The following is a 576,716-nucleotide window of genomic DNA, read 5'->3' on the forward strand; positions in this document are numbered from 1 at the left end:
GTGAACCAACAGCAAAAGGAAGACCTTTCTCTCTGTCTCTCTCTCTCTCTCTCTCTCTCTCTCACTGTCCACTCTGCCTGTCAAAAAAATAAAAATAAAAAATAAAAAATAGGAGTTCCAGAAAATGGGAATAGGGAGAATGAGGAAAAGCAATCTTTAAAGAAAAATGTCTAAGGATTTTCTAGCATATGTTAATTCACAACACATAGGTTCATGAAGCCCTATCATGTGCCCTATTCTATTTTTGGTACTAAGAGAAAATGAACAAAACAAAATCCTTGCTTTCCCACCGTATCCTTTCTAAAAGAAAAGAGAGATAATTTTATTTAAAGATCTATCTATCTATCTATCTATCTAAAGGTCAGAATCTGAGAGAGAGAGAGATTGAGAGAGAGCAAGCTCTTCCACCCATCCACTGGTTCACTCCTCAGATGGTCACAACAGTTGGGGCTGGGCCAGGCCAATGCCAGGAACCAGGATCTTCATCCAGGTTTCCCATGTGGGTGGCAGGACCCCAAACAGTTGGTCCATCTTCTGCTCCTTTTCTCAGATCATCAGCAGGGAGCTGGATGGGAAGTGAAGCAGTCAGAACACAAACCAGCATCAATATGGGATGCTGGTGTCACAGGCCATTCCTTTATCCAATACACTACAATGCCAGCCCCAAGAGAGAGAATTTTTTATAGCACAATGTAATGCATATTACTAAGTGTTTGCCGTAGCAACAAACAGTCCCAAAACCTCAATGATTACAATAACATTAACTTTCTGTTCATGTTTTGTCACAATTGCAGTTTGCCTGCAGGTCTGCTCCAGGCTGTGGGTTGATTAGAGGTCTAGTCCATGTATTCCAGGACACAGTTTGCAAGAAGAGCTTCTATCTTGGGCAAACTCTTGTAGCGACAGGAGGACAAATACAAGACATCTAACTAATCATGCTGCTGCATCTAAAATATCTTCTTAGAAGTCATAAATGGTATATATCCAAAAGAAAGGAAGTTGCTAACAAGATATCTGCATTCTCATGTCCATTGTAATATTACAAATAGTCAAGATATGGAACTGACCTAGGTGTTCATGAATAAATAATTGGATAAAGGCAATATGGAATATTATTCAGCCGTAAGAAATGAAATCCTGTCATTTGTGGCAACATGGATGAGCCTGGACAACATTATGTTATGTGAAACAATCCAGGCAAAGAAAGACAAAAACCACATATTCTCACTTCTATGTGGAATTCTTTAAAAGTTGATCCATAGATATAGAAAGTAGAATAGTGATTATAGGAAGCTGGAAAAAGCGGGGAGACAGAGAAGAACTGTTTTGTTTTGTTTTGTTTTGCTTCTAAGATCTAATTTTTTTATTTTTAAAGTTGGAGTTACTGAGGGAGAGGGAGTAACAGAGAGAGAGAGAGGGAGGGAGAGAGAGAGAGAGAGAGAGAGAGACAGAGAGAGAGGATATTCCATATGCTGTTTCACTCTCCAGATGGCTGCAATGGCCAGTGCTGGACCAAACTGAAGCCTGGATCCAGGAGCTTCATCCAGGTCTCCCACATGGGTGGCAAAGGTCTAAACACTTGGGCCATCTTCTGCTGCTTTCCCAGGCCAATAGCAGGGAGCTGGGTCGGAAGTGAAGCAGCTGGACATGAACCAGGGCCAATTTGGGATGGCAGCATCTCAGGTGGTGGCTTTACCTGCCATGCCACAACATGGCTCTGAGAAGGATTGTTCAGGTACAAAAGTTCAGTTAGACATAAGGTTTAAGTCCTAGTTTTCTGTAGCATCATAGAGTGATTATGGTGAACAATAATCTACTGTGCATTTCAAAGTAACTTAAAGAGGATTTTTAAGGTTTTCAATACAAAAAAATGATCAATGTTGGAGGTGATGGATATGCTAATTACCCTGGTTTAATCATTGCACATCATATGATGTGCCTAAATATCACATTGTACCCCTTAAATGTGTACAATTATTATGTGTCAACTTACAAAAAGACAAAGTGAAGTGGCATATTCTCACTTGCTCACATTCTACTGGTAAAAATAAATTACACACCCACCCTGACAACAGCATGTGCTAGAGATATGTCTAGCCAGGACTGTCATGGATAACCATTTTACAGGGGAGGGAATAAATAAGCATGGCCATTAAAGATAAAACTTACAATAATGTGTTCAGGGGTGGTCATTGCTGTAGAAAAAAAAAAAAAACATGGAACACAAGGATAGGAATTACCAGAAAGTTTGCAATTTTAAATAGGCCAGTAATGAAGGGCACAAAGAAAAATGCGATGTGTTAAGAGCTGACAGATACCAGGAGTAGATCATGCACATATCTCAGGGAAGAACATTTCAGGCTGAGGAATAACAAATGAAATGCTGTGAGTCAGCAGGTGAAGATATCACCTCATGGAAAATGAGGTACAGAATAACATTCCTCTTTGATTCCAAGAACCACAGTGTCATCTGTCCTCCATAGAATCCAGTTTCTTACAACATCTGTGATAATGTCCATGATGATAGCAACTGTGCTTAGTAGTAAAGAACATTCTGCTGAGTTTTCTATCATGGGTCCTTGCTCAGGGGGTTTACTTTTTTCTTCAAATCTGGTTTTTAGCACTTGAACATGTGTTTCTTCATTATTAAGCATAGGATCTGTATGTTCATATGGAATGTCCACAGAAAGGTGATAGCATCCTTTGTCCCACCTTCCAATGTCAAAGATAGGTCTACTATACAATTATCATCAGATGGAAGAGGAGGATGTGTACATTTATGACAAATACCATATAAAGCTCCATTTTGGATTGGAGTGAATGTTTTAAGATAGTTCTCTTTTATATCATCCTTTTCACTGTTACTGCTGCCATGTCGGTTTTTGGGGTTTTTGTTTGTTTGTTTGTTTGTTTTGACAGGTAGAGTTATAGACAGTGAGAGACAGAGAGAAAGGTCTTCCCTCCATTGGTTCACTCCCCAAATGGCCACCACAGCTGGCACTGTGCTGATCCAAAGCCAGTAGCCAGGTGCTTCTTCCTGGTCTCCCATGTGAGCGCAGGGGCCCAAGCATTTGGGCCATCCTCCACTGCCCTCCCGGGCCACAGCAGAGAGTAGGACTGGAAGAGGAGCAATCGGGACTAGAACCCAGCACCCATATGGGATGCCAGCACTGCAGGCGGAGGATTAAGCAAGTGAGCCATGGTGCCGGCCACTGCCATGGTGTTTTAAGATGTTGCTTATCAAGTGGGAAGAAAAGATGTTTTGAAGAAAAGTACTTTCAAAATCTGCTTCTAAGGACACAATATATTGTGAAGAATGGTGAGGAATTCACAGGTAAAAGTGGTGGGGAAGAGGATGTCTGCAGACGTGCAGGCCAGATCACAAAGATGAGCAAGTTTGATCAATGCCAGTTACTCAGGAGGGGTTAGCTTCATTGATAGGCAGAGTGTGTGCCAGGAAATAGGGCGACCAATTTATCCTGGTTTTAGTATTGAAAATTCTGTGTGCCAATAACCCCATATAAATTGGATAATTGGTCACTCTGAATATCTCCTCTACCTAAAAACTAACCAGTCTTTTGAGTGTCAAATGTCATATTGTCCTCCATATATATATATATATATATATAGTCACAAACTTTATAGTTTATTATAATCACAAATTTAATCCTCCACTAAATAAATAATTCAACAAGTAGAAAGTAGAAAGACCATTTCCTCACGAGTACAGTAAACATGATTTTCTGAAAATGAAGGTTGGGCACAAATGAAACAGAGAAGTCAGTCATAATGTTTGGATTTGGCACACAGAAAATTGGAAAGATCATGCTACCATTGTCTATGACAAGACCATAGCATGAGCAGGTGGGCTGTGTTTGAGTGGTTTCAAGTTTGAGGTGGATATAAGACTTTCACGTGGAGACCCCTGGTGAGCAGTTGCGTATACTCCTCTGAAATTCAGGGCAGATCTCACATATAAATTTGGGAATCATTACCATGGTATAGATTAGAGGACAACCAATTTTTTTCTGTAAAGGTCCAGGTAGCAATTATCATCGGTTTTGCAAGTCATGTATGATGTGTGTTGTGTATTCTTCTGTAAAAACCATCTTTAGCTCATGGTGGCAAGCTGGGTTTGGCCCACAGACTGCAGCTTTGAAGATCCTGTTATAAAGGTTATTTGAGAGTGTGAGTTTGAATAGCACCACCCCGAGTTCATGCAAATAGCAAAGACAAGAGATCCCAGGACACATCAAAGTCACGGTCAAGGAAATGACTAGGAATCAACAAATAGACTGAGAAGGAGTGACCAGCAAGGTAGGAAATCAGTAGATTGTGATGTTATGAAAATCCAGGGAAGGTTATCTTTAAATTAGCAACAATGATTATCTGGACCAAATGCTGTTGATGGACTGAATAAGATGGAAACCGAGAACTGACCCCTAGATATAACAACTTGGAGGTCATTTGTACCCTGCTGATTAGAATGTGTGCAAGGAAGAGCTGTGGAGATTGGGAACTACAGACAAACCCTTCAGGGAATTTTGCTGGAAAGGGAGAGAGGAGAATGGGGTGCCAGATGGAAGGCATCTGAGGTCAAGGAAGAGTGGTGTTTTTAAAGAGGGAATAGATAAAAAGAAAAACTTGTATAATGATAGGATAATCCAGAATAGAGGTGAAAAGTTATATGTAAGAGATTGATAGAAATTTGTCATTGAGTAGTCAAGAAGGGGTAACATCTAGTGTACAAGTGGAAGTGCAAGAGAGGAGCATGAATAGATCCTCAAAAGTCACAGAAGAGAAGGGACATAGAGACATTAGGACAGAGACATAGAGACTTGAAGAAGTTCTACCTTTCACATAACACAATGAATCCTAAGCACGACAAAGAAGAATAAATCTGCACTGAAATATTTCATGGTGAAATTATAAAGTAAAAAAAAATCTTAAAAGCAATCTAAAAGAAAAATAATTAGACTCACCTTTCAGCAGCAATATTAAAAGTTAGATGACAATGGAATATCCTCAAAGTGAGATACCCAATTAAATATTCACATGGAGTGAGGGCCAACTACTGACTTTTAAGAAAGACATAGAGTACTAGTTTCTCAACAACACTGTCATAGGAGCTGAAGGATGTGCTTCATCAAGATAGAAGAGCAACCATGAAGGATCAGTAGGAGGCAAAAGCAGTAATGAACAAAGACACTAAGTGAGCACTGATGTAATGTACATATGAATGTACTGTCAATAAGAATGCCAGGACCTCAAAAATAAGGCAGAGGCACAACTCCCAGCCTCGACGCCGTGAAAGAGATAAAGACCATCACCAATCAAAGTGGTCTCTGAGAACTGATGTTCTGAGGAAAGTAAGTATAATAATAAACTTATGATTTTCTTAAGTCAAATTCAATAGTTGGTATTCAGAACTGAATATCCACATGGAAAAAAATGAATTTGGACCCTGCCTTATATAACACACAAAAATTAACTCAAAATACATAATGGGTACAAATGTTGAGTGAAAAAACTCTTAGATGGAAACACAGTAGTAGATCTGGGTGAACTTGAGTTGGTAAAGGCTCTTTGGACATGTTACTAGAAGCACAAGTAACAGAGGAGGTAAATAGATAAATAGGAGTACACCATAGTGTAAAATTTTTGTGCTACAAATGATGCCATCAAGAAATCAAAAATACATAGAAGGGGAGAGAATATTATAAATCATATATCTGATATGGGACTTATATCCAAAAGCTATAAAGAGCTCTCACAACAGGAATAAAAAGATAAACAATCCAATTTGAAAATGGGCCAAAGATCTGAATCTTTATTTTTTCCAAAGATAAAGAAATGACCAAAAGGCACATGAAAAGATGATCAATATCATTAGTCATTAGGGAAATGCAAAGTAAGACTACAATAGATATTACTTCAGATCCACTAGGACAGATATTATCTTTTTTTAAAAAAAAGATATTTAAAAAAAAAGATAATCACAAGTAAAAGTGATAATGTGGAGAAATTAGAATCTTCATTAATTGATGCCAGGGATATAAAATGGTGCTATCACATTGGAAAACAGTTTTTCAATTCTTCTAAAAATTAAACATTGACTGATCGTATCAGATAGCAAATTTATTTCTCTGTATATACTGTATATACTGAAAGAACTCGAACACATAGGTCCACATAAAAATGTATGTCTGAATGTTCTTTGCAGTTTTATTCACAATGCCAAAAAAGTGGAAACAATCCAAATGTTCATCAGCTGATGAATGGACGAATAAATATAACCTGTCAATATAACAAGTTATTATCCAACCATAAAAAGAAATAAAATATAGATATGTGGTACAACATGTATGAATCATAAAAACATTATGTTAAGTGAAAGAAGTCAATCACAAAAGTACACTTATTGTGTGATTCCATTTGTATGAAATGTCCAGAACAGACAAGCCCACAGGGACAGAAAATAGATTAGTGGTTTCCAAAGGCAGAGGGGAAGGGAGAATGGAGAGTGATTGATAATGGCTATGAAGTTTCCTTTGGGGTGATAAAAATGTTGTAAACATAGATTGTGGTGATGGTTACACCACTCTGTGAATATATTAAAAGTCACAGGATTATACACATTAAGTGGATCGGACTGTATAACGTGCATTATATCTCAATAAAGCTATTAATATATTTTTTAATTTTTAAAAACTCTATTTTAGACATAGAAAAATCAAGAGAGAGAGTAGGAAGACAGCCCACCCCCTCCCACTGGCTTACTCCCCAGATGTCTACAGCAGTCGGGACTGGGTTGAGCCAAAGTTAGGAGCTAGAAACTCAATCCAGGTCTCCCACGAAGGTGGCAGGATCCCAAATACTGGAGCCATCACTGCTGCCTCAAAGGATCCATATTGGCAGGAAGATGGAGTCAGCAGCCAGAGCCAAGAATCAAACCCAGGTATTCTGTCCCAGATGGGACACATGCATCTTAATTGCTAGGCTAAATGCCTACTCCTAAGCTGTTAAAGTATTTTAAGGGTAGCTTCTAAAAAATGAAATAGATTATTTGTATAATTTATAAACAAGTAGTGGTAAAGGGGGGACCTAACATTAATTCTTCAGTTCAAGAAACGATATGAGAAGACGGAAAAAGAAAAAAAAAAAGAAGTAGTATAAATATGTGCTTAAAGAAACTTACAATAACTATGTTTAATAACTATGTTTAATATGATCCATTAATATACATTTTAAAGCACAAATATTATCATATGTTGCTGGAAAGCTCTGTGAGTGGCAAATTATAAAAATCACTTAAAAACTGTATTAAGCTACAAATACAAGGAAAAAAGTGTCCTTGCATTTTCTGCCTGCCTGAATGTGACAGTTAAGATTGAGTAGAAGAATACTAGAAGAAAAGCATGGGGAGAAACTTTACAACTCAGGAAAAACCTTGCAAACAGTGACAATCCTGTCTTGCTATCAAGAACCTAAAATTTGAGTATATCCAGCAAGTATTGGAAAATATTCCTTACCAACCATATCTGGATGCTTATACCTTCAGAAACTTAAAGGTTAGAGCTAACAAAAATCAAGCCAGCGACTCTTTACTTTCATAGGGGAAGGAGACCAGTGAATGAATGGAGTGGAGAAATGAGGAGTGAGCTTCTGCTGTATCTATCACACACACTATTCCTTCTTTAGAAGTTTGGAAACACTATGAAAAATTGGTATCATCTATTAAATCTGAGTAAATAAGTCCATAAGTGTCTATTTTTTCCATACCACGTTATATTTAAAATATTCCTTAAAAGGCATCAAAATAGCATTGGAAAGAGTTCAGGGAGATGATAGTCCCATTTCCCTTCCCCACCCTGATGAACCTGTGCAAATTTGGAGATAAAACTTTGGCAATGTGTAGCTAAGATTTTCAAAATGTTTATATCCTTTGATGAAGCAATAACTTCTAAGACTTCAAGAAAATAACTTGTATGTGCATAAAGATTACATAGATGTTTGCTGTAGTTTCATATATACATATATGCAAATATATGCACACACACATATGAAGAAACAGGATATCTATTGGTGGGACATTGGTACCATATTTGAAAGTACTATGCAGTTTATCTAAGTAATTAATTGGGGAACTAGAATATCTTAGGTCTCTCAAAATCTTGATGAGACTTATTTTTCCTCTCCAGATATAGCAGATGTATGTAACACATAGGTAAATTTAAGACAATTTCAAGGGGTCACAGAGAAGAAAAACCTGCTAATTTATTCCTAATTCACCTTCAGGAGTCCTGTTCCCCGGGCAACTGTTCCTGTGCCCTGCTCTCTCTACCTTACCCAGCATGATGTGGGTACCGCATCCTTGAAACCCTATATAAATCTGTGCACTACACAACACAGCATTTTGTTTTGTGATCATCTGTTTCTTTTCTCTCCTCCCAACCAGCATCTTTGAAAACAGGGTGCATAACTTAACTGGTTTTATGTCCCTAGCAAAGCAGAGGCATAAAGAAACTGTTGTTGACCAGATGACCAAATGAGCGCTCCTTGAGGAGAATAACCTTGGTCATGGTTATGGTCACTTCTAGAAAAGGCCTCATAAGAAGAAACGTTTGCTTCTTTCCTACTTAGGCATTCACCATGAGCGTTAACCCCAACTCTCGCCAGGCTTCATACACACCCAGCTTTAGTAGACTGCCTTTTAAGACATGCTAGACTTTCAATGCAGCCTTATCTCAAAGAATGAGATATAGCACAAATAGTACGTTTAAACTGCAAATGAGGCATATAAGAAGATCCAGCTTTCCATGTGATCCACCCCACACCAACCACAGCAGTAACTTAGACAGTCAAATTAGCAGCAGCTTGTTTTCATTCCAGAGCACAAGCTTTCCAATCTTTTCTGAAGTTATTTCCCTTCTTTTCCCTTCCCGTTATTCCCTATTTTCATCAAGCTGAGCCCTTGAATGCTTTTCCCCGCCAGCTATTCAAGGGGCCGTTCCCCCTGGAGCTGGCGACACAGAACCTATTAATAAGCAAACAGAATGAACTGGCTCACTCTCCTCATAGTTAAATTCCTCTGCCACCGATTTCTCAAACACTTCCCTTTAGGGTTTTCCTGTGGAGTCCCATTCATTTAGAGGAAATGTGGAAAATTGTTTAATGTTTCTTGTTGTAAGCAAATGGAGGTAAATGCCGATTACATGTGGAGAGCAAAACGCCTTTCTTCTACTTGGCTTCCAGACCCATCTGCTGGCCCTGGCAATGCCTGAACGTCGCTCCCCACACATGGGACGTCCATCAGCCTCACATGGATAATAGAGAGGACTGTCACACAGATGGCTTAAATTCTGCCGGCATACCTGGCCTTTATGTTGCACATTAATTGAGTCACTCTCCCATTATTTGCCTCAGTTTCCCTTCTTGTGAGATGATGACAAACAGCTCAGTTCTCCACATGTTTGATGCATGCCATGCAACCAGACACACTCCCTGGCTGTAAAATGCTGTGAGGACTACAGAGTAAATGTGAATAGATTCCTACACTTTTCAATGCCAAAGCAAGCCTGGGAAATAACGTCAGCAGAGAATTTTGAGCTCTGGAAGAAATGATGGGTTAAGAAAAATATAAAATATTTGAGTCTGTCGCTTCATGTAGGGGAAAGAAAGGAGATACAGTGACTACTCAGAACAAAAAAAGCCATCTCTGTACCCTCCTGGTTTTAAACATAAAAATGCCAAAAGGATCTCATTTTTACACTGCCTCCCCTGACATGAGAGCACTGCAAATTTTCCTAGAACAATGGAATGACGATGCTTATTTTTGTGCAAAAACTATTTTGAAATGCATGCATAGATTGTTTTTCATGATGGGCATTTTCCACAAAATTTCGGAAGACCCTCATATACGTTAGAGACTAGTTCTTTAGAGAGTCCAGATCCCTCTTAAGGGGTGGCTGTATTCAGCGGACACAGAAAACTATGAAAGGAGCTCTTCTCTAGTCCTGCAGTCTTTCAGTGAGGGAGGCAGAGAGAGCCATGTGATGAAGCCATCTTTGGCTTCTTAATAGACATAAAAATATGTTAGAGTCACCCAGCTCACTACTTTTGGTCTACAGATGGACTAGTTGAGGTCCAGAATGTAGATGTGACTTAACCAGGGGCACACCACTGACAGTGTTTGGGCAGGGGGGGACAAGTCAAGAGTAGGAACACAGATTTCCTACCCAGAGCTCCTTCTACTGCATGAACTCTCAGCATCCAGCAACAGAATGCAAACATTAAAACAGTAGAACTATTATCATACTGAACTTCCTACTCCACCAAATGTACTACAAAGACAAATCCTTCATTCCTGCCCGTGTCATTCTCCCTGCTGGCAGAGCTGTCTTGTCTGCCCACACAAGTTGTACACTGCACAACTCTAAAAAATTATTCACACTGAAATTCTCATACCAGCCCAAGATGCTTTTCTCATTATCCTCTTTTTATTTTGACAGGCAGAGTGGACAGTGAGAGAGAGAGAGAGACAGAGAGACAGAGAGAGACAGAGATAAAGGTCTTCCTTTTCCGTTGGTTCACCCCGCAATGGCCGCTGCGACCGGCGCACCGCGCTGATCTGAAGCCAGGAGCCAGGAGCCAGGTGCTTCTCCTGGTCTCCCATGTGGGTGCAGGGCTCAAGGACTTGGCCTATCCTCCACTGCCTTCCCGGGCCACAGCAGAAAGCTGGGCAGGAAGAGGGGCAACCAGGACTAGAACCCAGGGTGCCAGCGCCGCAGGCAGAGGATTAGCCTATTGAGCCACTGTGTCGGCCTTATTATCCTTTTCTTATTCAAGGTGTTTTCAGGTCACACTTTCACAAAATAAGAGATTTAGACTAGAAATTTTATTCTTTGTACTACTTACACACTGTTAATCCTTGGGCAAGGCAAGTATTCTGAGTCTCTGTTTTCTACAATGTAAAATACTTGAATACTAGAATTTTTGGATATGTTGAAAACATTAAACATACCTATGTCCATGAAAGAACTCTATGAAGTATTAAGTGCTTGATCCTTCTTATTTTCACTCTGGCTATTGTTTCATGGTATTTTTAATAGTTTCTCAGTCTTAGTCATTATTTTCCCTAGTAAGAAACAAGTTCCTGAAAAGCAGGCCTAATTCCACATCCCTCATAATATGGAATCCAGACAATACACCAACTTGCACTGCCAGGCACTGTTTCCAATGCTTTATAATGCCGACTCATTTCATCTTTATAACAAATTATAAGGTAGGTACTAATATTATCTAGGTTTTATAGATGAGGAAATTAAATACAGAGAGGGGAAATAACTTCTACAAGAGTTTATATATATTGGAGCCAGGATACTCACTCAGCCTGGCTCCAAGCCATCTCTCCCACCTTCTATATGATCCCATCCCTTTTATTGTATACAGACAGTTGGGTATATTGTATGAGTTCAGTGCATTTTTGCATCTTGATGGTTTGATCTTTGGAGTATCCTTTTGGGCAATGGTAGCCTTAGAAAGAGAAATTGAAGCCCATGTTTTACCATGTGGTCAATTTTTCATGGACATTGCATTCAGCTCATGTCAGTTCCCTATCCTGTCTTCTGAAACTTTTTAGAAAGTTTCAACTGGTTTGATGTGACATAAAATTTATTTCCAAGTACAGCATTCAGGGGCCAGTGCTGTGACATAGTAGGTTAAGCCTCTGCTTGCAGCACCAGCATTCCAGATGGGCACCGGTTCCAGTCCCGGCTGCTCCATTTCTGATCCAGCTCCCTGTTTAGGGCCTGGTAAAGCAGTGAAAGATGGCCCAAGTCCTTGGGCCCCTGCACCTACATGGGAGACCTGGAAGAAGCTCCTGTTTCCTGGCTTTGGATCAGCACAGCTCTGGTCGTTGTAGCCATCTGGGGTGTGAACCAACAGATGGAAGATCCCTTTCTCTGTCTCTCCCTCTCTCTGTCTGTAACTGGGCCTCACAAATAAATTTTAAAAATCTGTAAAAAATAAAATAAAAAAGTATAGCGTTCAACATTCACATCATCGCACAACCATCACCACTATCTTCTTCTGGATATTTTCATCACTTCAAACTGAAACTTTGTACCTGTTAAACATTAAATTCCCTCTACTACCTCCCTAGTTCCTGGTAACCTCCACTCTCCTTCCTGTTTTTGAATCTGCCTGTTCTAGGTACCTCATATAAGTAGAATTATATGGCGTCCATCCTTTTATATCTGGCTTATTTTACTTAGCATATATTCAAAGTCCATCCATGTTGTAACACTTAACATCATGTTTCTTTCTTTTTTAAGGCTGAATAACATTCCATTGTATACATACCACATTTGGTTTACCCACCCATCTGTTACCAGGCATTTGCACTGTTTCCACCTTTTTGCTACTGTGAATAATGCTACCATGAACACTAGTGTACAAAAAGAAATGAAACTTTAATGCCAACTTGTATTAAACAGAACTGAACAGATAAACTAACTGCTGAACAATAACTTCATGACACTCCTCCAAACTAAACATGGTGGCAGCTCAGGAGAGTGGAGAGATCTGGGCTCTGTCCTAACAGTGTAGTGGTCTTTTGGATTGAGCTTCCTGACCTGGAAAGTGAGATCAGATGATGTTTGAAGTCCTTTCTAGTGCCAGTGCTCCAGGGTGCTGCATCTTAAGTATGTTCCCCTAATGCCTGAAGGGAATATACTCTGTTCATCTAATTCCACAGAACTTCAGCATTTGTATGTGTGAGCTGGTAGCTCTTCCAAATCTATTTTACTCAAATGTAATAGGACTTCCAGAACAAGCAACCATTCCTCTTAACCTCAAAAAAGTATGCTGCAAAATACCTAATCATATCTTTCTTATTTTCAAAAAATATTTATTTATTTGACAGAGTTAGAGTGAGAAAGAGAGAGCAAAGAGAGATTTTTTTTTTTTTTTTGACAGGCAGAGTGGACAGTGAGAGAGAGAGAGACAGAGAGAAAGGTCTTCCTTTGCCATTGGTTCACCCTCCAATGGCCGCCACAGCCGGCGCATCGCGCTGATCCGAAGCCAGGAGCTAGGTGCTTTTCCTGGTATGCCAGCATTGCAGGCAGTGACTTTACCCATTGCGCCACAATGCTGACACCCTAAATAATTTCCTTTCCCCCATCTGCATTACTTTCTTTGTTTCCACAGTACTCAGTTGAGCTAACTGTGTAACCCCTGTTTGTCACAGAAATCAAATCGCTCTCTTTCCTTGGCCTTTGCTTGCACACTGTATTCATTTACACACTAAGAACATGGCACCATTCTTGCTCCCTCAGCTCTAGTCCTTTCTGATTCTAAGAAGAGGGCTCAGGAAAGGAGATATACTTGTCAGAAAGAAGGGACATGTTCTGGAACCAGTTCTCTGTGGATACTGAGGGACAATTGTACTTTTTATGTTTCAAGAAAGATTTCTGTTTTTCACTTGAGTTGGGGACCATTATTAGAGCAAGGGAAGTGCACATAATCAGAGAAGAGAGACTTTACTCATTAAAGCATGGAGACATCTTTTGTAGACTTGATACACTCCTACACCCTCCTTCACCAACCATTGCTCAACAGAACTTTCATATGTGCCATGTGCCATGAAAGACAAAAAGAAGACAAGAACACTAGGTAACCTACCTCCATGAAGGAAGGAAAGACACACAGAATTAACGACAATGTAAGAGCTGCACTGGTGAGGCATTACAGGAATTCAGGGGAGTAAATATCTTTTCGGTATGGAGACATCATAAAGGCTTCATTAAAGAGATGTTCTTCGAAAAGAGGTGTGAAAGAGTAGTCAGAGGAGAGAATCATTGAACAATGACAGAATGTTTGAGGGAAGGACTTCCCACAAGATGGGGAAGAGAGAGAGAGAGAGAGAGAGAGAGAGAGAGAGAGAGAGAAGCCTTGAATGCCAGACCAAGGAGCCTGCTCTTTACCACGAAGCCCACCAGTCCACAGTCACCTGGATGCAGCTCCTGCCTGGCCGCTCCTTTATGTATAGGACTCCCAAAGCCTTTCTACAATTTTCACTTTGCCATGAATGACCTCTTATCCCAAGAAAATGACAGTTCCTGAATTCTTACCATCAGTTCTTTTTGCCAATAACTAGGCATATCTGCAATACCAAATAACATTGACTGAGTGCTTACTATGTGCCCAGAATCAACTTGTTTGGTCCTCATGACAATTTAGGTACTATCATCACCATTTCCATTTTACAGATGAAAAAACTGAAGCACATGGAGATTAGGTAGCTCATTCAAGATTGCACATGGTCAGCAAAATAGGAGCTTGAACTCAGGTGCCCTGCTTTCAAAATCCACACTTTCAGCCTTCACATTATACTGCCTCTGTGTGAGATAATCATGGTCTTTGCTTGCTTTTGATATTGAACCATCTTAAAACAACTTACCATTTTTATTTCAATTAGTCGCCCCTCACCACCAGATTAGAGGTTGAATATTGAAACACAGGGGGCAAATTAATTGTACTCACAGCAATCCCAGAGTAAATCAGGACCAAATTCTAGATCCAATCAAGTTTTTTATCTGAATCAGTAATCCATTTTGGTAGGCAAAATCATGGTCCCCAAAGACATCCACATCCTAATCCCCAGAACCCATGAATGTGCTAAGGCACACAGCAGAGAGGAATTATGGCAGCAGATGAAATGAGGATTGATAAGCAGATGCCCTTAAAAGGGGGGTATTATCCCTATTCTCCATCCTCCATGGGTGAGTTTGGTCACACACACACACACACACACACACACACTGCCCTATAAGAACAAACAATAGGGGCTGGCATTGTGGCATAGCAGATTAAGCTGCAGCCTGCAATACCACCATCCCAAAAGGGTACCAGTTCAAGTCCCATCTGCTCCACTTCTGATTCAGCTCCCTCCTAATGCACCTGGGAAAGCAGCAGAAGATGGTCCAAGTGTTTAGGTCCCTGCCATATGTGAGAGATCTAGAAGAAGCTTCTGGCTCTTGGCTTCCACCTTGCTCAACCTCAGCAATTGTGCCATTTAGCAATTAAACCAGCAGATGGGAGATATTCTCTCTCTCTCCCCATTCCTCCCACTCTTCCTCCTTCTCTCTCTGTAACTCTGCCTTTCAAATCAATAAATAAATCTTTAAAAAAGTTTTTTCAATACAGTTCTCTATATTCTCTTTCTAAACAAAAAAAAAAAAAATGGTAGATATTACCAGTGCTCACCAACATCTAGTTCTCTTGCCTTTCTGAACACTTGAGCCACCAATTTCCTACATAGTGGTGCCTCTGACAGACTGGGTTCCTGAGTGACTGTGTGAAACAGACACTAGCCAACCTTCATTGCCTATGCAGTAAACACCAAAAATAAATCTTTGTCATCTGCAAGTACCAACATTTGGGTGTTAGTTACTACAGCACAACCTAATTCATCCTTGCTAACTCACAAAATAATCAATTCTTTAAACTCTACACTGCACAAACCTATTACAGTTAATATTTCATCCAGAAGTATTTGAATTTAAATAAGCACTGTAGTTTTCCAAAAAATCATAAGATGATGCTTCATAAACAAAAACCTCATAAGACACTTTGGTTTGTCTTCTGCAAAAGAGCTTCCGCTCTTACAAAAGTAAATTAATTTGTCAAATTTTAGACACATAAGCTGTTATCAATTTTTAAATGAAATTTCTACAACTTCTTTGAAAATTCACAAAAGAAGAAAAATAACCAGGAGTGCATTTGCCAAAATGTTAACATCTGAGTTGTAGAAACCCTAGTTATTTAATTTTTGAGTACTTTCAAATATTTTTCTAACTTTTATTTAGTAAATATAAATTTCCAAAGTACAGCTTATGGTTTACAATGGCTTTTTCTCCCCCATAACTTCCCTCCCACCCACAACCCTCCCATCTCCCGCTTCCTCTCCCATTATATTCACATCAAGATTCATTTTCAATTATCTTTATATACAGAAAATCAATTTAGTATATATTCAGTAAAGATTTCAACAGTTTGCACCCACACAGAACATAAAGTGTAAAATACTGTTTGAGTACTAGTTATAGCATTAATTCACATTGGACAACACATTGAGGACAGAGATCCTACATGAGGAATAAGTGCACAGTGACTCCTGTTGTTGACTTAACAATTGACACTCTTGTTTATGGCGTCAGTAATCACTCTAGGCTCTTGTCATGAGTTCCCAAGGCTATGGAAGCCTTTTGAGTTCACCGACTCTTATCTTATTTAGACAAGGCCATGGTCAAACTGGAAGTTCTCTCCTCCCTTCAGAGAAAGGTACCTCCTTCTTTGATGGACTGTTCTTTCCACTGGGATCTCACTCACAGCGATTTTTCATTTAGGTCCTCTTATTTTATTTTATTTTATTTTTTTCCAGAGTGTGTTGGCTTTCCATGCCTAAAATACTCTCATGGGCTCTTCAGCCAGATCTGAATGCCTTAAGGGCTGATTCTGAGGCCAGAGTGCTATTTAGGACGTCTGCCATTCTATGGGTCTGCTGTGTATCCCGCTTCCCATGTTGGATCATTCTCTCCCTTTTTTATTCTATCAGTTAGTATTAGCAGACACTAGTCTTATTTATGTGATCCCTTTGACTCTTAATCCTATCATTATGATCAATTGTGAACTGAAATTGATCACTGGGACTAGTGAGATGGCATTGGTACATGCCACCTTGATGGGTGAATTGGAATCCCCTGGCACATTTCTAACTCCAACATTTGGGGCAAGTCAGCTTGAGCATGTCCCAAATTGTACATCTCCTCCCTCTCTTATTCCCACTCTTATATTTAACAGAGATCACTTTTCAGTTAAAATTTAAACACCTAAGAATAACTGTGTATTAATTACAGAGTTCAACCAATAGTATTAAGTAGAACAAAAAAAAATACTAAAAGGGATAAAGTATTAAGTTGTACATCAACAGTCAGGACAAGGGCCAATCATAGTTTCTCATAGTGTCCATTTCACTTCAACAGATTTTCTTTTTGGTGCTCTGTTAGTTGTCACCGATCAGGGAGAACATATGGTATTTGTCCCTCTGGGACTGGCTTATTTCACTCAGCATGATGTGTTCCAGATTCCTCCATTTTGTTGCAAATGACCGGATTTCATTGTTTTTTTACTGCTATATAGTATTCTATATAGTACATGTCCCATAATTTCTTTATCCAGTCTACTGTTGATGGGCATTTAGGTTGATTCCAGGTCTTGGGTATTGTGAATTGAGCTGCAATAAACTCAGTTGTGTTTTCTGGGTCAGATAAAGGAGGGATGCAAAATGTTGTAAATTTCCCATCCCTTTACCTGAAATGCTTTCTTGGTTTTATATTCGCCTGGGTGCTAAGACTTCTCAACTGGTCTCCAGAGTTCCCAGAAAAGTATCCTGGTCCATATGTGATTGTTAACTTGTGTTTCTGTGGGAGAACATGGGCCTTGATCTTCCTAGTCTGCCATCCTACTGATGTCACTCTGAACCCATGTTATTTTTATAGGAAGAATAAAATGTTATATTTTCTACATCTTTCCCTATTCAATGGATATCTTTCTACCTTCTCACTCTCAAGGCACTTGGCTTTGCTTTTTTTCCACATTTATAACATTCTTCCATTAGCTTTCACATGTGTTACATCTCTTGGCTAGGCTAAGAGGCATACAGAAGTGTGTGTGTTGGGTTGGTATGTTTTAACGGAAAAAAATGAATAAAACAAAAAGAGAAGGGTCTGGAAATAACAAGTCAAGGAAGGTCATTCATTGGGAAAAGTAGGTGCTACAGGCCCAAAAAGAGCATAAACAAAACAATAAATCTTGGTGGTCAAGAATATTTAAATCCAGGGGAGTAAGGGAAGGTGACAGAGGACACAGAGAAATCTGGCAGAGACTTACAACAGAGGAAGAAAAAACCCACCATTTAGTTTGCAAGTGACAAGGCCTATGAGTATTAGGCATGCTTATAAATGTTCTCTACACATTTTTATTTTAATTGACATGGAAATATGAGGACTGCAGCTCTAGAGTGCTTTAAAAATCAAGCCTATAGCATGCAAATAGTTTGTTAAAAAACTGCTCACATGGGGAATGTTAAGACACATTGACATAAAAAAATAAACATAATGGACTTTCTCAGATTTGCATAAACAATTGCACACTGACCACCAGTCCACTGAATGGGAATCCTGTTTTATTTCCTGTTTCCTGGTGTTGAGTACTGAGACTCATTTAAGAAATAATACAAGTGATGAGGGAAGGCGAGGAGAAAGTGCCTAGTGTGCAGTTTGCTTGGTTGTCAGTCAGGCCTCTGTGAAGAAATTGTGTCCCAGGGTCCATGGCTACTGAGAACAGCTCCAGAGCCATCTGACTCGGTGGGGTTAGAGAGAAACAGATCCGTGCTTGTTCTTTATCAAGGAGGGATGTAGAAACGATCGTGACTACATATCACTGCCATCCAAGAAACACATGTAACACATCCACCAACATGGGCACCTCTGACTTGTAACAATTCAAGTCCTAATTAATGTAAAATGAACTAAGTTAAGTGATAAGCCCATTCTTTGAACGAGTGCCATAACTACCCTAGTGTACCTCGCTAAGCCTCAGATGGCTGATTTCCAAATAGATGGAAAGGAGTCTGTTTGGGGGTTTTCGTGGTGGTGATGGTAATTTGGTTTGCTTTAACAATGGCACGTTTCAACATCAATGGCCAGCCCTACCCAAAGGGAAATGGATCGTGACATTGCTCTTAAAAAGACCTGAATTAGTAGCCTAATGTATTGAGAAGGGTGATGAACTAGACAGGAGGAATCAAAAACAATCACATGTGCTGACAACACAGCCAGGGAACAAAAGAGCAGAGCCAATAATGTGAACCTGAAGGCATAATAACTAATAACACTTCTAAGTGTCTTTATTACTGTTATTGTTTTAAATCTGGCTAACACTTGGCCTCTCTTGTTAAAACCGAAATCTTATCTATAGTTGCTATCTCCCCTGTATTTCAAAATGTTGTTTTTAAGGCAAGATTTGAATACATCAGAGACTCTTTCATATCTTGCTGAGGGAAAGTTCAAATGCAAGAGTCTCCGTAATAAAGCCTACCCAGATATAATAAATGGGGCTGTCAGATTCATTCTCACTTGAGACACCAACTGTAGCTAATATTACTTGATATGCAGATGTTTTCTGTCTCTTTCTCTCAGTCAAAAAAAAAGAGGGGGGCATTTAGATGGAATTATGATAAATTGGTACTAATATGAGAAGGCTCTGCTACAGTGTGGCAAAGAGCTCAACGGGTCAAGAGTTAGAGGCTCATGCGAGCAGCACAGCCCTCACCTCTGTGCTCAAGGTCTCCGGAATTTATTAGTTGAACTATTCACTCTATTGCGAGACCACACAGCACTCTTTGGAAAGAGAAAATAAAACCCTGAACTATACTAAAGACAAGGCCCCCTGCAGTGCCTACAGCACAGCACCTCCCTGGCCACAGGTAGAAATTCAGGACTTAATGAAGAATGAAAGTACTCACACACTTCTGCCAAAAGAATGAAAAACAGAAAAGCAGATCCAGACCATTCTTCATCCGGATGCCAGAGCTGATGTGCTTATCCTCAAGGATTCTGCCGTCCCTGGACGCACCACTGCTCTGCCTGCTGGAGTTTCCTCCCGTGGCACTGGCTAACAGTCCCCTTCGCATTTGTTTCCACTTACCCTGCCCCTTCCTTTCACGCCTTCCTGCCCACTCGTTGCAGGTACACAGCACCGCAGAGGAATGTGAGAAACTGCACTCAGCTTCTTCTGAAAGAAAAGAAAAGAAAAACTAATGATAGGAGCAAAGGGCAAAGGGTCTAATGGGGCATCGCCCTAAGTGATGAGGCATTTCTTCCTTGAGAGCACTTGAGAGGCTCTTCTTGGGGTCTCCTGTCAGTAATCAAACATTCTCTGAAGTCCTCCTGACCTGGGATCTGTAAACCTACAGCACAGTCTTTTATCGTGCTTCTGAGAGTTTATTTTGGACAAATAAGTTCAACTCCACAGGCAGAAGGAGATTTACTTCACCTGAAGACATAGTACTATAATACCCAGTCTACACATGAATAAACTGAGCAGAGGTTGAGCATTCATTCACTTGCAGATCTTGTTCGGAATGGAAGACAGAGACTAGCCATAGAAAGAGAACCGAAGAGGGACCTGCATTGTGTAGTGTATGGGTTAAGCTGCTGCCTATGATATCAACATCCCACCTCAGAGCCTAGGTTCAAGTCCTGGCTGGTACTTCCCATCCAACTTCTTGCTAATGTGTCTGGAAAGGCAACAGAAGATGGCCCAAAACCTTGGGCCCCTGCCCCATGTAAGAGACCCAGATGGAGCTCCAGGTAGCTATTTTGGGGGTAAACCAGAGGATGGAAGATCTCTTTTTCAAATAAATACATTTTTAAAAAGTGAAAGATAATCAAATATTTATCCATCATGACTCTTTGAATAGCTACACACTCTACCCTCAATTTTCCATGGAAATGGTCTGAATAATTTATTACTGTAGCTAGTCTCCAATTACACCTCCATATTATAAAATTCATTACAAAACAACATCTCTTTCTCTAAGTTTATCTCCTGAATTAAATTTGGCTAGGGTAGCACTCAAGATTGCCGAATGTTAATACCCACCAAATGCTCAGGAGGGGAGAGGCAACAGAGCACTCTACTGTGACACTGAAGCCAAGCCTGGACAGTGAATCCCCAGAGAATTCCTTAGGTAGAAGGACCTGGCCGACCATGTTTACAGGTTAAAGTTCCAAGGTTTCCAAAAATTAAGATGCCTAAAGGAAATTAGAACTAGTGGTTCCAGATTTTCTACATAAGAAATCATCCTTCCTCACCATCCCAAGCTCCTAAAAACTCAGGATTTGAGTCACTTCACTGTGTTTACAGATACCAACATTTCAGAATCAAGGTGAATACCTACACAGTGCTCACCAGAGGCCTTTCCCTCATCCACCAACCAGCCCCAGGGAGGACAGGGATCTGTGCTGATTGAGTGCACCCACAATGTAGCATGAAATAACTGATGACACATCCCCTGCCATGCTCTTCCTCAAGCTCATAGTCCCCCACTCTGGAAACATCCTCACTATCCTGTGGCTATGGGCCAGCCTTATTCTGCCCTCCTTATCTTGGGTCAATGATGCCCCACTTGCAAGTGTAGGAACTGTCCTGGCTCCTTTTCCCCTGTCCAAGACCTTCCCTCTTTACCTCCTCTTCCAAAGAACTTTGCATTGATTTCCCTGAAACGAGGCAGCTGGCTACTTTATATAAAACAAAAGGCACACCTGTGCGAAGGGCTGCTGGGAAAATCAGAGTGCCTTTGTAACGTGAAGGGCTCAGAAGTTCCTGTAGTCTGGATTGTCTTTAGCAGTCAGTGTTTCCTACGGACCTCTCAGGTATGTTGGGGTCCCTCTATAAAACTGAAGCGCCAGCTGTAGCTGGTTCCAGCACCACTGTGACTGGATTCAACTCCTAGCTGCAATACTTAACAATTTAAGACCTTGAGCTCATTAGTCCTGCTTTCCAGCCTTAATTCCTCACATGCAAAATGGAACAATATTACTCACCACACCAAGCTATTGTGAGCATTAAATGACATGATTCAAGTTAAAGCAATAGTGTTGAACTTGTCACACAGGAAGTGCTAAATAAATGTTGTCTGTTGTAATTTTTCCCTGAATTTTGTCTATTGTAAAATGTTATCTATTGTAATTTTTCCTTGAATTTTCCTTGAATAGCACTTTAAGAATGTATCTGCAGGAAATAGCATTGAATCCTGGACAAATACAGGTCCTCCTGCTCTACTTCTTGAGGCTTAATGTAAGATAGGCCCACAGGTTCCTGAAAATGCAAGAAGATCCTGCGACATGCTTCTTACAACTTAAAGGGGGTATTTCCCATAACTGAAAACAGAGAATGAAGGCTTTTGTTGCCTTATGGCATTAGCACAACAGCCATGGGCCTACCACCACTGCAATTTCTTATCTGAACAAGAGTTATTACTATAGAGGTAACATAGTCTCAGGTAAAATAATGAGATAGGCCAATCACATGTTAATTACTTCCCAATTTTTTTCTCTGGGTGTTAAAAACATCTTCTACAATGTAGGCATTGTGCCACAGCTATTAAGCTGCTTCTTGGGATGCCTGCATCCTGTATCAAAATACCAGGTCAAGTCCCAGCTCCTCCACTTCTGATCCAATCTTCTGCTAATATGTCTGGGGAGGCAGCAGAAGATGGCTCAAGTACTTGGGTTCCTGCCATCCACAGGAGAGACCCAAATGAAGTCCTGGTTCCTGCCTTCTGCCTAGGTCATTCCTGACCATGGCAGGCATTTGTGGAATGAATCAGTGGATGGAAGATTCTCTCTCTCTCTCTCTCTCTCTCTTTCTCTTTCTCTTTCTCTCTCTTTCACTCTGCATTTTAAATAAATAAATAAATAAATGTTTAAAGAATAAAACATGTTTTCCATGTTTTCATTCCTTTCCTGGTCTCAATGCAACCTCAATGGCCAGAGACTAATTGATAAAGAATTTAGACCTTCAGAGTAACCAATTATCCAATTTATATGGGATTTTGGGGTTACAGGCACACAGGCTTTTCAATCCTAAAACCAGGATAAATTGGTAGCCCTATTTCCTGGCACACAGTCTGCCTATTGATGAAGCTAACCACATCTGAGTAACTGGCATTGATCACAACCTGCTCATCCTTGTGACCTGGCCTATGCATCTGCACACACCCTCCTCCCCACATTAACCTGTGAATTCCTCCCTGTTCTTCACAATATATCTCAGTGGTAATGTCCTGAAGGCAACCTTTCTAGCTCACTCCAAATCAGGTTCCATGAAACGTCCTCATTTAACATGTTCATGGCACCTCTTCTTTTCTTCCCTAGCATCTGAACTGTAAATAACAGCCTAGAGAAATACATTTATCTGTTTGTGATTGTTTCACATACAACTTCCTCACCACTCCATAAGTTCTGTGAGGTCAGAGACAAAGAGAATAATCACACATCCATTGATCATGGTGTGGGGAGCAAACCGGACTGGACTGAGTTGCTGGAATTGGGACTTATTCTATGCATCTGCTCTCCCACAATATGGTGCTGGGAGAGGAGAAAACAGCTTCTACGCAGCTGCCTCCAGTTCAGCCAATAAACTGTAGGACTTGCTCCTGATTGGAGGAGAGCAGCGTACTCGGCGTGTGGGCAGCCGAGTTGGGATTGGCAGAGGAGGACTATAAAGGAGGAGAGAGACGGCATGCACCAGGAACATCTAAGGGGAACATCTAGCTGAAGGAACACCTGTGCAGCCCCCGAGAAAGCCGGCCGGCGGTGTGCCGCTCCCCTGCGGAAGTGGGGAAAGCGGCCAGGGGGAACTGCCCTTCCACGGAGGTGGAAGGGATAGTAGCCAACCCGGGAAGAACCAGCAGCAAACCCGGGGAGGGCCGAGCAGACGAAAGAACAGCGCAGGGTCCTGTGTCGTTCCTCCACGAAGAGGGGGAGCGACATAATGGTGCCGTGACTCGGATATGAAGCCTAGGCAGGGTTTGGTGTCGTTCCTCCACGAAGAGGGGGAGCGACACATGGTATAAGGGAGTTGAAGGAATTAATCCCACTATTCGAGGCATATGGGAGAAGAGTAGTTGAAGGGATTAATTTGGTGATTAAAAAAAAAGTAATGAAAGGAGTGACACTGGGTTTTTTTATAGACAGGAGCTCCTAAGATCAGATATTTGAAATTTCCCAATCAAATGCCAAGCCAGGGGTCTCTGGACATCTGGTCCCAGCTCCTGTGTGGCTCTCATTAGAGCAAGCCAGATTTCCAAGGTGCCTTGACTCCAGTCCCTGATTCTGCAGGCCTCAGACTTCTCTGGCCAAGCCAACCATGTCCCAGCAGCTGCTCTAGGCTATGAGTGCCTAAGCTTGGTGTTCACTGCCTGGTGGTTGCCAAAACTACAAATGAGCAAATGAAGTGACAAACTAGCTGGAGGGTAGGTGAATCAAAAGGAAACTCTTTGATCTCACAGAAGTAGTGGGTAGAACAGTGGTTACAGAGGCTGGGGGAAAGGGAATGGGCAGGAGGGAGTGTGGTTAATGGATACTGTGGTGCAGCTGATAGGAGGAATAACTTCTAATGTTCTACAGCACAATAAGGCAAATATGCTTAAAATCATGCATTATATATTTAAAAATAACTAGACTAGAGGATTTTAAATATTCCCAGCACAAAGAAATGATGAAACTTTGACGTGATGGATATACCAATTACCCTGATCCAATCATTACACATTGTACACATGTGTTGAAACAGCACACTGTGCCCCATAAATATAAACAATTACTGTCATTTAAAAATTAAAACCTATCTGTTAAAAAGAAAGAATGCTTTCTCTCTGTACCCTTGCAGCTTAAATTTACCTCTCCTTTAAAATATACCCTTTGACCCCATAACATCTTTCCTAGGAATTTGTTTCAAGAAAGGCAAACAGATTTATGCACTAGGAGCAGGGAGAGCAAGGTCTTGATTTTGTTTGTGACTCTATCTCCAGATGCAGGCATCCAATGGCAATTTTCTCAATTATTCACACAATATGATAACAACCAGATATGAACTCTTTCAATATCTATGCCTAGAGGGAAGAAAGAGAAGGGGGGGGGGGGGAGAGCACAGAAAGTATTTACAGATGGTTGCTTAGGATGGTGAGGCTTATGTAAATGTTTTCTTCTTTGGGCTGTTTGCAAATTTTCTATAATTTGCACTATAACTTCTACTTAAAATAAATAAATGAATATGGAACCTGTGGATTGTGTTGATGCTTGGTTTAAGAATTTTGCAAGAGATGGTTGTCAAGTGAAGCAATAAAAGGAGGTGCTAATTAGTCTCAAACAGGTTTCATCACTGTCACTAACCCAAGCCCACTTTCTTAGGATCTGGCCACCCACCTAGTTCATCCCATCCCTAGAGTGAGTTTCTTCCTAACGAATTACCCTGTCCCATTCCCCATAACCACTCAAAGAAAAGAAAACCATATCTCTAGGGCAGGCATTTGGTGTAGCAGTCAATACATTGCTTGGGATGCCCACATCCCACATCAGAGTGCCTGGGTTCAAATTCTGACTCCAGTCTCAGTTCCAAGAACTTCCTGCTGGCACACATACTGGAAAGCAGCAGGTGATGGCTTAAGTGGCTGGGTCTCTGCCATGCATGTGGGAGATCTGGACTGAGTTCCTGGATCCTCGCTTTAGCCTGGCCCAGCCCCAGGTATCAGCTATTCCATACGTTTGGGGAATGAACCAGCAAATGGGAGAATTTCTCTCTCTCTCTCTCTCTCTCTCTCTCTCTCTCTCTCTCTCTCTCTCTCCTTTTTGATTATTCTTTCAAATATAGTAAATATATAAATAATTTTTAAAATAATATATTAAAAAAATTACTTAACAATTATTTAGATTATGGGTCTTATTTACACTCAACTTCTCAAAAAGTAAAAATGTGGTCACTTGGGTAAGAGTAAAATATACAGGAGAAAGTAGTCTTCAAGGTAAGGTCAACATTCCTGCAACTCATTTGTCAAAGGACACATGGTGACTGACTTCAGGAAATACAGGAACTGGTTGCAAAAAAAGAAAAGACTATTCATTTCCAGATCTTGCTAGGAAAGGTCATTTTAAAACCCTTGAGCCAGAAGGAACAGACATATGTAAACAAGAGAATGAATTGTATTTTGGATCCATTCATTATTGCTGTTGATCCTACAAGTAACCCGCAGCTTCCAGGTAGCCCTCAATATTTACTCCTGAATATCCCAGGGAATGCAACAAACCAATATTCTCTTTCTTAATCGCCAGATTAAGAAATCGAAGATTTTTCTTTTTTCTCTTTCCTTTTTTATAATATGTGAAGGCTCAGAGAACATTAAAAATCTAATTCAGAGCCATTTAGACTTTAGGACTTAGAGCATTTATTTAATCAACATTTATTGAACACCTTTATGCGGAGGAAGCTGTGGAAGGATTAAAAGATGGTCAAAACACAATCCCCATCCTTGAAAAATACTTAATCCAGTAGGGCCACAGTCTGGTAGGACAACTGGGGAGCAGCAGGAAGAATATGCCCAAGTGAGTTTGAAGAGATGTCCCCAAATCTTTTCTAGTTTTTCACTGAGAAACATGGATCCAGTCCTATTACTACACAAGGTCCCAGTTTTGTCAGCTGATAAATAGAATTAGGAATCCCTACCTTACCTCCCTCTCCAGGCCTGCTGTGAGGAGCAAATGAAACTCAGGATGGGAAAATATCCTGAAAAATGCAGTTATACAGATAGAAGATAGGGCCATCGTCACTGTGAAATTCTTCATTCTACATCTCTTTTAAAACTCTGTAAAAGGGGCTGGGCATGTGTACAGCTGTTAAAATGCTGCCTGGGATATCCACATCCCATATCAGAGTGCCTGGGTTTAAGTGCTGGCTCTGCTCCCAATTTCAGTTTCCTATTAATGCACATCATGAGAGGCAGCAGGTAGTACTTGGGTTCTTGACACTCATGTGGGAAACCTGGATGGAGTTCCCAGCTCCTGGCCCTGCCAGGAATTTAGCTGGAATTTAGGGAGTGGGCCAGCAAATGGAAGACACCTCTCTCTCTCCCCCTCTCTCTCTCTCTCCCTCTCTCCCTCTCTCTCTGTCTCCCTCTCTCCCTCTCTCCCTGTCTCTCTCTCTCTCTCCCTCTATCCCTGTCTCTCTCTCTCTCCCCATTTTTCAAAGAAATAAACAATAAAGAAATAAAAATTTAATAAAAATGCAATAAAAGGGTTTTTATGTTTACTTCTGAATGCCATCTTCCCCTAAGGAAGCTTTTGAATGTACACAATTGAGTCCCGTGCAGAAGAGACTAAATGACATTTTGCTTGCGACTATTTTCCCTCCTGAGTAGGTGTCAGTGTGTGTAACAGTTTCTGTCTTTGGCCATCACCTTTTCTTTTATGAAAATGTCTTTTATTTTAAGAGTAAAGGAATTTACAAATGATATACTTTGGTCCCTGGAGAAACTTCAACAAGGTGGTTTGAGGAAGACATTTTTGTGTCATTTTCTTCTAAATGTCTCTCTCTGAAAACTAAAAGGATTCAGTTCAAGGACATAACAGTGAAGTATCGACTATTTACACAACTCAAAAATGGTTTGGAAATGGGGGAAAAAAGTAGACTGATTAATTCAGTGGCTTATTGAAATTCCTCAAACATTCTATGTCACCTTACCTAAATCTACAAGCTCAACTTTCTCCTTTGGAAATGTTTACAGTTTTTTCCCTTTTAAATACAAATGCATCCTATCTGGGACATGACTCCTCCCTTTGTCCAGCATATCTACCACTTGCCCTTTAGTCACTTGGTAGCCCCATTGGTTGTCAGATCATCTACAGGGGTATTGTGGTGCTGTGTGCAAGTAACCCTTGTTTCACTTAACAACAGATCCAACATGCAAAAGTCATGATGCAAAGGAGCTATCAGGGCATAAAACATGGAATAACGGGTGAACTCTGCTTCTACATGGTAATTCTGCAGGGCATGTTGGACCAAATACAGTTTAAAGAGGGTTTGGTACTATCCATGGTTCCAAGCATCCACTGGAAGTCTTGGAACATATCCTGTATGAATGAGTTCCAAGTCCCAGCCTTCAGCACTCATCTCTCCCCTTCACATCCCCCATGTTATAATGCATAGAGTCCCCCTAGCCCACCCTCACCATTGGCCATCCAATATGACATGTGTTTTTCCTACATCTGTGCCTTGTGTTCTTCTACCCTCTCTGTTTGCAATACCCTTCCTTACTACATGCACCTATCAAAATCTTATTTCATGTCCAGGGTCAGTAAGAATGCCTTCCCAATCTGTTCTTCCCAGATTATTCCAGATGGATATCCACATTCCCTAGTCTGTTTTTCACTGCTTTCTCGTATTTCTCCCATCAGTTATTGCATTCTGCTTGGTTTCCATGACTTCTTTACATGCATAGCAATGCCATGCTAAAGACTGAATCTATGATCTGTGTTGCGGTTATTCCCCACTCCACCACCACCACCACCACCACTGTGTTAGTCAGCAGGGTCTGGAGATTATTCTTGCTCATTCTTTGGAAAGCTTGTCCCTCCAGTGAAGAAAGCCCTGGTCCTGTGTTTCTGGGGTCTAGAAACATCTTAAAGGCAAGAAGTGTTTTAAAGGGAGGGAGGGAGTAGGTGGAGAGACAAGAAAGTAGGTCCAGCATGTCTGGGGTTGAGCAAACACCTGGGTGTGCCCAGCAGGGGCCAATCCTGGGCCATCCTGGCACAGCTCCCTGAGTTAGAGGGGAGGGTGATGTGTGCACACACAGAGGGCTGGCCATGGAGGATGCTTGTCTAGAAACACAATGAGGAGAGCAGGCCACTAGAGATAACTCTTAGCAAGTGGATCTGTTAGGATATACCCTCCCGAAAAAAGCCACTCTGGCCTATGCCAGCATTCAACAGTGGCACCATGTGGCAGTGAGGAGCAATGCAGGGCAAGGACAGCTGCAATGGGAGGACAGACTCAGGCTCCTACCTGTCGGCAGGAAGCTCAGAAGGATCCCTTTGCCTCAAGAAGAGTTAAATGGTTCTGGAGGAGGGAGGCCATCTTAAGGAGGTGACATGTACTTTTCACAAAGCTGCTGGCAGGTGGAGGGGAAGGGCGGGAGACTATTTTAATTTAATTGGAGAAATTAGCAGATAATGAAGAGTCTTAAATTCCATACTAAGTTGCAAGCTCCTAGAAGAGAGCAACCAATTGCAACTCAGTGCCTTGGGCACAACGAGCTGCGGAATTGAGTATGTTAAAAAATATACATATATATGTTTACTTTGCATCTATCTGAGGACTAAATAAATGATATCAAGTACCCCCAGAGGGATGCAATGATTTATTTAGCCACTCTCAACATGAGTTATACCCTAATGTTGTTCATTTGTCTTTGAAAATAATTGTTTTGCTTCTCCTTGGATGGACACACACACAAAGTGTTTAATCAAAATATTAGCCAGTTGGTCTACACAGATATTTTCCATGATCCTCCAGGATTTAACCTTTGTTGAATTCTGTGATATTTACTCAGGACATATTTTCATCTTTTAAACCTTCCCTGCTAAGTCATCCATGACCTACTAAGAGTGCAAAGGCAGTTACCCAGTTAGGCTGACTTGGCTCATTGCCAATACAAGGCCCTTGATTCTTGGCACCTGCCATTCCTTGCTCCTTCCTGCATCAGTTGCAGGAGCATTCTCTTTTTCCTCATAAGCTACACTGACACTTCCAGCTCATGGATATGCACTTCCATACCTATCCACAGAAAATTCATAATTTTCACCCAGGGTGATATAGTTTTGGGTCAAAACCCCCTCCCTTACTCTCCATTTCATACTCTTATACCTCCTTAACTGATGGCCTCAATCTCAAGCAAAACTATTTTCAAGTAGATGAGAGAAGTGGGGCTTGAAATATAGAATATATCGTCATCTCCTGTTGTATGATAAATAGCTGTTATGGTCATTTATGGTTCCCATGTTCCAAAATCTCAAACTGCATCACAGATGTTCTTTAGCCCAGCTTTCTAACATCTGTGCAGGGAAGGCAGGGTGCAGAGTTACCAGCTCCATTTTGCAGATGAGAATAGTTATGGGGGGCCCAAGGGGCAAGGATTTGACATTTTTAGGACATTGTGATTATACTTTATTAGCCTTTACTCATAACATACCGGAGCAGCCGGCAACCAGCATGTGTCAATGTCCAGCACAGGGTCATTTTATAAAGTCAGTAAGAGCTCAAAACAGACCCCGAGATATGGGGACTTCCCATCTCAAGTTGCATTCACTATTTTCCTAAGTTACAGAGGCATGCATCAAACCACAAATACATACAGATACACCCAGAAACAAGAACTTCTAAGAACACACAGACGTCCATGCTTGTACAATGCAGCCAAGTAATTTTCTTTATTGTACTTTCAAAAAGCAAAGCAGCACACTCTGCCTCTCTCTCTTCTAGCACAAATAGCTTCAGTCCAGTGGGCTGCCCAAAAGACATGGTCTGTTCATAGGAACCATTTGCCTTTTGGACTCCTAAGTTCTCTAAGGAATATAAAGTATTCTCTAGTGAATATAAAGTACTCTTGCTGCATGTCATTGGAGTCTATCCAAGTAGGAATCAACAAATAATAATAATAATAATACATTATACTAGGATTTCCATATCAACCCTTCATGGTCAGTTAGATGTTCTCTCAATTTCTTTTTCCTAAATGAAATCTACTGCCTTGAGTTAGTTCCTGAGATGCAGGTATCTACTGCCTTTATGAACAGTGAGTGCTTCAAAGGCCCATTTGGGTTGTACTGTCGAGCTGCCTGGAATAGCGCAGTAACCCATGTTCCAAGGTAGAACCAGCAAAGCTTCCAGAAAACATGAAGGAAAATGCCCCATTTCTAATTATCTCATCCTTTCTTCTCTGGGTAGGGGTACCCCATGCTCATACCACTCACCAACTTAAGAAGCATTCCCAAGGAGCTGGCCACTTTACTCACCCACACCACACAATGTACCTAGGCCAGGGCAGACCAAGACACTCTCATATGCACAGTGAGATGCAGAAAGTCTAACTGCAGCCTAGAGAAGGACCCATGTGCTGGATTACTCTCTGATTTCTCTAATTAAGAATCTTCGGCAGGACAGTAAGCCTAAGCTCTGGGTCTCCACCACTGTTCTCTAATCATTAATGTGGCTTTGGAATTAAAGAAGCTATTCATTTCCTTCTAGGTATACAACCTGCACAAAGGTGTGTGTACCCATGCGACGGGTTCTCACTGCTGCCCCATCATCTGGACAGCTGGCTAGCAGTAGGTGTGTGTCCCTGACATGAAAATACCAACACACTCTTCAGCCCAGGAACTCTGCTTTCTTCTGCTATTAAAGCTGCTCAACATAGCCACACTGAAGAACAGATGTTTTAAAGAAGGCTTTCGTGTGAAGTGACTTATAAAATAGTAAACAAACAGGTAAAATGTGGCTACTTTTTCAGTACTCTTTAACCATTCCTGGTGATGTATCTAAACTTATCTTTTACACATTTCATCAAAATCCTTCTTCCTAACTCTTAAAATTTCATCTTCTAGATAAAATTCGGCATTTGGCACAGAAGTTAACTACATCCCATATCCAAGTGCCTGGGTTTGAGTCCCTGCTCCTCTCCCAATTCCAGCTTCCTGCTAATGTGGACCCTGGGAAGTAGCCAGTGATGGCCCAAGCAGTTCGGTCCCTGCCACCCACATGAGACACCAGGATTCAATTCCTAGCTTCTAATTTCAACCTGACTCAGCCCCAGCTGTTGCAGGCATTTGGGGGGCAAAGCAGCAGATAGAAGATCTGTTTGTGTCTGCTTGTCTGTCTGTCTCTATCTCTTTCAAATAAAATAAGCCAATATTTGAAAAGTATTCCAAACTGCTGCAGTCACTTTCCCCAGCTTGGCGGTGGGGAACATCCTGCCCTAGCTCCTGGCCCCGCAGGCTGTACCATTCCTGCCGTGCAGCTACCATCTCCTGTGTGTGAGGAAGCAGAGTCTTTACCTGGCCTACGTAGACATTATAAAAGCTTTTATCTGGGGCCAGCACTGTAGCGCAGCAGGTTAACACCTGGCCTGAAGCACCAGCATCCCATATGGGCACCAGTTCGAGACCCAGCTGCTCCACTTCCAATCCAGCTCTCTGCTATGGCCTGGGAAAGCAGTAGAAAATGGCCCAAGTCCTTGGGCCTCTGCACCCATGTGGGAGACCAGGAAGAAACTCCTGGCTCCTGACTTCGCGTTGGCGCAGCTCCGGCCATTGTGGCCATTTGGGGAGTGAACCAGCGGATGGAAGACCTCTCTCTCTGCCTCTCCTCTCTCTGTGTAACTTTGACTTTCAAATAAATAAATAAATCTTTTTTAAAAAGTTTTCATTCATTTTTTGATGATCATAAGGGAACTTTTCTCTGACCTCAGGCTGTGTGTTTTTGCTAAGAGAAACCAGCAGTGGTTTCTCCATCGTACCCTGAAGACACAGTTCAGCAAAGTTTCCTCTGGTTCTTTGTTAGCCACAAAACAAACAACAGAGGTCAACCGCACTGTTTCTCTGCTAACCTCAGCATACAGATGCACGTAGCTTTGGCTGACAGGGAGACTTTCCAACCTGGATTCTGTGAGTGGCCGTCTCTGACATTACACAGTAGGGTCGCAAGGTCTCTATGTAACTAATAGTTTAATGAACCTAGCCTTCTGCCAGAAAGAAATGCTTTCTCTCCATAGCTCTCAGAAAGAACCCTATTTCCCATTCATGATGGGACCTGGGAACACCATAGTGGGTCAGCCACATGGAACACCCCACACTCGCCACACTCCACATGTGGCACCATCACAGAGGAACATAAATGGAATATTTCCAGTCATTGGTGAAAATCCAGCACCTGAGAACATTAACTTTCATTTGATAAAAATAAGGGAGACATTGGCTGGCACTGTGGCTCACTAGGCTAATCCTCCGCCTGCTGCGCCAGCACCCCGGGTTCTAGTCCCGGTCAGGGCACCGGATTCTGTCCCGGTTGCCCCTCTTCCAGGCCAGCTCTCTGCTGTGGCCCGGGAGTGCAGTGGAGGATGGCCCAAGTGCTTGGGCCCTGCACCCCATGGGAGACCAGGAGAAGCACCTGGCTCCTGGCTTTGGATCAGCGCGATGTGCCGGCCGCAGCGCGCTGGCCGTGGCAGCCATTGGAGGGTGAACCAACGGCAAAAGGAAGACCTTTCTCTCTGTCTCTGTCTCTCTCACTGTCCACTCTGCCTGTCAAAAAATTAAAAAAAAAATAAGGGAGACATAAATTATTTTTTCAGCACATCAACATACAGAAGACACTTAGCATCTCAGCAAAATCAAGGTGAGGAAAGTTATCTAGGGGCCTTGGTGTGTCGTTTGGTATTCTATGATAAAGCAAGGCTTGCCCAGAGTCCTTTGTGCTAGAAATTAAAATGGAAAAAAATGATTCCTAGGGTTTTGTGATAAAAACACCATTGACTATGTCTAAAGAACTGATAAACTGAGAGTCAAAAGTATGCCACTGATGAGATAAGGTAATATATCCTGCTCTGATTTCTGTCTCACCATACAGTGGCCAGGTTAGGAGGGAAACTGGGGACAAATGCAGGGGACATCAAGAGCTCAGCCTTGACTTTGGAAGTCTCTGGCAGTTCTGATTTTGTCTCAAACAAGAACAGTATCCCATAGAAGAAGCTCAAGCTCTCTCTGAAGTACTGAGGAACCTAAACATGGGACTGATGATGTTCCATTTCTAGTTGTGGCCCTAATCTAAAGACTGGCAGGAAATGACAGGAGAGAAGCAAGAGGAAAGTGGAATGAAAAGGAAGGGAAAGAAACACAAGGAGGTGCGAGGGTTGGGTGCAGCAGTTAAGATGCCACTTGAGACACCTGCATCCCATATCATAGTGTCTGGTTTAAATCCCAGCTCTGCATCTGTTTCACCTTTTTGTTAATACATACACTTGAAGGAAGCCAGTGATGGCTCAAGTGGCTGGGGTCCCTGCCACCCATGCGGGAGAATAGGAGAATGAGATTGAATTCGAGGATCCTGGCTTCAGGTTGGCGCAGCCCTGGCTGCTGTAGGCATTTGGGGAACAGAATATCTTCTCTCCTATCCTCCCCTCCCCATTCCTCCCTTCCCCTCCTCTATCCTCTCCTTTCTTCTCCTCTCCCCTTCTCTTCTCTAAGTGAAAATAAATAAAAAGGAAGGCGAGAAGGGAAGGAGGAACAAAAGAGCTCCAAGATTTAGTCTCAATACTCAAAGCTCTACAGAAGTAAGTCCATTGTTCACCCCAATCATGGAAAGGCTCACATCTGAAAAACATTCACAATTTACATACCTGTCACCAAAGAGCAATGATGCAAGCTCAGAAGTCTGCCAAATAAGAATATCATCTTCTTTTCTTTCTTCCTTCCTTCCTTTCTCTCTTCCTTCCTTCCTTCTTTCTTCCTTTCTTCCTTTCTTTCTGATGCCTGGACAAGGACATGAACCCTGAACCCATGAGTATCTTCTTCTGTATACTTGCTGTTATCTGAGGGGATGCAAAACATTCTTGAATGTCATTTCCTCTTACCACCCCCACTTCCCAATCCTTTTTCTCTTATTTTTCCATTTTCCTTCCAAGTCCCTCTAAAATTTGAGCTTCAAAAAGCAGGAGAGGATTCTGATAAAGTCTGGGATGAAAACCCTTCCAATTTCTGGTCCTGGACATAGAGCCTGAAGAATTTCTGAGGCATTAAGTCATTAACCTCTCACCACCTCTGAGTGTTAAGAGACATGTGCTACTGGTATCTCCCACTTTATAGCAGGCGCAACAGAGGCAAAATAACGTTTCAAGATTTGCCCAAGTACTGGAGTCAATAAACAAGCAAGAAACGCACGCTTCTTTCTGCATTCATTACTCACTTCCAATAGACGCATTTATTGTCAAATGCTTGCTTGCTTTGTTTAGTTTTAATCCCACACCATTAACATGGGAGCCTGGAATATGTTGGCTTCTTAACAGCTCACAGCACCAGTCACTTAGGATGGAAAGTAAACAGTATCTTCTCCTCATAAGGGGAGACGAAAGGTTAGTGGGGAAGGGACAGCACAGCGTGAATGAGCCAGGGAGGCGGACTGAATGCACTGCCTCTCGTGAATCAGGCGCACAGCTCACTTAGGCCTCTGACGTGAGATATTCTGACTGATCTTGACACTGTGTCCACTGTCTGGGTCAGCTCCTGATATTACTAGATCCCAGGGCTGACAGTGTACCTAGTGATCAAGATGGCAAATTGTCCTCTGCGTCTTCTTAAATTCCTGCCTTCTATAACATACAGTCTGGCCAATGTTAATATCTAATTCAGAAAAAAAATGCAACCACAGACATTTAGCATATCATTTAAGACACTGGCACCGCATATCAGAATGCCCAGTTTCAATCTCTGGTTTCTGCTCCTGAATTTGGCTTCCTGCTAATGTATGCCCTAGGAGACAGTGGTGATGGCTCAAGTAGTTGGGTCCCTGCCACCCCCAAGGGAGAACTGGGCTGAATTCCTGACTCCTGGCTCCTGGCTCCTGGCTTCAGCCTAGCCCAGTCCCAGCTATTGCAGGCATTTGTGGGGTAGACCAGCAGATGTAAGCTCTCTCTGACTGTCTATATAAAAAAAGAAATACAGCAAAAGAAGACAAGATTTAGAATCAGGCAGACCTATCTTCAAACTCCGACTCCACTACTCACTGTAGACTCACTGTAAGACTAAAGGGCAAGTCATGGAACCTCTCAGGCTTACTTCCCTATCTATTACCTGGGAATGACAACGTCTAGCACAGAGGATGGCTCTGTGGAATCAGAGCTGGGAAGCAGATGGAGCGCACCTACCACATGATGGCATAGTATAGGGTCTCAGGTTCCTTTCTGTTTTCTACATTAAGTTAAATAACCAAAAAACAAATTTGCCTAACTTCATCAAAAGTCCTTGTTATTTTATGTAGTTAATGTACCTGTAATTAACTGCTGAGAAATAGTATTTTACCAAAAAAGCGATAAAATAAAATAACAAAAAAAAAAAGAATGGATGGAGAGAGGGAGTGAAGTAGGGAGGGAAGATGGAAGGAAGGAAAGAAAGAAGGAAGGAGGGAGGGGAGGGGAGGGGAGGGGAAGAGAGGGGAAGGAAGGGAAGAGAAGGGAGGGGAAGGGAAGGGAAGGGAAGGGAAGGGAAGGGAAGGGAAGGGAAGGGAAGGGAAGGGAAGGGAAGGGAAGGGAAGGGAAGGGAAGGGAAGAACCAGGAATACAAGGAAAATAAGGGCAGGAGGAAGGCAGACAGGATGATACCAACCTGTCATCAATAATATAGCATGCAAAATGGAGATGGAAAATCTACACTGAAGTCTTGTTTCCTAACATATGCTATTTTGGTGACCTTAGGCAAGTTACTTAACCTCTCTTCATCATTCTTATTTTTTTAAAATAAGTTTGTAATAACAACTCCCTCAAGATTATTTTAGGATTAAATGCAACAAGAATTATAAAATTGTCTAGCACAGGGTCTTTCTGACAAATAAAGAAAAAGGAAACTATTATATTTCATGGTCAGTTCTCGAACTACTCACATAAGCCCTCTTAGAGAGGACAACTCAGTTTGCTTAACCTGAAGTCATCAGAAGAGTCTTGTCAGTGCAGGGCACATAGTATGCAAAGTCAAGAGAGCCCAGAAAGCTCCACTGTAGAGTTGTCATATTAAGTTGGTCTTATTAACATGAGCTCACCAGACTGCATAAGGAGAGAATCACAGAAACCAGTCCAGCCCAGGTTTAGCAGGGCAAGTAGCAAGTGACAGCTTATCTGCAGGAAGCAGCCCAGCAAGATGGACATACTAATATCCTTCTGGCTTTTCTTCTAAAGATGAGTCCTTCTTATATTTGCCAAAGCCATGAATGGAATACAGTTTTACAAACTGAGAGGGAAAGCAAACACGCTAGAAATGCAGACAGTGGGAGCATTTTCTCCCTAATCCCAGTCCTTGGTCATCTTTGCCTTGAGTTGAACTCCTTTAGCATTGAATTCATGATCTTAACTCTTCATCATTTATGGTGCATATTGCCAGAGTACAAGCTTCTCAAGGGCCAAGGACACATCTTCCACTAAATTTGCTTTCCTATACTTCCTAAAATAGCATTGAGAGTTAGAACATGCTGAAAAAGTGGTTAGAACAGTGAGTTCAATAACAGCATTCACAGTTTCAACTGGAATTTATCCACATGCACCCTTTCCCTTCTAAGACCACTGTCTACAATGATACTACCCACACCTTGCACAACCTTGGCAGAGGCATTCACAGACACTACAAGGCGAAGGAGCTTTAAGAATTAAATAGCGGCCGGCGCCGCAGCTCACTAGGCTAATCCTCCGCCTAGTGGCGCCGGCACACCGGGTTCTAGTCCCGGTCAGGGTGCCGGATTCTGTCCCGGTTGCCCCTCTTCCAGGCCAGCCCTCTGCTGTGGCCAGGGAGTGCAGTGGAGGATGGCCCAGGTGCTTGGGCCCTGCACCCCATGGGAGACCAGGAAAAGCACCTGGCTCCTGGCTCCTGCCATCGGATCAGCGCGGTGCGCCGGCCGCAGCACACCGGCCGCGGCGGCCATTGGAGGGTGAACCAACGGCAAAGGAAGACCTTTCTCTCTGTCTCTCTCTCTCACTGTCCACTCTGCCTGTCAAAAAAAAAAAAAAAAAAAAAAAAAGAATTAAATAGAGCCATTTGCCTATGCCATCCCAACCCTGAACCATTTCCCAAGGCTTTTCTAGGGTAGACTGGCCCACACTTACTGAAGAGGAACATTTTAGACCCCTGGAAGTAAACCGTAAGGTCATATATAGCTTTTATATCTCAATGCTCAATGAATACATGTACAATAGGAAATATGTACTATAGGAAAGGGAAAGTGAACCACTTATGTACTTCATATTTTCTATGTTGGAAAATGAGTTTGGGTGTGATGCAGAAACATTTATAGCCTTGAACATTTTATCTTGTGTTCAAAAGTAATCTCTGTGCTGGGGCCGGTGTTGTGTCACAACAGATTAAGCTGCTGCTTACAACACTGGCATCCTATATTGGAGCAGCAGTTCAAGTCCTGGCTGCTCTGCTTCTGATCCAGCCTCCTGTTGATGCCCCTGCAAAGGTACAGTGGGTGATGGGCCAAATACTTGGGCCCCTGCCATCCACATAGGAGACCCAGATGGAGTTCCAAGCTCCTGGCTTCACCTAGACCTAGCCATTGTGGCCATTTGGAGAGTGAACTAGCAGATGGAAGATCTCTTTCTCTCTTTGTCTCCCCCTCTCTCTGTCACTCTGACTTCAAATAAATAAAACAAATCTTTAAAAAAAAATCTCTGTGCTGATCAAGAACATTTTATTATGGGTCTATCTTTATTCTCATCAAATTTGCCTAATAGGTTGTCTTACTCAGAAGCAGTACAGTCAAGAGCTTTAAAATCAGGGGTGACCATACACCTTGCCGTGGTTGGAGTGCTTTGCCAGAAAGAGCCTGGGGTGGAGGTGGGCATCCTCCACCCCATGGGACCACAGGGACCATCACGTGGTTGACTAATATCCTCCTGTACCACTGGCCAGGCCATGTGGAAATAATACAGTGCTCACTATCCCTCCAGTTATCAATTCCACTCTGTGGCTCAGGATGAGCCTAAAAGTAGGGCCACCAGTGAGAAGATTGCAGGTGGTACTTGAGCACCTTAAGACCATGGATTGAATGGTAGGAAATTATCATTTGGCAGTTAGCTTTTAATAATTCCCACTAAACAAGGGAGAATCAACTTGTGCAACCTCACCATCATTTGCTTATCACCTATTTAACAAGAAAGCAGAGCTCACCTTGAGAACCTTCAGCATGGTGGGGAATCTAGATAGAATTTAATAACATTGTTCCTTTGCATTCTTTTTTTCAAATTTTATTTATTTATTTATTTGAATGGCAGAGTGACAGAAAAAGTGAGAAACACACACACATACAGAGAGAGAGAGAGAGAGAGAGAGAGAGCAACAGAGAGTTCTCCCACCCATTGGTTCATCCCACAACAGCTGAGGCTAGGCCAATCCAAAGCCAGGAACCCAGAACTCAATTCAGATCTCCAAATGGGTACATAACAGGGACCTAAGTACTTGGGCCATCATATGCTCTGCCTTTCCGGGTGAGAGCTGGATCAGAAGCAAAGGAGCTGGGATTACAGCCAGCACTCTGATATGAGATGTGGGCACCCTAAGTGGCCACTGCACCACAAGATTTGTCCCCTTTTTCATTCAATTTATTGTTGCCTTCTATATCAGCCAATGGTATTGATTTTCCATTTGTGTTACTTCTGCAAAGTTTTTAAATAAATGTAATTATGTTAAAAATTAATTAATCTAAAGAAAAATATTTAATATCTGCATACAGCTATGGGAGAAATTGTGAAAGTGATAAATTAGTGGATGAAGACTGAGGATTACAGCTAACTGCTTGAGAAGACAGAAGTTAATACAGGTGACTCTAGAAGTAAACAGCACACAGAGAGAGAACAACAGAGAGAAAGGGGGTCAGGAAAGGTAGAGACAAAGCTTAGAGGATTACAGGCTTGGGCTGTGTGCTCCAAGGGTCGGAGCTCCCAGTCAAGTGACTGGAGGAGGGAAAACCACAGAAGTGAGTGCTACCTGCAACCCTCCAGGGAGACCAGCAGCCTCAGGTGCCCAGGAAGATGGCAAAGAAGTGGGGGACTGATGAAAAGGCTGGATAAAAATAAAAACCCTGAGGCTTGGTTTCAGACAAGCACTGTGTGACAGCAATAAACACATAGAGAGAAAGCCCTGGGGCACCATGGAGAGAGCACTGAACTGGGAGTCAGGAGACCTAGTTTTAGTTCTGACTCTGCTGTCTCTAACTGTGTGGGCCATGACGAATACTTACTCTTTCTGGCTTCAATTTCCACACCTGTAAAACATCCCTTCCAATTACTATGTTCTTTGGCTCCATGTCCTTTAATAAGTATGTGAGCAAAATTTCCAATTTGGTATGATGGGGATAATTTAAAAGAGACAAGGTATTTGCTTCAAGAATATTCTCCATTCCCTAAGCAAATCTCTCCCTGACCCTAAACACACACACACACACACACACACACACACACAATTGCATTTAGAACTATAATCATTTGACTGTTAATATAATCACTGGCAAATGTTGGTCATAAATACTAAGTGCTAACGGGGTCAGAGTCCCTGGTGGACATTGAGGAATGTGCCTGGTGGGTGGTGGAGGGGAGCCACTTTTCCAGGGACGTCCAGGGGAATTAACCACCAGGCTGTACCTATGTGGCCTTGCAAACACCACCAAAACTCTCTTCCTGACCAAATCTACAAGGCCCTCTTTCCTTGCACTGGAATTCACCCGGCTCTTTAGCGAACATGCTTCAACTTTTAATGTCGGTAACTGTGTACAGCACATAAAATCATGACCCTTCTCTCTTGAGAATGAAGAAAGATGTCATATGGATGTTTGTCTTGGTGAACTGAACTTCAGATACTATTTTTATGAGACTCACCAGAGAAGGTGCCCCTGTTTATCCCCCACTGAAGGGCAGTTGCTCTGCTGTCCGGTGTTAGAATGGCCCTCTGCAAAGCAAGAGGCATACAAATCAAATCACATAACCACAGGTATTTCCTGAGCATCCAGTGTGATTTGTGCACATGAGTATAAAATATGGTTCTTGGCCTCAAGATGCTTGTAATCTTTCTAAAGAGAAAAGGCTAATAGCCACACAATAAAGAAAGTGAGGAGACAGTATACAGTCAGCTTTCTGTATCTACAGTTCCACATCTGCAGATACAACCACATGCAGATAAAAAATGAAAATATTCCGAAAAAAAAGTTACAACTGTACTTAATGGGTACAGATTGTTTTTTGTCATTATTTCCTAAACAATGCAGTGTAACTTTTACATTGTGTGGGGTATTATAGGTAGTCTAGAAATGATTTAACATATATAGGAGGATGTATAAAGATCATATGCAAATACGAGGCCATTTTACAAACAGAACTTAAGCATCAGAAGACATTGGTATCCATGGGACCTATTCCTGCAGATATTAAACAATGGAACACAAATGTTGACGATTTCCATGATTTCCATTTAAGATAACTTTAGCTCTCACTGGCTCACTCCAATCCACTCTCCACACCTCAAGCACAGCCCACTTTCCAAAAATGCGAACCTAATTATGCCACTCCTTGCTTAAAATATTTCCTCAGATCCACCTCCAAACAAAGACTGAATCCCTTTCCATAAAGGCTGTTTGGGACTGGGCTCCTATTTCCCTATTTCTCCTATTTCCTACTTTCTTTCCATTCTCCTTCCTCCCTGGTCCTCCCTGTGTGCTTGGAAGTTTGTACTGTGCTGGAAGCACTAGAGGGTGAGGCATCACTCCACTGTCCTGCAGCACAGAAGCATGTTCCTTTCCCATGTTACCTGCTACCTGTCTCTCATGCCTCCACTCTGCAGCACCTCTGCCTGAGACAGTTCTACACCCAGCCCATCCTGCCAACTACAACTCATCCTGTAAGCCTTGGCTGAGGCCTCTCTCCCTGTTCCCACAGCCCCCATCCTTCCACATCAGAGCATTCAGTATACTGTTTTGTAGTTATTTCTTTATCTGCTGTTGCCACGGTTCTACTTTAAGATCCATGAGGTCAGGAACTGTGATAGTCTTAATTAATAGACTAGCACAATGCACATTTTAAATATTCCTTCAGTATATTTGAATGAAGAAATGTGTGCTGTAGATAAGGAAAAATGAAGATTAATAAGGGCCAGAATTCAAAGAAAGAAAGATTGTGTGGAGGAGGAGCTATCTGATTTGAATCTTTAAGGGTGAGTAGGATTTTTAAAAGGTAGAGAAGAGATTAAATTATGGTCACTAGTTGAGGGGCAATTCTTATAATTTGACTTCCACCTAGCACATTGAAGATGTGCAACAAATGGCAAGTAAATTAATGATTACATTAATGAATGAATCAAAAATGAATAAATGGATGGCTTTTGATGAAGGACAGAACATGTAACATGAATTAGAGGCAGTTTTCCATAAATATAACTAACTCTCCTTATGAATAGCCCCAAGCATAAGGTAATCAAGTCTGTGTATGAGTGTGAGAGGGTTTTGACATGTCACAAATACCAGCAAATTTCCCTGACCTGGGTCATTTTCCACATTCTCCCATATCCACCTTCACCTGAATGTTTTTGTTCTTATTTTAAGAGATCCAAGAATCTAGAAAAATGCTTGCCCGTTCCTTTCAGACTTTAATTATATAGGCTCAATGAGTTTTTAAAACACAGTTCCCACCTGAGCATAAGAAAAAAAATGCAATCTTTCTACCAAAAGTCTACCCAGAACTGAGTAGACTAACAGTTATCCAAAGCCAATCTCAAAAACATTTTTCAGATGTGATAGGTTCTGAGATTTACCCTGTTCTCAAATGCCGTGGATTATCCTGGAATTTTCTTTATTTCGTTTGCAATTCTCCTGACTAGAAGTTCTGATTAATAGGGGACATGGAGCCCTGTTTAGAAAAATTCAATACATTATTCTCTGGTCTAGTGTATCCTAAGCCACTCTTCTGCAAGCCCACATTGCAGCATTCACATTGACTCTCCTCTGGGGGTTGAGAGGGCCAGGGAAGGGAAAGGGGGAGAGAAAGAAACCAGCTTCTTGGCAGCTTCTCAACAATAGCTCCCACTCCCCACCCCCTCCAAAGGAAAAAAAAATCCTGTACATAGTTGCTCTAACCAAGAAAGTATGCATAGCTTCCTGACAGTTTGGATAATGTGGAGATTTGAGAAAATTGTGCAATTCTCCTCGTTTTCATTTCGCCCCCAAATGCTTTGGGTGCAAAAATAACCTCCACCCACACATAATAGTAGTTGCATTTTCTTAAACTTTAGTAGTGGGAAGAAAGAGCAATAGTTGAGCAAAGTCGCTTGCTTAGGCAAGGGACAACATCAAGATGACACCCAAGCCTGTTTGGAGCTGCCCTTCTGGTCAGCACTCAATGTGAGTCCAACCTGACCCAGCTTCCTTGAGATTAGATATTAATGGACAACACAAGGAAACCTTCCAACTTGTTGGAGAATCAGAAGGAACCTGAATCCCAGCTCACGGTTGCCAAGAAACTCTATATGATGCAGGTGCAAATCATTTTTTTCTTCCTCTTTTAAATTCAGACTCATTAAAATATGTATTTTTGCTGAGGGATTAAATTCAAACATCTGGGAAAGAGGGAAAAAATCTACAACTCCAAAATCTTTTTAAACTTGGTTTCGGATTTTGATTGTTTCGTTGCTTTTAAGTTGGTTGTAGGAGGCGGCTCGTTGGTGAGATGACAGAGAGGGGCAAGGAGAGAGTTAGAAAATTACTTCGAAGGGCCCCAGACTTCATCAGCAGCCATAATTGTGGGAAAGTAACCTGAAGATGCCAAACAACAGGAAATTACCAGAAGAATCTGTCAGCACAATCAGCTGCTATTTTCATTGTTCTTTGGCAAATTTATACACAGTCGGGAACACCTGGGCTGGCCTGAAGCCCAGGTTTGACTAATTGCCAGGGGAGAGGAGTCGTCATTTGTCTTCGGAGGGATTTCCTCCATTCGCTCCTCAAAACATGTGGTTTCACTTTTCCCCCTCTCTCCGCAGGAAATGGCAGGACAGTGAGACGCAAAATAAATGAGTTCACTTCCAAGAGGTTGCCTCCTAAGAGGCCACTCCAAAAATAACTGTCTTGTGAGAGGTTGTTAATAACCAAGATTCTATATACTGTCCTCAGAAAACAACATTTCAAAGGCACAATGATTTCCACCCCCACCCCCTTTCCTTCCAAACACAGCGCACATTAAAAATAAAAGCCATGGGAGATGCGAGAAGTAATCAAGCGCTCTGTCTTCTGCCGGTGGGGAATGTCACCCCTCTGGCTCCTTTGCAAAGCCCCTCTCCTTGGAGCATACCCTTACCCAAGTCCATACACTGACAAGGGAAAGGTGAAATTGGAGCAGCCAGACATGTCAGAGCCTTCTCTCCCCCAGCCCTTCCCAGCTGCCTATCAGCCGCTTTCCTGACTTAAACTCAGCGTTGAAACTTCCAGTAGGTAACAAGGGAGAGTGCCTCAAGGCATGGACTGAGCGAGCCCTGCTCATCTTTGTGGCTAGTGCCTGGCATTGAGTTGGTGCCGGATTAGGACTGCTTGAATGAAGAACGCCAAGGAACCTGCGCAAATCACTGGCTTCGTGGCTTGCTGCCCAGTGGTGGGTGTGGAGATTTTTAAATTTCTTGAACTTCAAGAGATCACTTTTTTACAAGAACCACCTGCCAGAATGACAGCCTTCTCCACTAACCTCTCTCCATATTTTTATAGGTTAAGATACCACTATGTACACACACATACACACACACACACAACTTTTACCTCATATCCCTCTCATTACTAAAGCATAGCTCAAGCCAAGATATCCTACTTGGGTAGCAAAGTCATGTTTTATATTCCTTTGTGAAGCCAACAGAGCTTTCGAATTTAATTGCCTAGTATTTTCAACGTGCTGATTGGGAAATGTCACAGTGACAGTATGTTTCATATTGAAATGTACATCCGTCTTTGGTGTGTTTTTCACCTGTGTTGTGTTCAGCCTCTCCAGTGATTTAGGGGTTCTGGCATCACGTCAGCAAAGAATCAACCGCGTTTTCTTTCTTTCCTTCTTTCATTTTAAAGCATTTAGAGCACGCGGCAGATCATTACTACCCAGGGTGAAGCCAGCAACATTTGGGTTTGATTTGGTTGCAGTCACAGACCCCTTTCTCAAAGTTGAGCTGTGCTGTAATTCTAAACTGACCCACCTTCCCCCTAGCAAAGGTGAAAAAATGTTATGGAGCGTTTTACAGCCCACAGCCCATCATTTATGCCGAAACGCTGGGAGAGTTCAGACTTGGCTTATTTTCCCTAAATCAGAGATGTTTTGACATGTTTATTTGTTTAATTTGTTTATTTTGACTAGCTCTGATTATAATTGGCAGCAGTGTGTAGAATTAACATTAGACAGTGTCTTAGACTTGTCTGTTACAATAATGCAAAAGGAATGTGAAGAGAAATCTACCCGCTACATAACAATAGCAAGCAGGCAGGAAAATTACAAGAGGTTTCTTTCCCAAAAAGAAATGCAACTCCCATTTTAAATTTTATTTTAAAATGTGCACTGACAATTATACACATTATCCTTGAACCCTAATTCTTTGATTCAATGAATCTGACCCTCTGCTAATATACTTGCATAACAGTTACTAAAAGTGAAATTTTTAAATTTATTTAAACTTTGGAATTTGTTTTTTGAGATTTTTTATTATTCCATCCATGAGGTCTTTAAAAATAAAGGCACAGTGACTGTTCAGTAACATTGCAGTAATGTTGCAATGATCACATAGCATCAAATGCAGTTGTATGGTTGGTAGTATACATTCTGAATTCTTTGTCTAAAATTCCTTAAATAACAACATTCAGATCCCAAACAGAGAAGTTCACCTGAGGAGGTGATTCCTTGTGCCTGTATTTGCTGTAACAATGGTCATAGTGTGTTACCTTCCTTCTTTATGCCTTTAATCATCTACATAAAGCTTATTTCACAGAGTTGATTCATATTCCACATAGTTAGAAATACTTAATCCACTTTAGGGGGGTGAAGTCTGAATTCATTGTCCAGCCAGATCGTCCATGGAAGTTCCTGTGTTCTTCCCTGAGCATTGGTCCTAAACCACTCAAGAGCATCCTCTTCTGGCCTCATCCCTTGTCTGGAGTCTAGCACTGTTTGTGCTCTCAGGCCTGCCTAGGGGCATCTGGTCATAGCCCTTAAAGGGGAATATGAGGACCCAGTTCATCTGCATACTCCACTGCCAATTATGCACAGAGCACAAACATGCTTTACTCACGTTTTTTTATCCCATAAATATTTTCCCCATGCACAGTATGGTAGATTGCTGTGTGTGATCCTGACTTGGAACACCATATGCGCTCTGTGATGGGGGCCAAGAAAAGGTTGCCATATCTACGCCAAGCAGCCCAGGGGTCCCCTGCTATGGAATATTTTCTCGGAGAAGCCTGGAGTCTCTAGATAATTGATCTCTCAGCTTCTCTTTCTCTTTAGCTTAAATCAGACTTCTTGGGGGCAAGAAAAATCGCCCTAAGATTGTGGGAGTGCCAGACTATCCTGTGTGCCCCAAAGGAGTTCAATCTTGTTCTTTGCTTGTGGCACCAGCTCATGTTGTTGAAGGGAGAGGATAAGATCAATTTCTCTTAGGTGGCATCAGAGGTTTCACAAGAAATCAAAAACCTATTATTTTCCTCCCAAGTTTAATGACAAATATAGGAATTGTGCAGGTACAAGGATGTGAGATCAGGGATCAAGGGTAGTTTTTAATAACCAATGTGCAAGCCGGCGCCGCGGCTCACTAGGCTAATCCTCCGCCTAGCGGCGCCGGCACACCGGGTTCTAGTCCCGGTCGGGGCGCCGGATTCTGTCCCGGTTGCCCCTCTTCCAGGCCAGCCCTCTGCTGTGGCCAGGGAGTGCAGTGGAGGATGGCCCAGGTGCTTGGGCCCTGCACCCCATGGGAGACCAGGAAAAGCACCTGGCTCCTGGCTCCTGCCATCGGATCAGCGCGGTGCGCCGGCCGCAGCGCGCCGGCCGCGGCGGCCATTGGAGGGTGAACCAACGGCAAAGGAAGACCTTTCTCTCTGTTTCTCTCTCTCACTGTCCACTCTGCCTGTCAAAAAAAAAAAAAATAACCAATGTGCAGGGCTGGTGCTGTGTTGTGGTAGGTTAAGACTCTGCCTGTGGTGCCAGCATCCCGTATGGGCACTGGTTTGAGTCCCAGCTGCTCCAATTCCAATCTAGCTTTCTGCTTATGGTCTGGGAAAGCAACGGAAGATGGCTCAAGTGCTTGGGCCCATGCACCCACATGGGAGACCCAGAAGAAGCTCCTGGCTTTGGATTGGCCCAGCTCCAGCCTTTGTGGCCGTTCGGGGAGCGAATCAGTGGATCATCTCTCTGTAACTCTGCCTCTCAAGTAAATAAAATTTTTTTAAAAAATGCAGTGTGCAGAAAGAAAGGGCAATCGGAAGTTCTGCCTTTCCCAAACCATACCCCCTGTGTTTTCCCCCAGAAAAGTACTAAAGGGAGATCTACGGGAGACTGAAAGCTCAAATTGACAGTCTGCAGTGACAGACACAATCCACACTCTATGTGCCCTTTCATTGCAGTGAAGCCTCGGGGATTGAGGAGTTACCAAACCCAGACTCTGGAAGAACAGATTTAGGGAAAGAGAGAAACGGGGTTTAGGATAGGCAAATGTGAGGCACACAGTGATGGATGGCTCTCCAGGATCTGGTGACAGTACGAGCCAGGGCTACATCCAGAGACCAAAATGTAGTCTCTGCTGTATCAGGAGATCAAAGAGCTGGTCTGGATAGGGAACTCAGAGAGCCTGAATCACCAGGGGGGATTCAAGAAGGTCTCTAGACATGTAATAAGCATTAAAACAGGAAGGGTTTATATGCAACCTTCATTTACTACTTAACTCAAAGCACTGCAATGCCTCACTCCCTGAGAACTGGGTTAATTGGAACTTGACCATGGACACTGTTCTGTGTTGTTTCTGTCAACATCTTGGGAGAGCTAGCCAGGACATAAAGATAAGGATACAGCCTCACATCTGGAAGCAGAGGCAGCAGTGGGCGACTCTTCCCGTTAGTCAAAGAAGAATGAAATGGGATCTGTGACAAGGAACAACAAAGAAGGACACTTTCGTTGTTTTCTCTTCAATTTACTGTCGTCGTACTTGTAACCACTGTTAAGGCACGCTGACGGGAGGGTCAGAAGTTCTCTCTGATATCTGCTCTGCCCTCACTGTGCTGTGTTGCCTTAGAATAAACATGTGCTTCATCTCTTCATTATATTCGCCAGTAATTTCATTGTCCAACTTACTTTGAGCCTCTTGGACAAGAAACAAGGCATCTTGTTAAAGGTCTATTGTTCTGATTACCTATGTCCAAAGGGGAAGCTTAGATTTGTTCAGATGAAATGGGTTGACTTTCTTTTGGGTTAAATGAAGTAATGAAGCATGGGCCATCAGTGTTTTTAAACTTCTTAGATATAGAGGTTATATAAATACAAAGCAATATTATTGGAATGAAACTTCTTTGGGGCATTTGCCAAGGGACTCAGCATCAGGAATATCTTACATGAGAAGATTAAATGAGGGAGAATCTAATGAAGTCTTGCTGCTGGAGGTTCCATTAGGGCCAGTTCTAAATCCCGCTGGAAAGCTGGGTGATTTAGAACACGGAAAGCAACCAAAAAGTGGATAACCTGAAGAAGGGTTGAAAAGCCATTTTACTGTTTGCCAGTGGCTTCAGAGAGTTCCCAAACTCATTATATTAAAAAATTATTGGGCCGGCGCCGCGGCTCACTAGGCTAATCCTCCGCCTAGCAGCGCCGGCACACCGGGTTCTAGTCCCGGTCGGGGCGCCGGATTCTGTCCCGGTTGCCCCTCTTCCAGGCCAGCTCTCTGCTGTGGCCAGGGAGTGCAGTGGAGGATGGCCCAGGTGCTTGGGCCCTGCACCCCATGGGAGACCAGGAAAAGCACCTGGCTCCTGGCTCCTGCCATCGGATCAGCGCGGTGCGCCAGCCGCAGCGCACCGGCCGCGGCGGCCATTGGAGGGTGAACCAACGGCAAAGGAAGACCTTTCTCTCTGTCTCTCTCTCTCACTGTCCACTCTGCCTGTCAAAAAAAAAAAAATTATCAAAATGCATTCAAAGACTCCATTAGGATAATAATATATGTGTTCACCTTAAACAAAATGACTCCTTTCTCTAATACTCAGGTAAAAACCTCTGACTTTTAGAAATCAGATTTCATTGCTTATGAATAAGGATATTAATTTACTGTCTGGGCAGGTTAAGATGCACAAAGACTGCACCTTATATACATGGAACAATTTTTATAGAAGAAGCGCAGCAGCAAGTACTGGCAGACTGTGAATGTTAGGTACTTGCTTCAGTACCAAGGAAATGAATTGATGGAATTGGGCTACAGTTTTCCCATCACCAACTTCCTGCCCTAAAGTCTTCCCTTTCCCTACTACATTCTGCCACACACACAGCCAAGGGTGGTATGAGATATCATGACATTTTTTTTGCTTTGATGCTGTATTTCCTAGTGTCACTTCATAGAGTAAAAAGAACTGAGAATAACTACATAACTAAAAAAAAGTTATAAGAAATATTTTATAAATCAAATTACAAGCACAGATATGATACTCTATAAAATATACAAAAATAACTGTGAAACTAAAAAGTAAAATAAGCACTAGATTAGGGAAAAAGAGGTTTCTGCCTGACTCTGAACATCTCACAGGTAGATTTGGGTGAACCACTGCTGTGGTTTGGATAGGGTTTGTGTTTGTCACCCAAAGGATCGTGTGTGTGGCAGCACTGAGGTGGTGAAACCTTTAAGAAGGGGGGGGCCTAATACTAGGTGATTGGGTCACTGAGGGTGCCTCCTTCAGAAGGGACTAATGCTGGTCTCTTGGAGTTGGTTCCCTCAAGAATGGGTTGTTATAGAGAGACAGAACTTGAACCCCTGAATCCCTCTGGCTTCCTGACTCAACATTTGATCTCTCTGTATGTGCTCCCACATGGTGATGTCATCCTCCAAGAGCCCTCACCATAGTCAAGTAGCTGCTGGTGTCATGTTCTTTGACCTTCAGAACTCTGAGCTAAGTAAACCTCTTTTCTTTGTCAAGTACCTAACCTTAAATATTTTATTATAGCAACAGAAAATGGTCTAATACAATCACTCAGTTCTACTAAGAATGGCCTTCCTACATCACAATTTCTACCCGGATTAATGCAAATAAAGTGTATGACCATGATTTGAAATGTGTTAAGTCTTTCATAAATACTTAGTATATTTTAACTAAGGATTCAAGCAAACAAAAATCATGCAATAGTCAAGTCAGAAATATCAAATGGTCTGAAAAATACAGTTTATATCCTCCAATGACCTCATTGTTGCCAGCCATGAAACATGCAGGAAATTGTAAATGCTTCAAGCACAATAAATGAGTAGGAACTGACTTTTAAATATACAAACAGTCTCTTATTCAATCCAAAAGCATAACCAAATTCTGTCATCTCTCCAGAGAAATTCTCTTCCTTGTCTTTCCAATATGCTGTTAGCCAAGAATGCTCTTCTTTTGTTTTGTTTGTTATATAAGGTTATACAAATACAAAGTAATGTTATTTGACTCAATATGAGGTTCTGTTCAAGTTTATTGGAAAGATGCCTCCAGAGAAGTTCGTTCCTTGACTCCAACTTCTTCTGGACATCCTGAATTTTCACACCTCAGCATTCAAAGAGCCTCCACTTATATACCCATCTTTCTCCCTTTTTCTTGCTGTGTGTGCCTGCTTCTCAGACACTCTGCCTCTCTGGCTAGCCCCAAACCCTTCCCGTGGAGCTCCAGGCTATGGGGATGATCAACAACTAACACTGGGCAAGCTGGTTTCAGAATGCCACGGAAACTTGTGCAGAACTACCCAAGTTCTCAACTAAACAGACACTGATTTGGGGTGTTCTCTGGACTCCCACTTTGGGCCCCAGGTCAAGCAGGGGATTCTTAGGCTGCACATCCGTCAGCCATTTGGATTCCTCCCGGCAGCCCATATGGCCGTCTTGACTTCCCAAGGATCAGAATCTGGCTCTGGTGCGTCCTGTACACAACCTGGCCAGATAGCCAGTGGAATGGCTGCCGTACAGGCAGAAGGTCTGGGATTTCCAGCTGGGGCTGTCTGTCATAGCATCTGGTGGGTGACCTCCATCCTGAAAACATTCCATCATTTTTCACTCTCTCTCCCTCTGCTTTCGTGTCTTCTCTTTCTTTTTTAATTCTCCTTCTCTTTCTCTACTTTTCAAAGTGATAGGGCATCCAGTGGTACCTACATAGTACTGACTGCATGCAGAGCTGAAGAGAGTCTAACTCTTTCAAACTCATAATATGGCTACAAGAAGTCCCTGCTTTCCCTAGTTTCCCACCTTGCTCCAACTCCTCCTCAGTGATTTCTTGTTTTTAAAGCAGCACCATCAATTAAGTCCAGGGAGAGTATCACCTCCTGCCTCCTCCCAGGCCTTGGTGTTTGATGTAGGACCCAGCTGTTCCCTCCTGAGTGCTGGAAGTCACCTGAGCCTCCTTGCTATTCTCTGCCACCTCCTATCAAACCTTCTACTGCCCTCTCAGTGATCAGACCAGGCCAGTAGATGGCAACTTGCCCAGCGCAGGAGACAACCAGCGTCTGGCAGAAGCCAGGTATAGCTGTTGTCAGTGGGGAGGATGTAAACAATTTCATACCCAGCAAGGTTGGCTACTTAATTCCTCTCAGTTAAAAAATAAAAGCTTTTTCAAAAATCAATACTTCTTGTCTAAAAGAGAAAGGGGAAAGCGTTGCTTGGCAGTTTCCTCAGGAAGCTAAAACAGGCGTGACAGTGTAGTCATGCTTGAGTATCCACAGTGAGGCTGGTTTCTGGATCCCTGAGGATACCAAAAGCTACAGATGCTCAAGTCCCAGATGCTCAAGATATAAAATGGTGCAGTGTTTGCACAGAACCCATGCACATCCTCCTGTGTACTTGACATCATCTCTGAGTTACTTGTAACACTGATACAATACAGATGCTATGTAAATAGTAGTTATACTCCATTGTTTAGGGAATAATGACAAGGAAAAAAGTCTGTATGCATTCAGTACAGATGCAGTTTATTTTCCAAATATTATTGATCCACAGTGGGCTGCATCTGCTGATGTAGAACCTGTGGACAGGGAGAGCCTATTGTACATACCCAGACCTCCTAATGAGGAAAAATACAAATGAGGCCACAGATGAACGTGAGAATAAAAGATAAGGAAAGGGGGGTATCTAAACAAGTAAGAATCAGATACTTTGTGAACAAAAATTATTAACGTTCCATTCAATAAAGAAAGAACATTTTAAACATCAGCTGGGTGGCCATTTAGACAAACAGCTAAGATATCCGCATCCCACATAGAAGTGCCTGAATTGGAGTCCTGCCTCCTGATTCCAGCTTCCTACTAACCTGCACCTCAGGAGTGATGGCTCATGTACCTGGGACCCAGCTACCATGCGGGATTCCTGGATTGAGCTTTGGGCTCCCAAGACACAGCCATTGCAGGCATTTGGGGTGTGAGCCAGTGGATTGGATGGGGGGTGGAGGGGAGCTTCGGTTTGTCTCTCTTTGTCCCTCTGCCTCTTAAATAAATAAATAAATAAACAAATAAATAACATCAACAACAGAAAAGCAAGTTACTCCCAGAACGGGAACAAAGGCATCAATGGCTCTCTGTTGCCATCCAGTGGATTAACACCGCATGATACCAGGAAATGACTCAGTGCATGAAATTCAGTGTGCATAAAAGAGTGTTATCTTCTCCAAAGAATTGCTAATGCTTCCAGAATGTCCCCTCTCCTTGCCCTAGTCCTCCCACCTCCCTCATTAGCTCCCTTGTTTGTCTTTGAGATAAAGGAATCTTGGCTGGCTTCTCCTTGTTGACTGAAAAACTCAGTACTCAAAAAGAACAGCTTTTGTGGCACTTGGACTAAATCTACATTTCCCTTAATTGGTTTAAAAGATGGGGGAGAATAAATGAGAAGCAAGGAGAGAGTAAGTGAAGCTGGCTTCATCTGAGTGCCAAATGGGACATAAGCCCTTTTTATTGACTCATTTGGTCTCAGTGCTACAAAGGCTTCTCTAATTGAGGGAGGAAGCAGACAAAAAGGCAGTTGTAAGTGACACTCAATTCTTCCTGAGGAATGCTTAGGTCTGTGGCTGATCTGGGAACAGATAATGGGGATTCTCCTGTTGCCCTTTAAGTCCCTGCTTAGTTAACTCAGAGGAAGAGTTTAGTGCAAATTGCCCTGGAATTTTTCTTTCAAGCACACCCCAACTTTTCCCTCAGTGGGTCTCTCATTCTTCTAGCATCAGCCTGGGAGCCTGAGTATTACCTATCTAAACTCAGACAAGCTACACCTGGTATCTAAGCCGCACAGATCAGTTGTCAATGGCTCAGGGGGCATGGGGACACCCCAGAATAGATTGCAGGCCTTTTCAAACTGCACACCTCTGAACTCCAGTTTGCACAGGGACTCCACAAGGGTTTAGTTCAAATGTTTAAAACAATTCATTTCACTTTTATAAAAAAGATAAATGCAATATCAAATGTCACATTTTAACTCATTTGTAACACCCATAAATTAAGCTGTGTGTCTGGAATTTTCTTTTTCTTTCTTAATTACTATTTTAATTGTACATTTATGGGATACAGTGTGATCATTCGATACATGTTTTCAATGTGTGATGGTGAAATCGGACTACTTACCATGTCCATATCTCCTCAAACATTCTTTTGTGTTTTTAAAATATTTATTTCATTTATTTGAAAGGCACAGTGACAGAGAAGGGGGGAGAGGGAGAGAAAGAAAGAGATCTTCCACCACTGAGTCACTCCCCAAATGGTTGCAATGGGAAGGACTGGGTCAGGACAAAGCCAAGAGCCTGGCATGCATCCGGTCTCCGACATGGAAGGCAAGGGCCCAAGTACTTGGGCCATCATCTACTGCTTTTCCAGGTACATTAGTAGGGAGCTGGATTGGAAGCAGAGCAGCCAGGACACTTCGATATAGGCAGTGGCTTAACCTGCTGCACCAGGACACTAGCTCCCTAAACATTCTTTTAAAAAATGTTTGAGTAACACTCAATAATTGCATGTACTGATGGGGCACAGTGTGATATTTCAATAACTGAATGCATTGTGTATTCATCAGATCAGGGTAATAAGGGTTCCCTCTCAAGGCCAGGTCTCTGCATGACTCCTCAGTAATACTCTATGTGTCTGTTCTAGCATGAGCTGACAGTGCTCATGCATGTCTTCTCAGAGGAAGTGCTCTTTCAGCATGTCAGTTGTATAATAACCAGGACAGGCTCGACAAAACTTGCAATAGATAACATCACATGCCAAATAGCATTAATATTTGTTGTACATTTTTGGATGCTTTTTATTTTTCTTATCTCTTAGTGATAAAGAATATTAACAGATGTTAAATATTGGTAGTAGTTCAACCTAAGTTTGTTTTTTTTTTTTAATTCAACCATTCTTGTTTTGGGCTCTGCCCCAATGTATTTGAATAGTATTCAGAGATTGTAATATGGGTTATTTATTTTAAACTATTATATATATATTAGCATTTATATATATAATATATATTATATATATATTATATATATATTAGCATTTGCAAATACTTATCCATAAGAGAATTTTCCTGATACTATTCTATGAGAATGAAAAAAATACTATACTAATAAAGCCAGAATAAAAATTCTTTTTCATATATTGATATTTATCAGCAGTTTTCATGAAAAAGCACAATAGAGTTCTATTGTCTAAAAATGTCAATTAAAAAGCTTAAGCATTGGAATATGTTTGGGGTGATTGTGTTCCTTTAAAGTTTGCGTGTTGAAATCTTAACCCTTACTACTTTAGAATGTGATTATATTTGGATATAAAGCTTTTAAGATGGTAGTTTTCAAAATTTATTCATTTTTTGAAAGGCAGAGTGACAAAGAGAGTGGAGAGACAGAAAGATCTTCCATCTGTTGACTCATTCCCCAAATGGCCACAGCAGCTGGGTCTGAGCAAGACCAAAGCCAGGAACTCCATCCGGGTCTCCCACGTGGACTAGAACGGCCCAAACACTTGGGCCTTCTTCCACTGCCTTCTCAACACATTAGTGTGAAACTGGATTGAAAATGGAGCAAGTAGGACTTGAACTTGCACCCTGATATTATGAGTGGGGGCTTAACCTGCTGTGCCACAACTCCAGCCCAAAGATGGGACCAAGTAAAAATAAGGCCATTTGAGGTGCCCTATCAAAATATGACCGATGTCCTATAAGAAGAGAACAGGAGACACACAGGCATGAAAGAAAGATCATGTAAAAACACGGGGTGGGGGGGGGGGGCGGGGACTGGCATCAATAAGCCAAGAAGAAAGAATTCAGAGGAAACCAAACCTGCCAACAACTTGATCTCACACTTCCACCTTACAGAACCATGAGAAATAAATTTATGTTGTTCAAGTCAACCAGTCTGTAGTGCTTTGTCGTAGCAGCCTGGGCAAACTAACACATAGTCAAAAACAGCTACCTCTGAGGTTTCCCACGTTACCACATGCTACCTGCATGGTCCTCTTTTAAACAGCTTATTGAGGTATAACTTACATATCATAGAATTTCTCTGTTTTCAGTTTACAATTAAATGATATTTAATATATTTGCTGAGTTGTGCAACCATCATCACAATGCACACATAATCTTGAGGAAGATATCCTCTGGGCCTTCATTTCTTCATGTGTAGATTGCAGCTAATATCTTTTTTTTTTTTTTTTTTTTTTTTTTTTTTTTTTTTTTTTTGACAGGCAGAGTGGACAGTGAGAGAGAGAGAGACAGAGAGAAAGGTCTTCCTTTGCTGTTGGTTCACCCTCCAATGGCCGCTGCGGCCGGCGCGCTGCGGCTGGCACACCACACTGATCCGAAGGCAGGAGCCAGGTACTTATCTTGGTCTCCCATGGGGTGCAGGGCCCAAGCACTTGGGCCATCCTCCACTGCACTCCGGGGCCACAGCAGAGAGCTGGCCTGGAAGAGGGGCAACCGGGACAGAATCCGGCGCCCCGACCGGGACTAGAACCTGATGTGCCGGCGCCGCTAGGCAGAGGATTAGCCTGTTGAGCCGTGGCGCTGGCTGCAGCTAATATCTTTTACATGAGTTTGTTCCGAGAGTTTAATGATATAACCTAAAGCAAAGGACACACACTTGCTTCCTTCCTTCTTCAATCACTCTAACAACTCAGAACCCCACTACTCTAACCCAGTTTAGTCTAAAATCCTTGGTGATTGCTGGCTCTGATTTTCCTTGTCACAGATATCCCCCTTACCCCTGCTTGCCACTCCATTCTGAGGGTGCAATAGTTAGCTGTGGGTCCCTGGCTACAGGTTTCCCTCTTTCTGTGGTAGGCAGCTTCTGAAATGGCTGCCATTCTCCCTGCTTCCCAGCATGACCTTGCTAAGCCCCTTCCCTTGAGTGAGTTGGCAGGACCTGCTGACTCACCACCAATGAACAGAACATAACAGAAGCAATGGGAGCCACTTCTGAGATTAGGTAACCAAAGGCCATTGACTTTTCTCCTGAGTCCTCTCTCTGGCTCACTTTACTCATCCATTCCCTCTGGGAGAACCAGCTGCTTCACGTGAGCTGTCCTAAGGACATGGCAAAGAACCACTGCCTCTGGCCATCAGCCAAATATGTGAGCTTGGCTGCAGATCCCTCCCCACTCAAGTCTTGAGATGGCTGCAGCCATAGCCAACACTTTGCAGCCTATGTGAAACCTTAAATCAGAGGTCCCCAGCTAAGCTGCAGCAGGTAACCAATATACCCACCTTCTAGTACTCTGCAAGGAAAAATATCAAAATCAAACTTTTTTATTTTGATTTGAATTCTTTTTTTTTTTTTTTTTTTGACAGGCAGAGTTAGTGAGAGAGAGAGAGACAGAGAGAAAGGTCTTCCTTCCGCTGGTTCACCCCCCAAATGGCCGCTACGGCCAGCCCTGCGCCGATCCGAAGTCAGGAGCCAGGTGTTTCCTCCTGGTCTCCCATGCGGGTGCAGGGCCCAAGCACTTGGGCCATCCTCCACTGCCTTCCCAGGCCACAGCAGAGAGCTGGACTGGAAGAGGAGCAACTGGGACAGAACTGGCACCCCAACCTGGACTAGAACCCAGGGTACCGGCGCTGCAGGCAGAGGATTAGCCTAGTGAGCCACAGCACCAGCCAATCATTTGAATTCTTGAATTGATTTATTTGAAAGGCAGAGATGGAGATAGATCTTTGATCCACTGCTTCATTCCTGAAATTTCTACAACAGCTAGTGCTGGGTCAGGCCAGAGCCAGAAGACTGGAACTCAATCCAGATCTCCCACATGGGTGGCAGGGATCCAAGTCCTTGAACCATCACTGCTGCCTCCCAGAGGGTACACTAGCAGAAAGCTAAATCAGAAATGGAGGAGCCAGGACTCCAACATGGGATGTGGACATCACAAGTAGTGTCCTAAGTGCTCACCCCCTAACCATTTCTAAAAGGTCCCTACTTAAATCAGTGTCTGGCTCAATGCCAATGGTCCAATAACTAACAAGGAATATTAGCCCATATTTGGCCTTTGAGAATTTGCTAAAATTTTAGTTGCTGGGACTGCCACCTCTTCTTTCAGTGCTCTGCAAAAGCGTAACAGTTCCTTCACCGCATGCCTCCTTTGGAGGGGTAAACTATGCTTCCTACAAGAATTCTGTTCAGGTTGCCTTATGATCTCTGAAGAGCTCAAAAAAAGTTAAGATTTTGTAGATTAGCCATCCTTTGTGCATTGGTAGGGAAGAAGCAATGTTCTCTTGTGACTTTCTAGATCTTAAGTAGAAGCAGAACCCCAGATGGGTTGGAATTTGGATCTCTCCCTTCCAGTCTTTCTAATCAGATGCTGTGACACAGGCCCCAAGAAGCTCACATGACCAAAACTATGAGACCTGGATTTACTCTGTGAGTCCCAGGTTCATGCTATTGACCCTAAAAACAGATGTGCTTGCTGACTGACAGGCAAGAAAGGAAGGCTGCGTTAGCAGTGAACTTGAAGACCATTAAAGCTGATTTTCCTGAAAATATCTCATTTACCACATGAAATTCCTACAATTTGAAGTCAAATAAATTTGATAACAAATTTATTAAAGGCAAGCCCCGGCAGGGAAAAAAGCATTCAACTTGGGTTTAGGAGATTTTGGTGTTTGTCTAGTTATTCACCAAAGATATGCCTTGGACAGTTCAACTTATTTAACAATTTGCTTGCCTCCTTTTTTTTTTTTTTTTTTTTTTTTTGACAGGCAGAATGGACAGTGAGAGAGAGAGACAGAGAGGACAGAGAGAAAGGAGAAAGGTCTTCCTTTTGTCCATTGGTTCACCCCCCAACCGCCGCTGTGCGCTGATCCGAAGCCAGGAGCCAGGTGCCTTTCCTGGTCTCCCATGCGGGTGCAGGGCCCAAGCACTTGAGTCATCCTGCACTGTACTCCTGGGCCACAGCAGAGAGCTGGACAGGAAGAGGAGCAACCGGGACAGAATCCGGCACCCCAACCAGGACTAGAACCCGGGGCGCCAGCGCCGCAGGCAGATGATTAACCTATTGAGCCGTGGTGCCAGCCTGCATGTCTCTTAAAGAAGTTTCTAGATAATGTTCCATATGACTTTATAAAAATTAAAGTTCAAATTTAATTTGTCAGAAAGAGACTTCTTTTTCCCTCCAACTTGCATGCGTATTGTTCTAAGATCCTTCTGAATATTTCATTGTCACATTGGGTTCCAAGCAGATGAAGAACTGTTCAGTTACACGGTAGGGAGGGTTAAGGAGACCTGCCTAACTATTATTCTTTATCTGCACACTTCCTATTCCTCTTTTTTTGGAGCACAATTTCCTTTCTTCTTCTATCCCCAACTCATACACCCAGGCTATATAGGAGTGGATGCATGGCCTAGGTCTGAGTAATCTTACTACTTTAATTCCTCAGCAAACATTGTTTGGTCTGATCAGTGGACATAGGAGAAACCCTCATGGATTCCTGTTAAGATTCTGGAGAAGGTGGCTTTCCTATTGAATTGCAAGGCAGGAGAATGCATATTTGGAGCTGCTAGCCATACATGGAGAAAACCTTTTTGCAGAACAGAAACAAGGCAAGGAGAGAGGAGGGAAGAATGGGGCATCTCCACTAGGCATGTGTCCTTGTTCCCATTTCTAAGACTTGAATCCCTGTAGCTCTTCTTTAGATTCCATGAATAGCCTTGGTACCCTCCCCAAGTATGTGAGTAGATGAATAGAACTGGTTCCATTGAGTTTCTGCGACTCACAACTTAAACTGTCCTGACAAATGCAGAGACTGAAAGTATGTGGGGGTGATTAGCCCACGTTCTACGGCCTGGAGCACAGAACCGAAGGGTTCCGGCAAAGAAAGTGAAGAGACATTCAAGGCGCAGGACTCAGGAGATCCAGGTAGAGCAGCTAAACTGGATTTCTCCCAAAATGTTCATGGCTGTACATTACCAGGTTCTCCTTAGAAGGCAGAGAAAGAACTGAAGCCTGCTTGACAAAGGATCCCAGTCAATCTCTCAGGCAACAGGGTAACCCGGGTAGGATTTATTTCAAGCTCTATTTTTCTATGAAAACCAGCTGGTGAGACAACCACTGAAATGACTAGTAACCTATACTGTCCTTCATGCAGGCAGGCTCTGCTTTCCAAATGCAGTGTGGCTCTGGAGACAATGTTATTCATTAGGTTGTCCTGTTACAAAAGTCTGGCTACGGTGTACTCAGAGCAGTGGCATTGTGTTAGAGGGGAAGGCACTAGTGTTGGAAATTAGAGTCAGACGCCACACTCTCTCACCCAATCCCTACTATGCACAGGGGTGAAGGGTCTCACCTCAGCTTTGGCGCCATGAGACAATAATAGCTCCTATGGGGATAGAACTGATGGCCTTGGCCTTGTTCTTGTTAATACCAAGTTCTAGCCAGATGAATCAATCATAGAAAGTAGCACTTGTCTGTCATATACATGTTCCCAGGACACTTAACCCAGGGTTTAAGGGGAAGCTACTTAACAGAGTTACCCATATTTTGCTGAGTCTGTTGACATTACTTGCTATAAGAAAATATCCAACCTCTTAACAAGTTCTCCAATATTATATCTTGGGACCTGTAAGGGGATTTGATAAGGCACAGAAATGAGCCTAAAAGTCACAGTATAGTGTCCACCTCCAGATTCTTTTTATCCCCAATTTCACTGTTCCTTTAACATCATGAAAAGGAACTATCATTGTGTCCTTCAGCCGCCAGCATTGCACCCACACCACACTCCACAGACAAAAGGAAAAATCTTCGTGGAATCCAAACACCTGCCAGCAGGAAGACCCCAGCTGCTAGCACAATACCCTGAAGGCAAACACACACATGCACAGACTCACACACACACACAGAGGCATGCATATATACACATACGTATACTTACATATACACACAGATACATACACACCATTAGTGACAAGATCTGTCATGTGATCCCAAAGAAGCAGGTGTTATGCCCCTAATCTTTGGGGGTCCTTTGTATGGAGAACTTTTTCCACTGACATACGTAGTACCTTTCATTTTATTTCCTGTGGCCCCAGATGTGAACCTTTGGTGCTGATAGTGAACCAGGCTCCTAAACAGCCTCAGCACTATTCTCCAGCCCTGTGCTCCTTTTCCTCCACCTCCTCCTGCCTGAAAACACACCTCACCTGCCCAACACTCCTTCCTGTGCTGACAGCCAGTACTTTCCTGGAGTCCTTAATCTACCTGTAGGTCACAAGCCTCACACTTCACTTTGATGTTCTGGTTGCATGTGCATGCTGTTTATTTTTGCATAGCATAATGGAAAATATTCGACCACTAGTGGATCCAGCAATAGCTGCAGAGAAAGAGTCTGCTGTAGGAATCGTACTAAGTGCACTTCAGAGGACAGTGAAGGCAAATGAGATGGGAATGATCTTTCCACCTTGCCTGCCATCTTATGGAGATATATGTGAGACACTAAAGAGAAAGCCCACCAGCCACATGGGACACCTAGATTCTGTCCCCAGATCCTGGCTTCTGGCCCTTATTTGGTCCCCATCTCAGCCAATGTAGACATTTGGGGGAGTGAACCAAAGGATGGTTCTCTCTCTCTCTCTCTCTCTCTCTCTCTGCGTGTGTGTGTGTGTGTGTGTGTGTGTCCCTCTCAAGCAAATTTTTAAAAAATTTTAAATAGAAAGTTTAATGAGAAAACAAAATATAGAGATAGTGGCTTGGGGCTCATATAGTCCACCAGCTAAGGAAGCCAGTCTTTATAAGAGCTAAAATGTCCAAGAGGACTTAGAAGCTTAAGATTCCAATTCAATCTTATGTGCCAAGGCCTTCTTATCCTTCTAGTTCTATGTTAAAGATTTTCTTGTACATTAATTCTTTTAATATCCATGACTAAATTGGGACAACCATGACAATTATAAGAAAATATATTGCTTTGTTATCCAAGTGATACGTAGTTACTATAAAAAAAACTAATAAGAAGATATTTAAGAATGTCTATAATTCCTATACCCAGAGGAAACTAGTTTACTATGTTCATATATGTTTTCTTTTGCACACATAGTTCTTAACAAGATAATAGTAAATATTTTCCCATAATAAGAAATATCATTTTTTCTACAATATGTTGTTGTTGTGTGAAAATCCATCATATACCATGTATCCTGACAGATTTAACCAATTCCTTATTGTAGGAGATTTAAGATGTTTCCAATTTTTAGTTGTTATCAAAATGCTTTGAACAACATTCTAATAGCAAAATCTTTGCACATATCTCTGATTATTCATTTCAAATTGATTCCTACATGTAGAATTCTGGGTCATAGCAAAAGTAAAATTTGAAGACTTGTCTTTTGCATTGCCAAATGGTCTTCCAGAAAAGTGATAGCAATTTGCATGATAGCATGCAAATTTTCTTTATGATAGCCATGCAAATTGCTATCATAAAGAAAGAAGATGATATTAAAAATACTAATTTCCCTATAACAATGCTTGTATTTTTATTTTTATCTTTGACAATTTTTGGAAGAAAATTTAACTTTCAATTATTGAAAATGTTCAATTCTTGTCATTTTCTAGGAAGATTAAATGTATTTTTCATGGATTTACTGGCCTTTTAGGTTTCTTCTCATATAAAATGATATTCATTTCTTTTGTCTGTTTTCTATTAAGTTGTTCATCTTTTTCTTGCTGATTTCTAAGTGCTTTCTTATTAAATCTTCCATATGAGTTATAAACATCTTGGGGTTAACTCTACCATAGGAATCAACAATATTGTCTCCCAGTTTGTCTTTTAATATTATTTAGTATTTGATATATATATATATATATATATTTGCATGATAAATTTTTAGAGAGACAAATTATTCCATCTTTTTCTTTATGTTTTCTGTACTTCCAGGCACACTTAGAGGGACCGTTCAAAATTATTTTTATAATTACTTAATTGTCTTTTAGTATTGTAAATGTTTACATTCACATTTAAATTTACATCAGGTGTGGTTTGAAGCAGAAATCTACCTTTTTAAATGGATGACCTTTATTGGGTAATCCTTTCTTCTGCCCCTCAGTTGAAATGCCATGCAAAATTCTATTATATTTTGAATCTATTACTACTCCATTTCTTTGATGCAACACATGGGGCCTTTCACCTTTACGGGTCATTCCTTCTCTGTGTATCCTGCTGTACCACAGGGAAACCCACTCCCTTTCTACACAAAATGAGGACTAGCCACCTGTTTTTAGATATCCTGGAAAAGTAAAGGGTGACAATACTGATTAACTATAGACATCCACTTAGATCTAGATATTTTTAAATCAAAGAGAGTCATTCCAAAGGAACGCCTTCCCTAAGTAATGGGCTTTAATCCTATAGTTTTTACTCTTAGCCATTCCCAATTGGAAAACATCTCCTGTTAAAACACTTGTCTCTCCCTTTATTAACCCTTCAGTTACAAGGAGAGCCCGTTTCAAAGAAGGTGGGGAGTTGGCCAGAAAAACAATGCTGCATAATCCATGTACATGACGGAGACCTAACCACTGGGACATTTTGCCCAGCTGTTGCTGCTACTTTAACAGGGTGGAGAAAAATCCACATAAGCTATTGGGCAGTGTAAATAGGCCTTTGACCCTGCACCAAAGATCCCTCTCACTCACTGTTGTGAATCTGTTTCTGGTCAACTTAGTTGGCCCCAGTGCTGCTCTAATGAGACTGAGGTCATAGGTTCAATACCAGTGTGGTCTAATTACCAAGAAGTCAACTGTTTCAGAGCCTCACCTTGTACTTCTAAACCATACCAGCAATTTTGCATTTGCCCAGCTTTGGTCACACATGGGAAAACGTGAGAGAGCAAAGATAAATCAGAACAAATCTCCCTCCATACTGGGGGGTACATTCAATGCCCTGCTGTTGGCAGGTCAGTAGCAAGATTTGGGTATAAATAACAACAACACATTTTCATATTGGCACTAGGGCCATCAGTAATTGGCATTTTCTCCATCCCATCCTGTGGAGAGGCTGCCAAACTCCATTCTCAAAGGACTTATTATTCTAATGTAGAAGATAGACAGTGGGGGCAGGGTGGGGAGGGAGATAGCATCTGATGCTTTAACAGTAATGTTTTCAGTTACCATTGATGCCGAGGGGAACTCAATGAAACATTAATGAAGATATAACACTTGTTTTAAATTTCACTATGAAGTAAATAAAAACACGTTCAAAACTATTGGTAGAATAAAAAAAGAAGAAAACATTCAGTTTCACCAACACCACACATGTACAAATAGAAATCCTTTTTTTAGACTTAAGACATTTTCAAAATCATTTTAAAACATCGCACAAAAAGTACTTTACAAAAAAAGGAACAGATTTAGAGAAAATGAAAATCACCTCCCATCTCTAACAAAGCGACTGGATTTTTTCCAGAAACTTCCAGTCCTGACCCATAGAAAACTGTATTTTGAGTTACTCCTCATAAACGCGGAGGTCCTCCAAGGTGCTGACCCACAGACCCAAGAGAGGACCATACGTAGACTCCCTGGAAGTCAGAGATACCCAGTGCTCTTGATGCCATGCACACTTCACACACCAAAGGAGGGGCTAGTAACCTATGCAGCACAATATCATTTGGAAAACATCAAGAGGGAAAAAAGTTCCCCTGCCTCATGTGAAGGCAGCGGAACTGGGCTCCCCTTTGGAACGTACTGTAATTTCTCATGGAAACACTTTGTGAAAAGCCAGTCATATATTGTAGCTCCTAAGTATGAAACCACGGGTCCCTCTAACCACACAAAACAGCTGTGCCCTCAGAGAAAAGGTCATCTGCTGCAGTCGTGTTTCTTTTTACTTTTAAAGAAATGTCAGGCCGTGTTTTATGTGGTCCTTATGACAGGGTGCTGTTTATTGTATCACCAAGCTGCCATAACTTCAGGACGAGGAAACTGCCATTATTTGGAGAGTATATATCTTTCTGACTTGCAGGAAAGATGAAAATTAAGAACGGCCCTTTTTCGGAGTGGGTATAAGTATTCTTTGACAGTCTTCTACAATATTTCAAACATCTTCGTCAGACCCATAAAACCTGATGCTTGACTCCCTTGGTCCAGCTGAGGCTGTGCTGGAGTAAGGACATTATCGTAAATGCAGTGCCAGTGCTGCCCCTTGGCAGACATTCTGATCAAGGATTTCAAACCAGTCTGTTCAGTGCCCCCAAGGACAGTGAGAAATATTGACATTAGGAAATCAGAATGACAACTAATGTTTAGCATGGGCTGGGTCCTATGCTCAGCATGGTACATGCATTATCTCAATTTATCCTCACTTCTACAAGGCACTTCCTAGTAGTATCTCTATGGCACAGGTAAGAACACTGAGATATAAAGAAATCAGGTAACTTGCCCCAAGAGTTCACTGATGGGAAGTTGGGATTCAAACTTAGATGGTATCACTCAGAGTCACACATGGAACCAACATATGTGGATGCTAAGGTGTTTCCAAGGCACCATGGTTCCACATAATAAGAATTGTCTTCATAGTCTTTATGTATTCTATTACTAAATCATATCAGAGAAGACAAGTCCCCTCCCACAGAAATACAACCATGTGACCATTTGCATTTGAAATCAGATCTGTATGGCCTCAACCCTACTCTCTAATCTCAAAATCCTTGATCTGGAGAATTTTCTAGAAGAATTGGGAGTGAGAAACCTTTTTAAAGACATGTGCCAGTTCTTGATTGTCTAGGATCAGAAGTGGGGTGGGGCATATGATGAAGTCACTTGAGACTTCTGTTTGAAATCCCGGTCAAATCATATATCTAGGTGTTTTTAGGGTCTAGGAAACTTAAAATGTTAGGAACGCCAGGCTGTTTCAGAAAATAGTTTGGATCTGGGTCAAGCTTATGAAGACCACATGGTAACTAAAGCCCGTGCAACCCATTAGTGTGAGTAAACCAAGCAGTTACCCAGGGGTGTGCAGTAGTAGGGCCACAGTTCAATCTAGCTCAGGTCTCCTGCCAACTGGAGCTTTGTGGTAGGATGATGAGAAAACCGTGCAGTTCACATTCAGTAGGTGAAGTAGCTGAATGCTTTCTCTTGCTTAAAGAAAAGAAAGACACAAGGGAGGCAAGCAGCCTACACAGTTACTTTTACTCCTCCTCCTTGTCTGGCCCCCCATTCCCCTCCCTTAACCCCTCTCAAGCCACCTGGAGAGAGAGGAAAGCAGAGCCACGTGGTGGGAACATACTGGATAGGTGGGCTGGCTTCTAGCCCTCACTCTGACACTCACTAGCTCTGTAACCTTAGATAAGTCATTTAACCTATGTCTTTCGACCTCAATTTCTTCATTTTTTGGAGCAGATTTGTATTAAATGCCAAGTGCAATGCTCATATTTCACCCGTGACATGAAGGAGTTAGGTCAAATGGACTCTATAGTTCTTGGTAGGTTTGAAATGCAATGAACTCATTCTTATATGATGCCTCTTTCCTTTTCTCGCATTTCCTTCCTTCCACTGTGACCTTCATTCCAGCCCACCTCTAACTTTCTCTCTGACATAGAAGTAGAGAAATAGAGATGAAAAGCAGAAAAATTTATAGGTATTCAGAATCTCTCTCTCTTTCTCCCTCCTTTCCTCTCCCCTCTCCCCCACTTGCTTGCCTGCCTGCCTTTCTTCCTTTTACTCTTCCCTTCTTTCTTCCCTATTTTCTTCTGCCTAACCCATGGTACTTTTCTTTGACTTTTTGAGAAAGCCTTTGTGGAAGCTAGAAAGACCTCTACGTGGGCCTGTGTTCATTCATTTCAGAGACCTCTCTTTATTCATTTCTTCATGCAAGCAAGCATTTTGACCATCTGCAAGCATCAATATTTTGTTAGGCACAGTAATTACAATGACCACCACTGAGAAAGGAAAACACTGGTTCACATTGCTTTGCAAACTGTTGTTGGAGGAACTAAAGAACTTGTGCACCGGGTCAACACTGTTGTATAGTAGACTAATCATCCACCTGTGGCTCCAGGATCCCATATGGGCACCGGTTCAAGTCCCGACTGCTCCACTTCCCATCTAGCTCCCTGCTGATGGCCTGGGAAAGCAGTATGTGACCCAGCTGCTTGGGTCCCTGCATCCACATGCAAGACACAGAAGTTCCTGGCTCCTGGCTTTGGATAAGCTCAGTCCAGCTGTTGTGGCCATTTGGGGAGTGAATCAGCAGACAGAAAACCTCTCTCTCCCTTTCTCTCTCTAGCTGTAACTCTGCATCTCAGAGTGCTAAACCAAGCCATGGACTATCTTTTAAATGACAGCCTCAAGAGGTGCCCTCAGCAATCACACTGAAGGGGAAATTGTCAGATCCACAGAAGACTTGAAAGAACTATTTCAATGGTCTGCAATGGCTGTCAACAAGTGCCAAATCTATGTGTGTCATATGAATTCATCCTCCTTCCTTGAGATTGATCTGAAACATCTAGAGGGCTATCTAGCCCAGCACGCTCCAGCAAAGCTTGCTGAGACCTTAGAAATGTTCATTATCTACCATGTCCAAAATGGAAGCCACAAGCCTTACAGCTGCCTAGCATTTGCGTGTCACTAGTGACCTAGGAACTGGATTTTACATTTTATTCCACTTTAATTATGTGAATTTAAATAGCCACAAGTGACTAGTGGCTATCACATGGGCTAGCAAAGATAGAGAAGACTAGAACTCTCGTAGGAAGGACATAGGACTTCTAGACAGGATAGAGTACATCATGTGAAATGCAAGTTGAGTAATATTGTTTCAGGCACTGAGGCAGTAGGGGCAATGAAATCCTGAATTACAGGATTTTTTAGGGGAAAAACATCAAAAAGAGAAGGAAGGAAAGATCCTATTCTTAGAAAGTTTCAGAAATGGTTGACATGGAGTTGTTTTCCATCTTGTTGGTTTCTAGCTGCTCTAGAAATCTCATTTGATTATCCTAAAGAATGAAATCTACCCCTGGTAGTTTATGCAAGTCATAGAGGCAGTTATAGAAGAACTATCCTTGTTCTATACAGGGAGTCAAGCATTGTGGATCTCTAAAATCAGGATCTAAACAGAAGGAAGTCTCACAGGAACTGGGTTGTTCTGGAATATATTTCTACAATTACATGTAATCAAAAAATAAAAAAGGATGTCTCTTAAATCTGTATAAGCACTTCTCTGCGTTTAGTCAAAATAAGTACTAATGATAACTAAGAAAAGGGTAAAAGAGTCTTTTAAAGGTACATCTAGGACAAGAAGATTAAGGAAGCCTTGTAACTGAGGCAGAGGTTAAATGTTGATCCATCAGGGATGGAAATAAAACTATTCAGCCCCAGTTTATTTATTTCCATTCTATGCTATCTCAAGGCAGTTGATATTCATATTAGAAAAGATAATGTAAACATTATAAGAAAAAAGTCCAAGTTAGTTAACATCACTCTGAGCTCTTTCAGATCTCCAGGTCCAAACAAATTATAGCACCAGGATTTTATGGAAATGATGAAAGCTGAGATACTATAGACACTTTCTGGTAATGATAGAAGATTGAGGACGTTGTTAGGATTCCACATTTTCTTGCCTTTCAATAAAAGTGTAGAAAAAAATTCTATAAAGATCAGTGGATTTAATGATAATGTCTACAACAATTTCAAAGCGAGTTTTTAAAGGGATGGTTGGAGACATATTTTGAAAGGAAAGTAGCATCTACAAAGAGTTGTATGCCAACAAACTTGGAAATCTATCAGAAATGGATAGATTCCTGGACAGATACAACCTACCTAAATTGAACCATGAAGACATAGAAAACCTAAACAGACCCACAAGCAAGTCAAAAATTGAATCAGGAATAAAAGCCCGCCCAACAAAGAAAAGCCCAGGACTGGATGGATTCATTGCTGAATTCTACCAGACATTTAAAGAAGAACTAACTCCAATTCTTCTCAAACTATTCAAAACAATAGAAAGAGGGAATTCTCCTGAATTCTTTTTACGAAGCCAGCATCACCTTAATTCCTAAACGTGAAAAAGATGCAGCATTGAAAGAGAATTACAGACCAATAACTCTGATGAACATAGATGCAAAAATCCTCAATAAAATTCTGGCCAATAGAATTCAATAACACATCAGAAAGATCATCCACCCAGACCAAGTGGGATTTGCCCTGGTATGCAAGGATGGTTCAAAATTCACAAATCAATCAATGTGATACATCACATTAACAAACTGCAGAAGAAAAATTATATAATTATCTCAATAGATGCAGAGAAAGCATTTGATAAAATATAACACCCTTTCATGATGAAAACTCTAAGCAAATTGTCGTCGATCAGGGAAAACATATGATATTTGTCCCTTTGTGACTGGCTTAATTCACTCAGCATGATGTTTTCCAAATTCCTCCATCTTGTTGCAAATGACCGGGTTTCGTTGTTTTTGACTGCTGTATAGTATTCTATAGAGTACATGTCCCATAATTTCTTTATCCAGTCTACTGTTGATGGGCATTTGGGTTGGTTCCAGGACTTACCTCAAACAGCAGAGTTAGAAACATACCAGGGGATTCCAATTCAATCCCATCAAGGTGGCAGGTACCAATGCCATCTCACTAGTCCCAGTGATCAATTTCTATTCACAACTGATTATAATGATAGGACTAAGAGCCAAAGGGAGCACATAAACAAGACTAGTGTCTGCAAATACTTGCTGATAGAATAAAAAAGGGAGAGAATGACCCAACATGAGAAGTGAGATACACAGCAGACCCATAGAATGGCAGATGTCCTAAACAGCACTCTGGCCTCAGAATCAGCCCTTAAGGCACTTGGATCTGGCTGAAGAGCCCATGAGAGTATTTCAGGCATGGAAAGCCAAGACACTCTGGAAAAAAACAAAAAAAAAGACCTAAATGAAAGATCTCCGCAAGTTAGATCCCAGTGGAAAGAACGGGTCATCAAAGAAGGAGGTACCTTTCTCTGAAGGGAGGAAAGAACTTCCACTTTGACCATGGTCTTGTCTAAAAATTATCAGAGTCAGTGAACTCAGGGGGCTTCCATAGCCTTGGCAGCTCATGACAAGAGCCTAGGGTGATTACTGATGCCATAAACAAGAGTGTCAACTTGTTAAGTCAACAACAAGAGTCACTGTGCACTTACTCCTCATGTGGATCTTTGTCCTTAGTGTGCTGTACATTGAGATTTAATGCTATAACTAGTACTCAAACAGTATTTTTCACTTTATGTTTCTGTGTGGGAGCAAACTGTTGCAATCTTTACTTAATGTATGCTAAACTGATCTTCTTTATATAAAGAGAATCGAAAATGAATCTTGATGTGAATGGAAGGGGAGAGGGAGTGGGAAAGGGGAGGGTTGTGGGTGGGAGGGACGTTATGGGGGGGAAGCCATTGTAATCCATAAGCTGTACTTTGGAAATTTATATTCATTAAATAAAAGTTTAAAAAAAAAGAAAAAAAAAGAAAACTCTAAGCAAATTGGGTACAGAAAGAACAATCCTCAACACAATCAAGGCAATTTATGAAAAACCCATGGACAGCATCATATTGAATGGGGGAAAGTTAGAAGCATTTCCGCTGAGATCCAGTACCAGACAGGGATGCCCACTCTCACCACTGCTATTTAATATAGTACTGAAGTTTTAGCCAGAGCCATTAGGAAAGAAAAGAAATTAAAGGGATACAAATTGGGAAGGAAGAAATCAAACTATCCTTGTTTGCAGACAATATGATTATTTATTTAGGGGAACCCAAGAACTCCACTAAGAGACTATTGGAAATCATAGAAGAGTTTGGCAAAGTAGCAGGATATAAAATCAATGCACAATAATCAACAGCCTTTGTATACACAGATAATGCCATGACTGAGAAAGAACTTTTTTTTTTTTTTGAGAAAAAACTTCTAAAATCAATCCCATTGACAATAGCTACAAAAAAATAAAATTCCTTGGAATAAATTTAACCAAGAATGTCAAAGATCTCTATGATGAGAATTACAAAACCTTAAAGATAGAAATCGAAGAGGAAACAAAAAATTGAAAAATCTTCCATGTTCATGGATTGGAAGAATCAATATCATCAAAATGTCCATTCTTCCAAAAGCAATTTATAGATTCAATGTTATACCAATCAAAATACTGGAGATATTCTTTTCAGATCTGGAAAAGAATGATCCTAAAATTCATATGGAGGCACAGGAGACCTTGAATAATTAAAAAAAATCTTGTACAACAAAAACAGAGCCAAAGGCATCACAATACCAGATTTCAAGATATATTACAGGGCAGTTAAAATCAAAACAGCATGGTACAAGTACAGAAACAGATGGATAGACCAATGGAACAGAATAGAAACACCAGAAATCAATCCAAACATCTACAGCAAACTTATATTTGATTAAGGAGCTAAAACTAATTCCTGGAGCAAGGACAGTCTATTCAACAAATGGTGCTGGGAAAGCTGGATTTCCTCATGCAGAAGTAAGAAACAAGACTCCTACCTTACGCCTTACACAAAAATCAACTCAACATGGATTAAAGATACAAACCTACAACCCAACACCATCAAGTTATTAGAGAACATTGGAGAAACCCTGCAAGATATAGGCACAGGCAAAGACTTCTTGGAATAGACCCCGGAGGCACAGGCTGTCAAAGCCAAAATTAACAATTGGGATTACATCAAGTTGAGAAGTTTCTGTACTGCAAAAGAAACAGTCAGGAAACTGAAGATGCAACCGACAGAATGGGAAAAAAATATGTGCAAATTATTCAAATGATAAAGGATCAATAACCAGAATCTACAGAGATCAACAAACTCCACAACAACAGAACAAGCAACCCACTTAAGAGATGGGCCAAGGACCTAAATAGATATTTTTTTTTTTTTTGACAGGCAGAGTGGACAGTGAGAGAGAGAGAGACAGAGAGAAAGGTCTTCCTTTTTGCCGATGGTTCACCCTCCAATGGCCGCCGCGGCCGGTGCGCTGTGGCCAGTGCATTGTGCTGATCTGAAGCCAGGAGCAAGCTGCTTTTCCTGGTCTCCCATGGGGTGCAGGGCCCAAGCACTTGGGCCATCCTCCACTGCACTCCGGGGCCACAGCAGAGAGCTGGCCTGGAAGAGGGGCAACCGGGACAGAATCCGGTGCCCCGACCGGGACTAGAACCTGGTGTGCCGGTGCCGCAAGGTGGAGGATTAGCTTATTGAGCCACAGCGCTGGCCTTAAATAGATATTTTTCAAAAGAGTAAATCCAAACAGCCAACAGACACATGAAAAATGTTCAGGATCACTAGCCATCAGGAAAATGCAAATCAAAACCACAATGAGGTTTCACCTCACCCCAGTTAGAATGTTTTACATACAGAAATCAACTAACAACAGATGCTGACAAGGATGTGGGGGAAAAGGCACACTAATCCACTGTTGGTGGGAATGCAAACTGGTAAAGCCACCATGGAAGACAGTTTGGAGATGCCTCAGAAACCTGAATATAGCCCTACCACACAACCCAACCATTCCACTCCTTGGAATTTACCCAAAGGAAATTAAATTGGCAAATAAAAGAGCTATCTGCACCTCAATGTTTATTGCAGCTCAATTCACAATACCCAAGACCTGGAATCAACCTAAATGCCCATCAACAGTAGACTGGATAAAGAAATTATGGGATATGTACTTTATATAATGCTATACAGCAATAAAAAAAATAAAATCCATTCATTTGCAACAAAATGGAGGAATCTGGAAAACATCATGCTGAGTGAAATGAGCCAGTCCCAAAGGGACAAATATCATATGTTCTCCCTGATCAGTGACAACTAACTGAGCACCTAAAAGGAAACCTGTAGAAGTGAAACTGACACTATGAGAAACAATGACTTGATCAACCCTCGTCCTGACTGTTGAGGAACAGCTTACTATTTCATTCTTTTTAGTATTTTTTCTACTTAATACCATTGGTTGAATTCTTTAATTAACACACAATTATTCTTAGGTGTTTAAATTTAACTGAATTGTGATCCCTGTTAAAAATAAGAGTGGGAATAAGAGAGGGAGGAGATGCACAGTTCAGCAAACCCTCACTCGGACTTACCCCTAATGGTAAAGCTAGAAACGTGCCATGGGACTCCAATGCCATCTTACTAGTTAAAGTGATCAGTTTAAGTTCATAATTGATCATAAAGATGGGATTAAGTGTCAAAGGGATCTCAATAATAGGACCAGTGTCTGCTAACAATAATTGATAGAAATAAAAAGGAGAGAACACTCCAACATGGGAAGTAGAATATACAGCAGGCTCATAGAATGACAAATGCTCTAAACAGCACTCTGGCCTCAGAAACAGCCCTTAAGGCATTTGGATCTGGCTAAAAAGCCCATGAGAATTTCTCAGGCATGGAAAGCCAAGATACTGTGGCAAAAAATGACCTAAGTGAAAGATCTCTGTGAGTGATATCTCGGTGGAAAGAAGGGGCCATCAAAGGAGCTACCTTTCTCTGAAGGGAGGACAGAACTTCCACTTTGATTATGGCCTTGTCTAAATAAGGTTGGAGTTTGTTAACAAGAGGCTTCCATAGCCTTGGCAGCTCATGACAAGAGCCTCAGGTGATTACTGACGTCATAAATAAGAGTATCAATTGTTAAATCAACAGCAGGAGTCACTGTGCACTTACTCCCCATGTAGGACCTCTGTCCTTAATGTGTTGTACTGAGAGAATTAATGTACTTTATATTTTGTGTGTCTGTGTGGGTGCAAACTGTTGAAATCATTACTTAGTATATACTAAGTTGATCTTCTGAACATAAAGATAATTTAAACTTAATCTTAATAAAGAATGGTATGGGAGAGGGAGTAGGAGATGGGATGGTTTGAGGGTGGGCGGGTGGTTATGGGGGGGAAAAACCGCTATAATCCAAAAGTTGTACTTCCGAGTTTTATATTTATTAAATAAAAGTTTTCTAAAAAAAATAGAAAGGAAAAGAAAGTAGTATCAACCAAGAATCCAAATGGGTTCACAAAGAATAAATCATGCCAGTTTAACCTCTATTCAACTTTTGACATACAGAATTGCAAGAGACATAACAAACTACAGTTCAGCAAAGCATTTGACAGTGTCTCATTAAATCCTTCTAGACAAGATTTAGAAATTTGAGCTAAACTGTATCACTAGATAGATTAGTAAGCATTTGGATAGCTATCCTCAAAGAGTTGTGATTAATAGATGACTGTCAACCTGAAGGGAGGTTTTTATATGGTGCCATAGAACTATCTGTCCTTGGCCTCCTTTGCTAAACGTTTGCAGTGACTTCAACAAGGACAATGATGTTAAGTTTATTAAATCAGCAGATGACAGGAAACCAGGAGGGATAGATAAGAGATTCCAGGCCCCCAGATCTGCTCAAACAGTTTTATGCAATGGGCCAACTTTTCTAAGTTTGCAATGTAAGGACCTGCCCTAGTCGACACTGAAAAACACCCCTTGAGGTCCTTGAAAGAAAAAGGAAAGTTGGGGAAGACCAAGATTAATTCTTTGAAGATACAGCTGGTAAGTATCTGCTGGGGTCTCCAAAATTCTCCCCATCATTTGTAACAATCCTTGCATCCACCCTTATTCCCTTGCGTTCCTTGAAATATGACTTTAGTCCTGTCCTGTTATCAGACTCTGGTCAACAGGTCAGTTTCTCTCTCAAGCCCTCCTTTTCACAGATGGGAACGACTCCAAGACACTGTGGCCAAACTTGATGGAGATAGCCTTGAGTACTCAGTCACTGAAACCCTCAACAGTGACTTGATTGCCTCTGGCTTATCCCAGACTGAGAAGGGAAACAGAGAAAAGAGGGAGTGATAGCTTGGATGATGCAAACTAGGCTCATCCATTTTCCTGTGTCAGCCTATGGTTCTTCTACTGGTGAGCTTCCTTCCACCCCTGGGCCTATTTCTCTAGCCAAACAGCCTCAAGGTGATGCCTTGCCTTTCCCACACCTCTGGACCATCCTTCCCATCCATCCATCCTGTCTGCATTAGAAGCAATCTCTGTCCAAAACCATACATCTTTCATCTGGAAAAGGAAGATCTGGTTCATTCATTTGCCTTGATAGGGTGTTGCTGTGGATTCATTGAGAGGAGGAGCAGGGTGGGGGTGAGAGACGTGGAGTCACCACACAGACCCCAGGAGTCGGGTGAAAGGGGGCCAGAGGCGAGCAGCCCACAGACATGTTTATTTCAGTTGGTACAGCAGCTTATACAGCCAAGGCAGCCAGTCTGGTCAAAGGGCAGTTTATGTACTAACCAATGACAGCTTGTTGCCAGGCAGGCTCCGTTGCCAGGTGGGTTTCGAAGCCATTCCTGAGTAACTGACGCTTGCTTGCTAGTGGCCATCTTGGCATGGCCTTCTCATTCCACCACAATAGGGAAGGTATAATTGTTTGAATTGTTATTGCTATCATCCCTATTTCCTAAACATTTGCTATGACAATGCTAGAAGATACTTCCTTTAGCAGATAAGGAAACAAGCCAAGATAAAGAATGCTGAATATTCAGCTTGTCTCAGAGTATGTGTAAACAGAAGTAAAACCAAGTAACCACAAGAGATCTTTTCAAATCTAGATTTTTGACTGTGATTTTCAATTTTTTTAACTATCAGCACATAGGTAATATGGTATAGACCACAGGGTCTTTGACACAATGTGTAAGTAGATGAGGAAGTAAGAAGGAAATATCACTAAGGCGCAAAGTCATAATTCTCAAGACAAGAGAATTTCTTCACTCAGTAATTACTGACACTTAACAGCCACCTTTCCTAGCTTGGTCTTCTAGATTCTCAGCCAACAGCAGACTGAGTATAGCATGTCTAAAAGAGGAGGAGGCAACAGGGAAGACATAGAGTCTACAAAGACATTGTGTCATTACTAAAAGCATATACAGGGGCTGGCACTGTGGTATAGTGGGTGAAGGCACTGCCTGCTGTGCCGGCATCCCATATTGGCACTGGTTCAAGTCCCGACTGCTCTATTTATTTTTTTAAGATTTATTTATTCATTTATTTGAAGTTCAGAATTGCACATAGAGAGGAGAGGCCGAGAGAGCAAGAGCGAGAGCGAGAGCGAAAGAGAGAGAGAGGTCTTCCATCTACTGGTTTACTCCCCAGATGGCTGGAACAGCCAGAGCTGTGCGGATCCAAAGCCAGGACCAGGAGTTTCTTTCAAGTCTCCCACACGAGCACAGGGGCCCAAGGACTAGGGCCATCTTCTAATGCTTTCGCAGGCCATAGCAGAGAGCTGGATGAGAAATAGAGCAGCAGGGACTCGAACCAGCGCCCATAAGGGATGCAGACACTGTAGGTGGCAGTTTTACCTGCTACGCCACAACGCTTGCCCTTGCTCTACTTCTGATCCAGCTCTCTGCTATGGTCTGGGGAAGCAGTAGAAGATGGCCTGAGTCCTTGGGCACCTGCACCCAAGTGGGAGACCCAGAGGAGTCTCCTGGCTCCTGGCTTCAGATCAGCCCAGCTCTGGCCATTGCGGCCATTTGGGGAGTGAACCAGCACATGGAAGACCTTTCTCTCTGTCTTTCCATTCTTTGTCTATAACTCTGCCTTTCAAATAAATAAATAAATCTTTTTTTAAAAAAAAAAAAGCATATACAAAACTAACAAAGTCAACAGAATACGGCTATTTAGTCCTGTAGTAAAAAGGTGTTCAAAGTTCAATAGGCGGCCAGCGCCGTGGCTCAATAGGCTAATCCTCCGCCTTGCGGCGCTGGCACACCAGGTTCTAGTCCCGGTCGGGGCGCCGAATTCTGTCCCGGTTGCCCCCCTTGCAGGCCAGCTCTCTGCTATGGCCCGGGAGTTCAGTGGAGGTTGGCCCAAGTGCTTGGGCCCTGCACCCGCATGGGAGACCAGGAGAAGCACCTGGCTCCTGGCTTCGGATCAGCGCGATGCACCGGCCGCAGCGCACCGGCCACGGCGGCCATTGGAGGGTGTACCAACGGCAAAAGGAAGATCTTTCTTTCTGTCTCTCTCTCTCTCTCGTCCACTCTGCCTGTCAAAAATTAAAAAAAAAAATTTTTTTTTAATGTTCAATAGGCCCCGAGGACCCAGAGCAATGACTGATGTGCCTAATAAAGGTATCAAGGCATGATGTAAAAAGTTAAAAGTAACTAAGCTTCGATGTTCTTAGTTATTGAAAGCATAAAAGTATCAAACAATTTTTTTAGAAATATCCTCATAAGATGTTTCGTGTTTTTCTGTTTTTATTTTTAAGCTTTTGTCTTTAGAATGGGAAAGTATTCAGTTGGCTGGAAGATTCACTGACATAGAACCCTTCATCTCCTAATGATGCCTATTAAATAAGTCTGCCAGAGAGCTCAAAGTTCTGCCACTTACACTGCCTCCTCTTGAGGGAAATGAATAAGCCCTGAATGCAATTTTCTCCCGCTACACATTGTCTTACTTTTGCATGTATGTTCTCGGTTAAGGAAGCCACATGGGCCACAGGGAAGCAGGGATCAGTGAAAACCACAGGCTACCTATTCTCAGGCATGAGGAAAGACAGTCACTCTGAGCTGGACTGGAAGGCGAATGCTGCTCAATGGAAGTGCTTTGTCTGACCCAACCAAATCTCCTTTGGGAAGAGTAAACACATAGCAGGCAGGCTAGCCAAGCTCAGCTTTCCATTCCAAAATTGCCATTGATATTGGATACGTCACTCAGAATGCTTAACTAGCCCACTAGCTCTTTTTAGGGGACTTTATCACCCACAGTCTCCAAATGATGGAAATTATCTCCTGAACAAGTGACAGCTTTTACCTGGATTAGAAAAGGGCACTTGACACAAGTTGGCCAATCTACAGGCTGATCCCAAACAAATGAGGTGGTCTGACATAAAACATTCCACCAAATAAGCAATTAGCAAGGTTAACCTTTTTCTCACAATCATAATTTGCATAGGAAATTTGCATAGAGATTTAATCTGTGTGCCTGGGACATGTACCAAGTAAGAAACACACCCTGGGGGCCAGCACTGTGGTGCAGTACGTTAATCCTCCGCCTGCAGTGCCAGCATCCCATGTGAGTGCCAGTTCTAGTCCCGGCTGCCCCTCTTCCAATCCAGCTCTCTGCTATGGCCTGGGAGAGCAGTGGAAGATGGCCCAAGTCCTTGGGCCCCTGCACCCGCTTGGGAGACCAGGAAGAAACTCCTGGCTTTGGATAGGCACAGCTCTGGCCATTGCGGCCATCTGGGGAGAGAACCAACGAAAGGAAGACCTCTCTCTCTGTCTCTCCCTCTCACAGTCTGTTACTCTACCTCTCAAATAAATAAATAAATAAATCTTTTAAAAAAAAAAGAAAAGAAAAGAAAACTAACACACCCTGCCTCTCGGGAGCTTACTGGGAAGTGCTTTTGGGTCTAGCATTTGACTTAGTGGTTAAGACACTGCTTGGGATGTCCACATTCCATGTTGAGTGTTTGGATTCAAGGCTCCGTTTTGCTTCCCATCCAGCTTCCTTGGGAGCCAGTAGATGGCTTAAGTATTTGGGTCGCTGCCACCCACATGGGAGAGAATCAGATTAAATTCTGAACTCCTGATTTTGGCCTGGCCCAGCCCCAGCTGTTGTGGGCATTTGGGGAGTTAACCAGCAGACAGGAGTTTGGTCTCTCTATCCTTTTCAAATAAAATGAAAATATATAAATAATATTTTAAAATAGAGAAAACAGGGGGCTGGTGCTGTGACCTAGTGGGTTAGGCCACTGTCTGCATTGCCAACAACCCATATGGCACTGGTTCAAGTCCCGGCTGCTCTACTTCCAATCTAGCTCCCTGCTAATGTGCCTGGGAAAGCAGCAGAAAATATCCTAAGTCCTTGGGCCCCTGCACTCATGTGGGAGACATGGATGAAGCTCCCGGCTCCTGGCTTCAGCCTGGCCCAGCACTGGTCATTGTGGCCATTTGGGGAGTAAACCAGTGGATTTAAGATCTCTCTCCTTTCTCTCTGTCTCTTGCATCACCTCTGTAACTCTTTCAGTAAATGAATAAATTAGAGAGAGAAAGAAATTGGTTTTGCAGGCAAATTAGTGCAAATGACCATAACTGCCATGAAATTATGTAATACATGCTATAATACATGAAGGGAGAGTACCAGGAAATCACAAATCTGGGTATGTTTGGTACTCCTGGCATCAACAGAAGGAAACTAATCAATATGATTTTGAAAATCTACTGCTATGCTTATTTAATTTTTTCTCCAGAAATCTTTTATGTAAGGTATACAAACTTCATGCATTTCATAAATACAACTTTAGAAATATAGTGATTCTTCCCACTGTACCTGCCCTCCCACCTGCACTCCCACCCTTCTTTCTTCTCCCTCTCCTATTCTCATTCTTATTTTTTATTAAAATCTATTTTCAATTAATTTTATACACATAAGATTAACTTTATACTAAGTAGAGTTTAACATATAATATGAAAAAAAAAACTGTCCCTCAACAGTTTTTTTTATTCAAAGTCATTGCACCTCAAAGTGTCAATTTCACTTCTATAGATTACCTTTTAGGTGCTCTATTAGTTATCACAGATCAGGAAGAACATATGGTATTTGTCCTTTTTGGACTGGCTTATTTCACTAAGTATGATGTTTTCCAGTTTCATCCATTTTGCCGCAAATGACAGGATTTCACTTTTTTTTTAACCAATGTGTAGTATTCCATGGTGTATATATCCCATAATTTCTTTATTAAGTGATTTGCAATATTTCACAATGTCTTGATTTTAAATAATTTTTAACTAACGTTATCTTACTAATCCTTTTTATTTACAATTATAATTTTGTGTTTTTATTTCTGTGGACATTGATTTCTCTTTTTAAAATTAGTGGTTTAGGGATGGTTGTTTGGTCTTGCAGTTAAGAACCCATTATGGGGGCAGGCGCTGTGGCGTAGCAAGTAAAGCTGCCACCTGCTGGCATCCCATATAGTCACCAGTTCGAGTCTCGGCTGCTCCACTTCCCATCCTGCTCTCTGCTATGGCCTGGGAAAGCAGGAGAAGATGGCCCAAGACCTTGGGCTCCTGCACCCACATGAGAGACCAGGAAGAAGCTCTGGCTCCTGGCTTCAGGTCAGTGCAGCTCCAGCCATTGTGGCCAACTGGGGAGTGAACCAGTGGATGGAAGACCTCTCTCTCTCTTTGTCTCTGCTTCTGCCTCTCTGTAACTCTGCCTTTCAAATAAATAAATAAATCTAAAAAAAAAAAAAAAGGAACCCATATGACACTGTCCTGGTTCTGCTGTCCATTCAAACTTCTGCTAACGCAGGCACTAGGAGGCAGCAGTGATGGCTTAAGCAGCGATGGCTTAAGCCATGCAATTGGTAGACCTAACTTTAGTTCCTAGCTCCTGACTTTAGGACAGTCCCAGCCCCAGTCACTGTGGGCATCTGGGGAGTGAAACAGCAGATAGAAGGTCTCTCTATCTCCTGCTCTCTATATTTCTCAAATGTTGAAATCTTTACTTAATGTATGCTAAACTGATCTTCTGTATATAAAGAGAAACGAAAATGAATCTTGATGTGAATGGAAGGGGGGAGGGAGTGGGAAAGGGGAGGGTTGCGGGTGGGAGGGACCGTATGGGGGGAAGCCATTGTAATCCATAAGCTGTACTTTGGAAATTTATATTCATTAAATAAAAGTTTAAAAAAAATACATAATTTTAAAAAATAAAATTATTTCTTTAAAAAGCACCTATTTGATTATCGATATTGTGATACCCCATTAAATTCTATACTCACTTATTTCATCTAGTCTCAGCCTGCTCATCTTAAAGATCACCCCTTAAAGAAGACTCCCCTGACTCCTCTAAGTAACCTACTAACCCTGCCCTACCCAATTACTTTTTCTCCCATTAGCCTGAATTAGTTTTAATAGCACTTCCATTATTCTAAATGATCTTAACTTAGTTAATTTTTTTCTTGATTTTTGCCTTCAAACACCCAGTAGAAAGTCCACAAGACTATACCCATCATATGCTTTGGTCTATCCACAGCATTGTGATGCTGGCTGGCACAGGTCTGAGGCAGTAATATATTTGGGATAATTGGCTTATAAATGGTATGTGAACCCATGGGCTTCAAAGCATGTGTGGTATAAAATGAGAAGACAGACTAGGGCAAACTGTGGGAAGCAGTGACATTTAAAGAGCACAAAAAGAGTCTAAGAAGATAACTGAGAAAGCACAATTAGGGAAGCAGAAGGATAACTGGAAGAGTAGCTTTTCTTGCAAAAAGTAAGGGAAGACTCTGTTTCAAGAGCGAGGGTGTGGTGAACATTGCCTGATACTGCCAAGACTTCCTCTAAGATAAGAACAAAAAAGTGTCTTAAATTTAGCAGCAGAGATCATCCTATATATCAACATGAGCATTTTCAGTGAGGAATTGTGGGTGGAAGCCAGATGGCAGTGGATAGAAAATTGAATGAATGGTATGGAGGTGGGGAATATTATGACTCAAGATGTTTGGCTGCGAAAGAGAAGTAACACAGAGAAGTTTCTGGAAGGGTCAAGGGTAAAGTGAATATTGTTTTTACATTGGGAGAGATTTGAACATGTTTAAACAATGATGTGGGAAGGCAAAAAAATGAGAGAGAGAGAGAGAGAGAGAGAGAGAGAGAGAGAGAGAGAGATAAAGAATGACAATATAGGAAAGTGGATAATTTATATTTTATTTTCCTTGAATATTTTCCTTGAATAGGTAGTTTTGAATAAGAAAGGGAGTTCCTATTCTATTATAAAAAGAAGAAAGGGACTAAGACAGTGACTAAACCATCAGGGAAATGCAAATCAAAACCACAATGAGGTATAATTTTACCCCAGTCATAATGGCTATTATGGAAAAGAAAAAAAGTAACAAATGCTGATGAGGATGTGTTGAAAAGGGAACCCTTATACATTGTTGGTGGGGATGTAAGTTAGTAGAGCCCATTGTGGACAACAATATAGAGGTTCCTCAAATAACTGAACTACCATGTGCCTGGGCTGTCTCAATTCCGGGTGTACATCCAAAGGAAAAAAAAATCAGCACTTCAGAGATACCTGAAATCCCATGTTTATTGCAACACTATTCACAGTAACCAAGATATGGAATCAGTCAAAATGTCCAGAAACAGATGAATGGATTGAGAAAATATATATACACATTCTGTTGTAGCAGATATTGGGGACCCAACAGGGCACTGAGGTCTAGGTTCTTGTCACCAACTCAGAGAAGAATTTAAGGACAGGACAAAGACAAGAGCCAGTGGAAAGAAAGTGTTACAGGCCTATGTATCTTAATCTTTATTCCAAGTTCTTGCCTTCACAGAGATAACAATTAAAAGCAGGGGCATAAATAAAGTGCACAAGAGCAGGATTTACTTGAAAGAGAGAGGGAATATAGACTGATGTATGAGTGTGTGCCACCCTACATGGAGGATACCTGTGTTGCATATGAGGAAAGAGGGGGAGAAGGCCAAAGAAGAACCCATAACCATGGTCCAGAAGACAAGAACAAAATAAGAAGGCCCCCTCTCACATTATTAGTCTCTTTTATGAGATGGGGTGGTGCCCTAATTGAGTACACAAACAGGGTGGAGTTTAGCATGTGTGAGGCTTTCTGGGAGTTTCATTGTGCCTCCAGATTGAGCTTAACTTCCATGTGGCCATCATGGCATCTCCTTCTCTCTGGTCCTGGATGAGACACAGATGCATCATGGGAAAGTGGGCATACTGGATGATGGGTAAGGGTGTGGAGTTACAATGCGGGGCTACCAGTGTCTAGCTTTATTTATTCCTCCCTAACTTCCTACCTAATTTCTCCCATATGCAAAGCATTTAGGGACAGAGCACAAGCACACACCACACAGGCAGGGGCAAACAGGCTAGGAAAGTGAGCTTCAGCAGAGCCCAGGGCTCAGGCAGATTATTTTCTCAAGTTTTATTCAGCTTAGGGTGGCACCCTTTACTGATGCAAGGATCATTTATCATGTATAGGGAGGGTCTTTGGTTAAAACGAGGTGCTGTAACATACAGAGTACATTTCATTAGTATCTTCAGGGTCCTCCCAGGAATGTGTTTTTGCTATTATAATGAGGTAAAATTGGTCACAGTCAAGATGGCCACCCAATGTGGTAACAACAGTTTTTGCTATCTGTCCAGTACAAGGAGGTCATTTGGGTCTGGCTGCTTAATTTTTAATGATAAGCCTCTGTTTCTTGTTAAGAGGTGGTGGTAACTTTGACAATGTTTGCTGCATACAGGGTCGCCTAGCTGGGTCAATTATTTATCTATTGCCTCAAAATGAAATATTACTCAGCAATGACGAAAATCTGGGGCAGGCATTGTGGTACAGTCTGTTAAGCCACAGCTTGGTATTGCAGTTCAAGTCCCAGCTCCTCTGCTTCTGATTCAGCTTCCTGCAACTGTACCTTGGGAGGCAGTGGATGATGGTCCAAGTGCCACCCGGGTGAGAAACAAGGAACTGTGAAAGAATCAGATGGAACTCCTGGCTCCTGGCTTCTGCCTAGTCCAGCCCTGGCTGTTTTGGTCATTTGGGCAGTGAACCAGTGGATAAATGAGCTCTCTCTCTCTGCTCTGCCTTTTATATAAATAAATCTCCTTCTTTTAAAAGAAAGTCTGTCATTTGCAGCAAAATGGATGAAACTGGAGGACATTAAGTTAAGAAAACAAATACTGCATGTTCTCTTTCATATGTCTAAGCTTAAAAAGTTTACCTGAGTTAGAATTGTGAGTACTAGAGGTTAGCATTTAGGCACAGCTGGTTAAATCACAACCTGCAACACTGGCATCCCATTTCGACCAACAAGTTCAAGTTCTAGCTGCTCTGCTTCCAAGCTATTTCCCTGCTAATGCTGCTGGGAAGGCAGCAGAAGATGGCCCAAGTATTCAGGCCTCTGTCACTCGGGTGGAGATGAGGATGGAATTCCTGGCTTGTGGCCTCAGCCTGGCTCAGCCCTGGCTGTTGGAGACACTTGGAGAATGAACAAGAAGATCAGAAGATGGAAGATTTCTCTATCTCTCCCCATTGCTCTACCTTTCAAAAAAATAAATAAATCTTTTTTTAAATAATGAAAAATAGTGATTATGAGAGGCTAGGAACGGTAGTTGGAGGGAAGATAGAGAGGTTGGCTAAAGGGTACCAAAACACAGTTTGATAGAAGTGGTGCCAGACAGTTGGGTGCTGCCTGATATCCAGGTTCTTGACTTTGCCTTAAGAAAGAATTCATGAGAGGATTGGAGAATAGCAAATAGCAAGCAGCAAGTATTTTACTGCAAAAGTAAAAGTACATACCCCTTGTCAAGAGTGTGGGCTCACCGGAAGAGGGGTGGCCCTGATCCTGAGCTGTATTTAACATTATATGCTGTGTTTAAAGGGGAGGTACATTCTCATAAAGGGAAGGAATATTCATAGTCATTCTGGGAAGTAGGTGGAGACTATAGAATCCAGCTGCTGCCCCTTTTCATTGCTTATATGGCTGAATGTTTTCTGTCATGGCGGCTGGTAGGTATGTCCTTTAGCATGTTAATATATCAAAATGAATATATAATGAGCTGCCAGCCTTTGCTCCTTAAACCAGTATAAACCTGGTCCAAGCAGAGTTCTGTTTATTCAGAGTGGCAAAAGGGACTAAACATATCCTAGAGGCCTTGAGATAAAAGGAACTAATCCCAGGTGGCTCAACCCCTCCATCTACCTCCTTGTCTCAGAAGGAATAAGCACTGGCATTACCAGCAAAGTAGAGGGACTATACTTCCCAATAATATTCATATACTTTATGAGGTAGAAGAGTGGTACTTCTAGACTGCATATATAAAGAGCTGATAAGGAAATAGAGCTGCTAATCGCCTGATTTGATCAGTACCTGCTGTGTACACGTGTTGAAGTTCTTTTTTTAAAGATTTATTTATTTATTTGAAAGGCAGAGTTACAAAGAGGTAGAGGCAGAGAGAGAGGTCTTCCATCTGCTGGTTCACTACCCAGATGGCCGCAACAACCAGAGCTGGACTGATTCGAAGTCAGGAGCCAGGAGCTTCCTCTGGGTCTCCCAGGTGGGTGCAGGGACCCAGGGGCTTGGGCCATCCTCTACTGCTCTCCCAGGCCACAGCAGAGAGCTGGTTCGGAAATGGAGCAGCAGGACTCGAACCGGTGCCCATATGGGATGCCGGCGTTGCAGGTGCTGGCCTCATGTGTTAAAGTTTTACACTGCATAAATATTACATGTTAATCCAAGACATACAAAATTAAGTAAATGTAAAAGAATAAAAAGAAAGAGAGAGGGTAAATAAGGTATGATAACATAAAGTCAACGGTGCCCTCTCTGATGGTTTCTGTTTTCCCTTCTGAAGTTGGGAGTCAGAACATCTGCTGAGGATGAGGAGTGAGGAGATTGGGTAGGAGGTCTTATTCATTTGACAAGTATTTATCGAGCACCCACTATTTTCCAGACACTGTTGTGAGTATGTGGACTACATTAATAAACAAAGATCCTCACAACTGTGTAGTTTATAACCCAGGCAGGAAGACAGAAAATATATAATGAACATAATAAGTACATAATTACATTGTATATTAGATGGGTTTTAAAAATATTTATTTATATATTTGTTCATTTATTTATTTGTTTAAAAGGCAGAGTGACAGAAAGAGAGGGAGAGACAGAGAGAGAGTTTTATCAGCTGGTTAACTCCCCAAATGGCCACAATGGCTGGGATTGGACCAGGCCTAAGCCAGGAGCCAAGAACTCCTTCTGGGTATCCCACATGGGTGGCATGGGCCCAAGCACTTGAACCATTTTCCACTGGAGCACATTAGCAGGGAGCTGGATAGGAAGTGGAGCAGCCAGAACTCACAGGTGGCAGCTTAACTCACTGTACCACAACACCAGCTCCAGAAAGTTTAAGTACTATGGGAAAGCAGAGCACAATAAGAGATTCAGAATGCTGGGTAGAGGGTGGGGTGGAGGGCAGGCTGCAATTTTAAATAAAGAGGTAAAAGTAGGCTCTATGTGTAAGCAAATATTTGAATATGGTGAAGGAATTAGGCAGATGTGTATCTAGAGAAAGAGTATTTGAAGAGGTAAGGGTGAGAGCATACTGAATATTTTATAAGTTTCCTATCAATGTAACAACTTACCATAAGCTTGCTGCTTTCCAAAAACACACTTTTTTGGGGATCAGTTTACATTTTAGAGTGAAATGTGCCAGCTGAGAGTACAAATCCCATTAAACTCTGACCAACAGCTCAACCACATGGAGACTGCTGTGGTCCCTTTGAGGAGGCTGTCTGACATTCCAGGGTCAAGCTGCGTCACTGCCAGGTGAACACAATGGCGCGAGAAAGGCTTAGAGCTGGTGTGTCTTTCAGGACAGGTAGGAGCTCCAGATACCAACCACACGGTAGACAACAGCCAGACTGCAATGCAGGGGCACCAAGCAGGTGGTGGCCAACTGCACAACAAGGCAGAGGTAGTAGTTGGTGATGAGTGCATCAGGATAAACCAGTGGGAGGGAGCAGCCTAGGAAACATGGAGCAAAGCCTCTAGGATCCAACAGCATCTTCTTCAGTGCATCCACCTTAGTGGTGCCTGGGATGATCCAATCCAGAAACTTACACCAGCCTCCTACAACATAGCTCGGTCGTCAGGACCTGGACTTTCCACAGCAGAGCAGCCAGGGCCTGCTGGTATGCAGAGTGCCACGCTTCCTGAGTGCGCACTCAGGACCAGCAGCCCTCCCACATGACCTGCCCTGGCCACCCAACTCGCATTTCCGCTAATAGTATGCTGAAGGCATTCTAGGTTTCCTCTATTAGGCTCCTTGAACTCCTTCCAGCCTCTGCCTCCTGGCCAATTTTGAAGGCACTTTCACATTCTCAGGTACTGTATTTGTGACAGCAACACTCCACTTCCAGGTACACAAACCTAAGTCAGGGTTCAACCAGAAACAGAGCCCGTAGCAGATACACATGAGGACACTTACTGTAAGGAACTGGCTGATGTGGTGGTGGAGGTTGGCTGTGCAGTTCCTTAAGCAGTAGGGAAGGCTGTCAGGAAGCAGAAAACTAAATTAGACACACTTCATAGGAAAGGCTCCTGACTGCTCTTGACTGAATCAGACCTGGCAAGATTAGCTGGGATAATCTCCCTTACTTACAGCACACTGATTATGGCTTTAATTCCAACTGCAAAATATCTTCTCAGAAACACCAAGATTACTGTTGTAATGGAGTAACTGGAGATTCAGATTCAAAGATATGTCTAAGATTCATCAAGGAAGCTAATGTGGCTGGACAGGTATAAGCAGGAGAGTAATAGGAGGCAAGAGCAGAGAAATCATAGGGGCCTGAAATGTACGGTGTTGTAGGCCACTGGGAAGAATAAAACCAATTCAAAGTTATTAATGCACAGAATAAGAAGGTTCTCCTAAGGTTGAAAAACAGGAATTTAAAGCCTATCAATCTGTATGATAATGCTGTTTTCCTCAGTAAAGCAGCAGTCCAGGATTAGGCAAAATGAAGTTAGTTGAATTGATCCAGAATGATGCTGTTGTTACTTAGGATTTAAGATTAAGTTATTTATTTGAAAGTCAAAATTACAGAGAGAAGGAGAGACAGAGAGAGAGAGAAAGGGAGAGAGAATATCTTCCATCTGTTGCCCAAATGGTTGCAATAGCAAGGTCTGGGTCAGGCTAACGCCAGAGCCAGAAATTTCATCTGGATCTCCCACATGGGTGGGAAGGGCCCAAGTACTTGGACCAACTTTCCCTGCATTTCCATGCACATTATCAGGAAGCTGGACTGGAAGTGGAGCAACTGGGGCTCAAACCAGCATTCTAATATGGGAAGCCAGTGTCACAAGCAGTAGCTTTACCCAGTATACCACACAAAATGCTCATCCTATTATCCAAGATTCTTAAATGGACATAACAAGAAAAAAGAAAACAGAAACAGGAATGAGGAACTAGTTAGTAGTCAAGAAAAAAATGTGGAAACAATGAAACAAAAAGTCTAAATTGGGAAGGAAATAAAGTGAAGCCTTAATATGTGAAGAATTGAAATTCAAAAAATTGGAGGACAATAACAATAATAGCTCACACAATCAAGGAGTATGTAGGATAGGAATAAAATTAAGAGGTCCTGGTTGATAGTAGGAATGTCTACAGTTATTTTTTTAGGGATGGAACAGTTATGGGTTATGATAAAGTATAAAGTGTTTTTATGTAAAGGGGGACTGATGAGGAATTGAATAAATATCACCTAAAACAGCAGGACTTAATGTGCAAAGTAGGAGCATGAGTGCTGCTACAGTTTGGGAATTACTTTGGGCATGCCCCAAAGCCCATGTGTTTGAGGCTCAGTACCCAAAATTTTATGTTAATGATAAATAAATTAAGACTAGAAAATTACTACAAGTTTGGGGTCTGAAGGTGGGGCCACTGAGAAGTGGTGACCAAGGATAATAGGAAGGAAAAGTCTGATGGACTTACTGGTAGTGAGTTTTCTAAAAAGACTAAGTTACAGTGCCAGTGTTGTGGCATACCAGTAAAGCCTCCATCTGTGATGCCAGCATCCCATGTGGGTGCTGGTTCACGTCCTGGTTGTGGCACTTCCTATCCAGCTACCTGCTAATGGCATGGGAAAAGCAGCAGCAGATGCCCCAAGTGTTTAGGCCCTTGTCACCCACATGGGAGACCCAGAAGAGGTTTCTGGCTCCTGACTTTGGCATGGCCTATCTGAGGAGTGAACCAATGGAGACAGAAGATCGATGTCTCTCTCTCTGTCTCCCTCTCTCTGTAACTCTTTCAAATAAATAAATGAATCTAAAGAAATAAAATAAAAATAAGTAAAGAGTAAGTTACAGCAGTTTCCTAGTGATTGAGTAGAAGGACACTTGGGTCTTCAGTTATTAAGGGTTTAGATGAATTCTACTTGGAGGGGGTGGGGCTCATCCTCTTGTTGAGTAGATTCTGGCCTCATGAGAAGAAGCCAACAATAGTCAAAACTGAAAAACATTGGCTCTCACTGGGCAGAACTACGCTGTCTACAGTGTGGAATTTAAAGAGATGAGGAACTCCATATATATGGCTAATTGGTAAAGAATTTGTGAGCCCTCAGAGGTTATGGTCAATGGGAATGAAGATTCAGTAGATAGTTAAAGCTTGGGACAAAAAGCCATAGTTACAGGATTCACTGGTACATTTTTGTACATCTTTTGGGTGCTATCAACATCAGCACATAAATGAAAAGTGAAGCTGTGGATATAAAGGAGGAAAAGCACTATGCAGGGATATCATGTAGAATAATAATAAGGTTTATTGAGCCTTTCCTGTATGCTAGCCATTGCTCTAGCATTTGACAGGTATTAACTGAGTTAATCTAAATCATCCTCAGTAGGTGTTAATATTTTCTTCATTCTATAGATGATGTCATCAAGCTCATAAGTGATGGGGCTAGGCTTCAAACCTGCAGCTCATACTCCTAATCTAAATAGTATACTCCCTCAAAATGAGAAGAGAACTGAAGATATAGTCTTGAAGAACATCAGCAATTGAGAATACAGTGCAGATCAAATGCAGGCAGTGAGTATGATCAGGATATATACATATATAATAGACCCTAAATATGCAATTGAAAGTTGATTTTAGGATAATTCCTGACAGCACCTTGTTTTTTTGCCCTTGACTCTTTTTTCCTTGAAAGTAGAATGTGAAAAAAATGAGTTCAATTTAGTTGGGTTTCAATTAATGAAAGTTTTGTGCTATCTGCTTAGTGGGTTAATAAAAGCAAGTTTAGCACTGGGAAATTTTCCTCTAGTCTTTCTGCATTCCCAAAAGAAATTTTTATTTAAAAAATAATGATCACCATAATAATAAAAATTTTTTCATGTTTTCTAAAGTGGACTCCTTGGACTCCACTGGCTAGGGCAGTTACTGAGAAAGGTTCAGGGGTTAATTTCAGTTCTCCTGGGTTATGAACACTGACAAGGGACTTAAGAAAACCTTCATCCAATTTTTTTCCAAATTAAATCAAGAGCATTGATAATTAGTTTCTATCAAAGACATCTAGTGGGAAATGAAAGAAACTGAAAAAACGTTAAGCTGCCTTTACTTCTTCATTAATATTTGCTCCCAAATGCAGGTCAAATAAACCACACTCACAGTTTTAAATGAGTTGCTTTAATGTTGATGAATTATTTTTCTCTTTGGATTTATACCACCCGTTGTGGCTAATTATTCCCACTACAATCGTTCTTTTGCTTGAGGTTTTAGTGGAACAAAGAAAACAAAACTCAGTTCCCTAGAAATTGAACCCCATTTTGCTTTGAAATTTTCTCTCACCACAAATCCAGCTCACATGGAATGCTGAGGGAATTGTTTTCACAATCAAAACTCCCTGAAAATAGTTTATGTGGTTAACTAACAGATGCTTTTTGAGGCTAACTGATTTTATGGTTCTATTTCAGAACCTCCTGAACAGAAACTTAAATTCAGAAGCTGAAGCCTGTAGCAGCTGGAAATGCAAACTCAACCATGACCACCACCACACTAGTTTTCCTTAGTTGAGGCTTAGTTCTAGTCTACTGTGTCTCGGTTTGTACATTTGTAAGATAAAGAATGTCATGATACAGATAGCTGGCCACCAATAGTCATAGTTCCCCTCCCGCAGTGCAGAACCGTTGCTGGGAAGCAGCCATTCAGCTCAGAATTGCATTGCCTCACCCATTAGACCCAGGTAGAGCCATACAACTAGTTTTCCCAATAGAAAGGGAATGGAATTGTGAGGGCCCTGGTCTTGAGAGAGTGGGTAAATACTTCCACTGTGGCTAAGATGAACTAACGAAGACCTAACTGTCATGCATGAAACAACTGAAATATCTGACAAAATATATGAAGCAATGCTTCTTAAGACACAGGGCATCAGAAAGCAAAGGCAGGCAGGCACCTTGGCTCACTTGGCTAATCCTCAGCCTGCGGCGCCAGCATCCTATATGGGTGCCGGGTTCTAGTCCCGGTTGCTCCTCTTCCAGTCCAGCTCTCTGCTGTGGCCCGGGAGGGCAGTGGAGGATGGCCCAAGTGCTTGGGCCCTGTACCCGTATGGAAGACCAGGAGGAAGTGCCTGGCTCCTGGCTTTGTATCCACCGGCCATGGCGGCCATTTGGGGAGTGAACCAGCGGAAGGAAGACCTTTCTCTCTGTCTCTCTTTCACTGTGTGTAACTCTACCTGTCAAATAAAAATAAATAAATAAAAAGCAAAGGTGGTGATCCCAGAGTAATGAGAAACAAATGAGGTGATTCTTTGTTAATCCAACATTATTGCCTGGAGGGAGTTTCTGATCTACAACACAGTGAGTGGGAATTCAGCAGAACCTGACAGTTCCCCTGAATTGACCAAATGGAGCTGAGAGCCTGGGAAAGTCAAGGTAGCTAGAATTCATGGGGCAGAGGACTAGAGAGGAGAATGCTGCATGGAGAGAGAATGCTGGATCCTTGCAGAGGCTCACCATTGAGTATTCAAGTTGCTTGTTGTGTGATTAAACTTCATGAGGCAAGAAAAAAAACCACTCAAAAGGATTAGGGGGAAAAGTGCCCAGAGCTCATACAAGGCCAGGAACAGTTCCTGCTTCCAATAGCCAGAGCAGAAAATCTCACAGTACATGAGGCATCATAGTACTAAAATGGCTCTTGACTCATTACTGGAAAAATACTACTTTTAGAATAAGCACTGCCTTGCCTTGCCCTCATATAAACAGACTTAAAAGTGAGACTCAAAAGGATGAAGCATCTTTAAGTAACTTAACTGCATCCCAGAACAAAGCCCAAGGCTATTTGTTAGAATACAAAAATACCAAATGTCTAGTTATGTCAAATTCACAATGTCTAGTATTCAATCAAAAATTAACAGGCATGTAAAGAACAACAAACATGCAACCCATAATAAGAGAAAATCTATTGAAATTAATTCATAAATGATAGATGATAGCATCCATGCAGAATAACATTAAATGTTTTTATATAATATATTTTGTATATTCAAGATGCTAGAGGAGAGATAAAACAAGCTATTTGGAGACATAGAAGATATATTAAAAAGAACCAAAATGAGATAGCCATGAGAGCAAATACAATAAAGTTACTAAAACTAATAATTTGGTAAAATTTCAGAATGAAAAATAATACAAAAAATCAATTGTAGTTCTATATAGTAGTGATGAACAATCAGAAAGTGAAACTAAAAAACAATAGCATTTACAACAGCAAAACATAAAATACTCAGGAATAAATCTGACAAAACATGTGCAAGACTTGTAGATGGGTAAAAACTCTCAGAACAGTTGACAGCTAACTTCCAGTCAGCAGAAAGCATCACTTTGGTGCTCTCACTCTCTCTCTCTCTCTCTCCCCTCCCTCATTGCAACCTAATCTAATTAGGCCTTTTGTCTCTTCCCAGCCATCACATCTTTTCTCCCAATCTGAAGACTATCCCAAGATCCCACCTTTTTAAAATTAGATTTAGGTTTAGATAAGCCTATGGCATTAATGTCGGGAAGATGTCCTTGCTGCACCTGACCCAGGCATCAAAATATAATCATCTTTCATGTTGTAAATATTGGCATCCTTCTAGGTTTATCTACATATGGCAAACAATGTATGTCTTCCTCATAGCTTTGAGGTACAGAACCAATGATTCCTTTAATCCCTTGAATTTCTATATCCTCAAGGAGATAGATGGAAAGAGAGAAAACATATCTACCATAAGTGTAATCACCCAACATTCATGAGTAGTTGAATAATCATCCTTAATATATAGAAAGTACTTTAGGAAGCAGTTAAAATAAAGACATATCTTCACCTGGGGAAATGGGTCTTTCAATCACTAAATGCTAAGCCCAGACAACATTCAGACCTCAGCGTTGGCCTTGGGTTTCTGAAGCAGCACTTTCATTCACTCAGTTAGGAAGATCCTCTCCTTACCCACAGGCATCTGAGACATTCCATTACCCAATCAACCTCACTTTCTAGGTGTGGGTGCAACAGCCAAAAGCCCTCAGCTCCTTGGCAAGTTAAGTTCTCTCTTGGAGAAGAATCTGATTGAGCATACCTATGGTTGTTACAAGCCCTGAGCCTACTTAGGCAGGTGCAATGAACAACATCATAGGTCTTAGAGTGGGATGGACCCAGAGAAGGCTGATAGGCCCACACTCATTCACTGAGTCTATGAGCATGGTAGGAACTGGGATGACTCATTGAGATTCACTTTCTACATTTGTATGATGCAATAGTTGAACTGAATTATCTTCTAATTCTCTGTTCCTAGTTCTGATACTCTGTAAAGCTAAGATTCTGAGTTGCTAGGCTTTGGCTACATTTCTCAGTCGTGCCCTCAGTATTTCCTTACATTAGACAAACAGAAGAACTCAACCAGTACTTAATACATGCAGTTTAGAGTCAAATATCTTTAGTGATTCCTCTTCAGGTGCTGGACATAAGCCTAGGTGTTGGGATACAACAGTAAATATGACTCTGAGTTTATAGGGCCATGGGGGTGCAGCCAGCATCTCATGGTTGACAGCAGGGATTCCAAAGGCAAACTGCTGTCCCTGAATCCTGGCTACAGCACTCACTGGGCATGGAGTTTGGGCAAGTTACCTAACTATGCTTCTGTTTTCTCACCTATAAAGTGGAAGCGATAATAGTATTGACCTATTGGGGTTGAGGTGATGACCAAATAAGTTACAAAATGCAAAGCATGTGTCTAGCTTATGCATGATTAGCTCTATACAAGGTTATTTACTATTGTTGTTGCTCACACCACCAGCAACCATTGTGGTGAGTGCTTTGATAGGGAAAGCACAGTGGAAATATTTGATAGAAACCTGTATTTGTTTCCTGGGACTGCTACCACATACTTGGTGGCTCAAGACAACAGAAGTTCTCTCAGCATTCTGGAGACTTAGAAGTCAAGGTGTGGCAGTGCCATGATTCCTCTGGAACAGATAGGGAAATCCTTCGTTGCCTCTTTCCTGGCTCTGGTGGTTGGCTGGCCATCTGTGCCATTCTGTGACTTGTCCCTGTGTCATACCAAACTCTGCCTTTAACTCATATGGTGTTTTTCCTATATGTCTCTGTCCTCATGGCTGTCTCACCTTACTCCAGTATGACCTTGCTTTGGTCTGAGTGTTTGTGTGCCACCAGAATTCATATGTGGTGAAGCCTGTGGGAGACCTTTAGGTCATGAAGGTGAAGCCCTCATGTTGAGATTAGTGCCCTTATCAGAAGAGACAGGAGAACTTGATCTTTCTCTATCATATGAGGATACATCAAGAAGGCAGCTGTTTATAAACCAGGAAGCCAACCCTTATCAGACCCTAGATTTGCCCACAACTGATCCTGGACTTTCCACCCCTCAGAACTGTAAGGAAAAATGTCTGTCGTTTAAGTTACCCAGCCAGTGGCACTTTGTTATAGTAGCCCAAACTGACCAAGACAGATCTCAAATTTACTCACTACATCTGCAATGACCTTATTTCCAAATAAGATCCCATTCTCAGCTATTGATTGTTGGATTTTCATTTATTAAAGGGACACAACTGAACATACAATGACAATACCTAACCCAGAACCAGGGAGGTAAGGCAGCATAAGGGATGGCTTCCTGTCTAAGGCAAGGCCTGAGGGACAACTTAGAGACCAGTAAAGGTCAGCAGCAGCTGCTGGTATGAAAAGAGGACAAAAGGACTGTGTTTCTGAATGAGGGAACAACATGGACAAGGGTGGGAGAAATGGAAAGTTGACCAGGAACTGAGGGCAATGAATATGGCAGAGGTGCAGGAACCTGACATGTCCCTAGAACAATAGGAGGCTTCTGTGAGCTAGAACATAGTGCAAATGCTCAGGCTGGGTAGGGGTGGGCATGGCCACATCCTAATAAGCCTCACAAGCCATGCTCAGGAGTTTTGGTCTCTGAATTGGGCTCACTGGAAACAAGGAAGTAAAAATCACTTTGACAATGATTCAAAATCACCTGGCTTGGCAGCCCTGTCAGTGTCATACTGGGAGGGGAGATGCTGGCAGGCTGGATGCTAGCAGCTGGGCATCCTCCCTTATAGAATGGTCTGGAGGAGAAGTGGGGACACCCAGCTCCAGTGTTGGCATAAACCCCAGGGGCATCAGTCTTCCCCTCCTCCCAGCCCCTTCCCTCTGGCACTTGGCCCTTCCTCATGCCACTATTAACTGTCAGTGACCTCCAGGAGCTCCAATGCTGCTGTCCTAGAGCATAAGCTGCCATTTCCACAACAGTGTGGAAAGTGCCATTGGGGTAGAAAGGTTGTACTTTACTGTGACATCCCATCTCTGGCATAGGTATAGTCCCTTAAGCCCATGAACTTAGCTAAGATCAAGTTGCGGTGTTCATCCAACCAAGCTAAAGCCCTGAGGATAACAGAAAGATGCCACAACAGAGGAAGCAAAAATGGGCACTGCCCTCAGCCATCTCCTGCAGCATGCCTGGCAGTGTGGCTTTAGTCTATTTAACTGGGCTTGCCACCTCCTCTCCCTCCACTGATGCTTGAGGGCCTTCAGCATCTCTTCTTCCCATGGAAACTCATGCCTCACAACCCCACCTCTTTTGTTCTCCAATACCACGACCATCTGCCATTTCCACCCTGGATGTGTGATTCGTTGGGTGACTGGCTGTAGGAATTTTCGCTCTCAGGAAAGTTCAGCCTCCCTTGCAATGTTGGTACCCCTTATCAGAGAACCAATTCAAGTCTCAGGTGCTCCATTTCCAATTCAGCTCTCTACTAACATATCTGGGAAGGCAGGAGAAGATGGTCCAAATACTTGGGCCCTTATCACTCATGTGAGAAACCAGGATGGAGTTCCATGTTCCTGGTTTCAGCCTGGCCCAGCCCCTGTTGCTCTGACCATTTAAGAAGTGAACCAACAGATGGAAGATTTGTTTTCCTCTGTCTCTGATTCTCTCCCTCCCTCTCTCTCACTCTCTCTCAGGCTCTGCCTCTCAAATAAATAAATATTCAAAATAAAAGAAGAACCAACAATCAATTTTGGAAAATGAAATATCTAAATCCAAACAGAAAAATATTTTTTTTCTAAAAAAGAAAATAATCTGTGAAGATACAACTTTGCCTTCAATGGTGTTTTATGTTATTCAGCTCAAGAGCTTAGCCTCTATCCTCTGGTTTATTTGAAAATAATCCTTTCACAGAAGGAAAAGGTCTTTAGACTGTTTGTGAAATGAAGCTTCCACTGAGCTGGTCTTCCCACAACCAAGAAATATTCAAGACCTCATCTTTAAAATTAATTTTTTTCCCAAAGTTTCCAAGATCCCAGGACTAATCCTTTGGCAGGGCTCAAGTTCACAGTATCTGTACTTGTCTTTTTCCAACCCACATTGTAGAAGAAATGATTTCTACACCAGCAGCCTAAGTTGGGAAGCTGCCCACCCACAGCAAACCCCAGGGATTACAGCCTGTATCATGTTATATGACACACACATACACATAAATAAAATGCACATGTTATAGATAATATATAACACAGTACACCATGCATCATAGTCCTTGACTTATAAGCAGCTTAAATGTATTATTTTTTTTTATTTGAGAAGCAAAGAGAGAGAGAGACAGAAAGAGAGAGCTCTTATCTACCACTGTACTCCCCACACACCTGTAGAAGCTGAGACTGGACTGGGCTAAAGCCAGGAGCCAGGAACTCAGTCCAGGTCTCTCACACAGGTGACAGCAATCTAACTACTTGAGTATTACTGCTGCATCCCAGAGTCTGCACTAGCAGGAAACTGCAGTCAGGAGTTGGAGCTGGTATTGAACCCAGGTACTCCAATGTGGCATGTGGGATGTGAGCATCTCGACCACTGTCTTAACTGCTAGGCCAAATGCCCACCCCAACAGCTTAAATATTAACATGCCAGGCCCATAAGTGTCTGCTTGGTCTGTCTTCCTGTCCCCCAAATACTCCCCCACCCAGAGTCCATATTCCTGACAGGGAGATAATGTTTGTACTAGCAGATAAAACAAGGACTTTAACAGATATAGAAACAGCAGATCTATAAAGTGCCTACAACTCTATCAGCATATTAATACTGAGAGTATGTAGTAGCTATCTGCACCCCACACTGTAAAAGTTTCTAGGGAAAATCCATTTTATGTTCTCAATAAGTAACATTGAACATGACCTTTACTTCCTTTATATATTATATATGCTTAGAATGTACTGCATCCTGGAACATTCTGAAAAACGGGTTTTCTCTCTATACTTTCCTGTGAGATAAACAGCAGGCACATTGCTAGCTCCATGATGAAAAATGTGCGGGATACAGAGCCAATGAAGCAAAAATTCTCCTGAGGCCCAGAGCAGATTTTCCTCCTACTAAACAATGCTGCTTTGCCAGCACAAACCACTCTCCCAGTAAATAAGTGGAGAACAGCAAGGAAGGAGAAAGACAGAAAGGGAAAAAAAAAAAAAAAAAAAAAAAGGAGGGAACCTTGCCCAAAACACAGCATTTTATCACCATTTGGCCCTGCCGAGCGAGGAGTCTTAACTCTAAAAGACCTCTGCTTTTGGCCAGTTGCTAACATGCAGTTACCAGGCTACAAAAGAGGAATAAAGGAAACACAAAACCCAAAGGGATGTTTCAACTGTGCTCTATCAATCACCCCAGAACTCGCTAGCTGGGAATGCAGTATCCCAAACCCTAAATTCCCCTCCCTGACCCACAATCCTGCCAGAGCTGGTGAGAGACCACCATGTTCTCTTGACATGCCCCCCTCTTGCGTCTTCTCACTGGGCTACATTTAGTTAGAATGCAAAGAGAAACTATTACTTCCACCCTGTTCCATTCCATTCTTTCTTAATAATGCATCCCAGGCGTTGCATTTTGGGCTAATATTTACATGGCTATGCGGGTTATTTCCAGGCTCAGCTATTACTAGTGAATGCGGTGACATTAATATGAGTAAATGCAGGAAAAGGGATGAAATAAAACATATCCTATTGAAGGAAATGAGAGCTCCTTAAGAAAGGAAAACACACATAGGAAAAGACATGGGCATATCAGGATACAAATAGGACTCTTGGGAACAGTGGATTCCACAGGCATGATGTTATTGAAGTATTTGATACTAGAGTAAGCACCTGCAGATATGAATTACATCCTTGTTCAGACCACTAACATTAGAGTACTGACATCTCAGGAAGTGCTTATGTTATATTTCAAATCCCCCTGCCCACTGCATAAATAGCCAATAAATCAATCAGTGATAAAGGACACTAGCTCAAAGGCTTAAAATGCTGAACAAGCCACCTTTCCCTCCTCAGAGAGGCTGCCATCCTTAATTTATTTGGGGGTTTCCTGAGCCACTCACACCTCCAGCCTTGGGACACAGGGAAGGTGAGATGGGCTATTAACACCTTTAGTGCTGGGTCAGGAAAAAACAGGGGGCTGGGCACCTAGGCACTTTCCCTAGTGTCTTTGGGGAAATTGCTCACACCCAGCCTATTTACTTCCTCTTAATTTATCAGCAGGCCTGGCATGGACTCCTGGCTCTGCTTCCAATCCTGCTTCATGCTAATGCACCTGGGAGGTAGAAGACAATGCTTCATGTACTTGGGTTCCAACTATCCATGTAGAAGACTCAGATGGAGTTCTTGACTCTGACTTCAGCCTGGCCCAACCCCAGCTGTTGTACACATTTGGAGAATGAACTAGTGGGTGGAAGATTCTCTCTCTCCCCCACCTCTTCCCTTCCTCCCTCTCTTTCTGTCCCTCTGCCTTTCAAACAAATCATAAAATAAACTTTAAAAACAATGGGAGGAAAATACTTCTCCTTCCTCAGGGAGAGACATGAAGTTGTAGAACATGTTAATTCTATTTGTTTACAATAAAAGTATTTTTAATATATTCAAGGCAGTTTTCTGTCATCATTTAATGAGTAGAAAAATGGAGGTATTAACAGAAATCTTCATGACTTTCCAAAATAAGAAAAGATACTTGAAATCTCTCATCCAATAGAATGGATAATTTAAAAATCTATTTTTAAAAAATAACAAGTGAAGATTAGAAGGAAATATGTCCAAACTCTACTAAGGTTATCTGAGTGGAGGAATTTGAGTTTTATCTGCTTTCCTGCATTTCCCAAATATTCTATCACACGAGTATAATGGTTAATTTTATGTGGCAATTTGACTGAGCCACAGGTTGCCCAGGTATGGATTAAACATTATTCTGGCTGTGTGTTGGAAGGTGTTTCTGGGTGAGAGGAACAGGTGAAAGCAGATTGCTGCATGAGGGCCTCATCAAATCAGCTGAAAGCTTGTACAGAACAAAGAGTAAGAGAGAGGTAAGAGATAGTGACTGCTTCACCTTCTTCAAGCTGAGAAATCAGTCTTCTCCTGCCTTTTGACTCAGAATAGAATTTATCCCATCAGCCCCTCTGGGTCTCCGGTTTGCCCAGTACAAATGTTGGGACTTCTCAGCTTCCTTAATTACATGTTCCAATTTCCTATTATAAATCTCTTCACATACCCATACACAAACAGGAGTGGGGAACAACCTCAAAAAGTTCATGGAAAATGGAATTAAAAGATGAGTTTATTTTGGTGCAAAACATTTGTGAAATCCAGGTAGTTTTTTCCATAATATGCATTTTCGTAGTTTTGAAGATTCCTCATGTGTGTTTACCTATTACTGAGTCTGTTTCTCCAGTGAACCCTAATATAACTCGTTTTGCATTTGCATGTTTACTATGTTCTCTAATATTATTACTATAGTTAGGTAATAATTTTAAAAAATTATTTATACAAATTTAAGAATCATACACTATTCAAAGAAAACCTGAAAAATAGAATTAATCCCAGTGAGAAAACTTGAATTTCATTTCAGGCTTAATTTTGATATTTATATTCTTATCACATAAATCTTAAGGCACTTAGAAAGTTTTATAAATTATCATTTATATAACATTATCCAAAGCCATTGCTACTTCTTTTTTTTTTTTTTTTTTTTTTTTTGACAGGCAGAGTGGACAGTGAGAGAGAGAGACAGAGAGACAGAGAGAAAGGTCTTCCTTTGCCGTTGGTTCACCCTCCAATGGCCGCCGCGGCTGGCGCGCTGCGGCCGGCGCACCGCGCTGATCCGATGGCAGGAGCCAGGAGCCAGGTGCTTTTCCTGGTCTCCCATGGGGTGCAGGACCCAAGCACCTGGGCCATCCTCCACTGCACTCCCTGGCCACAGCAGAGGGCTGGCCTGGAAGAGGGGCAACCGGGACAGAATCCGGCGCCCCGACCGGGACTAGAACCCGGTGTGCCGGCGCCGCTAGGCAGAGGATTAGCCTAGTGAGCCGCGGCGCCGGCAGCCATTGCTACTTCTGAAAGTATGTTTTTTGTGTTGAAAATATTTGCATTAGAAATGGAATCATTCTCAATTCTATACCACTACTACTACTCTTTAATGATTTTTAAATCAGTAATAGCAAAATCCTTAGTTTTGTTCTTAAAACAGAAGTTTCAACAAAAACTTATTAAACACTGTACGTTGGTAGGCTCTCTAGGCAGCTTATTCAAACCTGCTGAGTGCTGTATTGTTAACCTGCTTGGTTTTCACAATATCCCTGTGTTGTGGGTGTATGGACCTCATTTCATAGTGTAGAAACCATGGATGGCAGAGGAAATGACTCAGTGACGGTCACATGCGCCAGCAGGTGGCACAGCTGGGCCTTGAATCCAGGGCCTCATGTCTACATCTTATATTCTTTCCTATGAAGTGTGACACGGTCCCCCTGCTTGGAGAGTGCCTGTCAAGCTGAGACGGATACACAGGAAACTATGTAAGAGTATATGATTAAGCATTAAATTTGAGTGGTATTTTCATCAATTTTCATTGGTTACAGCAAGTCTCAATCTGACTTGCCCTATTATAAAAACTGAAATTCAAAGTCAGGAAATAATTCACACACATAGTTAGCGGCAGCTCCAGTAAGAATCCTGGAATGATGGCTTATGCTCCAAATGAGGCATAAACACAGCCACAGCCACAGCCCAGGAAGCCGTGTTTTGAGGAGGCCCAAGTGCAGGCTGTCCTCTCCTCAGCCCAGATGTTCAGGAACAAGAGAACTTAATGATGCAGGGGAGAAAGCTTCCCTTTAAGTGTTGACTTTTTTTAAGCCTTTGTGAAATCAGTGGTACTCTTCAGGGTCCTCAATGCCATTGATTTCTTCTGTACAGAATCCTAGGAACCAAATCTCAATTAAAAAGCAAGTTTGAGGGAGAAGGTCATGGGATGAAGAAGGTATGGAAAGAGAAAGAGAAGGAGAAAGAACAGGAAGGGAGAAATGAAGGAAAAGAATAAAGAAAAAACTCAGGTTTTGTCTCACTTGTTTATTATTCTGATTAACCACTATTTTATGGGAACCTTTAAAGAGCCTAGATGTGTCCTTGGTGCTTTATTCACAAAAAAACTTGAACATTAAACATTGCTATCATCTGGGGCCCATCTGTGGTGCTGGCATCCCACATGGGCACTGGTTTGAGTCCTGGCTGCTCCACTTCTGATCAAGCTGATCCCTATACCCACATGGAGACCTGGAGGAAAATCTTGGCTTCTGGTTTTGACCTGGCCCAGACATGGCCATTGCAGCCATTACCAGCAGATGGAAGCTCCATGTGCGTGTGTGTGTGTATCTCCCTCTATTCCTGTAATTCTTTCAAATTAAATAAATATTTTTTAAAATGGCTATCATTTTCAACAGAGAATTTGAGATTAACTTGCTCAGGGTAACATAGCCAAGTGGTTAGATGTGAATTCAGGTCAGTCTGAGCCTAGATCCTAATTCCTGAGCCTCTCTGGGGGAAATGGGGGCGATTTCCCCATTTTTAAGCTTTCCAGGCAGCGATCCCAACTATTCCCAGATACCCTCTCACAACTTTGCCAAACAATGATAATCAGTGGTTCCAAGCTACTTGGAGTTCTTCAACAGAGGTCTGTGAATGAAGATTCTTTGCCCACTGAATTTTAATGCAACTGATGGCCAGGAGTAGTGTTGCTGATGCAAGCACAGGATTTCACTTATGTAGAATCAATGCTGGTATCAATGAAGTCCCTCCAGAATTCCTCAGTATGAAAATCTTTAAAGGCTCTATCACCCCAATGTGTTGTTTCACTGTTCTCCATGTTCAGGACTAAGAGGCCCCAGCCAGAACACTGTTAGGTTTAACTGGGAAATGAGAGAACAGGTTGGCAGATATCACTGCCCCTAGATCAGACGACATCTCGAGGCTCTAATTTGAAGTCTAACTACCCACAACATTCGCCAGATCATCAGCACTCCTTGGGAAAACAGATCTTCATTTCAGAAGTAAACTTGACTGAAGGTAACTAGAGATAAAAGACTTGGTTTCCAGCCAGCAACAAAACTGTGCAGAAAGTTTATAATTATTTTGAGATGAAGTTCTGGAGAGCTCATCAGAATTATAAAGAACTGCAAAAATAAAACCCGTATAGCTCAGGTCACAAAAGCACAACAGTTTAGTGGAAATTGACACATGCTGACTGGAGCTCCCAAAAGAGTTGTTTCTTGTTTTCTTTAAAGAGTTTACTCCTTTTTATTTCATAGTCATTTTATCAGGCAACCAAGAGCAGCATCTTCACTAGCGTCTTGTTTTGAAGAGGACACAGGGATTAGAGTCCCAAGAACTATATCACTACTGAGGTCCTTGGGCCACTTACTAACTTCATTGAGTCTTGGTCGTCATGATCTGGAAAAGGAAATTACCATCTGCTTCAAGATGCTGTGGAGTGAATTCAATCGAATATATTTCAGAGCATCTAGTTCAGTTTGTTGTACCATGATCTGAATCTGGGGTTAAACATTGTGGAATTGCTTCAAGTATTTCCTTTACTATAATTACACCTTTAATAAGCAATCACTGCAAATCAGCAATCACTGTAAATAAGGTATCTCATGTTTTTAGGAAATACACACAGAAATATTTAGGAGTAAAGAGGTACTATGTCTGCAAATTTATACTTAGATGATTCTGAAAAAACCATACACACACAGGGATATAGATAGGTGATATATCTAGACATAAAGATATAGATAAATACACATATATGGAAAGAAAGCAAATATAGTAAAATGCTAATGTTTGAGGAATCAGTGAATGTTATTTGTATCATTTCTGTAACTTTTAAGTATGAAATTATGTCAAAGTAAAAAGTAAAAATTAGTGTTATCTTATTGAATCCGTATCATATGACATACATCAAACAAGGTGCCTTAAATACATTATCACCTTGTAGTTCAACCCTTACAATAACTGGAAGAGAAAAATGCCATGAGTATCATCACTTTACAGATGTGGCAACTGGAGTTCAGAGTTAGGTGATTTATCAAACAATGCAGTAACTGGGGTGCTAATATTTATACTTTGGTCCAACCTCAAACTTCATACTCTTGACTTAGCTTCAGAAATCTCATTAGTTATTGATGTCAAAAGGTCTAAGCAGAGTTTATAAAAGGGCTTGGAAGCAGAGAGCTTAAAAAGCTTGAGATCCATGCGTCTTGGGATCCAGGGCCTGCTTAGAGCAGTGAGTTCAACGGGTCCCTTTCCTCAGGTAAAACGCTGACCTCAGAATAGGACAAGAGTGTGTTCATCTGTGAAATACTGGAATGATAATAATATTGAAACCCCTTATCCAGTGCTACTCCCTCACACCACAACACAAGCACACTGATGACTGCCCCAGGGCAAAGAATGCATTTGGATCACATGCTATTAAAATAGAAATCATTGTCACAAGTCCCAAGTACAGGTACATCACTCTGGTGGTAGTGTAATTCTTCACCCTTCCCATCTAGCATTCATCAAACGTGCTGAGTGTCCAGGAGTGAGTTGGTTGGTGTGGCTGGCACATGACAGGAAGCTTAGTTGGCTTCCATTTCCACATGAAGGAAAGCTAGTTAGGTGATAAACAATCATGTGTCACACACAAGCAACATGGAGAGGGAAAGGCAACATTCTGCGCACAGGAGACCTGGTCCCAGCCTTGCCATAGAAGCTGTGTGACCTCTGGCAAGTTCCCCCAACTCTGCTCATCAGTTTCCTCAACTGTAGAGTGACAAGTTTGTAAAAAACAGTTCCTGATTTTTTGGGTCTTTCATTTCAAGCATTTTGTGATTCTACACATCAGGTATACATATTATGAGTCTTTCAAAGATGTACAAAATATCTGGAAGTTTTATAACTGGCATTTTACTCTGTCAATGTTCATGGTAGAGGGACATGCTGTAGGTGAAATGGGGCATATGAAAAATGAGGCATAACACAAATTTTGAAAAGGATCAAGTCCTAATGATCTTTTGAGAAGCCACTGGGAAAAGGAAGGTAGCTTTCTCCAACTCTGGAAGGTAATTCCATTAGGTGTAGGAGTCTGTTTTTCATTACTGTAATGAAATACCTGAGGAAGGCCAACTTTATAAAGAGGAGGTTTATTTTGGCTCACAGTTCTGGAGGTTCAAAGTCTAAAATTGGGGGCCCCATTAGTTTGGCCTCTGGTGACTGAACTCTTGCTGGCAGTCTCAAGGTATATACATCCTGCATTGTATGGCAGGAGTCAGGGAGCATACTGTGTTTATGTCTCTTATGAAGAAGTCACTGAGATCCAAATCATGAGGGCTCTACCCTAATGACCTAATTATGTCTCAAAAGTGCAATTTCTGAATGCCATCATTGGATTAAACTTTCCACCCTCTTAGTGCCATTAACATAGGACTTTGTGGATTAAACTCTTGAGGTTACGAGGACAAATATTCAAACTATAGGTGGAAAGTACTCCTGTTCTCTCCCCAGAATCTCTTGGTACCACTATTAAAGCTGGCGCAGGAGCTGGAGGGACCCTTTCACTTAATAAGCCTCTCTACTGAAAGCAGGCCTGCCAACCTAAATTATGTTCTACTCACTGCCTAGTAATTAATTATCACTTAATAAACATTTCTTTTGGCACATGCTGACCCAAGCCCTCAGAGTAGGACCTGTGCCAGCCTCCATCCAGTCTCTGTGCCAGTTTCACCTCCTGGACCTCCAGACAGAAATGGCACCAGCTGCCACAGCTCAGCTAGCTCTCTTCCTAGAGCTGGTAGTGCCCAGCAGGAAGCAGGGGTAGCTATTCAACTTAAGCTACCTCCACAACTGTCCTCAGGACAGGGTAAAAAGACTCCCATGGAAACTGTTCTTTCGCCAGATTCTAGAGAGAACCTCCTGGCAATTTTCTTTTCTCCTAGGCTAAAATACACATCTGATCCTTCCTGCTAAAATATAGGTACGCCCATTTTGGCTGGTGAAGATTCACATGTTTGATTTATGTGATAGGAGCAAGACTAAGAATTGTGAATAGATGGTATAAAACAGTAGTCAAAATTGGGTGCATTCAATAAAGGATTACAATGAACAAGTTCATTGGTTATGCACAACTTGCTTACAGTTTGATAAAGGAGAGAGAATGGCAGTGGACTGTGCAGTCGCTGGCTTATATGCACTAACAGGACTGATTCCCTTTCAGTGCAGAATGAGGAAATGGGCTAAGGACATGAAAGCAAGCCTAGAAATGGAAAATTGCCCCAAAATGGAGCCAAGGGTGTGTTGTATCCTAAATCACATGGCAGAGCGCAGGTCTCCAGTGAGGGCATTTCTGATAGACCATTTGAGAGTCTAGTATACAATTTTTATCTTTCCCACATGAAATTTAATAATTTCCCTCATTTTATTTCACAAGCATCAAATCTTTGCCTCCCCAGTTACAGCGTTTTCATCAAAGGATGGACTTGAGTGAAGATAGATTTCTAATGTCCACTCTGCTACTAACTAGCTACATGATCTCAGGCAAGTCACCTACCCTTTTAAAGTCTCAACTCTCTATCTGTAATATAGATATAATATTTGGGGTGCAGTGTCTGCTAATAATTGATATAATTAAAAAGGGGAGAATGATCCAACTTGGGATATACAGCAGACTCATAGAATGGCAGATGTCCTAAACAGCACTCTGGCCTCAGAATCAGCCCTTAAGGCATTCGGATCCAGCTAAAAAGCCCATGAGAGTTTCTCAGGCATGGAATGCCAAGACACTGTGGTAAAAAATGACCTAAATGAAAGATCTCTGTGAGTGAGATCCCAGTGGAAAGAATGGGCTGTCAAAGGAGGAGGTACCTTTCTCTGAAGGGAGGAGAGAACTTCCACTTTGATTATGGCCTTGTCTAAATAAGATCGGAGTTGGTGAACTCAAGAGGCTTCTATAGCCTTGGCAGCTCATGACAAGAGCCTCAGGTGATCACTGATGTCATAAATAAGAGTGTCAACTGTTAACAGGAGTCACTGTGCACTTGATCCCCATGTAGGACCTCTGTCTTTAATATGTTGCACTATGAGAATTAATGGTAAAACTAATCTTCAAACAGTACTTTATATCAATCTTGGCCAGCGCTGCGGCTCACTAGGCTAATCCTCCGCCTTGCAGTGCTGGCACACCGGGTTCTAGTCCCGGTCGGGGTGCCGGAATCTGTCCCGGTTGCCCCTCTTCCAGGCCAGCTCTCTGCTGTGGCCAGGGAGTGCAGTGGAGGATGGCCCAAGTACTTGGGCCCTGCACCCCATGGGAGACCAGGATAAGTACCTGGCTCCTGCCATCGGATCAGCGCGGTGGCCATTGGAGGGTGAACCAACGGCAAAAGGAAGACCTTTCTCTCTGTCTCTCTCTCTGTCCACTCTGCCTGTCAAAAAATAAAAATTAAAAATTAAAAAAAATCAATCTTAATGAAGAATGGGATGGGAGAAGGAGTAGGAGATGGGATGGTTTACAGGTGGGAGGGTGGTTATGGGGGAAAGAACTGCTATAATCCAAAAGTTGTACTTTTGAAATTTATATTATAAAAGTTTTCTATTAAAAATATTGGGGTGCACAGAGAAACACCTATTACGATGGCCACTATGCAGATAATCAACACAAGAGAATATTTTTCTTAATAGCTAGCTACCCTGTATACATTAGAGTGGGCATCTATAACAAGGTGTAGGATGCTCGGCTGTTGGAAACAAGATTATCACTTCTCTGATTTTCGGAGCAGCCCTATATGGTACATGTTACCAAGGTTCCCACTGGACTGAGAAGAGACTGTTGTACATGATTTTATGTATGCTACTTTTAAGATGTTTTATTTTCAATTATACATTCACAGAAAGTTACAAAAATACTTAAAAGGCCCCAATAACCCTCCCCCAATTTTCTCTATGGTTGCTTTTGACCTAGGCATAGTCCCACAGAAGCCTTTGCCATTTTTTCAGGTGTACACCTGAGAAACAGGGCTGAACCCTGTGAGGCAGTCAGGAGCCTGACTGGAGCCATTGGTGGGCTTTCACTAGGATAAAAGAATGAATTTGTTCATATTTTAGTGTCCTGGGGAAGCATCATTAATTTTCTCACTGGAGATTGATAAAACTAAACGGTAATTGAGTCACTGACATGGTCAGAATATTTCTGCTCAGGAAAGGAAACTGGCCCTGTCCACTCCGTTTTCCATGATCCTGCCAGTGGAGCCAGCCAGCTCACTACACTGCTCTACAATCCAGTAACAAGGCTCTGGACACTGACAAGCTTCCAATCACCAGCTGGGCATTTGGTGATGAAAGGCTTTCTGCTATTACCAGTCCCATGGGTTCATCAGCAATTCCATCCATCCTAGTGACCAGTCCAAGCTGTCACTATCTGGGGCCAGCAGAGGTATATAGCCAATTCTACCCTGTCCCTTCTCCACTCCCACTTGTGAATTTGGATGAGAAAATAGCTCCCACATTTTTTACTGCACCATTTATTGGATAAGAGTTATCTCATCAATCATTAACATCTTTCTCTGAGAACCAGTTCCCAAGAAAGAGGAAATTCGACCCTTTTCTCTAGAATGGGGTTCTGATGGAATACTGCTGACAAGACCGCACTGTCCACATGACCATGGGAGTGCCTTCCAAATGCCTGGCAAGTGTTGCTTTCTTTTCTGTTGGCTGGGATGTCCAGAGGCCAAAAAATGCCTTAGGAAAATTACATGTCATCAGGCAAGTAGCCCCACCCCAGCTGCCCCCTTCTCACTCATCCCTGGGAAGCAACATCTCTGCAGTGAAAGGACACCCTTTCACAACTGCTGCATCCTAACCTGTCCCAGCGTCCAGTGCCACAGAGGAAGCTCCTGAAACCAAGGGAGCATGGGCAAAAACAAAGAATACTTGTATTCCTTAGGAAAATAAAGGAGAAATGTTCTGAACCCTACTAAAACAAAAACCCTTGCAGAAACAAGGCTCCCTGCTCAGCTGCAGTAAGGTGAAAGGTTAACTGTGGACAGAGCAGTAATATATAAGCAGTTTCTTACTTTTCTGGTGGGAATACTTAACAACCTAAGTATGTTTCCCCAGGAGGTAATCTATTATATTTTGTCCAATTTCTTCCTCCAAGAACTGAATCAATTCATGATGTAATGCCCAGGGGAGAATAATCTTTTGGAAACAGAGTATCTTTCTGGGGACAAGGTTGAGGAAAACATCTTAATATTGTTACAGCTTTTGGCCTGGTGGTGACAGCTCTCTGCTGTGGATGGTAGAGCAGGAGAGGGGGCAGCACCAAAGTGCAGAAAGGACACCAGGCCTCACAAGTGTTTGGGAGATGCCTAGGATGGCTTCCTTTGCTTGGAGACATATGAGCTATAACTCCACCCTGACACTTAGCAGATGGCTACAGGACACTGGGTACACACAGAATCAGGAATGCTGCTTACTCCAGGTGCTGACACCTGAAGGCAGAAGCAGTCTTCCAGTTGAAACCAAGCTTCTCTGGCTTCTTCTCTCCTTCCAATCCCTCACCCCCTCTCTGCAGCACCCCCAATATCAGAGGTTAAGTCAACAATCATCATTCAATTTTAGGAATGTAGATCCAAATTTAAGTTTTCAGCAATTTTAGATGGTTTAAAAACCTCATAAGTGATTGATTTCAATGATTCCCCCATTTTTTTTTTTTTTTTTTTTTTAAGATTTATTTGAAAGTCAGAATTAGAGAAACAGACAATCATCTACTGGTTCACTCCTCAAGTGGCTGGAATGGCAGGGGCTGGGCCAGGCCAAAGCTAGGAGCCAAGAGGTCCCTCCAGCTCTCCCACATGGGTTTCAGGGCCCAAACATTTGGATCATTTGCTGGACGCAGCTTGGACATGAACAAGCACCCATGTGGGATGCCAGCGTCGCAGACAGTGACTTTACCTGCTCCATCACAACGCCAGTCTCGCAAACCAATTTTTTCTAAGAAGAGTTAACAAGCCAGCAACTGAAGAAAAAGAAATAACAGGCCCATTATCAGAAGGCCTTCCATCTTTTACACTCACTATTGCTTGTCTTCCAGGCACTGCTCTATTTGTACTTATAACATAGAAACAAAAGGACAGCTTGCTCTGAAAATCCAGATAGGAAGATACCTGACAGCCTCTACAGAAGGGAGTTTTGTAGGTTTTATGACAGTTGCAAAAAGAAAAAAAGAAAGAGAAACTTAGAGACAAAGCCTAGATGAAAGGTTGTTAAGTAGGTGGGCCTGGCTTGTTTAAAGGAAAGCTGGGTTGTTTTTCTGAGAGAAAGGAAACCACAGTGGCAATTGTTAAGAGGCTCCAATTGGATTGCAATTACCTTTAAATCCAAATAGAAATTTACTTAGGTTAAAAAGGAACCTTTCAGTTAACACAGGATTTTAAAAAGGAAAGAACTTGCATAAATCAATGTTCAGTTATTCTTGTTACCCAAAGAACTCTATGCATTTAAAAGTTGACTTTAAGTTTGAACACTAAGAGCTTAAGGCAACAATTACTAATTTTAAAAGGGCCTGCTTGTCTCCAAGAAATTTCTAGGGTACCTCCCCTTTTCCAATCTCACACTCACATTTGCCTCTGGACGGTGTGAGAGCCTTGGGCCTCTGCAGTACCCCCTTACCCACTCATGAGCAACTACAAAACCCCCAGCCCTTACAATGATGTCTATGTGCCAAGCATGCCAGGTGGGCTAGTTTACAGGAATAATATTGCTCTCTACAGTGCATGAGAAGTAGAAATCTTTGCATCAAATACGCACTGCCTCCAACTGAAATGCACGATGTGGGTACTGTTCCTCCTGTCATTTTTGCTATATGTAAAGCTAACAGCCAATGGAATTATCCTATGGCTCATTTCCGTTTATGCAGATGTCTGATCCTGTAACAGTCAATATCGGATGAAAGCTGTAACATTATGCTTCAAAAGGAGGACCCGGAAGGTGGACTGAAGCTTTTGCCACCATTGTAAAATACGCAGATTGCTAGGCTTACAAATTTTGGCCAGTATTTCTTGGTTAAGACACAAACCGAAAGCCTGTTGGTCATAGGTAACCATAAATTCAAAGTTATTATTGAGACTAGCAATAAATACATTTTGTCAGGGTCATGAAGCACAATGGCGCACTACAACATGAATTATCCTGGTTGTACAGAATACTTTCTCCCCACAGCTCCAAAGGGGTATACTTAACAGCCTAAGTGGGGATGACTGGAGCCAGTAAACAACGCTGGGAGCTGCATCATAAAGGAACTATTGATGCTTCTCGGGGTGGATTCTCTGGGGACCAAAGAAAGACACAGTCAGGTAGTGTTGGTGCCTATTTGCTGGCTCTGATATTCATAGAATTCTCAGATTCTTAGTGGTCTCGAAATGTTTAAATACTTAAATTCAAGCATTGATCACTCTTCAGGGATCTCTGTACAATTTATTTACATTTGGAGTTGCCATTATCAGAGTTCATTTTAAAAATATTAGCAAAAAAGTAGTCCATTTAGAAGTATTACCACAAATGCAATTCCTCAATAAAACCCCCAACTTTTAAGAAAAAGTCACCTGTAAGTTGTAAATATGTGCATTAATTTTTCCCCACTGTATTTGCTTTGGCTGTGACCTCTCCTAATATTCAGTTGAACAAGGGCTAAAAATTGTCAAACTAAATTCTTGTTTGAGAGCTGAACTCTACTGCCAGTTTGAGAGAAACACACATCCAGGTTTAGGGAATATGTTTTGTTTGTTTTGGCTATGACATAGGGCAGAACAGTTTCCATCCCATTCGAATGCATTCAAGAGAGTTTGAAATATTGCACAATAAAAGCCATTCATTATATCTGTCTCCTTTCCCTTCCAAAAACAAAAATGGCTGCCCAGTTCCAAATCTACACAGGGGGCAGGAAGAAGGGAGGCAGAGGGTCACTGGAAATCACCCAAGACTAACACCAGGTTTTCCAGGTTTGAGTTAGGGAATACTTCTGAACTCTTCGTTCCCAACATCTACTTAAAATAGGAAAAGACAAGACTGGCTGTGTTGGATTATTGCTCTGTTAGGAACAATTAGAAAATGAACATATTTGTTCAAATGTTAGGCATAAAATCATACATTGTTGCATTCCAAAGCCTGGCATCTAAGCTAAAGTGACTTGAACCAAAACAATCCTTTTACTAATTTTTGCCATAAAGTTCCTACTGTTTAACATAAATTTTATGTTGAAAAAGTTATTCCACTATTTGAATCAGATGTTTGGAAGAACTTATTTCTGCAAACACCTAACACTACTTAAAAATTATCTGATGTGCCTAAACAGAAGAAACTGGTTTCTACCTTCTTGTTCACCAGTAAGCACCTGGGATACCAGAAAACTAGAAAAAAAGTCTTGTTTGTAAATGGCAAAATAGAAATGCCACTACCAAACACTATATTTAACATTTGAAACATTTTCCCATTTAGTGTTAAGAAACATTACCAGAGTGGAAGAATTCTTTTAAAGTAAATTTTAAGTGTTATGATTAAAGCCATGACAATAAGGATGTAGTAAACAGATGTGATACTTTTAAATCCAGAGCTTAAAAATTCACAAGCACGTGCATTTAAGAATTTTGAACTTGAAAGATGTATATAAACTGAATTTTCTGTTACATCTAAAACCAAAATTTCAGCTGTCTGCATCCCTGCAAACCACTTTTATCACAGAACATAAACTGTCATTTAGTCACACAATTTGTATGCCTTGGACAAGTGGGAAAAAAGTTTAAAGTCAGCTCTCTATCTAGTCATTGGAAATTTTGTAATAAAATTCCAATGTATTCCTTAGAATAAGCAAACATGTATTTTCATTTAATGTACATACTCATTTATTTTCCCCTTCATATAAATGATATAAAGCTTAAATACAGCAAAAGTTTCAGAAAATACTTGCTTCCCAACTTCCTAAAAATTTCCAAAAATCTTTCTAATAATAATAAATCTTTAAGGTCACAACCAGGCAAAGGACAATTTTAGATGAAGATATAGGATAAAATCTGTGTCAGCTGAATCAGGCAGTAAGTAAACACTTATCTTCTCATTCAAGCTATTATGTTACCTATAGCCTGTATCACAACTTCATATAAGACAAAAAAAAAAGCATCAAAGAATGTGCAGAATCAAATACTCCAGTACAATACTTGACACACTTTTAAATTATTAATATACTAGCAATTAGTTCATGCTAGACCCAAAGGCTATGCAACAATCTTCAAATAAACTTTTTTTAAAAAACCTATTTTTTAATATGTACACTTACTGTAATTTGTTCTAATTCTGCTCACTTGACCAAGGACTCCAAACCAAGAGTCAAACTTCAAACACACTACAAAAAAACCTGGTAGCTCCAAAGAGAAATTCATAAGCATTCAACAGAATAGATTTAAGCTTTAGTTGTGGATAACTCACAATCTGTAGTCTATCTAGTTGCAGGCTCATGCTTCATCCAGATGTGTTCACAACTTAGAATATAATGGAAGAAAAATACAACAAAAGTATATTTGGGCTAAAGGCAGCCTACATTGCATTGTCTTGGTGAACAATCATTAAAGGACATTTGGAAAGAAACATGCCTCTGAAACTGCTATTAGTAAAACTGGTTCAAGTATCACTTCTTCCAGAAAGAAACAAACTTTCTATGAAGTTGGTGCCACAGGAAAGCTATCAGTCTAGGGCATTCCTTTACAGCCACACCATATATTGCAATTCCACTCCCTTAGGGAAAACGAGGCATCTTTTAAATTGTTGAATAAGTAACTTGTAAATGTATTAATAAATTCATAATCTGCTGGCCTGGGATGACATGGTGCAGAGAAATTTAAGAAAAAAATTCTCAAGGGCTAAGGTTGATGAGTAAGGCATGACCATTTTTACACTAAACCAAACTGTTATAAAACTTTAGTTTATGAAAATAATCAGGCTTATAACTTTTAAGAAATTTTAATTTCAATTTCATTTTAATTTACTTCCATTTCTTAGTGCTGTATAGTGTACAGCCTCCAAAAAGGGAATCACTTTTCAATTACTGGATTTTATAGTGACTCAGAGTCACAAATTACAATCATGAATGCAATAGGCTAGCGCACAGAACACTAGGCTGAATGCAAATGCACCCAGAGAAGTTGGTTTCCTTATCACATCTCTGAGAGCTCCTATTACTGACTTGGGTTCTGATTGCCAAATGGTAGTATACATTTGCGTACAACCAGACACACATGGTTGGTCAACTTTTTGATTCTAGAGACCCAATCTCTACTACCTTCTGCCCTAAAAGAACTTTATGAAGATTCATATGATCAAAATGGGGTAACACAAGCGTAAGAATAGACATAAAGATCAATGTTAAGTCCAGAAATGGACCTATACATATAAGGTCAAAATAGTTCAACAAAGGTGCCAAATGTAATACAAGAAAGGATAATCTTTTCAATAAATGGTGCTGGATGATTTCCATTAAAAACAAAAACACACCTTCTCAGTATATACAACACACAAAAATGAACTCAAAGTGGATCTAAGACTTATGTGAGAGCTAAACCTATAAAACTTCTGAAAGAAAACACAGGAGAAAATCTTTTAGTTAGGCAAATGCTTCTTAGACAAGAAAGAAAAAGCACAAAACATTAATGAAAAGTTGACAAATTAGATTTCAGTGAAATGAAAATCCGTACTTCAAAAAAAAAAAAAAAGAAAAAGAAAAAGAAAACCACAATGCTAAGAAAATAGACAAGACATAGATTGGGAAAACATATTTCTAACATATCCAAAAATGGACTTGTACCCAAATATACACAGAACTCAGTAACAAAAATAACAACAAAAACATGGGCAAGAGATTTCAAGAAACATTTCAACAAAGATATAAGAATTGCAAATGGGGCCCAGTGCTGTAGCTTAGTGGGTTAAGTTGCTATCTGCAGTGCCAGGATTCCACACGGGTGCCAGTTCACATCCTGGCTGCCCAGTTCCGATCTAGCTCCCTGCTTATGTGCATGAGAAAGCAGAAGAGGACAGCCTAAGTCCTCGGGCCCCTGCACCTACATGGGAGTCCCAGAGGATGCTCCTGGCTTTGGCCTGGCAAAGCCCGGCCATTTGAGAGGGAACCAGCAATGAAAGCTCTCTTTCTCACTCTCTCTTTCTCTTGTTCTAACTCTGCCTTTCAAATAAATCTTAAATTGCAAATAAGTATAGGAAAAGATGCTCAGTTATTATGGAAACAAATCAAAATCACAATGAGATGCTACCACACAATCAGTAGAATGACGACAATGCAAAGACTGACAATACCCAAGACACTGGTGAAGACCAGAGTACATAAACTACTGCTGGTAGAAATGCATAATAGGCAGCTGCTATGAAAAAACTGTGGCAGATCCTTAAAGAGGTAAACATATACCAACTATTTACCCCAGGAACCCACCAATAGATATTTATCCAAGATAAAATGGAAACATGTGACTATAAAAAGATCCAAATGTGAATGTTTATAGCAGTTTTATTCATAATAATTAAGACAAAAAAAAAAAAAAAAACAGAAACAATCCAAAAACCCATCAAGTGGTGAACAGATGATCTGTGGCACATCTATAAAATGGAATACTATGCAGCAACAAACATGTATTTACTACTTATAACATGCAAGGTGAATGAATCTCAAAAGTGTAACACTAAGTTTAAAAAGCCAGATATAAGAGGACATATACCATAGGACCCCATTTATTTGACATTCTAGGAAAGGTAGAAAAATAATTTAAACATCAGTTCTGCAGCTATGAAAGACTGGGTCGGGGAGAGAAGATTGACTGGAGTGATGGCAATGTTCTATTAACTGACTATGGTAGTGGTTATATAACTATAAAATTGTGCCAAAATTGAAACTGTATGCTTAAAAACAATGAATTTTACTGTAGGATAATTACATCTCAAAAAACTTGGCTTTTATAAAATAGTTCTTTCAACCTAAAGCATGAATCTGACATTATTATTTTCTCATTGTTATGCCAGACCTAAGCTTTACTCGCAGCTCCACAGCTTAAGCAGAAGTGAGTCGGTGAGAAAATGGACACAAGCAGCCTTAAGTGGCAGGAGGGGAAAATCAGAGGGAAACAGGCAAGGATAATTAAATGTTTCTAAGACATACAGAAGGGGACTTTGCAACCACGTTGAGAAATTTTTCTTCTAAACATTTCCATGCAAGTCCAGTGGGCATCATTTTCTGTAGCAAAAGCTGGAAACTACTCATATCCATTAATGAGATGGCTACACAAATTACAGATATCAAATATATATAATTCTATGCATTTAAAGATTGAGACACAGTAGAGCTGTCCATGCTAAGAGTAAAGGACATGGAACTTTACTAAAAAAAGAAGAGAGGCAGAATGACAGACAGCTACAATGATCCCATTAGAAAACAAACAAACAAAAAAACAGTAAACTTGCACTTGTACAGGAAAGGTCTAGAAGATGTGTGTCTCGTGTTACCTATGTGAGCATGTGGAAAGCCGGGAGGAAGAAAGGAAAGAGTTGCAGTATTTTTACTTGTACAGTTCTGTTTTTTTCTAAAGATTTTTCAAAATTACTTTTGTAATAAAGATGAGTAAGAGGAGCTGGTATTGTGGTGTAGCAGGGAAAGCTGCCACCTGAGACACTGGCATCCCAAATGAGCACTGGTTCAAGTCCTATCTGCTCCACTTCTGATCCAGCTCGCCGCTAATGGCCTGGGAAAAACAGTGGAGAATGGCCCAGTGTTTGGGCCCCTGCCACCCACGTGGGAGACCCACATGATACTCTTTGCTCTGGCCCAGGGCTGGCTGTTGTGGCCATCTGTGCCGTAAACCAGCAGATGGAAGATCTCTCTCTTTCCTACTCTCTAAATCTGCCTTTTCAAATAATAAGTAAATCTTAAAAAGGAAAAATAACAGATAAAAAGATGAGTAAGAAGAAAAGGAAGAACAAGCAAAAGCTAGCCATAGAGAATGAAAACACTTGAGGTGTCATGCTGCCACCTTCTGGAACAATCAAGTATCTGCAGGAACAGAAATACATGTAAGCTGACCTCGGAAGGCAAACAAAACATCAAGGGTTACTTACTGCAGTGAAAAAACACAAAAAGACCATTTTGAAGTAAAGTTTTTGATTTAAGTATTAATGAAAAGAAATAGTTTAAAAAACAAACAAGTACAACCAAATGTAGAAATTACCTTTCCACAAATCTCATACAAACGAGACTTGGTGAGTATAACTTGCATCTAAATTGCTTTGATTTTTCCTACTACCTGTTCTTTTTAGGATAACTACTTATTTGTGATTTACAAATATCAACAGAACATAATGAAACATTTTGAAATTAACAGAACCTATAACTTATAATTTTAACTGTAGGTACAAGAAAATGAGAATAACTTAACTTTTGAAAGATCAAGCTCAAATTGATCAAAATGTTTCCCTTATTTTCAGGAGCATATTTTAAGCAATAAAAAAGGCATTTTTAAAATTTAAAAAATTCAAATACAACTGAGCTGAAGTATCACCATACAGTGGAGAAGAGAGATTAGGAAAAGCGTTTTTAGCCTTCATATTAAACCTGGGAGAACACAAACATTAAAAAAAAAAAAAAAAAAAAAAAACACACACACACACCTCAAAACTTGAACAGCTTCCCTTGCTCAAGGTTTTTTTTTTTTCCTGTGCTTTTTAAATTACCAAAATTACAGAACTCTTAATTAGTTTTTTTTTTTTTTCTTTTGGTTTGCTTTCAGTGATACTGATTTGTCAAGTTACAGCATAGGACAAATGGAAAAAAAAGGGCCCTTAGATAATTTACATGTAGAGATAAAAGAATGCTTGAAACAGTCCACCCTTGAGCAGAAGAAATTGGGGATCACTTTGAGTGTTAATGTAAAATACATTAGTCTTTAGCAGCAGGAGTTCCAGACCTGCCGGTGCCAAGAAGGTAACAAATAGTCTCGATCTGCCCGGGGAAATGGGCGGCTCAGCGGGAGCTTTCTTCCCTGTAGTGTTATTTATAGAGAGCCCTATTTGTTAACATGTTTCTGCTATCATGGCCAGGGAGAGCTTAATGATTTAAAGGATTTCAAAGACTATTGTTTAATGATACAATGATTTATGTGCATTCATAAATTCCAAATATACGGTGATTTAGATTTTCAAACTGCTATGACCAAAACAGCCATAGGAGATATTCCGAAAGTTTTAACAACAGAAACTGAGATAACTGATAGTGCCTAATACTATGGAATACAGTGAGCACTAGTGGAAAATACCATGTTAAGAAATCAGTAAACTAATGTTTTGGGGCCCCTGCAAGTAAAATTTGGCTTTCAAAAAATATTTTGAATGGAAAAACCATTCATTAAATTTTAAATTATCTAGGACTAACTTGAAGAATCTGGCTTCAAAACACTGATATATTGTTACCAAAATCTAATTCCCATTCCCTACCAAAGCATTTGAAATCCTGTTTGAAGAATGCTTTCATATGAGTTATTTCTAAATTATGCAGTAATTTATAGTGCCAGATTTCTAAAATTCTGGCTATTGAAAGATTTTCTGAAATTTCATGTTAAGAACTTGATTTTTTAACTATTAAAAATGTCATTGAGGCAGACAAAACAAGTTAACGTTTAACCCAGAGAAAGCAAATTTTGTAATTTCCATTTTTTCTCTTAAAATTTTTAACCAGTTTTTGGGCTACATTTCAAAATAAAAACCCATTTCACCCTTTAAACCATCAAACATGCATGAACTTCAGTTTTCATAAGCTTCCACTAATTATATGAATTTATCTTTTGTAAAAAAACCAAAAACGAAAAAAAAAAAAAAACCTTGTTATCCAGATATACCACTCACTTCTACAGTGAGGCTTCTGTGTAAGTAAGTACTTACATGAAATCAAACACCAGACATACATTGTGGGTTCTAAAAACAATCCTTTTAGCACAACACTAACAGAACATTTACCATTTCAGGGGAGAACGGATTCGATAGAATGTTTTTTGAATGATGAAAAAATTAATTTGTTTCTATTTAAAAACAGGTTCAACTCAAATGATTTTATTTATCTGGAACGTAAGTAACAGCGAAATTGAACAAAGGAAGAGAAGCAAAAGGAAAGACTTTCAAGCATGGATGGTTACTTTCTTTTGCCAAGGGTCCCGCAGGAAATGTCCATTATTGCTCCAGTTCTCCACTATGTCCAACCCGTTCCAGGTCAGTGAGAGAGCTCTTTCCCTTCCCCTGGAGGAAGGTGCTTCTTCTGCAGCGCTTAGACTGAGCAGGAGCTTTAGTATTTGCAAGGGAGGACGTACAGAAGCTCTTCCTCCTCTTCTCAGGTAGATCAGAATGAGCAGTAGGGCTCTTGCTGTTTTCTCTACCTGAGCGGGAGGGCACTTGGCACCGGTTTCGCCTGGAGGATACAGTTTCTCTTCTGGGAGACATATCTTCAAACCCTCTGCTGTCAGATGTGCAGATTGTTCTCCTTTTGGTTTTTTGGGAAGTGAAAGGAAATGGAAGGGAAATCCATACAAGCCCTTCATTATCTGCATCTTTTTGTAGCCTTGTGCTGCGCCGCACTTTGACTTCACCATTTGTTCTATGAAAGCTTTGCTCTATGGCATCAGATAAATCTTCATAAAGTTTGGAATTCTCTAAGCTGATTCCTACAGGGCTGCCCGTGCTGTGGAAAGGTTTGTGACTTCTGCTTCCTTCTAAACGTAAATTCCGATCTTCAGAACAATACATAGAGCGCCTTCTCTGTTTCTTTTCGCTGCAAAATTTAACACTGCTATGTTCTGCGATTTCTATCCCCACATCCTCTCTTGGGCTTTTATATCCTTTTATGTTTTCAATTAAGGCATCTCCCAAATAATTATATTCATTTTGTGAGTCAGACATGAAATGATTGCACTGCGGCTTTCCCTCTGTGGCTACCAGGATGTCATCCTGTTTTTCACACTTTATTTCTTCTGAAATTTTAAAGACTTCACAAAGGCTTTCTTCATTTTGACCAGGAGCAGAAAGCTCATGGCACTTCAGGATAATATCAGGTTTGAGATTATCTGACACAACATGTTCTTTGGTCACAGAGGAACAAGAATTATGACTGTTTTCATTCTCATTCCCAGTATTTGATTCCATTTCATTTTCCAAATTATTTTCTGCTTTTGGAACATTTTTAATTTCACTAACATCCATAGTACTTGTATCAAATGATGAAGAACCTTTTATGTAAGAGCAGAATTCAGGCACATTACATTTATTAAAGCTTTGATTCATATGCAAATCTTCCGGGTTCTGAGGCAAAAGTCTCTTTCTTTTAACTGGATTTTTAGGAGGCTTCACTTCTTCAAGTTTACCATTTGAGTGGAAATCATCTATGGGCATGTAAATAAGTTTAAATCTAATTAAAAAAGTAACAATGAAAATAAACTTTAAATTCATTTAACAGGCTACCCTATAATCTATGTTTTAAAAGCTTTAAAAAAATCATAAGACCTACAAATGTTACACTGTACTTGTCTCCATCTATCACTGTCCTCCTTTAGTTCTTCCCCATGCACAAGAAAACAGGTATTCAATGCATGATTTAATAAAGCACACAACCTCAGACCATGACAATGAGAAGGTATCCTAGTCCTTCCTCCAGTCCATGGTACTTCCCACTCACTACAAGGTGCATTAGTGTGAGGCAGTCACATTTCCCATTTCCCTGAGAATGAATTATTGAAAAGGGGCAACATCGAGCTTCTGAAACTTTTCTAGCCATGTATTCCCTGAAAGAAAGAGAAAATCTGGAATTCCAGGGGATTTGAGAACTTAGTAAGTCACAGGGCAGGCCTGGACACTCAGCTCCCATGCTGAGTTTTAACAGTTAAAAAATTCCTACGAAGTGTACTGCATTCTCAATAAAGTCAGCTTGCTTCAGTTTTCTAAAACCCTGCTCCTTACTCCACAGACTTCAACAACCCTTCATCTTTCAGGAAGCTATGTATCATGTAGCTTTTTTGTGTCTATTTGGCATACCGTACTTGGAAAAACCATCATCAACATTTCCAAGATTCGTAAGTAACACAGTCTACTTGAGTTCAGGACTTATGAGTTCTAAATCTCAGTACCATCAGATGCTATCTCGTTATCTCAGATCATAATATTTTTAATTGGCCAATTTGATACAAAATATTTTTAAACAAAACCGAATTGAAAGATAAAAGAAGCTGAGCCAAAAGTCTAAAAAACAGTGTTTCATTTTGAATATATATTCATGATTAGGGTGCTTCAAAAAAAAATCACATCCTATAAAGTTAAGAGATTAATATAGGTCAGGGTCCACTAAATGTCAATCAATGCAGTAGGGCTCCTTATGTAGCCTCAAAAATTGGTATTTATGTATTTTTCATAAAATTCAACATACTAGAGAAAGAATATATGGGAGAAGGGGGAGAGGGAGAAAGAAAAAAACATTGTTTATAGATAAAGCTACTTCAGGTATTTTTGGAAAGAAATTATCTTATAGGATACAAGATGGAAAAATTATATGAGCAGTCATTAAAGATCTTTTGAAAAACTCCAGGAACTAAGACCTAGGAGTATAATGGAAACAGGTCTTAGTTTCCACCGTCAAGGAAGCTACAGCATGGGTGGGGAGGGGGATAGACAGAAAATAGATGATTGCAAAACCAAGTGATAAAGGTGTAATGCAAACAAAGAGAAGCAGCATTAGGCCAGACTAAAAATAGGTGGGGTGGCAGACCTCCTGTCCCAAGATACCCCACATGAAAAGTCAGGCAGGAGAAGAGTGTGAGCGTGTGTGAGTGTGTGTGTGTGTGTGTGTGTGACCATGGGAGGTGGTCGTTTATTTAAATCCTTGTTCTATACTGAATTTAAGAAGTATGCAGAAACACAGTCTATAGTGGCATATATTTATTCATCCACAAAAGCCTACAGATAATAAATCATGCACAGTATACTGCGAACAGAAGGCAGGCTATGACTGACAAAGGTAGCTATTTTTAAAGTAACTTTACATAGAATCAGCATACCAAATGGACATATTAATCCTCATTATTTTCAGCATGATGTACTTCATTCCATTTAAAACTTGGACATTACAAACCAAGAGTAACTCTAATCCATTTTTTATCCCATTATGATATCAACTGACTTGATTTTTGCTTATAAACAAAACTTTCAAGGTAATCAAGCTCAATTTATGAATATTATTTCTAGAAGATTCTTCATAGCGCCAACTTTAATTAACATCATGGGACAAGTTTTTGTTTGCTTTAAGAATCTTTGTTTTTTGTCCTTAACTCATCCTGTAAATCTATTACCAAGACATCACCTTGTTCAGTTTTAATGGTGGACTATACCACCAAATGGGATTCATTTTTAATAAAACTTTTTAAAAAAGGAACAGAATAACATAAATTGTTTCCCCTGAAGTTACACATAAAATCTTATGTTTCAGTTTTTCTAGAGAGGAGATGCGGAGATTCCATAAGAAAAGTCTAAACTGCTGACAAGTTACAAACTACTGCTTCCTTTCCTTAAAATTCTCATGGTAACAGTCCTTGGGTGTCCCATATCTCAAATGCTTGGAACCAGAAATACTTCATGTTTCAGATATTTCAAACATGGGGATATTTGCATAAACACAGTAGATATCTTGGGGATGAGACCCAGTCTAAACATTAAATTCATCCGTTTTATATGTAGCTTATAACTGTATACAATATTTTACATAATTTTGTGCATGAAACAAAGTTTCATGGTGTGAAATTTTCTACTTGTGGCTCAATGCTTCAGGGGCAGGTGTTTGGATTGGTGGTTAAGATATCTGTGTCTTCTATTGAAGTACTTGGGTTTGATACCTGGCTCCAGTTTTCTGCTAATGCAAACCCTGAGGGGCAGCTGATCCCAAGAGGCAACAGTGACAGCTTAAGTGATGGGGTTCCTGCCACCCATATGGGAGACCTGGACTGAATTCCCGATTCCCAGCTTTGGCCCTAGCCAAGGGTCCCTGTAGGCATTTGGGAATAAAGCACCAGATGGGGAGGATGGGAGAGTGTGCTTATGCTCTTTCTCTTTCTGTGGGTGTGTCTGTCTCTCTGCCTCTCAAATAAATAAAACAAACAAGAAAACGTTGTTTAGATTCGAGCTCAATCTGTATTACGAAATGTTGCTATTTTTTGTATGTATTCTTCACAGTGAATAGGAAAAAGAGAAAAAAGGAGTGATACAGCAGCAGTCATGTGAAGACGACTTAAAAATCTAAGAGGAAAGGATAGGATACCTGAACACATGCGCCAAGTGCTTGGAACTGAGGGTGTCATCTCAGAGACTTCGGGCAGCTCAGGAATCGGACTTAGGAGGGGCTTCTTAGAAGCAATGTCTCTTTCTCCATATAAAGATTTCTGAACTCCTTTCTTTCCCCTTCCTTTCTTCTTTCTGCAACTTTTTAAAACCTGAGAAAATGCATTAAAGCATCATGAGAAAGATAAAGTACCTTTGCAACTATGGTCTTTAATTTTTATAATATCTTTATTACTTTTCATACAATAATCTCTTTTTCCAAATATAATTTTTATAGAAAAACTTAAGCTCAGGTATTCCATTTAAAAATCTGGGCATTTAAACAAGGGTGAGAGAGAATAGGTAATTTAGACAAAATTGAATAAAATATGAAGGAAAGTTGATTAGAAATTTTATGGTGGCTTCCCACAAAGCATTTACCAAAATAACTGCTGGGTAAGTAAAAAAAAAAAAAAAAACAACAACAAAAAAAACCAACCAAAAACAGAAGCCGGTGTTGTGGCATAGCCGGTAAAACCACTGCCTGCAGTGACAGTATCCCATATCCCATATGGGCACCGGTTTGAGACCCGGCTGCTCCACTTCTGATACAGCTCTCTGCTATGGCCTGAGAAAGCAGTAGATGATGGCCCAAGTGCTTGGGACCATGCACCCGCGTGGGAGACCCGAAGAAATTCTCGGCTCCTGACTTCAGATCCGCATAGCTCCAGCTGTTCTGGCCAATTGGGGAGTGAATCAGTGGATGGAGGACCTCTCTCTCTCTCTCTCTGCCTCTCCTTCTCTCTGTGTGTAACTCTTTCAAATAAATAAATCTTTAAAAAAAAAAAAAACCTACAGATTAGATGCTGGAGAGCTGGCCAGACTTAAGACATGAAATATTTGTAATCAGGATGTCGACACAGTGATTCAAGATTAATCTAACCTCATACTAGAACGCTATTGGTGGACTATTTTCTGCTCATACATCTGGTGAAAAAAAAATAGGTGTATACATAAAAGACAAAGACAACACAAGACTCACTGAATGGATTCAAACAACATGAATCAATCAAGATTAAAAGGAATAAATCAAAATAAGATTTTATCAAGTACAAGTAGAAATGGAGAACAATGATTTGGCCTTAATCAATGGATAGTAGTACAATCAGCCTATTATATCCAAGGGTTCTGTACCCATGGATCACCCAACCACAGATCACGTACTCTGTAGCTAGGGCCACATTGTTATTTCTGTACTGAACACACACAGCCTTTTTTCTAACCATTATTCCCTAACAACACAGTATAACACTACTTACACAGCATTTACATTGTATTAAGTATTATAAGTCATCATGAGATAATTTAATGTATATGAAAGGATGTGCACAAGTTATCTGAGAGGTCTTCTGAAAGTAATAAATAAAACTGCATAGATTTCAAAAATTTTATATATCAAAACAAGCTTATCTTTCAATTCAATGTACCCATAAATTTTCTGAAGTACTCTCATATGTAAATACTATGCCAATTTATAACAGGGACTTGAACATCTGTGGATTTTTTAATCTCTGTTGGGGGGTGGGCCTTGGGACCAATCCTCTGTGGATAAAAATGGACGACAGCATTACATTCAATTATGAGTGCTATGGCAGCAACTGAGACATAATGTTCTATTTTTTTTTTTTTTTAATTTCAGAAGGAAAAGACTTCAGGGAAACTCAAACACAATGTTGAAACACTAGAAGGAAAGGCTATAATGATCAAAAGGAATCAAAAATAATAACACCTCAAAGAAATGGAATTAATAGATACATTAATTTCGGTTCAAAAAAAATCTGAAGTCCACATATAAGAGAGGTCTTTAAAATGTTGATGAATAATGAGTATTATATCCTTTTCATTTCACTTTTCACAAACATTCTGAAGTACCCTGGAGTTGAGCAGTAGTAGTTCAGTAATCTAGGTGTAGAATCTGACACCAAGATGAGATCTTTAAGGAGCTCCTGGTCTGATGGCAAACACAGACATACCATGATGGTAGTAACACATACACACCATGATAATCTGTGCAGACTGAGAAGATGGGTACCTGGTTTAAGGAAGGTTCTCAAGATAGGTTTCACTGAAATCTTAATGTCCAACTCAAACCTCAAACCAGAGAGAACTGTTCTAGCTGATTACTGAGCTGGGGCAGAAGGGCTTTTCAAAGGGTAAGAAATGCCACATGCATGAGCTCAAAGTGGGGGCAGCACAGTGCAACCAGGTGCTATAACGCAGCAGTTAAAGCTGCATATAGGAATGGCAGAAGCTAAGACAGTTGAAGGACCCTTGTATGTGATTAATCAAATGAGTACAATAAGGGTTCACTACAATGTGAGTTTTGAAATAACCACATTGGAGCCTACATTGAAGAAAGAACATTTGGGTGTCAGCATACAAAATGTTGGTGAAACTAATGGTGTGAAAGAGTAAATGAGATTCAATAATACAGAAATGGCAGGGAACTGGGTGTTCTTTGAGATATCTATAGAAATTCTCTAAAAACAAGACATTCCATGGAAAAACAATTTTAGAACTGTACAAGAATAATGTTCTGTTGATTTATAATATACATTTAACATTAAATCCTCTGAGAAGTTCTCAGAATAAATAATCTCTATATACATTAGGAACATACTGGGTTAAATAGGTTTCCATTAAATATATTTTTTCATGGAACATCTGTTGAATTCCATGGAACAGTTGGGGAAACACTGCCTCAGGGAATTGATGTGGAAGCCAAGAGAAAGAAAAATCTTAACTTGGGGTTCACAGATGAGCAGCAAAAGAGAAACATTTGACCTCTGGTGCTACACCCCTGGGATCCAAATCTAGACTATTCCACTTAACTGCTTTATAATCTTATGCCAAGTCACCTCAATTCTTTGAACCTTAATCGCCTGCTTGCAAAATCACAACAGCACATTTCGCATAAAGCTGTGATGAGTATAAAATGAATTAACCAACTGACCCACAGTACGAACAGTATGTTATTCCTATTACTTTGAGAACTGGTAGGGAGAAAAAAAGAAACGTTGTTAGTAGAAAAAAAACGTGTATTTTTATGGAATACAAAATGGTGTTGTGATAAATATATATTATGAAATAGTTAAGTCCAGCTAATTAATATCTAGCTTTTAATACAATGTAGTGCTAATATTATTGTAGATGCTATAGTTTAAATGAGGTTTTTTCCTCCAACATTCATGTGTACTTATAGAGTAACAAAGCCACACAGCCCAGAAATGGTTACACTGCTTTATGACTTGGAGCAGACAAAGGACAATTTAAGGTACTGCCCTCAAAGTGATCCCATTTACTCCAGAATCACTGCTATTTCTCATAAAGTCATGACAAAATGGTCATCTTTTATTCAAATAATTCAGACTTACTTAAATTCCTTTGAGAGATAACAGCTTTAAAGTTACTTTAAAAATACTTCATGTGTATGCCAACAAATTCCATTTTTCAGGGAAGGTTATGACACTTTCCTACTTCCCTCCTTATATACTACCTAGTATATATTTACTGGTTAGCTCCATCTCAGTTAACAAGGGGCACACATAGCTCTATTTTTTTTTACTTTCTTGAAGGGAAGATTTTACACACTCAAAAAGTAGACAGAATACTATACTGAATTCCATGTACTCATCAACCAATTCAAACGATTATTAACATGTATAAATCACGAATCATCTATTTACCCCAAATTATTTTAAGGCAAATCCTAGACATTCCGTACGAAAATCCTACTCTCTAAAAGATAAGGCTTTTATTTTTCTGATTAAAACTGTACAATTATGAGTTAACAATAAAGAGAAACTAGTACACTTAACAAACTGGATAGATCTCGAAAGAATTACGCTGAGTGAAAACAGTCCCAAAAGTTATAGTATATGCCTCCACTTTTACAACATTCTCTAAATGACAAACTTAAGGAAATGGAAGAGATGTATGGTTGCCAGGAGGTGAGGAAGCATTAGGGGTGGGAAGTGTATGTAGCCTAAGAAAGGTAACAGGAGAGCTTTGTGGCAATGGAAATATTTTTTAAGTTGACTACAGTTTTGCAAGTCACCACTCGGGGAAACTGGGTGAAGGGCACATGGGATTCTCTATACTATTTCTTATAAGAACATATGATCTCAAAATACAAAAACATCATAATGACACCAATTTTCCCTCATATATCCAAATTTCTCCAACTGGCTGGCCACTAAATGCCTCTACAACACTTCAGCTTAGAATCCCAGTAAGATCTCCACATATTCCATTTGGTTGTTGTATCTTGTCTCTTATTCTATGGATCCTCCTCTTCTCCTCTTGAAATCCACTCGATGAATAAACTGAGGTATCTGTCTTGACTATCATCATTATCTCTGCGCTCCTCTATCTCCTGTACATCCTAAAAACTAAACTACAACTAGCAGTTTGATTAGATTCCACTTTGACAAATCAAAATAACTTGCAAAATTTGTATAAATGACAAAATTACATGTTTTATGGTATACAGTGTGATACTACAATAGATGTATAAATTGCAATGTTTCAATCGAGCTAATCAACACGTCTATCACTTCATATACTTAGCATTTTTTGTGGTGAGAATACATCCTTTTAGTCACATTTTGCTCCATAGAGTTCCAGAATTTACTCATACTAACTTAAACCTTGTTCTCTTAACCAACACCTCCCCAACAACCTGCCAGCCCCTGGCGCCACAAAATTCTACTCTCTGCATCTCTGACATTGACTTTTTTAGATTCCACATTGAGATCATGCAGTATTTATCTTTCTGTGCCAGGCCGATTTCAATTAGTAGAATATCTAGGTTCATCCACGCTGTCACAAAAAATAGTACTTCCTCCTTCTTTATGGCTGAATAGTATTTCACATTGTATATACACATTTTCTTTAACCATTCATCCATCAGTGGAAACCTAGGTAATCTAAGTACTGTGAATAGAGCTACAAAAAGCATCAAAATGTAGATGTCTCTTTGGCATATTGATTTCATTTTGTTTGGAGATTATATCTATCTATCTATATCTATATATATAATCTATATGGAAGCAGGATCACATGGTAGTTGTATTTTTAATTTTTTGAAGAAACTTCAACCCTTCCCATAATGGCTGCATTAATTTATATTCCCCCTTTTTGGTACAAGAGCTCTTTTTTCACTATATCCTTCCCAGTACTAGTTTTTGTCTGTTTATATGAACCATTCTAACAGTTGTGAGGTGATAGCTCATGGTGGTTTCTTGGGATATTTTTACATACATTCAATATCCATTTGTATGTCTTTTGAGAAATGTCTATTGAGGTCCTTTTTCTTTTTAAAACTGGGTTACCTGTTTCCTTGCTACTGATTTGTCTGAGTCCTTTACCTATTTTGAATATTAACCCTTTGTCAGATGTATGGTTTGCTGTCTCTTCACTCTGTTCTCTGTTGTGTTTGCTGTCCCATTAATCTTTTATCAAATGTTTTAGAAGCTTTGAAGGATATTTCTTTTTATTAGCTGATACTTCTCTAAAAAACTTTTCTCTTAGCAACTGTTTACCTTAAACAGAGCTCAAACTTTATTTTCCAGTTTTCAGAAAAATGAACCAATCCCAGCAAGCTTCTAATGTGGCCATTATTCTTAAAACCTTTGAGAGGTAGGGATAAAGAGACAAAGGCAGAGAGAGCTACCTCCCACTGATTCACTCCCCAGATGCCTGTAACAGTTGGGGCTGGGTTGGGGTGAAACTGAGAACTTAATCCAGGTCTCCTGTGTGAGTGGCAGGCACTCAATCACTGCAACTTAACAGCATCTGCAGGATGCTGGAGTCTGGAGCCAGAGTTAGGACCTGTATTCAGATGTGGGACACAGGCATCTTAACAATTAGGCTAAACACATGCTACAGTCTTTTTTACTTTTAAAAATTATTATGAACTTAGGTGTTACTTTCTATTTCATGTCTGTGTTTCAATGCATTGCAAACATTATTTCCCATAGTAAAACTGTCTCATCTTTGGTCAGTGGAAGCTCCATCAAAATGGCTTTGGGTCCTTAACCATGACCCCAGTAATTTAGCTTCCTTCCTAGTCCTGTGATACAGAACCAGGCTTCCTTTATACATCTGCTGTTCCAAATCTCAAAGCAGCCATTTCACCAAGGGGCCTTGATCCCTTTTAATGCAAAAACAGCAATGCCGATCTTATGCCCAAACATACTCATTAATTCTAGGTCTTATCAATAAACAGAGCAGAAAAATTCTCTTAAATATCAAATAACATGGGTTCATACAGCTATTTCCAATTTAAATTCAGTCTTACAAATTTTTTTAAATGTAGATTTAAAATTTAATATTTTGCCTGGCAGTGAAAAGTCTTAATTATTAATGGTAGTAAAAAACTGCTTTTGCTTTATTCTAAATGAAATTCTAATTTGAATGTTTCATACTGTTTATGATGTCTTTGCAGTTCTTTTTTGTCAAGATTCATCCCACTACAACATATTGATTTCTAGGTTTGAAACAACCCTAGTGATGTTAAGCTATCAAATACAGTAAGATTTGCTTCATTTTATTTTCAGTTTTTAGGTAATGTTTCCTTTTTCCTACTTTTGATTTAATTTTGTTTCAGTCATTCAAAACACTTACTTGATTCCAAAATGAAAACCAAAAAGCTGAGGCTGGCGCTGTGGCGTAGCAGGCTAAGCCTCCACCTAAAGTGCTGGAATCCCATATGGGCTCCCATTTAAATCCTGGCTGCTCCTCTTCAGATCCAGCTCTCTGCTATAGGAAAACAGTAGAAGATGGCCCAAGTGCTTGGGCCCCTGCACCGGCATGGAAGACCCAGAAGAAGCACCTGGCTCCTGGCTTTGGATGGGCTCAGCTCCGACCACTGTGGCCACTTGGGGGGTGAACCAGTGGATGGAAGACCTTTCTGTCTGTCTCTCCCTCTCTGTCTGTAATGCTACATCTCAAATAAATAAATAAAATCTTTTAAAAAAAAAAAAACCTAAAGAGCTGTACATATGTAAGAAAGTCTAGCTTTCATGGCTTCCTCTGCCTCTTCTTTCTACATATAACCAAGTTTTATTTGTCCTTGGCTTATTCCTTCACTTTAAAAACATTAAAATGCTTTAATATGTGTGTAATATACATTATTTTTTTTATGTTCCCTATTTTCTCAAGACAAATGATACTACATTTAATTTCTTAGCTTACCTTAATAAAACATCAGACTACATAGTTTAAATATTTATTTTTTAATTATTGGAAAGGTAGGGCAACAGAGACAGACCTTCTATCCACTGCTTCATTCCACCAATGCCTACAATGGCCAGGACAGGGACAAGTTAAAGATAGGAGCCTGACTCAATCTGGGCTTCCCAAATGGAAGGCAAGGACCCAGGCATTAGGCATCATTTGCAAGGTATGCCTTAGTCAGATGCCAGAATTGCAGTGGAGGCAGGACCTATATCCAGGCATTCAGATATGGATCCAAGTGTCCCAAATGCCCACCCCAACATCAATTAAATTAATATGTCAATTAAAAATACACTGGAAAGCCTTAACAACAGACTTGATGAGGCAGAAGAAAGAATAACTGAGCTAGAAGATGAATCTTTGGAAATTTCTCAAACCAAAAAAATGAAAAAATTAGAAAAATTAAAAACAGTGTTGGAGATTTATAGGATACTATCAAACGACTCAAAATACAGGTCTCAGGAGTTCCTGAACACATGGAAAGAGAATGGATTAGTAGGCCTATTCAGTGAAATAATTACTGAAAACTTCCCTCATTTGGAGAAAGTAAAGGAAGCACATACAACTCCTAATAGACTTGACCAGAAAGGACCTTTACCACAACACACTGTGGTCAAACTCTCCACAGTAAACATAAAGAAAAGATTCCAAAGTATGCATGAGAGAAATGCCAGAATACTTTCAGAGGATCTCCAATTAGACTCACAGCTGACTTCTCATCAAAAATCCTACAGGCTAGAAGAGAATGAAGAAGGATATTCCAAGTCTTAACAGAAAACAACTGTCATCCTAGAATACTGTACCCTGCAAGGCTCTCACTTATGAATGAAGCTGAAATAAAAACCCTCCATAACAGAAATTGAATTTTCCACCACTTGTATAACCTTGCAAATGTGCTAAACACAGAAACAAAGATAGTCATCATTATGAAAGGATGTGAATGGAGAAAATCTCCCAGTAAAAGTACAATGGAACCCAAAAGCAAACAACAAGAATATTTACAGGAAAATGGAAGGGCCAAGTTGTCACTTATCAATAGTAACCTTGAAAGTAAATGGCCTAGGGGCTGGCGCTGTGGCACAGAGGGTAAAGCTGCAGCTTCCAGCACCAGCATCCCATATGCTGGTTTGAGTCTGGCTGTTCCACCTCCCATCCAGCTTTCTGCTGTGGGCTGGGAAAGCAATAGAAGATGGCCCAAGTCCTTGGGCCCCTGTACCTGCGTGGGAGACCTGGAAGAAGCTCCTGGTTCCTGGCTTTGGATTGGCACAGCTCTGGCTGTTGCAGCCAATTGGGAGTGAACTACTGGATGGAAGACCTCTCTCAGGACCAGCGCTGTGGCGTAGCAGGTAAAGCTGCCACTTGCAGTGCCATCATCCCACATGGGCACCGGTTTGAGTCCCGGCTGCTCCAGCTCTCCGATCCAGCTCTCTGCTATGGCCTGGGAAAGCAGTGGAAGATGGTCCAAGTCCTCGGGCCCCTGCACACATGTGGGAGACCAAGGAGAAGTTCCTGGCTTTGGATTGGCGCAGCTCCAGCCACTGTGGCCAACTAGGGATGGAACACCTCTCTCTCTGCCTCTCCTTCTAGCTCTGTATAACTCTTGACTTCAAATAAATGAATAAATCTTAAAAAAAAAATGACCTCTCTCTCTGCCTCTCCTTCTCTGTGTAACTCTCTCAAATAAATAAATAAATCTTAAAAAAAAGTAAATGGCCCTAAATTCTTCAAATAAAAGATACAATCTGGTTGAATGGATTAAAAACAAGACCCATTTATTTGCTGCCTACAAAAAACGCACCTCACCAAAGATACCTGCAGATGGGAAGTCAAAAGATGGAGAAAGATATTCCATGCTAATGGAAAGCAAAAAAGAGCTAGTGTAGCCATCTTAATATCAGACAAAATAGGCTTTAACATAAAAACTGTTAAAAGAGACAAAGAAGACCACTACATAATAATTAAGGGACCAATTCAACAGGAAAATGTGACTACAATAAATGTATATGCACCCAATTAGAGGCTGCCTGCCTATTCCAAATAAATGTTAATGGATCTAAAGGGAGACATAGACTCCAATACAATAGTAATAGGGGACTTCAACACCCCACTTTCATAAGTGGACGGATAAACTAGAGAGGAAGTGCACAAAGAAACAACAGAGCTAATCTACACTATGAACCAAATGGACCTGACATCTACAGAACTTTTCGCCCCGCATTTCCAGAATACACATTCTTTTCACCATTATGTGGAACTTTCTCTATGATAGACTATGTGCTAGGCCAGAAAGCAAGTCTCAGCAAATTCAAAAATATCAAAATCATACCATGTATCTTCTCTGACCACAACGGAATGAAGCTGTAAATCAAACACTCAAGAACACATGCAAACACATGGAGACCAAACAACATGCTCCTGAATGAATAGTGGATCATAGAAGAAACATTAGAAATCAAAAGGAAAAATAAAAAGATTTCTGGAAACAAATGAAGATGACAATACGGCATGTCAAAACATATGGGATACAGCTAAAGCAGCATTCAGAGGGAAGTTTATAACAACTGGTGCCTACATTAAGAAATTTAGAAAGACATCAAATAAGTGAGCAATCAATGCATCTCAAGGACTAGTACAGCCATTGTGGAAGACAGTATGGATACCTCAGAAAGCTGAAAACAGATATCCATATGACCCAGAAGTCTCACTCCTGGGATTTACCCAAAGGAAATGAAATCAGCATATGAAACAGTATCTATACACCCGTGTTTATTGTAGCTCAAATCACAACAGCTAAGATATGGAATCAGCCCAGATGTCTATAGCTAAGATATAGAATCAGTCCAGATGTCTATCAACATGATTTGCTTCTTTCACGTAGAGATAAGTATATCCTGGCATCTCTCTACAGCAGAATGCAGAAGCTTCTTTGCTACATTCTACAGTTGCATCATACGCTGTAGACACATCATAGTTGAATCAACAAGCCTCACATTGATGGGCAGTTTTTAATATTTTGCATTATAATGAGTGCTGTAGTAAATAATTTTGTACATATTCATTTTCATATTTTTTGTAAGTTTTTGGTATCCCAAAGAGTAAGTCTGAATATTCTTTTCATGTATTCAAGGGTCATTTTCATTTATTTGTGAACTTGTTGGTCTCTCATAAAGACTGCTCTATAGTTCTTTATTGTTTCTCAGTAATTTAGAAGCTCTTTAAGTACTGAAGATATTAATCCCCTAGGTTTGACATGAGTTGTAAGTACTTTTTCCAACAAAATTTCCAAATTTTGTTAAGATTTTTTTTCCCTCAAGCATGATATATGTGATTTGGTAAATTAATTTATCAATCTTTATCCTCTCTGTTTAAGTCATATTTTGGAAATACTCTCTATATCTAAGTTACAAGGAATTCTCTCAAGGAATCTAATAATTTAGTAATTCTAGATATCCTTGCTACCAAAGATATTGCTCATTTAAACTAAACCTTCTTATTTCATATTCATGTTAGTTCTGATTATTCTACTAGTTAACTTTGAACTTATATTTTTATTTTTCAACAAATGTTAAAATATTTATTGAATACTTAATTTGTAAGATGATAATTATGATAAAAGTCAGAATGTGTATGATGGTCAAACTCTGTTAGAAGAGTTGTTCATACATGCTTTAATTCATATTCACAACAAGCTTCTAACCAAAGCCCTATTACCATTGTCATTTTACAAAGAAATGGAGAAGTCAAGAATCTTGCTCAACTTTCATTCCATTGCAAAAAGTGAAGTCAGGAGTTAGAACCCAGGTAGCCTGGCTTGAGCTTATACGCTACCCACCATATTGTTTGCAATAATAACCTTGCCTGCAACTTTTGTAGTCTAATTCTGCTATTAGCTAGTCTCCTTTATTAGATTACCGTTTACACTGTTATACAAAACCCAGGTTGTTAAAGCTTTGTCTTTAGTGGAAAACAAATCACATTTCACATTACAACTGTAAGCACTTTTCATAATTTCTTTCCTTTTCCTATAGGAGATGATTCCTAGTACTGTATAATATGCCTGTCTCATATTCTATTACTGCTGGGAATCATACTAACTAAAGTTTGCTTAGTATTCAAAAACTTCTAGAGACATTTACTTGACAGGATTCCTTTTTTCTCCATAGGTGACATACCTACCATCTTTCCTCTAGCACATTTTTTCCTCCTGCCCAAATGTGGACTGGTTGCTCTACTGGGCAGGCTGAACAATGATAACCAGTAAGTTTTCTTGACTTGTTCTCCTGTATTGTTAGATACAAACTTGAATTCTCAAGTTTGCTTCTTAATTTTGATAATCTCTGTATTACCCAGAGAGGGGAAAATAACTGAGTTCTTTCCTATTTTTTCTTTCATATTTACTTGAATGTTGGTAGGGTATAGACTATTGAGCCGGGACTAGAATCGGCACCCATATGGGATGCCTTTTAAGCTTTTATATCCTATTGAATGTCAGGTTACTGCTGAACTTGGTGCCTCTGCGATTCTTGTTTCATTAAAGGAAATCTCCACTTTTCTCATTATCCTTTCATTCAATGCTGACATATTTAATGGCCTTTTTTCATTGTACCAAGCCATTCAGAGGGCTCTTTTAACTTGATGATTCCTTTCTTCAGTTCTGGGAAAACTCTTTTATTTTGAATAATTTGTTGCACTCTGTTTTCTCTTTTCTGGACTCATATGAAGTCTGTTATTGTCAGTCAATCTTTTTCTCTACCTTCTTGAAGGTTTTTCTAAACTTTATTTTCTACTCCAACTACTGAATGCTCCATTTTTCAATTATTTCTTTCCTGTATCTTTTTTTGTAATATCCTCTTCTTAGTTGTTTTTTAAAGATTTGTTTACTTATTTGAAAGTCGAATTACACAGAGATAGACGGAGAGGCAGAGAGAGAGAAAGGGAGGGAGAGAGGGAAATGGAGGGAGAGAGTCTCTCATCCACTGGTTCATTCCCCAATTGGATGCACAGCCAGAGCTGCGCCGATCCAAAATCAGGAGCTTCTTCTGGGTCTCCCACGCAAGTGCAGGGGCCCAAGGACTTGGGCCATCTTCTACTGCTTTCCCAGGCCGTAGCAGAGAGCTGGATCACAAGAGTAGCAGCCGGGACTAGAACCGGCACCCATAAGGGATGTCGGCACTGCAGGCAGCGGCTCTACCCTCTATGCCACAGCACCAGCCCCTCTTAGTTTTTAAGTCATTAATACTTGAGTTTTTTATTTTTTAACTCAATATTGGTCTTTTCAGATTATTATGTAAGAAAAGACTGGATAAAGACCATGCTGCTTTCTATCTCAGTCTCTTTCCTGCATGGAAAGTCTGCCTAGAAACACTGTATGAGACAGGACAGGGCATGCTGTCAAGTTTGGGACTTTGTAAATACCAGAATTAAAGAATCTTAGATGACAACATCTATTCTGAATACCAGGGACAAGAAGAGGGCAGTATGCCAACTGTTGTAAACCGTTTCATACACAGGACTTCAACGATCTGCTTCTCAGTACCACTTCTCACTCTCACCACTCGTGGTAACTGTCAGTTCTGGGCCCAAAGCCTCCTGGTATTCCCACTGACCGGCTGGATGCAGGCTACCCTCTAGCTACCTCCTAGCACATTCTGAGTTGTAAACCTTTTCATCACTTTTATCTGTCAACATGCTACCACCTGCTTTGCCCTCTAGAAATTCCCTGAAGGCTGTCATCTGTTGCATAATACCCTTCCTCATCCCCTTCCTCTTCTCACTGCTATTCTGAGTCTATTGCTTAGAATAGATTGCATTATTTCATAATACATAAATTGTATTATTTCTACAAGATTCAGGGTGGGGTTGGAGCAACTTAATGTTCAATCCTTACTGACTTTCTGGCAACTGATTTTGTATAAATAGGTGTGCATTATTTACGACAGTGACTTTTCTATTAGATTTATTTCATTAGAAGGCAGAGCTATAGAGAACACACACACCCCTATAGAGACTGATTTTCCATCCACTTATTCACTCTCCAAACAGCCACAAGGGCAAAGGCTGGGACAAGATGAAGCCAAAGTCCTTGGGCCCCTGCACCCACATGGGAGACCCAGAAGAAGCTCCTGGCTCCTGATCAGCGCAGCTCCAGCCATTATGGCCAATCTGGGGAGTGAACCAGAGGTTGAAGACCTCTTTGTCTCTCTGCCTCTCTGTAACTCTGCCTATCAAATAAATAAATAAACCTTTAAAAAAAAAAAAAAAAGAAAAGTGGAGTCAAGATGATGGCAGGACAGAAGGCAAATAAATGGAGTGAAGGTGCTAGACTGGATAACCACATGGCTGCCAGAGGCTGCAGTGGTTATGAGTGTTGAGACTGAGAGCTAGTTCCTAGCTTTTCTTAAATATGGTGAATGATCCTGTGACTGGAAGAGAAGTCCAACGAGTAACAGATGAATGGATGGTACACTCATCTCTAACAAGCCAGTGCCCATGCAGGCAATGTGTAGCCCTCATGGGTGGTAGAAAAGGAGAGTTCAAGGAGATGGTAGGTTCAGGGTTTCCACTATAATGCAGGAGATAACGAAGCTGCACACTCTGGAGGAACTAAAAGTACAAGGGACAGAATAAGGCCTCACTCAATGTATAGTGCCTTTAACAGAATATATATTACTCTAACCTGCAGTTACTTGTATTCTGTCATTGTTGCTAAGAGCAGGCAAAATTTGACCAACATGTGTAGGACAAATTGCACTGGATTCAGCCTGACCTAGGAGAACTGTCAAATGCCACCAAACTGAGTAATAGATCAATCTTTACCAGAGTATCTCTTTTACTCAAGAACAAGACTGAAGCCTGCCAAACATGGACTATGTAAAAATGGGTTGATGTACCATACTCAGTCACATGCCCAAGGACTAATGAAAACATCTGGGCAAAAATTTGCATCAACCCATAGTGTGTTGTTTCCAGGATCACAAACTTTAACCAAAAGTTAACTTATGTGATTTGGTAATTATTCTACTTCATTTACTGCCCATTAAAAAAATTTTAAGGGCAAAAATAATCAGGATTCTCAATAGAGTGAGATGTTAAAATAAAAAATAAGGGCTGGCACCGCAGCTCAATAGGCTAATCCTCTGCCTGTGGCGCTGGCACACCGGGTTCTAGTTCTGGTCGGGGCGCCGGATTCTGTCCCGGTTGCCCCTCTTGCAGTCCAGCTCGCTGCTGTGGCCCGGGAGTGCAGTGGAGGATGGCCCAAGTCCTTGGGCCCTGAACCCGCATGGGAGACCAGGAGAAGCACCTGGCTCCTGGCTTCGGTCAGCGCGGTGCGCTGGCCGTAGCAGCCATTGGAGGATGAACCAACTGGTAAAGGAAGACCTTTCTCTCTCTCTCTCTCTCTCACTGTCCACTCTGCCTGCCAAAAAAAATAAACAAAAAATAAAAGATAAAAAAAAGTGAATGAATTTTATATTAGTGCCTAGTATCTATTTGTACAACAAAAAGATGAAGTAGAGGCAAAAATGTCCCTCAGCTATAGAGAGTATGCATACAAACTTTTATGGCCCATTGCATTTTAGGAAAAGATGATTTTAACAATCTTGGTCCAGTGTTCACCAGAAAAAGTTTTGGTCCTGTATTTTCCTAATCATATGACCAAGAAATGCAGCACTTCTACCCTTTATATATCTTTATATACACTTACCCGGCTCTTTTTAGGAAGGGCTCTGCTTGTACATTTGGTTTCCTGAGACTTCCTCCTATTAATTTTCTTTTCTTTACAAGGTTGAGCTTCTGTATTAAGTAAGTTGCAAACATTCTCTTCTGCAAAACTGATCAACTGCTATAAAAAAAGTTAATGTAAGGATACTATAGGGCACAAATAGCAATATTTGAATGTGTAACTCTCACTTTTGTTTTTCTTTCCACAATGCTTCCCCTGTTTTACATCCAATTGCTTTGTAATTCATGACTTCCATTAAAAGCATCTTAATCAAAATTCAAGTGGCAAAAATGGTAATTTATCAATTTTTGATGTATCAAACATAGATCCAGAAGCATGCATATATATACACACACACATACACACACACATATATATATATATATATCTCAATTCTACTGGGATTATTGGGGGGAAAACTGTAATGTTAGATGGTCTAAGTTTGAATTCTGAATTTTTCATCCAATTGTATCAGCTAAACACTACCTGTAATTACATCCTGATCTAATCTACTTTCACTTCAATGAACTTTATAAAATTATACATTTTCCAAACAAATTTTTCTGATTACCTTCCACATTAACATATCTTGTTTTACTAAATTTTTCTTCTAACAGAATTAAGATCAAGTCAAAAACTAAACAAATTAGTTTTTAATGACACTGATCAAACAAATTTTACCCATTATCATTTGGGCATAAAACTGGAAAAATGTTTTAAAAGATTTAAAATCAAATGTGTGTGTTAAATACAAACACTCACCTTTCTTCTATTAGAAGTCCGTGTTGGTCTAACTTTACAGGAGGATATTTTCTCATGGTTATTTGAAGAACTAAAGGTATCAGTGCCTGATAAGCAACACACAAGTAAATTCAGGGTGGCTAACACAAAATTACAACATGCATCACCTTTGGGAACCATTAGACAGTCTTTTGGATATTGAATTTTCTTTTAATAACATATCTAAACATAAATAATTACCAAGAGGACTAAGTTTTACATCCAGTTTTTTTTTGGAAACTTTTACCATTACTGAACTCCCAGAAACTTTCACCAATCTCCATTGTGATTGCTTAATGTAATATCATGCTAAGATAATAGACTAAATCATATTACAATAAATGCACATATTTTCACTGACATTTATTCCAAAATACATCACGTACAATGAAATTGCAGCAAGGGCATAAATATAAGCATGAAAACACTTTATATAATTTCACAGAGTTTAGGAAAAATTTTAACGTATTGCTTTTAACAGTATAAATGAAAGGCAGCATAACATGTTTAAGGGCACAGACTTTGGGATGTGACAGAATCTGGTTCAAACTTTGGTTCTATTTTAACACATGGCTTGGATTTTATGCTAGTATAATCTTGGTTAGTATCAACAAAAAGTCATTAAAAAATTTGACCACAGCCAGCGTTGTGGCCCAGTGGCCTGGGCCACCTGCAATGCTGGATCCCATTATCAGAGCCTGGTTCGAGTCCTGGCTGCTCCATTTCTGATCCAGCTCCCTGCTGGTGTGTCTAGAAAGGCAGCAGAGCATGGCCCAGGTGCCTGGATCCCTGCCACCCATGTGGGAGACCTGGATTGGGTCCCTGGTTCCTGGATTTGGCCTGGCCCAGCCCCAACCGTCACAGCCATTTGGGGAGTGAACCAACGGATGCAAGATCTCTTTCTCTCTGTCTCTCCCTCTCTGTCACTCTGCCTTTTAAATAAATAAAATAAATCTTTAAACAAATGAAACAAAAAATTTTTACCAGGGAAGACACACAAATAAAGATCCCCATCCTAAATGCTCTTCCCATGGTATTCTGGGAAATCTGTTATTTTTTTATGATCATAAAAAAATTCAGAAACTTTGGGAAGTATGCATAGATGTGTCAAAAATGCCATATTAATGCTGTTAAGAAATCTGGATATTTAAGAATGACCCTTTCAATCCAGATCATTTCCATTGTGCAAACCATGAATAGGAGTTTACTGTTGACACTGAAAGCATTGAAGAGGCCAGCTCTTACAGCTTACAGCAGATTGAAAAATGGGGGTACCTAAGGAAGTTAAATATGGGTGATTATAAAGTACTGCACTGAGGCCGGCGCTGTGGCGCAGTGGATTAAAGCCCTGGCCTGAATTGCCAGCATACCATATGGGCGCTGGTTCTAGTCCTGGCTATTCCACTTCCGATCCAGCTCTCTGTTATGGCCTGGAAAAGCAGAAGATGGCCCAAGTCCTTGAGCCCCTGCACCCCACATGGGAGACCTGGAAGAAGCTCCTGGCTCCTGGCTTCAGATCGGCACAGCTCCGACCGTTAAGGCCATCTGGGGAGTGAACCAGAGGATGAAAGACCCCTCTCTCTGTCTCTACCTCTCTCTCTAACTCTACGTTCAAATAAATAAAATAAATCTTAAAAAAAATAAATAAAGTACAGCATTTGGAATGGGAAAGAAGGGATAAGTGACTCCTTATAAATTTTCTATACCATTGGGTTTGCAAAACTGAGTAAATTGCTCTAACAAATATAAAATTGCAAAACACAAAATAAAGTGATTTTCATGTACTCAAATATTAAAAATGACATTTATTTATAATTAAACAAAAGTTATTACCTGGAAGAGTCTCAGTGATTGAAGACTTAATAGGACTCCCAACCGCAAATGTTAAGTGTAATGGTTCTATGTTTTCCTAAACAAAGGAAAGAAAGAGGAGAAATCAGATATCCTTAAATATAATATGCCCCAAAGAAATATGATTAGGGCTCATTTTGACAGAAAGAGCTGTAATAGTTATAAAGACACGTAAATAAAGGCTTTTTTAAAAAGTCAAAGCAAAAAAAAGCTATCAAATATGGAAACACATAATAATATTTACCAATCTTTATAATGAAAATGTGTTTACTAAAACCATAATCCACCAAAATAAAAGTAAATATGAAGTGAAATCAGCCATAATGGTAAAAAATTTATTAATAAACAATTTAACATTGTAATAGTATTAAGGGAACTTCAGGGTAAAATGGCACTATAAACACAAATATCAAATCTTTCTAATATCATCACCATTAAGATATTAACTGCTAGGTTGACTTTTAATAGGTGAAACTTTTGAAAGAAATTCCTTTTGGGATCAGCGCTGTGGAGTGGTGGGTAAAGCTGCCGCCTGCAGTGCCAGCATCCCATATGGCCGCTGGTTCGAGTCCTAGCTGCTCCACTTTTGATCCAGCTCACTGCTATGGCCTGGGAAGAAACAGTAGAAGATGGCCCAAGTCCTTGGGCCCCTGCACCTGCATGGGAGACCCAGAAGAAGCTCCTGGCTCCTGGCTTTGGATCTGCCCAGCTCCAGCCATTGCGGCCTACTGGGGAGTAAACCAGCAGATGGAAGGCCTCTCTCTCTCTCTCTCTACCTTTCCTTCTTTCTCTGTATAGCTCTGACTTTCAAATAAATAAATAAATATTAAAAAACAAGAAATTTCTTTTATCACCAATTTGCTCAAAGAAATTTTTTTAAAACCAGAAATGGAAGCTACATTTTGTCTAATGTTTTTCAGATGATTGCATGGCTTTTTCTCTTAGACTAATGGTGAATTACACAGATTATTTTTCCCACATGTAACCAACTTTGTATTCCTCAGTTAAATCTCAAGTACTTATGATGTATTATCTTTTCATTTATGGTTGTCCTCTGGAGTTCTCTCTGTACAGCTCTCTCTTCTCCAGTACTTGGTCCTGGGAACTCTAGCATTCCGTCTTTCCAACTCTCAGAGATTACCAGGCTCTGCTGAGTTGCCCCTCCCTGTTTTTTGGTCTGGAAACTCAATCGGATTCACGGTCAGTCAGTAGACACTATCATAAGGCTCATGCCACTTGCTACCCTTCTCTCACAAATTCTATGTTGTGCTTCCCAATGGTCAATGTCTGGACACTGAACTTTCTCTGTTTCCTTTTGTTATTTCACTTAGAAGGAGAAATTAAGTCCCTAGTATGTACCTTGGCCAGAAGCAGAATATTCTTATTTCATAGTGCAAAACCAAGAGAGAGAATGAATAATTGTCCTGATATAAAATCAGGTAAGAATGATTAATCATCAAGTTCAAAGGGAAGAAATTAAAGTGCCCGATGAACTTGTAAAAAGAGTGTTTAAACCACTCCAAGAAACTAAATTGGTTCAAGTCAACTTTTTCTATTAGACTACTAAATGTTTTTCATCTAGGGGCCAGTGCTGTGGCGCAGTGGGTTAAAGCGCTGGCCTGAAGTGCTGGCATCCCATTTGGGTGCCAGTTCTAGTCCTGGCTGCTTCTCTTCCGATCCAGCTCTCTGCTATGGCCTGGGAAAGCAGCAGAAGATGGCCTAAGTCCTTGGGCCCCTGCACCCACATCGGAGACCCAGAAGAATCTCTTGGCTCCTGGTTTCGGATTGGTGCAGCTCTGGCAGTTGTAGCCATCTGGGGAGTAAACCAGCATATGAAAGACCTTTCTCTCTGTCTCTACCTCTCTCTGTAACTCTTGTCTTTCAAATAAATAAAATAAATCTTTGAAAAAAATAAATAAAAAATAAATGTTTTTCATCCAATACTCAGAGTTCCTAAAGTGTGGTAAAGTAAAAACATATGGCTTTGAGTCCATAATTGTCACATACCTTCTGGATGGTAATTTAGCAATTATACGTCAAAAAGTTCAAAAGCATTCATATGCTTTAATCTAATAATTCTAGTTTTAGAAATGTATTTTAGAAGAAAATGCAGTTTATATCTTGCTATTTCAATTCTAAAATAGTTCTTCTTTCACAACTTAAAGCCTCAAAAACCTAAGTACATCACACAGTTCACTCTGTTTCAGAGTTTAATTTTTAGCATTTTTTTCTTAGTGATACATAAAACAATGGCCTTATAGTCAACAGCATTTAGGCTCAATGAAATATGCTAACTGCAAGGACTCATGGAAGTAATTATTGTTCATCATAACAAAAAATTGGCAAACAGCTACAAGGAAAATAGATTAAACCATGGTTTGGGGCCATCGCCATTGTGTACTAGGTTAATCCTCTGCCTGCGGCGCCGGAATCCCATATGGGCACCGGATTCTGTCCCAGTTGCCCCTCTTCCAGTCCAGCTTTCTGCTGTGGCCTGGGAGGGCAGTGGAGGATGGCCCAAGTCCTTGGGCCCTGCACCCGCATGGGAGACCAGGAAGAAGCACCTGGCTCCTGGTTTTGGATCGGTGCAGTGCCAGCCGTGGTGGCCATTTGGGGAGTGAACCAACGGAAGGAAGACCTTTCTCTCTGTCTCTTTCTTTCACTGTCTGTAACTCTACCTGTCAAAATCATCAAAAAACAAACAAACAAACAAACAAAAAAAAACAAAAAAAACAACACCATGGTTTATCATTTAGTCTGTCAAATGACTTCAAAACATAATTACTGCTCATGGCAAAACAAGTGAGGTCTGTTGAAAATATAAATGTTTGTTGCATACTTTTCACTTACAAGATTCTCCCCCTTATCATCAAAGTTTGGTTGAGGTAACTGCTCCAGAACTGGTGACTGCTCAAGTATCAAGGGACTGATACTGCTTATATCCTTTTTGCGGACAGGTGTTCCTCCTTTACGCAATGGAGTATTTGCTGGCAAAGATTCATCAAACACTTCAGGGCTCAGATCCTCTCCAAAAGTAACTCTCTTCCTCTTCCTCATATTCAGAAAGGCTGGTGGTGCTTTATAATTTTGATCTTCTACAGATAATAAACAGAAATATATTTTTAAAAATTAAGCTCTACCACTTGTCTAAAAGGCAGATACCAGAATCATTTAAAACAACTGTATTCAGCTATAATCTGTATAACAAAAAACAGTTTATAAAGCAAATTCAAAATGGGAAAAATGAGCAAATCACTAATTAAAAAATGGTACTATATTATAATGTAAGATTTTGCATAAACATCTTTAAAGTTTATAAAATCAGCAAATAAATGTTTAATAAATTCCACCATTAAGTAAAAATGGATAGGACATGTCTGATGCACTCTGAAGAGATTCTATCCCTCTCACTTGTGTTTCATTCTCATGCAATTTCAATAGCATTAAGGCATCTACAGATCATTCTTTAAAAACTTCATATACAAAGAAAAGAAAAAAAAAAAAAAAAACTTCATATACACAGCAACTTTTATTAACAAGAAAATGATATGCCCAGGCAAAAGCTAAACATGAATTTCTTACCTGCTTTTTGTTCTTTGCAACAGTTTGCAAGATTTGGGATCAAGTTTGGAGTCCCATCATCACAGAGGTTGTCATGGTGTTCCTAAGCAAAACAAACACCAATGAATAATTTTATGTACATAAATATATATATATATGTATACATAGTCACTAAGAGTGGCAATTTTGAATTTTTCTGCCAAGAACATAAACTCTAGAAATGAAGACTTATTTTCATAATTTTCTGGCTTAAAACACTATGAATCAGTCACAAAGAAAAACTGGGTTGCCTAGAAATTACTTTAGCAAAGGTATTTCAGGCCAAAATTAAAGAACGGAAATGTATAATAGTAACTTAAATTCATTCCATCTTTGATCTAGCTAGTGAAGGTAGGGAAAATGAGAGTGGCTAGAATTATGGGGTACTATATGTGATAACTGATGAGACACAGAATAGTCTAAGGTATATAAATTCTTTTAAAAAAACTAAAAAGAATTCTTAAGAAAAAAACAAACATAAAAAGTATAATAGGGTGTTTTGTCTTTTAAAGATGGGAATTATGTCTTGTATAAGTGTTTAAATCTCCTGTCTACATTATTACATTTTTGAGAAACAAATAAGAAGGTCACATTTTTATTTCTGTGTTTACCCAAATGAAAATTAAAGAGAGGCAAGTTAGAAAGGAAGGCGTATTGTAAACCCTATATATATAGAAGAGGAAAGCCTAACAACAGGATGCAGGACTTTGGCAGGAAAGAGTCAAGTCTATGAACCGGATCAAAGTCTCATCTTAATCATTACCTTCTTGTCCAGCCTCAAGCTAAATCCCTGGACAGCACTTCTTGAGAGCTATACATTTTCCTTTCTTTTCTTTTTTGTTAAAATAAAGACTGATTTATTTATTTGAAAGTCAGAGTTACACAGAGAGAACACACAGAGAGATTTTCTATCTGCTGGTACACTTCTTAGATGGCTGCAAAGGCCAGGGCTGGGCCAGAGAGAAACCAGGAGCCAGGAGCTTCTTTCAGGTCTCTTATGTGGGTAGCAGGAGCCCAAGCACTTGGGCCATCTTCTGCTGCTTTCTCAGGCCTTTACCAGGGAGCTGGATGAGAAGTGCAGCAGCCAGGACATGAACCAGCACCCATTTTGGATGCTAAAATCAAAGGTGGTGTCTTAACCTGCTATACCACAATGCTGACCCCTCATTTACTTCAATACATTCATTCCAGCAACTGCTGTTGCTCTAAGTAACAGTCTTATCCCAAACAATCCTTTCTTTCTCTCTCAAGTCAGTTCATTTTCCTGACTAGGAAAATGCATATACCAATATTTTGAAATAAACTAAACAACAAAGTTGTTTACCTTTGGATTCATTTTTAACTAAAACCACAAAAGTTAGCAATCAACTAAAATTTTATCTGCCTATCAACTCTGGCCAGCTTAGTAAAAGGATCACTGGTTATAAACCTGATGCTAGTGGCAGGACTTAATGGTTGCAATGTCATATTGTGTGTGTGTGTGTGTGTGTGTGTGTGTGAGAGATAGTTAATAAATAAAACTGACACAAATCATTAAGATGTTAAATCTCTTATACAAACACAAGATATGAAAAAGCAGTGATATATGTAACAGAGAACCAAATCAGCTCTTTAACTTAAAAAATCATTAAAACATTTAAAATAGAAATTGAGGGGCAGATGTTGTAGCACAGAGGGCTAAGCTGCCATCCGGGACACCTACATTACATATTGGAGTGCCTGGGATCAAGTCCATGCTCCTCTGTTTCTGATCTGGCTTCTTGCTAATGTTCCCAGAAGACAACAAAGGATGGTCAGGTACTTGGGTTCTTGCCTCATGGCTTTGGTCTGGCCTAGCCCCAGCTGCTGCAGGCATTTGGGGAGTAAACCAGCACATGGAAGATCTCTTAACCTCTGTCTCTCTCTCTCTCTGTCATTCTGACTTTCGAATAAACAAATTAAAAAAAAAAAAGCAACTCATTATTAATTATCTATGTAGGTAGGAAGTAATCCAGTTCACTTTAGCTTTGAAAACAAATGTATAGGCAAATTTATGTTAAAAAGCTTATGGTTTGGAAAAAATATTTGTAGTTGATGCACTGTTGAGAATTTCATATTATATCCCATTTAATGCTGAAATTAGGGGCTGATGTTTTGGCACAGTAATTTTAACCTGTCACCTGTGATGCCAGCATCCCATATCAAAATGCTACTTCAAGCCCCAAATGTCCTGCTTCCAATCTAGCTCCCTGACAACGTGCCTAGGAAGGCAGCAGAAGATGGCCAAAGGACTTGGGCCATTGCCACCTACGAGACCAGAAGGAGCTTCAGCCTGGCTCAGCCCCAGCTGTTGTGGCCATTTGTAGAGTGAAACAGTGGATAGAAGAAACAGTGGATAGTGTCACTGCCTTTCAAATAAATAATTTTTTTAAGTTGAAATTATTCTATAAGATAGAACAAACACTATCTTTTTATAGAAAAGGAAACCAGGACTTAAAAGTACTTTGTCCAGCTAAGTTGAGTCAGGATTGGAATTGAATCCAGGCACCCTGACTTCATAGCTTGCACAATCTGTCATGATTTTAACATCACCCTTCTCTGCATTCATTTAACAGCCTCTAAGCCTAAGTGGGACTAATACCTTTCCAGGAATACTACGGCTTATGAATCGCAGAACTGCCAACGGAAACTACACAACAAATGCCAGCCAGTTCTCATCATCTTCCTCTTTCCTCATATTAACTGAGTTTCAATGAACAAGCATGGCTGTAAGAGGTATTTTTAAGGCCAAATATTTTAGGTGAGAAGATAGGTAAAGTAAAAGACTGACAGATTAACTAATATAACTGAATAAAATTAATTATGCTTATATAGTTGATAATTATAATTAAGATCATGAACCCTTTGTAAACTATGGTCTTATATTAAATTCTACATACTGTGTAACCACACTTAAAAAAAAAAAAAAAAAAAAAAGAGGGGCCAGCACTGTGGCACACAGTTGGTTAAAGCCCTGGCCTGAAGTGACAGCATCCCATATGGGTACCGGCTGCTCCTCTTCCCATCCAGCTCTCTGCTCTGGCCTGGGATAGCAGTGGAAGATGGCCCACGTCCATGGAATCCTGCACCTGTGTAGGAGACCCGGAAGAAGCTCCTGGCTCCTGGCTTCGGATTGGCCCACTCCAGCCATTGTGGCCATCTGGGGAGTAAACCAGCAGATGGAAGACCTCTCTTCTCTTCTCTACCTCTCTCCGTAGGTCTTTCAAATAAATAAAACAAATCTTAAAAAAAAAGAAAAAAGAAAGAAACAAACTCCACACATCCCACACAGTGCTATAAATGAGAAAAGGAAAAATTTAGAGTGAGATATTTCCTCTTAAACTAGTATGAAATAATGACATTTCAGAGAGGTATCGCTTTGAATCACAATAAATTTTCAATCATTTTAGGAAATCTAACTCTCCTTACCTGTAAGCTCTCTAGAAATGGCTTAACAGAAGGTTTCTTCAGAACAGAACGAAGCACAAAGGTCTCAGTGGATGGGAAGTCCCTCTTGTAGGCAGGACAGGCTGGTGACCTGATGTCAGGGACTGTGCCTGAGTTCATTTCTGTCGTCAGTGTATCAAGATAAACAGCATCCTTCCACCCTTTACCCTCTACACAGTCAGCAATTTTGAGTCCTTCAAGATAAACATGTAAATGTGAGAGGCAGAAGATGTCTAAATCTGTATGCTCTAGATCAAAAATATCCATAGTTTATCTATTTGCAGATAGTAACATGCTCTTAAGAAATTTAAACCAAGGGGTAAACACTGTAGTGCAGTTGGTTAATCTACTACTTGGGACATCACATCCCACATTAGAGTACTAGTACGAGTCTCAGCTCTTCTGCTTCCAATCCAGCTTCCATTAATGTCCCTGGGAAGGCAAGAGATGATGGCCCAAGTACTTGGGCTCCTGTCACCCATGTGGGAAACCTGAATCATGTTCCCAGCTTCTCCTTGCTTTGGCCTGGCTCAGTCCTGGCTATTGCAGGCATTTGGGGAAAGAACCAGCAAATGGAAGTGCTCTCTATTCCTCTCTATATCTTCACCTTTCAACTAACTAAATAAATAAATCTAAAAAGGAAAAAAACAAAAAAAAAAACAAAAAAAACCTCAATCTTGGTAGATCCTGCTCAGGGAGTAACATCTGGCATTTCATTTGGAAATATTAAACAGAGAACTGGCAGTGGTCAGTTTTAATTCAAACCTACTAAGGGTAAGTTAAGTATGGAGTTTTGGTTACCATGGAAATCTGCATCAAAGAAGAAGAAATTCTCATGAATCAGCTATTATCCATTAATCTGCCTGAACATCTCTTACTTGCACAATAAAATTCTGTTGAGCACTGCCACATGAGCAACTTTACTGCTGAAGTCAGAAGCATTACTACACATAAGGGTGGTAGAAATGGGAAGAGGAGATGGTGAGATTACCAAACTAGTTCAGCCATATATGCAGTTCCTGCACCCAATGATTCTAGTCACATGTGGTCAAAAGTATTAGAAAAAATGGCATTCATACTGAACATGTGAAGATTTTCTTCTTGTTATTAGTCCCTAAACAATACTATATAACAACTTTACATGGCAGGTGTAAGTAACCAAGAGATTATTTAAGTATCTAGGAGCATGTGCGTAGGTTACTTAAGAGATTTGAGCATCTGTAGATTTTGGCATCCACAAGGGTCCTGGAACCAATAACCCAAGGATACTGAGAGAGGACAGGATCGAGACACTGAATAAGCCCCCACAACGATGCCATGTTTTCTTCCCCAAACTCTTCCTCATAAGACAGCACTAACCTGTGCTTCAGCAATTCCTTTAGCAAATACGTATGGGGCACTTAGGACACAATAGGTGGTCCTCAAGCTCCCCTAACCTTCAGCACAGACAATACAAAATCTAACTGAGAGGACTGGAAGGAAGGAGCTGTGGCCATAAAGGGTAGTCTGAGGGATCCTGGGATAAAACTACTTTGTGTCTTGACTGTAGTACAGTCATATGAATATATACACACGATAAAATTCCATGGGACGAAATATATGCATAAATAAGCACAATGTAAAACTGATGAAATCTGAAGACAAGCTGGTAGGCTGTACCAGTGTCAATTTCCTGGTTGTGACACTGTCACAATTAATCCAGTGAAACTGGATCTCTTTAGAACACTTCTTTAGATCACTTCGTACAACTGCATATGAATCTATATCTCAAAATAAAACTAACCAAGTGAGCCGTGGGTCACTTGGTTATTAATACTCCGCCTGCGGCGCCGGCATCCCATATGAGTGCCGGGTTCTAGTCCCGGTTGCTCCTCTTCCAGTCCAGCTCTCTGCTGTGGCCCTGGAGGGCAGTGGAGGATGGCCCAAGTGCTTGGGCCTCTGCACCGACATGGGAGACCAGGAGGAGGCACCTGGCTCCTGGCTTCGGATCGGCACAGCGCCGACAGTAACAGCCATTTGGGGAGTGAACCAGCAGAGGGAAAACCTTTCTCTCTGTCTCTCTCTCTTACTGTCTGTAACTCTAGCTGTCAAATAAATAAAAAAATTAATTTAAAAAATAAAAATAAAAAATTATTTCTTAGGTTTCTGGTTTCCCTTCTTCCCATATTGTTAGATTTTAAAAATAGAATAAATAAAAAGTTAAAGAAACAAATATACACAAGAACTAATACATGATGTTAAGGGAAATAATACAGAGGTAGAGGACAGGGATTAGATGGGAGGAGGCTATAACTGTTTTTGAATATTCAAGGACACCTTCTGATGTGTGAAAAACATGAGGAAGTGAGGCCTACAGAGATCTAGGGAAGAACTTTTCACTCAGAAAGCCAAGTGAAAATACCTTAAGTAGGAAAGTACCTGGTATAGCAGAGGCACAGCAAGGCCAGTGTGGCTGGGAGAGTGAACAAGGGAAACAGAGCTAAAAAAGCAGCTTGAGGTCAGGTGAGACCTAATAGAAATGGTATGGACCTTGGGTACTACTCCAAGTACAACGGAAAGCCAATGACCATTTTGAGAAGGGAGAAGACATAGTGTGGCATACATTAAAAGCAGCAGTGATAGCTCAAGCAGTTGGGTCCCTGCCACTTATGTGGGAAACCTGGACTATGTTTCTGCCTCTTGGCTTCAGCCCAGCCCCAGGCCTGGCTGTTGTGGGCATCTGGAGAAGGAAGCAACAGATAGCAGGTTTCCATCTGTCTGTTAGCCTCTGTCTCTCAAATAAAGTCTTTTTAAAAGGCCGTATTCTGTCTCCTGTGTAAAAGAATGTAAGAGGGGAGCAGGACAAGGGGGTAGCGGGTAAATCACTGATGATACACAGAAAAACCCAGGTTAGCAATGGTAATAGCCAGGGCCTCAGTGCCAGTAGTATAGGAAGTGAAAATTGGATACATGTCTGATATATTTGCAAGGCAAAAAAGAACCTTTTAATGCAATTCAAAGTTTAATTTGAAAAATAAAGGTGTCAAGATAATTCCAAGGTTTCTGACACATCAATTAGGGGAATTTATTTCTTCATTTACTGAGATGAAGAAAACAAAAGTGATTTAGCTGGTGAAGGAAAAAATAACCTAGAACTATTTAACTGGGGTGTTTATTAGACATTCAAGTGGAGATCTAAAAAAGTAGGTAAGTACTCATACAGATTGGGGAAGAGGCCACAGAAACATTTAAATTTCAAGTCAAGAACCCACAATCCTAGGGACAGTCAAGACAGAAAAAGGATCCAAGTATTGAACTTAGGAGGATTCAAACATTTAAAGGTATGCACAGAAGAGGAGGCACAAAGACAATATACAAAGACATGCAAAGAATGATGTCTTTAAGCCCAGTGAACTAAAGGGTATGGCTGTTATTCTGCCTATATCTGTCTACAATGCTGCCATGACCCCAGGAGAGGAATATATTGAGACCAAATGTGCTGAGGAACGTATTCAGTAGGTATGCAAACTAATGGGATAGCAATGAGGAGATAGCTGATCACCATGCCTATTTGGAACACAATCAAGAAGGAATGGGAGGAAAAGTTCTGACTGGACAGGAATAGGGGGTCAACAAAAAGTTTAAGACGAGACATTACAGTATATTTTACTTTAACGGGAAAAGTTAACAACTCAAAGACAGAGGACAACTCAGACAAGGTGCTTGAAGAGGGAGGGTCAGTAGGAATTGGCCCATAATGAAGGGGAAGGGTCCTGGAAAAGAACATCTCCACTGGAATAACAGGAAATGCAGATACAATTTTATAGAAACACAGCAGAAGCCCAAGACCTCTGCTTCTGACCTCTTTCATTTTCTCAGTAACAGAAGCCAGGAAGGCTGGTGTCATGGCTTAGCAGGCTGAGGCACTGCTTGCGACACCAGAATTACATACCAGAGCACCAGTTAGTCCCGGCTGCTCCACTTTTGATCCAGTGCCTTGCTAATACTTCAGGGAAAGCCCAAGAACTTGGGCCCATGTAACCCATGTAGGCAGAGTTCCTGGCTCTTGGCTTTGGCTTGGCCTAGCCTGGGCAGTGGTAGCCATTTGGGCAGTGAACCAGCAAATGAAAGATGTCTCTTTCTCTGCCCCTCTCTGTATCACTCTTGCCTTTCAAATAAATGAATAAATCTTAAAAAACAAACAAGCAAAAAAACCAGAATGAGCCAGGGACTACAAAAGAGCATCAGGGAACTTCATCTTGCCTTATTCCCGAGTAGAGTTGCCAGATTTAGCAAATAAAGATGCAGGAAAAATCCCAGTAAAATCTGAATTCTATCTAATTACTTATACATATGTACTCTGAAATAAAAAATGTTGCATGAGACATGCACTATAAAAAATTGTTTATAAGAACTAAATTACAATCACCTAAATATTAAAAAAAGAAAAACCCAGAGGGGGCAAGGGAAAAACAAGGTATGAAAGGTGAATTGATTAAGGAAGGTGCCAAGGTACCAAGAGCCCACTAGAGAAAAAACTGTGATGAAGCCAGCAGCTCATCAAATATTTAGCAGCTGTGGGCAGGTGCAGTTTAGGCAGAGATTTACTGGATGTGATTTCTGGTTAGATGGATCAAACGGAGGAAGAGGAGGAGGGGAAGGAGGAACCACAGGCATCACACAGGCTTCCTTTCCAAGCTCACCCCTTCAAGGACTTTCTATCTCATTTCACAGGATTTTTTATTCTTCCTAAAGGTGCACTAAGATATAATAAAATTCTGAGGGGCTATCAAGTAACCAGTTAGAAATAAAGAAGTCAACTCTAGTTGAAACAATGAGGCCCATCACTATGAATCATCTTCCAATCTGTCTTTCCCTGTCTTATCTCTTTGGGAACGGCTTAGTGTGGTGCGCAGGTTTTATGGCCTCATAATACACCACTTCAGACAGATGGAAGGAAAATACCAGAAGTAAACTGAGATCCTCAGGAAAGAATAAAGAGCATCAGAGACGGTCAGTATCTGGGTAAATATAACCAGGAGCTTTTTCCCTTCTTCAAGTTGTTTAAAGTTCATATGAGGACACTTTGAAAAGTTTGTAGAAAATGGCATTCGAAGATATTTATTTTGGTGTAAAATTTTGAAATTCATGCACATGTGAGGTCTTCAAAAAGTTCAAGGAAATGTACATAATGAAAAAACTATGCATGAGTTTCAAATTTTTCTTGCACCAAAAGAAACTTCTTTTAATTCCAATTTTTTTCCACAAATGTTTTTGAAGTCCCTTTATATGACTGTTTAAAGGAAACACAATAGTATCTTGTGGGGTTTATAGTAACATGTATGATACCTATAGTTTGAACAGTCATAAAAGGATTGCTGGAAAAGTAAGGCATAGTTTTCTAAAACATTTCTATTAGGGCAAGGGCTCCTAAAAGGCAGAGAACCATTAAGGTTTCCTCAAATTTCAGCATACAGTACACGTACACTAATCACAAATGTCTACCAAATGTGTAAGAGGCACAGGTACCAGGAAAAAATTAAATACTTGCCATGTGACGCCTTTGTGAGCTCTGAAAGGGGAACAGACCCTTCAGCTAAATATCCAGGCTCTGTTAAGCCAAGTTCAGACGACTTCTGGGAAAACATTTAAAGAAAAAAGTAGTATTACATTTTTTTACTTACAATATTACTGATACCTTTATGAAGATTTAAGTAAGCTTTATGGATTACCTGGAAATTTGGGGTTCAGTCACCCTTGTCATCTAGCATACTCAAAATATGCAGAAATTTAACAATGGAATATTCACCCTTAATTGTATCCTTAACATCTCACAAAACAAATTCCATCCCCTAGAAAAAGTTTAAAGGACACATTTTTGTTCTCTTATTGAAACCTATTAAGTTATGCCATCTGTTAGACTTTTTTAAAGAAGAAATTCTAGGCCGGCAGCAAGGCTCATTAGGCTAATCCTCCGCCTGCAGCGCCGGCACTCCGGGTTCTAGTCCCAGTTGGGGCGCCGGATACTGTTCCTGTTGCTCCTCTTCCAGGCCAGCTCTCTGCTGTGGCCCGGGAAGGCAGTGGAGGATGGCCCAAGTCCTTGGGCCCTGAAACCATATGGGAGACCAGGAGGAGGCACCTGGCTCCTGGCTTCCGATCAGTGCAGCGCGCTAGCTGCAACAGCCACTTGGGGGGGTGAACCAACGGAAAAAGGAAGACCTTTTTCTCTGTCTCTCTCACTAACTCTGCCTGTCAAAAAGAAAAAAAAAAAAAAAAAGAAATTCTAAAAATAAAGTTTTACGGAATTATCAAACAATGGCTAAGGATACAAGAAAATATTACTGGCCAGGGAGAAAATATTCATATTAATTCAGAAATTATTTTTAAATAGCGATGTAGATGCAAATAATTAAGCAAAGTTCTTATAAGATTATAGGTGACTCAAATATAAATAGAACGCACTGGACCCTCAAGGCTGTCTCACAACTATCAAACACTTACTATGCCAGTCCAAGTAAGATGAACAGGCCACATACTGGATCTAAGTGACAGAGACTTAGAGAAAAAGTTCCAACTATAATGGCAGTAGGCAGCTCCTTTCAGGAAAGAAATGAGAACCTATCATCTCCCACCAGAATTATGAGCAGGAAGCAGGAGAAGTCAATCATTAGATCAGCTTCCCTGCTCACATTGTTAAGATAACAGATCCTCATGGGTCTTATTTGTCACTTTAGTTAGTAAAATTCACATTGGTTCTTGTCTTTGGATAATCTTGACAGGCTTTGGTATAGGTATTTTTTAAGCTACAGAAGTCTCAAAAGCTATGTGAAAGAAACAAGCAGAGCAAAGGAGGAAGTGCTAGATGGTTACTATACCAGCCAGGGACAGCAAAAGGAAACCAAAGACTCCCAGATCTGAGGAGCACATAGCATATATAACCTCCATCCTATTTATCAGCAGAGATGACATAATCTGTTCCCAACAGACCAAAAGCTGCTTGAGGGCAGGACTGTGATGTATTCCCTGTTAAATCATCATCTTCTAGAACAGCTATAGGCAGAAGACCTCAGGACTCAATCTTTTTATTGACTTAGTAATCAAAAACAAGTTATTTATGAAAACACTTTCTAATAAGCAATAAACCTACCTACAACAATAAAACTTGTAGGAAACATACACAAACAGACATAAGTGTGCAATTTAAAATGCCAGTTACTATAAGCTAGAAAAAGGAACCAAAATTCAAGAAAGGCCCTGGCAATCTAAAAATTGCCTATACAGAAAACCTAAGCTTCATGTTCCTCCCTGCAAAGTAAATAAATTACCTTGGAGAAACCTGTAGAAGTTTCAATTGTGCATACTCTGCCTGTATCAATGTTGAAAATATGGAGAGCCATTACTCTGCCTTCGGCATCAGTTAGGTCTTCATCAGAGATACTCTGAGAGGATATTCTCCGACGCTTGGATGGTATCTCTGCAAGAAGCCCAGGCTGCTGACGTTCAATAATGTCTTCATCTACGGCAACACACACAACACCAAAAAAAAAATGACATAACATAGGCAAAATTTTCTTTTAGAGGATCATTTTAAAATTTTGTTAAGTTTGGGAAATCAAGTGTTAGTGTCTATTCAATGGAAATTCTAGCACATTTTTATTCAAAAAAATAAATTTAGCTGAAAGGCAGGAGAACATTACAACTAAAAGATAATAAATTATTACAAATGAATTTGTATTAGTGATATGGTATCTTTTAAATCCATGATGAAACCTTCTGTTTTGAACACTGTAAGGAATTTTTTTTTTGAGAGTGAGAGTAAGAGTGAAAGTGAGAGTGAGAGTGAGAGAGAGAGAGAAAGAGATCTTCCATCTGCTGGGTTACTCTCAAGATGGACACAACAGCCAGAGCTGGGCCAAGCCAAAACCAGGAGCTTCTTCTGGGTTCCCCACATGGGTGACAGGGGCCCAAGCACTTAGGTCATCTTCTGCTGTATTCCCAGGCCATTATCAGGGAAGTGGAGCAACCAGGACATGAACAGGTGCCTATAAGGGATGCCAAAGTTGAAGGCCACAGCTTTACCCACTATAACACAATGTTGGCTCCACGAATGTTCATTTTCTAATACTGTTCTGTTTTGATTGTGTATAATTTTGTAAAAAAAAAAACAAAAAAACAAAAAAACACACACACACATAAAAAATTGGCCTCAGTTCTTTCTTCTTACAAAAAAGGAATCTGCAGAATTATAACAATGACATAAAATACATTTAAAAATCCATACAAAAACTTAAAAGAGGTAAGCTACAAATTACACTTACAGATCAGAATATCTGAATGGGTCATGTACAGTAGAAATAGAAGAATAACATTTGTTGAGTAAACAATGCACAGCACACAAGGTGCTGAAATGCACTTCAAGAAGTTTCAAGATGTTAAAACAAAAACAAAAAAAAGATGTCAAAACAAAATCATTTAGAACCATAAAGTGTAAAACACCTTAAGAATGATTATGATTACAGTAAGGTCAGGATTTTGTGGAATTCTGACTAGAATGCTTTGTGATCAAAAAAAAAATTAAATGTGACTGAAAAATAACCAATCTAAAGTAAAGAATACGGCAGACTATTAAAAGATATCAGGCTGGAGACATTTCTAAACATGAGTGTTGGGTGTTTGGAATTCAGATAAATGCTTGCCAAATTTAGTGATTCTGTAAAAATAAAGGTTTGTCAACCCAAATTTGCCATATGCCCTAAGCTGAAACAACTAATTAGTTGATCTTATCAGAACTGAAAACTTAATTATGACCAGCTGAAAATGAAGCCTTAACAATGCCTGGTATCGATCAGGGCTCATGCTGTGGGGCAGCAGGTTAAAACCCTGGCCTGAAGCACTAACATCCCATTTGGGCACCAGTTCTAGTCCCGGCTGCCCCTCTTCCTATCCAGCTCTCTGCTATGGCCTGGGAAAGCAGTGGAAGATGGCCCGAGTCCTTGGGCCCCTGCACACATATGAGATACCTGGAAGAAGCTCCTGGCTCCGTACTGGCGTAGCTCCGGTTGTTATAGCCCTCTGGGGAGTGAACCAGCGGAAGGAAGACCTCTCTCTCTCTCTCTCTCTGAAACTCTACTTTCAAATAAATAAAATAAATCTTTAAAAAAAAAATCCCTGGTATCAGGTTTTTTAAGAGACATCAGAAATCCAGACTTTCTGTATGAAGGTTCTAATCCTGGTTGGGGCACCGGATTCTGTCCCGGTTGCTCCTCTTCCAGGTCAGCTCTCTGCTATGGCCCGGGAGTGCAATGGAGGATGGCCCAAGTTCTTGGGCCCTGCACTCGCATAGGAGACCAGGAGGAGGCACCTGGCTCCTGGCTTCGGATCAGCGTGGCGCAGTGCAGCGGGCTGGCCATAGCTGCCATTTGGAGGGTAAGCCAATGGAAGGAAGACCTTTCTCTCTCTCTCTGTCTAACTCTGCCTGTCAAAAAAAAAAAAAAAAAAAAAAAAAAAAAGGTCAGGTTCTATGATAAAATAAAACTGTGTTCTAAAAAGATGATTACTTTTACACTGTGGATACATCTTCTTTATATTGTGGAATCAAGTCTTTAAAAGCATAGAAGTCAAAATTGATGAATGATTCCTACTCACTCAGATTTGCTGTCTCCATCTCTCTCTGTGCCTCTGAGAAGTCTGGACAGGCAGCCATTTGCTCGTATTCCTTTATGGAGTGAAAAGCTGACTGGAAGGCAGATATTCGCTCTCGCAAGGAATTAACATTTCCATACAGTCCAGGGCTGCCCTATTGAAGTATAAACCAGAGCGTGTCATAAAGTTTCTATATTCTAGGTCTATAACCACTGAATCCACAACTACATGCACAAGGGCCTTTTGAAGGTCAGAAGTCATCAATGGAGGCAGCAAGGCTCTACTCCCTGGAATGAAGCATCTTCCATGTGAATAGCGGGCATGCTGTAATCATTGCAGTCTCCCTTCCATTCCTCCCACAGTGTTCAGCAAAACCTAAGCTAAGAGTAGTAGCAGTGTGCAGCAGAGGGCTGCGTGGCGACATGCTTGTGAACACCAATACTTCCAGACCCATGCATCACACGCAGAAGTCTGGCACTGGTACTAAATGTTTTAAAAAGGCATCCAGACAAAATGCATCCCAAATACACGGTGTATAAACAACTCTTAGAAGGATTCTCAGAGATTTAAAGGCTTTCATTGTTACTTTAGTATTCATTACCTGAGATACTCTCAGCAAAATAAATCTGAAAGGGAAAGAGATTCAGCTCAAAGATGTTTGAGGGAGACCAACCTGAGAGACTATTTGATGATACAAAGAAAGCAGTGAATACCAGAGATGGGGCCAGGAAGAAGGGAGAGGAGAAATCTACTTATCTAGGAATTTTCCCATGGGTTATGATGATAGTGCCCAGTGGGAGTCAACTGAGGGGCACTACTGTTGCACGTCAGCCTTGGCATACCTCCTTCTGTCCAAGCTGGTGTCTTCACACACCTCCAGGCCACACATGCCCTCTAGTCCAGGAGGTCAGAAGGAGACACTGAGGCTCCACACTAGTGCTGAGACCCACTCTCGCATTACTCTCCCCTGCTAAAACTGTCATGATTTCATGGGACCTGGAGAAGGTTCATGTCCTGGGGGTTGAAAAAAGCTATTCACCTAGACACTAAGTTATATGGTGACCACTCACAAGCTTTCTGGAAACCCTGCTAATGTGTCCAAGTCAAAGAAAGAAAAAAGGCTGGCGCCACGGCTCACTAGGCTAATCCTCCGCCTTGCGGCGCCGGCACACCGGGTTCTAGTCCCGGTCGGGGTGCCGGATTCTGTCCCGGTTGCCCCTCTTCCAGGCCAGCTCTCTGCTGTGGCCAGGGAGGGCAGTGGAGGATGGCCCAAGTGCTTGGGCCCTGCACCCCATGGGAGACCAGGATGAGTACCTGGCTCCTGCCATCGGATCAGCGCGGTGCGCCGGCCGCAGCGCGCCAGCCGCGGCGGCCATTGGAGGGTGAACCAATGGCAAAGAAAGACCTTTCTCTCTCTCTCTCACTGTCCACTCTGCCTATCAAAAAAAAAAAAAAAAAAAAAAATTATGGCAGTCAGAAGGAAGTAGTGATTATACATCAAATAAGTTTACTATTCAGATTTTTTTCCTCTTACACCAATGGGCAATAGTAAAGTAAAAGTTACCTTTGAAGATATTGCATGAAGAAAAAGCAGTTAACATCTCGTAGCCATGTTTGATGGTGAACTGTTCACACCTTTGAGTCTATTCCCAGTTAAATTCACTCATAAAGTAAACCCTCTGTGACATAAGACCAGAACACTTTAAATTCAAATATGCTGATGATGTAAACCTTTATGATGCAAACAACACATAATATGCATAAAAGGCTTTTGCACAACTCATCTGGTTGAGACAAGGTTATCTTAGAGTTATACACTTTACCTTGAATTTTTTTTAAACTTATATTTGAACATGTTAGACTGTAGTAGGGCTAAGTATAACTCAGAACTCTTTGAAAGCTGTTTAAAACAAATTCTAAGTTTCTCCAGCCAAATTTATTTTTATTTTCTGCTGGAGAAAGAGAACAGTGGCGACATGATACATGGATGAAAAGTCCAAACGTACTGCTTTCTGGATGCTTTTGTCTAATGAATGGTGTCGGGCAGTTGCCAACACCCCTTCTACACACCAGAAACTGTTCTAGCAGCTCAGGATCCAGGAAGAAAACTACATTCTAGAGTGAAATTCTGGGAATACAGAGTTTCAGGTACAAGAGGTGCTACAGAGAAGATCAAGCATTGTTGTGACTAAGTGACTAAAAGTTATGACTTTTCAGTCAGAACAAAACTCCATCTGAAGTAACATATGAGTTGAAAAGGTAGTTTAAGGGAAGTGATCAGTGAGGGAGGGGGAACAAGAGCCAAGCCCCACCCCCCCCAAAAAAAAAAACAGGGTGGTTGCTGGAAGAAGCCAGGCTGCCCAGTGAATGGAAACAGACCAGGAGATGGTGCCAGCACCAGACAGGACTCAACTCAGGGAGTGAATGTGAAGGCTTCAGGAAACAGTCTAATTCAAGCATATCAAGAAAATACAGGATAGTTCCAAGCAGCTAGTGATTAGCCAGATTTATACAAAATCCATCTCTCTGACATCTATGTGAAATGCTGGATGGATTAGAGAAAGGGAGAAGAGACCAATGATGAAAAAGCAGCTGGGAGTCTTGGCAATAATCACATGAAGGTACATGTAGCATGTAGCAGTGGAGCTGTGAGAGGTGAGAAATTACAGATAGGTTTTTGAAATGCAACCTAAAGTTGGTTGTGATTTAGATGAGGGATACAAGAAAGAAAAGAAGCAAGGAAGACTAATAGATATCTGGCCAACTGGATGATGATGACTTGGACTGAGGTGCGGAGGTGCTCTGAAAGAGCTGGCAGAGTGGAAATCTAGTTTGGATTTGGTCATATTTATGCTTGAAATGCTTATCACACACCCTCATGAAGATACTGAACAGACAACTGGCAACTAGATCTGGAGCTCTCAGGAGCTCTGGGCTGAAGACAAACATTTTGGAGCCATCAGTCTACAAATGACTGAAGCAAAGATGTGGGAGCAGAGAGGAACCCTGGGGACTCCAGCATTTTTTGACAGCAAAACTGAAGAAGGGGAAGAATTAGCAAATGAAAGAAGGACCGACCTGTGTGACACAGGAAAAAAGATCAGGTCCATGTGGGAAAAAAACAGCTGACAGGGGAAGTCAACAAACAAAACCTGACTTGCTAGAGCAAGCTGGAACTAACAGGAAACAAACTGACCTGCTACAGACCCCACAGCATCAGATACTTCTGAAATAAGGGTACGGGTAGGACTACAAACAGAAGAAAGGTTGAAACTGTGCCAAAGATCTTGAACCCTCTCGATTGCTCCACAAATAGTTTTGGAGAGAATATGGAGACACAAGACTCAAGAACTCCAAGAGCACAGAGGACAGAGGTGTCACATCTCCTCAATGAACAGTGATATTTCCATCCATATTTTCCTACTAACTGTCAGAGTCCTAGGGCTCAGGTATGTACCACCAAGAATTTTTCTTAGGGAAAACAGATCAGCCAAAGGGAAAAGCCCCCTAGATGCTGACATTTCGGAGTCCTGTCACAGACAATGTGGCTGGCTCTTTTGCCCTACATAGCACTCTACTAGTCAACAAATTCTGTTTGTGCACATGGAGTTCCCAAGTAGTTTTCCACAGTGTCTCTCTCTTACCTATCAACAGTCAAAGATCAGCAGGTATCTGAACACAACACAGTTCAAAAAATGAAATAAGCAGTGAAAAAGAACCCAAGAGATCAAGAAAAACAATTTTAAAATTATTATATCCCCAATAATCCACAACAGAAGACATATTATATCACTAAATGTTGTAATGTCACAATAGAACTTCCAGAATGAAAAAAACAAGGAATTAGGAGTTAAAATATTTGTTGAATGAAAGAATTATCAGGACTCAAATTTTGCAAACTAAATTACATTGGAGAATTGCCTTCAAAATTTTGATGGAAAAAATTTCAACCTAGATTTCTATTCCAACACAAAAGATAATCAGATGTGCTGGCAGATCAAACTTCAACAGATAAGCAGACTTTTGGTGCTGGCGTCATGGTGCAAGTGCTTACTGAGCGCTGTCTGTGACACCAGCATCCTATATGGGTACTGGTTCATGTTCTGACTACTCTACTTCCAAACCAGCTCCTGCTAATATGCATGGGAAAGCAGAAGATGGCCCAAGTGCTTCGGCCCCTACCACCCACATCAGAGACACAGATGAAGCTCCTGGCTTCAGTGTGGCCCAGCCCAGGCCATTCGGGTCATTTGGGGTGCAGCAAATGGAAGATCTCTCTAACTCTGCCTTTCAAATAAAATAAATCCTTGGGGAAAAAAAAAAAAAAAAGCCTGCAGCATTTCCAGAAAAAAATGAGGAACTAAATGAACAAAGATACAAGAACAAGAAAACAGGTGATTCAAATGGGACAATCTAAGGGAATTATTGGGGCTGTCACTGTGGTGTAGCAGGTAAAGCTGACGTCTGCAGTGCCAGCATCCCATCTGGGCATTGGTTCAAGTCCTGGCTGCTCCACTTCCAATCCAGCTCTCTGCTATGGCCTGGGAAAGCACTAGAAGATGGCTCAAGTTCTTGGGCCCCTGCACCTACACGGGAGACCCAAAAGAAGCTCCTGGTTTCTAATCAGCCTAGCTACGGTCATTGCGGCCAATTGGGGAGTGACCAGTGGATGGAAGACCTCTCTCTCTGCCTCTCCTTCTCTCTCTGTGTAACTCTATCAAATAAATAAATAAATCTTAAAAAAAAAAAAAAAAGGAATTACTGAGGATGAATTAAAAGAAGTCACAAAAGACATCTGTCTAGCAAGCTTTAACAGTGATCACGCTACACAGAAGTCTCCAAGAAAATGAACTGATAGGTTTACTGTGACTTCAAATTTTCAGGATGGGATTATATAATAAAAGACTAAACAAACAGAAAGAAGTACTCATTTACTAGGAAAAACAAAAGCTGTGCCAAAAAGGAAATCACAGCACAGCAACTAGCAGTTTGTGAAAAATATAGCGTGCTGCTGGCGCCGTGGCTCACTAGGCTAATCCTCCGCCTTTCGGCGCCGGCACACAGGGTTCTAGTTACGGGTCGGGGCGCCGGATTCTGTCCCGGTTGCCCCTCTTCCAGGCCAGCTCTCTGCTGTGGCCAGGGAGTGCAGTGGAGGATGGCCCAAGTACTTGGGCCCTGCACCCAATGGGAGACCAGGAGAAGTACCTGGCTCCTGCCATCGGATCAGCGCAGTGCGCCGGCCGCGGCGGCCATTGGAGGGTGAACCAACGGCAAAGGAAGACCTTTCTCTCTGTCTCTCTCTCTCTCTCTCACTGTCCACTCTGCCTGTCAAAAAATAAAAAAATTTAAAAAAAAAGAAAAATATAGCGTGCTAAATAATGCATACTGAACTCCGATTTAAACAAAAATTATAACTGTATTAGAAGGACGGGGAGTGGGGAAAGTGTTGGGACATGTATGGGTAGGAAACGTGAGGAAAAAAATCTATTTTTCATAGAAATAACAATAGCAAATCCAAAGCATACCATTCATGTCACAGGCATTGCTGGAAGCACATCTTATCTCTTAATCATTCTCATTAAAATCCTTGCTATTATTATCACCAAATAACTTGACAAAGTTCACAATTAATTCATAACAAAGCCAAGAATCAAACCCAAGCAATATTGTTCCAGATTCCATGTTCTTTTCTACTACAACAGCAGTTCTCATTTCTTTTTTTTTTTTTTTTTTTGACAGGCAGAGTTAGACAGTGAGAGAGAATAACAGAAAGGTCTTCCTTCCGTTGGTTCACCCCCCAAATGGCCGCTATGGCCGGCGTGTAGCGCCAATCCAAAGCCAGGAGACAGGTGCTTCCTCCTGGTCCCCTATGCGAGTGCAGGGGCTCAAGGACTTGGGCCATTCTCCACTGCCTTCCTGGGCCACAGCAGAGAGCTGGAATGGAAGAGGAGCAACCGGGACAGAATCCGGTGCCCCAACCCGGACTAGAACCCAGGGTGCCAGTGCTGCAGGCAGAGGATTAGCCAAGTGAGCCGCGGTGCTGGCTTTTTTTTTTTTGAAAAGTAGAAAGAAACAGAGATCTTCCCTAAATGCCAGCAATACCTGGGGCTAAGCCAAGCCCATGCCAGGAGCCAAGAACCCAATCCAAGTCTCCCACATAGGTGGCAGGGATCCAACTAAAGCCATCACCTGCTCCATGCCAGGTTGCACATCAGTAAGAAGTTGAAATCAAGAGAGAAATCCAGACCTTAATACAGCCACTCACACTCAGATAGGGAATGTAGGTATTTCAAGTAGCCTATTAACAGCTTGGTCCTTTTCCAATTTTTAAAAAAATATTTATTGTTTGAGAGGCAGAGTTAGAGAGACAGAGAGAGACAGAGACAGAGAAAGGTCTTCCATCCACTGGTTCACTCCCCCAAAAGGCCAGAAGGGCTAGAGCTGGGCTGATCCAAAGCCAGGAAATGGAGTTTCTTCAGGGTCTCCCATGCGGGTGCAGAGGCCCAAACATTTGGGCAATCTTTCACTGCTTTCCCAAGACATAATAAGCAGAGAGCTATATTGGAAGAGGAGCAGCCAGGACACGAACCCATATGGGATGCCGGTGCCACAGGAGGAAGCTTAGCCTACTAGGCCACAGTGCCAGCCCTGCCCCTTTTCTATTCTTAAAAATTGTGGACTCTGGACTCTTTGTTTATATTGGTTATATAGATCAAAAGTTCCTTAACAGCCTTTTCAGAGTAGTGGAAATCTATTAATACACACAGCTCAATGGCATCATTGCACAGCTAGTTAAGCTGCCAGCTGGGACACCTACATCCCTTACAGTGCCATTTGAGTCCAGTTACTCTGCTTCCAATCCAGCTCCTTGCTGACATGCCTCAGAAGTAGCAGATGATGGCCAAGTTCCTGCCTTCCACCTGGGAGACTTGAAAGGAGTTCCTGGCCTGGCCTAGCTCGGCTGTTGCAGGCATCTGAGGAATGAACAAGCAGATGGAAGACATATGTCACTCTGCCTTTCAAATAAATAAATCTTAAAAATTTTTTTCTTGGGAGCCAGCATTGTGGTGGAACAGGTAAAGCTGCCACCTATGATCCCATATGGGTGCCAGTTTGAGTCCCGGATGTTCCACTTCTGATCCAGCTCCCTGCTAATGTGCCTGGGAAGGCAACAAATAATAGCCCAAATTCATTAGGCCCCTGCACTCACATAGGAGACCCAGAAGATGATCCTGGCTCCTGACTTTGGTCTGGCCCAGCCCCAGCAGTTGCAGTCATTTGGAGAGTAAACAAGCAGAAGGAAGCTCTCTGTCTCTCAAATAAATAAATCTCAGAAATAAAATATTCTTAAAGGTTAGTTGCAAATGCCAAGTATGAATCCATGTCAATGAACTTTCATACTTGTACCTATGCATGATTTTGTAACAGTATGTGCTACTCATTTGGAAAATATTAGTTCAATGAATCATGAGGATCTTCCAAATGTTAACACATTTTATTCAGCAGTTTCAACATATCACATTCATGAATACACTTATCAATCAATCATCAAGTCTAACTGTGGGGCAGTTGTCAAGCTTATGTTTCCAAAACTCTGATTTTCTCTTAAAAAATAAAATTTTCACTAGTAAATATTTTAATTTTTGTGGCCAGATTCATGGTTCATTTTTTATAAAACAACCACACTTCCAAGTCTAATTGTGGATCAATTGTCCTTTCAAGTAAAAATTATGTTCCAGGAAGAGTGGTTTGTTTGGCCCATAGCTCAATCACACAAATGTTTTCCTCAAACGCCCATCATACATCTGTAGGCACCTATGGAGTGACTGATGCATACTTCCCATTTCATCCCATGTGATACTTAAGGGATGAAATTTAATAAAACTAGTAATCTGGGGCTGGTGCCATGGCTCACTTGGTTAATCCTCTGCCTGCGGCACCAGCATCCCATATGAGTGCCGGGTTCTAGTCCCAGTTGCTTCTCTTCCAGTCCAGCTCTCTGCTGTGGCCCGGGAAAGCAGTGGACGATGGCCCAAGTGCTTGGGCCCTGCACCAACATGGGAGACCAGGAGGAAGCACCTGGCTCCTGGCTTCAGATCGGCGCAGTGCCGGCTGAAGCGGCCATTTAGGGGGGTGAACCAACGAAAGGAAGAACTTTGTCTCTCTAACTCTGCCTGTCAAATAAAAAAATAAAAAATAAAAATAAAAATAAAAAAACTAGTAACCTTTAATATTTCATCAAAGACATATACTGAAATTGGCATTTCTGCTTCCTGTGAATGCCTAGCAATGACAAATTCAATGACAGCTTGGGGCCCATGCCTTCATTAATGCTGAGGCATCATCATTGGTTTTGCACACATCAATAAAAAAAGCCCAAAATCATTTTAGTACCATTACAAATATAGTTTAGACTTCAATGATGTCCTGATAAGGGACTCAGCGACCTCATGGGTTTTTTTGTGCATGGCAAACTTTGAGAATAGCTGTTTCAAAGTGGTTCTCACTTGAAACACACAAAAATGAAGTAGCAATAAAAGTAAATTATTTTAAAATAGGAAGGCCAATACCAAGAGTCAAAAGGGACTGTCTTCAAGACAGAAGCTGGGGGCATGTGTCTTTCACATAATAAACCTTATATTACTATTTAACATTTTCAACATGAGCATTATGTTGATAAAAAAAAAAACCTGGAGGAAATAAAAAAAGCAGTTTGCTTCTTCCACAATAGTGTCCCAAATGAATTTTGTCCTGTGAGACCCTTGTCTCAACACACCAATAATAACAGCTCTGAAAAAAAATCAGAAACTATTTTTAAAAGAAAAAAATTGAACACTGCTTTACCTCATTATAGAAAACAGACATTAACAAAGGAAAAAACTTACAAAATAAATTACAAAGTTCCTGCAAAACCCATTTCTATCCTGGTCTCAGAACTTAGAATGCTCAACATCATCATTTATGCAAAACACATATTCTCTGTAAGACACAGAGAAAACGTTCTCTCCTCAGATCTAAAACAGGTTCAGAAGAGCCTTGCATGAAAGCTTCATCACAGAGCAAAACATCTCTTCTTTCTCTAGAAAAACTCTTAGCAGAAATCAGAAGAAAATCCAACCTGAAAAGGGGAATCCTGTGCCAAAGGAGATTTCGCAGCATTCTTTAAACTCCGCTGCTGAGCAATGAAGCGGATTAGATGGTTTGTTTCGGGAGAGCCTCGGGCACCAACTGCAGAACGCCGTCTGGATTTCTTCAGGCAGGATGCTGACTTTCCTATGAGGAAACTCTCTCGTCAATCAGAACAAAACAGGCAATCACTAGTAATCATGTCCAATGCCCAGGATGGGCCAGCCTGACAGGGAAAAGACGGTAACCACCTGGTACACAAGGCTATATGGAGAACTATCGGCAAGGTAGTTCCCACATGATCTACTGGACAGAAGTCTTTGTGTTTTCCACTGATTTAGTCCACACTCAGAGAACACTGACTAACACATACACAGCATTTACTCAATAGCTGCTGCAAGAATACATGCATGTATCTTAACAAATAGCTATCATTTGTGTTCTTTCTGCACATGGAGGTGGCTAATGGGTAGCTACTGACGAAAAACTTCTAATTTTGAATGAGCTTTATTCCGAAGGCCTGAAAGAAGTTCATCTAGGCAAATGTATCTCCTATTCTTAATTCTTCAAGACAACCTTGATTCTCTTAGATACCTTTCTGCCCTTTAGTTCACCACCTTGAATTTTTGCCTTATGTCTAAACACAAAAGATGAATCCAGGGCCGGCGCTGTGGCATAGCAGGTAAAGCCGCCTCCTGTGGTGCCGGCATCCCACATGGGTGCTAGATCAAGTCCCAGCTGCTCCACTTCCGATCCAGCTCTCTGCTGTGGCCTGGGAAAGCAGTAGAAGATGGCCCATGTCCTTGGGCCCCTGCACCTGCGTGGGACACCTGGAGGACGCTCCTGGCTTTGGAACAGCTCAGCTCTGGTCATTAAGGCCATCTGGGGAATAACCAGCAGATAGAAGACCTCTCTCTGTCTCTGCCTCTTTCTCTCTGTAACTCTGCCTTTCAAATAAACAAATAAATCTTTTAAAAAAAAAAATGAATCCAGCTTTTGAAAGGTCTGAGAGTGAACTCTTGAGAAAATACAGAAGAGTGTGCCACTCCAGCCTCGTCTCAGTCATGTATCAACTGTTCTGGTGCCCTTACTCTCACGTCCCCAGCTTTCCCCCATTTTTAAATGCTGTTCTCTAATCCAATTCCTTTGCCCTATTTCTTACTTCTTCATCTGAGTCAGACTTCACAGGTGGATTTCATTTCTAAGGCTTGAAACAGCCTGGCCCCTGAGGTGGTACTCTGAATATGGTTTGTGAAGGGGGGCACACTCCAATCTTTCAGTATTATAGAATCTTAAAGGCTCTTCAAGGTCCTCTTACTTGCTACACATAAACATAAAACGTATTATGACACACATTATGCACCCTTTTGAGTTCGAAGTGTTAGATGAAAAAGTGGTTCCCACACACATCCTTTTCCAGAATGGGCATGGAACACAAACTCTGACCTGACCTGGGACATGATCACCCTGGATATCCTGGAACTCTGTTACCCTTGCTAGGCGAGACGAGCTATGCATGTGCAGAGGCTCCCTGAACAAGCAAGTGTGCACAATTCACACCCCTAAAACAGACAGTGCAGACAAATAAAACTGACCTGTACTAAAGTTATCTTAAAAGAAAAGCCTGGCAAGGGAATAAGGTTTCTTACCTGAAGAGTTCCTCACAAAGCTGTCAGGTGTAATTCCCAGCTGCTCTACAGTTACGGTGGAAAAATCCAAAGGTGTCTTAGAAGCATCAGGGGTGCAAAAATGAGGACTCACTTCTGCCACATGCTTCTGGGGCGTCCCAAACTTCCCAGCTTCCCACACGAAGGCGGCATTTTCTGAAACGAACACCATGTTGCAGGAGCAAAGCATCTTTAGGAACAGAAATATCTGAACTTTTACCTTTCACAAAGAAGCAACAGCTCTCCACCTACCAGCATTAGCAGGAGCAGACTCCTTGGCTTCAAGGTGCTCCTTGGCTTTCGAATCAGTTTCCATCTAATGGAAACAAACAAACAAAAAAACCTCCATTACTAAGTTAAATGTGCGTCAATCAAGAATTTAATCCAGACTGAACTTTAATACGATCTACACCGCCTTACAAATACATTATCAAGAGAGTACTTCGGGGGCTCCAATTAAAAAGTGTTAAGAAACTGCTGTTCAGGAAGAACAAAGCAGGTCAGTGTTCCACGGGCCACGGCATTTTCCACCTCAGGGAACACCCGAATCACCTGGCACCCCACTAGGGAGGCAGTCTTGAACGTGTCCAGAAATTCTAATCCTGCACGTCCGGACCGGAGCCCCCTCCCCAGAACCTGCAATTTAAAGAGCACCGCAGGCGACTCACAGCAGGCCGGAGGAGAACCAGTACCTCCAGGGGCAGAGGTCCAGCACGCTTAGAACCAGATCCGCGGAGCCGCCAGCGAAACCGGAACCGGGACACCTCCGACCCCTCTCGTCCACCACCTCAGCGTCCCCGGCAGCAGACCAGTGTCGCGGTGGCCGTGACTTTCCGACCCCGGCGCCTCGACCCGGAAGTGTCCGCACTGGCCAGCAGCCCAAGAGCTACTCTGGCCCCCGCGCGTTCCGGGCCCCGAAGCCAGCGGCGACTGCTGCACCCCTCAGCCGGCCCCGCCACCCTTCTGCCCGCGGCCAGATTCAAATCGCCGGGCCCGCCCCCTCCGGCCGGCGTTATCGAGAATCTCTACGCCGCTGCCCCTCCCGCACGTGTCCGCGTGCTCCCCGACTCGCTAGCCTCTCTCGCCGTCCCCAAGAACCGGCTAGCCGGGCTCAGAGAGAAATCACTTAGAGCCTCGGGCGACGCACTCATAGACAGACACCTTCGGGCAACCTGTGTCCACGGGGACTACTTTCTGTGAGAGCCCCGCGGAGGGACCTTTCGGTTAGGCTGCAACTCCGCCTCCCACCTTGCTATTGGATACTGCAAACTTTAAAAAGAATCATTTGACCAATCCCCACAGGACGACGGGCCGGTTCTTACCCAATTAGCCAATCCCGATAACAGCCGTTTCCTCGCTAGCTTGAAATGTGGGAAGGGTAGTGGAAGGGGGCGGTGCTTACTGATGTTTGGGTCCCTTCTAGAGCGCCACTCTTTTTCCTCAAACCCCGCCTTCTTATGCAGATAAGCGCTACCTAGATTTGGGTGTGCGCCTGCTCAGTCATGCTTAGAGCCGCCGCTCGACTCTAGCTTCGTCTCTGATTGGCTGAGTCCCCTTCCCGTCTACTCGCCTTCAGCTTTTCTTCCCTCCCTCCGTCCGAGTTGGGTTGGTCAGAACCCACCCATCCAGGGCCGCTCATTGGTTGCGTTCTGGTCGGAGACGGCGTTTGATTGGTGAAGCTCACGGTCCGTCTCGGCGCTGTGGGGGAAGGGCCCCAGGCAGGCTGAGGCGCCTAGGGGCGGGGTGGGAAGGAGGACCGGCCAACCCCGGGGTGTGGGACCCGGAGTGCTTGTGTGTGTGGTGTGTCCGCAAGAGAAGGAAGGTGGCGAAGGGAGGAGAACCCGAGTGGGTGGAGGGAGGGGAAGGGCGGGAGGAGAGGAAGGTGGGAGGAGGACAAGGTGGGAGGGTGGCGGCTCACTCAGGACCCGGCGGGGGCAGCGCGATGAGGCGGGTGACCCTGTTCCTTAACGGCAGCCCCAAGAATGGAAAGGTAAGCGGGTCTGGAGGAGGCGCGGCGGGCCCGCTGTGGGGGCGAGGGCGGCCGAGCCCTGGCCGGGGGCAGGGCACGGGGCTGAAGTTGGGCAGAGGGGCTGGAAGGTGGGAGGTTGGCGTGCGCCGGGGCGGGGGGCGCCGAGGAGGGCAGCGCCGGGTCCCCACGGCCGCTTCCGAGTCCCCGGGGCTTCTCTGCCCGAGCCTGCCCTGCAGCTCCTCGGCTGCCCTGGGCACCCGAGCCCGGGGTGTGGGTCCGAGAGGGTCGGGAGGGCGGGGGAGGGCCGCTGTCCCCCGAGCGCTCGGGCTGAGGGTCCTCTTCCCACCCCAAGACCCCGCGCCCCTTCCCCTGGCCGCAGACGGCGCCTCCGGCCCCCTTGGTGCTGAGTAATGGTTTGCTCGGGAAAGTGGTCCTGGTAACTCAGCCGCGTACGGCTGAGCAGGTAAAAGCAGTAAACTACCAGTGGATAAGTCACAGAGTCGTCCATCTCAGGTCGGATGGAGACTCTTTCAACTGAGACGTTTTCTTGATGATTTTCCTCCCTCTCTTTTAGGTGCCCCAATCCCCCAAGCCCCGCCGCTGCCAAACTTCTGTGCTCCTTTTATTATTTCGCCTTATTTTGGTTCCTTAGAGGACTGTGACAACAGAGCAAAATGGATTGACTTGACAGTAGCCTTTGCTGTGTTAGGCCTTTATTGAGGGTGTGGTGCTGAATATTGTTCCAGCGCTGGAGCAAGCCAAAATGAATCCTGTGCCTTCTCAGCCTCTTGCCCCACCCATGAAAGTTGTTCGGCTGCTTTGGAAAATTTTCACTGTGAAAGGCAGACATTTATTGTGTGGCTAAATGATACTCAGAAGCGCCTAAGCCTTTAGAGTCTAGATTGGCCTCATTGTAATATTTGCCACGGTATTCTGCTTGCTGCACATTCTGGAAAAGTTGTGAGTTTTTTTAAATACCAAAATTATCCGAGGGCATAAAAATGGTTTTCCAGCTACTCTGCAGTTTTGAGTAAACATGCTCTGAAAATTTGAACCACAGTGTTGATTGTTGGCTGTAATTCTGTGTTCTGGTCTTAGAGATTTAATACACAAAAGCAGAATTTGCATAATTTCAAGTTGTTGCATTTTCATGAGTACTACCTTAAACATATGCTTCACAAAGTTTATATTATTTCTGACCATTATTAATTTTTAATCTTTTTGAATTATCTAATCTTCATAATCTAAAAGTTATGTTGTTACTGGAAGAAAGAGTTAGTATGTCCAAAGTTACAGCCATAAAATGTTCTCCAAAACCTCTGATTGACCTTTTTATCTAACATCTTTGCTGAGTTATTACGTGAAAGACAAAGTGTTTGGAACTAGTCGTCAATATTTAACTGTGTTCCAAATCCCTGAATCCACTGAATTTTGTCATTAGGAACTGGCTGAGTTGGTCTTTCCATATTATTGTGAATATATATTTTTTAAAAATCTGCCTTAAAAAATTTGTCTTTTAAAAAGCTATCCTAGTTTTAACTAGGATAGATTTTTGGTTTTAAATTTTATTTTAAAAATATTTTGCTATAGAGTCTCAGAAAATTGGGAAAAGATTTTAAATAATTAAAAATAGACATTTTGTTGCAGAGATCATAAAAATCCAACTGGAGAATAGTAGTGTGCTTTAATATTTAAAAGAAACAATGCCATAGTCCTTACTACTTGATTCAGGAACATATTCTAAATCAGATTTGTGTTTTCTCTCAGTTGATTAAGAAGCAGTATTACATTTACTCTTACTTGCCAAAATTAGAGTACAAGTAATACATATCAGCTCGCATTTTTATTTATAAAAAATAGCCATATTTAGTCACGGACAAGAATGTTCACGTTTAGAACATACTGAAACAGAGGGCTACTTCAAAATAATTTGATTTCGCATCCACTAATTGGAATATGTGGGGTACTTACATTGTCTCCTTATTTACCGTAGTTTCTGTTTTTGCTTCCTGGTCAAATAAATTTTCCTCTCGTAGTTTGCTTAATAGTTGCCACACTCTGGGAGCGGGGAATCAGAGTTCTTTAAATCATATGCTCACGATGAATAAAGTGTACTTGCTGAATGTTTTTGATGTTGAAGAGAGGGCCATGCATTCTCTAAAACACTAGTTTTCCAAGAGACAGCATACCACAGGAGTGCAAGATGATCCATTAGAGTTGAGAAAGAAACATTATACCTTTATCCATATTTTTTACTTGAAAATGTTAAATATGAAAACTTAGTTTTTCTAATCTGGAGACAGAAGGCTTCAGCCACTAAACATGTCAGCCACTGTTTGTGAGAGAAGGGAGGGCCTTCACTTGTGAAAAGGTTCATAGTGAGTGGCCTCTTCACTGATTGGTTCATTTTGACATATTGTATTTAGAAGCTTATCATTAAGATTTTTATCATCCAGCTTTAACTAACTTAACCTTCACAAAAGTTCTGAGTGACTTTAAAAGAGTCCTTCAAAGAGAGTGCTGATTGAAGACAACAGTAATTCTCCCATCAAAAGTAAACAACAGCAAAATGGCAGAGCTACAGCTTCTACTAGGATGAACTATGAGATTAAAAAAAATCTTCTTGGATCTCAGAAGTGTGAAAGTGCCAAGTTGTAAAGAAGACTATTTAAAGTTATATTTAATAATTTCTGTTAGCCATTGACCTTTCCTTAAGTGTACAATGTTCTTTGAAGCAGTATCCAGTGATAGGATGAAGTTGTCCTAATTAGCAAGACATTTCAAAATATGTTACAACTGATAAAGAAAAATGACTTCAAATTTCTTTTTCTTGTTTCAACTTTTAAAAATGTTTAAAGTCAAGCTTATAGGAGTATTTCACAGAATCTCACCAAATTTAATGTTAAATATTTAGGGGATTCTCACTGGCCCATTCATAGTCCAAGTCTGTAAAAGCCCTCAAAATCAGCTGGGAAAACTTGGTTCTTTCCAACAGTGGCATATAGTTTTTAAATAAATATAGAAGTATTTGAACACATGCCTAAAAGTATTTTACAGATGGGATGGGTAGTCAAAAACATTTGAAGACTATAGTTGTACATTGAAATATTTTAATTTAAATTGTGTGTGTGTATTCTAATTATTCCGAATGAGTCAGTTGTGTGTATACTTTTCATCCCTTCTGTATATGGTTCACAATTCCCATTGTTCTTTTTTAAATATTCCCTGTAAGGGTTGGAATTAAGGAAACCTAAATAAAGACTAGGACATCTGAATGTTAGCGCAACTTCTGAGCTACCTGATGTCATTGTAAACTTTCTGTACATCTTGCACACAAATTGCTTTTTTAAACTTCAGATTACTCAAAAAGGAGCTGTACAAGTCGTAGATCTTTTAGGTCTTGCTCATTTATTCAACTAATATTTATCAAGCACCTTCTGAGTGTCAGGCACTATGCCAAATGTTTCAGACAAAGGAGGATAGGAAACATACTTGTTCTGTACTAATGATTGTCTTCTTGATCCATGAAATAACTTTTTTTCTAGCTTTGATAATTAGGTCAGAAATTGGTTGTGGGTATGAGGTATCCAGATTTGAACCCATTGCATTAAAGCAGTGGAGATTAAAACTTTACCGTTATATGTAAGTAATATAGGTTGATTGTATCAAATTTGGAAAACAATAAATTGAAAATAGTAAGTCAACCAGAACTTCATTATTCAAAGATGGCCGTTTGGAATAGGTTTTCAACTTTATATTAGTGAGACTCAGATATAACCAACTCTCACAAAACTGGTGTGGTCTACTTCAGATTCTGAAAGAAATGTAAATGTCATTCATAATTCCAGAAATAGTTGTTAAGGCCCTACTAGAAGCTAGATATTGTAACACAGAACCAAGTGTATCCTCCCATTGAAACTGGTAGCAGTTACTGTCTTGATTCAAAGTTTAGGGTAGTGGTGGGCTATGTACTTGAGCCTCATTAATCAACTTTACCAAGGGATAGTTGGTTATCTGTATTCCCAGAATTAATAACTTTTTACAAGTTAGAACTTTTTCATTGAACTTTTGGAGTTCAGGTAGGAAATCAGAAAATAATTGGTGAAATGATAATTGTGGTTGATATGTGTTAGGACTGATTTAAGTGACAATAAAAGGAACTCAGTTTATCTTGGCTGTGCTCCTTTGAAGCAGCCTACAAGGACACACCTATCATACTTTGATTGCTTTAAAAATAGTCCTTGCCAAAAAGTATCTGTAGAGTTATTCTATCATATGGTAAAACCTGACTTCAATGGGGAAGAAATGGAAGATGGCAACAACCTAATTATATAAAACACTTGATGGTTTGAATTGGACTCTTATCACTTTGTTACTGTGTTATTTCACGCGAAAGCATAAAAGAATTAAAATGTGTCTGTTCTTTGTATTTTGCTCTTTAGAACAGTGTTGTCCAATAGAACTTCTGTAATGATGGAAATATTTCACATCTGTACTGCTTAATATGGTAACCACTAGCCAATGTGGGATTGAACATTTGAAATATGGCCAATATAACTAATAAGTGCATTTTAACTTTTAATAAAATTTAAGCAGCTTCATGTAGCTAATGACATTCATGTTGGACAGTACAGTTTTAGAACATTGTCGTGGCCAGCATTTTCATTAGAAAACCAACCCATAGGAAAAACAAAGTAAATCTTATGGAAGTAGACGACAGTTTAATTTGATATACTTAAAAAAAAAAAACATAAAATCTTAAGCCATAATGTTTAAATATGGGAGCATATGTACATCAGCCTTGCATCAATTACATGGTAAGACCAGTAGATTTGAAAGAAACGCTGAGGGAGAAAGTTGTTAGGGCAAGGAGGGGATTATGTCAGGCGAAAGAAAACCAGTTAGAGGTAAACCAGAAACAGAGGTAAGGAAAAGGAGAACAATTTAGAAAGTTTTCAGTGTAATAGCAACTATAACAAGAACATTGACATTGGATAGGAAGAACTTCTTACCTCCCTTCCTAGCACTTTTCCCACTAGAAGTTTTGCATCTGCTGTGGGAATGTCTTCCTCCTTTGCATTTGTGCAGCTTCTCTCTGTTTACTCTTCATGGCTTTTTCCGTAGCACAACCAGATTGGCTGTAATAACACCTTGTTGTATTCTCCGTACTCCCAGGAATGTATATTCACAGTAACGGAGTTCCAGGCTCTTTCACATACATGAAAAATGATGGGAGACACATGGGACGTTTTTATTCAGGTTTCATTTATTTCTGGCATGCCTGCTGTGTGCAAGACACTATGCCAATTGCTTTGCATTTTTTTCATGGTAAAATAATAAAATTTACCATTTTAATCATTTTAAGTGTATAATTTATTTTTTATTTTTTGAAAGATTTATTTATTTGAAAGAGTTACAGAGAGAGGTAGAGACAGAGAGGTCTTCCATCCACTGCTTCACTCCCCAAATGGCCACAATGGCAAGAGCTGGGCTGACCTAAAGCCAGGGGCCAGGAGCTGCTTCCGGGTCTCCCACATGGGTGCCGGGCCCCAAGGACTTGGGCCATCATCCGCTGTTTTCCCAGGCGCATTAGCAGGGAGCTGGATCGGAAGTGCAGCAGCTGGGATTCGAACCAGCACCCATATGGAATACTGGCTCTCTACTGCACCACAGTGCCAGCCCCACATAAAATTTATTCACAATTTGTGTAACCATCACCACTGTTTACTTCCGGAATTTGCCACCATCCCAAGCAGAAACTACTAATTAAGCAGTAATTATCCATTCCTATCTTCACCCTGATATTCTCCTTTCTGTCCTTATGTATTTATCTATTTTAGATACCTTCATGTAAGTGGAATTATTTGTGTCTGGTTTGTTTCACTTAGCATGTTTTCAGTATGCATCCATGTTGTGGCATGGGTCAGAATTTCTTTTGTATTTATTTTTATTTTATTTATTTGAAAGGTAGAGACATACAGAGATTTCTGAACCACTGGTTCACTCCCCCAGATGTCTGCAGTAGCTCAGCCTGGGCCAGGTTGAAGCTGGGAGCCAGGAACTCAATCTAGGTCTCCCACATGGGTAGCAAGAACCCAATAACTTGAACCATCACCTGCTGCCTCCCAGGGTGCACATTGGCAGGAAACTGGAATTGAGAACAGAGCTGAGACCTAAATCCAGACACTCTGATAAGGGATGCAGGTATCCCAAGTCATGTCTTAACTGCTAGGCAAATCCCCGTCCCTCATTTTCTTTATTGGCAAGTAATAAAGTAATATTTGATTGTGTGTATAGATCACATTTTATCTGGTTTTCTGTTTATGAACACTTCTGTTGTGCTTTATTTTTTATAGTCCACCTAGCTCCCTTTAAATTATATTTGCCTTCAACTCTCCTTCAAGATGCCCCAACTTGCAAAGAGAGTGGAACCAATCCCGTTAGGGTGCTTGGGGTGGGGCCTTTGGTAGGTGATTGGATTGGATTGGATCATTAAGTTGGAGTCCCATGATCAAAACCTGGTGGCTTTATAAATAGAGACCACATAAACAGAGTGGCACACACTCCTGTCTATTGCCACGTGGCACTCTGTGCCACCTTGCAACTCTGCCACCTGCAAAGCCATCATGAGATAAGGCATCTAGAACTGTGAGTTAAAATAAAGCTTTTTCCATTTAAAGTTGATCTGCCTCATGTATTTCATCATAGTCATGACAAACACATCCTGTCACTGATGGACAGAGGACTAGCTGTCCTCACTCGTATGGCATCTGTACATAATGTTCTTGGGAAGTCAGCTGTTCATGTGTGGTGTGCAGCTGCTTACCTACGTTTTGTTCATAACTTTCAGAGGTCCTACCTGATTATGGGACAAGAGTACACCTCAACCACTGGGAATGCTTGGTTAACAATGTCTCAAGCACAAAATTCACTTACATACAGATGTTCATGTCTTGCTTAAGCAGTTGCGTATACCTTTTACATAATCTAGATTGTGTCTGACTCAAGCAGGGCAGATCAATTCATTGTCACCCAGTTGTTTGCTGTATTCAGAATGTTAGATGCTAAATTCCGGCTTTTAGAAAACAATAGAAGTAGTATATTGTAAATAAATGAAGTGGAAAGTTGATATCTTTTTATGATAGTTGGTGTAGTAAATTATAATAACACTAAATCATTCCTATCCCCAAAACGAATGCTTTCTGTAACAAAGGAATGATATAAGCATGACATAAACGAGTTTGTATGGCCTTAGTCACAGACACAAAGGTCTCAGGTACTTTCCTAAGCTTTCTTCATGCTTTAACGCATTTCATCCTGTTAATAGCCTTCTGCGGTAGATGATGCTGTTCTCTTTTTCTAGTTAAAGCAAGAGAAGCATAAAGAGTTGTTTGTCTCAGGTTGACAGCTAAAAAATTCAGCTGTCAGAATTGAGATTCCTGGGCAGGCCTGTCTGTCTGCAGAACAGGAATACTATTTAGCCTATCTTAAGATTGTATATTGTCGTCAGATATGATTTCCTATTCTCTAGTTTTAGATTTTTGCAATATTAGTCACTAAGTAAACATGTAAATCCTAGAAGAAAAAGGAACACTGTTAAGACTCTTAAAATCCCGTTTATAGAATAAAGTAATTTTTAGCCCTGTTTATAGTGTGATGGTTTATACATTATACTAATACATTATATAAGTTCAAATTAATCTGATGTGTTTACAGGTGGTTGCTGTATATGGAACTTTGTCTGATTTGCTTTCTGTGGCCAGCAGTAAACTCGGCATAAAAGCCACCAGTGTGTATAATGGGAAAGGTGGACTGATCGATGATATTGCTTTGATCAGGTAACCTTCGCCTTTTTATAAGCTGTCCACAGTGTACCCTCAGCTCCTTGGTGTTATGTTGTTTCCTTTAAACAGTAGTTTAATCACTATTAAGAAAACTGGATCTTGGCAAGTTATTGTCTAAATTTTATCTGTGGAATCTAAATACTTTTAAGTTAGGGTATATGGATAAAATAGAAAACCCTTAGTAATTCCAGTATCCTAGTAGTTTTTCTGCTTAGTTCATACATGGCTAAGAAGAATTTCTTTTTTGTAGCACTAGAAGACAGATCTGAACTTTTTAACATTTAAAGTCTAATTGACCGCTTGTATTTTTAACTGTTTCTTGTTAAATGCATTTCCTAGGGGTGCTTTGAATTTTATAACCATTATAGAGACCTAATGCAATAGAATTACGAGATACCACCAGTGATTCACCACAATGGCAGTTTGTTTTTGTTTTTTAAATATCCCAGGTAGATTTATCTCTTTAACATAACGGTGTAGTTTTCCTCACTTCAGCCTCACAGGGTCAGAGAGTTTTGAAGCAGGGAGTGACTTAAAGAAGACAACAATGGAAACACAAATTAAGTGCTAACTGCATCATTTATGTTGTCATTGCTTTGCTGAGTTATTTAATTGGCAAAGCATGGGATTTTTAAATTGATGGTGTGAAGATAATGATGCTCTAAATTACAGTTGTATTCAAAATTTCATCTCCATTTGATTCCAGGTCAGAATGACCTTTCCATATAGTATACTGCACTTGAAGTTAATCAGTTCTACTTCCTGCGTTTTACAAACAAGGACACTAGCATTTGAGAAGTGATGCCCCAGTCATACAGCTTAGTAATTGATTTTTGTTAATAAAAAGAAAAAGTTTAGTAGTACTCTAAAACAACTGGCATAGTGAACAGGTAGAAAATATTGTAAGCTGCATTTCAAATCCAAATAAATTAGGAGAATTTCTTAGTTCACCAACATTTATCTTCCAGCTTCTTTCAGTTCCTGTGAGTAATTGCTAACATCATTGAATTGTCTACATCAACCTAATTTTCTACTAAGAAAGCAGATTTTGCTTTTAAGGAAAACTCAATGTGTTCCTATGATGTCATATAGGAAATAAAAACTCCTACAACATACAAAGTCATAACTGAAAACTTATGAGCTTTAAAATGTCTACCTGCTTGATAGTTTCTGGTTCACAGTAGCTTCCCACTAATGGTGGGAAGGATTGGGGTCGGGGAAAAGGATATACTAATAATCCAGAATTGATAAGTTATGTGCAGTTACTTAGATTTGGTATGCAGTGGGTGTGTAGTGAATGAGCAGATTTGTAACAGAGTTACTTCACATTTTTTTCCCCTGCATTTAATATGAAATTTTATTTTTACTTCCAAAGCACACAAAAGCTAATGATTTGGGAGAGAACCACAATAATTTATTTAGGGAAAAAATGTTTAAATATAATCTTTAAAGAAAAACAGGAAAGTTAGCTCTGGCTTTAGTTATATCCTTTGAATGTAATACTTGCACCACTCAAGTTCTTCAATAAATAAGAAGGACAAATTAGCATAATTTGTATAGTGGGGTTTTTTTATGTCAAAATACTTTGATATGCAAGATCTTATTTGAATTTTAATCAGAGTTAATCAAAGCACTGGAAACTTAGCTTCCTTGTAGTACAGATTGATAGCAAAGCCTATCTTCTTTATAATTTTAAGGAATAGTTCCTGAGGTCAACAAATAACTAATGTGATTTCTAGATTTTGATGGTGGCTTTTTAAATCTTGATCTCCCCAGGGATGATGATGTTTTGTTTGTGTGTGAAGGAGAGCCATTTATTGGTAAGTGACTTCCTGAAAAGCCAATGTTATCTGCCAAAGTAAAAAAGAAATGGCAAAGATTTACATGGACTTATGAAGCTTAACATTTAAAATGCTCTTGTGGCTGTATTCAGATCTTTATACTCGCTGATTCTACATTGGGTTTGTGTGTTACAGTGCATTTTAAATTTAAAATTTAAAATATCATATTTTACTGTGGATACTTCCTCTTGTACATGCTTTTAAGAAGCTCTGGTTGAGTATATATTCCATATCTATGACATGATAGGGTAATTTTGATTTTAGAAACTATAACTGTTTTGAAGTTTTCTCTTTCATAGTAATTTTCAAAACTTCTAAGAATGGTATCACATATTTGTAAGTATTTATTATTTACCCAAATAGTGTTTGATAATCCTTTATAGTGTTCAAAATAAATCAGATTACTCCAGAATAGACTTAGCATCAACCACACCAGCAGGCAAACACACATACTACTATTTGACTTGGGAAATATCTTTAACAGTTGTGTATCTCCAAAATAAAAGCCTAAAGCTTAAATAAGGCAATTTTTTAAAAATGAGGGCTTGGTTTATTTAGTTTCATACAATCACACCTTCAATACTTGCTTAGATTTTTTTAAAGCATCCCAGTAATTGAATTTAGTGAATAGAGGTAGTTTTCAGAATCTTTGTTCATGTACATGCCAACTTAGGCAAAGTGCATGTTATTTCTTTCTCTTACCTAAACTGTGAGCAAAACCTTTTTCTTACCTTTTTTTATGCATCTCCCTAATAGTAGACAGTGGTCATGTAATTGGTTCATTACACACATACAAACTACAAAATAAAAATTATTTATTAAAATAATAAGGGGTTTTTATTTGTGTTTATGAACTCCTAGATTTAGAGATTTTGGTATGGTTTAATCCTCTACATTTATGGATTCTCAGATTGTCTCTTTGTTTTAGCCAACAGAAACCAATTGCTTTAAGTCCTTTAAACACACCACCTTAGTGTTTTATAGTTTCTTTTTTTTTTTAAAGATTTATTTTATTTATTTGAAAGAGAGAGTTACAAGTTACAGAGAGAGGTAGAGAGAAAGAGAGAGCTCTTCCATCCGCTGGTTCACTCCCCAGATGGCCGCCACGGTTGGAGCTGTGCAATCCAAAGCCAGGAGCCAGGAGCCAGGAGCTCCCTCCTGGTCTCCCACATGGGTGCAGGGACCCAAGGACTTGGGCCATCCTCCACTGCTATCTCAGGCCATAGCAGAGAGCTGGACTGGAAGAGGAGCAGCCAGGAACAGAACCGGTGCTCATATGGGATGCCGGCTCTTCAGGCCAGGACATTAACCCACTATGCTGTAGCATAGCCGGCCCCATATAGTTTCTTTATTATCTGGAATAACAAGGTTTTCATCTTAGCATTTTCCTGTATCAGGTCTAGATCAATATTTTTTACTAAAAGACTTGATTTCTTTAGTGTGGTCACAATCATTGCAAGACACAGGTGGGTGCTGGGTAGGCTCTTTGCCATTGGGTTCATAATTGTTACAGGACCCATCTAGTGACAGAAGTGGAAATATATAGCTAGCTAGAGATAAAATTGATTTATAATATAGTGTAGGCTATATGTAACATAAAATCTAGTTAGATAAAATATCTCATAGACTCATACTAATGCTTTTAGTTTATATTCAGTATTATAGGGTTTTTATTTAACTTATATCTAGTATCTGTGTCTCCTTCCTGCCATATCAGTAATCCTGATTTTGTGAGGGCAGGGAGAATGATAGAATTATAAGTACTCATTTACTTCATCTCACACAAAATAAAAAATAAAAGTGTGAGAGTAACAATCCCAACATTTTCAATCGCAATATAATTAATAAATACAGTTAAATTTTTTTGCCTATGTTCATTTCTCTTAAAAAAATCATCATATTGTTTCTACTGTATCAGAATAATAAACATTACATACTATACTCTTACCCTTAAAATCCTCATATATTTTTACTTTTTTAAGTATACAAGGGGTCTTTACAAAGTTCATGAAAAATGCACATCTATATTTTAATTTCATGTTCCACAAACTTTTTGAAGTGTTATATTTAATGCTTATCTCTTGTTATCTGTCTAAAACGTTTTTGATAGATTACTGCACGGTATAGCAGTGAGTGGCTTCTGTGGGATCATATCCAAGTTTAGCAAATTATAAACTTTAAATGTGTGTACTTTATTGTCTGTTAGTTATCCTAAGTGAAATCACTGAAAAACTCATCCCATTTTCTGTTTTTTTGAGTATCTTAAATATGAGACTATTCCAAAAAGTTCATAGAGAAATAAAATTAAAAGATACTTATTTCAGTCCAGTTTTGAAATTTTTACATATTTTTTTCATTTTATGCATTTTCCATGATTTTTTTTAACAGGCAGAGTTAGACAGAGAGAGAGAGAGAGAGAGAAAGGTCTTCCTTTCTCCGTTGGTTTACCCCCCCAAGTGGCCACCACGGCCGGTGCGTTGCAGCCAGCACACTGCACCGATCCAAAGCCAGGAGCCAGGTGCTTCCTCCTGGTCTCCCATGTGAGTGCAGGGCTCAAGGACCTGGGCCATCCTCCACTGCACTCCCGGGCCACAGCAGAGAGCTGGACTGGAAGAGGAGCAACCGGGACAGAATCCAGTGCCCCAACCAGGACTAGAACCCCGGGGTGCCGGCGCCGCAGGCAGAGGACTAGCCCAGTGAGCTGTGGCGCCAGCCTCCATGAAGGTTTTAACGTCTCCTTGTATATTACTGTTTTTTTATTCTGGCATGAAGTGTAGGCATCAAAAAATACGATTTTTTTTTAATTTTACTTATTTGAGAGGTAGAGTTACAGACAGAGAAGAGAGAGAGAGAGAAAGGTCTTCCATCCGCTAGTTCATTCCCCAGATGGCCGCAATGGCCAGAGCTGAGCCGATCTGAAGCCAGGAGCCACAAGCATCTTCCAGGTCTCCCATGTGGGTGCAGGCCCAAGCACTTGGGCCATCTTCAACTGCTTTCCCAGGCCATAGCAGAGCTGGATTGGGAGAGGAGCAACTGGAACTAGAACCAGCGCCCATATGAGATTCTGGCACTGTAGGTGGAGGCCTAGCCCACTGCGCTACAGCGCTGGCTCCATGATCTTTCTTAAATGACTGTTTTGCTTGGATCACCTAACGTTTTATCTCTTTCTTCAAAGTATAATGGTTTTAATAGAATATTTCTTCTTTTGGGTTGATTTTCTCTGATATATGGTGGGTTCTTTAATATATGGTGTTTCAATATGTATTTTTTAATTTCAATAATGTTTTCTTGAACTTAACATATTTATTTTGTCTCATTATTTTGTTTTTCTTGTTTCAGGATGTCCATTGTGGGCATATTGGATCTTCTACATTTGAAACCTTCTATTTCATTCTTTTCATCCTTTCCTCATTTCTTTTAGATTTTTTAAAACTTTTCTCTTTTTTCATTTTGTTTTTCTTTGTTCCATTCTCTTTTTTCTTAATCACTAGTCTTCATTATTGAATGTCTTCTCTTTTGTTTCTAATTCTGTCCTGAGTTCTCTCGCCTCATTTCTGAATTTTATAATTCTGATTTATACTGGTCTTTCATATTTTGCATTATTTACTTTTTTAGCATATTTTAGGATTCTAAATTATAGGTATCTATTTTGTATTTGTTTCTAAGAAGATTTTCATTGTTTCTAGGGATATAATTCTTCTTAGTATTTCTTATGCTGTAAAACCTTTTATATGTGACTTGACCTCAGTGCCTTCCTGTTTTTCAGTTGTACATGAAATTAATTTTCCTTGGCTTGAGAAGGAAAGATTTATTTGGGGATATTTTTTGTTTTCTGTGAAGTATTTAAAAATATAGGACTTACTTTATGTTATATTTTGGCCTCGTAAACCTTCTTTCATCTGGACTCTTTGGACTTTATTCTATTCAACTTATATTCTTTTCCTAGCATCTTGTCATCAGAATGGAACTTTGTCTTTTGAAAGGAGTTTTGTGGTTGGTTTTGAAAATTCATTTCCATCTCCTTTAGATCTTATTTAAACTAGTTACATCATCCATTTTGGATATAGGCATGTACCTTCCACTTTCAGCCTGCTGTTCTCAAATAGACATGTTGAACTGTGAAGTTAGTATGTATGGATTGCTTTTGAGTTCTCAGATTCATCACATACTCTATTGTTTCTATGCTTTTTCCTTCACAAACACTGATAGTGTGCTGTTCTTAAAGCTGTCAGTATTGGTGGGAATACTATGGATTTGAGTTTTTGCTCTCCAGTAGCTCTGGTACACTTTGATGTGCGAATTTAGTTTCAACAATGATGCCATTGCCATCTTTGCAGAATTCCAAATCTTAATGTGTTTACTATTTTCTACATGTTGTCTCTAGATCCTCAGACCGATTGTAAACCAGCTGAAGGATGGTTAGGATCCCACACAGACTGGCTAACATTAAATGTTGGAGGGCGGTACTTTACAACTACACGGTAGGTGCATGTATGTGTGTGTGTGTGAGAAAGAGTGTGTGTGTGTCTTACAGAGTCAGTAAAAGGAGTACTGTGCGTGTCCATTTGTTCTGTCTTGCAATTTGCTGATTTCTTTAAAAGATACTCAGATGCAGCTTAAGTGTAACATGTTATCTGAAGCCATTTTTAGAAAGTTTTTTGAAGAAAAGAATAGGACCTAGTTTACAGATCATTCCTGAGAAAGCATGAAGACCTGAATTTTATGTTTCAGAACATGCTTTTCAGATAGTGAATAATATATATGTATATATACACACGCAATGTAAATAAAAACTAAGAATCCTGAAATTTGTAGAAATTACAACTGTTCACATTAAAGAAATTTTAAAAAGTAAGTTTAGACAATCTAGAATATTGTGATGTACTAGCATACTAGAAGAACAGATTAGTAGTTAAAATAAAAGAAACTAAAATAATATTTAAGTCAAAGGAAGTACCAGATTGGAAAGGATCTTGATAAATGGCCTCTTACTGCACGTTTTTGTTTCCTAGCATCACTCCTACCAGGTGATAGCATGCATCTTGTTGAGAGAGCAGCTGAATTCGAGTATGCTCTTGAGTTAAATGTGTTTGTTTATAAAGACAAATGGAGAAATCAATTTTTTTCCCTGAATTCTTAGGAGCACTTTAGTGAATAAAGAACCTGACAGTATGCTGGCCCACATGTTCAAGGATAAAGGTGAGTGTAAGTCACTGTTTTCACATTTTATGTGGTCTGTTTGTACCCGTATTCATGACCTTTTGTACTTTTCAGTGATATCAATAATCTTTACAAGAGTAAAACTTGTTGGTATGTCATATAATTTATCTTCTATAAATTTCTAACTATATTTTTTGTTTGTGGGGGGCTTTCTTCATTATAATGGAAACACAGGTGTCTGGGGAAATAAGCAAGATCATAGAGGAGCTTTCTTAATTGACCGAAGTCCTGAGTACTTTGAACCTATTTTGAACTACTTGCGTCATGGGCAGCTCATTGTAAATGATGGTATTAATTTATTGGGTGAGTTTTCAATATAATTCACATTTTTATAAGTTTAAGGTTTTTATTTTATCTTCACTTAGAAATGTTTATTTTCACAGAGTGAAAGTATATCCTTTCCATTTTTAAAATTAACTTTTTCACATATATATGAGTATATACAGGTTTAGAAAGATATTAGCACAAGTATATATTGTCTTTAGAGAATATATATATATGTGTGTGTGTGTATAGTATCTATCTATGCATGTATTTGTGTGAGTATATATCTAACTCACAAGTTTTAATTTTAGATTTTATCACAAGGGGCTTTAGAATTTTTTTTAAGACTTGAATTGTGAATATGGGGTAACTTCCAGTTATGGGCCTTTCTATTATGTTCAGAAGCATAGCAGTCAAGAGAGAAAGCCAAACTTTGGAATTAGAGTCTGGGTTCTACAACTTACTAGAATATTGACTTGGTGAAATTGTTTCTAAGTCTTTTTTGAAAAATTAGTGTTAAAAATTTTCTGCGGACCAGTATTGTGGTGCAGTTGGTTAAACCACTGCTTGAGACCCAGCACCCCACATTGGAGTGCCAGTTCAAGTCCTGGCTATTCTGTTTCCAATCCAGCTCTCTGCTAATGCATTTGGGAAGGCATTTTGGGCAAGGACTTGGGTCCCTGCCACCCATGTAGAAGGCCAGGATGGAGTTTTGGGCTTTTCTGCCCAGCCCAGACCTGGCTAATGTGATCATTTGGGGAGTGAACCAGCGTATAGAAGTTCTTTCTTTGTCACTATGCCTTTCAAATACATGAATCCTTAAAAAATAAATAAATAAATAAAAATTCTGTCTTCTCTGCCTATGTCACAGACTTTTATGAGGACTTATGGAAAGACGTAGGCAAAAGCCCTTATAAAACAGTAGTTGCATATTAAAACTTACAGGCCTCCAAGGGTCTGGACTTGGTCTTATGTTAGTACTTGCAGTAGGGTGGAGAATGTGGCAGTCTTTAGGTAATATGCCTACTCAGCCTCTGCAACTTGTTGGCACATGAAAATGTAGACTTAGAGTGCCAGAGTGTTGATTTTAAAATAAAAGCTGGTTATCTATATAAAGTTTTCTGATTTTCAAAATACTGTTGCATGTTTTTGTTGCACATGTTGAGTACATCAGAATCAGCTGACTGCTAGCTTACAGTTTCTGTAATGAAATTAAAATACCCAGTCAACCTTTACATGTTCGAATATTAAACTGTGGATTCTTTTTTAAATGTTTGATTGAAATAAATGATATTATTTGACCTTTTCAGGCAGCTCTATAACTTTTCCTAACCAAATTATTTTTTCTTTATTTTTAAAAATTTTATTTACTTATTTATTTAAAAGGCAGAGAGAGAAACAGAAGCAGAAAGAAATCTTCCATCTAGTGGTTCACACCCATAATGCCCCCAATAGGAGTTCTAGGAGCCTAAAACTCAATCCCAGTCTTTCATGGAGGTAGCAGGGACCCAAGTACTTGAACCATCACCTGATATCTCCCAGGATGAGCATTATCCAGAAGCTGGGTCCAAAGCAAGGTACCCAAGACTTAAACCAGGCACTCTGAAATGGGAAAGTGGGCATCTCAACAGTACCTTAACTGCTGTACAAACACCTACCCTTTTTTCTTTAAAAAAATTTTTGCTACTGTTGCTTGAAATCTTTTATAGCCTGTTTTGTTATTTCAGTTTTTCTTCAGATATTATTATAAAAATAGTCTGATCTACTCTTGTTGTAATCTTTTTCTTTTTAGCACCTCTATGGCTCTGAGCACTTCTTTCTTCCTTCCTTCCTTCCTTCCTTCCTTCCTTCCTTCCTTCCTTCCTTCCTTCCTTCCTTCCTTCCTTCCCTCCCTCCCTTCCTTCCTTCCTGTCTTCCTTTCTTTCTGTCTTTCTGTCTTGATTTTATTTATTTGAGAGTAAACTTAACAGACAGTGAGAGGGAGAGACAGACAGGTCTTGCATCTGCTGGTTCACTCCCCAAATGGTCGCAATGGCCAGAGGGGCGCTGATCTGAAGCCAGGAGCCAGGTGCTTCTTCCAAGTCTCCCATACGGGTGCAGGGACCCAAGGACTTGAGCCATCTTATACTGCTTTCTCAGGCCATAGCAGAGAGCTGGATCTGAAGAGGAGCAGCTGGGACTAGAACTGGTGCCCGTATGTGATGCCAGCACCACAGGCAGAGGATTAATCTGTGCCACAGTAGTGGCCCTGCACAACTTCACTTTTATATGTCTTATAGGCGGCTTTATTCCACTCATTTTAATTCTCCCTTGTATTATGGATAGCATTTGTGTCCTCCAGGTCTAGAAAATAGCATCAGAAATCAATATCTCTGCTGTCTTAAACTTCATAACCTAAGCTATTACCAAGATCTCTTATTTTCCCTTTTGTATGCTTCTCAGGCATTTATTTTATTTTATTTAAGATTTATTTATTTATTTGATAGCCAGAATACACAGAGAGGAAAGGAAGAGAGAGAGAGAGAGGTCTTCCATCTGCTGGCTGCAATGGCCGGAGCTGTGCCGATCTGAAGCCAGGAGCCAGGAGCTTCTTCCGGGTCTTCCACACGGGTGCAGGGGACCAAGGACTTGGGCCATCTTCTACTGCTTTCCCAGGCCATAGCAGAGATCTGGATTGGAAGAGGAGCAGCTGGATGTTGAACCAGTGCCCATATGGGATGCCAGCGCTTCAGGCCATGGTGTTAACCTACTGTGCCACAGCACCGGCCCTGCCATGTCTGTTATATATTCAGTTATTCAGCAAGCAGAGTGAGCTTTCCAATAGAATTTTCATCCAAACTCTGCTTTGCCTACAGGTTATCCCAAGTAATTATGTGCTTTAAAATAATCTACAATAATTTCTCTAAGACCAAAAAGAATGGAAAATCTGAGATTTAGGTCTCATTAGTACAATAGGAAGTACACTAAATAATACTTCTTTTCGTGAACTATCCTCTGTGTATTTTTTGTTTTGTTTTTTGTTTTTGTACTTTAAAATTTTCTAGAAGGTTTTAAAAAGGCTTAATTCTACATCTAGGATTATAAAAACATTTTTACCACATTCCAAAGAGATTCCACTTTATTTAGAAGAACTTGGGAAATTGAGAACAAGGCCCCCTAGAACTTTTTTTTTTTTTAGTGTATGAGAGAAAGGGACGGAGATAGCACATGTGCTCTCATCTGTTGTTTCACTACCCAAACGTTGATCATGGGTGTGACTGAGCTGAAGCCAGGGATTCAGTCTAGATCTCCCACATGAGTGCTAGGAACCCAACTATTTGAGACATCACTGGCTGCCTCCAAGGGTCTGCATTGGCAGGAAGCTGGAGTTGGGGGCTAGAGCTGAGGATTGAACCCAGGCAGTCATGTGTGGTGTGGGTTTCTTAACTGATTGGCCAAATGCCTGCCTCTAGAACTTGTTTTACCAGATACAGATGTCTTAGTGTTGTTGCCACTTCAGGAGAAATCCAGAGACTGAACCGTCATCAGGTGAACTGGGAAATATGCCAGAGTAGTTCCCTGAGTAGTATGCTGTTCATTGGATGACTGTTTTGTATTTTTTTTTTTAAGATTTATTTATTTACTTGAGAGGCAGATTTACTGACAGACGAGAGAGAGAGAGGTCCATCTGCTGGTTCATTCCCCAAATGGCCACAATGGCCGGAGCTGAGCTATTCAGGAGCCAGGAGTCAAGAGCTTCTTCCGGGTCTCCTACAAGGGTGTGAGGACCCAAACACTTGGGCCATCTTCCACTGCTTTCCCAGGCCATCGGCAGGGAGCTAGATTGGAAGTGGAGCAGCCAGGACTCAACTGGCACCCATATGGGATGCTTAACCTACTACCCTGTATGCCGCAGCACTGGCCATAGATGACTGTTGTTTTGCAGTTGGGTTATTGGAAGTAGAGTTGGTTTTCATAGAAATGATCGTATTTTTCTCAAATAACTACTGTGGTTTTCTATGTATGTAGGGACCCTTAGTAACTTAAAACTCTTTGAAGAGAGGAATTATGTCTCTTTCCATCTTTGTAATTCTTGAGTCCCTAATATTTTATTACATAATAGCAAATTGAGTGAGTCACTGAGGTTTTCATTTGAAAGAGAATGGATCCCAAATTTATTCCTATATACTATTATGATATTTATTCACAGATAGGAAAAAGTAAACATACCATTTCACCTAAAGAATATATGGTGGTTCTTTTTTATCAAGTTAAAAAAAGCAAACTGGCCGGCGCCATGGCTCAATAGGGTAATCCTCCGCCTTGCGGCGCCGGCACACCGGGTTCTAGTCCTGGTCCGGGCGCCGGATTCTGTCCCGGTTGCCCCTCTTCCAGGCCAGCCCTCTGCTATGGCCCGGGAATGCAGTGGAGGATGGCCCAAGTGCTTGGGCCCTGCACCCCATGGGAGACCAGAAGAAGCACCTGGCTCCCGCCTTCGGATCAGCATGGTGCGCCGCTGCAGCGCGCTGGCTGCGGCGGCCATTGGAGGGTGAACCAACGGCAAAGGAAGACCTTTCTCTCTGTCTCTCTCTCACTGTCCACTCTGCCTGTCAAAAAAAAAAAAAAAAAAAAAAAAAAAAACAAGGAAACTATAGATGAAATTCCTTTTATCATTTAGAAACATTTTAAACATATTCATTCTCTGAGAGGAAAAGTTTCTGAATTATACTTTTGGCTTTTGTTGGGAAGCCAGGTTAAAGTTTTATTCATTTCTATCATTTTCTGATTCAGTTAGTAATGATATTTGTGGCAAACTTAATCAGATTCGTTCCATTAAAAAACTGAATGAAATGTAAGGTTAAGAGAGCTAATCTTTTTTTATGATTAGTTCATGAAATGATAACACTAAATCAGTTGTCTTAGAAATATGTGATATTAAGACTTCTTTCCTATGGCCTATTTAAGATAATTGTCAATAATAATTTTGAAATATGGAAGATATTCTAATTTATTTTATATTTTTTCTTGTGTAGAGAAACCTGTAATAAATATTTATCAATAGTGTGTGTGTAAGGTATAAACATTAGTTATTTTCTTTCATATTGACTGGTAGCCTACTTGTTAAATTTCAATTCCATCATGAGAATTTAACATAAAATCTTTAATAAATATCACAATGAATAGTTTTCTGCAAAAGTCAAATCACTTTTGTTTTGATAGGTGTGTTAGAAGAAGCCAGATTCTTTGGTATTGATTCATTGATTGAACACCTAGAAGTGGCAATAAAGGTAAGGCTCTTTTGAACCAATATTACATTTATTGAACCAGTATTACGTTTGTTAATGGCCCACTAATTTCTTATATCTTTTTCAAGAATTCTCAACCACCAGAGGATCATTCACCAATATCCCGAAAGGAATTTGTCCGGTTTCTGCTAGCAACTCCTACCAAGTCAGAATTGCGTTGCCAGGTAATTGAAGCAGACTTTTACTTAAGTTATCTGTATCAGCACATTCATAAATAAAGTTTTATATTCTTCTAGGGATTGTGTTTTCTTTTTGCCTTATTTTCTTTATTCATGCAAGATACAATTTAATTATGGGTCATAGCTTTGATTTAGTCCTGAAATGATTAACCAAAAAGAGATGCAGTTGCTTTTTTTATTGCTTAATTGTGCTTTATGTAGCAGTTTTTGAGCAATGCGCGGAAATTGTGGCAATAAAAAAAGGCCAGTATTTGCAGAGTTGCTAGGTATGACTAGTAAGTGGCAGATACTTTCACTTTTGTGTATTAAAGCATTAAAGATTTAAAAAACCACTGTACCTGTGTTTTCTTAATAAAACTGTCTTGAATTATTAATAAAATAATTTGAGTATATTCAAGTTTACTAAAAATAATTTGAGTATATTCAAGTTTACTAAAATAATAAATACTTATCAGCAGGTATATGATTAACAGGGACCTCTCTTTAGAAACTTATGCACATATATGAAGTATAGTCCTGCCATAGTCTAATGTAAATATGAATAGGTTTACTAGAGGAACCAATAAAGATGCTTCATGTATCTAAATTCCATTTGATCATGTTTTGTAATAAACTCCAAGTGACTGAACTGCCAATTGCTTCTAAAAACTTGGTGGTTAACTATAGTAATTAAATTCAGTACAAGCAGATGGTTTAAACGTTATGACACTTTGTGCTTTTTAATTTCAGGGTTTAAACTTCAGTGGTGCTGATCTTTCACGTTTGGACCTTCGATACATTAACTTCAAAATGGCCAATTTAAGCCGCTGCAACCTTGCTCATGCAAATCTCTGTTGTGCAAATCTTGAACGAGCTGATCTTTCTGGATCAGTGCTTGACGTAAGATCATATTTGGTTACAAGAAAAATAAAATTTTGAAGATATTAAACAGTCTAACAGCAGGAATTATATCAGTCTTTTGGAGCTTTTAATTGAAAATAGATAATTTACCATGTTGGTAATAAAACTAGAGGCTCTAAAAATGAAATGGGCTGGTTTGACAATTTTGATGTCTTTTATTAAACATAGACCTGCCAGGTTTAGCAACTAATAGGAGATTACATCTTGAAATTAGAGTCAATCTTCTGAATATTATATACTTTATCAGAACTTGTATATTCTGTGAGTTGTAACAATAAGCTGAAAAGAAACTTTGAAGTCTTCTATTCAACCTTATTTCTAGTTTGAGAAAATGTTATCACCTAGAAGTATTTGGAAAAGATATTTTGAAGTAAACATGGGATGCATCCATCTGTGGAAGATAGCTTTTCAGTGTTGCTCTTCCTTTTTCTACATGTTCATCTAAATGTATGCAAATATAAATGTATATGTGTGTATGTATATTTATGTAACTACTTGTGTTAATTTAGGGTTAGAGGATAAATGTAGAATTCATAGCGAAACTATGAATTCCTTTCTTAATCTGTAAATCCATATATGCACATCTTTTCAATTAAGTACATTTAATATAGCATCCTCTTTTGATAGTAATTTATTTAATTATTACAGTTTTGGTTGTATTCCTTAGTTGAAACCTATTTTTCCATGAAGTTTTATATCAGAGTTAGTAATCTACTAATATACATTTTGATTACTGTAACTCTCCCTGTTCCCATGTAATGATGGATGAAGTGTCAAGTAGCACAAGAGGCCAGAAAACACAATGAAAGAAAAGGTTTAAAGGACTTAGTTGGGTTTTTTTTTTTTAAGATTTATTTTATTTATTTGAAAGGCAGTGTTACAGAGAAAGAGAGGGAAAGATAGAGATCTTCCATCTTCTGGTTCACTCCCCAAATGGCTACAATGGCCAGCGCTGGGTGAGGCCAAAGCCAAGAGCCAGGAGCTTCATCTGGGTCTCCCACATGGGTGCAGAGGCCCATGCACTTGGGCCATCTTCCACTGCTTTCCCAGGCACATTAACAGGGAGCTGGATCAGAAGCCGAGCAGCTAGGACTTGAACCCATACCCATATGGGATGCTGCCACTGCAGGCAGAGGCTTAACCTATTATGCTACCGCACCAGCCCCAGGACTTACTTTTTAAATAGTGAAACATTGAGAAGCAGCTTGGATTTTGTTAAGGACAAAAAGATAGTTTGGATCATTCAATGCTGATTTTGAGTTGTGTTTAGGTACAATATTACTGTGAACCTATGCCATAATTTTCTCTGTAATCTTGTACTCAGTACTTCTTCTGTCCATATTATATAACCAGTATGAAAGCCAAAGTATATATGTGTGTATGTATATATAAGTATTTGATAAACTGAAGTGTTATTTTATTATTAATGATAAAATGGCTCATGTTGAAAGTCATTGTCCAGAGTGTATAAACTGTATTCAGGCAAAACTAATTTCTAATTGCCGTTGACATTTGAAGATAGCTGCTGATTGCTGTGGTCACAAAATAAGACGTGTACTGAGCCTTCTGCTGATTAGTGTGCACCCGTTGGTCATGCTGCCTTTCTTGAACTGCTCACCCAGTTTGTGGAGTTACTTATTTCCCTCATTTCCATCAGAACCCTCCACTCTGCTATAAATGAGATGATGTCAGTTGCTATCACTGTTGAGCAGTCTCTGCCTGCGCCACATCATCTATTCTATCAATGTCCTTTAGAGTATTTCTTTTTTTTTTTTTTTTTTTTGACAGGCAGAGTGGATAGTGAGAGAGAGAGAGACAGAGAGAAAGGTCTTCCTTTGCCATTGGTTAACCCTCCAATGGCCGCCGCGGCCGGCGTGCTGCGGCCGGCGCACCGCGCTGATCCGATGGCAGGAGCCAGGTGCTTCTCCTGGTCTCCCATGGGGTGCAGGGCCCAAGCACTTGGGCCATCCTCCACTGCACTCCCTGGCTACAGCAGAGAGCTGGCCTGGAAGAGGGGCAACCAGGACAGAATCCGGCGCCCCAACCGGGACTAGAACCCGGTGTGCCGGCGCCGCAAGGCGGAGGATCAGCCTAGTGAGCCGCGGCGCCGGCCTAGAGTATTTCTTATTATGTGGTATGCCCTCCCATGTTGACTTTTGCTTGCTGCATAGAAGCTGGGATAATAATTTAGCTCTCTACTAGGTATTCCCAGTCCAATACTTATGGAATAGTAGAAATTGGCAGGGACTTAGAGGATGGAAATAGCTTACAGTGTGTTGAGAACTAGAATGGTTATTTAGTATGACCTTGTTGTTTCACTGAGAAACAAACCTAGAAACTTCTCCAGTGCCAAAAGGCTGCTTTTTTACAGAGTTGGAACTAGATTTAAAAGTATGTGTTTTGTTTTTCTCAAGACTTTTTTCATCTGGAAAATGTCAAACATATACAGAAATAGGATAGTATGATAAGTACCTCATCGCTCAGCTTCTGTCAGCACATAATCAATTTATTTGGTCTGTACCTTATCACAGTTATTTTAAAGCAACTCATTATTTCATTTGTAAATATTTTTATTTGTGTTTTGCAGATGAGGACCACTTAAAAAGCATAACCCTAATGCTATTGTCATAGTTAAAAAATATGGCTGCTTTCATCAAAATAGATTTCCGCTGTTGATATTGTGAGATGCCACAGTTCTTACCATTGCAGTGCTGACTCTGTGAGCCGAGTTCTGAAATCTTAGCCTTGAGGACCTACTTTACTACTTGATGAATACAGTTTAAAATTCTTTATAAGCTTGAAGATAGAAGACTTCACTGTGGTTGCTTATATATTTTTTCTTTATGAGATTCTGTAGAATAGTCCTCCTGAGTATAGAATGGTACCTACATAATTACCTTGAGAACTTTTGATAACATTTGCCATCTGTTTTATAGTACATAGAGAAGCAGAGACATTTGTTTGCATATATCAACTGCCTGTTTTGTTGTATTTTCAAATACAAAAAACCCAGTCATCCTTTAGTTATTTTGATCCTTCCAGGTCTTTATTATCTTATCTGTCTAGCCAGAACTTCTACACTACCTTGTGTTAAGGAACAGGCAAAGAAATGAGGGAGTATGAATTATCTGTAATTGAAATATTTTTTTCTCATCTCCCTTTTACTACAATTGACTGTAAGGAGGATGAAATTATACTTGTAAAACAAACACATTTCTTGATAGGTATTACTGTAACATGCCTTGATCGGCATTAGGATTTTAGACAAATATAGCTAGTGCTCATGTTGTGCCTTACAGTTGTTAAAAATCTTTCACATTCAGTTTCTTTTTTATTTATTTATTTTTTATAGAAAGCTTTTATTTAATAAGTATAAATTTCATAGGTACAACTTTGGGATTAGAGCAGTTCTTCTCCCCATACCCTCCCTCCCACACCCAAACTGTCCCACCTCCTACTCCCTCTCCAAATCCCATTCTTCATTAATATTCATTTTAATTATCTTTATATATAGAAGATCAACTCTGTACTAAGTAAAGATTTCAACAGTTTGCATCCACACAGACACACAAAGATAAAGTACTGTTTGAAAACTAGTTTTACCATTAATTGTCATAGTACATCTCATTAAGGACAGAGGTCCTACATGAGGAGCAAGTGCACAGTGACTTCTGTTGTTGATTTAACAATTGATACTCTTATTTACAACGTCAGTGATCACCCGAGGCTCTTGTCATGAGCTGCCAAGGCCATGAAAGCCTCTTGAGTCCACAAACAAACATTATTTATCACATTCAGTTTCTACTTTGATCATTACAGTTTGTAGAGAAGGCCTGGTCTGATGTTAACATCAACTTACTGTCTTGGCTAGCAGTTTGTAGAGTTCAGACATGATGGCATTAAGGCTTTGAAATAAATTAACAAATAATATTTAAATAAAATAATTTGAAACAAATACATATTTTCTACCTGTTTACTTTCTGTTCTGCATTATGCATGGTGATTTGGGTGTTTAAGATTGACAGTGTTGTATATTAATGGTTGGTATAGACAGTCCAAGGAGCAACTTCTTAGTCTTTCATAGCTAAATGATGCCTTTAATTGCTGGCATTAGTATTCTGACCTTTGAAATGAAGATGGTTGTAGCTCTTGGAACATCAAGAATTTCAGCAAAGTCCATATACCTAACAAGTGTATGCCTTCCTTATCCATACATTTTGACTATATTGTTATGCCCAAGGTTGTTTATAAAAATAGAAACAGTGATGTCATGGTTCTGACTCCCCCAGCTTCTTTATGTAAACACTTTATGTTCCATGTGAACTGGGCATGCTGTTAATTTGGCATTTGCTTCTTCTTCGAATAGTTCTTTAAAAGAGCTATTTCTTTAAAATATTTACAGTTCTTATTGGATTCAATTGTAAAAGTCTTTTGTTGTAAACAGAAAATAATTAATTGCAAATATATCCAATTGAATCCCCCTCTATTTTTTTGTAACTGTTTGAGCCTATGGGAAGAAAATTATGACCCTTAAAACTGGGACTTTTTTCTTTGCAGTGTGCAAATCTCCAGGGAGTTAAGATGCTCTGTTCTAATGCAGAAGGTGCATCCCTGAAACTGTGTAATTTTGAGGATCCTTCTGGTCTTAAAGCCAATTTAGAAGGTGAGATCCCGTCTGTAAATGTTCTTTCGTGAAATCAGACCATAAAATTAAAAGTTCAGCAAAATAATTATTCAGGGTAAAACAGGATAAGCTGTGGGAAAATAGATTTATTCTTTTGTCATATTTGATAGCCTGCAACAGGGTAAGATGCCTCCATTTGCTCTCATACACATGCTAATCAAACTTGAGCATTCAAGAAATAAAGCTTTGAATATTTAATAAGGCTTGAGTTGAAGAATTCAATTTCAACATCTTAAACTTTCAAGAAGAACAAATATCCTTGTACTGACCAAAAGGAAAAATTTCAGTTTGTACAAAGCCAGGGAGGGTTTTTTTTGGGTCATTTTTAAATTTAATATTTTGTTTATTAACTCATTATTGTGTTGTTGTATCTGTGAATTGGTCACTTTGTTTATACTTTGTGTATTTTGGAGACATAGTGCTTATCATGAATTTAGAGGGGCATATTATAAAAGTGCTAACTATCATAAGACAGTTTATTCCTCTCCTGAAAAGTATTGATGAAAACGTTCCAATTTATTGCATAAGCAAAGCACTCCCTAACATTGAACTCTGTGTTTGTACGTTAGTTAAGAGACTCAGATTTCCAGGAGTTAAAGGAGTCTTTGATCATTTACCTCCCTTAAGTCATCTTGCAATTCTGTTGAGTGCAGTTAAATTTTTTAAGTTAAAATCCTAAAATATGTTTGCTGTAGGTGCTAATCTGAAAGGTGTGGATATGGAAGGAAGTCAAATGACAGGAATTAACCTGAGAGTTGCTACTTTAAAAAACGCCAAGTTGAAGAACTGCAACCTCAGAGGAGCAACTCTGGCAGGAACTGACTTAGAGGTGAGTTCAGCAACATTTAAAGTTTTTGTTCATCTAGAATTACTGAGTATCTCATGCAAAATTTATTGAAATCATAATGAAGTTGGCTGGTAAAACTGCCAGATAACATGCCAAACAGCTGGAGGGCTGTTTTCCTTTCAATTGCATGTTTAAACAAATTGGAATTCCAGAGCAGTGTTCAGTTACTCAGATCACAGATGCAGTTCCAGATTTGATTTCCTGTCTCCTTTTCCTTGGTTCTTCCCCAAGTAGAGAAGTTTGATATTTTATTACTCTGATTTACTATATTTTTCATAATTTTTAATTTGAAACAAAATTAAACAGGCCAGATTATTTCCTGAACTACTTGAAACCTTTATGTATTTTCTTAGAAAGTGAGAGAGAGGGCCCGCGCTGCGGCTCACTAGGCTAATCCTCTGCTTGCGGCGCCGGCACACCGGGTTCTAGTCCCGGTCGGGGCGCCGGATTCTGTCCCGGTTGCCCCCCTTCCAGGCCAGCTCTCTGCTGTGGCCTGGGACCAGGATAAGCACCTGGCTCCTGCCATCGGATCAGCGCGTTGCGCTGGCCGCGGCGGCCACTGGAGGGTGAACCAACGGCAAAGAAGACCTTTCTCTCTGTCTCTCTCTCTCACTGTCCACTCTGCCTGTCCAAAAAAAAAAAAAAAAAAAGAGAGCGATATCATGCTATCTGCTAGTTCATTCCTCAAATGCCTGCAGTAGCCCAGGCTGGGCTGGGCCGAACTGGAAGCCCAGAACTCCATTTGGGCGGCAGAGATCCAAGTACCAGGGCCATCACCACTGCCTCTCAGAATATGCATTAGCATTAGTAGGCAGCTGGACTTGGCACCCAAGGCTTCTATCTGCTGGTTCACTCCCCAAATTCCCACAGCAGCCGGGGCTGGGCCATTCCGAAGTCAGGAGCCATGAAATCAGTCTGGGTCTTCCACATGAGGGGCAGGGACTCAAGCACTTGAGCCATCACTTGCTGCCTTCCAGGGTGCGAATTACTAGGAATGCTGGAATAGGAAGTGGAGCCAGGACTCAAGCTGAGGTATTCTGGTATGGAATGTGGGTGTCCCAAGCAGTAGCTTAATCTGCTGAGCCTTTTTTTAAGTGCAGAACCAAACTCCCACCCCTGTCCAGTCATCTTTTTAATAAGAATTATATTCTATATGTCTTCTTGATGTGTGAATGTAGCTAGCAGACTTGAAAGATGTTGATAGATCTATATCAACAGTGTCCAATAGCACTTTCTGCCATAAGGGACATATTCTATTCCTCTCCTGGTTGGCATGTTGGTTACTACCACATATAGTTATTGAGCTGTATTTCATTTTAAATAAGGCAAAAAGAACTAGCCTAAGGCTGATAGTATACTGCTATTATGAATGTAATTGTTTAGTTGTTTATTACTTGTTATTATACCTAAGGTCGTATTTTTTCCCTTGATTTCAGCTACCATGTATTCAATATGGTTAAGAAGCAAAAGTCTCTGTTCAGCTGACTGCAAAGATTGATAAAGTTGCTTGTTAAGGGGTAGCTGTTGACATTTGTCCTCTTAAAAGATTATACATAATCACTCTTCTTCAGCCATTACCACCACCATCCCTGGGGACTTCACCAGATTCTTCATCTCATCTTAATGCTGTGATTTGGAAAAAAATTAACAAATACCTCCTGTTTGTGTATTAGACTGTTGTGTCCCTTTGTCAAAACTCATTGATTCGTACACATAAATTTGGGATTAAACAACAGCAACAAAAAAAGGCAGTCCCTTGCTATAAAAATGTTAGGGGTAGGGAATAGAAAACTCTATTGTACAATTTAATTACTAGGTACATTTCCTTTCAATAGCTTTCCCCCTTGTCATGCCTTTTGTTCTTGTTCTTGTTCTTGGATTGTGGTAAAATTATTTAGATAATACTTAATTGCACCAATATCCACTCTGCATTTTAAATGCCTGATTCTAAAATACATGAACAGAAGGGACACACTTCATCTTTAATCTTTGCATTTGTGGCCATCTGCCCGAGCACCACCTTGGTTGACAAATTCCTGTGCTAATAGAAGAAAATCTGACTTTAGGGTATATGTCAGAAATTTTCCAGAAATTAACTGAGTTTCATTCTATCAGAATGTTGTCTTAATATCTCACAGACATAATTTTGAGAAGAAACAGGTAAGAATATAAGTCTTCATGCTAGTTATGTGAATATGTTTCTGTCTTATAGAATTGTGATCTGTCTGGGTGTGATCTTCAAGAAGCCAACTTGAGAGGCTCCAATGTGAAGGGAGCTATATTTGAAGAGATGCTGACACCACTACATATGTCACAAAGCGTCAGATGAGGATTTCAGGGGCTGGAGGAAGATGTCCTAGATGAAAGATGTTTTCCTTATCACTTTTCTTTCTGTACCCACTCAGTTGTCTAGAAGAGATAGCACTGTAAGGGAATTTTAAAACCATTTAGACAGTTATGCTTGTTCTCAACGGTGCATAAGGGAAAAAAATTACTCTTTTTTCCACATTCTGATTTTAACAGAAAAGCACTCATTTAATAGATGTAGGGAAATTAGATTGCATTGCTGCCTTTTGAGTGGGATAGGGAGAGTTGCCTGGTTGTATGACCAGGAATAATATCTATTATATTTGCTTTTAAATAGGCATGATGTGGAAATGCCATCTTGGTTTGAGATGCATTTGAGGATTTTAATTTATGAAAAGCACAACATATGCAATTATATTTATTGAATACCTAGATGCAGTATGGATATTTAAATTGTTAAATTTTATGAAAACTTTGAAAAGGTTGTTCAGGTTTATAAATAGCTTTAGTGATGCCTCCCTCTTTAAATACCTGTCACATCATATGAATATGGTGAGATCAGATTCCCTAAGGCTCTCTTTTCAGGTTCATTTTTATGATGTTTACTTTTAGAACAAAATAGTAGCTAATTTAAAGGAATATTCCATTCTTACTGGTTAAGACAGAGTGGAAGGAAAGATACCATTGTACATCATTAACATTCTGAAAGTATATTGGAACACCCCAGATGAAGGAAGAATTTACCAATAGCCTCAGCTTTTAAATAAGCATTCCTTAGAATTTCATTCTAGACAAGTTCCACTCAACACCAGACCAGGCAATTCTATTTACACTACTAGTCTAGTTTTTTTTCATGTACAATCAACAGAATCATAGGAAGAAGATACTTCAAAAACCAAAAAACCAAGGTGCATCATTAATATTCATTTAATTCAAATACAAAATAGACAGGATCAGCTTAGAAATATACTGCAATCAAGAATACTGCAGCCAAAGCTATAAAATATGAGTGAGTATTGCAGGGACACGTTTTAGAAGGCAAAAGGCTTAAGCCAGCATGGGGAATGCAGTATTCTTAACTATCAGTTACATAATAGCTGCCCCCAAAATTTAATAAGTAAAAATAAAGGCATTTGGCTGGTCCATGATATAATTCTAGTCACTCCAGTGAGCATCTGTGGTTCTTTTACTTATATTTTCTTATTTTTTGTTTGTTTTTAACAAATTTTAGTCCATTTTTCTTGAATCGTTCTCTCTGCAGCAACAGAGATTGGGACAGTCCTTGCCCATCAATAACCCTGTGTCCATAGGTCTAGCCCAGGAATAGGAATATAAGCTGTATCCAAATGGATTCTGAATTCTACAGACTCATCACCTTGAGGCAATGAATCATTTAAAACCACTTTTGTCTCCTTTGGGAGAATGACATATCTTCAGTATTTGCGTAGCTTATTCTTCTATATCTACATATGCAAAGCTTTCCTGAACAGTAAGGGTACATATGCATAGTGGGAGGAAATCAGACCTTTACAGGCGAAGGAAAGCAACTTTTAGAAATGAAATATTTTCTTTGCTTTATTATTTTTATCAAGACAGAGAAGTATTGTATTGAGAGATATCTATTTTCATAATCAGTATGTGCCTAAATTATATTTAAATCATTTCACTCAGTACTATATTTTCAATAATTATAGAATGTGTTATCCATTCATTTAAGGGTACCTCTGTAGACAAACCTAAAATTGCACAAGGAACTGAAAGATCTAAACACAGTATGCTTAGAAACTGCAGATTTTGGATCTAATGTATACTACATTAATAAACAATATGAAATGTTGAAAAGGAGTCTCTTCTCTTGCTTTTGAAAATCCACACTATTTCTCTTTTGCATACATTTCTACAATACGTGTTGACAGCTAGCTCTCAGGGTCTAAATGACTAAGGAAGTACAGCATAATATGTGTTATGGACTAGCCTCTTGGAAAGTGCTATGAAAGTCAATTCGTATCTTCAGACAGTATCTATCTGCCATTCTAAAGACATGAAGAAACTATTAATTCTCACAAAAGGAAAGACTGTCTTCTAGTATTTCATTTAATTTGTTTTTGTTACTCTTAAGCCGATGAACATTGCTAGTAGGTGTTATTAAGCTGGATAAAAACATTCCCCCAAGACATGTTTCACCTGACAGTTAAGAGAGAATCCGAAGGAAGGAGAATGCTATAAAATAATAAAACTTGCCTTAACCCTAGTGATGAAACATGTCCCTTCAGTGGTGGTTGGAGGGTGAGCTATAAAATTGAGATTATTTACATTGACAAATGAGATAATTTACATTGATACAATTCAGTACTCAAATAACTTTCTAAAGCAATATGTATTATGCTCTAATACAATTTAGTTCTTTCAACTATGATTTCAAGGAAATTGTAGTAGGAAATGTTATAAATTCATTATCCTGTGAAGGTTTCCATTATGAATCAAGACTTGGAATATTTTCTCCAGTTCATTTTATAAATCTGTTGTTTATACTGAAATCCAACCCCGAGTCAACTTTAAATCATCTTTAATGCAGGACTATCCAAGAATTGTATTAACTACCCAAAGAAGTATATTTTAAGTTAAAAGGTTCACTACTACAAAGAAAAGTGCTTACATTATTTTAGTTTAAATCACCTTATCCTAGAACCAATTCTCTGAAACCTTTTTATAACCTGATTAGACACATCAGCAGGAGTTAACCTTGGTTCTACCTGCTGAGATTTTACATTAGAGAGAAAAAAAAGACTCATTTGTCATTCTGCAACATCACAAAATCATTATTGTAATAATTTTGAGCTGATTTAATGTTGAAAGTGAAGCAGTTTTTCCTTTAAAGTCATTCTTTCAAATCTTGAAAAAAATATACCAATACAAAATCCAATTATTTAAACCCACTTTATTAAATTCTGCTCCTTGGTAAATTGAACATGGAATCATGAAAAGGTTCAGACTTAGTCACTAAGCATCAAAAACTCATTAATTTTAAAATGAGATGGTAACCTTAGTTGGTGCTATAGAGAGTAAGACAAAACAAATTTGGCTTTTGCTCATGTGGCCTAAGACTTAAAGAACATACAACATAGTGAATGAATTCATACGCTATTTTGTTGTGTTCATCTTAAAACTTTCAAAGCATGTTTTCAAAAATGTAATAGCAACCCACAGAAATAACCTTTAGGAAATTCAGTGCTGCCTACCCAGAGGTAAGTATCCACCTAACAGTAGAGTCCTAACCAACGGCCATATTTTCTGCATTAGCAAACTTAGAAGCACGTCTCTCACCAAACCAGAAATCAATTGGACAGTGTAATAATGTGCAAACATAATAAACTCTTGATCAAAAATAGTTTCTCAAGACCTATATAGTGAGATAATACTTGTTCATGTTAGAATGTAATTTAATATCCATCAGTGTTTAAGTAAGTCAAATAAACAATCATGTTTTATTTTTAAATTTCCTTCTATTTGCAATTACACTTTAGCATTTAACCCTTTCTTTACATTATCATAAGAGCTGAACAGCTTCCACAGGAGATAGTTGGGAAAAGCCAAGGGAGTTTATTGGCAAGACACCATTTCTCTTTGCCCTGAAATCCTCAAAATTTAATTATTCCAGAGGCCACTGTGCAATGCCTGATGGGTTTCCTTCCTACCTGAAGGGAAATTGCTGATCTGACCTCTAAAATGAACAAAATCTAGTTATATTTAAACCATTTGTGGCTCAGCTAATGTAACAGGCCATATAGTCAATAGAACATGAAGATTTAATTCTGCCACAGATAAAACATCTTTGATGAAAAAATAGAGGAAGCATTAGGCCTAATCTGGTTAAAACATACTTGCTCTCTCTTATTCAGTCACTGACTCTCATTCATTCATTCATTCAAACCTATGCAGACTAAATGCCAGAGGGTTAACAACAAAGTAAATTAGGATGACATCTTTGACTATTATGGATTACAACCCAAGACAATCTTGAATCCAAATGAAAGTAATAAAGAATAATGGTTCTGTGTCTTTAGTAAATGCTAGTATAAATAACATGTCCAAGATCATGCCACTTGGTGGGACATTTGTAAAAGTTGGATGACAATAGCCAGTTGGCGTGTAGTTACATTGAATGGGGGTGTTCTTACATGCCATGAACTATCATTTCTCGTTTTTGCGCTCACTGCTCTTAGCACAGCAGCTTGCACACTTTAACTCAGTAAGTATCTATGGTAATATGTTGAATTGCTGACCTAAGTTTGCTCTGTGTGGTTTTGCTTTTAGTATATTCTAATGACTGTGTTTTTTCTTAACCTTTTTTTGATACGTAAATCACTAATGGTTTTCAAGAACTCAAGGAAAGAACCTGCTGGATAGGAGATAGGGGAATTTTCAAACTCATAACATCTAATTTAGGATCCTATATGGATTTTATGTAGTGTCAAAAATCACTTATTTTTATTTATATATCAAATTTTTAAAACCAGAAGCAATTCTCTGATCATCTAGTTTAAATCTCTCCTTTTACAAATGAGGAATCTAAAGGCTGAGACTAACTCCAAAGCATCCTGACTCAATTTTTTCTGAATATATTTATTGCAGACTCTCCAAGTTTTTATGTGTACATTTTACTTCATTTAATCTAAGACATTTATTTTCCTTGAACTCTTGATAGGTCTGCAAGTTTCCTCAAGAGAATCCAACCAAGCTAGATTTTAATCTTTTTGAATTGTGGTCTCAGCTATAAAAGTTTTAGCTGAGGTTTTAATGGCCAGGCTTAAGTAAATTTAACAGATACACCAGCGGGTGTTCCAATTACATACACCATTAAAGGGTTTTATGTGCGGATTACAAAAATTACTATGAAAAAAAAACACAGCCCATGTGCAGTATAATTTATCAGCGGGAAAGATTTCAGTGTCCTGGAAAAGTTTCATATAAAAAGGAAGCTAGAAAAATAGGAAAGTCACAATACTCAACACACACAAAAGGAAGCGTGGAATCCCTTTGGCTCTTTACATCTAAACAGGTAAAAAAAAAATCTTTAAATTTCTCGCAGTTTTGTTTAAGATTATGAGCTATTGTGTGTCTGGAGGGCATTTTGCACTTCAAAGGCTGGTGTAGTGGTACCTAAAGGAGCCTTGTCCTTCACTGTTCTTGCCACCAGCCAAGAGACCCATCCTGTGGGGAATCCAATAACTCATTGACCAGTATTTGACTTTGTCTTGTCTTTAGCCTCTTCCCATCGAGTGAAAATTAATATGGAGAAACATTTGATTAGATAATTAGAGGCCCTGTTGGCTAGGGAGGCATCTGGTCTAGGCCTCACTGCTTTGAACAGAGTTGAGTCCTCTGTCTCTCACAGATGGTGCAGCCAGCGGTAATGCTTGGAAGACAAAGGATTGATAATCAGCAAAATGTCATTAAAACTACTGTATAGTCACTTAATGTCAAGCAACTTTATATTAGCCAGAGACACCTAGTAGAAGCTACTTCTCAGTGTAAATGGGCCAGTTTTATCTCAGGACTAACGGGGTTGAAAACCAGTCCACAATGTGGACATGGTAAGCATAAAAGGGAATTTGATAAGGAATGGATCATGGTGTTTGGATGATCAAGCAAACAGAAAAAATTACTTTAGCACTTAAAAACTTCCTGAAATATGAATTTAGAGTACAGACTGAATATCCCTTATCCAAAATGCCTGGGACCAGAAGTGTTTCAGATTTTGTGTGTTTTTGATGATGATGATGATGATGATGATTTTGGAAGATTTGCTTTACAAAACGAGGTATCTTGGGGATGGGAATGAAAACGAAATTCATTTATGTTTCACATACACCTCATACACACAGCCTGAAGGTTATATATAGTATCTTTAAAAAAAAAAAAAGATTTATTTATTTGAAAGAGTTACACAGAGAGAAGAGAGGCAGAGAGGCACAGAGAGAGAGAGAAGAGAGGTCTTCCATCTGCTGATTCACTCCCCATTTGGCCGCAACAGCTGGAGCTGCTCCGATCTGAAGCCAGGAGCAGGAGGAGATTCTTCCAGGTATCCCACGCTGGTGCAGGGGCCCAAGCAAATGGGTCGTCTTCTACTGCTTTCTCAGGCCATAGCAGAGAGCTGGATCGGAAGTGGAGCAGCTGGGACTCCAACTGGTGCCCGTATTGGATGCCGGCACTGCATGCAGCGGCTTTACCCACTAAGCCACAGCGCCGGCCCCTATATATAGAATCTTAAGTAATGTACATGAAACAAAGTTTCTTGAAGTATAATTTTCCACTTGTGGTATCATGTCAGCACTCAGAGTTTCAGATTTTGGAGCATTCTGGACTTTGGATTTTGAGATTAGAAATGCTCAACTTTAACCAATTTTGTCCACAATGGCTAGAGAACTCAGTAAGCAAACAGATGTCATTTCAGCATCTGTGTGTGAAAACCGCATAATTCCAGCTTTTATCTTCTCCAAGGTTAATGATAAAAATACTGTTCTTTTCACTAAAGAGGGTTTTATTTTCTACTCAACCCAGTCTGAGTCTATTTTGATTGTGCATTGCTGTTCCTTAGAATGGAGCTAATTCCCAAACTGCTTGCTGGGCTCATGCTGCTGACTTTATGCGTGGAAGGCTGCTCCAGCCAACACTGGTCCTACGGGTTGCGCCCTGGCGGAAAGAGAAATGCTGAAAATTTGATTGATTCTTTCCAAGAGGTAAGTTTCTCTTAGTTACAAAACAAGATGTGGCTTTTTGATTAAGTTGAACTGTAAGAAACATTCAGCATGAGCCCTAATGATTCTATCATGCTCCATCCTGGATATTCTAGGTGAGAGAAGATACTTAGAAACTAGAAGCCCTTTTTTACTTTCAATTCAGACAGGGACTAATGAAGCAAAGAGCAGGACAAGGTCCAAGATAATAAAGCAACAAGGGCAAGGATATGTTGCACTCTCAGTAGATGGAATGCCAAACATAACTACCAAAAAAAATGAGATGGAGCCAATATCTCAAGCAGAAGATAATTCTTTTGGATTTGGAAAGAAAATCCTAGAACTTCTGTATTAAAAAAAAAATCCAAAAGTTCATCTTTTCAAGTACCCATGGGACAGGCAATTCATGCAGTGGTTGGTGCTACTTGGGATGCTTGCATCCCATGTCAGAGTGCCTAGGCTCAATTCCTGGCTCCACCTCCAAGTCCAGCTTCCTGCTAATGCATATTCTGGGAGCAGGTTTCAGCCCAAGTGGTTTGGTCCCTGCCACACACGGATTGAGTTCCTACCTCCTGGCTTCAGCCTGGCCCAGCCCTGTCATGGAAATTTGGGAAGTGAACCAGCAATGAAAATTCTTTATCTGTCTCTCTGCCTTTCAATTTAAAAAAAAAAAAAGTACTAAATAACATATGTATGATATTGGGTCAGTAGTGCATTTTTGTAGTTTATACGTGTGTATCTTTATCAAGGGTGCGAACTCTGCCATTTCTTCTCACTGATAGGGGCATTCAAGTAAAGAAGTTGGACACTGGTAGACTTCAAGAGTTAGCAAACATAAGAGAACAATATAGAATAATAGGATCCCTCAAAAATGCATGGAAATTGGAATTGAAACATAATTTTATTTTGGTGCAAAAATTTTTTGAAATCCATATATACAAAGAGTTTTCAGAAAGTTCACGAGGAATGCATATTATGAAAAAAATTATGTGTGGACTTCAATTTTTTTCAACCAACTAAACTTATCTTTTACTTCCATTTTACCACAAGTATCTTGAAGTACTCTCTTAGTGGGAAACATGCTAGATTAATTACAGTACTAGCACCAGCGTTAACAAGGGTGGGGGACTAGGGGACTTGGGTTTTTTAACTGTAAAATGTGACTTCGCAGGGTTGGGTGAGAATTACACAGAAGATGCCATTTATGTTATCTGATTAATCCAAAAAATAACATAAGGCTGAGAATGGGAGACTTAGCTAGACAAAGGTAAAAGCATTTAATTTTGACTGGAAATAAACATCTCCTTTTAGAGAAATAAAGATAATTTAGTATTAAACTAAGAAGCTCCAGAATTTGAAGTCTCCTCTCCACAGATTATATGTGAAGCAGATCCCATTGAACTCTGACATATTTAGTAAAAGCCAGAAGATGAACACCAACCCTATTCTGTTTGTTAAGATTTATTTTATTTACTGGGTAGGCAGAGTGATAGATGGAGAGACAGAGATTTTCCATTCACTGATTTTACTCCCCAATTGACTGCAACAGTCAGGGGCTGAGCCAGGTGGAAGCAAGAAGCAAAGAATTCCATCCAGACCTCCCCCTTGGGTGACAGGGCCACCAAGTACTTGGACCATCATTTGCTTCCTTCCTGTGTGTATTAGCAAGGAGCTAGATCAGAAGTGGAGCAGCCAGGATTTGAACTTCCAGCTGTGCCACAACACCAGTCCCTTGTGCTTGTATTTTCTATGTGTGCACTGTCTCCTTATGAGACTCAGAGCACCTCACTCTCATCATGCCCAAGGAGAAACCATGGGCTCTTCTTCCTGTCCCCAGCCCTCCCGCATCACTGTGGAAAATGCCCGATGGCAAACTTGTCCCTTTCCAATCCCCATCTCAGTCCTGCAGCTTTCCTAGTCCCCCACTCTATTCCACAACCCCCTTGACCTCCCTCCTCAGGAAAATCTTTGGTGGGAATGAAAAAGTCATTTCATTTCTTCATCTCCATCCCTGAGAATCACACATTCTGTTTCTTCAGAGAGCCAAAGAGGTTGATCAGCTTGTAGAGCCCCAGCGCTTCGAATGCACCATCCTCCAGCCACGCTCCCCCCTCAGGGGCCTGAAAGAAGCTCTGGTGAGTGCAGGTGACCATGATATAAGGAGCTTTAGTGGTGGAGAGGCCTTGGATGTCCGCCTCCACATCCCCACAGGCTGCCTGCTGCCTTCCTGACAGCTGCGTACCTCCTGTGACCAGGCAGTCACTGTTTCATGCCTTTTCCTTTCTTAGTTAGAGGTTGAAACCCTCTATTTTCTAATGCTGGCTCCAGTCTTTGGGGTGCTCAACCAAATTTCTTCTCACATATACTCATCAAGCCCCATCAGTATATTACTCCAGGCTTAGCCACAGCCCTCTACCTGGTTCTGCAATTGTTCTTGGTGTTACACACTTTTCCCAAAACCTGGAAAAGGTACATATCAGAAATGGTGATTTTTTTTCCTTTGAAATAAACAAATTTCAAACTAGTAAATTTGTAATTCCAGAGCCGCAGGTTTTGTTTTCCAGTTTTATGGTAGGACTATATGGTCTTCAATTCCCACCAAAAATGAAAACCTAATAATCTCAGTTTTTTATGATGAAAGCATGAACAGAGTTGAATATAGAAACCGAGTCTTGAATTCAGTGGATGTTTTCTGAGCTTCTTGGTCCACTTATGTGTTACAGTCACAAGGCATTAAAGGCTAATTAACCATTACATCCGGAAGAAAGAAAGCCTGAATAAGTCATATATGAAGACGTTATAATTTTAATTTCTTCCAGTGGCTTTTTCTTTCATACCCACAGGACAGAGAAAAAAGTGAACAAACATCTTTATTTCTTTTCATTTTCTAATCTTGCTTATTGTATGACAAAAATAATAGCAAGCAATGAAATTTCCCACATGACATGAGGGAATCGAAGCAAAGTCTGGTTTAATATAAACTGATGATCAGATTTTTCTTTCATCTTCATATCTTATCCTTAAATTGTTAGTGTAGAGTTTATTTTAAGGAACTTAAAAAAGAGACAATCCGTCATATTTCTCTAGCACTTTCTAATCTAAAAAAATGAATAGGTCTGTTTCTCTCAATTTATATTTTAGCAAAAATGCAATGAAATTCCACCAGTAAAGTTAACTTTGATATGTTTTTACTCACATATTTTTTAGGATAGTCTGATTGAAGAGGAGACTGGACAGAGGAAGATTTAAGTCTACTGGGCCAAAAGGACAGACACATAATCCTGATACTGAAATTTGTGACCCTTGAAAAAATTGTGAGAATTTCAGAAATCCTTATACCAAGTTGCAAGTATTCATAATAAAGTGCTGTGTCGTGAGTAACATGATATAAATATTAAGTATTTTACTCAGAACTTTGGGGGAAAGGACATTATAATAAGCCCATTAAAGGGAACCATGCGTGTGTGTCTACAGGTTGCAGATGGTATTACAGAACACTCCCAAATCTGGCTGGAGGAAATGCTATAGAATCCCAAAACAGGGTCTGCTCGCCCAGCGTGTAGCAAGCCAAAAATGACACCAGAAGAAAAGAAAGCTGTAGCTTATTTGCAATGTGCAGAGCAAGGGGTCGGGCAACTAATGCTCAATCCGCAGACTTCTGGATAGATGAAAGAGAATGAATCCTACAGATTAAAGTAGAGGTTGAGCAGTGCACAATCAGCTGATGTGAAAATCTCTGGTTGGTCCACAGTGCTCATGGCCTTCCTTGGATTGGTCAGTGACAAGAGGGCAGAATGTTCTGAAGATGCTGTGATGGCAAAGTGGGCTCCAGCCTATCTATGGGTAGATTAGTTATTGCTTTATTTAAGTGGGCTTGAAGTTCCTGCGAAACATCTCTAAATAGTGTCTAGTGGTAGGATGTTAGCCAGGGAGAGAACTGGATTCTGAGTCTTGCAAATCTGTAGTGCTGCAGGGCCAACTTGACCCCTTGTAACACTACCTTAATGAGTTAATCCTAGTTAGCAGTTGACTTGCAATCATCACAGTGAAGACAGGGGAACTGCAAGTTAAGGAAGACTAGGGTCTGAATAACTCTACATCAAAGGCATAAGGGATGGTGGCTCAGTTTCAATGGGAAGAGAGATGAGATAACATCAAGCATCTACTGTTAACTAAAGCAATCTCATGACTCTCATCCACCCCTGCGGTCCACCCCCAAGGTGCAGAATGGCCACCTATTACCCCAGGCTTTACAAGGATGACTCAGCCATGGTTTCCATGGGATTGTAATCTAATCTTTGACCACAAAATTAAAGTGGAGCCATGGCTCAAGTTTCCTCTCACTTGGATAGATCCTTCTTTAGATTGAAAATCTACTGGGATTCAAGTGAGGCACAGGGAAAATACAGCCTTGCAGGGCTCCTACTCCAATGCCCCTTCTGATTTCACATGACCTACCTAAGTGGTGCACACTGAGGTTTGGGACTAGCATAGTGTCTTGTGTTGCTCTAACACAATACCCAACTGGTACTTTATATGGGAAAAAAGAGGTTTATTTTGACTCACTGTTTTGGAGGCTACAAAGTCCAAGCTCAGGAAGCCACACTGAAGAGGGCCTTAGGCTGTGTCCATAACACGGCAGATGGTATCGGTGAGAATCCATGACTGGTACATGCTGATGAGGTCAACTTTATGAGGTGGCCTCATTTCATAACAACTTGCTTTCACAGTACCTAATCTAGTCCCACAGGAACCAACTCACTCATTAATCCCTTTTGAGAGGGTGCTGCCTTGATGACTTAATTACCTCCCACCTCTAACAGGTTCTACTACCTCCCAGTACCAATACACTGGGGACCAAGATTCCAGCACTTGAATCTTTGGGGACTAAACCATATGGAAACCACAGCAGGGATCAAAAGTAGAGCGTTCACCTGCCTGTTTTTCTAGTCTTTCACTCACTCTAGAAATACAATAGAAGGCAGACAGTTGGAGACAGGACTCTTGTGTTCCCATGTCTTCTCGTCAAATAGCATTGCTATTATAAACCATAAAGACTAGTATCAGGCTTTGTACTTGATAGTGCACAAATATTCTCACTAACCACTGTAACAACCTGGGAAGTAGAAAGTGTCGTCTTTGCCTTAAAATGAAGAGACTGGGGGCTCTGAGAGGTTAAGAAATCTGCTCAGCAGTGTCTAGTTCCATGTTCACTGCTTCTGTATCACATTGTGATAAGAAGTCAATGAAACTGGACTTTGGAAGTTGGGTTGTTAGTTGGAGCTGAAACCTGATATTGGAGTTCACAATCAATTTACTTTAGTTGGAGTTGAAAGCAGATATTCAGGTTCACAATCAATTTACTTTTGTCACCTCGGACAGTGCCTGCACCCTACCATTGTTTTCTCTTTGAGAACAAGAGGCCTTGCAGTCAACAGCAGAGATTCCACAGGCTTATTGTTTCCCCAAGCATCTGCTTTTTTTTTTTTCTTTTTGACAGCCAGAGTGGACAGTGAGAGAGAGAGAGAGAGACAGAGAGAAAGGTCTTCCTTTTCCATTGGTTCACCTTCCAATGGCCGCTGCAGGTGGCACACTGCGGTCAGCGCACCACGCTGATCCGAAGGCAGGAGCCAGGTGCTTCTCCTGGTCTCCCATGGGATGCAGGGCCCAAGGACTTGGGCCATCCTCCACTGCACTCCCTGGCCACAGCAGAGAGCTGGCTTGGAAGAGGGGCAACGGGGACAGAATCCGGCACCCCGACCGGGACTAGAACCCGGTGTGCTGGTGCCGAAAAGCGGAGGATTAGCCTATTGAGCGGCGGCTGCATCTGCATTTTTAACTTGCATCTTTGCAACCTTTATGCACACAGACAGTGGACCAGTGTTGCTTTTAAAAAGCAATAGGGCCGGTGCTGTGGCTCAATAGGCTAATCCTCCACCTTGCGGTGCCGGCACACCGGGTTCTAGTCCCAGTCAGGGCGCCAGATTCTGTCCCGGTTGCCCCTCTTCCAGGCCAGCTCTCTGCTGTGGCCAGGGAGTGCAGTGGAGGATGGCCCAAGTGCTTGGGCCCTGCACCCCATGGGAAACCAGGAAAAGCACTTGGCTCCTGCCTTCCGATCAGTGTGATGCACCGGCCGCAGCGTGCTGGCCACGGCAGCCATTGGCAAAAGGAAGACCTTTCTCTCTGTCTTTCTCTCACTATCTGCCTGTCCAAAAAAAAAAAAAAAGGCAGCAATAGACTGAAGAAGTTGTGAAGCATGGGGACAGCTTAAGAGAAAACATCTTAGGCATGGGCCAGGTTTAAACAAGAACTTAAAATCCTACCACAACTGTAGGATGGCTCCTTCCAACCTGACCAGCAGGGATTTTACAAAGCATGCTGTACATATTCATTTTCTAAAGTTGTATTTCTTTTAAGGAAGAGGTTTCTCAACCTTGGACCAACATGGAATAATATAGGCAAATCTGAAAGAAATATGGATGTTGGGTCCCACTTCCCATCCTCAGAAATTCTGATGTAACTAGACTGGGGTGTAGCCTTCCCCCAGGTGACAACTAAGGTTCAACCAGTTTAAGAATCACATGCGTGACCAGCATTGTGGTGTAGCAGGTTAAGCTTCTGCCTGTGATGCTGGCATCCCATATGGGTGCTGGCTGGAAACTGGCCCAAGTGCTTGGGCTTCTGCACCCACGTGGGAGACCCAGAAGCAGCTCCAGGCTCCTGGCTTCGGCCTGGCCCAGCCCCAGCCATTGAGGCCATTTTGGGAGTGAACCAGTGGATGGATGCATGCGGGTGCTCTCTCTGTAACTCTGCCTTTCAAATAAAAAAAAAAATTAAATAATTTTTTAAAAAAAGAATAGCATCCTACCCTTACCATATAAGTTACTTGATACTCTTTTTTAACTTTCTCCTGTTATTCTGGCCTAATTATGCATAGTGAATTGTCACTCCCCCTCTTCGTGGAGGAACGACACAGGACCCTGCGCTGTTCTTTTGTCTGCTCGGCCCTTCCCGGGTTTGCTGCTGGTTCTTCCCGGGTTGGCTGCCATCCCTCCACCTCCGTGGAAGGGCGGTTCCCCCTGCCACTTTCCCCACTTCCACGGGGGAGCGGCACACCGCCGGCCGGCTCTCTCGGGGGCTGCACAGGTGTTCCTTCAGATAGATGTTCCTGGCATGTTGTCTCTCTCCTCCTTTATAGTCCTCTTCCACCAATCCCAACTCTGCTACCCACACGCCGAGTACGCTGCTCTCCTCCAATCAGGAGCAGGTCCTGCTGTTTATTGGTTGAACTGGAGGCAGCTGTGTAGAAGCTGTTTCCTCCTCTCCCAACGCCATATTGTGGGAGAGCAGATGCATAGAATAAGTCTTAATTCCAGTAACTTAGTCTAGTCCCAGTTGCTCCCAGTTGCTCCCCACAGTGAATGAATGAAGAAATATAACTTTTACAGGGACATGGATATTAAGTGAACTGCTACCACAAAGCTGCGAGCTTAGATGCCAAAGGGATGGATGGAAGGGTGAGAAGAACCAAATGGTTTGCATTTTTATTACTTCAGAGAAAGATAACTACAGGACCCCACAAGTACACGTTTCAACTAGCAGGGTCTATCATGAGAAAAGCCACGAGGACTCTGGGGATGATATGTCTCAAAAGAAGTGTCAGCAGGGAAGAACTACGAAGTTCAGGAAAGGTCTGATTTCATAAGTATAAAGGTAATAACAAACTAAACACACGATAAACTTCAAAACACATTTCTGTTTTTAATTTAAAAAATAAATAACAGCAAATCTGACAAAATTCTACTTCAATGCACACATCCTAACTACTCATATTTGAAACTGAATTAGTTACAGAATTGTGGCAAAGGAATTTGTGACAAAATCTGTATGAGCAACTCACAAGATTCAACTCGTGGATGAGTGTGGGTATGTGTACTGAAGAGAAGCTTTGGTCGGATCTGAAATCAGTCAGCCTGGAACCATTAATTGGAGGAAAAAGTATTTTTCCCTTTTGTAGATTAGTATGGATGATTCAACTCAGCCTATCCCAACAGAAACTTGCCTTTTCCAATTTAATTTCAAAAACAGACTTACAGCTGAATTAAAGTTTCCAAGAAAGTGATATCTGCCAATTTCCCAAATGATATGAGGGGAAGAAAGGGTGATTATTAAAATAAAGTCTACAGTGGAGTGGACCAGGGTGTGAAAGCTGAAGACTACCATGAAAATGACATTGTCTATACATTAGTATGGAGGATTATGGGAATTCATGTCAAGTTTTCAGTGTCTGCTGCATTATCACAGGCACTCATGAGTTTCAATGTACACACCTCTTTTGATCTTAATAGCCTGGTATAGCAGGGTCAAAGCACCAAGTTGGGATGAAAAATGCAGAGTCTAGTATTTGGATCTAAAAAGCCTTTACACAGAAATTTAGTTTTCTTCGGACACTAGTTTTTTATTCACTTAGAATGAAAGAAGTTGGGGCCCAAAGAGTTCTAAAGATCATGTGGCCTCAAATATATATTTTTTAGCAGATGAGGAAATTGAGGCTGGGGGAGGGACTGTAAACACAATCTTTATAGTCTTATGTTGATAGTGAGTTTTTTTCTCCCTTTCATTACACCTGAGAAGTGTGAGAAAGCAGGCACAATTTTGAACAGCCTTGCAAACACCTTTCTGGGTTTCTGGAAATAGTTCTCATGTTGGTATCTGGGAGATGGTGACTCAGGTGTCGAACAATATAAAAATTCTTCCATTTGCACACCTAAGATTTGTGCATTTAGCTGTAGGTCAGTTCCATCTCATTTTTAAAGTAAGACATCACTCCCATGATCTGGGAGTGCTTGAGGGAACAAACCCATCCAGCTTGGAAAGAGTTAACAAAGGTAGATTATTATCACAAGTCCTTATTTTTATATGTTGTTTTATCTTATGGATTTCAATGTGGCTACAGCTTTTCCTGGGTTTCCTTGGCAGGAGACCATGGCTACAATGCTGGAGAAAAGGGATTAAGGCCCAGCAGCCTTATTTAGGGTTTTGTTATCTAATATCTAATATCACTTATTTTCCAATCCTACCACACGTAGAGTCAACAGTCTTTGCATACTGGGGCTGTTTCCACTGAACAGGTTGAATTGCTTCATTCTCAGGGGCTAGTAACATATCTGATGTTCAGTAAGAACTTAGTATATGTTGAGTGAAACAATTCTTTAAACAGAAAAAAAAAAAAAAAAAAAAAAAAAAAAACAAAAAAAAAACCCTGGAAGCAAGACAAGTCACCAGTCAAGGAAGATAAAAATGATTAAACAACAACACACCAACCACAAACTAGAAACCGATATTCATAAAGGTTGTGGCAACTTAACTTTGGGGCTAATTTTACTATGTTCCAACACTCTAGATTTTCAGCAAGGAAAATAAAAACCAGTTGTTTCTCTTTTTTCCCCTGCTCCTCACCTCTTCTATATTTAATTTAATCATAAAGCATTTCTTTGACTTCGAGACAGACATGACTTTATGTCAAATGTAACTCTTTCACACCCAATAGCTTCCCTAGGAAATGGACTTTCTGATGGCCTCTGTTGTCTACCCTACTACGCTACAGATCCTGCTCAGGTCCTTTGTGTACAGGCAGGAGAAGGCTAGTATTTTCGTTACGGTGGTAAGGAAAATATGCTCAATTGAACAAGAGACAGTATCTGACCACTGATGGATCATGTGGATACATGGTGATAGGTCCCAGCCTCTGCTCAAAGACTCACTTCTCCTGTGGAAGCACAGCCTTGAGGTTTGGGGTTTCTTTCTGACTCAGATTCCCATCTTCCTATTTTAATGGCATCCTGAAAAGCAGAGCAAGGCGTCCAAAGCCCTCACGCCAGTCTGCGAGGTGACTTCGCCAAAGTTGCTCCAAGCTCCACGCGAGCCCCACATAACCATTCTGTTGCCTGTGCCCTTCCTCTGCAGACCTTGAGCTCTTTCCACTTATAACCCTCTTCAGTTCTTATTAATGCTTTGACTCTGTCATAGGTAATTATCCAAAAGATGGCATCTTTTGGAGAAGGCCTTTGTGTGCAGAGCTAACCCGCACTCACATTGCAAATAGCCTTGAATCAACAAAGGAAAGAATATCACTAATGCTTGTGCAGAATTCCAGATCCTGCTCAGGCCTCGAGGAGAAGAAAGGACCATCACTCCTTCACATATTCCATCTCATTTACACTTTATAACAATCCGTGTGGGAGGTATCATCCCCACTTTTGGAAGGTGAGAAAATGAAAGCTCAATTTCAAATACTTTGCAGGAGCCTGGAAAGTGAACAGATGCCATGACTGGGATATGATGAAACCGAAAGTCTTCAGGTCCAAAGCTTAGGCCTTTTCTATGTTATCACAGTGAAGGCTCCCATGGGTGGGGTAAAGAACAACCTTCTCCACAGTGCTTCTAGAACATGCATATGGATTTCTTGACTAGCGCACTGCACGTGTCTCAGAGGCTCTGCTTCCTCGATCCCTGTGATGAACCTGCATGTCTCTCCTACAAAGGGTAGTGGTGAACAAGGCACACAATCAAAGAGGCAAATGCAAATTCTCACACTTGAACTCTCTTTCCCTGCTCTCTCCCTTCCTTGCAAGGTCGTGAAAAGGCCCCAGGTGAGCTTCCCTCTATGTTGACCTTCAGGAGTCACAGTCGAAAGCTTTCTGCCTTGCCACAAATACCTCAGTAGTGCATAGAAGTACCTGGGACATTTCAAATATTATTCCAATGAGGAGTAGATATTAGTCTGTCAGCGCTGTCCTGAGGATCTAAGTGTTATCTGGGTGTAGCCTGTAGCATGCTGGATTGTTAGTAAGCATCTGTAGTACATCTTTCTGTGGGTAGCCTGTTTCATCACAATGAGGGGGTGGTTTGGATGGCCTTTAAGGCTCTTCCAGCTCACAACACTTGCACCTTCGTGTGGTTATCTGTGTGTGTAGTATTTGGTCATCTAAGTCACCCCATTCTTTCTTCTGAAAGGAGCACTGACATTAGTGCCATCAGCAAGTAATCAAATCAATTCCACCATGAAGAGGAATAAGTAAGACAAGGGAAATATTGCACTGTATTCTCCAGGGTAAAATCGGGTAGCAGACGGGGACCACTGAGTCATCCACATTGGTGCTGGGAAAGAAGCTGTTGAATCCAGGCTCTCAAGTCCATTGCAGCCAGTGATTAGAGTGCAGAAGACGGAACAGGACAAAAACCGTGTGTGCAAAAGGCAGCGTGTCAAAGGATCTGCAGTCTGAGGAGAGAATGCCATGCAGTGAGGATCACTAGCTGGGAGAACGGTGGCACTGCAGTGAGGGCAGTGGACCAGGAGGGGTGCTCTCCTGTGCCTCAAGTGGGTGGCGGTGGAGGGTGCTAGCTAGAGCTCAGGGCTCACGCATGAATCCTCATTTCCCAATGAGGAGACCCAATCGCATCTGAAAGGAGCCAATCTGCGTTAAACATGTTGTGTTCTCTTCCTCACAGGAGACATGGTAGACATTAGAAAGACAGGATTATCGTGGCCACTAAAATGTACTTGGTATCCTCCTCTTTCAAGATGCTAGATGGGACAGGTGTGTCCCGGTGAGGAAAGCAGCTGTCTCAAGCACAGCTCTTCAGAAGCAAAGGCAAGAAATCCCTCCAGGGAGTAGATGACTGGAGCTGCTCCACTGCTTCCGGAGAAAGGGGTCCAGGCTTATTCAGCCCTGGTGTCTCTGCAGTAGATGCCGAAACTCAATCACGGTGAAAGAGAACTCTCCTTTGAAATGCATGGGACACGGCCAGTTCCGGAATCCCGAGTGGACTGGAGGGGATGTGGCCTGGCCTCACACCTATCAGAGGGGAGATTTTGAAAGAATAAAACCAGCTGGACCTCATCCCACATTGGGAAAGGCAGTCGGCATGGAGTTCATGAAATGAGGACACAGTCTCCCTGCGGCCCATTCCCAGGCAGCATCTGTCCAAAGGCACTCGGAGTCTCAGAGAGAGGGCAAGACGCTCACTGGGATCCAGGCTCAGAGGAAAGGATGCCAGATTTCCGAGCTTTCGGAGGGGGCGGGGGTGGCGCTTTGGCTTCTCTTCGGACAGGCAATGGGGGAGCGATCTGGAGGGCAGACACACAAAATTAGAAATGAGGCTTAGCTTTGTTCCCAATCCTGCCTTCTCCTCCGCATTGCCTGCATTGTGCTCTAATTCTGAAGTGATCTCAGTCTATCTTGGCAGCCTTTGCAAGGTGCAAAGACAAAGGCGTCTGGTTTATCCTTGCTTGTTCCTCTTGAGCTAATCAGACACACACACGAAGTCACTGCTGTATCCCTGGCACTTGTGTCCCTGGCATATATATTCAGAAGGCACTCAATAAATATTTGCTAAGTGAATCAGGAAACCTACCTGAGGCTTTTTCCAGAATGATGGTTTCCTCACTTAGAAGAAGGAAACTCTTGAAATGTGAACAGAGACTTACTTTTAATGTCACCCACCTGTACCCAGGGTAAGGTGCAGACAATGGTTCTGCCTTCAATCTTATGAAAAGGTTTCAAGAATGAACCAAGGATCAAACTTCAGTGATAAACTACGTGAGTAAACTTGTGGCCATGAAGACTGGAAAAAATGCAGTCTTCCCCAGAGTGGTGCTTCCTGACCACAGCTGTCAGCTGTGGTTTGCCTACCTCTGCAGAATTCCTCTGGCTGCTCTCATAGGGCTTGCTTTTGGGGGGAGGTGGAGGCGGGACAGGAGCAGTCACTATTCCATCTGTCTGCAAAGACGGGGAGCCTGGGACACAAAGATGAGGGCAGAGAGAACAATTTGTTAAGGAATCTCATACAAATACTGCTTTGTATCATCCTGAACCATCTAACATCTAATCCACACTGCTAACACCATATGCAGAAGACCTCTCATCCCACATGACAGAAGTCACACCTTTCATTTTCCACAAGGCTAAACAAGCTTCACAAGCAGTTCGGAGGGGAATGTTCTGGTTTTTGTTTGGGGATTTTTTTTAACCACTAAGCTAAAGATGAGAACAGATTTTAGAACTTATGATATTGCTCTATTCTCTGATATACTCCACCGTGCTTAGGTAAATATCCACTCCTCCAAGAAACCCTATCTGATATCCACATTTCCCCCATGGATGGCAGGAACCCAATTGCTTGAACCATCACCACTACCTCCCAGGGTCTGCACTGGCAGGAAGCTGCAAGCCAGGGATGAAAACCAAGCACTCTGATGTGGGACAAGGCATTCTGACCAGTGTCTTAACAGCAAGGCCAAATGCCTACCCTCAGAAAATTATAATAAGTAACAGCAGTCCCAGGTTCCTTGCCAAACTGCAGCTTAATTGCCTTACACTACCACTGAATTGAACCACCCTTCTAGTCTCATTTTACATGGCAACTCTGAATAGAAATTGCTCAGTTTCAAAAAAAAGAAATACTCCATTCTGTAGCCAAAAGAACACCAGGGATCCAGGAACACTTACTTAGGGTCCTGGCAGCTTTAGGAGTGAGTGGAGGTGGGCTCAAGGGTGTTGACTGAGGAGGGGAAGAACCATGGAACGGGGTTAGCCGACTGTCCGTCAGCTGCAGACTCTTTGGCCTTTGTGCTTTCCTGGCTGGGCTCTAGTTGCAGGCGGAAAACAAGAGAAAAAGATTTCATGGTGAGGAAGGATGAGTTCCAGAGGACTCTGAACAGTCCTGTTTGCATAGCAGAGATCTGTGAAAGGACATAAATCCAGGAGTCACAGGTAGGCTTACCTCACTGCCACGCGCTAGGCACCAGGGCAGGGACACTACCTGGGAATCTCTGAACCACAGATTATGTTCTAGCTGGCCAGAGACTTAATTCCAACCACTGTGTCCTTTATTTGGCAGTGAACGACTGTGATTATCAGGGAGAGCTGGTTTTGCCATACATAACAACTTGATGTGGCTTAGGGAAGAAAAGGAGCTTTATTTCCAAGTTAAAAGGAACGACCGTGTTGGGACTGACTCATGGAACATGGTGGTGAGAACCACAACTCCCAGCGTCAACCCACATGTTACAAGCTCTCCTGCCAATATTGACTGGGGGACTCAGCATTCTCAGGATGTGTTTTTCTCACCACAGTCTGTGATCTGACAGGAGCACAGGCTGCTGTGTCCCGAGACAAGCCACAGCCAGGATGCTCACGGGTGACTCACTACTATGCAGTGGATGAGGATGGAGCTGTGCCTGCAGACAGCGGGGGCTGGGGGAGGGGCCGCAAACCCTTTCTTCTTACCAGCAGATCAGGTTCTGGAGCTTTCTCTGCGATGACCTGGGACTTGCTCAGACTCCAGTCTTTCCTCTTGAACTTGCTGATCCGGTTCTCACTGTCCTCTCTGAGGGACAAATCTTCAACTCTGGCACCTGATGAGGCCCTGCGCTCCAAAAGTGGCTCCAGGACTGACCTATTAGCCAGAAACAAGGGCAAAAAGTCACAAAACACTGATCTATCGATGTTCAAAATTCGTTCCAAAAGGACCAGGGGTTGTAACCCTTTAGCCCAATTCTGACCCATGACATCAGTCTCAAGTTCCAAATCTGAATTTTCAGTTGCCAACCAAACCACATCTCAAAAATATACAGAAAAGAAACCATCAAATGACTGGAAAAAAGTATCAGTGAATATTTATCTGATCCCAGGAAGAAAAGATCTTATTAAGTAAACAGGCAAAGGCAGACTCCACAAGTCAAAGATTAATAGGCCGCTTTATACAGTGAATAACAGTACACACTCTAGTCAGACAGCTGGCATTCAAATCCTACCTATATTTACTTGGTGGTTCGTCTTGTGCAATAACCTTCTCATGCCTCAGTTTTTTAATATGTAAAATGGGGTTAACAATAATATCTAGTTCACTGGTTTGTTGCAAAATTCTTAGAACAGTGTTCCGTATCTGTAAGCACGTGTTAAAATCTCTTCATTACAATGACAGATTTCCAAGCACCATAGTGATCACTGATCCATTCAAGAATCACGATTAGATGCTGTACATAGAGTTTGGGGAAGAGTTTGATGAGAAGCCACATAGATACAAAATATCTCCCCATAAATTACTTGATTTTTTTATTTTTTATTTTTTGACAGGCAGATTGGACAGTGAGAGAGAGAGAGACAGAGAGAAAGGCCTTCCTGGGCCGGCGCCGCGGCTCACTAGGCTAATCCTCCGCCTAGTGGTGCCGGCACACCGGGTTCTAGTCCCGGTCGGGGCGCCGGATTCTGTCCCGGTTGCCCCTCTTCCAGGCCAGCTCTCTGCTGTGGCCCGGGAGTGCAGTGGAGGATGGCCCAGGTGCTTGAGCCCTGCACCCCATGGGAGACCAGGAAAAGCACCTGGCTCCTGCCATCGGATCAGCGCAGTGCGCCGGCCGCAGCGCGCCGGCCGCGGCGGCCATTGGAGGGTGAACCAACGGCAAAGGAAGACCTTTCTCTCTGTCTCTCTCTCTCACTGTCCACTCTGCCTGTCAAAAAAAAAAAAAAAAAAGAGAGAAAGGCCTTCCTTTTGCCGTTTGTTCACCCTCCAATGGCCACCGTGGCCGTTGTACCGCGCTGATCCGAAGGCAGGAGCCAGGTGCTTCTCCTGGTCTCCCATGGGGTGCAGGGCCCAAGCACTTGGGCCATCCTCCACTGCACTCCCTGGCCACAGCAGAGAGCTGGCCTGGAAGAGGGGCAACGGGGACAGAATCCTGCGCCCCGACAGGGACTAGAACCCGGTGTGCCAGCGCCGCAGGTGGAGGATTAGCCTAGTGAGCTGCGGCGCCAGCCCCATAAATTACTTATTAATTCCAAATGGAAAAATAGAAGCAACACTGAGAAGAAAACGGGCAAACTCTTAACCAAGTAATCAACTCATGTGACAAACACAGAACCAATAGTCAAAATGTACTTCTGAAGATGATGCCTAAAAAACAGAACCTCACACAAAAATGTACAACTGTGCTCCCCTGCAGCTTAAGGAAAGGGCAGAGAAACCCATCTCAAGGGAGATTCTGTGAAATAACTGGCCCAGGATTCTCAAAAAGGTACAGGGTACCCTTGGAGCTGCTACTTGGGATACCGTACCCCATACTGGAGTGCCTGGGTTCCAATCCCAGCTCCCTTTCCGATTTCAGCTTCCTACTAATGCACACGCTGCGAGGCAGCAGGCGATGCCTCAAGTGCTTGGGCCCCTTCTACTCATCGGGGAGACCGGGATTGCATTCCCAGCTTTTGGCTTCAGTCTGGCTCAGTCCTGGCATTTGGAAAATGAACCAGAGGATGTGGGATATCTTTCTGTTTTTCTGTCTCTCAAATAACAATGAAATTTATAAAGATTATGAAAGATGGGGCCAGTGCTACAGCATAGTGGGTAAAACTGCCGCTGCAGTGCTGCCATCCCACATGGGTGCCAGTTCAAGGACTGGCCGCTCCTCTTCTGATCCAGCTCTCTGCTATGGCCTGGGAAAGCAGTGGGAGATGGTCCAAGTGCTTGGGCCCCTGCACCCAAGTGGGAGACCCAGAGGAAGCTCTTGGCTCCTGGCTTCAGATCAGCCCAGCTCTGGCCATTGTGGCCATTTGGGGAGTGAAGATGGAAGACCTTTCTCTCTCCCTCTTCTGTGACTCTGCCTCTAAAATAAATAAATAAATAAATAAATCTTTTAAAAAATATGAAAGACAAAGGCTAAAGAAACTGTTCAAGATTCAAGAAGACTAGAGACTCAGCTAGATATTGTCGCTCCCCCTCTTCGTGGAGGAACGACACTAAGCCCTGCCTAGGCTTCATATCCGAGTCACGGCACCATTATGTCGCTCCCCCTCTTCATGGAGGAACGACACAAGACCCTGCGCTGTTCTATCGTCTGCTCGGCCCTCCCCGGGTTTGCTGCTGGTTCTTCCCGGGTTGGCTACTATCCCTTCCACCTCCGTGGAAGGGCAGTTCCCCCTGGCCGCATTCCCCACTTCCGCAGGGGAGCGGCACACCGCCGGCCGGCTCTCTGGGGGCTGCACAGGCGTTCCCCTTAGATGTTCCCCTTAGATGTTCCCGGTGCATGCCGTCTCTCTCCTCCTTTATAGTCCTCCTCCGCCAATCCTAACTCGGCTGCCCACACGCCGAGTACACTGCTCTCCAATCAGGAGCAAGTCCTACAGTTTATTGGTTGAACTGGAGGCAGCTGTGCGGAAACTGTTTACTTTTCTCCCAACGCCATATTGTGGGAGAGCAGATGCATAGAATAAGTCTTAATTCCAGTAACTTAGTCCAGTCCGGATGCTCCCCACAGATATAATATATGCTTCTGGTTGGATCCTGTACCAAACATTCCTATAAAAGACACTGGAAACGCTTTTTCACTTTTAAAAAAATATTTATTTATTTAGTTGAAAGGCAGAAAGAAAGAGGAAGGGAAGGTGGGAGGGAGAGAAGGAGAAAGATCTGCTATCTGTTGATTCACTTCCAAATGACTGCAATGGCTGGGGCTGGGCAAAACCAAACCCAGGACCTAGAACTCCATCTGGGTCTCTCATGTGGGTGGCAGAGGCCCAAGCACTCAGGCCATCTTCTGTTGCCTTCTCAGTTTAAACACACTGAGCCTCAACACTAGCCCCATTACAAACACTGGAATTAATTAGAACAGGCATTCCAGTTTAAAGTAGTTCATTAACATAACGATTCCTGAAATTTTAACTGTACTATAAGGGTACTTACATAAGATAAAATACTGTCTTTACAGCATGATGTGCATACCCTACCCTTAACTGGTAGAGTAAGGTGGAGCCGGGGGAGGTTGGGAAGTGGGGTACGGAGGGAGCAGTATTGCTTATATCTGCTAAATTAGCATCTAACCACCCAGGTCTGATTAAATCATATTTGGCTCTATGAGAACAAAAGCTTGGAGGGATGCGAATGGCATTATGGCTCAGCAGGTTAAGTTACTGTGTGGGATGCTGGCAACACACACTAGAGTTCCAGCTGGAGTCCTGGCTGCTCTGCTTTTAATTCGGCTCCCTGCTAATGTGCCTGGGAAAGCAGCAGAGGATGAGCTGAGTGCTTGGACTCCTACCATCCATATGGGACACCTGGATGGAGCTCCCGGCTCCTAGCTTCAGCCTGGCCTAGCCCTGGCCATTGAGACCACTTGGGGAACGAACCAGAGGATGGAAAATATCTCTCTCCTTTTTTCTCTCTCCTTCCTCTCTTTCTGACCCTCTACTTTTCAAAAGAATAAATAAAATAAAAAAGCTTGGAGAGGTAAATAGATGAAGGACAGAGGAGTTTTAGGCAGAGAAACTATTCTATATGATAGAGACGTGCCATTGTATGATTAAAAAAAACCTCACAGAATGTACATCAAGAGTGAACCTGAATGTCAGTTAGGGACCTTGGGTGATAATGATGTGTCGATGTAGGTTCACTGACTGCAGCAAATGAACCACTCTAGTGAGGGATGCTGAGTGGTGGGAGCTGGTTATGTGGGATAGAGAGCAAGGGACTATGTGAACTTTCTGTACATTGTGCTCAATTTTTCTCTGAATATAAAGTTGCTCTAAAAAATTAAGTCTAAAAACAAATAAAAAGCTGAAGTAACTAACAGTTCTCATTATTTAAGAATTACAATTTTCTGTTCATCAGAAAGCATGATTAGTAAACTTAAAATATTTGATGTACATATTTTAGATGCAGGCAAATACCATGAACATGGAAGGAATTATAAACTGTACAGGTTAATAAAAAGAGTAGTCCTGGCTGGCGCTGTGGCTCACTTGGCTAATCCTCAGCCTGCGGTGCCGGCACCCCAGGTTTTAGTCCCAGTTAGGGCGCCGGGTACTAGTCCTGGTTGCTCCTCTTCCAGTCCATCTCTTTGCTGTGGCCCGGGAGGGCAGCAGAGGATGGCCCAAGTGCTTGAGTCCCTGCACCCGCATGGGAGACCGGGAGGAAGCACCCGGCTCCTGGCTTCGGATTGGTGCAGCACCGGCCGTGGCGGCCATTAGGGGAGTGAACCAATGGAAGGAAGACCTTTCTCTCTGTCTCTCTCTCACTGTCTATAACTCTACCTGTCAAATGAAAAAAAAAGAGTAGTCCAATTTAGAAATATTGGTGAATGATATAAACAGGTACTTCACGGAAAACAAAAGTTCACTGCTTAAAAATGCTTAGTTTCATTGGTTATTAAATACATAAAAATTGAAACAAGAGGCTTCAAGGGGAATAAGTAGTCAAAGACAATTTTATAATTTATTATGGCAATTTTAAAGTATATAGAAATAGGAAGCTACATATACATCACTTAGCTGATTATCACAATTGCAACTCATGGCCAATCTTGTTCCTCCTGTATACTTTATTATATCCATAATTATCTATACTCAATTACATATAATTATCATTTTGTGTGTGTATGTGTGCTGAGAATACTTAAGCTCTCCTCTCAGTAAATTTCAAGTATGCATTATAGCATTTTCTAAGTTATCATTTTCATTTTATTTGAAACGGGTGGGGAGAGACAAAGCCAGAGTGAGACAGAGAGAGATCTTCTATCTACAGGTTCACTTCCCAAATGCCTGTAACACCCAGAGCTGGGCCAGCTTAAAGTGAGGAGCCAAAAGCTCCATCTGGGTCTCCTCCCTAGGTGGCAGGGACCCACTACTTGAGCCATCATCTTCATTCTCAGGGTGTGTATTGGCAGGAACCTGGATCAGAAATGGAGGAATCAAGACTCAAAGCACGCACTCGACATGGGATGCAGGCACCCAAATACAGTCTTGACTGCTGTGCCAAATGCCTGCCCGTACACCCCACTGTTATTAACAACAGTCGTCATGCTGTACATTAGATTCCTGGAAGTATTCATCATGTAATTGAAAGGCTGTACTTTTTTGACCAACATCATTTATTTTTGTCTAAAAAATGTTTTCAGGTCCCTACTTTGCTGGTGCTTTAAGCATGGACTGATTTGACTTGCTAAGTTTGGCAGAGCAGTTAAGATGCTGGATGGAAAGCCCACATTCAAATCCAGAGTGCCTGGATTTATGTCCCAGCTCTGCTCCTGATTCCAGCTTCCAGTTCATGCATTCCGTGGGAGACAGCATCTGACAGCTCAAGTACTTGGGTCCCTGCCACCCAGTATAGAAGATCTAGATTGAGTTCCTAAATCCCGGTTGTCGGCTTTGCCCCGCACTGTTGTTGTAAGCATTTGAGGAGTAAACCAGCAGACGGAGGCTCTCTGTTAGTCTTTCTGACTCTTAAAAAAATTTAAAATGATTTGTTTTTAAGTAATACATATTTTATCCATTTTTAAATAAGATTTATTTATTCAAAAGGCAGAGTTTCAGAGAAAGAGGGAGAGACAGAGAGGAGCTCTTTCATCCACTGGTTCATTCCCCAAATAGCCACAGTGGCTGGGAAAAAGGCCAGGCTGAAGCCAGGAGTCAGGAACTTCATCTGGGTCTCCCACATACGTGGAATGGGCCCAAACACTTGGGCCATCTTCTGTTGCCCTTCCAGGCCTACTAGCAGTGGTCTGGATCGGAAGAGGAGCTCCTATGGAATACCAGCACCACGGGCTGTGGCTTAACCTGCTGTGCCACAATGCTGGCCCTTATAATGAACTTGTTGATTAACAGTTTAGAAATGACTCAGCTTAAATATCTTCCAGTTAGGCGGAAGATTAATTATTGCACATTTATATGATATAAGTATATTTCCATTAAAAACAGTAAAAACTTACAATAAAAGAATATATAGCAATATGGAAAATACTTAAAATAAAAAGACAAGGAGGAAAAGTATAAAACTGTATCTATGACATAAGTGGAATAATGTAAGGATATCTATACTAATGGAAAAGGGTAAAAAAAAAAAGAGTATATAACTAATTTAGGAAATAATAAACATTTGGTATCCAGGTAATTTGGGCAGGTAATTTCTATCATATAATTATTAAAATAAAGGATTAACTAAACTATAATGTGTTTTTCTCTGAGTGATGTTATAAATTGTTTTTATTTCGTAAGTTACTAATACTTTACTTTTTACATGTATATATATTAATTTTATAATTAGGAAATAATTATTTAAAAATAATAGCTTTAGGGGCCTGCACTGTGGCACAGCGGGTTAACGCCCTGGCCTGAAGCGCCGGCATCCCATATGGGCGCTGGTTCTAGTCCCGGCTGCTCCTCTTCCAATCCAGCTCTCTGCTGTGGCATGGGAAAGCAGTAGAAGAAGATGGCCCAAGTCCTTGGGCCCCTGCACCTGTGTGGGAGACCCGGAAGAAGCTCCTGACTTCTGGCTTCGGATTGGTGCAGCTCCAGCCGTTGCGGCCATCTGGGGAGTGAACCATCGGATGGAAGACCTCTCTCTCTCTCTCTGCCTCTCTTCTCTCTGTGTAACACTGACTTTCAAATAAATAAATAAATCTTAAAAAAGATTAATAAAAACAAAAATAATAGCTTTAGGTAGAAAGAACACAACTATAAATTAACTGCTCTCAAATATTTTAAATTTGAACACAAGGAAAATTCTTCTATGTTTTTGGCAAGGTCAACTGAACAATAAAAAGCAATTAATCTTCCCAAACTTGGTCTATAAATTTAGCATAAACTCAATAAAAACAGCAATGGAATTTTGGAAAAGTTAATCCAAAACTGAGCAATGAGTTAAAGTAGCCAGATGAATTCTGAAATGTAATATGAAAATTTGAAAAGATTTTAAATCTATAGCAATTAAAGCTGCATGGCGCTGGTGTATGAATAGACAGGTAGATCGAAAAAAAAGGAGAAAGAGTCCATAGACATTAAAAAATACAAAAATTTGATTTTTGACAAAATTCATATTTTATCTTAGTATAGAAAAGATGATTTTCTCACTAAATATTACAAGGAGAACTGGATAGCCTTTTAAGAAAAAGAAAAAAAGAGCTGGCTATATGTTTCTATTAGAATGAATTCCAAGAACAACAGATTTAATTATGAACAGTGAAATTCTGGAAGTCAAAGAATAAAAACTAGTACTCTGTGTTTGTAGCTTCAGAGTGGGAAAGGACTTTAAGTGTCACATCAAATTTAGAGGGTATAAAATATTTATTTATATGATTACAAAAAAAATCAGCACAGCTCAATACAAAAAAGTAGAAGCCAAAAATTAGTAGTTGAAAGACAAAGAGGAAACTGGGGGAAAATATTGCAACTCATTTTACAAAGGCCTGACAGCTCTACAGGAAAATGTACACAAAATATTTGACTGTAGCACATAGAAATTAAAAATGTGAACAGCTTCAAAACAAAGGAAAGAGATGCTCAACTTCACATAAAACAAAAAAGGAAAATAAAACAAAATAAAAAAGTCTATACAAGAAAACACTTGCCACCTATCAGAATGGCAAAAATTAAAACTGGCTACATAGTTTGGTGGCAAGGCTGTGGGTAACTGGAGACTCTTCCATGTCGCTGCAAGCATGTAAATGTGTCATCTCTGTATGCTGGTCTAGGATTCATTTTTCAAAACTGCAAATAGATATCCTTCACAGGGAATTATCACTTACTGCATTTTCCTTACATTGACAGAGCTGTATATGCACAAAACTTAGTTTAAGGTCATTCACTGCCACTCTGCAGTGACAAAAAATACTGAAACCAATTAATTGTTCCTAAGTGAGCCCTGGTGTATCAAGACAGAGACATATGCTGAGCTTTCCATGGCTAAAGAAAGCATAAGAGGAAGCTCTTTATGTGCCAAAACAGAATGATTCTGAAGATACAGTAAGTTACCAATGCAAAGCTAAGGGACTGGTATCGTGCATACAAAAAGGCTTGGAGAAGAATGTGTATTTTGGTGTCACTTGTGTGCCTGCAGGAGCTGCCAGAGGGTACTGAGAACCAGAAGGTCCCACCAGTTGTCACTGGGGAGAGGTGCGGGTGGTTGGGAGATAGGGTTTGAAGAGCGATTCTTCATGATATACCCTCTTCTGTCTTAGGAACTCCCTAGTATGTGATGATATTGGTTATTAACAAGGTAAACAGAAACATTTATAAAAACTGAGATGATGAAAAAACTAGGCAGTGACCACAAAGTAGTAGTTTGTAATAAGAAGAAAGTGAATACTGTCTTTTTTGTGTTTTCTTGTTTTTTATTTTTAGTAGTTGTTATTATCACTATGTCAATTAAGACATTCTGCATAAGGAAGAAAACATGACCCAAAAGTTAATAACCCACATAATCTGAATTGTTATCTCACAGGCATGATGCATGTATGCCAATCAAGTCTATCTTTGGAGATCAAAGGCAGATATTAGTAAGGTGTTCTTCCACCCTTCCCAGAGAACAAAGATCTTACCCATCAGACCCTGGTCTGGAAGGAGCATTATCAGATGAGTTTGAAGAGGTTGAAATCACAGAGGAAGCCACTGAGGTGATGGACAACCTCCGCAGGGTGGAAGACATGATGTAGGGGAGCACAATGGAGCCCGTGCGGCTCTGCTTCCGCTCGGTCAAGTTAGGAGGCTGAAAAACACACAAAGTCCCACGGTTAGCTGGTCTGGAATTCAGCCTACATGAATCAGCACAGCCAACCTGTCTGTGGCTAACTCCTGCCCATATGGAGTGGCTGGCACCTTGTTCTGACCAGTTGGCACCTGTGCTGCCCCAGTTGTTAAGTTCTTCAAATACACTCACATGCCATACACTGACATTTAGGTCAGACAGTGGTACCATAAGATTTTAATATGGCTGAAAATTTCCAATTGCCTAGAGACAGGTGACACTGTGACGTCCTAGTACAGCATGCTGAGGTGAACAAATCTACTGTACTTGCCAGCTGTATAAAAGTGTGACACATACAGTATGTACAGTACACAGTGCTTAAACAAAGCCTGCTGTAAAACAGCATGCCATGGTGTGTGAGAAGAACGCAGTGCGGCAGGTGTTCACCCCACAAACATGTTTACCCATCATGTGCTTGCCAGGTCTCCTGACTGCACTAGAGCTTATGCTGAGTGACTGATCTATACCACCTAGCTTTGTGTGAGTACCCACTGCGATATTTGCACTTTGATGAAACTGCCTAAAAACGTATTTCTCAGAACATGTCCCCACTGTTAAATGACACATGTCTGTACTTACATTCTTAATTATAGACACAAGTCAAACCTTGTGGCTAAGGTTAGGAGAAATTCATAATTTTCTGCCAGATATAGGAGGAAAAACTAAGATTTTTATGCCTTATCCACCAATAAGAAAGCAAAACCTTCTATCTGCTGTTCCAGTTGAGCTACCTCCACCGTTCTGAAAAATGGAATATTGCCCTAAGAGAAAATAGAGCTGAGGTCCAACCGGTTGAGTCTTAAGAAGTATAGGAACACTGATCTACATTTACATGAACTGCCACCAGTAGGATTTCCCCTCATATGTCACCAGATTAAGTTTACTTGCTAATACTAGCCTGGTTCTAATAATGACCAACCTCAGTAGGTCTAAGGCAAGAATTTGTGTGCAAAAGCAAATGTTTCCAAAACAAAACTATCAGCTAGAAGCAGGTAAGGAGGTAAATTCTTAGGAAGAAGCCAAGACAACACTTTGATAGCTAAAAAAGGAGGTCACAAAGATACTCTGGGGGCAAGCATTTGATCTGTCAGTTAAGATACCACATACTAGTATCAGAGTGCCTGGCTTCAATGTGTGGCTCCTGATATTGATTCCAGCTTCCTGCTAACATGTACCCAGGGAGCAGCAGTGATGGCTCAAGATGCCACTCCTTTAGTAGACCCGAACTGAACCGCCAGCTCTCAGCTTCAGCTTCGTGGAGCCCCAGCCTTGCAGGCATTTGGAGAGTGAATCAGTGAATGGGAGCATTCTCTTTCTCTGCTTCTCAAATTAAAAAAAAAAAATTAAAAAGGTACTCTGGAAAAAATGTATTGGAGGTAGATATATGTGAATAAGTGAACATGAAAAGAAATGCAAAGCTTTGATTTCAGGGAAGAATTTGAAAACCACGAGTTCAAGAATAAGTGTTAGAGCAAGAAACAAAGTACAGATATATGAAGCTGGAAGTAATCACGCAATCAACTGTTGGAACAAAAACATTAGCACCTCTCAGAAGCAAAAAGAAATTGGGAGCCATGAGGAATGTGTTACACTGTCAAAAAATAATGAAATCATCTACTTGCATTGTAACCTGTAATTCCCAATTCTTTCTCCCCTTCAAAGGTGTGAAGATTGTCAACTTTTCATCAAAATAGATAATAATGCTGTGGAAAACTGTCAATACTAAGGCTAGACAGAACAGGAACAGCCAGTGGCTGGCTTTATGAAAGCCTCCACTTTCTAGAACAGTGATTCTCAAAAGTTGTATCCACACCATCACCTGATCTTTTGTTAGAAAAGTAAACCCCAGGGGCTGGCATTGTGGCATAGCGGCTTACAGTCCCAGCCTGCAGCACTGGCATCCCATATGGACGCTGGTTTGAGTCCATGCTGCTCCTCTTCTGATCCAGCTCTCTGCTATGGCCTGGGAAAGCAGTAGAAGATGGCCAAGTCCTTGGGCCCCTGCACCCATGTGGGAGACCCAGAAGAAGCTCATGGCTCCTGGCTTCGGATCAGCTTGGCTCTGGCCGTTGTGGCCATTTGGAGAATGAACTAGCGGATGGAATACCTCTTTCTCTAACTCTTTCAAATAAGTAGAATAAATCTTAAAAAAGAAAAGAAAAGTAATCCCTGGGCCCCAACCCAGTTCCCAGAATAAGAAATTATGGGTAGATGGCCCAGTAAGCTGTTCCCACAGTCCTCTGGGTGTTCTTAGGACTCAGGTTTGAGAACCTCTACCCATCTAGCACAAGGGTGGTTCAAGGCCATCAAAGAGCAGAACATGCTCCTTCATACCTGCTCCCAATATTTTCACACCATGCGTACATATTATGAATCATTTGACCTCTGAAAAACTGACCAAAGTCCTAAAAAGGGAATGAGGCTACAAAAAGCTTGACAGTTAGGCAGACAAAGCCTACCAGCGTTATAACTCCATAGAGCTTTTCCACTTTCTCCTTGAGTTCCCGGAAACAAGAAGACAACCGATCATGCAGTGGTTTGAGTTGCTCGGTCAACTTCTCCCCATGGATGCGGATCCCTTCTGTCAGCAGAGGCATCTGGAGAGAAGACACACAGATTAGGAAGACAGAGGATTCAATCTGGAGACTGGGTAGGGGGGGGCGATGGACAGGTAAACAGGTAGACACAGCACTGTTGAATGAGAATGCACTTCTCTGTGCAGGGCTCGTGAACTGGATTTACTTTTGTCAATGAAGCAGAGAAACCCACACACCAAGGACACAAGAAGGCCCTACAGTGGGAACAGGCTGGCGGACAAGGCAAATCCAGCTCATCCTAGGACTGTGTTCATGGATGTGCAACTAACACGCTTAAGCCTTTGACAGACTTCATGGGTGCATTTTCTGTCCTCTGGAGTGGTGAGAGGAAAAAATGAGGCTATCCTCTCTCAGCTGGAAGCACAGGACAGAAAACCAATTTATGGATGTTAATTTCATTTCTAAAAAAGCCCTTATCAACACAAAATTTAACTGAATGTCATTCCTAAGTTGTTTTGCTAAACAAACGCACAGAAAAGTTGTCATTCCATAAGGTTAATAAAAAGTAATGGTGAGGTGGGCATTGTGGTACAGCAGGTTAAGTTGTCACCTGGGAGGCCTACATCCCATACCAGGGTGCCAGTTGGAGTCCTGGCTACTCCAATTCTGATCAAGCTCCTTGCTAATTTGCCTGGAAAAGCAGCAGATATGGCCCAAGTACATGGGTCCCGTATGAGAATTAGATAGAGTTCCTGGTCCTGGCTTCACTCTGGCCCAGCCTCTGCTGCTATGGTCATTTGGGGAGTGAACCAGCAGATGGAAGCCCTCTCCCTCTCTCCCTCTCTCCGTCACTCTACTTTTCAAATAAATAAATCTAAAAAAAATGGTAAACCTGCCGGGTGAAACTGTAACCTGGTGGTTAAAATGCCAAGTTGGAAACTCACATTCCCGTGTCAAGAGTGCCTGGGGTCCACACCTGGCTCTGCTCCTGACTCCGGTTTCCTGCCAATGCAGACTTCTGAATGCAGCAGCAATGGCACAAGGAATTGAGTTGCTGCCACCCCTGTGGGAGACCTGGACTGAGTTCCTGGTTCTAAGGTTTAGCCCCAGCTGGACGCTGTTTCAGGCATATGGGGAGTAACCAGTGGATGGGAAGAACCTGTCTGGCTGTCTCTCTCTCTTTCCCCACTACTCCCTTTGTCTCTACAAATAATTTTTAAGAAGTCGTTAATAATTACTTTTTTAAAAAAGAGCCACCCTGAAAGTGGGCCTGTAGACTTCAGCCCCCAGGAATCTCCTGTAGCACACACTGTGCAGTGGGAAGCTGTCCGGTCTCACACCCTGCCTGCTGCATACCTGTATTGCTATCAGCCGTTTCAGCAACTCAATCTTCTCTTGGTCTTCAGGATGCTCCTGAGAGTATTTTTCTGTGAAAAAAGCCTAAAAGAAGTGGACATGGCAATTAGCAGCTAGAGCACATTCTGACCTGTGCATGTGACTCTAAGGGAGGGCGAGAGCCTGGAGAGAGGAAAAATGTCTTCTCTTCGGATAAATCTGCAAGGCCTAACCCAGAATTCACTTCTTCCCTACGACAGTCCTATCCCATAGTGGACGACTTTAAAAAGTACGTGGCATTCTGTGTTCTTTCTAGGATCAGGCATGAAAATTTCTTGCAGAAGTACATTCTCAACAATTACCACACACACACACACACACACACACAATAATCATTATCAGCAATGTAAAATGCCATTCATTACACTAATTTTCTCAAAAAGTGAAGAAAAGGCTAACTGACAGCAACTATATGTTAATAATTAAATCAGTGGCTTGTGTTTAGCTTCCTGGTTAAGATGCCTGTGTCCTATATAGGAGTACCTGGGTTCAATTCCCTACTGCCGTTGCCAGCTCCTGACTCCAGCTTCCTACTGATAAGCTGTGATGGGTTCCTCAAGTAATGGGCTCCTGCCATGCACACAGGAGACCTGGACTGAGGATACAGATCTAGCTCTGGTCCAGTTTATCCCTGACCATTGTGGGCATCTGGAGAGAGAACCAGTGGATGGGGGTTCTGCCTCTCTCAAGTAAATAAAATTATAAAAAGAAAAGGTGCAAAGTTAACAGGCAAGAGATATGGCTGACAGTTTTTCTGCTGTTCCACATAATATACTTGTATCATATTTCATTCCTCATATGAGGTACAGATTAGTATCTGCACATTCTTATTAATCACCTATCCAAAAGGCAATTTTGAAAATATTAAATGCTAGTTCCCTTTATTCTATGTATCATATTCATCAACAAACATTAACGTCCCCCAGCTAAGTCTCTGTAGTAATTAATAATTATTATTTAATAATTTATTATGAAATATTAATATTATTTAAGATAATAAATGTTAAATTTATTAATTAGTAATAAATACAACACAAACTTAAATTCCAAACACAGGCTTCACATAGGAGATAATTTTTTAAGACAGAATTCATTAGGAAAAAAAAATGGAAATATTCAGCCAACATTTCCCAGAGTCCAAAGTAGGAGTTCATGTTATCTCCCTGGACTTTAACCTTCATTTATTTTTCGGAAATAACCTTGAGATTTTATTGTCTTCATAATAAAACAATAGATGACGTACAGGACTGGATCACTTGGTTCTTTATTATATCTCCTCCTAGTTGAAAATTCTTATATCTCTTGGGAGCTCTGTACAGACTCTGAGCTCTGTAGCTTTGGCACAGCCTGCTTTGCAGTTTTAGCCACTTTCTGGAAAATCAGCATAGCCTGCCTGCTTCCTGTCCTAACGCTGTGTTCCCCGGGGCATAGAGAGGACCCTGTCCCTTCTACAGTGTCACTAGGTAGGCTTCACCATACTTCCTAGAGAAGGTCTGGAAGGTTCTAGGGTAGTGGGGGCATCTGCCATGTGTGGGAGAGCACAACTGGCCCAGAAAGCTACCTCAGTTCTGATAGGGCTTTTGCAACCCAACCTTCACAGTTTCCTGTCACCTTTCTCCTCTATTGCTATGAAGGCCAAAACCCCAGCACACAAAACCCACGAACTCCTGCAACTATATATATATATATAATATATATATATAATATATTTATATATTTATAAAAGTGAACCAGCCCATTGTATAAGGCAAACAGAATACAAGTATAGCGATCTATGGCTTAGGGGCATTCTGTGAAAACTAATACTTGGAGAAATTACAAGAAAATCATTACCAGAGAGCACATATGAAAAAGCATTCACTGAAAGCATTATGGTATTATGAAAGTACTACACTTTGAATCCTATTTTTGTATTGACTTCCAGTTAATAACGTAAGTTATTACTGAACACTAATGTGAGAAAACAGCATTTATCTCTGGCGCCACATCTTTCTCAGCTGCCACAGAGTAGGACAAAGAAGGCGGAAAGGTCTGAGGAGAAACAAGAGGGAAGAAGAGACTGACGATGCAGCTGTGACCAGAGCACAGGTGGCACTGCCCCTGAGTCAGGCTTGAGTCGTCTGTTCCTCTCCACGCAGGTAGAAGGAGGTAAGAAGAAAGACAACACAGATGAAGCCTTGACCACATGCCAACCACTACCTCACATACACGATGTTCCTCCTTAATCCTCAAGTTGATTCCAAGAGTTAGTAGGTATTTTCCTCACTTTACAGATAACTGGAGCTCAAGGAGGTAAAGGCATGGTGCCCAAGAGTACACAGGGCAAGTGGGAAGTCAGGATTGCAAAGCCCCTGCTTGTGATGGGGCAGGGTACACAGATGGAGATGACAGCACCAGCCTGCTGAACACCACTCTTCCCATCCAGCTCCTTTCTTTCCTCCCACTTTCCAGGCTATGCCACAGGGGTTTCCTTGCCAAATATTTATTCATAGTTAAGAAGAGGATTCTGAACATACTTGGCCATGAAAATATGCCCTAACAATGAAGAATCTAGCCTCTAATAATTTTTTTAATATATCCTGAACACATGGCCTCCATTCTAAATGGTGCTGCATTCAAACCCCAAGCAGTGGGTTAAAGTGTGGTGAGTAGCGTGAGTAGTTCTTTCCTGCTTTTTCACAGAATAAGATATAACACTTAGTCTAACTGATTTAAACTCAAAGCCAGAGCCATATTTTGTTCATAGACCTAAGGCACACCAGGTCAGGGTGGGGTTCCCAGAAGCTAATTCTATAGAGTCTGCCTTTCGCACAGAAGCAGCTCCACTGCCACAGCATGCTGGGTTCTGGCGTCCAGTCCAGATGTGAGGCACAGCAGAGAGGACAACAGTGTAGGGATCACAAATATATGGGGCTGATGTCCTTTAGCCAGGCTTTACGAGGCAGTGGCCTACTCCTGGCCCAGTTGCTAATGGTCTCTAGGAGGCCTGAGGTCTTGGACAAACTTCATTCATTTCCTTTGCTCATTCACTAAGAGGGGAGAGTCAAAACCTCTCAGAGAGGTAGGAAATGAATTCACCAGCTGTTCTGTGGCACAGAGAACTCTGGACTCCTGCGGGGTTCTGGGACCCAGCGTACCTTTTCATAGTTGGAGTATCCCCCCATGACAGCTGGGTCCACGATGCCACTGAGCAGCATGGAGAGGGGGTGCACAGACAGCGACCGGTCCCAGGCATGCTGCTGAACACAGTTGCTGATCCTCTCATTGGTCAGCTCCATGGTTTCTATGGCGTTTTCCAGGGGGCTGATTTCTTCCTGAGTGACAGAGGACATGGGAGAATGACACTGTGTGAGCTCTGCGATGAAGATGGAAGAATGTTTAACTACATCTCCCACAACAGCTATAAAATATCCACAAATAGAAGAGTGAAGTTGTGATTGTCAATGCTATGTTTACCAGGGCAACACATTTTTGGTGTTGATTTGATGCAAAATAAGCTACTGAAAATCTCCTTAATAGGGGTGGGGAACCTTTTTTCTACCAAGGGCCACTTGGATGTTTAAAACATCATTTGCAGGCCGGCACCATGGCTCACTAGGCTAATCCTCTGCCTATGGCGCCGGCACCCCGGTTTCTAGTCCCAGTCGGGTCACCGGATTCTGTCCCAGTCGCTCTTCTTCCTGTCCAGCTCTCTGCTGTGGCCTGGGAGTGCAGTGGAGGATGGCCCAAGTCTTGGGCCCTGCACCCGCATGGGAGACCAGGAGAAGCACCTGGCTCCTGGCTTCGAATCATTGCAGTGTGCCGGCTGCAGTGGCCATTGCGGGGGTGAACCAACGGAAAAGGAAGACCTTTCTCTCTCTCTCTCTCACTGTCCACTCTGTCCAAAAAAAAAAAAAAAATCATTTGCAGAATAAACACAATTTTCAACTTAAACATTAACCTGCTATAGATTTGTTAATTTTGAGTTTGGCCTATAGTTGCCTTGGCAAGGCCAAATCAAATGATTTAGCAGGCCTGATATAGCCTGTGGACTGGACGTTCCCCATGCCAAATGATGACTTAAAAAATCAGAGCTATGTTCATGATTAATCCTGTGACAAGTGTCTACAGAAAATTTGAGAAAAAAAAAATAATGGGAGTCGCAGCAAGGACTATTTCTGAGACAGAGCTTCTTGGAGATCTTTGAAAAGATCAGTGATGATAGAATAGCAGGATATGGGATCTGAGACATATCTGTATCACCAAAAATGCCCACTGGCAAAGTGTCTGATGCCCCCTCTCTGAGCAAAAGGCAAGTGACCCAGGAAACCATATGTTTATGCCACATGTAAGAATTCTGGGTGAAAATGACGTAAGATGTGACATGAATTCAGAGGGAGTACCTCCTATGGAAATGTGTTTGAAATCAGGTTTCAAGAAAAACCAGCCCCTGCTGTGGTATATCAGGTAAAGCCACCGCCTTCAGTGCCAGCATCCCATATGGGCGCTGGTTTGAGTCCTGGCTGCTCCACTTCTGATCCAGCTCTCTGCTATGGCCTGGGAAAGCAGTTTAAGATGGCCCAAGTCCTTGAGCCCCTGCACCCATGTGGGAGACCTGGAAGAAGCTCCTGGTTACCGGCTCTTGGCTTTGGATTGGCGCAGCTCCAGCCGTTGTGGCCAACTGGAGAGTGAAACAGTGGATGGAAGACCTCTCTTTCTCTCACTGTAACTCTGACTTTCAAGTAAGTAAATAGATCTTTAAAAAGAAACAAAAAAGGCCCCTTTTTCATTTTGCCCCTCATCAGCTGGAAGGACCTCCCATTCTAGTCTTGATTTCAAAGTTCTCTGCCCAGAAAGCACATCCATACATGATGAAAAATGATTTAGCACTAGTGATAAGGGATATAAAAAAAAACTTCAGACTCATTCAAGAAGTAGATCATGAACACCTAATTCATACTAAGTACCATATTATGCATCACAGTTACAAAAGTGATTGAGTACACAATCACGCCTCAGCACCTGTGGAGGATTGGTTTTAGGACCCCCTGCAGATACCAAAATCTATGATGTTCAAATCCCTTCAATAAAATGGTAGAGTATTTGTGTGCAACCCACACACATCTTCCCACATACATCATCTCTGGATAATATATAATACCTGGTGCAATTTAAATGCTATGTAAATGCTATGCCATTTAGGGGATAATGACAAGGAAAAATGTCTGAATGTGTTCAGCACAGATGCAACCTTCTTAGGCTTGCCTACAGAGCACTGATCCATCTTTGAATGGGGAACCTGTGGCTGCAGAGGGCAGACACTAATTCATGGCAGGGAGGAGCCTATGTTTTCAGTGGGGTCTCAAGAGCCGTAAACATGGGAGATATAGTATGGTGGGGGCAAGTGAAGGGCACCAACAGCATCCAGTTATCCTGCATGACCCAGAAAAGGCTCTGGGGAGAAGGTGGTGCCTCAACAGGATCTTGACAGGATTGAAGTAGGTTCATGAGTCGGAAGAGGACATTTCAGGTGCGAAAATGACCCAGTGGCACAGAGGACTGGGATGGCAAGGAACAAGCATCTAGTTCCTGAAGATTCTCTAGGAGATGAAGTGGAAGAGCCAAGTCCCAAAGGCTGGTACATGTGTGCAAAGAAGTCTTAAGCCCTGGAAGGCCTTTAGCATGGAGAGGGTGGGTTTACAGAATGGAATGCATACTCTGGGGAGTAAGGAAAAGGGGCCTGAGAAGGCCAAGGCCAGGAGGCCAATCAGGAGGCTCATTCGTGTACCTGTACCAGAGATGAATGAGTGACCAGAAATAGGGCAGCAGGAGAACTAAAAATGAAACAGACAGAATAAATACGAAAAAGGTAAATTGAAAGATTTTGGGAGAGATGAAGAAGGAGGAGGCTCAGGTGCCTGGTGATGTGATTAGCTGAGAATCAAGAGAGAAAATGCTCTGGGATAGGAGCTGTGGTTGACAGGAAACTGCAAAGAGGCATTCCAGAAATGTTTGAGGGCACTGGTAGGATCCTGGGGGAGACAACACTCCTCTGGCCATCAAAGAGTCCATTCACTGTGAGTAACCTTTAGGGTTGCTGTTGTGATACCAGTTTGACAAAGGGGCTCTATTCCACAAGCAGGCCTTTGATTTCTCTGTTGAAAAGTGAAGTTGGCCAGAGAAGGCTGGCCAAACTGGTGCTAACTGTAGGGGGAGATTAACAAAGACCGTTATTATATCTGGAGATGGCAAGTTGTTTTTTTTTTTTTTTTTCCTTCTGAGTTCCCATCTGAAATGACTCACTGTTGAAATCTGTTTGACTTCGAACCACTTGAGAATCCCAGGAAAGGTATATGCAGTTGTATAGGTGGTGCGTTCAATCCACATGGTCTGGTGGCAGGAAGGAAAACAACAAACATTGGTCAGTTCGCAGGCAAAACAGCAAAACTCCGTGGTTAAGTGAGATTCCATCTCAAATGCATCCTAGTGAATGCGCCCCCTCTTCTCACAAAATTGAAGGATTCTGGGATGTCTGAGGCTGAACAGGATCATCCACTTGGGCTCTCCTACCCCACCAACTGAAACTCGGGTCCAGAGAAGTGTGACTTGCTGAAGGTCAGGTCAACAGCAGGCCTGGGAACACAGCTGGCTTCTAGATGCTCAGAGTAAGGTTTTCCACTAATAGCTGCTGTCCAGCTAATTAGAGGCTGAGACCTCCTTCCTGGGGGGTGATATTACTTCTGTAGTGGATGCTGGCTAGGTGGAAGACCTTTGGTTTGGAATGGGGTGGACTTACAGCAAATTCATTGTCCGGGTCCTTTTCTCCTTTCCAGAATGGCCGGGAATATCTGAATTGCTGAACTTCATTGGCTCTGTAGTAGCTGGGAAATGGCATAGCAACAATGCTGTATTTTCTCTTAGAACATGTACTCCTTGGTCTTGCTTCAAATGGGACATAGTCTGAGCAGTATCCACTAAGCTCTCTCTCAACCAACAGGGTGTCCACACCAGACTTGAGGTTATGCACAGTCTAAGTTGTATTTCACATCTTACTTTGAATTTATTTCACAGCTCACAGACTATAAACACCCACGTATAAGGTCTCATTTGTACAGTTGTACAACAGTCTATCGGACACATTACTATTCCAGCTTCTCAAAACAAGGGATCTTGCCCTTCCCTGCTTTTCCCTGCTGGGAACCAGCCACTCCTCAGTAACTTTTCTGAGTGGAAATAAGAGTGAGGGGGTTGGACATGCAGGAGTGAAATTCCTGATTTTCCAAGCCTAAAAACAAGGCCACAGTGTTCCTTTGAATTGCCGTTCTCTTATCTTACACTCAAAATAGAGTGGACAATAGTAGGTCTTCCAAAGTATACATGAATTCAAGTCTTTGGTTTTGATATACTCCAAATGAAGTGTGTGAGACATTATTATTGTGACTGCTATTATTTTAAGGACCACTTACTTTAAGATCTGCTCTGGAACTGGTTTATCCTTGTAGTTGGGAGGCAGGCTCATCACTGGCTTCACAGTGAAGCATTGCATGTCTGAGGAACTCATTAAGGAATGGAAAGGGAAAGGCTGGTCTGGGAAGGCATTTGTCCTGCTTTACAGCCAGAAATGGCATTGGCACCAATCATGCCTGTCACTCAAATGCCAGAACTGCACTGAAAATAGGATTCCTTGATGTATCTCTCCCTGAATTGGCTTTCTAAGTGATTAGCCTCAAGGCACTTCCTGTGGTCAGACACCTGGCAAACAGCCTTGCCACAGGAAAACAGGCATCAATGAGATGCCAGGAAATGGGTGGTTTGAAATGGTTTTCAATAGCTTCTTTTGGGCAAGCATCGTTCTGAAATAGCCAGACTCCAAAGCCCACGCAGTAAGAGCTGCTTTTATCTTGGGGACCATCTGTTTATCGAGTAGCATGGCTGGGCGCTGCCCCAGGTGTTGTGAACATGTCATCTCTAATTACACAACAGTTCCACTAAAGTGGATATTATTATCCTCCTTTTACACATGAAGAATCTGAGGATGAGAGGTTAAAATCCAAGATCACACAACTGGGAAGTGAAGCAGCCTTCAGAATCAGCTCATGCATAAGAGCTGTTTCTCTGATCTTAGGATCTGGCCTTAGAAATAGCTGCTGTCAGAAGCAGTCCACACAGCAGATTCACAGAATGACAATCGCTTTAAGTAACACTGTGATCTCAGAATCAGCCCTTAAGGCTTCCTAGTCTGGCTGAAAAGCCCATGAGAAAATTTCGGGCATGGAAAGCCAAGACACTGTGGCAAAAATGTTCTACACGAAGGATCTCTGTGAGTGAGACCCCAGCAGAAAGAAGTGGCCATCAAAGAAGGATGTACTTTTCTCTAAAGGGAGGAGAGAATTCCCACTTTGCTTATGGTCTTGTCCATATACTGGCCAAGTTTGTGAACTCGAAAGGCTTCCATAGCCTAGGCAGCTCATGTCAAGAGTCGGGTGGCATCCCATATGGGTGCCGGGTTCTAGTGTCGGTTGTTCCTCTTCTAGTCTAGCTCTCTGTTGTGGCCCGGGAGGGCAGTGGAGGATGGCCCAAGTGCTTGGGCTCCTGCACCTGCATGGGAGACCAGGAAGAAGCACCTGGCTCCTGGCTTCGGATCAGCACAGTGCCGGCTGTGGCAGCCATTTGGGGGGTAAATCAACAGAAGGAAGACCTTTCTCTCTGTCTATAACTCTACCTGTCAAATGAAAAAAAAAGAGTCTTGGGTGGTCACTGACGTCGTACTTAAGAGTGTTAATTGTTAAATTAACAATAGGAGTCACTATGTACTAACTCCCCATGCAGGACCTCTGTCCTCAATGAGGTGTATTATGAGAGTTAACTGTAAAACTAGTTCTCAAACAGTTTTGTGTGTGTGTGCAAATTGTTGAAATCCTTACTTAGTATAGAGTTGGTTGAAAGTTAATTGAGGGCAGATACAGTGGGAAGAATCGCTATATTCTGAAATTTGTATTCCTCAAAAAATAAATTAAAAAAAAAAAAAAACAGAAAGAAATAGCTGCCCTCAGGCCATAATGGATAAAGCTGCTGCCAGTAATGCTGGCTTCCCATATGAGTGCCAGTTCATGTCCTGGCTGCTCCACTTTCAATTCAGCTCCCAGCTAATGGCCTGGGAAAAGCCATGGAAGATGGTCCAAGTGCTTGGGCCTCTGCTACCCATAAGGGAGACCTGGAAGAAGCTCCTGCCTCCTGGCTTCAGCCTGGCTTAATCCTGGCTGTTGTGGCCATCTGGGGAGTGAGCCAGCAGATGGAAGATCTCTCTTTCTTTATAACTCTGCCTTTCAAATAAATAAATAAAATTAAAAAAAAAAAAAAACTAGCACTGGGGGGCTGGTGCTGTGGCATAGCAGGTAAAGCCACTTGCCTGCAGTGCCAGCATCCCATATGGGCACCAGTTCGAATCCTGACTGCTCCACTTCTGATCCAGCTCTCTGCTGTGGCCTGGGAAAGCAGTAGAGGATAGCCCAAGTCCTTGGGCCCCTGCACCCTTGTGGGAGACCCAGAGGACACTCCTGGCTTCAGATCGGCACAGTTCTGGCCATTGCAGCTAGCTGGAAAGTAAACCAGTAGATGGAAGACCTCTCTCTCTCTCTCTCTCTCTCTCTCTCTCTGCCTCTCCTTCTCTCTGTGTAACTGACTTTCAAATAAATAAATATTTAAAAAAAAGGACTTCAAAAAAAGAAAATAGCTGCCCTCCTGCACTCCCTACCAGTGCAGACACTATTTTAAAATCTGTAACAGAATTCATGATTCAGAACAGAAGTCTATGTTCTCAAGCTCCCTAGTTTGGTTATAAAGGATAAAAAAAGCAGGTACTTGCTAAGTGGTTCATATGCCCCATGCTACCTCAGAGTACCTGGATTCAAATTTGCCTCTGGCTCCTGACTCCAGACTCCCACTAAATGGGTGCACCCTGAGATGCAGCAGGCGATGGCTGAAGTAGTTATGTCCTCACCATCCATTTGGGAGGGAGATCTGGACTGAGTTCCTAGCTTCTGATGTGAGCCTCAGCCCAGTCCTGGCTGTTGCAGGCATTTGGAGAGTTAGCCAATAGAAGAAAGCCCTGTCTCTCTATCAAATAAACAATAAAAACATAAAAATATTTATCCTTTCACGTTCGACTTATTAGCTTTCCCCTTTAATTACTAAGGATATTAGGGTCCCTGAGATATACAGAGAATGGGAAAGTGACTCAGAATCATCAAATGGCTGTTCTGCGGACACAGGACCTCCGAGTATCTGCCTGCAGAGGAGTTGCAGCCCTTCGCTTCTCTGGCCCAGCTGGGGCTGTGCCACATGAAAGAGCCTCTGGGACACCTCCCTCATGGCAAGGATGCACTGCTTTGGGGAGGACTTGATGTCTTCCCCAGGGGGCGTGGTACTTGTCATCTTCTCAGCATTGGGAAACTGGGTCAGCAGTCTCAGGCTGAAGTCTTCTCGCCTCTCATACTCCTTCCCCCGGTAGATGAAGATCTTATTCTGTAGGACAGAGACAGCAAGGAAAATCGGTAAACATGAAGAGTAAGGGGCCGTGGGAGTCTGAGTATTAGGGAGACCACAGTTCAACCCACCATCAAGTGGCCACCGACTACCTATTATATGCTGCTTTGGTTTGGATTTGATTTGAGCATGTAGTTCATGTGTGGGCATGTCCTCAACTGAGGTGGCATTGGGAGCTGGTAGCACCTTTAAGAGGCAGTCTCAATGGGAGTAATTAGGTCACTGGCCTTCAGAAGGAATTGATGCAGCTCTCCTGGGTCCCTGAGCAGTTCTCAAGAGAGGGATGTTACAAAAGAGCAGCCTGGTCCCTTTTCCCCACCCCTTTCTGGCTTCCTGTTGCACTATGCCATCTCTCCCTCCTCCACACCTGTCAGTGTGATGCCATATACCATAAGACCCTCACCAGAGCTGAGCTGATACATGTGCATGTCCTTGAACCTCCAGAACTGGGAACTAAATAAATTTTCTTTAAAAAGTAGCTATAGTTATAGTTGTATTTTCTGTTATAGTAACAGAAAACAGACTAACACACTTGTCCAACAGCCATCATATCTGACAAGAGCTTGGGGTTCACTTGAGGAAGTTACAGACATAAAACAACTCTTAGCACAATGCTTCTTACAGTGTGGCCCAAGGACCACAGTCAGTCTGTAAACAGTCTGCATGGATCTGTCAGCAAATAAGACGCTTTCGTCCTGATGTGAATCTACCACAGCACTAGGCATGTTGTTTAACGTAGCTGGCATTCTTCACAGCAACACATTCTCAATGGCGGAAGGAAGAGTACAGGAATTCATAATCAGGTGGAATCTCCTTAAGTAGCTCATTAGGATCCAGTAACAGTTTGTGGAGCAGCACTTTACACGGCAGTGCCTCAGAGAACACCATGGCAGTGATCACACACCGATACCACTTCTGAGCTGGCAGACAACAGAGAACAAGAAAAACTCACAGCAGGCCCCAGTCACTCCTGCGTCTCATGGAACAAACTGCATTAAATACTGTTTTCTCCCTTCTCAATGGCAGATTTGTTCTCTTTAATATAATTGGATATTTTCCCCAAAGAAATTCCCCAGGCCTCAGGCTCGGAAGTCATTTCTCTCAGGGTTGCTGCCCGTGCAAGTGCATACATAACTGAGTTTTAAAGGTTTCTTCTTATCTGATTGTCACCTCAGATGAGTAATTTACAGTGGCAGCCCACAGATGATTCATTTTTTAACCAAAGCTTCGGCCCATGTTGTCTTGCAAAATGTCTTTGAAAGTCTCTTATCCATTCATACAACAAATATTTATTGAACAAACAGTAGACATGCTAGACATTAGGGACACAGTGGTGACCTTCCTCCCACAAAGCTTTTCTTCTAATGGAGGGAAGAAGAAATAGACAAGTAAACAAATAAGTATATATGGTAACTTCAGACAATACAAGTAGTGCAGGCTGAACAATGAATGCTGGCAGTAAACACTGCTAGATAGTTTGGAATAGATGATAACATTTTTCCAGTCACGGCAAGGATCTCTTTGAGTGGCTCATACACTACAAAACTGTATCACCCGTGAATTCAGGACTGTGTAGGAAAAGGAGTCAGAGTATAAAAAAGCACTAGTCATATGACACAGACAATAACCATAAAGGGAATAAGAGAAACTGAAGGTCACGAAGAATTAACTCTGCTGTAAAGATGAATTCAAGGAAGATACGGGCCTTGGCTGGACCTAGATGATGAACAGGGTAAAGTGGGGTGGTAAGGAGATGAGGAAAGGACAACCAGGCATGCAAGTGAAAAGAAGGGTGAGCCTAGGGACAGAAAGTGCAGCGTTCAGGAAGAAGCAGCGTGCCTGGGCTGGTGGAAGGAGCCAGAATATGGAGGGTCTTGAAAGGGAGGCAGAGGTTTCAAAGACTTGGATCATCTGCTGGAAGTTCTGGAAAGAGGAGGGAAACAAAAGGAAAGTAGTTTATAGACAATCAAATCTGACAGAGGAGCACATGTACACCTGCAGGCGCCGAGGACTGAGAGGGAGAGAAAAGGGGTGAATATTTTACCTGTAAGTTAAGATTCATCCTGGGACACCCGCACTCCATTATCAGAATACTCAAATTTGAGTCACAGCTCTGCTCCTAATTCTATCTCCCTGGTAATGTGCACCCTGGGAGTCAGCAGGGGATGGTTCAAGTACTTGGTTCCCTGCCACCCCCGTGGGAGATCTGGATTAACTTTCTGGCTCGTGGCTGTTGTAGGCACTTAGAGACTGAACCAGTGGACGGCAGCACTCTCAAAACATAGAAAGAGGGAGAAGAAGTAACAGGACTGAGTATCTATTCTTTGGTGTTTAGCAAAGAACAAAGGAGCCAGGGGAGCCAATGACAATTCAAAGATTACTGGTCTTGGAGCAGGAAGAACACTGGAGCTCTTGGCAGAGGAGGAGAGCTGGTTGGGCCGGGGCAAGAGCTTAATATAATTTTATATATTCTAGTTTGGTGAAATAGTCGATAATATGAAAGAGCTTACGTTTCATTATGCATAAAGGTTTTATATTTTAAGTACACTCTGACAACACATTAACATCTATAATCTATAGCTTATAAAGCAATCTTATATGCCATTTTTTAATTCTAAAAATATGGGTAGCCCTGTGATGTGAGCCTTATTTCTCTAGCTCATACATGAGATTTGGTGTTTATGTGATTTGGGCAAAATCACAGAATCACTCAGCAGGCAATTCAGTCTCCAATACTTTCAACTTGAAAGTCAGGGCCCACGTTTTGACTGAATCACTACTGTCTCCTAGTTCACTTTCATTATTTCATGTGACACAAGGGCATAGGCAACAAGTAGGGCAGGCATCATTCTCATCTTGACTCGTAGCAAAGCTAAGACTAGAACATGCTTTAAGACTACCTCCTAGACCTTCTCTTTTTTTATTGCATTCTTTTTCCCTAGGCCACCTCATTCACAACCATGGGCCTAACTCTGTGCCTATCTAAAACTCTGCTATGAGTTCCAGATCCAGAAATCAGATGGTTGTCTCACATCTTCGGGGTGCTCCAAATTCACATTGCTTATATCTAAAACCAAACTCCAACAAGCAATGTTCAAAGACCTTTGCAGTCTGATAGCCACAGACATCTGACCCTGTTCTGCTAAACCCCTCACTCACGCTTCTCCAACCTCATGCTTTGAAGCCTGCTGTTCTCACTGTCCAGGACTCTTGCTCACCTTCCTGACAGCTACAAGGTGCATTCTTTCACTGCTCTCAGGTTTCTCTCAAATGCCACCTTCTTATGGAAGTTTTTCTTATTCACTCTCCTTAAAATGGCAAGTCCACCCCCAGCATCTGTCTCTCTTCACCCTCACTGAATCCATCTCTCCATGAAACTTTCTGCTTTGGACTCTGCCCCTACAGCCATACTTCCTCAATGAAAGGATTAATTCTCTTTCCTGTGACCCAGTCTTTTCTCAATCCTGCTGTCTGAGTGAATGGCTCAGGTGCCCATCCAAGTATGCGTGCTAGAAACCTCGGGAAGAATTCTTGACACCTTCTTCCTCATCCACATGGTATATCAATCACCAAATCCTGATACGCCATCTCCACAATGAGAACCTCTCTACTCCAAAGCCACTACTACTCACCACCACCCAAAGCTCTCTAGTCCACCCTGTCACCTCCTTCCTCAACGTCTGCAATGGTCTCTTAGTGGCTAATGATCACCTCCCACTCATTCTCCATACCAAAGCTAGATGATGCTTTCTACACACAAAAACGTGCAATGAATGGCTCTCTACTGCTTCCAGGATACAGAAAAGACACTCTTCAATACCCAAAGCCCTGCACACTCTTCCCATAATTCCTGCCTCAGGCCCCAGCTGGTCCAGCTCCTTCTGTGCCCACCGCACTGGTTGTCTGTCATTTCTTGGCACTGCCATTCTCTCACCTGCTGTTTCTGCTGCCTAGAATGCTGTTCCCATCCTATTACCTCCTCAACTCCAGCTCACCTTTCGGAGGGTGACTGAAGGAGAATTTCCCAGGAAGTCTTTCCTAACTAGTTTCCAGAAAATTAAGGCATACTTTATTTACAGGAAAACGGACTCTTTTTTAGTATAAAATTCTATGAGCTTTGACAAGTGTAATGACGACCTCAATCAAGTTGCAGAATAGTCTCATCACCACCAGAATCTTCCCATAGCCTTCTGTAGCCTGTCCTTCCCATCACCCCCAGACAGGCACTGGTACATTTTCTGTCCCAGTGGGACATATTGCCTTGGCAAGACCGTCATATAAAGAAAACTGCAGTCTTTTATGTCTAACTTCTTTCCCCTGCAATAGCATATCTGAGATTCATCCATGCTGCTGTGTGTATCAGGAGCTCATTCCTTTTCCTTACTGAGTAGTATTCTACTAGATGGTTACACTAGAGTTTCTTTATTCTTTTACCAGTTAAAGGAAATCCAGTCTTTGTGATTATAAACATTCCTGTAAAGTATTTGTAAAAAGATAGGTTTTCATTTCACTTGAGTGATACTCTCCAGTTACAGGCTCACAGCAGAGGAGATCTTTATTGGTTACCGTTTCAATTTTACATTCAGGGTGGGCGTCTGGTCTAGCAGTTAAGACACTCACAACCCATACTGGGGTGCTTGAGTTTCATGTCCGCCTCCAGCTGTCACTGATGCAAACCCTGGGAGTGGTAACAGCTCAAAGTAATTGGGTCCTTGCCACCCACGTAGGAGACCTGGATTGAATTCTCAGTTCCTGGCTTTGGCCTCTGTCCAGCCCTGGCCACCTCAAGCATTTGGGGAGTGAACAAACAGATGGGAGCCCTCCCTCTCTTGTTCTCTAGTTATCAAATCAATTAACGAAAATTAAAAACATTTTTCTTTGTGAAAATGTTCACATTCCTTGTGTGCTTATCTAATATGTTCCCCACTAGGCTGAACAATCCATGAGGTAGGGACCATGTACGATTGCAAAGCCTCATGTGTGTGCCTGGCACAGAGTGGCCACTCAGTAAATACTTATTGAATGAACCACAAACTGCCTCCTCTGTTAGCGCTGTTAGGAATGCTTCCTTTGATTACTTTCCCTTTTTCATTAGAGGAAGGGAGACAGATAACACACATGTTTAAACAAAGCTCAGCTCTAAAAGAGGCTTCCCTTTGTAGGAAGTATGAGCTTCCGTTTTTTAAACTGTAAAAATACCACATTATAGATCATTTTGAGAAGAAAGACAAATGCTGCCTTTGTCACTATTGCAACAAAACCAGTATTAGTTTTGGGAAAACTCTTGTATTCTTCTTAGGATCCTTGTTTTCAAACTAGCTCTGGCTAGAAAGAAAATAAGCGACTAAACACATCACTCTACACTCTCCCCCAGCCTGACCGGCAGCAGCGGACCAGTGGAGGGGATGGTTCTGTTTTCGCTCTCTCATTCCACCTGGGGAAAGTCAGAGTACAAAAGATCTGCCAGAATACCAGTGGCTTCCGGGGGCGTGGGGTGAAGAGGCCACGCTCAGGAAGTGGTTTGCCTCCCGACCTCCCACAGTGTGAACACAGGTCGGCAGCTGCTTGCACACTGCTGCCCATCTGGAACAGAACAGAGTCTCTACCCCGCTTCAGAGGACACGGCCCGGTGCCCTGGGCCCACCCCAGGCTTCTTACCCGAAGGAAAGATGGAAAGCCCTGTCCGTAGTATCCCACAGCAAAGTATTCGGGCTGAGGTCTCATTGCCTTAATGATGTTCTCATAAAACGAGGCTCTTTTTTTCTGGAAAACAAAACAAGACATTACACTGGGAGGTTAGAAGGACACGGCTAGGGAAGGAAAAGATCAGACTATTTGCTTTGTTGTTTCCCACGTCACAGAGAAATGAAAGGTCTTTGGAAAGCATCTTCTGGGCTGGAGGGTTCTCCTGTGCTGGCTCGGAAGTGTAGGATGGGAGGTCCGGGAACGGGCCTGAGGCTGCGTGCACTCCCCTGTGAGCAGTGTGTGCATTCCCCTGGGTGGGAGGCCGGCAGGATGGCTTTCAGCAGTTTCTCAAAGGCAGTTCAGGAGGCCCGGAAGGTTAAGGAGCACTTTCTGGGACTCAGAGTGGAGACACATAAGAAAGAAGATAAAGAACTTCCACACTGGAACAAATGGTTTGGATTCAAGTCCTTAGCTCAACTGCCAAGTGTCCAGAACGTGGTGATGATGTTCTGTTTTAATATTTGCTCCATCCTCATCTTTAACTCTTTGCCAGCTCAGGCTCAGAGAGTTGGCCTCAAAGAAGGCAAAACAGTTAGACAGACCTAGGGGGCTTCGAAGGATGCTGCCCCCCGTAAGGTTGCCTCCATCACTCCTCTGTGCAGGTAAAGGTGTCAGAACAATGTTCCTGTTGATGGGAAAACGTATTAGACATTGCTAACATCTCAGTGTAATTCATTTTAGGAGATGAATAATAGATTTTTCATGTGTGATGACAGAGGCTGGTACAGTGCATCGGTTCATTTTTAACAAAGTAATCATGAAAAATAGCTCTTCAAATAAATTATCGCTCCATGACAATGAGTAGCCTGACCTCTTGTGATTCCTCTACCAAAAACTATCAAATGCAAGACTGTGTTTGCCTACCATGGAGCATTCAGAAGGCTACCACTGTTTTGTTTTTACTGTTTTTTTTTAAACAGCTGAACTACACTTACACCCAGGCTTAATACACACATGCTCAAGGAAACATAAAAGTTGAGCAATCCAACAACATGAGGGAGAAGAAAGGCAGCAAAGAGAATCAGGATCTGGCAGAAGCATTTTACAGCTTACTAAGATGTATGCAATGGAACTCTTGGAAAAATCAAATAAGCCTTAAAGATGAGTAATTCCTCCATTTAGCAGGGCCTTGAGCACCTTAGTACAAATAATTTCTGATGAGCAGATTTCTGGAATATTCGGCCTCTGGACTATGTTCAGAGTAAGAGGCAGAGTAAGTGAGATGAGCCAGGAATATGGAAGCTGCACAGAATACAAGTGGCACCAGGAGGGACACTGTTTGGAGATCAGGAGGGAAACGAAGGCAAGCTGCACCCGACACTGTTATCTAAGGCTCAGGATTCTGTCATGCCTCCACAGTGCTGAGCCATGCTAAGGAGGGTCAGTGATCAAAGCTTTTGCATCACATGCTCACCAGGAGATTGCCAAGGCCCTCGTAGTCAAACACTTTGCTCTCGTACGTCTCAGCCAGCTCTTTGCTCAGTTTGATGGCCTTCTCCCACATCTTTAAAAAAAAAAGGCAGGATTAAAAGTGGAGGACAGAGCAGTCACTGACCCAGCTGCACAGGCTCCGGAGAGGCACGAGCACTGAGGAGGCAGTCAGGTGGGCCGAATGCTTGAAGATCCCCTGAAGAAAGGCTTCGTCCCTTGGATCAACTAAACCTTTTTCCCATGACATCATACAGATACTGCAGGAGGAGTGCCCTTTCTCTGAAATGCTTGAGACCGGAAGTGTTGCAGGTTTTGGAGTTTGTTGGGTTTGAAATATCTGCATAGACTCTACTTGTTGAGCATCCCTAATTCAAAATGTTCCAATCCAAAACGTTAGGGCACCACGTGAGTTCTCAACAGCTTTGAATTTTGGAACACTTTGGATATCTTGGCTGCTTTGCCAGGAGGCATCTTCGTAATTCTGTTTGCAAGAACATGGAAAACACCATGTGTCTCTCCCCCAAACAAAGCAATATTGTGCTAAAAGGCAAAGCACTAATGACAATTGAAAGTAGAGAGCAAACATTTTCAAAGCGTAGGTTCTGAGAGTATGAGTGTCTTGTGGGGGCAAAAGGAAGTTGGTGGGAAACTGTGTTTCATGTGTGTTTGTGTGTGTGTGTGTGTGTGTGTAGGTGAGTTTTTTGAAAGATGGAAAAGAAGCTAATGGTACTGCTGTGTGGTATTCAGCAAAGTTTTTTCAAGAAGGATGCTGATTTGCTAGTTCTACCTAAACTCTCTACTTAATGAAAGAGTTTTAGGAAACACCAGAGCATTAATGACCATGGAAGTTACAGCACACAGCCAAGTGTCTGAAGTTAACATTCCACATAGAGACTACTCAGTGGTTTAATATTTCATGCAATGTATCCTAGATGGATCTCATTCACAACATAGCATCTGGTCATTTCTTGCTTCATTCTTGTCACAGCTATGTTCAGTTGTTTCTGGATGTACAAATTCTGTGCAGCCTACAAATAATTATAAAAATTAAATATTTTAAACCATCCTTTGCTAGATTTGCTCTCTATGGAACTTCACAGCCCGGATCACTGAAAAGATTCTGCATTGTGTCAAATGGAAATTATTTCAGATCAGCTAAGCATGCTGCAGGAAGCCAGTCACCAGCATCAATGGAGCTAACTGAAACACCCTACCACACTCCCTCCTTTCTTTGCAAATGCTAACTTATAGAACAAGTAGGCAGATTATTTTGTCCAGTGGCTCTTGAAGTTTGGTCTGTGGTCCCTAAACGTCCCCAAGATCCTTTCAGGGGATGCATGAGGTCAAAGCTCTCTAGTCTTTCACCCTCACTCTCTCATGAATACACAGTGGAGTTCTCCAGAGGCTACATGATGTGTATGTGTATACAATGGAACGGAAGTAGAAACAGATACGAGAATCCTGCTGCTTCCTATTAACCCAGATATGAAGGCGATTTGTTAAAATAATGCCACACATAGCATTAATTCTTTGACAAATACAGTAATTTTTCATAAATACATGTGACTTATGTTAACAGGTTATTGTTATTAAAAGAACAAACATATAGGTATTTAAAACTATTCTTCTTTAATTTCTAAGAGTACCAATCTTGATTGATACAACCCGTATCAACAAAAGCACTTTAGGTTCTTCAATAATTTTTAAAAGGGTAAAAAAGTCTGTGCAATCCACCTTTTTCTGGACCTCAACTTCTTCATTTCTAAGACAGAGAGATGATCTACCTTTAGGAAGATTAAATTAGGAAAAGAGTTGGAAAGCATCTAAAATAGTAACTGGTACTAAGTGGAGTATGGCAGCTTTTTTTTTTTATCACAATGACTATTTGTTTTATTTATTAGTAATTTAAGTAATAGGTTTTACTGACAAAACAAATATAGTGGCAGGAATTGGAGTGCATAGGAACTTTTCAGGCATCTGAAACTGGCTGAATCTGGATCTTTTTTTGTTTGGGTAACATAATGCATTCTTGTTTGTCTTCCCTAATCTCCTCCCCTCTCCCTGTCCTGTCCTTCTCTCTCTTTCTCTTTCCATTTTTAGTTTAAAAGGCCTTTGAGCTGGACGTAGTTTCTCCAGTTGACCTCAAATGCTGTGAACTCTTGGTCCAGTTCATATGCTTATTTTATCTTTTTGCCCCTGAAGGAATTCAGGTGTGACTTACAGCCTATGTAGGTGTGACCTGAGTATGTGTTGTGTGCCCTGAGTTCACCACCAGAATGCACAGAAACCAACAGTGCCAACTCCTGGCTTCCAGGAATATTTAGCAGGAGAAATTATTATTAAGGAGAATGGGGCTCTGGAATGCTCATTCTGTTCTTCATTAGAGTAAGTGTCCAAAAAAAAAATCTTTATTGTCTTTCATACCTGAATTTATTTATTCATTTTTCTTTAAAATGAATAAAAATATCAGAATCCAAAGACATACAAGGGAGAAGTAGAGAGATAAATCATGAGTCACTGTGGTCTAATAAAGAATCTTTCTGGTCTTTGTCCTGAATTCCAGGGAGGGAGCTTCTAAAATCCTTGGAATTACCCCAGTGATAAAAATGTCTTTGGTTACTACTGGTGACCACCCCCTAAGACCACACCTAAATCTATGGTAATGAAATTGCCCACGGTGGGCCCCTAGAGAGTCTTAGGCTAGGTGCTGGCCATGTCAGAAAGACCAACTGTGTAATTAGAGGGTTAGAGCTTTGAGCCACATAACGTCAGCCCGAACTCCAGGGAACAGGGCAGGGCTGGAGACTGAGCACAGACCAAGCACAATAGTCAATGACTCAATCATGTGTACATAATGAGGCTCCAATAAAAACTGCACACTGAGGCTGAGGTGAGCTTCCTGGTTGGCAAACATACCCATCTACTGGGAAGGTGATGTGCCCTGAACCCACAGCGAAGGACAGAAAAACCCTGTGTCTGGGATTCTTTCTAGTCCTTTCCCCATATACCTCTCCAATTGGCTGGTCTTGATTTGTTGCCCTTATAATAAAACTGTAGACATTAAGTACAGTTTATTATTGAGTTATGTTAGTTGTTCTAGCAAGTTATGAACCTGAACTTCCAAATTTACAGCCAGCTGGTTAGAAGTAGCGAGGGTCCAATGAGTTGTATTATGAGAGTTAACTGTAAAACTTGTTCTCAGTTTTGTTTGTGTGTGTGTGTGTGTATGTGTGCAAAATCTTGAAATCTTTACTTAGTATCGAGTTGGTCTTCTGTGTATAAAGTTAACTGAAAATGAATCTTAATGGAGAAGGGGACTGGAAATGGGAGAGGGAGGAGGAGGAGGAGTAGAGTGTGGGTGGGAGGGTGGGTATGGTGTGAAGGATCACTCTATTCTTCAAGTTGTACTTATAAAATTTGTATTCCTTAAGTAAAAGGTTCCTTTTGGGGAAAAAGAAGAAGTAGAGAGGGTCTGGGGACCCCAAAACTTGTGGCTGGTGACTGAGGTAAGTAAGGACAGTTGCTGGGGATGGTATCCTTAACCTGCCTAGTCTGCACAAACTTCAGGAGGTGAGCCTCAGAACTGCATTGCAACATCGCAATCATTTTCCTAGTTCCCCCAGGACACTAGCAAACAATCCAACACTCACCTTGCCTTTGTCAAAATATGATATGATTTCTTGATAGAGCTTCTCTTTAAGCTCTTGTTGGGTATAAACATAGTAACTGTCCCTCTGAAGCAAATGGGGTACACAGGGCTTGTCAGACCACTAAAAAGAAACATGAACAACAAAAAAGATTCATGCAACAAATATTCGGCAAATAAAAAATGCCTTGGAAAATATCTACATATATAGATAACTCATTAATATTGTATTTTTAAAATTTTTATTTATTTATTTATTTGACAGGTAGAGTTATAGACAGTGAGAGAGAGAGACAGAGAGAAAGGTCTTCCTTCCGTTGGTTCACTCCCCAAATGGCCGCCACGGCTGGCGCACTGCACCGATCCAAAGCCAGGAGCCAGGTGTCTCCTCCTGGTCTCCCATGTGGGTGCAGAGGCCCAAGCACTTGGGCCATCCTCCACTGCCCTCCTGGACCACAGCAGAGAGCTGGACTGGAAGAGGGGCAACCGGGACAGAATCCGGTGCCCCGACCGGGACTAGAATCTGGGGTGCCGGCACCGCAGGCAGAGGATTAGCCTAGTGAGCATGGCGCCAGCTGCACACAAGGTTTATATGCAGAAGACTTGAACACACTACGGAAGAGCACAAAAGCAGAGGTGAAAAAAAGGGAGCACCATGCATGCTTCTGGCTAAGAAAATGAATGAACTTGCAAATTCCTTCTAAATTAAGTTTTAAATGTTATGATTCCAAAATACATATGGAAAGAAAAACAAAAAGGAATAGGTAAGAAAATCTGAAAAGGAAGACCTTTCTGTCTCTCTCTCTCACTGTTCACTCTGCCTGTCAAAAAAAAAAAAATCAATGAGAAGTAACCACCAGATAATAAAACATATCAAAAAGAATTAGTAATTAAAACAGTATGGTGCTGCAACATGAACAGAGACCTTTATAAAAGCACATAAAAGTAGAAAGAGACTCCTCCACCAACATGGGGATTTAGTGCATGGTGAAGTAGGGATCTCACATCAACGGGGAAAATATGGACTATATGTAACACGTGGCATCTCTATTGAGCAGCTACCTGTGGTAAATGCCACATCCACACCTTATACCTTGTATCAGGATAGAAGAGTTCATGTTCTGATCAGCACAAATGAGAAACCTACAGATAACAGACACTGATGTTTCTTCCAGATCATCCTCTGGTGAAATCCACAGTCAGTGAGCCTAACCTATTAACTCGAAACATTAAGTTATTTAGTGCCTCAATCTTTTTTATTTTTATTTATTTATTTATTTATTTTGACAGGCAGAGTGGACAGTGAGAGAGAGAGACAGAGAGGAAGGTCTTCCTTTTCCGTTGGTTCAACCCCTAATGGCCGCTGTGGCCGGCGCACTGTGCTGATCTGAAGCCAGGAGCCAGGTGCTTATCCTGGTCTCCCATGGGGTGCAGGGCCCAAGCACTCGGGCCATCCTCCACTGCACTCCTGGGCCACAGCAGAGAGCTGGCCTGGAAGAGGGGCAACTGGGACAGAATCCGGCACCCTGACCGGGACTAGAACCCGGTGTGCCGGCGCCGCAAGGCGGAGGATTAGCCTAGTGAGCCGCGGCACCGGCTTAGTGCCTCAATCTTAACTGTGGACTGTGAATTTCCTTTGGGACATGGCCAAGCAGGGGAATTCTTGCTTTAACTGGTAACTTAGAAAAGTGTATGTATATCGCTTTGGTGTAAAACAAAAAAAAATTATTAAAAAAACTAAGTGCTGGAGATAAGAATGGAGGCCAAGAGATCTAATAGGAGGCATCTGTAGGGTTCAAGGTGAGAGGCACTTACGGCTTGCACAAGGGAGACAAAGAATAGTGAGTAGGTCAAAGGCAGAGGGTCCACAATTCCTGCTCATAGAGAACATCAAAGATGACTGCAAGCTAACTGTCTGATCAGCTGAGAAGATGTTGGAACAAGCTAGTGATAAGGTTAAGACAGTGGAGGTAGAGATGGAGTAGGAAGGGGCATAAGAATGGGAAATACAGGTTTCTGTTATTGACATGTTAAGCTTGAGTTGTCTATCATGTGGGAGAAAAGCTTTTCCATAGATTCCAAGATAGGGGAGAAGGTGAGGGCAAGAACTAATTCTTTGAGATTCATGATGTATAGCTATATTTTTGTCACAATAAAATCTTTAGGAAGAGAGTGAAAATAAGTAAGTACTTTGATGGTGCTCTATTCACTTGCAACCCATTTCTCTCTACTTTCACAAATCTTTTCATATACTAATCAATGCATTTTTATTTCTTTAAAGGAGTGTCAATTATCAGAAGACTGTTTTACTCTGCTTCCTAAGGATTTTTAAATAAATAACTTTTTCCCAACCTTGATCTGAAACTGTCATTTAGAAGTTATAAAAATATTCTTGGATAACAGGTTAGCCCTTGAATGAAGTTCTGCCTGTGACATTCTTGTAGCAGACAGAATTTAATGCAAAAGGTTAAAAAAATGCCCCGATCCATTTACCTGCAGGAGCTCAGCATGTAAGAGAAGGGTGTAGGCAGCTTCTGTGTAGTTCTCACAGTCCCGGTGCAAATCACGGAGCTTATACAAATACCTGGCAAGAAGGGGAGGAAGGAGGCATTACGTCACCCCAAAGTTGATCTAGCACTCAGCTCATTCCACCATCAGACCCCAGCCTGCTCCCCTGACTATGCCCTCTCATTTCTGGACAAGAACACTTTCTTTCTCTCAAGCAAAGTTGGTCGATTCTTCTGTTTAACCCATTGTGCTGCTTCTTGCCTCTGTGAGTCTCCTATTGCATCTGTTATGATTTTTACATTTTCTTTAAGGCAGCACTTTAAATCTTTTTTTTTTTTCTCTAGATCTTAGATCCCTCTGGGAAACTAGAAAAAGCCATGGAATCTCTCTCCCAAGAACACACATGCAGTTTACACATAAGTTTGTTCCACATGCAGGGACTCAGGGGCCGTGGCTCCTGGATAGGTGAATTCTCATGCCTGTCCCCGGAGCAGCCTCTCCTGACTCCCCTGCACCTTGACACAGTTCTGCCCATGCAGCGCTACATGTTGTCTTTTTTCTGCATCTGTCCAAAGAGTCTATACTTTTGCAGCAAACAGGATATTGTGCACTTTTAGGAGTCTCTCAAAGCAGCAAGCATGTTAATGGGATATAGTATTTGTTGAAGAAGTTAATCACAAAGCCATGACATAAATGCCAGAAAGCAGGAGGTTTCCATCAGCGTACCTTATGTAGATGTCCTCTCTCTTCTTTTCTTTATAAAAGTTCTGGAGAAAAAGGGTCACAAAATACCAAGGTAAATCAAGGGCTGATGTTGAGCTTGCCATGGGAAATGGCCCAAACACTGTAACCTTGTTTCAATAGTGTCACTTTTCTAAAGAGTTCATTGTCTTCCTTTAACCAACACCGCCACAAGAAAAGGAAGTGACAGGCTATAAAGAAGGTAAGTTGGAAAATGTTTTTAAGGACTGATGTAGACCCCCAGCTCATATTCAAGTGGCTAGACACACTATCATCTCAGGGAATCAGGGAGGTTCTTAGTTTCTTCTAAGCAGAGGGATGTGTAGCAACCTGAACCTCTGAGCTCTGCAGTCCCATTTAACATAACACCCAGGGAGAGCGAGCCCCTCGAGCTGTGCCGTCACAAGGACTGCATGTCCCGACTCTGTGCTTGATAACGTGATGTCTATCTGTTCCAACAATAAAACAGTCATACGTAAGGAAGACAGAAACAGGCTGAGGACGGCCTGCAGCAAAAGCGATGAGTCGAGAGCTTATGTCGCACTTTCCAAGCCTGTTTCCAAATTTATCCTCAAGGCCAGTGGCTGCTGTTATGTCAGTCCACAGCTGATTCAGCCCTTCCCATTCATCTCAGCAGGAGACACACACCACAAAGGTGACCCAGAGTGCCTCTGTGTCAGGGAGATTTCTAGAGCTCAGCTCTAAGGGCCGGGGTGGCCTGGCAGTGCCCTCTGGCCACGCCAGGGGCTTAGCACATACCAAAACATTAACAGTACAGCTCATGCGGTTCTCCTTGCTCTCGTCATGCATGATGATGGTTCTGTAGTCCAACAGATTCTCCAAGAGACTGCTGACCAGGAGGGCAAAGACTTCCCCAGAGCCGGAGAGGTATTTGTGTTTCCGGCAATGTTCCAAGAGCCTGGAGGGGTGGAAGCAGAGACAAGTGCTCACGTTTCATGCTGTCATCGCAGCGCCACTGGTGAGCAGGGACCCAGGACCTGGCAGCAGGCGGTGAAGACCCAGATGGCACAGGGTGTCAGTTAAGCTGACACACACCCTTCGTGGAGCCCCATCCTATCCACCACCTTAGGCTGTATCTCTTTGTTCAAATTCTATATTCTCTCAGGGCTTTTTGTAACTCCTACCGTCACTTAGTGTCCTGGCTTATGATGCTTTCTGAAGGTCAATCTGTGCTTTGTTTTTTTCAATCAATAGCACGGAAACAAAAACAAGGTCTCTGCATGTTAGTTGATGACTCTAATTAAGCTGTGTGAGACCATCTTTCCAATGTCTGATTCTCTCTATGTCGTGACACCCAGGGCATTCTGTGGGCACTCTGGGAAGATCTGGAGTGAAGCCAGCCTCCAGGACACTGGTACACATCCAGCCATGTGGCTCTTAGAGATAAAGGCGCTATTTTCTAATAACACAGAGTTCTGAATAAGTAATCCAATGCTAAGCTTTTGGTCTAAATCCTCTTGCCTTGGACACATATAAAGCAAAATTCTGGGGCTTCTCTGATTAGACAATAAAAAGTTAATGTACACAAAGGGAGGGGTAAGAAGAAAATGGGCTCAAAGAATCAGTCTTGGGCACTGGAGATTTGTGTGGTCGTGATTTTTGGAGTTATGGATCCAGGAAGGATGAAGAAAATAGAGTAAGATATTTACATGAGTAATCAACTATAGGATTTAAGAAAATGAGTAGTTTATCATGTATAATATTGTATTTGTAGGTATAAATAACTTCTTTTAATTCCATATGAAATCAGAATTATAAAAGTTATAAGCTGTGAGATTTGGAAACTCAAATGGACAGAGCAAGATAAACAGGAGAAAACAATCACTAAAAGTCACATCCTTCAAAAAATTGGAAAGACTTCTAGTTCTTTGAAATTTAGACTATTGTTCAATTCAATGCCATTTCTAATATCTAGTGTGATGGTTCCTTAGGAAGTCTCCAAAAAAAAAAAAAAAGTTGAGAGTTTCTGTTCTCAAGCTCAATCTAGTTCCTCAATCTCCCACAAAAAAAGGCAAACAATAAAATGACTTAGGCAAATACTCAAAGGTGACACAATGGTTGATATTATACAAGTTGAGAGAAGACAAGAGATCAGTAATCTAGAGTAGGTACAACCCCAAATGAAGGGAACATTAGTAGGCAGTAACAGTAACAACAAAGACTACAACCAGCTGACATGCAGGAAGCATGGACTCTCTAACAGACACTTTGTTCACGTATCATCTCATTTAATTCCCACAACGTACAAAAAGCAAATACTATTCTTGTACATGGGAAAAAATGAGGTGTTGGATAGGCTGATCCATTTGTCCAGAGTCAAACTTCTAGTATATGGCAAAAACAGCATTGGAGGCTAACGCAAATAGCCAAATGTTTTTAACCACATGTACTCTCTCTCTGTGTGTGTGCAAAGGAGAATGGGGAGGGCAGCAAGAGGGTGAGGGGTGAGTGTGAAGGGGGATAATGGTAGCACTGTGGGCAGAGATGAAGGAATGGAAACGCTGAGCCCAGGGGTAGGGGGAGGGGGCTTGGCAGGGACAGGGCAATGAAAAGACTGACTTGCCTGGGGATAGAACTACTTTGTTCTTAGAGGTCCTTTACAGGACATGTGGTATTTTAAATATAAACTGGACCTTGAAATGTTTTTCCTTTAAACTGTTGCTTTGAAGCCATAATTAGAGGTGCTAACACTTTGGTTGAAGCTCAGACACTCAGATACTGGGCAAAGTGCCACTGCTTTGTACACCTCCTCCTCTCTTCCCTCTGCTCAGCTCTCCAGGGCTGACTGGACAGGAACACATGAGCATTTGACTCATGTCAGATAAACAATGTCAGCAGTGGAGGGTGTCAACTCCTTTAATCCCCTCTGAGGACCACTGGGGCAGGGCGGGTGGGGACTCTGAGACTATGGGTTCCCTCTGTCTCTGCTGTAGAAGTCCCGTCTTCATTTCTCCAGGACACCACCAACTTGAGGATTTGTTTCTGAAATACTCACAGTTTTTCCAGAAGAACCTTGTATTGTTCATCTCCTCTGCCCCCTTCTACCTCTTGGTCCAGCTTTGTGATCAACTCATTTTCAAACTGAAAGAAGAGCCACAATTTCACAGGACATTCTATCCTTAGAAGAGGACATAACAGCCAGCCAGCCAATCTTTGCAGTTCTGGCCCAGCCCCTTACTGAATCATGAACTGCGTCTAACATAGCTATGGGCATCGCGCTTCCTGTCACTCATGAATAGTGCACAAAAGACCTAATAAGATGTCTGCAAGCAGACTCGATTACTTTGTCCTGGTCCTTTACATTAAAAAAAAAATCAAAAACATTTTCTGTTACAACTATAAAAATAAAAATAACCTATTTATTGTCATTTTCTAGTTTATTTTTGATACATGTCTAAGTCTTGGCAGTGGGACCGCTTTTGCAGTTTCATAGGTATAAAAATCTTTCTTCCAATATTAATATACTTTATAGATAAATTGAGACATAGAGAAACATATCAGGCGAATTGAGTTCTCAGAACTACAGACTAACGGATTAGACTGCAATGCATTGCATCATTCCTTCAGTTTTACTACACAGGATAGGTTGTTTCCTCCTCAATTTACTGCATTAGTCTCTCAATTGTACTGTAACAAACAGAATAAAGTGAATGAGATCAACTTTTAATTACCCAGAGACAAAGTGCTGCTTTAGGAAAGACATGTAGTGGAAAGAACTCTTTCGATTCTGGGCTGGAATATCAGACCATATCTCTAACTGCTTTACAAAAGAAACACAGTGGTTAAGCCACTGCTCGAGATACCTACAACCCATTTGGGAGTGTCTGGGTTCAAGTCCTGACTTCCTTTCAATTCAAGCTTCCTGCTAATGTGGAGGCAGCTGATGAAGGTTCAAGTATTTCGGTCTCTGCCACCCACACGGGAGATGTGGATTGAGTTCCTGGCTCCTGGCTTTAGTATGGCCCAGCTCTTGCTATTGTGGGCATTTGGGGAATAAACTATTAGATCTCACTTCTATCTCGCATTCTCTGTCCTTTCAAATAAACAAAATAAATGAACTAGTTAAAGAAACTTTAAGTGAAATTCTAACAAAAAGAAAACGTGAAAACGAATTTTCAGATCAGCTTTGATTGGTATTATCAGGTGGCTGTTTCCCACATAAGTAAGTGCTGACTCTCTGTGCATTGGTCAGATCCAGGCTTTCCCACTCCTTACCATATGGAAATTGCCATTTCCACTGAAATTGAACTCACACTGCATCATATCAAAGAAAATGGGGATGGTGGCTTTCCGGAGCTCTACTTCAGGGGTCAGAGTGACCTCCAGGATAGGACCCACCATGGATGGGATGAATTTGATTTTGTGGGGACCTGAAATGAAAGTAAATGAAGAAATTAAAAAATCATTCCACGGTAAGTAATGCGCTACAGTCTTACTCCACGGGGCCCATAAGAAAAGAAAAAGTTTGGGGCCGGCACTGCAGCGTAGTGGGTGAAGCTGCCGCCTGCAGTGCTGGCATCCCATATGGGTTCTGGTTCAGGTCCTGGCTGCTCTACTTCTGATCCAGCTCTCTGCTATGGCCTGGGAAAGCAGTGGAGAATGGCCCAATTCTTTGGGCCCCTGCACCCACATGGGAGGCCTGGAGGAAGCTTCTGACTTGGGTTCAGCCCAGCTCCAGCTGTTGTGGCCATTTGGGGAGTGAACCAGCAGATGGGAGACCTCTCTTTCTCTCTCTGCCTCTGCCTCTGTGACTCTGTCTTTAAAATAAATAAATAAATTTTTTTTTAAATAAGGAAAAGGTTTACATGGATCCATCAGCTCCATTCAGGAGTAGTGAAATACAGTATCCTGATAATGTGTGGATGCTACAATAACAGACAATTCACGGTCAATGTCCCAGTGCAGATGAGGGTGTGAAACCCAAAAATCAACTTCTACTTCCATACACACATATCAATAAATAAAGCTCAAGGCCTTATGGATTAAATAAAAAGAGAATTCTTATACACAGCAGTTGTGCTTGGGCCTGTTCAAGGTCACACACTCACCCAGGTTATACCACATGTCCCGGATTCTAAAGCCGATTTCCTTTCTCATGTCCCCATATCTAGGAAGAAGATCATAAACCAAGAAGAGCGTTTGCAGTAGAAATGTACTGAATATATACAAAGATATGGAAGATAAAAATAGGCCATGTCCTTCTGGGTCACATTAAGGCAGGCTGTCTGCAAGAGGTGAGACCCATACCAACACAAGCCCCGAAAGAGAACTGAGTCATATGGGGACGGGGGAACTGAATGGCAGGAGGGGCCCAGTGCTGAAAAATAACTGAGAATATGAGATTAACAAACTTACTGAAGGAAGGGAGAGTGATAAACACTCTGGTTGCTGTGAAGCCAAGAAGGAAACAAGCAAAACAAGAAGCACAAATGAAGGTGAAGGGTATGACTTCACGGTAAGGGCACTGACAGCTGACTTCATCCACTCCTATTCAGGTAACACATACCCGACCACTGTGCTCTTCAGGGCACTCACACTGGGCAGCCCTAGACCCTGCATTCTCAACAGAGGCAATCCTATCTCCAAAGTGATGAGACTGGCTTTAAGGGGTGGGGGAAGATTACTGTTTTTATGTATGCAGTATAGACAGATAGAGTGCATCAGTGAACAACTAATCTATCTGTAGCATTAAAATTTCATGGAAGGTATGATTAGAAAAATAATGTCTTAAAAAGGCTCCTTATCAGAGCTGATAATGAGTTCTGCTGGTTCTAGAATGAGATTCTTGGGTGGAGGTGAATCAGAAACACCTGCAACTCTGCTAAGGCACGCATACATCTGAGGCCATCCCCACAACACAGAACTGGAAGTGGGGAGGGTGAATTGATTTTGAGTACATGTTCCCAGGGAGCTCTAACACATGCCTATGGCCCATCCTACCACCACCAGTCTACCTTATTCTACTCATGCTGATTGCCCTGAACATATTTTCTCCCCAAACTTCTACTTTGGAAATGCCTACAGAAACCCATTCCATTCCAACAAAAATATCCCAATTTAGTAATAGTATTAGAAATATATGTTGTCCAACTCTTGTACATAAGGAACAATAAATGATAACTACTATTGTTATTGATACTTCTGTTGATACACTTCTATTAAAAATAAGGGAAAGCTTGAAATAAAAGTTCATTCACATTTCTATAACCTTAATATAATTGGTTTTATTTCCTAAGTTTTATCTTTGCCCATATGCATACTGATGTTTAAGACTGTCTTCACAGTCATACTTTGCTGCATGACCAAAACTAGAATCATTAACCCTACCTAGCCACTGACAGACTTGGCATCGGCTAACTTCCCAGGTTATACTTCAGTCTTTCAAAACAAAGTCACTAAGTAAATCTCAGTCTCTCAGCCAGTAACTCAGGTGCTTAGGGAGGGGCCAGAGGTACGGGAGTATTGAGGAACTTGCCTAGAACTGAACACAAGCTAGCAAGGGAAACGGAATTCAAGTTCTGAAGTTCTCTAAACGATACATCTCTCAAGTTGCTTTTTAAACTGCACAGTCTTTGAGGTTCCCAGCTTTCAGCTGACTCTGAAGCTGACCTGAGAGGAAAGCACTAAAGTGTCCATAAATCTCTCAGGACTCTTGCACATAATTCCATCTTGAATGCCAACCCAGGAGTCTGGAGGACATTTTTAGGTTATGCTGGAGTCTTGCCTCCTCTGCCAAAGGAGTTGGCTTTTTGTGAAGCATGAGTGAGGCACTATGCCTGTAATTGGGAGGAGCCACCAGCAGATGGCAGGTGTTCTCGGGGGACAGAGTGCTAGCCACCCCCGGGGGCCTCTCTGCTTGTATAGATTCTACAGAAGGCATGGGAGGACTGAGGGCAGTCACACAGGGCCTTGAGGAAAGAGATGAGAATCCAGGGGAATCTGAACCTACTAAATGGTTGATTTAAGACCTACTTTGTTAACAACATTGAGTAGCCCCTAAATAGTAATTTCTGTGATAGCAACAATATTGCTCTGAATATGAACAGAAGAATCACCTTTCCAATCCTAAACAAGCTTAAAAGGACACTTACTTTTTTACAATTTTGCTGCGTTTGGCCTGTGAGAAGGTTTCAAGTTGAAGGGACTCATGGGTGAGAAATGCTACAGCCAAATGGAAGTAATTGTTCCAGAGCTATTCAAAATGAATTGCGTGGGCAAAAAGAAAAAGAAAACATGAATAAGGGCCATGATAAATCAATACCACATGGTAAAGTCATTATCAGGGATTAATGAAAGAACAAAAGAAAATCCAAAAGACATCTTTTTCTTTCTCGGGTTTCAATTACTCAGTTCTGAAGGTTTTGAGACTTAATATTGAGCTTATTAATTAATTTATTTTTTACAAAATCTACACTTTATACTTTACTTTTGGGATAAAGGAAAAGTGATGCGAAGAAGTCTACTTATAGTAGGTGGTTTGGCAACATGTATCAAAAGCCTAAAATTTTGCCAAACTTTTGAACTAGCAAATACTTACAGGACTTTATTCTGAAAATATAACTGAGTATTTAAAATATTTAAAACAAGGAAGGTCATCACCATGCTATTTAATGTAACAGAAAATGGAAACAACCTAAATGTTCATAAAAAGAATTTGCTTAAATTGTGGAACAACTATATAATAGAATGTTTTCAGCCAATAAAAACAGTGGAAATCTGTAACATCATTAAAAAAATCATAGATCATGAAAAAAGAAAAGAAAGTAGGTTAATAGGTTATCAAAGAACTGCACATCTCAATTCCATTTTGGCATATATACAAATATGCACATAAATTTATATCTTTGCATGTACAAGTATAATTATTAAAGTTCATGGAAAAATGGAATTAAAAGATAAGTTGGGTGGCTGTTTGGTGTAGTGGATTAGACACTACTTGGGGGCCAATGTTGTGGTAAAACCACTGCCTATGATGCCAGCATCAAATATGGGTTTCGGTTTGAGTCCCAGCTGCTCCACTATCAATCCAGCTCCCTGATAATGCACCCGGGAAAACAGTGGAGGATGGACCAAGTAGGTCCCTGCACCCATGTGGGAGACCTAGAAGAAGATTCTGGTTTCAGGTTTCGGCTTGGCCCAGCCCTGGCTGTTGCAGCAATTTGGGAAGTGAATCACCAGATGGAAGATTTCTCACTCTGCCTCTCCTCTTTCTATAACTCTACCTTTCAAATAAATAAAATAAATATTTAAAAAAAGACTGCTTGGTGTGCCTACATCCCATAATGGAGTGCCAGTGCTTGAGTCCTGGTTCCCTGTGACTGTGCATCCTGGGGGCAGCTGGTGGTGGCTGGAGTACTTGGGTCCCTGCCACTCAATGTGGGAGACCTAGATTGAGTGTCTGGCTCCTAGCTTCATCCTGGCCCAGGCCCGGCAATTGTTGGCATTTGTCTGTGTATCTCTGTCTGCCTTTAAAAGAAATAAAATACACATTTTAACAAACTAAGTTTATTCTGATGTAAAAGAACTGAAATTTGTGCAGCTTTTTTTTTATAATACATTTTTCATGAAGTATTTGAAGACCCTTCATATGCATGGATTTTAATTTTTTTGGGCAACAAAATAAACATGTCTTTTAGTTCCACTTTTCTGTGATTTTTTTTTTAAAGTACCACCTTATATGCTGCCCAGGTACCCTGGAGTCCTTTATACAAGTGGATATGCACATACATGTATTGTACTAAAGTTCCACAGATACAAAGGTGGATGACACAGAACAAAGACATCAAAACAAAAGGTACTCTGGAACATTAGCTCCATTAAAGCAGGGGCCTCATCGGCTTTCACCAGGGCCTAGAATAGTGCCCGGGAGTTGGTGGGTGCCTGATTTGCAACCACTGCTGGACTTCCAAAACATCTGCAAATGCATCAAATCCATTTTTAAGTAGGGGAGTTAACTGTGCCTCTTTGTAAGCAAATGTGTTTATATGCATAGACATACCAAGTAGCAACGCCAAAATGCCAGTGGTGAAGGGCAGCACTGTTTATCTTTTCAAGTCTCTCATTTTTTTTAAGATTTATTAATTTATTCAAAAGTGAGAGTTAGAGAGAGAAAGGAAGACCCAGAGAGATCTTCCATCTGCTGGTTCACTCTCCAGATGGCCTTACAGGCCAGGAGCTGGGTCAGCCCAAAGCCAGGAGCCAGGAGCTTCCTCCAGGTCTCCAACATGGGTAGCAGGGGCCCAAGTACTTGGGTCAGCTTCAGCTGTTTTTCCAGGCCATCAGCAGGGAGCTGGATGAGAAGTGAAGCAGCCAGGTCACAAACAGGTGCCCACATGAGATGCCAGCAGCCCAGATGGCAGCTTTACCTGCTATGCCCCAGTTTCTAAGTTTTGCTTAGCTATATTTTCTACTACAGTATTACATTTACTTTATACTACATATATAACCTTTACAGAAAGAAGGGAAAAAATTTTATTTTGATTTGATAACAGAATAGCAAGATTATATGCTTTAAGAAATGGGAAAAAAATCAGAAAACGCTTTTCATTTGACAGTGGTGAAATGGGAGGTGGCCTTTCCCCAAAAGAGTAGAAATAGTTCTGTTGCTTTGGCTGAGAATTTCAGGAGCTCCAGGTGATGAGCCACGTGCTTACCTGAAGTTCAAAGCCTGCCTGATCCATGAAGGATTTCGTGAGCTCCTCAGCAAACTGATTTATGGCACGGAGAAAAACCCTGGAGAAGAAAAACAACAGATAAAGGAGGCTGTTTTATGTCCTTTGAAACGTTTTCCCACCATTCTGGAAAATGAAACCAAAGTGAACCTGGCCTTGGCAACAGAAGACCTTATGCTGGAGCACTTGGCGTCCTTGCAGACCAAGAACTGAGCGCAGTGTACAGAAAAGGTACCCAGGGTCCACTTCCTAGAATGCCCCAGAACAGCTGCTCAGGGCTTTAGAGGGCAGAGCTCAGACTCCACACAAGGCCTCCTGACCTTTAGACCAGGGCAATTTACATTCTATTGTGATGCTTCTCTTTTAAAGTGTAGGGTAGCTGATACAATTTTTTTCTCTAATATGTACACACTTTGGGAGGATTTTTCTACTCAGATATCAGGCCCATGGTGAATGAACAAAAATTCTTAAAGTAATAAACTGCTTTATTTAGTTATAAAATTTTAAAACTCCTTTAATATAATGTATATTTCATTCCCTTCCTTTCTGTTCAACATGTATTTGTTGTAGGCCAGCAACTGCAAAGCACTGGCTTGGGTGCTGTGTTGTAAGACACAGGTTCTGGTCTTAAGAAATTTACAACTTGAAAATCTACCATGCACTGACCTAAGAGTATGAAAAAAATCTCCCAAGAAGGTTTCAAAAGTGTATGGGAAATCAAAGGAAGACAGATGACATCGAGGTCAGAAAGGCTTCCTTTGCAGGTGACATTTGAGAAGGACCCGACCAACACGTGGAACGTTGGCAGCCAGAGATTATGGGAAGTTACTGCAGATGGAAGCTGAGTGGGGGCACAGCAGATACCATGTGTGCAGGGATAGACTGGGAAGAGGCCTGTTGGATTGCAGCAAAGACTGTACACACAGGGAATTTGCAGCAAATACAGCTCAACAGGCAGCAATGGCCTTGGGGATCGGGATGAGGGAGGTCATTGGGAGCCAAAGATGCCAGGGAGAGGTGATGTTGAGGGCTGATAGGAGAGCAGCGAGAAAGCTGGACCACCGAGGAAGAGAGAAGCCCACTCTGGAGGAGAAGCCCACTCTGGAGCAGCTGCGTGGTCCAGGTACAGTCCAGATCACCAGCACATGAAGGAGCATCACAAAGTAAGAAGATCCTTACTTTGCAGGTGGTGGATTTGAGAACAGAGATTGAACAGTCCTTCCCAAAGTCCACACAGCAGACCCAAGTCTGGAGTCAGACGCCTACAGGGGGCCTTGGCTGTTCTCACCTGCTCTGCGTCATATTCATGACCATCCAATCTTTGGCATATACATTCTTTCCAATAAGATCCTTAAACATGATAAAAGTTTCCATGAGAAAGTCCTGCAGAGAACAAAGGAAGAAGGGTTGGGGGTGGGGAGACACATGGTTGTATTCAGAGCCTTCTTGCAGCCCAAGACCTAGAAGGAGAACTACAGCAGAACAAAGTGTTCCTAACAGCTCACTGCTCTCAAAGTGTCCTAACAGCTCACTGCTCACAAAGCTATTAAAGATAACGCAGCATCCTGGCAGTGAGCTGCCATTTGACTGTTACATCACATGGCCCTTTAAGAAAAGTCAGGACAGAAAAACTGCTCACATTTTACAAATGGCAAACCTGAGCCTGAGAAAAATGCAATGACTTGTGTAAGATCACAGCGACTAGAAAGCAAGATGGCTGGGGTGGGGACTCAGCACTCTGGACCCCAGGGGTTTACAGCTGGTCTCTCTTTAGTCCCACCAGGCGGCACCAGAATATGGCTGTCACACTCACAAACGATTGTGAGAACACAAAAGCTTCTAGTATCTGGGTCCAATTCTCCATTCTCAGGGTTAGAACAGAACAAAAATGCTACACATAAGAAGCAGATGTGCGATTCCTCCTGAGATAGAAACACTGTGATGTGTAGTTGGGAAGAAGGGTCCTAAGTGGACTCTAATAAAAGGAGATTACAGCAGTGGCTTATGGTGACTGTAATAACCAATAATGTGAGCATAAAGAGGAAAAAAACCCAAGGGGGTGTGTGTGAGAAAAAAGTAATTCAGAAACAGAATGATTATTCTAAAAATCAAAGCCAAGATGTTTGAAAGCATTCTTATTGGTTAGCTGAATTTGGACACCTTCCTTGGGATTCCTGAAATGCAGATCCAGACCAGCTTCTCTGGCACTAGGCTGCGCGGTTCTACCCCAGGAAGCACGTGGTTCTGTAGGAGGCTCATGGTACCTGAGGGGAGGAAGCCCAGGCTCTAGTCCAGTGTACTTTGTGAGACACTGTCCAGGTATGTTTACTTCTTGCATTCATGTTTGCCTAACAGTGTAGGAATGGATAAGGCTCTGGCTGGGAAGTGTGTACCACCCTCAAGTCATCCCCCTGGGTCAATGGTGAGTCACACTTACCTACCTTTAATTCTGAAATCATGTATGTTCCATGAGTTTAAATTTTTTTCATCACATACTTTACATGTGTCCATCCATTTATTAATTATTCTATTAACTTTTCCATTCAGATCAACAAGAACTCATGGCTTGTCAAACAAGGCTTAAATTGGGATGCCAGTGACCTGTGTCTGATCCAACTCTACATTCAACTCTTGATTATTAGAGTAAGTAAAAGGGCAGCATAAAGGCAACTCACAGAGAAGCCAGGACCTTGCTTTATCCACCACTTCCCACCACCTGTCATGGGCCTCACTCAGAGGTGGCCGTAGATGGTGACACAGGACTGTCCACTGGAGGCTCTGACACTGAGGACTGCAGGCTTGGGCAAGTGGCTGGCCTCTTTCTCCAGGCCTTAATTCCTCATGGGAAGAATTCTTTAATTTTTCCTTAATTCCTCTTTTAATTAGATAATGTGGAGTTGAGTCTGCTTTTTCCCTTACTTAACTGTGGAGAAAAACTATCAGAATTTTACTTAAGAATGCCATATACTAATAGCTTTCTGAAGATATTTTTTTAAAAAGCTCATTGAAATATTTTTATTAATTTTATTTTATGCTATAATAATAATAATAGGGTTACTATTATAAAGAGTTAGTCTTCACAGTCATTAACTATATGCCAAGCACATAGCTAGGCATTTTCTTTTTTTCATTTTTTTTTTTTTTTTTGACAGGCAGAGTGGACAGTGAGAGAGACAGACAGAGAGAAAGGTCTTCCTTTACCATTGGTTCACTCTCCAATGGCTGCTGCGGCCAGTGCACTGCGCTGATCTGAAGCCAGGGGCCAGGTGCTTCTCCTGGTCTCCCATGTGGGTGCAGGGCCCAAGCACTTGGGCCATCCTCTACTGCACTCCCGGGCCACAGCAGAGAGCTGGACTGGAGGAAGGGCAACCGGGACAGAATCCGGTGCCCCGACTGGGACTAGAACCCGGTGTGCCGGCGCCACAAGGCGGAGGATTAGCCTATTGAGCCGCGGCGCCAGCCGCTAGGCATTTTCTATGCATGGATTCAATCAAGACAAGATTGAATCTGCCCAGATCCACAGTAATATGTTCCAAGACCCCAAGGGAATGACTGAGAATGCAGATAGCACCGAATCTTATAAAAACCATGCTTTTTCTTATACACACCTATGATAAAGTTTAATTTATAATTATATACTGTCAAAAATTTATCTAAAACTTATGAATTATTTATTTCCATTTAATAGTTTTAGACCAATGTTGACTGTGGGTTACTGAAACCACAGAAAGCAAAATCACAGATAAGAGGGGACCTGGCACTGCTATTAGCCCTCAGAGTAAGGTGCTCTTACAGTAGTATGTCTGTTCATATTATGGATGGGCATCACCAAAAGGTGGGTGACTGGCAAGAGAGAAGCTGCAAGCCCTTGGGTGTACTGGTGGTATACGCTCAGTAGGAAACAGGCAGGAAGCAGCAGATCCACAGCATAAAGGAGACTGGAATATGAACAGATGATGGGAAGCTATCCAGAGTAAAGGCCAGTGCCATCAATTTGCTAATCCAGTTCCACATCCAGTGTACTGCTCTACAAGATGAGCTAACATCCCTATGGGTAACTTAACGGCCACTAGCAACTCGCTGACTGCAAAGCTCCTGGAGCAGAAGTCCAAGGCCTAACCTTGCTGTATGCTTCCTAGCAACTCTGAGAATGATTTTCCTGTTTAAAACACCAGGGAATGGACTCCCTTTACCTAAAGCCAACTCACAAACAACACTGTAAGAGACAGGGTATTACCTCTTGTTTCCTTCTCCAAAATGGTGATATCAAGCACTTCTTAGAAACTCTGCACATCCCTGTCTTCCAAATCCTTGTCATGGTGCCAGCAACTACTGTCACCACAAATGAGATCCTAGACTCTCTTCAGAGAGTCTCCTAAATGAAGAGTGTGTCTCTGAAAACTCTCTCTAAATTCAAGAGACTAGACGAGTGTGATGATGTTTTGATATCTATCTACAGTGTTCCTCTTGAAATCACATCAAAGACAGAAGGAAAGCATCAACTCTTTCCCTTGCATAATCACTGAGGACAGCCACAGAGTACTGGAGGTGGGTGGGGAGGGAATCCTGGACTCATGATGTGCAGTTTCATTTCCTTTTTAACTGAATATAAGTCTGTAGGTTACCAGTATCCAGCAAGGATGACTTACAATGATGTCTTGTCTGGTTTTGAAAGTGCTGATATAGTGGCTGTAGTGGCTGTCTTCCATCTGCCGTAGGATTGCAATCATGCAAGCCACAAAACTCCCCTAGGAGAAAAAACAGAAATCCAGGGCTCAAACCACCATGAAACAAAGCAAGATTCGGGCACCTCAGACTTTGGTCTTACTGCCCAATGAGCTATGCAGGAGCCCTGCCAAACCAGAAACACACCACATTCTAAAAGTCTGAAGGGCAAATTTTGTGGTTTCTGCTACAAACTACCTCTTTCCAGGTTTGAGTCAGGGAATCTGGAAGGCATGTGGCACCTCATTAAAAGCTATGACTTGTAGAATCCAGAAGGTCAATGGATTCTAACTCCAGGATCTCAACTAGTTTGCAACTGAGATATAACAACTTGTGTCGTTTCGAGTTTCTTGTGGAGAGAGTGGGACCACAGAAGTCCACGGAAAGGGCCTGATGTTGTGGGGCCGTGGGTTAAGCACCTATGAATTGGTACAGTTTATAGGTTAGTACGTCTCCTAATATTTAATTATTACAAATAAGCCATATGTATTAGGCCATGTATATTTCCTCTTGCATATTTCTCTTTGTGTCTGTGTCTCTTGGTTTGTCTTTTCCCAGCTGTTGTTCCATCTCATGCTCATTTCTCAAGCATTCTCACGTACTTCTCTTGGCATTTGTCTCTATTCAAGGATCCAGGCTGTGCCCACTCCTTTTCTCTACTTTTAACCGAAGTGTGGCTTCTGTCACCTTTATATTCAAGGTCTCATCTTGTCCTTCATTCAAGTTCTTGAGTTCATTTAAATAAAGAGGGAGATAACAGATGATGTCATGCTGAATAGGTAAATTTAAACTCAGATAAAGTATTACCTATATGCTAATATACAATTTCTTTAATAGCACAGTTAGCAACCTTTCTTTCTTTCTAAGTTCTTTAAAGGCATGGTAGAAAAAGCTTGGTAACAGTGATTAATGGTACATCTGGTGTCTTTTTCTTAAATTTCACAAAATTTATAAAATACTAAGGATGCTATTCTAAGAGCTTTTCATCCCCTTCATTTTATCTTTTTTTCTTTTTTTTAATTTTTATTTGACAGGTAGAGTTATAGACAGTGAGAGAGAGAGACAGAGAGAAAGGTCTTCCTTCCGTTGGTTCACTCCCCTAATGGCCACCACAGCCGGCGCACTGCACCGATCCGAAGCCAGGAGCCAGGTGCTTCTCCTGGTCTCCCATGCGGGTGCAGGGGCCAAGCTCTTGGGCCATCCTCCACTGCCCTCCCGGGCCACAGCAGAGAGCTGGACTGGAAGAGGAGCAACTGGGACTAGAACCCGATGCTCATATGGGATGCCAGCGACGCAGGTGGAGGATTAACAAAGTGAGCCACGGCGCCGGCCCCACATCCCCTTCATTTTCTTCTCAATCTGCTAAATTGGATTTAATCTTTTCATAATTTTAATAAATTATGAAAAGATTAGTGAAACAATGCTAATTGATTAAAAATATCCTCAACTTCTATTTCTAAGCACATAAGCAATTTGACTCATTTTCTCTAAGTCATTTTACCCTCAAAAAGTCAGTAGTTGAAAAGCTAAATTAGTCAACCTACATATTTTATTTCTGTACAGTTAATAGCAGTACTATCAGTGCCTGGAAATAACATGTGATTGATAGACTTTATGTTTTCCTCACTCTTGGTATTGAGGAACACTGTCAGAACAATTGCCAACAATTCTACTTCTCGGCAGGTTACAACCTTGATTTTACATGAGGAATTCTGCAATTCCCACAGACCTTTCTATGTGAACCCTTTCTCCCTCAGATCTTTCCTTGAGAGTGAGAGATGCGGGAGCAGCCCAGTTAAACACTACTCCTTTAATACGAGGTCTGAATCCTCTTAGAAGACGCTTTAGGTCTGTGTGGGTTTAATCCAGCGAGAAGACAGCTTCGCTGGTAGTCATCTCTCCTGATTTTTATTTGGAACAGCTCTCCCACCCCGATGTGGTTTTGCAGGTGCAGCATCCTAGGTTCTGCCCTGCTGTTATCTCCTCCTGAGAGGCTCTTCTCCAGGTATCCACACAGCTCACTCCCCCACTGTCTTCACGTTTTTGTCCAATTTTTGCCTTCTCTGGGAAGCTATTAACACTTTACAGCCTCGAACTTACGCCTCTCTGAGCCTGACTTCCCTTATCCTGCTCATTTTTGTCTTCTGCAGCACCTGTCTCATTCTGATGACACACTGCAGCTCATTTTGTTGTTGTCATTGTTCCTGGGAGAAGACTGCTCCCTCCAGGGCAGCACCTTTGACTGCGCTGTTCATGGGCTTATCTCCAGGGTCCAGAACAGAACCTGCCATACAGAAATTTCCTAACACAGATCTGTTGAATGAACGCAGGGGTTCTCCTTACCAAAGCAATTTGACAGAGTTCTTTCCCTAGGTCTCCTGATTAAAATCTAACATTAGCTTTTTTTTTTGACAGGCAGAGTGGACAGTGAGAGAGAGAGAGAGAGAGACAGAGAGAAAGGTCTTCCTTTTGCCGTTCGTTCACCCTCCAATGGCTGCCGCGGCCGGCGCGCTGCAGCCGGTGTACCGCGCTGATCCAATGGCAGGAGCCAGGTACTTATCCTGGTCTCCCATGGGGTGCAGGGCCCAAGCACTTGGGCCATCCTCCACTGTACTTCCCTGGCCACAGCAGAGAGCTGGCCTGGAAGAAGGGCAACCGGGACAGAATCCGGCGCCCTGACCAGGACTAGAACCCGGTGTGCCGGCACCGCAAGGCGGAGGATTAGCCTAGTGAGCCGCGGTGCCGGCCAAAATCTAACATTAGCTTTTAATACACCAAACAGAAGAAGCCTCATTCTAATGACGACCACTATGCTTCTCAGTAGCTACCACTGGCCTCAGTCAGACTCTACTGACACCTGTTTATATGTAGTAGATGGAAAACAATAAGCTAGACAAACACTAGTCCTTCTAGAGCACACTAATCACAAGTTCTCTAAAATGTTTGCTTTTGTCCTTGGCTGGTTCTAGCCAGGGCAAATGATCTGACATGGAGTAAACAAAAATCCATGTCCAAACAAGATCAGCTCAGGGTTTTCATCAATAAACTGTGATGGAGGGGCAAGTGAATTTCATCCCCAACCATTGGCCCTGAAGATCTCCAACAGGCAGGTGGGACACAGAGCTCCAGTGGGGAGCGTGTCATCCCCAAAGAGACACTCACGATGTGGGGAGACTGCCGGTTCATCCCAATCACCGTCCGGTTGATCCTTCTCAGCAGCCGCTCCATTATCATCTTTATGTGCGAGGCCGTGGGGCCCTGGGAACAAGAGAGACACAGGATGTGACACCATGTCTTCTGACTTGGCTTCACTTTCATTAAAGGATACTTGGACACATGAGTTTTCCCTTTCCATCTCATTCTGATACTTCCTGCAAAACAGTTTCTTGTCCAGCAGGGAAAAACACTAAGTTGACAACATAAGTCAGATGAACATAACCAGTTCTACCGTGGAGAAAGTGTGTGTTATGCAGGGCCTGTACCCCCTAATAATTCTGGTTAGTCAGGCTCACCAAGAGCTTACCATGGACACCAACATAAAAAGTCCCCATCCATGTAAAGTGCTCAGTTCTAACACTGAGCAAATAAGAGTTGTCCAGGACAGTTTGGCAACACACATATGGGACATGAAAGGCAGAAATGTAGAGTTCTTACCATCTTCTGTGTCCAGGGTGGGGAAAAAACAAACAGGAAATTCAACTCAAGGGGATTGGTATGGAGGGGATGGGTGCATCTCCTACAAAAAGGTGTGTTGTGTGATAGTATTAGGACATTGGCTTTTAGCTGTGGTCATAAGGGTGGACCTTGTTGTAATAAATTTAGTGCTACTCTTAGAGGGCTTCTTCCCTCCTCCTTCTCTCATCACGTGAGCACATAGGGAGAAGGCAGCCACCTACAAGCTCTACATTTACAAGGAGAGAGCCCTCACCAGAACTCAGCCATGATCTTGAATTTCCAGCTTCCAGAATGATGAGAATACAAAATTTCTTGGGTGTGGGTTTGGCACAGGTGTCAAGCCACTGCTTGGTATGCCTGCATCCTAAATGAGACGCTTGGGTTTGAGTCCTGGCTTCTTACCAGTTCACATCCAGGGAGGCAGCAGGTAATGGCTCAAGCACTTGGGTCCCTGCCACTCACATGGTTGATATGGATGGAGTTTCCTGCTCCTGGCTTCAGTGGGCATTTGGAAAGTGAACAGGTGTCTGTCTCTTTGAACAGCACGAGTGCTGATGAATATGTTAATTTGTTAACATTCGTCATGTGTATGTATACTAAATCATCACGTCGTATACACTGAATATATGCAGTCTTCATGACTTAAATATTTTTAAAATAAATAAATAAAATGTTAACAAGTAAAATATGTAAACAGTGATTTTGTTATTTGAAGCAGTAAGCAGGATTTCCCACTAGCAAGTTAGCTCCACAAGGGCAAGGTGCTTGCTTGGGTTCACAGCCATTAACCTAGCCTTTCCCAGGACCGATACGAGGGGCCAGTTCAATAGGTATTTATGAGCTGAATGTGTAACTCAAGGTACAAAGTGGTAAGAGCCTTGAAGAGACAAAAGGAGAACAGGAAAGGAAGCAGCAGGGTGTGGAGTGTTTACAGGACGGCAACAGAACAACCCCACGGAGCAGCTACTGCCGCTGACCTGGAAAAACGAAGATGACTGCAGGAATGCAGTGGGGAAGAAGAAGGACACCTGGACCTTACAAAAAGGCATGAAGAACGAATGTAGTGACTAGTGCCTCAAATTCATTGAGAGAAGAGGATAATGGAAGATACATTATTGAGTTAGTTCATGCACACAAAAATGTTTATGGTAGGAAAAAATACCATCACCATTAACAAAAGATTATTGGACTTACTACAGAAACACAATTGGACTCACTACAGAAACACAGCTGGAAAGACCAGTAAGTTTGAATGCTTCTTCTCATTACAGGAGACACTATTTGGAAGATACAAAGAACTCCCTCTCCAACCACCACCAGAAAAATCCACCCCAAATCAATTAAATCGCCACATACAGGATTTACACAGTCAAGTGATTTCTGAAGAATGTTTGTGTGAGATGAAAAGGTACATAGAGATGGTACGGTGTATATTAAAAAGCAGGATCTAAAGGCCATCTAGAATGATTCCCACATATTACTAAATAGGAAAGTGAGGCACTGAGAGATTTGCCCAAGGACAAATTGCTGCAGAGTTGGGTTTTATTTCTTTTTCTTATTTATTTATTTATTTATTTATTTTGACAGGCAGAGTGGACAGTGAGAGAGACAGAGAGAAAGGTCTTCCTTTTCCGTTGGTTTACCCCCCAATGGCCGCTGATCCGAAGCCAGGAGCCAGATGCTTCTCCTGGTCTCCCATGCGGGAGCAGGACCCAAGGACCTGGGCCATCCTCCACTGCCTTCCCGGGCCACAGCAGAGAGCTGGAATGGAAGAGGAGCAACCGGAACAGAATCCGGTGCCCCAACTGGGACTAGAACCCGGGATGCTGGCGCTGCAGGCAGAGGATTAGCCTAGTGAGCCGCAGCGCCGGCGGGTTTTATTTTTTAAGATGTATGTATTTATCTACTTGAAGGTGAGAGTTAGAGAGAGAGGGGAGGAAACAAAGAAGAGAGAGATCTTCCAGAGATCTTCATTCCCTAGATGGCTGCAATAGCCAGCTCTGGGCCAGGCCAAAGCCACGAGCCAGGAGCTTCATCCAAGCCTCCAACACAGATGGCAGGGGCCCAAACATTTGGATCATCTTCCGCTGCATTTCCCAGGCCATCAGCAGGGAGCTGGATGGGAAGTGGAGCAGCTAGGACATGAACTGGTGCCCATATGGAATGTTAGTATTGTAGATGGTGGCTATGCCACAATGTTGGCCCCTGTAGAGTGGTTTTATGGGGACTAGAAACCAAATATCCTGATTCCCACATTTCAGATTAATTTCAAATCGCAGATCTGTGCTTTGTAAAACACTGGAATCCTGACTAACCCAAAGCGTCTCCTACTTTGTTGCTAAACTGAGAGGGTTTAGAGCTTTTTTTACTATGTCAAATAATTACTGAGTCACAAGAGTTACGTTAAAAAATGCTGTGTTTATGACATGATTAGTCACAGTTGTTTATTTGCTGCAAAGTCCTTGGTTAGGAACCAAATCCCCAATCATAACACTCCTTGGGGATATTTATTCCATTTTAAAATGTAGTTTCTAGGAACACATCTAGGCAAAATAAAAATGGGGGAGGGAAAAGGCCTTGTAATGAGTAAATATCATATCACGTAACAGTACAAACAGTAAGTGGGCCACAGGTGCTCCGGAGGTGGAGGGACAAGGCAGGGGAGTAGCTGACAACAGCAATGTTGTCCTCCTTGCTTCTCTGGTTGAGACATGGGTGGATCAGCAGGAAAGCACCTGTGCCTCTGTGAATGACTGACGGGAGGAAAGTTAGGCCATGAACAAGCTACTGTGGACCCTGGCAGGTGAGCTAAGGATTTAACTATGAGAAAAGTCCAGGGTTCTTCATGTTCTTTGGCAGAGCTGAACCTAAAGGTACTGGTAAGAGAAAGGGTTCCCTGTGCTGTGGGGCACCCCTGCCATGCACTGACCACAGGGCAGGTGAGCACAGTCTGGGCAAAGAGGCCTTTCTCCTGAGCCCTGAACTGCTCAACTTGAACAGTCTGTAAAGTTCTCCAGTCTCTCTCACTGGAGATCTGCAAAGGCCACAGGGCTGTGCTGTCTCTACATGGTAAATTTAGGCAGGTGCAGCTCCACGTGTCTTGAGGAGGAAAATGAGGGGACAGATCACAGAAAGAGGCAAGATAAGAAAACACAATTTCCTTGGTGCAGAGAGAGCATCAGTGTCAGAGACGCTATAAAATGAGAACAGATGCTGAGAGAGAATTCAAATCCTGGCTCTGCTTCGACTCTCAGCTGCTGCAAATGTGCACCCTTGGAGACAGCAGGTGATGATGGGTTCTGCCACCCATGTGGAAGCCCCAAATTGAGTTCCAGGCTCCTGGCTTTGGCCTGGCTCAGTCATGACTATTGCAGACATTTGGGAAGTGAACCAGCAGATGGGAGCTCTCTCTGTCTGCCTCTCTCTCTCTGCCTTTCAAATAAAATAAAGCTTAAAAAATGAAAATGAAAATTTAGAAGCTCAGGAATGTCTACAGTAGGGTTGTCCAGCATTACAGGATGAGGCTACAGGTTTCTGCATAAAAACTGAAGGTCTCCATAGTGGTGGGGATCTTAAGGGTAGTCACAGGGATCTCAATGGCAAGCAATTTTTACAAGCCAAGAAAGTCAGCCAACGGATGCCCCAATTAGTAAGGTGACTTCATGTGGACCTGGATTTGCCAAGGAGACTCTGGCCTCTTTAGTCTCCTTTAAAATGGACACAGCTGGCTCTAATGCCCATGTGCATTAGAGATAAGGAAGGTCACAGTCTCGCCTGCAAGGGGCAAAGGGCTAGCGTGCGCCCCGGCTGGCTCGCTGACGACTTACCACATCCTTCCTGTCCAGCACCTCCAGGATGTTGCTCAGGAGCTGTGAGCTGGCCTCATGGTCAGGCTTGCTGGAGTTGTCGTCTAACTGGCCGCTCAGCTGGTCGGTCAGCAGCGGCAGCAGCACTTCTCTGCACTCTGAGAAAGAAGACGCAGCGACTTGCATCGGCAGTGCCACCCCCTGCATTACCGTCTTCTCCCCGCAATCCTCTCTGACTGTTCCCTAGCTCCAAGCTCTGGGGTCAGCCTTGCAGGGCTGGGGTTCCCCTGGGCCACAGAGGAGCATGTGGTTTTAGGCCTGGAACTTCAGCCTTGTCACTGAATTAGAAAAACTGAGAAAATTCCTGCTAGCACAGGTAAATGTGGGGATGCAGTGAAAGGTTTAAAATCTGTAACCACTTCTCTACCTGCTAGGCTGATACAGGAAAGCTAAGCCATGTGAAACTAATGAAAACTAAATAAATCACACGCTTTCTATTTTTTTTTTTTATGTGGAAGAGCCAAGTATTGGACTTTGGAATGGGAGCACAGTGATTTAGGCTTGTTGGCTACATGCTTAACTCTGCTTACAAAATGAAAAGTGTTTTATTGTTGTAAGCATTTTCTTCCCTCCCTGCCACCTTCTCCTCCCAGAGTAAGTTCTAGCACTCTGGTTCCCTTGCCTCCACCTCCTAAAAAGAGCCCTTATTTATAGTGTTGGCCAATTCTGTGGTGTAGACACTGCCACTATGATCAATTCTCAGCTACTAATGTCACGTCACTGACCATTGTTGAGACAGCACAACCAGTTCTCCTTGCCCGTCTCTGCACCGCCCAGTACCTGCCCTGTGGTTTGTACGGTTATGTGACACACATAGGTGAAAGAAGATGGATTTGTCCAAAAGGACCACCTTTCCCGTTTGCCCGGCACTTTCTGGGGTTCTCTTATGAGAACAAGTGCTCTAACTTTTGAACTACTCGCTAGTGGCTATAATTAAAGATTAAAGAGCACATGACTTTGCTTTTTTGGGGTCTAATGCAAGCAACCATATAACTTTAGATTCTCCTTAAAACGAAGATGTCCTTAATGACACACAAACTAGCAAGGACATTATTGACATAAAATTTTAGAAACAGCAGGTATTGGCTGCAGACGAAGATGGACTGGAATTCCAAAAGGCAGTAATTTTGGTGACGACTCACCTGACTGCTGAAAAAGACTGCTCTCGACTATCTTGGTCATGCAGTTGAGTTTTTGCCGAACTAACTGGTTGTCGGGAATGCTCTGAATGAACTTGCAGAAGAGCACACTGGAAGAGAAACCCCAGGATCAGTGTTTTCTTTCAGATAACTTGAGCGCATTGTTAGAAACACGTCTCTTCCACTCTGAGATTTGGGGGTGGAGAGATTTACCTAGGAAACTTCCAGACGATCTGAGATCTCAGATTCCATCCCCAGGGCCTGTCTTCCTCACTCACTACAGGGTTCTGCCTAGAACTAACAGCTTAAACTACCAAAGCACACACCCATCCAGGTTTCTGGCTAACTGGAGTCTGACTTTGCATTCCTGGGGCACCTAGCTGCAGGGCTGGAGGCCTATCATTATGTACTTTCTTTGGTAGTTAATTTTATGTCTGCATGTCTTATTTTCCCAGAGAGAGCACAAACCTCTCTCCGGGGCAGGCTTTGTGTGCGTTTTTCTATCTTCCACAAAATGAAAGACAAAAAGGTGTTCAGTCAATGCTTGTGAGAAGAACAAAGGCATGTGCAACAGCCCGGCTCCAGCCAAGCTGGGAGCTGCCTCTTTGTTACAGTCACGAAACACACTTCTTTCCTGTTACTTACCTGAGCTCTGTGGGATCAAACACCAGTTTGACGTCATTAATTATGCTGGGAAGGTACTTCAAAGCTGCCCCCTGGAAGAAAAATACCAAGGGCAAATTCAGTTCTCAAGCAAGACAAATAAGAACTTAACTGCTTGAGATCAGGAAGAAAGGGCTGGACTGGAATCTCACATTGGGAACTGGGCAGGGAGGCCCTCACCATGCAGAGGAGAGCCGACATCACTGGACATGGTCTCTAAGCACCTTTCTCCTGAAAACACAGAAGGTGCAGCTTCCTGTCTCCACTACCAGCAGGCACTGCCTATTTGGAACTCATTTCTCAATCTAAGCAAGCAGTTAAATTCTTGCAGTCTGCCTCACAAAGTTGCCATAAGTAGCAAGGAATAAATCACAGCGTCCAATGGCTGATGTCATGAAGGTAATGGCGACTTTGCATTTCGGGGCAGTAAGGGGGAGGACTAAAAAAGGGTTGTCATTTGTAATAGAATCAGGATGAGTTTGCTCAAATCAGGAGTAAATGGGGGATATCTAAAAGGGTGGTTTGTCAGTCAACATGACATTTACAAATACAAATGTTCCCAAAAGTTAAAAATGAAGGTGTTTTCCCTTCTACTTTCTATGTGTCGCACTACAAATCACAAGTTATCTGTGAGCCATGATTCATTTGTATCTCTCCCCCTACAGCCAGTTCTACAGAACATCCTCAGAGCCAGCCTAAACAGCGTTATCCCTGATGACGTCACGCTCACCTTGATCTTGACAGCTTCCTCCAGAGGCCTGTCCATTAGCATATTGAAAGCAAGAAATAACTGGCGGATTGAATTATTAAATTCATCTCCATCTTCGCTCTGGCCATAAAATCTTAACAGGAAAAGCAGAAAAGCAGTCAGGCTTCCCATCTTGAAAAGACATTTTACGATAGATTTGTCGCTTCAGAAAACAATGCTGGAGGCTCAGTGCCTCGCCAGTCACCGTTCAGACTGTGCAGAGACACCGAGGGGTTGGTGCCCTCAGATGGTCTCAAGCTCTGTTGTCTGAGACACACTGCCGCCCGGACGAGAGCAGAGGAGTAATTTACAAGTGAAGTCCTGGCATAGGATCTGGCATAGGATCTGCCAGAGAGGGATTCTCCTGATGAAAGGTTCCGGTCTTAGTGATGCCTCTGTTCCAGGAGTTTGTGGGCATTTCCAGCAGGGGGTGGGGAGTGGGGAGAACAGCAGGAGGTCTTGGTGCTGGCCGCTGCAGATGAACCCACCTCCCTCCGCTGACTGGCAGCATGTGCAGTAAGCAGGGCGCTCCCCCGAGGAAGCCTCCCTGACAACACCCTTGCCCTGTTCTGTCCTCCAGCCTCTCTCCTTCCCTTCTCCTGCACTGCCGCACCCCATCAATCCCTGCCATCTGAGGTTAGGTGGAGAAGCTCCTCAACCCATGATGGTTCTGATCCCAGTCCAGCTCACAGACTCAGTTAGCGGCCCTTCTATTTCCTAAGCTGCCACTCTGACGCTGCGCTGTTCTGCCACGGGGGCCTTGGTCTTCACTGCCATGTTCTTGCTCTGATCAAACTCTTCTGATTGTCTTTACCAGACTCAAAGTGGGGTTCTTTCTCATAAGGAGAAATTGAGAGGTCTTTGACCAATTTCTCAGAAACACAAATGCCCCAAATGGCAATGCATATGTTGATACACTGGGGGAGGGGGAAATTTTTTCACCAACATATTGGTCCAGAATAGGGATAATGTGAATTCAGAATTTTAAGCACTCAAAGGTACATTTGAGGGCTCTTCAGAAAAAGTTCATAGAAAATGCTTATTATGGAAAAATTGCATAGATTTCATATTTTCTCACCAAAACAGATTTCTTTTCCCATAAATTTTAAAGTATCTTTGGGTATACATTTAAATTTGTCTCTTCTATTCCAATACACCTTGTAAGATACCAAGGGAGTATGAACTCAATTGAGAAAATTATTCAATCAGAGGATTAGTGGTAATTCTCAGTTCATCCATTTCGCAGAATTAGATCTTTATTTGCAGTTTAGTTCTCAAGGTATCACAAAATTATATACCCAATGCAGAACTCAGATTATCCTGCTCAGTTCTCAGTATTACAAATTTCAGCAAAGTAAAGCACAGTGTACCCTAAACTATTAGTTACCTATGATTCTTTCCTTCCTCTCATTGCCCCATCAACTCCAACAGCAGATGCTGTTAGCTCTTCTCTCCACATCAGTGAACTTTCCCTCTGCATCAGAGGTAAAGTCACCGTGCCTCACACTTGAACAATACCAGCCTATTAGGTGGTCATTGCTTCAACTCAGTCTTCTAGAATCTTCAGGAGATATACTGATCAGTTAAAATACAAGCCATGGAGCAGGTGTTGTGGCATAGCATGTTAAGTCACTACAATGCCAACATCCCTCATGGGTACCTGTTCATGTCCTGGCTGCTTCACTTCTGATGCAGCTCCCTGTTAACGGCTTGGGAAAAGCAGTGGAAGATGGCCAAGGTGTCTGGGATGCTGCCATTCACATTGGAAACCTGGATGAAGCTCCTGGCTCCTGGCTTCAGCCTGGCCCAGCACTGGCTGTTGTGGCCATCTGGGAAGTGAGCCCGCAGACGAAAAATCTCTCTCTCTCTGTAACTCTTTTAAGTGTACAAATAAATCTTTTTTTTTTTTAAAGATTTATTTATTTTACTTGAAAGTCAGAGTTACACAGAGAAAAATGGAGAGGCAGAGAGAGAGAGAGGGGTCTTCATCTGCTGGTTTACTCCCCAGATGGCCACAACGGCCAGAGCTGTGCTCATCCGAAGCCAGGAGCGAGGAGTTTCTTCCGGGTCTCCCACATGGGTGCAGGGTCCCAAGGACTTGGGCCATCTTCTACCACTTTCCCAGGCCATATCAGAGAGCTGGATAGGAAGTAGAGCAGCCGGGACCTGAACCGGTGCCTATATGTGATGATGGCACTGCAGGTGGCATCTTTACCCGCTACACCACAGTGCCAGTCCCGTAAATGTACAAATAAATCTTAAAAAAAAAAAAAACAAGCCAGATGTTACTACTTCTGTAACCAATGGCTTCCTATCACACTTGGAATAAGATCTGAATGCCCAAAAGTTTTATATCATTTGTCATTTGCCTACTACTCTCATTCTCCTTCCATTCTTTTTGCCCCAGCAATATAGCTTCTTACATATCACATTTGGTGCCCCATAGGATACTTCCATTAATGAGCTCAAAAGGGGAATTTAAACACTGATGAAGACAACAGAGGCAGGCTGACCTGCTGACACCCTATTCAGAGCCCAAGACAGGACTCACACACAAATAGTAGATCAAATCTAAGTAATAAGAAAATGTGTAGCTCACCAGAGTCAATTTCTCAGTGTATGTTTCCTTTCATAAGAAAACATTACTTTTATGGGGAAAAAAAAACATGAGCAAGTCATCAGGGATGAGGTTCAACAAAGCAATTTTCTTAGTCTTATGGGAATCAAAGCTTTCATTTTGCACAGTTAGCATCGTACATCTAGAATGATAACCTTGATGTGATTCAGCACTGTTAAAGGGTGTCTGAACTACTGAATCATCAATGGGAAAATATATTTTAGTTTCAAACATTAAACTTCTTTCTGTGGTTTTGTGCTGATTTTGAACCTGGACATCAGGGTTTATTATAAACAGAGTTTATTTATAACAAAATTATAAACTAACTTTGGAATAAAGGGATGCTCCCTCGGTAAAACACTGTATGACTCAACTTTCCTGAATATGTGTAATTTTAACCCATGTAGGAAATAAAATAAATTAACTTGAAAAGAAGACTTTCTGAAGATAAAGAGAATACAGAGATTGTACATAAAGTATATTCTGGGAAAACACCGCTAGATTCTGATGATCGAAAAGGATTTCACATGGTGCTTCTTCAGTGGACTCCTAGTCCACCTCCGTCTTCAATGTTGAAGCTCTGAAATTTGGTGATTCCACACAAACTGCTCACAGAACTGAACACAAGCATGAGGAGCAAGGAAAACTACATGCAGAGAGCACAGATGGCCCAAGCATCTTACTACAGCTACCATTACCTCAGGTAGAGAACTCGCGATTGGATGATGAATCTAAACAAGTACTTCAAGGCTTTCAAAGCAGCAAAAAGTAGTTCTGTCTTGCTGGAGTCATCTGCATTAGCCACGTAAAAGTTCAGCACCTTGGAGAGTTTCCTTAAAAGGGCAAGAAAAATTAAGTCAATGGGCATGATGGTGCACTGAGATTTGGGGTAAGCTCTGTAGGATGGAAAGCTGGTATACTGGGAAATAGAAGTCATGACTCCAACGCCACCTCCATTAAAAGAGAATTAACTTTTTGCAATTTAGTGTCCTCATATGTAGTTTAGAAATACTGGAAGGTTTCTTCCCCTGTGTAGAGTTGAAGGGATTCAAATTATGAAAATGTAATTTCTGGTAAGTATTTCAGACATCTTCAGATGCTGCTGTAAAGGAGGGGCTATGCCTACCTAATGTAGTCACCCTAAACCAAGTCCAGTTCTCTCCATTCTGCCCACCCCTTTTGGAATCTATGAATATGGAGATGGAAACTTCATTTAGTATGGGAAGAGAACCCAATCTGACTCTCCAGAACACTCATGGTTCTGAGCATCTTTGCAAACAAACTCTTCTGGGATTTTAAGTTGCTCTTTGGTCTTTCCAAGGTCATTAGACTAGAGATGGTCTTGATCCCTAACTTAAGACTTTTTAAGGCACTGATATTTTGAATTTTCCTTCTGGGAGTATCTGATCTTTACTAGAATATAGCAAAACAATCCAAATGAAACATATAGGATGAATCAAATACTGCAAATAAATCGAGGTTACTACCATCTAGGGTGTTACTTTTGGCTTGGTGTGATTAAGGTTCACAGTGGCAGGATTTCCTCATTTGCAGTCGCTGTCTATGGGAACAGTGAGGCTGCTAGGTGGGAAGAACCTACCACTGGTATATCCACCACTTCCTAAACCCACAAGGCATCAAAGCTGACCTGTTGGCCAAATACCATGCTGCATGACACCTCTTGCATAGAGCTTGTGTTTCTGTACCTTTGTGCTTGTTTAGTTTAGAAAGGGACACCAGGAATCAATTATCAGACCTGACAGATCAGTTGGCAGCAGTTGACATTATCTGGCATAGGTCACGATATAGAAGATCATTTACCAATTCCAGCTGCACTCTTTTCACTATTCACCACATTGCTCTGCACAAAAACAGGAATGCAAGGGGATAAAATACAAGGGGTGACAGGGCCACACACAATGCCCTGGTGTGCTGGGAACTTCCAGGGAGAAGCACAGAGTGAACAAAACTACTTTGCTTAGTCAAGAGGTTATAAACCAACTGCAGAAAGAAGGCTGCACCCTGGAAAGTGTGGAGAGGACTCCCTCTTGCGCAGAGGAAAGAAAAAAAATCAAATCTTCTCATATCCTATAAACAACAAATTCTACAGAGCATATGTGGTATAGGGCGTGGCTTGTTCTTCCATCAGACTTGGTCTTGTTTAAATCACTGCTTAATCCCCTTGGTGACTTGGTGCCAAGCCTGTCAACATCCAGTTCCAAAGATCCCGAGTTTGGTCATCTGTCCTGCATTCCGCTCCTAACTGGCTTTGATTCCTCATTTACATACTCGTGACTCTTAAAGAGATGTAGCCTTCCTTACCAGAAAGGCATGAACTTGACAGCTCTTCTCCCGGTGGAACATTTAGATGGTTTCCTCTTTCCATCAAGATGCTTAGAACAAAGTTCTGTACCTACAGGCACATTTACTGAGCACAGATCCCTCTTGTTTCTCAATAATCCAATCCTCCAGAGTTCACACTTAAGAATCCCATCACTCATATGTCCATTGAGTCATACTTACACGTACGCCAAAGTGGCACTGAAATGCTTGTAAATGTAGGTTTCAAGTACAGGATTAAAATGCTGGAACTTGATGTCTCCTATCAGTGAAATTATAAACACCTGCAAAAGGTAAAAAACATAAATAGCAACACTATATAGCCTCAGACATTCTGTCAATACGGTGCATTTTGACATCTCGGTGACTTCTTGTCTTTCATGATAATTTTTGCAGCATTTTCATCCTGCTATTACAGAGGTGAAGTACAGTTTCAGAGTTTATATTTATTTAACATCAATAGGAAGATTTAGGTGGCAGGCATTGTGCTCACAGCTATGAGGAAATCAATACAAGCCATCAAGCCTGGCCTCAGGGAGCTTATAGTCTCAAAGCAGGGAAGTCAGGGCACAGGTCACAGGGGTCAGGGAGAAAAGGGAGGAGGATATGAGAAGGGGTTTCTGTGGGAACAACAGGCTGTCACCTAAGAATGCTGTTCAGGAAACATCCCATCAGTGCAGGCTAAGTGCCTCCAAAATGGACCTTCACCAGTTTCACCTTCCAATTTCCCCCTTGTATGTTACCTCTCACCTCTATCAAGGGTATAATCTACAAATCACCACGGTGCCCATAATTACTTGTGACAGAGGAATGCAAGGGAAGATACACTGGGGATTCCACATACGCCCACTCAAGTTGCTTGGCTCTGTCCCTCAGGAACCTGTCTCCAGGTGTATCCCGTGATATTCAAATCCATAACCTCCTTCCCATCAACCTGACCTGACCAGGATTCATCTTTACTTTGCATCCTTAACCTTATGCCCTGATCACTTCTTGAGCTTGACAATTTCTTCAAGTTGGTGAATCATTTAAAGCTGGAATTTACCTTCCTCCCTAATTGTGACATTCAGGCCTGAAGTCTCCCAACAATGAGAAACTAAGGCTTGGTTTGAGAATTTGGCTTCCTCTCCGCTACACTGCCAACTCCAGCCTTCTCAGATTCTGGTACCACTCACTTATCCCTGTGCTGATTTCAGGTCTTGGAATATGTTGTATGTTTAAGTACTTCATGTGACAGTTAATCATCTGCGTACTGTATTTAATGGAGGCTAAGATTCCTCAGGCCTGGGAATTCAGTCTCTCTTGTGTAAACAGACATGGGAACATATATACAACATGCAACAACCTTCTCTGTTAAGGGTCTATTTCTGAATTTACAACTAGAGGATGGGAAGGCTAAATTAAAGTGGTTCCTCATTTCTACTGTAATTAAACACCTTGTTTCCCCTAATGAGAAAGAGAAAGCATTTCAAAAGTGAGAACTAACAGAAAACCAAGGAACAAAGGCCTAGAATATGAGTCATTTGTCTCTAAGTTTACTTCTGGGAACTGAGGCTACAGAAATCATCAGACAGATGCATACAAATATTTATGTAGAAGAATATTCACAGCAATTATTTGTAATAGTGAACTATCGAAAGTTCCAAGAATAGACAGTTAACATGTTGAACAGCTTACCAGTGCATCAAACACAAGGAAGTCATATGTTTCATTGTCTGACATTTCCATCATTATGTTAAAAAGTGCATCTAGTGTATCTTGCAAAAACTGAAAGTAAGAAAAACAGAAAGATTATTTTGATGCTTTCATTCAGCTCCACACTGCAGAAATTTGGAAAAAGTTAGGTTTCAATAGAATAGGCACATTTGCTTAGCAACACAGATAATAAACTTTGCATTTATATTTAAAATATTGAACTACTGATAGAGTAGGTATATTTCTAACTATGAATAAATAAATAGTAGGTATAATTCTGACTATGAATATATAAACTTACCTTTACAATCTCTCCTCCATCCACCTCCATTAACTTCTTTAGGTTGTGCTTAATGTTCTGGGAGTTGGAACGCCAATTCAACAAACCTAACAGGTCAACTGGGAAGAATGACCACAAACCATAAACATCAGACACCAAGTATAGGAAGCAACCCAGACCATTTCAGGACACAGCTACAGAATTTTCTAGCAAAGATGACTGCTCTTTAAAGTGGTGACTTCAGGAAGAGCCTGATATATACTTTTAACAGACAATTTCCTAACCAAGTCAGAGGAAACTTTGTGGTCCTTTGCATTCTTCAAAGAGAAAAAAACCTAACTGCTGTGTGTACCAGATCAAAAAAATATGTCTGGCTGGAGCTCACATTTCTCAACTAATGTCATATTAGTTATAAAAAGTAACCCTAGAAAGCATTCTTATGCAACTTATGTATTTTTAATTAGCTACATGCTTAATGTGTCCATTATTACACATTCAGAGGGGAAGAGCAACTTACACATGCGTATGAATTCATTTCATCATCACAAATGTACTGTACAGTGAATCTCATTTTTTTTCCAGTTTTTATATGAGGAAACTGAGGTTTTTGTGAAATTAAATTACTTTCATTAGGTCATACAACTGCTAAGCAGTGGGAGAAGTGAAATTGAATTACAGATTTATCTGATTCCAAACATCATGTCTCCACTACTTTATCATCCTGCCTCCCCAGAATTCTTATAATAAATATATAGACAAGCAAATCAGGTTGCTATTTCATAGGAAAGTGAACAGATTCATAGCCCTTAGTGTAAGTCTGGGATAAAAATTCTAAGGTGTTTTCAGATTTAAAAGGCAGGATTCTGGATCTTTCAGCACTTACAGATTTAACGAATATGCAGCCACTACAAGTCTCACAGGGAGGAAATTCCTCAGAAATCTGAAAATAGATCTACTGTATGATCTAGCCATTCCACTTCTGAGAATTTACCCAAAAGAAATCAAACCAGCATATGACTGAGTTATCTGTACCCCATGTTTATAGCAGCTCAACTTAAATAACTATGATAAGGGATCATATATCCATTAGCTGATGGCTGGATAAAAAAATTGTGGTATATATACACGATGGACTATTATTCAACTGTAAAAAGGAATGAAATTCTGTTGTTTGCAACAAAATGGATGCAACTGGAGACCATTATGCTTCGTGAGATAAGCCAAGTCTCCAAAAGACAATTATCATGTTTTCCCTGATTTATGATAATCCACATACAGAGTCCAAGAAAAGTAATGTATATGAGCAAAATAAACATTTCAAGATTTGATTATTGTTTATAGCCCTTCTCTATACTCTTGAGGAACACTGGTTTTTATACTCACTACTTGTTGAATTCTTTATTTAGTGAAAGGCTAATTAAGCTTGTGATTATAAAATAAATTCAAAGTATGTCATTGTAAAAATTACAAGAAAAATAGGAAAACAAGGGGGGGAGGCAGGGAGTGAGGAAGGACATAGTGAGAAGTACCATTATGTTCTTAAAACTGTATATATATATAGGAAATACATGAAATTTGTTCCCTTTACATAGTTAAAAAAGTAAAAAAAAAAAAAAAAAAAGGTCTCACAGAGAAACGCAGCAGGTATCCAGACTCTCAATATTTTATCATTTTATCTGGTAAATTAAGCTACTATTTACAATGTATAGAACATTCCCTAGAAAAAGGAGTAATGCCTACTTAAACAATAGATTTGTATAAATATACAAAGTAGTTGCAAATGTACACTATTCAGAATAATCAATGTGCTTCATGTGTGTGTTTATTTTACTGGGTTGTGCATTGTTTAGTTCCTGGGCTGCCTCCAAGACCTAGTTGCTCAGAACTTGCCACTGCTTCAGAATAAAGTCCCAATACCACTCATAAAATGCAGTAGGGTCCCAACCATGTTCCTCCCACAATCCTGTTGCCTACTCTTTTCTTTTACTAGCAGTCCAACAGATCAACCTGCTACTCCTCAAATTATGGTAAACTCTGATTATCTCTATGTCTTTGAATATATTCTCCCCTTTGTGTAAAATGACCAGAATCCTGTGTGTTTGTTTGACACACTACCAAGTCTTGTTGGCTTGTCCCATGAATTTCAGCTAGCTGAGGGCAGGAACCATACAGCATTCATTCTTATGTCCTATTGTAGTGCTATCCTAGGTGTCAAATGGGTAAATGCATGTTTGATGAATAAATGAAAAGAAAGGAAAACAGGAATCACAAGGAAGTTGACAGTATACTGAATGCAAGTCATCAAATCAGCAAATAATAATAAATTGATAGGACTTGTAAGAGCCTGTGGCAACTCTAGCAAGTAGAGCAGAGTGTGTGCCGCGGGACACCGAAGACAGGCGCGTATCAACGCCAAAAAATAAAAAGAAAGGGGGATCTGTGGGGAGCAATCCGGACTGGACTGAGTTACTGGAATTAAGACTTATTCTATGCATCTGCTCTCCCACAATATGGCGCTGGGAGAGAAGTAAACAGCTTCCGCACAGCTGCCTCCAGTTCAACCAATAAACTGTAGGACTTGCTCCTGATTGGAGGAGAGCAGCGTACTCGGCATGTGGGCAGCCAAGTTGGGATTGGCGGAGGAGGACTATAAAGGAGGAGAGAGACGGCATGCACCAGGAACATCTAAGGGGAACATCTAAGGGAACACCTGTGCAGCCCCCAGAGAGCCGGCCGGCGGTGTGCCGCTCCCCCGCGGAAGTGGGGAATGTGGCAGGGGGAACTGCCCTTCCACGGAGGTGGAAGGGATAGTAGCCAACCCGGGAAGAACCAGCAGCAAACCCGGGGAGGGCCGAGCAGATAAAAGAACAACGCAGGGTCCTGTGTCGTTCCTCCACGAAGAGGGGGAGCGACACTGCACCCCTCAACCTCTTATCAACAGTTTTATTATATTTACTTTTCCACCACAAGGATCATTACTGAAACAATTTTGTCATACCTTCTATAAAGCCCAGCATGTTTTCTGGCTTAATTTTTGGTGAATGTGCTTTTCCTGCCCTGAACAGATAGCTCTGAATTACACTTTGCTAGTGTGGTCTCTTGTCCCAAGCTGCAGGACAATCCTTACTCTCAGGCCAACTGTGATTCACCAAAACAAACCCAACACTCACCCCTTCTAAAGATCAACCAGGATCTGATCCTTAAAAGTGCACCTTATGGGCCAGTGCCGTGGCTCACTTGGCTAATCCTCCGCCTGTGGCGCCGGGATCCCATATAGGCACCAGGTTCTATTCCCGGCTGCCCCTCTTCCAGTCCAGCTCTCTGCTGTGGCCCAGGAAGGCAGTGGAGGATGGCCCAAATGGTTGGGCGCCTGCACCCACATGGGAGACCAGGAGGAAGCACCTGGCTCCTGGCTTTGGATCGGCGCAGCGTGCCAGCTGTAGCAGCCATCTGGGGGATGAACCAACAGAGGGAAGACCTTTCTCTCTGTCTCTCTTTCTTACTGTCTAACTCTGCCTGTCCCCCCCCCCCCAAAAAAGTGTACCTTATATCTGAACTGTTTAGTGTGTCTTTGTGTTTAGGGCAGAGCTCCTGCCAGTTTACTCATCCAAATCACTCACAAGACCGAAGGGACACACTGAGGACATAGAATTTCCAAGGCAAGCCCACTGGACAATGAATTCTTGGCTCATTATACTCAGTAACTCTCTTTAGACTGACATAGGTCAAATAAAGAAGAAGCTGTTACAGACTATCAGATGTCATATTACAGTCAAGACAGGTCACAATGGCTACTAGAGGTTTGAAGCAGAAATAACAACAATGTTCATTTGAGCTCTTTAGCTAATTTTATGGAACTCCATGACTGTTGGGAAAAAAAACAGGAGGGAGGAGACTCTATGGGGGGAAAATGGAACTTGTACAGGGACCTGCCCTTTGCGTCTGTTTCTTTGCCAGCATCCTTTCTTTATTATTAACATCTCTTGGGGCAGATACCATAAAGAATACCCAGCTAGAGTTCCTTTCTGCCCTCAAGGAAGGTAACATAAGACTTTTAAATTTATGGCATCTGTTAATGGATACACTGGTAAGTTTTAAACCATATTAGAAAATACTGAAATACTTTTCAATCTCTTATAATGATGGACAACAAACCTTCACTAGGAGCTCTGCAACTGGATCAGTACCACCTACAATATCATTTCAAGAGCAGACAGCAGGAGCCAGTTGCTCAGCATTCCACCACAGAGGGCCTGTGGAGGAGGCAGAAAACTCATCTGCACCCCTGAGGTTACCACCTACCATTCTGGGTGAGCTTTGTGGAGCAAATGAGGGTGGCGATCTGAAAGCTATCTTTTGTGCTGTCCTTGCTTGGCGTAAAGGTGGTTTGGTTTTTGGATGCTTGGAGCTCTTTTTCTTCCATTTCCACTTTGGTTCCAGGCATGGTCAGATAGAATTTGGCATCTTCCATTTTCTTATTGTCACCCTGAAAAGGAAGCATGTTAGAAGCACTAAACAATGAGCAACATCTCCTACATGCTAACAAAAATAGTTGCTGTCATGAGGCCGCACAAGGCCAGCATGAGAAGCAGGGCTTTATCAAATTAGGGCAAAGATCTCTTCCAGCTCTGCTACCCTTCCAAAGTTGAAGCCCAGAAATCATTTTATTACTAAATGAAAACAGAAACAGTTGGGAGTAGAAACCAGAATATCCTAGACTCTCCTAGAAGGAAATAAATATATCACAGAATGGTCACAATTACATGTCATTGGCTTGATGGGGGAAGAAACAGTTTCTGTGCTTTCCAAAATGATTTACAAACTAAGGAGATGTTAAGGAGAGTAGGCTTCAGGTAGACGCATCTCACACAGCTGCCAGCTTTGTGAAACCCCCACCAATACTGTTGGATAAATGGGAATTTCCAGCATCTACTTTGCAGTCTAAAATCTCAGTAGAAGCAATGGCTCAGCAACAGTGGGAGGGGAAGATGGGGAATACAACGGTCAGGGAAGGAGACAAGGCCCCTAGAGCAGAGAAATGGTATTTGGCTCACAGTGGTATGAAAGCCACATCCTAGCACACCCACCACATCCTAACCAAGCCCAATAGTGCAACTACATACCATGACAGATGATGCAAAGAGCAGATTAGGAGAGTCCCTTCATTATCCACTGCCCTGGAACACTGTTTGCAGGAGGAGGTGAGATGCTCTTTGAAGACTAAATAGTAATGCAACTCACTCTCCCCGGCAAGGTGATGTGAAACCCTGAAGCTGGTTTGATCACAGCCCTCAGGCTGTAAGGGGCAAGCATGTCTAGCTTTCAACAGGTTTCTGCCGTTTGTACAAGTAAGCCTGCAAGGTGCCTTAGAAGCCGCTGTCAGAGGGAATAAATATGTCCTCAGTCATTTTCTGAGGCTCATTCTGTTAGCACAACCTTATAAACCACCAGATCATGCCTCCCATCCTGCAGAGTGGTGCCGTCCGGGTTCATCAGCTTCACAAAGGCTACCCCAAAGGCTCGCTCTGATTTATCTCTGGCTGAAAAGACAGAAATACATGTCTGAGCAGTGTGGAAAGACACCAGGAAGTGATGACTATGACAGACATCAGTTAGCTCTGGGGCACAACTTTCAACTCTACTACAATAAACAGCAAGCTTCCATAATTCCCAGGTAGTGTGTGACACAGGCTTCCCAAGCTGGTCCCCCCTCCCCCAAGTATGCTCCTCTTCCTACATTCTCTAATAAATGAGACTAGCATCCATTCCTACACCCAATAAGAAATGTGAATGTGGACAGAAAATCCATTTCTCATCAACACCATGTTCTAAATACCTCTGGATGGAGCTGGCATTGTGGCACAGTGGGTTAAGCCACTGCCTATGATGCCTGCATCCCAGAGGATCGTTATTTCAACTCCAAGCTGCTCCACTTCTGATCCAGCTCCCCACTAATGTGTGGGAAAGCAGCAGCAGATAGAGCAGATAGCCCAAGTGCTTGGACCCCTGACACCTGAAGTGGGGGACCTACATGGAGTTCCAGATTCTTGGTTTTAGCTTGGTCTAGTGCTGGACTTTTTGGCCACGTGGAGAGTAAATCAGCAGATGGAAGATCTCTCTCTCTCTCCTTCTCTAACTCTGCCTTTCAAATAAATAAATAAATCTTAAAAACAAAACAAAACAAAACAAAACACCTTTGGGGTTTGTCCCCTTTTTTTGTATCCCTCTGTTCTTACCCGAGTTCAGGTTACCCTCACCTCTGCCTATATTTCTTTCTTTTTTTTTTTTTTTTTGAAAGATTTATTTATTTATTTGAAACAAAGAGTTACAGAGAGAGATAGAGACAGAGAGAGAGGTCTTCCATCTGCTGGTTCACTCCCCAGTTGGCCGCAACGGCCGGAGTTGCGCCAATCCAAAGCCAAGAGCCAGAAGCTTCTTCCGGGTCTCTCACGCAGGTGTAGGGTCCCAAGGACTTGGGCCATCTTCTACTGCTTTCCCAGGTCATAGTCCAGAGCTGCATCGGAAGAGGAGCAGCTGGGACTAGAACCAGAGATCATATGGGACGCTGGCGCTTCAGGCCAGGGCTTTAACCCGCTGTGCCACAGTGCCGGCCCTACCTCTGCCTTTATTTCTACAAGACCCTCCTAACTGGCCTCTGTCTCTAATCTTCTCCCACCCAGCATTTTCTTCATACTGCAGTCAAAGTGAGGTTTCCAAAATCAAATCTGATCATGGTAACCATCTTACATCAAAATCCTTACATCAGGTATCTCAATTTACTGCTCTAAAACAAATGCAGTGAGGTTTTGATCAAACTATGGGGTTTATATGCTTCCCCAGGTTTCTACTCATCCCTTCCTTTATAACAGTCCAGGTGCCAGGAGAAGCAGGTATGTGTGCCATACGGGATTCTCTGCTGCACAGATGTCTATGGCTGGGATAACTCATGGCCCAGTCTCATCACAGGCAGAGCTCTGAGATCTGCTCTGACTCATGTGACCCTACAATGTCTGAACAACAGTCCACAGTACGATTCTATCACAATTTGGTCACCTGTTCTCCTGGTGATGGCCACTTGAGCTATTCCAATGCTGGGGTATTGTGAATAAAGCTATTGGGAACATATACCAACCCCACCCACTCCCACCTAAAACCAGAAACCACTCTTTAATGGTTCCTCCATAACATGGTTCAAAATAATCTTCATCTGTCATGATCTGGCTCCATATCATCTAGAATCAGACAGCTTCCATGTCAATCCAGCTCCATCACATTCTATCCATGTGAATACAGGCAAGCGACAGCCTTTCTGTGCCTTAATGTCTTTACATATAAAGGTGGATAAAGGTCAGATATACCTTACTGGATTACTGTGGACACTGAACAAGGTAGCGTATGACTAGAGCTTCATCTAATGCCTGGTGCAAACTAAGACTCAACACGTGTTCATTTAGTAGAGTCAGCCCTCCGTGTCTGCAAGTTCTGCATCCTAAGATTCAACCAACTGCAGACAGAAACTGTCCTTTTGTTGTTGATGTGGACTATGTGGTGAGGCCAATAAGAGGACCTTTATACTGAACATGTATAGACTCTTTTCTTGCCCTAAATAAAATAGCATGACAATTATTTACATAGCATTTATATAAAGTGTTATGAGGGTACTTTCAAATGGAATTGAAAGGTAAGTTTATTTTGGTGCAAAATATTTTGAAATCCATGCCTATGAGGGGTCTTCAAAAATTCTTAGAAATTCATATTATAAAAAACTATGCATGGATTTCAAAATTCTTTTATTTAAATGATTTAAAGTATAAGGGAGTATATACATTGGTTATATGCAAACATTGTGCCTTTTTATATACAGGACTTAAGCATCCTCAGATTTTGGTAACTGTGGAGGGTCCTAGAATCATACCCTGAAGATACTGAGGGATATCTGCATTATGTAGAACCATATGAAAATTATTGATATTCGACTTTCTTAACCTGTAAAAATGGCAGTTCTATAAAGTTCAATCTGATATCACGGCTGCCCCCACTGTCTCCACTTTCGCCATCCTGAACTCATTTTGCTTCACCAAACACATTTCTGCTCTGGCATCCTTCACCAGGATCACTTACACTCATCTTTAAGTCCTAGCTGACAAGCAGGACACTGTATGTATACACAGTTGAGAGCTGTGCTATGTGCTCCCTGACCATTCTTGGGTTCCCCTTGTAGCACGTGTCACTTTCTTCACATAGTCACCCACTTCCTTGATCATCTTCCTACCAGAACACACAGCCTGCAGGCTGCTAGGAGGATGGTATTCAGTAGCTTCATTTTGGAAGTGAGGATTACATTTTCATATGGTGCGGAGTCAACAAGACATCTCTAGAAATTCTGTGGTTGATCTGAATCAATTGTCTTTTCATACTTTCTGATAGCTGCTTTTATGATCTAACACTTGAAGCAGCTTCTCTTAAACAAAATAACTTTGGAAGACAAGAGATTAAACAGTTTTCTTGTCACAGTTTCCCAGCAGAATGACAACACTGACAGTGAATGTGTAAGATGGAGAAACATTTTACAGCATTTCCTATACAAATATGAATGTGGAAACTCTTTCTTGCTATACAGTATCTATAAACATCTTACAGAACATAACATTCATAGAACACATTTTGGAAATTCTGATATTGAATGATTAACATTGCCCTTGGGGGCCGGCGCTGTGATGTAGCTGGTAAAGCCGCCACCTGCAGTGCTGGCATCCCTTATGGGCACCAGTTTGAGTCCTAGCTGCTCTACTTCTGATCCAGCTCTCTGCTATGGTCTGGGAAAGCAGTAAAAGATGGCCCAAGTCCTTGGGTCTCTGCACCCAAGTGGGAGCTCCAGAAGAAGCTCCTGGCTCCTGGATTTGGATCGGCACAGCTCCAGCCTTTTGTGGCCAACTGGGGAGTAAACCAGTGGATGGCAGACTCTCTCTCTTTCTGCCTATCTTTTCTCTGTGTAACTCTTTCAAATAAATAAATAAATAGATAAATAAATAAATAAATCTTTTTAAAAAATTGCCCTTGGAAGCCCAGCTAAATTCATCTTAGTATCAATGCTTTCTTCAATAAAGTTGCAAGCATCCCTAGTTTCCAGGTATCTTTCCCCCAGATACACAAAGGCACTAAGGAATGAGAGAAAAAATGTCAATGGAAATATGTCATAGACCTCCCAATACTTACATTCTTGAGATGACCTATGCCGGAAGGTGAATCTTATATGACAGCGTGTGACCTCTTCTATCGCAATGGAGACCTGCGTAACAGTACGGAGTTAATCATTCATAAATACTCAGTGTTTCACACTTGTGACTCACTTACAAAACTACTTTCAACTTCAGTATCTTTTTTTTTAATGAGTACCAAAATAGATTCTTTTTTAAAAATTTTTTTAAACTTTTATTTAGTAAATATAATTTTCCAAAGTACAGTTTATGGATTACAATGGCTTTTTCCCCCCATAACTTCCCTCCCACCCGTACCCCTCCCATCTCCCACTCCCTCTCCCATTCCATTCAGATCAAGATTCATTTTCAATTATCTTTATATACAGAAGATCAGTTTAGCATATATTATGTAAATATTTCATCAGTTTGCCCTCACATAGAACATAAAGTGTAAAATACTGTTTGAGTACTAGTTATAGCATTACTTCACATTGGAGAACACATTAAGGACAGATCCCACATAAGGAGTAAGTACACAGTGACTCCTGTTGTTGACTTAACAATTTGACACTCTTGTTTATGGCGTCAGAAATCTCCCTAGGCTCTAGTCATGAGTTTCCAAGGCTATGGAAGCCTCTTGTCAACTTCAGTATCTTGCCACATTTCTAATTCCTACAGAGTGAGACTAGGTATACAGTTTCATTTGAAGGAGGCTGAACTATTTTCAAACCAAAAGACACTCAGGAGAAGATCATGTCACTGTTTATCATCTTATTGTTCTGGGTATAGAGATGCTACAAATAACTAGTATTTTCTCAAGTATAAAATAGCAAATATTCCAGAGGGTAAACACTTGGTACATTGAGGTCTGATATGGGACTTTCCAGACTGCAAGACATACAAGGGGACTTCAGAAAGTTCATGGAAAATGTAATTAAAAGATTTTTACTGTGGTGTAAGAATTATTTTGAAATCCATGCATGCATAGCTATTTAATAGTACGCATTATCCATTAGTTTCTGAAGATCACTATATGCATGGATTTCAAACATTTTGTACCACAACAAACTTCTTTTAATTTCATTTTCTGTGAACTTTTTGCAGCACCCTTACATCTTGCTATAGTAATAAAAAGGGCCTATAACAGAGAGGAAGACAAATTACTGGGGTAAGGAAGTTTTCTGTTGCTTACATACAACATAGGAAAACGGAAAACAGCACTGAGACAATGAAAAGAGCAGAGAATCTGTGATGAGTAGTTAAATCATGGCATCACGACATACTGGAACATTGTGCAAGCATCTAAAATATGTTTCTGAAGAACGTGCGATGTACTGAGATAAGCAGTTTTAAAAATTCACAACACAGATTTGTATAAATAGCATCATTCGAAACATATGCACTATATAAAACTTAAAAATGACTACTTCTGAGATAGAAGCAAGATTTCCTTTTGAGTTTTCTAAGAACAGCTCCTATGTCATAGATGATCAGAAAGAGTCGATGGAATCTGGAATTCAGAAGTGGGCTCTAGTTCAGTACTGATTCTAAGGAACTTAGAAATCACTTCACTTCTTTAAATCCCAGTACCTAGTCAGACACAGGCACAGAGCACCACAACACCAGTATGTTTTAATCTCAGAGCTATTGTGGAGCTCAGAGGAGATGAGTGATGGGAAAAGCACTTTGGAATCTGTAATACACACATGTCATTTGAAAAGAGGCCTGGAAAACTTGGATTAAGGCCATGAGGAAAAAAATGGTAGGAAGTCACTTGCAGAGTGTGAAAATTTCTGTTTGGTTTTAGATTATCTTGGCAGCCTATTGCATCACTATAAACATAAGATTCTCTATTCAAATTTCTCTATGTTTATAAATGAGACAGTTAGTTAAGAATACTGAATTTATTAAAGATAAAATTCTTGAGGCTAGCATTCTGGATCAGCAGGTTAAACTACCGCCTGTGATGCCGGCATCCCATATGGATGTCAATTCCAGTACCAGCTGCTTCACTTCCAATTCACCTCCCGGCTAATGTGCCTGGGAAAGCCTGGATGGAGTTTCTAGTTCCTGGTTTTGTCCTGGCCCTGCCCCAGCTGTTGTGGCCATTTGGGAAGTGAACCTGCAAATGGAAGATCTCTCTCTCTTTCTCTAACTCTGCCATTCAAATAAATATTTAAATGAATAAAAAATAAATGTTCTTTAACAGAATTACAATGACCAACTCATTTCTTATTGTACACCAGAGACAACTTACCTAAAACCTCAGGATAAAGTAGGAATGGTTTGGGAATAAAAAGAGGATAGAAATCTACTATGAGGTTTAAAGATGTCTGTGTTGCAGAGAGGAAATTCTCACCTTGACAGTCTCATACCAACAGGGCTGCTTCACTTGGTAATAGACCACTGATTTGTATTCTGAAACGCCTTCATAGCCAGCTCCAGGGTGAATTGCTTTCTTTGGATGATAAGAAAAAATTCGGAAATGACACTATTTTCCAGTAAAGGAAGAGTCCTCCACATACCACGCATGAGCCCCTTCCCAATATGTCTCACACATTCCTTGCACTGGTGTCTGTGAACTGATTCAGTCCCAGGCATGTAGATTAGAGGAAGCCAAAAACACTGCCCCATTATCAAAGGGCCTACATGTGTCAATCTGGTAGCATTTAAGGGACCCAGAACTAACTAAACACTGTTGTTTCCTGTAACTCTAACTCTCTCTCCCATCCCCAGGCTCCTTACTCTTTCCTTTCATTTTCTCTCTCAAGAAGCGGAGGTCTGGTGATGGTGACAAGGAATCTGGTCACACATGCAGATGTACCACCGTAGGAGGAAAATGGTTTCTCCTTCCTGGTCACATTCTGCCTTAGGGATTGGTGTATAGGTACAAACTGTTCCTTGAAACTCAGGGCTGTGAATTTTCTTAGCAACAAATCACCCAGTTCAGTAGAACCAGGCCTTGGTACAGCACCTACAAGCTCATCAGTAAAACCATGAAATGACCAACCAGGAGAAGACATCCCTTGAAATGAACTCATGGGGCTCAGGCCCTACCAATAGCACAACAGAATCCATTCTGCTGATCCCCCTGACATGGACTATGAGCTGACCCACTAATCTGTCTGGATGCCTGTTCCTTCAAAGACAGTAACACCCCTGGAGACTGACCGGTGCTACTTCCTTGTGCTCGCAAGCACCTCTGCAACAGACTCTCAGTGAGTTGAGTGAACCAAGAGGCAATTCTTGGATTCCAAAGCAGGTAACAATGGCTCATCCAAGAGGAGCCAGGTGTCACCTGATGTGGAGGTCTCCTGTGACCACCCCTCCCTACCTCAAGACCTGCACAGAAAGCTAACACAATAGAAGAACTCTGGACTGGAAGTCAGGAGACCTGGATCCCTTCACAACACTGCTGTAACTCCTGAGTCTTCCAGTCTCCTGATTATTGAAACTAAAGAGCAGTGGCAGTTGACCTCCACTCCAGTGCCCTTGGTTTAAGTGTTCTCCGACGAGCACACCGCCTTTGGCTCTGCTCACCCAGGTGAAGGCCATGCACCTTTCAAAGGCTTAGGAGCACCTATGCCTCCTTAGTCAAGTGCCAGAGAAACTAACTCACCAAGCTTGTAGTTAAATAGCTTGAACATCATAAAGAACTTCTGTATCCAAAGCTTACACCTGCAATCATTAGTGGTTGGAGACATTTCTTAGCACAGAGACATATGAAAGAAAGAGTCTAAATGGCATCATTAGTAAAACTAGAAATTGCTAATCACATATTTAACCAGCTTCACACTTTTTTCCCTTATTTAAAACCAAACCCACCCTGATGTGGAAAAGAATTAATATTAGGCTAGGAATCAACTGTCATTGTACAGAAGGGTTCCTGAGAGCCGTCACTCACCTCTAAGAGGTTGCCCTCCTCATCATACACAGACATGGTCACCTCTACGTTCTTGGGTGTCTTCTTTTTCCCTTTGTCAAACTCTCCATGAATCAGGGTGATGTAAATATCATTACGAACATCTCCTGTTAACATGACAACCTATCCTGTGAGTATTGCTGACAGAAGTCATTTTTCAGTTTCAGGATGCAATAAGATGTTAAAGATAAATACAATATGAAATAGCCTGACATTTTAATGAACTGTTCATATATCAAAATATTTTATACAAAGAGGTTGAGTAACTCCTATCCAAAAGGCTTGGAACCCAAAATGTTTTGGACTTAAATTTTTTTTTTTGTATTTTGGAATATGAGCATATACTCATACATAATGAGATTTCTTATAGACGAGACCCAGGTCTAAACATGAAATCCATTTATGTTTCATATATACCTTATGCACATACTCAAAGGTAATTTGATACATTATTTTAAATAATTTTGTACATGAACCAAAAATTTATGATGTGGAATTTTCCACTTAGGGCATCATATCAGCATTCAAAAAGCTTTGGATTTGGGGGCAGTTAGGATGTTGGATTTTCTGGTTAGGGCTGCTATATTTCTCTCTTTAATTAACCTCATTGTGCCTTTCTGTATGTGCCAATATGTCTTTGAAGTACAGGGTTTTTAACAAAATTCCATGTTCAATAGAAATTCCTTGTTCAATAACTGTTGCCTAATAATAAGTACATATGATATTTTATTGGTTCACAGTGATTTTTTTTCAATAATGTCTTGGAAAGAGTGTAAAGTTTTAACACATCTCATAATGAAGGAAACTGTTTACTGAGAACTTAGTATGTAGGAGGCTCTGGAAAAAGTGTTTTGTAAGTACCAATTTTATATATTATGGATTAATTTATACATCCAGAGAACACTATTTCTGAACACCTAGAACGTACTTTATGTTTATTTAAATCAGCTTAACTATACTAATGCCAGAATAATTTCCACTTGTCTTTCTTTTATGGACAACTAGTAAAACATTTAAAAAATTAATTAATAACATATAGCTCTCACAAGAAAGAAAAAAACATAAATGCTATTGAGGTACATGTAAGAAAAGTGTGATAAATGAGAGGCATACCAATTTCCTAGAGGAGAATACACAGTATTGTAAAAGTGACTCTCAAATTTGTATGTTTAAAATTGCCTCCCAACATGAAAAATAAATCCTTCTAGCACTGTAAGAAAAATGGGGTGAATTTCAATGCACTTATCATTTTCATCATTTATCTGATCGGAAGAAAAGGTTCTGTCCACAGCTGCTGAGGCTAAGGAAAAATAGGCTTGTTCTTACCAGACAATTTGAAATCTTGACTTTCATACTGTTTCAATGGAGAAATTGACAATTTATGTCAAAAGCCTGAGCTGCCACAGCAATTCTGCTGTTAATAATCTGTCCCAAAGTATTAAAAAAAAATACAAGTAATGATTTACCTATAATGAGTCCAGTGTGGTGTGCTTATGAAAGTGAAAACTTAGAAACATGCTCAATTTCCAAGCCCAGGGAATGAATACATGATGGTATAATCAGATGTGGGGTGCAAAGGGTTTGCGTGTGTCCCTAAAAGGTTCACATGGTGGAAGCTTGAATGAAGAGTGTGGCAGTGAAAGGTGGTGAGCACTTTTAAGAAGTAGGGCATGGTTCAAGGTAATTAGTTGGAGAAGCACCATCCTCAGCGGTCCTAGTGCTGTTCTCGCAGAGTGAGTCAGTTCTCTCATGAGTGAGTTCTTACAAAGTGATACTACCCTATGTGCTTGGCCCCTTCTGCATGTGGTTAGCTCATTTCTGCTTTCTCTGTTGTGTTGTGATGCAACCAGAAATACTGTGCCAGGATGTTGGCATCTCACTGTCAAGACCCTGCAAACTCTTGAACTGTGAGTTAAATAAATCTCTTCTTAAGGCACCTAGCATCAAATATTTTGTTAAAGCAACACCAAATGGACTAATACTTGGGCTATCATTGCTTTGAAAGGTTGAGCACTATTCTGTACCAAGCACAGTGCTAGGTGTTTGGGAGACGATGGCTGGTGAGCCATGCATCAGCCTTGCCCTCACACAGCACACAACCCAGCAGGGGAGAAAAGCATTAGTTAGATAATCACACAAATAAATGATCAACACAGATGAAGGAACAGACCAGGTTCTGTGAACATTTGACACAAAGCCCCAACCTGGTCTGTAGGATGTGGGACTCTCTTCTGAGCTAGTATCATAGTCAAGGAGAGTGGCATGTGCAAAGGTCAAGAGGAAGGAGACAACATGATTGAGATCTTCACAGTGAGGGGTATCTGGTGTGAGATACGCTGCAGAGACAGACAAAAGTCAAGCCCCCCATCCCCGAACCTGGCAGCTGGCAGGTCAATTAAACAATCCATGTGTTTATACTAAACATAAATAGAAGCCAATGACATGTTTTCAGCAAAGGGGTAGGATGAAATGAGGTGTGCTTAGGTCAAAGATTATTCATGTTACAGTATGGAGAAGAGAATATAAGGCAAGGAAGAGCTGAAACATCAAAGTTAGTTAGGAAGTTATGGTGGCTGTCCATGGAGAAGATAGCATCAACTCCGGAAGGAGCAGTGGGGATGGAGACGAGAGGATGGATTTGAGAGTCTTTCCCAGGCCAACACTGGCAGGTCTTATCCATTAGTATTATGTGAGGTGTAAAGGAAAGGGCAGTCAACGGTGAGTTTCAGGCTTCTTGTTTCTGCAGCTGATGGATAGGACTGTTACTGTCTTCACAATGAAGAATACCAGGTCTAGGTACACAGGGATAGGAGGTCCAAATGGGGACAGTGGGTAAGAATTAACCAATTAAAGAGAGGAGGAGAGTGACACAGTTGAGGGTGGGAATAGTATCCACTAGAGTCCTGACTTAAGAAGTAGTTGGCTACATGGCCAGAGATTCAAAGCAGGGGTGTTGGTGTTACAGACAACAGTCTGAACTCCACTGATAGATGGAAGTCAAATGAATATATGACATCACCTAGGGAGAGAACTGAGATGAGAAAGACAGAGGACCTGTTAGGGGCTGAATGGTGTTCCCCTCCAAATTCAATGTTGAAACCTTAACTCCCAGTCCATCAGAATGCAACTGTATTTGGAGCTGCCCTTTAAAAGGCTAATTAGAGTAAAAAGAGGGAACATAGCTATGCCCTAATCCAACACAATGGGCATCTGCATACCTACAGCAGATTAGGAAACAGACACAAACAGAGTGTGCATGAAGACACAGAGAGATGACCATTTACAAGCCAGACAAGCCTCAAGAGAAGTCAACCCTGCCACAGCTCGGTCTCAGACCTCCACATTCCAGAACTGTGAGCAACTACATTTCTGCTGCTTAAGCCGCTTAGCCTATGGTATACTGCTAGGGCAGCCTACTAGTAGCAAACTAACGTAGTGCCTAAGGATCCAATGTTGAAGAATTTTGCTTTTTAGAGGTGATGGAGAAGCTGATAAAGGGGTCTTAGCAGTGGCCCCAGAGAGCAGGGTGCCAGTGAGGAGGGAAGGAGATCGTTCAAGGAGGGGGAGATGGACAGTACTGAAAACTGCTGAGGGGCCAGATCTAGTCACCAGGCTCCAGCCCATTGGGCTCATTAGACACTGCAATCAAGGGGAAGCTAGAGAGCAGCCACTCTGCAGAAAAGAACCCTGCACAGAGTGAATATAACCACTCTGAGGACCTGCCTGAGCCCATGAGGGGCAGAAAGGAAGAACAGCTGGCCTAGAGGGGCAGGTGCATGGAGGGAACAGTGATGGGAAGCAGCCCCTAGCTGAGGGGCTTGGTTTGACCTGGTTCATCACCACAACACCTAGGGAGCCCTAGTCAGTCTCCAGAGGAATCTGGGAATCTCGAATTTAAAGTTTCCCAGGTGATTCTATTAGGTAATCTACAGACCGGCATTAGAAACCATTGTCCTTTAATGCCTACTATAGCTGGGGCTGTCCACGAGGCAGTCCTATTGATAAAAATAATTTAAATTTTCTTTCTGTAAAAAGATTTTATTTATTTATTTATTTGACAGGCAGAGTTACAGACAGTGAGAGAGAGAGAGAAAGAGACAGAGACAGAGAGAAAGGTCTTCCTTCCATTGGTTCACTCACCAAGTGGCCACAACGGCCGGAGCTGCGCCAATCCGAAGTCAGGGAGTAGGTGCTTCTTCCTGGTCTCCCATGCGGGAGCAGGGGCCCAAGCACTTGGGTCATCTTCTACTGCTATCCCAGGCCACAGCAGAGAGCTGGACTGGAAGAGGAGCAACCAGGACTAGAAATGGCACCCATATGGGATGCTGGCACCGCAAGTGGAGGATTAACCTAGTGTGCCACAGAGCTGGCCCCTTAAATTTTAATTTTCCAAGTCATATTTCAAAGGCAAACTTGCCTTGTTCAAGGAATAATTTCTCTGTTTCTTTACAGATTCCTGTCTTGCTGTATTGGTAAAGCTGCCTTCATTTAAGGACTACTACAATAGTAATTTTTTTCATAAGAATAAAACAAAAATTTCCCTATAATGTTTATAAATATGTATTAGGATAAAATAGCTCTGAAAAATGCAGATGAAGAGCTACTTGATTTTATGAGAAAATAAGAATATATCATCTTCATTTTATCAGCCTTTTTTCATTCATTCTACAAATATTCATTTAAAACACATTATGTACAGGCATCGTATACAGCAACAAATGGTTATTGACCCTTAAATTTCCAAAGGAAGGATAAGATCTTCTATTACTTTCAAAGAACCTGACTTTGGTGGCTGATGTTGTGGCACAGCAAGGTAAACAGCCACTTTGGATACTCACATCCCACATCAGAGTGCCCGGGATGCAGTCCTGTCTCCACCTACGATCCAGTTTCCTGCTAACGAACCGGGGAGGCAGCTGATGATGGCCCATGTACTTGGGTTCTTGCCACCCAAGTGCAAGACTCAGATGGAGCTTCTGGCTCCTTGCTTTGGCCAGGCCCAGGCTGGCTGTTGGGAGCATTTAAGGAATGAACCAGCAGACAGAAGACCTCCCATCCTGTTTGTCTGTCTGTCTCTCCCTCTGTCACTCTGCTTTTCAAATACATAAATGAATAAAAACTTAAAAAATCCTGAATTTTTATGTAGTAAGAAGCTGGTCTTTTAGGATTTCTCTAACATGGCATGGGCAGTTTTCTAGCATTTTCTTAATTTCAGTTAGTTTATGTTAATATGCATAAAGTTTCTCAAGGGAATGATATCCTTTTACTACATGGATGGGTGAAGGCAGTGAATTCCAGAGGACACAAATGCAGATCACCAGCACATAGTGGCAAAAAGGATGAAATTAAGATAAGAAAGTACAAATAGCTGATGACTTCACTGTCACCACCACTGAAAGCCAGAGCAGAGGGGTTCCCTGGCACTGAACTGAGCATGGAGCCCACAGTGCTGGGGTCATCATTAGGATCACAAAGCAAATCCGTGTTTGGACTGGGAACCCAGTGCTGTCATTCACTCTCCTTAGCAGAAGTCAAGCCAGGGAAGCATTTAGGAAGGGTTTGTGCACAAGATAAAGGGAGATAAAGTAGAAAGTTGTCAGTTACATTACAAAAAATTATATTGGGGGGCTGGTGCTGTGGTGTAGAGGGTAAAGCCGCTGCCTGCAGTGGTGGTATCCCGTGTGGGCACTGGTTCAAGTCTCAGCTGCTTCATTTCCAATCCAGCTCTCTGCTATGGCCTGGGAAAGCAGAAGATGGCTTGAATGGGTGGGCCCCTGCACCCGCAGGGGAGCCCTGGAAGAAGCTCCTGGTTCCTGGCTTCAGACTGGCGCAGCTCCCACCACTGCAGCCATCTGGGGAGTGAACCTGCGGATGGAAGACCTCTCTCTCTGTCTCTGTCTCTCTCTCTCTCTCTCTCTGCCTCTCTGTAACTCTGCCTTTCAAATAAATAAATAAATAAATCTTTAAAAAAAATTTTTTTAAGAAATCCATCATATTGGGTTTGCACATTTGCTAGCTTTTTAGGATACAAACAGGTAACCCTGTTTGTATTTCCCATGGACTTGTTGCCACTGGACATAAACACAGTGGCCCATGACCTGCAGTTTTGCTGTCTGAGCTTTCTGTCTGAAAGTGTTAAGGTCAAAATTGTAGGAATAAAAAATCTGAACAGCGTGGTGAGATCTCATAACATTGTGCTCCTTCTCACCCCTTTGTCCAGCGTATCCACACAGTATACACTACCTGCCCGCCAGTCACTTCTCAGCTATCTGTTATCAGACTGCTGTGCTATCAGCAGTTGTGTCAAGCAATCCTTGGTAGTGATGCTGGCAATTTGGATACACCAAAGAGAACCTATACAGTGCTTCCTTTAAGTGAAAAAGGTGCAAGCTTACACAAGAGAAAAAACATAGTACACATATAGCTTGGTACTATCTGCTGTTTCAGGCTCTTGAATGTATCCCCATGGACAGGTAACCATGCTTAACAGATCCAAGCTCCCTCTGTTGTTTAGTGAGAAGTAATCATTGCATGGTGGAAGCAAAACAGGTGAGTCACACAAAGTGCTTACCTGGCAGTATTATTTCAGGAAAGCCCATTTTTCGAGCTATTGCTGTTGATCTATCAACCAAGTGTGAAAAATTCTTCTGAACCTGTGAGAGGTCACCCGGTAATAGCTTGAGGGACACCCAAAGTCCTTTAAAGAGAGAAGAAAAGCTTTTGGTTTTCTGTGTTAACTATACAATACACACACACCAATGTTGAGAAAAACATGAGTTGTCTAACAACAAAGATACCTTAATATAAAGGTGTAAATTTGCCATCTGTTAACATAAAATTTTAATGAGATTCCCATCAAAATCACAACATGGATACTTTCAGAATTTGACAAAGTGAACAGATGATTATTTGGCTAGGAAAGGAACAGGCTGATATAGATCCTAACAAATATCAAAACATATTATAAAGCCATAATGTGTGATCTCAGTGGTAAAAAAGATATAGAAAGAAATACAAACAATGAGATAAACACTATAATATGTAGCAAATATATGGCAAAAGAGGTACAAATCTGAAAACAGCCATAATTTCAAATATGTGCTGGGACATTTTTCTTGCATTTTTATTGCTGGGACAATTTTCTTGCTAACTTCTATTTTCATTAAAATAAATCACTAATATAAGAAAGAAGCAAATAGGAAAAAAGGCAAAAAACTAGAAGAAAAAATAAGCGATGGTTATTAAACTGTGAGAATGAAAATTTTTTCTTTTCTCTTTTTAAGAAGAATTTTGTATAAATTTTTTTATTTTAACTGATAAATAAAAATTGTACATATTTATGGGGTACCATGTGATGTTTTAATATATGTACACATACACAGAACTTCAATGGTTATGTAGGGGATTTAACTTTCTTAAATCTAAACAATGGAATATTATGCAGCCAAAAAAATATTTGGAAAGTCCACAAAACATTTGAAAAGTGCCTGTTTTGTTGTTAAACAGCACTATTTTCAGTTTTGTTAAAAATTATCATATATAGTAACCTATCTAGTGTAAGGGTTTTCCTTTCCAACAAATTATATTTTTAGGCTAGATCTCCAAAGAAACAAAAATATATTAAGCAAACTGAATTTTTTCAGATTCTTTATGGGTTTTTCACATGTCTTTCCTGTTCAGAATCACTGTGAGTTAATAAGAACTACAAATACTGGAAAAGAAATGTTTACTAAATGTCTCTTGCAAAAAACAGCTAGAGAGTAGTGACAGAAAGTGGCCCAGTCTTCGAAATCATCCAAAGATGGTCAACATTCTGGCATCTGATTTTAAAAATCTTAACTATTGGCCAGCGCTATGGTGCAGTGGATTAAAGCCCCAGCCTGCAGTGTCGGCATCCCATATGGGTGCCAGTTCGAGTCCTGGCTGCTCCTCTTCCAATCCAGCTCTGGGCTATGGCCTGGGAAAGCAGTAGAAAATGGCCCAAGTCCTTGGGTCCTGGAGAAAGCTCCTGGCTCCTGGCTTCGGATCAGTTCAGCTCTGGCTATTGTGGTCATTTGGGAAGTGAACCAGTGATGAAAGACCTCTCTCTCTGTGGCTCTACCTCTCTCTGTAACTCTTTCAAATAAATAAAATAATTATTAAAAAATGTTAACTATTTTCTGTTTTATGATTTTAAAATGCACTTCCAACAAGCAGTACTTCTCAGTTAAAACAACCAAAAAAGGGTTTCCAATTATTTTATATTAATACATAGTTTGTTTCTTTGGTCTCCTTCCTGCCAATTTTAAGGAATGGAAAAAACTTATTCAGAGGGTAGAGCAACATAATTATTCCTGAATCTTTTCCTTTGTGCATTTACATAGAGTCTGCATTGGAAATACAGGGTAGACAAAATTAAGGAGGGACTCATGGGATAAAAATGTGTTCCAGGGAGGGTGTTGTGTCACAGTGGGTTTAGTCACCACTTGGGACGCCTCAATCATATCAGTGTCTGGAAGTCCCTGCTACTCAGCCTTGTGGAAGACTTGAATGGAATTCCTGGTTCCTGGTTTCAGCCTGACCTAGTCCAGGCTTTTGGGGACATCTAGAGAGTGAAGCAGAAGATGAAGATCGATCGATCAATCGATCTCTCTCTCTCTCCTTTTTCTTTCTTTCTTTTTTTTTTTTTTAAAGATTTATTTTATTTATTTGAAAAGCAGAGTTACAGAGAGAGGCAGAGACAAAGAGAGAGGTCTTCCATCCCAAATGGCCATGGTGGCCAGGCTGAAGCCAGGAGCCAGGAGCTTCATCATAGTCTTCCTGGGTGCAGGGGCCTAGGGACTTGGGGCATCCTCTGCTGCTTTCCCAGGCATTTTAGCAGGGAGCTGGATTAGAAGTGCAACAGCTGGGATTCAAACCGGTGCCCATGTAGGATGCCAGCATTGCGGGCCAGATTTACCCGCTACGCCACAACACGGGTCCCTTCTTTTTCTCTCCTCTTTCCTTCCTCCCTCTTTCCCTGTCATTCTGCCTTTCAAACAAATCTTTAAAAAATTCTTTTTGTTCCATACATTTTCAAATTCCACTGTGATCCAATTACTGTTGGGTGCATTCTCAAGGTTCTTGCATTAAATGTGTGAGATTGGCGGTTCCTAACAGAGGCCGTTTGGTATCAGAGAAAGATAATGACAGGGCAGGAGTCCAAGGACCTGGCTCTGGCTTTGTATACCTCCACCCTCACATAAGTACCCTCCCAACCCAGGACACAGGGCTGTGTACCTTGTCCTTTGTGATTCACTTCCTTTGCTGCTATCACTTTATTCAAGACTGAAGTGAGTGGCTCATTCTCTCCAATCACATTTGATGTTATCAAAGGTGACATGATGAGCTGCCTTTGTCGAATATAGGTCTCCATAGCAATTCTGAGAAAGACAGAGAAAACAGGTTTGGAGGGATTCTCAGGATCATCAGCACCAGCTGCTGATGGTAGTGTGTTGGTGGGAATAATCTGGAAACATAAACACTAAAGCCATCTAACAACAGGGCTCTTTCTATTGTAAAACAACAATTATAGGGCGCCATAATTCTGCATTGAGCCTTTGTAGTAGACCTCAACCAATCAGGCTAAAAATCAAAATAGAGTCATTCCCACTAAGTTCCAAGTTACCAAGCTGTAACTAAGCCATTTATCTGACTTCCCCAGAAATCAGGACTAGCCAGGTAACAGCTAAATTTCCCAAATAGGACAATTCCAACTGGCATGAAAATGAAGTTTCCTGTGCTGTAATCCTTTCCACAAAAATGGTAACCTGATACTACCAGTTATTTTTCTTTTGTTCTGCTTCCCTGTTCCTGTCCTACAAGAAAAGTAAGTTTGAAATGACCAACCCATTATTGTTTTTGGCCTAAACACCAACCTCCTCTGCTTGGCTCACTGGAATATTTATTCTATGTTATGGAATGATGCGTTGCCAAATTGTAGAATAATATATAAGGCCAATTAAGATCTTTAAATTAAATTGTTGTGTTTGTCCTTTGACACTTCCCTTTATTTTCTCATTGGTTGTCTACCTAAACATTAGATTCCTCTTGCAAATAACTTGAGGCAAGGAGGAAAGGAAATCTCAAGAACAAACAAAATTGACCGCCAAATGCTGACTCTAATCAAAGCCAAAGTTCAACGATCTTTCCCAGGTATAAGAGGCTGCTGCAATGATGGAACTGAGGAAGGACTGCCAAAGGGGCAGGAGACCTGGCGTCCAGCCTCCCCTGGGGCCTTGGTTTCCTCATCTGCACGGAGGTAGGCTTGGATCATGCACGTTTTCAGGCCCATCAAACACCAACACACGGTGAATCAGAGCAGTAAGTGTATAGGGCGTTTGGAAGGTGTTCCTGGATTTCTGAGTAATGACAAACTGCATTTGGGATCGCAAGGCATGGCTACCAGCATGCAAGCTGCACTTGCATGATTATGTCAGGCTGAGGCTCATGGAGGGTGATCAAAGAGGTCAGCACAGCCCCTGCTACTGACCACTGAGATGCTGTCCCTGACTCCTGTCAGCCCGGTGCACTATAACAGACTCTGTCTTTCCTGCTTACCACTGGCAGAATAGCTTTCTGCTGAAACAGCAATGTGAATGGAGATTGGGATTGCTATAATCTGAGCTGCCTACCCTAAGGGGACCAGCAGAATAGGTACACAGCCTCTCCAGTGTAAATAAAACACTACACAGTATTTGACGTAGGTTATGAAAACACTTCCCACAAACCTTAGGAGTTAGATGCCAGAGGTCGTGATTTTATTGCTAACATTTTAGAGTGGTTATTGGCTGTGCAGTGAGTGGTAATCAAATTAGGTCTGGGCTCCTTGGGGACCCCAAGCAAGTATTATTACACAGTGGAGATAATCTCAGGACTCACCGTTGTGACATGGCTGCAGGATAAGCATTAGTTCAGAAATTGAGCAGGAAAGCCCATAACCAAAGGAAGAGACCACAAAGGTGAAAACAAATACGTAGATGTCTACTTCAAGTAACTTTCATATCCATGAATGCTTCTTGCCTTCTGCACACACACATATAATACATACATAATAATATACATGCATCTATATAGTAGGGGCAGCATTTATGGACATAAAAGTTATATGTACTTATATTTTATAACATATATTCAGTATATTTTATTTAATAATTTCATTCAATTTATAAACCAAATTTAATGTCTTAACACTGGATTACATTCAATCTATGTATTCAATGTACTTTAAATATATTTATATGTTATATAATGTCTATATATATATGAGTGTATGTTCATATGTATAAGAGGAGCAGTATTCATGGACATAAAAGTTATCTCACAATTAATACTGGCACAAAGCACTAATATTTAGCTCACCACATTCTTGCAAAGTCAGCACATAGGTTGTAGGATAGCAGATAAGAGCATATTTAAAAAATAATTACATATATGGAAGAGGAAAGTACCACTTAACAGAAGCTATTTGTACTATTATATTTAGAAACTAGTCCAAGGGGGTCAAACTTAAAATGGAAAGATGAGGATTCTTATATTTTAAATAAAATTATATATTACATATTTATTATTAAAAACAGGAACCAGATAAGTGAAAAGAGGGGCAAAAACAACTAAGACTATACTAGTAGAAATTATCATTTTGAAATATCTAAATTTTTAGGCTTTTACTGCATTGCAATGACTGCCTATAAATAACATATATTTCTTTACATCTATAACACTGTATTTCTTAAATAATTTTAAAACTTAGTCAAGCCAAAACAAAAATCTCATGTTTTAATGTGAATTTCATTGGATTCTCAAATTTTAGCCTGTTTCTATGTGTGTACTTCCTTTTTATGTACCTAGTAATTTTTTATATACCAAGAATACTCACAGCAAATATTTTATTAAAGTTTTTTCTATATGTTAGTTGTTTTAAGTTTTTTGGTGATTAAACCTTCAATTTTTGGAGTCTGACTTAAAAGCTGGCTTCTCCCATGTCACTACGAGATAAGACTTCTAGTTTCTGTATATTTCCGTATGTTAATTCTTTTAGTAATGTAGTTCATCATCTGGAACTTATACTGGTGTAAGTTTTGAGACTAGACTTTAAGTTGTTTCTTAAATTGGCAATTTTCTTGCATAATAGTTTATCTTTCTCCACTCATTTGAAAGAAATGGTAGATTGATTTCAATATCCTTGGGCTGGTTTTTGGAATTTTCTGTTCTACCCATGTTTGGTGGTGGCTGCCGGTTAGCTGAAACAATGACCTCCAACCAGCAGACGGCTCCTGATAGCAGTCAGTTTGGACAGTCCTGTCTCCCCTAGGCCACCCAACCTGTGCTGGAGGTGAGAGGAGCCCGAGTGCAGAGCAGTCACCAGGTTCACACCCATACATCCTCGGAGTAATCGCTAGAGACTTGCTGGCCTGTAGGCTCCTTAATGGCACACCTACAATGCCAGGCCCCAAAGCTCAGTATTGGGAGAGCACTCTTATATAAAAGGGATCCTTTTATGTACCCCTTTGCTGGATGCCTAACTCAATGGCTACTCAGCCCTTCACTCTATCCCTCCCAAACCTTGCTCTACAAAGGTCAATCCCTAGACCCGCAGCATCAGCATCATCTGGAAGCTTATTCCACGTGGATCTCAGACCTACTGGATAAAATTCTCCATTCCAACAAGATTCCCAGATGATTCACATGCATGATGCAATTTGATAATCCCTGTGCTATGCAATGTGTTTCCCTGTGTCCTTTGATACAAGGAATCTTGTGTATGACAGAGTACAGACCTACCTTGCCATGCTGACAATTAAAGGCACCAGTGCAGGTATACATTTGCCCTTTATATTATATTCCATTGCTCATTTCTATGGAATTTGGAATGTTCAGTTTACCCTGTTAAATTAGAGCCCCATATAAAGGACTTTGAATAAAGCCTCTGTCCAGCATCTATCTGATAATCTTCAAGTTGTAGATTTTTCTTTCCAGAAGTGGGAAAATGTGTCCTAGCACCTGTTTCTGCATTAACATACTATTTGAGTGGCAAATCCAGGTCTCAAGTCACCTGGGATAAATGCCAAAGTACTTACTGCTGAAAGGGAATAAAATGCTGCTTTTCTTCATCATCCACCTTCCCATGTATGATATCAGTAATATCCATCACTAGGAAAGAGATAAACTTAATTAAAGAAACTAATTGCTTCATGCTTCAGTAAGTTACTATGGCAGAGGACAGTATCAGGAAACACAGAGCCCTGGAGGAAGGAAGACACCAAGCCAGGATGGATCTTGTGTATCTTCGCCAATGATAATTTCCTAGCTGCCCCAACCCAGCAGAACAATTCCTGAGGCATTCGGGAGGAGGGCTGGATTTTCTCAGATCCGCACAGCAAAGCACCCTTTTAAAATTCCTGCAAGACTGAGTTGCTAAATTCTTGAGAAACTGGGGCTCAGATTACTTTTAGTAAGCCTGCATCCTGTGCCACAGAAAACCCATATTTTTGGCAGGAATGTCAGCAGAATTAAAGACTTGGACAGAAATTCAAGAGTTGACGTGGTCTACTATCTCTTTGATTAGGCAGGTTCTCACCTTGTTTCCACATAAACCTGGGCCAGCAGCACAAAACACATTAGGGAGTGATTTGTTCCTCTCCACATGAGAACATTTAGTAAGTATTGCCGTAAGCCTGTTGCAGGCATTATTTGGCACATACAGATATTATTTGTTCCACTTTTAGATATGATGAATTGAGACACAGAAAATTAAATATCTTGCTCTCAGCCATTTTAAGTGGTAAAGCCATGATCAGAACCCAACAGTGATGACAGAGCCAAATTTTGCAACCACTATATGCCCAAGTGTCTAGGTTATTAGTAATTGGTCCACTCAAAAGCTGTTGAAATTATGCAGAGCCCCAGAAAGAGATGGTCCATTTGTAATAAATAACAGTCTGACCATAAAACACACATTTTATAATCCAGTCTCCCTAGATGATCTGTTTGGAGATGAAAATGCTTTCTCTAAAGAAACTCAGAAAACACACTATGTAAGGGTTGGGAAATAATTGTTGGTGCTAAGAAGGCACAGAAAGCAAGGCATCACATTAAATTTGTTGTTAGCTTATAATGGAAGCCTGCAAAAATTATACCAAAAAATACGGCAAAATTTTTACTGTCCTTCCAGAACTGGCAGTTCATTTGTCAGTGTCATCATCTAGTTACTCCCGACCTCTGCTGACGCTTGGCATCAAGCCTCAGAGTAAGTTAGTATCCACTCTACTCCCACCACACTCAACATCCTTAACATATTCACACACTTATACACACACCCATGCACATGTGCACACACTTTTATGAACATGTACTTACACACACCTTCACATACACACCCACGTGAGCACACACACTCATACACATATGTATATGCACACACCTGAAATAGAAAACCAAGACCAAGCAAAAGCAGCAAGCTTGTACTCAAGTCTTTTCGGCCTATTCAGAAAGAAACAACCTTGAATATGCCTCAACTCCTTTTATGAAATATTAAATAAGTAAATTAATAAATAAGTAAATTAATATATAAGTAAAATAACATAACTAAACAGTCCTGGTCCAGGGCTCCTTTGCTGTTCCTGAGAGTATATTTTAATTCTCCATAAGAAAGTAACCTTTTGGTCACATCTTGAACAGCAGGTAGGGAATAGGGCAGTTCAAGGAGAACAAAGGATTAGAGGAGTCAGAGGCTGCCTCATTACCCACATAACCCACCACCTTGACTCTGAGAACATGGAGTATCTGGGCCTTTGTTCCAGGAGAATCAGGGCATTTATTGATGATTTTCAAACCACTGTTGACCAAAATGTCAATGTAAGACCAAAAATCAATTTCCTTAATTTAAATTTAACAAACTACAGAGGAAGGTGTAGGGCCTCCTGGAAGGTTCTGGGGTTTGATTTAAGCCAAGGACTCTCTTTGAAAGCACTTACAAAACCAATTCTGACTTTGAAGACTAAATTTCCTGGATAGGGAAACCACTTCCAGCAAATATTTTATTCCATTAAAATCAATATGCAGATGTAAGCAGGAAGCATTTCAGTAGGCACGACTGAAGTTCTGTGCATTAAGACACTGAGATGTGCACCGGGGGAAACAGAGAAGTGTGGGCTGAGTGAGGACACAGAACCCAAGCAAAGAGAACTGGCAGTCCCAGACAGTAACTGCTGTGTGCCTGACACAGTCATGACATGGTCTGGGACTGCCTGTCGTCTTCTTCCTCCCTCCCTTCCTCTTTCTTTTTCATATTTTTAAAATTGTGGTAAAAAAACAAACAACATAATATTTACCATCTTAACAATTTTAAGTATGCAGTTCAGTGGCAGTAAATGCACTGACATTGTTACGCAGCCATCACCACCATCCATCTCCAGGACTTTTTTCATCTTCCAAAGCTGAAACTGTACCCAAGAAGTAGTAACTCCCCATCTTCCTTCTCCCCAGTGCTTGGCAATCGTCATTCTACTTTACGTCTCTATGAGACGTCTCTAAGAAGCTCAAGTAAGTGGAATCAGACGGTATTTGTCCTTTTTTGACTAGCTTATTTCACTCAGCACAACATACCCACGGTTCATTCATGTTACAGCATGTATCAGAATTTCCTTCTCTGCTAAAGCTAAGTAATAGTTCACTGTATGGATGGACCATATTTTGCTTACCCATCCTTCCACTGATGGATACTTGGGTTCCTTTCACCTTTTGGCTATTGTACACACCGCCGCTATGAATGCGGGCATACAGCTATCTCCCTGAGACCTTGCTTTCAATTCTTTTGAGTATACGCCCTGTAATGGGATTGCTGGAATATATGGTAGTTCTATGCTGAGGAACTGCCCTCCTGCTTTCCACGGCAGCTGTAGACTCACATCTGTCTCGGCATCTTTCTTGTACCTGCCACTCCAAAGGGTCTTCGCAGCCCACAGGTGTGCTTCTTGCCCTCCTTCAGCTCCATGTGGCCCACCCGGACAATCTGGCACACGAGGCTGATGCGGGGCCGGATGAGGTCCGTGCTGCTGAGGTCCTGAAGCGGCAGACAGAGGCTGTGTGAGAGAGGTCAGGTTGGGTCCCCCTGTCACTTTCATTTCCCTTTGCTTTGAACGCTACAACACAATGTTCAGAGTACAATGCTGAAATGGGACTCCTCTCCTCCCCATATCCATCTCCAAACTGTGATGGGCATCCGAGAAAATGATCTTGTTTCCTAAAAAAGCACTTTGGATCCTCAGCTCCTATTTCAATTTTCTGAACCTGACCAGAGTCTAGATCTCTAGTTAATCAAGTTAACAAAGTAATTAAAAGCAGGGCCCTCACTGTGGCTACTTTATATTCCTCCAGGATATATCTCAGGACAGGATGCATTTCAGTGTCAAATTAAATAAAAACTTGCACGACACTGACATTACTTGCATACCCATGCAAGCCTGTGACATTTCAATTCTTCTGCAGAACAATCCTGGGAAGAACTACATAGCACAGACATGGCTTTCTGTAATTATTCACCTTGTTTACGAAGGGGTTTATAGAAACCTCCACAGAGGGGCTCTCAGTGTGTACTAAATAACAGAGGACGTGCAGATGGGGCATCTGTGGCTTTTGTGGCTGATGTTCTACACTTGGTTGTATTAAGGATGGGTGAATGAACCTAGGAATGAGCTCACAAATCTCACTGACTGAGCATCAGAGGTAATTTAATTATATCTCAAATTCTTTGCCCAAAGTCTCTCTACTGAATCAAGAATTCGTTTTCAGATAATCATTCTAAATTCATACCCCCTAGAATTGAGTTAGTTCAGGTCTCCAAAAAAGGAATATTTACCAATGGAAACAACCATCTCAATTTCAACTCTAGGTTCTGCAAGGCTTCAGTTAATAAAAAAAATATATATATATATGGATGCCAATGGTCGGTTACATAAATTCCAGCAAGTTGATGTTATAAAATAGTATGATCATTTAAAAATGAAATGTTTGAAGAATGACCAAGGAAACGTTCACCAGATTTTATTGAATGGAAAAAGTAGAGTGTTAAATTTGTATAAAAGAGGCCAGTGCCACGGCTCACGAGGCTAATCCTCCACCTAGCGGCGCGGGCACACCGGGTTCTAGTTCCGGTCGGGGCGCCGGATTCTGTCCTGGTTGCCCCTCTTCCAGGCCAGCTCTCTGCTGTGGCCAGGGAGTGCAGTGGAGGATGGCCCAAGTGCTTGGGCCCTGCACCCCATGGGAGACCAGGAGAAGCACCTGGCTCCTGCCTTCGGATCAGCACGGTGCGCTGGCCGCAGAGCGCTAGCCATGGCGGCCATTGGAGGGTGAACCAACGGCAAAAGGAAGACCTTTCTCTCTGTCTCTCTCTCTCTCACTGTCCACTCTGCCTGTCAAAAAAAAAAAAAATAGATATAAAAAAATTTGTATAAAAGATAACTGAGGGAAAGGTAGGGGAGAGGGACAAATTATAACCGTTCGAAAATCATATTCATTAGAAGACGGAGCGAAGATTCAATAATACTTTTAAAAAACAAAGTTTAACTAACTAATTAATTTGAATGACTGACACAGAGAGAGAGAGAGAGAGAGAGAGAGAGAGAGAGAAGGTATCTTCCATCCATTGACTCACTTCCCAAATACCTGTAATGGCCAGGCTGGGCAAGCTTATAGCCAGGAGCCAGGAACTCTATCAAGGTCTCCCATGTAAGTGGGAGGATCACAAGTACTTGAATCATACCTGCTGCCTCCTTCCAGGGTGTGTATTAGCAAGAAGCTGGGCTGGAAGTGGAGGTGGAAAACTCAAGTTCCAGCAGTCCAGTGTGGGATATGGGCCTCACAAGTGGCAGCTTAACCTGCTGCATCACAACACCCGGCCAGTAATACTTTTTAACGAGTTTTAACTTTTTTCTCGGGCTGTTATAGTTCATTGTTATTATCAGTTTGACCTTCAGTGTGTGTTAAGTCAGGTTATCATCAGGTTATGATGGGTTATGCACATGGGGGCTGGCATTATGCCGTAGCGGGTGAAGCTGCCACCGGCAGTGCTAGAATCCTATATGGGCACTGGCTTAGGTCCCAGCTGCTCCACTTCCGATTCCAGATCTCTGCTATAGCCTGGGAAAGCAACAGAAAATGGCCCAAGTCCTTAAGCCCCTGCACCCGCATAGGAGGCCCAGAGGAGGCTCTGGGCTCCTGGCTTTGGATCGGCACAGCTCTAGCCCTTGCAGCCATTTGGGGAGTGAACTGGCAGGTGGAACACCTCTCTCTCTCTCTTTGCCTCTGCCTCTCTGTGACTCTGCCTTTCAAATATAAAAAAAATCTTAAAAAACTAAGAATATACAAATAGACTGATAAATGACTCTTGATTTTAGAAGAAATCCCTGACTATCTTAGTGTTGAGGAAATACTTTGTGTGTTGGGGAACAGGGAGGCACCACAAAGGGTTCTTGGTCTTTTGTGCCTGCATTTCCCAGGTGGTAAAGCCACGGGTAGGGCAGTGTGGGGACAGCAATCAGCCCATGCCCATCCTAGGGGTGGATATTAACAGCAGGAACAGAAACAGCCTAAACCAGGACTACAACTCCTTCCTGTTGCTTTCTTTTCACTCACTGTCTCTTAGACTCTGTTTTCCTTGCTCTAAGTTGGTAAGAGAAGAAGGAGATAAAGTACACATGTGGACTTAAGGAGCGAAGGAGAAAAGGGAGGGTCTCTCCTTCGGACCTAACGGGAGCTGGGGATCCCTTCCCACCAAGGCTTCCCACAGCAAAGGGGGCAGCAGTAGAAGGTTTTCAAGTGGTGAATTTATAAAAAGGTGAGAGAACCCTAGTAAGCTCCCAGCCAGAGGGAGAGAGAGAGCATGTCCCCAGATCTAGCCCTATCCATTCTGCGCACTTGAGAAGGAAAGCCCATTCTAATTTACACTTGAGAAAATGTTGTGATCCTGCCTTGCTGGCTGTGACCTTGGTTGGGAATGCTCTTCTCCACAGCTATCTTCATAGCTCCCTCTCTCGTCAACTTCAAGTTCTCACTTCAATGGTTCCTTCCCACAGAGGCCTCCCTGACCTCCCCCAGCCAGATGATCCTAACACCCTCAGAGCGGGGGGATTTCCAACCCTCTGAACACTCTGTGTACTCCACACACTCATGTGATTAGTGCTTATTACCTGTCTAATGCATCACAACAAAAGCTGATTGAGCAGAGATTTCTCCCCTCAGATTGTCATGGATGTGAACATCTGATAGGCGCTCAATAAATATTTGTTGAAAAAATAAGTGGGGTCGGATCTGGCGTTGTGGCGCAGCAGGTTAAGTCACAGCTTATAATGTTGGCATCCGGCATTAGAGCCCCAGTTCAAGTCCTGGCTGCTTTGCTTCTGATCCAGCTCCTTGGTAATGCACCTGGGAAGGCAGCAGAGGATGGTCCAAGCAGTTGAGTTCCTGCCACCCATGTGGGAGACACAAATGGAGTTCTTGGCTCCTGGCTTCAGCCTGGCCCAGCCCTAGCCATTGTGGCCATTTGGGGAGTGAAGTGGCAGATGGAAGATTCCTCTCTCTCTCTTTCTCTCTGCCTTTTAAATAAATAAATAAATAATTTATTTTTTTTTAAGATTTATTTATTTATTTGAAAGTCAGAGTTACACAGAGAGAGAAGGAGAGGCAGAGAGAGAGGTCTTCCATCTGCTGGTTCATTCCCCAATTGGCTGCAATGGCTGGAGCTATGCTGATCTGAAGCCAGGAGCTTCTTCTGGGTCTCCCGTGTGGGTGCAGGGGCCCAAGGACTTGGGCCATCTTCTACTGCTTTCCCAGGCCACAGCAGAGAGCTGGATGGGAAGTGGAGTAGCCAGATCTCGAACCAGCGCCCATATGGAATGCCGGCACGTCAGGCCAGGGCTTTAACCTGCTGTGCCACAGCGCCAGCCCCAATAAATAAATAATTTCTAAACAAGAGAAAAAAATCTTTAATAAGATAAGTGGTGTTTCTCCTTCAAGGGGAATTATAATATTTTTCCTCTTTTCTTTTTTATGTCTTCCATGACTTATCATTGTATCTGCTAATAGTATAAAGAATTACACAGAAGGTGAGACTTACAGTAAACACTGCTTGAAGGTTATTAAGCTTCTCTATTTCCTTGGGCATCCCGTTACTGCCCCAGCGAATTAGATAGTTCTCACTGGCAAAGAAAAAAAAAAAAAACAAATTATTCTTATTGAGAAGCTCCCTGGGAAGAGAGGCTCTCCTTAGGACAGACTTGCAAGGGTCAAGGGAAGGACCAGAGACGCTCAGCGACACCCGCTGGCAGGCAGCAGAAGCGGGAACCAGGAGTGCATACTTGGCTGTGCCACCACGGACCTCCAGGCTCTGGAGAGGTGTCCATGCCGTAGCTCCATGGGTACCACCCCCACAGACTGCCCCAGACACAGCAGATTCTATGCGACTCGACTCTCAGGGGTCTTCCTTCCATCTCAAATTCTCTGTACAAAAGCGCTGGCTTTGTTCAATCAAGAACTTGATTTTATAATATTCATTCCCAACCACTCCCCCTTAATCCACATTACTATACTCAAAAACATTATCTTTAGAAACAAACAATTAGTCAGTAATTTTAGCCACTTTCTCAAAATTAAAATCTTCGCTTTCTTAGCTGCTCAGCAGCAGAGCTACTCTAGGGCTATACAACAGCCATTATCCTTCCCCATGGTCTTGCTTTTTATAAAAACTATATACATATATATATATTTTTTTTTTCAGAGCAGCTTTGGGTTCGGAGCACAGTTGAGCTGAAAGCGCAGAGAATACCCATGTATCTCGCCCCACACAGGCACAACATCCCCCACCATTTTCGTAAAATCAATGCACCTACACTGGCGCATCTTCTTCACCCAGAGGCCACAGCCTGCACCCAGGGCGTTGTGCATTCCTAATGCAGTCCCCACCACTAGAGTATGACACACAGTGGTTTCCCTGCCCCCACAACCCCCTGTTCTCCGTGTATTCCTCTCTCTTTCAGCTCTTCCCCTCAGTGCTCTAAATTCTTGACTCCCACATCCACATCCTGATGAGTTTTACTTATCTTTAAATCCCAGACAGTACTCAAACTGTGGCCCCACTGTTCCAGCAGTGATAGGCAAAGGATTTTACTTTCTACTGCCCAGAGGCTCTCCCCTCTTCTCTGTCTTCCCTTCTCAACTTTAGCAAAGAGCCCCTGGGGGTGAGGGAAAGTGGGGTGGGGTTAAGGCTGAGTTTTTGTACAAGGTCAGCCGCAGGTGAGCTGGGTCTCGCTACCTGATGAAAGTGGACTGGTCTGGGTCGTAGAGGGCCATGAACAGCTCGGCGTCTTCCCCAATGTTGCAGACAAAGTTCTTGAAGTTCACGTAGAGGCCGTAAGTGTGCACAGCACTGAAGATGACCTGGCCCCTCAAGTCCAGGTTCTGCAGAATGGACTGAACACAGAGGAAAAGAGACAAAAGCTTCTTGGTTCCAGCAAATAGGACATTCCGGCAAAGAGATCAGCCTGCTAATGGGAGACAAATCTAATCATCACCCAGACGGAGAAGCCCTGGCTGAGAAAAGGGTGTACTGAGGAGACGAATGGTACATCCAGTGAGCAAAATACAATAAATCCAACCGTTACTGTTTAGATGGTCCAGGCCGCCTCATTCAGGGCCTCGGGCCCACGTAACTCACTAAATGCTGTCTGAAGGTGGTAACTTGTGGTTTTAGTACTTTCAAGAACTCTCATCTCTCACAATGGCTTCTGGAAGAAGCTCAAAAGCATCAAACACCATGATGCATTAACCTTCTTTATGGGATAACCCTACCAGAAATAAAAGGTTGGTTTGGAAAAGCTTCGCATTTAGGCACAGTTTGTGACTGATTCAGAAATACAAGTATTACTACGACTATACTAAAACAATCAAAACTACAATAAAATGAACACATATCTTTATTCATTAGAACAGAAAAATAAGAACACATACCCAAATATTAGTGCTGTTGGGTCTCGGCAGTCATAACATGCGTGACTTTTCCCTTTTTCTTTCTAATATTTCTTTAACATCCACCCACTGCTTTCAAAATCGTTCAAGTAATTTATTTTTAAATGTTATTTTAAGGGACTGACACTATAGCACAGTGGGTTAAGCTTTCGTATGAGCATCCCATTTGAGCACCAGTTCAAGTCCTAGCAGCTCTACTTCCAATCCAGCTTCCTGCTAACATGCCTAGGAAAGCAGCATATGATGGCCCAAATATTTGGGCCTCCTCTACGCACGTGGGAGACCTGAATGGAATTCCAGGTTCCAGGCTTCTGGCTTCAGTCTGGCCCAGCCCCATTCACTGTGGCCATTTGGGGAGTTGGAAGATATACTATGCCCATTTAGGCAGATGGAAGACATACTTCTCTTTTCTCTCTCTGTAACTCTGCCTCTCAAATAAAATAAATCTTTTAAAAATGGGATTTATTTTATGAAGCATAATATATGTACCAAATATAGAAGAGCACATAATAGAAAGCTTCTCTCACACCCAGTTCTTTCTTGGAGACATCCGTTAATTATCAATTTCTTGTCTATCATTTCAGAGTCAGTCTGTGCAAACACAAGCATCAATGTATGTGGATTGTTTTTTGAAACACAGATAAGAGCTTTGTGTAATACTCTTCTGCAGCTTGATCGTTTCACTTGGGTATCTTTGCATTCTTTCCACATCAGGACACAAAGCTCCCTCATCTTTTTCACTGTGTTCCACTTCTAAAATGAGGATACAATGACTTCTATTGTCAACGAATCACTTTCTTTAATTAAAAAAAAAAAAAAAAAGGAATTGGAGTGCCAGCATCAGCACACTGAGGTCATGTACCTTTTCTTCTTGGATCTTTTCCTCAATCCTTTTGGAGGCCACTTCATGGGCCTTGAAGAGAGCAATGGTGCTGGTTTCATCTGGGTCCAAAATGTTCCCGTTGTCATCTCGCACCACCAGATCTAACCCCAGCATTCTAGAGAGAAAGGAGTGATCAGCTGACTCTCCCCTCAGGGACAGGCTCACAGAAGGGCCCTCACCAGGGAACCCAGAGGATTCAGTTAGCAATGTTGGGTGGTGGCCCAGTCAAGTTAAGAAAGCTCATTTACTTTTCTCCATTTACCTCCTCTTCCTTTCCATGCAATAACCATGTGTAAAAACTCATGAGATACTGTTAGCCAAACTCTATGAAGATATGCAAATTAAATGGTCCACAGAAACTCAACAGGAAAGGCAAAACCAGCACTGATGCTGATCAAAGTCCACTAGCTCTTCCTGCTCGCCTTCCATGATTCAGCATATGAACTATGAGAGACCAATGCACAATTCATTTAAGGCTTGTCCTGATTTCCATATTTAATTAAAGACTGATTCAAAGTATATCAAGAAAGAAGTTCTGGTTGCTGCTATCCCATAACCCATCTCAGAGCACAAGCTCTGGTATCATTTAGACCAGGATTTGAACCTTAGCTTTAAGACTTGCTAGCATTGTGATCCTGGATAATTTACTTAATTCTTTAAAGCCCAAGTTTCCTCACTTAAATATATTTCCTAACTTTCATGTTGGCTGTAGAAAATTTAATGAGATAATGCATGCAATGCTCCTAACACACTATCTAGCATATAGTACGCTCTCAATAAATGTTAGCTTGGGGTCGGCACTGTGGTGCAGAGGGTTAAATCCCCAGCCTGCAGCGCCAGCATCCCATATAGGTGATGGTTCAAATTCCAGCTGCTCCTCTTCCAATACAGCTCTCTGCTATGGCCTGGGAAAGCAGTAGAAGAAGGCCCAAGTCCTTGGGAGACCTGGAAGAAGCTCCTGGCTCCTGGCTTCAGATCAGCTCAGCTCTGGCCATTGTGGTCATATGCAGAGTGAACCAGTGGAATGGAAGACCTCTTTCTCTGTCTTTCAAATAAAGTAAAATTAAAATGATTCTTTAAAATAAATAAATAAATAAATGTTAGCTCTTCTTGTAGCAACTGGAGCTGTGTCAAGTCATAGCTCTAAGACTTGCACGGAACAGCAGGGCTGTATGGTGAGCACAATCCCTCCCCACTAAGTTTCTGGTGTCCAGAGGGCACACAGCAGTAGAAAAAAACTGCTTAGCTGCAAGAATCTGGGGCCTACAGTAGCAACAGGACACTGCTATCTGAATGCCAGTGTGCATTCCAGGCACCACAAATTTGGGAGTGGGGATGTCCAAACAGCAACAGTGCTCCAGGATTAACAGTGAAATGTGCCAATTCCAAACATGGCTGATTTCCCGCCTCGTGTTTCACAGCATCTCCATCAGCTGATTTGATCTGGCAGGTTCCTTTCTACAGCAGCCAGACCCACAGGCCACCCAGACTCGTGAGGCATGGCCTGCTGGCTGCTCAGACACTGCTTCAGACACAGCGGCTTCATTTCCTGAACTGCTTCCAAGAGCTGGGACAGGCAAACAGGCATGGTCTGCCATTTGTGGGATGTTTGCATCCCATGTTGGAAATCAGGAGGACCCCAGGAGGACCCCCAGGCCAGTGTATTGTGGCAAGACCTCAAAAAACAGAAGCTGCTTTTGGGGATCTGCCTTCGTCCCCTTAGCTGGCTTTTTAAAACGTGCTCTAACGCCATGGAACTGCTACCACTATGGTTACGAACAAGTATCAGAGAGGAAACTGCTAATTCTTAACCTCCACAAAGGAGTATTACGCACGGAGTGAAAGTCTTGCTTCCAAATTTAAGCTTTCCTATTTATTATCTATTGACTTGGAAATCAATCACTTAAGCTCACTTGGTCTGTTTCTTACCCATAAAATGAGAATAATAACAGCCATTTCATAGGGTTATAATGGAGTTGTGTATGAGAACAATACAAAACGGGTGTTTCATAAATATCAGTTGAATCTAAATTTTGCACGCCCTATTTACTCAGCTATTTCTGAATATACTTGTCAGAGTCTAAGACATTTAAACAAGTAGAATAATGAGCTGTATTATCTCTGAGAGATGTCTGAGAGTAATGAGTTTGGAAAAGCAAGGAAAAGGGAGAAGAAAAAAAAATACATGTACACAAGTGGAATAAATTTGGAAAATAAAATTTAAGAAAAGAAATCAACACCAAACACCAGGGAACCACCTCAGTCTTTTGAAAACAACCAGTCAAGAAGCATGAATCTCAGGCCACCATAAATTTGCATAAATTGAATTTCTCATTTTGAAAAAGGCAGAAATATCTGGAATCAAAAAGAGTAATCAATTGATTAACTTTTTAAAGTTACATTATAAAAAGTATACATTAAAAAGTATACAATATTGGGGCTGGTGTTGAGGCAAGCAGGTTAAGCCTCTGCCTGTGATGCCTGCATTCCATATGGGTAACCAGTTCATGATCCAGCTGCTCCACATGCAATCCAGCTCTCTCTAATGCACCTGGAGAAGCAACAGAAGACAGCCCAAACACTTGGGCCCCTGCACCCACATGAGTGACCCAGAAAAAGCTCCAGGCTCCTAGTTTTGGCCTGGCCTAGCTCCGGCTATTGTGGCTGTTTGGGGAATAAATCAGCAGATGGAAGATATCTTTCTCTCTTTCTCTCTCTCTCTCTCTCTAATCTTCCTCCTCCTCCCCTCCTCCTCTTCCTCTACCTGTAACTCTGCCTTTCAAATAAATAAAAAATAGGCCTGCACCACAGCTCACTTGGCTAATCCGCCTATGGCTCCGGCACCCCGGGGTTCTAGTCCCAGTTGGGGTGCCGGATTCTGTCCCAGTTGCTCCTCTTCCAGGCCAGCTCTCTGTTGTGGCCCGGGAGGGCAGTGGAGGATGGCCCAAGTCCTTAGGTCCCTGCACCCGCATGGGAGACCAGGAGGAAGCACCTGGCTCCTGGCTTTGGATTGGTGCAGCATGCCAGCAGCAGTGGCCATTTAGGGAGTGAACCAACAGAAGGAAGACCTTTCTCTCTGTCTCTCTCTCTTTCACTGTCTAACTCTGCATGTCAAAAAAAAAATAAATAAATAAAATAAAAAATAATAACAAAAATTTTAAAAAATAATTGGGTCAGTGCTATGGCAGTGCCAGCATTCCACACAGGCTCTGGTTTGAGACCTGGTTGTTCCACTTCCTATCCAGTTTCCTCTAACACACCTGGGATAGCAGAAGAAGATGGCCCAAGTCTTTGGTCCCCTATACCCATGTGGGAGACCCAGATGAAGCTCCTGGCTCCTGGTTTTGGCCTGGCCCAGCCCCTGCTGTTGCTACCATTTGGGTAGTGAACCAGCAGATGAAAGATCTTTCTCTCTCTCTCTCCCTCTCTCTGTACTCTGCCTTTCAAATAAATAAATAAATCTTTTAAAAAAAAAAAGCAGACATAATCATCAGGCTATAAACATGCTTTACTACTATTCTGGCAACTATGATTTTCACAAGTTGTAAATAATGGTCCCAGTTAGGGGAAGATAGAGAGAAAGAAAGAGAAAGAGTCTGATATTGATATAAAATCCACCATTAGATTTACATAGATATGGTCTCAGGTGTCTGAATATGTCCACTTTGGATGTGTAAGTCACTTAGAATTTCTTTGGGAGTAGAACAGCTCCAGTTCAACCCTATATTTCCCACCCAGCTGCTACCTCCTGGAGATGAGACAGCCGGCACAGGGTCTGGTCCATAGAGGCACTGGGAAATTTTATTCAACAAAATTAAATGGCTTCTAAGACAAAAAGTGGGCAGTAAACAATAATTGGCAACTCCAAGATCAAAAGTTCACAGTGATTGGTGTCCTTGGCATGAACGTGGCTCCTGTTCCCCAAGTTTTTAGGGAAAAGTCAACACTGGTTTACCTGTTCCCATGATCAATTTTGGCAGTGACCTTCTTCTTGAGCTCTGCCAGTTCGTCCTTGGGGAGCGTCCCAGACAGGATCTGGGACCGCCACTCGATCAGACTGTACGTCATCTGCTGCAGCTGCCGGAACAGTGTGACCTTGTTGTTCTAAGATAGGGGTAGAAGAAATGAATAAAAACATGTAATTCAGGGGTGGGAATGCTTTAATCAATGGGGTCATACATTACGTTGCACACTCTGATTCATTGTTAAATGTCAATAGGCATTACTGTCCTGAGCCATTCTCACGCCCTCCTCTACTGCAACTTTAGAAACTGATAAGCAACTGTAGGATGAACAACTGGACTGTAATTATGAATATCAAAAGAGCCACGTACGCTAAAATTATGACAATGTTCATTTCCATTGTTCTCCAAATGGAGAAACTCTCATTGTAGTCCCTTCATGGCCTGGCTCTTTCCCACATTCCCAGTTATATTTCACCTTCCATGCAAAGCTATCTGTATATCTCCCAAATGTTCCAGACCCTCACAATTATGTTCTCTTTGCTGCCTGGAACCACTTTGCTCCTCTTCCCTCAAAGCTATCCCCAATGCCATCCCTCCCTTACTCACCTCCTCTATCACCTGGCTAATCCCAACTTAATCCGTCTAAGCTTAGAAGTCCTCCTTAACATCCTAACTCTGGGATGGTTGTGTGTGGAATTTACTCCCATTGCAGCACTTACAACCCTGAGCTACCCTGGCTTGTCTGATTCTTGCCTTAGACAGGAAGCTCATTTTTGTGTCCTTCGTAGCTAGTACAGAGTAGGTACTTCACTGCATGTACTGAATGAGTCAATTAGGAATTGAGAAAACTGTAGTGTGAGAGACAGGGGCAAGCTGGAAAACACAATTTAAAATATTATTTGAAAATTCCCATTTCCCCAGAAGGTCGTTAGACTATTCAGACACTAAACTATTATTCTGGCTTCACTCGTAAATTACTGTGAATGAAGTAAATTAACTTATAACCATCTAATCATTCGTGTTTCAATCATTTTAAGAATCAAATACTTGAATTTAAGCCATCACACCTGGGTTCTAGCTAATTGACTGATTGTTCTATTATTTTTATTAAAAAAGAAAAAGTCAATGAACATCTATCATGTGCCTTCAACATTCTAGAAGGTGAACATTCTAGACAGTGAAGCAGCAACAGATAAAGTGAGTGGGTATATATACACAGAAATACATACAGCTTCCCATCCAATACACACACATCCAAGTAACTTAAGATTATAGAAAAAGCAAGGAGAAAATAAGCAAGATAATGGGACAGTGCACATGGGAGAACGAGGTCTTCTTGACAGAGCGGTCAAGGAAAACCGTTGAGCATTATTTATTTATTCATTTGACAGAGTTAGACAGTGAGAGACAGAGAGACAGGTCTTCCTTCCGTTGGTTCACCCCCCAAATGGCTGCCATGGCCGGAACCACGCCGATCTGAAGCCAGGAGCCAGGTACTTCTTCTTAGTTTCCCATGTGGGTGCAGGGCCCAAGGACCTGGGCCATCCTCCACTGCCTTCCCAGGCCACAGCAGAGAGCTGGACTGGAAGAGGAGCAACTGGGACTAGAACCCGGTGCCCACATGGGATGACGGCGCCGCAGGTGGAGGATTAACCAAGTGAGCCACGGCGCCGGCCCTGAGTATTATTTTTGAGATACGCTGGTTAAATCAAAACCTGTACAGCTCCACTCTTTCCATGTACACCATGAAATCCTTTTTTCTTACAGGTGAAAGTCATGATATAGGTACATAACCGTACACCTCTGCAATCACAGGAACACACTGTCATCCCTGGCTGTAACAACAGTGCACAGGCACCAGAGGCCTGTTTGACAGCTGATCCGTGGCAGGACTGAAACGTCTGAGCTACTCCTGAACAAAGAGGAAATGTGGATGGAGAGCCCTGGGCCTGGAACTGAGGAAGGGGAGGCAGTGATGGGATTAACAGAGTGTGATCAAAACCCCAAAGTAGTTCAAAGTTCTGTAAGAACACATAGGGGCCGGCGCCACGGCTCAACAGGCTAATCCTCTGCCTAGCGGCGCCGGCACACCGGGTTCTAGTCCTGGTCGGGGCACCAGATTCTGTCCCAGTTGCCCCTCTTCCAGGCCAGCTCTCTGCTATGGCCAGGGAGTGCAGTGGAGGATGGCCCAAGTGCTTGGGCCCTGCACCCCATGGGAGACCAGGAGAAGCACCTGACTCCTGGTTTCAGATCAGCGCGGTGCACCGGCCACGGCGGCCATTGGAAGGTGAACCAATGGCAAAGGAAGACCTTTCTCTCTGTCTGTCTCTCTCACTGTCCACTCTGCCTGTCGAGAAAAAAAAAAGAACACACAGGAAAAGGACAAACAGCCCCTTTTCTGTGGCTGCAATATGCTCTGTAAGCATTGTGGATCTTACAAATAATGGAAGCAAAGCCGATTTGAAACTGTGAAACTGCTAGCATGTTCTGAACTGCTTCCCCACCAGTCAGTCCTTAGCAAAACATAAAAATGAGGCTTTCAAAGATGCTAATTTTATAAGCAAAGGTAAAGATCTTGCTTTTGTCATTCAATCCTACATAGAATGTTTCTATTTCACTGTTTCTAACACTAGAAAAAGGAGTAAGAAGTAAAGGTTTTCAAATTTTGCCTTTCCTAACTGCTAGGAAGAATGATTTTTCTTTCTTCCAGTCCATTTTTCTACTCCTAGTTAGATGTCTTCTAATTTTAATTAAGATATTACTTCTCAGAATATGGGAAAGAAAGGACTCAAAGGCTGCGGGGACCCACCACGGGAGACAGTGCTTTGTTTGGGGCACATGTTCACAAGCCGTTGGTCTCAATTGTATTAGACACTATCCATGGCAATGTAATTATTGCCTGTCTATATCAGCCTCGTGTGCCAAGTCCTCCCCCCAAAGAGGGATGGAGACAGCTATTCTGTTCTGATTCACTGTGCCAAGTTAATTCTGAACAGACAAGCTGGAGCGAGCACACCAAAGGAAGCAATTTCCCACTGACATCAAGGAAATGGACCTTGTTGCCACATTCCTAAGATTCTCCGAAGCAAGATGTTCTCTTTAATAGCTGGTCCCTGACATTTATTGCATGTGCTTTGGGGAAGCAAGCGAGGACAGGTGAGGAGAAAACCCAGCACTCCCCAGAACACCAAGGCTGGCTCCTCTGAGTCTTTTTCCTCTGCTGTTCTTCCTGCCCTCCCTTTTCTAAATCTTACACACACAATTCTGAGGGCTGCAGAGTACCTTTCCCACCATCTCCAGTCTTTGCTAATTTCAGCTTTCTCTGCATTATCAGCCACTGCCACATTCTCTAATAATTTCTCTGACCATTTCCACCAAAGTTAACACAATCCTGAGATCCCATAGGGGTGAAAAATCAAATTTTGTTGACTTCAAATGACACTTTGGATTTGAGGAATAGCTACACAAAATAAGATAATATAAGTATATTTATACCTGACAGTCAAGATATTTCTGAATTTGCTTAGGATTTCTCTTTTCTAATTCTTGTTATTTTTTAAATTTTTAAAGATTATTTATTTATTTGAAAGGCAGAGTTACATAGATAGAAGGAGAGACAGGGAGAGATAGATCTTCCGTCTGCTGGTTCACTCCCCAAATGGCTGCAACAGCTAGGGTTGGGCCAGGCCACAAGCTGGGTGAGGGGCCCAAGCATTTGGGTCATTCTCCACTGCTTTCCCAGGCATATTAACAAGGAGCTGGATTGGAAGTAGAGCAGCCAGGACTTGAACTGATGACCATGCTTCAGGCAGAGGCTTAACCCACTACACCACAGCACCAGCCCCTTCAATTTTTAAATTGACACCTAAGAATACATATTTATTTTTATTTATTTATTTAATTATTTTTTGACAGGCAGAGTGGACAGTGAGAGAGAGAGAGAGAGAGACAGAGAGAAAGGTCTTCCTTTTTCCGTTGGTTCACCCCCCAGTGGCCACTGCGGCCAGCATGTGGCGGCCAGTGTACCGCGCTGATCCGAAGCCAGGAGCCACGTGCCTCTCCTGGTCTCCCATGCGGGTGCAGGGTGCAAGGACCTGAGCCATCCTCCACTGCACCCCTGGCCACAGTAGAGAGCTGAACTGGAAGAGGAGCAACCGGGACAGAACCGGCGCCCCAACCGGGACTAGAACCTGGGGTGCCGGTGCCGCAGGCGGAGGATTAGCCAAGTGAGCCGTGGTGCCGACACACCCTCTACTTCTTTGAGATCAACTTCTTATATGGCATGTAGTAATTGTCTTTCTACAACTGGCTTACTTCACTTAGCAGAATGTTTTCAAGACTGGTCTGTGTTGTTGCAAATCACAGCATTTTGATTGCTTTTATGGCTGAATAATATTCCATTATGTATATGTACATTTCCTTTATCCATTCATTTTACAAACATCTCCCTCTTTTTCACTTGGAGATATCTAAGGTCTCACCATTTAATACTGCTAGTTCAGATGTTTATCTTTTCTCTTTATTCTTTTTAAAGAAGTTCTAGAACAGAGTCACAAGAAAAAAATGGCTTTGCCTTTGCTACTGACAGGAAGGAAGAAGTCATTTATTGACTATTTCGGAAATTCTGGAGGCCAGACAATGACATCACTCTACTGGGTGTCAGAAAACTTGGAGTCTATTTTTTTTGTTTTTAAGCATTTATTTATTTACATATTTATTTATTTATTTGAAATACAGAGTGACAGAGAAAGAGAAAGAGGGAGAGAGAGAGAGAGATCTTCAATCTGCTGGTTTGCTCTCCAAATGGCTGTTAACAGCCACATCATTCTTGGCCAGGCCAAAGCAAGGAGCCAAGAATTCCATCAGAGTCTTGCCCATGGGTAGCAATGGCCCAATTGTTTGGGCCATCTTTCACTGCCTCCTCAGGTTCATTAGTAGGAAGCTGGAATGGAAGCAGAGGAGCCAGTACTTGAACCAGCACTCAGCTAAGGGATGCTGGTATCACAAGTGGTGACATCAAAGCTTGCCTCTCTCTTCCGGGCCACGCGGAAGCAAGGCCTGCAACTTAGATAAAACACCCTGCCAAGAGGACAAAGTTTGCTATGGGAGTTTTCCAGCCTTGGTAATAAGTGATCAGATGCTGGTTGCAAACCATGAGAGCAGCTTAATTACCTTTCAGAGCCTGTGCTCCAGCAGCCAGGAATTACCACCAGTTCAAAAAGATTAGACTGGAGCAGCCTTAATCTGCCGGGATATGCAGTGATGGGAAGAAAGGGCGATTCAGAGTGTTCTGTGAGCCTCCCCCCATCCACCTCCGCTCAGTCTCAGGCGCCTCCCTGCTTTAGAGCTTGACAAACTATGGACTGGCACAAGACTCTATTCTGCTGCACACTTAAATGACAGGGGATCAGCCCTCTCCATGAACTACATGTTAGCAATTCAAGTCACCTGATTCCATACTAGCATTCACCACCTGCTGTCACCCTGCTCTTTTCCTATCCCCCTTTCCAGCAAGAGATAGAATGAGATGTGCAGACCCAAACTCATCAACCCTTTCTCCACTTGGAAGGGGAGAAATGGTGCTAAGATAAATCTCAGAGTGAGGGCAGGTGTTGGCCTAGTGGTTAAGACACTATCATCCCATGTTGGAGTCCTTGGCTTTGATATCTGGCTCTGGTTCTGGCTCTTGACTTCAGATTCCTGCTAAGGCAGACTCTGGGGGGCAGCAGCAATGGCTATAGTAATTGGGTCCCTGTCATCCATGGTGGGAAACCTGGATTGAGCTCCTTGTTCCTGGCTTTGGCCTGATCCATGTGGACATTTAGGGAGTGAGCCAGTGCTCCTTCTCTGTTTTCTCTCAAAAAATAAATAAATAAAAAAAAAATCTCTGAATGAGATTGTACCTGGCACCCATACAGCAACATATCCTGTTTTGTTTTGTTTTGTTTTTTAAGATTTATTTATTTATTTGAAAGGCAGAGTTACAGAGAGTAGAGGCAGAGAGAGAGAGGGCTTCCATTCGCTGCTTCACTTCTCAGATGGCTGCGACAGCTGGAGCTGCGCCGATCAGAAGCCAGGAACCAGGAGCCAGGAGCTTCTTCCGGGTCTCCCACGTGGGTGCAGGGGCCCAAGGACTTGGGCCATCTTCTACTGTTTTCCCAGGCCACAGCAGAGAGCTGGATCGGAAGTGGAGCAGCTGGGACTCAAACTGGCACCCATATGGGATGCTGGCACTGCAGGTGGCAGTTTTACCTGCTATGCCACAGTGCTGGCCCCAACATATCCTGTTTTCAAAGACACTTGTCTCAGTGTCTCTACAAATACTTTTTAACTTGTAAATTTTCCAGACTAAATTTTTTATTGAGAAAATACGATATTACCTGGCTAGAAATGGTCCCATTTAAAAGTATAACTGGGTCGTCGTTAAATAGACAAAGGTCAACATGAAATGAATCCAACCATGTCCAAGTCGATGCTCGAGTGTCCTCCCATCTAGCAAGGGGCTCCAGTGTGGAAGAAAGGAGAGCTGATGCTGGAAAGGGATGGGGGCGAGATCAGCTCCCCGAGGACCACAGCGATCCTGAGAGGCAGCAGAAAACTTCAACACCACTGAGCCACAGTAGAGAAGTAACCACAGGGCCAACACAGCGCCAGACATTATCTGTCCACCTGTTCAGCCCCAGATGGGAGGAGGGGTGCCCCTGGGGGGAGGGCAAGGGCATCTTCCAAATCCCAATTCTTTTGTTTTCTTCATCTGTTTTCAGTAACTGTTACTGGGTTTGTTACTTTTTCCTGAATATAGAAGTCCATACCCAGCAGGGAAGTCAAGTCAGAATTTAGGAACTGGCCAACCTGTCAGACCCCCAATGTCTGTGTCATGAGGTGACCTCCTTGAAAACAGTGTTTCCTCCTTTCCTGATCAGCCACTGAAAACACCGAGTGAGGAGCCCCAGCTGAGGAACGGCAGCCTAGGCAAAGCGGGACAGAAACTGCTGTGAGTAGAGTGGGTGCAGTGGCTGCAGTTGCAGCCTGGATGTCTGCACCCCATATCAGAGCGCCTGGTTCTAGTGCCAACTACCCTACTTTGGATGCTAAAGCTTATCCTTCTGGGAGGCAACAGGTGATACTCACATACTTGGGTCCCAGGCACCCATGTGTGAGAGACCCGGATGGAGTCTGGGCTCCTGGCTTTGGCCTGGTCCAAGCCAGGCTGTCACAGGCATTTGGGAAGTGAACCAGTGGACAGAATCTCTCTCTGGCTCTCTACCTTTCAAATAAAATGAAAATAAGTAAGTAAAAAACATAAAAAGAAACTGCTGTGAATTCGCACTCTGCATTCTAGAAGGAGCATGCCTCCCGCTTGTGAACCCAAACCAAAGAGGCTTATTCTACAGGTTGTGAAACAGTTTGCCTGCTGATTGCTCAAGGCCGTTCTGTCTAAGGAGATTACAGTGGACAAAGGAAGTGGCCTTGGCAAAGGGGCTACACACACAGGAGGGAGCTTCAGAGTCTCCATAGTGAGTGGTGAGAGGGAGGCTAAGCCAGGGCTCTCCAGAGGGAGGACGTCCAGAGTGGCTACTGTTTCCAGCTGGACACAGCAAGAATCACATGCTCCCACTGGCACGGTAGCTGACAGCCTGTCTGAACAAGGTGTTCATGGCCAACAGCTCTTCTCACACTCGCAGCTCTGTGACGTCAATAAAGCAGCTTCTACATCACTTTACACAGATGCAAACACGAGCAGAGGCCTGGCAACTTCAAGGCTGTTGCCCAAAGCCACACAGCCAGTTAGAAGAGAGCCTGTACAAGAAACCAGCTTCCTAATACCCAGGGCAGTGTCTGTCTCCCACGGCCTGCTTCCTCCCCAGCCAACAGTCACCCTGAAAGATAATCTAATGGAAAACGATACTCATAATAGTAATCCAACAAAGAGGAGAAGAGGCACAGCGGTGGGGAGAGAGGGTCATCATTTATTACTTTTTTAAATTAAAAAAGTTTAAAGACTCACAAAAATTTTATATATTTATGAGTTACCACATCATGTTTTGATACAAGTACACATTGCATAATATCCATTGTATGATGCCAATCAGGTTAACATTTTTAATATTTATATACTTAATGAATAACATATAAACACATTTATATAAGTATATAATACTTAATATATGTTTAATAGGAAATATAAACAAATTATATTTAATTATAATTATATAAATTAATTTTGTGTGTAATTATATAAATTAAATATAAATATATAATATATAAATATGTGTAATATTTAATTCAAACATTTAGTATTTCTTTATAGTGAAAACATCCAAAATCACTGTGACATGGGATGGGACATGGGATGGGGATCTCCCAAGTTGCATGTTAATCCCTGCATCAGATGGTTGTCACCTGGGGAACTTCCTGCTCCTGTCTGGGTATAACTTAGTATCTGTTACTCAACCTTTGCCCATCCACCCATCCTGCCCTCCTTTCTACTCTGGTTGAGCAGATTACCTCCTCTTTGGAGTATTTCACATGGTTCCTGCTTGACTGCTGAAAATAAATCCCAGCTGGACAAACATTTTTCCTTTCTAGAGTAATAACCAGTGCCAACATGGCTGGGCTTAATCTTGTGAGTAGATGGCATTTTCCTCTCACATAGAACTCTGAATTCATGATACAAATTTCTGGTAAAATGGCAAAGAATCACAAAATGCATTTTAGAGAAAAACATGGTCTCTGAGAAGTCACAGGTGCCTTTGAAGACATAAAACAGAACATCTGGTCTAATAATCTGTGAGAAAATAGGAGAGAAACAATCCCTATATTGATACATAGTAGTAAAATTTGTATTTGTCTTTATAAGGACTAAAGGAACTTACACACCAGATCAGAAAACAAAAGCACCAATAAAAATATATGGAGACAGGGCATGAAAAGCAGACCAATAGGCTCTTACTTTTTTCCCCAGTAAAACTTAATATTTGAGGTTTGTTACTTTGACATGCAACTTTTAGATAAATTCAGAAATTCTACCTGAAATGCATTGTCAATGCCTTAGAAAGGGACAGGGAGAGAGAAAGTGAGAGAGAGACAGAGAGGGACACGGAGAGAAAAGAGAGAGGGAGGGAGAGCGAGTGCTCCATGATTAATAACAAACCCACTGTAAGTGGGTCATTCCTTAATGGATGAGCACGTATCACAGGTAGAAGCAGACTGGTTCCAGAAATATTTCAGCCCTATTACTAATTAAAAATTCCCACTGTGGATGTCTTTTAGTCAATACTAACAGCTATAGAGGCATTTTGAAATATTCACAAAAATAAGTATCTTATTAGAGACCTAAATTACGATGAGAAATTTGCTGTTCTCTGAGAGGGATTGGGTGTTTTTACTGTTGCTTCCCCCCATGTAAAACCCAATTCTGTTATCAAATAGTGAAACTTTCCCACACAGGAAATTCTCAACAAACACATATCAGCATTTAACTACTAACAGACTGCAGCAGCCCAGACATATGAGTCCTTTTCTTCATCCCCATTCACTCACCTCAGTTCTAGTCGAAGGTGGACCTGGTACAATTACTTGTGGATGTTTAAAGAACACAGGTAGTAAACTGAGCACAACAATAATGCTTCAGAAAAAAAAGAAAAACTGTCCTGTTCTTACTCTGCATTCTTATATATTACCTTTTGAAAAAAAATCTCCTTTTTCAGGGTAGGTTGTGCATTCCTCATGTGAAGTGTGGTTTGGGATCAGAAATGTTTAGGATTTCATAGTTTTTTGAATCTTGGAATATTTGCACATATTTAACATGATATTTCATGGATGAGACTAAAATCTAATCAGGGAATTCATTTGTGTTCCCTATACTACTTACACACATAGCTTGAAGGTAACTTTAGATACTATTTTACATAATTTTGTGCTTGAAACAGAGTTTCACAAGAAGTCAGGGATGGAATTTTCCACACGTGGCTTCTTGTGGGCACTTGAAAAATTTCAGTTTTGGAATATGTCTGATTTTGGATTAGGGATGCTCAATCTGTACATTATTTATACATTTCACTGCTCACCAATGTCCAGAAGGAGTATATTAAAGAAGAGACCCATGTACGTGTAATTCCTCATCCATCAGCCTGGTGCTATCTGTCACTAAGCAATCAATGCACCAGAACTGCAAGAGTGCTTTTGGTTTAAGTGCCAGAGGATCAATGCCGACCACAGGGCTGACAGCTCCATCCTCCTGCAGCTTGTGATTTAGGCACTGAGAGTGGGCTTGCTCCTCAACTAAACATAAAAAGATCAAAGATCACCTTCATTACAAGACAGTACACCCAACAGTCAATGACTGGTTCAGCAGTAAGTGCCCCCATGGTCCGGAAGGAGACATTATGGATCGGTGAGTTCCAAAGATGCATTATGAAGAAGAAAGGACTTAAACAGGGCCTGAGTGATAGGCAGGCAGGGAAGGAGCACGTGCTGTTCCACCACAAGGACTAGTGATTTCTACTGCTGTGATGCATCATGGGAATCAACAGCCCTGACTGGAAATGAAATATCCTGCATGAACTCTTCGCTGTAATGCTAGAATGATGTTTCAACAACTGCTTTCAGTACCTAGATCTAGAGTGGGTGTTCCGGTAACTTACAAAGATGGGCTTTTCACAGTTGATTGACACATGACTACATAAAAACCTAGATTAACTAAACCTCATAAAGAGAATGGGCACCAGACCACTGAGCCTAGTCTATAACCTCACCGGACACATCCACACATCTAACAAGAGAACAGGCATTCATCACAGGAATTCATGTCAGCTATGGAAGCCTGGAAGCTGCTTACAGGGTGAGATCCAGTGATGCTCACCAAGAGGTCTCCAGGAAACAGGAAACTTTGGAAAACAATCTTAGTGGATTCCAAAGTCAAGATGAGGTAGGTTTTCTGGCAATGGACTTTGAGTATTCTTGGCTACTTGCACAAGACAGCCATTCTCAGTCTGCTACTATTTTTTTTTTTTTTTTATCTGACAGATAGAAAGGTCTTCCTTCCATTGGCTCACCCCCCAAATGGCTGCCACGGCCAGAACTATGCCGATCCAAAGCCAGGGAGCCAGGTGCTTCTTCCTGGTCTCCCATGCGGGTACAGGCGCCCAAGCACTTGGGCCATCCTCCGCTGCCCTCCCGGGCCACAGCAGAGAGCTGGACTGGAAGAGGAGCAACCGGGACTAGAACCCAGTGCCCATATGGCATGCAGGCGCCGCAGGTGGAGGATTAACCAAGTGAGCCACGGCGCCGGCCCTCGGTCTGATACTATTAAATACTATATTTACTGGGTCCTAATTGCAAACATACACACAATCTATGATCACGGTTTATCATGGAGAGGATGTTCTGGTTTTGTGTAGCATCCCAATGAACTGACATTGGAGCAGCATTCTGAGGTCAAGTCAATGTAGTGACTAAAATCACTCAGAGATTGCCCCAAAGAGAAGACTCTGGACCACAGCTTAGCTCCAATCAAGTTCCTGCATCCATGAGGCACACTGGCTGAGGTACAACAAGAGTACTACATTCAGGCAGCTGACCACTGAAACAGTCACAGACCTCTATTCACAGGAATGCACAGAGGGGTGAGCCCATGGCATATCCCTCCAGTTTTCTTTTAATAACACCAGAAAAACTGCACCTACTTTACAGGAATATTGTGAGGACTGCCTAAGTGTTTGCAGTTATTACTGTCATTACCTTCACAGCCAGCACATTCATCAGTTGCAAACAGACTGACCTAACGATTAGGCTCACTTCTTTCATGCTCTCATATCAATGACCCAATGCTGACAAATGAGTATATGCTTGTTATCAGCCATTGTGTGGTCACAGGAAAGATGTGTCCTAATCTGGGCAGAGGATGGCCCTGCAGCAGAACAGTGGAGCTGCTGGCTCCAGACCAGGGAGGAAACTCACCACATAGAGCTTGCGCCAGATGACCGCCCATTCTCGCAGAGTGGTTGTGAGCTCCTGTACCAGTGGGAGCTCGCCAGGAATCACGGTCTCATGCTGCCTGTGGAGAACCAAGCAGACACTCAGTTCGCTGTAGGGTGATTCGAGCCACATTCTTCATGGGGATCATATGCCACTGTGCTCAAGGACAGGAATGGGCCTGCTTAGGTTTAAAACAAAGCAAAACTTGTACATTATGGGGGGGGGGGGGCCTGAGTAGGGGACTTTATGACATCCAAGCATCTGAGAAAAGGGCTGAACAGTGCAGTCCCCAAAATGAACTGAGTTTCTGCAATGGATGGGCCCATGCTCAGCCTTGACCTCCCTATTTTAATTTTTATTTTCTTAATTTATTTGAAAGGGAGAGGCAGGGAGGGAGGGGAGGGGAGAGAAAAGACTCCATTCATAGACTCATTGTCCCCAAATACCTACAACTGCCAGGGCTGAAAGTCAGAACTTAACCAAAGTCTCCCATGAGCAGGCCCCGACCACTTGAGCCTTCACTTGCTGCCTCCCAGGGCACACACTGGCAAGCAGCTGGAACTGTGAGTAGAGCTCACTAGGCACTCTGATATGGGATGTGTGTACTCCCAAGTGGTGTCTTAATTGCTGGGCCAAACACCCCAGATCTCCAGTTTGGTTCTCTCTGGCTGCCTCAATTATCAAAACAGGTTGGCTTTGGGGATTTTTGCAGTTGGAAGCCAAAAATTCTGTTATTTTCCATGTTTCTACCTGTCAAGCAACTGTTTTAATCGGGGGTGGGGTGGGGTGGGGTAGGGTGAAGAGGTGAGGTCCCAGGACTTGCTGGTGGGTCCAGAAGTAGTGCTCTCCTCTATAATGGTCCTGGGTTTCCATCTCATCTGCTGCTTCACAGCACCGTGAATGTACACATACCCAGATCCCCACTTACTGACTACACACTTCAAAAAGGTAGGCACTACATTTATTCATGTAAATCCTCTCCAGTATTATTATAATTAACAACAGGAGGACAGAGCAAGAACAAGCAAACACATGGGGACTCATGGTAGGACTGCCAGATTTAACACAGAAAAATACATGTTTATATTTCAGTCAGATTAAAAGGATTGTCAAGAACATGTATGACTCATGAGATATCTGGGACATACTATGAAAAGTTACCATCTCCAACTCACAACAGCTTGACTTATGATTTTTTCAGCTTTAGAACTGTCTGAAAATACAGCCATATAACCATTTTAGTACAGTGTTCAATAAATCACACTTTAGTATAAAATAGGCTTTGTGTTAGATGATTTTTTTTCCAAGCTAGCCTAATCCAAGTGTTCTGAGCATATTTAAAGTAGGTTGACTCCTTGGGACATTCGGATCTGGCTAAAAGGTCCATGAGAGTCTCACGGACATGGGAAGCCATGACACGGTGGCAAAAAACGATCTAAATGAAAGATCCTGGTGAACAAGGCCCCAGCAGAAGGAACAGGCCATCAAGGAGGAAGGCGCCTTTCTCTTAAGGGAGGAAGGAAACTCCACTGTGATATGGCCTTGACTAAACAAGTTCAGAGTTGGTGAACTCAAGGGGCTTCCATAGCCTAGACAGCTCATAGCAAGAGTCTTGGGTGATTGCTGATGTCATAAATAAGAGTGCCAATTGTTAAATCAACAACGGGAGTCACTGGGTACATGCTCCCCATGCAGGATCTCTGTCCTTAATGTGTTCTACTATGAAACTTATAAACAACACTACTAGTCAAACAATGCCCTATACCTTGTGCGGTTGTGTGAGTGCAGCCTGTTGAAATCCTTGCTTAGTATATACTAAGTTGATCTTCTGTATATGAAGGTAATTGAAAATGAAACTCGATGAAGGGCGGGATGGGAGAGGGAGTAGGAAAGGGGAGGGCCGCGGGAGGGAGGGAGGTTGGGTGGGGGAGCCACGACAATATAAAAGTTGCACTTTGTAAATTCACATTTATTAAATAAAAATAAATAAATAATAATAAAAAATAAAGTAGGTTGACTAGGCTATTGTTTGGGAGGTTAGATGTATAAAATGTATTTTCAACTTAAAGTATTTTCTACTTCTGATGGGTTTATTATGATGAACCCCACTAGAAGTTGAGGAGCATCTCTACATGTTATTATCTGAATTGCAAATTTAACTGGGCATTCTGCACTTTATCTGACAACCCTAACTGGTAGGATGATGCCTCCTCTCTCACCTGTATACCAGTGTGGTAGGAGATGCAGTTTTTGGTCCTGGTTCTGCCACTGAAGAGTTGTATGAGTTTAAGTACATCTCCATCTCTCACTACAGGGGCTAGGGCTGAAGATGTTCTTTCTAGCTTCCGGGCTGCATGACTCTGGGATCCAGTTGACTTTTCCACAGCCCTATCCACCTGTCAGTCAATCCTGGGATGATAATTCTACTCTAGGCTCTCCTTGTCACCTCCTTAACTCACTTGCCCATAGACTTCATCAACACAGCGGCCTCTCCCTCCCAATTTGGCAGAGTATTTCATTTTTCTTAACTGCCCCAAAGAAAGGACTTTCCAGAACAAATAAGATGGGGCAAGAAATAAGAACACCCCCCCCCCAAACTTACAGATTTTATATGTGGAGCACATTCACATGCATTGGGTCAGTGGACTCATGTCAAGCTCATGACCAGTGTAGGGCCAGAGACGGAAAATCCTAATATGAAACACCAAGGTGCCCTTGAGGTTAAGTGACTCATCCATGGCTCAGGAGTGATAAATTTAAGCTGTCATCTACACATCTACCCCTCAGGACTTAACCACAGGAACTCAAAACGTTCACGTGTTCCCCACCCCCCTCCACACATACACACATTGAGCAGGTTGTAAATGCAAGAGGGAGGCCAAGGCCCTTAGGTCATTACTCTGTCATTACCATTCTGGGGAAGGATGCCAGAGAGGAACAATTATAGAAAGAGAAGACAGAGGAAGTAATTATATCAGGGAAAGGTTTTTATTAATTCATCTCTCATAGGAGGAGAATTGCAACTGATGATATGAGAGCACTATGAATGGATATATGGCATTCTTTAATGACAATCTTATAGCTTCATCTTTTTCCAGGAGTCTGCCTACGTGGGACCTTACCCTCTGTCTTCCACAGTTGCTTCTTTCAAATGGATATACGTTTCAGGGAAGATACCCTGTGGAGAAAAAACTGTGGTTATTTGAATATAAAAAAACCTAAGCCAGGAAAGTGAAGAGCATGAATGACAGAAAGAATGAATGGGAACACTTGTGCTACCAGGACTGGTGCCTCAAGGAAGGCATGGCTGAAACACTGGAAAGACAGAAATTAGGATTTGGACTCAGAGAGCTAGGGTATGCGCTGGCTGCAACAACGGTTAAGTGAGCTCCTAAAACCTCCAGCAGCTCTTATCTACCATGAGATACTCCTGGTTTTGGGTCTCATTTAATGAGGTGGACGGCGGTGTAGGACTTAGCAGCCCATAAAATGATACAGATATTCTCAAGTAATTCTTTTCAGCACTTTCACTTACATCAAATCTACCCCAAATCTCTGAGTATTAGTTACTTGGTTATTTTTAATACATGATAGTCTAGAATATCTCTCCCCTCTATATCTCTAAGAGGCAACTCCACATTAGTATCGTGAAGCTGCCCATAGGAAAAATTAAGGCCCAGAAAGATGTAAGGAAAAGACAGGAGACCGGTAGGTACAAACTACTGAGTTTTCACTGAGAGACATGCTTATTGCCCAACAGAGAAGAGGACACCCAGGGCAGGCACTGTTGGTCTCTGCTGTATGTTATCTTCAATGGCGGCACCATGGGTTCAACAGCTTTCTGCCCTGCCCCTGGAGGAATCAGTGTGAACCACGTGGGCATTACTTGTCAGGGTGACCACAAAAGCATGTGGGGGTGTGTCCTACTACCTGGAAGACAGTGGTACACGATGCATATGCCCCTGGTGATCCTTAGTTCACTCAGAGATGGGACACAAATGAATGTCAACAGAGGTGGGTCCAAGTCCAGGTTCATGCAATGTATTTGACCATACGATACTCTCTCTTTTTTCATCTTTCGCCAATAAAAGAGGAAACATTGAGAACAGTTGAGATTAAGTTACTCCCAGCAAGGGTGAGGACAGGGTGGATCCTGCAACTGCTTTAGTCAGAAATAAAAGGGGCCATCCATTCCCACCACGCAGAATAAACCAAAGAGCCACATACCTTCTTCTCACGTGGAGAAAGGGTCAGGCATGGGGTGCATGAGTGAGAAAGCACTAGCAGGATTCCAAACCTGTGGCTGATAGAGCCAAGAGTACACGCACAGACAAGGGACCCTGACCTCTTTCATGATGGGGACAGGATTCAAAGTGATTTCAGAAAACTAATCAAAGAGTGAAACAAAAAGTCAACACATAAGTAAATTAAACTGGGCCTGATTTCTGAATCTCCACATTTGTTCCTGGCATGCCAAAAACTGTGCCCTCGGTCTGCTGAGCTCGGGTCAATGCTTTGTTAACTGTCATCTGCACGAAGAACCAAGTCATGGAGCTCACCCTGAAGACATCCTGCTGAATGGAGTATGTCAATTACAGAAGACAAGTACTGTTTGATTCTCTGACTCTACTTATATGAAATGTCTGGAAGCATCAAGTTCATAAAGACAGAAAGTAGAACAGAGGTTGCCAAGGGCTGAGGGCAGAGGACAATGAGGAGTTACTGCTTAAGAGTACAGAATTTCAGCTTGGAGATATGAAGAAGTTCTGGAGACGGATGTGAATATACTTAATGCCACTGAACTGTGCACGTAAAAGGGTTAAGAGAGTAGATTTTATGTGATACATTTCCTACCACAATTAAAAAGGGAGACATTGGGTAGGAATCAAAAAGTCATAGTCATAGGGCCTATATTTGGGAATTAAATAAGATGTACCATTGCTGGGCCAAAGGAACATTCTTGGAGAAGATATTTTCAATCAAGAAGATGAAGAAGCTAAAATTCTCATGTAGTCAAAATCTAGGGATATCCCACCTAAAAACCTAGTAACTACTAATCTCCAAGACAGAAATAGTCAGACATATAAATAAAGTGATAAATTTTGCAACATCCAAGCAGATCATAAACATGAAGTATATGTTGGGTGTTCAGCCATGATGATTTTCATATTAAGGGAATACTTATTTTATTGTATTACCACTTGGGCACTCGAATCTTCTTCCCACGCTAGCACTTGGGCCTTTTATAGTCATTTAATTGTACTTCCTGTACCACTATGATACACAGAAAGCCACAGTAAACTGGGGTAAGATGCTCTGATTTACAGCTTCCCTCTCAATCCTGCTTTTTCTTTCTCAATGCAAATTACTCACTCGAGTAAAAAAAGAAAAAAATTAATGATTTTCTAGATGCTATCCTTATCTACACTCCCACAATCCTGCCAGGATCAATAATTAGTTTCTGAAAAGCTCTTGGCTTCTTCAGTTTGTAAAGCCACCAGCTCCTTTCATTACCACTCTAAATGGCTAGGTTGGCTTATAAATGACACCAAGAATTTCCATTAAAATAATAGACCTTTCAAGGAGCTCTTTCCCTAAAGACTGGGAAACACGGGATAGAGCATTAGGAGAGCATTTCTAATGGGCTGGATCTCTTAATGAAGGGGTGTCAGAAGTTGAGCACAATTCAGAACAAATGTCTTTGAATTCCCTCCATCTGCCCCCCCATCTCTCCATAAGAAAGATATTTCAATTTAAAAAAAAAATCAACAAATAAAGGTCTGGCTCTTTTTTGTATCATCATTTCATTGATTATAATATTTTTCTTAATTATAAACACTAAGGAGAAGCTCTTACTGAAATAATTCATTTAAAGGCAAGGTTCTATGCTTTAAAAGGATTTTAAGAATGCTTTAATGGGTACAAAAAAATTAAAAATGCATCCTGAACTTATCATTTAGATCTCAGCAGGGCACCCTATTCATTGACTTTTCAACGCAGATAACAAGAACACTACTAGCAAGATGGATTTTGATATATTAGGAAATCACAGGGTGCATTAGTGACTGAGGTTTTCCATGTTCGAGAGGATTGCTATTCACTGTAGTCTTGCTGAAAAAGAAGACTCATGCTTCACGACCTCCTTTCAATATGACTGACATTGCCAATTAAAAATCAAGCATTTTATTTGCTCCTTACATTCGTATGATTTGGCTTTGGCTTTTAGTGTGTTTGTTTTTTTTTTTTTAAATTAACTTTAAAAAAAGGATTGCAAACTAAGTGACAGAAGTATTCTTACTCTTTAACAAACAGAGCAACAAAGCCCTTAACTCTAAGTGTACTCTGAAATAACGGCCACTTCCATAACTATGAGTAAAATAAACAGTGATGTGGTTAAGGGCCCCAAGTGGCCGCACTCCAGGTACGATCTCACTAAAGGTGCAGAAGGAGAGTGCTTTGCTTGAGGTCAGGTTCTCCTTCACCCCGCCAGGTTGGCTGTCTTAGATCGTTATCTGAAGGCCCAGAGAAACTGAAGTCAGCAGGAGTTGAAACAAAACTAATTGAGTTGAAAATGACATGCGGCCAAAAAAAAATCTAACTGTGGGTATAAAAAATTAAATTCAACATCGGGGTTTGTGGAGGCAAAAAAAAAAAAAAAAAAAAAGACCAAAATTCTGGGAGTTGCTATTTGCATGAAAAGTAAATTCTGATTTGTTTTGCTGGTTTATTAAACTGTCACGGTTGAAAAACCCTGTGTGTATACATATGTATGTGCAAATACTGAGTGTGACTGAATTTGCAACAACACAGAAAACAGTGCTGGTTTTCAAGGTTTTATCCCTTGTAGAAAGGTGTTTTCTGGGCCCTGTGCTCTTCTGAGAGTTGACCGCCCAAAATTAGCCCATCTACATAGGGTTGCTTGTAGTTCCCACTGAGTTTGAAGAATAAAATCTGTGGGCTTTTTTTGCCCCCCATTTCCTTCTTGATAAACTCTAAAACGTTTCTCCTTCTTCCTCCTCTAATGTACTATTTGGCATGTGAACTAATTGCAAAATAATAAGGTCCTATCAACTTTGCTCTTTGAAAAGGAAAGTGCTGACATGCCATGCTGCCCTAGTGAGTACCATCAAAGGAAAAGCGCTGACGTGAACTAAAATAAACTGAGGGGGGTATTAACATAACTAATAGATTTTCTTTAGCTTGATGATCAGTAGCTTTGACAAGGGAAAGGCTGTCTAGGTCAGTGTTTTTCAAACTCTGCCCACAATGAATAGTAAGGGATATATTTTCAAGACAACTCAGTACTACATACAAATACATAAAATGTAATAGAAATTATAAAAATATGTTCCTAAAAGTTTCATAAAAAGACACTTACCACTGCTTCCAGCTTTCTTCTTTATTGTTCAGTTCTGATGCAGGGAACATGTTGGTTATATGCCCACTGCACTGATTTCATGATGTATTACTGGGGTAGTCACTTTGCAATAAAGGAAAGAATCAAGTGGAAACAGGAGGCCCTTTAGCTCTGGGATTTTAGAATTGCTGGTAAAGGATAAAGGGAGAAGTAAGGGTCCCTCCCTTGCTGACACAGAGTCCCACTACCACAGCCTGACTGTGTTACCACCTTGTTTAGCTTGCTGGACAGGGAGCAAAAAGTCCTCTGGTACATTCTCCTTGAATTGGCTGGTAGCATGCAGCTGATGGAATTTACATTATTATACTGAAGCACTTTGGTCAAAGAATTTGTTTTCAGATCAAAAGAGAAGCATCAAAGACAGCACAAACCAGGTCCAGAGAGAGGGTACAGCCTATCAGAGAATAGCATAGCATAATACAGAAGCAGTAACCAGCTTTCCAATGAAATAAAAGAATGATAAGCCATACCTTTTTGGACTTATTGTGCAGGGTATATCCTCTGTACCAACCTGTCGGGGCATAAGAGAACACAAAATGTTTTGTGTTTTCCGGGTTATTAAAAAGATATTAGCAGTAAAAACTTCCATGTTATGTTAGCACACTGTGATGGAGCCCAAGAGAAAATCAGCACACAATGCAGTGGAGAAAGTTTATTATGTACAAAAAAAACCCCGAGACCTACTTTAGAGTTGAGTTCTTTTAATAACTACAGAATTTAACATTCACTTAGATCAACCTTCACTTCTAATCTTTAGGAGAAAGAACAGAATCCCCCCTCATCTCCCAAAAGAAGGCAGGATACAGTCCAACATTTTAACATTAACCTTACATGTTTTTACATGAATGAATATCAACTTTTACCACAAATACACATTTTACAAGTTACTTTATCCTATTGAAAGGTATTTTTAGGCCAGTGCCGTGCCTCACTAGGCTAATCCTCTGCCTTTGGCACCGGCACCCCGGGTTCTAATCCCCGTAGGGGCACCGGATTCTGTCCCAGTTGCTCCTCTTCCAGTCCAGCTCTCTGCTGTGGCCCGGGAGTGCAGTGGAGGATGGCCCAGGTCCTTGCACCCTGCACCCGCTTGGGAGACCAGGAGGAAGCACCTGGCTCTTGGCTTTGGATCGGCGCAGCGCATCGGCCGTAACACGCCGGCTGTAGCGGCCACTTGGGGGGTGAACCAACAGAAAAAGGAAGACCTTTCTCTCTGTCTCTCTCTCTCACTGTCTAACTCTGGCTGTCAAAAAAAAAAAAAGATATTTTTAAATAATTTATATTTTTGCTCTCTCATTCTTCCATATTCCCAGGTTAAGGACAACTATTTCTGAAATAAATTTAATTTGTAGTAGCAAACTTTACATGCAAAAATACTTGCAACTGGAAACAAAATAAAAAAAAAAAACAGTATGACATTTTGTGCACTTCTTAGTAATGCTATAAGAGCCCCCCTCAGTAAAGATTTTATTGCTTGGTTGCTGAGTATTTAGAAGGCTTTACCTTCATTTAAAAAGTTTCAATAATGATATATACACCTGAGGCTTTTTTTTCCCATCTTTTGTCTTGTAAAGGGAATGTACAATTTAATCTGTCCATAAACAGGCATTTGTACTGAATGTTTATTAAACACCAGTTATAGGTAGTTACTGTGATAATTCTCCTCACTCCCCATGCCCATGAACTTAGGCAGCAAGGTGGTAATTTCATCCAAGAAAACCCTGTCATAAATGACACACACATTTCAGGTGACCACATACACCCAGGAGATGGATTTGATCATTAAACACTGTATATATGCAGTAAATTATACTGTGCCCCATAAATATGCACAATTAATATGGGTATACTTTAAAAATTTTAAAAATCAGTAAGTAAATAAATAAAATTTAAAACTTTAGGCATCCCAAACAGGGTTCTAGCACTCTCTTGTAATTTGTTCTATATGAGCTCACAAATAGATCATCTACTTTGTACAGGTTACAAGTAAAAAACTGAATTTAACTTCTGTGGACACAGACTCAATAATGTTTTCACACTGCCATTGGTATCCAAGAGTCTTAAGACCCCTGCCGTGCTTTACAGGAAGGAGTGGCGCATTATATTACAGAATCGCACCACGGCACAAGGTCGAGAAGAAGACATTTGAACAAGAAACACTGCTCCTAGTTCAGGACACAGGTGTGTAAGAGACCCAGGTGCAAGAACACCAAGCTAAACATTTCTCCCGAAGCCTCAAGAGTCCACAGTCATCTGTACATATTTGCTCAGTTCTGCTAAAACATGAAAACAGTTTTTGGTGAACACAGGGCTTCTACTTTATCTGCGACTAAGGGTGGAGCTGGGGTGGGGACAAGCTGGGGAATAAGACTTCAGTCTTTTCCCAGCAGCTCTCACCTCTCAGAGCCCTATAAAGCCAAGATGTCACAACAGAGCATTTGCTCCACTTTCAGAGAACACATGTGTACTTCTGTAAACAGTATTTTGCACAGCCATTCATCACAGAAGTATGCTTTCCAAACCAGTCATTTTTGAAAAAAACATTTTTTCTTTTCTTTACCTCCTAAGTCTTCTCTAGCAGTGTGAGTAGAACCCCCATCCAAAGGCACAAAATTCTCATCCTTAATTTGTAAGAATGAGTGCTTCTTGGGATTAGATAGTAAGAAAACATAGTCTCTGAGTTTAACTCATATGCTGCCAGAACTCCACAAATTTGGCTGCTAATCACTGCAAAGGCTATGGTAACAGCATACAAGTATGCTTGCTCCCTTCCACATTATAAACCTGGGCAAGAATACAATGTTCCAATTAATCCCAAACATTTAAAGCAAGCTGACCACAATTAAATACAGGATGCTATTAGACCTTGCAACACAGCATGGTGCAAAGAGTGTATCAACAAGCAGTCATATAATGAATGGGTAGTGTGCATGGGTCAGCTAAACTTCAGAGGTTTTCTCTAGTTATTACACGATTGAATTGAAGGGACTGGTGTGGGGGATGATGAGTCCAGAGAGCTACTCCTACACTAAAGTGAAATGACCATCTCAAAAAGTAAGATTATAGCAGCCATGGTGAACACCAAAAGCCATTCTATAGTAAGGGTTGCTCTTTCATTAGGACAAAAAAATGCATTTCTGTTTTCCTGGGACCACCAGATTCTAGGATAACAAATCCGTCCTTTCTGATTTGAAAATATCAGAGTTCCCAATGTCAAAGTTATTTACCTTAGCTGGCTTCCTATTTTTGTTTTTTAATTTAAGATGTATTTACTTATTTGAAGGCAGAGTTATAGAGAGGGAAGGAGAGAGGGGCAGAGAGAGAGAGAGAGAGAGATCTTCCATCTGCTGATTCACTGTCCAAATGGTCACAGCGGTCAGGGCTGGGACAGGGCGAAGCCAGGAGCCAGGGGTTTCCTCTGGTCTTCCACCTGGGTGCAGGAGCCCAAGCACTTGGACCATCTTCCTCTGTTTTCCCAAGCACCTTAGAGGGAGACAGATTGGAAGTGGAGGAGGCAGAACATGAACCAGCACCCAGATGTCACAGGTGGCTGTTTAACCCGCTGCACCACAGTACTGGCCTCCAGCAGGTTTCTTATAATCCCTGTCAGTCAAGACTTTCACTGCCCCATAAATAAATAAATCTTTTTAAAAATGGGAAAGGGGCTGGCTCTGTGGTGTAATAGGCTAGGCTTCCGCCTGGGGCACTGGCATCCTACATGGGTGCCGGTTCCTGTCCCAGCTGCTCCTCTCCTGATCCAGCTCTCTGCTTATGGCCTGGGAGAGCAGTGGAAGATGGCCCAAGTGCTTGGGCCCCTGCACCCACGTGGGAGACCTGGAGAAGTTCCTGGCTTCAGATCAGCTCAGCTCCAGCTGTTGCAGCCATTTGGGGGAGTGAACCAGGAGATGGAAGACCTCTCTCTCTCTCTCTGTCTCTGCCTCTCTGTAACTCTGCCTTTTAAATAAATAAATAAGATCTTTTTTTAAAATAAAAAGGAAGAAGTAACTGCCAGAATGCAACATGAGAGAGGGAACTGGGAAGGAGGCAAAAAAGAAGGCGGTAAAAAGGAGGCATGATTCTCATCCTTAGATGCCCATTAGACTCACCTTATAGTGTCACTGAGGCCTCAACAGCCCCAGATATTCTGATTTAATTGAACTTAGGTTGGAACCAGGCTTTGTGCTTTTCAAAAGTTTCCCTGGTGATGCTTATGTGCAGCCAGGGTTCATTACTACAGATACTGGCTTTAAAGGTCATGGAAGAATCTGGGTTTTATTCTAAATACAATGGGCAGCACTGGAGGGTTTAACCATCCTCATGCCCTGGGCTTTGAAAGGAGAATGCTGGCTGCTATATGAGAATGACCAATGGAAGGAGAGATGCACCTGAAAGAGGAAACCCTGAGTGGAGACTGGCTGGTGCAGAGCTAATGGGGAGACATGAAAAGGCACAGGGCATATTTGGAATCAACTGGAGTTGCTCCTGGTTTCACTGGAAATAGCCATCAATGAGGAAGGAAAGGTGACTACTCAGGGCATTGAGCTCCTGGGCTTAAGCAAATGAGTGTGAACAGTGTTACTCTTTGATGTAGAAGACTGAAATAAAAGCAAGCCCTGGGGAATGGGCAAAGGGATAGGGAGGTATATCCTGGCCTTTGGGTTTCCCTCCCTCAACAACTGAGTCCTGGAGCCACGAGGTAGAGCAGAACTGTTTGCATGTTTGAAACAAGGGGTTGTGGGGAGGACAACGGCAGGGGGAGCCAGATTGGCATGGCAGGGGGTAGTGGACTGGCATGGCAGGTCACAGCTCAAGCAGAATGAGGGGCACCCCTTAGAGACAGGGATAAGGGGTGTGAGCTCCCAAGTGGAGTGAGGAGCCTTCCACACAGAGGACTTGCAGATACGGGTAGTGGACTGGCATGGGAGAGCAGAGCAAGAACTGGGGAGGGGCTTTCCTTGGGGACACAGTGTGGTAATGCAGATGGGAAACTTGGTATGCACTGGGCAGCTGGTCAACTACGTAAATGTATCAAAAATACAGGAAGTGAAGGGAAAAACTGGAAATGAATCTTGGGGTGCTGAAATGAAACAAAGGTGTCCATGTGAATGCATGGCTTTTAACATAAATAAGTCAGTCAAAAATAACAGAGGTACTAATTTACACATGCCTATTATCTCTAGCTCTGTCAAATACTCTGTTCATTCCATTTCCTGACCCTCAGGCAGATGATGAAGGAGGCCTTAGAGAAAAGACATAAATGGCTTGAGTGCCCCATTCAAAGCGAAGCAGGATGACAGAAGGCTCCATGAGGAATGAATCCAAGCAACAAATGGAACTGAGAAATTATCTCATTTGTTTAAACATACTAAGGGGTGGTAAACACTGCTGTCAGCAACCGTGAGTACGTAATAGAGGTAGGTTCACAGAGAACCAAGGAAAAAGGAATTACCTACCACAGGAAGAACATATTTTTCAAGAAAGGAAATGTCATCAAGAAGCATCCTACAGTCCATTCTGCATTTACTACATAGACTTAATAAATCAGGGGCCAGCGCTGTGGCTTGGTGGGTAGAGCTGCTGCCTGCAGTGCTGGCATCCCAAATGGGCACTGGTTCAAGTCCCAGCTGTTCCACTTCTGATCCAGCTCCCTGCTAATGGGCCTGGGAAAGCAGCAGAAGATGGTTCAAGTCTTTGGGGCCCTGCTCCCACCTGGGAGACCCAGAAGAAGCTCCTGGCTCCTGGCTTTGGATTGCTGCAGCTTCAGCAATTGCAGCCATCTGGGGAGTAAACCAGTGGATAGAAGACCCCTCTCTCTCTGCCTCTGCCTCTCTGTAACTATGCCTTTCAAATAAATAAATACATCTCTTATAAAAATAATTCAAACAATGACTGTTACAAAAACAAAATTTTATCCAGGATAAAATCTATAATGTCAGGGAAATGGCTATATGTACAGTTGATGGGGAGTACAAGGCAGTTAAATCCTTATCTTCCAAAAGAAGTTAATAAGTAAAATTGAAAATGCAAGTATCAAGTCATAGCAGTAATTATTTAGAAATGAAAAGGTTTCTATCCCAAGCATTCGCTATAAGAGTTGAAAGACTTCTGAAAGAGTTGAAACTCCTTCAGATCGAGAGGAACTAGGAAGGTACTGCTGTTTTTCAACTTTCAGAAATAATTTGACTATTATAAAAATTATGCTTGATAAAATTAAAAACAAAAACAATAAGCCTCTACAAATAAATGCTGGTAAACCAGAACTAGGCAAAGATAAAATCATGGTCATAGAAAACAGATCAGTAGTTGCCAAGTGCTGAGAGTGTCAAGCTGTTGGCTAAGAAGGAGCAAGAGAGTTTGAGGGGCAGCAAGAAGGGCTTAAAATCTTGACTGCTTTTGAGTTTCATGAATGTCTGTATTTGTCAAAACCTGCACAATTATAAATTAAATAGGACAAATGTCTCTCCAGATAAATTGTACCTTTTAAAAATGAGATACTGTGGGGCTGGCACTGTGGCACAGCAGGTAAAGTCGCCACCTGCAGCGCCGGCATCCCATATGGGCACCTGTTCAAGTCCCAGATGCTCCACTTGCGATCCAGTTTTCTGCTATGACCTAAGTCCCTGGGCCCCTGCACTCATGTGGGAGACCTAGAAGAAGCACCTGGCCTTTGGCTTCAGATCTGCACAGCTCTGGCCATTGTGGCCAACTGGGGAGTGAACCAGTGGATGGGAAGATCTTTCCCTCTCTCTCTCTCTGCCTTGCCTTCTCTCTGTGTGTAACTCTGACTTTCAAATAAATAAATAAATGTCTTTTTAAAAAATGAGATACTGCTATACCCACTTGAATGACTCAAGTCAAAAACTGAAACTCATAAAAACGTATACAATATGAGTAGTGATAAATAAACTGTAGCAATCCATATACTGGATACAACTTGACAATACAAAAAAACGAACTGATATGTGGAACAGCATGGGTGAACTTTGGATTAATCAGCTTTTCATCGGTATAACAAAATACCTGAGGCAGGCTAACTTTATAAACCACAGAGGTCCATCTTGGCTCAGGTTTCTGGTGCCTCAAAGTCCAAGATCAGGTGGATCCGGGTGTTTTGGCCTCTGGCAATAGCTTTTTTGCTGCATTGTCCCAAGGCAGCACAGCACATCACATGACAAAAGAGGAGTGTAGTGTCTGTTTAGGCATGTGCAGTCTGTCTTTCCCCTTATCAGGTCACTAGCATTCAATCAGGGCAGCCCCAGGCTAACAACCCTAATCTAATCTGATATGAGCAAATCTAATCACTTTCTATAGTCCAATGAAGTGTCCACCCTTTTACTACCATCAACTAGACACTGGGGATTCAATTCCTGCAGGAATTTGGGGGACAATCCTAGTCATACCAGAGCATACCTACAAACCGCCATGATGAATAAGGTAAACCAAACACGACAGGCGTTCATAATTCCACTTATATAAAATTAACAAGTAGGTAAAACTAATCCACAGTGAGATGAACCAGATCGGTGGCTGTTTGTCGAGGGTGGGAATTGTGTGAAGGAAAGCACCAGGGAATTTTCTGGGATGAGGAAACTGTTCTTCTCTACCTTGACTGGAGTATGAGGTACATGGATGCCTTCATTTGATAAAACCCACTGAACTGTGCATCCAAGATGTGTACATTTTGCTGCATATAAATTCTGTAATTTTTTAACAACAAAGTGAAAGTATACACTATAAAATACTGTTAGTCTACAACATAACTACCTCAGAGTAACACAGAATTGCACCACTTAAATATGAGTGTGGCTGAATATTTTTATTTGAAATTGCCTCTGAAATGAGTTTGAGTCACCTGTGAAAAATCATGGGACTATTTCTTCACTATTTTACTGTGTATTGTGTCTCCCTATGAACATTATTCACCTTCATTACTCATGTCACGCTTCAAAACTGACTCTCAAAGAGTTAACTATTTCCAAAGCTCGATCAGACTGGAGATTTGTCTACTGAGTCAACAGTAGCTATAGGTGCTAGGAGAGTAAGATACACACTCTCTTCCCGTCCTATATCGTCTTTATAATGGAAAGAAAGAAACCTACAGAGTCATCACTTGCTACCTGTTTGGGATTGGTTCCAGAAACCCCCTTAGATATCAACATCTGTGAGTGTTCAAGTTCCTTACATAAAATGGTGTAGTAATTGCATATAACATATAAACATCCTCCCATACACTGTAAGTCATTTCCAGATGACTGATAATACCTAATACCATGTAAATGTTATGTAAATAGGTGCTACACTGTACTGTTTAGGGATAGCTATCAGGAAAAAAAAAGCTTATACATATTTGGCATAGTATTGCAACATTTTGACTTTTTAAAAAAGATTTATTTTTTTTTATTTGAAAGATAGTGACAAAGAGACAGAGAAAAATTTTCCATGAGCTGGTTCACTCCCCAAATGACCCCAACAGCTGCGGCTGAGCCAGGCTAAAGCCAGGAGCCAGGAACTGCATCCAGGTTTCCTTCTTTTTTTTTTTTTTTTTTTTTTTTTTTTGACAGGCAGAGTGGACAGTGAGAGAGAGAGACAGAGAGAGAAAGGTCTTCCTTTGCCGTTGGTTCACCCTCCAATGGCCGCCGCTGCAGCCGGCGCACCGCGCTGATCCAATGGCAGGAGCCAGGATCCAGGTGCTTTTCCTGGTCTCCCATGGGGTGCAGGGCCCAAGCACCTGGGCCATCCTCCACTGCACTCCCTGGCCATAGCAGAGAGCTGGCCTGGAAGAGGGCCAACCGGGACAGAATCCGGTGCCCCGACCGGGACTAGAACCCGGTGTGCCGGCGCCGCAAGGTGGAGGATTAGCCTATTGAGCCACGGCGCCGGCCCTGCATCCAGGTTTCCTATGTGGATGGCAGGGGCCCAAATAATTGGGCCATCTTTCACTGCTTTCCCAGGTGCATTAGCAGAGAGCTGGATCAGAAGTGGAGCAGAAGGGACTCAAACTGGCAATCCAATATGCAAAGCTGGCATCACAAGCAGCAGCTTAAACCACTGCACTGTAAACAACACCTGCCCCAGTATTGTTCTATTTGTGTTTTGGTATTTTCACCTGCCCTTGGTTGAATCTGCAGATGGGGAACACATGAATGTGGATATGGAGCGCTGAATGTGTGTGAGCACACAACCTTATAAACAAAAAAAATGTAACTTCACATAGGGCCAAAAGTTATTAAGGAATGAAAGACAATAATGTGGCAAAGGCTGACTCATTGGGATGGAGCTACTTCAGAAAGTGTGGTCAGGAAGCCGTCTCTGGCGAGGTACCCTGGGGCTGAAGAGGCACATGACAAGTGTGGCATTCATTCATCAGACACAAAAACTCAGAATGCTGGTGTGCCAGACCCTGTCTTTGAGGAGGAAGGAAACAGCTTCGTAAACACATAATGAAATACAAAAGGGCCTTCAGTAGAGAATGCTTGGAGACACTGGTACACCAAGAACAAGCTATGAATACACTAACGGCGTAGAAGCAATGGCTAAGGGGACGCTAAAGACCTTCTGAATAATGAAAGCATCATTCAGATGTGTAAGATATGGAGTGTTCTGTAAAATCTCTATTTTATGATCACAAGATAAATTAGTTTTCCCTCACATACATATACAAAAGATCAATAAATTATTTTATTAAAGGCAAGAAACAGATTAGGGAGGGGCGGGTGTCTGGTGTGGTGGTTAAGGGATGGCTTCGGATGCCTGCATCCCATGTTCCAGTGCCTGGGTTTGAGTCCTGGTTCTGCTTCGGATTCCAGCTTCCTGCTAATATGCACCCTGGGAGGCAGTGGTGATGGTTCAGGTACTTGGGTTTCTGCCACCCATATGGCAGACCTGGATTGAGTTCCTGGTTCCTGGCTTTAACCTGGCCCAGCCCTGGTACTGATGGCCTTTGGGGAGTGAACCAGAGGAAGAAAGATCTCTCTATCTCTGTCTCTATTTGTTTGCCTTTCAAATAAAATGAAAATAATGTTAAAAGAGAAATAGGGAGTAATTGCTTAAATGCACATGCGTGTTGGGGGAGAGGGTTCCCAAAGTGGGGAGCAGGTGCTAATCTTGTTGTTCTTCCTGTGTCACTGACAGCTTGCTGGATAAAACACAGTTAATTAGGCCAAAGTCAAAGGTTTCATCCGCTGTGGGCCAGGTACACCTGTCAGGTTTCCATGGCCATAGCAGCCCTGGCATCCCCAGTGAGTTGTCGTCCCTTAGAGGAAAACAATGAGCAGACACGTCTGGGTGCAACCAGCTCAGGCTGAATCCCTCCTTATAGGCAGTCAGTGCTTCAACTCCACGTCTGCTGAGCCTCGAGCCCCTTACTACTCACAGTGAGCTTCAGAAACCAAGTTCAAAGGCAGAAAGTCACAGGATGGGAGGAAAGTAAAAGCTGCTTCTATTCTTTCATATCTTTTTCTGTGAAACAAATCAGTCTCCCAGGTAAATTAGCTTAGTTCAATTTTGTGCCTTTGAGCTAGGCAGATATGTTAGATGTTGCAAGTCTGAGGTCCAAAGGAACTCAGAACTCACTGAAATCCAACACTTTCACTTAAAAGAAAGGAAACAGAGACAAGGAATTGAGAAGGGCTTGTCCAATGTCAACTAGTGACTGGGGAAACAATTGCCGGTCTCCTGCCTGCTGGCTCAGATCTCTTTCCCTGAACCAAGCTGCCTCTGCAGTCTGGCACGGGATAATAAATGGGCCACTCCCTCAGTGCACCACCTCTCAGGTAAGGTGAGCTTAGCCACGGAATCCTATCAGTACAAGGCACATAACTTTCACAAGCTTATAATCCAAATGGATAAGAACTTGTATTTTTCTAACAAACACAGAAAAGGACCTCTGCAGTACTCAGCACACAGCAAGCACCCAATACCCTTTTCTGAGACTATATTAATGAGGAAGAGAAGGTCTCCCGGAGCTGGTGGCTAAGCGTAGACTGCACGCCTGTAAGGAGTGCGCCATGGCATATGCACCTGTGAGACATTGGCAGGGACTCCAGGGGCCCCTAGCAAGGAAAGGAAAGAACACAGGAAAGAAAAACACATGATGTAACTCTCCAGGAGCATGCAGGAGCAGGAGATGGGAGAAACACACAGGGTGTAATCTTCAGAGGTAGGGGAGTCTGCCAGATGGGCCTGGCTGAGCACTCTGCAAACTGCACCAAACAGTGTACTCCAGGGTCAATTCCCTGACTGGCTCCTGTAGGACACCTCAGTAGCATATACTCTGACAGATCGGAACTCCCTGCTTTAGAAACATAAAACTCCTCCCAGCTGCCAGGAAGCTTTCTTCAGCAAGTCCCCTTCGCTTTGCTCACTCATGGCTGTGAGACACAGAGCCTGGCAGGGATGAGAGGCTGCAATGCGGAAGGCAGCAGCACTCGTCCATGGGGCCAGCAGAGGAGAGATGCTATTACACAGAAGACGGCAATGCTCTACACAGCTGGCAGGTCGGTCAGAGCTGCAACATGGGAGCTGTGCTGCTCCTGAACAGCCCGGGGAGAGGAAGAATCTGCCATGGCTCTTCGGACGAGATGTAGACCCGAGCGGCCAGAGCCGAAGACTCCCGCCACTGCTCCTGTGGCACCGACCCCAGAGCGTCTGCAACGGCATAATCTGACTGCACGGTCTGAGTGGCCCTCCTTTCCCTTGGGCAGAGCTAGGCAGGGCCACAGAAGAGGAGACACTGTTATGAAGAGAACACGTCTGAAATCCAAAGGCCAGTTTCTCTGTCCTGGGTCCTCCTTAACCAGCCCTATGGAAGTCCATTTCCTCTGTAGTTTATTTGAACTAATTAAGGCTTCAATGTCTTAAATTTCTTTCCAGAAAAACATTTCATTAAAAAAAAATTCATTACCTCATAAAACCTAACTCTGCAGCTAAAAATGCAAAGATGGTATCTTCTGGTTGCCTGCAACACATGGTGTTGTCAGACTTATTAAAAAAAAAAAAAGATCTTACTTATTTATATGAGAAATGGAGTTGCACATAGAGAGAGGGAGACAGAGAGAAACGTCTTCCACCACTGGTTCACTCCCTAAATGGCCGCATCCAAAGCCAGGAGCCAGGAGCTTCTTCTGGGTCTCCCACGTGGGTGCAAGGGCCCAAGGACTTGGGCCATCTTCTACTGCTTTCCCAGGCCACAGCAGAGAGCTGGATGGGAAGAGGAGCAGCCAGGACTCTAACTGGTGCCCACATGGGATGCTGGCAGTGCAGGTTAAGCCTACCACACCATGCCCTCAGACTTCTATTTTCAACCCACAAGTACGTTCTTGGACAAGCCTAGGGACTGGGCCCAGGCACTGTTGGTGGCGGAGTGGGGAGAGGACGCTGGGCTGGCACAAACCCCAGTAGATACAACAAAGCAATGATGCACCCAAATTTCCACTACAAAACTAAGAAACCTTTCTCTGTGCCTTCACACACACTTTACAGTTCACTAGGCAGAAAAAAAAAAAATCACATTTCCTCTGGTCTTCTTCACATCATCTCTCTGGTTGCCAATTTTCTTTATATTTTTTGGATGTGGCTTTTTCTTTTCTTTTGTTTTAAAAATGAAGTAAACTGGGGCTGGCTCTGTTGCACAGCGAGCTAAGCCTCTGCCTGTAGCACCAGCATCCCACATGGGTGCCAATTCGTGTCCCAGCTGCTCCTCTTCCAATCCAGCTCTCTGTTACGGCCTGGGAAAGCAGTAGAAGATGGCCCAAGTCCTTGGGCTCTGCACCCGCGTGGGAAACCTGGCTCCTGGCTTCAGATCGGCGCAGCTCTGGCAGTTGTGGCCACTGGGGAGTGAACCAGCAGATGGAAGACCTCTCTCCCTCTCTCTCTCTCTGTAACTCTGCCTCTCAAATAAATAAATAAATATTTTTAAAAAATAAAAATGAAGGGTCCGGTGCCATGGTTCACTTTGTTAATACTCTGCCTGTGGCGCCGGCATCCCATATGGGTGCCGGTTCTAGTGCCGGTTGCTCCTCTTCCAGTCCAGCTCTCTGCTGTGGCCCAGGAAGGCAGTGGAGGATGGCCCAAGTCCTTGGGCCCCTGTACCCACATGGGAGATCAGGAAGAAGCACCTGGCTCCTGGCTTTGGATCGGCGTAGCTCCAGCCTTGGCGGCCATTTAGGGGGTGAGAGAATGGAAGGAAGACCTTTCTGTCTCTCTCTCTCACTGTCTAACTCTATCTGTCAAATAAAAAATAAATAAATAAAATAAAAATGAAGTAAACCTGCTGAGAGTTAGCCCTTCTTACTAAAATTCTGACTCTTCTCTTCTGTGGTGCATTTCTCTAGCTAACCCAACCACTTCAAGAAGGCTGGACATGATAGCATGGGGCATATACTTTTATCAGTGGTAGCAATGAATTTGCAGCAACTCATTCTTAAGTTGGTTATCATCAGCATGAGTTTGTAAGAATTTGTTAAGACAGCAGACAGGAACAGGTATGTGAGTGAGGAATCAAGCAAGATAAATCCAGTAAGGGCCACTTTTTATAAAGAACTATACTAAGCCGGCGCCGCGGCTCACTAGGCTAATCCTCTGCCTTGCGGCGCCAGCACAGGGGGTTCTAGTCCCGGTCGGGGTGCCGCATTCTGTCCCGGTTGCCCCTCTTCCAGGCCAGCTCTCTGCTATGGCCAGGGAGTGCAGTGGAGGATGGCCCAAGTGCTTGGGCCCTGCACCCCATGGGAGACCAGGAGAAGTACCTGGCTCCTGCCATCGGATCAGCGCGGTGCGCCAGCCGTGGCGGCCATTGGAGGGTGAACCAACGGCAAAAGGAAGACCTTTCTCTCTGTCTCACTCTCTCTCTCACTGTCCACTCTGCCTGTCAAAAAAATAAAAAATAAAAAAAATATAAAAAAAAGGAACTATGCTAGACTCTGAGGAGCCTCAAGGAGTAGGAGGATAAGCCCCAACTCCCCCTCTATCACAAGGGCAGAAAGGAGACCACTTCCTGCCTCGGCAGAGCAGCAGGTTTGTGTGGAAGAGCTGTGGGGGTGGGGGTAGGTTCAGAAAGCTCTACCCATAACAGACACATCTGGGTGCCGACAAACTTGTTTGACAGCTATTAAAAAACAAAAGAGGGGCTGGCATTGTGGGTTAGGTCTCCACCTGTGGCACCAGCATCTCATATGGGCACTGGTTCATATCCAGGGTTCTCCTCTTCAGATCCAGCTCTCTCCTATGGCCTGGGAAGTTAGTAGAGGAGGGCTCAATTGCTTGGGCCCCTGCACTGGTGTGGGAGACCTGGAAGAAGCTCCTGGCTTTGTATCCACCTAGCTCCAGCTGTTGTGGCCATTTGGGGAGTGAACCAGCAGACGGAAGGCCTTTCTCTCTGTCTCTCCCTCTCTCTGCTTATGACTGCCTCTCAAATAAATAAATTAAATCTTTAAAAAATAAAAAAGCAAAAGAACTGGAACTGGTGCTGTGGTATAGTAGATTAAGCCTCTGCCTGTGGCTCCAGCATCCCTTATAGGAGCCAGTTCAAGTCCCGGCTGCTCCACTTATGATCCAGCCTTCTACCAATGGCCTGGGAAAGCAGTTGAGGATGGCCCAAGTGCATGGGCCTCTGCACCCACATGGGAGAGCTAGAAGAAGCTCCTCGCTCCTCGTTTCTGATAGGCCCAGTTCCACTGTGGCTATCTGGGGAGGGAACCAGCAAATGGAAGGCCTCTCTCTTTCTGTCTCTCCTCCCTCTCTCTGTAACTCTGCCTCTCAAATAAATAAATAAATAAATATTAAAAAAAAAAAGGCAAAAGAACTTTACCTGCATTGGAAAACTGTATTGCATGTCCAAAATCAGAAGAACTGACCTCTTGAGTCTCCCTATCCATGAACATGGGACATCTTCCGTTTATTTAGTCCTTTGAGTTCTTTCATGATGAACATTATTTGACACTGTAAATTACTCTTATGTTACTATGAGCAAGCCAGAGGCACACATGTAACCCTTCTTTGCAGATTTCAGCAGGAAGTGATACAGCATATGCCCATTTACCCTCAATTTTGAAATTTCCTCTAGGACTTTCTCCTTACACCAATCCTTAACTGACTCTTACCAAGGCCACAGGGTTTGATGTGCAATGTTTCACAATGGAGATAATATATCTTAGAAATTGATCAGAAAGCTTGAGCATTAAATAACTGAATGACCTAGCAATCAGAGGTGTGAAGAGAGCCTTGAGGGGGTTTGTGCAAGTGATGCAATGAGCCTGCTCCATCAATTTGCACCTTCCCTAACCTCTTGATCCAATCAAGATTCCCTGAATACTAAAACCTGTGGATCACCAAGTCTCCCATGTGAGTGACAGGGGTCCAAGTATTTGGGCCATATTCTGCTACTTATCCAGTCCTATTAGCAGGGAGCCAGGACTTGCTCTGATAAGGGATGCTAATGCCAGTCCTAGCATCTTCCTTTTTATAAGATTAAATCTGATGCAGCTCAATGCACAATAGTTAAGACATAGACTCAACCCAAATGCCCATCAATTGAAGATCAGATAAAGAAATTATGGGATATGTACACCATGAAATACTACAAAGAAGTAAAAAAGAAAAAAAAGAAATCCAGTCATTTGCAACAAAATGGATGAAACTGGAAAACATCATACTTAGTGAAATAAGGCAGTCCCAAAGGACAAATACCGTATGTTCTCCCTGACCTGTGATAACTAATAGAACACCTAAAAGGAAATCTGTAGAGGTGAAATTGACATTTTGAGAAGCAACGACTTTGAACAGCCATTGTCTCGACTCATGAAGAACAGTTTTTTTTTTTTCATACTATTTTTTCAACTTTTTACTTAATATAGCTAATCATATGTGTATAAAGTTAATTGAAAATAGATCTTGGTAAAAAAAATGAGTGAGAATAGGAGAGGGAGGAGGGAGAGGGGTGGGAGAGTGGGTGAAAGGGTGAGTAAAGTGGGAAGAATGACCATGTTCCTAAAATTGTCACTAAGAAATATATGAAAATTGTATTCCTTAAATAAAATGTTTCTGGAGAAAAATGAATAAATAAATAAATACAAGTACAAACTTTTCCCTAAAAAAAAGAGAGAGAGATTAAATCTCAGATCATACTTTTCATTAGCTCTTCTTTTAAATTAGTTTTTCTCAAAAACACACTCCTACAGCCATGCATGTGTTTTGTAAACCACATCGCAGGGACATATGCCCCTAGCAATAGAAGCTGACAAGCTGTACTCAAGGTAAAGGTCAAACAGATGTGGGAAGTGACCAAGCACACTCAACAAAATGCCACATGGCCTAATCTGCTTTCCAAGCTAATGCCAAAATACGTGCATGTGGCACTTGTCATAAAGTCCAAGCTGCTGGGCTCACTGCCACTTATGTGTGTCAAAGATAGCTGCTTCTTTAACTAGATCATGATGACAGTGAGGATTCTGAACTACAATAAGCTTTCAATTACTAGTGGGGAAATAAAAGTAAATGGAAGTTGCAAGTAACTGAAGGTTCTATTACAGTTTATACTCCATAAACTTTTACAGCTGCTAGTAAGAACTATTTTTTTTTTTTTTTTATTTTTTTTTTTATTTTTTTTTTATCTTTTATTTAATGAATATAAATTTCCAAAGTACGACTCATGGGTTACAATGGCTTCCCCCCCCATACCGTCCCTCCCACCAACAACACTCCCCTTTCCCACTCCCTCTCCCCTTCCATTCACATCAAGATTCATTTTCGATTATCTTAATATACAGAAGATCAGCTTAGTATACCTTAAGTAAGTATTTCAACAGTTTGCTCCCACACAGAAACATAAAGTGAAAAATAATAGATGATTTTTTTTTAAAATGATGATGAAATCAGATCAGACCTATTGTCATGTTTAATCCCAGTGAGAGTCAAGTTGGGAATTGAAAATTTCTTTTTTTTTTTTTTTTTTTTTTTTTTTTTTTTTTTTACAGAAGATCAGTTTAGTGTACATTAAGTAAAGATTTCAGTCGTTTGCACCCCCATAGAAACACAAAGTGAAATATACTGTTTGAGTACTCGTTATAGCATTAAGCCTCAGTGTACAGCACGTTAAGGACAGAGATCCTACATGAGGAGTAAGTGCACAGTGACTCCTGTTGTTGACTTTACAAATTGACACTCCTGTTTATGGCATCAGTAATCTCCCTATGCACCAGTTATGAGTTTCCAAGGCTATGGAAGCCCCTTGAGTTCTCCGACTCTTATCTTGTTTAGACAAGGTCATAGTCAAAGTGGAGGTTCTCTCCTCCCTTCAGAGAAAGGCACCTCCCTCTTTGAAGACCTGTTCTTTCCACTGGGATCTCACTCACAGAGATCTTTTTGCCAGAGTGTCTTGGCTTTCCATGCCTGAAATACTCTCATGGGCTTTTCAGCCAGATCTGAGTGCCTTTAGGGCTGATTCTGAGGCCAGAGTGCTATTTAGGACATCCGCCATTCTATGAGTCTGCTGAGTATCTCACTTCCCATGTTGGATCACTCTCCCCTTTATTTATTCTATCAGTTGGTGTTAGCAGATACTAGACTTGTTTATGTGCTCCCTTTGACTCTTAGTCCTTTCATTATGATCAATTGTGAACTGAAATTGATCACTTGGAGTAGTGAGATGGCATTGGCACATGCCACCTTGATGGGATTGAATTGGAATCCCCTGGTATGTTTCCAACTCTACCAATTGGGGCAAGTCAGCCCGAGCATGTCCCAAATTATACATCTCTTCCCTCTCTTATTCCCACTCTTATGTTTAACAGGGATCACATTTCGGTTAATTTTCAACACTTAAGAATAACTGTGTGATAATTACAGAATTAAACCAGTCATATTAAGTAGAACAGACAAAAAAAAATACTATGAGGGATAATGTATTAAGTTGTCCATTAGCAGTCAGAGCTATGCTGATCAAGTCACCATTTCTCATAGTGTCCATTTCACTTCAGGAGGTTTCCTTTTTGGTGTTGAGTCAGTAAGAACTATTTTTACAAAAGATTTATTTTAGGGGCTGGCGCTGTGGCATAGTAGGTTAAGCAGAGATCTTCCTTCTGCTTTTCACTCCTGAAATGTCCTCAGTGGCCTGAGCTGGGCCTCCAGCACCCCATATGGGCACTGGTTTGAGTCCCAGGTACTCCACTTCCAATCCGGCTCCCTGTTGATGACCTGGGAAAGCAGTGGAAGATGGCCCAAGTACTTGGGTCTCTGCAAGCCATCTGGGAGACCTGGAAGAAGCTCTTGGCTCCAGCTTCGGCCTGCCCCTGCCCTGGCCATTGCAGCCATATGGGAAATGAACCAACAGATGGAAGACTACCTGTCTCTGTTTCTTCCTCTTTCTCTGTAACTCTGCCTCTCAAATAAATAAATCTTTAAAAAAAGACAGAGAGAGAATATACGGATATTTGCTTTCTTAAAAAAAAGGATTTATTTTATTTATTTGAAAGGCAGAGCTACAAGGGGCAGTGATGAGAGATAGAGACAGAGATCTTCCATCTGCTGGTTCACTTCCCAGATGGCCACAATGGCTAGGGCAGGGCCAGATGAAGCCAGCAGTCTGCAACTCTATCTGGATCTCCCATGGGTGCTGGGGTCCAAACATTTGGACCATTTTCCACTGCTTTCCCAGACACATCAGCAGGAAGCTGGATCAGAAGTAGAGCAGCTGGGACTCGAACTGGTGCCCACATGGGATGACAGTGTTGCAGGTAGTGACCTAACCTATTATGCTACAATGCCAGCCTCAAGAACTAATTATTAAAATCGATCTTGATATTTTTGTCTTTTACTTGACTTATGACTACTAGGCATGGCTGACTGCAGTAACAAATGAGTAGAATTGAAGAACAAGAGATTACAAAGCCACTAGGTGGATGAACTGTTGTACTTGAATGACCGTATAATGTGACAATCCTTCTTCTTGAATCACAGGTTCTCAAAAAGTTAGACACCTTACTATATACCATATGGTCAAAGCAGGGCTTCTATTATCACATCTCAGAAAGATCATTATTAAGTCTCTGCTTGAGGGGTCAGCGCTGTGCTGTGGTAGGACAGCCTACACCTGTGGCGCCAGAATCCCATGTGGGCACTGGTTCATGGTGGGGCTGCTCCTCTTCTGATCCAGCTCTCTGCTATGGCCTGGGAAAGCAGTAGAAGATGGCCCAAGGCCTCGGGTCCCTGCGCCCACTTGGGAGACCCAAAGGAAGCTCCTGGCTCCTGGCTTCCGATGAGCCCAGGTCCAGCCTTTTTGGCTATTTGTGTTATGAACCAGCAGATGGAAGACCTCTCTATCTCCCTCTCTCTCTCTCTCTGCTTCTCTCTCTGTAATTCTCTCAAATAAACAAATAAAATCTTAAAAAAAAAAAAAGTCTCTGCTTGAAAAAAATCTTCAAATTTCCTTTTTAAAAAATACTTCTGCTAGAAATCTTTCCTACCCTCAAAGGCCTACTTTACAAAGATGAAAGTCAAAACACATACAGCTTAAGTCATGATCCGTTTTTAATCCTTTTCATTTTATAAGTTAAGCAAACCCATTCTGATAATTCCTAATCCAAAATGCTCCAAACTTTGAAACTTTTTCACCAAGGTGATGCCACAAATGGAAATTTCCACACCTGATCTCACGTGCCAGGTCAAAACACAGGTGCACTAAAAATATTACATAAAAGTACCTTTAGGCAATGTTTATAAGGAGTATATGAAAAAGGCCACATATGGTATGATTGCGTTTACTTGAAATGTCTGCAAAAGGCAAATCTACAGAGGCAGAAAGCAGAACCGTGGCTGCCTGGAGTTGGGGGAATGGCTGCTAACAGGTATGGAGCTTCTTCTGGGGCAAGGAAAATGTTCTGCAAGTAGACAGTGCTAATGGTTGCCCACTTCTGTGTATACCGTACTTAGTAAACAGCTATTGAATTGTAGAATTTAAGTGGGTAAACTGTTTGGTATCTGAGTTTATCTCAGTAAAGCTGCTATTTAAAAACAAAAGCCACAGCCTAATCCTCCTGCGGTCTGCAGACAGCAGAGGGATGTTGGTGCTCCCTGTTTCCCTCATGAGATGGGAAGCGCAGTCCAGCCTTGTAACACCCAGGGTTTTATGGAGGGCCCCTGACCCCGCCACTCTGGCCCAGCTGCCTTGACCTCTTATTTCACTCAGTGAACTGAGTCGTGCTGAGTGTCTGCTGTCCGTCAGCAGCTGTGGTAGGTGCTCAGGGATAAGGAAGGGCAGGCATTGCCTCCTGAGGGCTACCACTCTCAGCACACTCATCCAAGCAACAGGGTAGGGGGCTGCAAATGGAGTGTCCTAAGTCATCGTCTGTTGTGGGCTGAAGCCAAAAAAGAAGTTTTCATATCTAGGGGTACTGCTGTCCATGCCAGAAAGGCAACACACAGATCCGGGAATTACATATCTCAAAGGCAGGGTGGGGCAGAGTGTGCAGAGGGAGAGCCTGGGAGTCAGCTCGACAGGAAGCTGAAAGACACTAAACCCCCACGGCTATGAACCCGGCCAGCATTACCCTACAGCTCAGTCTGCAGGACTGTGGGTGTTTCCATTCTGTTGTTTTTTTTTTTTTTTTTTTTTTTTTAAAGGAAGTGGGGATGGGGAGGAGGGATAGGACACAAATTATTACTCAGCATTTCCATTGCGCTTCATGTTTGCAAAGCTCTCCTGCCCTCGCTTAGTCCTAAGTTGCCTGAAATAATAAAAGAATTCAAGAATCCAGCCAAGAACTCTAAGTCCTAAGCAGATACAAGAAACTGGGCATCTGGCAAAGCAAGCACTATGTAAAAATTAATACCATAAAATAATCACTATTGCAAAATATAATTCAACATAATAATCTCTGTGTAAAGTTGACATATTCTTTGGTGTCAATGAACTGGGTAAGCTCCTGATATGAGCTCATGTCCTAAATCCCCTCCATTCAAACAGTGACATGTGGCCACTTTTAAAGAACAGCCACCGAAATCCTTACTGAGATGAAAGAGTTCTATAGCTGACACAGCAAATACTTTATGGTAACAATTAACAAGAAAGTTGTCCTCTTGCTGGTAGGACCTATGCACTGTCTCTTCATATTGAAGATGTAACACTGATAAATTTAAGTTTTGGTATGGTTGTCCCCTGGGTCAGAACTTCCTGCAATCACGCTGTGTGTCAAATGCAGCTTACTAGAAATACCAAGGTATTGGACATTTTGAACAGTGTATGGTAATTGAAACGAACATGCTTGTGTGTCTATGTTTATATCTAACACAGGGTGAGCATCTCTAATCTAAAAATCCAAAATCTGAAATGCTCCAAACTCTTGACACTTTCTGAGTGCTAACATGATACACAAGAGAAAAATTACACACCAAAATTAAAAATGTTGTATAAAATTATCTCCAGGCTATTGTATAAGGTACACACAAAACATAAATGTGTTCAGACTTGGGTCTCATCCCCAAGGTATCTCTTTATGTATTTGTAAATTTTCTGAAACGGGAAGAGAAATCAGTCTCTAACAACACTTATGGTCTCAAGCGTTTCAGATAAGGGATACTCCAACTGTATATTCAGCTACTCTTAGTGACCACCACAGCATGCTCTGTAAGAGTGCTGCCTTCAGGACCATCCATTGGCTAAGTGGGAGACAAGCAAAGTACAGCGAGCACACTTAAAATTACTATTAACATGAGTCCTATGGGGACAAAGCACTTTAATTAACTATTTCAAAAAATATGCTAGAGTCATGGGAAAGAGGAAAATGAATTTTAAGAATGTATTTTAAAGACACACCTACTTTGTTTCCAATCAAATCTCCATTCTTCCCTGCCCCACTCTGTAGGACAATTAGAAGAGCCTGACAAGCAACTACTCCTGTTCCCCACCTGGACATACACAGAGCCAACACAGCAGTGAATTACCAGGTCAAGCTCTGAAAAGATCAAAATCCGTAAGACCAGGACTGCTTCTCTCTTGGGGGATCTACTGATTTAAGAAAATATTCCTGAGAGGCTGAGAAGCTGAGCAATATTTCTGATGGCCTTGAGGGGCCAGAAAGACAAAAATCAGAACACTGGGATTATAATTTCAGACAAAATAAAGTATGTTATAAAGCATTACTATGGATGAAAATGATTAAATATTTAATAAGCAGGATTTAAGAGTTGGTATTGTTTAACACAGTTCTAAACTGGTAGGCACCTAAAACCAGGTTCAGAATATATAAATCAAACAACTGACATCATGGTAAAGAAACTAAACAATGATAATGGTGTAAAATTTAGCACAGTTCTATCAGTAACCAACAAAGCTGAAAAATGTTAGCACACAGCAGGTTTGGAACAATAGCTAAGAAATTAGAATTGAATGGTCACATACATAATTTTACACCCAATGATTCTTTTTTTTGGACAGGCAGAGTTAGACAGTGAGAGAGAGAGAGAGAGAGACAGAGAGAAAGGTCTTCCTTCCACTGGTTCACCACCCAAATGGCTGCTATGGCCAGCGCGCTGTGCTGATCTGAAGCCAGGAGCCAAGTGCTTCCTCCTGGTCTCCCATGCGGGTGCAGGGCCCAAGCACTTGGGCCATCCTCCACTGCACTCCTGGGCCACAGCAGAGAGCTGGACTGGAAGAGGAGCAACCGGGACAGAATCCGGCGCCCCAACCAGGACTAGAACCCGGGGTGCCGCAAGCGGAGGATTAGCCTAGTGAGCCGCAGTACCGGCCCAATGATTCTTAAACACACAAGTGTTTTTTCCACTTAGACTTTCCAAGTCTAAGTGGAATAATAATTAAAATTGAACAGACAGACTGGAAAGAGTATATTATCAGCACCACTGACAAACTGGTATGGCCTAGTGAAGCTTGAGGGGGCTATGGTAACCACAAGCAAAGGAGTCCTGAAGAGATAAGCTGAGTGGCCCTAGTTGCCTGAGACACAGGATGAAACCAGAATGGGAGTGCAAGAGTCCATACAGCCTTCTCTGTTTCTCCTCGCCTCGGGAACTATGCAATTACACTGAATTGCACGTAAGGAAAACGATAATGCAAAACCCTAGCCCTCGGCCAAAAACTAAAGGGAAGAAGCAGCAACAGCAGAGACTTTTGTGTGACCAGGCAGATGATTTGGCTTTTCTACGGCCCATGCTGCTGCCTTTCTTCCTGGCTTCCCATGCCTTCATCCTGCATCATCCTGACCTTGCCTGGGAACCTGCCTGGGATTCTGGGTGACCCCCTTGGCCATTCCACCATCACAAGCTGAGGGAGGGCGGGGCACCAAAGGGTCCCTGTTCTTTTTGTTTTGTTTTAAGATTTATTTATTTATTTCAAATAAAGAGGGAGAGACAGAGGCAAAGGCAGAGAGAGAAGTCTTCCATCCACTGGTTCACTCTTCAGTGGCCTCAATGTTCAGGGCTGGGCCAGACAGAAGCCAGGAGCCAGGAGCTTTATCCCTTTATCCCACATGGGATAAAGCACATGGGCCATCTTCCACTGCTTTCCCAGGCACATTAGCAGGAAGCTGGATCAGAAGTTGAGCATCCAGGACTCGAACCAGAGCCCATATTGGATGCCAGTGCTACAGGAGGCAGCTTAACCCACTAGGCCATAGTGCCAGCCCCAGAGTCCCTGTCCCAACAAGACTTATCCTAGGAAAAAAACCTGCTTAGATTCCCACTTCACTCCCCAATCTTCAGGGGAACAACTGAACCCAAAAAGTTGTTTCTCAGCTTTGATCCTCAACTTCAGTGGTTGCATGGAAGACACAAAGAACCTGAGTTGAAGCTACAAGCCTGGGCTGTGCTCACACGCAAAGACACGAGCCCAGTAACAGGGTAACAGGAACCACTACCCTAGCCTGACCTAGTTGGAATGAGCTCGCTTTTTGGACCTGCTGCCGTCTTGACTTACTTCTCTGACAGATTCTCAGTAACTCCAAAAGTCTCTCCCTCATTTCTCCGTCAACCTGGCAGCATTTATTGCTGAGCAGAAAGAGACCCTGAATGCCATTGTTTCTTCCTTCAAGCCACCGAGTGAATGCTCCAGGTGTCTCCACGCAAGCCGGGGCTGCAGCTGACCCTGCTGCATCCTGTGGCAGGGGCACAGCTACAGCTTCCTCAGGCTTCCCCGCACCCCCGCAGACCCCCAACCTTGACTCTGGTGTCTGGGCATGTTTGCATGCATAGAGTCACCCGGCTGTTGTGAAATCATCCTGAGTACAAAACTGTGCCACTTAAGTACTTCCTGGATTTTTACTAGCACTGCTTCAGGAAGCAAACATGTGCATGTTGACTCTGAGCCTTATTAATAAGTAACTTCCGCTGTTCTCATCTACCTTGGTCTGGCACAAGGCCATCCAGACTTACCCTCATACATCTCCAGGATGTGGACAGTGTCACCAATTTGCAAGGAGAGTTCCACATCTTGAGAAGCATTGTAGTTGTAGATGGCTGGAAACGAAGAGAAGGGGGGAAATTAGAACACATACCACTACTGTCGCTCCCCCTCTTCGTGGAGGAGCGACACTGAACCCTGCCTAGGCTTCATATCCGAGTCACGGCACCATTATGTCGCTCCCCCTCTTCGTGGAGGAACGACACAGGACCCTGCGCTGTTCTTTCGTCTGCTCGGCCCTCCCCGGGTTTGCTGCTGGTTCTTCCCGGGTTGGCTACCGTCCCTTCCACCTCCGTGGAAGGGCAGTTCCCCCTGGCCACATTCCCCACTTCCGCAGGGGAGCGGCACACCGCCGGCCGGCTTTCTCGGGGGCTGCACGGGTTCCCTTAGATGTTCCCCATAGATGTTCCTGGTGCATGCCGTCTCTCTCCTCCTTTATAGTCCTCCTCTGCCAATCCCAACTCGGCTGCCCACACGCCGAGTACGCTGCTCTCCTCCAATCAGGAGCAAGTCCTACAGTTTATTGGTTGAACTGGAGGCAGCTGTGCAAAAGCTGTTTTCTTCTCTCCCAGCGCCATATTGTGGGAGAGCAGATGCATAGAATAAGTCTTAATTCCAGTAACTCAGTCCAGTCCGGGCTGCTCCCCACACACTACATGGCACATTCAGGGCTGGGTGAACTCTTCACACAACACATACCCCTCTGTTTAATGACTTCATGTGAGCCACCCATTGTAAAACAGAGAACAAAGGCTTATTTCCCCAGTGCAATAAACCCTGCTCAGCTCCCTACTATGTATCACTGCACTGGAGAATGGTGATATAGTGACAGACGCAGAGACACAGCTCCTGTCCCAGAGGAACTTAACAATCATGTGTGTGGGTGTCTGTGTGTGTAAGACATTGAATATACAATCACAGAAATAACCACTCAATTAACAGTAGGACAACTGCTGAGTTTATGACATCTTAGCTTTCCTGACACAGTATTTGTGGCCAAAAGGCCACATGTGGATCCTGTCTATCCTCCAGTGACAGAGTGGCACAGGGCACTAAACAGCTCCAGCCCTGGACAGCCTGGGGAATCAAGCAGTGACAGACTGACACAGGACACTAAACAGCTCCAGCCCTGGACAGCCTGGGGAACCACGCTGTCCTAGCATTTCCTGATCAAGGTGACCTCAGTCACCAGACTTTAGGACTGGCAATGGCTGCGTCAGGTTGTAGAAAACAGTAAACTAACTCCAAACCCAAAAAGAAAAAGACAATCCACTGTTAAGATGGGCAAGAGGGGTTGGTGCTGTGGTGCAGCGGGTTAAAGCCCTGGCCTGAAGTGAGGCAACACATATGGGCGCCAGTTCTAGTCCTGGCTGCTCCTCTTCCGATCCAGCTCTCTGCTATGGCCTGGGAAAGCAGTGGAAGATGGCACAAGTCCTTGGGCCCCTGCATCCATGTGGGAGACCCAGAAGAAGCTCCTGGCTCCTGGCTTTGGATCGGCACAGTTCTGGCCATTGCAGCCATCTGGGGAGTGAACCAATAGATAGAAGACCTCTCTCTCTGTCTCTACCTCTCTCTGTAACTCTGTCTTTAAAAAAAAAAAAAATCTTAAAAAAAAGAAAAAGATGGGCAAGAACAGTGAACAGTTTACTAAGAATTATATATGAATGACTAACAATCGCATGAAAAGAGACTCAACATTATTAGTCACTGGGGAAACCACTGATTAATTAAAACCACAAGAGACACCACTTCACACCCGAGGGCAGCTAATATAAAACAAAAAGGACAGACAATTAGCAAGGATGTGAAGAAGCTGGAATTCCCATATCCTGCTGGTTAAATGGGCAATGATACAGCCCCTCTGGGAGACAATTTGGCAGTTTTCTATAAAGTTAAACATAAATTTACCATACAACCCAGTAAGGCTACTCCTAGATATCTATAAAGAGAAAGGAAACCAATTGTCTACACAAAAATCTTCTGTGAATGCCTACAGCTGCTGTGGAGGGCTAAAGAATGGCCCCACAAAACACAACCACAGTCAAACCCCTGAACACCACTATGCTGCCTTAGACAGCCAGTGAAAGGTCTTGAGATGAGCCACTTTCCCTACACCGTCAGACTGTGCCCTTCCTGTAACCATAGGTATCTTAGTACGATACAGAGCACAAAGGGCAGTTAAGATAGAGAGAGACGTTGGAGTGATGTGACCACAGGACAAGGACTGCTGGAAACCACCAGAAGTTTGAAGAAGGAAGAACAGAATCTCCACAAGGGCTTCCAGAGGGAGCACAGTCCAGTGTACACTTTGAGTTCAGGATTCTGGTCCGCAGAACCGTGAGAGGATCAATTCCTGTGGTTTTAATCTGTCAGATTTGTGGGAATTTCTTATAACAGCCCCAGCAAACCAACAGAGCTGCGTTATTCACAAACATCAAAAAATAGGAACAATTCATCAACTGCCAAATGGAAATACAATATATGGTACTGTTGTCCCTTGGGATTCATGGGGGATTGTATCCAGGACTCCCACAGATATCAGAATCTGTGAGGGTATTTGTTGGGGGGAGGGGCAGGTGTTTGGTATAGTGCTTAAGACACTGTTTGGGACACCTGCATCTGATACTGGAGTACTTGGGTCCAAGTCCTGGCTCCACTCCAGACTCCAGCTTCCTGTTGATGCACACATGGAAGCAGCAGATGATAGCTCAATTAGTTGGGTCTCTACCACCCATGTAGGAGACCCACATTCTCCTAGGTGCCTGGCTGCTACAGGCATCTGGGGAGTGAACAAAGAGATGAAAGATCTCTGTCAGTCTGCTTGTGTGCATGTGTGCGTGTGTGTGTGTGTGTGTGTGTGTGTGTCTGAATTTCAAATAAATTTTAAAAGGAAATAAAACATTTTAAAAATCTGTGGATGTTCAGACCCTTATATAAAACAGTATAGTATTTGCAGAATACTTGCGCACATTTTGCAATATATTTTAAATCATCTTTAGATTATTTAAATTACCTAATACAATGTAAATGGTTATTACACTGCATGTTTAGAAAACAATGACAGGAGCTGGTGCTGTGATGCAGTAGATTAAGCTGCCATTTACGATGCTGGCATCCCACACAGGCACCAGTTAAGAGTCCCAGCTGCTCCACTTCAGATTCAGAGCCCTGCTAATGTACGTGGGAAAGCAGCAGAAGATGGCCCAAATGCTTGGGCCCCTGTACCCACATGGTCGACTTAGATAAAGCTCCTGGTTCCTGGCTTCAGCCTGGCCCAGCTCTGGCCATTGCATCCATCTGGGGAGTGAATCAGAGGATAGAAGATATTTCTCTTTCCTTCTGTCTCTGTAACTTTGACTTTCAAATAAATAAATAAATAAATATTTAAAAAAATGACAAAACTGTACATTTTGGTACACATGCTATTTATTATTGAACAATTTTAAGTGTTTATTTTTTATTTGTTTGAAAGGCAGAATAACAGAGAGACAGCTATCTTCCATGAGTTCGTTCATTCCCCCAAATGCCTGCTACAGCCAGGACTGGACCAGGCCAAAGCCAGGACCTAGAACTCAATTTGGGTCTCCAACATGGAGGGCACAGATCGGGCCATGATGTGCTGTCTCCCAGGATGCATCAGCAGGGAGGTGAATGGGAAGCAGAGTAGCTGGACTTAAACTGGCACTCTGATCTGGGATGCGGCCATCCAAAGTGGCAGCTCAACCCACTGCAGTCAACATTTGTCCCTTGAGTATTTCTGACCCATGGTTGGCTGAATTCACGGATGCAGAACCCATGGATACAGATGGGCAACTCAACTCAGTTATCTACTCAATGGAATACTACTCAGCAATAGAAGAGGGGAAATACAAACACATGCTATAGCATGAATGAAGCTCAAAAACATTACGCTAAATGCAAGGAGCCAATATTATATGCTTGAATTGATGTGAAATGTTCAGAACAGGCAAATCTATCAGACATGGTATGGTAGATTATCAGTTGCCTGCGGCCGGGAATGGGAATGATGATTCTGACAACAGGCATGTGGGAGATGAAATGACCCCAAACTGGATTGTGATGGTTACATGATGCTGCAAATTTGTTAAAAGTCATTTAATTATATCATTACAATAAGCAGGTATGACATAAGATATACTTCCATGAAGCCATTTAATTTTGTTAAAGTAGATCTAATATTGCCTCCACTCTCCTCATGAGTAATCAGCATCATTTCAGGGAAAAGAACCATGTGGAGACCCAGCTGTAGCCATTTACCTGATCTGTGGTAGTCCCTGCTCTTCCCTGAGCCTGCAGCGCCTCTTGTACCTGCAGCCTGGGATACATCCCAGTCAAGCTGTACATGAATGAGAAGGAGCACAACTCCAGTCAACTCTTCAAGAGGCCCCTCTTTTATGAAAGAAGCCACCAAAACAGTATTGTTCTGTAGTCTTGGTACAGAAGCCTGGATAGATTACGTTGGAATTTATTTGTTATTGAGCTTTTGCATTAGGCCACGAATTCAGAACAAGGACTGGCTGGTGAAATAAGCTAGGAGAATCTGCACAGAACTCAGGAGGAGCTCATTCCTGACTCCCAGACCTGGTCCTGGGTTGCTGGGCTGCAGCTGCTATTCCACAGAAATTCACCTCCCATCTGACCACCAGTTTACTCAGTAAGTGCATGGCTGGTTTTCTTAATGTCCCCTACTGCCTACTCATTGCTTCCCACTGAAATGGTTCCTTCCACCAGCCCCACTCTGAGATGGAAACAGGAAGTAGTGAAGTCACTTTGTCACAATGTATTGTGTAATAACCAAACCTTCCTCTCTTCCTGGTTCTTAGTCATTAGGAGAGTAAGCAGAATTTCCCAAAGGCAACACCTTGCTCTGGTAGCTCCAAGCAAATGACACCTACCCAACGACCATGAGAAACACATGCACACAAGGACCAAATACCAATGCTTCCTTAAAACCTAAATTCCTAAGCCTGACAAAGCGCTCCAAAAATTGCCCCAGCCTCAATTATCTATGTAGGCCTCTAGCATCTGCCAGATTCCACCCTCTTCTCCAGTCAAGTCTCATATTCTCCCTTAAATTCTATACTCACTCGTGGCTTATCGACAGCCTGTCTTTTTCTTTACAGCAATCCAAATCTCACATCCACAACTCAATCCAACAAATGGCTACTTGCTCTCCATTACCGTGTATGAACTCTTTCTTCTCTGAGGTCTCATAACAATTTTTCCTTCCCGCACAGTTGGGTTTTTAATCACAGGTAATCTTGTGTAATTGTCTCCCACCAATTAGAAGGCAACCCCTCATGAATGGAAACCTGGTAACATATTATCTTTACCTCTTTCTCATTACAAGGCACATGCATCTTTAGACTCACAGAAAGTACTCAAGGATAGTAATGACTTGGCAAAAGAATTATTTAAAAACAATACTGCTTTTACTCCTATAAAATCCTCCAAACAGTTCCATGTTTTCCCAATTCTTTCCCAGACTCAAACATACTTCCCTTTTCCTCCAAAGACACAGCTGTAGTTTCCCATCACTCAAGAGAGGAACACCAAATCACCGCGGTAGCCGCCTTCTGTTTATGATGCTAAGAAGTCTATGCCTTTTCAACCTCAACTTTCAAAAAGACTCACATAGGAAGCCCATCCATTCACAAGGCCTTTCAGTGGCTAAACGTTGCTGCTTCGAGGATGTCTGTATAGTTCTTTTCACATCTTGGAGCAGGAGTACAAACAAGATTTCCAGTTACTTACAGAGATCATCTACCCACTCCAGCTCCTCTCTTTAGAGCCATATCCTCTACATCCCTTGCCTTAATACTCCTCCTATTTCCATTGTATCTTATAGTTTCACTTTCATACACCATACCACAGTGACTGTGTGGGGGTAGATGCTATGCACACATTCTTTAACAAGGAAGCTGAGCCCCAGAAGGGTTAAATCCAGCTTGCAAGCTACTACACTGTTGGTAAAGCTGGTCAATCCATACATTTTGTCAGGCTGGCACACAATGGTGAGGTCTGTCCTGGAACACCTCAGAAACAGAGAACCTGAATTCTCTACTTAAAATCCTGGGGCCCGCATTGTGGCCCAACAAGTTAAGCCACCACCTGCAATGCAGTCATCCCATATGATGGCCAGTTCAAGTCCTGGCTGTTCCGCTTCCAGTTCTCTGCTAATGTGCCTTGGAAAGAGCAGAAGATGGCCCAAGGGCTTGGGAGACATGGAAGGAGTTCCAGGAGCCTGGCTTTGACCTGGTCCAGCCCTGAAAGTTGAAGCCATTTGGGGAGTGAACCAACAGATGGAAGTACTCTCTCTCTCTCCTTCCACTTATCCTATTATGTGCTAAGAATTACAGTGTTAAAGAGCTTTGCATAGATCCTCTCACTTTTTAAAAGATTTACTAGAAATCTTATCTATTTGAAAGGAAGAATTACAGAGAAAGAGTCAGGAGGTAGGGAGAGACAGCTCTGCCTCCCAAATAAATAAATAACCTTTTAAAAATGAGAATTGTAGTTCCAAAAACAAGCTTTACCAAACAAATCAGTAACTGATGATCACTTGTCTGCTAGCCTGGGCTATTTAAGAAAACATCTAATACACACAGTGAACAATATTTCCTCCCTAGAATGTAAATGACTGCTACAGAGAAAGTTAGAGAGAGGGGAAACCATGGAAAGAACCTCAAAAGAAGCAAAACTCAATTCAAGACTGTTTTATGATTTACACATTATAGACCTCAGATGAGTTACGGACTGGACCAGATGACGCTAAAAGCCCCTTCGGCCCTAAGATCCTCTGATTCATGAGGTGACAATAAGAAGCCAGAGAAACGAGCTGTGCTGTTTTGAACCAGTGGCACCACCACAATCTCTTGTTTTGTCTGAGGAAATTAAACAAGAACAGGGAGTCGCTGTATAAAAATTGCCTCTCTGGCTGCTATGTGCAAGGTTGGGAAAGACAAATTGTTGGAATTCTTCCCTAAGCAGCTTACTGTTTATATCAGGAAAGTGTAATTTTGTAGAGCCAAGTAGACAAGACAGTATGTCTACAAAAGTAAAATAGCTTGCATTTTACTGAATCCTTGATTTGGCTTTTTCTTTTAAATCAGGCTTATACAAGAGAAGTAAAAGAAAAGAAAATTGAAGGCTTGGGATTCTGCAATAGGAAACCAACAAAACAGACTTATCAGCTACCAGCTGTAGATCAGTTTTGACCATGAAAAGTCTGTGGGTTACTAGTAATGAAATAGCTTCTTTCATGAATCCTCAAATTACAACCTCTTGAAGAATAACTCAAACATTACATTTTTCATTAGTCATCTGATAATTTACAAAACAAAGATCTAGAAAATACGTAATGAGGTCTTATTTGAGTTGTATACTATTTGGAATATTAAAAAGATAAACTTATTCTTTATCATTACTATACTGATCAGCCTAGTTACAGCCATTCATTCTATAAAAACTAGAGAGACCATTCATCTTTGATCTTCGCCCTTGCTTTTTTAAAAAAAAAATTATTTAAGGTATACAAAGTTCATGTATTTCATACAGACAGATTCAGGAACACAGTAATACTTTCCACCCTACCCTCCATCCTGCCCACATTTCCACCCTTCTTCCTTCTCCCTCTCCTATTCTCATTCTTATTTTTTACTTTATTCTCCTAAGATTAACCCTACACTAAGAAAGAATTCAACAAAAGTATGAAGAAAAAAAAACTGTTCTTCAACAGTCCTCAAAGTGTCAATTTCACTCCTCTTATTACTTTTTAGGTGCTCTATTAGTTACCATAGAGAAGGGGGAACATGTGGTATTTGTCTTTTTAGCACTGGCTTATTTCACTAAGTATAATGGTTTCCAGTTGCATCTATTTTGCTGCAAATGACAGGATTTCATTTTTTTTTACCTTCACCCTGGCTTTAATTCAATAATATCTTAGAAGGCCAGATAGATTTTGATTTTCTTCTTGCTCTTTCTTTATACTATAAATATAAGGATCTGAGAACTGTATCCAACAATAAGTATGACATCAAGAAGTAAAAAGTAAAGACTTTTGGCTGCTAATTATACAGTTGGGTTTCCAACCAGTCTTTCTGCAATAAGATAACCATCATGGCTGCTTCTGCTTAGATCAATCCAGGCCAGCAGCTATCAGACTGGAACATCGACTCTTACTTCTCACCAACAGAACTCCACACCAACAGGCTTTTTTTTTTTTTTTTTTTTTTTTTTTTTTTGACAGGCAGAGTGGACAGTGAGAGAGAGAGACAGAGAGAAAGGTCTTCCTTTGCCGTTGGTTCACCCTCCAATGGCCGCCACGGCCGGCGCCCTGCAGCCGGAGCACCGCGCTGATCCGATGGCAGGAGCAAGGTACTTATCCTGGTCTCCCATGCGGGTGCAGGGCCCAAGCACTTGGGCCATCCTCCACTGCCCTCCCTGGCCACAGCAGACAGCTGGCCTGGAAGAGGGGCAACAGGGACAGAATCCGGCACCCTGACCAGGACTAGAACCGGGTGTGCCGGTGCCGCAAGGCGGAGGATTAGCCTAGTGAGCCGCAGCACCGGCCCAACAACAGGCTCTTACCTTTCAGGAGAGTGGAGGGTTTCATGACTAATGCCTTGGTTATTATTTAGAAATTACTATCTTAAGGATTATAATATATATTTGTGGATAAAATAGGTAAACATCTTGAACTGCAGAAGCATTTCTCAGATATAAACTCAACTACAGCTTACTATTTACTTCCCTGTTGTCAAATGATTACTTTCAAGCTATTATGCTGGAATGAAGTTAAATTTATATAAAAAAAAGTTTGAGACAAAAACTGTCTCTCTCTCTCTGTCTAACTCTGCGTGTCCAAAAAAAAAAAAAAATTAATAAAAAAGGTCGGCACTTCGGCTCACTAGGCTAATCCTCTGCCTTTGGCACCAGCACCTCAGGTTCTAGTCCTGGGTGGGGTGCCAGATTCTGTCCCGGTCGCTCCTCTTCCAGTCCAGCTCTCTGCTGTGGCCAGGGAGTGCAGTGGAGGATGGCCCAAGTCCTTGGGCTCTGCACTCACATGGGAGACCAGGAGGAAGCACCTGGCTCCTGGCTTCGGATCGGCGCAGCTGGCCGTAGCGGCCACTTGGGGGGTGAACCAACGGCAAAAGGAAGACCTTTCTCTCTGTCTCTCTCTCTCTCACTGTCTAACTCTGCCTGTCCAAACAAACAAACAAACAAAACCTGAAACAAGGTAATTCAAAATTACAGAACAAAAAAAAATCTATGCTCTACAAACATAAGTTTTTTTTTTCTTTTTCCCACAGCTTCCCTAACTAAGAAATGGAGGTCACAGTGCATTCTTCATATGGTGTTGTAGAGCCCAAAAGGGAGCATTTGTGCAGAACCCCTAGGACTAGAACTAACCAGTAGGGATAGAATAAAAGGCATCACCTTCCTCACTACCCCTTCCCTTTTTGTGCTCTGCCCAGCTTCCCCCTTTGAGCATAACAGACCTACATAGTGCACCTCAAAGACAGATGCTTCACTCTCATCAACAAACAATAAGCCAGTGGGAGTAACTCACTGAAAACTGTGAATTAGGAAAGACTGCAGAGATCAGAGGACAAGGGAGCCTCAAGGGTTCTTCCAAGGTAAAGATTGTTTGACAATGAAATGCAGGAGTCCTTGAAGACAACAAAGTCATTTCATTGCATCAGCTGATCAAAGTTCCCCTAAGAAGCAACACCTCAGTCAGGGGATACTTTAAGATTTTAACCATTTTGTGACAACCATTCCAAGCATTTCTGTAGTGATTCAATGGATGTACTAGGGTAATGATCAGAATCTCACAAGATGGTTGCAACTGGAAACCATTATGCTGAGTAAAGTGTCAGTCCCAAAAAGGTATAGATATCATATGCTTTCAATGATCAGAAGTAATGAATAGAATACCTGAAATATAATGTATTGAAGTGAAATAGACATTCTGACAATCGATGACGGTTTGTAGCCCTTGTCTCACTGAGGAATAGTGTTTTGTTTTCTCTACAGACTATTTGTTAAACTCTTTCACTTAGGGTAGTGTTAACTATACGAGCGTTAGGTGTACTGAAAAAAAAAAGATTGCTGTGGAAATTGAGAGTGGGACTATGAGGGGAAGGGGGAAGGAGAGTTTGGAGTGTGGGAGGGAGGGAGAGTGGGGGAGGAAATGCCACTATGTTCTTGTAATGGTATGAAGGAAAATATAAAACTTGCATGACTTAAATTGTATATATATAATATATATACATAAAAATATTACTGATGCCCTCAGTCATGAATTCACTGCAATACTCTCAATCTATGTAGCACATTAAAAGTACACATTAAGGGCCTGGCATTCATGCCTATGCTTCTATTAGCCTCTATTCCTTTCCACTTATCTTTTTTTAGTGAAGTAAGCTTGGAAAAGTAAAAGAATTTTTTAAATCTTATAATGACTATGGTACAGTTTTAATGATAAGGAATACACTAACTTATTAACTAGCCCAGAACACCTTTTTTTTTTTTTTGACAGGCAGAGTGGAGAGAGAGACAGAGAGAAAGGTCTTCCTTTGCATTGGTTCACCCTCCAATGGCCGCCACAGCCAGCGTGCTGCAGCCGGCGCACCGTGCTGATCCAAAGGCAGGAGTCAGGTGCTTCCTCCTGGTCTCCCATGGGGTGCAGGGCCCAAGGACTTGGGCCATCCTCCACTGCACTCCCGGGCCACAGCAGAGAGCTGGACTGGAAGAGGGGCAACCGGGACAGAATCCGGTGTGCCAGCGCCGCAGGCGGAGGATTAACCTATTGAGCTGCAGCGCCGGCCCCCAGAACACCTTATACCTTCCTCTAGTCAAATAAGATATCATCAGAATCAAGGTATCTGTTCTCATTCATTAAGAGCCAAATAGAACTGGTCAGATCTAAGATTCTGTTGGTTTACCAAATCCAGTTTCGATGCAGAAATCACAATTGAGGAACAGAGAATCTGAAGATAGAAGTCAGAAACTACTATAGAATCTAGACATACATTTTGAAATGATAAACTGACAGTGACAATTTTCTCCATATAGATGTGAATCAGAGATAAAACCCATTTCAATGAGAAAAAAAAAATGATCCACAACCAGGCTGTAAAATTCATTAGTTTGAAAACATCGACCTGAAAATGCCAATTAAACAACAGCAGCTTTTGACCCTGGGCTTACTTCCCAGCCAGGGCTCACAGCTCAGGGCCTGCTGTAGGACAAGCTCTGGCCAGACTCCCTTAACCCCATGTATCCCACTTAGGAAGCTCTTAAAACACGATTCCAGAACCATCAGCATTCTATACATCAGAGTCACAGCCTATTAAAACTGCAGTGAGCACACAGAAAGCCTGTGGATGTGGCCAGGCAGGAAGGTAGAACAAGAACAGGAAACAGTTGAGGAGAAAGCCAGAAACAGAAGAGATCTGGAAAAATCATCTGGTCAAACCTCCTTGTTTCATAAACCCTGAAATGGAAGCTCAGAGTCTGTGTGTGAATGTCAAGTTCAAAAGTGACAGAACAAGGTGAAATAAAATCATAGTCACACCACTCACTAAAGGTACTTTCTGCAACTCGCCCAAAATACTATCACCCGACTGGCAGGCAAGTGAGTTAGTCTTTTCAGCCTCCAGCTTCCTCATCAACAAAGCAAACTGGTGTTTGCCCTACTTCCTACAGTTATTATAAGAACAAAATAAGGATAAACATAAAATTGAGCCATTTTTGGGAATGTTATTGAAACCAATTTTTTTAAAAAGATTTATTTATTTATTTGAAAGTCAGAGTTACGTGGAGAGAAAAAAAGAGAGGCAGAGAGAGAGAGAAAGAGAGGTCTTCCATCTGCTGATTCACTCCCCAAATGGCCACAACGGCCGGAGCTGCGGCAAACTGAAGCCAGGAGCTAGGAGCTTCTTCCAGGTCTCCCACGTGGGTGCAGGGACCCAAGGACTTGGGCCATCTTCCACTGCTTTCCCAGGCCACAGCAGAGAGCTGGATCGGAAGTGGAGCAGCTGGGACTTGAACTGGCACCCATATGGAATGCTGGCACTGTAGGTGGCAGCTTTACCCGCTACGCCACAGCGCCAGCTCCGAAACCAATATTTTTCAGCATAGAAGACAAACACAATCAAAAAGGTTGACTAACTTTGGGATAATCTATTTGAATTAGAAATATCAGTATGACTAGAATATTTTTCTTTCTAAATGATAATACATTTCAACTCTACTTGTGGCCCCAGTGGACCAGAGAACCCATTAGCAAACATATGAATTATCTTGGTGTAAGCAATTGAAAAGTGGGCAAGATAAGTTGCACAACACAGTTGCTTTAAGACACTGAACAACAGACAGTATATGTGAAGAATGCCCAAGAAAAGAGACACAAATAAGGTAAGTCCATGCCTGACTTCACTCATTTCGGGAAGAGACTCCAGGCTACAGTGCAGGGACCCAGTAGTCAGCCGAGAAGAGGACAGCGAGCTGAAAAATCAGGAAGTCGTGGTAGCCAGAATATGCAGCACAGAGAATCAGAGAGGAGAGGGCTGCACAGAGAGTATGCTGCCTGGAATGCTGGAAGGTTCCCCTTGAGTCTCTAGCATGTGCATGTGGTGAAATGCCTAAGGCCAAGGAAAGAATCATGGAGAAGAGCAGAAGGAACAGTTCTCAACCTTCATACAGGGCTGAGAACAGCTCACATTCCCCACACCCAGTCAAGAAACGGATGCATAAGTGTTAGGCTGAGAACAGTCAGTCGACAGAAACATACTGAGTACTCTGTAGTGCAGTGCTGTGCCCTGCATGTTGGGCTTCTTCTCCCGAAATTCTGTCATGAGAGTGGCGCCCTTGTGAATGGGATCAGTGCTGCTATAAAGGGACCCCAGAGAGCTTTCTTGCCTTCCCTCCATGTAAGGACACAGTAACAAGCAGGCAGCCTGCAACCCAGAAGAGAGACAGAACAGAAGTTGACCATGCTGGCATTCCTGATCTTAAGACTTTCTGCCTCCAGACTTGTGAGAAATAATTTCAATGGCTTACCAGCTATCCAGTCTATCGCCTTTTGTTAGAGAATCCCCAGTGGATTTAGATGTACAGCTGACCTGTCCCTAAACACTGTGCTGATCCCTTCCAACAAATCTGAAAGACAGGGGCCGGTGCTTGTGACATAACAGGCAAAGCTGCCACCTGCAACCTTGGCATTCCATTTGGGCAGTGGTTTGAGACCCAGCTGCTCCACTTCTGATCCAGCTCCATGCTGATGAACCTAGGAATGCAGTGGAGAATGGCCCAAGTGCTTGGGACCCCTGAATCTACGTAGGGGATCCAGAGGAGGCTCCTGATTCCTGGCTTCAGCCTGTCCCAGCCTCAGACATTGTGGCCATTTGGGAAGTGAACCAGAGGATGAAGATCTCTCTCTCTCTCTCTGCCTTTTCCTCTTTCTGTTTAACTCTTTCAAATGAAATAAATAATTCGTTAAAAAAAATCTGAAAGGCAAACTTTAATAGGACAATAATGAGACAGAATTCATAATGTCTGACCTCTGGTTCAAGATTACCAGGCATGCAAAGCAGGAAAATATTATTCACAGTTAGAAGAAAAACGAGTTTTAGAAAAAGACCTGGCCGGCGCCGCAGCTCAATAGGCTAATGCTCCCCCTGCAGTGCCAGCACCCTGGGTTCTAGTCCCGGTCGGGGCGCCGGATTCTGTCCCGGTCGCTCTTCTTCCTGTCCAGCTCTCTGCTGTGGCCCGGGAGTGCAGTTGAGGATGGCCCAGGTCCTTGGGCCCTGCACCCCATGGGAGACCAGGGGAAGCACCTGGCTCCTAGCTTCGGATCAACGCGGTGCACCGGCTGCAGCACACCAGCCGCAGCGGCCATTGGGGGGAGAACCAACGGAAAAGGAGGACCTTTCTTTCTGTCTCTCTAACTCTGCCTGTCAAAAAAAAAAAAAAAAAAAGAATAGAAAAAGACTCAGAAATGATGTAGATCAGGCAACAGAAACAAAACCTCAATTAATTAAAAAGAACTAAAATCATACAAAGCATGTTCTTTGACTACAGTGGAATTTGATTAAAAACCAGTAACAGAAAGATACTTAGAAAATCCCAAAATATTTGGAATCTAACAAACCTCAAACTAAACAACACTTCTAAATAACCCAAGGACCATCAAGAAATGTAAACAAACATATTAAGACAAAAACCAAAACACCTCAATAGTTGTGGGAAAGGTGTTTGGTAAAATCTGGCATTGATTAATATCTTCAATCTAACAGAATATCCATGACACATAGTTCACATAATATTGAACTGTTAAATATTAAATGTTTTCCATGGATGTCTGGTCAAATCACTTCTATTCCACATTTTTTAAGATTTCATTTATTTATTTGAGAGGTAGAGTTAGAGAGAGAGAGAAAAGGAGAGAGAGAGAGACTTCCATCTATCCACTGGTTCACTCCCCAAATGCCAACAACAGCTAGAGCTGTGCTGATACAAAACCAGGAGCTTTTTCCAGGTTTCCCATATTGGTGCAGAGGCCCAAGCACTTGGCCACCTTCCACTGCTTTCCCAGGCCATAAGCAGAGAGCTGGATCAGAAATGGAGTATCTAGGACACGAACTGGCGCCCATGTGAGATGCTGGCACTGCAGATGGGGGCTTAGCCTACAGTGCCGGCCCTGTTCCACATTTTAATTGTAGGTCTAGCAAGTGAAATAAGGCAAGAAAAATGAATAAAATCCTTTTTTTGAATGAATAATATAAAACTGTGTATATGCGTATGATCATCTCTAAATAGAAAAATTTTATGGCATTTACAAAAATTTATTACAACTTGTAAGTTTAAGGAGGTTTCATATCCTTTTTTTGTTAATACACAAAAATCCACTGTATTTCTCTATAGTACAATAAACTACCTGAAACTATGTATAATGGAATGTGGATTTTGCAGGGGGCAGGGTTTGCAGGTGAAATAGAAAATCAGTGCCCAAGAGAAACTTCTACGCAAGTGTCCAGGAAATACATACACACATGTTCACAGCACCAGTGTCCGTCAGTCAGTCAATATCCACTGAAGGGAAAAGGGAGAAATAAATTACGGAATATTCATACATAGAGTGCTATATGGCAGAAAAAATGAATCTATACATAATGCTAATAAAAACATTGAGAAAATGGGGGGAAAATCACAGGAAAGACATGAACTCAATGACACCTTTAGATAAAATTCAAAATTTGCAAACTAACTGAACTCGGTTTTTAAGAGACATAACCATTATCAACACAAATGACTTTTGGTGCCAAAACACAATTTTGGTGAATGACACAAATCTTTTTTAGAAAAAAAATTAGAGACCTTAAAAATGGGAAGACTTTAATATTCACTGTAGATCCAATTGCTCTGTATACTCATAAAAAAATAAGACCCAGAATGAAGTGGTTCACTTAAGATCATCGGGCTAGCTGGAGGCAGCCTAGGATGAGCAGACAATTTTTTTTCAAGGGCTAAATTAAGTGATCATTATAATAAATTTCACCTTCTATTAAATTATATTTCTAAACTGAACACTAAGATCAGTGGAGGAATAAAAACAAATGACCAATCGCCATTTAGCCAAGGAATGGATTAAAGAAACCAGTAAACAAGCAATCAAGCAAACAGCAAGTCTCTTATATGAAGAGCTAAATTTCTGATATATCCATCTTCCTCATATATAGTCATAAGATACATTCTGAGAAATAGGTCATTAGGCAATTCTGATCATTGTGTGAATCCCATGGAGAGTTATCTACACAGACTAAGATGGCTACGCTATCAGCAGGCAGTATCATCTCAGGGGACCACCATTGTACATGCAGCCCATTACTGAATAATACCTTACTCTATGCAACATAACTGTATATATTTTTAACAACCAAATAAAATTTTCTCTTTGATTAGTGATAACTTTATTCAATTAGTTGGAATCAATTCAATGCAAAGATATGAAAAATCCTTTTCAATTTCATTTCTTTCTTCAATGTGAAGCAAAGGAAACAGTTATTTCTGTAACTTAATTTCAGAAGTGAAAAATCTAAATTTCACAGATTTTCATTTCACTATAATCACTGTATATTTTTAACATTCACCTGAACTCCATTTTCTTAATACATTTGAAAATAGCAAAGAGTAGACTGAAAAGGTTTTTGCAGTTTCAACAAGCCTCTCAAGTTATCACCAAAGCAATAAAGTATTTTAGGCACAAATGCTCATAAAAAGAAAATACGGTCTGTAAAATATAGCCCCCTAATTTACAACACAATCTAAATGTTAACAGGGAACAACATTTTCCCATCCAGAAATCTAGGGTAGCTTGCTTTCTGGCATTTAAAAATAAAAACCACTCTAAAAACAGTAAAAATGTATTTTGGTCTTCCACATGGGTATGCTATATTTTATTTCAACAAAATGAATTAGTTGATAACCAGTGACCTACAGTGATTGCTTTGGCTCCAAATGAAAAGTACAATAGTTCCAACTTCTGCTTCTACTCTGTGAACCACAAGAAGACTCTGTACCAACAAAAGGCCACAGACTTGATGAGGAAGTCATGCACAACACATCTATACAGCCCAGTCCCTACTCACACCCACAACCCACCCTCCCCCAGAGGAAATTTTTCACAATGTCTGTGCACAGTATAGGTAAGGAGAGCAGTACTAAAGACGGGTCTGTTTTCTACCAGAGGGCAGGGAGCTTTCTTCATTTAGGCATTCAAGCTTGACTTAGTCTCCATCTACTCTCCTCCCACCTTATACTTTCCTTTCTCATCTTCGATCTTAACTAGTGACCCTGCCACTGGGAATGTGACCCTCAGAAGGGATTAATGTTGATCTTAAGGGGTGAGCGAGGTCCTACAAGACTGGGCAATTATGTGAAAAGAGCAAGCCTGTCCCAGGAACCCTCTGTCCATCTCACCACGTAAACTTTCCCTCTCACTGCACCCCAGCTATGATGTCATCCAGCACGTTGCAAATCAGCCAAGGGGGTCCCACCAGAGGCCAAACAGTTGAGGACTCAATCTTGGACCTTCAGCCTCCAAACCGCAAAGAAAATAAATGACTTTTCTTGATATGTACCCAGATTTAGGTATTTCTTTAGACCAAAAGAAAAAGGACTAAGACAATTACATAGAGGGTCTTATTCCCCAATTCAAAATCTTCCAATCGTCCCCTATTTCTTACCAATCGAGATGACTCAAGAATTTTCAAGCCTCATTCCTGCTTGAGTGTTGATAACACCCTAGCTTGAACAGCTCTTTATTTAACTCCATTTGACCAAATCCTGTTCATAAATTAAACCTACAAAGAGACTGAACCCCACGCTTTCCCTGGTTCTCCCAGCTTTGGAGAACTCAGCTGAGTTCACGTAACTTAGAGCTCAGTCAACACAGTTTACGGAGGGAGGCGATCAGTGATCAACCTCAGTCCCTCCTGGGGCTCCAAGCCCAGGGGAGCTCTCCACAACCATAAGCCGTGTCTGTCAAGACCCTGAGAACCCGTGTGCTTCCCGATACAGGGCCTCCTGAACCGGGATGCTCACCAGTCATCAAACACAGGACTTCATCCCCTCACTGAATCTTCAGAGGGAGCCGAGAGCGTTCCAGGTGCTGGCTGTACCTCACAGGCAGAAATGTGCAGAAGGTAGGAAAGATGCCTGCTGTAGCTCCCTACAAACAGCACTGAGGCCAGATTCTCACTTGATGGCTTTTAGAGGAAAGTTAATCAAAGTTAGTTGTCTAAGTTAAAAGCCAATTCTCCACTTTCAATTCTCTGTCATTTAATGGAAAGTTGAGCAACATTCTTATTGTTGCAAATGTTCAATCTCATTTTTGCCATCTGACTCTATGCTTTCTATTTTCTGTGATTTCTTATTTATCTTTTGTTTTTCATTTCTTGCTCAATGAATTCTGGTTTTCTCTGTTTTCCCTCTTCTAGTACCAGAATAAGGTCATTTTCTGTACAGATTGGCTTTATTTGTGTTTGTCAAAATTGGAAACAATCTAAATGTTCCTCCATGAGAAAGTAGAAAAACAAGCTATGGCATATCCATACATTAGAATTCTACTCAGCAATAAAAAGCACAAATACGGATATACACATGACTGAATTACAAATGTGCTGTATATATGAATGAAGTCAGACACAAAAGGATACACACACTTGATTTCATTTACATAACATTCTGGAAAAGGCAGAACTATAGGGGAGGGAAGAAGGCAGGTTAGTTATTGCCAAGGGCTGGAGCTGAAGGCGATTACAAAGGGGTATGAGGCAGTTTTGGGGGGTGATAAAAGAATTCTATATTTTGACTGTGATACCAGTTACATGACTGAATGAGCTTGCAAAATTCACAGAAATATGCATAATGGCATATGATAAAATTAGCAACTCAAATGGAGTTATACAGTTTTTTCAACAGATGTTGCTTTAGTGAATAGAGAAAAGTTACGTTTCATGCGACCTACATCAAATATGAAAAAAATTTTGGATAGTTTAGGTATTTAATGTAAAAAATTGTAAAAGTACTAATATTAAAAATTTAGGACAAGGGCTGGCACCCTGGCATAGTGGACTAAGCTTTCGCCTACAGAGCCAGAATCCCATATGGGCGCCAGTTCATGTCCCGGATGCTCCTCTTTCAATCCAGCTCTCTGCTATGGCCTAGGAAGGCAGCGGAAGATGGCCCAAGTGCTCAGGCTCCTGCACCTGCATGGGAGACCTGAAAGAAGCTCCTGGCTCCTGGCTTCAGATGGGCCCAGCTATGGACATTGTGGCCATTTGGGGAGTGAATTAGAGAGTGAATGAAGACCTTTCTCTCTGTCTCTCCCTCTCTATGTAACTCTGCCTCTCAAGTAAATAAATAAATCTTTTAAAAATATACAGGACAATATTTGTACCACTTTGGAAAAAGATAGGGCTTTCTTAGTTGATGATCAAGTCATCAAAAAGACTGCAGCTTTCATCAGATAAAAATTAAAACTTGCATAGCATCAAAGACTATAATATATGACATAGAAAATGAATCACAAACAGGAAAGAAATTATAATATATATGGATAAGGGTTTTGTTTTTTTTTTTTTTTTACTTGAGAGCAAAGAAATACAAATAGGCCAGTCATAGAGGAAATGTAAGTGTCTCATTATCATACAAGAAAAGGTGATCCTGGCTGGTGCCGCGGCTCACTAGGCTAATCCTCTGCCTTGCAGCGCCGGCACACCGGGTTCTAGTCCCGGTCGGGGTGCCGGATTCTGTCCCGGTTGCCCCTCTTCCAGGCCAGCTCTCTGCTGTGGCCCGGGAGTGCAGTGGAGGATGGCCCAAGTGCTTGGGCCCTGCACCCCATAGGAGACCAGGAGAAGCACCTGGCTCCTGCCTTCGGATCAGCGCAATGAGCCGGCTGCAGCGCGCCAGCCGCGGTGGCCATTGGAGGGTGAACCAACGGCAAAGGAAGACCTTTCTCTCTGTCTCTCTCTCTCTCACTGTCCACTCTGCCTGTCAAAAAAAAAAAAAAAAAAAAAAAAAAGAAAGAAAAGAAGAGAAAAGGTGATCCTGAGCTATATAAAAACATAGTTTAAAGTGATGATCAATATTTTTTCTATCAGTTTATGAAATAATTTAAAATATGGCAATGCCCTAATATGCCAGGTGGAAAAACTGATGAGGCCTCTGTTAGCAAGTATGCAGTATATCCTACAATAAATATTTTATTCATGTCACTTGGGTACAATGGCTAAGATGCCACTTGGGATGCCGGCATCCCATACTGGTGTGGCTGGGATTGAGTCCTGGATCTGCTTCTGATTCGTTTCCTCCTAATGCACACCCTGGGAGGCAGCAGGTAATGGCTCATGTAGTTGGGCTCCTGACATCCATGAGAGAGACCTGGATGGAATTCCTGCCCACTGACGTTGTCATGACCCAGCCCAAACTACTGTGGGCATATGGAAAATAAACCAGTGGATGGGAAATCTCTCTCTCTCTTTCAAATAAATGATGTAAATATTAAACATTTTTTAAAGGCATGCATATATGCATGTAACTGCTAGCCACATCAATAGGGTATTAGTAGCCCCGTTCATGGTCCTTTTTCTAATTTCTTCCTCAAATGTATCTACTTTCCTGACTCTACAGATGGTGTCTATTTTAAACCTTTGCTTGCTTAAAACTATATATAAACTGAATTACAGTTATTGATGTTTACAATTTTTCCCAAGTAGAAAAAAAATACTGTACTATGTATAAGACATCCCATTTTTGTTAAATAAATGTGTTTCAAAAGCACAGAAAAATGTCTGCATGTCCAAGCAAAAAATTATCACTGTATATTCAGAATATTAAAGAAATTATTATGTTACTTTATAGTTTAATAGAAAATGATGAGCACATATTGTTTCTTTAATCATAAAATAACTTTAAGGATACAAATACATAAGCAATCAGATTATACATATTATAACAGAATCTCAACTGGGTTTTTAAAAAATAACTGGACAAATGTTCTAAAAGTTCGTAAGGAAGAAAACCTATCTGGAAATTCACAAGATTTAGGCTTTCCTTTTGAGACAGTAAAAATTTCTAGAAAGTTCCCATTTACTCAAAACTTCAAATGCCCTCACACAGAAACAGAACATCAGTGGAATCAAGCAGTCTAGAAAAATATCAAATGCAAATGATTATAGCATTTTAATTTAGTGAGAAAAATGATTTCATAAACAGTGCTGACATAACTGGCCATTCACCTGAAAATAAAGAAAATCTGGCTGTCTTAGGTATAAAAAATACTACTAAGTAACACATTTGTAAAGGACAAGCAAGCTCACAATGACAACACCTTTGGCAAATCCCAGTGGCCCTTCCGACAGGCAGACTGCAACACTGGTCCAGCCAGAGGTCAATAAGAGGCCCCTTACGAAGGATGTGTGGATGTTAGCTGCTTCCAGCTCTACAGATAACAATCTGACAATCCTCTTGACTTAGCAATTATTTTTGGAATTCAACAGGAATCAGATGATCTGGATGTAAGGAATTAGGAGTAAATCTGTTTATTGTATAGTGGTAACAACACTGGAAGTAACCTGAAGACTCAGAAAAAAGGAAATGTGAAGGAAGTCATGGGCCACATACCCCATGGGGAACCAGTCACCTGTGAAAGCAGAATGAGTCAGAGCTACATCCGCTGATCTGGAAAGATGCTGAGTAATTATGCAATATGATCCATTTATTTATTTGTTTGTTTGTTTGTTTATTGGCACTTAAAAAGCAAGCAGGAAGCAAAAAAAAAGCCTATACACACGTCTGGTTCATATGAACAGTGAGACAGGTGTGGATGATAATACTACCCCTTTTGAAGCTTTACTTTTCCTTTAATTTCCAATTGTGGTAAATACATGCAAAATTTCCCATCTTAGCCATTTGTAAGTATACAGTGCAGTTATGTGAAGCACGGCCACGTGGTTGTGCATCCAGTCTCCAGAACTTTTCCGTCTTGCAGAACTAACTCGGCCAGTCCTTAAAAACCAACATTCTGCATCTTGCAGAACTAATCTGGCCAGTCCTTGACAACCAACATCTGCTTTTTTTTTTTTTTTAATTTAATATTTATTTATTTATTATCTAAAGGCAGGGTGATAGAAAGAGATGGGGAGAGACAGAGACAGAATCCCATCTGTTGGTTCATTCCTCAAATGTTCACAACAGCCAAGTCTGGGCTAGTTGAAGCCAATAGCCAGGAAATCCATCAGGGTCTCCCATATGGGTGACAGAGGTGCCATCCTCTGCCTTCCCAGGCACATTGGCAGGAAGTTGTATTGCAAGCAGAGCAGCTAGGATTCAAATGGGTATTCTGACATGGGATTCCAGTTTCCCACATGGTGGCTTAACCAGCTGTGCCACACAGGAATCCAATATTTTATTTTCTGTCTCTATGAATTTGAGTATTCTGGAGACCTCCCCAAAGTAGAATATTACAGTGGTTTTCCTTTCATAACTGGCTTATTAACTTAGCATAATATTCTTAAAGCTCACGTATATTGTAGCTTGTGGCAGAAATTCTTTCCTTTTTGAGGCTGAATAATATTCATTTGTATGGAAAAAAACATATTCTGTTTATTCATTTATCTGTTGATGGGCACTTGGGTTGCTTTCACCTTTTGGTTATTATGAATAATGCTGCTATGAATACAGATGTCCAAATACTTCCTCAAGTCTTCCTTGCAAATCTTTTCCAGATTATGTATCTATGCTGACTCACATAGTAATTCTATTTCTAAATTTTTTAGTAAGTACTACACTGTTTTTCACAAGGACTGTACCATTCTGCATTTCTACCTGGGCTCCAATTTCTCCACATCCTTGTCAACAACTATTTTCTGGTTTTTGATAGTGGCCATTCCAGTAAGTATGCAGGGCACTTTACTGTGTTTTTGATGGAAATTTCCTTATCAATTAGTGATATTAAGAATATTTTCATGTTTCTCGGCCATTTGTATGCCTTCTTTGGGAGAAATGTCAACTCAAGATCTCTGCCCTTTTGTTACCTGGGTTACTTAGGGTTTTGGTTGTGCTGTAGGAGGGATGGCTTTCTTAACATCTATAGAGATGTTGCATAAGTGCCTCTCAGAGGGGCACACCCCCCTGAAATTAGAGGCATGGCCACAGTTTCTGTTCATTCCAAAAGAGGCAGGGGATGGGTACACCGGCCCTAAAGGAATGTGGCAGCGGGAGCAACAGGGGGCTACTCTACAAACATCAGTCAGCTGAGAAGAAAGCAGAGGTGGCTCAGGGTCTGGCTCTGGCTGGTGAAGACTTTTTCTTTATATATCTGTATTATTTGTTATGTTATAAAACACAAACTGACTCAAGCCTGCCCCCACAGGCTCATGCCTATCTTTCAACTCACCTATTTTAAATGAAAGTTTCTCTTCCCTAATTGAAGGTAGGTTTGTTCTTCTTCATTTGTACCTTTTCCAACTGCAAGGGGATGAGATTCAGGGTGACAAACTTTGCCCTTTTTCTTACAGATTTAAAAACAATTGTAAGATGGACCACAAGGTAAAATGAGATGTTCAAATACAGGTATGACCAAGAATGTTAAAAATTCAAGGATATTATGTAAATGAAGGAAGCATGAAAATGCTAAAGCAAAAATTTTTTATTTATTTATTTATTTTTGACAGGCAGAGTGGACATTGAGAGAGAGACAGAGAGAAAGGTCTTCCTTTGCCATTGGTTCACCCTCCAATGGCCGCTGCGGCCAGCACGCTGCGGCCGGCACACCGCGCTGATCTGATGGCAGGAGCCAGGTACTTCTCCTGGTCTCCCATGGGGTGCAGGGCCCAAGCACTTGGGCCAACCTGCACTGCACTCCCTGGCCACAGCAGAGAGCTGGCCTGGAAGAGGGGCAACCAGGACAGAATCCGGCACCCCGACCGGGACTAGAACCCGGTGTGCCGGCGCCACAAGGCAGAGGATTAGCCTAGTGAGCTGTGGCGCTGGCCACAAAAATTCTTCATTTATTCATTCAACAAATATTAACTGACTGCAGCTGGGCCTTGTTCTTGTTGATGCAGAAAAGAAGGAAAAAGTTGGAAGGTGGTAAATGTGTACAAAGACTGCTGGGAGGGGTTGGCGTCGTGGCATGGTAGGTTAGGCTGTCGCTGCTGATGCTGCAATCCCATTTAGAGAGTTCTGTTCTGCATCTGATTCTGATTCCCACCAACGTGCCTGGGAAGCAGATGAAGGCTCGAGTTCCTGCCACCTACATGGGAGACCTGAATGGAGTTCCTGGCTTCTGGCTTCAGCCTGGCCCAGCCCTGGTTGTTACAGGCAGTTGGGGAGTGAAGCAGTAGATAGAAGATCTCTATTTCTCTCACTGTCTGCCACTCTGCCTTTAAAAAAATAAATAAAAATTTTTTAAAAAATTACTTCAGTAGGGGCCGATGTTGTGACATAGAGGGTAAAGCTGCTGCCTGTAATGCCGGCATCCTATATGGGCACCAGTTCATATTCTGTCTGCTCCACTTCTGATCCAGCTCCCTGCTAATGGCCTAGGAAAGCAGCAAAAGACAGCCCAAGTACTTGGGCCCCTGCTACTCACATGGGAGACCAGGATGAAGTCCCTGGCTCTTGGCTTCGGTCTGGCCCAGCCCTGGCTGTTGTAGTCATCTGGGGAAAACCAGCAAATAGAAGATTTCTCTTTCTGTGTGTGTGTGTGTGTCCCTCTCTCTGTAACTCTTTCAAAACAAATAGACAAATCTTATCTTTAAAAGTTACTTTTCTTGACAATAGCAAGCCATTCTTGCCATTCATTCTTATTTCACTGTTTGTGGCTCAGAATTGGATATTCTAAAACATCCTCACTCATTCATTTTCTCAATCATAAAACAATCCAGCATGTGGATTTCGTTTAGGGACTAAGCCCCGGATATGTATTCTAAATCTTGTGTGATGGGTAAGTCATTAGGCTTGAGCAAGGACGAATGAATTATATTCCTCAGCTCCACCAGGGATTTCAATAGAAACAGCTGGAAACAGAGTGGGCCTTAAGGAGGAAGCACTCCAGGTGGGATGAGAACCCATCCATGAATGGGGTTACAGAGGGTGCTGTTTGCTGGGCAGGCAGCTGTCAAGACCACCACATGTGGAAGATCCCTTTTGGCAAGTTCACTCACACACTTCATTTGTACTGCTGATGGGAAGCCTGCTTCCAGCCAGGGGAATCCAGAGGGCCTGCAGCCTTTATAAAAGCCTCTTTAGCTGATGTGGCCTCTGTGCTTGCTCCAGATAAGCAGGGGCACGATTCCAGGGCTGCCAGGAAGCTCTGCTGCAAGCCAGGCACAGATGGAAGAAAGGGAGCTTAGAAAGAATGGAATGACTTCTAATGAGCTCCACCTCAGTGTTAATGTGGCAGCAATTAAGATCGATGGCCTCCAGCCTATCTGATTAAAGGATAAAAGATGAACGTAGAGACCTTACTTATTCTCATGGAACTACAGTGAAAAGCTAGAGATGGGCACATCAAACTTTTATTTATCTTTGAGAATATAAAGGACGTCTGGGTCAAGCACATTAGGGCATCTGCCTCCTAGGAGCGCAATCATGACCCCAACCCCATCCCCAGAGTCAACGCAAGGTGACTGACCAAATTATATCTCCATTTATTTTTAAGACAGGGTTTGAGGCCGGCGCCGCGGCTCACTAGGCTAATCCTCCGCCTAGCGGCGCCGGCACACCGGGTTCTAGTCCCGGTTGGGGCGCCGGATTCTGTCCCGGTTGCCCCTCTTCCAGGCCAGCTCTCTGCTGTGGCCCCGGAGTGCAGTGGAGGATGGCCCAGGTGCTTGGGCCCTGCACCCCATGGGAGACCAGGAAAAGCACCTGGCTCCTGGCTCCTGCCATCGGATCAGCGCGGTGCGCCGGCCGCAGCGCGCCGGCCGCGGCGGCCATTGGAGGGTGAACCAACGGCAAAAGGAAGACCTTTCTCTCTGTCTCTCTCTCTCACTGTCCACTCTGCCTGTCAAAAAATAAAAAAAAATAAAAAAAAAAAAAAAAAAAAAAAAAAGACAGGGTTTGGGAACTGTTGATAAGTGATAAGGACTGCCTTTCCTCTTTTTGAATAATATTGAATTATTCAAAATATTGAATATTGAAACTAGTCAAAGAAAAATCCACATCACTTTAGAAATCAGACCAAAGCACCATCCACATGCCAAAGCCAGGGAGAGTTTTCCTACATGATAATGGCACAGAATACACCTGCATAAAGAAAGCCTGTCGTTTTTTCTTTGAAGAAAATGCAGTATACTCAGAAATAGCAAAGACCCCAGAGGAAGCCCATGCTCCCCGCTAATCTAGGAGGAGCAGGACAGGAGCAGGGATGTGATTCAGAGCGCACTGCCTCACTCCCAAAGGCCATGCAGAGGAGCCCGGGTAAGCAAGAGCAGGGACAGCCCTGGGGTGGGGAGCTGATAGGGTCAGTGTAACTATGCTGTTTGGGTGGGGCTGGATAGGAATCCTAGCTCCACCACCTGCTAGCCCTGCCTGGGACCCTGGACAGGTTCTTAAATTCCTCTAAGCTCCTCTGCCAAACTGCGGAGCTTCTGTTCATTATGTGCCTGACTGTTGTGAGTATTGAACAACACGAGACTACAAAGTGCTTAAACTGAGCCCCCGTAAGTGCTCGGCTAACAATGATGAAGATGAGGGTGACAAGTAGTGGAACTTGGATTTAAGGTTTGACAAAATGCAGTTAATGTTCTGTGAACTTCAAATATTTAAAGTATTCTAACTCCCTGATCCAGTAACTTCAACTACGAAATATTCCTTTGAAAACAGAAAGATAAGAGGATTTAAACATGAAGTTTGGTCACAATTAGGAAACACAGTAAATAAGCTCAATATCTAACAACAGCAGCAAGGGTTTTGAAAAACAAATGGTAGAAGCAGAGTGATTGAGGCAGGCGGACCCTGATTATACAGAGACCAGAGAGGCAGGATATGGAGAAGTAGGGAAATTTGGGAAAGGGGATAAGTGAGTGTCATCCTTAACTACCTCTTTTACTAGTCCAGATAACAATCTCTTCTCCACCTGCAAGGAGACACCCTCTGTAAAAGCTATAGGAGAGGATCCACCTCATGGACACCAGGCACACATGAGGTGCTGGGGTCAATCAGGACCGAAGGATTCAAACATCAAATTGTGCTGATGACACCAGATTGTTTCTCCCACTGAAGGCCACGATCCCTTGCAGGAGGCTTGTTCTGCCTGGGTATGCGATTAGAAAAACTTTTTCCAGAGGATCTGAATTGCCCCAGACAAAATTCTATGAACAAAGGCACTTAGAAGTCTTGAAACAAAAAACATATCCAGCTTAAATCCCACCAATCAATGCCCTAGAATGAAACAGTACATATCTTTCAGTTTCTCATTATTTTTTAAAGCTTTTTCTATTTATTTGATAGGCAGAGAAAGACGGAGGGAAAGAGATCTTCCATCTGTTAGTTCACTCCCGAAATACCCACAACAGGTCACATTTGAAGGGGATAAACAGTCAAGAGTGGTTGTGAACATCTCAAGAGAGCATAGAAGCCAGAAGACAATGAACCACTACATACACAATTATGTATTAAAATAATTTCAACCTAGAGTTCTATATCCAAATTATCAATCATATATAAAATCAAAAAATGTCCAGACATGTAATATCTCAAAAAGGTTACCATGAATCTTAGCTCAAGGATTTATTGCAAGATACTATCCAGAAAAACAAGGAAACCAAGAAAGAGAAAGACACTATCTAGCACTGGAAGGAGGCATAACAAGGTCACAAAATGACAGGGACAGGAGGTCTCAGTTGACAGCTGTAGCCAGGGCAAGACTTAAGAAACAGGAAAAGTGCTCCACAAGTAAGGTCTCTAAAAAGACACGAGATTGACAGATTATCTGTCAGACATGGCAATGAATCCATTATTAACTCTAGCAAAAAATAAATAGCACAAGGAAAACCTCATGGTCATAATGTTACATTTTATTCAGCCAAGAACATCTACATAGTCACAGCAATGTAAGCACTGAATATGAATTTAATGGAAAAACATTGTGCAAGAGGAGAAGAGATGGCCATATGGGAGAGCTAACCATCTAACAACAGATAATGGAAGGCAGTAAGCAATGCTGCCTATGGTTTGAATGTATCAGCACAGCAGTGTTGAGACACAGGCCTCATAACAAGTGATTAGGTCATGAATGATGAATGGATGAATGGATGAATGGCATAGTCAAGTAAGTAGGTTGTCATTAACGTGAGCTTGCTCTCTTCTTGTGCTCTCACTCTTGCCCTTGCTTCCCTGCCTCCTTCTGCCACGAGATGATGTAGTATAAAGGCCCTCCAGATGCCAGCATCATAACTCTAAGAAATGAATCTCTGTTCTTTATAAATTACCCAATCAGGTACTGTTATCGCCACAGCAAACAGATCAAGGCAATGTGTAAAATGATGAATCAAGAGGTAGCAAGTTAAGTACATTTTAGAACTATCAATATCAATAACAAAATAACCCTCTTTAGAACAAGGGGTACAGAGGTATCAAGCAAGATTTGGGTGACAAAGAGGGCAAGTGTTTACTTGATCCATGACAAGTCTTTCAGTTTTTTTTTATTTTTAAAACAGTATGCATATGTTATACTCATCAAAATATTATTTCAGTTACTTAGACTTCAAGGCCTAGCCACCCACAAATACCCTTTTTTTCTTTTTATTTAGAAAGCTTTTATTTGATAAATATAAATTTCATAGGTACAGCTTTTGGATGATAGCAGTTCTTCCTCCCATACCCACCCTTCCACCCCTACTCCCGTCCCACCTCCTACTCCCTCTCCCATCCCATTCTTCATTAAGATTCATTTTTAATTATCTTTATGTACAGAAGATCAACTCTATACTAAGTAAAGATTTCAACAATTTGCACCCACACAGACATACAAAGTGTACTGCTTCATGAGTAGTTTTACCGTTAATTCACATAGTACAACACATTAAAGATAGAGGTCCTACAGGGGAGTGAGTGCACAGAGACTCCTGTCATTGATTTAACCATTGATACTCTTACTTATGACGTCAGTGATCACCCAAGGCTCTTGTCGTGAGCTGCCCAGGCTATCGAAGCCTCTTGAGTCCACAAACTCTGACATTATTTAGACAAGGCCATAATAAAAGTAGAAGTTATCTCCTCCCTTCAGAGAAAGGTACCTCCACACACACACTCCCTTGATGGGAACTTCTCTGGTCGTCAAGCATCTCCCCAGAAGAGCGACAACACTGTCACAGGGACCCCACATAGACAGTCCTGAAATGATGATTAAGTAGTGTTTCCTTCTATAGTAGTTTATGTTCAGAACTGAGAAGTAAATGCTGGTATCATCTACTCCTGAATTTCCCACTGTCCCCAGCCCAGAGCTTAATGACTAATAAATTCCACTAGATAGATTTTCAAAATTCCTACTAGTCAGAGACATCAAATGTCTCCATGGCCACCACTAAGGCTCTTCCACCGAGTCCCCTTGTACCAACCCAGCTACTGTGGTTTGGATACGGTTTAAGTCTGTCCCCTAAGGGTTCATATGTTGGAAGGCTGGCCCCGATTCTGGCAGTGGGAGGTGGTAGAATGGAAAAGATGTGGGGCCTAGTGGAAATGATTCAGTCTCTGGGTGTGCCAGCCCCAGAAGGTCTCTTGGAGTGAGTTTTCACGAGTTGCTATAGAACAAAGCCACCCCATGCACTTGGCCTCCTCTGCACGCGGCTCATTCCTTCCCTGTTTCTCTGCTGTGTTGTGATGCAGTCAGGGGGCCCTCATTAGTGGCCAGATAGGCTCACATGATCTTTGACCTATATCCCTCAAAACCATGGGCTAAATAAACCTCTTCCTTGTAAAGTCCCCATCTCTAGGTACCCTGTTAACAGAAAATGACTTAAGAATCAATTTTGGAGCTGGTGCTGTGGTGTAAAGCTGCTGTTTGCAATGCCAGCATCCCATATGGGTGCCAGTTCAAGGCCTGGCTGCTCCACTTCTGATCCAGCTCCCTGCTATGGCCTAAGAAAGCAGTAGAAGATGGCTCAAATGCTTGGGCCCCTGCACCCACGTGAGAAGACCCCGAGGAAGCTCCTGGCTCCTGGCTTCTGATTGGCACAGCTCTGGCTGTTGCGGCCAATTGGGGACTGAGCCAGAGGATGGAAGACCTCTCTCTCTCTCTCTCTGCCTCTGTAATTCCTTCTTTCAAATAAATAAATAAATCTGAAAGAAAGAAAGAAAGACAGACAGACAGACATGAAGTCCAAGATGCTGAGCCAGTTGCAAAGGCTCTGCCTGGAGAGAACAATTCCTTTCTCTCTCTTCCTTTCCAAAAGAAACCGCACCTCCCTCACAATTTATGGCACCACCACACACCATACGAATCCACAGAGACCTTATTCTGCACCTGATAAAGAATGGGCTCAGTGTTGGGGTTCAGGGGCAAGAAAGACACAATTTCTGTACCTGAAGGCCTGAAAAGTTCTGTTGTCTCTCTTTCTAAGCTCTACGGATCCAAGCCATGGGGAGGAACGGATCCAGGCCATGGGAGGAATACATCCCACACCCAGCCCTAGAGAGCAATGCTGTCTTGTTCAAAGGTGCTCTGTTCCTGCAGAGTATGTGCATTGCATTGTCACTCTAGCTTATCCATACTTTAAAGCTGAAATCAAACTGGTCACCTAATTCCTCCATGCTTTTCAAACAGACACAAAGAGCCTGGGCAAATCATTGTAAGGCCATTCCCTGGTGTGGAGAACCATATCGTGATGGTGCACAGGACGACTCGCTCTCTGAAACAGAGTACCAGATGCCCCCACCTCAATGCCCAGCCTGTTTTTCCACAGCTCTAGTCACAGGTCATGCCACATCCTTCAAAAGGCTCTTCTGCTGATGCATGGGGGAAACACAATCCTACCTCAGCATCCACAAGGAACTGGTTCCAGGATCCCCACAGACATCAAAAGCCAGGCTTGCAAAAGTCCCTTATGTAAACTGGGGCAGTATTTGCACATAACCCAGCACACCTTCCCATCTACTTGAAGAGCTCTAAATTACTTCCATATATATGCTACATAAAGAGCTGTTACACTGTAGTGTTTGGGGAGTAATGACAAGGAAAAAAAAACTACACAAGTTCAGGACAGAAGCATGCATCAGAGCATCTGACATTTCAGTCTGTTGGCTGAGCCACAGATGCAGAACCTGCAGATACAGAGATTCCTACTGGATGTCTGGCCAGACTCATGTGAAACTGTTCATTCTAGTCCTTAGCTGGTTATTGGCAAGAGGAACTTTGCAGCTGGCCACTAGAGGATACAAACAAAGCGAGGGCAGGAACACTGATTCACATCTAGGGCTCGGTGCAGTGCCATGAGCTTGGCAGAGGAGATCTGTGACAGAAAGCGCCCCTCCTGTAAGTCACAGCCCAATGTCCAGTTCCACCAATCCCCTTCTGCATTCACAAAATGCACAGGGGTGAGTGGCATGGTGGGTGGGTGGGTGAACAACAAAGCCATCCTTTCTGTACACAGCCTGAAAGTGAGATTCACAGTGCTTAACTAGATACTGACAATGTATGCCATCCATAGGGATGCTGAAGAGATAAACATGAGACTGAAATTACCCTCGTGGGCTAGGTCCCAGGACCCCCAGTGGGTGCCTCACCCAGAGACAGTCTTGGACCCCATATACACAGATGATTTTCATCCTTTCACTTAAAATAAGCACTCTGCAGAATCTCTTTGGCACACTCAGATGGCCAGCATCTCCACTCCTGTGCTTTGCGGCCACTACTGATTCAAATTCGAGCTACCCGAACACAAGCACTGCTGATCTGATGACAGTCCAGCTAAGTGACTGATGGGCAGGCAGCACACGCAGTGTAGATGGAGATGCTGGGTGAAAGGATTTATGTCCCATGTAGGATGGTGCTAGATGTCATCCTGCTACTCATTTAAACCCTAAGCATTGTTTACTTTTGGAATTTCCCATGTAATCATTTCAGACCATGTCTGCAAGAAACCATCAAATTGCAGAAAGCAAAACCCGGATACAGAGATTAATGTAGTGGAATAGACATCATCTACATGCAGGTGTCAAAATGTCACTTCCCACTCATACGCCAGACATGGTGTCCAAGCCCATCTTTCTTCACCTTCTTGTGTACCAAACACACGGGCAGAGAAGCCAGAACTCCCAATGTTAACATCAGAGGAGGAACCAGCTAAGTGTTAAGAGTTAAGTTCTCTAAAAGCAGAGGCTGATCAAGGCGTCAACTCTTTGTCAATGTGACTGCCCTGGGCACAAAGAGAAGCATAAACTTTGCAGCTCCACTGCAGTCCTTCCAAGCATAAACGCATTTACGACGTCAGGATCAGAGTGACTGCAAATCTGGATATGCGTTTAATTTGCTTGATTGCTGCTCTTTGGGGGTGGGGATGTATTCACAAGGAAAGTTTATTCCTCCCAGAAGGCGACTTGAAAGTCCTTGCTAATTAAGCCCTGATGTAGCATGAGGAAAACTGAGACCAGAGACCCAAACTCCAGCAAACGCCTGTAAAAACCTCTGGTCTCCAGTTTCTCTTGTCTTGAAACCCTTGAGAAAAGAGGCACCAACAGAGGCACAACACAAAGGAAAAGTTATAAACTGCTTTCACCAGCCAGAAGGGGGTTGAGACCTAGAGATTACCAGCTTTATTTTGCTACATTCAAGCCTGTTTTTCCCTTGGCTCCTGACTTTTGTGTGAAACAAAACCGTCCAGGCCAGGAGAGCTCTGAACAGCAGAGAGACCCCAGGGAAGCGACTGGAACCCATCCTGGCCATCCACACTGCCAAGTCATTTCAGGCCGGAAACACAAAGGCCTCCCCCGCCTCATGGGTCTGGGCCTGATCCACAGAAAAGTTCTCCCTTGATTAGACTCCCACTGAGTCCAGGGTTTAACTTTCCATCTTTCATTCCAACCCACACACCCTGCACTCCACCAAGAGCCCAGGCAGGGGGCCTCTGCAAACAAACTCGCCCACCCACAACCATTGTGAGCAGTCTCCAAGGCTCTCGCTCACCATCCACGGTGCCTTTTTCTGGCAATCAAGAAATTTTCCTTGGAACCACCTGGGAACACTCTCTAAACAGCAGGTTCATCCCTGTTCAGGGTTTGGCAGTCAACATTCAGGGGTCAACCAAAGAAAGCCAAGCCCTAAAGCCTTCGCCTCTTTGCTGAGAGTTTGCATGCAGTGTTTAGAGAGGACATAGGATGGTATCAGCCCCGCTGGGAATCCCACTGGCCATGTGCAGACCTGCTTTTCTGAAGCTTTCCTATAGTCCAGCAGAAAGGAGTTCTCAACCCTCAGCATTCACAGGCATTGCTGTAAACAAAATTATTCAGACACTCCCACTTCCAATGAATTGGTCACAGTCACATGAGACATCTGGATATTTCCTTTCAAAACACTTTCCAACTGAAACGGACCCCAGATGTTGTAGGCAGGAGCACATCCAGTCCCCTCACAGGTGATACCCGTGGAATGTAGACTCCACTTGATTTGACTTTCATGTGTATCTTAGGTCCCCTACTAGAACATAAGCTCCTCTAGGTCATGGCCCAATGTCGGCCTACTGCCCTTAGAGTGATGCTTGGCCCACAGATGGTCCTTAAAAGCTAACCCAAGAAATGAAATAAATTAATTGTTGAAGAGTTTGAATGAATTGGATTAAACATCAACCAGTGGTGGTGAGTATTTGGAACAATAGGTAAGCCACTGTTCCTGGGATGCAAGCATCCCATTTCATAGTGCCTAGGTTTGAGTCTTGGCTCCACTTCGGATTCCTGTTTCCTACTAATGCACACTGGGAAGGCTGCAGATGATGGCTCAAGTGGTTGGATTCCTGCCGTCCATATGGCAGACCAGGATTGGGTTTTGGACTCCTGGCTTCAGGCCCAGTCCTGACTTCCACTAACATTTCAGAACTGAACCAGTAGATGGAAAATCGCTCCAACTCCCTTCCTTTCAAATCAATAATAAAATAAGTATAATTTAAAAACTAAAGCAAATCACCAACCAATGTCAGGAACAAAGTATTTCCTGGACAAGGTCACACAGATGTATTGATCCTCTTCTTAATTACGACTATTCACAATGGTAACAGTTTTTAAATTATTATTGTTAAATAACTGGCTATTTCTATTTGAATGGTTCTTTACAATGAAGCATTATCTTTGAAAAAGATCTTTACTAGATAATTATGTAATAGTATTTTATATTTCAGAAATTCTAAACATTCTTTAAGGCCTTCACTCAAATGACTGGATCTGTTTTATTGTATACTTAGCACAAGGGTGCAAGGCCCTGCCTAAAAAGCTCTCCAGGCGCTCAGTCTCTCTGTCCTTACAACTATTTATGGTAGGGTTTGGTATCATTTCCATTTCTTGGGTGATGAAACTGGTCTAGTTGTTTTTTGGGGCCTGCCATGACCCCTTCAATGGAAAATACTTCCTCTTCTGAAACCAATTTAGCACTTTTTGTGCATCTCCTATGAAACAGTATATTCTCCTACATACATTAACCAAATCTGGCATCCACCTATCCCCTCCTGCTCCACTGGTAGCTCCCTGAAGTTAGGGGTATCTTATTCCCATGGTACTCCCAAAAATGAGATCCCAAAACTGCGTATCTGAGTCTCCTGAGGAGTTTTTGGAACAAAACCCATACAGGCCTGGTCCTCATTCCCTGGAGATTCTGGTTTTGGCTGGGGCTTTGCACCTTTCTCTTTAGAGGGCTGTCCAGGTGCTACTGATGCACAACCAGCTTTAAGGACCACAGTCTTATTTAATTAACTCCTTGCCTTGTATCAAGCTTAACAAATAAAGGTATCATGTGATCAATAACCACTATTATGAGATATCATTCAAGTTTAGACGATTGATTGTTTTCTAGCAAAGAGCTACCCCCCCCCAACTGTGCTAATCTCTTGACGTATCTCTGACCACTCCTCCCTCCTCACTCCCAATCTCCCTCATTCAGCTCCAGTCACACTGCTCCTTAAAAGGCCAAGGCCTCTGCCTAGAGCCTTCTAAGTCTGGATACTCATGGCTCAGTCTCTCTTTTATTCAGATCTCTTCCCAAAGGTCACCTCCTCATAGCACAAACCTCTTGACTACCACTCCATCCTTCTCTATAGGGCTACCATGCATAGCTCTTACCAATGATATTATGTTATATATACTGTTAATTGCTGTCCATGTCTTCTCACTTAGAATGTATACTTCAAAGGGCTGGTGTCATGGTGTAGTGTACACTTCAAGAGGTTCTGGAATCTTTTTTTTTTTTTTAAAGGTTTTATTTATTTGAAAGTCAGAGTTACACAGAGAGAGAAGAGGCAGAGAGAGGAGAGGCAGAGAGAGAGAGAGGTCTTCCATCCGTTGGTTCACTCCCCAATTGGCCGCAACAGCTGGAGCTGCGCCGATCCAAAGCCAGGAGCCGGGAGCCTCCTCCAAGTCTCTCACGTGGGTGCAGGGGCCCAGGGATTTGGGCCATCTTCTACTGCTTTCCCAGGCCATAGCAGAGAGCTGGATCAGAAATGGAGCAGCCGGGGTTTGAATCAGCACCCATATGCGATGCAAGCACTGCAGGCAGCGGCTTTACCCACTATGCCACAGCGCCGGCCCCAAGGTTCTGGATTCTTTGAGGAAAACAGGCCTCCCACACTGGTCTTGCCTTTAAGGCACACGGAGAGCAGATCTGTCTCTTGGTGAGACAGAAATGAGGTCTCGCTAATTCTCCAACTTCCTTCCAGGACCCAAAAATCTTAAAAAAAAAAAAAAAATACACAATTACACAGAAACGCCAAAGCTCAGATTTCACTGAATGTAAGACTTTCTCTTATGCTGGTGCCCATGAGTCCCCAGAGGCTTGTAAATGTCCTAAATTTATATAAGAAATGTCACCTGCACACATACAAAATTTGCTGTGGTAGGAATCCATAGTTTGTGTTCAATTCTCAAAGAAACTTTGTTTCTTAAAGAGAAGGCTGAAATCCTTCCAGCAAAACTATCATTACATGTGAAGAAGCTATAGTTTCCTGAAGAAGCAACTTACAAAAGGTCACATGTCGCTCCTCCACGAGCTCGCGGGAGAACGACACCAGACCGGACACTGTTGTTTAAGCGAATGACTCTGCGTTGTGCGCTCAAGTTTGCTCCTGTGCTAACCGCATTCTAACCGCACTCCACTTGGTGTGTGTCCGCATTCTTGTTATTCTTTCGGCACGTGGTGTGAGATGTCTGTGGCGCATAAGCGAATCCCCCCGCGCCGCTTCTATCTCGCCTTTATAGTCCTCTCCCACCAATCCATGCTCTGCTGCCCACGTGCTGAGCAAGCTGTTCTCCTCCAATCAGAGGTTGGATCAGGAATCAGCTAATTAACGAAGCAGCGGTGTAAGATTTGTTTACTCCCTCTCAATGCCATATGGCGGGAGATCAGGTGCATAGAGTTAGTCTCAATAGTCTCAGTAGTCTAGTCTAGTCTCGATAGTCTCAGTACTTATTTCGCCATGTTGCGGGAGACGGGCCCTGCTCCCCACAGTCACACAGCAGGTATGTGACAGAATCCCAAGCAGAATCCACATTTGCTGATTCCAATGTGATCTCTTGCCTCCTCCCCACTCCCTCACAGTGTTCTCTTACTGGAAGCCAAGGATCCTTCCTGGATCTTGCCAGACTGCCATCCTGGACCACTGGACTCCCAGAGTGGCTTTTTCATTGTATGCATGATTCAGCCTCAGGCCAAACAGCCAAGCTCGACTTTTCCGTGCCTAACAATTTAATTATTCACAAATTTGCGTGTGGTGAGCACATCAGATGAGGATAAAGGCACAAATTTGCCCTAAGCCTCTTTCCAATGGCGGTTCATACCAGTGGCGGTTCATACCAGGCATCATCACAGACCCTCACTCACCAGATGCCCTCAGCAAATAAAGAACTCATTTTCCTTCCCTGCTGCTGCTGTCTCTCATTTTCTTGTGATTTCCTCTCAGGGCAAGTGCCAACAAAATATCACCCACCACATGTCCTACTGGCTGTTCTTTCTACATCATGGATTCCAAACCAGCCATGCTGGGAAGAAAAAGAAAGACAAAACAATATTCATAAGCCATTTGGGATGGAGGCCAGAGAAACCACGGACAGGGGGCATATTTTAACCTTGTTTAGAAGCATACAGCTTGTCTGCCATGCTTAAGAAACGTGTAATATTCACAGAAAGCAAGGCAGGTCCGCTGAGAGCCACTGTTTAGCCATCCTATTGTAAGGAACAGAGACCTGTCCAAGTTATATCAGGACACTTTGGACACTTTGGAGCTGCTGCTAAGAACAGGGACGGCTCAGGGCTGGAGGCCCCCTCCCATAGGCTGCAGGGTCTCTCTCCACACATGGTCCCTCCCCTCCATTCATTGGCTCCCTCAGGCCCTTAGGGTTTTTCATTCATAACTTTGATGGCCACTTGACTGGAGTTTGCCATGGCCTCAGTTCTCTCAAATGGCATTGTTTCAGCCTTGGCCTCCGTAGAAAACATACCTTGGTTATTTCCTCATTCAAACACCCAAGAGAGGGAATCTGATTGTTACTTCTTTCTTGTGCCAAACCTTATGTCACTGTCGACTATAAAGTGGCCTCCCGTGGGCTGTGTGCTCATCCACGGACCAATCAGGGATGGCTGTGGGAGGCTTCCCTGGTACAAAACAAGGCTGCCTGGGGCTCCCCTCAGTCTTCTGTGGAGGATGCGAGCAGACAGGTACAGTAACTGTCAGAGGAACTAACTCAGGCTGGTCATGAGTAGTGGGGTTGTACCGGTTTATGAGAGCCAACTGCCACGCTTCCAGGAATTTGCCAGCTATTTGTTAATCAACTGCTAGTCTGAAATTGGCCATGGTGGGAGTACATGTGCCACAAACATTGGGAAATGCTACAAATTTGGAGCTTTTGTGGGGGAAGGGCAGGAGTCTGGAGAACTAGTTGCCAGCTTCTTACCACTGCAACATCTATGCTTAAAGAGGAAGAAAAAAATTAAGGTAAACAAGTCTCCCCACAATCTGACACAATCTAGATCACTTCCCTCTTCCCCCATTCACTCACCCTTAGTCCCTGCCAGAATGAACAACTTTGTGTCATTTTCCGCTTGCCACAAGCACCTGCTATGGGGTCAAATGCTCCTGCTGAGCTTGCCATACTTGAATGTTCATCTCTGTAAAGTTCCAGGTCTTCCTGAAGCCTCCCCAACTCTTCCAGATAGAATTAGCTCTGCTTTCTTAAACTTCCATAACCTCAGCGGTACTTCTCGGTTATCACTTCCATGTTCAGCCTTTCACAAGTTACGTGTGGCTTTTTTTTTTTTTTTTTTTTTTTTGACAGGCAGAGTGGACAGTGAGAGAGAGAGACAGAGAGAAAGGTCTTCCTTTTCCGTTGGTTCACCCTCCAATGGCCGCCACGGCCGGCACACTGCGCTGATCCGATGGCAGGAGGCAGGTGCTTCTCCTGGTCTCCCATGCGGGTGCAGGGCCCAAGGACTTGGGCCATCCTCCACTGCACTCCCTGGCCACAGCAGAGAGCTGGCCTGGAAGAGGGGCAACCGGGACAGAATCCGGCGCCCCGACCGGGACTAGAACCCGGTGTGCCGGCGCTGCAAGGCGGAGGATTAGCCTAGTGAGCCATGGCGCCAGCCCCTTTTTTTTTTTCTTTAAAGATGTATTTATTTGTTTGAAAGGTAGAATTAGAGAGACAATCAGAAAGAAAGAGAGATCTTCCATTCACTGGTTCACTTCCCAAATGGCTGCAATGGCTAGAGCTGGGCCAATCCGAAGCTAGGAGCTTCTTCCAGATCTCCTATGTGGGTGCAGGGACCCAAGTACTTGGGCCATCTTCTGCTGCCTTCCCAGGCACATTAGCAGGGAGCTGGATTGGAAATAGAGCAGCTGAGACTCAAATCAGCGCCCATTTGTGAATTAGGCACTGCAGGCGGCAGCTTAACCCACTACACCACAGCACAGGCCCCTATATGTAGCTTTATACTTTGAGGTTCTTACATTCACATTACATTACTTCCCATGAACAGACTCTATGTCCACTTCTTTGCATTTTCTAACCTCTGAGTGCATAACCTGGTCCTCAGTTAGTTACCTGGTAGGTGGAAGAGAACAAACAGAACACTTACTTCTATAAGTCTCCAGTAATACACCTCTCCCTCGCTTTCTTTCACCTACAATTCTAGATATACTAACTCATGAGTTCCCCAACTGACTTGAGCCCTGACAACTGAAGTAGCAACACAGGATTCAAGTCCAGAAGGCTGCTAAAGGCATGTTTCTGATGTATGTGTGTGAATTACTTTCACTAGATCCAAATGCCTGTGAGAGCGGAGAAAGTCAAGGATTAAACCACAGAGATTAAACTTTGATCTGCCAACAGCAGATTTATACATCAAATCATACTCAACCTGGGGCCGGCACCCTAGCGCAGTAAATTAATCCTTCGCCTGCAGCGCCGGCATCCCATATGGGCGCCGGTTCTAGTCCCGGCTGCTCCTCCAATCCAGCTCTCTGCTATGGCCTGGGGAAGCAGTAGAAGATGGCCCAAATGCTTGGGCCCCTGCACCTGCGTGGGAGACCCGGAAGAAGCTCCTGGCTCCTGGCTCCTGGCTCCTGGCTTCGGATCGGCGCAGCTCCAGCCATTGCAGCCATCTGGGGAATGAACCAACGGAAGGAAGACCTTTCTCTCTGTCTCTTCCTCTCACTGTCTGTAACTCTCTCAAATAAATAAATAAAAATCTTTAAAAAAAAAATCATACTCAGCCCCTTGTGTCTCAGTCGGCTCAGACTTTCCTAACAAAATACCATAAATAGGTGTTGCAGAAAACAGAAATTAATTTGCTCATAGCTCTGGAGGTTAAAAGGCAAATATCAAGGTGTCAGCATGGTCAGTTTCTGGTGAGGGCTCTCTTCCTGGCTTGCAGGTGGCTGCTTTCTTCTTGCTGTATCCTCACTTGGCAAAGAGATAACGCAAACTTTCTGTCTCTTCCTACAAGAGCACCAGTCTCCTCACAGGGTCCACATGGGGTCTCCTCATGGGGCTTCATCTAAATATAATTATCTCCCAAAGGCTCCACCTCCAAATATCATCACATTGGAGGCTTCAACTTAAGAATGTTAGAGGAGACCTAATTCAGTCCATAGCAAGCTGTTAACACCAGTCTCCACTTAAATACTTTGGGAAAGATGATTGGCGGGTTTGGGGATGTCTCAAAACTGGAAACTAGAACAAAACCACACGGTCAGTCTCAAGTGGAGAAAAGTATTTATTCATGTCCTAGATCAGACTGAACAGTGTGTGAAAGCTTGCCAAGAAATTAGAAGGAAAACTATTGGATTATGACTGGCATGAGAAGATCAGCTATGAAGTAACACAGTTCTTTGCACCATAGGTTTTTGCAGACAAAGTCCCTGAGTAAGTCTTCAGGTGGAGAGGTCAGGGCCTGACAACTTCAGATCTTTGTATTTTTTTGGGATCAATGAACATGGCCTTAAGTTCACTGCTTCATTAAATTGAAATTTTTTCACACTCTGAGAATCTAGAAGGTAACAGGAAATACTGCCTATGTTTTACAGATGGAAAGGTCAAGCTTAGAAGAATCAAATTACCCCAAATTACCCCTGCTTCCTAATTCTGACATCAATACTTGTGTTAACTTTACTCCTCCCATCATGTCCCCAAACCCTAAAGCCAAAGAATATTTAAAACAAACAAACAAACAAACAAACAAAAAAACAAGTGACCTTCATGAAATGGATAGTTTATGAAGTCTACTTAATTCACACACTTGCTATTAAGAAACTAGCAAAGAATTCTCAAGAAGGAAAGCAGACAAGAATATGGTATGATGTCTATTTCAGCAAGAAAAAAAATCTTCCAATCTTCAGAAGTACACAAACCTGTCGCTCAAGGTTGCTGATAAATGTCAGAAGACAAAGACATATATGAATGGAGGAATACATGTTTCATTTTAGGTACTTCTATTTCCTCCCTGTGCCACTTCCCGATAAGAGCAGTTTTAGAAAGACAGGACCACAGAGATGATGGGCTGTCCCTAAGGTTTTCTAATTGTTAGCTACTGCCTCCTCAGCATGATATTCTGTTTGCAGGATCTAAAAGAAACCAAACCAAAAGTAAAGAGGGCAGTGAGGATGAAGAGAAAGAAAAAAACGGAAGCAGAAATCCACGTGTCCGTATGCCTTCCCTAACACACTCCTACCTGATTTTTCAAAAATTTAGTCTTTTGGAACAAATAGGGAGTGCTCCATTTTCTTGGTCTAAAATCTGTCCTTATGTTACTGCATTAAGTCAGAATCAAAATGCCACCAAAGAAGACAGTGACGGATTATGGTGTGTTTCAGAGTGAGCCATTTGGTTGAAGTAAGCTGTACTGTCAGAATTTGAATGGAGCAAGCAGACCCATATCTAATTCTGGGAAGAAAATATAAGACAGATTCAAAATTTCCTAGGCTGTTGGCTTAAATCAGAGCTCAAACATGAAAAGAATTCTTCTACAGACTCAAACCATTCTGAATTTCTGAGCTTATGAGTAGACCTCCCTGAAGCTATCAAACAATTTGGAAACAATCAAGCAGCAATCCTAAAACTGCCAAAGATGAACTGGATACCAAACTCTCGCAAGCTTCTAAGTGTCTTCTGAAAAATGATCCTGGGGCATTCTACAGATAGATGGCTCTTGGAATCAAGTAGGCATCCAAGTTCTTCTTCTTCTTTTAAAGACTTATTTATCTATTTGAGAGGCAGAGTTACAGACAAAAGAAGAGACAGTTCTCCCACCCATTGGTCCATTCTCTAAATGGCTGCAACAGTGGAGGTAGGTCAAGCTGAAGCCAAGATCCAGGAGCATTCAGGCCATCTTCCACCACTTTCCCAGGCTACCAGCAGAGAGCTGGATCAGAAGTAGAACAGCCAGGACTCAAAACAGTGCCCACATGGGATGCCAGTGCGGCAGGAGGAGGTCCAACCTAGCACCCACACCATGGCGCCAGCCCTGGCATTCAACTTCTTCAAGGCAGGCTTACCAGCACATAATTGTTCAGGATTCTGTCCTCAATGGATTCTGATCTTTAGATTCTTTGATACTCTGGGGCAAGAGCCAAAGATGGCTTATGCAATGAGTCACAAATGTGTATGAGTTCATGAGGCTGGATATGTTATTTTGTGGCACATTATCAAGCCAAAGACAAGGAAACCAGCCTTTACCAAGTCCTGCCTACTTTTTCTTTGTGCTTTCTGCATACTCTTTGCCTTATATAATCCTCATGACAACCCATTAGCCACTGACAGAGTGGGTGCTCAGTGACCGTGCACCTCCTCATAGCAAGAAGTAAATAGGCTGAGCCACACTCAAGCTGGCATGACTCCAAATTTACATGTTATTTAATTCACTGTATGTTCATTCATTCATAACTCCTAGAACCTTAGATTGTTTCTGAGTACGAGTGAGTGAGTACTACCCCAAAAACATAGGACCAGACAGCAAAAGTCCCATCACTCAGAGACCCCTGAGAGTTAAGGCATTGTCCAGGAAGATTCTTAGAAGATCAGATTTCTGGCCATGGGTCTTTAAGATCAGAAATACACTAGAATCTAGTCTGAATTCATAAGAACGTGTTTGGAGTCAACTAGCATTAACTACTTAGTAACTGACTCAGCTTTGCAAACAAAGCCATCTGATTGTTGGGCTGTGTACTGTCAGGCAGCTGCTGCCTAGCAAACTTTCAGATAATGATCACACATTGACCCAGCGTACCAGGAAGTATGCAAGTCTTATTCCTATCTTCTCATTTGGCTTACAGAGAATAATAAAAGTAATAAAGATGGGCTTTAAAGAATCTCAGTCACAAGAAGTCACTCTCCAAAACTTGGCTCTGTAGCAACTGCTCTTGCATCTCCTTTCACAATTCTGGTTTCAAGCATAGCTTGGCTATACGGTACCACAGTCTGCAGGACTAAAAGTAGTAACCACAGTTCTAATGTTAGCTTTACATGTGCACTCAGCAAATCAACATCTGTGTCTCAATCTTCCTCAGTAACTCATTTTTAAAGGCATATATTAGTGATACTGTTAGACGGTAGAAATATATATTAAATGTTAACTTGTTATTGATATGATTTATTTTATGTACTATAAGATAAAGTGTTGTGGCCTTATCAAAATAAGACAATTATATCAGACGTTATTGTCTTCAGAAAGTGGAGTCAAAGCCTGAGACATAAGTCAAAGCTTATCCACCATGAAACAGCCATTCAGATCCTTAAAACAACCAACAAATTAAAATTAATAATAAAGTATGATTCTACAGGTTTCAAAATTTAGGATTATAATGAGATGGGACCAGCATAAACATGAAAATTCCATTTTGCTCTTAATGGAGGCAAAATCTTGGACTTGGTTTTTGATTAGACACAAAGAGATGCACTGTGTCATAAGTAATTAACTTCATGGTAGAAGGCAAAGTGCATTAAATTATAGATGGCCGTCAAGAATCTGAAGTCAGACTTTTGCTGGAATGTGCAAGAGTCAGCACAGCATTGAAGACCTACTTGCCAAACACAACCAAGACATCCTGTGTGACCTGGGACAAACCACCACCATCGTGTGCTTCAACCAGTGGGTCTCTAGGGCAGGAGTGGCAACAGCTGCCTCCTCTGGGTTCCAAATTTATTACTAAGATTGTTAAGTTCAATTTATTTATTTGTTTAAATTGGTAATCCTTTCAAATTGTTCAAACTTTAATTGGTATAAAAATGGTCAATAGAAACTCTCTACTTGTAACACCTTATAACCCATTCCCTTCAAATAAACAATCAGTGGGCAATTTCTTATATATCCCTTCAGAAACTGTCTAGAATATCCAAGAACACACAAATACACACTTTTTTTCTGTTATATACAATGCCTGAATTAATGCCTGATACTAGTGGGCAGTGCAAAACTATTTGTCTAATGAGTAAAATGAGTACTATAGTACTACATTTTTTTTCATCTTTCTCTTTGAGTCAAATAAAATTTAGAAAGTGAGCACAGAAGTGTATATTGAGCCACCTCATTCTTTTTCTAAAAATTTTTTTGTTTAATACACATACCATACACATATATTTTATTAACTGCTCAACTCCATATCATGACCCAGATGGAGAAACAGGACAAACATTACCCATAACCCAGATGGCCTCAGGCTTCCTTTCCAGCACACCCACCACCTCCTGCCCTGCAGACATCCACAGTAACCAGTATGCTGACTTCTAAAAACATGGGTTAGCTTGGCCTGTGTTGGCATTTAAATGGAATAACACAGTATGTTCTCTTTTGTATCTGCCTTCCTTAGCCTTGTGTTTGTGAGATTTATGATATTTTTGCATGCACATGTTGATCATTCATTCTCACTGCCTCCTGATATTGCCTGGTGTGAGAATACAACAATGTCTATATCCATTCAACTGTTGGTGAGTACATGAGTGGTTTCTAATTTGTTGATATTCTGAATACTTATATAACTTTTTCAGCAAGCAAACAAACCTAGTCTTCCAAAAGTATACAAGTCTGTCCTTCAAGACTGCTGATAAACGCAAGAAGATAAAGGCATAAATGAACGTCAGAGTATACTGTTCATTTTATGTATTTCTATTTCCTCCCTGTGTCATTTCCTGATAAGACTAGTTTCCAGAAATCAGGACCACAGAGATGATGGACTTTTATTAAAGTTCCCCAACTGTTAGCCAATGTCTCCCCAACATGGTATTCTTGTGCAACTATTTTCATTTCCGAAAGAATGGAACTGCTAGATAGGCATACCTTGAACATTACTAGGAACTGCCAAACAGGTTTTCAAAGTTGTTGTCCCAATTTATACTCCCACCAGTGCATGAGACTTGCCACTGCCATACATCTTCACCAACAGCTGGTACTTTTGTTTTCATTTTGCTTAAGAGCCTGGATTGGGGCCGGCACTGTGGAGTAGCAAGTAAAGCCACCATCTGCAGTGCCAGCATCCCATATGGGCCCTGATTCTAGTCACAGCTGCTCCACTTCCAATCCAGCTCTTTGCTATAGCCTGGGAAAGCAGTAGAAGACTGCCCAAATCCTTGGGCCCTTGCACCCACGTGGAAGACCCAGAAGAAGCTCCAGGCTCCTGATTTCAGATCAACCCAGCTCCAGCCATTCTGGCCATTTGGGGAGTGAACCAGCAGATGGAAGACCTATCTCTCTCTCTCTCTCTCTCTCTCTGCCTCTGCTTCTCTGTAACTCTGCCTTTCAAATAAATAAATGAATCTTAAAAAAAAAAAAAAGTGTCTTGGTTTGTGTTAACATCTCTCTAGTGACAAGTGAAGATAAGTACCCTGCTAGATGCTTATTGGATATCTAGATGTCTTTTGTGAAGTGTATATTAGAAACATTTGGCCATTTTCCCACTGGGTTATCAGTTTTTTCTTACTGATTTATAGATTTTTACTTATTCTCAATAAAGGTGCATTAGACATGTATATTAGGGATATATTCCTCCACTCTGAAGATTGCCTTTTGAATTTTATAATGGTGACTTTCAGTGAATAGAAATTCTTAATTTTAAAATTACTCAGTATATATTTTTCCTTTTAAAAATGTTTGTGTGTCCATTTAAGAAATCTCTGCCTACTTCAAGCTAGTGAGTCTGCTGTTTTATACAATCAATTTTTAAAATATTAAGTAGGGGTCCTCCTTTTTTTTAATTTTAGCAAGGATACATTTTTTTTTTCAAATAAGCAATTGACTCAGTACTACTTTTTGAAAAGATCATTCTGTTACTACTGCATGCCAGAGTCATGTTTCTCAGGTTCTTTGTCTATCTCTGAACCTGATTTCTTTTAATGGCCATATGCTATCAAGCTATATGTGTATACCATGAATCGCTAAGACCATCTTTGTCGCTCCCCCTCTTCATGGAGGAACGACACAGGACCCTGCGCTGTTCTTTCGTATGCTCGGCCCTCCCCGGGTTTGCTGCTGGTTCTTCCCAGGTTGGCTACCGTCCCTTCCACCTCCGTGGAAGGGCGGTTCCCCCTGCCACATTCCCCACTTCCGCGGGGGAGCGGCACACCGCCGGCCGGCTCTCTCAGGGGCTGCACAGGTGTTCCCCTTAGATGTTCCTGGTGCATGGTCTCTCTCTCCTCCTTTATAGTCCTCTTCCGCCAATCCTAACTCGGCTGCCCACACGCCGAGTATGCTGCTCTCCTCCAATCAGGAGCAGGATCAGCTCCTGGAGGTCATCACTCAAGTTGGCAAGAGGCAGCTGCGTAGAAGCTGTTTTCTCCTCTCCCAGCACCATATTGTGGGAGAGCAGATGCATAGAATAAGTCTTAATTCCAGTAACAGTCTAATCTGAGTTGCTCCCCACACATCTTCAACTGATAGACTCTTAAGTTTTCATGGTTCTACTGTAAACAATGCTGCAATGGATAACATTGTTCAAAACTCACAGAAATGGAATCACTGGGCTAGCGCTGTATTGTAAGGGGCTCTATTGCCTATAACACCAGTATCCCATATGAGAGCACTGGTTCAAGTCCCAGCTGCTCCACTTCTAATCCAACTCCCTGCTAATGCACCTAGGAAAGCAGCAGAGGATGGCTTGAGTACTTGGACCTCTGCCCATCTACATAGAAGACCCAGATGGAGTTCTAGGCTCCTGGCCTTGGCTGGGCCTAGTGCTGGCTGTTTTGGTCATTTGAGGAATAACTGCCTATAACTGTCTTTCAAGTAAATAAGTAAATCTTTTTTAAAAAAATGGAATCACTAAATCAAAGGCTATGGTCATTTAAAAAAAATTTTTTTTTGACAGGCAGAGTGGATAATGAGAGAGAGAGAGAAAGGTCTTCTTTTTGCCGTTGGTTCACCCTCCAATGGCCGCTGTGGCTGGCGCACCGCGCTGATCCGATGGCAGGAGCCAGGTGCTTCTCCTGGTCTCCCATGGGGTGCAGGGCCCAAGGACTTGGGCCATCCTCCACTGCATTCCCGGGCCACAGCAGAGAGCTGGCCTGGAAGAGGGGCAACCGGGAAAGAATCCGGCACCCTGACCGGGACTAGAACCCAGTGTGCCGGCGCCACTAGGTGGAGGATTAGCCTATTGAGCCGCGGCGCCAGCCGGTCATTTTAAATTTTAACATAGAGACTGTATCAATTAGTATTATTACCAATTACAGTATATTATCATTTCAATTATTCTAATGTTCCCAGAATTTTTTAACCTTAAACTTTTTTAAGATTTTATTTATTTATTTGAGAGGTAGAATTACAGACAGTGAGAGAGACAGAGAGAAAAGTCTTCCATCCACTGGTTCACTCCCAAATTGGACACAATAACCAGAAATGGGCTGATCCAAAGCCAGCATCTTCTTCTGGGTCTCCCATGTGGACGCAGGGGCCCAGGTGCTTGGGTCATCTTCTACTGCTTTCCCAGGCCATAGCAGAGAGCTGGATTGGAAGAGGAGCAGCTGGGACTAGAACCAGGGCCCATAAGGGATGCCGGCACTGCAGGCAGAGGCTTAACTCACTATGCAACAGAGCCAGCCCTTCAAAAATTAGACAACAAATGTGCAATTATGCTTCTAGTATCCATTGATTGAGCAAAAAAAACATGGAAGCATGAAAGTTCACAGAAACTGCAGTTCAGACTCCTGCAAGATGAAAACAAACATGATTTGTCACTCTTTCTCTGCTTAACACCAGGAGCAGCAAGAGCGACTTTCCGTTCACTTCTGTTCTGCAGGAAGTTCAAAGCCCAGAAGGCGTCCCTGGTGGTAGGTAAATGTTCACTAACCCTGCGTCAGGAGTCATTTGCCTTGGAAGAGCAGGGCTGTCTCTGCATGTGACGAGGCTACATCCCCTCCTTTAGGGTGAAGCTATATATTCTCAGGAGAAGCTGAATCGCAGGGAGAATGAAGAGTCTTAATCAAACATTTCCTCAGTTAAGTCTTCAGAATATGGCATCATCACTGCGTCTGAAATTCAGGTCTAGGGGCCAGCGTTATATGACACAGCAGACACTGTGATGCTGGCATCTGATGTGAGCACCAGATCAAATCCCCGTTGTTCCACTTCCGATCCAGCTCCCTGCTAATGCACCAGGAAAAGCAGTTGAAGATGACTCAGGTGCTTGGATCCCTGCACCCACATGGGAGACCCAGAAGGAGCTCCTGGCTTCTGGTTTCCGCCTGGTTCAGCCCCAGTTTGCAGCCATTTAGGGAACAAACCAGTGGATGGAAGACACCTCCCCCCTTTCAAATAAATAAATAAATCTGAAGAAAAAAAAAAAAAGAAATTCAGGACTAAAGAAACACAAATGTTCTCTCATTTCTATGCCCTATTAGAATCCTAGGATATTAATACCTGTCCATTCCTTCAGCCCTCAATTTTGCAAACCATAGTAACATTCATTCACAGACGTGCCGGTGATGTGGTGAGAAGGTCACAGTTCTTACTGATTCTGCAGTCAATCTTATGCCCATAGCACTGCTACTGAGGACCAAAGACCCCAGGGCCCCACGGCAGGCCTGCACCCACGTGAGGTGTCAGTGGCCAACCTGTGGGACCCACAGGGTAACTTCCACTTCGCAGGCTCAAACCTCTCAAAACACACTTACTTCCCAGAACTTGAAAAAGGGGAAGATGTTTTCACAGCTGAATCTTATTAATAATAAAATCTCTACCTGCAAAAATATCCAGGGAGACACAGTCATTTTCCCTTGCGGATAGAGAGAACCAAACTTCCCCTTCAGAACTTGTAAGGAGTTCTAACAAAGAAATGTGCTCTCTCCTTAGGTATAAAAAATAAATAAATAAATAAGAGCAAGAGAGCAGTGCAAAAAGAGCAAGTAGAAACAAAACTTTGCTCTGTGATTTTAGTTGTATCACCTTATGCCTCTGGGGATTTTTTACTTCTATAAAATGAGAATGCTCATCAAGAAGTGATGCTTACAGATGCCAGCTCATAACATTTCATGATCCTGTACAAAGAAGGGCAAAGCGGTAAGACTTTTGTAACTGAGTCTGACAACTGGTCTCTAGCAGGAAAGGAGAAGTGAGAGTCCTAGGGTTCCAGGCTCTCAGCAAGTACAAACCAAGTACAGCTCATCCTGCTGCAGGTACACAGTCAGCAGGGTGCATTCCTATCTTGGCTGAGTCAGTCAAAAGCTATTGTCAACAAGGAATTCATTTTGCCTACATTTTCCTTCCCCCAAGCTGTTTAAAAGAACAAGAACTTAACACCCAGGTTCCCAAGTAGTGTGGCTTGGGGGTGCAGTGATCATCGGATGTGGACAGTCACAGATGTCATTGCATGTGGAAATGAGAGGGAAAACAGCACAATCGAGAAACAGTGGATAATGATTCTGAACCCATTTGAACAACAGAGGCTATGCAATGGCACAGAGACAGACAAGGTCCACTATTGTCCCTGGCTGGGAAGTGGCTGCCAGCAACTCAGACAATCACTCGAGTGAGCGCTAACAACCGGCCCAGGCTCCGAGAGGACAAGGCCTGGACATCACAGGAAAAATACAATCAACACGCTCATCCGCTGCCTTCCCTCACCCACTCCGGCTCAAACTAATTTCTCAAAAGCACTTTTTAAAAGCTTAAAAATAAAAATCCCTAATATTCCTGCCGTATGCTGGAGACTACTTATAAATCAGTGTCAAAGGCCACCCAAAGGAGTTATTATGTCCTGTAATGTCCATGAAGAGTAGGCATATCACAGGTGATTTTACCTATTTGATGAAGGAGAAAGTTGAAATACTTAGTAAAGAACAAACTATGTGACCTTAGGCAAGGTCTAGGACCTAAGAGATACAGGTCAAGTCCCTGACAACTCATTTCAGTTGGATCATTTCTTTTTAATTCTTTTGAAAGTACTAAGATCCCTTATATGCATGGGGATTCATATTTTGCTATATTGAATATTGATGAAAATAAGCTAGAAGTTGAAAACAATTTTACTTTATGAGAACCCTCATTGCCATGAGATTCAATTCCTTTTCCTCACATCCTACTATGTTGTCTCTTAAGGTTTGGATGAGGAGGACCACAAATTAAATTTTCAGCTGATCTGACAGCAATATCGCAGTTATGACCACCACAGAAATTTACACAAACCAGTTGCTGAGTAACTACGACCTTCGCTTCAAAGCCATACACAAGTACCCTAAATTATCTTTTCTTCTTCTCTTCATTACTTATGATCTCTTAACTGGCTACTTTCATTCCCCTGTGCAGAGTATGTAGGCACGCCTCTACCTTCTCACTGTAAGGTATCTCAACTCCATGCTGGGCAGTGGGAAGTACCAACTAAATCCAATGTCCCGTCTCCTCCATTAGACAGCACCTTCTTTCCATTCCAACTCATGTGCTTAACACAGCACCAACCCAATGACTCAGAGCCTCTTAAGTCCTACTCACCACTGTGGTTAAGCCTTTTCTTTCCATTTAGCCAACCCTACAATGCCCCTTCCCCATGAAGCCTGCACAAAGGATGAAAAAAGCAAATCCCTGTTTTCCCATCTAATAATCAACATTTATGACTTTAATTCCTCTACTATCCCATTGTGTTCACACAATCCTTTGCTTACACAGTTTATTAAACCTGCCTTCTTCATTACTCAAATGTTCTTTCTCTTACAACTTTTGATTTTGTTTCACAGCAAGCATGTAGTAGGACTGTCCAAAGTGTGGGCAACTCCCTCTCAGGGTGGGCAAGATAAGATTATGCAAATGTTGTACATGGTCTCCATGTATTCAGCATGCATTTGTTTTTTTTTTTTAATTTTATTTGTGAGGCTCAGAGATAGTGAGAGCCAGAGTGCTTCCATCTGTTGGTTTACTTCTTCAAAAGCCTGTAATAGCCACAGCTGCACAAGGCAGAAGTTGGGAGCCAGGACCGCAATCCAGGTCTCCCTGGTGGACAGTTGGAACCCAGTCACTTGATGCATCACTGCTGTCTCCCAAGGTCTCTGCATTAGCAGAGCCAGTATTGGGAATCAAACCCAGATACCACAAGGCCCAATGCCCACCATGTATTTCTTGAGTGTTAACTCCCGGCCAGGGACTATTCCCAGAGCTACAGTATAAGATTAAAAAAAAAAAAAAGAGTTCCTGTCCTCAGAACTTTAAATCCCAGTGTAGCACACAGAAGAAGATCGACATCAACAAATAAATAAAGAGAAAGGGCTGGATATCCAGAGGTGTGGGCAAGGATGTTCTCAGAGAAGGATCTTGCTAGGGAAGGGTTGTCTGAAGGAAGACCTGACTAACACCAGAGAAATGGATACTAAAAGACACGGGGAAGCTCATTCCACGAGAGGGAGGAGCACGTGCCACGGCCCTGAGTCAAACTGAGCTGGGTGAGTTTGAAAAACAGAAATAAAGCCAGTGGGGCTGGAATGCAGGGAGGCAGAAGGAGATAAAGAGGTAGACAGCAGATCTGAGCATGCATGGCTTGTAGGCCATGGCCAAGAGTTTCAAAATCATCCTAACTGCAGTGGGTTTAAGTATTTAAACAGTTCCTTTGGTTGTTTGGAAAATGATCTAAAAAACAGAGAGAAAAAGGAGACCTGCTAGAAGGTGAGAACAGTACTAATGGGGAAGGCGATGCAGGCTTGTACTGAAATGGAAACATCAGAGGGTAAAACTGGTAGGGGGCCGGTGCTGTCGCATAGAGGGTAAAGCCACCGCCTGTGGTGCTGGCATCCCATATGGTTGCTAGTTCAAGTCCCAGCTGTTTCACTTCCAATCCATTTCCTTGCTAATGTATCTGGGAAAGTGGTGGAAGAAGGTCCAAGTAGTTGGGCCCCTGCACCCACGTGGAGACTTAGAAGAAGCTCCCGACTCCTGGCTCCAGCTCTGGCCATTGCAGCTATTGGGAAAGTTAACCAGCGGATGGAAGATCACTGTGTCCCTCTCCCTCCCTCCCTCTCTCTCTAATTCTGCATTTCAAATAAATAAATCTTTAAAAAAAGAAAGAAAGAAGTGGTGGTTTGGAGATATATGTGAGGGATAGGACACATAGAACTTGAAGACAGACTGATGGTGGGGTGACTCCTAGTTTTTGGACTGCCTCCCTAGAAATGTAAGACAGAAATGGGGAACAGGCAGGTCTGGGGTAAGAGATGATCAAGTATTCTGGATCTGTTAAGAAAGGAATGTGTCAGGGCCTGCGCTGTGGTGCAGCAGGTTAATGCCCTGGCCTGAAGCACCAGCATCCCATATGGGCATTGGTTCGAGACCTGGCTGCTCCACTTCTGATCCAGTTTTCTGCTATAGCCTGGGAAAGTCTTTGGGCCCCTGCACTCACTGGGAGACCAGGAAGAGGCTCCTTGCTCCTGGCTTCAGATCCGTGTAGCTCTGGCCATTGCGGCCAATTGGGGAGTGAACCATCAGATAGAAGACTTCTCTCTCTCTCTCTCCTCTCTCTGTGTAACTCTTTCAAATAAATAAATAAATAAATCTTAAAAAAAAAAAAAGAAGAAGAAGAAAGGAACGTGTCAAGATAGGCAGTTAGTGCAGTGGTCGAGATGCTCCTTGGAATGTCGGTATCCCACATGGGGCACACAGTTCAAGTCCTGGCTCCTCCACTATTGATCCAGCTTCCTGCGAACGTACAACCTGGGAGGCAGCAGAATATGACTCAAGTACTTGGGTGCTGCCATCCGTGGCAAGATACAGATTGAGTTCTTGGCTTCAGCCTGGCTCAGTGCTTGCTGTTCCAGGCATTTGGTCAGTCAACCAGAAAATGAAAAATCACTGTTTCTTTCTTTCTCTTTCTCTCTTTGCCTTTCTTTTTTTTTTTTTAAGATTTATTTATTTATTTGAAACGCAGAGTTACACACACATACACCCATGCACACACACACACACACAGAAAGAGAGAGAGAGAGAAAGAGAGAGAGAGAGAGAAAGGTCTTCCATCCGCTGCTTCACTCCCCAAATAACCACAACAGTAGGAGCTGAACCAATCTGAAGTCAGGAGCCAGGAGCTTCTTCTGGGTCTCCTACACAGGTGCAGGGGCCCAAAGACTTCATCCATCTTCCACTGCTGTCCCAGGCCATAGCAGAGAGCTGGATCAGAAATGGAACAGCTGGGACTCAAACCAGCACCCATATAAGATGCTGGCACCGCAAGCGATGGCTTTACTCACTAGACCACAGTGCCAGCCCCTCTCTGCCTGTCTGTCAACTGAAGTGAAGATAAATCAATAAAAAGCACAAAGAAGGGACTGCATATCACGGAGCCAAAGAAACAAGTCTGGTACACAGCTGCATGAGGTTCTGAAGCATAGGAAAGAGGGCTGGGTTGGGACTGAGGCCTGGAAGTCAACAACTAGCAGATGGGCACTAAGGTCAGGGTACTGGGTGAGATCACTGGCGGCAGGTAGATAAGGAGGGCACAGAGGCAGCCTGGAGCATGCGCACACTAAGACACCTGACTTGACACACGGAAGGCAGGGAGAGGGAGGGTGAGGACGGGGAGGAAAACCATGGGGAGACAGCATTAGAAGTCTAGGGAAGAAAGTGTTTCAAGGAGGAAAGAGTCAATGGCATCAAATCTGTCAAAAGCAAATACACGTGGAAAGGAAGTGATTCAATTTTCAATTCTCTTTTTGTCTAACTTCAGCTGATTCTCCTTGTTTGTGGGTTCCATCTTTATGACTCTAGTCACTAAAATGTACTTGTGCCCTCAAAACCAACCCTCCTGATGCTTTGTAGTCATTCACTGACACGTGCAGAGCAGTGGAGAAGATGCACACCTTCCGAGCTGAGGTTGAACAAGGTGGTACTTTGCCATGGTTCAGCTCTCATACTGTAAACAGCTGTCCATTTGGGGGGCATACTGCAAGCTTTTACTCACTTACATGCTTTTTGTTCATGACTTTGCCATTTACAGTTTCCCCCAAGTGCAGTGCTTAAGTATTGTTTTGTGATCCTATGCACAAGAAGGCTGTGACGCATCTGACTGAGAAATCACATGGGTGACACAAGCTATTTTCAGGCATGAGTTGTAGTGCTGTTGCCCATGAGTTCAGTGTTACAAATAAGCTATATATATATATATATATATATATATGTATATATACACATATACATATATATATATATAAACTGTCTTTAAAAAGAAACACACATAAGTTATATATTGATCCCCAGATGAAAAGGTTGTGAACAGAAGCATGCAGGAATCAACCCTGTATTTCAAAACCCTGGCAGCACCAGTGCAGTATTCACTAACTCCGTGTTTGCTACAACTTGATGCATCACAACTGCAGGCCAGGTAGCCCTTATCCAAAATGCCTGAGACAGAGTTTGGGGGATATCTTGGAGATGAGACTCTTGTCTAGACACAAATTCATTTATGCTTCGTATATACGCTTTACATAGCCTGAAGGTAGTTTCACACCACTGTTTTAGTGCACCTGGGTTTTGATGGTGACCTTTTACCTGGTGTAGTTTCCTACTTGTGCTGTCAATCAAGACCCTCAAAAAGTTTTTGGTTTTGGAGCATTTCAGGTTTTCAGATTAGGGATGAATCACAAATAAGGAGGCATGGCAGCATATATCAGAGAGAGAGATTTAGCTGGGCACCAGCTTCCCCCCTCTCAAATCAAGGAAAAGTCTTGGGCTCCAGCCTTGACAGGCAACAGTATGTAGCCAGATTCCAATTCTCTACTCTTTTTTGTTGTCTTTATTTTTATAGTTGCTCCTTTCTATGGCAAGTGATATGAGGCTTTCTTTCCCAATAACTGTTTAACATAAAGAAAATACCATCTAGAAATAAAGCAAATGGCACTAGCCATGGAACAGCTACACAATGATACCTCCTAGACACGGCTAAGATCAAGGTGACAGATGAATAACCAGAATTTGGGAGACACAACATAAAGACATTTGGTGTAGGAGTTCTTGCCCATGGCTGCAAAAAAGATTATCTTCTATAAACCTGGCTTTCTTTATCTCTGTGAACTCCTTTCCTTAAATGTGGACAACAGCATGTCACAGCACAACATGAAGATTTCATGCAATAACATGCAAATCAGCATGCTGAAACCTTCTGGTCTCAGAATCCCTTTGTGTGCTTGAAAGTTATCCAGAACCTGCAGAGAGTTTCTGAGTATGTGAGCTATACCTATCCCAATTTACCCTATCAGAAATGCAGACTTTCAAAAATGTATGTATTTTAAAACAACTATAATGAACCCAATACATGTTAAGAAAGATACATATTTTTAGGCAACTATCTTTCTAAACAAAAAACACTTAGATGAGTGGCAATGTTTTTCCTAGTTGTAAACCTCATTAAAGTCTGGGGTCACAAGAGGCAGCTGGATTCTCATCTCTGCCTCCACACTTGATCTGCTGTCATTTATCTCTCCTAGAGCCTCTGGAAAATGCTATTGTATACTCAAGAAACAGGCCAATTATTATTATAACTTTTCTCACTGTATCGTTGTGAATGCTCTGAGATTGTCTCCAACACCATTCCCACTCCCTCATCCCCAGAATACACTCAAACAAGAGTTCAGAACAGTACTTGTTTATTTTTTATTTATTTTTTTTTTGACAGGCAGAGTGGACAGTGAGAGAGAGAGACAGAGAGAAAGGTCTTCCTTTGCTGTTGGTTCACCCTCCAATGGCCGCCGCGGCCGGCGCGCTGCAGCCGGCGCACCGTGCTGATCCGATGGCAGGAGCCAGGAGCCAGGTGCTTTTCCTGGTCTCCCATGGGGTGCAGAGCCCAAGCACCTGGGCCATCCTCCACTGCACTCCCGGGCCACAGCAGAGGGCTGGCCTGGAAGAGGGGCAACCAGGACAGAATCCAGCGCCCCGACCGGGACTAGAACCCGGTGTGCCGGCGCCGCTAGGCGGAGGATTAGCCTAGTGAGCCGCGGCGCCGGTTCAGAACAGTACTTGTTCAGAAAAGGTGTAGAATAGCCCCTCACAAGCTAAATCCTTACAATTAAACCTCTTTGCCTTTTATTCTGACCCTCAAAATTTTTAGGATATGAACACATTAGGGCAAGGACTTCTTCAAGTCATTGTAATCCAATAGATATGCAGCAATGTCACAAGGGCTACCGTTGTCCTCACTGAGATGGCTTTGTAACTAGCTGTGTGAGACTCAGGAAAAGAGCTTAATTCAAATTCAAAGGATCCATGGACTTGAATAGGAAAAAAATTACATCTCTACTTTCTGACGCTCACCATGTACTTCAACTACGACTGTAGGCAATGGACCACAGTTGAATTAGTAGTGCCTATTATGTTGTTAACAAAGGAAGTCACAGGTATTTTCATATCATATGATGGTTATGCAGATAACTTGAAAAACCATACATGTTCCTCACAAACTTAAAATTGTGATCGTTAGTAGATCTGTCACTAGATCTTGTTATTGATTGTATCAGTAAAGAAGCACATGTATCACAATATGAAAACATTTTAAAGGCTGTCAACTGTATTTCAATACAAAGCATTCCATTTTCAGCCTTCGCCTTTTATTTTATGCATTTAAAAACATTCTGAGGAAGGGTTCATTGACACAAATAGGTTATCAAAGTTGTTCATGCAAAAACCAAAAAGAAAAGAACTCCTAGTGTTAAAGCAATTCATTCTGCCTCTGCAGACACCAAGTCCCTCTGTTTAAAAGGAAACAGGACTAGTTACTCTCTATGACCCTCCCACTGTAACACTGCAGCTACAGCACACAGAATATGGTGCCCACTGTGAGGAAGCCGAGGTGGAGCAATGACACTACACCTGAGCACATTAACAAAGAGCCACGGAGTCTGGTTTCAGTCTAAATCAGCACTCAAGGCTCTACTCAACAAAGTTAAATCTTTTGGATTAAGTCAGCCTAGCACCACTAACCAAAGATCTAACGATGGAATAAATCCCAAAACCATCTGTTATCACATCATAAAAATATATAACACAAATCCCAACCTGCAGTAATAAATTATTCTGCAAAGAATACATCATCAACATAATCTGGAACCACTCTTGAATGAATGACTGGTGTGAACGCATATTTAAAAATGAATATATCAAGGACTGGCGCTGTGGCATAGCAGGTCAAGCCACCGCCTGCAGTGCCGGCATCACATATGGGCACCAGTTGGAGTCCCGGCTGCTCCACTCCCGATCCAGCTCTCTGCTATGGCCTGGGAAAGCAGTAGAATATGGCCCGAGTGCTTGGGCCCCTGCACCCATGTGGTAGATGCAGAAGAAACTCCTGGCTCCTGGCTTTGGATTGGCACAGCTCCAGCCGTTGCGGCCATCTGGGGAGTGAACCAGCGGATGGAGGACCTCTCTCTCTTTCTCTCTCTCTCTCTTTCTCTCTGTGTGTAACTCTGACTTTCAAAATAAATAAATAAATCTTTAAAAAGTGAATATATCAATAATCAGAAGAGTTTCTAGACATTCATCTCTAACATTTGCCTGAATTCTAAACAAAAGTATTTCACACATTCATATCCTCAATGATCTGAACAAAAGACAAAGGGGGTGATAAGGAAGAAGAAAGAATGGAAAAAGAAAACAAGAAAGAAAAAGGAAGGAAGGAAAAAAAGAAAGTTCTCCATGGCTCCAGGGAACAGCACTTGTTCCTAAGCACCTCACACTAGATCTCCTGAGTCAGTACCATCGGTCCTCTCACTTGATAACACACTTAGGCCTTTCAAGCCCACTCAACTCCAGAGATTGGGTCAACAGTGCTATGTTTAAGAACTAAGAAAGCTCGAAGAGACTGCATTTCAGTCCTCCTAGAAAAATCTGGACTATGTCAGGAACAGCCAATAGGGGCACCCAGAGAACAGAGTAAAATCTGCTGGCTTCACCAGGCACAAATCAGAGACCAAAGCTCCACCCTCACACAGCATGGCTCTGCAGGGCCAACTCCCCTCAGCACAACAGGCAGAACTGCTGCTGGCTCTGAGTCACCACAATGCACACAACAGTCATCCTCCAGGCTTCCTCCCCCCAGCAGCCAAATCTGACCAGCAGACACACAGACATGATCACCATCCCAAAAAGTCCAACAAAACCAGTTTTCCTCATTAAACCAGTCTGTCTAGTCCATGGATCCACTCACTGTGGGGGAACAGGGGTTCAGACTAGAGGTTAAGACACCCATGTCCCATATTGGAGTGCCAGGGTTCAATATCTGGCTCTGGATCCTACTTCAGCTTCCTGCTAATGCAAACCCAGGAGGCAGCAGTGATGCCTCAGGTAGCTGGGATTCCTGCCACCAGTGTGGGAGACCTGGACTGAGTTCCTGGCTCCAACCTTCAGTCTGGCCCAGCTCCAGCTGTTGCAGGCATTTGGGGAGTGAACCAGCAGATGAGGAGGCATATGCTCTCTCCAAAAATAAATAAAAAATTTTGACAAGAATATCTCATTTTTGAATTGCACAGGTAAAGACAGAGTGGGACTTGCATTTTCTCTCTCTGAGCAAAATAAAATTCATATTAGAGAATGAGATGCTAAAGTCTAACAAGTGAACTGCATTAAATCACCAGAGAAATTAGGTTTGTCTGCTTTAGAAGGACACCCCAATGTCAAGGACAAGAAGTTACTGAATGTAATAATAGCTTCATCCCCCCCATCCATGGGCAATATGTGCCAACATCCACAGTAGGTGCCTGAAACCATGAAGAGTACTGAACCCCATGTGAGCATACACCATGCTTTTTCCTATTCATACAACGATAAAAGTTTAATTTATAAATTAGGCACAGCAATGGATTAACAACAATAATAAGATACAGCAATCATAATGATACACTGAAATAAAAGTTATGTGAATGTGGTATCCCTCTCTCTCTTTCCCATTTCATATGTTCAGACTATGGGGGCCCGAGGGAAGCGAAACCACAGAACGCACAACCGGACTACTGCATAGACTTGTATCCTTCTTGAGGGATGGGAATACAAAACCATACACAACCTTCTAATTCATTGAACCCAGGGATAAGAGACTAAGTAGCAAAACAAGGGAAGGTACAGTGCAGGAAAGGCGAGGAAGAGGGGGAAGGTTTGGGAAGAGCTGGCAAATAGGGAATCTGAAGGAGCAGTGGGAGGGGATTTGAACCCTGAGGGAAAGGCCACATTGTCCACTGCAGGGTTGGAGGGCACTCTGGATAGGGGACAAACACAATGGGGGCAAAGTCCCAAAGGAGGGACTCTCCGTAGTTTATTGCACAAGAGCCAGATGGGCGGGATGTTCATACTGGACAGTTAAAGACAGAAGACCTGGGAGATAGTGTTGGTGAAGATAGGGGGAGCCAGTCTGTAGGAGCACCGTAAGCTGGCTTGCATCTGATGTTATCCTGTGGGCCCCCAGGAAGGTGACAGGAACAACAGTGCATTTTCAAACAATGGACCTTCCCTTCAGTTAATGTGTGCTAACTGTGTCAAATCCATCCCCAAAAGAATCTATCATGTCTAGTGAAGTAAGTGTCCCAAATTATATCCTGGGGGACAATTCTGCTAGCACCTGAGCTCTAGAAATGCAAGGTGAATATTTTCTTGACTGGTGACAAGCAGCACAGTAAACTGATTCCAGAACAGGAAAAAAATTAAAAAGAAGACATATCATACTTGCTCCAGTGACTATGCACATAAAAGGCACATTCTTAGAGCATGTTTGTATTAATTACCCAAGTGACAGTATCTTTGGAAACAGCTTTTAATTCTGTTAAAATGGGAATCGATAACTTTTTTATAGTTAGCAGTTAGTGAGTAGGCATTGCTAAATATGCTTTCATTTAGTGGTGAGTAGTCAGTAATACTCAAAAATAAACCAACGATTGCATCTATTTTAGAGCTTTTCACTTTCATGACTACTGGTTCCTTCCTAGCTGGTACCTCTTTATGGGTCTGAGTCTGAAGCCTCATAACTAGATCATGACCTGGTGATCTGGAGGAAGGCAGGAGACATCACCCCCCATTCTGAGTTGTGCCTGCAAAGCAGCAAAAATTCTAAAAGTAACTTCAGCGCAAAAAAAAAAGTTTTCGGAGACAGAAAACAAAGAATACTATATAACAAAAACCTATACTAATAATACATACGGACCACAATCTAAGAAAAATGCAGCAAATAAGAGAGGGTTAAAAAATCAACATCGGGCTCCTGGCTACAAAGTTGAAAAGCACCTACGGGTGTTAAGGGTCCCTGAAACTGACCGACAGGTGCAGGGACCCAGCCCCAGGAACCAGGAGGTGCAGAACAACAGGGGTGCGGAAGGGAGTAAAGATGAAATGACGCGCACGCCAAATGAATGAGCCTGAGCGGAAGCGATAAAACAGCACGCACGGCTGTTTATAACGGGAGACTCCCCCGAAGTCCTAACCGCCTTTGCAAAAGCTCTGGCTCACGGCAGAGGTCTTCCCACGAGACTTCCCCAGGCCCCTGCGGGATATACAAAGTGAAAGAGCGCGGCTCCTCACCTGGTCCAACCCCCGCCCATCCCTTGCGTCGGGTCCAGAGCTACACCAGCAACCCCTCGGCAATCACCCGAGCGCTCCCGCACCGCTGTTGGGCATGCAAGTGCCCAGCACGCGACCTGCCACGGACTACTTGGTCAAATGTCCTCATGTTAACCCAGATAGCACTCAGCGTTGGCAAGGAAGACCCGCACCCTCTCCAGAAACGCTCCGTTAGTGGACCGACCGGCTCCGCACCCACAGCCCCAGGGGCCGGCCACCGCAGCGCGCGCCACACACTTCCTGTCTCTCCATCACCTCCACACCGCGTTAGCTCCCCATTTACAACTGACATCAAGACACCCTCCCCAGGCCCTAGGAGAAGGCGGGAGGGCGGCTTTCTACCCGCAGCCCTTCACTTTGGGACTTCAGAAAACCTCGGAAGACGGGAGCCAGAAAGCACCGGGGCAATGGGCAAAGTTCCCAGCTGCAGATCTGAACTGGCTCCACGAATGGGGGCGCAGGGGCCAAGAAACACAGTCGGGGACCCCAGTGAGCAACAAGCGCCCCCCCTCCTTTGGACGCCCCTGCTCAGCGCTCCGGCTTTGGGGTTCGGGAGCCGGAGTAAAGTCCCGAAGCCCAGCTACACTTTTAGCCACTCGGATTCCCCAAACTCCGGGTGACTTCCCCCGCGGCACTCCCGGGAGAGGGCTCCGACCTCCTCCGGCTCCCAGAGCCTAGGCAGCTGGAGCTAAGCCCTGGCTGCACAGCGAGGGCAGCAGGAGGCGAGACCCGCGCCCCGGAGCAGCGCGCGCACCGGTAGCCGGGCGTCCGCCGCCCCACTCTGCGCAAGCTTGGCAGGGCCGCTGCCCGCGAACTTCGCAGCGGCTGGGTCGGGGCGGGGTGGGGCGAGCACTCACCAACCCCGTACTTCTGCCTCTTGGTCGGGATCCAGCGGGCCATGGCGGCGACCTCGCCCTGCGGCGGCGGCGACTGCTGCTGCTGCTGCTGAGGCGTGGGCTACAGCTCCTCGGACGCCGTTGGCCGCCGCGTCGCTCTCCTGCGCGCCCCGGGCTCTTCCGCCATGTTCTGGCAAACTTCGCCCCGACTCCTCCGGCCGCTCTCCGCGCCGCGCAGCTAGAGCAGGCACCCGCCTCACCCCGGCCCGGGCCGCGCCGGCGGTCACCTGCTGGGCCGGTGGCCGCGCCGCCGTGCGCGCCCCTCCTGGCACCGCCCCGGCCCCTCCCGCCGGCCGCGCCCTCCGCCCGCCGCCGGGGCCGCCTCAGAGCCGGGAGCGCCGGCAGCCCGGCCTCTCTCTCTCTCTTTCTGCCGGGGCGGGCTGCGGCTCCGCCTTGCGCGCTTCCCGGGAGCAGCTTCCCAGGGCAGACTGAGGTCTGGCTCTTCCCTTTCTGCGGTTTGCTTCTCTCCCCGCCTTTCCCACCGGTATTAAACCCTGGAGGCTGGATCCCGCGGGGCCAGTGTCCCGCCGCCAGTGCCCCGAGGGCTGCGCTGGAGGCGCCGGGCACAGCGGGGCGGCGGTGAGTGCAGAGTGCGGGCTGCGCTCCCACTACGCGCGGCGCGGTGGGGAGAAGGAATTGGTAAGGGTGGCTTCTCTTCTCCCGGGCACCACCAGTGCCTGGCACCCAGCGGACGCTCCGTAAATATTTGTAGAATGAATGAGTAGTTGACTAGTGTGTTCACCCCCTGGAGTTTCAGCCCGCACTGCGAAAGCCGGAAGGCGCGCTCCAGAGCAAACGAGACCTCCTGGGGCCACGGCTTTTTTCGCCAGAAAAGCAGAACGTGCACCTCTGCTAAATAGGGAACTGGAGCGAGGGCGACTGGCTCCTCAGGAGTATCAGATCGCTTCCTGGGGGCGCCTCTGCGGGCAGATGGCTGAGCAAGCTCTAATTGGAAGTCCTGTGTCCAAGGGGACCCCGAAGAAATCCGGGCTCTGAAGTTCAGGGCAAAGTCCACTCCAGGACCTTCCTTTCCGAGAGCATCCCAGCGGAGAAGGGGACCCGGCAGAGGCCTGACTTTGCTCCTGCTAAGCGGGGCGCCCGTGAGATGCCCTGGGTCCCTCCTGGGGCCTCGTGTCCCATGGGAGAGACCTGGGCAGGGAAGTGGGAGGTGAGGCGTAGGCGTGCGGGGACCCTGGCTGCCTCACGCTTGGAGGAAAATCGCTCAGGGTAAATGACCAGCTTAATTGCGCACACCGTCTGAGCAAATGCCTCTCTGAGGAAGTTTCATACCTATTTGGGACCCGAAAAGAAGGGAAGCTAAACATGCGGTAATGATAGTACAGCTTGGTTGGAGCATTAATGTATTTTAACGTCAGTGACTTTTGTGCAAAGCCAGGCCAAAAATGTAATTAATTAACAATTAATTAAAAGTTCTGTTCATGAGTACATCCTTTCCTCCCACCGACTAATAGGTGTTTATTCACATGTGATGACGATTTAAGAAATTCCTCTGTCACAGTAGATTTGATACCAGGAGCAATGCCACTTCCTACTTGAGAATAATTGCTCTTTCTCTATCAATAAATAATGAGATCCTGATTTTCTAGGGTAGGTAGTTGCTTTTCGACAAATACACATTAACTGCCTGCTACGTGTCAGACCTGCTCTGAGAAGGGGCACTGCACTAAGGAGCTTGCAGTGGAGAGGGGCCAGCAATGGCAGTGAACTGGAGTGCCTGCAGAGACAAATCCAAAGCAGGGAGGGTGAGGTGTGTGGAGTGCTGCTGGGCAGGAGAGACAGGATCCCAGGGCAGGTTATCGGGGCGGCAGGAACAGCCAGTGCAAAGGCCAGCAAGCATGCTGGGCAGGTTTCCAAACCAGCCAGGAATCCCTGGCAGTGAGGGGTGAGATGAAAGTTGACCCAAGAGGCTCAGGGTGGCCAGCTGATTAGGCCATGACAGGCTTAAGGACTTCATTTACTATTGGGGTGAGGGGTGTTTGGAGGGTTGTAACTAGCCAGGATCAGAGCTTAACTTGCTGGCACGGGAAGACCAGACGGCCACTTGAGTGGTTCAGGCCAGAAATGCAGGCAGCTGGGTGCGGGGTAGCAGGGGTCGAAGAGAGGTTGATTCTTACCACAGACTGAAAGCAGAGCTGACAGTAGGGCTCTGGGCGCAGAAAGGGATTTTCCACAAGGCTCTGGCCCCTCAGAGTGCTTTATCAGCCCGCACTTTTGCAGTTTGCCCCCCAAAGAACTGCTTGCATTCTTTTAAGAGCCCTACTTCCCTCATTGTATAACTTTCCCTCACTGTATGACTTTCAGGCTCCTCCAGTCTTGGCTGTTACCCTAAAGTGAGAGACATGTGGGTCACAAATGGCTCCCAGGGTTGGGGCTTGAACAGCTGGTAAGGAGAGTTGCCTTTTTCCTGTTCTGCTCTGGTATCTAGTCTAGCTGCACCCTTTCTACTCAAGTTGTTGTTTAAGGTTTTCTTTCAAGACTGTACTTCTTTAGGACTTACCTCACCCCTTCCTCAGCAACTACTTTGATTGGCTCTTAGGAGCTGAAACTCCCTGCCCTGGATTGGACCACCCAAGTGTGGAGGAGCAGAGTCCACACAAAGTTACCAGGGTCCTCTTTGTTCAGGGGGAATGAAATGACCTCTGTTCTAGAACCACCCATGTACATTTGAAACTTCATACACAGCATAGTGTTAATACCCTCTCCAGCAGAACCAGGTTTCTTCCCCAACATGATTCCAATTGCCTCACCTGCACTTTTATTTTTTTTTAAATACTTGTTTTAATTATTTGAAAGGCAGAGATACACAGAAAGGGAGAGACAGAGAGAGGTTTTCCATCCACTAAGTCACTTCCCAAATGGCTGCAACAGCTGGGGCTGGGCCAGACTGAAGCCAGGAGCCAGGAACCTCTTCTGGGTCTCCCACATGAGTGCAGGGACCCAACCTCTTGGCTCATCCTCTGCTGCTTTCCCACGCTCATTAGCAGAGCTGGATCAGAAGTGGAGCAGCCGGGACTGGAACCAACTCCCATATATAGGTTGCTACTGTCAGCTGCTTTTCCCTCTCCACCACAAAGCCAACCCCATCACACACACTTTCGCGTGGTAAGCTTTTTCCCAAATTTGAGGATTGGATTTGGGCTCTGGAGATTCGAAATTTGACAATACTTGCTTTAAGAGAGTAGGAGGAAGAACGGGAAGTTTGAACGGGAAGTTTTAATTACAGCTTTCAGTTTGTTTATTCATTTTCCTCTGAAGACTAATGTCCACCTACTTTGTTTTATCAGAAGGTTCAATCCCAGTTTGAAAGTCCATTTAAATGATAAAAGCGGAGCTATTCAAAGTCTTTTGTTAAAATGAGGCTTAAAATTAGAGAATCAATCTGATGGGTAGATGGGCTGACCACATTTTCCCCAGAAATAGCTTGTTCTTTCTCCTCTGATATCTTCTCCAAAGAAGCATTAAGCATATTCCACAACCAGTGATACTAAGACTGCAGAGCCCACACAGACACAGATATGTGCAAGCAAGTACCGGCACGCTCTTCTTGCAGGAGCCTTGGGGAGAAAAACGAGGATAATTCAGTCAGGAGGCTGGGTGGGAAGCCGACTGGCCAGGACTTCAATGTCTCCGTTGATTTTCAGGCTCATCTTGCCAAATCAGAGTGACTGGTGGCTCCTCAGGGACAAACTATGGATTCTGTTAAACAATGCCCTTTTTTCTTCTTCTAGATTGAGGAGGATCATTCTTCAATCCTATACGTGAGTGAGTGGCTGCTGGAACCTTACACACACACACACACACAGATAATAAAAATAAGTAAAATGTATGCAGTGTTTTTCAGGCTCCTAAGAGAAAGTGCTTCGGGATGGGATGGTTATGTGTTAGCCAGGGCCCATGAGCTGAATAGAACCAAGAAACCCAACCCACCTCTCCAGAAACACCTTTGCATGTACCCTGCGGGCTCTTGCATCGCTATCCACTCTCTACCCTCAGATGACAGGAGGGACCATCTTTAGGTCTGTCCTTGACTCTAGTGTGTGGCTTGGGGGTCCATTTCCTCTGATGGATGGGGAGAAGGTGTCAGAGCCCCAGTGTTCTTCATTTCTTCTCCTCATCACCAGGAATTTATGCTTGATGAGCACTCTCACGTTTTTCTTAAACATAGTAAAATGCTTTTCATTTTTTTTCTAAGAATGTTCTTTGCTGCCAACATGTAAATAATCTGAGACCACCTTTGAGAGAGGTTAATGACTGGAGCAATGAGAGGTCATCAGTTCATTGGAAACTGGATTTGTATTCAGGTAAGATGAAATCAAAGCTATTTATCTTTTAAAAATTATACCAGGGGACTTCAAGAAGTCTATGGGAAAAAAATGAATTAAAAAGTTTATTTGGGTACAAATTTTTCTGAAATCCATGCAAAGTTTTTGTAATATGCATATTTAAATATATCCATAAAGGGTCCTATAAACATTGAGAAATTATCTTCCTAAAGCTGCTTACAAAGGACTTGAATAGGCATTTTTCAAAAGAGGAAATTAAAATGACCAACAGACACATGAGAAAATGCTCAGGATCACTAACCATCAGGGAAATGCAAATCAAAACCACAATGAGGTTTCATCTCACCCCAGTGAGAATGGCTCTCATACAGAAATCAAAAAACAACAAATGCTGGTGAGGATGTGGGGAAAAAGGCACCCTAATCCTGTGTTGGTGGGAATGTAAGCTAGTTTGGCCATTGTGGAAGATAGAATGGAGATTGTTCAGAAAGCTGAAAATAGATATATTATACAACTCAGCCATCCCACTCCTGGGAATTTAACCAAAGGAAATGAAATCAGCATATGAGAGAGTTATCACAATAGCTAACATGGAATCAACCCAGATGTCCATCACCTGATGACTGGATAAAGAAATTATGGTATATATACACTATGGAATACTACTCAGTGATAAAAAAAGAAAAGAAATCCTGTCTTTTGCAACAAAATCGATGCAACTGGAAACCATTACACTTAGTGAAATAAGCCACTTCCAAAAAGACAGATATCATGTTTTTTCCCTCATCTGTGGTAACTAACAGAGTACCAAAAATGTAATGTATAGGAGTGAAATTGACATTTGAGCTTCAGTGATTGTTTACAGCCCTTGTCTTTACTGTTGAAGAACAATGCTTTTTCTTACTATTTGTTGAACTCTATTTATTGTAGGGCTAATCTTTTGAGTATAAAGTCAACTGAAAGTAGATCATCATAAAAATTAAGAGGAGTAAGAGAGGAAGAAAGAGGAAGGGTGGAAGTGTGGGCGGGAGGGAGAGTAGGGTAAGAAGTATCACCATGTTCCTAAATCTGTGTACATGAAATTTGTATATCTTACACAAATTTTTTTTAAAAAAGCTGCTTAAAACAAGGAATGGCCAGCACCGTGGCTTACTAGGCTAATCCTCTGCCTGCAGCGCCAGCACCCCAGGTTCTAGTCCTGGTTGGGGCGCTGGTTCTGTCCCAGTTGCTCCTCTTCCAGTCCAGCTCTCTGCTGTGGCCTGGGAAGGCAGTGGAGGATGGCCCAAGTGCCTGGGCCCTACACCCACATGGGAGACCAGGAGGAAGCACCTGTCTCCTGGCTTCGGATCAGCGCAGTGCACTGGCCATAGCGGCCATTTGGGGAGTGAACCAACAGAAGGAAGACCTTTCTCTCTGTCTCTCTCCCTCACTGTCTAACTCTGCCTGTCAAAAAGAAAAAAAAAAAAAAACAAGGAATAATAATGAAGATTAAAACAATATGGAAAAATATTGTGTAATAAAAATAACTAAATTGTACTCATTCATGCCACAATATCATTATAACTATAGAAAATCTTGTACCTACATGAAAAGTAGCCATAGAAGAGCATAAAAAATTGGAGAACTTTACTTGGCATTCTTTAAAATAAACAAAAGAAAACAACTTGACTGCTGAGGTGCCTGGGCTATACATCAAGAAGCAGGAGTTATTTGCCTAAATATGACCCTTGTTTGTGACAAGAGTGAAGTTTCATTCTGCATTTCCATGGTCAGTGACATTATAACTATATTGTTTAAATGACTGTCATATTTATCAGATTTTTCTTTCTATCACTTTGTGATCAGTCCAGGAAGCAAACATTTTATCTAGAATTTCAATTAAATGCCAGAACAGTTTCATTCTTCACGACCACCAGGTGCAGAGTGACAACAGCAACTAAGTGCATAGTCTAAAATGTATCTGTACTAGATTTACTTAAATCAACTTGCTACTCCCTATACAACCTAATGAAGTAAATAGAACTCTTGTCATCCAGCCTTACGAATGTGGAAGTTGTGGCTTAGAAGATATTAAGAAATTGCCCACAGGAGCTCTAACACCAGGGCAGCAGGCCCGAAAGAGAGGACAATGCATTTTTTCTACAGAGGGCCTTGCTATGGTTTAAATAAGTTTTGGCTTCAACAGTGTGCGAGTACTTGGAACTCCAGAGTCATAACTTACTAGTACTAAGAGACTGGGAAATCAATCCAGTTATGGTGTTTAGTAGGTGGAGTCTAGTGAGAGGCCCTTAGGTCTTTGGGGGTGTGACCCAAGGAGGGGTCCTCTTCAGAGGGTTGTTACAAAAGCCGGAGTTGGACCCAACTTCTCTCTCTGCTTCCTGGCTTGCCATGTGCTCCTTCTCCTGCTTGTGCTCTGTTTGCCATCCACTGATCTCATCAAATGCAGAATCAATGTCACCCACCTGGAATTGAACCACCCAAACTCTGAGCTAAATAACCCTCTCTTTTCTTTATAAGTAGCTTATCTCAATTCTTTTGTTATATTGACCCAAAGCTGATTATTACAGGCTGTGTTTAGATATGGTCTTGGCAGGAACCCCTCAATGCTGCCGTTGTAGCAAGAAAGCATTCATAGATGATATGTAAATGAACAAGTGTGGTTTAATAAAACTTCATTTGTAGACATGACTTTTTAAAAAAGATTTATTTATTTGAAAGAGTTATAGAGAGAGGTAGAGACAAAGAAAGAGGTCTTCCATCTACTGGTTCACTCCCTAAAGCTGCAACGGCCGGAGCTGAGTGGATCTGAAGCCAGGAGCCAGGAGCTTCTTCTGGGTCTCCCATGTGGGTGCAGGGACCCAAGAACTTGGGCCATTCTCCACTGCTTTCCCAGGTGGATTAGCAGGGAGCTGGATCGGAAGTGGAGCAGCTAGGACTTGAACCAGCACTTATATGGGATGCTGGCGCTGTAGGCTGGGGCTTTAACCCACTGTGCCACAGTGCTGGCCCTATAAATATGACATTTGAATTTTATGTCATTTTCATATGCATGAAATAGTCTTTTGACCCCCCCCCCCCCCATCATTTAAAAGTGTGAAAGGCACTCTTAATCTTCAGGCTGTGCAAAAACAGGCGGCGGACCTGATTTAGCCTTTGGACCTTCATTTTTCAATTCCTGCCTCTACACTAGAATTGTCACCTCTTTAAGTGGTGGGAAGGCTGAGGACTGTAAAAGAAGGACAGGACAGCAAAGGAACCACCATGATGGACCAACTTTCCACCGAAAGTCTAAACAGGGCCATAGGAGAGGCTCTTAGGGAAGTCACTGGGAAAGAAGGACTGCACGTAGTCAAACTTTGCCTTAGAAGTCAGGGCAGGGGCCGCTTCTGACAGCAGCATCTGTTTGTGGGATCTGGCTACTGCCCTTGTCCCTCTCACATCTATTCCAAATGATAGGAACTACAAATAAGAAGCAAAACCTCTGGAAGACAGTAGCACACAAACAACTGCTTTGCATCCATTGAACAAGGAGAAGACAGGAAGATGGCATTCTGAAGGGTCTCCTAGTGGAAGTGACAGTGGGGCCTGGCTGACATTGTGGTGCGAGAAGGAGATGTGACACTATCTGCAAGAAAGTACACCAGGCCAGTAGATGTGAGTGAAGATCTGGTGAAGGGCAGGGCAAAAGAAAACAGACTAACTGCATTCGTGTGAGTGCTGGGATACATACCCTCTAATTGCCCAGAAACGCATGAAGGGGGCGTTTTGAGGTAAGGGTGTTGAAATTGCAGAACCAGCTAATATTCTTCAGTGCTTTCATTTTCATAGTGAGATTCAGGAAGCTATTTCTAATCTTTAATTGGACCTTGTCAGCACAGAATTTGTTTGTGCATGTCACTCTTTTACCCTCTTGGCAGAAACTACATTTAGTCTGTAAAATTGTGATGGCCACAATAAAAGTGGCTCAAAGTCTAATGTGTGCTTGATTTGGATGGCAAGCTTTTGCATTTGGATGTTTAGAAAAGTACTCTTAAAGAAGAAGCCATGTGGTTACAAAATTCATTAATAATATCTCAACAATAAATCTTTAATATTAAAATTTGGACAATCTTAATGAAGTAACTTTTTTTTCTTATAATCTTCCATCTCAAGGTTGCTTTGCATCACATTTGGACAACCTTCCTGAACTCATTCCCTTAGAGATAACAAGGAATCTCTAAGCACTTTGCTGTGTTTACCTGGCTCAGCTGAATCAGGTGGCAGGGCCCTGCAGTTCATTACTGACATAGCTTCTTAGTCATGTTACTGTGGCATAATGTTCTTATTTAAACAAACCCTTCCCTACATAAAATTATGCCTCAGGGTTTGTTCTCCAGGACAACTCATAGCACATACATAAACATCTCTTAAGAGGAGAAATAAATTCACTTAGCTTCTTTCTGGATGCACACTACAGTTAGAAATGATTTAACTGTTAATATCTGGCCTTGTTAACTTTGAGATTGGTCCACAAAAGTGCCAAGCAAGCATTACCCCAGGGAGAGAATCCCATGACATGCTGAAAAAGTTTCCTCTTGAACTTAGTCTTCTTATTTGTAAAATCACTATTGTGATTTGTTGTCTGGGTACAAATGTTAGGAATCTTTAGGATAAATACTGTTTGAAGATAGGAAACTCTACCTGTTTGCCTAAAATGTGAACAACAGCAAAATTCAAATGGCTATATATTTTACTTTATATTCTATAAATTATTTTAAGGAGACATATACTAATAGAATGAATACAATTCTAGTGAATCTGATCAAGAGTAAAACAAAAATACAAATGTAGTTTGGAATAAGAAAAGAAACTCAGTAATAACAAAGCAAATGATCCAGTTAAGAAATGGGCAAAGGACATGAATAGGCATTTTTCAAAAGATGAAATTCAAATAGCCAACAGACATAAGAAAAAATGCTCAGGATCACTAGCTATCATGAAAATGTAAATGAAAACCACATGAGGTGTCACCTCACCCCAGTTAGAATGGCTCTCATACAGAAATCAAAAAATAATAAATGCTGGTGAGGCTATGGGGGAAAAGATACCCTAATCCTGTTAGTGGGGATGTAAACTAGTATAGCCATCATGGAGACAGTATGGAGATTGCTCAGAAATCTAAAAATAGATCTGCCATGCAACTCAGCCATCCTACTCCTGGGAATTTACTCAAAGGAAATGAAATCAGCATATGAGTTAACCCCATGTTTATTGCAGCTCAATTCACAATAGCTAAGATATCAACTCAACCCAGCTGTCCATCAACTGATGACTGGATAAAGATAATGTGGTGTATATATGTATATATAAATATAAAATAGAATACTATTCACCCATAAGAAAGATAATGTGATATATATATATAAATAATGTGGTATGTGTGTATATATATATATGTATGTAATATGTATGTAATAGAATACTATTCACCCATAAGAAAGAATAAAATCCTGTCTTTTGCAACAAAATGGATGCAACTGGAAACCATTATGCTTCGTGAAATAAGCCAGCCCCCAAAAGACAAATATAATGTTTTCCCTGATCTGTGGTAAGTAATAGATTATAAAAAATGTAATATATATGAGCAAAATTGGCATTTTGAGATTTTATTATTGTTTACATCCCTAATCTGTATTGTTGAGGAATAGTGTTTTTTTCCTATTATTATTTGTTGAATTCTTTAGTTAGTGGAGAATCAAGCTTATGATTATAAAATAAACTGAAAGTAGATCATTGTAAAAATTAAAATAAGAAAAGAAGGATGATGGAGGGTGAGAGGTTACATGGGAGAGAGGGTGGGGTGATAAGTATCACTATGCTCCTTAATCTGTATATATGAATTACATAAATTTTTTTACCTTATATAAATACAAAAATAAAAATCAAAAAAAGTATAGGATCCTAGAAACAGAGAAGCAAATTTCAGGGTTGGTGCAATAGAGTAGTGGGATAAGTTTCTGCCTGCAGCACCAGCATCTCATAAGGGCACCAGTTCTGGTTTGATTCCCAGCTGCTCCATTTCTGATCCAGCTCCCTGCAAAATGGTAACTTGGTCCAAGTGCTTGGGCCCCTGCATTCATGTGAGAGACCCAGAAGAAGCTCCTGGGTCCTGGCTAACCTCTAGCTATTGCAGCCATTTGGAGAGTGAAACAGTGGATGGAAAATCTCTCTATCTCTCCCTCTCTCTCTGTAATTCTGACTTTCAAATGAAATAAATAAATCTTTTTAAAAAGAAGAAGCAAATTTAATTAAGTCTATGATATGCAGTCCTTATATAATAACCTGTAAAAATCACAATAAAAGATAATTCACCAGGAAAATTTAAGTGAACAAATTGAGCCAAGAAGTAGAAAACCTGAGCTTACCAAGCAGTATAAAAGAAAATGAAAGCATAGTAAAAATATTACATCCTCCAGGCCAAAGTATGAAGACAAATATTTTTGTATCTTCAAGAAATAGGTTAATTGAATGTAATATAAACTATTTCATAGAACAGAATGTATTGTTTCCTAATTTACTCTATGCAATTAGCATTACCATGGAAGAAACTCAGTGAAAACATAGAACAAAATATATGTATAGAAACTTGCATACGTACAAATAGAAAATGAATACAGCTAATAAATAGAGATGCAAAAATAAATTATTAGTCTCATCGATCACTATAGGAAAACAACAGTACAGAATAAGGTTGTTTTTTTTTAAAGATTTATTTATTTATTTATTTGAAAGTCAGAGTTACGCACAGAGAGAAAGAGAGGCAGAGAGAGAGAGAGGTCTTCCATCCGCTGGTTCACTCTCCATTGACCACAACAGCTGGAGCTGGGCTGATCCAAAGCCAGGAGCCAGGAACTTCTTCCGGGTCTCCCACATGGATGCAGGGGCCCAAGGATTTGGGCCATCTATACTGCTTTCCCAGGCCATTGCAGAAAGCTGGATGGAAGTGGAGCATCCAGGACTCTAACCGGCACCCATATGGGATGTCGGCACTGCAGGCAGTGGCCTTACCCGCTACGCCTCAGCGCCAGCCCCCCAGAATAAGTTTTATTCTAAAATATAAGGGCAGCTCAACAATAAGAAATTTATTAGAATTCATGTCATCAAAAGGTCTGTAATGAACATCTGGATAGATGTGCAAAAGGTGTTTGCCAAAACTAACACTTATTTTTTAAAAAAAGACATTTATTTTGAAAGAATTACAGAGAGAAAGAGAGAGAGGTAGAGATGGAGAGGTCTTCCACCCACTAGTTCATTCCCCAAATGGCTGCAATGGCCAGTGCTAGGTTAGGCCAAATCCAGGAGCTTCATCCGGGTCTCACATGTGGGTGGCAGGGGCCCGAGCACTTGGGCCATCTGCTGCTGCTTTTCCCAGGCCAGTAGCTGGGAGCTGGATTGGAAGAGGAGCAGCCAGGACACAAACTGGTGCTCACGTGGGATGCCGACATTGCAGGTAGCAACTTTACCCACTACACCACAACACCGGTCCAATAGTTGTTCTTGACAGGACTTTTAGTAAAGTAAGAACGGGGTGTAACCCTCAGATAGGGAGTATATATGAGAAACCAGCAGCTAGCATCACATTTGTGTGAATTGCCATGTTTTCCCATTAGTCAGAAATAAGAAATGAATGAATGTCCTCCCACTCCACACCAGAGCAGTGTTCAGAGCTGCTGTATTCAGTGGAGTGAGTTGGAGGAGCTTACTTTGTCATTTGTTGATGCTATAACTGGCTAACAGAATCAACAATGAAATGTCTCAATGAATCAGAATTTTAGCATATAATATATTTAACTCTTCTCTTGTTTGGAAGTACACGTAAGGGAACTTCATTGGCTAAAAGATTTATATGCATATGTATGTGCATGTATATAAATGTATAGAGAGAGATCCGTTCACCAAATTTACTTCTCTGCTCTAATGTATGTGCCATGATTTGAATGTGCCCCCCAATTTCATGTGTTGGAAGCTTGTTCCCAGCACAACAGTGTTGAGAGGTGGAAACGCTGGGAAGTGATTGGTTCCTGAGTGCATGGATTTAATTATTCACTAATTAATGGGTCAGTGGGAGTGGCTTCGTTGTAAAAGCAAGCTTTGTCCAGCATGCCTGCTCTGTCTTGTCACACCATGTCCTCTGCCATGTGAAGACCCAGGAGGAAGGCCCTTCCCAGATGTTAAACAGATGCCAGCTTCATGCTCTTGCACGTCGCAGGCCCCAGAACTGTGTGGTTGGGAAACTGCATTCTTCATACATTATCCAGGGGCCGGTGCCGTGGCTCACTTGGTTAATCCTCTGCCTGCGGCGCCGGCATCCCATATAGGTGCCGGGTTCTAGTCCCGGTTGCTCCTCTTCCAGTCCAGCTCTCTGCTGTGGCCCAGGAGGGCAGTGGAGGATGGCCCAAGTGCTTGGGCCCCTGCACCCGCATGGGAGACCAAGAGGAAGCACCTGGCTCCTGGCTTCGGATTGGCGCAGTGTCGGCCATAGCGGCCATTTGGGGAGTGAACCAATGGAGGGAAGACCTTTCTGTCTTGTCTATGACTCTACCTGTCAAAAAAAAAAAAAAAAAAAAGACATACGTTATCCAGTCTGTGATTGGTGGTCAGAGCAACAGTGTGACTTTCACTTTCTGCAGATTCTGTCCCTGCTCCCCCATGTATCCATCTTGAAACAGAGAAGAACCTAACTTCCAACTTATTTACTTCGTTAGAAAAAGTTTAAATGGGTCCTGCAGTTGTTCTTCGGCATCAGTGGGGGAGGCTCCCAGGTGGAATGAGCCTTTGCAGTGGGCTCCCTGATGTCACTCAGGATCCTTCCAGCAAGGCTGGTGCTACGAGCTCCAGAAAAGGCGTTTGCAAGACCTCACGGGGCACCCTGTCCAGGGGGAGCACACAGCCCTGGCCTGTGGTCGGGAGGTGTTTCTATCTCTGTCAGCACCACCCTTTTTTGTACTAACCACAGAGGTCTTGGTTGCAAGCAACACTTGGGGGCCGTGGTTGCATGGACACATTTTGCTCAGGGCTTGTGTTTGCCTAAAGTTGACTTCAAGCTAGTGTATTGCCGTTAGCAACTGAGCTCACTCACTTCTCTAGAGAGTCTCCAAATCTGTAATACAGGGAGCCCAAGCTGTCTGATGGTCAGGCACATCGTTAGAATAAAATCTGTGTCCAAGCTGGGCTAGAGAATGAACTGTCATTAGTTACAAAGGCAGCAGCATAGGAAATTAAATATATGAAGGTGCTTGTGAGAGCAACAGATCTATAATTGGAAAATATAATTACGATTGCTGCTAAATTAACCATGAGCAAATTCATCAAGCAATTTAGGAATGATTTTAGAACCACTGTCAGTTTTCCTCTTGCAGCGCTCATCGGCTTTCCTTTGCGTGTTGCTTCTAATACATGTGTGTTCTGTGGTGTCCCAGGAATGCGGCTTGGCCTTCCTTAGGATTCAAGAACACCACAGACATGGACTATTTGTCTTTCAAGGACCCATGGTAGAAGAACACCATTGAATTTAGAAAATGAATTAGAGAGAGAGGGCAAAACCTCAAAGTAAATTTTCTGAATTTCATGAAACCAGTCCCTAGCAAATTTGGTCTGCATTTAAAAATAGCAGTAATTTCCCATGTACTACTGAAAATAACTTATGACACTATGAAGGAATAACAAAAATTAAAATATCAAGGAGGAAATGCTATTGTTTCTGGAAAAGCAAGTTAAAAAGGAGCAATTAAAAGCAAAGCAAAAAAAACCCAAAAAACAAACAAAAAAACAACCAAACCCCAGGGTGATGTAGTACCAGATAGCTATGGTGCTAGTGCCACCTGCTGTTGAATGTAGGCATTGCATCTATCTCATAGCTGAGTCGTTTTGAATATCCAATATTCTTTTCAAATCTACCTTTTGTGGCAGGAACTATGAATTTTATGTTAACAGTATGTCTATCATACTATCATATTTATGTTTATAGTATGTCTATTTTATGTAGATAGTATGTCTACTATCTTCACTTATCCTCCTATGTGCAAAGCATTTTAGTGCTAAGAGCTTTGTGTAGGCCCTCTGATTTTATTGTCACAATTCTACCAGGTAGGTAGGCTTTTTTTTCCCCCATTATAGAGATGAACAGAAGGTGGCTTGCGAGTCACTAAATAACCTATCAAGGGCATGCACATGGTGAGTGGCAGAGCCAGAATTAGGACTTGGGCTGCCTGATAAAAGTCCAACCGCAAGGTCTTTGTAATATTGCTCTGTGTTGGGATGTCCCTTTTTGGAGATCTTTAGGAATACATGTTTCTGTTGCTTTGGACTCAGTTTGCTGTCTTCAAAAGGATTCATCTAGCAGTGAAATGAATTATTAGGAAACACTTTTAGTACCAAGGGAGGGTCTGCTGGTTATTTTAGGTCATTCATATTTTAATAAAAATGGTTCTTATCAAGTTTAGGCCTTAATGTGCCTCTGAGCTAATTTGCATGGCTGATAGTAATCACTTTGGCTTAAATATTTTCAAAGAATCAGATTTTATATGAAAGGCATTACCTTAAACTGATTATATAACCATTATATTTCTATACAGGAATGGTTTATTGGTTTTTATTTTATTTTATTTTATTTTATTTTATTTTATTTTATTTTATTTTTTGACAGTCAGAGTGGATAGTGAGAGAGAGAGACAGAGAGAAAGGTCTTCCTTTTTGCCATTGGTTCACCCTCCAATAGCCGCTGCGGCCGGCGCGCTGCGGTTGGCACATTGCGCTGATCCGAAGCCAGGAGCCAGGTGCTTCTCCTGGTCTCCCATGGGGTGCAGGGCCCAAGCACTTGGGCCATCCTCCACTGCCTTCCCGGGCCACAGCAGAGAGCTGGACTGCAAGAGGGGCAACTGGGACAGAATCCAGCGCCCCGACCGGGACTAGAACCCGGTGTGCCGGCGCCGCTAGGCGGAGGATTAACCTATTGAACCGCGGTGCCGGCCGGTTCTTATTTTCTAGAAATGGCTTGCTCTAACTTTTATTGATTATTACATGCAGGCACTAAGAATTCTTACCACTGTGTTCTCATGAATCTAAAGATTTGTTGTTAAATGTAATGGTATTTTGTGTCCAGGATTTGAAAATACAAAACAGGCAGAAGATGAAGCTCTTGAAAAGTACAGCATTAGCAGGAATCCAGCAGGGCAGAGAGGACAAATGTGGGAAACGGGCAAATCCACCTAGGGAGGAGCAGCAAAACCAAGAGAGCAGAGCCAGGATTGAGTTATGGGAAGACTGGGAGCTGGAGGCAGAATCCTAGCATGCACCTGTAAGCCGGGCAAGCTGCTGGAGGCATCCGGGGTTGAGGCCAACTGGTGCAGATGATCAGGGGCCCATGACAGTGTGTGTTATTGAAGAGAATTTCTCTGAAAGCAAGTGAGTCAACACCAGATACTGTTAGGATCCAGGTAACTCAGATTGAGTAAAGATTTATCCAGTGAATCTGAGATAAGAAGCCCTGCCCAGTTGCCTGCTGTGAGCACTCAATGATGTGTCCCCCAGCTCATCTCAGTCTCTTGCCTTCTCCTCCACAGATTTGGCACTGATGGCACTTGATTCAATCCAGCTCCAAATAGCTGGCAAGCTCAGTTGCTGAATTCCAACCTGATTAAGTGTGGCATACCCAACAGTGATGGCTTCGTTACCTGGTTGCAGCTTAGATTGGCGTCCCAAACCATGTAACTGATTCCTGAGTCAGCATCCTCTTTCTTGCCTAGAAAACCCTAATTCATATTGTGTGTATAGTAATCGTTGTTTTTTTTTTCCTTTTTAAAACTTGTGGCAAAAAAAAACACATTGGATGTAGCAGCTTAACCAAGTTTAACTGTACAGTTCAGTAGTGTTCAGTATATTCACATTGTAGAATAAATGCTCTCTGGAACTTTTCATCTTGTAAAACTGAAACTCTAAACCCATTCAAATGATTTCCCTTCCTCTTCCTCTTTCCCCCAGCCTTTGGTAACCGTCTTTTTTGCTTTCTGGTTCTATGATTTTGACTACTTTAGATACTTCATGTCCATGAAATCATACAGGATTTGTCCTTGTTTGACAGCTTATTTTGTTTAGCATAATGTCCTGGAGGTTCACCCAGGTCGTAGTATGTGACAGGATTTCCTTTTTAAGGCTGTATAAATGCCACTGAATGGATGCACCTCATTGGATTTATCCATTTACCTATTGATGGCCATTTGAGTTGCTTCCATTTCCTGGCTAGTGTGAGGAAAATGAGTGTCCTGTTTTTTACTTTGTAAAAAGTGATTAATGATGAGAGGTCTGGCAGTCTAGGAAATGTTGATAAAAATGGAGACGGAAAGGCAGCTTTGGCCAGTGGCAGGCTGGATGTCTCGGAAGCAGGTGGAATGGCAGAATTACTGGCTTACCTGCCTGGACAATTGTACATCCAACTCTCTTAGAGAAAGGTTCAGATTCCAGCATGACCTCTGGTTTATAGGAAGACCATGTCTTAGCCTGGTCTGGCTGCTTTAACAAAATACATTTGACTGGGTCGTTTATAAACATGGAACTTTACTGTTCATAGGTCTGGAGTCTGGGAAGTCCAAAATCAAGACTGATCAAGACACCAGGAGAAGATTTGGTGTCTGGTGAGCGCTTACTCTCTTCTGTCTGTCCTCTCGTGGTAGAAGGGGAAGGGATGGGGCATGCCTTTTAACCTCACTTAGAAGGCTACTAATCCCAGGCTCGAGACTGGTGCCCTCGTGACATCATCACTTCCCCAAAGGCCCCACCTCTTCACACTGTCATGTTGGGAATTAGGTTCCAGCACATAAATTTTGGAGGATACATCCACCATTGGACCATAGCAGCTCATCTTGCATCAAAGGGTTTGATCTTTACTGATTGACACATGTCAAGGACATCAGTTATCCAAGGTCCTCAGAGATCACACAGAGATTTTGTAGGGATCATTGATATCTACTTTTAAATTATGGAGAAATGCGTACACTTTCAAATTCATTGAAGGGAAAGATACTGGTGGTGAGCAAGGAGCATAGATTCTAAACTCTGGACTCCAGGACTTTAGTTTCAGACCCAACACTTCCATTGTTTTTAAACTTGGGTTAATCATTTACATTCTTTACATTTAAGCTTTCTCATTTGTCAAATGAGGGTGCTAACACACATTACAAATGTTTGGTGAGGATTTAATGAGAGTGAGTATAAGTTGTTTTATTAGAGTGTTACATAACTTCTTCTCGCTTCTTCGCCCTGGCCTTGAGGTGGCTTGCTGCAGCCCTGCGCCCCCAGGGCACGTGGCCACACAGCCTACCCTTCCTGGCCTAGATGCTCCTCCACGTGGCTGGTTCCTGGTGCTCGGTACGAACCCAGATTTATTTCTCTTAAATAACTCTCCTATGCATCTTTCGCACTAAATAAAAGCCTAAAATGTAAAATAAAAAGTGTTACGTAAATATTGACTGCAACAGATTTCATGAGGATCACTGAATATTGTTTCCAGCAAATTTCTGTTTCAACTTGTTTTTTAGCTTCTTCCTTTCTCTTGATGACTCTGGGGAGATTGAGTTCCTTTATCAGCTCTCCTTAAGGGTTCTGAAGACTAAATTCTCCTCTCTCAATCATAAGAATAGGAAAAAATGACTGTCTTTACCCTGAGGCGTATCGCTACCATGAATGCAGAAATGGTTACTCAAGACTCATGAACTATTAAGAGCATTTGGGGACGTGTCAGAGGTTGTGAGTTTTCCTGGACATCCATCCTCCCATCGCCTTCCTTAACAACAGAACTCCTGATTTTTAGCTGGATACACAGCTCCTGGAACAGAGACTAGTATTTTAGTATTTCTTAGTCTGTCCCTTATGGTCAGACATGGTTAGGTGCCATGCTGTAGCCAACTGAAACAGTATCCATCTACATCCTTTTAAAATAAAACATAAAAAATTTAAAAGTCAATACAGGCAGTTAATTCAAAATAATTGGGGAGTAGATGCAAGAGACAGTTATTTGAGCTACTCAATTCCAAAACACATAGTTACTGCTGCATGCATCTTGGAGCAGGAAGTGGAAGCCAAGGGATAGTCCCTAGGTTCCCGACGATTACAGAGTGGGGTCAGATCAGCCCTCTGGGTCCCTTATTTCTAGTCATGACCAAGTGCCAGAAAAATAAAGTTCTTTTTTTGTTTATGCCCCTGTTGGTTTTGGCTTTTCTGTCGTTCAGAATGGTACCAAATCCCAGCTCATACAAAGTGATTATTATTATTATTCACCTCAGATGTTTACATTTACTACTTAAAAACCCACAGCACACGGTATTTTCTGCGCCCAGCTCATCCCAAGCACAGAAAGTTTTCAAATGTTCATGAGGCAGAGGCTGTTGGCTTAACTAAGAAGCAGAAAACACTACGGTATTTCAACAGAGAAGCGTCAGCACAGGAGATTGTGGATGGACAAGCCAGACAGAGGACAGTGGGTGCACTTAGAGAGTATCAACAGCTGCTGCCACTGCTGGACCCAGGGAAGAGGTGGTACAAGTTCTGTTTCTGTTTCCAACTATTCACTGCCCTCCCAGCAAGAGGATTAGACATTCTGCATACTGAAAAGTGGCTTGCTCTGGCTTATAAGATGAGACCAGAAGTCATGTGTGCTGCTTCCAAGTTGAATCATGATACATGGGTAAGATGACTGGTGTGCACCCAACAGACAGGCAGCTTGGCCAGGAAGGACGCTCTGGGCTTGGAGTCCGGAAATCTGATTCAGTTCCTGGCTCTGCCACTTAGTACCTGACAGGTCTTGGGCCAGGTGTTGAGATTCACCTGGTATCACTTTCTTCATTAGAGAATGGGATGAATACTGCTTTCTCGGCATCCTTTCCTCCCACTGGATGGATGGGATGGATCAACTATACAATAATAAGAGAAAATGCTATTCTTAGATTGAGTTGTTTCCTTACCTATCTGTGTCCCTTTGATGAAAAATTGTCTTTGTCCTGCTATGTATTTACTAAATTCCTGCCCCAACTCCCACCCAAGAGTGAGTATTTCTTCCCTGAACCAAAGCAGTGCCAAGCCTGCTCATTTCAGTTTTTCACAGAAGAGTTCCATTGTCTGAAAAAAAAAAAAAAAAGTGTCGTTTCATGAGTGACTTGGCAGGTTCAGGGGAACCATCAGCACTTGGGGTCTGCGTACATAGTGATCCTTTGAGTGGAACTGCGCGTTTTGATGGAGGAGCTTTGAAAAAGAAACTGCAGTGCACTCTTTTTGTAACCCCACTCCACCCACAGCACACCTCATTTCAGAGCTCCCAGCTGGCCTCCTTACCTTCCCTGGCTGCCTTCTTTTCCTCTCTTTCCATGGGAGAAAGGTTGCAGTTTCTTTGAGTTACATCAAGCAGATTTCCTGAGCTGAGACTACCAAGAATGTAGTTGCAATAACAAGTGAGAGGCTGGAGGTGAACAGTGCCGACAGGAAGACCAGGAGCTGTGGTGCTTTCTAGATCGCAGTATCTGGACACTGGGATGTGCTCAGAAGTCACCCTGCTGGGTGTGATGTCAGGGCATTGGGGGCACAGAGATGACATCCACTCCCCCTGGGAAATGTGGAACAGAGCTGTAAGGAAAGAAGGGTGCCCCCTACTCTGCTGGGCTGAAATACTGCTGTGCGCATGCCTCCTGAGACCACCTTCCAATCCTCTGACTGATCTTGACAGCGAATTCCACGTGAATGGCCTGCCAGGTGGTGGGGCCACCCTCTGCCGCCTGCAGTAGGACTTGGATTTCTCAGATATCCTTACGCACAGATGTCACTTTGTTGCCTGGGTCAGCTGTAGGTGACAGCAGGTTAGGACACAGGAAACTCTGCCGCATTGCAAGTGTTTCAGTACAGATCCATGCATGATCATCTACTGTTGGGGCTTCCTTGATGAGAGTTGTCCTGAAGTCTTGCTGAGCTTGTTAACGTTTCATAAGCCAACGGACACAAAATGAAAACATAGCCTTTCCTATCTTCACCAAGGAAAAAGGATGAGATTGCATCCACTGGCAGGCTTCTTTCTGGTTGTTTCTGTTTCTTTTCATTTAAAAAAAAAAAAAGTGCAGTGCAAGTCAGTGCGTCGTATTTTATTTTCTTCTTGATGTTGTAAAAATTACCATAAATTGGCCGGCGCCGCGGCTCACTAGGCTAATCCTCCGCTTGCGGCGCCGGCACACCGGGTTCTAGTCCCGGTTGGGGCGCCGGATTCTGTCCTGGTTGCCCCTCTTCCAGGCCAGCTCTCTGCTGTGGCCCGGGAGTGCAGTGGAGGATGGCCCAGGTGCTTGGGCCCTGCACCCCATGGGAGACCAGGAAAAGCACCTAGCTCCTGGCTCCTGCCATTGGATCAGCGCGGTGCGCTGGCCGCAGCGCGCCAGCCGCGGCGGCCATTGGAGGGTGAACCAACAGCAAAGGAAGACCTTTCTCTCTGTCTCTCTCTCTCTCTCACTGTCCACTCTGCCTGTCAAAAAAAAAAAAAAAAATTACCATAAATTTAGTGGCTTGGAATGCATTTAGTGTCTTAAAGTTCTTAAGATCAGGCGTTCAAAATGAGTCTTAAGGGAGAAAATTAAGGTGTGGGCAAAGCCGTGTCCTTCTGCAGGCTCTAGGGTAGAATCCTTCTCCCGGCCCTCCCCAGATTCTAGAGCCTCCCCCGCCTCCCGTATCCTTGGATTGTGGTCTCATCCGCCACCTTCAAAGTGTATCACTCCAGTGTCTGTGTCTGTGGTCACCTCTCCACTCTTGCTGTCACCTCTGCCTCTGTCTTGGAAGCACTCCTGTGATTACATGAAACCCACCCAGATACGCTAGAACACTCCCTCCCTCTCTCTCAAAAATCTCCCCACCTGCAGAAATCACCTCTGCTGTGTAAAGTAACATATTCACAGTTTTGAGGATTAGGACGTGGACATCTTTGGGGACCATAATCTGTCTACCACACTTAGTAATATAATTGTACAGAGAGCATAAAATAAAAAGTAAAATTATCCCCCATTAATTTTTAACAGATTTTAGTGTTAGTTTTTCTCCTTGCTTGTAAACAAATTCTAAAAAACTTGCTTCTTTATATTTTCCTGATTTATCAACTGAAAAAAATTCATGTACTGATTCACTAGATTTAACACATCTCCCTTCTGTCGACCTTTTCTGCTGCAGCCTCACTCTTCTCATTTTATTATAGATTAAGTAAATTTCAACATCAACTTTGGCACTATTTGCTGATTGCCCAAATGTAAGATGCAAAATGTACTGTCTTTACACCTTCTCTCCATTTTCCCTCCTATTCCTCTATTGGCTTCTTCAGTGGTATTATTAGTTTTCCAATGTTGAAGATCATTTTTCTGTAATTATAATTAAGTCTTGCATGTGTTTGTTTATAGGTTCATTCCAAAATTGAACATATTGAAGTTTCAATATGCTGGTTATGAAGCTATTAATTACTGAAGAATCAAGCAGGATGATTCAACTTACATTGCTGAAGGACCAAGAGAAGGGAGGTGAGTGTATTAAATTCAGGGAGTCCATAGATAAATATTTTAAAATTGATAACACCTCTTGAAGGAAAAATTCCAAGCCATCAACAACTGTTTAAAATCGGTCCACATTTTATTTGCCTCATAGAGGCCCATGGCTTTTTTGGACAACTTTTGTTTCTGTTTTTTATTATTCTCATATTCAAAAAGAGAGAGGAGTTTATGCATGTGGTAAGGATACTTATTGTGAGATCCGCTTTCTTAAATTTTGAAGTACACAATGCCATATTGTTAGCAATAGGCACAGAGTTGTACAGAGACCTCAGGAAGATACTCATTTATTTTGAAAGTAAGGAATACAGAGAGAGAGAGAGAGAGAGCAAGAGGGAGAGACAGAGAGAGATCTTCCATCCACTGGTTCATTCTCCAAATGGCTGCAACAGCCAAGGCTGGATCATGCTGAAGCCAGCAGCCAGGAACTCCCTCAGGGGTTCCTGGAAGGGTGAAAGGAGACCAAGCACTTGAGCTGTCGTTGGCTGCTTCCCAGGCACATTAACAGGGAGCTAGATCAGAAGCATAGTAGCTGGGGTTCAAACCAGCACTCCAAAAGTGGGATGTGGGAGTCTCAAGTGGACGCTTAACCCACTGCACCGCAACACTTGCCCCTATCACTTTGTTTCGTAACCTCCTCTCTATATTCGTCTCAGTGTTGCCTGCTCTGTGCTTCAAGATTACTGTTCATTTCTATTGCTGGATGCTTTAACTTTATGTATCCTTGACTATTATTAATGCATGACAGTTTCACTTGCTACCCAAGTGATATTATTAATGCTAAAGGGAGACAGTTCTCTAACAGGAATTCAAAGAACAAATGTTAAAATTATGATTTTCTTTTACCTTGCTCCAAGTTTGTGCATGGTAGAGAAGGGATTGGAAAGAAAAATATAAAATATGTAAAATGTGTATAGTTGCATACAGAGATGTGACATTTGATTTTTTCTGCTTTTCAAATTTATTATTACAGAAATGCACTTCTACTAAATCTGAAAAATATAAAGACCCAATGCTTTTTTTCCCTGAAAATTTATGAATGTGATGCATAAATTCAGTCAGCCCAATTTCCTACCTGCATTTCTGTAGGTAAGAATAGAGATCAAATAATAAAAGTCAACAGATAATGTACACAAATTACCTAATTCAATGCTTATAACAACCCTAAAAATATGTACTGTTCATGCTGCTGTTTCCTTTTTTCTATAGATAAGGGTACTAAAGCACAGGGTGTTTAAGTGACTTGTACAGGCCCACATAGCAAATAAGAATAATCACCATGGGCCAGACATTTGGTAAGATGCTGCTTGGGACACTGCATCCCACGTTAGAGTGCCTGGGTTTGAGTCTGGCTCTGCTTCTGATTCCAGCCTCTTGCTGATGTGCACTTTGGGAGGCAGCAGGTGATGGCTCAAGTGCCTGGCTCCCTGCCGGGCATCTGGGAGACCCAGGTAGAGTTCTGGGCTTCTGACATCAGCCTGGCCCAGCCCTGATTGTTGCAAGCATTTAAGGATTGAACCAGCAGATGGGAGTTCTCTGTCTCTATCTGTGTGCCTTTCAAATAAATAAATAAAAGCAAAAAATATAAGAATAATAATCAGAAGCAAATGCTTAGAGTGCTTACTATATACATCCTCTAAGGACATTATATATAATAACACTGTTTGATTGTATCAGCATAATTTTTTTTTTTTTTGACAGGCAGAGTGGACAGTGAGAGAGACAGACAGAGAGAAAGGTCTTCATTTTTGGCCATTGGTTCACCCTCCAATGGCCGCCACGGCTGGCACGCCGTGGCCGGCGCACCATGCTGATCCGAAGGCAGGAGCCAGGTGCTTCTCATGGGGTGCAGGGTCCAAGCATTTGGGCCATCCTCCACTGCACTCCCTGGCCACAGCAGAGAGCTGGCCTGGAAGAAGGGCAACCGGGACAGAATCCAGCGCCCTGACCGGGACTAGAACCCGGGGTGCCGGTGCCGCAAGGCAGAGGACTAGCCTACTGAACCGTGGTGCCGGCCCCAGCATCATAATTTATAAGGAGTAACTGAGGCTCAGAAAGCTTTAGTGACTTGCCCAAGGTTACACAACTGTGCAGAGGCAAGGCTGGGATCTGAATCGGGACAGACTGCATCAAGGTTCATTTTCCTAAGCTGTTCTCTTAAATATTAACAGCCACTGCACGAACGAACTTTGAATTGTAAAGCTAACAAGTTTATCCTATCAGATGAGGGGGTCTTTGCAGAGGTTGCCTTTGAGCATCTGGTCAGCAGTGAAGCAAGGCCTGGTGAACATTCGGCTTCTTCTTGGTTATTCTGTGCATGAGGTTGGGAGAGCTGAGTTTCGATGGAGCCTCGTTGGTTGCGTCCATTCACAGCAGGGTGGGAGCACTCCGAGGAGGGAAGGGTTTGAATTACAGCAACGTGAAAATGAAGTGAGACCCTTGCCTGGAAAGTAAACACGGGAATGCTTATTCAAAAAGCAAAGCCTGGATTTGTTAGGCTCTCTCGAGAGATGCCATCATTATGAAAGGCCTGATCCCAGCTGGCTTCCTGTGCACAGCAGAGCCTAATGATGCTGACAGGTCACATAAGCTTGCACTAATGGGCTCATGTTTTATTTATTCAGGTGCTGATTTGACATTGCCCAGCCCCAGTGAATCTATGGATTTGGAAATAACTGGGTCCCCTCTCTATATACTGTGATGTTATCTCCAAAAATGGAGGAAATGAGAAACAGGAAAGGCCTGGATTCCCTGCAGATAGCTCTCATAGTTTACAGTAAAAATTCAAATACTACAAAAACCATTAGGCAACATTTAAAACACAAATCAACAGTGTTTAGCATGATATATTGCAAGGAAATTTCTGGCAGCAAAGGTCTCTCTTTAAGCAACACTTCCAACACAGCACCAACTAAATAATGTAACAGCATCTGGACTCTTTCTAAATCGAGTATGAAATTATGTATTTCTCCCATGACACAGATGATACCAAAAGGCAACACTTCCTAAAATAAAAAATGAAGGGTAAATTAAGCAGTGGCTAAGAAAGACTCTCTTACGCTTGCTTTCTTTTATTTTTTAAATAACTTTTGTTATTGAAGTTAAACACATATGGAAGAGTCAATAATCATAGATATATATTGGGCACAATTTAACACAAACCCTTGTAACCACTACTTAGATAAAAAATCAGAATGCAGTCATGTTCCCAAAAAACTTTCAAGCCCTCTTTAAACCTCTTTCCTCAGAAGTAATCATTTCCTAACTTTGCAATTTTTTATTTTAATGTATAGCACAGATCCATAAACCATATAAAACATCTGTATATAATAAAGAATTATTACAAAGTGAACACTTTTAACTCCCCTAGCTCAAGAAATAAAACTTGACCAGCCACAGTGTGGATTGATATGGGTCTCCTCCCAGTTCACATGGTGAAGCCCTCACCTCCAATGTGACTGTATTTGGTGACAGAACCTTTGAAGACATAATCCATGTTAAATGAGGTCATAAGGATGGGGCTCTGACCCAGTGTGACTGGTGTCCCTATAGGGAGAGGAAGAGATAACGGAGAACCTGATGCACAGAAGAAAGCCCACGTGAAGAGGCAGAAGGAGGCCAGCCGTCTGCAAGCCAAGGAGAGAGACCTCAGGAGAAATCAACTCTGCTCAGCCTTGGTCTTGGACCTCCTGTCTCCAGAGGCATGAGAAAATGAACATCTGTTATTGAAGCCGCCCAGCCTGTGGGGTTTTGCAATGGCTGCTCTGGCAGGCTGATCCAGCCTGTAGAAACCTACCGCACAGCCAACCCAAGCATAAGCCTTCACCTGCCCACTAGAAGTGACCTGTATTTAGGTTACATAAAAAGAAGTTCTCTGCTTTGTTTTATAGTTTTGCCACTCACTTGTGTATCCCTGAACAATCAAGTGCATTGCATTTGTATTACTTGAAGAAACCGGGTCTTTGTCCTGATGGTGTTACCACCAGAAAGTTATCTGGCCCCAAATTTCAAACCTGAATGTGATCAAGTCCATGGACTCAAATACTAATCTGTAGGAAACACATAGAACAGAGACATTTGTTCATTCCGCATGTAGGCAATCAGCAAATTCCATTACAGCTTCTGTAAGATGGGAGAAATGCTTGGCTCTTCTGTCTTTCAAATGAATGAATGAATCAATAAATAAGTATTTTTTCCAGTTTTAGAAAAACTAGGTTTAAAAAATAATGAGTTGATCCTCTGTTATCCTTCAAAGATAGCAAAATTGTTAAAAGCATCATTATGAATGCACATATTTAACAAATACTTCAGATTAGCATGCAGATAATTATCTTATATTCCAGAAACCATGCTGACATACTTAAGAATACAAACAATATTTTTCAGCCTTTCCTAAATTAGTGTATTCTTTTTACAGAGACATAAGCTTTCTTATTTAAAGTATATTTAATGTATTTTAGCCTTTTCTTATTTCTTATCAATGTTCACCCTGTCAAGCTTTGACTATTGGAAACTTCTTTGAGTTACTATTGAGTCCATTTTAAAATAAAATATATAATTATTTTCATTTTGTTTGAAAGGCAGAGAGACAGAGATTGATTGTCTATTCCCCAACTTCCAGCAACAGCTAGGGATGCAGTAGGCCAAAGTCAGGAGCTCAGAATCAATCCTGTCTCTCATGTGGGTGGTAGGAAGTCAAGTGCTTGAGCCATCACCTGCTTCCTGCTGGGGTATACATTAGCAGAAAGCTAGGAGCAGTGCCAGGAACTGAACCCAATGATTTCTTTTTTTCACTTTTTTTAAATGATTTTTCCCCAAAGAAAGCTTTTATTTAAGGAGTACAAAATTCATGCATTTTGTAAATACAATTTTAGGAACATAGTGATTCTTCTCACCATACCTGCCCTTCCACCCATACTCCCACCCCTCTTCCTCCTTTCTCTCTTATTCCCAGTCTCAGTTTTTTTTTTTAAAGATTTATTTTATTTATTTCAAAGACAGAGTTACAGAGAGAGGTAGAGACAGAGAGAGAGGTCTTCTATCCGCTAGTTCACTCCCCAGATGGCCGCAATGGCCGGAGCTATGCCAATCCGAAGCCAGCAGCTAGGAGCTTCTTCCAGTCTCCCACATAGGTGCAGGGGCCCAAGGACTTGTGGCATCTTCTACTGCTTTCCCAGGCTGGATTGGAAGAGGAGCAACCGGACTAGAACCGGCACCCATATGGGATGCCAACGCTTCAGTTTTTACTAAGATCTTTTTTTTTTTTTTTTTTTTTTTTTTTTTTTAATTTTGACAGGCAGAGTTAGACAGTGAGAAAGAGAGACAGAGAGAAAGGTCTTCCTTCCATTGGTTCATCCCCCAAATGGCTGCTACGGCCGAAGCTACGCCAATCCAAAGCCAGGAGCCAGGTGCTTCCTCTTGGTCTCCCATGCAGGTGCAGGGCCCAAGCACTTGGGCCATCCTCCACTGCACTCCTGGGCCACAGCAGAGAGCTGGACTGGAAGAGGAGCAACTGGGAATACAACCCGGCACCCATATGGGACGCCGGTGCCACAGGCGGAGGATTTACCAAGTGAGCCATGGCACTGGCCTCAACTAAGATCTTTTTTCAGTGAACTTTATGCACAGAAGATTAACTCTATACTAAAGTAAAGAGTTCAGCAAGTTGTATGAAAAAAACACCTTGAACCCACTCATTTTAATGTGGGATTCAGGTGTCCAGCTGGTGTCTTAACTCCTGCTCCGAATGCCTACCCTTCTTGAATCCTTTTGAAAAGCTTGTGAATCTATATGAGCTTTGATGTATTTCAGGATTTTATCTTTCATTTAGTAATGCCATAAGCTTGTTTCCTGTGGCTTTATAAATCCAGCAATATTTAGTTCTCCAGTGTTGTTATTCTTCAAGAGTCTAAATTTTCTTGATTGTTTTCATTTACATTTTATCTTAGAATCAACTTTTCAACTTCCTCCAAAGTTGGAATTGTATTAAACTGATAGATGAACTTCCGGAAGAAGAGGTATGTTTATGGTGTCAAGTCCTTCAATTTGTGAACAGGATAAAGCCACCATTTGTTTAGTTTTACTTAATTCCTTTTGATAATATTTTTTTTTCAAAGTAGTAATTTTACATGACGGTCTATAGGATTTAGCTACAGACATTTTTTTTTTTGACAGAGTTAAACAGTGAGAGAGAGAGACAGAGAGAAAGGTCCTCTCTCCGTTGGTTTATCCCCCAAATGGCTGCCATGGCCAGAGCTACGCCAATCCGAAGCCAGGAGCCAGGTGCTTCCTCCTGGTCTCCCATGTGGATGCAGGGGCCCAAGCACTTGAGTCATCCTTCACTGCCCTCCCAGGCCACAGCAGAGAGCTAGACTGGAAGAGGAGCAACTGGGACTAGAACCCGGCACCCATATGGGATTCTGGCATCGCAGGTGGAGGATCAACCAAGTGAGCCACGGTGCTGGCCCCCAGGCATCTTTTTTTTTTTTTTTACATTGTTATAAATTACATTTATACTCTTAAAGAACTTAGTTTTCTAAATGTTGGTTCTTGATATATAAAATTCAATAATTTTCATATATTGATTTTATATCCTATACCAGTGATTAGAAGATAAATTAATCAATGAATATGCTAATTTCACTTATTAACTGCAAAAGCCTATATTCAATCCTTGGGGGCATATTTTTTTTTAACTTTTATTTAGTAAATATAATTTCCAAAGTACAGTTTATGGATTACAATGGCTTTCCCCCCATTAACTTCCCTCCCACCCGCAACCCTCCCATCTCCTGCTCCCTCTCCCATTCCATTCACATCAAGATTCCTTCTCAATTATCTTTATATACAAAAGATCGATTTAGTATATATTAAGTAAAGATTTCATCAGTTTGCACCCACACAGAACATAAAGTGTAAAATACTGTTTGAGTACTAGTTATAGCATTAAATCTCAATGTACAGCACACTAAGGACAAAGATCCTACATGAGGAGTAAGTGCACAGTGACTCCTGTTGTTGACTTAACAAATTGACACTCTTGTTTATGGCATCAGTAATCACCCTAGGCTCTTGTCATGAGCTGCCAAGGCTATGGAAGCCCCCTGAGTTCACTGACTCTGATCATATTTAGACAAGGCCATGGTCAAAGTGGAAGTTCTCTCCTCCCTTCAGAGAAAGGTACCTCCTTCTTTGATGACCCATTTTTTCCACTGGGATCTCACTCGTGGAGATCTTTCATTTAGGTGTTTCCCCCCCCCTCCCCCAGAGTGTCTTGGCTTTCCATGCCTGAAATACTCTCATGGGCATTTCAGTCAGATCTGAATGCCTTAAGGGCTGATTCTGAGGCCAGAGTGCTAAAATGAGTACAGTCATGTCATTTGACAAAAATGAGACTTTGATATTTTTCACTTCTTATATTTTAAGACTATTTCTTTTTCTTGATGATAGTAGACAATGATGGGTCATTTTCTTATTTTGTTTCCAAACTCAAAGGAAAGCTCTAAATATTTCAGTATTAAAGAAAATATTTGCTGTTTTTGTTTGTTTTAAATACTCTTAATTCAGCTTATGGAAGTTACTTTACTTTCCTAGTTTGCTAAGAATATGTTTTTTAAAGAATTGTGACCTGACGGATACCCTATCCCCAATAGAATGCAAGTTTATATTATCAATCATCATATAATATCATTTTTTATTCTTTTAATATGTTAAATTTCATAGTTTTATTTTCAAATATTAAATAAATCATTCATTCCAAGAATAGACCCAGCTTGATTGTGATATGCTGTTCTTTTAATCCATCACCGGTTCTGGTTGGCTCATATTTTACTGTGGCTATTTACTTCTTTATGAGGGAGTTAATCTGTTGCTTGTTTATTGTAATATCATTATCAAGTTTTGGTATGAAGATTATGCTTGTTTATAGTTGGGAATTATGTGTCTTTTTCTGTTCTCTGAAAGAATTAGTATAAGGTTATTTTTATAAAAAAGACTAATTGAAGTTTTCTGACAAAACTATCTGGAATGAACGTTCTTTGTGGATTTTATAAATTATCAATTAATCAATTATTTATTTCAAAGAAAGAGCAAGAGCAAGAGAGAAAGAGAGATCTTCCATCTTTTGATTCATTCTGCAAATGCCCCCAATAGCTAGGGCTGGGCCAGTCTGAAGCCAGGAGCCCAGAACTCAATCTGGGTCTCCTATATGGGTGGCAGGAACCCAAACACTTGGGCCATAGCTTGCTGCTTCCCCCACTGTACTTGGGCAGGAAGCTGGAATTGGAAGCAGAACTGGGACTCAAACCCAGGCACTCTGATACTGGGTGCAAGCATCCCAAATAGCATCTTAACCACTGTACCAAATGCCTGCCCCTTTGTGGGTTTTTAACCTTGATTTTATGGTTGATATGGAATAATTCAGATTTTTCTGTTTCTTCTTGTGTCAGTTTTGATCTGTTCATTTCATCTAAAATTTAAAATTTTTTGGCATAAAGTTGTTCAAAATAGTTTCTTACATCCTTTTAAATAATAGCGTCTCCTTTAATTCCTGATTAGTAATTTATGCCTTAATTCTTTAAAAATTTTTAAAATTTTAATTAGATTTTAACAGATTCAATATGCTTTGTAGATACAATTCTTTTTTTTTTTTAAGATTTATTTTATTTATTTGAAAGACAGAGTTACAGAGAGAGATAGAGACAGAGAGAGAGAGATCTTCCATCCGATGGTTCATTCCCCAATTAGCTGCAATGGCCAGAGCTTCGCCAATCCGAAGCCAGGAGCCAGGAGCTTCTTCCAGGTCTCACACGCAGGTGCAGGAGCCCAAGGACTTGGGCCGTCTTCCACTGCTTTCCCAAGCCATAGCAGAGGGCTGGATCGAAAGAGGAACAACCGGGACTAGAACCAGTGCCCATATGGGATGCCAAAGCTTCAGGCCAGGGCTTTAACCGTCTGCGCCACAGCGCTGGCACCTGTGGATGTAATTCTAAGAATGTAATGATATTCCCTTTCTCCCTTCCCCTCTCTTCCTCCTACTTTCCGTCCTTTGTTTTTTTTTTTTTTTTTAGTTTTTTAGCTTTTGAGATAACATCTTCTAAATTTACATTACAGTAAAGAGGCTTAATACTCCACCAAATAAGAAGTTTAACAAGTAAAAAGCAAAAAGACCCTAGTTTAGTGGAAATATAGACAATGGCTATAAACAATGTCTTAATTCTTTTCTTAATAAATCTTACTAGGTGTTTATTAAATTGATTACTCTTTTCAAAGAACTAACTCTTGTCTTTATTGATTTTTCTCTTGAGTTGGTTTCTTTTCTAAGACCTCACACACGAAAGGTCTTCAGTGAGTTCATGGAAAATGTGCATTATCTATTAATCCCATTTCCATGAAACTTTTGAAGTTCTCTCATATATCTTATTGATTTTCTCTCTCTAGAGAACTCTGATTAAGTGGGTATATTGCTGAGGGTATGGATCTCTGTTCTCTGCTGTGTTCTATCGATCTAAGAGTATATCCCTTCTGCCATACCTTACAGTCTAGATTACCACATCTGTGGAAGTCTTTAAATTGGGTGAACAGATTCCTGTCACTTTCTTTTTCTTAGAAATGATTTCAGCTTCTAATTCTATTGTGTCACTATATAGATTTTAGGATAATCTTGTTATATCTGCATAAATAAAAGGATTTGAAAAGAATTGTGTTAAACCTATATATCAGAAAAGGATTAACATATTTGCTATGCGATGTTCCAGTGCTCAAGCACAGTATGTCTCTTCATTTATTTAGGGATTTTTGTATTTCCTTCATCAGCATTTTGTAGTTTTCAGAACACACATCTGGGATGTATTTTTTAGAGTTACACCTGAGCATTTTTTAGTGATTGCAGGTAGTATTGTATTTTTAATTTCAATGTCCATGTGTTCATTTTATATTATTGTGCTTTTTTTTTTTTTATCTTTTATTTAATGAATATAAATTTCCAAAGTACGACTCATGGGTTACAATGGCTTCCCCCCCCATACCGTCATCATTTTATATTATTGTGCTTTGACTTGTGTATTCCATGAGCTGATTGAACTCACTTGTTAGTTCTTGTATAATTTGTTTCAATTCTTTGAATTCTCTGCATAGACAAACATGTCTTCTGAAAATAGGGATCGTTTATTTACTTATTTATTTATTTTATGGTCTCATGCTTTTTATTTCCTCCTCTTGCCAATTGCAATGACCAGAACTTTAAGCATTATGTTGAGGAGGAATAGTGACAATGGACATCCCTTCCTTGTTCTCAGCCTTAGGGAGAAATCACTTTGTCTTTCAGCATCAAGGATTTTTATAGGTGCTTTTTCTTAAAAAGATTTATTTGTTTTTATTACAAAAGCAAAATTACACACATACAGAGGAGAGACATAGAGAGAAAGAACGGTGCTCGTATAGGAAGCAGCATTCATTGCAGGCAACAAACCTGTTGTGCCACAGCACCAGGTCCCTATAGGTGCTTTTTGAAAAATCAGTATGAGTAAGTTTCTAGTTCTATATTTTGGGGAGTCTTCTTTATTACAAATGTGTGTTGAATTTGTCAAATGTTTTTCCTACATTAATTGATGTGATCATATGATTTTTTAAAACCTGTTAATATGGTAGATTACATAGATTGGTTTTTTAAAAATTTATTTGCAAGGTAGAGTTACAGACTGAGAGGGAGAGGCAAAGAGAGAGAGAGAATCTTCCATCCACTGGTTCACTCCCCAGATGGCTGCAACAGCTGAAGCTACACTGATCTGAAGCCAGGAGTCAGGAGCTTCTGGTTCTCCCATGTGGATGCAGGGGCCCAAGCACTTGGGCCATCTTCTACTGCTTTCCCAGGCCATAGCAGAGAGCTGGATTGGAAGGGGAACAGCTGGGACAAGAACTGGCACCCTTGGGACTGGAGCTGTGGCATAGCTGGTAAAGTCGCCGTCTGTAGTGTCGGCATCTGATATGAGTGCTGATTTGAATCCTGGCTGCTCTGCTTGGGATTGGCACATCTCTCGCCGTTGAGGCCATCTGGGGAGTGAAGCAGCGGATTGAAGACCTCTCCTTCTCTCTCTGTGTAACTCTGACTTTCAAGTAAAAATAAATAAATCTTTTTTTTTTTTTTTTAAAGAACTGGCACCCATATGGGATGCCAGTACCATGGGCCAAGGCTTAGCCTACTATGCCACAGAGCCCCATAGATTGATTTTTTTAAAGATGTGTTTATTTATTTCAAAGGTATAGTTACAGAGAGGCAGAATGCCCATTATGCCACAATGCCAGGCCCAAATAGATTGATTTTTTTTAAATGTATGTATGTGTTTATTTATTGGACCTTCAGAGTCATACTCACATACAGAGGAAGAAAAAGAGGTAGAGAGAGATCTTCCATTTGCTGGTTCACTCCTCAAACAGTTGCAATGCCTGGGGCTGGGGCAGGCTGAAGCCAGGCCCAGAACACCATCTGGGTCTCCCACATGGATGGCAGGGGCCCAAGCATTTGGGCCATCTTCTTCTACCTTCCCAGGCACACTAGCAGGGAGCTGGATCAGAAGCGGGGCAGCTGGGTCTCAGATTGGTGATCCCATAGGGGATGCAAGCATCCCAGGCAGTAGCTTCACCAGCTACTGTACAATGTTGGCATTGACTTTTGAATACTGGGCTTGTTTTACATTCCCGAAATAGAGCTCACTTTGTCATGGTGTGTAATTCTTCTAATATATTGCTGAATTCCATTTTAAAAAGAATTTTGGTGTCTATATTCATGAAGGATATAGGTCTGCAGTTTATTTTGTGTGGTATGCTATTTTTGGTGGAGTAATGCTAGCTTTATAAGATGAATAGGTAAGCATTCCTCCCTCTTCTACTAGGTAAAAGAGATTTGTAGAAGTTTTCTTTTCAATTTTGTTAGAGTTCTCCTGTGAAACTACCCAAGACTGGAGATTTCATTTTTGGAAGTTTTAAAAATTACACACTTAGGTACCAAAGTTGTGGCACAGAGGGTTAAGCTACTGCTTTTGATGCCAGTATTCATACTGGAGTGCCAGTTTAAGTCCTGACTGCTCTGGAGACCTGGATGGAGCTTCTGGCCCTTGGCTTTGGCCTGGCCCAACCCTGGTTATTGTGGCCATGTGGGGAGTGAACCAGCAAATGGAAGAGATTTCTCTCTCTCTCTCTCTCTCTCACCTCTGTCTCCCCCACCATTGCGCTGCCTTTCAAATAATAAGTAAATAAGTCTCTTAAAAACTTACAAATTTAATTTCCTTAATTATTGCCAGCCTATTCATGTTATCTGATTCATATCGAATGAGTTGTGATACTTGTTCCTTTTAGGGCATTGGTCCATTTCTTTTAAGCCGTCAGATTTTTGTGTGTAAAAATACTTGTAGTCTGCTCTTATTTTCTTTTTGATATCTTCAAGTATTAAATATGTGTTCCAACTTTCAATCCTGATGTTGGCAATTTATGACTTTTATTTTGTTAGAAGTTTGTTAATTTTATTGATATTTTCTAAGAAATAGTTCTTTGTTTCACTTATTTTCATTTTCATTACGTTCATTATATGTTTTTATTACCTTTAAAGCTTTTTATTTGATGAAGGAGTATAGAGAAATGTATTGTTTATCTTCCAAGTGGTTGGGAATTTTTTTTTTTATCACTCTTACTGATTTCTAGTTAGATTCAATTGCAATTGGAAGACATGCACTATATTACCTCATTTCTTCTAAATTTTTGAGTTTTTTATGGCAAAGGATTTGAAATATCTTGGAATATGTTTTATGGTACTTGAAAAAAATTCTGCTGTTTTTGAATGAAGTATCCTACACATGTCAATTAGATCCTGTTGGTTGATGGTGTTGTTGAATTTTTCTATGTAATTGATTTTTTTTTAAAGATTTATTTATTTTACTTGGAAGTCAGAGTTACAAAAAGAGAGAATGAGAGGCAGAGAGAGAGAGAGAGATCCTCCATCCACTGGTTCACTCCCCAATTGGTCACAATGGCCAGAGCTGTGCCGATCCGAAGCTAGGAGCCAGAATCTTCCTCCAGGTCGGAGCCAGAATCTTCCTCCAGGTCCCCTACACAGGTACAGGGGCCCAAGGACCTGGGCCAGCTTCCACTGCCTTTCTAGGCCATAGCAGAGAGTTGGATCAGAAGTGGAGTAGCCAGGACTCAAACTGGTGCCCATATGGGATGCCAGCACGGCAGGTGGCAGCCTCACCAACTATGCCACAGCACTGGTCCTTTGATGGTTTTCTATCTAGTTTTTCAAACAATGTTGAGATAGATGTTGAAATATTAAACTCTATTATAGATTTATCTATTTCTCCTTTCAATTGTATCTATTTTTGTGTCATATATTTTACAGTTTTACTGTTTGGTGCATAAACAATTAGGATTGGTGTCTTATGAAAACTGACATTTTTATTATTATATAATTTTCCTCTCTGTTTCTAGTAACATTCTTTGCTCTGAAGTCTACTTTATATGATGTAGATATTGGCACTCCTGATTTCCTTTGATCAATGTTTGCATAATATATTTTTCTGTTCTTATTTTAATTATGCTTTTATTTTGAAGCTCTTTGTAGGTAGTACATTATTGGGTCATTTTTTAAACACAATTTGCCCATCTGCCTTTTAATTGGTAAAGACTTTTTACATTTAAGTCTTTTTTAAAATTTTTTTGACAGGGAGAGTGGACAGTGAGAGAGACAGAGAGAAAGGTCTTCCTTTGCCGTTGGTTCACCCGCGCATCGTGCTGATCCGATGGCAGGAGCCAGGTACTTCTCCTGGTCTCCCATGGGGTGCAGGGCCCAAGCACTTGGGCCATCCTCCACTGCACTCCTTGGCTACAGCAGAGAGCTGGCCTGGAAGAGGGGCAACCGGGACAGAATCCGGCGCCCCGACTGGGACTAGAACTCAGTGTGCCGGCGCCGCAAGGCGGAGGATTAGCCTAGTGAGCCCCAGCGCCGGCCCAGACTTTTTACATTAAATATAAGTTTTGAAGGGCTGGTGCTGTGGCACAGTAGGTTAATCCTCTACCTGTGGTGCTGGCATCCCAAATGGGTGCTGGTTCTAGTCCTAGCTGCTCCTTTTCTGATCCAGCTCTCTGTTATGGCCTTGGAAAGTGGTAGGAGATGGCCCAAGCCCTTGGGCCCCTGAACCCACGTGGAAGACCTGGAGGAAGTTTCTGGCTCCTGGCTTTGGATCAGGACAGCTCCAGCTGTTGCTGCCATTTGGGAAATGAACCAACAGACAAAAGACCTTTCTCTCTGTCACACCCTCCCACTGTCTGTAATTCTACCTTTCAAATAAATAAATAAAATCTTTGTTAGGACTTACATTTGTCATTAAATTTTTTAAAATATATATCTTGTGTCTCTGTTCTACTATCTGACTTCTTTGGGTTACTTGAATTTGTTTTAAAATTACTTTTAAATTTAATTATATTATTTTTGATATATCTCTTTGTTTAATTTTATTTTTCTTTAAAGATGTATTTATTTATTTGAAAGGCAGAGTTACAGAGAGGCAGAGGCAGAGAGAGAGGGAGAGAGAGAGAGAGAGAAAAAGAGAGAGAGAGAAAAAGAGGTCTTCCATCTGCTGTTCACTCCCCAAGTGGCCACAAGGGCTGGAGCTGTGCTCATCTGAAGATAGGAGATAGGTGCTTCTTCTAGGTCTCCCACGTGGTAACAGAGGTCCAAGGACTTGGGACATCTTCTGCTTTCCTAGGTCATAGCAGAGAGCTGGATTGGAAGTGGAGCAGCTGGGACTTGAACTGGTGCCCATATGGGATGCTGGCACTGCAGGTGGTGGCTTTCTCCACTATGCCACAGCACTGGTCCCTCTTTGTTTACTTTTATAGTGGTGACTCTGGGTGTTCCATTATATATACATAATTAATCACAGTCTATTGGTTAGGTCATTTTACCAGTTCAGGTCATAGGCAAAAGTTTTACTTCATTTATGTCTCTCTATCCTTCCCCCTTACTATATCATGATGCTACTTTTATAAAACCACATAAAATAATGTCATAACATTTGCTGGAATTAAGAAATATAATTTTTTTTTTTGACAGGCAGAGTGGACAGTGAGAGAGAGAGACAGAGAGAAAGGTCTTCCTTTTGCCATTGGTTCACCCTCTAATGGCTGCCGCGGCCGGCGCACCGCGCTGATCCGATGGCAGGAGCCAGGAGCTAGGTGCTTTTCCTGGTCTCCCATGGGGTGCAGGGCCCAAGCACCTGGGCCATCCTCCACTGCACTCCCTGGCCATAGCAGAGAGCTGGCCTGGAAGAGGGGCAACCGGGACAGAATCCGGCGCCCCGACCGGGACTAGAACCCGGTGTGCCGGCGCCGCTAGGCGGAGGATTAGCCTAGTGAGCCGCGGCGCCGGCCAAGAAATATAATTTTAAAAGCTCAAAAAGAGAAGGAAAGTCTATTGTATTAACTCACATTTTCTCTTACTATATTTTTTTCTTCCTTCCTAATTATATTAGTTTTCTATGGCTCCCATAATAAGACAATGCAGGCCGATGGAGTAAGAACTCTCTCCTTGACCTGCAAATGGTCACTCCTTACAGTCTTCTCTCTTCATGCATGAGGCAAGTGTCTTTCAGTGTGTACTCATTTCCCTCATTGTAAGGATGGCAGTTAGATTGGCTTGGGACCTGCCTAAATGGCCTCATTTTAGCTGAGTCATCTCTTTAAAGTCCCTATCTGCAAGTACAGTCACATCCTGAGGTAGTAGAGATTAGGACTTCCACATGAGTTTTGAGGTAACACAATTCTACCCATAACATTTGCCTCTGGGCCTCCAAATTCTTCTATTTTGTCATGTGTAGAACATATTACTCCCATCCCAATAGCCCAAAAGTCTTATAAAATATATTTTGCAAAGCTTATTTACTTGAGAGGTAGTTGTAAATATATACCCAATATCAAGTTTATGTCCCAAATATCTTACAAATATCATCTAAATCAAGATTGGGTTGATGAGGCTCAATATATGATTCCTCCTGAGATAAGATTCCTTTCCAGCTATAAAACTGTGAAATGAGAAAAGTTACCTGCTTTGAAAATACAATTGTGGGGCAGTCATGAGATAGACATTTCCATTCTAAGTGGAAGAAATCAGAAATTACACGGGTATTAATGGTCCCAAGAAAATCCCACATAGAGCAGAGGGAATTTTCTAAGATAATCCTTTCTGGCTGGAGGCTCTGCCCTCTGGGCCCCTGGCTGTGGGGAGCAACCCGGACTGGACTGTTACTGGAATTAAGACTTATTCTATGCATCTGCTCTCCCACAATATGGCGCTGGGAGAGGAGAAAACAGCTTCTACGCAGCTGCCTCTTGCCAACTTGAGTGATGACTTCCAGGAGCTGATCCTGCTCCTGATTGGAGGAGAGCAGCGTACTCGGCGTGTGGGCAGCCGAGTTGGGATTGGCGGAGGAGGACTATAAAGGAGGAGAGAGACAACACGCACCAGGAACATCTAAGAGGAACATCTAAGGGGAACACCTGTGCAGCCCCCGAGAGAGCCAGCCGGCGGTGTGCCGCTCCCCCGCGGAAGTGGGGAATGTGGCAGGGGGAACCTCCGTGGAAGGGTCGGTAGCCAACCCGGGAAGAACCAGCAGCAAACCCGGGAAGGGCCGAGCAGACAAAAGAACAGCGCAGGGTCCTGTGTCGTTCCTCCACGAAGAGGGGGAGCGACATAATGGTGCCGTGACTCGGATAGGAAACCTAGGCAGGATTTAGTGTCGTTCCTCCATGAAGAGGGGGAGCGACACCTGGCGGTTTGGCTGTATTGCCTCCTTGGCCTTAGGCACCAGTCCCGTTTCCTTGGCCCTGGGTGCTAGCCCTTCTCCCGAGGCCTTGGAGGCTGTGTTACTCCTGAGGTCCCGGGCAGCAGCCCCATACTTGAGGAGCAAGAGTGCAGCAGCTGCGCAGAGCTGGCTCTGCCCTCTGGAATGAAGGAGGAGATAGTCCTGTCTTTGAGATCATGCTCCCACTTTTGGAAAGATAACACACAGATGCTTCTATTATTCCCTCTGTGGAATCCCAGAATGTTGACAGCCTTGCTCATTTTATGCTGTCTCTGGCCCTGTTAGTCAAAGCTGCCAGTGCTTCTGTTGATGTCATCCCTGGCTGGTTTCTGCTTACAAGGTTGAGTACATCCATGAGTCACAACCATAACCTTTTTATCAAATGATTGTCCAGCCACACCCTAGCTGTTCTCTCCAGAACATAGTTTCTTAATTTTTTTGTGATATGCTTAGGTCAAGACTTTTCCAAGTCTTCTGCTGACTTTCTAGGCACCTTAGCAGGGAGCTAGATCAGAGGTGGGGTAGCCAGGACTTGAATTGGTGCGCTGAGAGAGGATGCAGGAGTCAGAAGTTGTAACTTAACCCTCTGTACCACAATGACAGCCTTTACATTGACTGATTTTTAAATATTAAACTAACTTTACATTCTTGGGATAAATCCCACTTAATGATAATAACATTTTTCTCATGGTTTTCAATTTGATCTGCTAAAATTTTGTTAGGAGATACTGGTTTATAGGGTTTTGTGTCTATATTTAAATAATGTCGTTGTTTGGTTTCGGTTAATGCTAGTCTTACAGTATGAGTTAGGATGCAGTCCCTCTACTTCTATTTTTGGAGAGTATTTTCATGGAATTAATGTTATTTCTTCTTTAAATGTTTGGTAGATTTTACTACAATGTCATCTGGACCTGAATTTTCTCCATGAGAATATTTTTTAATGTAAAATTCAATTTCTCTAATAGATATATGGTGACCTGAGTAATACATTTCTTCTTCAGTGAACTTTTTTGTCATTTGTGGTTTTCAGTACATTTTTCAACTTCATCTAAAATGTCAAACTTATTGGCTTATAGTTATTCATTATTTTGGTTTGTGGTACTTTTAATATATGTGTATACTCTACAATGATATCCGATATTAATAACCTGTGTCCTGGCCGGTGCCACGACTCACTTGGCTAATCCTCCACCTGCAGCGCCAGCACACCGGGTTATAGTCCTGGCTGGGGCGCCGGATTCTGTCCCGGTTGCTCTTCTTCCAGTCCAGCTCTCAGCTGTGGCCCGGGAGTACAGTGGAGGATGGCTCAAGTGCTTGGGCCCTGCACCTGCATGGGAGACCAGAAGGAAGCACCTGGCTCCTGCCTTCGGATTGGCACAGCGCACTGGCCATAGCAGCCATTTGAGGGGTGAACCAACGGAAGGAAGACCTTTCTCTCTATCTCTCTCTCTGTCTACCTCTGCCTGTCAAAATAAATAAATAAATAAATAACCTGTGTCCTGTCTCTTTTCTTCCTGATCAGCCTGGTTAGAGCTCAACAGACAGCATTACTGACATTTTAAACCAGTTAAATCTCTGTGGTACAGACCCCATGGTACACTGGGACATGTTTAACAGCATTCCTAGCCTCTGTCCATGACATACCAGCGACACTCTGAGTCGTGACCATCGGCAACATCTCCAAACATTGCCAAATGTCTCCAGGAGGGCAAAATGGCCTCCAGATGTGAAGCATTGGGTTAGAGGTCTGTTACCCTTGTTGGTCTTTGCAAAATATTCACATTTTGGGCTGGCACCATGGCTCACTTGGTTAATCCTCTGCCTGCAGCACTGGCATCCAATATGGGTGCCAGGTCTAGTCCCAGTTGCTCCTCTTCCAGTCCAGCTCTCTGCTGTGGCCCGGGAGGGCAGTGGAGGATGGCCCAAGTGCTTGGGTCCTACACCTGCATGGGAGACCAGGAGGAAGCACCTGGCTCCTGGCTTCAGATCAGCGCAGCGCCGGCCATGGCGGCCTTTTGGGGAGTGAACCAACAGAAGGAAGACCTTTCTCTCTGTCTCTTTCTCTCACTGTTTATAACTCTACCTGTCAAATAAAAAAAAATTCACATTTTATCTCATATAAAATTATTTTAAGAGATTTGTTTATTTGAAAGGCAGAATGAGAGAGTGAGGTAGGGACATGGACAGAGACATTTTCCATCAGTTGGTTTACTCCCTAAATGTCTGCCATATCCAGGCAAGCTTCAATAGCTGAAGCCAGGAGCCTTGAACTCCATCTGGATCGTCCATGTGGGTGGAAAGGGCCTAAGTACTTGTGCCATCTTCTGCTGTTCTCCAAGTGAATTAGTAGGAAACTGGATCAGAAGTGGAGCAGCTGGGACTCGAAGTGGCACTCTGAAATAGGATGCTGGTGTTGTAAGGGACAGCCTGCCATTTGACTTTATTGTTTGGATACTTTTTTGTCTTTTGCATCTCTGCTTAGCATGTTTGTTCTTTTATCTAACTCTGAACATGTGGGCCATAGTTACTGTTCTCATGTCCTTATCTGCTAAATTTGTGCCAGTTCTGTGTTGGTTTTGGTTGATTTATTTTCCACCTTGTTATAGTTCATATTTTTCCATTTCTTAACTGATGTAGTACATTTTGACTGGATACCAAATATGGTGAATTTTGTCTGGTTTCATGCTGTATAGATATACATTTTTATAAAAATCGTTGAGCTTTATCCTGGTATACAATTAATTTCCATGGAAGTAGTCTGATCCTTTTAGTTCTTGCATTTTAAATTTATGAGATAGGATCAGAAGTTTTTAACCTGGAGAATAAATTTCCACTATGGAAGCAAGACTCTCCTGAATGCTCTACCTAAAGCTCCATGAATTACCATATGACTGGGTGGTAGGGCAGGCACTTTTGCAGCCCTGTGTGAGCTATGCCTAGTTTCCTGTGTCCTTTCCCTGGCCTGGGGTCGTTTTCTCATCTATTTATGTGGGTCTGTATTCTGCTACCCAATCCTTTGCTGATTTCTAAATTTCTTTCTTTTTGTGTGCCTGCTCTGTCCTCTCAGGTACTCTGACCATGAACTCTGGCAACCTTTGTCTCCCTGGAATTAGCTCTGCCTCTTAAATTCTGGGAGCTCTCCATCCCTCATATGGGTTTCTCCACTCTCTGTTGCAGAGTGGAAGTTCTCACAAGGCCATAAACTTGTCAATCATATTGATTATCTTGCTGGCTTTCCATGTCTCAGGGGTCACTTTTCCCTGTTGCCTGATGTTCAGAGTGTTACAACCTTTGTTTCATAGAGTTTGCCCAAATGGAAGAGTTGTTTCAGGTGCTCTTTTATTCCACGTTGGTCAGAAGTGTAAGGTTATGTAAACACATTTGAAAAAATCTGAAAAATTGGGTATGTTTTTTAGAAAAATATAACTTGCCAAATCCAACTAATCAACTAGAAAATATGAAAAGACATATAGCCACTAAATAAGCTGAAGCAGATATCCCTGCATAAATTAACATCAGGATCAGCCAGATTTACAGGCAATAGCTATAAATTATTTAAGGAGTAGCTAATTTTAGTCTTATACAAAATGTTCTAGAGAACAAAAGATGAAGAAATTATCTCTACTTCATTTTATGGTACTAATACAACTTTGACAATAAAACCATTCAAGGACAATACGAGAAAAGAAACGTTTAGGCCAACCTTGCTATGAACACAGTTGTACAAAAATCTAAATGTAGCAGAGTGTGTTCTTTTTTTAAACTAAATCTACTAATGCCATTCTCCAACTTCAGATTTTTCACTGGTGTGCCATCATATTTAGAGTGAAATGTGAACCCCTTTCCTTGGCTCAGAGGGCCCCACATGATCTGTTCCCTTCTTGCCCCTTTGATGTCTCCTACCACCCTCCCCTCTGTTGCCACTTTTCAGTTATCCTGTTCTTCCTACACACCAGTTCTTTCACAACTCAGGGTTTTAATACTTGTTCTCTGGCCAGCGCCATGGCTCACTTGGTTAATCCTTTGCCTGCGGCGCCAGCACCCCGGGTTCTAGTCCCAGTTGGGGCACTGGTTCCGTCCCGGTTGCTCCTCTTCCAGTCCAGCTCTCTGCTGTGGCCTGGGAGTGCAGTGGAGGATGGCCCAGGTCCTTGGGCCCTGTACCCGTATGGGAGACCAGGAGAAGCACCTGGCTCCTGGCTTCAGATCATCACGGTATGCCAGCCGCACCGCGCTGGCTGCAGTGGCCATTGAGGGGGTGAACCAACGGAAAAGGAAGACCTTTCTCTCTGTCTCTCTCTCACTGTCCACTCTGTCAAAAAAAAAAAAAATACTTGTTCTCCCCATACCCATGCTACTCCACCACTCAGATCTTCATAAAGTGTGCACCTGCCATCATTTAGATTTAAACACAATTGTCAGCTCTTTGGGAATTCCTTACCCATCTGCCTTATCTCAAATAGCCTCTATTGCCCTTGTCCCTCTATCCTTCTAACTTGCTTTCTTTGCTTCATGATACCTGTAACTATGTGAGTATTTATTAACATGTGATTTCTATTATGATTTGTCTCCTTACTAGTATACAAACTCCATGAGGAAAGGGACTTGATCTTGTTCACCACTGTATTCTTAATATCTAGAGCTATTCTTGACTCATAATAAGGGTTTAATAAATATTGGTGGAATTAATGGATATTAAGTCTCCCAAATATCAGTTTTAAGGTTAAATATCCTAATTTCATTAAATATAAAATGCTTGGATCTCTTCTTTTTTTAAAAAAATGACTTATTGTTTGAAAGTCAGATTACATTGAGAAAGGGAGCATTAGAAAGAGATCTTCTATCTGTTGGCTCACTCCCCAAATGGCAACAACGGCCAGAACCTCATCAGGCTGAAGCCAGTAGCCAGGAGGTTCTTCCTGATCTCCCACATGGGTGCAGGGGCACAAGTACTTGGGCCGTCTTCTGCTGCTTTCCCACGTGCATTAGGATTGGAGCAGAGCAGCCGGGGTTCAAACCAGTGCTGAAATGGGATGCCAGCATTGTAGGTGGAGGCTTAACCTGCTGCACCAGAATATCAGACCAGGGCCTTTCCTCCTATTAGTAGAGAGAGCACAGATAGTTCATGGCATGAACTGTTTTTAGAGATATGTAAGATACATACATTTGATTTCCCTGATTCACTGTTCCTGTGAAACAAGGAATTTAATGACTGTATACACCGTACTTTGAATACTTGTGGAGAAACAAGGACTATGATAATACTCATCGGATATTTCTATTCCCATTGGACAAAATGATGAAAGAAAAAGATGAGCCCAGGGATAAGGTTTCTGGGCTTCACATCTGCATAAATGACCAGAGAGCTTCTAAGAGTATCTTGGGTCAGAGCCTTCTCTTCAGTAGCCACAGAGCTCAGATTGCCAAAAAAATCAAATACAAGCCCTCATCATTCAAATGGATGAATTACGTTGAAAGTTGAACTCTTGATTTTGCATGGTGTCTGCTGTTAAAGTGAGAGCACTGGTTGACAAAGAACAGGATTAACATGGCATGCGTTGGGGCTGGCACTGTGGCCTAGCGGGTAAAGCCATCGCCTGCAGTGCCGTCATCCCATATGGGTGCCAGTTCAAGTCCTGGCTCCTCCTCTTCCAATCCAGCTCTCTGCTATGGTCTGGGAAAGCAGCAGAAGATGGCACAAGTCCCTGGGCCCCTGAATCCATGTGGGAGACCTGGAAGAAGCTGTTGGCTCCTGGCTTCAGATTGGCGCAGCTCTGGCAGTTGTGGCCATCTGGGGAGTGAACCAGCAGATGGAAGACCTCTCTCTCTCTCTCTCTCTCTCTCTCTCTCTCCTCTCTCTGCCTCTGCCTCTCTGTAACTCTGCCTTTCAAATAAATAAGTAAATCTTAAAAAATAAAAAAAAGAGGGGACGGGAACATGAAGGAGGAACTTGATGAGGCTAAGGCCACTGAACTTCTCAATGTGGAAGAGATCTCTTTGCCTGTAGAAATGGCCCCCTAGTCCTCAAAACGGTCTCCCCATCCCTAAGGTAGCAAAAATAATCTCCATATCCCACAGAGCAATGGCATCCCCCTTAACTTCCCCACCCACATTGGCATCAGCTTTTTTTCACCTCTGTCTTAGGGCATTAGTCCTTCATGACCCGAGGAAAAGGTAATGGCTTCCCCAGAGACAGTTGCCGGGCAAATCAATGCTGATTCCCTTCAGGACTCACTACTTAATAAAAACGGAAGGCTTGATCATGGGCCACTAAGTTAGCATGTGATCGGAGCCACTCCTCATGAACTGGGTGTTATCTGACCCACCAAGCCGTAAAGCTGGGCGAGCACAGCAGCACTCCACCATCAAATGGAAGAGGTATGAATGTGCTACATCAAGAGATAGCCCAAATATCCATGTTTTCCACTCCTGCTTCATTGTCTTCTCACTCTTGGATGGCACCTATGACCCTGTGGGGAGTTCCTCACATCATTTGACAGGGGAAGAGAAGACAAGGGCTGGGACTGGCATTGTGATGTAGTGAGTTAAGCCATTGCTGCAACGCCAGAATCCTATATCGGATTGCTGTTTTGAGCCCCAGCTGTTCCCTCTCTGATCCAGCTCCCTGCTAATATGCCTGGGAAGGCAGTGGAAGGTGGCTCAATTGCTTTGGCCCCTGTCACCTATGGGGAGATGGAGTTCCTGGATTCTGGCCTCTGTCTGGTCCAGACATGGCTATTGTGGCCATTTGGGGAGTGGACCAGTGAATGAAAGATATCTCTCTCTCTCCCTTCTCTGTCACTCTGTCTTTCCAATCAACCAATCAATCTTTAAAAAGAAAAGAGAGAGAGAAGATGACCAGGGCTGCTTTATAGATGGTTTGCCCAAAAGTAGGCAACTGCTGCACTATTGCCCCTTTCTGGAACATCCCAGGAGGACAATGGTGAAGACAAATGTCAATGGGAAAAACTCTGAGCTGTGTACCTGGTTGTACACTTAATTTGGAATTGGCCAAACATGTGACTGTATACACATTCATGAGTTGCAGGCAATGATTTGGTCAGGGCCTTGGAAAGAACAGGATTGGAAAACCGGTGACAAAGAAATCTGGACAAATGTATGTGAAACAATCCCCTCTGAGAAGGCAAAGGATGTAAAAATATTTGTGTCCCATGTGAGTGCCCACCAAAGAGTGACCTCCACAGAGGAGGACTTAATAATCAGGTGGGTAGGATGACCATTCTCAGGGATACTGGATAACTTCTTTCTCCAGGCACTCCTGACATCATTCACTTTGAACAGTGACACTAGGAGTAGCCATCCAATCTTATTATATTTATTACTTTCCAAAAAACGTTTGAAGGTATTATATACACAGTCACCAGATTGTTGCTTTTTCTAAGGGCTTGTTGAGGAATATCCAATGGTGAGATTTTGTGTACTTCTGTTGCCAGATGACGCCATGGACTATCCACTCATCAATGTTGTCTTTACCAATGGAAATGGAGTCCCAAGTTTCTTTACATACACTCAGCTTAGACAGCCACTTTTAGAAACCCAAGAACCAATTCAGAGAACTCATACCTAAAATTATGCTTCTCTAGAGTGACTCTTGGTAACAAAATACAGATTAGTCAGGGTTCTTCAGAGAAACAGACCCATCATACGTCATTTATATCAAGTGATTAGGAAGGCAGACAACTCCCCAGATCTGCAGTTGGCAGGATGGAGACCCAGGAGAGCCAATGGTATAGTTCTAGTCTGGAAGCTGACAGTTGCCAGACTCAGGAAGAGCCAGTGTTTCAGTCTGAGTCCAACGTCAGGCAGGGAAAATCTGATGTGGTTGATCAAAGGCAATCAGGCAGGGGGAGATTCCCTTATTCAGCCTTTTGCAGTTCTAATTAGGCCTTTAACTGACTGGATGTTGCTCATCCAAATTAGAGAGCTGTAATCCAGGGATTCAAATGTTAATTTCAGCCAGAAACATCCTCACAGACACTCCTAGAATAATGTTTTCCCATATGTATATATGGCCATAAATATGTATATTCTGAATGTGTATATGGTTTAGTTAATGTAAGCATTACCTGAACTACTTTTATACTTGTTTTGACAAAAAAGAGCTTCCAATATGAGGCAGATTCACACGGTCAAATGTTTGGGGATATAGAGAAGTACTGAATACAGTGAAGTCTAGCACTCCAGAGTTAACCTCTCACTTAACTGTTCTGTATATGGTAATCTGATTCATCACAGAATGTAGATTTCTAAACAACCTAAATCTCACTTTAAACATATTTGCACACAGTAACTTTTCTCTAATATAGATTTTGGCAACAGTGATGTTCACATGAAGAGGTATAAGAAAGAAATGGTAGCCAACAGGGGTGCTGGGTGCAAGCCCCACTATCTATATGTTGAAGTTAGATTATAATTTAGGTCAGTGGTGGTCATGTGAAAAACTTTGGTGGACCTGTATTATAGAGAGCAGTCTCTCCATTTATATATGAGAAATTACATTGTGTGATTTCATCTAAGGGTATTCAATGACAGAGGTAAGGCTATAGCTTAGCAGGCTGGACAAACATTCAATTGCAGTTCCTACATTTTTGTGGCTCTGCTTTAATGAATTTGACCTAAAAATCTTGGCTTAGTAAATAATCCCTACAGAGACCATTTCATGATGCCAATTAAAAAAATTTTCCTGGTCACTGTTTCGTTCTCTTTCCTATCTTAATGAAACTTTCTACATCAATTGCCTTGAAGGAATTCATTCAAGTTGTGAGCTCCAGGTGTTACCTAGCTGTCAAGACTTACTAGCTGCAGGCACTCAGAGAGCATATGCAGCTCTCCCTCTGCTGAGAAACTGCTAGAATCAATGTCTATATTCAAAGTTTTGTTAACATTCTTTCATTACAGCAAATCGTGAAAATATAAAGAAGATAATAAAAATTACTTGTAGTCTCCCAGATATCATTGCTAAACTGTTCTGTTCTCTTTGTCTGTTCTTAATATAAATTGACAAAATGAGTCTACAGACACATTTACACACACATGCAAAAACACAAGCAAGAATATATATACTACACTGTACAAGGGGTCTTTAAAAAGGTTATGGAAATAGTTTTATAAAAAAATGTGGATTTTGAAAATTTTTGCACCAAAAAATTTCTTTAATTCTATTTTCCATAAACTTTTGAAGTAATTTAATATGAATTATTGAATAACAAACTCCATGCTAGAATGTAAGTCTCCTGGGGACACAGACATTTCTTTTATTCACTACTATTCTCTGTATTCTAGGATAATGTCTCACATCTAATAGATAGATGCCCAATAGTGGTTGGTGAATGAGCAAATTAATGAATTAAATTTTTTAAAATTTATCTATTTGAAAGTAAGCATTAGAGAGGAGAGAAAAAGAAAGCAGTCTTCCATCTACTGGTTCACTCCCAAGATGGCTACAATAGCCAGGGCTAGGCTGGGCTGAAGCCAGGAGCCAGGAGCTTCTTCCATGTGGGTACAAAGGCCTAAGCACTTGGGCCATTCTCTGCTGATTTCCCAGGAAATGGAGCAGCTGGGAATTGAACAGTGCCCATATAGGATGCTGGCATCACAGGTGAAGATCTAACCCACTATGACATAGTGCCAGTCCCTGGAATTAAAAATTTTAAACATTTACTATAATGTTATCTTTTCCCCCACATTTTTGTTTTTACAGCATCTCTCTCTTTTTTTTTTTATTTTTTTATTTTTATGTTTTGACAGGCAGAGGAAGTGAAGAGGAGTGACCAGGACAGAATCCGGCGCCCCAACCGGGACTAGAACCTGGGGTGCTGCCGCTGCAGGCGGAGGATTAGCCAAGTGAGCCACGGTGCCAACCTTTATAGCATCTCTTAAAAGACTTTAAGGTACAATTAAGGTATAGAAAGTTATACATATATCAGATGTACATCTCAGTACTTTTTTTTTTTTTTGACAGCAGAGTTAGTGAGAGAGAGAGAGACAGAGAGAAAGGTCTTCCTTTCGTTGGTTCACCCCTCAAATGGCTGCTACGGCCGGCATGCTGCGCTGATCCAAAGCCAGGAGCCAGGTGCCTCCTCCTGGTCTCCCATGCAGGTGCAGGGCCCAAGCACTTGGGCCATCCTCCACTGCCCTCCCGGGCCACAGCAGAGAGCTAGACTGGAAGAGGAGCAACCGGGACTAGAATCGGCACCCAACCGGGACTAGAACCCAGAGTGCTGGTGCCGCAGGCGGAGGATTAGCCTAGTGAGCTGCGGCGCCAGCCAATGTATATGTATTTCTAATAAAATCACCTTAATCACCCCACATATTCTTTTGGGCCCATTCTCATACCCAAAAGGGATCTCTATTCTGACTTTTATCACCATAGATTAGTTTTATCAGTTCTTGGGCTTTGTACAAAAGGAATCCTCTTTACAAGAAGTCCTCCATGGATTTGCCTTTCTTCACAGAACATATTTTTTACAAAGATTCACCCATGTCCCATTAGTTGCATGTTTCATTAGTTCATTGTTTGTTGTTGCTGTGTAGCATGCGACTGCATAAATATATCACAAATTATCTATTTTTCTGTTGGTAGATGCTTGAGCTGTTTCCATTTTGTAAATGTAAGTACAGCTATTGTGAACATACTTTTTCATGGATACATGTTTTCATTAATTTTGGGGCACCTAGAAACACATCAAAGGTAGGTGTTTAGTTTTAGTAGCTAAATAATTTTCCAAGTTGCTTGAAGCAGTCAACTATTCTCACCAGTGATGTATGACACTTTCAGTTTTTCTACATCCTTGTCAACATTTGGCATTCTCAGCCTTTTTAACTGTAGTGGTACTGGAGGGTATGTGGCGGTGCTGTGTGGTTTTAAAGTGTTTGCGCCTCATGAGTAATGATGCCGAACATCTTTCATGCTTACTGGTGGTTTGATTCTCTTTTGTGAAGTGATGCCTTTTGAGGAACAGACATTTTTAACTTTAGTAAAGGCCACTTTGTCAATTATTCTTCTTCTATGATTAAAGCTTTTAATATCCTCCTGAAGAAAAGTTTTACTGACCACAAAGTCACAAAGCCTTTTGTCTATATTTTCTTGTAGAGGCTTGATAGTTTTGCCTTTTATATATAGATCTATGATCCACATCAAATTAATTGCTGTGTGCAGTGTGAGCTAGAGGTCAAAGTTCATTTTCCCATATAATATCCAGTTGCTTCCACACCATTAGTTGAGAAGATCCTTTTCTTGTTGAATTGCTGCCTTTGATGTAAATCAGGTGGCTGGCACATGTGGATCTATTTCTGGACTCTTTTCTGTTGGCTTATTTGTCTTTGTGCCATTTCAGCACCATGGGTAATGCTTGCAAAACTCATTTGTTTCATTTTCCCCATTGTTAGATGACTTGTATTCAGCTTGTTATAAAACTCTCTTTTATATGTGTGACTATCCCTAGAAACAAGATTTTATGCAAGCCCATGGCTTTTTTTATAGAGTAAATTATAGAACTGGAATGGCTGAATCTAAGGAATGTACATATTTTCACTGTTTCCTGTGCATTTTTAAATTGCCATGCAGAATTATGTCAAGTTAAGTTCCTGCCAACAGTACATGAGAGTGCATTTTTATACTAGCGCTATATTGTTTTTTTTTTAATCATTTGTCAATTCATGTTTGAGCAGGGATCAAAATGTTTATCACTTTTTGTTTTCATTTTTGCTTTTTTGATTACTAGTACGCCAGGGTTCAATTTAAAATACGTATGATTTGGGGAATGAACCAGTGGATGAGAGATCCTTCTTCCTCTCTCCCTGTCACTCTGCCTTTCAGAAAAATTAAATAAAACACACACACACACACATGTTCAATGGCTATTTGGTTTCTATCTTTTTGAATTATGTATTAAAGGACTTTTCTCAGCATCTTTAACTTAATAACATCTTCTGCCAAATGAATTGACACTCTTTGGAGATTAAAATGTAGGTATAACTTTTTGGGGATACAACTCAGCTCACTCCACTACCTAACATATTGCCAGCCCATTTTATTGTCTGTCAAAATAATCAGGAATTGAATTGAATTTTTAAAAATTTTAAATTAAGGATTAAAATATCATTATCTATTTGTTCAGAATACTTGTAGTATTTCAGAGATAGTTTGGTGAGATACATGTAGTTCTTAGTCCTGCCCCTTCTCCCCTCCCACTGCTCTTGCCTTTCCATACAACTTTTGCTTGCAGACAGGGATTATTACCTTTAATTTTCATCCTAATCCCGAATAATGAAATTACCACAGGTACGTAGCAAGTGCCTCTTCATATTTCTCAGCACACTGATGTCCCACATGTTATAGAAATGTTTGTCTTTTTTCTTTGTCATACAAAATAATTGCATATGATTTACAGGCATTGCTAAGGATATTTTGTTTGCTTTCTTTTATTTTATTCCCAACATTCACATGCCAGTCAGGGCTAGACACCGCAGAAAAGGAACATAGCTCTCCATAGAGTGTAGACAGTATGAAGCAGGAAGGGAGTGGTTGAAGGCAGCTCAGTATTCATCATCTCCAGTGTCTTCCACTGGGAAATGCAGAAACTGAGGTCCAGAGACAGGGACTAACCTGGACAGCATCATGGGAACTACTTCCACTACTGTGCTACAGAGCTGCACTTCATTCCTGCTATCTAAATTTTGGTTCCTCTTATCTAACTTCCCCTTACATCTTCTTTCCCTTCCCAGTTTCTAGTGACCATGATTCCACTCGACGCTTCCATGAGATCTACTTTTTCAGCTTCCAGAAATGTCGATCTGTGCATGATATCTTTCACCCAACACAGCGGCATCCAATTCCATCCATATTCCTGCAAATGATGGGATTTCATTATTTTTTTAGAGTAAATGATACGCCATTGTGTACCCTAACTTCCTTAAATTCCCAAATATTGTGCTCAGAGGCTGTGAGGCAGCAGTATGCAAAGTTTCACACATGAGGAAACAGACTCAGAAATCCAAGTTCACAGTGCAGAGTTCTCTCTTGCAATTGGAGTGGTTGAAGATGACTTCTGTATAAAGTCTCTGCAGACATTTGATCAGCTGTTTCTGACCAGAGATCACATATCTCTTCTGTCCTGGGTTCATTCCACAGTCCTGTTTTCTGGGAATCCAATTCTTTGTTTCCCTCTGGGACTCTTCAGAATGGTATTCTGTTGAATTGGGTATCGGATATTGCATTTGATCCTTGCTAAAAGAACATGGCCATTATTGCTGCTGTGTCTATTTTGCCTTCTGAATGATAACATGCTTCTGGATTATTACTCAGCATTTTGCTGTGCAAATGGGCTTTTCAAACATTCTTGAGTGCTCTCTTTTAACTACATGATGAGGTGTGTCATTTACATTTTCACAGCATCTCATGGTTGAAGAAATTTAGCACAGGGCTGCTAAGCCTCTGCCTGTGTACATGACTAATAAGGGGCTGCACCAGGGAACACAGGATCTCACTGCAGATGTGCTGATGTGATCACTTTTTCTTCCTTCAAACTTTTTGTCAGATTTATGGCAATTATTGCGAAAGTACCCTCAAGAGGCAAGTATTTTAAAGTAATATTTTAACCTAGCTATTGAAAATTCAGGTATGCTCCAGAGAGATGGTTGGCTCAGGAGACTGTTACTGCAACTCAGCAAAAATATGTCTTAAATGGCGCAGTATATCTAGCTTAACATAATCCATCAAGACACAAGGTTTGGCAGGGATCACTTATACTATGGCCCTATCCATGGGGACTCAATTACCTACAGGGTCTTGCTATGATGTGATTTCACAGAGCTGTGATCCTAAGTACAGCAGAACACTTTATCATTCACGACTGCATAGTCATCATTCAGAAATGGTGTCAGAATATTTTGCAGGAGGAGGACCAGCAGGCAGTGTGGGAGGCCAGAATCTAAGTTGCATATTTTGAGCAACCAGAAAAACAATCTGAAGCTGGATTCTAGAGGACGAAGCGAGTGATAGGTTGGGAACTGGGTAACTGGCAGGTGAGCACAAGGAGGAGAGGGACACTGAGAAGCCTCCATAGGCAGATGGGCACAGGGATAAACAAGAAACCTGAGGAGCAAGGCAAGTTGAACCAGAGGTGAAGGCTCCCAGCATGGTTGGCCCCTCCTGGGGTCTTGCTCCATTCTAACTGCTATAGACGTAATTGATGTCTGTAGTAGATATCAGTCATTTACTTTTTTTTCCCAATTCAACCCCATTCCAATGGTTCCAGTGTGCACAACTTTGTCCCTGTGAGAGTCAGAGTCTACCTGTCATTACAGAAGCTCAAATTGCTAGATACAGATATCTCTAACTTAACAATAGTTTATTTCAATGGTTATTTTAACTTCATGATGGTGTAAAAGCATACCCATACAACTATTTTGTTTTTCCACTGTCAGTACAGTATTCAGTAGATTACATGAGATAATCAACAGTTCATCATAAAATATGATCTGTGTTGGATCTTTTTGCCTAATAAGGTTTGTGTTAGATCTTTTTTGTAGGCTAATGTAAGAGTGTTAGGCATTGCACAAAGTTCTGGTTCACTTCACAAATAACAGCAATAGCTATGGCTGGGCCAGACTAAAAATGGGAACCAGGAGCTCAAGCCATATCCCCCACATAGGTAGCAGCAACCTAAGTACTTTAGTAATCACCCCTTGCCTCCCAGAGTGTGCTTTAGCAGGAAGCTGGAATCAGAAGTGGAGCCAGGGGTCAAATCCAAGTATTCCAATATAGGATGCAGGTGTCCTGAGAAGCATTTAACTGCTGTGCCAAATACGCATGCCTTCAATGTGTTTTTTACTAATACTATTTTCAACTTGTTCTCAGTTTATTGGGACATAACCCTATTGTAAGTTGAGGAACATCTACACTTACATTGCCACTCTCCCTTGCAGTGAGGCCATGATCACATAACCCAGGCTTCAGCTATCTCACACACTGCCCTTGACTTTGAATCAGGAGCTAGGACACACAGAAGGAAGCACTACAGGGAATTCTCTGGTAATGAAAGTTGCTACAGCACTATGTACCCACACATCAGGGCTGCAAGACTGGTGGTGCTGCATGATGTAACCAGATTAAGATTCTGTGGCAGCAGTGATAAGAGTGCAGCATGTAGTATGTGCTGCTGGGGAAGGCAGGTGAAGATAGGAGGGAGCTAGTCCTGTTAGGGGATTTGGGACACTCGTTCTGGTCTGGTTCTCCAATCTCCTCGTGATTCTATGAACTATCTAATGTCCTTTCAGTCAATTTTTATTTCCTGCCTAAGTCAGTCAGATTTTATTTTTATTGCTTGCTACCAAGAAATCTACCTATTTATTATTATGTCTTAGGTCGCAAAAAGACAAAATAATGAACAAGCAAAGAGGCAAGGAAACAAACCCCCAAACCTAGTACCTGGAAAAGCAGTGTATTACAATTATTCCTGCTTGGTGAACATATTTTCTTCCTGCTGTGCTGAGCTGTCAAGTCAAGTCTTCAGAAAGCTATCATATGTCAGGCCATCCTTTTCCTCTCACTACAGCCTCGTTGAGGCCAAACCCTCACCAGGCCTTCTAGGGCTGTGTGCCCATATTGGTTCTGGGGATGAACTGGCTTGAGAGTGGAATTCTGCCTTGCACTGTGCTCAAGAACAGGGATCTTTTTTGACCTTTCCAGGACCACTTTCAGGATTTTGTTTTGTTTTCCCCTTGACTTGGAGACAGAATTCTTGCAATAACCTGGACTCGACTAGATGTTCTCATAATTTCTGCTTTTCACTTCCAAGACTGTGATCTCCCAAGTCTTCCGAATCCCCGGACCCAGGAGCCCTTGGCTGGTCAGCTCTCCTCTTGGTGCTGACCTGGAGCCAGGGCAGACTCTGTTACAGCTCTGTCTTTGCTTGGTCACTTGTTCTCTCTCCCTCCTCAATATACCACTTCTGCCACCCTGGTTCCCCTCCCCTCACTAGTGTACCTTTAAAGTTTCTTTCCTGTGTGCACAGTGATGCTGCCACCCAGCAGTGTGCCCACCCACTGGTGAGGGCTAAATCTGACCAGCACCAAGGTGGTCCTGATTCTGGTCAGAATCTCTTTAGGGGCTTCCTAGCCACCAGGTAAGCCAGAACAAAGTCAGAATTGAGGGCAGAGCCTGAAGGAGACTGAGGTTTCCTCTATTATCTAATGGAAAATTTTGTTTGTAGGCATTAGAAGAAAGAGAAACAGAAAATGGAGGAGAAATGCTGAAGAAAAACTGGGTATGTCAGACACCCAAAATCAACCCCCCCAAGTCACCATGAAGCTTATTAATTTTAGTTATTGCCCAAAATAAATGAAAATTAAAACCAAGACTAAAAGGAAGCAGTGAAAGCCTGGATAGTTGGAAACAGAATTTAATCATTTATGTTGATAATCAAAGGGATCAGCATCAGTTTACCCACTGTGATCAGCTCATTGCCTGCAATGCAAATCTTTTTTTTTTATTTTTAAACTTTTTTAAAAAAATTTTTATTTGACAGGTAGAGTTATAGACAGTGAGAGACAGAGACAGAGAGAGAAAGGTCTTCCTTCTGTTGGTTCACTCCCCAAATGGCTGCTACGGCTGGAGCTACACCGATCTGAAGCCAGGAGCCAGGTGCCTCCTACTGGTCTCCCACGTGGGTGCAGGGGCTCAAGCACTTGGGCCATCCTCCACTGCCTTCCTGGGCCACAGCAGAGAGCTGGACTGGAAGAGGAGCAACCCGGGAATAGAACCTGGCGCCCATATGGGATGCCGGCGCTGCAGGTGGAGGATTAACCAAGTGAGCCATGGCACTGGCCCAGTGCAAATCTTCTTATCCTTACCTTTGGGTCTATCTCCTTAAGGTGACCAGTGGTGAAGTTAGGCAGGGAATGCAGTATTTGTCAGTCTTTACTAGACAAAGAGAGGCTCATCTAAGTTGGCAACAGCTCTAGACTCATATCCTGTATGATTTTAATCATGTTGACTGTAGGAGTCTCTGCATATGTTTAGCTCAGATGAAATGTCTAATGAAGTAAGGCCCAAGAAGTTTTAATTAGTTTGTGTGAGAATGTAGACATCTCATGCTGTTTTGCGTGGGCTTCTCTCCGAGAGAAAGCAATATATCTTTGTTTCCTTGAGTTTTCTGATTACTCAGCTCTTGGTACCACATTCTGTCTCACCTACTTATCAATTCAGTAAGAGAAAGTTGGATGGCTTCACCAGCAGGTGTTGTAAAACTCTCCAAATTAGGATCGCTGAAATTGGATATAGTAGCAAATTAGGCCCTGTGGTACTAGAAAGTTCTGAATGTTTCCCTAAAATTGTTCCCAAAATGTCTTTGTTTTTTGGAATCCACCAAAGCCCATTTGTCCCTGACACTGAAAGAGACCCTTGGGCTCCTACTTGATGGAACACATCAGGCTGTGAATAAATTATTTCTGCAAAGTTGGCTAACTTTTGCACTCCAGAAGCAATCTATAACAGTTTTTAAAGTTACTTAGCCTTTGTGAGGCATTGCAGAGAATTGGCTTAAGGAAATAGCCAAGTAAATAAAAAGATTATTTTTCTAACCAAGAAGATTCAGATTCAGGGAGTGCCATTGAAAACCTGTTGAAAAGTCTGCTTGACCTTCACAAAGCCTCAGGGACAAAAGAAGAATGACTTATGGGTTATTTTGCATTTATATTTTAATTGGTTCCAAATCAAGTTTGTGTCTAGTTTTATTACTCAGTGACTGTTATTATGCTCAATTCTCAATTATTCTTCTGGCTGAAAATTTTACTTTCATTCCATCTCTCAGAGCTGGGGTGCTACGCCATTCAAGATGCTTAGTTATAGAGGTCCTATCTTACTAGTGTAGGCAGAAATGGAATTTGTTAGAAGGCTGCCTGACACAGCTTGCAGGAAGAATACTGGGCTGGAGAAAACTGTAGTCATGCAATAGCCCAAGAAGACAAGGTTCAGAGCCTCAGAGCAGCTCTTCCATTGCTGCTGAGACTTAGCCTGGCCCAACAGTCTTGTAGCCAGGGGAAGAAAATGCCATATTCAGGCTGCTGTTGGCCCCACCACAAAAGGCCCCCAATTTCTTGCATCACTTTCTCCTGAGCAGAATCCTGGTGGGAGCATTTAATTGGCTAAGCCTAGTCCATGCCCAAGCTACAACTACCAGTACTCAAGAAAACAAATGTCCAAATCGGGGCTTCCATGGTAAGATGGCATCTTAGCAGTCACCCAGAGCCATACATAGGCGACTCTTCAACCACAGGAAGGGGGTTAGATGATAAACAGTCAAATAAAACAAAACAAAACAAACACCCAAAAACCAAACAATAACAAAATGTCTTTGGGAGATTGGGGAGGGAGAATGGCAGAAAGGGCCTGGTCTTCAATTCTTTCCAAAATGGACTTGACTTTTGTATCATATCAGAAGGTGCCTTAGGGGGATATGAAGTTGGCATGAGATGGAGACTTGGCTGGCGCCACGGCTCAATAGGCTAATCCTCCGCTTGCAGTGCCAGCACCCCGGGTTCTAGTCCTGGTCGGGGCACCAATTCTGTCCCGGTTGCTCCTCTTCCAGTGCAGCTCTCTGCTGTGGCCCGGGAGGGCAGTGGAGGATGGCCCAAGTGCTTGGGCCCTGCACCCACATGGGAGACCAGAAGAAGCACCTGGCTCCGGGTTTTGGATCAGCACGGTGCGCCGGCCTCAGCGTGCCAACTGCAGCAGCCATTGGGGGGTGAACCAACAGAAAAAGGAAGACCTTTCTCTCTGTTTCTCTCTCTCTCTCACTGTCCACTCTGCCTGTCAAAAAAAAAAAAAAAAAAAAAAAAAAAAGAGATGGAGACTCATTCATTGTGGTGAGGGTTATGGAGACTAAACCATCTGCCACACAGAAAACCACCCAAAATTTGAGGGCACAGAAACCTGCAGTTATGGTGAGAAGTTGCTGGGTCCTCCAGGCAGCAGCAGGGGTTAGTGGTGGTGGATCTTTGAGTCTCACTCTGCTCACTCTTTGCGGATTTTCAGTCTAACTGAAGTGCTTGGGCCCTGCACCCGCATGGGAGACCAGGAGGAGACACCTGGCTCCTGGCTTTGGATCAGCACAGAATGCCAGCTGTAGTGGCCATTTGGGGGGTGGGGGTGAACCAATGGAAAAAGGAAGACCACCTTTCTCTCTGTCTCTGTCTCTCTCTCTCACAGTCTAACTCTGCCTGTCAAAAAATAAAAATAAAAAAATAAAAAAAGGAGATCAGAGGGCTAATGTCCTTATAAGAAGAGAAAGAGATATGAGCATTTGGCCTAATGGTTAAGCTTCTGCTTAAGACATACTCATCTGTTACCAGGGTACCTGAATTTGAGTTCTAGCTCCACTCCCAATTCCAGTTTCCTGCTCATGTGCACCCTGTGAGGCAGCTTGTGATGGTTTAAGTAACAGGATCCTTTCCACCCACGTGGAATGTCTGAATTGAGTTCCAAGATCCTAGCTTCGGTCCCAGTAGTGGGATGTTGTGGGCATTTAAGGAGTGAACTAGAGGATGGGAGCTCTCTCCCTATCTACTCTCTCTCTGTCTCTAAAACAAAAAACAAAAACATTAAAACAAAAGGAAGACAAGAGTCAGGGCTTTGTTGCTCTCTCCATAAACTCTCAGAGGAAAGGCCATCTGAGCACACAGTGGCCATCTGCTGGCCAGGAGGAAAGCCAGAAACTTACCTATGCCTGAACCTACATATTGGACTGCCCAGCCTCCAGAGTTGTGAGAAAATAATTTCCTGTTGGTTAAGCCATGTAGTTGGTGGTATTTTGCTATGGCAGTCCAAACCAACTGATAACTGATATAGAGGTGTGGAATATATGTTGTCACTAGTCAGTATCTTTTTAAAAAATATTGTGTTGAGTGAAATAAGCCAATCCCAAAGGGACAAATACCACTTGTTCTCCCTGATAGGTGACAACTAACTGAGCACCAAAAAGGAAACCTGTTAAAGTGAAATGAACACTATGAGAAACGGTAACTTGATCAGCCCTCACCCTGACTGTTGATGAGCAGCTTAATATGTTATCCCTCTTAGTATTTTTTTTGTTTGTTCTACTTAATACTTTTGGTTGAATACTGTAATCAATACACAATTCTTAAGTCCTGAAACTTAACTGAAAAGTGATCGCTGTTAAATATAAGAGTGGGAATAAGAGAGGGAAGAGATGTGCAATTCGGGACATGCTCAAGCTGACTTGCCTCAAACGGTGGAGTTAGAAACATACCAGGGGATTCGAATTCAATCCCATCGAGGTGGCATGTACCAATGCCATCTCACTAGTCCCAGTGATCAATTTCTGTTCACAATTGATCGCAATGATAGGACTAAGAACCAAAGGGATCACATAAACAAGACTAGTGTCTGCAAATACTAGCTGATAGAATCAAAAAGGGAGAGGATGATCCAACATGGGAAGTGAGATACACAGCAGACCCATAGAATGGCAAATGTCCTAACAGCGTTCTGGCCTCATAATCAGCCCTTAAGGCATGCGGATTCAGCTGAAATGCCCATGAGAGTATTTCAGGCATGGAAAGCCAAGACACTCTGGGTGGGTGGGGGGGGGACCTAAATGAAAGATCTCCACGAGTGAGATCCCAGTGGAAAGAACGGGTCATCAAAGAAGGAGGTACCTTTCTCTGAAGGGAGGAGAGAACTTCCACTTTGACCATGGCCTTGTCTGATTATGATCAGAGTCAGTGAACTCAGGGGGCTTCCATAGCCTTGGCAGCTCATGACAAGAGCCTAGGGTGATTACTGATGCCATAAACAAGAGTGTCAATTTGTTAAGTCAACAACAGGAGTCACTGTGCACTTACTCCTCATGTAGGATCTTTGTCCTTAGTGTGTTGTACATTGAGATTTAATGCTATAACTAGTACTCAAACAGTATTTTTCACTTTGTGTTTCTGTGTGGGAGCAAACTGTTGAAATCTTTACTTAATGTATGCTAAACTGATCTTCTGTATATAAAGAGAAACAAAAATGAATCTTGATGTGAATAGAAGGGGAGAGGGAGAGGATAAGGGGAGGGTTGCAGGTGGGAGGGCTGTTATGGGGGGGAAGCCATTGTAATCCATATTCTGTACTTTGGAAATTTATATTCATTAAATAAAAGTTAAAAAAATAAAAATAAAATAAAAAATATTTATATATTTATTTCAAAGGCAGAGTTACAGAGAGAGGGGAGACACACACACACACACACACACACACAGAGAGACAGAGACAGAGACAGAGACAGAGAGAGAGAGAGGTCTTCCATCTGCTGGTTCATTCCCCAGATGGCTGCAATGGCTAGTGCTAGACCAGATGAAGCCAGGAACCAGGAGCTTCATCTGGTCTCCCATGTGAGTGGTAGGGGTGGCCCAAACACTTAAGCCATCTTCTGCCACCTCTCCCAGGCCATTAGCAGGGAGCTGGATTGGAAGTGGAACAGCCAGGACTCGAACCAGCACCCTTATGGGATGCTGGCACCACAGGCGGCAGCCTTACCTGCTACACCACGATGCAGTCTGCAATGTATTTTTTTTAAGATGTGTTTTTCGTCTCCTGGGCCACTGGTTTCCCTGTACACTTGATCTGTTGAGCAATTATTCCATTGCTTTCTTGGATTATATTTCAGTTTTCACTTAATAATAGCAAAAGTTGTTCTAAATCTGTGAGCCTTTACTCATTATGAATCTTCTGAAGTATAACTGGATGTAATAAAATCACTGAAAAACTCATCTTGGAGGAACATATCATTTAAATGAAAACTGTAATTAAGTAATGAAAGCAAAATTCTGGGGGAGGCTGTTAGAGTATTTTGGCCCTTAAAATTCAGCTAAATTACGTGCTGTATAAAATGCTGTAACCAACTTTTAAACGAAAGACCAGAATCTGAACATTCCCATGGCCTTTCTCTTACAATGTAGAAACATTTGGTGCCAGCACTTGTATTATACCCAAAAAGCAAAATATTTTGGAGCTTTTCTTTTGGTATTATTGTCAGTAAAAAGACCCAGTATTAGGAGTATTCTCAATAAATACCCCTAATACAATAAATAAATGTCTCCTAAGACAGCTGTTAAAAATTGGAAATAATCAAAAGTCACTTAGGACCAAATCTGGTAACGCACTGTATTTTTTGATCCAAAGAAATAAGATTGAGAAGAAAGTGATTAAATCGTGTGTGTGTGCACGCACGTGTGTGTGCATGCACATGTGTGTGTGCGTGTGCATCTTAAAGTGGCTCAACAAAAAAAATTTGGAACGGTCTTCTAAGTACTTGCATAATGAGGGCATCACCATTGAGTGTGTGCTCTCCCAGGACGACTATCTTGAAGGACAATATGTATTTACATTGTCATTTTACTGTCATTGCTTCTGAGCTATCTATGACCATTTTAGGGGCGGTCTTCCTTTCACAGACTCATTTTCCTGAGTTCCTAACATTAGCAAGAAGGCTTTCAAAATGCCTCCCCATCAGGATGGCTGCTAATGCTGGTTTTGGAAAAACAGATTCTATGATTTATAAGGCTCTTATGCTGTGCAAAATTTATGAACTTTTCTCTCTTCTGTGAGCTCTCTGTCTCCAGGAACTGACTGTGAAGACTGACTGTAGAAGGGAAGGACTAAGAGTGGCCAGGTGGATCTGCGCCCAGAGACATCACATTTCTCACTAAATCCAGAGAATCCTGGAGCCATAAGACCTGAGATGCTAAGGTTAAGTAACTTTCTGTCTGTGGAATTAAGGCGCTGAAATAAGACCAGTTTTGAGAGGCACTGTCTGGTGAATCAAAGCAAATGTGACCAGACTTAGGATTCTTGGACTCAGGGTCTTTCTACTTTGAGCAAATATTTAGCATCTGTTTTTCATTTTTTAGTCACAGAAATGAGTTCTTTTGAAAGAATGAATGTGGATTTATTATGAGTTTTTACATGCTTCAAAGTCTTTGCATCAGCATGGTCTTTGAGATGAAAGTTCACTGTAGAGAGGTTTGCACATAAAAAAGCAAAGGGGTGGGCCCGAAGTAGCATTATGTCTGATATTCTAATACAGCAAATGAATTACATGTTTTCCCTGAAATATATTCAGCCTCAAATAATTTTCCATTACCCTCACTTGCAAGGACATAAGAAACTGTAAGACTAAACATGTTTATATACAAATTGGCTTATATTCTAGGTTGAAAGAAATCATAATAAGAAAACTAAATGCAGGGGCTGGGAGGCCTAATTGTAATATTAAACAATATGGTGGCTGTTATCCTCTATGATTCTTCCTGCCCAATGTTTACAACTTCGAGTCACTTACCTTCAGTTGAGCTTCAATGTATGTGATGATGACATCAGGAGTTCGTGTGTCATGATGTGTTTGTGTTGGTTGTTCACTTGTGGTCTCTTGGCCCCACATCTGCCCTGTGGTGCTTCTTCACTCTCTGACGTTGGGGCTGGAACTTTGCAAACTAAAAGTTCTGGGCTCCTTTGTGTTCTGCTGTCTTCTTGCCTGGTAACATGTCATTAAGTGAACCTCTGGTAGGAGGTAGAAAAATGGGAGGAGAGGAGACTTCCTGCTTGTAGCTCCTGTTAGCATCTTGCCAAGAGCACCTGCCAGCCCTCAGCTTCTTTCAGTGCTTGCAGAACCTGCTGCATGGTGCCCACCATTCATAGGTCTTTGTCTCCTTCTGAAATCTAAGCACCAGCCAAGTGCACCAGAAACCCAACCAGTAACCCTCACTGCTCCTAACGTTGGTTTCCTCAGCCCTGGAAGTGGGACTTTCTGAAGTTACTAATGTCTGAAATACTTCAACCTTCCAACGCCTCAATAACCAGTTCCCTGTATTAAATCCCTTCTATTTGAAAAACCTAATGTGGCTTCTGATTTCCCAACTGTACTTTGTCTAATGCAATACTATTATATCCAGGAATAAGTTTTGTTAAATTCACGACAGTTATGATCTCAGTTTACATTTTTTCTTTTTTTTAACTTTTATTTAATAAATATAAATTTCCAAAGTACATCTTTTGCATTACAGTGGCTTTTTCCCCCCATAACTTCCCTCCCACCCGCAACCCTCCCATCTCCCGCTCCCTCTCCCATTCCATTCACATCAAGATTCATTTTCAATTATCTTTATATACAGAAGATCGATTTAGTATATATTAAGTAAAGCTTTCAACAGTTTGCACCCACATAGAAACACAAAGTGTAAAGTACTGTTTGAGTTAAGTTTACTTTTATAAACAATTAAAGAGAGACAATTTTCCTGTACTAATTGAAATATTAGAGAGTAAGTATGAAAAATATCTATTTGGTTTCAGTTCCCAGATCCTGGCACATACTGCTAGAATCACTTGGAGTTTCCTAGATTACAGGAGCATCATGTTTTGCTTTAGTGAGGCTACTCTTGGTGGGCCCCTGGATAGCTTCAGGATGGGGACTGTCACCAGAGAGATCAAAGCATGATTAGACAGTTGGAACAATCAGCTGCACCCTCAGACCTCCAGGGAGAGGAAAGGGGCTGGAAACTGAGCTAATCACCAACGCCCAATGATTGAATCAACCATATGCATGTAATGAAACCTTCAAATCCCCCTAAGTTATGGAGTCTGGTAGGCTTCCAGGGTAGATTATGCATCCATCCATGTGCTAAGAGGGATGGCCCACCCCAACTGCATGGGGACAGGATGTAGATGGACCCCAACCAGGGCATGGGAAGCACAGTTCATTTCAAAAGTCTGGGTGAGAGAGACGGAAATAGAATGAGTCCAGTCTTGGACAAGGGATGGACTATGTGTGGCCTCACTGGGAAGTACTGTGTAATGACTCAATAAGAACAATCTGGCTTTAATTTTTTAAAATCAAAGATAAGCAGTCAGAAAACTAGAAAGAAAAGAGTAGAAATGATATCCATCTGGGATTGTGAGGCTGGCAAAGATGCAGCAAGCAAGTAGGTTCTCAATGCCATGCCAGAGCAAGTATAAAATCCTCTGGTAGATGCCAGTGTCCTGGGGTATGCATGTGTGTGTGAAAACATGTACCAATCTGTGGTGTGTGTGTGTGTGCTTCTTTATGTGTGCTCTTGTTCATGCATGTGTACTTGCTCATGCATATATATATCTCTGTGCGCATGTGTGCCTCTGCTCATGTGAGTATGTATATATACATAGGAGGGTGTATGTATAAAATATCCTAGATATTTCCCTTAAATAACAGGCAGAATAAGCAGGTTTTTGCCTTCACAGTGATAATTGAGGGATCATTATACGGAGGATCCTGGCATTGGAGCCCTCAGACACATAATAAAATAATAAATACCACCATACTGCAATAGCAATTACAGTTATAAACTTTGATAATGAGAAGCAAGTAACAAGGTCAGGTCTGGTCTGGTTTGCTGGCATTATTTACCTTCTCTTAATAACTGTAATGACTAATTAGTTGTAGCCTCCCTGCTGCTTTAACAATGTGGCATCACTCATTTACAGAGATCATTTAATCCTTGCTAGTCCTTTCTCTCTCTTCATATCATCCTAAATTAGCTGCTGTCAGAATCATCTTTCTAAACAGAGCCCTGATCCTATTACTTGCCTGCTCAAAAAGTCTGTGATGATCACTCTTCTCTCTTTTAATGAATAAAATCCAAACTTCAAGATAAGGTATTTGAGGACACCAGTGAACTGGCTTCAACCATCCCTTCAAATCCTGTCGTGAGTGCCTCTCTTAAACCAGTGTTCAGAGATGATGTATACAATATATAACAGTCAGTCAAATCTGGGTACCAGTAAATCAAAACCAATGAGACCATGGTGCTGAGGCACCAGGAGCTGCCCTGTGGACAGTCGGGAAGCCCAAGAAGCCCAGCTGGCAGCTGCAGTGCAATGTGGACACTCAAGGACTGAGATTGCTGGCTTTTGTGGAGGTGTTTCATTCTTTGAGCACCTTGCAGAACCCTCCTGTAGATGCAGCTGGGCTATGGTCCAGTCTATGTGTGCTCTGCTCTTCCATCTGTCATCTCTGCTTCTTGTGTGGGCTCTATATTCTCTACACTCCAGCCTCTGTACCTAGTTCTTATCCTACCCCCAATTAAATTTATCTCTGCATTTCTAAATCCTGCATGTCTTTTAAATTTTTCCCAAGCCCTTTAGCCAAAAGCAAATATTTCTTCCCTCGGACCAGCCATAGCATTTCATTTGCCTTCTCTTATACTATCAATGACAGTTCTGGCTACATGCTCAGCAAATGCTTTTCCTGTTATTCCTGTACAAAGAACTAAAACCATGCTTCCCAGCTTCCACTGAGAGTGGCCATGGGGCAGGTTCTAGAAAATAAACTGTGGGCAGAAATGATGTATAACAGTCTAACTCTAGCTTATAAGAAAACCTTCCATTGCAATTTTCCAGTCTGTTTCTAGAATGCAAGTGAGATGCTAAGGAAGCAGGGAGAGACCAAGAGGCTGTAAGGAATGACAGACCCATGAGATGATGGAAACTGGATCCCTAGACGACCATGTAGAAGGTGCCCACTCAACACCTGATATTGTTGTTATATCATGAAAAATACATTACTTTCATGTACCACCTATTACCCTCAAACTTTCATTGTTATTTATATGGCTTTCTTATTTTATCTCTTTGATTACAGAGTTCTTTAAGAGTCCATGTTTGACTTTTCTTAAATGAAACTTTTTTTTTTTTTTTGACAGGCAGAGTGGACAGTGAGAGAGAGAGACAGAGAGAAAGAGAGAAAGAGAGAAAGGTCTTCCTTTTCCGTTGGTTCACCCCACAGTGGCCGCTCTGGTGGTGTGCTGCGGCCAGCACACCGCGCTGATCCGAAGCCAGGAGCCAGGTGCTTCTCCTGGTCTCCCATGCGGGTGCAGGGCCCAAGCACTTGGGCCATCCTCCACTGCACTCCCAGGCCACAGTAGAGAGCTGGCCTGGAAGAGGGGCAACCGGGACAGAATCTGGCACCCCAACCGGGACTAGAACCTGGTGTCCCAGTGCTGCAGGCAGAGGATTAGCCTACTGAGCTGCGTCGCCAGCCGAAACTTTTTTTTTTTTTTTTGACAGACAGAGTTAGACAGTGAGAGACAGAGAGAGACAGAGAGAAAGGTCTTCCTTTTGTTGGTTCACCCCCCAAATGGCCGCTATGGCTGGCAAGCTGCACCAATCCGAAGCCAGGAGCCAGGTGCTTCCTCCTGGTCTCCCATGTGGGTGCAGGGCCCAAGGACCTGGGCCATCCTCCACTGCACTCCCGGGTAACAGCAGAGAACTGGACTGGAAGAGGAGCAACCGGGACAGAACAGCACCCCAAGTGGAGGATTAGCCTAGTTAGCAGCTTAAATGAAACTTTTTTTTGTCTTTTTTTTTTTTTTTTATTTAATGAGCATAAATTTCCAAAGCACAGCTATGGATTACAATAGCTTCCTCCCCCCCGTAACTTCCCTCCCACCCACAACGCTCCCCTCTCCCACTCCCTCTCCCCTTCCCCTTCACATCACGATTAGTTTTCAATTATCTTTATATACAGAAGATCAATTTAGCGTATGTTAAGTAAAGATTTCCACATTTTGCTCCCACACAGAAACACAAAGTGTAAAATACTATTTGAGTACTAGTTATAGCATTAATTAAACACCTAAGAGTAATTGTGTATTAATTACAGAGTTCAACCAATAGTTTTAAGTAGAATATAAAATGCATCTTTTGTATTGTTGTGGCTTCCCCCCCCAACCTCCCTCCCTCCCGTGGCCCTCCCCTCACCCACTCCCTCTCCCATCCCACCCTTCATCACGTTTCATTTTCAATTACCTTCATATACTGAAGATCAACTTAGTATATACTAAGCAGGGATTTCAACAGGTTGCACTCACACAACTGAACCAGGTATAGGGTATTGTTCGACTAGTAGTGTTGTTTTTGAGTTTCATAGTTAAACACATTAAGGACAGAGATCCTGCGTGGGGAGCATGAATCCAGTGACTCCCGTTGTTGATTTAACAATTGGCACTCTTATTTATGATGTCAGCAATCACCCGAGACTCTTGCTATGAGCTGTCTAGGCTATGGAAGCCCCTTGAGTTCACCAACTCTGAATTTGTTTAGTCAAGGCCATATCACAGTGGAGGTTCCTTCCTCCCTTCAGAGAAAGGCACCTCTCTCCTTGATGGCCTGATCCTTCTGCTGGGGTGTTGTTCACCAGGATCCTTCATTTAGATTGTTTTTTGCCACCGTGTCATGGCTTTCCATGCCTGTGAGACTCTCATGGACCTTTTAGTCAGATCTGAATGTCCCAAGGGTTGATTCTGAGGCAAGAGTGCTGTTTTGGGCATTTGCCATTCTGTGAGTCTGCTGTGTGTTCTGCTTCCCCCGCAGGATCATTCTCTCCCTTTTGATTCTATCTTTCATTATTTGCTTACACTGGTCTTATTTGTGTAATCTCTTCGACACTTACCCTATCTTTTTGATCGGTTGTGTATTTATATTTATCACTTTACCAAGTGTGCTGGCATTGGTACCTGCCTCCTTGGTAAGGTTGAATTGAAATCCCCTGGCACATTTCTAGTTCCACCATTGGAGGTAGGTCTGAGTGAGTATGTGCCGTCCTATATATCTCCTCCCTCTTTATTCCCACTCCTATGTTTCACAGAGATCAATTTTCTGTTAATTTTTAAACACTTAAGAATGGTTGTGTATTGACTGCAGAGTTCAACCAGTGGTCTTGTGTAGAGCATACCGAGCAACAACAACAACAACAAAAATACTAAAGGAACAAAATAGTAAGTTGTTCCTCAACAGTCTAGACAAGGGCTGCTCATGTCATTGTCTCTCATAGTGTCCATTTCACTTCAATGGGTATCATTTTAGGTGCTCGTTTAGTTGCCATCGATCAGGGAGAACATGTGACATTTGTCCCTTTTGGACTGGCTTATTTCACTCAGCATGATGTTTTCCAGCTTCCTCCATTTTGTTGTAAATGCCCGGATTTCATTGTTTTTTATTGCTGTATAGCGTTCCATAGAGTACATATCCCATAGTTTCTTTATCCAGTCATCCGTTGATGGACATTTAGGTTGATTCCATGTCTTAGCTATTGTGAATTGAGCTGCAACAAATATTGAAGTACAAATGGCTTTTTTCACCCCTTTAATTTCATTTGGGTATATTCCAAGGAGTGGGATGGCTGGGTCCTGTCGTAGTGCCATATTCAGGTTTCTGAGGATTCTCCAGACTGTCTTCCATAGTGGCTTTACCAGTTTGCATTCCCACCAACAGTGGATTAGTGTCCCTTTTTCTGCACATCCTCACCAGCATCTGTTGTTGGTTGATTTCTGTATGTAAGCCAATCTAACCGGAGTGAGGTGGTATCTCATTGTGGTTTTGATCTGCATTTCCCTGATGGCTAGGGATCCTGAGCATTTTTTCATGTGTCTGTTGGCCCTTTGGATTTCCTCTTTTGAAAAATGTCTGTTAAGGTCCTTGGCCCATTTTTTTATTGGGTTGCTTGTTTTGATTCTGTGGTTTTTTTGATCATTGTGTAGATTCTAGTTGTTAATCCTTTATCTGTTGTGTGGTTTGCGAATAACGTCTCCCATTCTGTTGGTTGCTCTTCGCTTTCCTGACTGTTTCCTTTGCTGTTAAGAAACTCTTCAATTTGAGGTAATCCCATTTGTTTATTTTATCTTTGATTACCTGTGCCTGTGGGGTCTTCTCCAGGAATTCTTCGCCTATTCCAATATCTTGAAGGGTTTCCCCTATGCTCTCAATTAGTTTCATGGTGTCATGACGCATCTCTAGTTCTTTGATCCATGTTGAGTGGATTTTTGTATAAGGTGTAAGGTAGGGGTCTTGCTTCATACTGTGACATGTGGACATCCAGTTTTCCCAGCACCATTTGTTGAAGAGGCTGTCCTTGTTCCAGGGGTTGGTTTTAGGTCCTTTGTCGAATATGAGTTCGTTATAGATGTTTGGATTGATCTCCGGTGTTTCTATTCTGTTCCATTGGTCTACCCATCTGTTTTTGTACCAGTACCAGGCTGTTTTGATTATAACTGCCCTGCAGTATGCCTTGAAGTCTGAAATTGTGATGCCTCCGGCCTTGTTTTTATTGTTAAGGATTGCTTTAGCTATTCTGTTTCTCCATATGAATTTCAGCATCGTTTTTTCTAGGTCTTTGAAGAATGACTTTGGTATTTTGATTGGTATTGCATTGAACTGTAAATTGCTTTTGGGAGAATGGACATTTTGATGATATTGATTCTTCCAATCCATGAGCATGGCAGGTTTTTCCATTTTTTTGTGTCGTCTTCTATTTCTTTCTTTAGTGTTTTGTAATTTTCATCATAGAGGTCTTTGACCTCCTTGGTTAAATTTATTCCAAGGTACTTTATTGGTTTTGTGGCTATCATGAATGGGATTGATCTTAGTAGTTCTTTCTCGGCCCTGGCATTGTCTGTGTATACAAAGGCTGTTGATTTATGAGCATTGACTTTGTATCCTGCTATTTTACCAAACTCTTCTATGAGTTCCAGTAGTCTCTTATAGGAGTTTATCGAGTCCCCTATATATAGTATCATGTCATCTGCAAATAGGGATAGTTTAACTTCCTCCTTTCCCATTTGTATCCCTTTACTTTCTTTTTCTTGCCTGATGGCTCTGGCTAACACTTCTAGGACTATATTGAATAGCAATGGTGAGAGTGGGCATCCTTGTCTGGTGCCAGTTCTCAATGGAAATACCTCCAACTTTTCCCCATTCAATATGATACTGGCCTTTGGTTTATCATAGACTGCCTTAATTGTGTTGAGGAATGTTCCTTCTAGCCCCAATTTGCTTAGGGTTTTCATCATGAAAGGGTGTTGTATTTTGTCAAATGCTTTCTCTGCATCTATTGAGATAACCATATGATTTTTGTTTCTCAATTTATTAATGTGATGTATTACATTGATTGACTTTCGAATATTGAACCATCCCTGCATATCAGGGATAAATCCCACTTGGTCTGGGTGAATGATCTGTCTGATGTGTAGTTGGATTCGGTTTGCCAGAATTTTGTTGAGTATTTTTGCATCTATGTTCATCAGGGAGATAGGTCTGTAGTTTTTTTTCTCTGTTGTGTCTTTTCCGGGCTTAGGAATTAAGGTGATATTGGCTTCGTAGAAGGAATTTGGAAGGATTCCCTCTCTTTCAATCGTTTTGAATAATTTGAGAAGAACTGGGGTTAGTTGTTCTCTAAATGTCTGGTAAAATTCGGCAGTGAAGCCATCCGGTCCTGGGCTCTTCTTTTTCGGTAGTGCGTTTATTACTGATTCAATTTCTTCCCTGGTTATGGGTCTGTTTAGATTTTCTATATCTTCATGGCTCAGGAAGGTTGTATTTGTCCAGGAATCTATCCATTTCTTCCAGGTTCCCCAAATTGTTAGCATACATCTCTTTGTAGTAGTTTCTGATGATTCTTTTTATTTCTGTTGTGTCTGTTGTTACATTTCCATTACTATCTTGGATTTTACAGATTTGGGTCTTCTCTCTCCTTTTTTTGGTTAGTTGGGCCAATGGTGTGTCCATTTTGTTTATTTTTCAGAGAACCAGCTCCTGGTTTTGTTGATCTTTTGTATTGGTTTTTTTTTTTTTTTTTTTTTTTTTTTTTGGTTTCACTTCTGTTTATTTCTTCTCTGATCTTTAGTATTTCTTTCCTCCTTTTGGATTTGGGCTTGATTTGCTGCTGTTTTTCTAATTCCTTGAGGTGCATGGAGAGTTCATTTGTTTGGTTCCTTTCCAGCTTCTTGATGTAGGCACTAATTGCTATAAACTTTCCTCTTAGCACTGCTTTTGCTGTGTCCCACAGGTTTTGATAGGTTGTGTTATCATTTTAATTTGTTTCTAGAAATCTTTTGATTTCTCTTTTAATTTCTTCGATGACCCACTGTTTAAATGAAACATTTTAATATGTAACGTATAGTGGCTAACAGACATAAAGTATTCATCAACCATCCTGAACAAATGGTCTGATTGATATTTGTTTCAGATCCTCAGATCCTTTTTAAGTAATAAAACTTTACAGAAATAGTTGAAATCCTCATATCCTCATGCTTCCATTTTAACAAAGTTCATCACTGCTTTGCAAATAGTAAGTGTTTGAGATATACTTTATAAAAGTATATATGAATATATAAAGTGAGCTGTTTTCTCAGGTGGGAACTGGTTAAAATTTCTGAGCTCATTTGCTAACATCTATGTAATAGTTTGACACCATTCAATGCAATGAAACTAAATAATCCAGATATAATGAAAACCAAATCTATTATCTCAACTAATATTTACTATTACTAGTATTTACTATTCTAGTAAATGCTCTATTTTTAGTCTTTTCCTATATATTTTTTAAAAAGTTAAGATAATTATTTTATTTGAGAGGCAAAGAGACTGAGAGAGAGAGCTCCCATCCACTGGTTCACACCAAAAATGTTCATGATGGCAGGGATTATGCTGTACTGAAGCCAGGAACTGGGAACACAATCCAGATCTCCCACGAGGGTTGTAGGAATCCAATTACTTGAGACATCACTGGTGTCTCCCAAGGTCTACATTAGTGGGAAGTTGGAGTCAGGATCTGCAGCCAGAAGATAGGACGTGGGACATGGGATGTAGGACTTTACAGGACGTGGATGTCTTAACCACTAGGCTAAACACCCTTCCTATTTCGGTATTTCTGTTTCTTCACTTGTCTTTAGACACACTAATACAATTACTTCCAAAACAAAGTGCTCATTGACATGAAGTCGTAAGCCCGTGATAAAAAAAGAAACTCAACTGTCACTCTAGTCTTTGGATGAAGGAACGTGTCACCATCCAGAGTAAGTGTCTGCAACTTGCAGAACACTGGAAGCACCTTGCAGAGCTTTAAGAATCCCAGTTCCCAAACTGCACTTCCCCAATCACACCAGGGCCCCTGGAGAAAGGACTTGGATTTCACTACATTTTAAAACTTTTGACATGACATTAACTTGCACATTTGGGAAAGAGTGACTTTGAAGTTTTAGATTTTTACCTACTCATTTCAGTATTTTTCCAGAGAGCTCGCAGACTATATCAGATAATCATTGCTTTGATAAATTTCACATGAGCCAGAACATTACCCTGTTTTGACCAGTCATTCACCATGGAAACACATTTGGTCATTTGTGTGTAAATGAAATTTTATAATTCTCAGCCCACTTTTTGGTAAATTGCTTGGTAACAGTCTCAATAACAAAACTGCAAATAAAATCTTTATTATTTTCTTATCAGAAACTATACATGTAAAGGTGGTTATTTTCTTTCCAGTTGGTGCTAAGAAATTAAAGTCATTTAAAACCTAATAAGAAGACTACTTGGTATTCATTTAATTCCCTTCTAGAAGAAAAAGTACTCATTAATAATTTATTTTCTGAAGATGATCTTGCCCGTCTCATTAAATGACACTTTGTTAAATGTTTAAAAAAAAATCATCCTTCTAAGCCTAGACAGAAATGGCTAAATTGGAGAAAGTGAGACCTTCTCTTTGCCACCTAAAGAATTTTTTAAAGCAAGTAACCACTAAGCTTAGAGGTTTACTAATGGAGGCCTGAGTTTGGGGATGATTTAGGACTGAGCAAACTGGACAGGACTCTGGACGGTGCCTCTCCTGCCCAGAGACAGTGCTAAAGAGACGCATGCTCTGATTCTAGTTCTTCTCTAGATAGGAGGGATTTTTGCTAAACTAGACATGTCACCATCATGGCTGCAGGCTGCACAGGTCCCACAAGGCAGGTGACTCACACCTGCTGTGTACTGCACAATGAGAGCCATCTTGCACTGAGGCCCCAGATCTGTCCCCCCTGAGCAACCGTGTGCATCTGCAAGCCCATTTAATGTGACTGGCCCATCTGGGCTCTTCACCGTAGCTCTTTGTGATTGGGTGAATTCTGATCTTTTTGGAGAAATATGTTTTAGGATTAAGGAGAGCTAGAAGTGGGTGCATTTGAAATAAAATGTCCAGCTTTTTCTTTGAACTAGTCTGGTTTGCTGGGAATATTCAATCCAGGCCCATACATCACATTCTAGAAGACTGTAAAAAGCAAGCCATGTTTTTGAACCATTGCCTTCCCATTTCAATACTTTGCCTCTATTTCCAGCTGGCTCCCTAGAGATGCCCTTCCTGTCACATACTTGGCCCGAAATGCTTAGGTTTGTAGTGCTCTCTCTACTTTTATGCATTTGGAAAATTAAGTGAGGAAAGTGCAATTAAACCATGTCAATTCTTTCTGTATCTTCTATCAAATGAAAGAATGAATTCAATGACTAATTAACAAAAGTGATTTTAAGAATTTTCTATAAAATGTCTGATACCCCCTACCTAAAATCTCCCAACTTGAAGAACTGAGCCATGTGCTATGGTCTGGGTACAGTTTGAGTGTTTCCTCAAAGGTTAATGGCCTGGAAGTTTGGGCTCCCAGGTGGTAGTGTTGGTGGTGGGTGGAACTTTCAAGAGGGGAGGTCTCATGGGAGATAGCTAGGTCATTGAGGGCACTTGTCCTTAGAAGATACTAATGCTAGTCTTAAGGAACAGGTTAGTTCTTAGGAGAATGAGTTGATACAAAAGTGAAAGTCTGGCCCATGAATCCCTCTCTAGCTTCCCATCAGGACCTGTGGTTGCTTCCTTTTGTAAGTGCTCCCATCATGATGCCATCTGTCATGTGACACAAACAAAAGGGGCTTGATGGAGGCCAAAGCAAGGGTCCACCTGATCTTGGACTTTCAGCCTTCAAAAATGTGAACTAAATAAACCTCTTTTCTTTATACATTACTCAGTCTCAGATATTTTGTTATAGCAATGGAAAATACCATGGAAACATTCTAGTAATAGGACACTAGAATTTAATTTGTGGGTTCATTAACTGACAGCTCTTCTAACTTGCCATTCTCCTTCCCAGAGGGAAGTTGTTAAAGGGACAGGATGTAGTTTTCTTGATCTTTGCATGCTTGGGGCTCAGAATTTACATCTTATTTATACAACATTTGTTCAAACTTAGAGATCAACAACAAGTGCTTGTGATATCTTCCTCATGAACTCATCTAAAATGATAGATAAGGAATGAAAAGATAAAATATTGCTAAGGGAAAAGAAGCAGTAGGAAGCAAAAGACTGTAACAGGTTTTTGGAGAAAGAAAAATGGGTGACTGAATGGCAATTGATTTAGCTTAGCAAAATAAGATGCACCCGAAGGGGCTTCCCAAATTCAATTGCTCCAGCGGATGGCTGAGAAGTTTGTGGAAGAAGGCAGGGATAAGGAGTGAGAGGAGAGGCTCAACACAGGTGACTTGGCTGAAGGTCCAAAGACAGAGTCAGTAATCTCCAGGCTCGCCATCATCTGATCACACCATCATCTGATGACACCACTGGGCAAGAAGGAGAGGAATTGGGCAATAGAGAGCTGGAAATTTGGAGACTTGAGGTAGCAGAATGAGGGATGAAAAGCAGACGGATTAAGTGAGGCTTATAATGTTTGGTGAGAAGTGCTCCTCAGATTGCTTCTCTTGCCTCACTTCAAGACGCAAGAAGATGGGGATGTATGGATCCTTCTGCAAGGAAAAATGAACATTCCCAGATAGAAGACTTAACTTTTGTTTGAAATCTTTCAATGACAGTACCGATTTCTCTCCCAGTCATCCTGAAACAGACCCCATGAGTCAGGTGTCCCATTCTGAATACAAAGCTGAGGATTAACTTCAAAGTGAAAACAGCAGAGACCACAGTAAGTAGAGAAAAGGACCCTAAAAGATGAAACTTGGTACAGAGACCAGGAAAAGCATCAAAAACTTCTAACTAACATTTTCAAGGGAAACATACCCCTCCCCCCAGAAAACATGAATGAAACATTGTTGCAATTTTAGATCACAAAGTTAGACAGAGATGGAACTTGAAAATAATAAAGAAGCATAAGCTTAGAAGATGTGTCCAGGAAATCTAATATCTGACTATTAGGAATTCAGAAAGAGAAACTGAGGAAAAGATAGGAGAGGCAATTATCAAAGGACAATTCCAGAGATGTTCATCCATCCACCCATCCATCCACTCATCTGACAGATATCTGTTGAGGAGCTGACATTTTTTAAAATACAGGAGATACAGTAGTGAACAAAACAGATGAGAAGTCCCCATCCTTTGGAGTTTACATTCTGGTGGAGGAAATGCTTGTAGATTAAAGGTTCAATAAGTGGATGGAATATGAATTATATTAGTGATAAACGCTTAGAAAAAAAATCTAGTGTGTGAAGAAGAAAGAAGTGTCAGAAGAGTTTGCACTTCTGAGCTGCATATCATATTGAAAATATGATAGTGGCGCAAATCCTAAAGGAAATAAAGGAGAAGCCATCTGGGAAAGAACATCATATGTAAATGGCCAAAGGCCGGTTTGCACCCTTCTTTGACTGGCACTACTACTTGCAGCTGAAATGGAATAAGCCAGAGAGGAAGCAGTAGGAAATAAGGTCAGAGGGCTGTGCACAGGGATAAGGATGCCCACGCTGAGTCATTCCCTATCAGTTTAAAATGATTCTTTTTTTATGGCTGCAGTTTACTCCACCCTATGCTTGCACCATGCTTTCTTCAGCTGGTTTCCTATTTGAGCATTTGCATGGTTTCCAATATCTTGCACAAATTACAAATAGTACAAAGTGATTAATAGTGTATATGCTGTTTAGAACTTGTGAAGGTGTATTGACAGGGTGAATTCTTAAAAGTTGGAGTCAAAGGATAAATGTATGTGTAGTTTCATTATTTCTAACCCCCCTTCCTTACTACCATGCATACTAAGGACTTGCCATCATGCACTCCTAATTAGTATTGTATGAGAATGTCTATTTCCCCATAGTCTCACCAATAGTGTGTTGCAAGCTTTTGAAAATTTTCCATTTTTCCAGATGTGAAATTGTAGACTTACATAGTCTGAGTTTTCATTTATTTTAATATGAGTGAAGTTGAGCCTCTGCTCATGGGCTCAAGGACTGTTTGAGGGTCTTTTTCTGTGATTTGTTGGTGTCTTTTACCCATTTTTCTCTCAGGGTCTCCCCCCCTCCTTTTTATTTATTTATTTTTTAAAACTCTTTGTTGAAAATGAAAATATTTTGTTCCAACTTGTCATTTTTTTCACTTTGTTTATAGGATTTTGTCAGTGAAAAAAGGTAGATTTCATTATTAAATGGCCAAATTTATTATTCTATTCTAGATTTTTGAGTCATAGATAGAAAGGCTTTCCTTACACCCTACATGCAGAAACTCATTCATTTTTTCTCATAGTTCCTGTACTTTGAAAAACATTTTTATCTCTGACTCATGTGGAATTGATTCTGATTTATGGCATAAAATGTAGTTCAATTTGTCATGTACTAGTCATCATTAATCATCACATACTAAGCTTTCACATGTACTTTGGACTATTTCTAGATTTTCTATCCTGTTCCATGAGATTGTCTATTTCTGTACTAGCAGCATACAGTTTTAATTATAGAGGCTTAATACTATAATTTACTATTCTGCAGTGTGAATGCCCTCATTGATTTCTTTTTCAAGTAGTTCCTGGTTTTCTTGCTGGCTTATATATTCATACATACTTTAGAATCAACTTGTCTAGCTCTAGAAAAAATTAGTTATATTAGTAGGATTATTTTAAATTCACATATTAACAACTGAAGGATCGACATCTTTCTGATGTTGTTAACTAACTGCAAGGAGAATCCTTTTATTTGTTCAGATCTATTTTTTGTGTGTACTTTAGGCATGCTTTGAAAGTTTTCCTTGCATAGCCTTTGCAAATATTTTTGTTCAGTTTACTTCTCCCTCTCCCTCTCCCTCTCCCTCTCCCTCTCCCTCTCCCTCTCCCTCTCACTCTCCCTCTTCTTCTTCTTGACAGGCAGAGTGGACAGTGAGAGAGAGAGACAAAGAGAAGGTCTTCCTTTTCTGTTGGTTCACCCCCCAGTGGTTGCTGCAGCGGGCACGCTGCGGCCGGCGCACCTCACTGATCCGAAGCCAGGAGCCAGGTGCCTCTCCTGGTCTCCCATGCAGGTGCAGGGCCCAAGGACTTGGGCCATCCTCCACTGCATTCCCGGGCCACAGCAGAGAGCTGGACTGGAAAAGGAGCGACGGAAAGAATCTGGCTCCAGTTTACTTCTTTCTAAATCTACGACCCGACACCATCAAATTATTAGAGAGCATTGGAGAAACCCTGCAAGATATAGGTACTGGCAAAGACTTCTTGGAAAAGACCCCAGAAGCACAGGCAATCAAAGCCAAAATTAACATTTGGGATTGCATCAAATTGAGAAGTTTCTGTACTTCAAAAGATACAGTCAGGAAAGTGAAGAGGCAACCGACAGAATGGGAAAAATATTTGCAAACTATGCAACAGATAAAGGGTTGATAACCAGAATCTACAAAGAAATCAAGAAACTCCATAACATCAAAACAAACAACCCACTTAAGAGATGGGCCAAGGACCTCAATAGACTTTTTTCAAAAGAGGAAATCCAAAGGGCCAACAGACACATGAAAAAATGTTCAAGATCACTAGCAATCAGGGAAATGCAAATCAAAACCACAATGAGGTTTCACCTCACCCCGGTTAGAATGGCTCACATACAGAAATCTACCAACAATAGATGCTGGAGAGGATGTGGGGGAAAAGGGACACTAACCCACTGTTGGTGGGAATGCAAACTAGTTAAGGCACTGTGGAAGTCAGTCTGGAGATTCCTCAGAAACCTGAATATAACCCTACCATTCAACCCAGCCATCCTATTCCTTGGCATTTACCCAAAGGAAATTAAATTGGCAAACAAAAAAGCTGTCTGCACCTTAATGTTTATTGCAGCTCAATTCACAATAGCCAAGACCTGGAACCAACCCAAATGCCCATCAACAGTAGATTGGATAAAGAAATTATGGGACATGTACTCCATAGAATACTATCCAGCCGTCAAAAACAATGAAACCCGGTCATTTGCAACAAGATGGAGGAATCTGGAAAACATTATGCTGAGAGAATTAAGCCAGTCCCAAAGGGACAAATACCATATATTCTCCCTGAGTGGTAACAACTAACTGAACACCAAAGGGGAAACCTGTTGAGGTGAAATGGACACTATGAGAAACAGTGACTTGATCAGCTCTTGTCCTGACTGTTGATGTACAAAGTAATACTTTATCCATTTTAGTATCTTTTTTGTTCTAATACAATTGGTTGAACTCTGTAATTAACACACAATTATTCTTAGGTGTTTAAATTTTAACTGAAAAGTGATCCCCCCCAAAAAAATATAAGAGTGGCAATAAGAGAGGGAGGAGATGTACAATTTGGGACATGCTCAATCAGACTTTCCCCAAATGGTGGAGTTAGAAACATGCCAGGGAATTCCAATACAATCCCATCAAGGTGGCATGTGCCAATGCCATCTCACTAGTCCAAGTGATCAATTTCAGTTCACAATTGATCACACTGATAGGACTTAGAGTCAAAGGGATCACACAAACAAGACTAGTGTCTGCTAATACTAACTGATAGAATCAAAAAGGGAGAGAATGATCCAACATGGGAAGCGGGATACACAGCAGACTCATAGAATGGCAGATATCCTAAATAGCACTCTGGCCTCAGAATCAGCCCTTAAGACATTCAGATCTGGCTGAAGAGTCCATGAGAGTATTTTAGGCATGGAAAGCCAAGACACTCTGGGAAAAAAAAAAAAAGAAGCCCTAAATGAAAGATCTCTGCGAGTGAGATCCCAGTGGAAAGAACGGGGCCATCAAAGAAGGAGGTACCTTTCTCTGAAGGGAGGAGAGAACTTCCACTTTGACTATGACCCTGTCAGAATAAGATTGAAGTCGGTGAACTCAAAAGGCTTCCACAGCCTTGGCAACTCATGACTAGAGCCTAGGGAGATTACTGATGCCATATACAAGAGCATCAAATTGTTAAGTCAACAACAAGAGTCACTGTGTACTTACTTCTCATGTGGGATCTGTCCTTAATGTGTTGTCCAATGTGAAGTAATGCTGTAACTAGTACAGAAACAGTATTTTTACACTTTGTGTTTCTGTGTGGGTGCAAACTGATGAAATCTTTACTTAATATATACTGAATCAATCTTCTGTATATAAAGATAATTGAAAATGAATCTTGATGTGAATGGAATGGGAGAGATGGGAGGGTTGCGAGTGGGAGGGAAATTATGGGGGGAAGCCAATGTAATCCATAAACTGTACTTTGGAAATTTATATTTACTAAATAAAATAAAAAGTTATTTATTTATTTTTATTTTAAAATCAGGCCAAAGCCAGAAGCCAGAAACCCAACCAAGGTCTCCCACTTAGGTGGCAGGGTCTCAAACACTTTAGCATTCAGGACTTGAACCCAGGTAAGGAGCATTTTAACTGCTATATCAAACATCTGTCCCCTGTGAAGTTTATTTCTTTTTTATTTATTTATTTTTTAAAGATTATTTTTTTGAAAGGCAGAGTTACACAGAGAGAGGAGAGGCAGAAAAAGAGAGAGAGGTCTTCCACCCGCTGGTTCACTCCCCAGATGGCTGCAACAGCTGGATCTGTGCCAATCTGAAGCCAGGAGCCAGGAGCTTCTTCTGGGCCTCCCACGCAGGTGCAGGGGCCCAAGGTCTTGGGCCATCTTCTACTGCTTTCCCAGGCTCTAGCAGAGAGCTGAGTCGGAAGAGGAGCAGCTGGGGCTAGAATCGGCGCCCATATGGGATGCCAGCGCTTCAGGCCAGGGCGTTAACCCGCTGCGCCACAGTGCTGGCCCCAAGTTTATTTCTCATAATTTTATTGCTTCTGAAAATGTTTTCTTTTGCCTCATATCTTCTAACTGGTTATTGATTGTATATATGAAAGTTACTGAATTTGCAATGTTTATTTTTTACCTTCTCCCTTATTGATTTCTTTAGGACTAGCTGAGTCATCTGTCTTCTTGGTTTCCCAGGTGGATATCATTTCATCTGCATCCTCTTTTTCACGAACTCCCCACCAGACTCTTCCTTCACACAAGGGCTCTGCAGCAGTCCTAATGGTTTGGGATATTTATGAGACTTGCTATATTCTTTCTCTCTTAATTTTGCTGTGAGCAATGATTATGAGCACTTTCATATGAGATGCCAGTGTTGCAGGTGGTGACTTACACTGCTTCTCCATAATGCTGGTCCCTATTGCTTTTCTTTCAATAGAAAACATTACTGTATGATACAGGTGGCTCCCTCTGTGGCCCTCACCAACCACATCCCCCTACTCTTTCCCTGCAGTGCCAACCAGCCTGCCCTCAATATTTATGATGATCACATGTTTGACCACTGCAACCAAATATTTTTTTCTCAACAGTATGTTAAGTAGTATAAGTTAAGTATATTTAAATAGCGTTTAGCTGGGCATATCCTCCTGCAACCTGTTTTTCTTGTGGCTTACTCTTTTTAACTTCTGAATTTTGTTGTTTGTCTGCGACTGGACTCCTGTATTCATTCTTCCACTAGTTGGCATAATCTGTTTCTTTCCAGAGGTTGGTTCCACCTCATTTTCTGTTAGAAAGGGCTGCAGTAAGGATTGATCCTCACAAACATCTCCCTGTTCCCTGGATGACTTCCTAGAAGAGCTTTTTCTTGAGGTGGAAATGCTGAGCACGTTGCTGAGTTGCTTACTGCCTTGATTCTTCCTTGTTTCATTGCCAAAACCAGAGTTTGGAAGGTGACACAAAGTTATACAACCACCAATTCTTGGCACTTCAGATTTTTATGATTTTGGGATTCTGATGAGTTTCAAAATGTTCTTTTTCCCAAGACTTCACCAAGACAACAGAGTACTATTTTTAAATAAGTCATGCACAGCTGAACCAGGGGAATGCATTCTGGGAACTGAAGTTCCCTCATTGTGCACACTTCATGGAGTGCACAATACAAAACGAGACGTTATAGCCTGCTACACCCCTCCGCTATCTGCTACAGCCTATTGCTCATAGGCTACAAACCTGTATGGCGCTGTAGGCAATTGTAACACAATGAATGGTGTTTGTACAGTAAAAACACTATATAAAAGATACACAATGGTCTGCCTGTATAGGCTATTACCATGAGTGGGGTTTGTATCACTGGAAGTTGCTCTGTGTGAGTCAGTGAGCAAGTGATGAGTGAGCGTTATAGTCTGGGGCATAAGCGAGGACGACCGCAGACTTTACACACACTGTACACATAGACTAAACTATATTTATAATCAAATATTTTATCAGTAATAATTTAACCTTAACTCGCTGTAACTTTTTTCTTTTATAAACTTTTTTTTTAAGATTTATTTTATTCATTTGAGAGGTAGAGTTACAGGGAAGGGGGTAGAGAGAGAGAGAGAGAGAGAGAGAGATCTTCCATCAGCTGGTTCACTCCCCAAATGGCCACAGTGGCCAAGGCTGGGCAAGGCCAAAGCCAGGATCCAGGAGCTTCATCTGGGTCTCCCACGTGGGTGTAGGGGCCCAGGTACTACTTCTGCTGCTTTCCCAGGAGCATTAGCAGGGAGCTGGACCAGAAGTAGAGCAGCTGGAACTTGAACCAGTGACCATATGGGATACTGGGATCGCGGGAAACTGCTTAACGTGCTAGCAACAAAGTGGGCCTCACCCCTCCTTTTCACTTTCCCTACAAATTGTGGGCTGTCTGCTCATCAATAAATAGGACAGGCTCTCCTGCGGCTACTTAATGCTCACTCGCGCTTGCAGCATTTTCTTTTCTGCTCATAGTTGTTGTTTTTACAGATTCAGTGCCCTCCCCCAAAGAATTTAACAAGACTTTGTGAAAGGAGAGCTTACGGGAATGACTACACTGAAAAAGATTAAACCAAACAGAACCAAATGAAGTCAAGACAAAAGCACACTAAAAATGGACATTGCTGGCAGAGTTCTTGGGCCATTCCTCTTTTTGGGGGCCTTTCCCAGCCAGCACATGGTCAAAGCAATTCTACGGCACAGGGGCAGCCTACCAGGTGCCACGTTGCTCTGGCTGACCCACCCTCCACCGTAGATTGCCTTGATCATGTTCTCTTTGCAAGCTCATTTTCTTTCTGCAGCATTAAGGGCCTCCCGACAGCTGACTGGAAGATAATCTGTGAGGTACAATTCTGCACGCAATGAAAACAGAGCGGGTGAGCTCTCAGGGCTTTCCCCAACTGTTTATCCTTGAGCAAGAATTTTTTTTTTACAATTTCACTGAAATACAGTTGGCAAATAAAAATGGTATGTATTTAAGGTGTACTGTGTGAAAACATGCAAGCAAAGAAAAGTAAGGTGTGCTGTGATATCCTGATACACACACACATAGCACAATGATTACCACACTCCAGCTAACGAGCATATGCATCACCTCCCAGTTACCTTTTCGTTCTGTTTTACACGTATTAGGGAGTAAAACGTCCCTGAACTGATGTGAGGTATTTCGGATCTCCTTTTAACTTACTTCATGTGAAGATTCATAAATTGTGGGGCCGGTGCTGTGGTGTAGTGGGTAAAGCTGCTGCCAGTGACACCAGCATATCATATGTGCACTGGTTCAAAACCTAGCTGTTCCACTTCCAATCCAGCTCCCTGCTAATGCACCTGGGAAAGCAGTGAAGGATTACCCAAGTGCTTGGGCCCTGCAACCACGTGGGAGACCTGGATGCAGCTCCTGGCTCCTGGCTTCAGCCTAACCCAGTCCCAGTTTTTGAGGAAATCTGGGGAATGAGCCAGCAGATGGAAAAATCTCTCTCTCTGTCTCTGTCTCTGCCTCTCTGTGTAACTCTGACTTTCAAATAAATAAATCTTTAAAAATAAAAAAATTCATAAATTGTACTGCAGAAATATCTGCTTAGCTTCATGGCCTTACTCCAGAGTTTCCTGAGGGTACATAATTCATACACTGAATATATATATTATATATATACACTCATATCTATATTAAATCTTTACATGGTACACACATATAAACACACGCAATACACAATATGTACTATGTGATAGAACAAGGACATAGGCCTCAGCCATTTTAGCTCCTTGCCTGAAAGCAAGTCAAATTCCCTAATGGACTTCTTTACCCCTGCATTCTTTCAAGAGACCAGTCCTACACCTTTAATGCTTCCCCACTCCACCCTCTGTATTCTTTTCCAATTTTGAAAGCTGGTGAAAATCCCGAAAAACCCCTAAGAAGGAACTCACCTCCACCTTCCACACTCCCTTCCTCCCCCTCCACTGCCCCTCTCCAGACCCTCAGCCCACCCTAAGATATATAAGACCTACCTCTCTGGAGGACTGGGCCCTGTGCCACGTGTTCAGTCTAAGTGCCTGCTGGCAGCTGGCCACCTCTGTGCACTTATTTCCCTTGAATACATTTGTTTTGGCTGTGAGGTTGTATTCTGTCTCCTCTGTTCTGCCCCTCTTTCCTTACACTATGTTTCCTTTACAAGGTTCAAAAATATCTGTGCTCTTTAGCATGCGGAGCTCCCTAAGGGCTTGGGCGGAAGACATTAAGCACTGAGTAACTGCCCTGGTTGGTTCTGAAGTCCCCAGGAAAGTCAGGGCTCAGAAGTCAGCATCCAACAGACAAACCCGAGGAACCAGCAAGAATTCTCCTTGTGTGTAATAGAAGAGCCCACTCTGCAACCAGACCATTCAATCTGCCATTCCAGTTTTTCCCATACAAGGATGTGGATTCTTCCTAAAACTGTCTTGCCATCAAATTATTGTATGTCCTTATTATCTACCAATGACCCATGACTTCTATCATTAGAAGAGTGCCCCAAGGTAAACATTATTTTGTAGCATAATTTACAAGAATCTCTGTTTTTCTCTGTCTGCCTCATCTCTCTTTAAAATGCTTACTGAAAAATGAACACATGCTGGAAAGAACATAGATCATACGTGTACAGTTCCACGTTTTTCTGCCAACTGAACAGACTCACGCATCTCAGTTGGTGAAGGACTGTATATATGATGGTAGTCTCCTGTTGCCTGGTGATGTTGTAGCCATGGAAACACAACATCACCATGTTCGCAGAGGCTCCCCTCATTCCCTCTTCCAGTTGATCCCTATGATAGGAGGGTGCTTCAAAAAGTTCATGGAAAAATGGAATTAGGAAATGTTTATTTTGGTGTGAAAAGTTGAAATCCACGCATAGTTTGTCCTTAGTACAAATTTTCCATAAGCTTTTGAGTCCTCTCATATGCATAATCTTATCAAGTGTCTTCTTGACAAGATTTGGGGTATTTTTTTTTTTTGACAGGCAGAGTGGACAGATTTGGGGTATTTTGAAGATAGGTGGAAGACACAATAATCTCCCTAGCCACTTATGCAAAATATCACATAGTGAGGTTGACATATTGGAAATATTTACACAAATGGCTAATTTAATTTCTTTGTATAAATTCCTAATTGTATTTCCACAAGACTGACCTTTTCTGGCTTTATAATCCAATTATCAGGAGGCTTCTTATTTGTGGCTTGCAGTTGTCATGCACTAAATACGACAGTTTACCAAAGATTCTGGGAATGTCAAGAGCTCCTGAGCAGTGTGTGTGATTTTGGAGGAAAAAATATCTTTTCAGGAAAAATCTAAAATATAACAACAAGATGTTTAGGGTATAGTTAGTAACTGCTGTTTTGATCACCCAGACCTACATTACTGTTAGCATATCAGTTCAGCTTGTTCTTGTATCACAATCTTACAGATATTTGGGAATTTTCCCATTTTTGGTCCATGAACTTGGCATGTCTTCCCACTCTAGCAAAAAAGTGGTGGAGCACAAGACCATGCTTAGGTCAACTAGTTACTGGGCCAGAGGTGCATGCATAAAAAGGGGTCTGATTGTCAGCCTGCCACATGATAGTGTGTCACCCCCAAATTCATATGTTGAAGTCCCAATTCCTCAGCCCCTCAGAATGTAATCATATTTGGAGATAAGATCTTGAAAGCGGAGACTAAGTTAAAAAGAGGCCATTAGAGTGGGGCTCTACTCCAATGTGACTGGTGTCCATGAGGAATAGACAGCAGGGACACACATGCACAGGGAAAAGACCATGTGGGGACACAGTGAGAAGGTACCCATCTACAAGCCATAGAGAGAGGACTCAGGAAAAATCAAATATACTTATCCCTTGCTCTGGGACTTGCAGCCTCCACAACTATCAGGAAATAAATTTCTGTTGTTGTAGATCACTTAGTCGGTGGTAGTTTGTGCTTCCATCTTGAGTAGATTAATACACATGGCAAAAGGCACTCTGAAGAAGTTGATTACATTGAGGATGTTGAGACAATGGGATGTACTGGTTTATATGGGTGGACACCAGAGAATCCCAAGGGTCCTTACAAGGAAAAGGAAGAGGCAGAGAGTTAGAGATGGAGATGTGATGCCAGAAGCAAAGTTACAGGGATGCAGCATGAGAAAGACTGCTTGTTCCTGGCTTTGAAGATGGAGAAAGGGGCCACAAGCCAAAGCATGCAGCTGCCTCTAGTGAGTAACATCTTGGCAGTAGGGATTCCATTTTAGAGCACCTGACACTCCATCTTGAAAAGCAGCCCCCATCATGAGACTATGGTCTGAAACTATTGTCTAAAACTTAGACAATAACAGTACACTGCATTCCACTTGGCAGAACAAAGAAACTCCTTAGCATGAGCTCGATAGATTGTACCTGAATTAATGTTAAGGTTGTAATTTGTAGGAGCTGGCGCTGTGGTGCAGCGGGTTAATGCCCTTGCTTGAAGCGCCGGCATCCCATATAGGTGCTGGTTCTAGTCCTGGCTGCTCCTCTTCCGATCCAGCTCTCTGCTATGACCTTGGAAAGCAGTAAGAAGAAGGCTCAAGTCCTTGAGCCCCTGCACCCACCTGGGAGACCAGGAAGAAGCTCCTGGCTCCTGGCTTCAGATTGGCGCAGCTCTGGCTATTGTGGCCAATTGGGGAGTGAACAATTGGATGGAAGACCCCCTCCCTCCGCCTCTCCTCTCTCTGTACAAATCAGACTTTCAAATAAATAAAAAAATTTTTAAAAGATTGTAATTTATATATGTCCCACATATGATCTAAGTTGATAATTGGACTAATGTCAAGATTGTAATTGGTGTTATTAAGATTATAAGAGATGTGCAATTCGGGACATGCTCAAGCTGACTTGCCTCAAACGGTGGAGTTAGAAACATACCAGGGGATTCCAATTCAATCCCATTGAGGTGGCATGTACCAATGCCATCTCACTAGTCCCAGTGATCAATTTCAGTTCACAATTGATCATAATGATAGGACTAAGAACCAAAGGGATCACATAAACAAGAATAGTGTCTGCAAATACTAGCTGATAGAATCAAAAAGGGAGAGAATGATCCAACATGGAAAGTGAGATACACAGCAGACCCACAGAATGGCAAATGTCCTAAAGCACTCTGGCCTCATAATCAGCCCTTAAGGCATGCGGATCCGGCTTAAATGCCCATGAGAGTATTTCAGGCATGGAAAGCCAAGACACTCTGGGGGAAAAAAAAAACCTAAATGAAAGATCTCCACGAGTGAGATCCCAGTGGAAAGAATGGGTCATCAAAGAAGGAGGTACCTTTCTCTGAAGGGAGGAGAGAACTTCCACTTTGACCATGGCCTTGTCTAAATATGATCAGAGTCAGTGAACTCAGGGGGCTTCCATAGCCTTGGCAGCTCATGACAAGAGCCTAGGGTGATTACTGATGCCATAAACAAGAGTGTCAATTTGTTAAGTCAACAACAGGAGTCACTGTGCACTTACTCCTCATGTAGGATCTTTGTCCTTAGTGTGCTGTACATTGAGATTTAATGCTATAACTAGTACTCAAACAGTATTTTTCACTTTATGTTTCTGTGTGTGAGCAAACTGTTGAAATCTTTACTTAATGCATGCTAAACTGATCTTCTGTATATAAAGAGAATCGAAAATGAATCTTGATGTGAATGGAAGGGGAGAGGGAGTGGGAAACGGGAGGGTTGTGGGTTGGAGGGATGTTATGGGGGGGGAAGCCATTGTAATCCATATTCTGTACTTTGGAAATTTATATTCATTAAATAAAAGTTAAAAAAGATTATAATTTGTATTGTGAAGATTGTAATTAATATTAGTTTCACATAGACCTTAAGTCAGCTTGACCCTAATAACCATGTATTCCCCCTCCCCTCCTTGTGGTTTTTGCCTTTATAAACCCTATTGCTTTGAGCTTCGGGGTCAAGAGTTCTTTAGGGCATTAGCCCACTCTCCACCACTGGCAATAAAGTACTATCAAATTTTATCAATGTGTAGTGGTCCACTATTTGCACTCACTCAGGCACAGCACTAGAAACTGGAAAAGGGTTGTTTGTTTGTTTGTTTTTTAAAGAGTTCTCCTCTAGACTCTCCAGAAGGAATGAAGCCCTGTTGGCATCTTGACTTCAGCCACTGAAACCCAGTATCAGAATCTGACCTCAAGAATTATAAGATTACCTATTTGTGTTGTCTTAAGCCACTAAGATTATATTAATGTTACAGCAACAATAGGAAATGAAGGTGCTATTTATTAAACTTGACACTTCCTACTATAGGAGATCAACAGTTGCTAAAAATACTCTGTATAGGAGAAATTTAGAGATACCTGTTAGGGTGATTTGGATTGGAAGATAAATTAGAGAAGGGGTAGCCTACATACAGAGTGATGAAAAGAGAGGCAATTGTAGGAGCTCAAGCAAAAAAGGATGAGTGTCTGTACAGGTAACCACAGGTTGAGCTGCAGGGAAAGGAGTGTGTTTGGGAAGTTTAGTAGAAATAATTAACAGTGTTTGTTAAGAAATAGGATGGGGGTTCTAGTTCATGGCTGGGGGAACTGGGTAGATGATGATACCATTCTTGTTTGGTGTCTGAGTTGAGAAAAGACTGGAACTGAGGTGGTAGATTTGAGCTGTAACTGTAGACTTACATTATTACTACAGATAAGTGGTTAAGCCATGGGCATGTGTGAGATGCAAAAATAAAAAATGTAAAAGGAGAAAATGGGTAGGGTGGAAATTGAGGTTGTCCACCTCCTAATCATTAGGTTACCTCCTAAATTGTTATGTACAAACAGAAAATTTTCACCCAAATTAACTGTTTTATAGTGACAGACCCATTTAATGGGAACTGTTTCTAACAGATCTCCAAAATCTTGGGTGGGCCAGGTCCATATGATTGAAAATATTATTATTTCTGGCACATTGGGAAGGGAAGAAAGGAGTCCATACCCTAGTGCATGAAGTGTGCAAGTTCATAGAATTTTTTCCCCAATGAAACCTTTTATTTAAGAAATACAAACTTCATGCATTTCATAAGTACAACTTTAGGAATACAGTGATTCTTCCCACCATACCTGTCATCCCACCCACACTCCCACTCATCCTCCTCCTCCTCCCTCTCCCATTCCCAGTCTCATTCTCCCTTAAGATCCATTTTCTACTAACTTTATACACAGAAGACCAACTCTATACTATGTAGAATTCAACATTTTGCATGCAAAAAAAAAAAAAAAAAGGAAAAGAAAAACAGTTCCTCAACAGTTGAGACAAGGGTTATTCAAAGTCATTGCATTTTGAAGTTAATTTCACTTCTTTTTTTTTTAAGCACCCAAGAATGATACATCTTTTTGGGAGCACTTAGACATAATTATAATACAACTCCTTGAGGACAGAGGTCCTGCATGGGGAATTAGTGCACAGTGACTCCTGTTATTAATTTAACAATCAACACTCTTATGTATGATGTCAGTGACCACCCGAGGCTCTTGACATGAGCTGCCTAGGTTATGGAAGGCTTTCGAATCCACAAACTGTCAGTATTTAGACAAGGCCATAAGCAAAGTGGAAGTTCTCTTCTCCCTTCAGAGAAAAGTATATCCTTCTTTGATGACCACTTCTTTCCATTGGGGTCTTACCTACTGAGGTCCTTCATGTAGGAAATATGTTTTTTGCCACAGTGTCTTGCTTTCCATGTCTGAAATGATCTCGTGAGCTTTTCAGCCAGACCAGAATGCCTTAAGGGCTGATTTTGAGGTCAGAGTGCTACTTAAAGTGATTGTCAATCTATGAGTCTGCTGTGTGGGCTACTTCCCAGGTTGTAGCATTCACTCCTTTTTAATTCTGTCTATTATTATTATTACCAGACACTTAATCCTACCCATATGATCACTTTAACACTTAATGGTATTTTTACCACCCAGTTTAAAGGGATATGGGTTCCCATGGCAAGTTTTTAAACTGTACCTTTATAAGTAAGTTTGTAGGAATATTTGCAGAACTATACAGCTTTATAGTTACAAACTTCATACACTTCATAATTACAATTTTAGGAACATAGTGATTCTTTCTATGATGGCTGCCCTCCCACCCATACTCCCACTCTTCTTCCTCCTCCCTCTCTTATTTTTTACTGAGATCTATTTTCAATTGACTTTATATACATATGTTTAACTCTATGTTAAGTAAAGAGTTCAACACATAGTATGAAAAAGAACCTTTCCATTAGAGTTCTTAGTGGGGTACTGGGGCAGCCTATGCATTACTATTTGGCCCCAATTCAATGGATCAACAAAATGGACTGTGATTTATTATACAAAAATCCACTCAAAATGGATCAGAAACCCAAATGTATGACCTGATACCATCAAATTTCTAGAGAACATTGGGAAACTGCAATACATTGGCATAGGCAAAGACTTTTTGGGAAAAAACACAGAAGCATAGGTAATCAAACCCAAAGTTGACAAATGGGATTACATTAAGCTGAGAAGCTTCTGTATGGCAAAAGAAACACTCAGCAAAGTGAAGAGGCAACCAGTAGAATGGGAGAAACATTTGTAAACTATACAACTAGTAAAGGATTAATATCCAGAATCTATAAAGAGCTCAAGAAAACAACAACAAAACAAACAATTCAGTTAAGAAATGAGCAAAAGACTTGAACATTTTTAAAAGAGGAAATTCAAATGGCCAACAGAAACATGAAAAAATGCTCAGGATCACTAGCCTCCAGGGAAATGTAAACCAAAACCAAAATGAGGGTTCATCTTACCCCAATTAGAATGGCTCTCGTACAGAAACCATCAAACAACAAATGCTGGCAAGGATGTTGGGAAAAAAGGTACCTTAATCCATTGTTGGTGGGTATGTAAGCTAGTACAGCCATTGTGGAAGACAAAATGACAATACCTCAGAAACCTGAGAATAGATATATACAATTCAGCCATCCCACTCCTGGGAATTTACCCAAAGGAAATGAAATCATCTGTATTCCCATGTTCATTACAGCTCATTTCACAATAGCTAAGATATATAATCAACCCAGATTTCCATCAACTGATGACTGGATAAAGAAATTATGTCATATATACACTATGGAATACTACTCAGCAGTTAAAAAAATGAAATCTTGTCTTTTGCAACAAAATGGCTACAATTGGAAACCATTATACTTAGTGAAATAAGCCAGTCAAAAAGTCAGAAACAAATACTTATGTTTTCCCTCATCTGTGGTAACTAATAGAGTACCTAATACTAATACTAATATTAATACTAATAGAGTATCTAAAATGTAATGTATAGCAGTGAAATTAAAGTTTTTAGATTCGATGATTGTTTACAGCACTTGCCTCTACTTTTGAGGGACAGTTTCTTTTTCCGTCATACTATTTCTTAAGCTCTTTACTTACTGTATAGTTAATCTTATGTGTATAAAGTTAACTGAAAATATATCTTTATAAAAATTAAGAGTAAGAATAGGAGAGAGAGGAGGAAGAAGGGTGAAAGCATAGGCTAGAGGTAGGGTATGGTGGGAGGAATCATTATGTTCCTAAATCTGTATATATGAAATACATGAAATTTGTATGCCTTAAATAAAATTTTTAAAAAGCCTGTTTTTGAGGGGTAAGAGTAAGTAATATTTGGAAATCAGTACCAGCCCAACAAAGGAAAACAAAAATCAAATTTCTGTATATTGTGGGTTAGTCATGGTTCCCTACAAAAAAATTGCATGTGTTTGAGAAGTTTTTGCATGTGTTTGAAAAGTTTGTGCCTTAAAAGTTTGTTATTTTTTAGTTATTCTCTCATAGAATATTTTTGTGACAAAGGGTCAGTTATGCTTTTTGAACAATATTTATTTGAGAGGCATAAAGAGAGAGGGAGAGAAGGAAAGAGAAAGGAGAGAGTTAGTGTTCCCATCTGCTGGATCACCCCCCTAAATGCCTGCAATGGCCAGGACCAGAGTCAGAAGCCAGGAATTCAATCCAAGTTTCCCATATGGGTGTCAGGAATTCAATTATTTAAGCCATCTCTCTATGGTTTCATGAGGTCTACATCAGCAGGAAGTTGGAGTCAGGATCAAACATGAGCTGGAGATAAAACCTAATCATTCAGATACAGGATGCTGGCATCTCAGAGAGTAGGTCAAATGCTTTATATATACCCTGGCTCAAATGTTTTATACATTTGTACATTCATACAATTTATACAATACATTTACACAATTAGTAGTTACGTTAGTAGAATTTAACTGATAGAGTTTTCAAAGTTTTTCTCCTGTTTGGTTGTTAACTCCTTTTGTATCTGCTATTGTTGTGGATAAAACAAATGGAAAAGTAACACACACACACACACACACACACACGAGACTCAGACACTCAGAAATATCTTGCTATTCTTAGTCTGAAGTCTTGTCTTATTTAAAAACATAAGCTTTTAAGGCTGTGATTTTCTTGTTATTACAGCTAACAGTCCTATTTTCTGCTAATTAAGTTGCTCCTAGTCTGCAGAATGAAATTAAATCTGTTTTCCAGTGTGTATGTTGCAGTGCCTTGATTCTGTGTGATTTTTCACTTACAGAAAAAAAAAAAAAACAAGTCTTCCATTGAACAAGTTTAGGAGACACAGAATTAAACAAAGTTAAGCAGCTTTCTCAGAGTCTGTAGAATGAGGATATACTTAGATATCTGTCCAGGCAAGATTTGAGTTACCTCTCCCACATTTATCTGATCCCAGCCCCAAGTGCTTTCTTCAATGCATCTTGTGGAACTAGTGCTCCATGGAAGACATTTTTTGAAACACTGATTCTGAGCATGTCATGTTCATGTCTGTCCCATGGTTCTCAGGTATTTTGTCTTTAAGATTATTTATGTGAAAGGCAGAGATACAGAGAGGGGAGGGAGGGGAGGGAGAGGGGGGAGAGGAGGGTGAGGAGGGAGAGGAGAGAGAGAGAGAACATCTTCCATCTGCTTCACTCCCCAAGTGGCTGCAATGGCTGGAGCTGGGTCAATCTGAAGTCAGGAGTCAGGAGCTTCCTCCGGGTGCAGGGCCCAAGCACTTGCACCATCCTCTGCTGATTTCCCAGGCATATTAGCAAGGATCTGGATTGGAAGTGGAGAGCCAGGATTTGAACCAGTGCCCAAATGGTGTGCAAACACTGGAGGTGGAGGCTCAACCTTCTATGACACAGCACTGGCCCTGCTACTTTGTCTCTTAAACAAGTCTGAGGATCTATATTACTGGAAAAAGTTGGGAGATTAAAGAGCAATTGATATAATATGGCAAAAACTCATCCTCTTCCCTTGATAACAGAACTCCTGAATTTTAACTGTGCACAGAGCTGTTAAGAATAAAGGATGCCGGGGCAGAGCCAAGATGGCAGAATAGTGAGGGCACGCACCGATAGTCCGGGAAAATTTAGTTTAATAAAAGCTGAGTTACGGTAGCCTCAGAAAAAGGATCAGGAAAAAATTGCAGAGGAAACTCTTCCGGAGCTATTTGCTGTAACTCAAAGGACCTACTGGGAGAGCAGGGTCGCCCACCACGCGGAAGCCGAACCGCGGGAGCCGCAGAGTCTGAGCGCCAGTGCGGGAAGGGGAGTCTATGTGACAAAGACACCAGTGGGGAGAGGAGAGACGCCCAGGGCTCCGAGTCCACACATCGGCGCTGGAAGCGGAGGTGAGCTCAGTAACCGGAGACATTGGCGGGGAAACGGCGGACAGAATTTTAGAGGGACGCGGGTTTTGAAGCGGGAAAGTCCAACAGACTACAGAAGAGAAGGAAAAATAAATAAATAAATAAATAAATAAATAAAAAGGTGGGAGCATACTGGTACAGACAAGTTCCACTCTCCGCCAACCTTGCAAAGGCCAGCAAGAGACAAAGAGCTGGGATATACATAATAAAAGGGGAGACTTAAGGCTACAATTCAGTAGCCTAGGCAACCCAGTGGGAGTCCACAGGAGAAACCCAGCCTGCACAGACTCTTTGGGTAGAAGCCAGCTGAAGCTAAATACCATCCATTCTGCTCAGCCTTGCAGTATTACTTACCTCCTGAACAAAAAAATTAAATAAAATAAAATTAAATAAATAAATGAATAAATAAATAAATAAAGAGAGATTTACCATGCATAACCTGAGGGTGTCACCTTTGCACACCTGTAACCCTGAAGAACCAAGCAGAGCTCTCAGGCCACACCCATCTCAAGCCTCCAAGGCTCCTCCAACAGCAGGCAGTCCACTTAACACGGACATAGTATAATAATAATAATAAAAAAAACCTCACAGTGAGGGAAACAGAATTAACCATGCCAAGCAATAAACACAGAAATCGAGGGAACAAGATCAACGATGACATTATGATGCCTCCAAATAAACAAAACACCCCAAGCCAAGATTATGAAGATGATGAGATAGAAGAAATGCAAGATACGGATTTCAAAAAATTAATGATAAGAACATTTAGAAGTTTTCAAAAGCAAATCCTTGAACTACAGAAATCCTTATTGGACAGGATTGAAAATCTCTCTCGTGAAAATGAAATTTTAAGGAAGAATCAAAATGAAACGCAGAAACTAGTAGAGCAGGAAAGTGTGATAGTGAAGAGAAATCAAAATGAAATGAAGAGCTCAATAGATCAAATGACAAACACATTAGAGAGCCTTAAAAACAGAATGGGTGAAGCAGAAGAGAGAATATCAGACTTAGAAGACAGAGAACAGGAAAGGATACAGTCAAACCAAAGAAAAGAAGAGGAAATTAGAAATCTAAAAAATATTGTTGGGAATCTTCAGGATACTATTAAAAAAACCAACATTCGGGTTCTAGGAGTTCCTGAAGGCATGGAGAGGGAGAAAGGATTAGAAAGCCTTTTTAGTGAGATACTAGCAGAGAACTTTCCGGGTCTGGAGAAGGACAGAGACATCCTAGTACAGGAAGCTCATAGAACCCCCAGTAAACATGACCAAAAGAGATCCTCACCACGACACGTGGTAATTAAACTTACCACAGTGAAACATAAAGAAAAGATCCTAAAATGTGCAAGAGAGAAATGTCAGATTACTCTCAGAGGATCTCCAATCAGACTCACAGCAGACTTTTCATCAGAAACTCTACAAGCTAGGAGGGAATGGCGAGACATAGCACAGGTGCTAAGAGAGAAAAATTGCCAGCCCAGAATATTATATCCTGCAAAGCTATCATTTGTGAATGAAGGTGAAATAAAGACCTTTCATAGCAAACAGAAATTGAAAGACTTTGTGGCCACTCGTCCAGCCCTGCAAAAGATACTTAAAGATGTGCTACACTCAGAAACACAGAAACACGGCCATCAATATGAAAGAAGGGAAAGGAAGAACACCTACCAGTAAAAGAGCATGGGAAGCTCAAAGCATATACTTGAAAATATCTCCGGGAAAATGGCAGGGCAAAGTCACTATGTATCAATAGTCGCATTAAACATGAGTGGCCTGAACTGTCCAGTTAAAAGACACAAACTGGCTGACTGGCTTAAGGAACAACACCCAACTATTTGTTGCCTACAAGAAACACATCTCTCTAACAAAGATGCATGCAGACTGAAAGTGAAAGGTTGGAAAAAGATATTCCATGCCAAAAGAAACCAAAAAAAAGCAGGTGTAGCCATATTAATATCAGACAAAATAAACTTTAATACAAAAACTGTTAAGAGAGACAAAGAGGGGCACTATATAATGATTAAGGGTTCAATTCAACAGGAAGATGTAACTATTATAAATGTATATGCACCTAATTACAGGGCACCGGTCTATTTAAAAGATATGTTAAGGGACTTAAAGGGAGACTTAGATTCCAATACAATAGTACTGGGGGACTTCAATACCCCACTCTCAGAAATAGATAGATCATCCAGACAGAAGATCAACAAGGAAACAGCAGATTTAATCGACACTATTGCCCAAATGGATCTAACAGATACCTACAGAACTTTCAATCCTACATCTAAAGACTTTACATTCTTCTCAGCAGTGCATGGAACCTTCTCTAGGATTGATCACATACTAGGTCATAAAGCAAGTCTCAGCAAATTTAAAAGAATTAGAATCATACCATGCAGCTTCTCAGACCACAATGGAATGAAGCTGGAAATGAGCAACTCAGGAAACCCCAGAAAGTATGCAAACACATGGAGACTGAACAACATGCTCCTGAATGAACACTGGGTCATTCAAGAAATCAAAAGAGAAATCAGAAACTTTCTGGAAGTAAATGAGGATAACAACACAACATATCAAAACTTATGGGATACAGCAAAAGCAGTATTGAGAGGCAAGTTTATAGCAATAGGGGCCTATATTAAGAAATTGGAAAGGCACCAAATAAATGAGCTTTCAGCGCATCTCAAGGACCTAGAAAATTTGCAGCAAACCAGACCCAAAGCTAGTAGGAGAAGAGAAATAATTAAAATCAGAGAATAAATTAACAGGATTGAATCCAAAAAAAATTACAAAAAATCAGCCAAGCAAAGAGCTGGTTTTTTGAAAAAATAAACAAAATTGACACCCCATTGGCCCAACTAACTAAAAAAAGAAGAGAAAAGACCCAAATCAATAAAATCAGAGATGAAAAAGGAAACATAACAACAGACACCACAGAAATAAAAAGAATCATCAGAAATTACTACAAGGACTTGTATGCCAGCAAGCAGGGAAACCTATCAGAAATGGATAGATTCCTGGACACATGCAATCTACCTAAATTGAACCATGAAGAAATAGAAAACCTAAATAGACCCATAACTGAGACAGAAATTGAAACAGTAATTAAGGCCCTCCCAACAAAGAAAAGCCCAGGACCAGATGGATTCACTGCTGAATTCTACCAGACATTTAAAGAAGAACTGATTCCATTTCTTCTCAAACTATTCAGAACAATCGAAAAAGATGGAATCCTCCCAAATTCTTTCTATGAAGCCAGCATCACCTTAATCCCTAAGCCAGAGAAAGATGCAGCACTGAAAGAGAATTACAGACCAATATCCCTGATGAACATAGACGCAAAAATCCTCAATAAAATTCTCGCCAATAGAATACAACAACACATCAGGAAAATCATCCACCCAGACCAAGTGGGATTCATCCCTGGTATGCAGGGATGGTTCAACATTCGCAAATCAATCAATGTGATTCACCACATTAACAGACTGCAAAAGAAAAACCATATGATTATCTCAATAGATGCAGAGAAAGCATTCGATAAGATTCAACACCCGTTCATGATGCAAACTCTAAGCAAATTGGGTATAGAAGGAACATTCCTCAATATAATCAAAACAATTTATGAAAAGCCCACAGCCAGCATCCTATTGAATGGGGAAAAGTTGGAAGCATTTCCACTGAGATCTGGCACCAGACAGGGATGCCCACTCTCACCACTTCTATTTAACATAGTTCTGGAAGTTTTAGCCAGAGCCATCAGACAAGAAAAAGAAATTAAAGGAATACAAATTGAGAAGGAAGAAGTCAAACTATCCCTCTTTGCAGACGATATGATTCTTTACTTAGGGGATCCAAAGAACTCTACTAAGAGACTATTGGAACTCATAGAGGAGTTTGGCAAAGTGGCAGGATATAAAATCAATGCACAAAAATCAACAGCCTTTGTATACACAAGCAATGCCATGGCTGAGAAAGAACTGCTAAGATCAATCCCATTCACAATAGCTACAAAAACAGTCAAATACCTTGGAATAAACTTAACCAAGGATGTTAAAGATCTCTACGATGAGAATTACAAAATCTTAAAGAAAGAAATAGAAGAGGATACCAAAAAATGGAAAAATCTTCCATGCTCATGGATTGGAAGAATCAATATCATCAAAATGTGCATTCTCCCAAAAGCAATTTATACATTCAATGCAATCCCAATCAAGATACCAAAGACATTCTTCTCAGATCTAGAAAAAAATGATGCTGAAATTCATATGGAGGCACAAGAGACCTCGAATAGCTAAAGCAATCTTGTACAACAAAAACAAAGCCGGAGGCATCACAATACCAGATTTCAGGACATACTACAGGGCAGTTGTAATCAAAACAGCATGGTACTGGTACAGAAACAGATGGATAGACCAATGGAACAGAATTGAAACACCAGAAATCAACCCAAACATCTACAGCCAACTTATATTTGATCAAGGATCTAAAACCAATTCCTGGAGCAAGGACAGTCTATTCAATAAATGGTGCTGGGAAAACTGGATTTCCACGTGCAGAAGCATGAAGCAAGACCCCTACCTTACACCTTACACAAAAATCCACTCAACTTGGATTAAAGACCTAAATCTACGACCTGACACCATCAAGCTATTAGAGAACATTGGAGAAACCCTTCAAGATAATGGCACAGGCAAAGAATTTCTGGAAAAGACCCGGGGGGCACAGGCAGTCAAAGCCAAAATCAACTATTGGGATTGCATCAAATTGAGAAGTTTCTGTACTGCAAAAGAAACAGTCAGGAGAGTGAAGAGACAACCGACAGAATGGGAAAAAATATTTGCAAACTATGCAACAGATAAAGGGTTAATAACCAGAATCTACAAAGAGATCAAGAAACTCCACAAAAACAAAACCAACAACCCACTTAAGAGATGGGCCAAGGACCTCAATAGACATTTTTCAAAAGAGGAAATCCAAATGGCCAACAGGCACCTGAAAAAATGTTCAAGGTCACTAGCAATCAGGGAAATGCAAATCAAAACCACAATGAGGTTTCACCTCACCCCATTTAGAATGGCTCACATACAGAAATCTACCAACGACAGATGCTGTCGAGGATGTGGGGGAAAAGGGACACTAACCCATTGTTGGTGGGAATGCAAACTGGTCAAGCCACTATGGAAGTCAGTCTGGAGATTCCTCAGAAACCTGAATATAACCCTACCGTTCGACCCAGCCATCCCACTCCTTGGAATTTACCCAAAGGAGTTTAAATTGATAAAGAAAAAAGCGGTCTGCACCCTAATGTTTATTGCAGCACAATTCACAATAGCCAAGACCTGGAACCAACCTAAATGCCCATCAATGTTAGACTGGATAAAGAAATTATGGGATATGTATTCTTTAGAATACTATACCGCAGTAAGAAACAACGAAATCCAGTCATTTGCAACAAAATGGAGGAATCTGGAACACATCATGCTGAGTGAAGTAAGCCAGTCCCAAAGGGACAAATACCATATGTTCTCCCTGATCGGTGACAACTGACTGAACACCAAAAAGAAAACCTCCTGAAGTGAAATGGACACTATGAGAAATGGTGACTTGATCAGCATAGCCCTGACTGCTAATGGACAACTTAATACATTATCCCTCATAGTATTTTTTTTTTGTCTGTTCTACTTAATATGACTGGTTTAATTCTGTAATTATCACACAGTTATTCTTAAGTGTTGAAAATTAACTGAAATGTGATCCCTGTTAAACATAAGAGTGGGAATAAGAGAGGGAATAGATGTATAATTTGGGGCATGCTCGGGCTGACTTGCCCCAATTGGTAGAGTTGGAAACATACTAGGGGATTCCAATTCAATCCCATCAAGGTGGCATGTGCCAATGCCATCTCACTATTCCAAGTGATCAATTTCAGTTCACAATTGATCATAATGAAAGGACTAAGAGTCAAAGGGAGCACATAAACAAGTCTAGTATCTGCTAACACTAACCGATAGAATAAATAAAGGGGAGAGTGATCCAACATGGGAAGTGAGATACTCAGCAGACTCATAGAATGGCAGATGTCCTAAATAGCACTCTGGCCTCAGAATCAGCCCTAAAGGCACTCGGATCTGGCTGAAAAGCCCATGAGAGTATTTCAGGCATGGAAAGCCAAGACACTCTGGCAAAAAGATCTCTGTGAGTGAGATCCCAGTGGAAAGAACAGGTCTTCAAAGAGGGAGGTGCCTTTCTCTGAAGGGAGGAGAGAACCTCCACTTTGACTATGACCTTGTCTAAACAAGATAAGAGTCGGAGAACTCAAGGGGCTTCCATAGCCTTGGAAACTCATGACTGGTGCATAGGGAGATTACTGATGCCAAAAACAGGAGTGTCAATTTGTAAAGTCAACAACAGGAGTCACTGTGCACTTACTCCTCATGTAGGATCTCTGTCCTTAATGTGCTGTACACTGAGGCTTAATGCTATAACGAGTACTCAAACAGTATATTTCACTTTGTGTTTCTATGGGGGTGCAAACTGTTGAAATCTTTACTTAATGTACACTAAACTGATCTTCTGTTAAAAAAAAAAAAAAAAGAAAAGAAACTATCAATTCCCAACTTGACTCTCACTGGGATTAAACATGACAATAGGTCTGATCTGATTTCATCATCATTTAAAAAAAAAATCATCTATTATTTTTCACTTTATGTTTCTGTGTGGGAACAAACTGTTGAAATCCTTACTTAAGGTATACTAAGCTGATCTTCTGTATACTAAGATAATCGAAAATGAATCTTGATGTGAATGGAAGGGGAGAGGGAGTGGGAAAGGGGAGGGTGGTGGGTGGGAGGGACGGTATGGGGGGGAAAGCCATTGTAACCCATGAGACGTACTTTGGAAATTTATATTCATTAAATAAAAGATAAAAAAAAAAAAAAAAAAAAAGAAAAGGGACACTAACCCATTGTTGGTGGGAATGCAAACTGGTCAAGCCACTATGGAAGTCAGTCTGGAGATTCCTCAGAAACCTGAATATAACCCTACCGTTCGACCCAGCCATCCCACTCCTTGGAATTTACCCAAAGGAATTTAAATTGGCAAACAAAAAAGCGGTCTGCACCCTAACGTTTATTGCAGCACAATTCACAATAGCCAAGACCTGGAACCAACCTAAATGCCCATCAAAGGTAGACTGGATAAAGAAATTATGGGATATGTACTCTTTAGAATACTATACCGCAGTAAGAAACAACGAAATCCAGTCATTTGCAACAAAATGGAGGAATCTGGAACACATCATGCTGAGTGAAATAAGCCAGTCCCAAAAGGACAAATACCATATGTTCTCCCTGATTGGTGACAACTGACTGAACACCAACAAGGAAACCTGTTGAAGTGAAATGGACACTATGAGAAATGGTGACTTTATCAGCATAGCCCTGACTGTTAATAAACAACTTAATACATTATCCCTCTTAGTAGTTTTTTTTGTCTGCTCTACTTAATATGACTGGTTTAATTCTGTAATTAATACACAGTTATTCTTAAGTGTTGAAATTTAACTGAAATGTGATCCCTGTTAAACATAAGAGTGGGAATAAGAGAGGGAATAGATGTATAATTTGGGACATGCTCAGGCTGACTTGCCCCAAATGGTAGAGTTAGAAACATACTAGGGGATTCCAATTCAATCCCATCAAGGTGGCATGTACCAATGCCATCTCACTAGTCCAAGTGATCAATTTCAGTTCACAATTGATCATAATGAAAGGACTAAGAGTCAAAGGGAGCACATAAACCAGTCTAGTACCTGCTAACACTAACCGATAGAATAAATAAAGGGGAGAGTGATCCAACATGGGAAGCGAGATACTCAGCAGACTCATAGAATGGCAGATGTCCTAAATAGCACTCTGGCCTCAGAATCAGCCCTAAAGGCATTCGGATCTGGCTGAAAAGCCCATGAGAGTATTTCAGGCATGGAAAGCCAAGACACTCAGGCAAAAAGAAACAAAAACAAAAACAAAAAAATGAAAGATCTCTGTGAGTGAGATCCCAGTGGAAAGAACAGGTCTTCAAAGAAGGAGGTACCTTTCTCTGAAGGGAGGAGAGAACCTCCACTTTGACTATGACCTTGTCTAAACAAGATAAGAGTTGGAGAACTCAAGGGGCTTCCATAGCCTTGGAAACTCATGACTGGAGCATGGGGAGATTACCGAGGCCATAAACAAGAGTGTCAATTTGTAAAGTCAACAACAGGAGTCACTGTGCACTTACTCCTCATGTAGGATCTCTGTCCTTAGCGTGCTGTACATTGAGACTTAATGCTATAACGAGTACTCAAACAGTATATTTCACTTTGTGTTTCTATGGGGGTGCAAACTGTTGAAAGCTTTACTTAATGTATACTAAACTGATCTTCTGTAAAAAAAAAAAAAAAAAAAGAAGAAGAAGAAATTATCAATTCCCAACTTGACTCTCACTGGGATTAAACATGACAATAGGTCTGATCTGATTTCATCATCATTTAAAAAATCATCTATTATTTTTCACTTTATGTTTCTGTGTGGGAGCAAACTGTTGAAATCTTTACTTAATGTATGCTAAACTGATCTTCTGTAGATAAAGAGAATCGAAAATGAATCTTGATGTGAATGGAAGGGGAGAGGGAGTGGGAGAGGGGAGGGTTGCGGGTGGGAGGGACGTTATGTGGGGGAAGCCATTGTAATCCATAAGCTGTACTTTGGAAATTTATATTCATTAAATAAAAGTTAAAAAAAAAGAATAAAGGATGCCTTTCACAATTGCTTTGTAACCAGGTAAAAGCATTGACTGCATTCTGGAGGAATTCCATGTCATGTCCTCAAATAAAAAGGGTGTATTTTAACTTCCTTTCACCTGTTTCCTCTGTTGGGAATGCTGTTGTGATGGCAGGAGTCAGAGTTGTCATATTGGGACAGGGGATGAGAGGCTCAAGTTAAGTATGGCAGAGAAACATTATGGCAGTAGCCAGGACGCTCATGACTGTGGGGTCAGCACAGCTGCTGTGGAGTTTGAATCTGGTGTTTCACAAAAAGGAGAAATAAGCCTTCAGGTGGTTGAAACCATCTTTTATTGTAACTAAATTTTTGACCTAACTGATCATGTTGTACACACCAGGGACACGTTGATCATGCCACAACCCTGAGTACTGAGCATATGTGAAGCAGTTCTAATCTGCTGGCTAAGAAGCTGAAACGGATGTCTGTGTTTTCTGATGATTTCCACTGCTTTCTTCTTGACACGCTTCTTGCAAATGACATGTGTATTAGCCATGACTTATCTTCCTCCTGAGGCTGTTATTAAGCCTTTTGAAAAAATTCACTTACATCATTTTCCCTAACAGCTTGTTTCTTTAGAATTTAAAAATCTGATACGCAATCTGTTGTAGCAACTGAAGTCCCTGCTTTCTTAGGCCAGTTTTCAGGAGAAATAAGGAAAGCCCAGGACAGGTGACAAACCTGAATGGTCATTCTTGTCTCCATGTCACTTGTGGCAGAAGAAGCATTTATTGAAAACCCACTGTCTGCCCAGGGATGCTGTGGCACCCACACAACACAGAGCTCCTCTCTCCAGATCTTGTAGGACTTTCTTCGGCTCACATAAGCTATGTATGGCTCCCTTTTCACTTAACTGTTATTAACACAGGACTTAACAAAGTATGTGCTGAACACCTACTGTTACCTGGAGTTGCTCTAGGAATTATGAGCTTCATAGAAGCAAAAAACATGATCCTTTAAGCCTAATTAAAAAAATCCCATGTAACCTAACAGTATAATATAGTATATAACGAAATGATACTGACAATAGCTAAAGGCACCCAGGGTTCAGTTTTAGTTCAATGCTTGACAAACTCTAATAATCACTCAGGTCAAAATTTCTGTAGCTCTGTCAAAAAAAATCAATTTCCCTCCAGAGAACCAGGAAGAGCTGTGAAGTGAAATGGAAAGCGTTTCCTTCCCTCCTCTGCAGGCCCCCAACCCGCACAGCTTCTGTCTTGATTCATCCCATTTGTCATTTTCATTGTTTCCCAGGTTTACAAAATGACCTGGCCTCATCAAAGAACATTCCTGGAGACAAGGAAACAAGGCACCAGCTTTGATGGAGACAAATAAGCCTTGTTTTTTTTTTTTTTTTTTTTTTTTTTTTTTCTCTTCTCAGTAACTTGCCTGTGCCTGCTGGTGGTGCCTCAGTGACTGACTGCAGGGCTGCCCCCAGCGGGAGAGGCACGTTTTCTAGATGCGGGAAGCCCAGTGTGACAGTGATGAAGGCAGAAGCAGGCAGATTCTTCTCTGCAAGTCCTTTATCCCCCACACACGCTTCTCTGCACCGCAGGCACCCACGCTTTCCCGCCAGGTGTTCTCTGACCCTCATTGTTCACCGACCCTTGCAGATGCTCGGGGTCCCCGTGTTCTGAGAGCATGGGAGCCAACGTGATTCAGCAGAAGTCCGTGAGTGCAAACTTGAGCCTTGATGACCGTCTTCTGTCCTTAGACATTGTGAGTCCCTCAGGAGACTGTGTGGTGACTTTCCTGTCTTGTGTACCACAGCGGAGAGGGTGCAGGCACCAAGTAGGTAACGTAAGTGCAGCATGGAGGGAAGCATAGAAAAGACGGCGCCTGAGCACCTAACTCCATACCAGGCATGTGTTTCCTTTTCCTCACCTCGTGTCATGCGCAAAACAGACACTACTGAGCGGAGAAGGAAACTGAGACTGGGGGCCGGGGTGAGTAATTCACCCAACTGGCAGGAGGGGTTCAGTCCCTCATCTGTCCATGTGGCAAAGCAGAGCCGACTTGTGCGAGCTGGGAAGTGCAGGATATCATCCTAAATTTCTGTCTGTACTGTCTAAGGTCTCTTGGGATCTACTCAAACAATGGGTTTGAAGGTTGCACAGAGGGAATCTGTATAATGACTGAGAATTTTCTGACACTGTAAAGGGATGGCAGATCACACCAGATTGTTTTTTGATTTAGGGGGAAAATGTGACATTGGCCATACACTGATGTTAGGGACTACAGTGCACTAGTGGACCCAGTGAGTTGCAGCAATGCTGAATCTGAACACAACATGGGCACCATGGTCAGGGACTAGCTGGTCTCTACCTTGTCAACTGTAGGTGTCACTGTGGGATCATGTGTTAGATGCACCCAGCCCCACTGCAGAGGCGCTGGCTTCTCTGTATTCTTTTCTGCTGACTCACCGAGCAATTCTAAGCTGTTCTTTCAGGCAGGAACTGATGCAGAGAATGAAATCTTTTAATGCAGACATTCAGGACATCCCTAAGATTAGGATCAGGAACTTGAGAGCTTTAATGGAGATGTGCCTGAGTTATTGCTTTGACCTCCACTGTGAAAGGTGAGCACTACAGACAGCATGACGGACTTTAGGTCACGCCAGTAGCTGTAGCAAGGCAGGAGTTTTGTGTCAGAGACAAAAATTCTCAAAGAAAAAGATTCCTCTGAGAACAAAGTAGTCCTGCAGTTACAAATGGTGCAGCATAGTTGTTCAACCTCAGGGAGGATGCATTTTGTGTACATCTGGGAGGGGATACAAATACTGATAATGATAGAGATGAGAATTTTGGATTCGGGGTATAGTCCTTTATGTTTCTTTTTGTTGGGAAATTGTCTGGGAGCAGGCTACAACCACAGTAGCAAATAATGGGGTGCTGGACAGAGAATAAAAGACAAAAGGTAGGGGACTGGACTCCCTCCTCTCTCACCCTATTCTTCAGAGCCATACAAATATTCTGAAAACAGGAAGCAAAAGGTTTCTCTTCCTTACCCTTGTGGCAATTTAAAATCTTTTCTTCTACTTTTTGCATTGAATGTTTGGCCTGCAAAGAACTGCAGCAGACCGAAAAAAAAAAATTTGTTCTTTTAATTCTCAAATGGGGTGTATTCAAGTCGGCACTGCAAATGTGTTCAAACAGTATGCAAATTAGGACCTCAGTGATGGAATAATTGTAAACAATCTGGTAGCACCATTCTGCTTGGGATGTAGCTTAGATGGTAGAGCACACTGATGGGTACAGGACTGGACTGGATTATACCCAGGCAGCCCTGAAAAGCAAGGGAGTGGGGTGTGGCAGCTGTGCAAGAAGACATGGAATTTGAGTGGATTATTGAGCAATTCAAACTCTAATTGCTTCAAAGATCACCAACAATTTACTACTTACTGGTTTTGCTGGGAATTCATTACTTCTGAGATTCAAAACCATCTATGCCACATGACTTGTCTATCTGAACATGACTGTGTTTTTTAGCTGTTTTCATTACCATGAATTTATTTTCTTCCTGTCTTCATTGATGTGCTTTACTAGTCCAGTGAAAGGGGAGTCAAATACAACATCCCCAGTTAAGCAACTTTGGTCCAGGGATTGTTCTGAGCCGAAGTCAAGGTTAAGCTCATGATTATAAAGTAAATTGAGAGTATGTCATTGCAAATATTAAGAGAAAAATAAGAAAGAAGAAAGGAGGAGGGAAAGTAGGAGTAAGGAGGAAGGGTAATATGGGAAGTATTATGTTCTTAAAATTGTATATATGAAATTTGTTCTTTTTATATAAATAAAAAATTAAAATAAATAAAATTAGAAAAAGAAGTGGCAAGCACAGAAAGAAGTGTCTGTCTTCCCCATTTCTGCCTAAAAGCAAGATACAAATTTCCCTTTGCAAAGGCCTTCCCTCCTCCTCTCCTGTGCTAAGAGAGAGGAAAAACAGCCATTATCACTGGATAAAGAAATCTGACACGAAGAGGAATCTGCACAAACAAAACCTACTCCTACTTTCCATTTAATCCAACCCCCCCCCCCAAATATGTACCTTTCCCTGATTTACCATCCCTTGAGGCTCAAGTATCTTTTCCTTTGTCTTGTCACTTCTCTATAATTTATGGTCCTTTGGTAAAGTGGTATATAACCCCCAAGATCTAATTACTTTTTTGGGTCTTCACTTCTTTTCTGTGAAGGCCTCTGCACATAGCAGGATTAAAATATTAACATCAAATAAAAGTTGTATGCTTTTTCTCCTGTTAATCTTTTTTTTTTCAGTTTAATTAGCAGGCCTCAGGCCCTGAATTTAAGAAGATAGAGGAAAACTATGTTTCTTCCTCCATACCAGAAACTCATACCCAATAAGAAGAAAAGTACAGATAGCTTTATTATTCATTTCAGAGACTTTTTGAGAATTCTACTTAAATGAACATTAGACTGCTTCATTTTTAATATATACAACAAATATTATTTTTCTATAAATTTCTTCAAAACCCTCTCCTGAAAACCCTCATCTTGTGCACTGTCTACGAATCCTAACTATATATATCCTAACTATATATATATCTAATCATACTGTTTTCCCAAAAATATCCTGCCTTGAAGGATCCACTTTAAACCAACCCCACAGATCTCATATCTATTCTGATTTTGCCCCCTCCCTCTCAGATACTGCTTACACTCCAACAAAGTGGTGTTCTCCCTCACCAGTGGGCTCAACTTTGTCTCCCCAAACACAGTTGTAGTGTTTTCATGAAGCCAGCAATCCTCTCGATGTCTCAACAGCATCTACATATTGCTCACTTCTTTCATTTCAAAAATTCTCTTGACTCTCTGCATCCTATATCTTCCTGTCCTCTTTCTACCCACTTTTAATTTTCGAAACTCCAAACGAGCATCTTCTACATTAATGACTATGAAATTGTGTTTTCAGCAGGATTTGCTTCTACTTTCCTCTTTGCTATGGTTTGGATAGTTTGTCTCCTCTTAAAACTCACGTTGAAATTTGGTCCTCAATGTAATGATACCGAGAAGTGGTGGACCTTTAAGGAGTGATTAGGTAGTCAAAAAGATTAATGCCTTTTTCTCTGTATTAATTCTTGCCATAATGAGTTCTTATTCACACAGGACTGGATTAGTTATTCCATGAACCGGCTGTGGTAAATGAGGCCATGTCTTGTATTTTTGTCTCTCATACATGCCTACTTTACTCTCCTCTTTCCACTATGAATTGCAGCAGCATAAGTTCCTCACCAGAAGCTGAACTGATGCTTATACCATGTTCTTGGATGTTTCAAGCTCTAGAACGATGAGCCAAATTAAGCCTCTTTCCTTTATAGGTTCCCCATTCTCATAGCTGGTGTTTTTGAATTAAGCCACTGCTTGCAATATCAGTGTCCCATATGAGTGCCAATTTGAGTAAAATGTAGTAGAAGATGTCTCGATACCTGGGCCCCTGCCACCCATGGGGAAGACCTGGATGGATTCCAGCCCTGGGCACTGTGGCCATTTGGGGAGTGATCAGTGAATGGAATCTCTCTCTCTCTCTCTTTCTCTCTCTCTCAATCTCTCTCTCTCTCTCCTCCCTCTCTCTTCCTTTCCATCTGTAACTTTGCCTTTCACATAAGTAAATAAATCTTTAAAAAAAAATTCCCAGTCTCAGGTGTTTTGTGGTAATAGAAAATTGACCGAGATACTTGTATGATGGAAGATTTCCACTTCACTATTGCCTTGCCATCACAAGCTAAGCAGTTCCCTGCCTCTTTTTCCCTTTCCCCCATTTAGGACAATAGCAGCTTGAGACAGACTTGAAATATTTTCATTATCTTTGGCTCACTCCTTTCCTATACTGCCTATGAATAATCAACCCCTACATTCTATTAATTTATCTGAAAACATTTTTATTGATCCCCTACCTTTTATTTCTACCACTGTCAACCCTGTCTCGGATTTTATCTTGTGGTCCTTAAACTTTATTGTGCATGTAGCCTCCTTTGAAATTTTATTGGAATTTATGAATTCCCTTTTCTCCAGAAAAATAAAATTGTACACATACACAGAAAATTTTGAGTATAATATCAGGAGATTCACAGAAGCCCTGAAGTCAAAATTCTTACCTTGATAGTTCTCTCTGTTTGTAATATGATTCTTCTCATCCATTCATATACCACTCATGCTAATCTTTTAACTGTCAACTCCTATAAAATACTGGAGATGGCTTCTTATAAAATTCAGAATAAAATTTGAGGCCCAGTGTAGGTTTTGGTCTAGTGATTATAACCCCTACTACTTATATAAGAGTGGGTGGGTTTGAGTCATGGCTCCGCTCCCAACACCAGTGTTCTGCTAATGTGCACCTGAGAGGCAGCAGGTGATGGGTCAAGTAGTTGGGTCTCTGCTACCCACATGGGAGACCTAGATTGAGTTTCTGGCTCCTGGGTTTGACCTGGTCCAGCCACAACCATTGTAGGCATCTGAGAAGTGAACCAGTGGAGGAAAGCTGTGTCTATCCTTCTGTCTCTTAAAAAATCTGAGGTTCAGTTGAGCATTCCAAAATCCTTTCTCAATTTTCTGAAAAGGACTTAAACCATCCTTTCAATTTTACCTCCTCAAACATGGACATAAAAAAAACCCAGTAATAATCATAATTACAGGCACATTTTAATTGAGTGCTTACCTTATGCAAGGATGCCCTGTGTTGGGTACAGAGGTTTCAAGGATCCCCTCATTTTAAGTTCCCTCCAATCTCCTGTTCTGCACAAGCTCATATCCTTGTCTGTCGAACATGGGGGAACTGGTGTAGACTTTGGAATTAGTTTGAAGCATCTGTCCATCTTCTCACAGTTTGATCTCTGATCCTGGAAAATGGAGATAACAGTAACATTCACAGGACTGTGATGAAGATGATCTAGGATAGCACAAAATGTTCAGGGGGAAAGTCCGGCATTGAGAAGAAGCTGCCCTAAATGCCAGGTTTTTCCCAAACTCAACATAAAACTTTGGTGTCTTCTCTTTCAAAAAATTGCTGAGGTTTTCCACCAGACGAGCACCTCAGGAAAAGATATTGCTCTCATTATTGGTTGATCCAAGCCAGCAAATCCCTGAATGCGTTGCAGAGAACAACTAATATCAACGTGCTTGTCAGTGGGCCCACCCTGCACCATCTGCCAGGGTGAGAGGTATACAGCAAATCCACTGGTGAGCCTCCCGCCCAGTAGTCACATGATGCTTCCACTGCTGAACAGAGAATAACTTCAGATCATTCTACAGATGGGCTCAGGACAAAGCCCATGAGCTCAGAAAGCGCTGGCCAAAAACATCCTAACATGGACCTAGGAGTAAACTCATTGCTTTCTGCAGATTCCTCAGTGATAAAAGCATGCTGATTTTTTTAAAAAAAATTTCACTTATTGATTTGAAAGTCAGAGTTAAGGGGAGGGTGGAGAGAGAGAGAGAGTGAGGGGGTGAGGAGAAAGAGAGAGAGAGAGGTCTTCCATCTGCTTGTTCCTTCCCCAGATGGCCGCAACAGCCAGCACAGGGCCAGGCTGAAGCCAGGAGCCAAGAGCTTAATCCAGGTCCCCCACGTAGCTGGCAGGGGCTCAAACACTGGGCCACTTTCTGCTGATTTTCCCAGGTAATTAGCAGAGAGCTGGATTGGAAATGGAGCAGCTAGGGCATATGATGACACCCACATGGGATGCTGGTGTCACAGGCGGCAGCTTTATCTGCTACGCCATAATGCTGGCCCTCATGTTGATGTTTTTATTCACACTCACTGAATTAATTAGAGGGGTGGAATTTTATTTTCTATCTGTAAAATATGAATAATGAGAAAATGAGGTGTATTTTAAGTTACACTTTTAAGTCTATGAATTTATAACTCATTAAACAGAAGCACATCTTTAATGAACCCAGAAACTATGCTAAGCACTATACTTGGAAGCCAGATCTGAGGTGTTTGGAAAGGGGAGTTTTAGGGGAAAAATGGGAGGAGGGATTTCAGTTGACTGAAAAGTCATCTTCCTAGACAGAATTTATTTCTGAAATAATTAGCCCACAAATGAATTTCCTAGAAGTGATTTTCAATATAATCAGCTCCCTATTATTTTTTTTTATGGATTTTAAAATGTTATCTTGAGACAGGGTTCATAGTTTTCCCTAGATTGTCAAAAAAAAGAGACAACTAATAAAGACGACTAATAAAGTTAGGTCATGACTTTAGGGCATCCACTTTGGTTTGGGTTCAAGGTGAGCTAGGGTTCTGGAGAATTCTTTCCAACATTCCAGGAGAGGGGTGGGGATACTGCAGGTGTGGGTCTCACTGTCCTGTCCTTTTGAAGTCAGGACTCCTGAGCTTACCAGGCTGACCTAACACAGTGGCGTGGAGATTCCTGCCAGCAGTAGCAACACTTACTGAGGGGGATGCAGTCTGAACACCGCGTGATTCAATCTTAGCCCCTTTCAACCTTGACTCTAAGGATGCAGTGAAGGGGCACTGCAGGCTGCCCTTGGTTGGAGCAGCAGCTGAGTCATGCTGTCCCTGGCAGTGGAAGACAGAATGAATTCCCCCTTCCTCACTCCTTCCTCCTGCTCCCTGCCCCAACCCCCACCATGGCTGAGAGGAGGCAGGGAAAGAGGAAGGAAAGAGACAATGAATCTGACAACCACCAAGGATCCTGAGTTTGAAGGCCTGCCTCCTGCTTCTGCTCCATTTCCTCCCGAATGCCCAGAACAAAAGGGAGCTAGCTCTGGCTGGCTGTAATCCCTGCAGGACTGGCAGGAGTTTTCTCTAATATCAGCAGGAGAGCGCCTCTCCTTACCTAGCACGGCCTTCACTTTACCTGATTCATGCCCTACAACAGTGTCATCCTGACCAGTGACAAATAGATTTTAATTGTCTTTGACTTGAGCTACCTTTTAAAATGAAATTCAACTGATTGTGGAAGCAGACGGCCCCTCCCCCTCCCTCCAGACAGAACCACTTACTTGTATTACCCTTGCCGGAGGTTTTGTATATTTTAGTTCATGTTGGCTCTCCTTCCTGTGGACTGGGTTGTCTACTTTGATCAGGATGAAGTGAGCTGTGTTTGTGAATTTGCGATGCTGCCCATGGAGTTTGAGGGCCAGGGCACAGGCTCCAGCCGGGCTCCTCTGATTGCCTACTGCTAATGGCATTTCACCAAGGACATGCCTCAGGGCGTTCTACAAAGTGTTCCCACCCAGTGTGACCGTCCTGGGTGCAATGGTGTCTTCAAGGGTTGCTGAAGCACAAGTCTCCTTTTAACTTCTTCTTTTTTAAAAAAAAAAAAAAGATTTATTTATTTGAAAGAGTTACACAGAGAGAGGAGAGGCAGAGAGAGAGAGAGAGAGAGAGAAAGAGAAAGAGAAAGAGAGAGAGAGGTCTTCTATCCGATGGTTCACTCCCCAGATGGCTGCAACGGCTGGAGCTGTGCCAATCCGAAGCCAGGAGCCTCTTCCCGGTCTCCCACATGGGTGCAGGGGCCCAAGGACTTGGGCCATCTTCTACTGCTTTCCCAGGCCATAGCAGAGAGCTGGACAGGAAGTGGAACAGCAGGGTCTCGAACCGGCACCCATATGGGATACCGGTGCTTCAGGCCAGGGATTTAACCCACTGTGCCACAGTGCCGGCCCCATCCTTTTAACTTCTAAAAGGTTCATCATCCCAAAGTCACAGCTAGGCTCAATTCTTAGCAGGTTCAGTAGAGGACTTCAGCCAACCCCTGCTAGCCACTCTCAGCACATGGGAACACTTCTGACTGGCAGGGGACATTCTTACCCATAGACCTTGGGGAGTTGCATTTTGTGAGGATTTATGAGTCAGGATCTCTGTAGTTTCTTATACTGAATGGGTCACTCCCTATTGTATCTGACCACGGAACAGTTAACATCCCATAAATAAATCTAACCCCATCCTAGTCTGTGGTTCACATCTCAGCTCTTTCACTCATTACCTGTATCACCTGCCCAGAGTCTCCATTTTCTTTCTGAGAAAACAAAGGCAATGGTCCCTCTCTTATCAGGGCACTGGTATGCAAAAGGCAATGATATATCTGAACACTCACACAGGCATATAATCTCTGATGTCAAGCCCTTCCCTAACCACTTGCCTGGAGTCACACCATAAATCCACAGTAATTTGTTGGGTATGGGGTTGAAAAAAACTTCAGTTCAGAAAAGAAGGTCTCCCAAATCAGGAGACACTATTAGAAATCCAATACAAACAAACAAACAAAGCCATCTTAGCTCCAAACACAACTGACAACAAACTGGGGGTGATTAGGTATTTGTTACCTTTTCTGCAACAATTTCATTATAATTGCTATGAATATGTTTTTTTGTTACATGTTTTAATAATCATTATTGATCTTGTGAGGTTTTATATATGTATATATATACACACACACACATAAAATCACATATGTCGTAGTCTAAATTGTCTCCAAGTTTAAAAAGTTCACTACTTCAGTAAGCTATTTAACTGGTGTGTCTAGGATATCATGTACCCACCAAGAAAGATACTCATGTCTTTGTTTCCGTTCTTGCATATTTCTCCATTTTCGCCCAGCAGGCTACATGAATCCACCAATATTTTGTTTTCAACTTGATTAGAAGGCCCTAAGACTTTATCTTGATTTTCTCAACATGTCTACTACATGAACATAGAATGGTTAAATGTCCTTTTTTTAAGATTATTTACTTATTTATTTATTTGACAGGTAGAATTACAGACAGTGAGAGAGAGACAGAGAGAAAGGTCTTCCTTCCGTTAGTTCACTCCCCAAATGGCTGCAACGGATGGAGTTGCGCCGATCCAAAGCCAGGAGCCAGGTGCTTATTCTGGGTCTCCCATGCGGGTGCAGGGACCCAAGCACCTGGGCCATCCTCCACTGCTTTCCCAGGCCACAGAAGAGAGCTGGACTAGAAGAGGAGCAACTTGGACTAGAACCAGTGCCCATATGGCATGCCAGTGCCACAGGTGGAGGATTAACCTAGTGTGCCACAGCGCCGGACCCTAAATTTCTTAATACCTGGTTAATTACAATGATGAAAGTCCAATCCAGTTTTCCTGATGACAGGAGTCCAATAGTTGTTCCTCAACAGACTTGGACAAACACTCAGTCATATTGTAATTCTATATGAGCACGTGCACTTGCTGAGGGAGAGATCAATGTCCTTTTGAAAAGTTTTTTTTTTTCCCAAAGAGACCTTTTATTTAAGGAATACAAATTTTATATGTACATATTTAGTAATATAGTGATTCTTCCCACCAAACCTGTCCTCCCACCCACTCTCATCCCTCCTCCTCCCTCTCTCCTCCCAGTCCCATTCTCCATTAAGATTCATTTTCGGCTGGCGCCGTGGCTCAATAGGCTAATCCTCTGCTTGTGGCGCCAGCACACTGGGTTCTAGTCCCGGTCAGGGTGTCGGATTCTGTCCCAGTCCCTCCTCTTCCTGTCCAGCTCTCTGCTGTGGTCCAGGAAGGCAATGGAGGATGGCTCAAGTCCTTGGGCCCTGCACCCACATGGGAGACCAGGAGAAGCACCTGGCCCCTGGCTTCAGATCAGCGCGGTGTGCCGGCCACAGCGTGCTGGCCACAGCACGCCGGCCGCAGCGGCCATTGGGGGGTGAACCAAGGGAAGGAAGACCTTTCTCTCTGTCTCTCTCTCTCACTGTCCCCTCTGCCTGTCAAAAAAATAAAAAAGATTCATTTTCAATTAACTTTGTACACAGAAGACCAACTCAATACTAAGTAAAGATTTCAATGATTTGCACACACATGCACACACAAAAAAATTGTTTGAGAACTAGATTTACAGTTAACTCTCAGAATAAAACTCATTGAGAACAGAGTCCTGCATGGGGAGTTAGTGCATAGTGACTTCTGATGTTAATTTAACAATTAATACTCTTATGTATGACGTCAGTGACCACCCGAGGCTCTTGACATGAAGTGCCTAAGCCGTGGAAGCCTTTTGAATCCACAAACTCCATCAGTATTTAGACAAGGCCATAAGAAAAGTGGAAGTTCTCTACTCCCTTCAGAGAAAAGTACATCATTCTTTGATGGCCACTCTCTGCTGGGATCTCACTCACAGGTATCCTTTATGTAGAATAATTTTTGCCATAGTGTCTTGGCTTTCTGTACCTGAAATGCTCTAACAGGTTTTTCAACCAGACCAGGATGCCTTAAGGGCTGATTCTGAGGTCAGAGTGCTTCTTAAAGTAATTGTCATTCTATGAATCTGCTGAGTGGACTACTTCCCATGTTGGAACAATTTCTCCTTTATAATTCTATTATTATTATCAGACACTTGATCTTATTCATATGATCACTTTAACACTTAACTCTATCAATATGTTCAATTTAACACTTAATATGATCACTTTAACACCTAAGATGGGATTTGGGGTCCCATGACAAGTTTATAAACTATACCCTTAGAAATAAGTCCATAGGAATGTATGCAGAACTATACAGCTTTACAGTTAAAAACTTCCTTCTCCCTCTCTTATTCCCACTCTTATTTTTTACTGAGATCTATTTTCAATTGACTTTATACATATATGATTAACTCTATGTTAAGAGTTCAACAAATAGTATGAACAATAAAACTGTTCCTTGACAGTCAAGACAAGGGCTATACAAGTCATTGCTTCTTGAAGTGTCATTTTACTTCTACAGATTTCCTTAGGTGCTCTATTAGTTATCACAGATCAAGGAGAACATATGGTATTTGTCCCTTTGGGACTGGCTTATTTAATTAAGTATGATGCTTTCTAGATTCATCCATTTTGTTGCAAATGACCAGATTTCATTTTTTAACTGCTGTATAGTGCATATTGTGTACATATTTCATAATTTCTTTATCCAGTCTTCAGTTGATGGGCATTTAGGTTGATTCCATGTCTTAGCTATTGTGAATTGAGCTGCAATAAACATAGGAGTGCAGATAACTCTTTTATTTGCTGATTTTATTTCCCTTGTGTAAATTCCTAGGAGTGTGATGGCTGGGTCATATGGTAGGTCTATATCCAGATTTCTGAGGTATCTATAAACTGTCTTTCATTGTGGCTTTACCAGTTTACTTTCCCACCAACAGGCGACTAGGGTACCTTGTCCACCACATCCTCATTAATATTTGTTGTTTGTTGATTTCTGTAAAAGCCATTCCAACGATAGTGAGGTGAAACCTCATTGTGGTTTTGATTTTTATTTCCCTGACAATGATTCTGAACATTTTTCATGTGTCTGTTGGCCATTTGAATTTCCTCTTTAGAAAAATGTCTGTTTAAATCCTTTGCCCATTTCTTCACTGGGTTGTTTGCTTTGTTGTTGTTGAGTTTCTTGATCCCTTTATATATTCTGGTTATTAATCTTTTATCAGTTGCATAGTTTGCAATTACTTTTTCCCAATCTGTCAGTTGCCTCTTCATTTTCCCGAGTGTTTCTTTTGTAGTACAGACGCTTCTCAGTTTGATGTAATCCCATGTGTTAATTTTGGCTTTGTTTGACTGTGACTCTGGGGTCTTTTCCAAGAACTCTTTTCTTATTCTAATGTCTTGCAGGGTTTCCCCAATGTTCTCTAATAATTTGATGGTGTCTGTAATAGATTCAGGTCTTTAATCCAATTTGAATGGATTTTTGTGTAAAGTGTAAGGTCGGGGTCTTGTTTCATACTTTTGCATGTGAAAATCCAGTTTTCTCAGCATCATTTATTGAAGAGACTGCCCTTGCTCTCGGGACTGGTTTTAGCTTCTTGGTCAAATATAAGTTGGTTGTAGATACTTTGATTGATTTCTGGCATTTCTATTCGGTTTCATTGGTCTATCCATCTGTTTTTTTACTGGTAGCAGGCTGTTTTGATTATAACTGCCTTGTAGTATGTCTTGAAATCTGGTATTGTGATGCTTCCATCTTTGTTTATGTTGTATAAGATAAGATTGCTTTAGCTATTCAATGTCTCTTGTGTTTCCATATGAATTTTAGCATCATTTTTTATATATCTGAGAAGAATGTCTTTGGTATTTTTATTGGTATAGCATTGAATCTGTAAATTTCTTTAAGAATAATGGACATTTTGATGATATTGATTCTTCCAATCCATGAAATGGAAGATTTTTCCATTTTTTTTTTGTATCTTCCTCTATTGCTTTCTTCATTATTTTGTAATTCTCATCATAGAGATCTTTGACATCCTTGGTTAAATTTATTCCAAGGTATTTGCTTTTTTTGTAGCTATGTGAATGGGAATGATCTTAGAAGTTCATTCTCAGCATTGTGATTGTCATTGTCTGTGCATACAAAGGCTGTTGATTTTTGTGTATTGATTTTATATCCTGCTACTTTACCAAACTCTTCTATGAGTTCCAATAGTTTCTTGGTGGAGTCTTTTGGGCCTCCTTTATATAGAATCATGTCATCTGCAAATAGGGATACTTTGACTACCTCCTTCACAATTTGTATCCCTTTGATTTCTTTTTCTTGCCCAATGGCTCTGGCTAAAACTTCCAGTGCTATATTGAATAGCAATGGTGAGAATGGGCATCTTTGTCTGGTACTGGATCTCAGTGGGAATGCTTCCAACTTTTTCCCATTCATTAGGACACTGTTTGTGGGTTTGTCATAAACTGCCTTGATTGTGCTGAGGAATATTCCTTCTATATCCAATTTGTTTAGAGTTTTCATCATGAAAGGGTGTTGTATTTTATCAAATGCTTTCTCTGCATCTATTGAGATAATCATATGATTTTTGTTCAACAGTTTGTTAGTGTGATGCATCACATTGATTGATTTGTGAATGTTGAACATCCCTGCATACCAGGGATAAATCACATTTGGTCTGGGTGGATGATCTTTCTGATGTGTTGTTGGATTCAATTGGCTAGAATTCTGTTGAGGATTTTTGTGTCTATGTTCATCAGGGAAATTGGTCTGTAGTTCTCTTTCTCTGTTGCATCTTTCTCAGGTTTAGAAATTAAGGTGATGCTGGCTTCATAGAACGAATTTGGAAGGATGCCTTCCCTTTCAATTGTTTTGAATAACTTGAGAAGAATTGGAGTTAGTTCTTCTTTAAATGTCTGGTAGAATTCAGCAGTGAATGCATCCGGTCCTGGACTTTTCTTTGTTGGGAGGGCCTTTATTACTGATTCAATTTCCATCTTGATAATGGCTCTGTTTTGCTTTTCCGTGTCCTCATGGCTCAATTTAAGTAGGTTATATGTGTCCAGGAATCTATCCATTTCTTCTAGGTTACTCAGTGTTGGCATACAGCTCTTTGTATTAATTTATGATGATTCTTTTTTATTTCTGAAGAGTCTGTTGTTACACTTCCTTTTTCAGCTCTGATTTTATTGATTTGTGTCTTCTCCCTCTTTTTTGGTTAGTTGGACCAATGTTGTGTCAATTTTGTTTATTTTTTCAAAAAACCAGCTCTTCATTTCACTGATCTTTTGTATTTTTTTGTTTCAATTTTGTTAATAGCTTCTCTAATTTTGTTTCTTTTCTCCTACTAGTTTTGGGTTTGGATTGTTGCTGCTTTTCTAGATCCTTGAGATGCATTGATAGCTTATTTATTTGGTGCCTTTCCAATTTCTTAATGTTGGCAACAATTGCTATAAATTTTCCTCTTAACACTGCTTTTGCTATTTCCCATAATTTTTGATATGCTGTACTGTCATCTTTATTTGTTTCCAGAAATTTGATTTCTTTTTTGATATCTTCTATGACTCACTGTTCATTCAGGAGCATGTTGTTCAATCTCCATGTGTTGGATATGTTCTAGAGATTCCTGAGTTATAGATTTCCATCTGCATTGCATTGTGGTCCAAGAAGATGTATGGTATGATTTTGATTTTTTTGAATTTTCTGAGACTTGCCTTATGGCCTAGTATGTGGTCAATCCTAGAGAAAGTTCCATGCACTGCTGAGAAGAATGTGTATTCTTCAACTGTAGGATAAAAAGTTCTGTAGATATATGTTAGGTTCATTTGGTCTATAGTTTCAATTAACTCTGCTGTTTCCTTGCTGATTTGTAGTCTGGTTGATCTGTCCACTGCTAAAATTTGGGTATTGAAGTCCCCCATTACTATTGCTTTGGAGTCTATGTCTCCCTTTAAATCCTTTAACATTTCTTTTAAATAGCCAGATGCCCTGTAATTAGGTGCATATACATTTATAATAGTTACATCGGGGCTGGCGCTGTGGGTGTAGTGAGTAAAACCGCTGCCTGCAGTGCTGGCATCCCATATGGGCACTGGTTTGAGTCCCGGCTTCTCCACTTCTGATCCAGCTCTCTGCTATGGCCTGGGAAAGCAGTAGAAGATGGCCCAAGTCCTTGGGCTCCTGCACCTGTGTGGGAGACCCAGTAGAAGCTCCTGGCTCTTGGCTTCAGATTGGCACATCTCCAGCCATTACGGCCAACTGGGGAGTGAACCAGCGGATGAAAGACTTTCTCTCTCTCTCTCTCTCTCTTCTCTCTCTCTCTCTGCCTCTCCTTCTCTCTATGTGTAACTCTGACTTTCAAGTAAATAAATAAATCTTTAAAAAAATTAAAAAAAATAGTTTCATCTTCCTGTTGAGTTGAATCCCTTAATCACTACATAGTGCCCTTCTTTGTCTCTCTTAACAGTTTTTGTGTTAAACTCTATTTTGTCTATATTAGTATGGCTATACCTACTGGTTTCTGTTAGCATGAAATAAATATCTTTTTCCATTCTTTCACTTTCATTCTTCATGCATCTTTGTTGGTGAGGAGCAGCTAGGACTAGAACCAGTGCCCATATGGGATGCTGTCACCCCTTTGCCAGGGCGTTATGCTGCTGTGCCATAGTGCCAACTCCTCTCATGCACATTTTAGTATCTTTTCTTTATGTTTTACTGTGATGAGTTTGATTACAAGGTGTCATGGTTAAGATCTTTTTTTAAACTTTTATTTAATAAATATAAATTTTGAAAGTATATCTTTTGGATTATAGCAGTCCCCTCCCCATAACCACCTTCCCACCTGCAAACCATCCCATCTCCTACTCCCTCTCCTGTCCCATTCTTCATTAAGATTCATTTTTAATTACCTTTATATACAGAAGACCAACTTAGTATATACTAAGTAAAGATTTCAACAGTTTGCACACAGACACAAGTATAAAGTACTGTTTGAATACTAGTTTTACCATTAATTCACATAGTACAACATATTAAGGACAGAGATCCTACACGGGTAGTAAGTGCACAGTGACTCCTGTTGTTGATTTAACAATTGACATTCTTATTTATGATGTCAGTAATCACCCGAGGCTCTTGTCATGAGCTGCCAATGCTATGGAAGCCTCTTGAGTTTACAAACTCCGACCTTATTTAGAAAAGGCCATAATCAAAGTGGAAGTTCTCTCCTCCCTTCAGAGAAAGGTATGGTGAAGATCTTTTCTGGTCATGTCTATTAGGAATTCTACGTGCTTCATGTACTTGGATGTCCCTTACTTTCTCCAAATTAGGGAAGTTTTCTGTTATTATTTCACTAAAAAGGCCTTCTAATCCTTTCTTTCTATGCCTTCAGGAACTCCTAGAATCCATATCTTGGGTCATTTGATAGTATCCTGTAGATTACCAACAGTGATTTTTAGCTTTCTAATTTCTTCTTTTTATTTTTGTCTGACTGTATAATTTCCTGTGCTTTATCTTCTAAGTTGGATATTCTTTTTTTCTGCTTCATCTATACTGTTGTTAAGGGTATCCTCTGCATTGTTAATTTGTTCTATTGAATTCTTCATTTAATCTTAATTTCCCTTTAAGATTTCAATTTTGTGAGAGAAATTTTCTTTCATGTCCTGTACAGATTTCAGTAGTTCATGCACTTGCTTCTGATTACTTCTATGTAATCTCATGATCAATTTTTCTGAATTCCATTTTTGGCATTTCTTCAATCTCCTCTTCTTCACAATCTAATATTGAAGTGTTGTGTTCTTTTGGGGGCATCATGTTGTCTTCTTTATTCTTGTTTCCTGAATTGGTGCACTTGTTATCTGGCATTTGTGGAGACACTTTTTGGTTCCTTCTTTGTTTTTTTTCGCTGTGGTGGCTTTTATCTTTGTACTATTCCTCTGTAGATTAGTGGATTAGTGGAGTGTATATTTTCAGTGAATACCTAGAGCCATGTGGGTTGTGTGGCCAGGGAGCTCTGTTCAGTTCTCCAGGGTGAAAGGCATGTCTAAGGTGACACACCCAGGTTTGACATGGTAAACATGGTAAATCTTTTTTTTTTTTTTTAATCAGGGGGGAGGTTTATTCTGCTCAGCTGAGCTCCTCTCCTCAAAGGAAACCAATGCCTGAGTGCTATCCCCAGAGGGCATAATATTTGTCTGCTCTGCCTCAAGGACCATACAAAGGATCTGTGCAAGGATCTCAGTGTAAGCTCAGATCCCCCAGCAATGTCCCTCACCAGGTAACCAGGGAGCCCTGAGAGTGTGGAGCCTTCCAGTGACTGCCCAAAATCCCAGCAACACTGTGAGCCTCCCACACAGCCTCAGTTTTTTCACAGTCCTGGCACACAAGCCTCCCACAGTCATGAGTGCCCAGCCCTCTGTCAGTTCTCCCCACCAGAGTCAGAAGTCTCCACTCAGCTGGTTGCTGCGCATAGACACAGGCTGGTGCAGCTGTTATGTATGTCCAAAATGGCGACCAGTCTCTGCTGGCTTGTTAAAGGACACCTTTGCATGGTGATCAGGAGAGAGAAATGTGTCCCTCATTTTTTTTCTCCTTTAGTTTGGCAGGTACACTATCCTCCATGGGACTCCAAGGCAGATTCCCTCTAGGCTCTTCCTGCAGCTTTATCACCAGTGGCTGGATCTGCTCTCACCTCACTCTCCACCATTAGTGGGGAGGCTCTCAGCTGCTGGAGTCCTGAGTTGTGGGTATCCACACCCTCCAAGTAGGTCCACTGTGTCCCTCTAATTTGCATAAAGTTTCCTCTTACGTTTTCTCCCTAACTCTCCCCTGAGACTGCATCCACTTTTTTTAAGCTATCTTCTCCTAGACTAGAGTAGTCAGCTCCCTCCCTACTCGGCTATCTTAATCTCTAATCCTTTTGATCCAAGGAAGGCATCTCCACTGTAGCAGGGCCCAGCTTGGAGCATTGCAGTGCTGCAATATGACCACAAGATGGCAGGAGCATCCAGAGAGTAAATCTAAGTTGAAAATGAGGCATTCATGAAGCTTGTGCAAGTGTTGTGTCGGAGCAGCCATATCAAATCTTGCTTTTCTGGCTCTCGTTCCAAGGGAATGGTAACAAACTACATGTAGGATGAGTTATTTGCAGAAGACTGCTCCAGTAAAGGGAAAGTTGGTGGGACCCTGACTTTCCTTTCTGCTTAGCACATTGCTTCCCTCATACAGAAGTAAGTGGGAGGTAAATACATGTCAGAACATCCAGGAATGGGCTAGAACATTCAGCTCTTCACTGATGATTTAGCTCGACAAGCTAAATTATGATCCAACAGGAACAGGGACATATTAATATCTGTGTCTCCTTTTTTGGACATTTCTCTGGGTATAAAACGCAGTAATGTAATATATAGTAGGCTACATGGGGCTATCATAGAGACTTGCTATTTTAAACTGCCTAATTGGATTTATCATCTTTGTTAGTCGATCTGGAAGGTGTGGGAAAGGCATTTAATTGGTGCTGTGTTCTCTATCTCTTTATGTAACAACAGGTTCTTGAAAAGGGAGAAATGTTAGATTAAAGAGCAAGGTGAAGACTGATCAAATGAGAACACAGGCACACTTGCTGTGCTAGGACTGTAGCTAACATGGCAGTGACCACAAACAAAAACAGGGTTCTACAAGGCTTCTATGTCTTGATAAGAGTCACCTTGCTTAAACTTGCCGAGTGTTTGCTATGGCAACGTTAAGTAAACCCTCGCAAAACAGCAAAATCAGAGCAGAAAATCTTTCCAAAGTGTGAAAAAAGAGCATAATTTAGAAAGCAACCCATTTGCATTCAGGGCGGGAGCCTGAACATTCTGTAAAAGTGTAACGCTGGGCTTATCTGAAAGCACCTCTGACCTAAGCTTTAGAAATTACTTGTTCCCCATTAAGCACTCTGCCTCGGATGAATTATTTAAGGCCCAGAGCCTTGTTTAAGGAAAGCGGTCTGTACTGTTCCTCTCCCATGGATTAATCTGTAGATACTGAAGCTCATGGCATAACCAAAGCTAAGGGGCTCCCAAGTGGCCCTGCCGACTGCTCCCTGGCAGGGGCGGGGGCACCTCTGGGCATTGAGTTCAGCTGAGGTTCTGGCACAGCCTTGGTCCAGCCAGGGGCTGCTGCACTGCGCTGAGCTGACTGCAGTAGATTCTGCAGCAAGAGGCTGGCACGCCCTGTTAAAGTCACAGCACTGAAATCCTCCAGCTAAGCTCCAGGTTTCACTGCACCTTGGAAGACTGGCATGCTAGTAACTAAGAGTTCATTTTCAGTAGGGAAGGTGGGAGGGGGGCTTCATCACATCTCAGGAGGAGCCTGACCTCCAGGGACAGAATCTAAGTAGGGTGACAAGGTGGTGTTTTTATGTTACTTAAAAAATTTTTTTAGAGCTGGTCTGACTGCTAAGAACTCAGTCTTATTTTAAGGGGGAAATGCTTTTCACGTATCCACTTACATATTAAGCTCCTTTTAACCTTCCTGGGAGCTGGTGAAAAGGGCTGTGCACACGCCTTGCACCAGTGGCCACAGGGTCCATGACGAGTGTAACAGATGCTGGTCCTGGCTCACCTGCCTCCCAGGAGAGGCCTGGGCCATCCTCTCCATCATCCCGAGAGTCCCTGTCTGAGCACCCTGCAGCTGCAGTCTCATGCTGCAGACGCATTCCCAGCAACCTTTCAGGTTCAGATGCATCTGGGATCAAATTCCACCTCAGTCTCTTACTGGCTCCATGACCTTGGATGATTTCCTTTGCTGCTCTGCGCATGCAAAAAGTGAGACTCTTCCCAAATTCAGCATTCACAGGATTTTTTTTAAGAGGATAAAGTCAAATAATCTGTGTCTAAGTTACTGTGACAGGTGCTACAGTGCTTGGCATGCTGTAGGCACCCAAAGAATGGGCATCCAGTATAAATGGCTGTGTCCTTACTGTTGCACATGTAGTACTGGAGTACTTCTATGCAGTATGATTATCTGCTTCTCTCAGGATATGAACCCTCACAGGATAAGAATATATACACAGACATAAAATATGTGCTATGAATAAGAGGAAAAATTCGATTCATACAATGAATAGAAATGATAGGGAGCATACATTTTTGGAAGCATACAGTAACTGAGAGTCAAATTCCTATCCACGCCATGGAAGCAAGTGGCTTAGCTTTTTCCTGTAGGTGGCACATAACTTGGCTGAGGCTGACACAATCTTCACATATGAGTCAAGAAGAGCTATACATGTTATGCAATGTTTTCATTAATTAATAAGTTGAATATATATGTAAGTGGACAAAAGATACACTTCTAAATATATTGACTAAGGTACACCACAGAAAATATGAGTGTGTGTGTGTGTGTGTGTGCATTACGGGTGTATATGAGGGCTTTTGGACAAAGTTTGGGCAGAGTTAGCTGTGAAGGCTTATAAGTAAGCTGGGAGAGTGAAGAAAGCTTGGAGAGGAAAAGATCTGATCAGTAGATGAAGGTCAAGGACAGGAAGCTAGCAATGGGCAAGGTAAGGTCACAGAAGACCCAGAAGGACACAATGATGATTCTCATACTCTTCCTCTATGTATCCTTAAGCCAAGAAGGTGACACAATAAAAATGATGCTTTTAGATTATTAAACTGGCACCATAATACAGGACCGATTAGAGAAGACTGAATCCATTAGGAAATTATTGCAGCTGTCTAGACATAAGATACGTGAGTCCTAAAATACCAACAATCATGCTTGTGTCCGATGTCAGCTCACTTTCTATTCACCTATTGGAGAACCAGGAGAAGGTAACAGGGACTTGACATCCAGACTGCACTGGGAGAGGCAAAGATTTTCACTGTTGAACACAGGAAAGAAAGTGAAGTTAGGTTGCATTTTAAATCAGATACAAGTGACCTGGTAAGTTGGATGTAAAAAGATCTTTTGCTTTGAAAGACCTATGAGGAGATAACCTGAGAACAAACATTTGAAAAAGAATTAGAAACTCTGTTAAGGTAACCCATGGAATTAGATGTTTAAAGAAAACAAAGAGAGAAGAAATAATCTCAAATGCATTGGAATAAGAGTATCGTAAGAATGGAAGGTTAAACATTTAAAGAAATGTAAACTGCATTGATACGCTTTTGTAGAAAAATGTTCCTAATAGTGATCCCATGGGAGGAAATGAGAGGTTGTGTAAGAAGCTGCGGGGGAGATGCGAGACAGAACTCTAGGACGGGTGGGCACTGTGGTGCAGGGGCAAAGATGCTGCTTGGGACACCTGCATTCCTATCTGAATGCCTGAGTTTGAACCCTGCTCCAGTGCTGACTGCAGTATCCCACTCATGTGCACCCTGGGAGGCATTAAGTCCTTGGTCTCTGACACCCATCTGGGAGATCTGGCCTGCATTCCAGGCTGTTGGTTTCAGCTTGGCCCAGCCCTGACTGTTAAAGGCATTTGGATACTGAACCAATGGTTGGGAGATGTCTCTCTGTCTGTTTCTCTGCCTTTCAAATTAAATGAAATTACTTTTTTTAAAAAGACTTCAGGATATTGTTGGTATATTGACTCATCTTTTCCTCAGAAAAATTTCAAACATAAATAATTATTTACCACTTAAAGCCTCCAGCTGAAATTTTCATTCTGTGGTATAAAATATGAGTAACTTTCAAATCCTGTTTCTTTAGAATATAAATTGTGCCAGGACTTAAATAATTCCTTGGGATTTAAATAAACTCTTTGGAATTTAAATGAACTCTCATTTTAGGCTTATAACACTAACAGTGCAGAGACTGATGCTGGCAGAGTAATTGAAATGTTGTGCTGTTTCTTCACAGTATAGGGTTTTGTGTCACATGAGGGTGATGCATAATATGGTCAGTATGATCTGGAAGCCATGGCTCTAATTTACAGTGCTCTCTAAATCCCTGAGATTTTTGGAGTCAGATAAAGACCCTTCACTTTATCCCCCAAATGTAATTGATAGGATAAATTAGGATTTCTTGAGCTGCTCTTGAGTGTGTTATGTTTAGATGGAATGTGTGAGGTTCACACCAATCTTCCAAGATTGACAATTGGTGACAAAGCCCCCAAGGGCCAACATGTCTCAGGTGACAGAGGGAGGGGTCCTGAAATCTAAGTCCTCCCCCCCACATAAAGTTCTTCTGCAATTATAATAATGGAGGATCAGGATTTGGTTATTACTAAGGAAGCTGGAAGGTAGCAAGGGTGAGAATGCAACACCAATAAACATGATCATTGTATTTTAAAAAGCCAAAACTGAACAAGCCTCCCCCAGTGCCCCGCCCCACCCACCTACCAGGTATTTTCCCTGCAGCCCAGACTTGCTGCAACCCCTGATGTGACTATACTAAACTAAATGGCTTTCCTAGCTTTCCATAGAGTCTCCCTATCATGCAAACCATAATAACTTGAGCGGCATAACACTGTAGAGGTTGCCTAGAATAGTCAGAGAGCAGAGGCAGCCCCTGCCAGAGGCCAGCTGTTCTCCTTGACAGCATGATAGGAGGCAAGATAAAGTCAAGGGGGAAGAGGAGAAAGGGAGAGGGATGACCTGAGAGCTCCCTCCACTGGGCAGATTGCACCCGGTGGATTTCTGTCAGGCGTGAAGCATGTGCTGGGCACTGGCGGTGAGCCTCTGGTTTGATTTAGTCCTTGCAATATCCCTAACTGATGAGTGCAAAAGGGATGTAGCCTTCTCTCTCTTGTTGGCACCCCAAGTACCTGCCACACAGAGATGATTCTTAATATTTAATGAAAGGTGAATATGAATAACAGAAATTGTTTCTTATTCCAGAAGTTACAGACAATAAAACCAAGTTTTAGACAAGTTTAAGTAACTTGCTGGAAGTGGCCCACATGGGATTCAAGCTAATCATCTGACTCCAAGGGCAGCACTTTTCCATGCGATGCATTTTCATGTCACCAGGGAAACTTCTGCAGGGTATTATGCCATTGCATTAACTTCTGATAATTGGGTCAACCTTTCAGTGCACAAAGAGCTTTAGTTCAAAGGAAACAGGCAAGTGAAATACAGGAATGATAAAGTAGAATTTCTGAAACCTGGGTGAACTTAGGGGAAAACAACCATGACCATTTACAAAGAACCTACCATATTTAAGACATTTGAATGTGAGTATTTTGGATGGATACTTACTGAATCCCAAAAACTACCCTAAATGATAGGAATTTGTATTCCTATCCACAAGTGAGGAACTCGAGGCACACTGAAGGTGAGTACCTCACCCAAGGTCTCACAGCTGGAAAGTGAAAAGAGTTGAGATCCGAACTCTGTTCAAGACATGTGCTTCTTTTTTTTTCTTAAAAAGATTTATTTATTTATTTGAAAGGTAGAGTTACAGAGAGTGAAGAGAGTAAAGAGAGAGAGAGAGAGAGAGAGAGAGAGAGAGAGATTTTGATCTTCCATCTGCTGGTTCATTCCCCAAATGGCTGCAACGGCCAGGGCTGGGCAGATCTGAAGCCAGAAGCTTCTTCCAGGTCTCCCACATGGCTTCAGGGGCCCAAGCACTTGAGTCATCTTCTGTGTCTTTCCTAGGTGCATTAGCAGGGAGCTGGATCAGAAGTGGAGCCTCCTGGGACTTGAACTGGTGCCTATATGGGATGCCGGAGCTGAGGCTGTGTCTTTACCTGCTATGCTATAGTGCTGGTCCCAAGATGTGGACTTTTTCTAAGACATCAAGGACTGAAGAAGAGCATCTAAGCTTGGTCTTTGGCTGAAGGACATGACACCTTTCCACACAACTTAATGCATAGTTACTGAGCATCCAGTGATGGGGGATTAAACAGAAAAAATATGAAGGTGGAAGGGCATGTGGTGTTATGGTTAGATGCTGCTTGGGATATCCACATTTTATATCAGAGTGCCTGAGTCCCAGTCCTGTCTCCACTTCCAATTCTGGCATTCCTGCTAATGCTAACTCTGGAGTCAGCAGGTGGAGCCGAAATACTTGAGTCCCAGCCATCTTGGCTGATGTGGGTGTTTGGATGTGAACCAAGATCTCACTGTCTGTCATAACTCTGCCTTTCAAATAAATAAATAACAAAAGAAAGTATGAAGATGAACCTGCTTTCAGGGATTTCAGTATGGTGATAATGCAAGGTATAACATCAGATACCTGTTTAATGGATATTTATTTGATGAAAGAACAAATGACACATGAATGATATGGCTGATTATAATTTTGAAGAAATTATATTAGAAATTTGCAGATAAAAATTTATAAGAGGAAGTGCATTGTAGTTCTAAATTAGTGCATCTAGAGGGATAGTAAAGATCCTGTAGACTAATCTTTTACTTGTCATTTGAGGAAACTGAGGCCCCCAAGAGTGAAACATTTGCTGACAGTCACAGAGCCTGCTAACAGCAGCAGGTGCACTGACAAAAATCTTCCGACTAATCTAGTGCTCTCTGACTTGTGTTTCGCCTTTGACTACCATTTGCCTGGCTGAATTCCTGTTTCTTTATTCCCTCTGCATGTAATCATGAAAGAGCTGTTGTTATGTTCTTCCTCAGACAGAACCTCTTTATTTTTTCAGACCACAGGGAATGTACACATTAACTGACAGGAATTGACAACCTATCAATCATAAAGAGAAGTTTCTTTTGGAAGAAGTAAGTCATTTCTGAGAGTTGAGCTTCTGATACACAAGGCTTGTTGATTTACTATTATGATTCTCCTGATACCTCTGAATACCTGTGCATACTCATGGGAACACACACATAAATATGCCCACATACCCACAATACCTAACTCTGCATCTGTACCGGAAACTAGGGGTATTGCAGATATAGTATTCTACTGTAGCTGCATTGCTGAGAATGTTCAAGCAAATAGCTGACTCATTCAAGAAATCATTACAAATCTCTATCACCCAGCCTTTTCTCTTTTTCTTCTCTTTTCACTCCCTGTTTTGCACCCCCTCGTAGGTGATTCCCTCTTCTTATGTATGGCTTCATATCTACCCCAACTAAGATTCTATTATTGCAAGTGGCCAGGAGTAGCATTTCAATAACATCACAAGCTGCAGTAAGTCTTTAGTTCCACAATATGATAGCACAAAGATACAGCAATGTTTTCTTCAAGGAAATTACTGGTGCTTTTAGCAATTTCCTTCCCTATTTATCATATGCCTATAAAACCACTTCCTATGATGAGAAGCCTCAAGATCAAGTGGTCACATTTATTGAAATTGGAGAGACAGTCCACGTGAAACAGCTGTAATCACCAAGTAAAATAGCCACAGCTTTGTAAAAAGGACTCTTATTCCAATTCTCTAGCAATCACCACATTTTAAAAATGTTGTTTCTACATTATATTGTATATGCTCTTTAGCAAATATTTACTGGTTGCCTGTGCTGTTGGCTATAATGTATCCTTGCCTAAACTCATGTTGCAGTTTGATCCCCTTCATGAGGTAATGAGAGGCAGAATCATTAGGATGTGACTAGGTCATGAGGGCTGTGCTCTTATGAATGGGTTCATGGAGTAATGGGTTCATTTGAGAGTGAGTCTGTCCTAAAAACCAGTTTGGCTCTGATTCTTGCATTGCACAACTTCCACCATGCGATATCCTGTGCTATAGGGTTACATGTAACCAAGAAGGACCTCACCAGATATCACCCTTCAACTTGGACTTCCTAGCCTCAAGAACGAAAAGACAAGGTATCCAACATCAGATGAATGGGTAAAGAAAATGTGTTATATATACACAATGGGATATTATTCGGCTATAAAAAAGAATGACATTCTACCATTTGTAGCAAAATGAACATACCTGGAGGACATCATGTTGAGTGAAAGAAGCTGGGCCCAGAAAGACAAATATTGCATATTATCCCTTACATGTGGGAGCTAAAATTTTAAAACAAACAAGAAAAAGAAATATATCAGTATTACTATAAATGTAGTTTTGCAAAACATTGTTTTATATCTTTGTCAAACCAATGGTTAAGAATATTACACTACTATAGTTTTAATGATTTGTGATTACTTTAAAATCTACCAAATATGGGTGAAATGGTCATTTTTACATTCAATTATTGTTTATAAGCCATTGTCTGTATTCCCATTAGTCTGCTTTTTATTTGTTAAACTTTATTCAGTGAAGCATTAAGCCTTTTTCCTGTAATGCAAGTTTAAAATATGTTATCTCAAAAACTAAAAAAAAAAAAAAAAGATAAAAGGAAATGGCAAGAGGAAAGGAATATCACTATATTCTTAGAATTGTATCTACAAAGTACAAAAAATCTGCTAAAAGCTAATTAAAAATTAAAATAAAAAATCAAAAAAGATAAAAGAAGTTTATTCTTTAAAATGACTCAGACTGTGGTATTTAACTACAGGAACAGAAAATGGACTGAGATAACCTGTTTCATGTTTTACATCTGATAGTCTGCTTAAGAGAAGACCCGTAAACAAATCATGTCAGCATTCTGGGATGCCAACAAGTACTTTATGTTTCTCCAGTTAGCCAGGCAGACTGCAGAAGGTAGGGGCCTTGCAGAACTGTGCTTCCTCCAGGAAACATGCAGACAGCACAGTGTAGCTCCCTGGAGTACAAAAAGTAGGGTTCTCCTTTCCAGTTACAGCACACAGAAGTCTGGCTCTGGATCTACTGGGTCACTTTCAGTTTCCTCATGGAGAAGTTGCGCACTTGCTCTCTATCCTATACACCCTCAAAGGAATGGGATACTACAGTGGCATTCAAGAAAAATGTAACCAAAAAATTCCCTCCATCAGCTAAGATCCTCTAGATCTCCTAGATGCTCCTTCCCACTTCCTGGATCACATATAGACCACCCATGTAGGTGACTTTAGACTATTTAAAGACTTCTTGCCAAGAAGACTGCAACCCCCTTCATAAAGGGTGGGAGGCAGCATAGTGTGGGGAAATTAGCTCTGGCACTCGTCAGAGGCCTGGACTCCTGCCATGTCCTCTTGGGCCAATTACTCTTTTTTTTTTTTTTTGACAGGCAGAGTGGACAGCGAGAGAGAGACAGGGAGAAAGGTCTTCCTTTACCGTTGGTTCACCCTCCAATGGATGCTGCGGCTGGTGTGCTGTGGCTGGCGCACCACACTGATCTGAAGGCAGGAGCCAGGTGCTTTTCCTGGTCTCCCATGCAGGTGCAGGGCCCAAGGACCTGGGCCATCCTCCACTGCACTCCCAGGCCACAACAGAGAGCTGGACTAGAAGAGGGGCAACTGGGACAGAATCTGGTGCCCTGATGGGGACTAAAACCCAGTGTGCTGGCGCCACAGGGGAGGATTAGCCTAGTGAGCCGCGGCGCTGGGCCAATTACTCTTTATGGGCTGTTTTTCATTTTTGTAAAATGTAGGATCTAGCATGGATGACCAAAAGTTTTCTTTTAACCCTTGACATCTATTGATTGTAAGATGTCATCTACTCAAGAGGAGGAGAATTCTAAGTCATGGAATTCCACAAGGAAGTCACAGAAGAGGAAATCCAAATCACTGTTAGAAGAGATCTCAACTGAAAGCTGCTCAAAGGAGGCTCACAAAGGAATGAAAAGCACAGGTCTGCATCAAAGCTTGCCCAAGGGTATTTACAGTAGCTTGAATCATAATTGTTAAAACTTGGAAGCAGTCAAGTGTCCTTTAGCAGGTGAATGGATAAATAAACAGGCAAGGGAATATGATTCAGTGCTAAAAAGAAATGAGATATCAAGCCAAGAAAAGTCATGGAGAGAACTGAAAAGAACAACATTAAGTGAAAGAAGCCAATATGAAAAGGTTTTGTACTGTGTAATTCAAACTATATGCCATTCTAGAAAAGGCAAAACTCTGGAGACAGTAAAACAGATGAGTGGTTGCCAGAGGATAGTGGGAAGAGAGGCATGAACAGGTGGACACAGAGGAGTGTTAGGACAGTAAAACTGCTCTGTCTCACACTGCAAAGGTGGGTGCTTGATATTAAGCAGTTATCCAGACCTGCAAAATGTACAACATCAAGAGCAAGCCCTAACATAAATTTCACGTTTTGATGATAATGATGTGTCAATGTAGATTCATCAGTTGTAACAAAGGCACCACACTAGATGAGATGCTGTGCGTGTGTGGAGGCAGAGGGTTTATGGGGATCCTCTATACCATCTACTCAATTTTGCTGGGAATGTAAAACTGCTCTAAAAATAAAGTTGATTACAAAACATTGAATATAGCTTCTAGTCCTTGATTCTAACACCAGTCCTTGATTTACTGGTTGACCTAAAAGCCCAGCCAGCTGGTTCTCCAAGCTTCTGTGTCTCATCTCTGTCCATGCCCCAGCCTACTACCCTCTCCAGGCTTATTGAGAATCTCTACTCTGACAAAGGACAACATAGCCAGGATAGCCCCTCAAACCCATTTAGGCTCCATGTTATTAGGCTATGCAGGATTACCTCATAATCTAAGAGATGCAAGAAATTTCTGATGCTGCTTCAGTGTATTTTCTATTGTGTACATGTTTTTTGTGGGCTTGGGAGTTCAATTCTCATCTTATGCCTTCCAGAAGCAGCCGTCAAGATACTGCCTGATGCAGCAGATGGAGGTGAGTTTGTGGCTGCAAGCCATTAGGCTTCCTGAAGTCCCTGGATGTCTTCCTTATGGAATAGCTTCAAAGCCAATGCTGAAGCCGCATGACTCAACCTGAGAAGTCACTCAATTCTGCCTGCTGATAAAGTCTCCAGGGGGACAGCTTCACGAGCAAGCTGAGCAATGCTATGTTTCAGAGTGCTGGAGATCACTGATGCGTTCAAGTCTTTCAGCCTAATTCTGCCCAGAGATGTTGGTTGCTTGAGAACTGCACCCTGTCACTGGAGATGCTACATTACCTTCAGTTAGGTAGAATATCATACAAAAACATGAGCTCCATAGTAAAGAAGCTCAGAGGGTGACCTGTCTTTAAAGTGGAACTGGCCAGTGAGAGCTAAGCATTGGTTCATCCCATTAGGAACTACAATTTAATTTACCATGCTCAGAACAAGACGACAACTCGAGGGGCTTTTGCGGAAGGCGACCTAACTGCATGGCCTCTGAGTGCTTTCAGGCCACAGCGTGTCTGCTTGGGAGAGCGCCACAAATCCATCAGGCTTGTCTCCTTCCCTTTCTCCTTTACAAAGAACTAATCTAATAACTGACCTGCCATTAGGCCTATGCACTATTAATCAAATGTGAGGAGTTAGCCAATTGGCCTGGATTAATACAGTTAATCTTCAAATCATACATATTCAAAAGGCTCTTAAAAGCATCTGGGTACCTTTTGAAAAATTGTTGGTGAGATGATCAAATTGTTACCAGCATAATAAATTAGACCTACAGCTGCTGACTTTAAGGGGGCACGATCCTCCTTCAAAGCAAAGTTTGTAAATGACAGTAAATCCCATCAGATCTAAGGGGGAAAAAAAATCCTACTTTCTTTGGTGGAATTAAATGTCAAAAATGAATATTTACTGGAGATAGAATCCCCTGCTGGGGTTCCCAGGCTCCGAGTGAAACCATCTGCAATGGTAACTGGCAAACCTGCTTAGACCTTCCCTGCAGCACCACTGTGGCAGATGAAGGAGCCCTAGGCAGCCGTATCCCAGCGCTCAGTTTTCCAAGAAACTCGGGGGTGGGCACTGCGTTGTTTAGGCTGCCACATGGATACCTATCAAGTTACCCAGATCCGCTTGGCTTCGTGCTGTTTATACCCAGGCTTACTGTTATCAAAGTCTCTTTCATCAACTCTGCTTTTTAAGTCCTGGAAATAAAGGAGGGCTTACTGATGATCAAACTTAAGCTTGTAGGAACCCAAAGCAAAAGGCCAGACGGAGGCCTGGAACGCCAATCCTGTGTCTTATGAACATAGAGCCTTTTATCTGGCCACTTTGAAGCGTGTCCCTGAACTCTCACCCTTGTTCTCACTACTCATTATCTGCTACGAACAAGACACTGGGTGGTGTATGCTATTAGCTCAGAGCTCCCGTGAGCCACCAGATTCTCCAAGCCAGAGTCAAGTCCTTTTAACAAATTGAAATTTCAAAGTGGCCTCGGCTGTTGGTGAGACCCTGTCTGCAGGAGATTGGATACTGAACGCGAATGGCAGGCAGCAAACACTGCAGCAGGGCTTGTCAGGAAGGAGGAGGGAGAGGCAAGGCGTAACCACGGCTTTTGTTCTGCATGCGATTCAGAGGAGCCTGCCTTAGGAGTTAACTCATCTATACATCAATGTAATTCATTTCTATATTAAGCAGCACTTTCCCCACGTTGCCATTTACAGAGGACTCTCAATGCTATGAGGAATTGTTAAATACAGCACGGTCTCAGTCATCTTTTATACACCATGCCCGAGCACTTTAAGTATGTCATGGATGGATATTGAATTACAAAGTCCCATTTTACCTGGGCCAATGTGACTTTCAAACGGATGCGGCTTTTTTTTGGAGTCCCCTAAAGATCCCTTTAGAGATTGGATCTGAACTCCAAGGGCTGGAAGGGGCCTCAGAGAGGTTGTCTACCAACCTGGATAAATGTGATGAGGGCACTGAGGCCAAATTGGATAAATGACTGGCAGAGCAGCTCGTCCTGAATGGCCCGGCCTCCCGGGTCTCCCCGCAGGACTCTGCGTGCTGTGTGGAGAGTGAAAGCAGGTGTCCCTTGATCTCTCCAGCCTTAAGGCTTGGTCTGCACATGGAGTACGATACATGTGCAAACACATGAGAATAAAAGGATTCAGAGCAAATGAGGTGCTGTCTCTGGGTAGATGTGATGTGTTTTTTGACTTTTCATTGTACCCTTCTGTGCTTGTCAAAGTTTTAGTGCTGAAAGTATTATTTATTTAGAGAAATCAAAAGAAAATCATAAATCGAATAAATCAAAACTTGTCTCAGGCTGTCCTCAGCTCCTGGGCTGGGCTGGATGCCCACACACAGGGTTTCCATGGCCCCCGACGTGGAACACGGCCACTCACGACAAGTTTTAAAGTCCCCTTTCTAAGCATCTGTGTCAATCAGCTGCATGGGGGCAGGAAACCGTAGCTCCTCAAGTCCATTTCCACCCTCACAGGCTATCTGTCGCACAGGGGTTCCAGGAAGGCTGTCAGGTGAATGACTCAGGAAAAGAATTCCTGAATGAGTGTCACCAAACCAACCAGGAATGCCGCAGCAGCCCTGTGTTCATCATATGAGAAGGGGCTGTAGACAATAGTCCACTGAGACAACGTTGAGCTTCACTTGTATGAAGTAAGCTTAAAGTACGGTTTAAGGTTCCATATACAAGTAAGTCAGATGCCGACCATGCATGACAACCATTTCTTTTGCCTGGAACACTGCTGGACATTTTTAGTCCCACTGCATTCCTTCACCCTTATCTGGCCTGGTGGAAGACACGCAGGTAGGAGACAGGATCCTCTACATGGGAGTTATCTGCAGAAGGGACAGGGTCACATGAGAGATACAGGCAGCACCAGTCAGGGAGAAGCTGCATTTGGGGGAACATCCTGCCTGGCATCTGAACAGGAGCAGCAACAGTTAAGCAGCCTCACGTACACTGCTAGCTATAAATAGGACACCTCGTCCTAGACTGTGGTCTGGTCATTTTAAAAGGAAATGCCAGAAATGGGCAGGCCAATTTGTGGTTTCAAAGTAGGTGCTGTAGTAAAGAATGCATAGCTTTCACTCAGTCCTGCCATACTGATGCTTTTTATTCTCTGCATAGACTTGCAAAGCAAACTGCTGATTCATTGTATTCTCCTTTTCACTGTCACCAGGATGAAAGGGTATGAATAATTTACATTCAGATATCAAGACAAGCAGTGGTTTTAAATTTGCTGCATTCCTGACCTGCATTGCTTTTGTGACACTGAATTAAACGAAAAAGGCCACTAATGACTGCTGTAAGCTTTTAGTATGGTCAAAACTGGTCCATTTGCCGCAAAGCCCAAGCCTTGAAGGTTAAATAATCATTTCACAGTGCTTCCAGTTGTACATGTACAGCACAGGTATGTTCAAGAAGCAGAACTGGGGAAGCTGGCGCTGTGTCTAGTGGGTTAAGCCTCATCCTGTAGTGCCGGCATCCGTATGGGCGTCAGTCCATGTCCCGGCTGCTCCTCTTCTGATCCAGCTCCCTGCCTATGGCCTAGGAAAGCAGTGGAAGATGACCCAAGTACTTGGGCCCCTGCCCTCCCTCAGAGTCCCAGAAATAGCTCCTGGCTCCTGGCTTCTGATCACCACTGTGGCCATTTGGGGAGTGAACCAACAGATGGAAGACCTCACTCTCTGTCTCTCCATCTCTGTCTATAACTCTGCCTCTCAAATAATTTAGCAAATCTTTAAAGGAAAATAATCAGAATTAGAATTTCAGTGGAGATTCTAGAAGGCTTTCAATAAAAAAAAAAGAAAGTAAAGAAAAAGAAAAAAACCCAGGTCAGCAGAAGAAACCACACTTATCAACTGCTGGCTTCTCCAGTACCTATGGAAGGTACAAGTTTTAAATGTTTAAGATGCAAGCAGACTTAAATACTAGCTGATAGAATAAAAAAGGGAGAGAACAATCCAACATCCAACATGGGAAGCGAGATACACAGCAGACCCATAGAATGGCAGATGTCCTAAACAGCACTCTAGCCTCAGAATCAGCCCTTAAGGCACGCGGATCTAGCTGAAAAGCCCATGAGAGTATTTTAGGCATGAAAAGCCAAAACACTCTGGCAAAAAAAAAAAAAAAAAAAAAAAGAAAAAGAAAAGAAAAGCAAAGCCTAAATGGAAGATCTCTGCGAGTGAGATCCCAGTGAAAAGAATGGGTCATCAAAGAAGGAGGTACCTTTCTCTGAAGGGAGCAGAGAACTTCCACTTTGACTACGACCTTGTCTAAATATGATCAGAGTTGGTGAACTCAAAAGGCTTCCATAGCCTTGGCAACTCATGACAAGGGCCTAGGATGATTATGATGCCATAAACAAGAGTGTCAATTTGTTAAGTCAACAACAGGAGTCACTGTGCACTTACTCCTCATGTAGGATCTCTGTCCTTAATGTGCTGTACATTGAGATTTAATGCTATAACTCAAACAGTATTTTTCACTTTGTGTTTCTATGTGGGTGCAAACTGTTGAAATCTTTACTTAATATATGCTAAACTGATCTTCTGTACATAAAGAGAATTGAAAATGAATCTTGATGTGAATGGAAGGGGGGAGGGAGAGGGAAAGGGGAGGGTTGCAGGTGGGAGGGAAGTTATGGGGGGGGAAGCCATTGTAATCCATAAGCTGTACTTTGGAAATTTATATTCATTAAATAAAAGTTAAAAAAAAAAAGATGCAAGCAGACTTTAGTAACTGACTGGAGGAATTCTCACTGCTGTTGTCTTGAGACCCAAGAAGTTCTCATGAATCACCGAGTCACTGGGAGATGATTTAGCAAGTGTCTTGCAGATCCCAGACAGCCAAATCCAGTGTGGGAACAAAAGAGAAGAACATAAGAGAAGGCTTCGTGGGGAAGAAAAGAGTGGGAGGGGTTAGAAACTCTCCTCCCTGTTTCCCTTTGTATTCCTGTCCCTGTTTCTCTGTCCCTCTCTCTGTGTCATTCTCTACCTGTATATTACTTCCCCATATGAGGGTATTTCAAACAGTTTGTAGAAAAGGGAATTAAAAGGTACATTTATTTTGGCGTAAAACATTTTAAACCCAAGCATATTTTGTTCTAATATGTATTTTCCTAAACTTTTTGAAGACCCTGCATATATTCTCAACTTCACTTATGAACTCTTTCCTATTTATTAACTGCTCTCTATCATTAGATGGTTTTTGCAAATGGAACGTAAGTTGTTGCTCAACTAAACCTAGGGTTTAGGAAGGACCAAGAGAAAATTTTGAAAGTGTTATGGTTTTAAAGGGTCACTTACTGAGAGAGACAATCATGGCACAGGAAGAGCCAAGATGGGAAGCACTGATGCTGCCACCTCCCTCTATGATGCCCAGGACAAAAATTGCTCATCCAAAGGTCTCCTTTCCTGAAATGCTTCAGTCTTTCTTAGCCCTGCATACTCAGCAGGCAAGACTGACTTAACAGAGGTAGCACATGAGATGAAGCTACTTGTTAATCTTATTTAAATAATTTTGATAGGGGCTGATGCTGTGGCACGGTAGACTATGCCTCTGCCTTCGTCACTGACATTCCATATGGGTGTTGGTTCGTGCCTGGGCCACTCCTCTTCTGATCCAGCTCTTTGCTATGGCCTGGGAAAGGAGCAGAAGGTGGCTCAAGTGCTTGGCCCCTGCACCCATTTGGGAGACCCTTAATAGGCTCCTGGCTTCAGATTGGCCCAGCTTTGGCCCTTGTGGCCATTTGGGGAGTGAACCAGCAGATGGAAGACCTTTCTCTCTTCAACTCTGCCTTTCAAATAAATAAATGATAAATCTTCAAAAAATAATTTTGATGTTAGTGCGAGGGTTGATGTCAGGTGTCGACTTTCAAACCACTCAGGAACATCACTGATGGCTGTTCTCCAGCTTTCAGAAGCACACAAAACAAACAATTGACTGCATGAACTAAGCATGGACTCGTGTTGTGGTTTGCTAATTGTCCTGAGTGCTGTCCATCTATTGGATTTAGTTCATAGAGGTACTTATACTTATTTTCTTGAGCCTTCAAACTACTTTGTAAATCACTGAGCAATACTTGTTCAGTTTTTGCAATTCAGGTTATAACCTTCAATTTTCTTCCTTCAGAGCCCAAATGTCACATGTGCAGACCCCTGGGACTGTCAGTCTCGATTATATCTTCATCTACAGCCCAGATGGGGATTTCTCCTCTAAGGGGGCATAGTCAGTGGTATGTGCCATTCCCCACAAAACCTAAATAGCTATTTTTCACTTTATGTTTCTGTGTGGGAGCAAACCATTGAAATCCTTACTTAATGTATACTAAGCTGATCTTCTGTATACTAAGATAATCAAAAATGAATCTTGATGTGAATGGAAGGGGAGAGGGAGTGGGAAAGGGGAGGGTTGTGGGTGGGAGGGACGGTATGGGGGGGAAGCCATTGTAATCCATAAGTCATACTTTGGAAATTTACATTCATTAAATAAAAGTAAAAAAAAAACACCTAAATAGTAAATAAATAAAAGAAATAATAAATTAAATGTATTAATTGGATAATTAATAAACAACACAAATGTATTGCTCACAGTGCTAGGGGCTAGTACATCCAAGGTCAGGATACCAGAAAATGCATTGCTTGATGAGGAACTGTCTCTTGTTCTTTTTTTAAAAATATATATATATATTTACTTATTTGAGAGGTAGGGGGAGGGAGAAGGAGAGGGAGAGGGAGGGGAGGGGGAGAGGGAGAGGGAGAGGGAGAGGGAGAGGGAGAGGGAGAGGGAGAGGGAGAGGGAGAGGGAGAGGGAGAGGGAGAGGGAGAGAAAGTGCTTCCATTGCTGGTTCACTCCCCAAATGTCCTCACAGTTGATGCTTAGCCAAGGCTAAAGCAGGGAGCTGCAAATACAATTAAGGTCTCAAAAATGGTGGCAGGAACCCAATCACGTGTGTCTTCTCTGCTGCCTTCCAGATTCTGCATTAACAGGAAGCTGGAGTCAGGAGCAGGCAAACCCAGGCACTGCCATGTGGGGCATGTGTGTCCTAACTGGTATCTTAACTGCTAGGCAAATGCCTGCCATGGAGGTGCCTTCCACTGTGTCCTCAGGTAGTGGGAGAGGTGAGCGATCTCCAACAACTCCCATTCACAAAGGCTCCATCCTCCTGACCTAATCATCTCCTGAAGACCCTGCCTTTGTAAATTATTTTTCCCCCCAAAGAAACCTTTTATTTAAGGAATACAAACTTCATGCATTTCATAAGGACAACTTTAGGAACATAGTATTCTTCCCACCATTCCCATGCTCCCACCCCTGTACTTCCTCCCTCTCCCATTCCTAGTCCCATTCTCCACTAAGATCCATTTTAGATTAACTTCATACACAGAAGACCAACTCTAAACTAAATAAAGAGTTCAACAATTTGCACAGTAAAAAAATACAACCAAAACAAAAAATTGTTCCTCAACAATTGAGACAAGGGTTATTCAAAGTCATTGCATCCTGAATTTAATTTCATTTTTTTAGAAACTTAATTAACTTTAATGAAAATATCCAAGAATGCTGCATCTTTCACAAGCACTTAGATGTAGTTTTTTTTTTTTTTTTTTTGTTTTGACAAGCAGAGTGGACAGTGAGAGACAGAGACAGAGAGAAAGGTCTTCCTTTTCCATTGGTTCACCCCCCAGTGGCTGCTGCGGCCAGCATGCTGCGACCGGCGCATTGCGCTGATCCAAAGCCAGGAGCCAGGTGCTTCTCCTGTTCTCTCATGCGGGTGCAGGGCCCAATTACTTGGGCCATCTTCCACTGCACTCCCGGGCCACAGCAGAGAGCTGGACAGGAAGAGGAGCGACTGGGACAGAATCCGGTGCCCCAGCTGGGATTAGAACCCAGTGTGCTGGCACCGCAGGCAGAGGATTAGCCTATTGAGCCGTAGTGCCGGCCTAGATGTAGTTATAATACAACTCTTTGAGGAGAGAGGTCCTACATGGGGAGTTAGTGCACAGTGACTCCTGTTACTCATTTAACATTAAACACTCTTATGTATGACATCAGTGATCACCCGAGGCTCTTGACACGAGCTGCCTAGGCTATGGGAGCCTTTTGAATCCACAAACTCTGTCAGTTTTAGACAAGGTCATAAGCAGAGTGGAAGTTCTCTCCTCCCTTCAGAGAAAAGTACCACCTTTTTTGATGGCCACTTTTTCCCACTGGGATCTCACCCAACGAGATCTTTCATGTAGCACATTTTTTGCCTCAGTATCTTGGCTTTCCATGCCTGAAATGTTCTTGTGGGCTTTTCAGGAAGGCCCTACCTTTTAATACTCTGGTACTGGGGTTTAGGTTTTAACATACGGATTTGAGGGGAACACAAACAGAACATGCCAAGGGTCCTTTGGGCTCTCTACACTGTGCCAAGAGCATTTCTCTTTTCCTGTCTCTTTTCAGCCCTTAACCTTCGGTATATGGGTTCTGTTTTTGATTCTCCTGTTTTAAAAAAGATTTATTGATTTATTTGAAAGAGCTACAGAGAGAGCAAGATAACACACACACACACACACACACACACAGAGAGAGAGAGGGAGAGGGAGAGAGAGAGAGAGATCTTCCATTCACTCGTTCACTCACCAGATGGCTGCAATGGCTGGGGCTGGGCCAGGCCAAAGCCAGGAGCCAGGAGCTCCTTCTGGGCCTCCCATTTGAGTACAGTGGCCCAAACACTTGGGCCATCTCCTGCTGCTGTCCCAGGCCATTAGTAGGGAGCTGGATTGGAAGTGGAGCAGCTGGAACATGAACAAGCACCCATACCCGCTACGCCACAACAGCAGCCTCTCTGATACTCTCTTAAAGAAGTTCTTTTGGAGGACAGCAGTGGTGCTTCGTAAGTTTAACTCTTCTTAGCCTGCAGTTATCTCAGACTCTAGACTGCCTCTGACACCACTGATGCATTCTTCTCTCACATCCCTCCCACACCTCTTGTCACTCCCTGTCTCTGTGAAACTCTATCCTTGCTGGGGTCTCATTACATTTCACTGTTCCAGTTTGCCTCCTACTATTCTGATGGTTCCCTCACACTCTCCAGCTGATTTTCTGCTTTTCTTTCTCCTGCTGAGGATACGCATTCCATTCTCATGGCTTCAGCTGTCATCACTACTCCACTGATTCTAAAATACACACATTGTATTTTCAACCAAAAGGTAACATCTCCAGTGCAGAAGATTCTATGTGGAATGCTTATGTTTCCAGGTCAGCGTATGTTACTAAGTCCTCAGTTTTATTGCTAGCAACCAATGGGTTGTTCTGCCTGGGATATCAGTTGGCCCAACCTCATCAGAATATACTCACTGCCTTCTTCCCCCAAATTAGAGATGACATCCAATCTTTTCCTCCCCCTCTCTGCCTGTTGGTGACATCATTATTTTTTAGGTTACTCACACTTAAACATGTAAAATTTCCTAATGACATAATCCTAATTTTCCTTTTATATTTTGTTTCTATTTTGTATCTATACAATATTTTGTATCTATTTCCTCCATTCTTATTGATCCCACCCTCAACCTCACGCTTCCTTCCCACTTCACCAGGTTGCTCTAACTTCCTTATACTGCCCTGGCAGATTCTTGCCTCTTTTTCTCTTTCTTACCAAAATACATTGCTATGGTTTAAATATGTGCTCCATCATTCATGTGTTAGAAACTAAATCCCCAGTGTGACAGTGTGGGAAGGTGGGGCCTAATGGGAGGTGTTTGTGTCATGAGAGCTTCACTCTCATGGATAGATTAATGCCATTATAAAAAGGGCTCATGAGGGGCTGGTGCTGTGGTGTAGCAGATAAAGCCACCACCTACAGTGCCGGCAAGTCATATGGACATTGGTTTGAGTCCCAACTGTTCCACTTCCATTCCAGCTCTCTGATATAATCTGGGAAAGCAGTGGAAGATGCCCCAAGTCCTTGGGCCCAAGCACCCGCATGGAAGACCTGGCTCCTAGCTTTGGATAGGCCCAGCTCCAACCATTGAGGCCATTTGGGGGGTGAACCAGTGGATGGAAGATCTGTTTGTCTCTCTATCTCCTTCTCTGTCTCTGCCTCTCAGGAACTTTGCCTTTGAAATAAAAAAAATGCATCTTTTTAAAAAAGGGCTCACGAGAGGGGGTTGCTCCCTTACACTCTTGCTCTTCTGCCTTCATTATGGATAGTGTAGCAGCCAGGCCCTCACGAGGTGCTGGTGCTTGATCTTGGATCTCCCAGCTTCTAGGTCTATGAGGCTGCTCACTATAAACAGTTCTGTTATTGAGCACAAAACAGACTGAGACACATGTTTGTCATCATGTCACTTTGCTGAAAAGGGATGTTTTGGAGCTCTGTATACAGTGTTTCTTCATTATGTCACATCACAGCTTCTCACCCTGACACATAGGCCATCCATCAACATTTTCACCATTATTTACCCATCTTCCTCAGTTTGCATCATCTGACAGGTCAGTGGTCTTGCTGTTCTGCTTGCTGCCCACACTCAGCTTGCTCTAACCCCCAGTGTGTGATGACATCACCATCACCTGCTGTCATGCTTCTACTCAAACTGTACCATCACGTGAAATTCTATTCACACACTTCTTTTATACAACTGTTACTGATTATCCCCATTCAATTTTGCATTGGTATCAGGTAATCAATCATTAATTGTTACCTAGCTTATGTTTGATAGTTTTCTCTCCTACTTAAATTATAAACTTTTCACTGGAAGAATTCTCTCATCTACTTACTGTATTCCCCATGGTGCTCAGCATAGTCTTGGCAAAAATATATGTTCAATAAGTCCCTTATTGATTTACTATTCCCTAATTTAATAAACACTTATTTGGCAGAATAAATTGTTGGGTGAATAAATCAAAGACTGATGGATTGAGTCTTTCTATTGATTCCATTCAATACCATGCCCATTCTCTGTACTCTAATTTGAGAGGTGAGGGATACCTTATATTTTATTCCCTTTCCCTCCAAACAATTCCTGGAATGGACTCCCATAAATAAAGTGCTGGGGTCAAAATATGTCTTCAATAATTTTCAGGCACAATTATGGTGAGAACTTATGTACCTGAATGTTAATAACAGAGTGAACTATTGCCAAATGACTTTTGCATGGAAACACCAAAAAGACAGTATAAACCTCAGTTAAAAGGTATATCAAACTCTGACTCTTCCTAAAAGTGACACATTAAACACCAGATCATTTTTGTCTTTAGATTAAGAGGAGAATAATATTTTCCAAACCAGAAAAGCAGTATTATCGATCTGAGTTCTACTTAGAACAAAATGATTTTGGGAGATTAAATGGAGAAAAAAATGCAGTATCACTGTGTTTATTACTTGTCTTGAAGAGCTTAGTAGTTTCCAAAGTCATACTGTCTTTTGCTCAGTAAAGCCTATGCTTTACTAAAACTTCTCATTTTACTATTTAACCACTCATACTGTAACATAAGATTGTCATAATCTGAATTTTGTTTCCTAAGTTCATATGCTAAGGTTCCTTCCAGTATCTCAGAATGTGACAGCATTTGGAAAGAGTATATAAGGAGGCAGTTGAGTAAAAATGACACTGAATTCAATCAGATTTTTGTCCTTATAAGAGGAAAAATTATTGATTGATTTGAAAGGTAGAGTTAGAGAGAGAAAGAGAGAGAGA

The 576,716-nt window shown here is 41.9% G+C and overlaps 4 protein-coding genes, 1 long non-coding RNA gene and 1 pseudogene across 24 annotated transcripts; 3 read left to right on the forward strand and 3 right to left on the reverse strand.

The window, feature by feature from the left end:
- Positions 1–2,466: 2,466 nt before the first annotated feature.
- LOC127487224 (large ribosomal subunit protein mL42 pseudogene) lies at positions 2,467–2,874 on the reverse strand (annotated as a pseudogene).
- A 105,501-nt stretch (positions 2,875–108,375) lies between these two features.
- CDCA2 (cell division cycle associated 2) lies at positions 108,376–168,486 on the reverse strand. Of its 11 annotated transcripts, none has more exons than XM_089327228.1 (15): positions 167,723–168,215; positions 167,283–167,346; positions 167,013–167,186; positions 165,356–165,510; positions 156,241–156,391; positions 153,921–154,111; positions 152,147–152,231; positions 146,599–146,810; positions 143,134–143,215; positions 142,402–142,646; positions 139,534–139,609; positions 137,683–137,768; positions 136,903–137,040; positions 121,903–122,074; positions 108,376–108,537 (listed from the first exon to the last, which is right to left on the reverse strand). In XM_089327228.1, exons 2-15 carry the CDS (start codon positions 167,344–167,346, stop codon positions 108,482–108,484), a joined length of 1,887 nt encoding a protein of 628 aa, XP_089183354.1. In that variant the 5' UTR covers positions 167,723–168,215; the 3' UTR covers positions 108,376–108,481. The 11 variants fall into 11 exon arrangements, with proteins under 11 accessions (XP_089183354.1, XP_008247631.2, XP_089183350.1 ...); XM_008249409.5 differs by lacking the exons at positions 108,376–108,537; positions 167,723–168,215 and adding exons at positions 117,650–118,984; positions 168,353–168,486; XM_089327224.1 differs by lacking the exon at positions 108,376–108,537 and adding an exon at positions 117,650–118,984 and having other exon boundaries at positions 168,178–168,290.
- Positions 168,487–168,736: 250 nt separating this feature from the next.
- Positions 168,737–200,212, forward strand: KCTD9 (potassium channel tetramerization domain containing 9). Of its 3 annotated transcripts, XM_002709462.5 has the most exons (12): positions 168,737–169,020; positions 176,716–176,837; positions 178,620–178,663; positions 183,069–183,165; positions 183,825–183,883; positions 184,079–184,207; positions 189,368–189,435; positions 189,522–189,617; positions 190,362–190,511; positions 195,090–195,195; positions 195,912–196,045; positions 198,276–200,212. In XM_002709462.5, the coding sequence occupies exons 1-12, from the start codon at positions 168,973–168,975 to the stop codon at positions 198,390–198,392; spliced, it is 1,170 nt and encodes a 389-aa protein (XP_002709508.1). In that variant the 5' UTR covers positions 168,737–168,972; the 3' UTR covers positions 198,393–200,212. The 3 variants fall into 3 exon arrangements, with proteins under 3 accessions (XP_002709508.1, XP_089183355.1, XP_089183356.1); XM_089327230.1 differs by lacking the exon at positions 178,620–178,663 and having other exon boundaries at positions 168,930–169,020; XM_089327229.1 differs by lacking the exons at positions 176,716–176,837; positions 178,620–178,663 and having other exon boundaries at positions 168,822–169,020.
- A 3,100-nt stretch (positions 200,213–203,312) lies between these two features.
- GNRH1 (gonadotropin releasing hormone 1) lies at positions 203,313–208,493 on the forward strand. The gene is made up of 4 exons (XM_008249443.5): positions 203,313–203,429; positions 204,969–205,110; positions 207,147–207,242; positions 208,315–208,493. Exons 2-4 carry the CDS (start codon positions 204,970–204,972, stop codon positions 208,354–208,356), a joined length of 279 nt encoding a protein of 92 aa, XP_008247665.2. The 5' UTR covers positions 203,313–203,429; position 204,969; the 3' UTR covers positions 208,357–208,493.
- A 4,357-nt stretch (positions 208,494–212,850) lies between these two features.
- DOCK5 (dedicator of cytokinesis 5) lies at positions 212,851–433,838 on the reverse strand. Its single transcript, XM_017338016.4, has 52 exons — positions 433,560–433,838; positions 372,413–372,496; positions 348,514–348,554; positions 343,749–343,804; positions 340,609–340,705; positions 328,638–328,786; positions 324,662–324,797; positions 323,087–323,244; positions 321,893–321,974; positions 317,713–317,842; positions 314,859–314,931; positions 311,020–311,162; positions 308,333–308,458; positions 301,744–301,868; positions 300,199–300,297; positions 297,856–297,928; positions 294,076–294,179; positions 292,942–293,125; positions 288,661–288,758; positions 288,342–288,431; positions 286,848–286,948; positions 285,023–285,157; positions 281,690–281,801; positions 280,942–281,012; positions 280,300–280,406; positions 279,119–279,255; positions 274,779–274,874; positions 271,541–271,639; positions 268,180–268,274; positions 266,874–266,952; positions 264,312–264,412; positions 262,269–262,327; positions 261,436–261,590; positions 260,216–260,301; positions 257,959–258,118; positions 257,185–257,225; positions 256,444–256,534; positions 253,955–254,074; positions 250,288–250,377; positions 248,787–248,891; positions 242,966–243,107; positions 240,050–240,131; positions 239,380–239,464; positions 238,887–238,973; positions 235,742–235,918; positions 232,566–232,649; positions 231,132–231,269; positions 228,467–228,633; positions 219,399–219,567; positions 218,619–218,757; positions 217,803–217,906; positions 212,851–217,237 (listed from the first exon to the last, which is right to left on the reverse strand). The coding sequence occupies exons 1-52, from the start codon at positions 433,600–433,602 to the stop codon at positions 217,133–217,135; spliced, it is 5,610 nt and encodes a 1,869-aa protein (XP_017193505.2). The 5' UTR covers positions 433,603–433,838; the 3' UTR covers positions 212,851–217,132.
- Positions 433,839–433,980: 142 nt separating this feature from the next.
- LOC108175703 (uncharacterized) lies at positions 433,981–463,257 on the forward strand. Of its 8 annotated transcripts, none has more exons than XR_016229914.1 (8): positions 433,981–434,177; positions 435,921–436,002; positions 437,348–437,381; positions 437,812–437,920; positions 450,507–450,570; positions 451,207–451,303; positions 455,350–455,466; positions 459,046–463,257. It is a non-coding gene; the product is annotated as an uncharacterized LOC108175703 (long non-coding RNA). The 8 variants fall into 8 exon arrangements; XR_011386256.2 differs by having other exon boundaries at positions 437,348–437,377; positions 459,046–459,706; XR_016229913.1 differs by having other exon boundaries at positions 434,005–434,237; positions 437,348–437,377.
- Positions 463,258–576,716: the final 113,459 nt, after the last annotated feature.

This window comes from Oryctolagus cuniculus, chromosome 2 (genome assembly GCF_051225735.1).
Source record: "Oryctolagus cuniculus isolate XC-2025 breed Fujian yellow rabbit chromosome 2, ASM5122573v1, whole genome shotgun sequence".
NCBI classification, from domain to species: Eukaryota; Metazoa; Chordata; class Mammalia; order Lagomorpha; family Leporidae; genus Oryctolagus; species Oryctolagus cuniculus.

Coding starts and splice junctions, on each gene's coding strand:
- CDCA2 (XM_008249409.5), bottom strand. CDS start 167,346: ATGGAAACTGATTCGAAAGCCAAGGAGCACCTTGAAGCCAAGGAGTCT. Junction 146,811..152,146: donor GCTCACAAAGGCGTCACATG/GCAAGTATTTAA, acceptor TTTATCTTGAAG/GACTCAAAATTGCTGACTGT. Junction 118,985..121,902: donor CACTTGGCGCATGTGTTCAG/GTATCCTATCCT, acceptor ACATGCCCATAG/ATGATTTCCACTCAAATGGT.
- KCTD9 (XM_002709462.5), top strand. CDS start 168,973: ATGAGGCGGGTGACCCTGTTCCTTAACGGCAGCCCCAAGAATGGAAAG. Junction 183,166..183,824: donor CGGTACTTTACAACTACACG/GTAGGTGCATGT, acceptor CTGAATTCTTAG/GAGCACTTTAGTGAATAAAG. Junction 183,884..184,078: donor CCACATGTTCAAGGATAAAG/GTGAGTGTAAGT, acceptor ATGGAAACACAG/GTGTCTGGGGAAATAAGCAA.
- GNRH1 (XM_008249443.5), top strand. CDS start 204,970: ATGGAGCTAATTCCCAAACTGCTTGCTGGGCTCATGCTGCTGACTTTA. Junction 205,111..207,146: donor TGATTGATTCTTTCCAAGAG/GTAAGTTTCTCT, acceptor CTGTTTCTTCAG/AGAGCCAAAGAGGTTGATCA. Junction 207,243..208,314: donor GGGGCCTGAAAGAAGCTCTG/GTGAGTGCAGGT, acceptor CATATTTTTTAG/GATAGTCTGATTGAAGAGGA.
- DOCK5 (XM_017338016.4), bottom strand. CDS start 433,602: ATGGCCCGCTGGATCCCGACCAAGAGGCAGAAGTACGGGGTTG. Junction 343,805..348,513: donor TGCACAATAAGTCCAAAAAG/GTATGGCTTATC, acceptor TTTTCTCCACAG/GGTATCTTCCCTGAAACGTA. Junction 340,706..343,748: donor GCAACTGTGGAAGACAGAGG/GTAAGGTCCCAC, acceptor GGTTCTCCACAG/GCAGCATGAGACCGTGATTC.